This window comes from Corapipo altera, unplaced genomic scaffold (genome assembly GCF_003945725.1).
Source record: "Corapipo altera isolate COAL_440 unplaced genomic scaffold, ASM394572v1 23b, whole genome shotgun sequence".
NCBI classification, from domain to species: Eukaryota; Metazoa; Chordata; class Aves; order Passeriformes; family Pipridae; genus Corapipo; species Corapipo altera.
In genome coordinates, this window is record NW_020884885.1 from 5,521,554 (window position 1) to 6,006,084 (window position 484,531).

General features: G+C 41.1%; 2 protein-coding genes across 15 annotated transcripts in view; one reads left to right on the forward strand and one right to left on the reverse strand.

Moving 5' to 3' along the window:
- Positions 1 to 22,667: 22,667 nt before the first annotated feature.
- On the forward strand, positions 22,668 to 287,671 carry RGS6 (regulator of G protein signaling 6). 6 transcript variants are annotated; one of them, XM_027642017.1, is made up of 18 exons: positions 22,668 to 22,884; positions 38,517 to 38,621; positions 181,573 to 181,672; positions 214,017 to 214,067; positions 215,475 to 215,581; positions 217,879 to 217,930; positions 220,369 to 220,433; positions 223,345 to 223,421; positions 226,558 to 226,639; positions 227,143 to 227,217; positions 228,249 to 228,347; positions 229,370 to 229,431; positions 234,197 to 234,307; positions 237,522 to 237,647; positions 246,218 to 246,404; positions 262,220 to 262,309; positions 269,992 to 270,045; positions 287,131 to 287,671. In XM_027642017.1, the coding sequence occupies exons 2-18, from the start codon at positions 38,538 to 38,540 to the stop codon at positions 287,179 to 287,181; spliced, it is 1,473 nt and encodes a 490-aa protein (XP_027497818.1). In that variant the 5' UTR covers positions 22,668 to 22,884; positions 38,517 to 38,537; the 3' UTR covers positions 287,182 to 287,671. The 6 variants fall into 6 exon arrangements, with proteins under 6 accessions (XP_027497818.1, XP_027497822.1, XP_027497823.1 ...); XM_027642018.1 differs by lacking the exon at positions 22,668 to 22,884 and adding an exon at positions 23,228 to 23,612; XM_027642021.1 differs by lacking the exon at positions 269,992 to 270,045.
- A 29,290-nt stretch (positions 287,672 to 316,961) lies between these two features.
- DPF3 (double PHD fingers 3) overlaps positions 316,962 to 484,531 on the reverse strand; it is a 168,341-nt gene continuing 771 nt past the window's right edge. The window contains exons 2-14 of one of the 9 annotated variants that reach the window (XM_027641933.1): positions 426,036 to 426,201; positions 415,451 to 415,611; positions 410,285 to 410,392; positions 387,243 to 387,370; positions 383,140 to 383,235; positions 382,082 to 382,120; positions 378,408 to 378,486; positions 378,048 to 378,089; positions 368,557 to 368,694; positions 356,947 to 357,075; positions 331,795 to 331,907; positions 330,419 to 330,500; positions 316,962 to 329,388 (exon numbers count right to left, since the gene is read on the reverse strand). In XM_027641933.1, the coding sequence (XP_027497734.1) occupies positions 329,318 to 329,388; positions 330,419 to 330,500; positions 331,795 to 331,907; positions 356,947 to 357,075; positions 368,557 to 368,694; positions 378,048 to 378,089; positions 378,408 to 378,486; positions 382,082 to 382,120; positions 383,140 to 383,235; positions 387,243 to 387,370; positions 410,285 to 410,392; positions 415,451 to 415,475 (1,050 nt within the window). In that variant the 5' untranslated portion in view covers positions 415,476 to 415,611; positions 426,036 to 426,201 and the 3' untranslated portion in view covers positions 316,962 to 329,317. Of the gene's footprint in view, positions 329,389 to 330,418; positions 330,501 to 331,794; positions 331,908 to 346,381; positions 348,391 to 352,742; positions 354,142 to 356,946; positions 357,076 to 368,556; positions 368,695 to 378,047; positions 378,090 to 378,407; positions 378,487 to 382,081; positions 382,121 to 383,139; positions 383,236 to 387,242; positions 387,371 to 410,284; positions 410,393 to 415,450; positions 415,612 to 426,035; positions 426,202 to 484,531 lie in introns of those variants that run through there. The other 8 variants (XM_027641928.1, XM_027641929.1, XM_027641930.1 and 5 more) reach the window with 8 other exon arrangements.

Sequence of the window (484,531 nt, forward strand, 5' to 3'; positions counted from 1 at the left end):
AAAAAAACACCAGCCACAGAAACCCACGACATGATTTATTGGGCAAAGGTGCAAAGATGGACAGAGCAGGATGAGCAGCCAGAGAGGTTAAGCGAAGATTGCTTGGCCTTGGTGTCCCTCTGCCTGGGAATCAGTCCTACCACTGGAGTGGCACCCTCTGGCTTGGGGATCTGCCCCTCATGGACATATATTGCCCTGGGCAAATACCCGACTTGACCTTTATCTAAGGTCAGTCTTTGAGACTTCCTATCGCTTATTGCCTGGCTGAGCTGTTTCACATACCAGATTTTTGGAGAAGCACTGCTTCTGTTAATCGGGTCCTGCCTAGGCACTGATGTTTGGAACCTAAAAGCACAAGGGCCCACCTTCAAATTTAAGACAAAATATTTCTTTATCACATTTCCCATCAGGGATAAGGAAGCCAGCAATGGTGGGAACTGAGCCAGCATGTTTCACTGCCCACACTGACAGCAGTGCCTCAATAGACTGACACTAACAGGGGTGAGCAACCCTCTTCTATACAAACGAGCGCAGTTTCCATTTCAGTCCTTAAATGTGAGGATTTTCACCTTGTCGTTCCTGTGCTTGGCACACTATACACGTTTGCATCAAAGATCTGCAGTTCTTCTGTGTTGCTTTTCTTGTAGTTATGAAGGGTCAGAGGTTGCTGTGCCAAAGTGGCTCTTTCAGTTGGAAACTAGGAAAACTAGGACAATAACCCTCTGGCATACTGCGAGTAATGATAATAATGTTTCTTTTTTAATGGATTGTACATAATTCTCATAACAGCCTTTTCATTCTGGCATTTATCATCCTCATCTGAAAGCAGCTGGTGTTGCTGAAGCACAGAGATAGTAGTCCATGCATCCAAGATGAGGTTGCTGCTGGAAGGACATTGCAGGTGATGCTCAATGCTGTACTCCTTTACTATCAAACACCAAAAGAGGGGCCCTGTCATTACCAGAAATGGGAAGTAATGGCTAAAGATTATTTGAGCAGGTGGAAGAAACATAAATAGATCAGGAAAAGCATGGAGGCTGAAGAAAGACTGAAAACCAAATATCCTGAAAGCTTTTGATTGAAATCTTTTGCCTGAAGGATTTCTGGAGTCTAACACTCTTCCATGAAGTAAGCCAAAACTAATGTCCAGAAGCAGCACACAACCAAACCCAAACTTTTTGGGTTTATTATATCTTGGGATTATTATATCTTTCCATTTACATCGATTAGTAGTTAGATTTTTTTTCAGAAACAGTGTTATTACTCTGCATATTCAAGACATTTTATTAAAAACCTGAAGCATAGAGAAATGGAAAATACAGTATCTATCTACTACACTGCTATCTACTTGGCTTTAGCAGGTACAGTATCTGCTTTAATTGATAATGATGTCTTGATCTCCGCAGATCAAGAATAAAAGTACCATCCCCACTATCAATCTTTACATAAAATTTTTGAACAATCCATTCAATATTAACTAAATATAGCTACAGTAAAATAAAGAAACGTTTGTTTATATTCCCTCAGCTATGCATTATTCTGTGTGTTACATCAAAGATTTCCTTTCAAATTCACCTGATTCAAAAGGCAGAGTTTCTCCTGACTCTGCAAGTTAGCAGAGAAAGTGGCTATATTTTATCAAATTCAGTTGAACCTTTCTTGCTGAAGCATGTTCAAAAGCCAACAGATCTATTTTTGTAATTTATTGCAGTCCATTCTACTGCTGGTCAGTTGGAGGAAGCTATTTTTGAAATTTTGCTATTTTGTAGCAAATTAACAAATTTAGTTAGTAGTGAAAAAGTTCCAGACATCTCTCTGATAAGGGTTGATAAATGAATACAAAAGAAAACTGTTCTTCTACAAAAGGAAGTAAGCTGGCCTGGGAGATGCTTGCACAGAGTTCTGAAATAGCATCACAAAAAAAAAAAAGCTCTGCTTTGAAGTAAGAGAAGGACAAAGACTGTCTTTTGCATATGTTGAGGCTTTGGCATGTACATTTTTTGGTATTGTATTAACTGACCTATTGTATTTATTATGAGAGAGGTCTTGAAATGGGTCTCAAAATATTAGTCTGAGGGTTTTAGCCAGTTCAAAGAAAAAAATCAGGGCATGACTGAAATATGTCTGAGAATATCCCTTCTGGCTCCTTGAGGGACATGAAACTTCATTTTTTAAAAAAAGAGGAAATCCGCTTCTCATCAAATTCAACTATGGTGACTATTAGAGAAAAACCTAACCAGCATCCTCATGGCTAGTCTGTGACTTGATCTCCCTTGTGAGCTGAACAGCAGTGTTCCCCTTCCAGGAAGAAGGGCACCAGTTATGTCATGGTTCCCAAGACTAAGAGCAAGCAACTAGTTGTTATTATATTTAGCAAATAAGAAACTTTCCTCCTACAGTTATTAAAAGACTGGAGAACAGGGGAGAAAATATGTGGATGGGTTCACCTTTTAAGATGATATGATCTACAATGCTCCAGATGTCCCAGTGACTGAGGATAGCTGTGCCCTCCAATCCTCTGCACACCAAGTAGGCTAGAGTTCTGCCAGGACTTCCACAGGTAAGGGAATACAGCTTGGAAGATTACCCTAAGGATGCTGACAACTGGGCCCTGCTGGGATTGTGGCCTTGCTCTGGGATGGGCTAGATCAGGGTACAGAGGTGGGGCTGCAGCCTGGGGCACACCAGCAGCACTGGATGGCAGTGTTACACAAGTTCAACCAGCATCTTTCAGGTTTTGGAATAAAGGCAAAGCATGCCATGCCTGTGACTGGAAATGTGTGGGTTTTGAAGATTGCATCTGTAAGTCCTATTGTGATATACTTGACCAGATTCCCTTAATTTCCTTCTCCCATCCTGTCTCTTTTCTTTGGGGACTGCTTTCCCATGCTTTCTTTCCTCCCAGCTCCCTTTCTCTTCTTCAGAGTGTGTTTTGGAGTGTTTCCCATGTCTCTTCTGAACTGACTAAGCACTGGAAAGGTCACAGAGATAAACAGCAAAGCTTTGCCACTACAAAAGCAATATATAAACCCCAACAATCATAAACCTAATAAGAACAATCTCTTTTTCTCCTTCCAGTTCTTTAGCTTCAGGCAGCAAGGACCAGGAAGGGCAGAGTGCCTTGGCACTAGCCCAGTAAATAAGCATTTAATATTAAGCCTGCCAGAACCAAATATACTGCAGGGAAAATACAGAATTTGTGCAGCTGATAGTTTACTTGTGTTATGGAGTTTGCCTGTCACTGGTAATAGCACAGGGTAGCAATTCCAGGGATGGTACTAAGCCAGAGCAGCATGCTTGTAATTCCAGTACTGATATACACACCAGCACTGTCCAGAGATGTGTGGAGCATCCCTCTGGCAGGGAGATGGTAAGGCAGTAACTGCTTAATAGGTAACTGCTGAATAGGTATCATTGTGGCTTTGTTCCACCTGCCTGGATCCTAAGCCAGGATTTTTCTTCTGCTTTTCATCTCCTTTATCAGTGTAATACTTCGGTCACCCTTTCATACAGCAAATATAATTACAGTGCAGTTACACTGTGTGACTCTGTTTCATGATATCTATAATTACCATTCATTCATGTAGCTAGGAGGTTAGTTAATTCAGTGAATGAATTACTTATCAATCTGCTTTCTGAGTTCCTATTTCTCATTTTAATTGCAATCGTACCTTTTACACATATCGTACTTTTTACCCATATATCTGAGGGTTCATTGTATGACACTCATTTGTATGAGGTTAAACTTCTGATTGAGTTCAGCCTGTTTGGAAGTATATGGTATTTTTTGTAGAGCAGTAGCATGTCAGGTCAATAAAAAAAATTAAATCAATATCCAGACTGGTAATGTACACTTATCAGTTCTACTTGAAGTCCATGCCCTGCTGAAATATGAGTGTTTGAGAGCAGTGGGGTTGACTCTTATTTTCACAAGCCTCCCTGTTTTATGTGCACTGCTCTGGAGGTGATCCAGAGCTGCCTGGATTTCAAATGATTGGCAAAAGTCGCAACACATGGCAAATCCTTGGGATCAGAAGAAAAGTCACGAAGAGCATTGCTGTTCTCCTTCCTGCCAGTTCTGTACAGCTGAAGGTATTCTGCTGGATTCAACAGGGCTTGGCTTCTACTCAGGGATTATGGCTTTGCATTTGCAGTGGTACGATTAGTTTGATGTGACCTTTTTAATTTTAAATAAAAAGGTTTTGCCCACTTCAGTAGCTTCCGAGGATCAATTACATTTCAAAGGGTTCCCAGGCTGAAGTCTTGCAGCCATTTGATGCTAGACAGTGGCAGGCAGCAGCTCCCTGCATCCTTCCTTCCCCTCTTCTCCTGCCTTTGTTCTTTATCCTCAGATGAAGTTGCTGGAAGAATCAACAGCACCAGCTCAGACAGCTGAGAAGGTCTGCCATACATTGCTGAAGAGCTTCCTCAGCCAGCCTGGAGCCACTGCAGCACGGCCATGCAAACAAGCCTCTTCCTCTATGCTTTTCATCCGCTTGAATACCTTCCCTCAGGCCAGAACTTCCTTCAAAAGCACTATGCACCTCACACTCCCCTTCTTTTGCTATTCCATCTTCTCTACCCTTACCCCCACCCCCTCTTTGCTTCTCTCAGCTTCCTGAGCTGGGCATCCAGCCCAGATCAGAAGGAAGGAGTGGCTGTGTACAGCTCCTGCACAGCTGGCATGGGATCACAGAGCCATCAGAAGTTGGTTGCATCTATTCTCCTCATACCCCTCATTCCTTTTCTCTTGGATGCCTATACATTTTTCAGACAAAGTATTTTTCTCCTGGGTAATGAGATTTGAAACCGGGAGACAAACTGACTGCATATTGGAGGAAATTGTCAGTTGGTTCCTGTACCTTTTTGAGTCTGTGACTGTAGGATTTTCAGAGGATCTTGAAGTACAGAGGCAATCACACCTTTTTAAAAAGCATTGGGAACTCATCCCCTATATCTCTCAGGACTCCAGAACCCTGTCTGAAACTTTGGTATGGCAGGTGCTGTGAAAGGACCAGGGGAACTCAAACCACTTCAGTTTGTCATGTCGAGAGGCTTGGTCTTAGGTTTTGCCTTTCAACTTGGTGACTATCAGCCGCTTTCCAGAAGGTTGCCCTAGGGTGGAGAGAAGAGGAAGGGGCCAGTGATGGGAGTGTGCCTTAGCCAGTTTGTAAATTGTCTTTGTACATGTATGAAAATTAAGATAATTATATCCCTTATAATAAGAGCCCATTTGTGTACTTTTGCTGTTTGTATGTATCTAGAAGGAAATTGCAGGCAACCGCCTGCCAAGTATATCCCTAGAAATATTTTTGAAACTGTCATCCACAGGCGTTGGATACCAGAGGCTGTTTAATCTTTCTCTCACTCTTTCTCTCCAAGCCCCCATCTCCCACTCTCTGGCCTGGTTTTTGAGTGAAAAAGGTTTAGTTTTTTATTGCAGTGTAAAGACCTAGTATATCATACTACTAGTCCCATTACATGCCACCACTAGTTCAGCTGACCTATGGATGTCCAGTACTGTAAGACAGATGGATTTTTGTAATGGATATGCTCATTCTATAGCCATCGTTTCACCTTATTCATGATTTTCACTCAAGTGACATGGGGAAAAAAACAGAGAAAGAAACCCAGAAAGGAATGTGTAAGGAAAAGGGTCAGTACCAATCCCTGTGCATCCAAGTTCTGCAGCTTGTGGAGCCTCTGTTCATTGTTACCAAGAACAGAAAACTTGAAATCACCCAGACATCCTGATGTTCACCACAGTGAAAACAAGTGGAAACTGCAGTACTGAAATGTCAAACTCTACTATGGGGGAAAGCAAGGTGACACCTTGGAAAGCAAACACAACCCTCTTCAATAAGCACTGACCAGTCAATTATATACCTTAAAAACACAGAGTGTATTATTTATATTTGAAAGTAGTGAAAACATGTAGTGTGATTCTAAATTAGAAGCAGGCATAGATCAATTCATTGCAAAGCCAGAATATGGAAGTAGGACACATGGTCTGCAATGCTGGTGTTATTGAATGTTACTAGGAAATCTTAACAGAGAAACAAATATTAGCAGAAGTAGAGTATTTTCTGTGCACATTGCACATAGTGACTTCAGTTTAAGAAAAAAAGAAAAGGCAGCTCTATGCACACTCTTCCTTGCACATTTCCATCTTTTATTCAGAACAGATACTCCAACATCTATTGATTTTTTTCTACATGTTTTCTGTGATTTGGTGCTTCTGTTGTGACTATTAGTAACTTGGATTCCTGGAGACAACAGGATCCCCAAACACAGAGCAAGAAATTCCAGTCTTTATGCGGTCTAATAAGGATAAAGTGTGCATTGTACAGTGAAAAGCACAATATATCTGTACTTTGGAGTCATGGGGATTTTTCTATGGAATAAAATGGATATATCAAGTCAGACTGCTGAATGAGATGAAAACTACTTAAAAAAGAAATAGACATTCCTGCTTCTAGTTGTGCTATTTTTAATACTTCAGCAAAGGTCATTTCTTATTACATCTGATTTAATTTGTCCATCTTTTGTTTTTTTTTATTAAATTGCAATTCACGTATTGGCAACTTCTGAATTTCTAGGTGAATCTAATAGCTGTGAATCTTGGATTCATAATTTGTTACAATGCACAAAGGCAAAAAAAATCAACTTAATGGTCTTTCTGAGGAACTGATTTATTTGCTCTTGTAAGTGGATATATAAACATTATGTTCTGAAGGGCTTTAGCTATTAAAACCAAGTTAGAAGCAAATACAGGACTGTCTGAATTATCAGTTCTGCTTTTAACAGGTATGGCCAAAACCACTGGTGACCCCAGTGCTCCACACAGTGCTGTTTGGCAGCAAGCTCCCCTTGCATAATTTTGACATTTAAACAGTTGCCCACCACATCGCATAAACAGTTCTATCACCAGGCTAAGGGTATTTTGGTCAGTAACATTTATTTACCTTTTTCTTCACAGTTCCAGTTTTGGAAAGATGTTATCTCCAATATTGTTGTCCAATTTCGTACCTGTTAGAGCAGTTTTTATTACTAAGTATTTGAAGTTTGACAAGGGGAAGTGGCTGATTCTGCACCTGGGATGGGGCAACCCTGGATGTTTGTACAGACTGGGGAATGAGACGTTGGAAAGCAGTGCCACGGAAAGGGACCTGGGGGCTCTGATCGATGGCAAGTTAAATATGAGTCAGCAGTGCCCTGGCAGCCAGGAGGGCCAACTGTGTCCTGGGGAGCATCAGGCAAAGCATCACCAGCTGAGCAAGGAAGGGGATTGTCCCGCTCTGCTCTGCACTGGGGCAGCCTCACCTTGAATATTGTGTGCAGTTTTGGCACCACAATATAAGAAAGATACTAAGCTCTTAGAGAGTGTCCAAAGGAGGGCAACGAAGATGCTGAAGGGTCTTGAGGGGAAGCCGTATGAGGAGAGGCTGAGGTCACTTGGTTTGCTCAGTCTAGAGAAGAGGAGACTGAGTGGAGACCTCATTGCAGTCTACAGCTCCTTGTGAGAGGAAGAGGAGGGGCAGGCACTGATCTCTTCTCTGTGGTGACCAGTGACAGGAGCCAAGGGAATGGCCTGAAGTTGTGTCAAGGGAGGTTTAGGTTATTAGAAAAAGGTTCTTCACTCAGAGGGTGGTTGGGCACTGGAACAGGCTCCCCATGGAAGTGGTCACAGCACCAAGCTTGACAGAGTTCAAGAAATGTTTGGATGATCCTCTCAGGCACATGGTGTGACTCTTGGGGATGGTTCTGTGCAGGACTAAGGGTTGGACTTGATGATCCTTGTGGGTTCCTTCCAACTCAGCATATTCTCTGATTCTGTGCATTACTCTGAGTGCTTGCATCATGACTGATGTAGTCCCTGAATAGGACAACACAGTAGACAGGATGTGTACCTCCATGTATCTGCATCGCATGTTGCAGGGACTGGGTTTAGAGAGGTGTTGCACTGGGTGTACCCACTGTGCCTGGGAAGCACCCAGTTTCATGGGGCCAAGGTACTATGAACAGGATGAGTCTCTGCAGCTCTGACCACTAGCAACAGCTGAGGGCAAAGAAGTTTCCCCAGAGCACAGAGTTTTACATCTTTGCACAAATCAAAATTGGTAGTTACCAGCTGTAACAACTGCCTGTACTTGTGTCTTCCTTGATAGCTGAGTGAAAATCAAACAAACCTAGTCCTCGAGCCACTCCTGTGGTGCATACATTTTGCACAAATTAAAAAGCTTCATTTATTTCCTGTTGGGGTTAATGAGCCTTTCATTTGGGCAAGGTGATGCATATCAGGGCAGTCATCAGCTTGTATTTCCTTGCCTAGCTGTCATGTTCTGCTTCAGCTGAATGCTACAGTTGATTCTCACCTGCTGCTGCATTTCTTCTGGCCACAAGGCTGTTTGTTCTCTGCTTTGACTGGAGTTGTGTTAAGATGCTCCTTTTTTAATCAGGTCATCTTATAGCATTCCTGTTGCCTACATTTTTTACTCTTGCTCTGTTTTAAAGTGCATTCTTACATTTCAAGAAGATGGAAATACATTCAGGATGAATGATGTTGGTGAGATAAGAATACAGCCATTTCTCATCCTTAGTTTACTATGACAATATACATCTTCAGCAAGCAAAAAAGCAATTTTAGTTTCCTTCAGCTCAAAGTTTTGCAAAATGTCAAAGCAGCATCAAGTCAGAGCAACAGTAAGACTGATGGCAGGTTCTCAGCCTGTCTTCCAGCTGGGCGTACAGTGATACAGCTTTTGCAAGCTCCCGTAAGAAATCCGATCCTTAAGAAATTATTCTCCAACCTTTTAGGTCTTACTGTTCTCCCCAAGAATCTATTTTATGATATGTTTTCCAAGAAGGACCAGAACAGAATATATATGTATTCCAGTTTTTAGCTCCTCTAGAAGAGTGATGAGAAAGATGCTCAGCAACATAATGTCTAATGCATGTTTTACTTAATTAATCCCCAAATAAATCCAAGGAAAAGACAACTGGTCTGTCCCTATAAGCAATAAAGCATGTTAGAAAATGGATCATTATTTCTGAAAGTTTTATATTTACCCTTTCTGGAGGGGAGTGGGGGGCCCTGAGAGCAAGAAAGGGATAGGGATTTCTTCTCCCCAACTACTTGAAGTATTAAATAAATATTCCCCCCCATTATGAAAGAAAAGCATGAAAAGTTCTTTTGAAAAATTATTTCTCCACAAATCTAGCACAGTATGGGACACTAAAGTTTTATTCTAAGACATGTCTTTCCGTGGCATTACAAAACAGAATGGTCATCTAATCATATCAAGATGAGAAAACTTATTTTCCTGATGATATATAAAGCAGGGAAATAGTTTCAGAAATAGTTAATTGCAACTTTTCTGGGAGTGGTTGCATTCTTCCACCCCCAGATTGGTTAACGGGGAGATTGCCAGTGTGTTTCTGCAATTAACAATCATTTAACCCCCTTCCCTTTAGGCACAAAGAGCCTCATGCTGGTTTGCAGTATTCAGGCTACAGAGATTCAGTTTCTTTAGTGGATGCAGGCTCAAACCACCAGCCACAAACATTTGCATTGTATTTTGGCAGGCAGAGCTACTGATGTTCCCCATTAGGTCAGGAAATGTGTGGGGTTTGCCAGTCTCTGCAAGGTAAGTGCTATTTTGGCCAGTGTCCTAGGGCTTGGCATCTTTGGAGGAGTGGCAGCACAGCAAGGAGGTGACATGGCACTGCCACTCTGGGCTCTGAAATCTCTTTTCCTTGTGGCCCCCTCTTAGCTGCTCCCAGGCTGCTCCCCATCTGATAGAGAAAATTCCTTCTAGGGCTGGGAAGCCAGGATTTGAGAAACAGAAAGAAAATCATTTTCTGAAAAAGTTTTGGAATATTAACTGGCAGAAAACACAGCCAGTGCCCCCGGGAGAGCGAAGAATACAGCTGCCTATGGAAAAATACCTTGTCTTCTCCCAGGATGCACCCTCAGTTCTGGCTACCCATCAAAAATATCCATGAAACACAGAATGCCTTCAAAACAAGTAATAAAAACAATTTGGAATATGGCAAGATTTCTGTATGACAGCAGATGGAGAAGACGAAGCCTGCATATTTTTTACTGAGAAGATGAGTTACAGTGTTTATGGTTTGGACAATGATACAGAGGAAGTACCTGTGGGTCCCATGCAAACTTCTGAAGTGCAGTAACTGGGAATGCTGAAAGAACTGTGAGGACAACAAATGAAAAAGTAAGACAGAAGCGGGTCCATATCATAAGTAATCTGTCTTCGGGAGGTTTGTGGAAGTCAAGACCAGCAATTACTAACACAGTTCGAGTTGCTTTCCTTGGGGCACTTAAGTAACTGCATGACCACAAATGATGTTGTGACCAGCAAGGTTGCATCAGGACCCATCGTCTTTGAAAGCCTTGAAAATTATTATTAGAGTGCGTTGGGTGATATGAAGACTGCTTAAAAAATTTCCCTTCCCTTGTTATTCACAGAAAGCTGAGAGTTTGGGAGGCTTCAGGTCCCCATTCCAACTTATTGGAGGTTTGGGGGTTTTTAAATTATTAATTTCTTACTTTTATGGTGTGCTTTAGTGAGCAACTCTCTGCTTACAGAGACAGGAGAGGAGGGTCAGCTCAGCAGATGCTGCCTGTGGCTGTACTCACCTTTCTACAGAGGGTAAGGCTGAGGCTCTCCAGGAAAGGACCATCTCTAGCATTTTATCAACTTGAGATGTCCCACTGACTGTCCCTTTGGAGTCCAAAGCCCATACAGCATTCAAAAATCAGTTCATCCCAGGAGTCCTCTTTTTTTTGGTAACTGATGAGAGCTGAGGCTATATGCTGAGGCCCTTTGTTCCTGCCAGTAAAGGGATTGAACAAGAAACATCTCTGAACTGAAGCAAAACTGAATGCTCAGGCTCCATGTCAGTATTCTACAGAATCTCAGGTACTTTTTACTGAATTGTACCCTATGCTGTAAAGCTCCCTGGTTCATAGAAAGCCCTCCTGCATCATGGTGCTTGGAGTCCTCTCCCTCCCCATTTCTCAACTTTATCCAGTAGGTGGAAGGGTAAAAGATGAACAAGAGTCATGTGAGGATTTTCCTTCTGGTCTTTTTCAGTTCTTAGCACAGGAAAGTAGACTTTGATATTTGCTTTGGTTGAATTCCTTCATAATCCTAATTTGTAACAATGCTATCTCAGATTAAAATCCAGATATTTTTCTCTCAAAAGCAAGGAGAGAGGAAGGGTTGGTGGTAGGAGAGAATATATTGACTTGCTTATATCCTGAAAAAGGGTATATGCTGTAAGGGTTCAAACACAAAATTAGTTGTGGTCTTTATTTCTGGAGATTGTTGATTGCAGTGAATAGCAGCCTACATGCAATGTCCCAAGTCTGTGAAAGCACAAGTTTAAGTAGGGAAGTTAATTTCTTACAAAAGAGACATTGCAATTTTCTTCTTAATAATGAGGTTGGGCAAAATGCAAGGTGCTGATAGCCTACATACATACATATTTCCAGAATCTGTAGTACTTGTTAAAATTAAGGCAGAAGCACTGAAAGAAGAAGAGACTGAGTAAAACCTGTGATGCACTGGGGAGTTTTTCTAAAGGAGTGGTATTTACATGCATTGTAACAACCACATGGTATAACACTTCTAAAAAGAGTATTTTACTCTTCATTCTTTTTCACTGGCTCTGGATATTTTTCAGCAGTTGCTGTAAAAGTGTTCTCTGTGTAAGTAAAGTTGTGGGATAGACAATGGGCAGTTGAAGACTACAGGACGCTCCCATGGCCTCTATACCCCTCCTTTCCCCCCCACCCCCCTCCCCGCCGTTGGTATTTTTCCCTGCCCAAGACTATTTAAAACCTTAATCTGGCTTGGACCAAAAATTCTTTCAATGTGGACATGGGTCTAGATGCTACATTAAAACCAGATAATTTCCAGCTATTTGAAACTCACTGATAAAGCAGTGTTAAAATATTGCCAAAATTTTCTTCTTAAACTGCAGTAGCTAAAACTTGAATACCTACATAGGAATATTATTAAATGTTGGTGCATATCCTGGGTTGTGACACTATAGTGGGGAAAAAACCCCAGCTCTAAGACAATCAGGTGACAGGTAGGAAGATATAGTGGATTATATCATGACCATGATAGGATGGCCTGAGGCAGCAAGTGAATGGGTTGGGAAGATGAAACTGGGGTTTTATTAGTTTCTCTAACTTCTGCTTTCATCTTTCACATTTTCTGTGCTGTTATTGGTTTTCCTCTTTGAAAGTTCTTCCTGACAGTCCAGGGGTTGTAGCTAGCAATGGAGTGTACAGGCACTGAAAACTATCCTCTACAGGGTCAGTTGCAAAGAAAAATTGTTTGATATTACTGACAGAATAAGCCTGGAGCCAATGCTGTGCGCAAAAAAATATTTTCGAATTTTTCCTAATGTAGTGTTGCTGTGTATGTTATGCATTGAACTGATGGTCTCATGATCTCATTTCAGTGGTGGCTGCAAAGCTAGAAACCTTGAATTCCTTGAGATCTCCTACATGACATCCATAAGGATGCTGCAATATTGGGATATTTTCTTTTGTAATATTTAACAATTTCATTTAAAATTACGTAACAGCATAGGTCATTAAATGTCAAAAAAGAGGTTTTAAGCCCCCAAGAATTAGGTGTGCATGATTCAGCTTAGTCTTTTGATGCTTGGTTTCTTCTCAGGTTTAGGAAACAATCCTGAATGGTAATGGCTTGTGCAAAACTTCCATGAGACTTCAGAGTGCTTTGCAGAAACAAGTCCCTGAGTTTCTTACTCCATTATTTGATTGTCTTCTCCCCCAGCTCCCACACCTTAGTGGCTGGTCTGAGCTGGTTGCCCAGGCTCTCACCAAAAGAAGAAATGGTGTCAACCCTAGAGGGCAACATATCCCCTCAACAAATTTGTATCTAAAATAGGTGAAGTACTTGTCCCCTGGTGACTACAGAGGAATTCTGGGAAATTGACCCCGGCAGAGGTCATGAGGTGAATCAGTCACTTTGTGTAGGTGTAGGAGAGCAGTTCTACTAGCTGCGTCACCATTCTCTTAAGATTACATTGTCCTTCGAGGCTGAGCTGGAGAATGAGCAGAGTATTTTTACCTCTGGTTGAAATTCATTTTTGATAATCTAAATTGCTGTGAAATTGACTGGAAAATTAACATATACACCAGTCTAGCAAAGACCAAGCAAGTGCCTCTGTCTTTAAAAAGACACACTGCCAGGGAAGACAGGGTAGAGTCAAGACTGGGTTTTGTCATGGAGCATAGGATTTTAAACTGTAGATTAAAAATGAAAACTGCTGAGAAGAATTTTAAAAAAAAAGATGGCTTAAAAGATGTGGCCATGGGTTTATGCATGGAGGCTGGGGGTTGGAAGGAGATAAATATATAGAGAGAAGGCAGAAGTAACAGTTTGAGTTGCATCTAAATGAGCTGAAACCTAGTAGCGTTTTTCAAAGGCAGTCTTGCCCCCCTGTTCCAGCTGCAGAGTCATCTTCATTTGTTATCTTTGTTTTCCATCAGATCTGCCAGCCAAATTGACCTGACCTGTCCTGTAGCTGCTTGGCCACTAGATTGATCAGATGGAAGCGCAGGGAATGTGTGGCCAGGACTTGGGTGAGGAGGGAGTATTTTGGCAGCAGGTGCCTGTGTTAGATAAGGTGTACACTGAGCTTGTGCTCTTTGCTCTGATGGACTGGTGAGTTGGACTGACCGTTGAGAGCTACATCCACAGAGGCAGTACTGAGTGAATATATACAGCTCCTTGCAGATGTGGACAGGACAGTAGAAGTTTCATCTTCATTGAGAGCTTTCAGGGCTACAAAGCAAAACAAAAGCATGACATCTAATAAAGGACAGAAGCATGGCTGTAATTTCAAGGTGACATACTAACTCACAGCTAGGCTAACTCTCCAAAGGTAGTTGCAACACCTTTGATTCTTGGTACTGGACTTAGAACAATTCAGTTTGGTAAGTCAGTGTATCAGACATGGAGAAGCAAGGGAGACAGCCTGTAGAGGTAGAGACACTGGGATACTTTTTGTTTTTTCTTGATCATTCCAAAAACTGAATAGTTGAGCATCTAGAAAGAGAGAAATGTTTCTTTGTATTCTGAAAGGATGAGGAGCTGATTATAACAGAGTGAAGAGAACTCTGTTTTTTTTAGCTTGTATGAGTAAATTATAGCTCACAACCACATGAACTATCTGTGAGCCTTTTCTAAATATGCTCTGTTGTTTCTATGTTCTCTATGTCGTGGAGAATATTATTCCTTTGCAGAACATGCAGTTCAAAGGAGCAAAACTGTAGCATAAGATCTCTAAGTCACTGCAAATACAAAGATTATACTCAGAGTGAGGTGGTCCAGTGAATACTAAAGACTTTCTTTCTCCATCTTTCAATACTTACGTTTTCCTGTATGTTATTGCCATTAGCTGCTGAGCTAAATCTGAGAAAACTTTTTGGGAGGGAGGACAATGAGAGATAGGTAGTATCTAACAAAGTGACTATCTTCTGTGAATACTAATAGAAGTGCACCTCAAGATATTTCCCACAATTATGTATTTAAATGAAACATGAAATTTGCTTTGCCCGTGCTCAATCTCCTTTGAAGTCTGTTAATCTTTTAATAAAATAATTTCCTGGCAAAAAGGAAGGGAAAAGTACCAAGAAAGAATGAGTTTTAAACAAAAGTTTTGCAGAAGGTAAATTATGAACTTGTAACTATTTGTTCTGAAAATATAGTGCTGAGTTGCATTAGCAGACCATGCTCAAACAGCAGTTACAGATATCACATTGTCAAAAGGTAAGGATGAGTTTCATGAAGTTCCACAAAGGATTGCTCTAAGTCTGGTAGCACTCATTAATGAGTTGGATGATGACACAAAAAGAATCATTATTAAATTTGCAGATAATTTCAAGCAGCATGAGACTGCAAGGATGTTAAAAGAGATGATTAATATTCAGTGATCTTGATAAACTGCAGGTATGATCTGAAAAATGTGCATAGCATTCAATATGAATAAGAGCTACATTTAGACAGGAATAAGAAACTGCAGAAACACAAGACAGCAAGGAACTATTTTCACATCAATTCTGTGGGAAAATATTTAGCAGACTTCCCAGATCAAAAATTAAACAGGAGAAAATAATGCAAAAAAGGGGAACACCACCCTGGGCTGTCTGTGCAGGTGCAGAGTGCTCTGCTCAGCACTGGTGAGGCATCAGCAAGAGTGTTGTGTACAATTGTGGACACAACAAAAATATGAAACAACTGGAGATGGCCCAGAGGAAGATAATCAGAATGGTGAGGCACTGAAAAAAAACAAGCTGTAAGGCAGGAAAATTGAATCTAATCTGACACAGAAAAATGGGACTAATCTGACACAGAAAAATGGGTAAAAGTCTTAAAAACCGTGAAATTCTGTTCCAAAGAGAACAGGGGTACTGTTCTGCTTTCTACGTCCATGATGGACAACAAGAAATAATGAGCTCCAATTTGATTAAGAGATTTATCTTCAATATTAGGATAAAACCTTTTACAGCTAATGTTTAACTAAACAGAATAAATTTCCTGGAGTGTCTATGGTATCTAAAGCACTGAACGTCTTCAAGAACTTGTTAACTTAGGCATAGCTGAGCCTACCTTGAGCAGTAGCATAGACTCAGTGATTTTCAGTCCATTTCTGGGCTAAAAATTGATAATGATAATAATAAGACTCCCATCTTCAACTGAATAATTTACAAATTTAGTTAAAATTAAATATACCATTCTGAATCTACATCATTGCAATCAGCTTCTGGGGAATTTAGCATTCAATCTCCTAAGAATGCAAGCAGGAACAAGTTGAAAATTTCAGAATTTGTAACTTGTCAAAATTTGGGCAGATTTTCACAGAATCGCATATCCTTGTCACCAAGGCCCATCTCTGTGATACAATTTTACCAATAGACTCAAAACATTGGCATATTCAGTTATAAGAATATATTTAAGATGGGGAGAAGACTTTTTTCATCAAATCTTCTTGGAGCCAGTTAAACTGATTTTGCTGAAACATTAAAAAAAAAGGAAAAAAGAATATTAGGATCCAGCCTTGTGCTGATCCATAGAGTGAAACATTTCAGCCCAAGCAGTTGAAGATGGCAGATTTTTAACCATGCCTGCCATAGTTATTTACCTGCAAGTAGATTTGAGAACTCACTGTTTCATTAGCATTTATATACTAGCATACATATATATATATACACATATATACACACACACACATATATGATCTTTGAGATCCTGACATGATATGTATTACACATTTTAAAGCTTTGTGGAGTTGTTGATGGTGATGCAGATTTAAAGCATTTTCTTAGACAATTAGGGGAAAAAATAATTAAACTTGTGGGGTTTTTTTAAATAGGCCCTATACATGATTTTGAATTATGCATTGTCCAAGTATTTTGTTCTCACATTCTAGTTTAAGAGAGCAGAACAGTTTGAAATGTGTTTTAATTGAATTGGGCTGTATCAGTCTCTCTTGTCACAGGCTGGCAGGCTGAATACTGAAGTAAGGAGTGCGTTTCAAGATGAGAGCTACCAATGGCATTGTTCTGGCTGGAGAGGAGGAAGATAAGACCAGAACTGAGCCCTGGGATCCATCTCATATTTCACACTGCTGAGATTTGCAAAACTGGCATCTGGATTCCTGGCTTTTTAGGGAAGGGGGATTAATAAACCTAGGAAAGGATGACTGCACTCCTGAGAGGCGAACCCTCTTATGGGCTTCCTGTGCTCAGCAGAGAGAAAGTAAGATTCTTTCTGTCACAGCTCTGAGCATCTGAGGTTATGCTCCAGCTTTGAATCTCCAAGTGTCTTTTCCCACCGTCCCTAGTGAGAGCTTAGAAGAATCAGGTTTCCTAGGCTAGTATCTGTTTTTTGAGTCCTTCTGCCTCCCACCTCCCACTCATTTTAGTGAGTGCTGCACAACTGACCCCCACTCAGCCAGATCTCCTCCCTATGCAGTACTTTCTCAGCAACAGACAAGCTGGAACAATAACTGAAAAGTAATACATTAACTGTCATGTGAATTTGTAAGTGAATTTTAAGGACTTTTCTTACTCAAATTGTAGAAATGTTTGACTGCTCAGGCTTAACTGCTGTTAATAGGGACGGGAAAAAAAGAAACAAAATTAAGTAACTGAGTATTCACCAAAAGCAAATGCCAAATGTTAATCTTCCCTGCCAAAACCAGAACATGCACTGTGATGTTTAGCCAAAGAGGGAGAAGTGGTACCATGTGATTTAGATAAATCATCAACACCCTGCACATTTTTTAGAGAAAAGATTTTATATATAAAAATGTATATACACACGATATGAATATATATATAGAATAGATACCCAAACACACAGACATGCATTTCAATACTTGAACTGTGTTGGTGGGTACTATAAATCATCCAAGTGCAGAAAAGAAACATGGTTTATGGTGATGTTTGCAGTTTCTTCCATATGGTAAATGCTTTTTCGAAAGCAGAAGATGATATAGTTTCTGCTGCGAAAAATGCATATTTTAATAAGACACAGATAAATAGTGGTGAGAGAGAGATATAGCATACAAACAGTATGATCAGGGCTATGAAAGGCACATACTGTATTTTGCTGGATTTAAGGGTTTTTTTAAATACATTTCATGCCATCCTCCACACTTCAGGCTCCCCATTCCCACTGCGCAGCAGTTCCCATCACAGCTTATGTAATTAATCATCATAAAACCTACTTTAAGTAGAAAAAATGTCCAAAGGAAACTTTTGCAATATCACAGAAGAAAGAAGTCAAGGATGTTACAATTTAGTCAAAATAAGTACTACATATACATTTGGCTTGATGCTGTTTAAGTCATGGCTCAGATACTGTCTGTGTCCATTACCTGCATTTTTCAGTATGATGTGTTCAATTTCTGCAACACACATTAATGTAGATCAGTGGAAACCTCTGTGGGCTGAGATCCCCAGAGGAGAATTGTCCCTATAGGGAAAGCACTCACACTCATATAAACCTGGTGTATGTGGCATCATCACCTATGCTGTTTCCTTCCTTAAAGAGTACACATGAAGGACTCAGCACAGCAAGACTCCTTATAGTTGATTCCTGAAGGACAAAACTTCCCAAGAATCTCTGAGATGGAGGTGGAAGGAAGAGCCCTTTTTCTGCAGACCTGATGTGTTTTGGTGTTGCATGGTTGAAATCATTTGTCTAATTGCTCCCTTTTTCTGCTGAATCCATATGGAACACAGCACACACAATAGAGTACAAGGAGTTTTTAAAGCATACCTCCATAAAGACAAGCAAGGAATCACAGAAGGGTACCATCAAACAGTATCTGAGAGCACCATATGTAACCCATGGCAAAAGAGACAGCAAACATCACTTTACCTGCCATTTATTGGTCACGATGACAAGATGCAGAATAACTTTTTTCTTCTGGTAGGTGATGTAAGGTAAGTAAAATTAACAGCACCCAACAACCTACTCCTGCTGAAAGCTGGCATGAGTCTGTACTGCCTGTACACTTCCAAATTGGCTAGTAAAGCTAGCCATCAGTTCCAAACAGTTATTGAATGTTTACAAAACAAAGGATCTTTCTGTAAAAAGGCTGACGAATTCAAGACTGCTGCTACAGGTTGATACTCAGAAACGTACCATGAAATAAGGAAAGGGCTTTGAGCTGACATTAAAAGAAAAACCAAACCTATAATAGGTGCAATAAAAGATGTGCTAAAACCTCTTTAAAACTGCAAAGAAACTGTAACATAATGACTGCCTGAAACAAAATAGGAGAAAGAATTAATCCCCCAGCTAAGGTCTTATTTAATTTGCTTTAACAAAGTCTGTAATGCCTATTGCTCTGCTGTTCTAATGATGTAGGCTAAGACACAGGAGATAAGAAAAGCCAAGACACTGAAAGCTGTTGTAAAACTAGGTCACTGTTAAATTAAACATTTTATGAAAAATATAACCTACCTTGAACAACTCTGAAAACCTCTTTGCTTTTTTTTCATGCCCTCAGCCTGAGACACGCTGCTGTACTGCCTTCATGGGAAAAAGCACCAGTTTCCTGACGACTGGACACCCACCCCCCAAGCCAGCAGCTCCGTTTTTTCTTGTAATTAACAATTGCTGAATATTTATGAAGTGTCACGGGGTAACACTTACTCGTTGGATCAACAACGCTGTTGGTGTGCAAACTAAAAAGAAAACACTGGCCCTACCTCGGAGCACGGCAACCACTGAGTGCAGCTGCACCAGCTTTTGCTTTTCCAAGCTTTTCAAGCACCAGGAGAGGAGGATGCTATTGGCAGAAAGTTAGCGATATCTACTCCTCTTTTTTTTCAGATGATCACAGGGGAACATGCTGTGATGTGACTCTTTTCCCCATGTGAAGAAGCTGTTGAAATACCCTGGAGACTCCCACTGCTGAGCTGTGAGTAAGAATTAGCTCAAATCCTGTGAGCATGTGTAACTCTAGAGTCACAGTCATGATATGCAGGGGTTGAAAGTTGTACATTTCAAAGCTGATAAAATGACCTCTTTACAGCAATGAGGATAATACAACTTTAAGAGAGTATTACTAGGCATGGGGGGAGATTTTACTACTGCAGTCTTCAGTAGACGACAGGATAACTTTACAAAAGGTGTGTTTCTGTACTTGCAATTTATGATAAAGAAAAACTGATCAAATATTTTCAATAGGAAATGTTAGTAAAAATGAAAATTTTAGCTCAGGTTCTTCAGTTTCAGTATCAATAGGGATAGGTGATGTTCTATACCTGATGTGGGCTGTGATGGTCTCTTCTGGGTTTTAGATCTCATGAAGTACAGCAGAGAGGGAACAATAAAAGTCTGCCCTCCTGGCCAGAAAAATGTGTGCCGGTCTCTCCCCATGCATTCTTCTCCAGTGCTTACTGAGCGTAACAGTGTTTCAGATGGAAGGTCCTCTTCTGCAAGCTTTGTTGCATGTGCATAGTTCTATATCAGCTCGAGATGTCCCACTGATCTAAACGGAACTGTTCCTGCATCTCTAATCATACTTGTCAAACCGCTGGACACTCCCACTGGGAAAGAGGTTAAACAGAGAAACGATCTCTGTGATAAACAGAGTCTGACAACGTTGTTTTCAGCATAAAGATCAATGCAAATACAAACCTAGCTTGGTTTTATCTGGGTTTAATTATTAATTTATTTTAATTTATTTTAGTAGTTAATGCATGAAATTAAAAAATGTTGCTAAGCCATTTTTCTTCACACCTTTTATTACTTCCATGGACCAAAGAATAGTTGCTACTTGTGAGAAGCCACTAGGCAAAGATTTATTTAATTATAGTATAAAATGTGGAAATAAGACATGAAATATTATCCAAACCTGAAATGCCATTTAAACTGTTTTTATTTATCATTTTCCTTTCCTTTTGTTTGTAATTGTTGGTTACAATTTCTTCTGTTGAGCATGATTAAAATAAGCACAGTGGTCACTTCTGCTTTAATGTTTCTGATCAGCTTCCTTTTCCAGCATCATGTGCTGCTGTAATACAGTAATACTTGGCCTGGAATTACTGTCAGAAAACATATTGGTAGTTTCTTTGAATTGCAATGTTAATACATATGTGAAATATTTTCTATCAATCTTGTATTTTGAAAATGGCATTTCTATAGAAAATGCATTTTAATGTGAGTTAACCTGATATATTTAAGCACTGTGTAATGCATGTACACTCCCTTGAGGGAGCTGTGAGAAAAAGACTGTGTAGAGCAGTCATGAAACAGTTTTTCCTGAACAAACCTGATATAAGACACTGAAATATTTAATCCTTGGTATTACAAGTAGTCATACCCCAGCATAATTCAATATAACTATTGATTTAAAATGCTTTGCTGAGAAAATTTCTGTAAAAAAAGAAATCTTTATTTCATAGGTAGCCATTCTCTCTTTCCTCCTTTGCCAGACAACCTTGCATGGCAAATAATGTATAACATGTTCAGGTTAATCTTAAAGGAATGACAAGTAGTTTAAATTCAAACTTGATATAAATGGAACTACTTTTTAGATTAATTTTATTAAAAAAAATAAAGTATCCCAAAAATATCCTGTGCTGTTTGAAAGGTGCAATCCCTTTGAACAAAAAAATCAGGGAAGGTTCACCAAGATCAGAATGTTTTAACCTGCCACAGAAGTTTTTAAATGCCTGCAGCTGATATCTGAACCAAATCAATTGAATCAACACCTTGTGAAGTCTGGTAAGGGTCAATGAGCTTGTGTGAGGCACAGCAGAATTTTGCCACTAAGATGCAATTTTGAGTGTGACAGGTAAATAAATGTATAGTCTGTGATGATGAAGGACATTTTAGAAGAAGCATGTACAAACTGTACTGGCTGGAACCTGGCTTTTGCAAGACTAAGGAAAGAGTAGCCAGTAATGGTAGAGATGGTGATATTGATCCAGTAGAAATGGAAGTGATGTGGAGTTGCAGCAGAAATAAATTTTTCTTCTTAATTTAACATTTGAATTATTGCAGCAGTTTAGTGTACCAGACATCACCAGAAAGTGTCCTGGGCAGACTACAGCCATAAAATAACAGGATATCCCTGCACATGACAGCTTTTGGTGTCAATCATCAGGCTTGTGAAATTTAAGCCTAATTTTGATAAGATGTTAGGAAAGGGTGGAACAGAGTCCACCCTTTAAGGAAGGGCCTTTAAGACAAGCTACGCAGGTTAGTAAAGTAGCCTTTCCTCTGTGCAGCTGACAGCCTTCACAACTCTGTACAGAGTTTCAACTGTGATAGTGAGTCCGATGTGTGGAAACCAAACCTTGGAAATGCACAAACTTTAGCACAGAGTTATGCAGGGATGCCTCCTGTCAGTGGTTTGCCCTACTGCCTTCCAGCATACGGCTTTCAGACCTGACAGTCAATTTTGGGCACAGTGGGCTTAATTTGCCTTCTGGAGGAAAAGAAAGGGAGTAAAAATCTCATCCAACAGAGAAACTGGTGGATAATATCCATAGGAAGTATGCAAACTACTTCGCACACCTAACTAATGTGCGGACACAGCAGCAATGACTTTTGCCCATGGGACAGGTCTGTGTAAAAGAGCTGGGTCTCCAAACCATTTTGTCGAGATGTGGTGCTTGTTAGGACTGATGGTGGTGTGTGGAGCCCTAAATATCGTGTAAGCACAGGCATTAGCTAGGAAATCCTGCCTGTTGGAGGACCGTCACCCAGAGATGAGGCTTTCCCGGTTTCAGGAGAAAGAATTTTGCTGAAAGCTTTAATTGCAGTGTGCAACACATAAACGAGAGTGCAACACAGATACAAGGCCCTGCCTCCGGGGCTGCGCCGAGTGCCCCAGAAGCAGCCGGGGTGGCGGGACGCGGGGGCTGAAGCTTCCTCCCTGTCACCAGCAAAGGGCGGCTGGCTCGCAACCGGGGGGAGGCGGCGGCAGTACCGGGCGGGGGAGGCGCGGCGGGGCCGCCCGCAGCGGGCGCTGCTGCGGTGGGGCCGGGGCCGCTCCGTCACCGCCCCCGCCCGCCCGGCCGAGGGTCGGGCGGCGGCAGCGCGGGGCTGGGTGGGGCGGGCGCCGTGTGCCCGCGGTGCTCCGGTGGCAGCGGCGTCGCCCCGGCCGCCGTCCCCGCCGCAGCCTGAGAGGCGCTGAGGAGAACCGGAGGTTTTTGGAAGAGGCGCGGAAAGGAGCCCGGGCTGACCGCCGGCCCCGCCCGCAGGCTCACGCCATGCTGAAGGCGCTTCCCCGTCCCTGAGGAGAGGCGAAGGGGCGGCCGGGGACGGCGGCGGCGCGGTTGCTAAGGTAATGGGAGTGGGCTGCTCTCCTTGCCGCTGTTTTCCTGCTTATCCGCATTTGTGTGGCGAGCGGGTGCCTGTCGGCTTTGCCCTGGCAGCGGGATACCGGTGCTGGTCCCGCCGCGGAGAACGGAGCCCCGAGCCCCGGCGGGAGCGGCTGCGCGGGCGGCGCCGGGGTGGGAGGTCGCTCCCAGTCGGGAGTAGCGGACAGGTGCAAGGCGGGGTGTGTGTGTGTGTGTGTTTTCGGGGGGAGGCTTCGGGGAAGGACGAGAAGGAGCAAGCACTGGGATACAGCTTGAAGGGGGAGCTGGTGCCCTGTGGGAAAACTTGGAAACTGTTTCGCTTCGGTAGCGTATGGCAATAATACACTTCCATCCGCCGACAAAGTGCGTTTGCATGAAGACAGATCGGTGTGTGAGAGTAAAGCTGCCAGGCACTCTGCTTCCAGAGCCTTCATCTCCTGTGACACTAAAAGCATCTTCTTAGTCACTAGCTGTGATGGCATAAATAGAGGAGTAGGTTGCGGTGCCAGTAAGAAGCTTCAAGTGTTTTTCTCTGAAGAAGATGCAGATTTTTGTATAGATACCGGTACGCTGCCCTTATACGCTGCAGACATAATAGCAGACAGGGCTGCCGCTCCAAGGAGCTGACTGCGCCTGTGACTCGGAGCTTGGCGTCCCGTTTGCATCGGCGCTGCCCTCGCTGCCGATCGGAGCCCTCGCTGGGACGGCCTAGGTAAGTCGGGGCTTCCTTCAGCTGACCTGCAAGGGACTTGCCAGAACGGCATCCCAGTTATAGTCTGCGTGCTGCAGAGCAGCATGACGCTTTCGAATGCTTCCCTGAAATTAAAGATAGGCATAATTGCTTTTGATTGTTTTTTTTATTTGCTGACTCCCAGCGTGTAAAGATTGGAAAGCAGGAAAATCTATCTTTGCTAAATAAAGTCATACTGTAAAACTAACCTTTGTGTCAGTGTGTTACAACAGATACTGGTGGTTTCCCACCCCAAAGAAAGCTACGTTTCGTTTGTGTGTTTGTGTGTTTGTAAGCTGTGAGTGTGAAAAGCACTTGTAAAGGTATAGTGATTTTTGTAATTGCTTGCTGAAGAACATAATGAAAGAGGTTAACTGTAGTTCAAAGCTTTGGGGATTTAAGACATTTAATATCATTCTAATATTCTCAAAGTCCAATGAGGTTTGTTTTGAAGTGGAAGGTTGTGTATATTTGATATAATAATTTTTTTTTTAATGCCAAATTTATTCTAATTTTGCAAATTGCAAGAACTAGCAATTATTTACTATGTTATGATCCATAATACTTTCTCACCACCTGATTTGGAACACTTGCACTATATTTCCTTGTAAATCTGCTTTAAAAAGAGGTTGGATGTTCGAGAACAGTTATTGGGGGCATGTGGTTACAAGCACGGAATAATAGTGTTCATTGCTTGAATATGCGTGCGAAATGCTGAAGAAACTGTTTAGACTCAGCCAATATTGACTTTATTTTTAGATGAGCTGTTCCTTTTTCTAATGACTTGGCTGATAGAACAATTGATGACCAACATTCCAGTTTCCTTTCTAACTGGCTACAAGTGTAGTGGAGTTTAGACAGCCCTTCCTTTTCCCATTCTGAGCTCTATTAGAAGGAGAAGTAGTTGTTTGCTACACGTCTTATACTGAGGTTTATAGTAATAGATGTTTGAAGATTACTGTTCACCTACCTGACTGATTTTTCTGGTTTTTTTTATTACTACCCGTCCCTTCTAAGTAAAGGTGCAATAAGAAGCTGCTTATAGTCATTGTCAACGCTGCTTGCCTTAGTTTCTCTCTGACAGTTCCCATGATGCAGATATCTATTTTAATCGATGATACTTGAGGATAAGAGGAAAAGGTATGTCCTCTTGAAGCAGCAGTTACCTCCTTGCTAACCACTTCCAAGGTGGTTTCAGCGTCTAGCATGGAATTCTGGTGGAGCACACTGGTATGGCAGAGGTGAGCAGAGCACTTTTAATTTATGGGAGTAACTCTCCTTTTGTTAATGTTTCTGAGGCAGCTGGAGGAAGGCTGAGTTTATGAACTGGAAATGCTAGGCTCTGTTGTCGTCCCTTCGAGCAGCCAAAAAGGGGAGAAAAGGAGAGGGCACTCCTGTCCCAGCAGACTGCAGCAAACAGATGGCGGGGAAAGAGAAGAAGCTGATGTATGTGGAGTAGCGGGAAGAGAAAATAGCTGCAGTGTGTCATTTTAACATGTACGTTAGGATGCTGTTAGTTACTCTGTGGTGAAACTTGTGGTACCATGGCTCCGCAGGATTCTAACAGGAATACAACGTTGTTAAGGGGCGGTTACTTTTTTTCTCTCCTTTGTAATGAGTCCTCAGCTTTTCAAGAATGAGGATAGCTAACCTGGAGGCTTTGCCCAGGTATACTTGTGATATCTAAATCAAACATTGCAGTTGTAAAGTGGCAGCAGAACAAGAGCAAGCTGCTCTTCCCTTGCCCAGTGTTAGTTTTGCCCTTATGATGGGTTGTGGTATTGTTTATGCTTATCACCTGAAGCTTCAGTTGCATTTCTGCAAGCACATGTGGACGCTCTAGAGGGGAGATTGTAGAAACAAACGAGTCCACTTCACTAAGCAGCACTGGACTGTCCAGGGGACAAATATTGCACCTAGTTGTTGGAACTGAAATGCTCCTGGTTCCTTATGGGACTCGTCTCAGCTTCTTCATGACTGCATTATTGTCTGTGTCAATTCATACCACAGTATTAAAATTAAAAAGATAACCTGGGTACAATAAGAAAATTACATTGATGATTTGGGTGTTTCTTGATGTCATACTTTGAGCTGCTGTCACCAATGTGGTGTAAGACAGCACTCTGCCACGTGAAACGAAATGTAAGCAAGAGATCTTGGGCCAGTGTTATTACTGAAGGTGTAGTAGTACTTTTAACCCTAAACACTTGCATCTCTGTCAGCATATCAGAGACAAGCTGACCAGAGCTGTGCCGGCCAAGCACATTCAGAAACACCTGAGTGCCTGTAGGTGGTGTTGGGTATCACCTTGGAGTGTTTTTAAAAGATAGTAATAGACATATCTTGGAGAGTTCTAAACTGTTTGATCGCAATTTTCCTTTAATGATATAGTGGCTTTTAAATTTATAAAGGATGATATTAATGTTAGTGAATCCACAATGTTTCTTAATCTATATGAATTTTACCATGAAAAGACGTTTCTTTGATTTCAGATGGAATAATAGCATATTGTGGTGACTGAGGAATGAACTAATTTCTGTTGTTGTGCTCTATCTATGAAGAGGAGCAAGAAAGAGGAGCTAATTTGTGTTTTACTTGTTGGTTGTCAAGCTCTAGAAAGATTGTGGAGTCGAGAGACTGCTGCTATCCACTTGTGTTGCATCATATCTCATCCTATTTTTTAACATCTCTCTAGCTAGTGGCAAAGAATGTGGAGAGAAGAAAGAAAAGCAGATTAAAATTTAAGTAAGCAATAAGGTTCTGACACTTTGACATTCTGGGAGCTCTGCATTGTCATGCTGGAAACAGCTATCTCTTCCTAGACTTAGGAGCAGCAGAGTAAGGCACAGGTACTGTCCTTTGCCTACATGGGTGTACTGGGGACCATGAGGCAGTGAAGAGAAATTAGTTCCCTATTTTTGTAGGAATCTTCAGTTCCACACTAAAAACATATCCCAGTGGAAAAGGACAATATTTAATCTTTTTTTACTATGCTTATAGGACCTGGTATCAGTGGTGAAAGGTTCACAGGGTAGTTTAAAGCTCCTCAGACTGTTTACTACAGACCTACTGGGCTATTGGGGTGTGTGTTGAGCAAGTGGTAACTAATGGTTTGAAAGCTGGGGTTGATATGTCCAATTTGTTATGTCTCATTTGTTATATGAATGTGGGAAGTCACTTAATTTCATTGTGATTTAGTTTATAATTTCGTAAAAGAAAATATCTCTGTCACAGATAGGAAAATAGTTTCAGATTATGGGTTCACTAGTATAATAGCAAACTGGCATGGACATACATTAGCTCAATTAAAGGAACTGTCTTTATCGGAGTATTATAGTATAACAGCAGCAGTAGTAAAGTATATTAGTATTTATAATGTATGTAGCATATATTGGTATTTATAGTAGTCCAGTTCTGGCATTTTGAAGTTCAAGTTTAGATGAACCTCAGCAGTGGAATTTGTAGACTCTGCTGAACTGTATGGGAGTGTGGACTTGAGCTAGCTAATTTAGGAGTGACTTAAATGCTTTTTACATTGCAATTACTGAAGTGATTTGGGTATAATTTGCATCTGAAAAGGATGTGTGCTGTTGTGATAAACAGGAGGGCACTGAAGTCGTAGTATATTGCATCATGTCCTTGAAGTAGGTGAGATGCAACCAGTTGTGTTCACTTTCACTAGGGGTATTGCATGGTGCCACATCTTCAAGGACACATATGCTTTTGGGTAGTAAATTTCACATTTAGTTTGATTGCAGCATACTTGCAATTTTTCCTCCTCTTGAGATGTACAACCAGCAAGAATTCTCAGCACTTTGGGGTGCTTTAAATGAGATTGTGCAGTCGCCGATCAATGCAGGGGTTGATTACTTCTATCAACTTGCATAAGATTGCTTGAAGGGAGCTTCATTTTAGTGATCTCTGTTTGAAACGGAGTTTAAGTGGAGTAAATTTGAATTTGGAATGTAACAGACACTGAGGCCTGTGGTTTTTTGTTTGTTTGTTTGTTTGTTTTATTTTAGTACTTTCTTGCCAGTCTGTATTAAAACATCCATTATTTTTGCTTCTCATTCAGTTGTATCTTTGAATCAATTTTCTTCAGTTGTTTTCAGCTTACTAGGTACAGTGTAAAATACAACATGCAGCCCATCCCCCAGAAGTAGCTTACTGTGGTTGCAATTAGTGTTTTCTATGGTACATAAAGTGCAAGGCACTTGCAGAGATGGTGTCTTTGATGGACCAACTTCATAGAACAGGATGCTCTTAGTACACCTTAACTGACCTAATGCAAAATGATTTTTCAAAGACAGCTTTATACTGGAGAATGGATTAGAAGTCTACCCTCAAGCTCTGTATTATCAGTGCAGTTACTCATTTTCCACAGGGAATGATTCTGACCAATAAGTTGGCATTGTTGCAAAAAGCCAAAATACAGCTTCAGCTCTCTGCTTTGTAACTGCTCTTTGCAGGCTGATAGTGCGTTGTAAATACTCTGTAGCTTGAGATCACCAATTCACATGAAGTTCAGAGTTGTGCTATATCTATCTCTTTGCATTTCTAAATTTCAATAGCACTGACACTTGCTTCAGTTCAATATTCAGCATATATTTGCTGTTACAGTCTTTGCAGCTATCCTTGGTAACAGGGTTTTGGCTCAGAGCCTTTCTAAGAGCCCTTGCACTCACACCAGTATTATTTTATTGGAAGGGAGATTGATTACAGGTAAATACTGCATTTCTTTTCTGAATTCTTTGGAAGAGGGGTGGATGTATTGGAGGCAGTTTCTTCCTGGGTACAACATCATTCTGGTCCATTAAAAGTAAATTTAGTATGCAAGTGCCCATTTTAATGATTGATTTCATAAAGGGAAAAAATTGCCTAGTTAATCAGCCATTCTTTGTCAATATTTGCTGCCATCCACCCCCATACCGTTTTTCCTTCTGGTTATTTTGCTCTCCTTATTTATCTGTCAGATACTGTATTGAGAACTCTGAAAGTGGAAAAGTTCTTCCTGTTAAGTCAGCAATGCTTCCAGCACACCTTGCGGTGGACAGACCAGAAAACAGGTAGGGTATATTTCTTTATTTAAAACAAAAAAGAGAGAATGCCTCTAATTTGGCATCAGGGAAGTCGGGACTTACTTAGTGTCAGATGCCAAGAAAGTTACTTTATATTGGCTTCCACTCCTAGATTTCCTGGGTGTAGCATCCAGTTGCAGACAGTATTTTCAGCATTCTAAAACAGCTACAAATATCTGCAGATTTAGAAATACATAAAATGGAAATGGAGTGTAGCATCATGAGGAAAGGAGAGGAAAGTAATCTACTCAATGGTATACCAAGAAGCAATCTGATCATCTGCCACGTGACTGAGGCAGATCACCAGTGGCTAACACAAACGAAACAACTGGAATTGTCCATCCTTAGTGTCGTCTGTTAGTTGTGTGACAGGATGAGCACTGTCACAGGTGTCTTGGAGAGAAAATTGCTCAAGACCATGGAGAGCATCCTTTTTGGAAGTGGTATGAGACCTTGGTGACCCCGGTAAGCAATATTCTGCTTAGACTACCACATTGTGAATATTTGTTCTTTTTATTAATGGACATACATAATTGGGAACAGCAAGTGATTGGAGAGAAGTACCCACTGAAGCCTACAGAATGCTCACATTGGATTACACAGGGGGCTGAGTTTAAATTTGCGGACTGTATATGTCTGCAGGAAACCAAGTAGCTTGGATTGACACGTCTGAGAGCTAGTTTGATCTAAATGATGGCCTTGTCCACACTGCACATGCTTGGCCAGAGGGGTCTCAGACTTCTGGCCCCCAGATGGTATTCTCTGTGGCCTGAAGATACAATGATCATTGCGTATAGTTTTTTTCCAAGCACAGTGTTTAATAAAAACTGTGAGACTGTCCTGCAGCTGACCAGAAGGATGAGGTTATGCATTGCAGGACTTGAGACATGCTGGGAAGCTGTATGGTGTTCCAGAACCTATTGAGAGACTGATGCAGGAATGGCTAAGTAGGAAGCCAAATCCTACATAAGATCATCCATGCTGATGCTCTGGAGCAAGTACTGATGGTGGAGATCTGTGTTCCCAGACATATGTCCCCTTAGGTTTGGAGCTCTCCCAAAGAGAACCTGGGATCAAACTAGCGATTGAGCACTGTGGGTGATCAGGAGCCCAGAGCTTGCTCCCTGCCCTGTGTGGAAACATAGATATATCTGTAGGATGCTTTGAGGCAAATATTCCACAGGAGAAGCACTTAGTTAAGGTGCAAGGGGACTGCACCTTTAGAAAATGTCTGTAAGAGTAGTAGAAACTGGAAATCACAGCCTTCATCAGGATCCCAGTTTCCCTAAAGAGAAGAAGAAGGGAGTGTCTGGAATTAGGTCCTTTCTTCTTGCTCTGTCAGAGTGAGGCAGAAGAGTTTCTGCTTGTTCACTAGCCTAGATGGATACTTGCCTTTCGTCCTGACAGTTGCAGAATGAGAGTGTTGAGCTCTACTGCTTCAGCACAGGGCTCCCTGTGCACTGGTACCTCAGAAAGAGGAGGAATAGGGTCCTTTAGCGTCCTTGAATTCTCCCAGTGTGTACAAAAATGCTTTCCCACAAACAAAGAGGAATTTGTTTGGCAAAAATTTGAACATTAAGTGCAGTTGCTAGAAGTGTTTATACTTCCTTCCTTAAAAAAGGCAATGCACTGAGTATTGTTGATAGTACTGCAGTGCTCAGCACTTGCAAGGAGGGGCAAAAGGTCTGGGTTGGTCTTCTACTAGGAAACTATTTTCAGAGTAACTTCTGTTACAATTTGATGTCCGAAACAGTCATTGGAAGGATTTTCAGATGCTTTGGGAGCTGTACATCACTGATAAAAAGTGGACTTCCTTTGCTGCCCCTTTATGCAGGGGAGCAATGCTGTGCTATCCAGAGTGGCACCAGACTCTTCAGTCTGTCACTGCTGACTGTGGTGTGGCTCCCTCCGTGGGGACGCCCTGCCCCTGTTTCACTAGCCCTTATGTCCTCCTCATCTGGTTCAGGGGAGGAACATGCAGAATCTTGACCTGCTGGGCACAGTGGTCAGCGGTGCCATTTAACACCAGTATTTCCCCCTCCTCACCAGTAAGTGAACTGGTGGAGATGGTGGAGTTTTGATCTCAGCTCCAGTCTTCCTGGCTTTTGCTCCATTCAGGTAGGTGTTGTATCATTTCGTCTTTGGAAAGTTACTTTGCTAATCATGCAGGTTTAATTGTGAAGGACGAGTAGAGGTGAATTGTGCAGTGCTTGGACTGAGCTACACCAGTCGAAAGCAGAGTCTATCCCAGCCAGGGCCTGGGGATCCTCTGGTTGATGTATTCACCTTGATCAACAAGATCACTTCTATGATACACTGTATGTTGTCCTCTAGTATACATACCTTGCTTGGCATGCCCAAGTCCTGGTTTAATGAATAATAATTAACCAGAAAAAGAACATGATGGTAAGTTTCTTCACAGTGCAGTTTTAAAGAGATTTATGTAATGGATGAGAAATATCAACCTAATACTAATGGGTTCTAATTGAATTCAGAGTAAGTAATTTTTCCTTCCCTATCCCTTCCCTCCTGTAACCTTAATAACATGACCTATTTGATCTAAATATTCTAGCAGAGTAGGTAGGGATTTTTCCTATTAGGTAATTATCAGTTCAGCAAATCATGTGGTTATATGATTTCTCAGGTGTGTGAAAAATCATGTAGTCTAGTTGTATTTCACTAATTAGAAAGAAATTAATTAGGTATTAATGATATGAAGCTATATTTTACTCTGTGACTGTGTGCTAAAGCTCTGAATCTCTCATAATTTGACATTAATACTACATGTCTGTTATAAGCTGCCCTTGAAATAAATTAATTACATAGCATAAAGGTAATTTCCATTTATTGTCACTCAGAAGTGTATTTCAGCTGAGCAGTGCTGATAGATATTTACATTGGAATTCATTTAGTATATTATGTCTTCTGAGATGTAGTTTTTCCATACTATAACAAACTTTATTTTTATCTCAGATGTGCAAGAAATCTTTTGCACTGCAAATTTTGCTTATTAAGTTGACAACTTATATAGTAAAATAAAGAATGAAAGTTGATATATGAACTTGTGTTATTAAATTCAGGTGATATTTTCAAGAAATAGTTTGTTTCACAGAATTTCTTCTAACTTTGTATTTCTTTTTCTTTCTCTGTTATGTATAAAACCCAGATCTATAAGGACTCCTAGATGGACTAATTTATATGAAACACATGGGATAGTGTGTCTGTAAGAGATTTCTTAGAGCAATCTTGTTTACAATAGGATTTTCTTACAGCAGTCAAGGTGTTTGAGGACACTAATGGGAATCTCCTAAGTTAGTGTTAAGCTGTTTGTGTTGAATTTACATATACAGAGAGATTAAATGCTGACAGTATTTATGGATTAAAATGTAAAAGTTGTTGTCTTTAAAATTTTATCATTACACTTCTGTATCAGAAACTCTAAAGAGGTGAACTGTGAAAAAATTATTTTCTTGCTTTCGGAGCATATATTTAATTGGTTATTCCAGTTTAAAGTTCACCGATCCTTTTCTGACATATGGGAGCCATATTTTTTTGCAGCTTCTGGGTTTTGGGAGGGTGTGAGGACTCTGATCAGATAAGAGAGAGAACTCTTGCTGTGACTCATTGCATTTTGTCAGTGGCTGCCTGTCTAGTCCAGTGTGCTTATGTTTCTTGGGGTAAAAGCAGATGTGCTCTATAATAAAGAATAAAATATAAAAAGGAAAAAATGAGTGAGAAGCAAATGTACCCTCTTTTTTTAGCATATTTTTGGGAGTACTTTTTAAATGCTTAATAGGCCATCTTTTCCATAAACAAGAAGTTGAAGGCTGCTGATTTCCTCCTTGTGCATGGCAGTGAGAGAATGGTTAGCACAAATGGTTTTCAGTTTTTTTTTTTCCCATTTTCAATCACTTTAGCTGCTGAGGAGTCCAGAATACTGCAAGTATGGCTATTGTCAGAAAAACAGCTGTGGGAAAGCGTCTTTGAACATGAAAGTTGGAATTTAGAAGCCATTTATATTTTTAAGAGATGCATTTGTATCTGGATTGCTGGTGTGTGGATGCAGGCTGATATGAGTTAGCCCCTGATAGTACAGCAAACTGCCTGTACTGGAGGGAGGAACTGAAGTACTCTTCAGGTAGTAATTGGTGAAGCTCTTAGTTGGAGGCTGTGTGTGACTACTTCTAATTTTTTTGAAAGCCTAAATAAATTGTTTGTTTTCCTTCTTCTCGGCTAAGTGTAGCTAAAATTTCTTTATAAGACCAAGCTGGATTCCCTTCTCTGGCTGATGCATCACAAACATGTGCTTAGAGGAAGGTTGAGAGGACAAACTGTTTTTCAGTCTCTGTAGTGTTGTAGGGTTGACTTTCTGCTTGCATTTGAGTGGATGGGACTGACATGAAAAAGTGTGTAGAAAGAATAGATTTCAGTGGTATCCCTTGAAAAATTAGTCTGATTCCTTCACACCAGGCTATGAGGTTTTGTTGGTTTATTTTCTGTCAGAGAACTCTCCAGGTCAGATATGGACTTTCACAGTCCATAATGAAAGAGTTGCAAATGCGGCATGTTAACATAGGGTTAGGGTAAAAAACCCTTTACTTTGAACATGAACAATTTCATTTGTGTTTGCAGCTAGTAGCCTGCATCACTGGAGCACTAACTCTGTGTTCTCTACCCTTCTCCCTGGCGTTCTTTTCCCTGGCAAAGACGGATAGGTGCTCTCTTGGGGCTATTCCAAAATTGCTCCTTGGTCAGAAGTGTTATTGCCTTGTAGCCAGTGGTTTGTTTGTGTTTGTTGGGTGTTAAGTCAGTGCCACAGTCCTCAGGCTAATGAGAATGCCCCATTTGAGAATTGGCTTGAGATCAGACTTTAGTATGGCAGGAGTACAGGAAAGCAATCCAGGAGGTTCTTGGAAAGCATTGACTGTAACTTTCTGATACAGGTGGTGGAAGAACCAATGAGGAAAGGTGTGCTGTTGGACTTATACTAACTAAGAAGGAAAGTCTGGTTGGAGATGTGAAGACTTTGGGCAACCTTGACTGTAGTGACCACAAAATTGTGGAGTTCAGTATCCTGCTAGGAGGAAGCAGAAAAATGAGTAAGATTGCAGCTCTGGACTTCAGGGGAGCTAATTTTGGCCTCTTCAGGGGCCTTCTTGGAAGAATCCTGTTGGAATGTGCTAATGGGAAGAGGGGTCCAAGAGAGATGGCCAGTATTCAAGGATCGCTTCCTCCACACTCAAGACTGGTGAATCACCAACCCTAGGGAGAAGGTGTGGAGGAAGGAGGACTTTCCCTTGATTGAGGAGGATTGGTTTAGAGACCATTTAGTCCAACTTGACATCCACAAGTCTGTGGGCCCTGATGGGATGCACACATGAGTGTTGAGGAAACTGGCAGATATCATTGCTAGGCCACTCTCAATCATGTTTGAAATGTTATGGCAGTCAAGAGAGGTGTCCAAGGACTGGGAGAAAGCAAATGTCACCCCAGTCTTCAAAAAGGGCAAGAAAGAGGACCCAGGGAACTACAGGCCAGTCAACTTCACCTCAGTCCCCAGAAAAGTGATAAAATGGCTTAACTTGGAGGCCATCTCTAAGCATGTGGAAGACGAGAAGGTGATCTGGAATAGTCAGCATGGATTCACCAAAGGGAAATCATGCTTAACTAACCTGATTGCCTTCTACAATGGGACAAGTGTTTGGATAAGTGAGGGGAGAGGAGTGGATGTTGTCTACCTGGACTTCAGCAAGGCTTTTGACGCTGTCTCCCATGACATTCTCACAGGCAAGCTCAGGAAGTGTGGACTGGACGTGTGGACAGTGAGGTGGTTTAAGAACTGGCTGAATGGCAGGTCTCAGGGAATTGTGATCACTGGCACAGTCTGATTGGAAGCCTGTCACTGGTGGTGTCCCCCAAGGATCAAGACTGGGCCCAGTATTGTTTAACTTGCTCATCAATGACTTGGATGAAGGGACAGAGTGCCTCCAGCAAGTTCGCTGATGATGCAAAACTGGGAGGAGTGGCTGATTCCCCAGAATGCTGTGCAGCTCTACAGAAAGATTTTGACTTGTTGGAGGAATGGGGAGAGAGGAACCTTTTGAAATTCAACGAAGTGTGAGGTCCTGCTCCTGGGGAAGAATAACCCGATGCACCAGTACAGGCTGGGGTCTGACCTGCTGGAGAGCAGTGCTGTGGAGAAGGACCTGAGGGTCCTGGTGGAAAACAAGCTATCTATGAGCCAGCACTGTGGCCAAGAAGGCCAATGGAATCCTGGGCTGCATTAGGAAGAGCGTTGCCAGCCCGTCGAGGGATGTGATCCTGCCACTGTATTCACCCCTGGTGAGGCCACATCTGGGGTCCTGTGTCCAGTTCTGGTCTCCTCAGTACAAGAGATGTGGAGCTTCTGGAGCAAGTCCAGTGAAGGGCTACAAAGATGATTATGGGACTGGACCATCAGTCTTAGAGGAAAGGCTGAAGGAACTGGGCCTGTTCAATCTCAAAAAGAGATGACTGAGGGGGGGAGATCTCATCAATGTCTAAGTATCTGAAGGGAGGGTGTCACGAGGACAGAGCCAGGCTCTTCCAAGTGGTGCCAAGCAGTAGGACAAGAGGCAATGGGTAGAAGCTGAACCACAGGAAATTCTACCTGAATATAAGGAAGAACTTCTTTATTATGTAGGTGACTATGTACTGGAACACTTGCCTAGAGCAGTTGTGGAGTCTCCTTTTCTGGAGATACTCAGCAACCATCTGTACACAATTGTGAGTAACGTGCTCTAGGGGACCCTGCTTGAGCCAGGACATTGGACTAGATGACCACCAATACTCTCTTCCAACACCAACCATTCTGTGGTTGTGTGAAGCAGTCCTGCATCGCTGGGTGCTGAGCTCCACTCAACTGCCGTATGTTAAAAAGCAGAGGTGTAATGGGATCCTTGGGACCCAGCATTGCTGTGCTTTCACCTTGAAGAGCCAAGAACATGCCCTTGTCATATCACTGTCTTATTTTATCTGTAGTCTTTTTTTCCTGTAGAATACCATCTGAGAAATGATTATGTGGGGGGTTTTTGGCGGTTTTTTGTGGGTTTTTTTTTGTTGTTGTTTGTTTTGTTTGTTTATTTGTTTTAAAAAGCAATCTATAAGAAAGAGAAAAAAACTTGGACAATGGTCAGAGCCGTCACAATTCCTCAGAGGCCCTAGCTTGGCCTGCTAAGGCCCATCTCAGCAGCAGCAATGCCTGGGCTATGTGGAGGGAATGTCCACACTTGTCTCTGTTCCTAGGTGCACCTCAGTCCTACCTTGTCTCCAGCCTTGTTCTCTGAGGTGTCCATCTTGCTGTCACTCCTGCAAAGCAGCTCCTGCTGCTCCTGACTGAAATCCAGTAGGAGATGCTGGGCACTAGTGGGGATCACTTTTGCAAATTTCTATCCTCCAACAACAGGTTGGTCCATTTGTATTAATTACCTTATGTAAACCTTCAAAGACAGTTGGTGGCTCCTTCAATGTCGCCATGAACAGCATGCAAGCTACTACTGCACTTGTAGAAGATGTTATTGTCTTGTTGCACTAGAGTAGATGAAAAGCTTCAAGAATTGCTATGGGGGAAAATCCTGAAGTATCAGAAAAGATCAAGTGAGCTGACAGTATAACAAGAGAACAGAATTTGTAAATGTGGACGTTCAAAGTGAATAATGCAATGAGTGAAGCGCAGCTAAGTAATGCTGCAGAGGGGTTTTCGATTAGAAATTGTAATTTTGTTCTTTAAAGATCATTGCTCAATTGAAAGTTAATTGTAATTGTTTTCTTTTAAAGTATGCTTATAAAATCTCACATATAATGTAAGCAGTGAATGTGGTCTTTATATATTGCAGGTGAAGCTGAAATTCGGGTGACTTGACATACGCTTTCAACTCTGCTTTGTAATTGCCTTCAAAAAGTTACATAAAATCTCTACCCTGTTCTTGATCCATTCAATTGAGTGATGATAACCTTGAACCTAATTCTTTAGTGTCTTGAAATCATGACTAAGCAGTGTTGTGAAAATGCACATTAGTGTAAATAATTCAAAGTGCTGTAATTTGAAAATGCTTTACCCTTCAACATTTGTGCTATTTGATTGTTTTTGCATCTAATAATCTTGCTTAGAGAATTTATTATGTTTCCTTTTTAGCTCATGACCTGGCACAACAGTATTGTGTTTGGGCTTCTAGGAAACCATGAGGTTTAATAGGGGTAAAAATAAATTTATTTCCTTTAAATATAAAGCAGCATCTAAATTGGTCTGAATATGCCTTGAAAAGGTGATTTGTATATATATAATTTAATTTGAGCTTGAACTGTATTACTGAATTTCAAAATTGGTATGTGCATGTATAAATGCATTTGTGCCCACTCGTGTGTGTGTGTGCGCGCGCACTCGTACTTTATATAGGAAATGAAGGAATCTGGATTGATGTAGACTATTAAACTTTTGTGTCTTTTATGTCTTACTTAAAGGGGTATCTCAGCTGCTCTGACTTCAGTGGAGGATGCCACATTACAACTGTAGCCTTTTCACTGCGGAGATAGAACAGAACTGGGATGCAGTCTGAGCTTTTCTGATTGTGGCTCTTGATTTGTCCTTGGGAGCTGATAACTGACAGCTAGAATGGCTCAGGGCTGTACTATACATATAATTGTATGCTATGTATGTATATTATATACTGGGGCACTTTGTCGCCTGTGGCAATGTGAAAGTGGGTAGAGGAAGGAGTAGGAAAGTATCTTCCATAAGTAAGAGAGACAGTTTAGTGGTGAACTGTGTTTTAGAAATGAATGTGTAGATTATGCTTGCGTGAACATAGGTGCTTTTTTTGTCTTAGTTTTTAATAAAATATGTTGAGATGGGATGTTTCAGTGCTTTCAATGTTAAAGAAATTGAACTTGTCAGGCAGTTTTAGTGCCAGTGTCTGTACGAGGCAATGTTACTTCTAAGGTTAGGAGAGGTCACCAAACAGCTCCACAGAAGCCTTTAATTTGAGATGGAACTTGTCAAATATTCTGGTGGAAATAAAATTTAAGATATAACATTTGACTTAGAATTTGAAGTGCCTTCCCTGCACCAGACCCCTTTTTTCCTTTATTCAAACTGATGCTGTTGCCTCAAGCCTGGCCTGACCTGGAGGAGATGAGGCAGCAGTTCTGTGCTTCTAGAAGATAAGGAATATTACGTGGGGTTGTCTGCCTGTCCTGCTGCCTGTTCCCAGCTGTGTCATGAGAAGAGGTATGGGACACTGCTTACTCTGAGCAAGCAGCTGTGCCTCCGTGGTTCCTGGCTGCTGCTCTGGGGTTGCAGAGAGCCGTAAATGACTTGAAGTATCTGCAGGCGACAGTCGGCAGTGTGACTGACAGTCTGCTGCACCCCCCAGCTGCAGTGGAGTTTACTCTGCATCACAACAAGCTCTATATCCTTCTTGGCTTTTTGTCTGCAGATACCTCAAAGATTCTAGAAAAGTCAAAGCTGCTTGTGCTATATAGCAAGGAAAGGAAGTGTGTGAAGTGTTAATTGGACTTTCACTGAATGATAAAAGATCAAAATGGGGGAAGAAATGTGTGTGTGATGACCCAAACCACAGCTGTGTGTGCTTGGTGGTCCTCATTCTTGGGGCATTATCCGGTAGACAAGACAGTTCTGACACAGTGTGATAAATTCCTGCATGGGTTGAAGTCTGGAGTGTGATTACCTCTGTCTGCCTGCCTTGGAGGTGTCCTTGCCATGCTCCAGTGCAGCCTGAAGCGATGCTGACTTTTGCTCCTGTCCTTGCAGTTTGAGCGACAGGAGGCAAACATGGCCCAAGTGCCCGCTGATCCGAGTAGTGCGGAAACTGCTGACCCAGAGGAGAGTTCTCCAAATATGATAGTCTACAGAAAGGTAAGGATTTGGAACTGTTTGCAAAAATCCCTTCTCTATGTGTAAAAGGATCCCATGCCTCTTTTGAAGTCAGAGGTATGTTTCAGAAGGCTTGGAGTTTTCAGAAAAGGAGGTATTTAAAACTACAGCATTTGAGAGCTTGAAAGTTGTATTCTGGTTGGTGAAAGCATTTAAACTTGTTAGTATAAAATATTTGACAAAAAACTAATAACTTAAATTTTGTAACTTTTTGTGAATAGCTGTGATATGGCTTTAGCTAGTCGTTCAAGATTACCAAAGCTAGCTAAAATAATTATACATACCTTTCAAGTTTTATCACACTAAGGATAAAGCAGCTGCCGTACAACAATCTTTTAGTAACATTTTTTTTCTATTTTCATATTTTGATTCTTCACAGTGTTGATTCTTTCACAGTTTGATTCTTTGCAGGTGGTTGTTCTTACTTCCTATTGCCTTGCTTAAATGAAAAAAAAGAGAATTTTCTCAAGTGCTAGGGAAAAATGAATTAGAAAAAGGTACACTAAAAGCAATATCAAAGAGCATTCTTTCACCATGATAAAATATGTTATTCTGAAGTATGTTGGAGGCAATATACAAGATGAAGGAAAGCAATCTATGCAATGCCATTTGCTATGGCATTGTTTTATTGTGGGGTCGGTGTATCCGTTAGCTTTGAAATTGAGTCTTTTTATAGTTTAATGAAATAATGTAAATATCTTTTATTTAGCCTGCAAAATATTTCTTATGTAGTATGGAAAAGTGCTGTATAGTTCTGACAAAAAGAAAATTTCTTATAGAGCTTAAGTAAGCTACCATTCTGTTAACTTAAGAGCTACAATGGTAGCTCAGATCAAGTTTCCTTTTGTAGAATGATCCTGGGTAAAATTACTGAAATGGGGTATGTGGTTCTGTTTTCTGCTTGCGTGACTGCAATCCTGATGACTTTCATATGCTGAGAAAATACTTTAGGTTTCATATAGAGCATAAGTTGTTTGAAGTGTTACTTTTTGATAACCATAGTTTTGATTTAGGTGTTCCATATTTGGTTTGGAATCTGGAATTGTTAACATGGGAAAATTTTCTGGGTAATGTGTAGGCTTGTTTGTTTTGAATGTGTTATGAACACACTTTGGCTGCTAATTTGGAAGTAGCAGTAGTCGGTTAGTCAGATTATCTTTTTAAAACCTGTTTGCTCAGAGGTCCAACACTCCAGCAGGTTGAAGTAGATATGGAGTATGAAAGAAGTGTTTGGTTGCGTGATCTAGAATTAGGGCATTAAATCTGTGACTCTGCAGAGTATCCACTTACTTGTTCTTGAAAACATGGTTTTATTTGTGTGCCTCACTTTCTATTAATCTTATGGCATTTTTGCTTAAGGATTTCTCTATTTCTTTGCCTTTTTCTGTTTCATTTTTATGACTGTAGGATAGGGCTTGAGAGTTATCAACAGGGAACATACTCATACCATTTGATTCATCTCTCCTTACTGGTGTTCCTCAGATGTCAGTATTATCAGCCTTTCGTAATGCAGTCATCTGTCAAAATACGTAGTTGTCTTTTAGAATAGCACGTCCCATGCATTGTGCAGTAATACTGTATTCTGTATTGTCAATGTTAAGCTAACGCATGTCTGTCAGGTTTTTGTTGCTTTATAAAAAGGGTTAATATCACCTATTCTTCAAAGTAATATTCCATTGGTAATTAACTTTCTAAAGTTAATTAATGTTATTTTATAATATAATTTATATGATAAAGTTATGTCTAAATTTATGTTATTTCTGGTGTTAGTATTAGATATTATTTGTTATTCTGATATTATTTTTGATATTAGTTTGATATTAGTTAGATGTATAAATAATGCATCAATGATATGTTCTCTAGCGCTGAAAAATCATATGCAAAATCTGAGACAAGACTTTTATTCTTTTGATTATCTCTCTCCAAATGAATGTTTAGCTCTTCATCTCTCATTTCCTTTCAAATTACTTGATTGCTAGTAATGAATGAGAAAAACACTTCACTGGACTCCTTGAAATATTGAACACAATCTGCTGGAATACTGTAGAGTTCAGAGTTGGTGTTGTGTCACAGTAGAAGAAAAAATTTGCTTCTCACAGCAGGGATCCTGAGATGCAATTGTTGATACCCCTTAGGAAGAATAAATAGGAGTGTGTTTCAATAATGGGACCACAGTAAATCCCGCTGTGTGAACTATTTTCTTGCTTATCATAACTGTCACATTTGTGGGTTTTGAGGGAGGAAAGCCCTGCAAGTAGAACCCCAAATTGTTCATACTTTCTTTACTGAGAGTCACTGGAGTCTATTTGAAGCTGATATACCAAGAGGGTGGTTGTAGCCTGGTTTTCTTTATAGTCACTAACAAGAGATAAACACATTTAAAGGACAAATAAGACCTTAGGTGGTACTCAGTGTCCCTTTGGAGCAACCTCTCTTTGTTTTGTTTATGGAGAAAAGCCTAGAACAGGCTGTGCTCTTTATTTAGGAAGGTAAAACTAAGTGGGATGGGTTTTGGCCATGCAGAACAAAATAAACTAATTTATTTTGACTCAAATTGGTTCATGATATTCTCTATGGACTCCTGCAAGCAAATGGATTCTAACTGCTTTGATTGCTACAGCAGATGGTCTCAATAAGAGAAGTCTTATTTTCTTCTACCTTCAGTGTTAACCTTTTGGAGGTTGATATTTATCCGTTTGTGAGGTATGTTACTTTTTAATCCAAAATATCCAGTGTTGCCTCACTGTTTTGGAAGACACCTGTGTGTGATTTAGTGTAGATGCACTTGTTAGTGCTGGTAGTGTTTCAGGTATAATTTGCCTCACCCTACCCTTGTTGAAATGAATTTTACCCTACACTACACGAGCTGTATTGACTAGGTCTCCGGTGACAATCATGGGTACCTAGTACCTAGCTGTCAGGTACTTATGTCATGTGATAGACATCTATAATTAAGCAAGCTACATTCCACTTTTTGGACTTGTGCTTCCTCTCGTCTGTCTGTGTGTCTCAGTGCTGAGCCCTAAGCTGGTTATACAGCTATGAGCAGTGCTGCAGTAAGGATGTGTAACTTATCTCATGTGGTATAGTGATACCTAATGAAAAGTGTAAGGATGCTGCAGATACTGGATTGCCATTTAAGTAGTGCTCTGTGAGTAAAATGTAGGAACCATGTTTTCTTTAATCAGTCTGGCCACATCTGGAGAAGATGCTAATACGTTTTTTTGATGAAATTGCTCCTGGAAGAGTGGTGCACAGTGCTTAGTCTGTTTGGAATGTATTACCCTCCTTTCCACAGGAGCAGGGAGTGGCATCCCAGTCTTCACTTAAGTCTCTGAGTGTTGTGTGGGTGCTGCAGCATGGAAGGAAAAAAATGCAACAAAAAGCCAGTGAGAGGAGAAAAAACACTCCTAGCAAACAGTAACAGAAAATATCATTTGATTTTAAATGCCTGTCACATTCCCTTGAAATCCAGCCACCCTTGATTGCCTTTCTGTCTTCCAAGTGCTGGTTACTGTGTCCCAGGGGCTCTTTGGCTCATTGTTCCAATAATCTACGTCTGAAAATTCATCTTTTGCAGACAATATTGAAAGACAAATGGTTCATGGACACTTTCTGGCACCGGATCTATTAGGTGACCTATTACCAAAATAACAAACTAATTTGGCAAATCAAATCTTCTTACAAAAAGGATGCTGGAAAATTGTCATGTCACTGAAAGAAAAATTGAAATATTTAGGGTTTGACTAAAGAAGAACTAACCGAAAATACCAATAAGGAGGAGTACCTGGGGAATATAACAAGAAGGATGAAAAGACGGAAATTAAAATCTAGATTGGATAGCAAGATGTACTTGTTCCTGAGAGAGATCTCTTGTAATGGGGAAGAGTTTGCAAACTGTACTGTTTAGAGATATTTAGAACCACTGTGAGCATACATACTCTGAGGGGTATCAGAGGGTGCTATCAAAGAAATGACCTGCATTATCTGATGGTTGATATCCATTTCTGCTTAATTTTTGCCAGACACATCTTCTACCTCTGCTTGCTAACACTGGCACTTAGCGAGTTAAATTTTGAATTTTTATAGTTACTCATCACGAATCTTTTGAACAAGCAGGAAAATCTAGTTTCCAAAGGCAATTGCTGTTCTAAGTAAATGTAACACGAACTTGCAGCTGCCACAAGATGCTTTCAGAAAAATCTGAGTTGTTTGCTACCTTCAGTATTTGGCAGCCTTACCATCTTTTTAAATGCTGATTTAAGATCTGAATTGGAATCATTAAAAAAAAAAAAAAGAAAAGAAAAAAGAAGAAGAAGCAGCCTTAGATTAGCAGGTTTTCTCCAGGCAGATTTCAGGGTTTCAGTTGTGGGAAGAGGCTGGAATCTTGCTGTCAGACCTGGTCTAATGTACTGATAGGGCAGGAAATGAGAGAACAAGCAGTTGTGAAGACAGGTGTATGCATGCAAAAAATGTATGGACCATGAGGCAGAAAGATGGGGGAAGAGACTGTTGTTAAAATTAGCTGTTCATATTAATAAAAAAAAATAAATGCTGTTCTTATGAGCTAGTCAGAAGACCAAGACTGCTATTTGATTGCTTCTAAGTTATGCTATGAAAAACCATCTCAATAGGACACTCTCCAAGCAACCAAAAGCATACAAACCCCAAAAGGGTATGGTCCAAATGATGACTTGTAAAGAAAGAAAAAACTGCACTGTTTTAAAGTAAGGTGGATTTCATGAATACAACTTTTATTTTTTATTAAATGAAAGCAGTCCACACCTTTTTTGAGGTTTCCCAAACCCTCCGGGTTTTCACGCTGCTTTAATGAAAGGCAGCAGAATCTAAAATGTATTTAAAATATTGAAAACTTTTGGCATTATTTTATTTGTGTCTTCAGTTATATTTTAGGATTCTGCTGCATGCAAAGGCCTCGAACCATATTTTTGTACATGAAATCTGAGGTTTTTACACACTTGCTTCTGTAACTGGTTCTTTAATGTAAAACTGTAAATTGATGATGATAACGCATGAGTTGATAATACTGTAGACTTATAGACTTAAGATTTCACCCAAGCGTTTTTCTGTACTGTTATTAGAGATCCCTTTATGGTATTTTAAGCTGTCTTACTCTTGACATTTCCTGATTTAATTTTTTTTTTTTACTGTTTCCAGACTGAAAGTGGTAAGCCAAGATGAAACTAGGACTGAATTTGAGAGCCCTTATCGGTAATTTGGGAATTGAAATATGCATAATTTTTGATAAGTAGACCCCAAACTGGCATTGTTAATGTTGGAAAATAAATTTAAACCCAGTCTTGTTACCAAGATGTGTTGACATACAGGTTAGGCAGCAGGGCAACTTTAACTCTGAACTTCTGTATTGCACATTGAAAAGAAGGTTTCAGTTAATTTATCCCTGCAAATACTCATGTGCCTTGGCTGAAAACAGAAGCTGGCCATTTCTTGAAACCTTGCTAATGTCTTTATTCAGCTGATTTCCTTGTCAAAAACTTTGACTGCATAGGGTGTTGCATAGAGAGGGGGAAAATGCCAGCGTGCAAGATGAACTATTCATTAAATTGTGGGTGCAATAATGGCAGAGCTGGCTGCTTTTTATTGAGGAGATTCCCTCTTGGCATTTCCTTCAATAACAAGAGTAGTATTCAATAATTCTCCTTTCCTTACTCATATAGTAAAATCCTGGGGATAGTAATCACAGTAGTGGCATTAAATTTAGTTCTACAGAGAGAGAGAGAGGCTGTACAGTGGGGGTCAAAAATGGGAATGGCCATGTGCAACAGGCCTGTCAGGTAGGAGCAGCAGCCAAGAGAGACCTGAGTATGCTAGTAAGTCATAGGGAAGTTATGGTCCATTATTGAGCAGTTGCAATGAAAATCAGAAATAAAATCCCAGAGTGTCTTGAAGAAATATTTCCGGAGGAGTGATAGGTGTCAGTAGTATTATGCAAAGGGCCAGTGATATGGTCTCTTCTTGGTCATGGTGTAGTCTTCTCTGTTGTCATCTCCTGTCTTCAAGGTTGCACAGACTGGACTAGAAACAAGTGACTTATTTAGCTGAGCAAAAGCTAGTACTTGCATGTAGACAAATTTTTATAAATTTCTGATGGATATAAGTGATTTTGGAATTAGGAGGTGGTTCCTAATTCTCACAAAAGTGGAGTTCTGGAGCAGCCACTGCAAGGAGTATTGAGACCCAGGAAGCCATCTGGTTTTAAGATACGTGTAGGCATGTTTTTGAAGAGGTCTGTATGACGTGGTGTCTTGCAAAAGGAGAGAAGTAGAAACAGTGAGCCAAGAAGTCTCTCTAGCCTTATGTCTCTACCTACTTCAGATTACCTTGAATAAGGACTGACTAAAATACCTTCAAACACCCTTTTATTCATGCAATAGCAAACAGTTTGTACTGCTGAAGTTTGACACGTGTCGGTGTCCTTGAACAACACTAATGCCACTGACCTTGACTGTAGCTGTCAGGGAAACGTCGTGATAAAGCTGGGGGCTGTGGGTTTGATTCCACGTCTGTTAGGCGGTATGAATTATTAATGACTTAAGGCATTAGTGTAAAATTGCAGGAAGTTTGTGCCCAGAGGACTTCAGAAGCTGACTTGCATCATTGTTTAGATGCAAATAAGGCTGTCATACGAGTGGCAGAAACATGTTTTTAGAGTCAGGTGGAGGTGATCCACCTGGAGGAAGGGCTTTTGGATACTTCGTGGGTTTTTCGTTTTTTCCATTATTTGTCTTGCCATAATAGTTAAGACTTAGTTGATGTTGAAGACTCAACTCAGATTGATAGGCAGTGTGCAAAGTTACAAATTGGGAAATACTTGTAATGTGGTAGATAGGTAGGAAGACCCTCAAATAACTATTTTCTTGTTTGTCTTTTTAGGTGTATAAATGCATACATGTATATATATATACACACACGTGTATTTACATGCCTTTGAAGTAATGAGGAAGAATAAATAACCTTTATGTTTTATCCTGGCTATATTGCATAGCCTAATATGAGATACATTCTCAGAACATATATAAGATATATTAAAATGTTATATGTAGATGTATATATGATGTATTTCCTTATATATCTTATATGCCTTAAATCTTTCTATTCAAATAATGCATGCACAGACTAATTCATTTGCATTTCACACATATGAATCTGTCTTTCTTGGCTAGGAAAAGGTGGCCTTAGCCCTAGTGTAAAAATGTCCTTAGTTCTTGTTGTATCCCTCTTTGTAGTTAGAGATTTTGGTGATAAACCTGTAGCTTTTTGTTTGGGTTTTGGTAGTTGTTGTTGTTGTTGTTTTCAATCTCTCCATATTCAGAAGCAGTTGCCTTATTTAAACTTAGTTTTCTTTTTCCTCTCTGGCTCATGTTTCTCTGTTCCTGTTTGTGACTGAAACAAACTGTCTCTTGCACCCATAAAAGTCTAATTACAGTGATCTATTACTTTAACTGTTCTCAGAGGCAGAAAAAAGATGAACCAGGACCAATAGCTATGACAACTTCAAAGTATATTTTTAGCAAAGCAACTAGTGCAAATTTAGCATAGAGATAAAGAGAGAAGGTTCAGCTAGAGGGTAAGATTATGCTATTCTAGCTGTAGCACTTAGTGCCTTGCATTTTTGAAAACAGTTCTCTTTTATTCCCCTAGCATCTTTCTCACATGATTTGCTGTGTATTTGTTGTCACCATTTTAAGTGATGGCCTTGAAGTATTTTCATGGTGTTTACTTTTGCTTACTTTACTTTACTTTTACTTTCTTTTTTACTTATACTTGTGGTTTACTCTTGCATGTTGTTTTGGGCAGGATGCTGAATATGAGTGTTTTCTTTCTGCCTAATACTTTATTTTAGCCACGTGCTTGTTTCATTTATTAAAAAGAAAAAATAAACAAACAAAAAGAAATAGTGAAGCAGTATAGAGCTACTACCCTGATCATTCCAGGAGGCAGTTTCTGGCTATTTCAGATGCAGTCTTGAACCCTAGTATTAAGAGAAAAGAATTTGTGTGGAATTGGATGAAATGTGCACGAAACCCTGTCTTTTCGTTTTGTAATAGAACTTCAACTACATCCTTTTTAATAAAATATTGCTTCAGAGGATTACAAACTTCTTTCGAAAGGCTCTGCAATAAATTTGAGGTGGAGGATTCAGTTCAATAAATAGCATTACGTGTGGGACCATGAAAATATACAAATAAAGTTCCATTAAAAAACTCATGCTTTGCATCCTAAGACATTTTGAAGCATACTTGCTCTTTTTCATGAGAAGCAGTTCGTGTTCAAGGGGAAGCAATTACTTTTATTCTTTTTGCTTTATCGGTGCTACTGTTGTCCTATATCTTCTTTTTCGTTGTCTCTTCAAAGTTAACTGAACTGCAAAAAATGCGAAGTAGTAACCAGTTAACCAGACACTGAAGTGCATAGGTCTGCTTACCAAAAAGTTGTATTTTCATTCTTGAGTATATTCAGTATTTTAGTTCAAAAGCTACTTGTTTTTTGGGGTGGGGGACAAAGGTGTTAATTTAAATTAGATGTCTCCTCTCCATACCTTGTTTTCCTTAAATATTAATGGAGCTAGTTACTATTACTTTCCATTAAAGTGTTCGGAAATTATACTTTGGACCAATAATTAAGGGCCTCCGAAGCTAAAGTTATACATATTTGTGGCATACACAAGAAGAAATTACAAAATATGTATTTTTAAGGGTTTAATTGGGAGTAGACTAAGTGGACTAGATAAGAAGATAATTTAGCCAAGGAACACATTAATGAACTAGTCAGTTCTATTTCTTGTTTGAGAGCAAAAGTGCATCAATACCAATTTCATTCATACTTTAGTTTTGTGAAAGCATGGTTCTGTGAGATACAAGTCAAATGTTTTGTGGTTACATATTTAAGCTCTAGATGGAAATAGTTTTGTGTACTAGAGTCTTCTCAGAGTATAGGGCTAGAGGTGTCACTTTTGTTTTCCTCATCTACCATTTCTTCATTTGATGAAAATAGTTTTGGTGGCAATTGATTAAGAATTTTCCTTGTTGGTTCTCTTACCATTTCACATGTTTATTCCTTATGTCTTGCATTTGTTGAAGGTTTTAGCAAGGAGACCTGGAACTGGAGGGCTGTGGAAACTATCTAACAGCCTCTATTTGCAAGCATAATTGTCCTTTGCTTGTTGGAATGACTGTGGCTGCAGGAGCTGGCTTGGTGTGATGCCTCAAATAAAAGGAATATTTCACTGACTGATGCTGTAATTAGATGCCTTTCCCCATCAGTAAATCCACACAATTTTTTTAGGTGTTGCTTGTAGCTACATAGGAATTAGCTCATTCAATGACTTGCACAAAATGTCACAAAACATTGGCAGCACTGGGTTCTTTTCACTTGCACTGTCCCTCCCAGGCGCTTAATAGTAAAATTAACAGGAGCTGTGTTAATTATATTTTTTCTATGTGTGGAAAAACAGAGCTACAATAATGGCAGTACTGTTGTCTATTTGTGTATTGAAGATAGTCCAACCATTGGTTTGTATCTGGAAAGTTATGTGTGGAGAAACAGTGATTAAACCACATTTTTTAATAATGGGAAAACATCTGTTTGAAAAAAAGGGAGCCTAAGTGCTTTCTCCCTTGGTCCTCTTACTAGGAAAGGTGACCTACTTTGGTACTGATTTTTTTTAAGTATTTTTGACTGGAAAGCACTTGAAACATATTGAGTTATACCAACTTTTTCTTTCTGCATGTGAGAAATAAACATTTTCCTTTTTCAACAATGAAGGTGGTGTTTAAGTCATTCATAGTCTATTTAGCCTCAGTGGTACTCTTTTCCCACTTAACAGATGTCTGAGGGTTTCAGGAAGCGTAGCCTTAACCCAAACTTGCATAAAATTGTGACAGACTAGAAGTTTTGTGGGACAGCCTATACACTGTTTTTGTCTTTGCTAAACTGTTATTTTTCTGTGTTACTCACATTAGTGAGTAATACTACTTGAAGAAAAAATAGAGGATTGAAGGAGGGTGCACCAAAAGTAGGCAGAAAGGATAAGTGAACTGGAAGGGTGATCCATTTTGGAGTTAAGAATTAATATTGTTTTTTAAAAATTTACTGACTTAGAATTGCAAGAGATATTTACAGAATCTTCGAAATTGGAAGAGACTTTCAACACACCGTGTCCAATTGTCAACCTAACACCCCCATAATCACCTCTAAACCATATCCCCAAGTGCCACATCCAGACCTCTCTTGAACATTTTCGGAGAGAGTGACTCAACCACCACCCTGGGTAACTTATTCCAATGCCTAGCCACTCTTTCAGAGAATTTTTTTTTTCTAATATCTAATCTGAACCTCCCCTGGTGCAACTTAAGATCCTTTCTTCTCATCCTTGCACTTGAGACATAGCAGAAGAGACCGACTGCCACCTCAGTGCCGCCTCCTTTCAGGTATTTCTACCTTTCAGGTAGTTGTTGGAGGTCCCTGCCAACCTCCTCTTCTCCAGACTAAACAACCCCAGTTCTTAAAGCAGTTTTTCAGCAGTCTTAAAAGTATTTGAGTTCACTGTGGGCTGCACTAACTGTAGCCAGTGGCTGACATAATTGTCTTTAATTGCATAAATTTGATTTATTCGAGAAACATTTGGCCATAGAATGAGGCCCTGAGTCACCACTGAGGTGCAGGTGAAGGCTTACAGAAGCTACATGCTCCTACTCCGTTTTGCACTGTTGCACTTATTTTTTTCTCTCTTAATTGTTTCATTTGATGGTCTGGCTGTTCTCACACTGTAGCTATTTTAAATTGGTGAAAATCAACTGAAACCTGAGTACCCTTTAGGCCACTGTTGTTCAGTAGCACTGAGTTCACCTACCAGGCTGAGGGGGAGCAATGAAAGAGAGACATGGCCATGTGCTGGGGCACTGTGGTGGACACTGCTTTACACTCCTGATTTTGATGCACTCAGCTGAAGTGCAAAGAAAAAGAGTCAATGACCAGAGAAACCGTTGAAATATGTCAAGTTGTAGAGAGCTTCCGGGGGCATTCAAGGACAAGCAGCTCAGATGCTTCTTTCTGAATGAATTACAAAAACATGCAGAAATGAGTACACTGACTTTATTACTTTAATTATTTTCTCCATAGTGTCTTAATTTTTTTCATACTGATTATGGCAGTTGACCAGCTTTCTCTGTGGCAGCTGTACCACTTCACGTGTATTTTGAATAGTGCAAACAGAACCCTTGGGATGGGAAACTGGTTAATGGAGGGAGATTGTAATGAGAGAGAAGGTGGCTGTTTTAGCTTCTAGGCTTCCACCTCACAGCAAGATGTGATTCAAAAAAACAAGAAAACAATGACATTTTGCCATCTTTTGCTGGGTCTATTGGAAATCACTTTATTCTGGTTGATTTTGTAGCAGACAGACACCACTTGCAAAAAAAATTACCCTGGAGACACTGGGTAGTATGAATTGAGATGTCCAGACAATACCAGTCTGTCCATCTTGGCTCTGATAGTTTTGGGTTCTGTATTCACAGGACCTGAAAGTTTGATTCTATGGGAAATCAGCAGCTTAGAAGGAAAGGCAGCAGCTTCAGCACAAAGGAATCCCTCTAGCTCTTCAGGCACCCTATCACCTCATAAGGGTTGACTTCTGAAGGCGCCTCTTAGATGTTCTGGTCATCCCCCTGGTGCTCAGCAGTTCGGATAAAAATCATACCTATATCTTGAGTTATCTTTCAATTTCACTTCAGCAAAATTTAAGGAAAGCTCTTTAAAAGGTCAAAACCCAACTCTAGACTGAAGCAGGAGGGTGCTTGTGAGGTGCACATGGAACCAAACCAAAACAAAAAGACACCAAAAAACCAAAACAACAAAACCCAGAGAAAAACACCACCATCAACTGAATAGAATGTGTGAGTACGGTGAATATGGTGGTAAATGCTTAATGAAGTATTTAGGGATTCCTGGAAAAGGAATTTTCCTCTGCTGGTTTGTAACTGTTAAGAGCAAAAAGGTGACAGGCGATGTGGCTGCCGCTGCCTCTACCTGGAGCACTGAAAGTATCATGTGTTTTATGATATTCTGTCTTTGGTAATCCAGTGACCTCACTGTCGATGTCCATATGTATTTACTAAGTTTGAGTTCTGTTGCTTTGGTTTTTTTTTCTTCAAACATTGCTGCCTTAGACTGTAAGCATTCATTGCCGGTACTGAAATCATATCCAAGAAATGTCTTTTTACCTCTCTGGAATGCCTAGTGTACAAAACTTGAATTACTGCTGACAAAATGTTTACCTAATGGAAATCAGTATTATCTTCCTGGATTCCTAAGGATGAGACCTTTGTAGGGAAGCATCTGAAATGTTTAATAAGAATTGTTAGCTTAGAATTGTAAGTTTGCAAGCAGCTGAAACATAGTTGAATCATAAAATGGCTCTATAATTCACAGAGGAACTAAATGCTGTTGAGGTACATTTGTCTGGGGATATGAGGATGAGAATTTTTTAATGTAAATAAGCTGTTTATGAAAACTTGTGAACAAGATATCAGTAAGGATTTTTATTGGGTTCCTGGTGGTGTGTTTAGCAAATGCAGAAATGGAGACTGAGACTAGCTTAGGTATTGCAACGCACCTACCCTACACATTGCCTTGATTCAGATTCGTTTGCCTCCTTACTGACGACAGGTATTTGAAACCAGTGCTGTGACATGAGGTGCACAGCTCTTGAAAGGTTTTCTAGAATCATCACAAGAAACAGATTTTCTTCTCTGTTACTTCCTGACTGAAAGTGGAAGTGTGTAGCAAACCATTTAGGTGCACATCTGAAGCTGTCCTCCAGATCTTGCCAGACATAGCAAGTCAGGGAGCTAATAGAGGGTATCACTAATTGTTTACTTAGGACTTCAGGGAAGAGCTTGGAACAGGGCAAGTGTTCCCTCATGTTGGAAGAGCAATATATCCAAAAGAGATGGGTTAAAATTGTGTAGGAAGAGTCTCAGGCAAAATCAGTGCTGAGGAAGGAGAGGAGGGATGGAGGAACATTCTTTTTTCCATCAGATTATGTGTTGAATCTGGCTCACCATAACTTTTAATGTAATGCTCCCATAAAAATTGGACATTCCCATTTGTTGTGATTAATGCTTTCATGCTTTGTCTAACCTACCCTAGACTTCAGAATGACAAAAGTATGTCTGTGCTGAAGCAGGTAAAGCTTTCAGGATCTCCACCCGCCCCCCTCAACCTTCTTGTCCTAATTAAAGCCAAAGTGTTCTTTTTCTCTTAGATTCACACAGAAAAAACCCAAAATTTTCCACAGAGTTCTGTAATGGAAATACAGCTCTCACATACTGCTGTGGAAATTAGGTTAAGTAAAAACAGGAACTCTTAGCCTCTTTTATGCAGGTTTCTAATTGTTACTCTTCAGTTTCTTCTATTACTTTGGGTCAGAGCATGAGTAGCAAGGCAGAGGGAATGGAATTAGAAATTTATTTTTTACACATTGCTGAAATAAAAGCTTCTCCTTGCTGAAAAATTAATACTGAGTGTTCCAGCACCTTATAAGATATTTATGTGTTCTCCTGAGTCCTGTCTCCTCCTGTATCAAAGTACTGTCTTGAGAGCAGTTCAGGCGAGAGGGCTGCTCAGCTGCACTTCATAGTCTTCCTCTCTGCCAAGGAGTCTCAAGACAGCACTCAAAAACAAAGAGACATAATCTAGGGAAAGTATGAATATTAGATCACTCTGGTTTTATCACTTGGGATATGGTGGCCTCAATTTGTGCATCTGACATTTTGGAGGTTTTGTTGTTGTGGTTTCTAAAATAGATCTCAAAATGGTTAAATCAAGAGTTCTTAATGGATAATGCTTTTGTGGTACTGTTGTCCAAGTTTGTGTCCAATGTATAAAGAATTTGATTACAAAATCAGTTGTCTCTTATTTTAATGGCTTTTTGTAATGTTTTCACTGTGGCTTCCCTCCCTCCCCCATCTTATCTTTGAAACAGAGAGAAAAGAATGATTTGCTGGATTTGTATAATTTGAGAATGCACACGATAGATAGTGGCCTGATTAAATAGCATCCTGAAGTTGCTTGTTCTTAAAAGGGAAATACTTGCTAGCATCAAATCTGTTACTTAAACATAATGGCTACTCCATTGCTGCAGCACGTGCTTTCCCAGGGCAGGCAGCTGAGGAAATGTGTATGAACTACAGCTAGAGTCTGTGCTGGTGTTCCCAGCTCCACCTTCAAAGTTACTGTCTTGAAACCTTATGTACGAGTGGAGGGAAACTGAGGTCAGTGTCTTGACTCACTTTGAGATGGTGCAGGGAATGTCACCTTAGGACGTGCACATTTTGTTTCTGCCTCGTCCAGCTCATCTGTGCAAGAGGATCTTTATAAGTAATATATCATAAGAACAGGAGGATCAAGGAGGCTACTTAGTCTGCATGTTTGTTGCTGACCTCAATGTTTATCTGTGCCTGACTTGGTTCCTGGGGAAGATGGGGGCCCATTTTAAAGCTTGCAGGTCTCTTACCTTTTACAGAAGTTTGCCCTGTGCCTGTATCACGGTGAAAATGTTTTAGGTCCTCTGGAAGAAGAAGCTGATACTACTTATTTGTATGCAAAGCAGCTGTAGCATCAGTAATACTTAACAACATCAGTAGTCCTGATAATTTGTCGGACTCTATAACAGAACCTTTGAGAGCAAAGCTTCAAAGAACTAACTGCAAAAAGCTTGTGTTCCAGTCTCTGAGTAGTGAACAAGCTGAAGGTCACTTGAGCTGTTCGACATCGTGGTGATGCTGGGGACAAAGGGTGGCTTTTTCATACTGGGAATGGAGAGGGAGGTTTGATATTTTGATCTGTACAGGGTAAATACACTGTCTTCTGCCTTCCATATCACTTGTGCTTTTTCTTCCTATAGGTCACACTGCTGTCTCTGTTGTCACCTGCATTTTAAGTTACTGTGGTTTTATTTACGATTTGGGTTGTCTGTGCAAAAGCCACATTTGGGTACCTTGTTGTGGCTGATTGAACTAACATTTTTTACATCAAACATGCAATATGAAGTTACAGATGAAATTAAGCATGTGGCATGCAGCTTATTCTTTGTTTGCTCTCCTTTTTTTTTTTTTATTTTAATGATTTTGGGAGTGCTGAACTAATTAAAGTGGCCAGTCTTTCAGTATGTAGTTTAGTCTCAGATAAAATTAATATCATGCTTCCATCCACTGTAATTTCAGGAAAGTAATTAAGTGGTAATAATGTTAAAAAATCAAAGCTAAATTTGCTGTATTGGATGTGCCTCTATAGAATGGAGTTTCTTCCTAACTTATGGGTTCAAATTAAAATGAAATAAATACCCATAGCGTTTCCAGAGATTTTGCTATACATAATAATTTCATAAAACTACTGAAATGCAGCCACTCTTTGAGTAAGTATAGAGTTCAGAGCTGGAAGCTGCTTAATATTAAAAGCTGAAACAGTGTTCTGTATGTGAAGATACTGTAGAAAGATGTGGCTTGATCAGAGTGTAATAACTCAAAATTGAAATTTGTCCCAGATGCTGGGATTGATACCTTTACTATCATTAAAAAAAAAGTATTCAGTCAGTAGCTGACATTAAAGTCTGAGAACTGCCTTAAAACCGTACTGAGCAGGGGATTTGATCTTACCCAGTGAATTACCAGCACAGCTTCTGAGGCACACCACATCTGCTTTGGAGTTCTCCCACTTACTAGTTGGACTTGTCCTTACAAAAATGCTAATTCAGATTTAGCTGTTTTTAGGATTCTTAATGGCTCAACCCCAAAGCAATGAAAGTCATTGAATATACTCCCCTTGCCTTCAGACTTGTGCAGTTATAACTGAAAAGGGTTGCTGGATTTTGCCTGAAATAATTTTTTTAAATGTAGAAAAGTGTATGTGTATGTATGTATATTTTGATGTGTGCTGAGCTATATTTATTCTTGAGTGTCAGCTGTAATTTAAAAGAGTAAGTGAAAAAGTCAAAGTCTGTTTTTACTGAGAGGCCAACTCCGTTATGGTAGAAATTGGGATATTCTTGGGTGGTTTTTAAAGTTAGGGCATATGATTTTTAAAACTTGAGATCTGCCACCACAAGGAGGGTAAAGCTTGCTCAGTGGAGAGCTTCATGTCCAAAAGCACAGGATACCAAGATGATCAGGAGCCTGAAGTACATGTCTCATGAAGGCACGCTGTGGCAGCTGGGCTTGTTGAGCCTGGCAAAGAGGAAATCCAATAAGCAGCCTGCAGACAATTGAAGAGTAATCACAAAGCTGAAGGAAACAAGCACTTCTAGGTAAATCCAGATGATATAACAAAGGGCATGGACTGAGAATTACAGCTTGGGAAGCTCAGATTGAATGCTAGGGAGAGAAAATTTCGCTAGAAGGGCAATGCTTCACTGACTGTGTTACCAAAGAGGCTTACTGTGATGTCTGAGGAGGTTTTCTGACCATGGCAGCCTATCTGGAGGGAACTGCAGATGAAAGGCCCTCCTGTGCTCCCTCCTGGCCAACCTGGTTCTCTAGGTACACTTCTGAAAATGGGCAGATTTGATCTGTGAAAATAAAGGCTGTAGCACCTTCTACTACTTATTGCCTGTTCTGTCTCAGCTTGTGGGAGGGGGCTGGCAGCTGCTGGTATCACTCATTACTGGTATCACAGATCATTCTAATTTGCTTTATACAATAAAATTATTTTATCTTTGATTATTGAATCCTTCTAGATGTGTCCGACAGTAGTATAAATTCTTTCTATAATTTTGCAACAGAAGATTGGGCTAAATTTTTTTAGTGATAGAAGTCTAAATCCTCTATATGCAATTTCTGAATATTAATATGGTAGGAAGTTAAGCAGGAAAAGGAAATTTAAGAATAGTAACCATTGGGCTGTTAGATGTAAGCCATACAGAAAACGTCCTCTATTAGTAAATGCAACATACCTATGTGCAATATTCATATTTTGCATCTATAATATAAAGGTGCATGCATGTATATGTGTATAACGTATCTGTATATGCATAGGGTTTTGCATAAGTACAGTATATGAATATTTGTGTCAGATTTATCATATTTGAAAAGAGAGTGAGAAATATCCTGTGATGTAGGTAGCAGAGAGAAATTTCACTGAGTCTATTTTTCTTTCTTACTTCAATTCACTTGACTTCACTCTGCCTCAGTCCATTCAATGAAAACTATTCAAAACACTGCTTTTCCTGAATCGTTCCCGTCCTCTATCAGTGACAACTTCTTCCTCTATCAATGACAACTTCTTGCTAGTACAGTTTGCCAGAAGATAACTAATGTTTTGGTTTTGAGAAGGCTTTTGCATGTCTTTCTGTTCTGATGCCAAGGAAAACCAACACACATAAAAATATCAAAAATGAAATGAAGATGCTCCTCTAGAGTCACTATCCCAGAATTAAAATGAAATCATAATCATATTGCATGAAAGCATTTCTGCACATGGTATCTTATAAACTTAAGGTAATAATAAAGTAAGTTTTGAAGAATTGTATAACTGACTAGGTGAATATCCCATCCTAACTAAAGCTTGCCCTAAGTGCCAGGCCTGGTTTCCACTGGTCCTGCAAGCAGGCACCTCAGGAGGAGCCCAGGGTCAGCACTGCTGGAGGAGCTCTGTCCCTCAGCACAGCCCCCTCATTGTTTTTAATCACCAGTATAAATCTATATTAATAAGTTGAAGACATCGCTTACTATATTTATATCTTCCTGTATCTAAGTAGACTATGTCTAACCTTTAACCTGTTGGTTTGCTCTGTCATTAGCTAAACTAGTCACTTCCTGCTGTGCATATTTTTTCTGCTTCCACAGCTTCTCATCTACTTCCCATCATTCTTTTCATTTGATATTTCTTTTGCCCTCTGTTACTTAGGCTAAAAGCCTTAACTTCTAAAGCTTTAAGAAAACCCACAAAACAAACAAAAAGCAAAACAGAAACAACTCTGCAGAAGTCTGTTAGCATTACTACATCCCTTCTAGCATATTTTCAGCCTATTCTATAAAAGAGGAACATCCTTTCTGCCTGTGCCTGTGCAGCACTTAGCCTAATGGCCCGTGACTTGAACTCAGTCCTGGTTCTGAGTTACGGAGAAGGTGCCCCATCCCAAGGGGAGATGCTTATAATACTTTAATTAAAGCTGTCTTGTAAAACGAGAGTAGCATTTGCCTCCTGATGGATCGTAATGTTTTTTATTACTTAAGATACACATATGGTTTATGATGTAGATATGATTTTTAAAGTAAAACAAAGCGTTGTTGTATTCCTTTAGAACTAGAAATCGAATCAAAGAGTAACTGAAGTCCAGATTAACAAAACAGCTTATATTCTTTCTGCTCCACTGGCTTTAAACTGCAGTTCCGCAAACCGTACTTATTCAAAACACAAAGATAATTAAATATTCAGATTTCTGTTACCACTAGGCAGGAGACAGACAGTCAAATTATCTATGTTTTAAATTCGTAGAGCAGATTAATTGACTGTATTTCTGAACCAGCCTTTTGGCTTGTGGAGCTGCCCTCTACCACTTATCTCCTCTTCATCATACTCCCTAGTGCTTAGCAGCCAGCAGGTGTATGTAGTCCACCAGGTCTTAGATATTCTTAAATGTTCTACTGAGTCCTTGATCTTCAGTGGCAAATAGTATGAAATTATATACTTTATATATATATATATGAAATGATATATTTTATAATGCTAAATGAGAGCTTGTGCTCTAGAAGAAACTAATAAAGGTTTCTCCTGCAGTTTGGACTGGGCCTGAACTGTCTTAAGGTGTTCAAACAGAAAGAAGAGACAATGCTGAGTTCCAGAAGCTGTTTTCTGGTTTTTATCTTTCTTTCCTCCTCAAAGTATTAAAATATTGGTGGAAGTTTCTCATGTGGCAGTGTATGAGTTCAAAGTTCTCTAATCAAACATCTGTGAGTTCTCCTTCTGCTGAGGTTTCCCTTCATGCTTATATGGACTTTACGATAGATGGTTGAAGTTTCAATTTCTTCCCAGTCCGTCACTCTCCTCTGAGACTGCCAGAGACAGCAATTCACTCAGTAACTAAGGTGTTGTGCTGTTGCTGTTACAGTAGCTCTCAGTTACACAGTAACAATCCAACCAAATCAGGCAATTCTGATTAGCACTTGCTTAATGAAACAACTACATTTTTAATCTTGTTTACCCTCTAAGTGCTAGACTCCAAGCAGTTATATGGAGGTTGAAGGCTGTATATATAAATGTGTTAAATTGTTTATTTTTACCATTATGTCCATCTCTTTCTGTCCAGACTAGCTGTCTTCATTTCTTCTCCATTTGAGGAGAAAATAACAGTGTCAAATAACTAAATCGGAGGAGGAAACCCAAAACCTGATAAAGTGCTATTTTCAGGCTTCTGGAGTGGTGTTTTTAGTTCTGTGTAAGGTGGAGCCATTTGAAAGATAAGATCTTCAGTTTTCATGATTTAGGTAACTATCAATGCTTCTGTTTTTTTGGAATACAGAGTTAAGATGTGTTTAAGTAGCTAAAACTGGCCCCCTCCCACAATGTTTTATCCAATTAATGGAACGACATTAACCTTACTTTGGTATGGACTTACAAGCCAGTGAACTCAGGCACTTTCCTGTGTTTTGGTCATTAGTCTTTAAGAAAATGTTTCCATTATCAAGGACAACAGTATTTGGTTTTAATATTTATAGAAACACATCAAGAAATCACTGAAGAATAGAAAACGGAAGGACTTTTAAAAGTAATTTATAGATCCCTTTTCCAACTTTAACAAAGTTTACTAAAGATTCCTGCTTCATAGTCCACATTATGTAGATGAGATCGTTGTTTCTGAAATAATTACATCTTTGCCTTTATTGCCCTAATTTATCTGAAATTTTTTTATAGGATATCTGTAGGAGATTTATTAACAATATCTTAAAGTAAACAATGAACTGCAGACAACATTTTTTTAGAAATGCTTATATCTAATGAGTCACGATTTACCTCAGAAGAATTGGTGCAGACAAATTAGCTTCCCAGCAACAGTTTCCCTCTCATCTTGCTTCAGTAATCCTTAGTAGAGACAGCTTGACATCTGAACTGCAGAGCTTACTCTCAATACTTCGAGTGTCACCTTAAACCAACAGTAGAGCAAAAGAGATGAAGGTTTATCCTGTAGCCAGAATTTTAAAACAGCACTCTGAAATCAAACTCAGTCCCTAAGTTTTTATTTATGTATCCATTTGTTTAGAGTCAGAGAGAGAGAGATGTCCAGGTGCAAGATCAAGTGGCAGGTACTGTAGGCTTTGGTTAAGGTGTGTGACATCTAATAACATCTACAGTTATATTGATTATTTTGTTGCTTCTGCCTTATAGCAGCAGTATTCTTGTCTGGTTTCTAGCTGAGCAAGCAGTCTCAGTCTGAAATGTACTTTCCCCCTTTTTATTTCACCCCTTTGCTTTTGTTATTTATTCTTTACCCTTATCTCCTGTGTGCACTCCACAAAATAAATGCCATAAGGACCTCAAACCTGTTAAACAGGGAGAGGAAAGCCTGAAATATTACCAAGTTTTGAGATCTTTAAAATTTAAGAGGAAGAATTTTATTTTTAGCACGTTCCAAGATTTGCATCATCAGATCAAATGCAGTCTAGTTCATTCTCCTCTGCTTGTGTCTGAACACTGCCTAATGTCAGACCCACCAAGGCCATGAGAGCACTGCCAGTTATTGCCGTAGTCAGTTATTGCTCACAGCAGTGTGGGAACTGTGTCATTGCAATTTTTTGGTTTGTGTTTTCTGCCAGAGCTGCATAGATGGGTATTGAAAAGACCTAGAAATGGCACTACACTAGTTTAAAAGTCTTGACTTTGACCTAGTTGTTCCCATTCAGAGGCCTGCATGTAATTTGGGAAGTTGCTGGGGTACTTTGCCAGGGTCTGGGTGAGGAAAGGAGGATTCATTTATCTTTTACTCTCTAAAGTTCCTTATACTCCCAACCTGGTCTTTCTTTCATGGTTAGTAAAATGGTTTTTTCATCTGCCCTTGGCAGTTTCTAAAAATAGAAAGGCCTATTCTGTAAGCAAAATTTCTTAAATTTTGGTTCTTTCGTTGACTCTCCTTTTAGAATTTTGAGATGGAAAATAGACAAAGCAAAAGGGGCTTCATAATTAAAAAAAAAAGTTCATGTTGATCCACATCTGGTTTTATCTTAGATGGAAGCAACTTGAGAGGAATGAATCATCACATCAAAAATCCCTTCCACTAGAAGGGTAGTAAGCTGTAGCTGAAAACACATCTGCATATATTTGACCCTGGTTTCTTACAACAACAAGTCTTTTATAGAATTCTCATTGTGGAGCTGAGCATCATAATCCTTCCTACATCAAACAGTGAAAAAAATCTCTGTTCAAATCCTGTCTGTCACCTTGAAAATACTGCCTCCAAGTAGTTTACGCTGTGCTAGATGTGCCATAAAGCGGAGGGTGGAGGGAGAAGATTAGCTTTACTGTCTAGAAAAGAACAAAGTCCTACACTGCATGTTAAGGGAAAGAATTGAGATTGTGTAAAATAGGTCAGAGATGTATTTCATTTTAAAAGGCTTGGGTTGAGAAAAGAGAGAGTATAAAATTTTCCATAATGGCAATCAGGTAACCCTGAAGCGTAGTGGTTATGAAATAATTACACCCCAGAAGGATTAGAGGCATCCACCATTGCCTGCTGCCTTATAATGCCTCAGGGATGTGATTAACTTATGATAATTAAAGCTCTTATAGTGGAAATATGGTATGAACACAGAAAGTATGAAGAAGTTTCAGGGTGTGGCTTGGTACAACATCTGGTGTTCATGTGAATCTATGCTGTAAACATCCTTACTCTTTAAGCATGTTTCCTTGTTGTTTGACCCTTAGTGATGGCACCATAAATGAGTATGTTTCCTGGAACCTGAATGATTTGTTTAGTGCCTTGGACTGCAATAGCATAGTGCTACTGCTGGAGTGATTATCTGAAATGCAGATACCCTCAATGAGAAGTCTAATAGCTTCCCTACTTGCCAGTTTTAAACAGCATGGAGGTGCGGATCATACTCACTGTGGTCTTCAGGACTGTAAAGCTGTGTAAAGTATGTACACTGCTTAGAGAGGACAACTTCTGGATGGCTCTACCTTTTGTAAAATTTAGTTGGTACTGAATCAGAAATGTCATTCTCATTTACTTTCTTCTGATGTGGGTGCATGTATAAGTGGAGGTCTGTCACTCCCCATATGTAGACCTATGAAGTCTACTCTCTTAACCAAAAGTGCTCCCATCAGTTTTCTCTCATCTCTGAGAAAATGATTCCAAAGAAAATATTTTAATTTCTCACGGTATTAAGAAAGCTAAAGACAGGGGACCTTGTCTTCACAATAAAGATGCGGATATTAAGAAATATTTTAGGAATAGTCCCAACCTAGATGTGCTCCCTTGTAATTTTGTATAATCTATTTGAAAATTGGATAAACTCATCTTAGAAAAAGAAGTTAGCATGGAACAGGAGTGTCAATATGAAAAAGATCGGCATTTAAAATTCAGTTTTCTCTATTTTTTTCCCCTAGGTAATTCTTAGACTCTTCTTGAAAGCTTCTTTCTACTCTATACAAAATATATGTCTGAAACATGAAAAGAGAAGTGCAATCATCTCAAAGTATGAATTTTCCATACATTAAATTCTGTGAAACATTCTTTCTCTTTTTACATTTGCATTGCATCATGGAACCTAATCCCAAACATCAGCACAATGGAAGTGCGATGTGCATTGGCAGGGGCTTTATTTATATGGTGTTGTCAGTAAACTCTTCTGAAGAGGCATCTTAGTTACTTTCACCAAGAGAAAAGTGATGTATTACAGACTATGTAGTGGTGCAAGACATGACTTACCTATGTGATTTTACTTCCTCAACTGTGTACTGGTGGTTTAGGTTTCTTGTGACTTAACAACCATGGATATTGTTTGTAGTACTGGGGGGTAATAACAGGTTTACCAGAAGCATGTATTGCTCAAGAGGACAGTGTGGGGATGGGTTGCTCCCCCAAAGGCAGTGAGCAGAATGACCATAGAAATTTGGTGTTCTTTATCAGATGTAGCTGTTGGCTTCATTAGCACTGTCAAGTGCTGGGCTCTGCCTACTGACTGCTGATCAAGCCTTCTGGGTGACTTCTTTGGTGACAGCTGTCTGTTGTGAAGCTGTCATCTGCTCAGAGAGAAACAACTGATGATTTTTTTGTAAGGCCGAAGATGCACTGTTGGTTTCTGCTGACCTTTGCATAACCTGCTGAGGATGGGGTAGTCATGCTTAGTAAGTTACAAGATTTACTAATTACTTATGCTTCAAATGTAGGCTAATTTCCCTGTGAAATCTGTGTAAGCAAGATTCAAGTTTAGATGATTTTGACTACTGCAAAGTTAACACGAAGTTTATTCAGAAATGTTTTGGTGTTCAAGTTGTTAGTGGATTTATCAAGAATGTGTTTTTAGAGAGATGCAATCTAGCCAGTGGTAAAACCTGACTATCTTATATTTCCTTTTTCCTTGATCTAGTTAAGTACTCTGACATATGTATATCCCTAAGTACAACCAGACTTATGCATGGATATGCAAAATAACATGTTCCTATGCTTATTTGTGTTTACTGACTACAATATGGGATATCCATGGTTTTTTGAAAAGACTTTTTTATCCGTTGTTGGTCTTTGGCATGGTGATACGTCCTTATTTGTGGATTGGTTGGGTAGATAATAAAGCTTTCACTCTTTGGATTGTCAAGAAAAAGGGTAGGAGAGGCATTACTTCATACACAAGTGAAGTACACTAGTCACCAAGACTTAATATAATCTCTTTTTCTTTCTGTTGGTTACTTGTTGCTTACTCTTAGTATTGAAGATACTATATAAGATCACTATGATCACTATGGAGGGTTTTTTCTACTTTAAAAAGTATGAAGATATTGTTCCTACTTTTCTTCTTTGCCCTAATAGTGGAGACCACCAAAATATCTGAAACTTAATACCTGTGGAATGTCATGTTTATACCTTTTCATACCTCTTCTTACCCCGGAGCTGAATTAGATGAGATGGGCTGTAGCATTTGTATAAAGCTGATCAGTACGAACAGCTTTTTATGATGGCTCTCACAAGAATGACTCTTCCATGCAATAAGCTTCCAGAATAAAAGATACTGCATTGTAATTTAAGAGCTTGTCTTCTGTATGCTATGGTGCTATTCGTTCTTAGTGCTTTGGGCTCTTCTGCCCTGGTAAGGTAATGCCCAGTGTGGTGGAGTGAGCTCTGAGCTTAGAGAGCCTCAGATGCGTTTCCAGGGGCAGTGGAGAAAGAGCCGTTGCAAACATGCTTATTTACTTCACTTTGAAAATATCTATGAATATCCTTGGGAATTGGGGAAGAAGAGTCAGTGAACTGTAAAGTTGTTCCTCAGCTTGCCATTCACTACCTTACTGTGTCTTCAGGTCTCACCACATGTGCATGGACTGTTTGGGAAGGGTGCAGCATCGGAGGCCCTGGAATGTCTTACAAGTCAAACCACCAGGCCTTATTGAATGTCTTGATTGGTTTATTATGTAGGACAACTTGGTGCTTGAAGGCACGTCTTTATTTTTCTCTTTCTCTCCCTCCCCTTTCTCTCCGCCACTCCACCCCTTTCCCCTCTTTCTTCTGCTTAATAATTTTTAAACATGTTTTGTTTCTGTTGAGCAGAGTGTAGCTCTCTTAAGCAGTATTGAGTGCGGGGCTTTCCCACAGGATAAAGGTTAGCCAGCAGTTTCATCCAGCTTATCTGTAGTTCTTCCTATTCTCCTAGGTGTGGAGATCTGAGAACTCTCAGACTAGTGTTATATACAGTGACCTTCTGACACACTGGTACTAGCCCAGTGTTTACCTGAGTTGCTGAAGTATTTGGATTAATTGGCTTGTTGGTTGTTTTTTGTTTGTTTGGGTTTTTTGGTGCTTGTTGTTTTTTGTTTGGTTGGCTTTGGGTTTTTTTGCGGAAGGGGGGGTGGGGGTGGTGTGTGGGGGGTATGTGCTTTGGTGGTTTTGGTTTTTTTGCTGTTGTTTGGTTGGTTTTGCTTTTTTTTAATTTTATTTTTGTCCCATTATTTGGATGAGACTGAAGCCAAGAAATCTCATTTCAGAATTGTCTGCAAAAATGTGCAATGTTTTTTGAGAGTGGATGAGTTGTACTATTCAAATGTTGTTAATGAAGTTGTTGATGTTCACTAGGTGCTCAAATATTTTAGCAATCCAGTTTGCCACCAAGAGCAGCTTCTTAAGCCTGGGGTCTTTCTTTGAAAAAAAATTCAGTGACTGCAAATTGACTCAATCATCTTCCAGCCTTTTGGCCAAGATCACTCTTTGTTCTTAGCCTTCATGCCATGTTTAACTGATTCTGGATTAAAAAAATGCACACTGACCTCCAGGTAGCCAGGAATACTTTTTCAGAAACAGTTACTGAACGTTCCTCTTACCAGTTACTTGCATGAGGCTTGCAAAAATATTGGTTGTTTTAAATGGTAGAAATCTTAAAACTTATAGGCTTGGAGTACTTAATCAGGTATTTATGGTTATCTTTATTTCCTGAACATTGTATTAAAAAGATGAAGGACAGCTGTGTTTTCTGCTTTTCTGGATGGTACATGTATCTCTCTTTTTCCCTGTGGAGAGACTTGAAGGTGGCCAGCCTTCCAATGAAGGCTGGAGAACTGATAATTCTATTTCACATAAAAAAGGAGAGGTTTGGAAATTTGTCTCCTTTCACATTGTTTCCCCAGAAAATTTAGTTTGAACATGGCATATTATATACTTTTAACAACACTAGCATACTTAATTTCAAATTTTACTGCTTGCTATTTTTGTATATTATGATCATGAATTGTTATTTTACTTTTTTTTAAAACTGCAGTGGCAATTGATACTATAGTTGTTACAACAGAAATGTAGAAAAATATAAATAAAAATAAATTTATAAAATTAAGTTTTGTTTGGAAATGAACAATAGAAGGAGCTGTGGTGCATTTTAATTTTGTAATGGATCTATGCTGAAAGGTTCAAATGGGTATTTGTAGGATTATGCTATCTAAAATAGTGGTTGTATTTTTTTCTGCAGCAAACAAAGCCCTTTTTATTATGTATCATATTGGAGCTGGAGGCAGTAGTGCTCAGGTGCAGCAAATCAGAAATTCTGTTGTCAGCGTATTGGAAATCTGAAATGAAAGGAGTAACAAAATTATTAGCCAGGAGAAATGCACCTGTGCTGCTAAGTGCAAAACTCTCTTAAATATACTCTTTGCATGCTCATGTTTCTTATTCCTCTGCAATTTATTGTATTTACAATTTATGTCTGCCTCAAAGGAAAAATGGATTTTTCTGGAGGATCAGTCACGACTGTTCTGGAACAGTCAAGAGACTGTTGTTTCTGTCCTGGGAAATACATCTAGGAAGCACTTGGTCTGAGAGGATGTCCAGGTGTCAGTACTGCCCAATGTGCCTTGCTGCAGTGGTGAAGAGCTGTAGGCTTCAGCGCTTTGTCAGCATGGATTGCATCACTCACAGTTATCCCAGGCTTGGCTTGGGATTGCTGCTAAACCAGACACTGCTACAGTATTTCAGGCAGAGTTTGTGTTTTCTAAGTCATAGCTATGAATGCAGAATAAAATGTTTCAAAATTCAGTTTTATATATGATAGCCAAATCTTGTTACAGAAGCAGCAGTATGAGCAGTGCTGATTATATGCCCTTGTCCCTTCCCGTCAATGTCTACCTAGGATTTGACCATATATATATATATAAAAGTAGATTGTTATTTTAGTGTTATAACAAGACTATGCATTTTCCTCTTTTTCTGGGGCAGTGCTAGGGTTCATAAATGCAGCTCCAAGCATAAAAGGATCTTCATTCAAGTCGTGGTAAAGCTACATGGAAGGGCTCTGAGAAATATAAACCAGGGTTGAATGGGCAGTTCAGAGGCCTAAAATTTTATCACAACATAAAGTTCAAATTCAATCTGTTGTTATTACTTTTCAAACTTGGATGCATAACCAAAAGCTATGTAAAAGGAAATAGAATGGTACCAATGGCAAAGTGCTTCCTCTCAATGTTGGTGAAAATTCCACATGAAGATGGTTGTATTTGTGCTGCTGCATAAGAGAGGCTGAAAGGACTGATGAGTGGTTCCTGATGAAGATCTGAACAGCTAATATGTGTTTTAGTCCTATTGATACAGATGGAAGAATTGAAAGGATAGGCATGACTGAACTTTGTCAATTTACCTGCCTACCATATATTATAACTGAATGAACAAAGCAGCTTTTGCATACCACAATTGACTGAAAAAATGCACGCAAACATTTTGTCATATTAACCATTGTTAATATTTGAGTTCCAAACTTATATAAAATTTCCTGATTTTCTTGTTCTTGTCCAGGAAATGCTTTTGCAATGACAGCAACACATTACCCTAAACTGCAAAATGTTAATGTCTTAGGAGTACTCACGTTTCCTTAGCTCACCGAGTAAGTGTAAATTGTTGTGAGTTACCCACTCTTGAGAACTGTTTTTATGTAATACTAATTGTACCATTTGCTCTTTTTCTGAATCACCACAGCATCCTTCATTGTGAGAATCAGGCCCTTAGAAGGGAATATTCAGGCATGCTGTGGTTTGAGTAGGAATAAGCATGAACAGCAACTTATCGCCACCTTACAGAGCTGACTTATTGAATTCAAAAACAGATCTGAGCACGAAAATATGAAGCAAGCATAGAAATGGATTTATTTTGGAAGTAACATAGCTATGTTCTTAGGAAACAATACAAACCTGCATTTTTGACAGCTGAGCTAGATACTTCTATATCAGATATAAACTAAACTTTCTGGCACTTAATGCTATGCTCAGAAGTGTGCTGTACTCTGAATAAATGGCACTGTTATTCTTTGGACTGCAGCAGTTAGCATTTCTAAATCTCAAGTATGATATACCCCTAATGACAGAGCACGCAATGCTGGCTAAGCTTGTCAGGTTTTCTGCTTGATGGAAAACTGGGTTACCCAGAGCTCACTAAATATTTGCTAGCTAGGTATCAGCGAGCAGCACACAGTGATAATGTGTTCACTGATGGGAATGTACTCTATCATACCGGCTCACCCTGTGCAGGCCTATGTGACACTGAGCGCTCAGCTATGAGGGGCTGGTGCAGTCCAGTAACATTGTTTCCAGTCAATCATGAGCCACAGATGAAGCCCAGCTGTAATTTTGATAACTTTTGACACATATAACTCTGATTTTTTCTTCCTGTGGATATAGATGCCAGCAACCTACATTTGCTGGGATGTTCAAAAGAAGAAAACTGCAGTTCTTAGAATCATAAAATATCCTGCACTGGAAGGGACCCACAAAGATCATCAAAGTTGAACTCCTAAAAACATACCATGTGCCTGAGAGTGCTGTCCAAACGCTTCTTGAACTCAGACAGGCTGGTGCCATGACCACTTCTCTGAAGAGCCTGTTCCAGTACCCAGCCATCCTCTGGGCAAAGACACTTTTTCTAATATCCAATCTAAACCTTCCTTGACACAACTTCATGCCATTCCTTCAGAGGTCCTGTCACAGATCACCAGAGAGTACAGATCAGTGTCTGCCCCTCCACTTTCCTTCACAAGAAAGTTGTAGACTGCAATGAGGTCTCCCTTCAGTCTCCTCCAGGCTGACTAAGCCAAGTGACCTCAGCCACTCCTTGTCTGGTTTCCCCTCAAGGCCCTTCACTATCCTCACAGCCCTGCTTTGGACTTAACTTAATATCTTTCTTATATTGTGATGCTCAAAACTGCACACAGGACTTGAAGTGAGGCTGCCCTAGTGCAGAGCAGAGCAGGACAATCCCCTCCCTTGACTGGCTGGTGATGCTTTGCCTGATGTCCCCCAGGACACAGTTGACCCTCCTGGCTGCCAGGGCACTGCTGACTCTTATTCAACTTGCCATCGACCAGGACCCCCAGGTCCCTTTTCATGGCACTGCTCTCCAGCATTTTGTTCCCCAGTCTGTACATACATCCGGGGTTGTCCCATCCCAGCTGCAGAATCTGGCACTTGTCTTTGTTAAAACGTCATACAGTTGGTGATTTTCCAGCCCTCCGATTTGTTGAGGTCTCTCTGCAGGGCCTCCCTGCCTTTGAGAGATCCAACAGATCCTCCCAGTTTAGTGTCATCAGCAAACTTGCTTAGTATACCTTTGAGTCCTGCGTCCAAGTTGTCTATGAAGATATTGACAAGAATTGGCTCTAAAAAGGAGCCCTATGGGACCCCACTAATGACTAGTCACCAGACTGATGTAACCCCATAAGCCTCTGTGCTCAACCCATGAGTCAGTTGCTCACTTATCAAATTACATCTTTATCAAACTATGTGCTGGACATTTTGTCCAGAAGGACACTGTGAGAGACCGTATGAAAAAAAGCTTTACTGAAATCCCAAAAGATTACATCCACTGGCTTGCCTTGATCTCATTTCAGCATTTCAAGTTGAAATTAATTTGTTTAGGGAACTGAGGTGCTTGGTCAGCTCCATATTACTGTTAAATGCTTAAAATGGGGTTCCAAAAGAACAGACCAGAGCATAGACTGCAGTGTGGTATGGAGAGGAGTTTTGCTGCTTTGCTAGTAGTTTACTTTTTAGAATTTGTTTAATGCCTATTAAAAAGTTGCACTAAATGAGCATACATGCTCAATTACCATAACTTTTACACTGGCTCTGTGCAGTGTTTTATATTTTTGTTGTTTTAATTTTTAATACAAGCCCCAGAGAGAACGGGGCTTGGAAAATGCAACTCTTTGTGCAGAGCTAAAGGAGTCTAGGGAAGGTTGCTCCAAGTGCACAGCACACGTTACCCTCCACTTACTGCTTGTGTTCTACTTGTAAGAGTTTCACCTTAAATTACAGAAAATAAAAAAAAACTGCGCTAGAAAGTTCTGAGACCTTGCTGGAGAGCTTCATATTAATATACCCTGGGCTTCTGGGAATCTGCTGCTTGTCAGCCCTAGAGTTCCTGCTTTTTATGTAGGTGCTTGGGTTTAACAAGGGGGGGCAGGAGGAGCTCCCTGGAGGCATCTGTTTGTGAGAAAAAAAGATATGAAAGAGACTTGAAGAGTTCTGTTGCTTGAGAAATCTATCTTTTCCAAGGGGCTTGTAAAATAAAATTGTAGATGTGTCCTCTCTCTCTGAAATTTAATGCGATGGGTAGAAAGAGTGGAAAAAAAGGAGATTGTTATCGAGAGTTCCTTGGATTTTCTGCTGAGAGGTGGTAAAAGGGACATGAGAAGGATGACTTTCCTTTATGCACCTATTTTTCTTTTGTTACTGTCTTTATTCCCTGTTATCTAATTACACATCCATACAAATTATTTTTGCTTTCCACTAATTTATAGAAAATTTCAGGGTTTTTAGCCACATTTCTTCTCGAACAGGAAAGCAGTCCAGAAATAATTTTAGTATCTTCTGCAGAGAACTGCACATTCATATGCATGTTTGTTTCATATTGGTGCAAATGTGTTGCTACAATACTTGTAAAAGAAAATCCTACAGTAGTCAGATAAAGAAAGAGCAGCACAAGGGAGAAAAGCTGTGTCATGTTATTGCTGGTTTCCAAGTGCCATCCAGGGCTTGCAGCATCAGCCAGAACGTGTTGGCTGCATACATTTGGGTCTTGGGTAACTCTCTTCTGCTCTTTAGAGGCCCTATGAGGTGAGGGAGCAGTTTCCTTCTGAAGACTGCCTCTGCACCTGCCACTGCCATGCATCCCCATGCCATGGCATATTTATGTATTTGTTAGGAGGAGTGAGCTGCTTTGGGCATTCTTCCGGAGATGGGGTTGTGTGTTGTCTTTTTATTTTTAACTTTGTTTTTAGTTAAAGGTGATGAGTTTGGGGTTTATGGTTGTGTGGAGGTTTTTCCCCCTAACTTCCATAAATATTAATTATCAAACTGCTCAGAAACTTTTAATGTTAAAACAGTCCTGATCAGGCTGGACAAGGTAGACAGGATTCATGTGGTTTTGTCAAAGGAATATGGTAAATGCAGATTATACTGTGGAACTAAAAATAGGTAACATAAAGATGTCCTCTATCACTTGTAGGTTATGTTGAGAGTGTTTCAAAAGTATTCTTAATAATTGTGTGTGTTGCGGGCAAACTGCTGATGAAATAAATGATGAAGGGTGCCATGAAGCATCATAAATGTTTGATTCTAAGAGCTTTCGTTCCCTGTGAAAATCAGTTTTAAGTTAAAGGACCTTATTATTTCCGTGCAGGTGGAAAAGATCACTTGATGGACGTGCTGCATACTCTGTTTGGTACTTCAAAGACACTTTTTAAGCACTTCATGAGATGTTCAGGTTTAGAAAATCAAGCTTCATATGAAAGCTGTTTTCCAAACCTTACTTCGGTGTATAACTGAGACCCTTCAGAATTATTTATTTGTTTGTTTATTTATTCAGTTATTTTATTGGGGGACAAAATTTTTACCCTGATTCTTATGATATTCACATGAATGTGGGAGACATTGGTCTGTAGCCTTCCAATGTTCTGGTTAAATGTTCTTGCATAAATCTGAGAGAGTCGGTTTTAATCTTTCCTGCTGGAGCTGCTGCACTTGATATACATAATTAAACAGTCTTTAAGCAAGAGAAAAGCTTAGGCCCTGGTGCGTGAACAGGTTAACCCTTGGCAAGTTGAGCTGTCCTGATTTTAGAAATCTGTCTGCAGTGGTTATTTGATTAGTAGTGTAACAAAACTGTCAGATATAAATGAATGTTTTACTTTATCTTTCAGATAGCCATTTAATTTTATGCCACTGGGTTGATAGAGAAGCCATGTCACATGAAGCTGTAATAGTCTGCTGTTCTTGATTGCTCTGTTACAATAATGAGGGAAAATAAACCAACTGCTGTAAGGTTTGTAAGCTGCTAAATGGGCATTTAATTTTATGCGAGACTGTCTGGAGAGATGTTGTACTACAGCAATATGGCTTATGAATTGAGAAGTGGTGCTGTTTAAAGGTGTCTGCAGAAATGAAAAAAAATTAAGATGTTTATAGTAGATGTCTGTGGCTGACAGCTTGAATGTTGGTGGTAGGAATTGCTATTAACTGACAAAGAGTAGAGTTGTAGCCTTGTAAGTGGAGGCTTCCCTCAGCTATAAATAAGTTATGTCAGAAAAACGGAACATATACAAGAACTTCAGAAACCATTTTAATGAATTGAAAATATCTTATTAAGGCTGCAACTATTCTTTAAAATAATAATAAAATCACAAAGTGAATAAATGGTATATTTCAGTTTTCCTGTGTCTTTGTTGGTTAATGTAGTTTCATCTGAGTGATCAGCAGCAGTGATTTTTGGAGCACTGTGGGTCAGATTCAGACACATAAGTAGAGGTTATGGTTTTTGCTGTCCTCTGTAAAACCTCTTTGCTTACATCAGGAATGGATTTGGCCTTCTGCCTCTCTTCCCCTTTCAGCCTGTACTTCTGTCCTGTACTATCAATGAGTAATTACATCAAGAGCACTGCTCTATTGATTTTAAATCCATCATGAAAGAAGCTTTTTTGAAAGGTTTTGTTGCAAGACTCATTTAAAAGCCTTTTTTTGTTGTTATTTTTTTGTTTGTGTTGAGCCTGCTGTTACTGCTGGTCCCAGACAGGCAAATCTCTCTGCTGAGCTGCACTGAGAGCAGAGGCTTCAGAGCTTTCTCTCACCTGATGAAGCCACAAGTAGACTGAGAAGACAAATACAGGGCAGGGGGTAAGAAAGATCCCAAAACTCAGTTTTGTATGTGCTGGGCCAAACTCAATGTGGCACAGGCTTTGGCTTTGGCCAACTCTAAAGTTTTAGACATGGCCTCTGTCTCTGACAGGTATTTATGGCTGCTGTCACACTGCCATGGGTGCTCTTCTGGAGGTAGATCAGGATTTCTGGTTTTCTCTTCTCCACCATGTTTCACACAGAAGAATGGATGTCACCATTTAGCATTTAGAGAGTGGGGAACAGCTGTGCAACCTTTCTGGATACAGACGATTGATGTCCATTGGGACTGCAGGAGGCCAAGTCTATGTGAGTGTTGCTGGTTCACAGAGTCATTGCACTGTAACCCATTGTAAAGCTCAACTGGTGCAAGGACATGCTCTCCCCATCTTCGTTTGCAATGCATTCTTGCACCTGAGATGCAACAGGCAGGTTTTTACTACTGAACCACAACTTTGTTTATGAGTGTCTTCCGTCAGTCAGTGTCAAGTTGTCAGTTCTTCTGTACACATCTTCACTGTTCATTCCGTGAAAGTGAGGCACATGTAAAGCTATGCAAGCAGTGAGACTACTAGGAGAAAATTCCTTGTCAGTTGATTGGAGTCCTTCTGTTCTGCTCTTAAATGATTCTTTTACTCTGGAAAGATCATGAATGACCTCGCTGTTCAGCTTGAATCCCATCCCTTGTGGGTCCTTTGCTGTTTCTTTATTGGAGTTCCCCTTACATGCAGAAAACAGTGATGAAGGAATGCACAGGAACTAATGGTTCCAATGTTTGTAGAAGCCTGAACCTCTATGACTTCATTTTAAACTAATTTGAAATGTAAAAGCTAAATAATAGCTACTGCGTGGTTTCTATTTAGCCATAGAGTAGAGGAGATGTGTGGTAAGTGTGGACTAATAAATGTAAGTGTTTATTCTTCTCAGCAATGTCTGCTAAGTGCAACACAGCTCGTTTCTGTTTCATTACCTTGAGTTTTCTCACCTTTCAGAAGGTATTTTTTTCAGCTTTCCTGATGTGGATTGAAATACCTACTTACCAGAAACTCGTTAACTATGTAATTTTATGGCTATTTTTCTGCTACAAAATAAGTATTGATTTGTAAGAATATGCATACTGATAATAATTCTGTGTAACTGTTGTTTAATTTTTATATCTATAATGCTGTATTTAGAATTTATAGTGGCTTTTTCTGTTGCTATCCTGAAGTACAATTGGATGAAGGCTTCAATGTACTGTAGATTGCTATGCTAAATGCAGCAAGGGTGGGAGGAAACATGAGGTAGTAGTGAGTTTGTTCCTTTTTTAAAATTTTATTTTTCAGTAAACCAATCATGTTGCCTTTTTTTTCAAGGTGGAAAAAATTTCACAATTACAAGAGCTTGATGTTGTGAATGAAGCCATTCTGTTGAATATTTAGCTAGTATCTAGAACAGTCCCATCTCCTGTGTCACCATTAGCTGTAAATTAGTATGCTGAGAATAGGCTGTCAGTAACTCAGATGTGGATTTAGGGAAAGAAGTAATTCCATTCCCAGAAAAACATAAAACATAATGAAATGCAATTTTAAGCTCATATTTAAATGCCTTTTTGTTGTTGTTGTTGTATCCCCTCAAATAAACAAATAAAATGGTTAAAAGAAAAAGTAAAAGTTGAAGGAAAAAGAAAAAAATAAATACTTCAGCAGTTTTGTAAGTTTTTTTCCAGATGTTTATACTTGCTTTTGGACATGATACAGGATAGTCTACTTCTGGAAGTAGTGCAGTTTAAAATCAATTTATACTGGAAGATGTTTTGCCAGGATATATCAGCTCTGTGATGATTTTTAGCAAGAAAAACATAATTCTTGCCCTTACACTGCTTTTTGGGGAATGGGGGCCTTGTATGACTAAATGAAGCAGTATAAGCCATTAATTTTTTAAAATTCTGAAATGGAAAATGTGACTTCGGTATGTTTTCACTCCTTATCATGCAGTGAAGCATTTGGAGCCAGATTCTTTGGTGCTTTGAGTAGACAGAGCAGTTCCAGAGTGGGTCGGTGGTTGCACTGAGGAGTTCATAGATAATTTGGATTAATTTGCAGTTGGTTCATAGTATGGCAAAGAGATGAGTAGGCATTTATCCTAAGAGTAGATGACTGTAAATTGGTAATGTAATTTCTGTGGAACATAGAGTGGGTTGAAACCCCCCACCTTTCCTCTGAAGTTAAAAAGTTAGTATTTTACAGAAGACCCATTCAGTGGATTTTCAGAAGATTGGCAGTCCTTATCTTAAAGCAGTTAAACAATGAAATTACAGTAGAGTTATAGAAAATCATAACAAATCACTGTGAAATATATCAACATATCACCCCTGTGTAGATTCTCTTGCTGTTTCAAAACCTACCCTTTCTGATTTTTATAATACATAGACAATTAGACCATTCTCTGTTAGGTCTTCTGAGAGGCACAAATTCCAAGATCTGTGCTAGTCTGGTAATAGTCTCATGTTTATGTTATATTTGAAACTTTTCCAGCTTATTTCAAATAAAACAGCAGAGCTCTGTACTACTCCTGTAGTAGCCTGCTGAAATGTCAGTGTTAGCAAACCTTTCAACTCAGCTGTCTTCCAGCTCATCTCCTTAACTTGAGCAAAGAGTATCTTTCCCTTTATTGGTACGATTCTAACAAGCCTGTGATTTCCATTAGGAAGAAGGATAAATGGATTGCAATTCTTGAGACGCATTGAAGTCTGGTGCTGTTATTAGAAGCTCTAGAGCTCTAGAGTAAGGATGGGAAACCTGTGACAGAAACCTGTCTGCTCTGGCCACCTGAACACCTGTGTTCCATTTTCAGTACTGTCTGTTTGCTGCATGGTATTAACCTTGGATACTGCACAGTTGCCCACTCAACACATGGGTACCCTAATATTTATGAGCTGCACCAGACTCTCTGTGAAAAGGGATACTGAGACAACCATGCTGTCCTGTCCTTGTCCCTCAGGGGACAGCAAGTGAGGGATGTTGTCCCTCTTCCCACAGGAGAAGAGAGGGCTTTGCAAGCCCAACCAAAGAAGACTGGGAAAGAGGAAGGGAGGTGTAGGTCTTGATTTCACCGCCATAAACTTGAGATTGATTCACCAATAGGAAGTGAAAATACGAGACCTTCTGACTTATCCCCTGCAACTGGATTATAGAAGGGGAATGTGCTGGGAAGCGTAAAGTTTTGGGAAGAGCAAGAGTGAGCTGTGTCTTAGTGTGTGCTGACCTGAATGCATGCTGCTTGTGAGCCACTGCTGAGCCAACTTGGATCAGGAAGCTGTAGATCAGCATCTCTGTAGGCACATGCTAATTGAACACCCACTGAAGATGTTTGAAAATCCAGTTTGGGCTTTGTGAAGGCCATGCCTCACCTAGGGAAATGAGGTTCCTCAAGATATCTGAGATTAGGAAAGAGGTTGCAGTTATGAATGGGCTTCATCGGGCATGTGTCTTCTAGTTGAAGGTGGTGGGATTTTAAACACCAACTGTACTGTAGATTGCCAGCATGACTGTGTTATTGAATTGTTATGAACGGCTTTTGGAATGGAAGCTAGATGGAAAGAAAAAACCCCTGATATTATTTATAAAGCCTATTTACAAATTTAAATTCTCTGTCTTCTTTTTTGCCAGCGATATAAGTGTTGATGAATTCTTACTTAGAATCTTGTTATATCAAGGGGTAAATATGCAGTATGATATATGGGGATTAGCTGCGCGAGTCATCATCTTTGACGTGCTGTCTTTACCGCTGTTAGTCCTTCTCAGCAAAGTATCTTTTCTATATTTAAATAATTTTAGCTGAAGAAAAATGAGATGATTACCATGCCCTCAGATCTCTTCTAATGATTTTTGCTAAAGTTAGAATAGACCTGGTCTTATGAATGAGGTATTTCCTAATTTTGAGCATATATTGTTTCTAAAACAGCAACTGTGATGGTAATAGTTCATCTCATTTCTCTGGAGTGGTGACAAAGCTAATAAAAGACTAAATCAGATAATGATCTTTATACAGCAAACATCTGCTGCTAAACAGCCCACTGACAAAATGACATGGTCTTTTAAAACCTTTTAGCACATGTAAAGCCTCTGGGATTTAACTGATTTGTACGAAACTAAATCTTTCCCAGAAGTTTCCCCTATACAACCACACTTCATTTCCAGGAGGTAATTAAACCCTTGGAGACGAGCTGAGTAGCAGGAGCTTTGTGCTGTGAAAAATGCTGGAGGTGGGACTACCTGTTGGATGATGATAGTACTCCCCTTAATGAGCTGCTTACTGCCAGTGGTGGTGTGCCCTTGATAAAGTGTATTTGTAGTGTTCCTTGCATCCAGTGATGCTCTGAAGGGGACTTGGTAACAAGAAGGTATTGAGTTCTACCACTGAAATGACAGACCAGGGTGATTTTCCTCTTCCTTCTGGAGTTCAGCTTTGCTGACTGAAGTTAAATCACTCTGTCAAGGATGAATCATTGGTGGCTCATAAAAATAATTTCTCCAGAGAAAATTTTTTGCCTCTGGAATAGGCAAGCTGTGGCAGGATTTCCCTGAGGGAAGGCAGTCCTTCCCAGGCACAAGGCTTTACCTTATTTCCAGTTATCCAAGCTTGAATACTTTGCCTGTATATCTAACAAGTTTCAGAGTAAAAATGTTCCTAGTAAAATGCCAAAAAATCACAGGTATTTTTCATCACTCTGTCACTGTCTGTTAAGGTCTAGCCTAACCCACAAAGAAGGGGGCTTCCTGGACTTTAATTTTTCCCCTCTGCAAACACTGTTATGTCCTGGTCCTCTGGCAGGAAAATACATTTTGGTTGGGGTGTAATGTTCTTGAGGAGCCCTGTTTTGTTGTTTGGGCTGCATTTTTTTTTCTACCACCAAGAGCAAATATTTTCTTAAATGTCTAAATACTTTCACAATATTTGACCCTTGCATTTTGGTTGTTTGTTTTTCCTTTTAAAGTTACTTCCAGCAACACTCCATGAAATTCAGATCTGATTCCTAAAATACCAGTGCAGTGTGATACAAAAGCAGGATGAGTGCTTGGTCTAGTGTCCATTCACCTTTTTATAAAAATTAGTGAAGTGCAACGCTTGTTATTTTCAAGGTGTTTGGATTTGGTTATATGAAATATATGAAATCTTGCTGAGAAAGGCACCAAGATGAAATTGTGAGGAAAAGCAAAGGTGTGTATAAGATAGATGAAAGACAGTGATGTACCTGAGGATGCTCAGGGAATCATTTTTAGACTGCAATTAAACTTCAGAAGCCTGTGACTTCCAGTCCTACACTAAAAAAATTTGCTCTCCTGAGTTAGATTTGCAAAGATGCTACTGTTGTCAGCAGCAGTGGCTCCTGGCTCTGCTCCTAGCTGTGCCTGTGCTCAGGAAGAGATGTTAGGCTCTTGGGGTAGTGTTCGGGTAGCACTTTGAGGTAAATTGTGCTACAACTGCATCACAGTTACAGAACCTCCTGTAGCTGTACTGCATCTGTCACACCTTTGGCATTTGATCAAAGAGGGGAGGGAAAGGTTGTGTTTCTGAGACCCATTAAATGTACCAGTCTGGAGAAAAAGTAATTATTTTCTTTCTTTAATTTTGATGACTTTCTGTTGAAATGGAAATAAAACAAGTATAGTACTGGCACAGTGGTAGTGCAAATGTGCACAAGTCTGAAACCTTGCTGAGAATTTCTGTTGAAGCTTTATTTCTTTGTTAAAAGCACCTAAACTTAAGAGTGCTTCTCAAGGAGAAGGAAGATAATGACTTCCCAAGATTTGACAGTTTGAGTTAGCCACAAACTGAAATTTTCACTGTACTGGAAATCACAATATTTCATGCTTTTCCATTCAGAATTGGAAAGAAAAGCAGCCTCTTACCTGTTCGTGTGCTAACACACAAACTTGTTTGGATTGTCATAATATGAAATGACATAATAATTGCCTAAGAAGGATGACAGTGTGGAAACTGTTTGACTGTCAAAATATTTAGTTTCATGATATTATTTCATGTTAAATTTTGATGCCAATTCATTAAATATTTGCTGAAATCTGTGTGCATTCATTAAACTTTTACATGGCATTCCATTTTTACTCATATGGCAGATCAATCACATGGAGACTTCTAACACAACAACTGTAGCTACTAAAATACTTATTTTCCTAATAATTGGAATCACACATTCTTCACTGTGTCCCAGCTGGGAATTCATGATGATGAGTGAACAAGCCTTTGGTGTCGATGTCTGTGGGACATTTTGACAAATAAAGGACCAACACTTGGCCCTCTGTTGTTTTTGCAGGTCTGATCATCGAGTCTAGAAATGAGACCAGGGCAGCCAAAACTATCACTGTCTCATGCAGCAGAAACTAGAGAATTCACTACTGCTTAACCTTTAATTTTTACCATGGTATTAGAAGACATGGTAGCAGCAATGCCTTATACGTATCACAAGTGGTAGCACAGTTTATCACAGGTGGAAACAAACTTATTTCATGTTCAGTAGACAATTAAATGAATCCCAGCTCTTCTCCCTGTGTTGCACTGTGACACACTGCTCTTGTTAGAAGACCATCCATGGTATGGCTCTTCAGCCACTTGCACCTCTTGCTTGGCACACGTTCCTGAACAGCTCTCTGGGAGTCAGAGGAAGTGGGTCAGCTCCTGCAGAAAGGACCAGTGAGATTTATGGTTTTGGGGCTTGGGTAAAGGACTGAGGACAGTTTTGTTTATTGAAAGCAATTGATATGCTTTTCTGTTCAGAAATTTGAGTGTAATAATACAGCTGTAAGGTGCAAATGGTCTCCAGTGAGCTTTTTTAGTGACAACATTTGCTTCTGTAGCATCTCACAACCAAGTATCATTCCAGTGTGCTGGATGGGGAAACTACAGCTCCTGGACTGACTATATCCTAGGACTTGTGTGGCCTGAATGATATATGAATGATATCTGAAGGCCTCGTGCAAGACTCTTACTGCTCTCTACCTTTTTTGGGCTGCTGTCCCCACCTTTATTAGATGTGGTAGTCCAAAGTTTAATATTTTAGCTAGGGCAGTTTTAAATTCAGACGGAGGCTCTTCCCATAATTTTCCTTGCATTGCTGCTGGCACTGCTAACCCTTGCACACCACCTGTGAAGATCCCTATCGTAACTGGAAACTCTCTTTTAGGGGTTTGTTAGGCTGCTTAGTAGTAGGACTTAGGACTGATTTAGTTTTGTTACACGGCAATCTCAGCTCCCCTGGGTCTGAGCAAAACAGTGAAGGGTGGTATACGTTAACCCCAGATTGTTTAAGCAGTGTTCAGTACACAAGCACTGACTGTGAAGAGTGGTGGTACTTTGCCAGAAACATTCATGGACTCTGTTTTCTTTTATTTTATTTCTTCCTTTAACTCAAGTAGTCATCTAATCCTGTTTGTAATAATAACAGTGAAATAACATTCTGACTGCAGCACCTACTGCTACATGCTTGGTCTTGGATACAGGGGGATGACAAATATTGCTGAATTTCGTACAACCATCCAGTTAATGAAGTTGTATTATCCAAACCGTGCCATTTTCCATGAAAAAGAAAGTAGAATGCAAGTCATTCTATGGTTTTGGGCTGACAAAGTGATACAGAGTTCATCCTGTGTTGCAGAACTGTGCTCTGAATTTCCAGATTCTTTTTTTCTATATGCTTCCCCACAAAACTTGAAAATGTGTACAGTCTGTAAAATACCTTGGAGCATCCAATCTGCAAGAAGTCTGAAGCAAAGTGTGCAAGTGTAGATTTTCCTGGTGGTGTAGTAGTGTGCTGCACTGATGTTGAACATTTCTCCAGCTATTGAGGAACTCATGGATTTTTGCCAGGGCCTGGACAGACCCTTGGGTGGTTTAGATGGCAGTGCAGGCTGCCCTCCTGGTTCCTCAGGAGCTGGACAGAAGGTACAAGTCAGGAACTGGCCTTCAGGTGGTGACCAGGGTCCTTGAACAGCCTGGACTGTGCGGTGAGCTGAGTGTGCCTAGAGGAGGCAGGAGCCCTGAGGATGCCCATCTGCCTCTTTCTTGACCCAGTGAGGAGAGAATGTGAACTGCTTAAAGTCAGCAAAGTAAGACTATAAGGGCTTTTGACTTCAGTTTTTGCATCTCATATAACGCCTTTCTTAAAGTAATCAATCTCAAGTTTAGGCCTATTTAGAAATCCCCTTCACATTTCCAGGCTGAGCTTCTTAATGGGTAAGTTTACACCCATTTACTCCATTATTGTTATTGTCCTTTGACTTAATCACGCTTCCTTCCTCCCAAGTGGTTATGCTGGAAGAGCAATCCTGGCTTTTCCTGGCTTTCAGTTCACAGGACTAAAGAAGTCAAGTTTATAATCTCTGGTAAAAATGGGCTTCGCTTTTCTGATTATTCTCAGATCCTTTCTCTGCATCTTTTTCAGTTCAGATACTTCTTTTTTAAACAGGAGTGACCTGACTAAAAAGTGTTTCACGTGGGGCCTCACCAAAGTTTTACTACCAAAGGTAGCATCTCTTTGGTGTACCAGAAGATCATGTCAGGCTGGCAGACAGCGTGGGTTCTTTTTTCATGTTGAGGTGTGTTATTCTCTCTGCACGACGACTCGAGTGAAAGATGCAGAAATGACAGCTCAGTCTTTAAAACAGGAGTTGTGGCATTGGCCGTTAATTCCTCTGTGCCAAAAATATGGAGTCATGAATGTGTCTGGCTATCCTGAGCTTAACTGTAGGTCATCTTTATGACCAGCCAGTCGCCTGGTGGTTCCCTCTGTAATTTTGGTGTTCCAATCAAATATTGGTGTTATTAAGTACACTGAGCTCTAGATTGATGCAGTCTAAGTCACTCTACTGTTTCAGCTAATGAAACCTCAGATCAAAAATGTACATTCATATTAAATGCTGAGAGCTGCTGGATATCTTTATAACTTTATACGATTGCCTTCCTTTATGAAGGTCACTCATTTCAGTAAATACATAGATATGTAATCCTGTAAGGTTTTGAGCTATTTTTGTAAGTGGGCTTTTATGTCTTCATTTTCCTTATGCACTATCATTCCTGATATAGCATAGGATCATTAACAGAAGCACTTCATAAAAGAAAGATAGAGGGATTAATAAGTAATGGCATACTCAGAATTCAAAATGAACAAAGATTGAGCACTTGCATTTCTGTATTGTTAACCCAAGCAATTACAAGGAGAAGATATTGCAGTGGTTAAGCTTGGAAAGGCCCAAAACTGTGTCTGCAGCAGACACGTTATAGATGATTTCTTTCTTCTTTTTTTTGTTTTAATCTGTAATCCATCTTGCACTATGAATACTGTAGGTTTGCCAGTTGGCATTTTACACTTTGAATACTTTTTCTCTAGATACCTCGCTTGATTGTGCTGCCATCTTTGAATGTGTGGGATGAAATGTTTTGGATTTTCTTTCAGCCATTTTTGTTTTTTTAAGACTGCACTGCATGAAATGATATTTATGTTCTTATGACATTGTTTACTTTCATCTTGCTTAATTATGGGATAATGTTCACAGTGGAGGAGGATGTAAGGCAGTGTAAGTGAATCGTGTTTGCAGGTGATTAATTGTACTGTGAAGCTAAGACACTTGATAATTACAAAACCTGTTGCTTTTAATTGTATTCCACCTCTGTGAAGATTATTCAGTTTATATGGAAAGGGGCAAGAAGGTAAACTACAATGATTTTTATGCCTTTTTTGAGCGCTTATATAGCTTTTTCTTTGCATTTGTCTTGGGTACCACTGTAAGGGCAGGTGAGTTCATTAATAAAATACACATTTTAAAAGTTCAGGAACTTTCCTTACAGGTTATACCTTTTAAAGTTTATTCCTTGCCTCAATATGAAACTGATTCTTCCTAACCTAGGGGAAAATGTGTAATATTAATTTTTAATAAGTTATAGTACATAGAATTATATTTGCACTTTTACTGGAAAAATGCTCAATTTCTCATTTTTAAAAAATTTGCTATCCTTTTTACACAGTTCCATATTCACCATACTAAAGTCTGCAATGCTTGTCAAGGATAGCTGGCAAAATGGAGCTGATGTGTGGTGGTATTTTAGATACAGCATGTGACCACATGGTTAGGCAGAGTATCATCCTCAGAAGGATGATAGGAAACTTTATGAGTGGTGCAGAGCTTCAGTTTAAGACGTTTGGTAATGGGATTGGTGGAGTAGCAAAGATTTTTCACTTAGAGAAACAGCAATACATTATTGGAATTACACCCTCTGCTTTTACAATTAAAGCTGCATTTCAACAGATGTGGGGGGAGATGACCTTTTTTGGTGATACCCATCCCTTTCTGCCATCCAGTTACATACATCCCCATTTAGCATCCGCCTGTTTTGATAAATGACCCAGTAGCTATTGGGAATACAGGAGAATCATTCAAGGAGGACTGGTGCATGAGGTCAGATGAGAACTCCTCACTCTCTAGAGCCATATCAGTTTAAGAATATGATCCTGCAACACCTCTTTCTGTGAAGTAAGACATTTAACTTCCTCTTAGTTGGTACCCAAGTACCTGTGGGTACCTGATGGGACTTGTCTCATGAATGTGCAAAAGTCCAGTACAAATTGAGAGAAGGAGGGCTACTCTTTTTAAGAACAATCAGCCTATTTTTGCATCTCCCACAGATAATTTTTGAATTTGAATGTCCTTGGAATGCTTTCATCCTGCATCAACTAGTTATGAACAGTTTATCATAGCTGATGCAATTACAGGTGTGATTCATTAACGTCAGTGGAGAGTGTCCTTAATACTTTGTACTTTGCTTACTGAAGTGAAACAGAAAATGTGGGAATTGCACAGTGATGCTCACTGTCTGGCTAACCCAATTTGGCATGTTTTTTTTTTTTGGTTTTAGTTTTGTTTGTTTGGGCTTTTTGTTTTTGTTTTTTAGTTTTGAGTTTCCTTTTTTTTCCCCTTAGCAACAGTGATGACACAGAACATTAAAGTAATCCTCATTTTGGAGATTATTTTTAACAGAGGCATTAATGCCAGTAGCACAATGAGCCTTTGATCTTCAGGAACTGATAATTTTTTACTTCCTCAAATACTGTGCAAAGCTCTGCTGTAGGAATGTATTCTATCATAGGCAGAAATCCATCATAGAGTAGGGAGTATTAAGGGACAGAACTGATCACTAATTGAATCTAATTTGCCTCAGGTGTATGAAAGCAAACTATTTTCATTGTTAAAGTAAGTGGAGAGTATCTCTAAAATGGACTAGTTATCAAAGCTTCTCTTTTTAGTTTTTTTTCCCATCCTGAAAGGGAAAAAGTCAGAGGAAAAACTGGGTCAGGTTGGTGGTGTTTGTTTTGTTTTGACCAAATTCTCAAATTTCGAATTTTGAGTTTCATCTACTGGGAACTTTTGCACATTGCTTTCAGTCATTCCATTCCCTGTGAATTTCATTCTCCTTTCTAGATCTTTTACCAGTGTTAGTGGTTTCATGCACTGGTGCCTACATTGGGAGCTTTTAGTAGAACACACTTGCAGCTCCTTCTTGGGCACCACGCAGCCACTCTGAAGCTTGTAGTTCTTGTTAAGTAATGTCAAGTACTTCTTTGCATTTGCACTCAGTCATAACGCCAGAGAGGAGACATTTGGTCAGTTGCAGAGTTTTCTTTCCCTTCTGGCATTCTATCCCTCCTCAAATCCTGTGCACTCCACGGTTTCTTAGTTACTTTTTTTTTAATGTGACTTACTGAAATGAGACTCAACTAGATCTTGTAGAAGGCTTTTGTCTCCTTAGAGTAACAATTTATCATCCCTTTCTACACCACCAACCCGGTTAGAATGTAGTGTATCAGACATAAGCAAGTAATTTGTAGAATAGAGCTGCCTGAAAAGTGAGAAGATATTTTTCTGTGCAGGAAAAGAGTGTATCCTTACCTTCTGGCCCTAACCAGTTGAGAATGACTGCCCTTTTCAAATTAAGCTTATTCCTAAAACTATAGTGATGTTATTTGAACTAGTACATTCTACAGCATACTACACATTTTATTTCTGATACTGCAAAGCCAAGCAAAGAATTCCTCAAAAGAGTAATTGTAGTAAGCAGAGGATAACTTTGCCTTGATACCTTCTGTGTTTTTACCACCTACAGTCATTCTAAATACAGTGGCAATCTAAGTTATTTACTGACTTGTTCAAAAGTTTGGAATATTTTTGTAGTAATTTCAGTAGATAGATAATTTCTTAAACTTTAAAACTAGAAAGGGCTGTGAGATGAGCTGGTTTGACCACCCAAGTATGATAGGCAAGTGTATTTTACAAAATTAATTTCTTACATTAATCCCTAAATTAGACTAAATCATTCCATCCTCAGGAGATTAAACACAGGAAGAGGACAGGAGAAGTGGGGCTGCATAAAGCTTTTTAATAAATGGGCCTTTTCAAATGCTGTTTTGGAGAATAACATTTCTCAGGTAATCATTTCTTCCCACTGGTTCATTAGGCTATTTATGAGATCTTGAAAGAGTTTTTAATGAAGTTAAAATTGTCACTGTGAATTTGTTATCTCTCTGTTGATTATATAATCCTTTCATGGAACAACAGCAAAGCCACCCTGAAAGGGAGTGTTTTGGAGGAGTTTGGCATGCCGATGCTGCCATTGATGGATATAGTCAGAGCGGTCTCAGCAGCACCTTCTGAGTGCTCTAAAAGCGTCTAGGGATTTAGCTTACCCACCAGATCTGCTGCACTTCCTACCCGTGCCATTTCGCTGAATCTGGAAGTGACAGCTCATTGTCAGGGTTCAAAGAAAAGTTCCTGGGAAAGTTCTCACGGGTGAGTTCTTCACCCTCACCTTGGTCATCGTTGAACCACTGCCAGTAACAGGAGCATGTTTCCAGTAGTGACTATCCATGTTACAGCAATCAGCAGCATCCCCTCCATCGTCTGTGGGATTACTTAGAAATGACAGTATTTTTTGCATTACCTGCATGACTGACTAGATAACAGGGAAGAACTATTCCTAATGTAAGATGGAGGAGTACCAGTGCCTTCTGTCCAGGACCTTCAGTGCTCACCAAAAAAAAAAAAAAAAAATCCTCAGATATAGAAGTGGCAACAGCAGACATATGAGTACAAATTTTGAGTCTGGAATGGTGCAGGCTTATTTGAGACCAGTGCAATACTATGTGGATGCTTCACAGGGCAGTATGAACATTGATAAACCTTAAGTAGTTCTGACCTTGCAATATAGCAGTGCCTAAAATATATGAAAGATTGTATATTGGGTTTGAGTTTTAGAATTACTTAGGAACCTTCAAGGGACATACTTCTAAAACATATATGACAGTTGAACATCTATTTTTTAGTGTTTGTCTTCTCTAGCAATTTTAAAAACTCCATGTGAGATGTCTCCCTATATTTTTAAAAATATGACTATTCAATTTTAACAAGTTTGTTGTTAAGAGTAGATAGAAGAGTAAGATAGAGTAGATAGAAACATCCTCTATTGGTTATGCCACAGTGATGAAGACGATGTGATCTGTACTGTGGATTCCTGAAGGTCTCTGCCTGCCCGCCTACCTGGTGCCTGCAGTCAGTCCGAGCACACTTTCCTAGCTGTACCATGAAATTAATGTGGGCTTGTGCCTTTTGGGCAGGAAATCATCTGCTGTGGAATGGCACATCTGCTTGGGAACACTTCATTTTTCAGTTCAGAATTAATTTCCTTCCACTGTGGGCATGAGCTAACTGTTATGGGAAGGTAATGAGCTCCTGGCAGCTACTGCCGTTGTCATGCAGCAGAGGATGTCAGGCGTGGGTTAGTAGCTTGTGTGCAACTATTCATCATGATCACATCGGTCCCTGTGAGCTCTGGTACCGACAGGTCCATTAGTTCCTAACTTTCCCTTTCTGCTTTTACTGAGACCTGAAGAGGTGCATTGCTTTCTAGGGGTGACCTTTTTTACTGCTTTCTAATTCTGAAGTGGTTTTGTATTTTTAGGCTGGTTTGGTGGCAGATCGAGCTCTACTGTGTCCTGTGAATTATGGATTTTGTTGTGACTTTTATTCTAACCTTTTTGCTAAGTTGGAGAAATATATTCTTATATTGTTTAGTAACAGTTATTTTTTATTCTTCTGCTATAATCAGTGCTTGTTTTTTGAAGCTGTGGAACGGTTTGTAGAGATATACAAACACTACAGTCACAGGCTGTGTTTCCCTTGCACTTTGACAGAGGTGAGAGCAGTGCATGTGTTTATGAAAAGGCCACAAGGTAGAGGTGTAGGGAAAGCATCACTTTCTGTGGTAGAGTTCTAGTGAGAAACTAGACTGGGAAAGAAAGAAGCCCTGCATCTCCCCTTCTGTACTCCAGTGTATATTCAAATCATGTCCTGCTTGTACTGTGTGAAGGATGTATAAGAGGAGAATGACTAAGAATAAGTAAGACTGAATAAAGAAAAAGGCAATTTTTTTGTTTGGTTTGAAAAGACAAACTGTTTGACTACGCAGAATTTGTCAACTGTTGCTGAGTTAATTGCAGCTGAGCACAGAAGCAAGGAATTGCCTTTGAGGGTTTCAAGGTTTGGGGAAACATTTTGGGCAAATTTTTCATTTATTTCATTTATTATCCATGTTCCTTAGTTGTCTTGAGTTGATTTAAAAGTTATGTTTTGAGTTTTTTAGTCACTGTAACCACAAGATTCTCTGATTTTAAGCTCTAAATTCTGCCCTGCCATGTGAAGTTTGCTAGAGAAGTCTTAAGCATTTCTACCTTAAAAGTCTGTCCAGGTCAGGGTTCCGCTGTGGGAGGCAATAAGTTCATGTGGCAACAGGATAATGAAATTGAGCTTCCAAGGAGGCTTTCATGTACAGGCTTTGGTGGCTGAATCCTTGGGGTGCAATTGCAAGCATCTCATGACTTGATTGCTACAGAGTTCATTTAGCTCTATGTGTAATCATTCTCTAGAAACAAGGTACTTAAAAAATGAGAGACAATGCATTTTATTGCAGTTTTTTTGTTTCTTACTTTTTAATCAGTGAAACAAATAACTGCTTGTCATGTCTAGTTCTTTAGTGCTGGTTTGGCCTCTGACAAAGTTTTGTCTCTGTATTAGTTAACATATTGTGCCATTTGTGTGCAAGGCTAAACTTGATAAGATGGAATATGCCTCACTCAAACAGTATGTATGCAGTCATTTAAAATAGTACTAGTTATTTAAAATAATATTTTAGGCAAGAGATATTGTCTGTAGTATTACATGCAAGTAATAAAGCTATGCCATGGATTCACAGTTCATGGATGACACCATAATTCCTGTCTCTCTTTATGTGTGCGTATCACGTTGTAAGTAGTAGGTAGTTTACTCCACTTTGGGTCTTGCATTTGTAGTAGGGTAAGAGTAGACTGAATGTTACCAGTTCTCCAGCAGCACACCCAGGGCATCCTCTAAAAGCTATAAACTTTTTCCCCTTTTGCCAAACTGCATCACTGCCCAGCTGCAGCAGAAGCATTAAAACCCCCACTCAAACAAACAAACAAACCCTTATAACATCTTTATGAAAATAAATAACGTAGAAAAGGATGTTTCCAGCAGTACAGATACACTGGTTAGTTTATTGCATGTACAGCTTGACCAGTCTCTGGCTTGAAACCTTTGTTGTAGACAGGTATTCCAGGTCTGACAAATCTGTAATAAATTTGTTTGCCAAAACTACATTGTTTTAGCAGAAGCTCCCTTGATGTCTGCAACAGATTAACTGTTATTATTGCACACTCACAACTCCTCATTTCCATTCCTGGTTTCAGTTTTCTTCTGTTGCTTGATTAAACAAGACTTTAAATTAATTTTTAAAACTTAATTTAATAATAATTAATAATAATAAAATTATTTAAACCAATATTAAACAGTAAATAGTTTGGTCTGTTTTGCTACTTCAGTTTGGTTGTCATGGTGTAAACATCTTAGATTTGAAGGAAGTAAAAGAGGAAGAGATACATTTTGACATAAATTGCACACTTTTTGGATTTAATTGGGTGACCTCTCAGAGCAGACTGAATTCTGATACACGCTACAGAGGGAGATGTGGAGATTACAATAGGAAGTTTCAAAATAGAATTCCCAGAAGACCGTACCAAGTGTACTTCCAGAAATTGCAGAGAAACTAGATGACCTGACTAGATATTGGTCCTAAATCATTGAGGTTCCTGTTTGAAGGCAGATACAGCAATAATATTGATCAGTGGAAACTAATCTATACTTTCAGATAATTTTTTTTTTAAATGGAAAGATTAAATCTGTTTGTTCTAGCGAGCCTTTCTGCCCTTCTTATCCAGTGTTCTGGTTTTCTGCATGTGTACTCCAGAAAAAAAATCCCCAGACATTACAGTTCCAGTGTTTCTGCTCTGCTCTGCTGTGGCTGCAGACCTGCACTCTTTTTCCTTTGGGTATACTACTTCCCAAGCACAAGAATATTTGCAAGTAAATAAACATGGAAAAAATTACTAACTAAAAGACTATAGATAGTTTCTAAAGAACAATTTTTTTTTGTTTTCCTTGGTTACTTGAGTACAATATGCTCAGACCATGCAATTCTAACAGCTGTAGTCAATATGGGAAAGCACTGAAGGATGCTCTGACAAGAACTGGATGACCTTGAGGATTAAAGCAGTATAAAAGCCCCAATAAATCTATAGAACTGACTGGTCTAAAGTGCAAGCTGGTGCATGTTGAGTCAAAACCATTACTTTTTCTTTCATCTGTAGTAAGTACATATCTTGAAGAGGATCACAGTGTAGTAATCATAAAAGGAGTCATAAAGGACCAATGTGACATAGCAAACCAGATGAAAGTGCGATCACACAACATTCTAGTTAAGGACTGAAAATTAACACAAGATTACTGTACCCAAGGCCTCATCTTTAAAAGCTTATAATTTCAAGAAAAGTAATTAAAGTTGGAAGTGTTGCAGCAGAGGCCTTGCAGGAAAGGCAAGGGTCAGAGAACTGGGAAGTCCATATGCTGAGAGCTGGTAAATGCACAGAGAGAAGAATCTTCGCGTTTTGTACGAAGTGTGGCTATCTGGAAATTGATATCTGTAAGAAACTTTGGGCTAGGCTTTTGCTCCTCAAGAGCTTTCAAGCAGGAGGACCATGGAGTTTGTAACTTCCCTTAAAAAAGATAGTCTGTAAAAGCACAAAACTGAATGAATAGATAATGAGGTTTCTTCTGGTTTTCTGTCCTTAAAAATACACAGCACTTGTTGAGCAATCATTGTATTTGGTTGAGAACCCATGTTTAGTTTCAATTAAGAACTGCTGGAAAAATGTGTGCAACTCATTTTGTATTCAGTTAATTACATCCTCTCTGTTTTTCACTTTTCCCACAGCAGTTTGTGTTTTACAAGGTTGGCATCCTTCAATGAAAAAGCTGAAGTAATATAATTCCTTCCCTGTTGTTGTGTAGAGAAACCCAGTGAAAACCAGATGAAGGAGTCCAGGGCTATAAAGCTACAACTTCTGGCCTGAGTATTTATAATTTTAGAATTTTTGAACCTGAAATAGAGAGAGAAATCAGCTGAAATCACCTATATACACTTGAACAAGACAAGAGAAATTGGCCATGAAGGCTTCTGTGTATTATCAGGGGAACAGCCAATCTTGACTTCAACACTCCTATGTAATGTCCAATCAGTAATTAAAACCAAATTGCATTTAGCAATTAGTAGACAAGAAAAACATTGTCATGTTTGCAAGCTTATAGTTAATTGTAAAAAATGATCATTTAACTGCTTGTATATGCCCACATTTTCCTACCATGTACATAAAATATGTAGAAGTGGACCAGCCCTACAGCATATCATTGAGAGGAAAATATTGAACCTTCTGAAGGTTCACTTCCAAGGGCAATCTTTGTTTAATTTTATAATTTGATGTTGACAAGGAATGCTAATATAATAAATTACTGTTTCTCCCTCTGTAATAGTTACTTTCATTGTTTTCCAAGATCCTATTCCAGTGTAGTCAGAAAATGTTGAACCAGACTAAGAAGATGATTTGGTGACAAATTTTGAATCTGCCTTATATGGTAAAAGGCCCAAGATATGTGAGAAATCGTGCATGTTTCTACAAGGGTTTATCTTAGAGATAGAGAAGAGAGTTTTGTTAAAAATGCTGGTTCAGTGAAAATGAGACTTTTCACGAGGATGTGTTGCTTTTGACTGTTTTTGCGTAAAATTTTAAGGCCTGAAATGAAATATCTTCCTGGACACTGAATTGAGACAAACCTGTGACCTTTTGTAAAAATACTCTAACTGCTAGTTAGGAGTCTGCAGGATGTAAAAGACTCCCATCCAAAAGCATTTTCTTCTGATGCAGTCTACAGCCCTTGGCCTTGCTCTTTTGAACACCAAGTTCTCCACTATTTTGTCCTGAACCAAATTTGCAGCTCTGTTTCCTGCTAGGGTGAGAGGGGCAAGCAGGACCATAGTGAACTTTGGGATTAGCATAGATGATTATGTGAGGCTCTTGCTTCTGAAAGTCCTTGTAGCCCTCTGGTTTATGGCATGTTCAAGTTTTCACGAGATGTGTGTGCGCCTTCATTCTAAAGAACTCTAGAGCTGCCTAGATATTAGCCCCGAGGTATCTAATTCTTCTTGACATTTGGGAACCTTTCAAGTTTTGCACACTAAAAGGTATGGTTTGGAGCTGACTCAGAGCTCTATGGAAGATGGCAGTACATATTTGTGTCCCCTGAAAAATGTCTGTAGTTGGTGCTCTGTCCACTGCTGCTCTTGTACCACCTGTGAGAGTCATTACCTAGGCACACCAAAAAGAGTAGTGTGGCAGTATGTTAGAAGTGTTACTTGTAACTCAGCCCCTGCTTCTGACTTGCATAGCTCAGAGACTAGAAACTGGGCTCCCCTCTCACTTCAGAATCAGTTGTTCTCACAGCCCTGTCTGTGGGATGTAACAACAGCAGCAGTTCCTTGGGAATGTGTGGACAACGAGGCACTAAAGTCTGGGTCATCCTTAGAGGTACTGCAGAAAATTAGTCCCATGCCAGGGGCAATTTGATTTTCAGAGTTGCCAAGAATAAATTGATGTTCACTGAACACGATCATTTTGTAAAGATGCTAATTTTTCATATTTCATGGCTTAAATATCACCATTCCCCAAAGTAGGGATGCTGGTTCCAGTGTTCTCTCTCTCTGTGAGTTATTTTTAGGCATTGTGCAAGGAGTCTGCCCAATGTGGTTTGTTTTCTCATGTTTCTACCCGGTGGGGAGATTCTTAGCAACTCTATGACTCTTTGCATTCATTTTAGATGTAAATGTTCTAAAGCTCTGGTTATACTGTATTGCTTGAAGCTGTATTTCTTGTTTTAGTGACATTTCTAATTAGGGACACTCTCAGGTTTTATTAAGGAGGACCTGCCTTTCATAAACTCGTGCTTGCTGGGCCTGAGCCCCTGTACGTTGTCCTGCACATTGAATCACAGAATCACAGAATATTCTGAGTTGGAAGGGACCCACAAGGATCAGTGTGGTGGCATGCAAAATGATCTGCTCTGTGACCTTCCTTGGCACCAAAGTCAGGCTGATAAGCCTGTAGTTTCCCAGATCCTCTTTCTGGCCCTTCATGTAGATGGGCATTTAATTGGCTAACTTCCAGTCAACTGGGACTTCCCCGGATAGCCAGGACTGCTGGTAAATGATCAAAAGTGGCTCCATGAGTGCTTCTAACAGAAGTTCTTGCTTAATTTCAATAAGATGTATTGTTGGATCTTTCTTTTGAAGTAAAAAAAACCAAACCAAATGCGACTAGCACTTATGTCTCCTGCCCCAAACAAACCTAAATGTTAGAAGTTAAAATATCAAGAGCAAAGCAGTAGTTTGAGACATTTTCCTTTTTTTTAGTTAGTAAAATCCATAAGATTTTTTCTCCCCACATTTCATATTTTTCTACGTGACAGTTGTCTTTAAAGCCAGGAGTTTTAATTTGAAATACACTGAAATTAATCCCATGGGGCGGGAGGAATATCTTAGGCATGAAGGGTAATAGTATTTCTTCACTGTAGAGAGAAAATGATTTTGTTCACTTTCTAAGAAGACTTTACTACAGTGGCTCATAAGTGCTTTATGAAAGAAGTTGCAATACTTGTCTATCATAGATGAGAAATCCTATGTTTCCTGGGATTATTGTCTTTCTCTAATCCAGTTTATTATCAACTCTTGTGAGAAGAAAAGAGCAGCAGGAGTTTTTGGTCTTTCTGCAGCTGAAGAAATGCCAGTCTTTAAGGGAATCTTTCTGCCAAAGTAGAACACGCAGTTACAGTAATGATCTGGTCCTGGTTTGAGGATGGGTGGGAGCCCTTGCCATCTGCTGCAAAGAACAACTGTTTCCCATGACCCACTAATTAAGCCTTCACCAACATCACTACTGGCCCTGTTTGTACAGGACAGTGTATCTGTGGGCATGTGGGGAGTGAGTGTCTGCTTGCATCAGAGGAAATTGTTCCTTTACCTTTGCAGTGATTGGTTTTTTGTGGAAATGCTGATCTTTATGACTGCTAGTGTTTTAACTGGTTATGTGCAAATGTTGACTGGACTTGTGCATGGCATACGGGTGGTCACCCCTGAAGAAATGTCAGCAGATCTTTGAACTCCCACACTAGTGATTAACTTTTCTGCATACTGGGGGAACAGGAAGGGTCACAGATGTAAATAAAATTTGTAGGGTCCTAAATCCTTCTTTAACATATCAGAATACCAAGTGTAGATGAATTGGTCTCCTTTTATTGTTTGGATTTGAGAAGTGGGGCGCCACAGCATGGACTTTTTGGATATGCCATCAGCTCTGTGCTCAGGGACCTCATCTCATACTTTTGACGTCTTACTAGAATCATGCCTTGCAGAATATACCACCTAAGGAGTCTTTCTGCTGTGCCTTTTGCAACTGGACGTGCCTGTCTCGTATTGGCCTTTTTAACCACCAGCGCGCTTGTGACAAATGTGGGTAGAGCCCTCCTCAAATCTTCGTTCGCGAAGCCCAGACATGATTAGGAAGATTTTGCTTTGTCTGTTTGGTCTTAGCTTAGACTGAATTCTAATGCATGGATATGGGAAGATTCTTTTAAATCTTTTAAGGGAGGGTCAGCAAGTTAGAGATGGATGCGCAGTCCTTAAGTTAATAATCATTACTGCTGGAGGAGTTAGCAGAGGAGCTATCTCTTCCCAGACTGCACAAAGATTAAAAAAAATGAAAATGTCGGAATATCCTAGTTGGCATCCAAAGTGAATGAGTCACTCCAAATGATACTAAAAAGCTAATTCTGCCTTGACTTCAAAGGAAAACATCAAAGATGGTTTTACTGTTTATCCAGGTGCTAAAGGAAGAGCTTTTCCATGCCGCTGCTATGCTGAGAGTCTGGAGTAGTGTTGTGCTTGCTCTCTATTGATATTGAAATCATTCCATTTAAATGAAGCTTATTGAATGCATTGCTGACATGAGCAAGGGAACTACACCAGTAGTTTGACAACAGCTCTGTAATTTTTACAGAAGAAAAACCACAGAAGAGAAATTAGATAAGACAGCAGGAAGTTAGGAGGTTTTCCCTGATTCTACTAAAGAGCATGGATCTGCTCCATAACTTGCTGTTATTGCATGTTTCTCCTTCTTTACACCCCAAAAGCCTCACAGTCTTCTGCATCACTTGGTCTTTATGCATACACTGTCTTGTCTGTGTGAGGCAGGGACCATCAGGCAGAGTAGTAGCCCTCTTGGCATAGTTTCTCCAGACCCATTGTGGCTGCACCACGTGGTCACATGTTCCTTAGCAAATGTGAGGCTTGTGATTCACTTTTGAAGGGAAGTTTAATTACAGACACAGAGCCAAGTAAAAAGTGGCATTTGGAAGATTCTTCCAAACTACTTATAGATTTCTTTGAGAATAAATAGTTTTCTATGGAGAAAAGTATAGCAGTGCTTATCTTTGCTGACTTCATTAAAGCATTTGAAATGGAGATTCATAGGAGAGGATGGAGATTAATGTGAGAATCAGGTGGGTAAGAAATTTGAAGGAAGTGCTTGCCAGGAGAAAGTTTCTAACAAAACTTGTCAAGAACCAGTTTGGAGAGCAAATGTAGTTAGTATTTTCATTTATAGCCTTTGAACAAAATCAGCAAATGTGTTTAGTGAAAATTAAATTAGCAACAGTGTTATGGTTATTTAAGTTAAAACTGTATGGTATACAAGTGTTCTAGATAGGCTTGGGTAGTTTCCTGAAAGGTAATACTTGAAAGGCCCATGTCAATTAGAAGGAGAAGATGATGATGAGAGATAAATAAAGGAAAACAGCAGTTTTCTGATTTCATCTAGGGTTTCACTCAAACATTAGGGCTAGTAATGTATATGTTTTCTGGAAGAGATGCAAATTATGAGGATATAGGAAAAAAATCCTTTACATCACTCTCCTAGTAAAAATAATGCATTACATGAAATAGTGACTATTCAGTAAGCCTGAAAAGAAATTAGTAGAAAAAAAAATTTGTTTTCTTTTATAGTTTATAAACACTTTGATTAGAGAGGTGTTGGGAAAAAAATTTTACTTTTGCTGCCTAACCTTTTAAAATGTATTTTAAAAATTTTATTTGTTGAGTTTTCATTATTTGTTGAGTTTTTCTCACTTCTGTGTTTTGAGAACTTGTGTGTAAACATAGAAATCTTGAAGTGAGAAATTTATTTGTTGCCTGGTGCATGCAGGCTATCTGTGAACACAACCTATGCTCTCATCCTCTAGATTATCTTCTAAATGAACTGTAACAAAAGCTGTTGTTTTAGTCCACTAAGAGATGACCCATAGTGCCAAATCGATTTTCCTCATCATCTCATCTAAATCTTGACATTTAGACCAAGCTCACCATACCATTGTTCACGTTTCCCTTTAGTTGTGACCTAGAGCTGATTTTGAACCTGATCCACATTGTGAATTGCATCAGTCCTCTGTGCTTTCCCTTCTCTTCAGCCATCCATATTCCAAATCCCTTAGACTGTTTCAGCTTTTTGCAAGAATTACTGTTTGTGTTTTGTGTCATTAGCAATAGAGGTGTAAAATATGTTCACAGACTGAATGAAAAAAGTAAATGTCGTGTTAGATAAAAGCATTTTCAGATAGTGATTTAAATCAAGTATGGGGGAGTTCTGAAAAATATTAATAAAATCAAAGCTGTCTTCATCCTTGAAAGTAATATAATACGTGCTGCAAGTGGGTTAGATTTTGGCAATACAGCTGGGGAAACCTGAGGTCTTACCAGTGCACATAATAACTTTGGAAAAGTTATGTTTCTGATCTGTGCTTCAGCTTGCTTATCTTCAGATTAAGGGATAATATTTCTCACATACCTGCTGAAAAGTAACAGCTTTTTGGAGAATCTTTGAAGAAGCTCAGCCAGAGGTGGTCTGAAAAACTTCAAATTCAGTGTCACCTCTCACTGTTGTAAAATGAGCTTCTACAGCTCTAAATTCAGGGCATGGGAAGAAAGATTGCCTGCTAAAGTCAGGAGGAATTGAGTATACCTAGACTCAAAGGTGTTTATAGATATGCCTCATTGGAGAGGTTCTGAATAAAATTGGTGGAGGGAAGAGCAGAGCCAGCCAGTCTTGCTATTTGGTTTTGTTTTTTTTGGGTCTAAGCGTCAGTCATGGCTTTCTGGAGCTTACTGAACTCAGGAAATGTTTGAAGGGCAGATAATGCCTTCTCTTTTTTTTTTTTTTTTTATTAACTGCATTTCTGTATATAGTGGTTTTTAATATTTTGTTTAAAATTTAGAAAAGAAAAAATCCCCAAAGGTGCTATTCTGTGTTTGTCTGTACACATGCCCACACATGCATAGGCACTATATATACACTATTCTAATAGAATTTGCCTGCCTGCATTAGTATCAACTATAACTGCATCATTTCATTCCTGATGCACTTTTGTTTAACCTCCTTATCTTCACAGTCGCATATGCCCTGAATAACAAACACCACTCTTGTAATGTGTTTTATATTAGCAAGAGTGTTCTAATGTCTGCTTTGCGTCTGGTGACCTGCTCAGAGCTTGTTCACTCTGCCCAGTCTGAAGGTGGGTGGAGGAAGGGGATGACAGGAGAGACAAAGTGCTGTTGGCTGTATGGGAGCACACCTAAAGGGAGGGGAGGAGTGAAGGAGAATGTGTCCATGGCATGTGGAGTGAGCAGGAATGAGAGAAGAGCACATGGAAAGAAAGGACATACAGTGATGGAGCATCCCCAGTGATGCACAGTATAAGTGCAATGAATGAAGGCTTTGATATTTTGCATGCTTCCCATACCCACTTCTGAAATATTTTGAATTACTCTTTTTAATTATTTGGTAAGTTGCTGAAGTGGAACTGCTTAACTCTGGTTGCCCAAAGAGAATATTCCTGCTTGTAGAATATTGTTTGTGTTGGGAGTTAATTATACAGACTGAATAATTAAAGATCACTTTTGGTAAATCAAATAAAATAACAAAACAGATTTCTTTTGTCTCTGGTACAGTTTATATAAAAGAAAAATACTTTTCATGTACAAACAGAGAGGCAAGAACAGCACAAAAGTTAGGATATCATGATGTTTAAAATCATAAAAAGCATGCTGTTTTGTTTTTTTTTTAAATCCAGAGTCATCTCAATATTGTTTTCACCCCAGTAAATGTGTATAGTAATATTCTCTATAGCTGTAGAGGAGAATTAAGTGAAAAATGCAAGAGGATGTTTACAATCAAAAATGCTTTTTCATACATACAAGCTACTAATAAAATCCACCAAGTGTAAGAAAAAAGGCTATGATGAAAGAAACTGCATTTTCCCTCTCTTGCATTGTCTTTTATTACAGTATCTCAGTAATACCTGAAGTGGTATTTGGCAAGATTGTCACCTAGAGATGAGGTGTCTCACTGTGCATATTTTTGTCACTTCATGTCTCCTAATGTTAAGAAATGCAGACAAGATCACTGTTTATGTCTCATCAAAAATAATCCTGGGGATTATTTTTACTCTTTTGAGAGATTTCTATAGAGGAATGCTAATGCCGGAGAAATGAGTAACAGCTTTTATTGTTCCTTTCTTTTTGTAGGTTTTTGGTTATGGTTTTTTTTTTTCATAATTGATCTATATTTTGGAATTCACAGAATGTTTGCAGGAAAAAATTAAAAAATCCATAACATGACTGATCACATTTTCAAGCTTAAAAGCAATGTTGTTGCTAAGTATGTATTTTTTCAGGAGTAATTCTTAAAGGATACTTAGTATAATATGGCTTACAAATATTCCTCTCCCAGCACTTCAGCCTTGCCAGGTTTGGTTTTTTTGTCTGTTTTGAAAGTAGTAGTTTTGCAACAGTTTCTACTTCTGAACTGTATGCTCTCTGAGTTCTGTCATTATTTTCCTATGTACTTTATTACATTCCTCAGGCATTTGTAATTTTATGTTGATTCCAGATGTATCAGTCACCTCAGTGTTTCTGCCTTGATCCAGATGGAGGTACATAAAAGCTTTTAAGCACGTACCTTGTGGGAGTGGCTTGTATTGAAAGGTGAGCATCTCTCTGCCTGTTTAGTTCCAGTTCAAGTCATTGTGTCTGCTGTGGGTGAGCTCTCAGAACTATCCTGAGCAGACCAGAACAATCCACTGCCTTAATGTATATGGCAATAAATGCCTTTTGTAATCAGTTTTGGGGTCTATGAAAACAACGTCATCATGTTTCTGAGCCAGTTGACTCTCCTGTCTTTAAATGGGTGGCTGCAAAAGGCTGTGATAGACATAAAGGAAGTGAAAGGGTGAAGTTTGCTGGCAGGTGGGTTGTGCTCATTCTACAATCTTAGCAGTACATTTTAAATAGAAAATCTGTGTCTCTGTTAGAAAGGTGTTTAAGTGTTTAGGAACAGGTAGGAAAAATGTGTATAATCCTAAAGTATTATTGAATCAAGGTCAGTATAAGAATGTTAATAGAGGTATTTCGTTCCACTAGACTAGTCTTCCCACTCCTTGTTTTCTTCTTTTTTGAGCCTCCAAGCAAATACTGCAAACAGATGCATTTTAGTGGATGCAGTGGTGTCCACTGATTGCACCAGTGAGATGGCAAATTCACAGCTGAGAATGGGGGACAGCACCTTCGCCCTTGCAAGGCTCTGCAGCATCCATCAGCATGGAAACTCTCTGAGGCTGAGCAGCTCTGGGACACCTGGGGGGTTGGTTCTGCTGCACATGCTGCATCACCAGCAGCCTGGCTAGTAGGATGTATCTTGCACCTCTCTAAAGCATTGGTGCAGTTGATATTACTACAACACAGGAGTAAGCTCTCTAGTTAGAGTGCTAGTTTCTTTTTATTTGATTTTTTAAAATACATGTTTTCAAAGAATAATGTTTAGTATCTGTTCTGGTAACTGTTTATTCTTGTATCTCCTGTTTGGTTGAAAAAGAGTGTTATAAATGAAAGTATTTAAGCAATTAAAATTGAGCAGTACTATTTTCATGCATAGATAAAATATTTCACCTCCAGCTCTAAAAAATCTCTATTAGGAAATCTAAGGCAGCTTCTTTTCTACCTAGGCAGAGTGTGCTGCGGTTTAGCAGGTAAACATGACATAATAATCTGTACAGAGATATATATGACATAATAATGTGCAGAGATGCAGTTTTAGGCCTGTGCAATGAGTCCAAAAATAGTTTGATGTCAAAGGGACCTTTAAGGTCATGTAGTCCAACCCCTATTTTGTTTTCTCTTTTTCTCTCTCCCAGTGGTTTCCTTGCTTTCCCTGCTCAGCTGCAGAAGACATGGCACTGGGCAATGCTTTGTTTTTATCTATAGTAGATAAAGGTTTTAGCTGTAGACTAAAGCATGGTCCCTTTGAGGTACTTGATATGAATCACATTGTTTCAGGAATGCTTTATACGCTGTCCCAGGACAGTGCTTTCAGTGAATTACTCTCATCATAACACCTGTCAGCATTTGCAGGCGCTTGCTTATTTTTGATAGGGGGAAGGTAAGGAAATTCTCCTCACCAAGTAGATTTTCATGTTGTACACTGTGTAAGCAAATGCTACTGAGTCTTTCCTCAACAATCCAGTATCAGCTGCATAGTTTTTATTGCTCAATCCGGGCTCTTTAATCCAAGTAGGTGGAAATTTTTGTTCCCTCTCCTCTTTCTACCACCTAGCAATATGTTATAATAACATTACATTAGTGAAAATTCAGTTAATGTTCAGACACAACTTTAACTGACACTGAGTCAACTGTGTTATTTGGGGTGGAAGAGGGATATTCTTTGCATGTAGTATCTCTTAGTGTTACTATGTCTTAATACTCCCACTCTCTTCTGTACATAGATACTGCATTAAACCAAGAAGCACATGTGCTTTTCTCTCATTTGAGGGCTTTACATTAGGTATTTTGTGAACTGTTTGAGACAGGGATACTACTGGCAAAGTATCATGGTATGCTATTCCAGGCTTTTTCACTCTTCCTCAGATGTTTGTTCCTGTCTGCTGTCAGAGGGACAAGTATTGGGCTGGACAAATTTCTGCTTTCAACATCAGTAACCACTCCTGTGTTTCAGTGTTTTGTTGCAACTTTTCCTCTCACCCTCTGGAAAGACACTGACTCTGTGAGAGGTTGCCTGAGATGTAGTTTTGGTTCTGTATATTTGACATTTCTGAATTTTACACAAATTGCTATGACTGACTTGAAAATGGATAAGGGAGGAGAATGGCATTTAACTCTTCAAATGACAGAGATGTCATTGTGCTGAGCAGATTTCAGATATATTAATGAATGTTTCCTTTCCTGATGACCCTTTGAAGTTTTTCTTACTGTAAAGCTGCTCTAAACTGTAATCAAACATTTAGTGTGTTAAATTGACAATTTTTTTTTCACTTCAAGCTTTTAAAAAAGGAAGGAATTTCAACTAACTAGCAAGAAAGCGTGTGGTTTTCTTTCATAAAAAAAAAAAAAGTGCAAATCTCATTGATTTTGGTGAATAACTGAATTGCAAAATATTAAAAATCAGATTTGACCAGTACCTGAGGAACTCCTGAGACTTGTTTTACAAATGGAAGAGGGAGTGGGGGCAGAAAAAAAAAAGAGGAGGGAAACAGTTATAATGAAATGTCTTTTCCATTTTTAAATTTAACCTTTTTTTTCTCTAATTACTAGAGCTAACCAGGACAACTCTTAAGTGTTAAGGATTAAAGAAAGAATACTTATATTATTTCTAGTTTGCTTACATCAGTGGTTCATCAGTATCTCGGTTCAGGTTTGTTTCTTCTAGAGCTTGTATCAGGCTTCCATAAAGAAACAAGAGAGGTGTGTTTTGATTTCATTCTGTACCTGCCTAATAGTGTTGAAAGTGGAAAGGTTTGGCACTGAAGGATATGAGCTCAGAAGGAAAACAGGTCTGGAAGGCACTCCTGGACATGCAGAACTTCTGCATTCAGGAAGAGAACTGCTGTGCCAAAATTCACTTTCCAGTTCACTGTGCCAGTCTGTCCTTCCCTGCTGCTTTCTCTGTGTGAGTTCCTCAGTCATTCAAGGCTAGAAAAGGTAACAGTCCAAGCTCTTTTTGTTGTTGTTGTTAGAGATTTGTGTATGTGTATGTGTTTGGATTTTTGTTTTAATATTTGTTCTGTACCTTTTCTGTATACTTGAAAATACACACAAGGCTGCAAATCAAAATGGGAGGTGAACCATCCAGAAATGGCCTCCCTCCCCAGTCTTCCTCCATACATGGGTACAAGAGACTTTTCTTTGGTCAAAGCTGCCATGAGTAGATTGCTAAGCTACAGCATAAACTGATTTGTGAAATGTAGTTGTGTGGATGTGGTGCTAGTTAGTTCCCTCACTTTCATAATAAACTCAGCAGTTTCACAGCACTCAGCACTGTGAAGAATTCAGAAGGTCACTGTCTGTCTGCACAAGATCTCATGTGAGCAGATGTTTCTGGCAGTGGGACAGCTCAATAGCTGACCAGAATCTTAAGAAGCAGTTAAACTGTTGATGTGGATTGACTGCTCTGCATTACTGCAGTACTGGAGCACAGTAATGCAGGATGGTAAAGCCAGGTGATGGTGCCAGGCTGCATCCCATGTTTTGTGAAGGGGGTCCTTTCCCCATGGCTGCATGCCCTGTTTTCAGTAAATTCATTGTCAGTACAGTTTAAAGTTTCATTGATTTAAAAGCAGATTTTTTTTAAATGAGGTCTACTACAGTGTGAATGCAAATATTAATTGTGTTCTTGTGAAGATTCAAACCACTTATATCCTTATAATTTTTTGCCTGAATGGTTTCCTCTGGCAGCAAATTACCCTGGTTAACCCTCTGCCCTTGATTATTGATGTTTCATCTGTGTTCAAAGTTGCTGCCTTTCTTTCAGTTGTGTCAGTGCCCCCCCTTTCAGATTTCTCTGTGAAGTTGGTGTTTGATTTACCCCTTGATGAGAAATATCCTTACCTAAGGAAACAGACTTGAATTTGGTAGCAAGTAGAGTGGATGAGTATAAAGTCTGCACAGTTACACAGGGCTGTCCCTTGGGCTTCTACTACTGTGTGCGATAGGCAGAATACTTCCTAATGAATTAAATCCCTTGGCTCAGGTGACAACAGGAACATTTTGTTTTCCTGCTGAACAGCAGTGATAAAAGTCTGTATTTACATTTAATGTTTTGAATTTTCTATTCCTGTTCACCTCATCCACTGAAGACACTAATTAAGTATTTTTGAGCTTGGCAAATGAAAGGTCTTGAATGAAAGTACAACAGTTTTTCATATATCCATAAAAATAAAGCAAAATGCCTACATCTGACCTGGTCCTAAAATTATTCAGGCAGCTAGGGAACAGTTGGTTGTCTGGAGAACTGCTCGTTGGAAGTGGTGCAGAAGCCTGTCCAGAACTGCACCAGTGTTAGTTGAGATGCCGCATGTTTTTCCGCTGGCTTTAATGTAACACCCACTATGCAGCGTGTGGCAGAAAAAGTTCATACCCTGAACAAGCTGTTCTATGGTGCAACAGCTTGTCCGAGAGCTTCAAAAGACTTGTCAGATTTTCCCAATAAACATAAAAGTGCTCTGTTAGAGCAGGAAGGATCCCTGACACAGAAGATAATTAGTTTCGTCTGACTTTAGGCATCTATGTGACAGGTGTTTGAGTATTCACACTTTTATTTAATATAATTTTATTGTGTTTCTCTTGCATTCCTGTATACTCCATGGAGAGAGGTCTTCTCCATCTGACCTTGTTTTGATTCCTGCAAGAGGAGCAGAGATGAGCATCTGAGGTGTGAGCCTCTGTCCATGCTTGCAGGAACAGCCCCCTCACAGCTGTGCCTGCCAGAGGGCTGTTTTGGGCAGCAAGAAACATCTAAAGATGTAACAAGAAATGGAGCAATGGTAGTGATCCTGACATAGACCGGTGGCTTCGTGGTAGTGCTCCCTTCCTCCTTCACTTCTTCTCTTCCACGTGATGCTGTTATGTTTGTTCACTTATTTTTGTAGATGGAGGATACATCTGGGGAATTTTTAAGTAGTGGGGATCAGAATAGAGGATCTTTTACTAGATACAGATGATGCAACCCCAAAATGCTCTCTTATGTCCATCAGCACTTTTGTTTGTTTTTTTGCTGTTTGGATCCATGTGTAGCTATAAACAATCATCTTGTTTCTTCTTGCACTGTTGTCTTGTCAGAGGCCTGCATAGAAGGCATTCCTGTCTTTGATTTACATTAATTTTTCTTTTAATGTATCTTTGATCTCTCTCCACACAAATATAAGTGTATATGTGTGCTCACATGCACACTCACAATGTAGTGGTGCCTGACCATCTGCTTTGAATTACTGGAAAGGAATTTTTATGTAAAGGCCATCCAGGGACTATTAAAGAGAGGCAGAAGGAAAGAGTACTCTCTAATCAGCAGTTCATTAAATAGCAACAACTTGTGGCAGAATTCTGCTTATGAGACTGCTGAGCACTTAGGCATCTTTCATTGTTTAAAGTGGGAATTTGAAAACTTAAAGATCTTGGATAACTGCTGCTGAGTTATCCAAGAAAGGCAAGGTGAAAAACCTTATCAATTTATAAAGAAGTGACATGTAGTAAACAAGGTGAATCCATGTCAAAGAGAAACATAAATATTTAGGCAATTGTTTAAATATAGACAGAAAGGGCAAAAATCACATAGCAGAAACCAAACAAAAGATGGCCCTGATGCTGTCTGTCTATGGATGGATTTATGAGTTTGTAAAATAAACCTCTTTGGAGAGTCACAAAGGTGCAGTGGGGTGTGAACATATTTGAAGTCCAGAAAGTAAAAATCATAATCAGTGAGCCAGACTTTCCTGAAAGTAACTCTAGTCAAAGATGCAAAGTCAGCAGTATTTTTAAAATTCAAGTACACACTCAAGATTATAGTATTTGCTGTATATTTTAGGAAGAGGAAAATAAGGCTACTGTAAAAATATTGCTTTCAAGTTTAGAAGAAAAATGTAGGTCAGGAGATTTTCATCCTTTCTTTACTTTTACCCTAAAGTGATTAATCTCATTTCAGATCTAGCAATGCATACAGACCTATAATCTACAGAATATTTTATGTAGGAAACTGTGGCTTTTTTACCAGCAGCATTTAATCTTAGTCTCTATGGTTAGAGAAATATATGCAGCATATGAGTGCTGAGTCATTAACTCAGCGTTAATAATGTATTAATAGTCACCTTATGGATCTCAAATTTGCAGATTCTCCTCCAATGCCAGAAAGTCTGAAAGTTTAAACAAAACAGACAAGGAATACTGTACCCCCAAACTACCTTAAACAGAAATTGTGAAAATGAGATTTGAGTAAAAAACTGAGTGTTTTTTCAGTACATAAAACATGAACAGGATGAAACTTTGGTGTGACAACCCTAACTCCATCATGTTTTTATGATGTTGGTCATAAAGATCATATTTCATAAAAGCTAAGACCAGATTTTCAAATGCCAGTGCCTAAAGTCAGGCAATTGAATGAATAGCCTGGCTTCCTTAAAGGTCTTGGTTGGAAGCTTTCTGCTTGAATTGCCTTTGAACTGTGGACAGTCAGGTGCCTCTTGTTTTTCCCCTAGAACAGGACTACTTGCATATGTTTCCAGAAGCAGGTTTAATTGCAGGAAGCTACAAACTCCAGACTCTGAAATGGGAGGGCACATGGAGTCTTCTCTGGGTGGGAGTAGGTTATGTTGCCTCATGTTTCCTCCTTTTACACTACTGAGGTGTAACACAGCACCAAGTGTCATGATGGTGGCCAGTATGCAGGGTGTTAAGGTGTGTTTGTGGAGACAGCGTCCACATTTGTCAGCAGAAGCAGTATCAGCTGAGCAATTTAGAGGAGAAGCAACAGGGAAACTACTGGGAAGCAGGCAAGCAACTAGGGAAATCAAGAGTTTTGGTATTTCCTGTCCAGAAGCTTTATTCCAAGTTCAGAACTAAAAATACAGTGGTAGGATTTCTGGTCTTCTCTCAGGTGTTTTGTGTAGGTCTAGCAAAAAAGGGTGTAGGGATTCTTCAGAAAGGGGCAGAAAGGGTTTGAGGGGAAAAACAGTTTGCTTCCATCCTTCTTATAACTTACAAATTTCCCCTCATCTTTCTGTCCAAAACTACTTCACAGTCTCTCTTTTGAAATATTCAACGGCTAGGAAATTTTGCTCTATGTGAGAGCATTGCTCTGGCTACCTGGCTTCTTGGCTTGAGAAACTGGATAGGGACATTGCTGGGGATCTTAAAGCCGTGATTCCATAAGCAGGATCTACTGCTCTTCTGTGAGTTACGTTGCATGATGAATACATGCTCAAGCAACTGTACAGTGCCAGCAGCCTGATCCTCTGGGATGCTTGTGGGTTAAGAAAGATAAGCAGAATCAGACTGACAGGTGAGCACTTTCAGTTAGCAAAGGATTGTTTCAGTGCAGGTATTGATAACCAGAGTGATAGTATGCCCTGGATTTATTTGTGAGAGCTCATACCTTGCTGCTTAACTTAGTGGTATTTGATATAGTCTTTTCAATATAAAGGGGGTCAGAGATGGTCAAAGGACTATAGATTTCCTACAGGAGATTTCCTATGGTAGCACTTCCTCCCCAGAGAGGAGGACATGGGTTTTATGTCAGAAATGATCTGAAGTGATGTCACTTCTTACTGTAAAAATCTGCAAAATCTACATGCCTGAGCTCACTGCTTACCATTTTGCTGATGTGAAAGTGTTTTCATTGCAAGAAGTGAAATCAAACCAGCTGAGGTGCAAATAGATTGCCCTGATGATTTAACTTGTTTTCATTTTGACAGCGGTGAACAGCACAGGATATACATACAATAACCATACAATATAGTGTTTTCTGACAAGAATAATAAACCAAGATACCTGTCATCTACTGTAGCAAATATTGAAAGTTAAATGGCCATCATAAAATGGAAGAGTTGTTATTGATCGTTTCTGTCTCGCTTGAAGGTTCAAGGAGGCATGTAACTGTGGTGTAGGTAATCATGTTGGCTTTGGGTTTTTTCCCTTAAGTCACAAAATTCCACATTTGAGTTGGCACTAACTGACTGGTACTGTACCTTTGTCAGACAAGTGAAGGTTGCTCCAAGCCCAGCAGTCCCTCCTTGTTTGAGGAAAGGCTAAAGAGTTTCACTGTCTAGCAGGTGGCTGCAATTTTTAAAATAGCTTCTTAATAAAATTTTCTTCTCCCTGTTTTTTTGTCTGACGTGCTAATTAAGCTCACCAGGGAAGTGAGCAGCATGGATTCCTTCTTCACTCTCAGGCTCCTGCAAACAGGCAACAAATGTAGATGTATTTATGCAGTTGGGGCGAGGGGTAAGGTGTTTAAATTCTTGACCTGTGAAAGTACAGAAGTGTTTAATCTGAGAGAAGGAAAACAGGGGCATGCTGTTTCTGAGCCACTGTGGGCAGGGCAGGGGTGCTAATGAATTGGAAGATGAAAGAAAGCTAGATGCCTCAGAAGAGAGTGATGCCCCAGAAGTGTGTGACAAACAGATTGTGTGAGTAATTACTTTTGCATACCTTCCTGACCATTATCAGCAGGACTGGATTTTTGATGGAAAAACTTAATTAAAAAATTTAATTTTTTTCCTCTTAAGAAAACTGTTTACAGGGGCACACTGGTGGATGGAATTTAGGACACTGATTAATTGCTTTCAAGAGATCAGGTGTGTGTATCCTGCTAAGATGCAAGAAACAATAGAAGTTGGCAACCTGCTGAGCTAATGGTACAGACACTTGAGCACCATTTCTAAAGTAAGGCTTTTCTGAGGACTTCCCATCACTGCTGTTTCAGGTAGGCAGTTTCTGGAAGAAGAGGCAGAGAGGACTCTGGTGTGCAGCAACTACACCATTACAGTCTTACATTTCCTGATTATTTCTTTATCCTTAGGAGCCTTCCCTGGTGATGACCCCTGTATAAGGTGCTGTGCAAATGCAGACTAGGCATCTTTCTTGGATGGTAATGCATTGCCCTCTGAGCCTGGTTGTGTGATTGACTGTGGCATGGGGCCTTGGACCCGCAGCCAGGTTTTAATTGCATGAGGTCCAGGCTGTGCTGCAGACGGATGTCAGGGGTGCCAACTCTGTCATGTGTCAAATGTGTGGGATTTGACAGATCTGCAAATACCAGGCAGAGATACTCACTTCAAGACCATGCTGCATTACAGAGGCTTTTACAGGCAGTGGGAGAACCATAAACATTTGCTAGACTTCATACAAAGAAATTGGGAGCTGTGATCCTATTTGATGCTGGTCTCTTGCACTGCCTTTCAGCTTTCCAAACTGGAAGACAGCTGCCCATAGAGGGGAGGGAACGTAAATTGTCTCCAATGCCTTCTGCAGCTTTTTCCTCCCCAGTTTTGTTTCTTCATTTCTCATTCAACATACAGCAATAAACTAAGAGAACCTGGAGCAGTGGGATGAGGCAGGAGGCAGCAAGTCTGTCTTTCCACTGGTGCAGTATGCTGGCACGCTGCTCTGCTTTCTACATGTCATTGCCTGACAGCTCCATCCCTTCCATCCACCCTACCTCAGCCACTTCTTGCTAGCTGGGATGCATAATAGGTGCTTCATACTAGCTCCAAGTAGCTCTATAGGAAGACCTTATTCTATGTTATCCTCTCTCCCACAGCTGCATTTCTGAAGTTTGCCATCTGACACTGTTTAATTCTGGATGATTTACTAATCTGTGTTGCAGATTTATGATGAAATGCTGTTGTTCCAGAGCAAGGGACACTTGACTAAATTCCCCCTTTTGATCAGTCTTCCTAAGCAACCTCTCTGCTGAGTGACAGCAAAGACAGGGCAACTTCAACCTGGAGGCCAAGGCCTTCTACACTCAGATGTCACTAAGTAGCCAGTGGCTGGCTGGGTTAATCTGGCAGTATCACCAAAGGCACTACCACTGGTCCCTGTTTTTTGCAGGGGAGTAAGTCTACAAAATTCAAGAATCAAAATTTTTACTGAGAAGCAATATCTAGGGGTGAGAGATGGGGACGAAGGGCAAGGAAGAGAAATAGAAGGCTTGTGCATTCATGTCAATAATAAGTGATACCTAGAAATGCATGTTGCTTGGAGTGCCTGAAGGGAGAAGCTGTGACTGTGTGCTGGGTTGCTTTTTCCAGCAGAGAGGCTGTGGTGCAAATTCATAGCTCTTTGTATTCCATTTATCAGTCACTCCTCCTTTAACACATCAGAGACTTGCCTTTTGCTCCCTTACACATACTTTGGGTGCCCTTGAAGTTTTCAGGGAGAGGTAATGGGGTAATGCTGAAAGGTATTACTTTTAGTTGGGGATTATTGTTTCTGTAGTACTTTCTGTGCCACTGGGATGAGGCTGAGAAATGTGGAGTTTATAAGTAATGATGGAGGAGTACAACAGTTTGTGTTTCACTTGTGTGAATAGAGAAACATTGGAGTACAAATGCTTTGTGTAAATCCTGCATGCTGCACATACTGCACTCTGGATGCTTGTGGGGAAGTCAAACACCTTCCAAACCCCAATTCATAATGAGAACAGTACATATTACATGATGACTATGAAGAAGAAGAATCAGAAAGGATTCCTGTCCCATAGCTTGTTTCAACAGTGCTTGAAAGTATTAATCACGTAAAGAATCTTTTCTTCTGATGCTAAAGAGAAATTCATTTTGATAAAGCCCAGAGCTCTGTTCCTTGGGCAAGAATCTTTCTGCTTGCTAGTGGAGAGATTAGAGCTGGATTTTTCCGTATTTTGTTCATGAGTGGCTTCTCTGCTGTTTAGTTTTTAAATACAGGTGATTTTAAGATTTTCATTTTTCCTCTCATACCCTGGAAAACCTTGCCAGACTTCTGAAAGCTGCTGTTTAGTATGTCATTGTCCTATACTGTTTTTACTGTATTTGTCCATCTTTTTTTCAAAGCATCCTTCACCGTTCTCTTGCATATTTTTCTTTACCTAGCAGTGACTGTTCTCTCCTTCTTCATGAGTTACATTTAATGCATAGTAGCAGTCAGAGCTCAGCATTTTTGCATTAATGGTGCCATGTCCTGGTACTCATCATGCTTGTCAGTCACTCATTTCAGATTTACTTTCTTCATTTGAACTTGTCCTCCTGAAAGCATCCTGCCTTTGGCATGTGCAGCCCTTCTTTTGAGATGTACTTCCTCACTGTGACATTCCTCTTTTCATTAATCATCTCAAAATTTTTTCTGATGGGGTATTCTCTTCTCTCTCTATCTTGCTTGCATTGCTGTAATTAAATATTTTTCTGTTTGGAAAGAGTTAATAGCACTGGAGAAAAATATGGTTCATGGTATTCGAATATTAGAGTTTATTATATTCCAACATTTAACTCTTGCCAGTGTGTGGAAACATTAGGAGGAGAGAATTGCAGTAAAGAGGCATAATTTAAGATCCTGGTAATAAAGTGAGTGAGGCAAGCAGGAGTCCTGATGCAAAATGCATCCGTTCAGAGTACACCCTCACTGTTCTCCTCCTCTGTGCCTAAGTTCCCCTCATCAATATATATAATGTAATGAAATACATATCTTACAAATGATGAACATTATTGTTGGTTGGAAAAGCATTGCTTCCTTTGTTCTGTTATCTTACTGATTTACAGCAAATATATTTTATCCTTAAAGCTAAAAGTCAGAAGATTTTAATGTTCTGCAAATAAATTTAAGAGTCCAGCTTGTACTGCAGATAAACTCTAGGTCTGGAAATACACTGTGGAGCACAGAAAGGGTTTTTTATATGAGGAAGGTATGTTAACTTATCCTCCACTTCTTTTTCATTCCTTTTCCTTCCATCCATTTCCTCATTATCTGCTTGTTTATAGCAAGCCCAAGGAGAGAATAATGATTCCCAGTGCTTTGGGGGCTTCATCTGAAATTCTAGCTGCATAGGTGCTTGTATTAATGAAAGCAGCTAAGTTTAAATTCTCTTCAGTATGTCAGATGAAAAGCACATTTCAGTCAAGCTTAAGGATGCAGTTACATATAAATAAGTGCACTTTGCCTCCAAGTACATAGGGAATCAAATGGCAAATTGGCAAACCTCATTGCAGATTCACTGGATTTAGGGAACCAGTACCGAAATAGTAAATGTTGTCTGTCCTGGATTGTTTTCTCTTTTGAATAAATTGACTGAGATGCTAAACATTTCTGTTTTTCTCAAACAGTAATTCATAGCACAGAGTAATCATAAAAGCTTGATAAGTTACTTTGGCCTATAGTTGCTGGCTAGCAGGGTGGTACTTAAGAACTCAAAGTTTCCTGTCTAGAACTGCCAATAGTGAAAAGACATGTTTTTGAAAATTGATACCATTAATGAGCTCAAGCATGTCAATGTTTTATTGGGTGACTTCCCATGCTCAGATTTTGGAGTCATTACATGTAATACCTGGGTTTGTGCTGATGTCACTTGATCTTACGAAAAAAGCTGGCTTCGTCTCTATCTGAAAAGAGCTGTGTATTGAAAACTCCCCTTGTGAAGTTGGAAGGGACCTCCAGAAGTTATCTAGTACAGGTTCTTCCTCGGAGTAGAGCTGATGTCTTAGATCAGATTTATTAGAAGACACCAAGAAACGATATTGTATAAACACATTAAGGACTGGAAAACCTTGATATACTACCTGTGTTTCCTGACTATTGAGACCTTGTTTTCAGGTGCTTATAATTTTTGTCACAATTTACAGAATTAAAGAATATCTTCTCTCCCTCATTTAAATATTTTCATGAACTTTCCTTTTAACAACTCTAGCAACCCTCTGCTTTGGAGCGAGAATATGATTTTCAGCTAAGGTTTTGGTCTTTCTGTTGCCTAGGTGGAAATCCATACACTATGCTTTAAATTCTTTTAATTTAATAACTAAGTTTTCACAAGACTGATCATCACTGTCCCTTCTGCTGCCCTGGGCTCCAACATGGGATCTCTAGGTGAGTCTGAAATCAACACTGAGGATGAAGCCTCCTTCATTCCTAAATGACCTGGGTTCCCATGCACTGCCTAGGAAAAGGCTAATTCAATTGCAAGTAGGGTAAGATTTAAAAGAGATTACGTACTGATTTTATGCCACATGACAGAAACCTTGGGCTTTTAAAAAAATTACTCTATTAAAAAACCCACAGAACTTCCCAGATTGTTATGCAGGTAACAAGGTAGTTCCAAAGAATATTGTTAAGGTTATAAAGGCCAGTGCTCAAAAGACTGAAATGCTAGAAGGAAGGGTATCTCCATGACCCTGCATTCCCCCCTGTTGTTTCTGAATTGTCTTTCTAACTGGATGATTGCACTCTGAGTTCTCTGCAATACTTGAGTCTCGTTTATAGTATGGAAGAGAGGCTGTTGCACTTTGTTTGCTTCAGCAGCTGAGAAGTGCATAGCAACTGAAACAAGACTGCAGGAAGAAATCATATGGTTAGAGGCAGCTGAGGTACTCTGGAGAGATGCATCCTGTTTCTGCCTGTTACATTATTTTCCTGAAGTGGCTTAAACCAAACTTCTCTCTTATTTGTAATTATAAGGTCCTCTTTTACCGAATGAGACTTAGGTCCTGGTTTGCAGAAAGGTTAAGCCCCACAACCACAAATGAAGTCATACCTAGACAAGATCCTGTCCTATGCTTTTCAGCTGGGGTTCCTGACAGTCAGCGGAAATATTTTTGAGCTTGATCTCTCTGTAAATCAGTTACAAATATATCAAATATGGATGATACAGTGCAAAAAATAACTGATATTTGTGAAGCAGTTGGATTCAGTTGTGATGATAACACAAACTTGCTCAGCAGGAAATTAATTCTTCAGGCTTCTGAGCAGAATGTGAATAGTGCACAGTATGCAAGACCCGCAGCTAAATGTAGAAGTAGGATGAGAAAGCAGTCATGCTTAATAGTTGTCTCGTAGCTATAGAAAGTATAACTTCTATGCACTGATTGAGGGAAGGACCCTGTGGAAAAAAACCTTAATGAGCATTTGAAGTTTATATTCCAAAGTAAGCTTGATAGCTGGATTAAGGCTGCTGAAGCAACTGTAATTCAGACATCTGTTTAAAGCTTTAAAGTGCAAGCTTTTAACTTGCATGGTCATTCTTTTAATACTGGTTCCATGTGTAAGATATATTTGTGAACTTTATAAAGCAGTCCTCATAAAGACTGACTCTGTCCACTCTAGCTGTCTTCTTCCCATTCTAACTTTCTACTTAATATATATGCAGATTTTTAATGTCAGTAGTTGGTTTGGGTTGGTTTGTTGGTTTTTTTTGATATATGTATGCATGTGCATTGTCCAACAGATTGACTATACTATTTCTTCCACAGCACAAGAGCCTTGTGCTGTTTGAGACTATTTACAGCAGTGCAGCTGACTGTGTCGTGTAGGTAAAATGCTGCTACATCAAAGAAGTGGTTCCATAGGCCATCAATATGCTTCATGCTGATGTAAATGACTGCAGAAGATACAAGGCCACAGGGAATCAAGTCCCATATTCTAGAACAAAACATGTAATTTTGCTGAAAGTGATTTACTGGCAGAGTTTGTTTATGCTTCCCCTGCCATAGTAAATAAACATGCTCTTCTAGATGCTCCATCAAACAGTCTTGGAGGTTTGTAAAATATTGGGCTTGCTATAACAGGCTCCTTCCTTTTTCATTTTAGAACAGTTAGTAAGCTAGCTTCTCTCACAGATCCATTTCACTGCCTGTCTGTATAAATTTGTTTAAGTACTTTGGGGATGCGGGGGGGCAAATTTGAGTTTGTACATGGAGTATCCTCAGAAGTTTGTTGTCTAGAGAGAGAGGAATAGCCCTTGTTGATAATCATTATACATGATTATCTTCTGCTAAGGGATGGGGAGAGGCTTGAAGAGTATGGGACTATCTCCATGCCCTAACTTTTTTGAATAAATCACTGCTCTGTTTCTGTTTGCCACTTATAAAGTTAGAGTTATATTACTTAGCTCACTCTAATTAAAAAAGTTTTTGTTTGCATAAAATTTGGTGATGGAAAGCAGTTCATATTGTTAATCACTTTTAGTTCCTTGAGTCTGTTAGACTAGCAACATTTAAAAAAACTACAGCCCTAAAAGAAGCTTGAAAAATAGAAACCAGTCAAAAGAGATTATAAAATTAACCATAGCCCACCCAAATTCTTTATTTTCTTTCTTTACTTATTTTAACCTATTTTTTCTTTTTTTTTTTAAAGACATTTAGATTATTAAGGAGCTTAACTTAAATGTCTTAATCCATTTTCTTCTGTTCTCTGGCCTCTTTCACCATTTGTGGGAACTCGTTCAGCACAGGCAGTTGCCTGTGTGGCCTGACCAGTTTGGCATACCCAGAATCACCAGCTTGTGCTGGTATGGCGTGCCAAGTTCCTTTCCTTCTCATGGAGGAAATTTCAGTCTTGAGAGAGCATTCTCAGCCTGTAGCTGCTTATGGCATGGGGGCTGTGAAGGAAAGAGTTTAGAGGAAGACTTGGGGCCAGCCATAGTCTCTAGTCAGACTTGATTGTTAATGCAGAGTTGCTCCCTGGGAACTGAGGACTGATATGAGGTAGGAATTTCTGAAAGAAAAATGTATCTGTTTAATTATTTCATTATTTGTGCTTGCAGAGACTTAAAATATTTCAGTTTCTGGCATTTTTTTCTTCATAGGAAAGATGACCTCTATGCCGTAGTCACTAGCCTTTGTTCTTGCACATATGCATCAGGTGGAGCAGGAGTGAGGTAAAGATACAAAGTGGAGTACAAAACCCAATATATAACTTAGATAATTAATTCCTGTAAAAGTTACAGGTTACTTCCTGGTGAAGTTGTGTTGGAATCTGAAATAGAAAAGTTCACTGATACTCAGTAATTGTTCAGGTGAGTAGTAAAGCTGTTGGGTCAAAGGAAGTACAAAGTAAGTACTGATGTACTAGCAGGGAAACTTTCTGAAGTTTCTGCAGAGGAGAAAAAACTGTGCTTGGTTTAAAATTAGGGCCAGTCTACTGACCTAACCACACCCATGGCTGAAAAATCTGTCTTACAACATTAGCATGAAACTGTATCTTAAAATATAATCAGAAAATAAGAGCATGCTAACTGAAAATGTGCCACTTGCAGTGTAAGGTCTATTTTTTTTTCCTGTAGAAATACACATGAATGTGGAACAAGCTGTGCGACTGGCCCATGGCTGGCTTGTGGAGCAGACTCAGTGTGATGGCACTGGTAAAAGCAAGGGGAATTTAGGGTGTGTTTCTTCTGTTCTCACCCAGATGGGACAAGAAGTGCTTTGCTGTATGAGATGGACATAGTTTCTTCAGGGCACTTCTGACTGTAGCATCATCACTGATGCAGAAGAAGCCTGTGGAGATCTGACTATACTGTGCAGTTGGATCCTCATCTGCCTGGTCTACCTGCACTTGAAAGCATGTTTCTGCAGGTTTGGTTCTGAGATTTCATTTATGCAACACATGACACTGGAAGTGAATTGGACTAAAAGAATTACTATTAGGAAGCAGTGCTTGGGGTGGTTTTTTGTCTGTTCCTGAGAATTCACCCAGATCTCCTGCAAAAGAGACACTCATTCACTGTTAGGAAGATTTCTTTTCCCTGAGACTTCAAGTTGTTGTCAAACCCACTTCTCTGGAGGAGAACACTGCTGGGTTGCGAGTGCTGGATTACTCTGGGAAGACAATCATGATCAACAGCAAAAAGGAAGCTGATCTGAAACTTTTCTTTTACAGTCAGTCTCAATCCGAAGTGTTTGCCTAACAGCTAGCAGAGCTGGTTACAGCTAATAAAGAGTCCTGCCAAGAGCAGCAGGAGAAATTTGATAGAATTACATTTCCTTACTTTATAACCATTCTACACCCAAACCTCTAGTGCTGTTTTACCCAAGAAAAATTATGCATACATAAGGAATGAAGTAGCATTTCACTGTCCAAATGCAGAGGTAGGGAAGTCACATCTCACAAGATGGAGAAGTGTGGGGCACTAGAGAATTAGGATGGTTAAAACACTGCAGCTCTTCAAGAGTTTTATTTCAAGCTGTTCTAATTGTGGCAGTTTTTCACAGCATGAAGGATGAGAAATACTTGGTGATGCTGTTTTTTTTTAATTCTCAGCTGGCATGACTCCCGAACAGTGCCTGTCATGTACAGGGTATTTTCCATTTTCCCCATGAGAGAGTAACTTATTGACATTTTAGTCCAAACAAGAGTACAGATTTATTTATCCAAAAGGGCCAAAATGGTTGGGCACTGTAGTGCTTCTCTCATCAAAGTTTTCAGCTGTTGAAGAGATAACTCTACCGTTTTATTACCCCTGTTATAATGTATTACTTCACACTGCAAGATCTGGTGACTGGATAGACTATGATTCTGGTTAAAAATCTGTTTCTGTTTCTGACACTACCTTCAGATGAGTTTCCTGGAGTACTGGTTTGTGTGTACAGACTGGCTGTTGAGTACAAAGTGATATGGACACTGGTGTCCATAAGCACTTCCTTGAGTGGAAGTGCTCAGAAGAAGAAGGTCTTTTGGAAAAGAGGCACTCACAGGGTTGCAGGGACTGGAAGAGATGACAAGCTTTGGAAGTGAAGTGCACTTGGACATCCCAGTTTGGCACATAACTTGTAAAGTGTCCACTGACAGAGCTTCAGCAACAGAAAGGAAGAAACTGCCTCTGTGAAATTCTCAGTCTTCCTCCACTCTCATAGAGAAAGAGAAGTGTGTTTGCATTTATTGCCTTGCCTTCAGTAGATCCAGCTATTTACCTCCAGATACTCTTGCCACTGAAGTCTCTATAGAGGCTCCAGGTTTCTGGGAGTATTGCTCATGGAAGAGGGTTTCTGTATAGCTACTATATGCTTTGTCCTGTAAACTCAACCAGCTGCTTTTTAGAGCTCTTGAAACTACATCACACCTACTTTACAGTAATACAAGAGGCTTTAATTACTGAGACAGAAGGTTTGCTGGTCAGGGAACTGTCAATTTTCATTGCATATCTATTACAAAGCTTGCATAATTAAAAAAAAAAAAACCTAACTGCCTTCCATCTTGCAAATGATGAAGTTGTATTATATTTTAAATACCTTTTGTGTTGTGTGACTCAGAAGAACATGAACAGTACTCTGCCACTGTGCAGTTTTCTGTTCCAGCTTCATCTGACTCAATTGCATTTGGCATGATTTCACCAATTTTACTTTTTAGGTTTGATGAGCACCTAGCTAGCTACCTATCTCCATACATCATGTTAAAACCTTGGCCTAGATACAGAATGAAATATACCTGTCTGATCAACTATATTCAAATAAATCAAGATGTGTAGTGGAGGAATCTGTTTTAAAGCTTGTTTAGTATGATGTATGCCACTTTCTAGATGCTATCTCTCTCTTCTAATAATGACTTAATTCTTTGCTGATTGCCATTAAGAAAAGAATTCAGCAGAACTAAAGAGAAAGAAAGAAAAAAGACAAACATTATAAAAGATACTGAAACTAAGGAGACTTACTGTCAAAATAAGGCATTTGTGTAAGCTGCCTGGTTGCTCTCTAATCCTCAGGCTACAGAACAGGGGGAGACTCTTTCACTGGCAAAAGTGCCCTACAGAAATAAAAGGGTCTGTCATGATAAAGGAGAGCGGGTGGCTGTGATCATTCCTTCCCTGTGCCATCTACTTTTTTGCTTAGGGGTAGAATAAAATATAAGCTGCCTCTAGGACATACATCAACTATCTTAGATGCATTAGTCATATTCCAGCTTCTGGTCTTGCAAGTGTATTTCCTCCAATTATATCTGCAGCTGTGCACCTTCTTCATTCCTGGCCAGGCTCTCCAGGCTGCAGTGGCATCAGTCAATGGAGACATCTTCCCAGATGAGGCTGCCTGTTCTGTTTTTCTGCTCTCTAAGTTGTACCATGGTGGGTTTTTCATAGCAGCAGCCTGGCTCTGTCTATTTGGACCACCCCTAAAAAAAAAAACAGAGAAAGTCAAGATGGGACACAGCTGGGGGAGGCCAGGGATAGAGAAAGCTGAGAGAGGACTGGAGGCATGAGGTTGTCTGGGGCAAAAGCTCAGCTATCTGTATTAGGAAGTATTTTGGGGGTGAAAGGACTTTAAGTGGTGGTGGTGTTGGGTTGAGAAGCCCAGGTATTCCCAGGGGGATTTGCAGCCTGTGATGAAAAATTTGAGGGCCACAGAGGTGAGATGATGAGACTTTGGGGAGGAGTTACTGGTTCCTAAGTGAGCACTGTTAGGTAGGATGCTGTTTTGGGGCAGGGTCACATGCACAAAGCTGCTGCCAGGTGGTGAGTAGCTAACTTCTTGCTATCAACTAGTAAACTACTTGCTCTGGCTCTGCTTCAGAAATGGGTAATGAGACTTCTTCATCCATTCCAGAATGAAATGTCTTTCTTTATACAGTGCTAGTAAGAATTTTATTGTTTCTGAGCAAAATAACAGACCAAGAAGATGTTACCGATGAAGAATAAACTGGGATCCTAACTGCAGGGCCTATTTTCCCTTCTGGGAAGTGATGGTAGGTGTGATGGAGTTTTCAGCAGCAATGACTTAACATCTCACCATTACTTGGAAAATTAGTCATGCTTGAGTGTGAGATGGATTGAACTTGCTTACTCATCACAGAGTAACCAAATTCAGTGGTATGTTCTCACAGCTGAGCCATTATCATTTCAGTTCTCCTGTGTATTGATGTTGTGCTGCTGTACAGCTGCTTTTATCAGTATGTCAGATAAGCATGACTTAGTAAATCTGTATACCTCGTAATGTCCATGTGAATCTATCTAGAACCTAGAAGGGCATTTACAGGTTTCCCCCTAAAATTACAAGCCAAACTTTTCTGAAGTATTCGCTAACCTTCCTTGGATATTTGCTCAGAAAAACAGATTTCCAAGAAGACAGAATTAATTCTTGCACACTAGGCTCCACACTTCAGCAAGTAAATTAAGATGGAATGTGTACAGAACAATTAATTCATTGTGAAAGTGATCATGCTATCAAAATCTAAAAAAAGTAGAGGGGAGAAAAAGCTCCAGGCTTTCAAAGCTGGAAATTTTCAGGCAAGGCACTATGTGGATGATCTGCATTTTGCAGGCTAATTATATTCTTTATCTGTAGAATATATTGATACTAAATGACGTATACTGTGCTTGTTCTCTCTTTGACTAATAAGACCCTATTCAGACATTCAGACACATATTGAACGGAATAATTCTGAGAAAAAAGTTGTCTTCTCTCTCATAAGGTTCTTGTTGTGACCTGGATATTTACAACCTGTATATAAATTCAAAAGGAAGGTGTGGAAGATTTGTACATTCCCCTGATTCCACAGAGGTTAATTGTTTTCCTTCTTCAAGGAGCTCTTATCATACAGAGCAATCCTACTGAACACCTAAGTATTTGAGTCTAGTCTAAACACAAGCAGAATGCAAAAATATTTTGGATTAAGAAAGATAACTGTAAGCTTGAACTCTTACCAGGCTACGGACAGGCTTGCTTGGTGAAGTAGATTGCTGATGTTATTGATCTAACAACACAAAGATAAATTAGGCATAATATTCCTGCAGCTGACATGAGCAGTGAGGACAGCACCTCTGAGGGATTTAGGGAGCCGAGTCACATACTCTGTGAGATGATGGAAATGTTTGCCTTGTGCCATTTTCAAGCTCAAATAAGTAGATTTAAAAGCTGGGCCATTAATGTTGTCTGTTACAGCTTGTACATGTCACAGGCCATAAAACTTCCTGTAGAGGGACCAAGTAGAGGGTTTGAGGTTTCATTTGATTTCAGATTGATTAGTTGGTCCACCTCTGCACATTTGTAAACTCTTTCAAGGCCACCCACAGTTGAGTTTTTCTGGTTTTAGAGATAGAATAAGATGTTCTTAAATACTCAGAACTGGTAATTTCAGAATTGCTGTTTTTAGAGAACACATGGGGGTTTTGGTGGGTTTTTACCAGGAAAACATTTTTGTACTTTGGAGCCAAATGAAATTCAGTGATTAAATACATTCAAACACAGATCCCAGTCTCTGGGTGGTATAATCTCCTGCAACCCTCTGTGGAGTTGAGAATGTAATTCTGATCCTTAAAACTGCTTTTTATGTAAGGAAGGCTGACATTGCCATAGCTCAACAAAGATCTTTCATTAAAACTTGGTGTCCCCTTCCCACACTCCCCACCCTTGGCTTCGCTGTTGATATCATTACAAAGCTGGTATCTGAATCACCTTCTGTACTGTATGAGCTTCTGCAGATTTTTGACTAATGGCCAAAATTATATGCTCTGTGGTTCCAGTAATTTTTCCATTTGTAATTTTATTTTTGTTTGAACCTGAATGCAAAATGACCCATGGACCATATAAGTCCTGTGCTTGTGTGGATTGGAGTCTGTGAGCTCTTCATGCTGTGGCCAGTGTGAGAGAGAACCTTTTGAACTTCATTTTGCAGGAGAGTCATTTTTAAGTCCTGTTTAACCAATGTTAGCAATATTGAGTACTTTAATGGAGTCAGCCTGCCAGTTGCTGACAGTGTTTTCAGCATCCTGCCATCTCGCTTAGCCAGAATCATTTAAAATTGACATGGTGCTGAAAATGAGGAGGCTAAGGAGTCTGGATTTGATGACATATCTGTATGTGGGCATGTTTTAAATACATCAGGATAATCTTGCTTGGAGGTTCTGTACATCAGTGATGCATGTTTAGTGCATTAGAAAATGGGATACTTCTATTGGGACAGTTGTTTCTAGAGACATCAAAACATCTACAAGTACTTTTCTAAGCTATTACAAAGCATATAAGCTACCCTCTGCTGGATGTGGCACACCATATTGCTTAGCTCTGGTGATAAGCACCTCTAGGTTTTACATAAAAAAATAACAAATGCTGTAGTCTTTCTGCAAAGAATATGTACCTTGAGGTTTGGGTGACAGATATGACTTTGCCTGTCAACAAGGATGCATAGGATTCCTAGAAAGGGCAATTCAGAGAAAGAGATTAACTTTTGTTCTGAATTTCTCCTTGGAGCAGCCTTTCTAGTGTCAGGAGAAGGAGCTGGCAAATTAACTGAAGTTGTTGCAAATTCATCCCTCTGTCTTTTGAGCATGAGAAATGGCCAGGTATTCCTTCAGCACGACAGTAAGGATGCTCATTTTGGTATCTTGACCATGTTTCACTTGTGATAATAGTATCATTGATTCACCTCCTGTTTTAATTGGGTGAATTAACTTCTTTTCCAGGAGGGGTACTGAACTGAGTAACTGCCTAGCACAGAAAGATTTACAGGATCTGTCATGATAAATGGGAACTGCAGCTTATTTTACTGCTGTGTACTGACAGCTATACACATCTATTGGGGAAGGGCTGGTCTTGTATTTGCCTGGTAATAGCAGACATATTTTGGAGAGGAGGCTTGGAGAAGTGGGAGAAGAAAAAGGGGGGAGGTGGGTTGTAGCTCAGTAATTAAGAAAAGATGTACGTGACTCAACCCTCTTCCAACAGAGCTGGAGAGGCAGAAGGAAACCAGCCCTTTAATTCTTCTCATTGCTTCTGTGGCCGCCCTCGTTCTCAGAGGTTTAAATTAAAGGATCATATGTGCAATCTGGCAGTTTTTCCAGATACACTTTTGAGGCACTGTTTGACTGTTACAAAACTGGTTGCTCTAAGCAAAGTGCAAACTCTTTATGCTTGCACTAGAGAACTGACACTTCTAGCTGCACTTCCTTATCCCCAGTCATGGATTTTAGCTGTTTTCCACTGGAGGACCCATGTGATTCTGAATTGCACCCGAAGTGTCCTCCCCAGCTTTCTGCTGTTCACCTTGGTGCTTGTGTGCTGTCCTGTGTGGGGAGCTGGGAGTAGATAAATACTTAAAAATCTCCTGAGCAATATAAATGCTAGACAGTTTGTTATTCATTTTTGCTGACTTTCCAAAGCAGCCAGTATTGAGATGTATCAACATGCCTGGCTTCTCTTTCCTCATCTCTCAAGATAGGGCAGGCTGCCTAGGCCAAAGACCTTTTATTGCAAAAGGCAGAATCTCCTGCCTGAAACATAAAGCTGAGGTCTTGGATACCAGCTCTCTTGGATACCATTAAAGAAGCTTTACAAGTAAGGAAGTTTTAAATCTACAGGTGGGACAGACTTCAGTTGCATATTAATTTCATAACATTTTGTGGCATTCTTAAGTGAGTTAGGATGTTCTGCAAATCTGATGTTAAGCAGCTGCATAACAGCCCTCAATGTAGTACTGCCCTGGAAATAATTTATTTTAATTGATAAGTTATGTGGTACCTACACAGTCCCCCCGCCTCCTCAATCTATCTCAAATATGCATTGGTATAATGTTTTTAGAACATCTGTGTTTGTGGATATAACTTACCTAGATGTAAAAAATATAGTTTTTCTTTGGGGATTTCTGGTGATTTGCTCATAGAGATGGAGCGCTCGGTGCAGCACGGTGCTTTTTGTTTACTGGCCTCTGCAGCTCTGTCACTGTGCTTGCAGGGCCTACTAGTAATGTGCAGTTCTTGTAGCATCACTCCAGGCAGTGCTAGACATAGAATGGCACTCAAATGAATACAAACTTGAATTGTTTCTTTGATCTCCATAGATGTCCCACAGGCTGCTGTTGCAGGTTTTTTCAAGGTCATCAAGTGTTGGTCATAAAAAAAATGCTGGCTTTTGTGCCTGTAGTTGTCTGGCTCAGTCATTGAGATAATGGAAAAAAATCACTTTGTTTAGATCAGACACCCTTTAAGCATGGGGAAAAGTTTGAGGACAAATTGTATCTTCTAAGTATTAGAATCGGCAGTAGCAACCAACCTACTGTCCAAATAGTTCTGGAGTCTTAATCACTTTGCTGAAATGAACTGATTTCACTAAATCATGATGCAAATGCCCCTTCAGCTTTAAAGCTTAGGTGACCTTAACAGAATAAACATGTTTGGCAACACAGTCCAACTATCCTACTCAGATTTATAGCCATACAGCTTCAGTTGAATTTTACCACTGAAAGACAGGATGAAATCCAGAGTATTCGTTCGTTCACAGATGTTACTTTGAGATAACTCTTATTCCCAGCTGTTATCAATTCTACTGAAATAGCCTTTTCATTCAACCTAGCCAACAGCCTTTAAGCCAGAGATGAGATTTCAGCTGTTTTATTAATTCGTAAAGCACAGGGATTGTGTCTAACTGCTAGTTTGAAGAAAGATAAAGTAGGTCTGTTAAACCAGCAAGTGATGATGCCACTGAAGTACCTCACATCCAAGTGAAATGTCATTTGCCAATTATACTGGCAAGCCTGGGATTTCTAAACAGGAATTCTATTACAGAGAATGTGTAGATATTCATAAAGTGCTTTGTGATTCCTGGAGGAAGGATGCATTATAAATACATGTATAATTACTAGCAAAGTTTGTGCTCTGAAGACATTGTTTGTCAGAACTGGATTGCTGCAAGGCTCAGTTCACTGTTCTGCCCAGAGTCACCATGAGTCTGGGCACTATCATGTTGCACTTAGCCCAGGTGAATTGGTGCTGCTTGGGGTCCTGCTGGCCAACTCCATTTAATCACCAAGTGTACAATCACTGCTGAACTTGCCAAGAGCATGCTTGTGCAGTGGAAGTGCCCTGCATAAGGTGTGTTGGTTTCCCAAAGTTATTTGAGTGCCTAAATATTTCCACCTCTTTGTATAGAGAAGCCTAGAATAACAAAGCTTAAAGGAGAAATCTGTGGTTTTCTTCAGGCTCTGGTAGGAGTGGGTGCAAGCTTTAGATCCACAATTTCTAGGGAATGCAGTATTCTTCCCTTTTTTTTCTTGTCTCCTTTCGCTCATACAAGGTTTTCAAAATTGAACGTGGAGCCATTGTCAGGCAGCTTCTAATACTGCACTGCAGGTAGAAGACTGGCAAAAATTGTGGTGTTTCTTCTAAATATATTTTTAAAAAAAAGAATTACTTCAAACACTATCTTTGGCTGCAGTAAAAGAAATTGCACTCCTCAGATGTGTTCCTAACAAACAGGCTGCAGTGTTTTTTCTGTGAGATTATTGAAATAAACTTTCACAAACAGCACATGAACAGAACCCCAACTTAAACTGTATTGTTCTGATAGCTGGGAAGAAGCATAAGCAAGATATCAGAAAGACCAGCCAAAATATTTTAAAATATGCATTTTAAAGGAATTCCTGGGTAACCAAATAGGATCTTTTTCATCAATAAGTACATGAAATTGACTAATTTAATCTGTCTTTAATGGATTTCAGTGTGATTTCTTCTTAGATGCTTACGTAATTTTAAGCTTGTGGGGGAAGAGATTCCTTTATTTTCTTCTTATCATCATCAGAAATCATTTTTCTGGCTGCAGAAATTCTCTCTCAGTGCATCCTGACCAGCTTTTTGGCAGTCGAGAATACCCAGTCAGCCATTTTTCGTAATGCGTTGTCTCTTTATTTGTGTTCAGCCAGCCTGCAATTTGCTGCCTTGAGAGCAGCAAATACTTATCATGTTAATTCATTTCTCTTGTCTGCACAGCTCGAGTGACATCAGTTCATTCCTTTTGCCTTTTCACATCTGATTAAGGACTACTTCCAACGTAGACATGGAGTTGAGGAGCTAGGATTTCCTTCCTTTTGAAGAACTGTGTAATGGGTCAGGATAGTACTTAAACAAGGGAAAGCATAGTTTCTGAGTCTCAGATAGTGACAATATTTTTTCTGTAAACAACAATGTTAAAGTTGCTTTATTTGTGAAAACGACCTGGAATGTATTTTTCAAGTTAATTTCTAAAGCAAATACAAGCGTGCCAAACATAGAGCTGTAATTGCCAAATCCTTAGGGGAAGAGATCTTCTTGTGATGTCAGAGAAACCTAGAATCAAAGCAAAATACACATAATACTGTTTGCAGGTACCTTCTATGAGGATTTGTAGAGAAGGCTTAATATTTGCATTTTGTGGCATATTCGAGGCTGAGATTTCCGAAGCAACTGTACTAACTTATGTGCCTACACAAAAAGTATCCACTGCAGTATAGATGTTCACATATCCTGTGAGCAGTGGTCTAGGTCAGGTGATAATAAAACTTAGTGTACTGTCCCATACACGTACAAGAATCCTGGACTGGGACTCTTCAATTATTTTGCTGCCCTTCTATGTACTGTTCTCTTTCTCTCAGATCTCGGGCTATGATTAGCTTTAAATTGATGCTGGGGTTTTTTCCGTGATGAAGATTTTTCCATCTTAAAACCTATATTGCTTTCAGATCCTTTATCTAACTGTAAGTTTTAATTATGAATTTTGTGTGCCCAAATGGTAAAAGCTTTATAACTTTGGCTGGCATTCTTCTAAAGTCTTGCATCTATAGCAGAAAAGACACTCTTGAGTTTTATTTTCCTACATCTAGTTCTTGCACTTGAGATTGGGGATAGTTGTATTCTACTAAGCAATTGATACATTCCTTGATTTACAGAGATAAGATGAAATGTAAGAAAATAAGAAAGACTAAATTATAAAATACATCTCTTAATATAGTGTCCTAGCCATTGTTGTGGTACCATATTTGCAAGGGAAATCAAATTAACATTTTAACTTCTTAAAATGAATGCATCTTTTAAAAGCACAGAAAAGAAAAACAAGTTTAGCCTGCTCTGAAGACTCCTAAAAGGAGCTGGAAGGCTTCTGCAGTCCTACATCAGATCTCAGCCAGGGCCTCACACACAGGCACAAGGTGCTCACCCTTGATGAGGTCACTGAGCAGGGCCAGCCACGATGGAGCAGCTGTCTAGAAAAGATCTAACTGCTGACCGTGATGTGCACTTTAGCACCTGGGGCAGGATTGCTGCCTAAGAGAAAAAGATCTCTTTTCTCTTAGTATGTTTATTTCTTTTTGCCTCACTGAAGCACTGGATTATTTTAATGTCATGTTTACAGAATAATGATATTAAAGTGGGAGCTGTTCAGTTAAAATTCAGTTAAAATTCTATCTGATAGCATATTGAATCTTCAAAGATATAGCTAGTAATGCACAGAGAATAAAAATATATGTACATTGGTGTCTGTTTTTTATTCTAAAACATGAGAGTAATATATCAGCAGCAGGCAGTATATCAGCAGCAGTTATCAGCTGTCGCCATTTGAAAAATTACTAATTACTCTATTTCAAGCAAATTTTTTCGAAGTAGATGACACAAATAGCTGACTTTCACTGTTTATTTGGAGGCTACTTCTTTCATCTTAAGTAATTCCGAGAACACCCAATATTGAATGGTTAAGAGAGTAAGACAGCTTTATTTTATGTGAAAGCTTTCATGCAGACTGTATCCCCAGATGCCTCATGGTTTTGTCATATGGTCTATTTAAAAAAAACCACAAAATCAACAAAAAGAGGTGAACCCAATCCGAAAGACCTGGGTTTTGCTTTATGTGTCTATAGTTTTCAAGAGAGTGGTTCATGACAGCAGTTTAGGAGTACATTTGGTTAAGAGGGACAAACCAGAACTACATGTGGTGGCATCACTTTCTCAGTGATAAAGAAAGGAATTTAGTTTCAAGCAAGGGGAGATGATATGCTTCCAGATTTTTAAAAGCGAGTGATTTGCTGAAACATAAGTAGAGAACTGTTCCAGATGGCAGGATTTGCAGAGAGAAATGCTACTGTATTTAACAACAACAAGATTAACTGTATGGGCCAACAAGAACCAAATGTTAAATCAAAATGGAGAGCAGAGAGTCTGGAGATGCCAAACATACAAATGGCCATGAGCTACAACTTGAAATCACTGTGTGACTTGGTAGTTTTTTGAGAGTTGTACAACATGGTCATGCTTTTGTGCAAAAGGAAGAATGAAAGAAATGGCTATTTATGCTTGCAACAAGCTGAAATCTGAAAGGGGAGATGTAATCAAGAGAGAAAAGGAGGGTGATGGTAAAGGTGAAGTCCAAGACATTAGGGGGTGCTGATACATATAGAGTTAAAATATAAAAGTGAAGGAAAAAATAGTGGCCTGTTGTGTTGTAAAGACCTCTAGGAGTTTTTCAGTTTACCTTTCAATTAATTTATATCTCTTTGTCTTCAAAAGTCATAAGAGAGGCCAAAAGTGATCACACACATAATTTGAAAGCTTATGATATCTTCCGGTGGAGCTGCCCTGCTAACCAGTGAGGCCACTGAATGGAGCAGTGGTCCCAGCCCTTTCCCTCCTTGTTGACATGGCTGTTTGCTCATCTTAGTTGGAATATCTGGGGTTTGAAAGAAACAGGTATGTGTGAAGTAACCAAATGCCATACCAATGTAATGGAAGTTGTCATCTAACATCAAAATATTTGCATAGCAGTGTAAGGGCCAAGGCAAAGCCTGCATTTCCTGCTGAAAGGGAAAGTTACCGTGTTAATACCATCATATATAAAATGTGCAGACAAAAATGTTGTGACATGGCAGTATTTGCACTATGTCTGATTTTTCTTTCTGTTCATTTATTTTGGTGTCTGGATCCATCTGAATTGCTTCTGCCCTCAGAACTGTGTCATATGTCTAAACTGTGCATTCATGTCTAGCCTAGATCAAAGCATGGAGTCGTTATTATCTGTGAACTTTCTGATGTTTGGCTTATTAGTGGGCCAGTGATCTGGCCTATAACTGGCAGCGCTAGTCTGTAAATTACCATTACGCTACCAACAGGAATAATTGCAGGCAGCAAGACTGGTAATAAACTGCATTTTTATGTTATTCAATAAAGCAGTGTTTTATCACTCATTTCTTGAAGAGAAATTATGAAGTACAATTCCTGCCAAAGGCACAATATGCAGTTCACCACTGACATGTAAGCAGTACATCAGTTTATAATACTGTAGGGAAAAAGGTGGCTTAAAGGATATGAATAATCTAATGAAAGATTTTAAAAATAAAACCAGATCATTACAACAATAAACAATCTGAAGTGTATGGCCTTTGCACTGATGTGGAGAGCACACTTCTTCCTTCTTCAGCCCCACTCTGCTAGATGTAAGCTCTGTGTGTTTCAGTTCTTTGCCTTTGCAAAGTTTGTAATGATTTCTAAAAGACACAACAAAGAAAACGAAAAGCCTGAGGATTTCATAGAGATGGCAGGAATTTTCACTGCTGGCACTATGAAGAATCCTGATTGATTTCAAACTCGCTGGCCTCCCAGGAGTGCTCACCGTGTTACAGAGTAATAATGGCTGACAAGAACCAATTATAAGCGTTAAACAAAGGCTTTTATACATGCTTTTATGATATGCAGAACAAAGGAACTCATGATATTCATGCATTTTGCAAAAATATGGTCAAATCTAAAAAGAAAATATTTTAACTTGTTACCAAGTTAATGACCTGTCTACAAAAATTGGGCTGGGAAGCTGTTGTTTGTGGCCAACTTCTGTACCTCTGAAACTGTAGGCTTTATTATGAGTTTGCTAAACACGTAACTGCAGTGTCAATAGTGAGAAACAAGATAACGAGTGCATTTTACCTAAGAGGTTAATAATGAATTATTACTCTGTGCCTTGTTTGTTGTTTTTTGGGGGTTTTTTTTAGCTGTGCTGTAAGAAGTCAGTTCTTGCCCTCCCAGCCCCTTCTTTAGCTATTACTGGGACAAATACCTGATGCTACTGGTGTAGCAAGCAACTGCAACACCACATTTATGCCTTTTGTTTTCTAATGGAAAAGCCTGGTGTTACCCCACCATGACCTGCTGAAGTCATAAATGCAGTAGATGCCAACATGTGCTCTCTTGGGGGAAGAAAATGTTGTTGGCTTGAACTAGAACTTCAGAAGTGCTGTCAGAGGGAATAATCTGTGGGCTCATTTGTTTCCATGTGTCCATCCATTGAAATAAACCCTTGCTCCTGACATTACCCAGAAAGAGAGGAAACAGATGCCATTCAGGACACATTTTACTCCCGAACAGTATGTGCAGGAAGACCAGAAACCAGATTAACTAATGCCTTGTGTCTTGTCTTTGAGTGATACTGATGCCTAACATGGAGATACTATTTCAGCAGACCACAACTGGTGCCAGTTTGATGTTTGAGAGCATATGCTGGTGCTCAGTTTTGGGCAATGATAATATTCACTGCTGTAAAAGGCCTTTCTCTGAACTGTTGGATCATTTAAATGCTGATATATTCAGTAATACACCCAAGCTTGGTTGGGTGTTAAGTTCCAAGTAGGTTCTAGACATCTTTCTATGAAATTATGTTATAAGAGCAATGCCTGGTAAAGTTGTTCTGGATTACTTTTGCCTGAACTGTGGAGTATGAAATCAGCAACTGTAACTGATCAAGTGTTTGGGGTAAAGTTTTACTTTATGGGCTGTCTGAAATGTGGAACAAGATGGGAATGTTAGCCTACTGTAATGGGAAATGGTTGAAGTCCTTGTCCCCAGCCCAAGTGTTAATTCCTACTGCATGATGGACTCACTCATCTTGGCACAGCATCTGTGGTCTAGTATTTGGTGGAGAAAAAAAAACACCTCATCAAGGAACTACAGTCATTAAAACATGGCAATTTAAAACTACCATGTAGGGTTAAGCATGTGTTTGGTGACTGAACATACAGGTAACTCCTGATCCACCATCTCTAAGTAACCTGATCCACCATCTCTAAGTAACCTGATCTCACCTCACAGCCAAGTCTGGCTTGAGGAGAAGATCATGCTCAAGACTTCCTAACGTCTCTTCCAAACGGATCTTTCCTGTAATCCTACAAAGTTCTTCAAAGTAAATTGAAAGATTGTCTACTTAGGTAAAGACGTGTGTAATGTTCATGAACTGAAAAATTTCTTTATAACTGATATTACAACTCAAAACTTCAATTTCAGTAAAACTGTGTATCAGTTGCATTCTGCATCAGCTTTGTAAATCAGAACCTGAGGACTGACTTTTAACACTGGCAGTAGTTGACACATCACAACTTCTCTGATTTGTACTGTTTGGTTGGCAGGTCATTTAGGCTGTAATGACTTCAAAAAGTCAGGTAAGGGAAGTTGCTATGAAACGGATTTTAACAGTAGCTGGAGTTAACCTTTTAGTAAGAATTTTTAGGAGAGCATTTGGAGTGGAGGTGGGCTTCTGACCTTTCTATTTAAAGCAGAGAAAGGGGAAAAAACCCATAGAATTATAAAATATCCTGAGTTGGAAGGAGCATCGAATCTCAGTTCTGGTTCTGCACGTGACAACCTCAAGAATCACACCATGTACCTGAGAGCATTGTCCAAATGCTTCTTGAACTCTGGCAGGCTGGTGCTGTGACAATTTCCCTGGGGAGCCTGTTCGAGTGCTCAACCAGCCTGTGGGTGAAGGACCTTTTCCTAATACACAGCATAAACTTCCCCTGACACAGCTTGGTGATTTCCCAGCCCTCCAATTTGTCGAGATCTCTCTGCAGGGTTTCTCTGCCTTTGAGGGAGTCAGCTTGATGTAACTCCATTTACTGTAACTCTTTATTCCTGGCCCATGAGCCATGTCCCTGTCACCTGAAAACCCCATTTATCAAGCAGCTGGTTGGAATGTATTTTGGAGCTAACAGACTCTGCTATTAGAAATATTTCCTAAATTTTTCTGATACTTCCCTTGCTTCAGTTCTATTTTGGTATTTTCAATTCCACATTTATGAACCATTTTCATCCTAAGAGTTGGTCCATTATGTGACCCTTATTACTGGGGACATGTTAGGTCAAACTCCTCATGTTAATTTTTAATCTGTCCTTGCCAGGTGGTCCCTCTCGTACCTTTAAATCATTTGTCTTCCTCCAGAAATCGCCTCAAAGCTGAAAGCTTGTACTCAAAGCAGTTCCCTTAATATAAGCAAATTGTAATTGCAAACATGGCAGCTTAGAAATCCACAACATCTACAGGTTGTTGCTGATTGAAACAGGTGGACATTTCTCCTTATGCAAAATCGAAGTTGCATAGTTGTGTAAACTGCTTGTGTTTCATATTTGGTGAATAAAATTAGTGAAATGGTAACTTCAGTGAGATGATCACGATGAAAGTAGTGCATGATTGTGTTCTTTATCATTAGCAGTTTTGTTCGGGAGCAAACTGGCCTTTTGAAAAACAATTAGTAAACCTAAATGTCCTTTGACAGACAGGAGAAGAGCCACCGTGGCATGCTTTGAGATAGCAGCAAAATTTCACTGCAAGTCTGCTAACAGTTTGTATCATGGTGAAGATACATAAGAAGATATTTTTTCATAACACAGATCTGAAAATGAGGTCAGCATTATATACACTGTCCTGCACATGCTGCTGGATGCTTTGCATTAATAAGATGTTAATGAATTTGTTGCCATCCATTTTGCCCTGACAGTGAAGTGAAGCCTTACTGCTTTCTGTAGTGTCTCACAAAGTATTTATCTTCCTTTCTGCAGGCAGATCAGCACATATTTCTGTTTCCCAGTAAGGATCCTTTTGAGAAGCCATATGAATCCTTAAGGGACTCTCATTTCAGACACATTTCATTTAAGCTTGTATCAGCAAAATGTTTCTCAGAAGTGCTAAAAAGTTTGCAGTCTGACGAAGAGAGTCCTGGTACCATTGCAGGTCTCTGCTTTCAGCTCTGTCTTCTAACAGGATAAAGTACAGGACATGACATAAGTGAAATTGCACAAATAACTGAAAAAACACACTTGCCTCTCAACAGAATTGGATGATTAACAACTAGAGCTCTTTCTATCATAAATATTTTAGAACAGTATTCCAACATCACTGAGATAAAAATATTTGTGTGTGTCTGTATTTATATATTTATACCCATATGTGAATACACATGTAAGTGCATACAAAAATGCATACATATATATGCTCATTTAAAGATTCATAAAGTAAGAGTGGAAGTTTACGCTGCCAGAATTTTTTTTATGGTAGTCTCAGAGGTAGGCTGTACAGTAGGAGAAGCAGGTCTCCTTTTCATTTCCTACAGCAGGCTATTAACTAAGCATGCAGTGAACTCTCCATCCCTGTTTGTTTTGAGCTGCTTCTCTGTAGAACTCCATTTTGGGGCATTTCAGCTCCTTGCTTCAAAGACTGTGGTGATGAACCAAGTCAGAAAACTTCTGTGGACCACAGAGTGCCAGTGTGACTCAATATATGATTGTTATATGCTTAGCCTTGGGATCAGAGTTGTGTTTGTGCAGCAGATGGTGGCTGGCAGGAATTCTGGTGCATAGGATGTTTTTGCGCCTTGCTCGGTGTTGGACATAAGATGGAAACACATTTCACACTTCTCCCCACCATTTGGGAAGATATCCAGGGTTCCTTGTGCAACCCATCGGGACCTTCCTGGCCCATATGCAGTGCACCAAGTTGTTTATGCCACTTGAGGAGCACTGATAATTTGAGGAGCTTCACTGGGAACATGGGTGTTTCTAGCTCTAGGAGAATGAAGGTTAACAAAAGACGGGAATGGGAGAGACATTTAGGACAGAAGGAAAAGAAGCAGCAAAGTTTACTTGTATTGTAATTGACATTACAGGTTTCTGTTGCTAGAATATTTTCCTGATTTTTTTCAAGGTGTTGGCTTTCAGAGGTCTTCCGTTGTACAGGTTTGATCTAATTTTATTATTGAGTAGATTTATATAATTACTGTGTCTTTGGTGAGATGGAGCTGTCAAGGCTCAGAAAAAGGTGAATACTATGTGAGTAGTAGAAAATCACCACCTTACTGTGGTAGGGAAAAAGGAAAAGGAGCATCAGTTATCATTACTTGGGTTGAATACCTGCAATATATGGTTGTGGTTTGATTTTGCTGTTGTATTGGAAATGTTGATCCTTCTTAAAGAGGATGACTGAGAAATAATTATGTGAGGCAAACCCCACAAAATGGTAATTGCCCAATGATGCTGAGTTTTGCATTCCCTTCCTTGCCTTTCCCTCAGGGTGTCACTACTGTGTTTTCCAAACTCTTGCACCTGGCCACTTGTATTTTCCAAACACATCTGTAATTTCTGGACTCTTACGAATCTGCTTAACTGGATTGAAACTGGCCAACTGATTGAAGAGTAAGAGGTCTGGGACATAGACAGACAGACAGGCAGATATAGGGTGATGCATAGGCCATACTACCACATGAGCATTGCTTCTTCAGGAACAATTAACTCTGAAAATAACCCTCTCAGGGACAGAGTCATTTGCATAACTATGTAGATTGCATACCTCCATGATAACTGTAGCACATTTGATAAGATCTGAAAAAAGCCAGTATCCTGTCCTGACTCACTAGTAGCACAGCCAGTGGGGGAATATCCTTTTGGAACTGAAGACTTCTAATGATGAGACTGAGAAAAAGACTGAAATTGGAATAAAACTTGGTGTTAGGAGATAAAAAAATCAGTTTTGAGTAGTGCGAGGTCTGAGGAGTTTCATGGGGAAATTAATTCACAGTTTTGCTGACAATACCACCAGACTGATACCAGCTTTCTCCAAGTCCTTTGTTACTTGACTGTGAATCACTTCAAGAGGTGGCAGAGGAGATGTCAGCATGTTTAGACCACTCCATATTTCACCACTCTGCAGAGGCTGGCAGTCAGTGTACCAAACATGGAGATAGATTCAGAATCATATCACTGTTCATGAACTTTAAAGTGCTACTAAAAATAGTTTGTATCCACAAAAGAAGTCTGATGTCTTGCATCTGGCATTTGTGACCAACCCCTCTGAGAAAACAGGCTGGCAGCTGAAACCAGATGCCTAGCACTGAGTTTGATTGAGCTTCTCTCAATCACACAGGTAGTAAATGCACCTTTTTTTCCCCCTAGAGGTTTCTTATCTTTGAATTTTATACATCTATCTATTCTTTTCTGTTCTAAAAGATTATCAGGAAGGCCCACCAGCAAGGCCTGTCAGCATTTTACTGTAGAGATTGAAGATGGAAAAGAAAGTGGACTGTTAACATTGGAAAGCTTCATTGGGCCACGCAAGGCAGGATATTAGATTTGGGCAGTTTTGTAGTGTGCGATCCCATTCTGAAATCAAACTTGTTTATTTAAAGTCACATCCATGTAGGTATGACTGTAAAGACATCCGAGAGCACGAGCTTATTTTACGCAAGGTACTGAATCAGCTTTTGCTGCTTTGTAGTGGACATACATTCTATGTCCATCACAGCAAACCACCACCATAATAAAGTACTTATGCACATATATGCACACCCTTGAGATACACTGGCATGTAGGAAGTAATGCCTCCCATACATTTCTACAGTGTGGACCTTTAAACCATTTTTGTAATAGCATTTTAACAATCCATTAAGAGCCTCCAATCCTTTTAGCAGTAAAATCCATCACTTGCTCAGCACGTGTCCTTTAATGCAGTGGTCTTGCTTAAAATCGCTACTTATCCAATTTTTTTTCACATGGTTTAGAGCTAGTGTCAAAATGTCCCCTTTCCTCCATCTGCCCCTGTTTGCTTTTGCTGAGTCTAGGGAATTATCATTGCATTTGGGCTTTTTATTTTCCTGGTAAATAGCAATGTTTCAGTTTGCATTCAAGTTTAAATACAGATGTAAATTCATGCATTTACTAGTGTTACGCAGTGAAGTCTGTCGTAGTGTCAGTGTTTATTTAGCATATCCAGCTACCTAGTAGTTAGCAAGCAGAAAAAGTTCTCTTCTTAATGATACCAACAGTTGCTGGAAGAGCTGATCACCCATTTATGAAGAATCAAATGGCTGTATTTCAACTTATATCTGATGCTCACTGGTTGAACCATTAACAATGGGACATGTGTTGCTCCATTTACTAGTTCTTAATTCTGAGATGTAAATAAAAGTGGAGGTGGTGCATTTTTGCATTTATCTGGGTAGTCCTTCTCCTGCATGAAGGCAGAAAGAATGAACTGCCTTCCAGCAATGTGGGGCTCAAGGTGAGCAGTTGTTGCTGATCCATGCATGTAGTTGTTTTACAAGCAGTTGGAAGATGGCATGGCTCAGATTAAAGTTCTGTTTATAACAGGTAAATCCCATGCTTATTTCAATATTTAGACAAAACATCAGTTAAATGATGGGGATTAAACAAGGTGGGACTTCAAAAGTAAGATTATGGATTCCTCCTCATTTCATTAAATACTTATCTGTATAATTGGGTACATTTATATGCATTTACTTGCCATTTTCTAGCGAGTGCTGTTCATGTTAGAAATGCCTGAGCTATTGGCCATAAGAATAAGTGAATGTGATCCTGCCCCTCTTACTCAGCTCTAATGAGGCCTCACCTTAGTGCTGTGTCCAGTTCTGGACTCCCCAGTACAACAGAGAAAAGGAAGGACTGGAGAGGATCCATTGGAGGGCTATGAAGATGATTAGGGGACTGGAGCATCTCTCTTACAAGGAAAGGCTGAGGGAGCTGGGCCTATTCAACCTTGAGAAGACTGAGAGTGGATCTTACCAATACATACAAATATCTTTTGGGCAGGTGTCAAGCGCATGGGGCCAGGCTCTTTTGAGTGATGTCCAGCAAGGGGGGCAATGGGCACAAACTGAAACACAGGAACGTTCCATCTGAACATGGGAAAAAACTTCTCTTCTTTGAAGCTGACATTGGACTTGAACATACTGCCCAGAGAGACTGTGGAGTCTTCCTCTCTGGAGGTACTCAAAACCCACCTTGGACATGATCCTGTGTGACCTGCTGTAGGTGAAGAAGCTGTGGGGAGATTGGACTAGATGATCTCTAGAGGTCTCTTGCAATCCCAGCCATTCTGTGATTCTGTGATTACTGTCACTGGACTCTGCTACCTTCTCTTCTGTGGAGTAGTAACAAGAAAGTATAAACAGGGAGATGTTCCTGCAGACCCCTTTTTTTTTTTTTTTCTACTCCTACAGTCCTCACCCCTGTCACCTACCCCACAACAGAGTTGTACTGCTTCCTTACCATATTTCTTTGCTTGGGTGTTTTACACACATCTCCCTAACTTTCAGATGCTTTCCCTTTTGAATCAACCAAGTCTCTAACTCAGGGTTTTGTGCAAAGTTCTCAGTAAAGTCAAGCCACATTGTTAATTAGGATATTTAAAGGCTCTCATAACTTTTATTCCAGTTATTACTAATAATAATTAAATGTACTGGATTCTTTTCTTACTTGTCCCACTGACAAGTCACTTACATGCACACTACTGCCAATTACAAAATAAGGAAAATAATTCTGCCTTATCATTATAAAACACTTCTCTTCCAACAAATCCTCAGAAGGGGAAAACAGCTGTTTTACAACTCAGTGGTAATTACTTCCATGAAAGAATAAAGGAACATGAAGACAGAAGAAAATTGTTCTCCCTTGGTTTCAACTCCTTTGACATTACAATAAGCTTTCCAGTGTCTGGTTTTAAGCATGTGCCTGCAGAAAATGTGCATGTTTGAACACTGCAGTCATACCTGTTCAAAGAGCTACTTTAGCAGAGGTTCTTCAGAATCCCCTGTTCTTTACACATATTGATGGAAAGGATGAAATTAAGATTCTGATTCATTTGAGTGATAATGGCAAGTGCAACAGAATACTAATTCTATAAAGAAAATTTAAAGATGCCAATTACAGTATTCTGAAACATATAAAGCACACTGAATATATAATACCCCTATTTTGAACCAATTCCTCCCTAGCATATTTTAAACAAGGAAGTCTAATCTGGTGGATCAGCACGTTCCAGCACCTGGAAATCAGCGGGCAGTGCTCACCTCGAAGGAGCAGCCCAGTAGCTAAGAAGACTGCACAGTTCTCCAAAGGTATCATCCAAAGTGCTCTAATGGCAAGATGCCCTGGGCTCTGCTGCTGCCTCCCAAGGGGAGCAGCAGAAGTCCATCATGTGATTCTTTCAGGATGAGACAGAAAGCAGAGGCAAACAAGACTGCAGGGAACAAACAGATGGGCTTGAGGAGACTTAGTAAGATGGCTTAGTGGATTTGTCTAATTTTTAGCCTCTACAATTCTGAACTATTGCGTGACTGTATACAGAAGCTTTGCTTTTCATGTCCTGCAGCACTGTGTACAGTACAAAAAGTCACAGCGTATCTGATTAGAGTGGCTTAGGGCATACATTAAAAAAGGCTTCCACAGCAGACCAGTACTTCTTTTCGCATCAACCTATCACCATAAAAGTGGTCTGGGAAAGACCTGGGATGGTCTGACGTACTGCTGAGTAGTTTTTATTCTAGCCAAATGGAGGATGTGAGAACAAAAGCAATATAATTTTTTAAAAGAGAATGAAAAAGAGCCCAGAATGCACCGATAAACAGCCACACTCTTGGCAGATGATAGTAGTGAAGCACTAGAGTTTGTAATTTCAGTGAGCAAAGGGAATGCCATCCAAGTGGCTCTCTACTCCCAGCCCCATTTCCAGTGGCCTCAGCTATAAACTGTTTCACTGAAGAACCCAACAGTCTTACACAAATAAGGTATCTAAATGTTTAGTCAGGGGATGGCTTCACAGTGTTCAAAGCAAAAGTCTACCTTCCTCATCACAGTTGGTTCTGCAGCCCAAGAGCTTATACACCAGTGGTGATCACAGTGTCCTCTCCACTGACGGAACTCACGCCTGTTGGTTATCTTTGACATTTCCATCTCTTCAGGTGTTGATTAATTTAAAAACTACTGAAGCATCTGTATCTGCTTCACCCCCCTCCAAGCTTGGAGCTACATCAAGAAAAATATTCTTTCACTGTATAGAAAAGAAACTGAAAAAGATTCAAAAATATTAATGGGGCTAAGATGTTTTCAAATCACATCTGGATAAAACTAGAGGTGGGCTAATCTAAGAACAAAACCAAAAAGTTAACTAAATAAGAAAGTTCCTCCATTCATTTCATACTCATTTCACTCTGTTTTTGACATTCACACTTTAAAAAACCCCAAAACAGAAACCCCAAGCAGTACAAAAAGTGGTAGCACATCTTCCAGTGGACTGATTCCTTCTGCCTGCTGCATACTTGTCAATCAAAATGCCCAGATTATCGCCAAGAGCTGATGTGAAAGAGTTCTTCAAACTCATTCACTTTCCTTCTCTGACTCCCAAATTTTCCTCCCAAATAAGAAAACTCCTATTCCTTTTTGTTTTTGTTGCTGCTACCAACCAAGGAAATGTTTTGACAAAAGAATGAAAAATAAAGGCATAGAGCCTAATGCGTGTTTCCCCTGCATCAGTTTTCAGCACTGTAATTGCACTGACTTTGAACAGATATCCCATCTTTTGAACACAGTCATTAAAACAGGCCCACAAATTCTCTTGCTATCTTATTGTTTCACTATGTTGTTTGCCTTAAGCAAGGAACTGGTATGAGTGTTGTTCTTTCTGCTCGTGTCCTCCTTCTCATGAGCCAATAGGTCATCTTTATTATGCCAGTTTGTGACTTACTCTAAATGCTGCTCATATGCAATATAGGTGGGGTATTGGAGATGCCTGAGCTCATTACCACACTTGACCAGGGGATTACTTCCAGGGGATTCTTATTTCACTAATACACTGTATTCCCTTGCATAAAATGAAGAAACAAAGACCCCTTTTGCTCAGACCCCTTTTGCTTAATTTTGCTCAGAAAAGCAAAATTAAGGTATCCTCACAGAAGTTGTAACTGAGAGCTACAGTTTTTTGAATTTTAGACTGGAAGTGAGCCAAAAACCACAAGAGCATTTGATTAGAAATATGCTAATTTTTCCCCAGGCTCATACAGAGGCAGGAATTTTGTAACCTACATCTCTGTGAAGTGATTTGATTTCTGCAGCAGTAAAGTACTCTGGAAGTGGAAATTGCTACTGTATTGTTAATACCACTACAATTAGGCAATTCAATATCCTTGATTTACTTAAAACCAGAATAGCTCATGCAACTTCCCCACCTGTAGCAGAGATTCTGCACCTTCATTTTAATGAGGAAGCCTGTGGTGTGAGGGAAGTGAAAAACTGGAAATTGATGAATTAGGGATTTCCTCTTCTGTGTGGCAAATTACAGAACAAGCTCATCTGCCTTACTAAAACAAATGCTTCCTACTCAAAGAAATAATGTAGACATCTGTAATCCTGTGAACTATTTCAGTCCAACTGCTCATACCACCAGAGGTCCAAGTACAGTGATACCCATTCCCTGACGTCCTCTGCCAGCGCGAGGCCCTGAGGACATATGATCTGCAACTACAGAAGTACTTATATCATCTCTCCTGGCTTTCAGAATTACTATCAAGATGAAACCTAAATGTCTGTGTCTCATATAGCTAGTCTACTTTGGTGGACAAACTATGATTATTAAGGGTTATAAAAGAGTCCTGCTCAAAATAGCTCATGGTTTGAATTCAGTCCATTGAACCCAGATGAACTGGTGACAGGACTTCATTTCACTGCATGTTTTCCCTCAGGAGTTTAGGATGCAGTTTGCAGCTGCAGCACACAGTCTTGTGGATTTCAAATGCCATAGAAAGGTAAATATGTTCTCATTATTATCTAACAACTATACTGATATATAAATTTGTTTAAAAGGCTGGTAAAAAGATAACAATTCCAAAAGTCTGATTGATGAGAATCACAGAATCCATAGAATCATAGTATGGTTTGGGTTAGAAGGAAGGGACCTTAAAGATCATCTACTTCCAACTCTCCTGCTGTGGGCAGGAACACCTTCCACTAGACCAGGTTGCTCAAAGGCCATCTGTAAAGAACTGAAAAAAGTCATTATGGGCTTGAAACAACTCTGTGTGTGGCAGAAGAGGACAGATCAGGTTCTGCGAAGGTGGAATGGTGCTCTGCTCCCATACCCCGCCTCCTTGAGAGCCACTGGTGCAGCTATTAGTTGCTGGCACACCAGGAACACTGCCCCACTCCACAAGTCCTGGAGCCCCTACCCAGCCTCATATGGCTGGCACACCAGAAGCCCCACCTGGGGGAGTGTGGCCACAGGAGTCCAGAACAAATAAAACCAACAGCAGGCGGCCACTGTGTGATTCATGGCCTTGCCATTTCTTGGATCTCTACTAACTGGATCTATGCTGGATTTAAGGTAGTAGCTATAATTCTCTCTTTCTCTCTCTCTTTACTTCTTCCTCTTCTCCTCATTTCCTTTTCTCAATATTTGGGTAACTTGAACCTGGATGAGTTGGAATTTGCTGAGTCAATGTTTTGTGAAATGCTTTATGTTGATTGAATGCTTGTTTTAAACTTTTGCCAAGTTCCCTTATTTTCCTAAGTTTGCCAGTAAAAGTGTGTAATTTTGACCCCCTGAGAAGTGTTGTGGCATTTCTCCTGTGTGCGGCCTCAAGGTATAAAAGAACTGAAGGCCATTTTAATAAATCCATTATTCAGATTTTTGGACCCTGGTATATTTTTCATGTAAAACCCCTTCAATGACCTTGTGAGAAGATCTTGAGGTGTTACACTATGCAACCTAGCCTTGAACACTTCCAGGAAAGGGGCATCCACAGCTTCTCTGGCAACCTGTTTCAGTGTCTCACCGCCCTCACAGTAAAGAGTTTCTCCCCGATATATAATCTAAGCCTACACTATTGCAGTTTAAAAACGGTACCCGTTATCCTCTTGCTATACTCCCTGACAAAGAGTCCTTCCTTATCTTTCCTATAGGCCCCCTTTAGGTGCTGAAAGGCTCTTATAAGGTCTCTCAGAGCCTTCTCTTGTCCAGCTCTCTCAGCCTGTCTTCATAGGAGAGGTTCTCCAGTCCCCTCATCATCTTCATGGCCCTCCTTTGGACTCACTCCAGCAGGTCTGTGTCCTTATGTTGGGGCCCCAGAGCTGAACACGGTACTGCAGGTGGTGTCTCCCCTTTCTCAACCTGCTGGCCATGCTGCTTCTCGTGCAGGATACAGCTGGCTTTCTGGGCTGAAAGCACACATTGCTGGGTCATGTCCAGCTTTGTATCAAACAGTATCCCCAAGTCTTTCTCCTCAGTGCTGCTCTCAATCCATTCTCCAAACAATCTGTATTAGTGCTTGGGATTGCCCTGACCCAGCTGCAGGACCTTGATCTTGGCCTTGTTGAACTCATGAAGTTCTCACAGACATACCTTTCAAGCCTGTCAAAGTCCATCTGGATGGCATCCCTTCCCTCCAGCATGTTGACTGCACCACACAGTTTGGTGTCATCGTCCTGACAACTTGCTGAGAGTGCACTCAATCCCACTGTCCGTGTCGCTGACAAAGATGTTAGTGCCAGTCCCAATTCCAATCCCTGAGGAATGCCACTCATCACTGGTCTCTACCTGGGCGTTGGATCATTGACCACAGCTCTTTGAGTGCGACCAGCCAGCCAATTCTTTATCCACCAAGTGGTCCATCTGTTGAATCCGTGTTTAGAGACAAGCATGTCAAATGCTTTGCCCAAATCCAGGTAGATGATGTCAATCCCTCTTCCCTCATCCACCAATGCTGTAACCCTGTCATAGGTCATCAAATTTGTCAGGTATGGTTTGCCCTTAGTTAAGTGTTGTCTGTCACCAATCACCCCCTTATTTTCCCTGGTTTCATTTTTTTTGGTAACTAAAATGATGCTATTTGTTAGTATTAGCATTTTTTTAAAAGTAATCCCATAAAAAGCAGAAGGTTTTAAATGAAATTATTAAATCAGTCTTCTGCAACATACAAAATAAACTACTCTCCACCACCTTCTGCAAATATTTATTCTACAGCAGACTGATTTGTTTATAGAATTACCATGTTATAAACTGTATATACTCTGCTGTCTGAAGTACAACCAGCTTGCACAATCCACAGGATAAGAAATATTTGAATTATCTTAAGGCATGGGGTGCTGAGTGCCTGTAAGTCTTGCCTAGTCAATGATGAGGATTTTATCTGCTCATCAGTGGACATCATTGGTACATTATTTTTTGAGACATTTAGCAGTGGGACTGTGTTTAACAAGAAAAGTCTATATTAATGTTTTGCCTTTTTGTGAACAGATAAAGGGTTCCAGAGCTGCCAATCTGTCTCTTGTTATTATTACTAAATGTTTTACAGGCATGTGAAAATTGGCTGGTTTACAGTTGAAATTTTTGGAATATGTGGTCTTCATTTTGACAACGAAGAGCGCAGTCTAGGCTGAGAAGGTGGGGCATGGCATTCTGTTGGCAGAGGAGTTAGTTGCTTAATTGGGGAGGTAGATCCTACATTTTCCTCACACACTTTCCTTTAAAAAAAAAAAAAAAAGAAGATAAATTGTCAGTTCCTAATCCTTACCTGGCTTGCTTGCTCTGAGCAGGTTGTGATGGACCACTACTACAGTTCTGGTTCTTGAATGCCTTTTAGCCCATGTCTGTGTCTTTTATGAAGCCCTTCATAAACTTAACCAAATTGACCCATAGGAATATACTTGTTGGAGGATGATGACTCTATTTAATTTGCAGCTGCTGCTCTTGCAGGGTATCTGCTGTACAGCACACAGTATCATTTAGGCTTAACTTACATTTAGCTAAGAATACAGGAGGCAGAATGATTCTGCAAGTATGGAGGCATAGTGGGATCAAAAGAGAAAAAATGCTTTTTAGGGAAAGATGTGCTGAGATGAAATTAAGGGGAATTAAAAAAAAACCCAAACGCTTCTGTTCATATTGTCCTGTTACAGTGGGGAAAGTGTAAGGAGAGCTTAGGCTTTGCCAGACTTCAGCTAGGCAAAGTCTTACAATTTGCCAGTCAAGATTAACTTCCTATTTCTCATTTCTACAGCCACTGAAGTACTTTGGTGGGAAGCTCTTTACCCATGTGCCGAGACTCCCCAGGGGAGAGAACTACATCCCTGCTGCTGAGGTTTGGCTAAGCACATAAGCTGGGCTTCGAGGAAAGGCTTTTTTTTTGTTGTTTCCACACTGTTCACTGTAGTTGTTGTTACTCTCTTTCATATTAGTTGTGCTTAGAGGCTTGAGCAGTGTGAAAACTCTGCTCTTTTTAAAAGATAAAGAATCTTCTAAAACAGACAGACACTGGCTTGCAGAATGGTGTGGTACAATACCCATTCCTCAGCATACCTCCCACTACATGCTCTGGAAACATGGCAGTTATTCCTTCTGCCCTGCGCTAGCTCCTCACCTGGTGCTGGCAATGAAAACAGGATCTCCATGTGCACCATGCAGCGCCACACAGTGGTGGAGGCAGTCATACCTGATCAAGAAAAGTGACAACTGCTTTTGCATTTATAAGAAAAATCTGGAAGAAAATGTATCTGTTCATGATGTTTGCCATCATTTGGTTGCAGTCAGTAAGCGTGTGTTTACTTAGCTTGGGTGTACTGCTTTGAGTAAGACTGATTGTCTCATTAAGGGAAATGAGACAACGAGAATATTTTTTAACCGTTTGTTATTTAAGTGGTATCACTGTTATTGGGGTAGCTGATAGTGGTGAAATAAAAGGACTTTTGAATATGAAAGCACAGTGGAGATGCAAGGAAAAACGAAATTCTCAGTGATTACATGTACAGCCAGTGTTCCTGGTTATTTACTCTTACCTGTGACACTGAACCCCTCTGTGAAGACTGGTAAAGCACTTAACTCCTCTGTGCCACACTACAGTATTAAAAGGCAGGTACTACCATGGCAAGGATGCTGAGCGCTGCATCGCTAAGTACAGCATTTGCCATTGTTGTGGCTGAATTGCTTCACAAGTATTTAAAAAGCAGCTATTAGTCATTATGTTCCTTTTTCTAAAGACCAAGAAAAGGGTTGAGCAGTGACTACCTACTTGAGGGCTGCAACATTGCTACTGCCAGTTGTAACAGTACCTCCCGGCTTCCCTCCTTGCTTTTTTCTGTGTTCGAGAAAAAAGTAATCATCAGTGGTGTGTGCTTGTATGAATGGGGGGGGGGATGTGGGTGGGTGTGTGTTAAACTGTGATCTCAGATACAGGTAATTCACAGTAAAGGTATTTTCCTGAAAATGGGAAAGCCTTGACAATGTTTAATATTTAAATAGATTTTATACCTTATAAGGGTCACCAGAGTGATTTTTCATCACTTGTAAGCAACATTGTACAGGAATTCATGGCTCCACAGAAATCTGACATCTGTCTGAGAAAGAGGCATGGGATAGAGGTGGGGGAGGGAGAAGTCCACCTGCATGGATTCTGTATCATGGTATAGCAAATCTAGTAAGAGCAAGGAAGTATTTTTTAAGGAAAATAGGTTCAGTAAGCCATCAAGGCTTTCCTGGAAGGCTTTTAGAGCATGCATTCTTCTTCTAGTTATTAAACTCTGAATATTCAGTTTCTTTTTAGACAGAAAATTCATTCTCCCTCCAGTTATTAAACTCTGAATATTCAATTTCTTTTTAGATAGAAAATGCATTTTAATCATGTTAATTAAAAAAACCACTTGATTTTGTCAGAACTGCATCTCTTGGCCTATAGTGGGAACATAAATTGCTCTATTCACTTAAAATTAATAGTGGCAGGAAACTAATAAAGCATTTTGATTTCTTCAGCTGTATTACCCGTTGCTGGCTTCAGCATTCTTTTGTCCCTCTCCTGGCTCAGGACTCAAGGTTGGTGATACCGAGGCTAGGTTCTCAGAAGGACTCATTCCATTGTCCTATTAGTAGAAATCAACAGCATTTCTATTGATACTACTTACAAACCTTGGCAGAAAACATCTGTAAAGAAGATCAAGTTCAATGTTGTTTGCAAAACAGCAGACAAGAGTTTTCACATTGCTTCCCATAAAGAAACAGTAATTAAAGCTTTCCAATTTCATAAATATTTTATTCTTTCATTATCGTTTTATTGCACTTTGTAAAAGAAGGCGATTGGAAAGCAAAATAATAATAATGACAAAAGAAATGTCTCTCTTCCCCTTTGCACGGCTCCTTGTCCACCCCTTCCCCAAAAGAAAAGGTTACTTAATATATAACAGGTCACTCAGTAACAGAGAGAATCTCCTGTCATCTTTTTATGCACCTCTTCTCAAATAAAAGCACTTGCACAGAATATGGAGGTTTGTAGAAACAAAAAATTAAAGCTATAGAAAAGCTTTTATTAATAGAATATGAAGTTAAAGCATCTGGGATAGGTAACCCTAGAGCCATGGCTTAAGGATGCCTGGCAGATGGTGTCTACGAAATGATCTAGATTTTTGAAGGATATAAAATGCCAAAGCCATGCTGTTCCTTTCAAATACAAATCTTGTCTTGCCTCAGTGTTGGTTTTGGCCAAGACAACATGTGGCCCTGCTTAGCCAGAAGACAATGAAGTATAATTCTGTTTCATTAAGAAACAGAATGACTTTGTTTTGAAGAGCATGGCATGAACCATACATGGCAGTTCTGTTATGTAAAGGGATTGAAGGGATGTCAAACTGTAAAAGTTACAACTTGAAGTTGTAAATTCATTGTGAGGGAGAGGCTGGGCTGTCTGACTGCATCTGCAGCGTCCAAAAGATTTTCTGTCCTCTTCAAGTACCAACAGTAGTCAGAGAGCAAAGGAATCCTGCAGTGATGCTTTAAACCTCCTGCCTCAGTTCTTTTGTTTCAGGCTTAATGAAACACTTTAAATGAGTCACTAAAAAACAAAGAAACAGATACCACCATGAGGCTTACAGATGCACAAATCAGATTGCATGTAACCCTGATGATAAGGAAACAATAATTAACATCTGTTATAAATAAGAATGGTTTGATTGCAAGAAATTACAAGTTTGAAGACAGCTCTGAGTGTAAAATTTGGTGGTTTTGGTGGGTGAGTGATTTCTGTCCCTTCTTCTCATGACATGAGAAAGATTGAAGGGAAGGTCCACTGGGGAAGGGAAAGTCTGACACCTAGCAATGCTCAGAGTCACACATTAATGATGGCTTTTAGATGGACATGAATATAAATACCATTGTCATATAACGCCAGTTCACAGATGTCTTCTGTCCCTGTTTTCCCAGTTAGCTCATAAATTCAGCCTGTTTATGCCAGGAGCATGAAGCTGGCTCCCGCAGTCAGAGCAGGAATTGCCGCAGTGTGCACATGTGTATGGCTGGCTGCATGGCGACAGGAGTATGCATGCATGTAAATAAATTAGAGGGCATAAAGGAAAGAAATGGTTCTAGCAGTGGTCTCGGAGTCTTTTCAGGTGATGGCAAGATCTACTGGCTTCCCCGGAAAAACACAGCAAGGATCAGGTGCCTCCCAGACAGAGAGGCAGGAGGGAGGATGAGGCCATGTATGCTGCTTTGGGCTTCAGAAGCTTTTAGCTTCAGTGTGGGATTGCTCTACCTCTGGTGGTGAAGACTGAGGCTCTCATTGCAGCTTTTTGCACAATTACAGTTTGTCTCATAACTGTGTCTGTAACAACAAATCTTTTCTGCTTCCGTGCCCTTGCCATTCACTAAATATAAATCTCTTCTCCTTTAAACAAAAGATTGGCCTCTGTAAGCCTAATACAATAATTTGTGTAATGCATTTGTTTAAATTCCTCCCATGTTTTATCAAGTTGCTTCTTTATCTTTACACTGTAATTCAGGCTTTATAATTTAATATATCAAGTGAGAAAGTGAATGGGAGAAAATAATTCATCTAGCTTGTTACCTGCAAAGCTTTTTGGAGAGCAGATGCCACATTTAAAGAAGAACGTTTTAAATAATGCATTTTTGATAAACTTGTGTTATAAGGATTAGCTCAGAGAAGTCTTGTCTGAATTGTTATTCCTACATAATCACTAATTCTAGAGCTATAGAAAAGCAAGAGTCCTAAATAAGAAGCATGAACAGAAGCAAAATCTCTTGTGCCTCCCATTTTGACAAGTTCACAGAAGTAATGTGTCTTCATTGGTCCCCTCAGCTCTAGTTATCTTCCAGGCAGAGTTCTGGGCTTTTGTTTGAGATTGTAACTACAAGCAAGAAATAACCTTTAGAGACTATTATTTTGGTTTATAGTTAAAATTATTGCTATAAGTAGCAGGTAATATGTATGAAAGGGAAATTCCACTGAGCATGTTCTGTGATTTAATTTCATGTCCATGGATATTGTGTAACATAAATTTTCCTTTCTCCTTGAGTCTTCCAAACCCAGAAGCCACACCTGACCACTAAACAGGTGTAACACAAGAGGATGAGAGCAGTTTAGTAAGTTATTTTCTGAACATTTCCTTGTACATTTTTTAATTAATATGTATTTTTCCCCAGCTTTGAAGGGGAAATGGGTATAGTAAGGTATGTTTTTTGTGAGGTGCCAGCCCCAGAAATTATTGAGGTATGACTCAGAAGATTTGCTTTTTTCTAGAAAATGTTCTGTTAATTACTGTGTTGGGCCTGTGCAATCAGCGTAGATAGAGCTTAATTTTTTCAGGATGGCACAGGAGTGTTCATTGCTTTTTCTATTTTCTGTGGTGGATAGACTGGATATGGGGGATGGGTACAGTTGGAGTACAGACCTGTGACAACAAGAGGCTTGGACACTGAAGATTTTTGAGAAATTCTATTTAGATGTCCTTACATTGTGCAGCAACCCATAATGCTCTTACTTACTTGAAGAGACTCCTACTTGAACAGGATACCCAGCTTGCTGAGAGAAAAGAAGGGAAAGTACAGTGAGGGCAGCAAATACTTAAAACAAGAAATATTTGCAAAACTTGGTTTCATTTAAAACTAAGATTAGTTTCCTGAAATCAAATTATGCCAGCTGCATAATTTTGCCAGCTGCCACCAGAGTGGTGGCATTCCTGCTGTTTTATAACAAATTTGTAGAGTAAATTTGCCTGGGTTAAATCACTTGAGAATACTCACCCAGTGTGTGCACTTTGGAACTGGTATCTGACTGACTCTTTTGGTGATGTCAGACCTCAGTTTGGGAAAGAAGATAATCCAAGTTACTGCAAGTCATCTTTTGTTCCTCTGGAGACATTGCTGACTTTGTAAGCTGGGGCAGGGCTCTTTAACCTGAATTCTGTTTATCAGACTCTGCCCCACTAGAGTCTGGCTAATGCCAGAGCAGCTCAGGCTCAGGGGCTGCTGGAGGGTACTGAGCCTCATGGCTCTTCCCAGCTGCTTGCAAGCGCCTCAGGCACTATAGGCTGCTGTCTCCAGGACTCCTCTAGTCTGTGAACTGCAGCTGATCACCAGCAGTACCTGGTAGCACTGGTATTACAGAAAGACAAAGGTGGCTGTGCCAGATGCACACTGCTTAGGCTTTCAGTGGTAGCTGGCTAGTGCCTGACTCACAGCTCCTTCCCCATTTCTTACCGTCTAAGCAACCAGTGTCATGGGAGGAAGCACTTTATTTGAGAGTATTTCTTCTTGCCTTCTCTTGAGAGGTTGCCATAACAGAAATAATAAGCTTGAAGCCTGCAGTGGCCAGCTTGTGTTCAGCAGCTTGTCACGTTCACAATAATTTTCTGAGGACAGTAGTGACTACACATTTCAGATCCCAAACACTGTCCTTTTATGCTGTTTCTTCTTGCTCAGAAGAATCCTATGAAATACAGAGTCTAAGAATTGCAGGGGTAGGCTGACAAAAAATACAGCTCTTGTAGCAGGCTGTGCCACCTGCATACAATCTGCGCTTGTGATGAGTGCCGAGCACAACTGTGATTCATGTCCCCATGGCTGGGGGAGTGAGAGAAGGGGTGCTGACTTCTGTCAGGACCCTGTCACAGGCAGTTGACAGTGTTAACATCAGTGCTCTCACAAGACATTTGAACTATTCCCAGTATTTCTGCCTGTGCACAGTCAGGTTTTTATCTACTTACATATACATGTGGATAAATTATATACAAACACACTGGCTAGGTGCAAATAGCTGTTGTGCCTGGTGGGCCGTTTACTGACCACCTGCAAGCATAATGTGGAGGGCTGCTATTGCGCAGGTGCAGAGCTGTCTCTGATCTAAATGCCACTTATTTTATGCAGAGTGGGTCAGGAAGGGGGTTCAGCTAAATCAGGTGGTTTGAAAGGCAAGCTTATTCAGCATGAAACAGATTTTCTGCTTGCTGAAAGAAGGTAAATTCATTCATATTGCTCCACTCAAACTTCCAAGTGCTGAGGTCTGAATTTTGACATATTGAATCCTGGTTTGTATATAAGGAAGGAAGCTGAGAAACAGTTGAGTGGGGTGTATAGAGTTAGGCATTTGAACTGAAACCTGAAAGCAACTGAATATTATACAGGGAGTTGTGGATTGGAAAACTGCCTTCATGACCACTCATTAACAAGTTTTCAAGCTGTGGATGTCATGATCTTCTTAACTCACACCTTCTCTACCCAAAGTGGTCATTTGTAGAGGGAGCATCTTTAAAAGTATCAAGGCTTGTGTTTTCCATCAAACTCAGAGCATCAGTCCAAACAGATGATGGCACCCTGAAAAAGCTGACACGACTAAGTCTGTCATGCTGTTGTATCCGATTTTGAATTTCTTTAATCCCAGAATTCAAAGAAAATGCAGATAAAAGGAGATAGGGAATCACAAAGCAAAGCTGAGGAGAGTGTTAGGAGATGTTTCCATGGATTCTGTCAAGGCAAACTCACTGAGTATGGTAGAATTCTGCATAAGAGGGCAATTAAGTTGTTCTCCAGCTAACTTTATCTTCTGTTTGGGAAACACTACCTTAACAAATGGCTAGGAACAAGAATTCTTTTTTTTTTCTTTTTTTATTTCTTTATGGCTTCACACTAGAACAATTTTTTGCAATTTTGATCTGAATATTAACTTGCTAGATTCAAAGTATGGTTTTTACTTATGTTTGGAGTCAAAAGAAAGAATTATTTAACAGTCTAACGTTTTCTGGTTTTTGAATTTAACTGTATTTTTTTTCTTTCATTCTAACTCTGTAGAAATTCTATGCTAGAAATGAGAAAAAGTTTAAAATGTTGCTTTAACAAACTATTTATTATGTAGTTTTCTTCTTTGTCTGCTTCATAAGATTATTTTTAATTATATAAATTTAGAATATTATTCTTTCTCAAACATTATATCACAGAAACTGTATCTGATAATTTTACTCTTCTTCACTATTGCATCCTTAAAAGAGGCAGTATTTTCTCTCTGTTCTATATACCTATACTAATATATATGTATATACTAGTTTTGCTTTAGTCATTTTTGGTTTTGAGGTTTCTTTGCCCTTGTAGGATTTTTGCCTGAAGTGCCTCAGTGTACATAGTTAAAAAGAGATATAAACATAAGTCTAACAACTTACATGTCCCTTCGATGAAGTGCTTATGTTTGGTGAACCAAATGCACTGAAAAATATTATTGTGTCAGAAAGTATAATAATATTTTCGCAAGTGAGCAGTGTAAGAAATTAAACTGTTATTCTTCAGGCAGACATCCCTTCTTGGTATCAAAATATCAGAATTTTTCTAATTCTGCAAGTAAAATTGACAAATCCTTGCTCAGTATTGATAGTGTCTCACTTAGCTCTGTCTCACAGGTGATTATGGGTTTTTGTATTATGGTGTTTTTTGTAACATGTCAGTCACTGGAGTAACTGAGAGTTTTATAAGGATTAGCAGCATACCCAGTTCTCAGAAAGGGAATCTGGAAAAGAAACCTCCTATCTGAGCCTGTTTCTTACAGACATAGAGTAACCACCTCTGTGTGAAGGAGGTAAACAGCTATCTTTTTGTCAGGAATTGGTGACATGACAATTTGAAATATCACGGGGAAACAAACCCCTCAAAATGGATTGCTTTCTTCAGCGTGGCAAGACAACATTGTTAGTACAAACCTCTGGATTGCTAAGTAGCTGGAAGGCACATATCAGGCACCTGATTTAAATAAACAAATAAATAAACCACTCCAAAGAAATAATTCCAAGGTTTAAACTTTAATTTTATAATTACCAGCTTCCTTTTAATTAAACAGTTGAGGATTCACAAATTAGAAATTCAGATGATAAGTATGACAGAGGAACCTGAGCAAAAATTTCCTGCCTCACAAGACAGAAGGCAACAGGGCTTTTGTTTCCGGAAGAGAGGTCTCCAGGGGAGACACTGGGAGTAACCTGGTACCCAGGCCTTGGTCTGCAGGATCACACCATGAATATGGTATAAAATCCAAATACTATAAATGTATTGATAGTCCTTAACAGAAGGAACACTGGTGATGGGGAGGAGCAGCAGCTTGAGCAAGGACCTGGGATAAAGGCTGTCCCTGGCATTTGTGCAGCACATGTCCCTGGCCAGTGGAGTGCTGGGCAGGGGACATCACAGCTCAAACCCCAGCTGCCAAGCCCCAGGCAGTGCAGCCACGGAAATTTGCACTTGTATATCCCAGTTTTACTTCTGGAGGTCTGTAAGGAGGCAGAGGCAGAACTCAGGAAAGGTGCAGCCGCTCTCCATGATGTGGGGAAGTGAGACTGAGGTTGTGGAGGAGCTCCTGGTGATGGGTTGTGGATCCAGCTAGGGGGTGGCTTCTTCCTCAGTGGATGCTTGGGTTGTGTTTTGTGTTCATTTCCCTCAGTCTTGTCTTTCCAGACTCACACCTAGAAATCCAACCTGAATTAGTCTCTTCAGTTTTCTGCTGTGAAGCCCATTGGGTCCTGGAGGGGCCGGTGGGGGCAGGAGAAAGCAGAGAAGGACATGTGCATTTCCACATCTGCAGAGCCACTGCCCAGACAATGGAGCGTGGTGGCCCGTGTGCTGCAGGCATCAGAGGGACCCCGAGGAACCTGGGAGTTCCTGCCACTCTGCACTGCCTTTGGAGAGGTTCTCTGCAGTTAGAGCTGAGCTTCCCATTCCAATTTGTGGTGTCAAAGCCAAGGCTGCTCCTCAAACCATGCCATCCATGGAGCATGGCAATTAACTACACTGTTTTAAAGTCTAATTTATCCAGAACCCCTACATTTAAAAAATAACGACATTGGCGATTCTGTGCCATGGCAAGCACTATGTAAAATGAGACTGCAGCAGAAAACATGCTGCTGAATTCTTAGTTCTTGGCTGCAGCGATACATTACTCCCAGAGTATTGCAAGTTGCCTGGGAGCAATAATATCATCAAAAAAGTTTAAAAAAAAGAGATATAATCTAGACAAGTCATTGCTATTATTGCATGCAAAGCCTCAGGCAGTATTAAAAAAGGGAAATCTAAAACATTAAGTGGAAGTTCTAGCTAGTGCTGAAAGATGGCCCCCCTAACTGCTCCAGTAGCTATACTGGTTGTGGATTTGGAAGCTCCCATTCTCTACTTAAGGGATCCTTTGTACTCCTGACCTCTCTCTGGGAAAATGCATCCTCACTACATTTATTAAAGAGAGAAGTCCTTTCATCACTCTCACTTGTACTTCTTCTGCACTAATTTTCTGGGTATTTTAAATGACATAAAGGCAGTTTTAGTAGCCTTAACAATTTCTACCATGTGTGGTACCTTTGCTCTTACAGTTCCCATTGCTTCTTTTTTAGGATCAGTTTGTTTGGGGGGGTTAAAGCATCTTTCAGTTTACTGCTATACTTTCTATACTTTTATGAAGTGTTTTCTGTGTGTCTTCCCAGCACCTAATCAAACTTCAGCTTGACTTCATCTTTTTTATGGTGACTACATAAAAATTAGTAATAATATAGATTACATTATTGGTATTTATATGATCTGCAAAAAAAGCCAGTGTGGTCCATTACCCTGTCACTTAGCATTATCACAGGGATTATTACAGGGATATTTTATTATGGTAGTCTTGTGGTTGCCTGACTGTCTTGTATTCCACTTGTTTATGACACTTGAGTCCATTAAAATGACACATTTTTATTGCTGGTAATTAAATTTATAGCATAATCATTAGCAGTTGTTTCTGCTGGTTTTTTCCTTATTAATTCTGTTGATAAAAAGTTTCAGTGGTAACAATTTCCACCAAGAATTACTAGGTTTACACATCAGTAGAGGAAAAAAATACTTGAACATAAAAGTGTTTTACTACCAATTTGCAGATTTTAATGCTTGGGTGGGGGTTTGGGAGTCAGTCATTTCAATCAGTTTATGAGTTTGGTTTACACAGTAATTTTCATCACTTAAGGAAAGTAATCATGCCAAATGCCTCAAAATGAATTTATATTTATGTCCATTTGCAATACATCTATTTGTAGCTGGTAAACAATTAAAATGTTTTTAGGCAGATGCTTTAAGATAGAATGGTAAATGCTCTGCTTCCCACTCTCCTTGCAAAGATATTTTTAAGGGGCATGCTTTCATCCTTATAAGAGGCATATATATCCCTTCATGGGAGGGTTGCATGTGTGTAGATCATGCTTTATGATGAACTTACCACTGGCTGCCGCAAGAGAGGAGCCCCGAAGAAAAGATACAAGGACTCCCTGAAACAACATCTCAGCCTTGGCCATATTGATCATCATAACTGGTCTACTCTGGCCTCAGATCGGGAGGTCTGGAGACACACCATCTATAACGCTGTTGCTTCCTTTGAGAAAGCACACAGGATCACTCTTGAGGAGAAAAGACAGCGCAGAAAGAATCGTGCCTTGCAGAATATACCACCTAAGGAGTCTTTCTGCTGTGCCTTTTGCAATCGGACATGTTTATCTCGTATTGGCCTTATTAGCCACCAGCGTGCTTGTAACAAATGTGGATAGAGCCTTCCTAAATCTTCGTTCGCAAAGCCTGGCCATGAATGAAAATATCCCTTCATGGGAGGGTTGCATGTGTGTAGATGTTTACATGTCTGTCTGTATGCTCGCTTGTCACCTGTGCTCAGCTAGGAAGTTTCAGGGGATCCCCTGCAAGTAGAACCAATTCCTTCAGGTCCTTTAAGTCCCTATTTTTACATGGCTTAGCACAACTCCAGAGTGTGTTCCAAACTTAAAAAAGTATGGGAGAACTCCATTTTCCTCTCTCTTCTAGCATGGCAATCACAAAATTAGCAGTATTATGCAGAAATGTTGTACTGGACTGAAGTTACCTTTTTTCACTTCACAGCTACTTTAGGAGACAGATTACCGGCATAGCTGATGAGCCAGTAAATCCAGGTCACATCATGGTAGATATTATTTATGTTATTTGTTGAGTGAAAATAATAAGCAGTGGTTCAGCAGCCTTGTTAAAGTGAAGTGTAATTTCTGTGAACAGTAGCACTCTTGAAAAATATTTTTACAACTATGAAACAGGTTGCACCTTTTTTGTGAGGGTATCTGCCAGTGTCTGCACAGGATTCTAATAAGGCTGTTGTCCAAAAAGCCTCTTTATTTGGGGCCTGACCTGACCTTAGCCTGGGAACTCGCCACTTCAAGACACTCTTTGGTTCAGTAATTCTCATCTTTGTGGGAACATCTTCCTCCAATGCTCAACCACCCCAGGGTGGAAAAATACAGTAACTGATTAGAACTGTGGTCGTGAAGACACTATACCAAGAGCCGTTACAGGTTATTAACTTAGCAGTTCCCATCTTGTCCTGGAAGGATAATTAAATTTGTAACCACAGCAATGTCATTTGAAAAGTGAATAGTGGATCAAGTACTGTCTCCTGGTTGGAAAGATACACAAGTTCCCAAGTGCTGCGTGATGTTTGAGGCTACCATGGGGGATTTAACTGAGTTTAAATTTGGAACAAATTAGTAGTCAGGAATATGTGCTTCCTTATACTACCAGTAAGTCCGGGAGCATAAGTAATTGAGAGCAGGAAAGTGCTAGTGCTGGTGCCTGTAAATGCTGTCACCTTCTATGGCAGAGGAATTAGGTTAAATTTAACCTGCCTTCCAGTCACAGAAAACCAAAATGTTGTTAATTAGTGCTTTGTATTTCAAGAGGTGATAACAAAAGGTGTCCTCTGGTAATGTAAAATTGTATTGTACCTTTCAGGATTGCACTTTAGACATTTTAGAGGTAGATGTGGCTGTCTGCACAGTTTAAAATTATCTGTACTTCATACTTCCTGGTCGCCTACTTAAAAACATAATCTCTAGGAAAGTTCCTAGAAAGTTCACTGCTCAGTTGAAGCCAATGAAGGTAAGGGCTGCTGCCCTGTTTCTGGGTATGGTTAAGACTGGGTAGTTACTCTTCTCTGCTTCTTCCCCTTAATTAGGCATAGTCTGATACACTCTCATACAGTGAGAAAATGGTACAAATGTGCTAACAAACAGATATATACATATATATATATCTAAGATGGCAAAGTTGTGGATTGAGTCCTTACATGTCTTTGTTCCTTTCTGGTGTTCTTCATTATTGTGCGTACTGTGAACATTAGATTATGTGGTATAATAGAAGACAGGTATAATGTTAATGAAGTAGTAAAGTTGAAAAATACAAATTGGCCAGCATAGGCTGTACAAACACAATACATTTAATATATTTGTCCTTTAAAAATTATTTTAAGAAACTCAATGTATGTAGTCTGAAATGTCCATGACAGACCACAAGACAGTGAAGAGCAGTGTGTCTGTCTAGTTAGTTCTAGCAGGAGGTGTGCTGCAGCCGCATGGACGATGCTGCAGCTTAAAAACTGGGAGCTCTCAACCCTGTGTGTTCCTATGAGTAATACTGCTTCTGCTGGGTGGCAGCCGGAGTGTGCTGCATTTGGGTTCCCTCTACTGGTTCAACTTAAGGCCCTGTCCATTAGCTTGTATGGTGAGATAGCGTTCATGAAAGACTCTTAATTAATTTTCTTTGTGGTTACATTTTATGATCGTATGTAGTTATCACATTTGCAAACCACTCTGCTTTGAAAGGGTATGCCTAATTCCCCAAGTAAGTGATTCAGAACTTAAGCAGGTGGTTGAAGTTTAATGTGTACTTAAATGCTCTGCCTAATATGAATGATGGAGGTATATGCTTCCATGCTTTTCTGAATGAAGATCTTAATGATGACTCTGTCACTGGGCAGAGTAAAACAGGTAGTACTCAACACATCCCAAACCATTACCTTGATTTTTGTCACTGTCTGTAATGTCATTGTCTATATAGTCATGAAAGTGGCATAGTCCAACATAATGTGAAGACAATAACATCTTTAGTTACTTTAGCTTTTTTTGAAGGTTTCATGAGTGAACTTTAAAAGTAAGGAAAGACACTGATTTTAAAAGCAAGAATCAAAAATTTGAAGCTATGGACTTGCTTTTAACTTTCTTGCTAGCTTTTCTCATAGCTGTGGGCAGGTGATTCTCTCTCCCTTGAGCTTTATGAACTGATTTGAATGCTGGAAGGCATAGTTTAAATATGAAGTAGCATGAAATTATCAGCTGTAACATTACTGTGTTACAAGTGGCAGTTGGAGCAAGGATAATACTTGCTCTGTCATGTCCATACCTGTAAACATGTTCTGCAGTCAGTGAAAGGGGTCCTTTAAAATACACTAATTAAAATCCCTCAAGTCTGAGTACCAAATAAAACATCCAGCAGCCACAATTAGTGCACAGGAATAGATTTAGAATTAGCATCTTCACAACCACCTAGTCCTTGCACTTTTGTCTAGACGTGTATCGATCAGTGTTTTAGGGTGCAGTTGAGTGTTTCTCCCTCAGGCTCTGCTGTGGTGATGCCTGGGCCTCACCTTGGTGGTAGTGGAGCAGTGTGTGTGGGCTGGCACTGTGCCCTGAGGGTGTTTGTTATCCATCAGCTGGGAATTGGAAGATCACACTCGTGTAACAGCCACATTCCATTTGGTCCTGATACCCCTAAACCTAAAGCAGGACTAATGGGAAGAAAATGGTGCAAGTCGACCAGGTGCCAGATGGAAAATTACTTGCCATGATGCTGCGGTTTCACAGAAGGAAGAAATGGCCAGTTACTTTTAGATTGCCTGTTTCTTGATATGAAAAACATATTTGTAGTGTGCCTCCTCAATACACTGATGTGATGAGAATAAAAAGCAATTTCTGAACTCTATTCTTATGCCAAACTCTACTTGACATTTTGAAATTGCTCACTTGTTTTGAAGGGCTAGAAAATGGTTTAGAATTCTTTGAGGGAATTATGCAGGAGACAAACCAGTATGTGTTCCTAATCTACCCAGCAAAAAAATTAAGTCTTTTAGCTGTAAAGAATTTAAAATCTTCTAAACCCCACCCCTCTCCTGTCTTTGGAAAACAGGGATGCTAGAGCTTGGCTTTTTGCAGAACTAGAGTTTGGAAGTGCTTTGATTCATTGCTGCTTCAGGCTTGTCCAAATCTGAACTAATTCTAGTAAAACCAAAAGGATTTGATCAATAAGAAATAAGAATCATATGCTGCTGAATCAGATCCTGTGATATTTAATCAGCACAGGGACAGTGGACATGGGGGATTGTCTACAGTACATAATGGAGCAAGAGTCAGGTATCCACCCACAAGCAGGAAGCTGAGGCAGCAGGAAATGGTACAGTGCTGCACGACCCAGTACCTGTTCAACAGGACACAGTGACACAGGTTCATACACAGCTGACTTCAGATAAAAATCCTAGAAATCTCGATGCATGATAAGCCCAGGTGTCCCTGTACCACTTGGTGCATGTTCCCTGAGTTTTAGCTAACCTGTGCTGGTGCAAGTTTGAAGGACTTTGGTGAAGTTGGTAAAATACTAGTGATGTGACATGAATATGGTCAGAATAATTCCTACTGTTTCAGCAGCTTTCTAAAATGTGGTACTAGCTACATCTAATGAAAATGGTGCAGATTGTGTGAGGAGCCTACTCTGCCAGTTACTTTTTGAGCTCCAGGGGGAAACGCATTGATTCAAAGCACAGTAACTGAGATTAAAATCGTTTTGGATTATTATTTTTTTTTAATATAGAAGTTATGTTTGGAAAAGTTTTCAGTAGTTGTGCAAGTTTCCCTTCAAAATCCAAACTGGCAAAACACTGATGGAAAGTTCCCTCTGAATTGCATTTGTGAGAAGATAATGCTTTGATAAAAGAAACTTCCTTCTGTTAAAGGGTGACAATAGTAAAAAGAATGACCTAATTTCAGAAACTCAGAAGAAAGAGCCTTAATGTCACCTGTCCCCAAGAGATGTGATCTGGGAGCTCTGACAGGTAACGAAGGAATTCTTAGAAGTGCACTCTCTCCAGAAAGTAAAAAACCTGAACATCTCTCTTACAGGTTTTAGTGTTGGCAGACTTCAAAAAATGTTCTCTGCTGTCTTGGACTCTGCTTAGCTGACAGTTCTGCACTTCTGTTTTCAGAACAAGTGCCTGGCTTTAAATGGAAAAGTTTCCTACATAACTGCAGAGGAAGGAACTCTGAACTTTAGCTTTCCAGAAATATGTACTAGAGTTGCAATTGAAAAAAATTCAATGGGATTTTATGCTATGTTTAGAAAAATGAGGAGGATGATGGAAGTGACTTGCATTGATCATTTCACTTGACTTTTCCTGAATTTGAAAGGCCATCAGGGATTTTACCTCAGAGTTTCAAACTAAAATCTACTTTAAATGCATTTCTAAGGGGGTGGGAAAAGATCAATGTATTGGAAAAGGCATATTCTCTTCCTTCTAAGCAAGAAATAGTATGTTAAGAATAAAAATTTTTCCAAGATTTCCTTCTCTTTATGGAAGGAACCATAAAGCAACTTAATTCATCTAAACAGTTAAAAATTCCCATTTTTAGCTGTTCTGCAAAAATAGGTAGAAGCTAAAATGGTCAAATGAGTGTTTGAAACAAGATGTAAGCTTGGGATCAGCTCAGTTTATGATAATTTTTGAAGTTGTGTTTGGGTTTGTTTGATTTGGTTTTTTCTTTGATTTTTTTCCAAGCAAGCCATGGTAGTTCCCAGAATTGAGCCTTTGGAGTTTAATCATGATTCCTGAGCATGTACCAACTGTAACTGTGTACTTTCTTCCGCAGCCATTGGACAGGGTTCCATTATCTACAAAGGTCCCATATACCTTTTGTTCCAGGGTGAGGCTTTGAAGTGGCTGGGAATTGCTTTTTTACATGTTCTCCCATCCTCTTTGTAATTGTGATGTTACTCTGCAATTTATCATTTGCTACATAGGAACCTTGCAGAATTTGGTCCCAAATTAGACAGGAAAAAAAATCTTATGCTAAATGTTGTTGTATTAACCCTTTTTACCCAACACAGGAATTTTTTTTCAGTTTTAGTCAGGAAACAAGTAAAAGTCAGGTATTCATAAGAACTATGTTTCCCATACCCTCTTGTTTCAGTCACTCAGATTAGTGAGTGGAAAGGGACTGGAGAACAGCATTACCTTACCATTCACCATGAAAATCCTCTAAGCTAATTTGACAAGTTAATCCTTGTTTTTTTGTTAATCCTGTCTTTTTCTAGGAATTTTGTCACCGGTCATAACTTTGATTTATCCGTGCAAACCTTATGACAGTTTGTATGATATGGTGCTAATAAACAGTCTGGAACAAGTTTATCCAGTGTGTATTTTCCACTGTGTGTTATTGGTGGGGTTTTTTTCTGCAAAACTAAAATTATCACGTTACAGGTTGTCTGGAAAATTAGGCAATAACTGGATAGTTAAACAATATTAGCATTAAAGTCTTTCTCTTAAAGCTTTATATTACTGTGCAAATGATGGAATATTGTCACTGTGGTTAATAAGAGCTCCTTGTCATCTTCGTAGCAATATTGCCATAAAGAAAAAACAGGTATATTTTTCTGCCCCACTTCCATGTCATATATTATTCATATTATGTTTGAAATGTAAAACTCATTCTTCAGGGGATGTTTCCCATATGGAATTTATCTGTTAACAGTTGTGGAAATCTGTTAAATCTTTAGGGTTCTTGCAAACTTAGATTCTTCCACTCTTTCTTCTGCAGAAAGATTTATAGAAAATAGATATTTAGAATTTGTACCCGAGGATATTATTGTGGGAGCAGTTTCCAATCTTAAATTTTCTACAGCAACCCTGAAATCATTCAGCTGGGTCAGCTTGTTGAGTTATGTTTTGCCATGCACAAAGACTGCAAGAGGATATTCACAATGTTAAAGCATGAAGCTGTTATGTATTGGGCAATACAAAAGGTAGATGGGTGGAACTTGGCAGGTATTGAGCGAAGCAATCCTAGTAAGGCACACAGTGAGCTGGGCAGTCATCAGCAGGCGAGGACAGGATGGGCTTTGTAGCCCCTGGGAAGGGCTTGTCCTCTGTGTTTCTCAGTTCTGGTCTTTTAGCTTCATGGTTTTCCTGACAAGCCTAATGTCTTTTCATCTTGATGTTTTTCCTCCTCAGCACTTGGATATTGCATGTCTCCATCTCCACAACATTGCCTCTGTCTGCAGTTGCACCATTTTTACTGCATATGTTCCTGTCCCGTAGAATTTCTCTTACAACCTGAAAGTTCACCCATAAGGCCCTGCCTGATCCATTGGAGAAGGCAGCACATGTGTAAAGGGTGAAGTTACCAGGCAGAAGGAGAAGGCAAGGCAATGGTGGCCCGTGGAGCTGCTTTCTGCCACAAAGTTCCCACGTGAGAGTGAGCAAGTTACTTGAAACATAGTAATTAGTGTGTTCTCCTTGTTTTCCGGAATCTCTTAATTTCTGAGAGGCTGACTTTGCAGCCTCAAAGCCGGAATGGAACTTTAACATTTTCTTCCACCCCCTGTACAGGGCGTGCTTACAAAGCAAGGCACTCAGGCCTATCACACACACACACAAAAATTTAAATCAAAAAGAAAAAGATCCAGCCTAGCCAGCGGGGGATGGAGGAGGGGAAGGTGTTGAGGGCAGATGGGCATCTTGAATGAAAGTTAGCCAATACTGCCTTGGTTCAAGAAAACATCTCCTTAAAATAGCTTGATTTTAATGGTATTCATTTTATGCTTGTTAATTTAGCAGAGGAGGATATTTTTAGTTGTGCCATAGACAAACAGTCTTTTAATGGGAGGTGAGACAAAACCTGCATGTAAATAGTTTTAATCAATAGACTGTGAATGAACTCAGGTTAAGTTTATGTTAAAAATAGAGAAGGTGCAGACTAGAACATTTCTTACCAAGGTTCTGTTAATATTCCACAGAACTTCAGCCTTTTCCAACTATTGCTTTTTATTAAGAAAGAAGGAAGTAGAAGTGATAAAAAGGTTCCGATACTTCTTTTGTGCAAATTAGTGCCCTACGTATAATTTGCTATAATTTGATTTGGCCATATTTGTTACATCTGTTTATCTTCCTGCTTTGGAGAAATATAAGAACAACTACTTGTAAAATACAATGAGCAGGACATGCTTTCCTCATCCTCTAGGCAGTCATATTATGCCTTGAAGCATGAGATTTGATTATCCTGTCCCATTGTGTAAGATTGCATAGCTGCAAATTTTATTGAGTAGTGGTAGTTGCTTTCTGTATTGTCTGAATGCAGCTTAATATCTCCTGCTGCTGACTTGGAGAACTTCTAAGTCCTGGTGTTGTGACCCTGGAGAGACACAACCATTATGTTTTGAAAATGTATAGCAGCTCTTGGGTCATCACAAAGGACAACACTACAACACTTTGGCTGTATGACAACCACTGCTCTCTCTTTCAACAGGCTACTGAGTGCAGATCGTATCTGGTGTCTGCACTTCCATTATTGACTACTGAAGAATCTTTTCCCTTTCCCTCTTCCCTCTTATTTCTTGTAGGATTTCTTTTTTCCTCCAAAAAGAGGAGTAAGAAGCATTTTTGTAGCTCTCATCTACAAAGGTGTTTCCTGCACAGTCTTTAGTTTTACCATGGAGTGCTCTTTGAATCGATCCTTTGTGTATTATGTCTACAGTTTAAACAGGATCATCTACTAAGTGCAAGAGGCTATTGTTAAGCAACACTGTTACATGGAATTACTATATCTCCAGATGTAGCAACCTACTACAGTGAATTCACAAGCTTCAAGAAACTGATTGTTTTGTAGAATATGCAAGTTATATGCAAATAAAATGTACTTGACCCCAAAAGCTTTTTCTTTTAAATTGAGCTGTAACACTGCATGTATTTAAAAGGAAAATAAGACAGAAGGATGAAAGGGAGTTGTGGAGAATCACAGTGATAATTTACTTAAAGAACTTTATCTCTTGATTCTAAGTTTTGAACATTCATTTCCCCAAGCACTTTTTCTGAAGTGGAAGAGAAAGAAGGATGTGATGAGTCTTTTTTACCCTCTGTCAAGTTTGAAAAAATTAAGTTCATCCTAGTAGTACTCCTTTTCAGGTCAAATAATCTGTTTTGTTGTTCTGATGCTATATAACTATATACACTATATATTGTGATGTACCACTGTATAACTAGTGGTACATCACAGATCTGTACCCAGATGGGAGATCAAAATACACTCCATGAGCTACACACTCTCAGTTGTCCTAGGGTGGAATTTGTACCTCCTCATGTCTATGACAAGCTTGGTTGGAGGCTCTGTCTGCTGCCTAGAAAGTGAGTGAATGCTTCTGGCTTCAGAGTTAATAGCTGTTAACAAAATGTTGTGTCAGAATCAAGCATTTGCCTACTTGTGACTGGTAGGTCTTTTAGGTTTTTTTTTAACTGATTCTAATGGGACTGTATAGTTAGCACTTTCCTTATTAGTTACTCAGTAGAGAAGACTTTTCTACTGGAGTTTGGGGTGAATATAAAAGCTAGTGCAAGACTGGCACAAGCTTTCTGTCTTTTGGTGAGTTTTCATTTGCAATATTTGTTCCTTACTTGACAGCGTTTCATCGCTGTGCATCCATATCCTAAAAAAAGCATTGGTTAATAAATGGCAGAGAATAACGCTTCAGTCTAAGCTTTGCTTTCTAGTGTCACACATGCTGTGGGGATTGACACTGCTGATTTGTTCTTTTCACCCCCTGCTGGTGTCTAGCCCTCTTCCCTTTCCTCCATCTCTCTCAAGTTAGGAAGAGCAAACTTTGTTGAAGTGTTACATGTCCAGATCTGATGAACAAATATGGATTCCTGGGAGGCTCTACCACCTTCTGTTCTGCATGTCCTGATTTCAAAGAATACCTTCCCCTGGTGTTGGGATTGACACCTCTGTCAATTGCCTGCTGAACTGAGTCTGTAACACACATGAGATGTGTCAGCCTGGCTGGACGTGCTCCCTGTGTTTAAAGCAGGTGTCTTATGTGCACAGGACAGCATAGCTTTCTCAGCTGTGCCCCAGCTTTGGAAATCCTACTGCTGGATGTGATGGCAAATTGTTTTCTAAGCTCCAGTAGGTTCATATGGGCATGGAAGTACTTTTCCTTGAAGAGAGACAAAGAGTGGATGATGTCCTTCCTACATGTAAACAGATGATAAGAAGAGAAGATCCCCAAGTGCAACTTTAGTGCAGTTTCCTTTTCCACTCAAAACCTGTTTTTTCTGTAGGGAATGGTGGGCAATAAAGAAATAGTTGTTTCCTGGTCTGATACTATGAATGATAAATTATCAGCATCATCCAGCAAATTGTCAGTGTATTAACTATTTCCAGTGCAGATCTGAGTTGAAAAAAAGGGAAGAATACTGGGAAATTACAGGAAAATTCAAACAAACAGCAAACTTATATTACTTTATAGAATTAGGCTATACCTGAAGGTTGCATCTAATCTTAGAGGTTCCTAGGGAGTGTACTGTGTGATCTGTCTTATTCTAATGTGTGTTACAATTGTCATGTTGTAGATAAGGCTTGTTACAATCTTAGTGTAAAGCTGTCAGAGAAAGAGCAACCAAATTAGGCCAAACTGACTAATGGCTATGCTGTAATCACCACTGAAGTAAAGCTGGGTTGCAGTGTCAGGAGTAACACACCACAAATTGCTATAATGCCCAAGTTCTTTTCTAAGCCTGTATAGCACTGCAAAATGCTAGCTAAAGCATTAGCTCGGATTTCATTACTAATATCTAAATATTTATTCTTAGGTGAATTGTACTGGGAAGACATGGAATTCATGCTTCTAAATGTGTATCTTACTGGAACGTGCCTAGCAGGCAGGAACATGAGAGAAGAGTTAACAGATGCTGTGGGTGCTGGAGAAATACATTTATTGTGAAGTCCTTCTTTACTGTAATTACAGCTAGGAAGGCAATCTCCAGCAAGGCATTAAATTGGGTCAACAGCTAAAAAGGCTGGAGAAGAGACACTGATGACAGCAAGCGGTATATATACAGGAAATGAACAGCAGTGTGGTGCTGGGTGTGACAGGCTTTTAAATGTTGTAAGAGTATCATTAACATGTAAGTAATAATACATTAGAGAAAATACAGTTATCATGAGACGATGAATAATTCTCAGATGCCTTAGCAGGCATTAGGCTAAGCAGACTGCTTCTAATCCTATGGGATTTATTACTCTGTAGTAGCTCTATCCCCTGGAATCATCTTGTATAGTAGCTGTTATAAAATATCTTAGTTATTCTTACTTAAAGAAGCTTTGAGATGAGTGTTGTCATCGTTAAAAGACTGCTGGTATAAGCTTTTCAGACACTTGCTTGTCCTCCCATCACCCCCTGCTAAGGTCTTGCAGAGCCAGGCTGAATCTTGCTCTGTGGTTAAAAATTAAACAAAAATCCTGTGTCAGGTATTCACATTCATGTGTGGGGCAGATCAAGGCTGTCATTTCAAATTCATAGTGCACAGTAACTGCAGGACTGGAGTTACTAAAATAGATTGAGTTTTTTGATTGGAGTTAAAATAAATTGACAACTAATCTATTTTAAAGGTGAGTAAGAGTCACCTGCCTTGGGGCTACCTTTCAGAGAAAGAAGATAAGATTTTTGTCAGAGGTAGAAGTTTGGAGGAGCCAAGGCAGATAGAGTTGGACCTGATAAGTCACTGGGACTGTTTGCCTGAAGAGTCTGATCTCCAATCAAAAAATTTAAGTGCTATACACTTACAGGCAGCTTGCCTCCAAAGTGACATGTGGGAACAAAGGATGTCTCAGCGGCTCTGTTAATGAGTTTGAGTGATTATCTGGACTGATGGTTCTTTATCTATGCCCACGACATATCTCTAGCACCTACTGACCTTTATCCTATTGAGAGCCTAGCCTCCCAGCTCCCTGGCTGTCTGCAGCCTTGCCTGAAGCCCTGATGGCAGGCTCCCAGGGCAACCCTTTCCTTCTTTGCCATTGCCAGTGCCTGCCTCACCCTCACCCATTTCATTTGGTTACTTCCCAGTGAGGTCTTTTCTTCTGTTTGCTGCTAATATGTGTTTGGGACTCATTCATAAATGTGAATTTTCCAGATCAGTAGAAAAGGTGCTGTTAGTGATCTTGGAGAGGGGGAGTGTGCTGTGAAGAACAGCTTGGGCCTCTGGTGCCCTGTTCCCTGCACTTCCCCCTATGGTTTATTTTTATTTAGGTGCAACAGTTAAAGGACCATAGTAATGCATAATATTGCAGTATCTGAAACTGCAGATTTTGCAAATGCTACATTCATCCTAAGTCTCTTGGAGAGGGGAGAGTTGCTTACACTCTTTGAATGAGCCCAGTCACACAGGTACTGTTCCATGTACAGTTGCATTTGAATGTTTGATGAATGTTATGCATACAAATGTGATTACGAAGTCCAAGTCAGACACAGTGTAGGCAGCTTATATGCAAGGTTTGCTTCACAGCCCTGGTAATGCATCTTAATCCTGGTTTTTAGCAATTTCTCATGCAATTTCAGCCTCAGACCTGCTCGCCTTCATGGTCATTACCAGGCACATAAACAGATGCATACATGTACATGGTTCTGACAGTGTGCCTCCCTTGTGACACATTTTTATTCCAGCCCAGGCTTCCAAACTGATCTTTCAACCTAACTTGGATCTGATCTGCAGCACAGTTTATCACTGGTCATAAATCACTCTGGCAGTGTTCAGGTCCATGGTACTATAGCAGAGGACACAATGTTGATTAACATGGAGAGGAAAAGGGGATATAACTTGATTTTATTAGTCCAAATTAGCTTAAATGTACACATATCTCTGAAAGTTGTTACAGATTTTAATCAGGAATGACAGGGCAGTGTATCTGTGGTAAGAGGTGCCCAGGAAAAATGCAATGCTGAAATTTATGTTGATAACAAAATGAAGAAACATAGCCTTCCTTAAACCGTATACTCAAATGTTTGTTCTGTTATTTATGATCAGTGACTGTAGCACTGAAAATAGAGAAGGGTAATATATTGATCATTTACAGGGAAAACAGTGTCAAGGAAAGAGAAGGTGCTGTTAAACAGTCCAGAGTAAATTTGGTGTGATTTCTGTCTTGTGCTCTGAAACTTTGAGAAGTCACTGTTATTTACTCATTGTTCAGTTGCTGTAATCAAAGTACTGGAGATGCAGCTGGCCTTCACCTGCATGGTGAAAAGAAGCATGGGGTGGCTTTAGGCTTTCTAAGTCTCGCTGAGAAATAGTGAGTGAAATTCCAGCAGAGAACAAGACCTTGATTTTGGTTTGCTTTTCTCTGGTGTGCTGAATATTGCCAGCAGTAATAGGTCCAGCAAATATGCTTTCTCAGGTCACTGATGCCACAGAAGGTTGAGTGTTTTTTAAATTGTCAGTACTTTCATGGGAATGTGTATTGCACTTAAAAGGTATTTCTTTAACTCTACAATTTTCTGCTAAGTTTTTAAGTAGTTAAAATGTCACCATGGCTGGGCTTCACAAATGAAGATTTGGGAAGGGCTTTACCCACGTTTGTTACAAGTGCACTGGTGGCTAGAAAGGCCAATACGAGAGACGCACGTCTGATTGCAAAAGGCACAGCAGAAAGTTAAAATATATGCTATTGTCATATGGACCAGAGTTTGATAGTAACCTTTGTTTTAATGTACTTTTCAATAGTTTGAGGTCTCTTTTAAAATAAGTTCGCAATTTTCAGATGCCACTTTGAATGAGGAAATTCCTGTTATTGAGGTGTTGCATAAAACAAGAGTGTTCAGGGTAATGTAATGCATATATAACTACTTCCTTTGCTCTCACAGTTAGAACAAACACTTAAAGTGAAAAAAGCAAACCAAAAGAAAAAACTGGTTTGAGTGGGAAGAAGCTGACAGGTATGGAGTAGTGACAATGAAAATAAATACAAGGGGAAAGTAAAGTGTAACAAACAAAATACACCACTTGTTTCATCATCTGGGCTGTCAGGGAAAAGATGTGACCAGTAGTCTTGCTGTAATCAGATAATAAGTCACTTCTCAGAATCCTGTCATAGACTCTGCAACACTGCCAAATCTTTGCCAAAGGTGGAACATACATGCACCACAAAATACACAGCTAAAGAAAATGAGCAAAGCCTCTGAAATGGGGGCTCAAAGTCAAACACTTGATTTTTGCTAATGCAGGCTTTTTTTGATAAACTGGATATACTCCTCAATTTAAGACTTGTACTCAAAAGAAAATTGCTGAAGTTGAGTAGCTCAAAGGAAGTTTAGGTAGCTGGAGCTCTAAAGGAGACTGAGACACTAAGAGCAGAGAGGCATTTGTTTTTTCCAATCACTATGCAGAAGAGATGTGCCCTGTGCGAGACAAGAAGATTCTAGACATATGTCATGGTTTGGGTTTTTTGTGACTCTGCTTTCACCTGGTGGGCTTTCTCCTGAGGGAGAAGAGAGGTTAAGAGTCTCACAGTGCAGTCACATTTGCATTACTTTGATCTAGCCAGCCTTCTGGGCTTTAAGGTTACTAAATTTGGGGGTTATACCACTTGGGAACAAAAGTTGACTGACTACTGTGACTCATTTCTTGAAGGCTGGTGTTTCCAAAGTCACCTGCACAGTAGGGGACATACTAACAGCCATACCTGCCACAGGCTGATTGTAAGCAGTTAACAGCTGGGAAAGAGGAGAGCTAAGGGTTTAGCTGGTAAACTGTTATCCTGCTCTAAAACACTTATCAGTACATTGCTAGAGGTCGGATATAGAAGAGGAGTAGAAGATAAACAAAGAAAAAATGTTATGTCTGCAAGTGTCCACTGCAGGCTATGGCAAGGTGAGGGTGCAAGAGGTGAATTTGAAGGGAACCTTGATAGAGTGGCTTCAGGTATTATTATTCTGTGTATTACCCTCTGTACAAGAGACTGAAAAGAGTGTGGGGTCTAAACCTTAGCTGCTCCCCTTCACAGCCCAGTGTAATACATTAAAGCTATTCTGAAATGGTGTTTTCACTAAGATATCAGAGTATGAACTGCAGTCTAATTTGCTTCTGCAGACTTTTTTTTTGGGGGGGGGGGGGCATTTGCAAATCCTGTCACACAGACAGCTGCGGGCACTAGTATCTTAAATGGCTGCAGCAATCCCACACTATCTGTGAGTATTCCTCTCTGCTCAGGGATGATCATAAGCTTGGAAATACTGAGCAACTGCTCAGCATGGTGGGATGGAGACAGGGCAAGGCAATACAACAGCTTTTCTTTGACACACAGTGTTATATTTAGGGCAACCTGGCTCTTTCAGCTGAGACATTACTTACAAGAGAAATGCCATTTCTTCGTTTCTTGGAAGAGCCTGTCAAAGTAGCTGTGGAGAGCAAAGTCCTCCAGAGAGCAGAGCTGCACAGGGGGCTTGGCCAAGCACCCTGCAAGAAGCTGCTGCAGTGGTAGTATTGGCCTTTGGAGAGCTCCAGGTTTCTGTCTCCAGATTGCTCTTGTGAAAGGTTGATTATGTGTGCAGCTGCACCTCATACTCTCTTAAGTAACAGCATGTGCAGAAGGTATTTGGTTTTATTAGCTTAGATAGTTGCAACTAATTAAAGATTGTATAAAGCCTTCAAGTTAGGTGCAAATTGAATTTTCCTTTTAAAGACTCTAATGAAGGTGTGTTTCTAATTAAAGATACTTGGCTTGGCTATGTAAGAGTCATCTTTTTACTCTGCCTGTGCAGGAAGCTGCCTCCATTTCTACTAGCTGTCCCACATGCATGGATGGGTGAGTCAAACTCGATTCATTCACATTAATACGTGCAGCAGGTTTGGACAGCACTGAGGCGGTCTGTCCCCAGGTACCCAGTATGCCTGTGGCAGGAATTGGTGTCCACCTTGTCCTTATCCAGAAACAAGTGCTTTTCTTTTTGTTAAGAGGCTGGAAATGCTCACTGGTAAAAAGCCACCAGTCTTGGGGAGCTTCTGGGGTTGTGGTGGCCCCCCTAAGGCTGGCTGGGGTGAGGAAAGAGCAGGGATGGTGATAGACCAGGGCTTGCTCCATTTTTCACTTGTTTGAGTGATATTTGGACATTCAGTTTTAATTGTGTTAGGGAAGCACCTTTAAAATCCAAGAGAGGATGAGCAAGTAATGCTCCTCTTCATCTTTGATTGCTGTCTGTGACTTGGAGCAAACACCAGATTAAATTCCCTGACCTGACTCTGAGGATTCTCTATCTTCTTGGGGTTTGCTTTTCTCTAACTCCTCACCCATCTGAGAAGGTCACTGAGTATTCCTTACCTGGCTGGCAATAGATTTGTGAGGCAACTCTCCTCTCCCAAAATACAGTTTTATGCTCATTTCACACTCAGTTAATTAGAGCAAAAATCAAAGGTTCACGTCACTTACAATTAAAAATGTCCCTGGACTAAGTTTTGGACTCCCAAAGCTAATAGTAATATCAGTTGGTTTTGTATTTATAGCTTGCTTATGCTTTAGTGATAACAGACCCAATTCATGAATGTGATTTAGTGTAATATAAGCAGTAGAAATTTGTAAGAAACAGCATCCTCTAACTTGTCATAAGTTATTTTAAAAATTGTGCAGACAGATAAAGCAGAAAAGACAGAACATAGACTCTTCCTAAATTTCTATGCTTTAAAAGAGAAGAGCATCCAAGGCACATGTTTTTACAATTACTTGAGATCTTTATTGAAAAAAATAAAAACTTGTAGAAGGGCTGCTACTGGTTTAAGATGCCAGATTTTGACCTGAGACAGTGCATGAAAATGGAGCATAAGATTGATCCTTCAACAGCGTACTTTAAGAGACAACATCTCAAGTCCAGCTGCTGATTGCACAGCCCCATTTGACCTGCTTTGGAGGGCAAAGCAGGCCATGGGAGAGTTCTGTTAGAGGAGCTGTGGCTCTATCCCCACTTGACCTCAGACACTGAGGCTGGTTGGCTGAATAAACTGCGGGAGAGGGAGGGATTTCTCCGCAGGAGGAAATGCTGATAAAGAATCAGTGGATAAAGAACAGCAACAAGGCTAGAAATACAGATAGAGGAGACTAAGTGCAAGCTTTAAAATATATTTGCCCAGATTTCCGTGAAGCAAGGTCTCTTCCAGTGTCCCATCTCTGCCTACATCTGTATCTGCTACCCAGGTGTCTTACTGGGACCTTAAAGAAGGGGAGAGAAGGATATTTTATGCTAGTTTAGTTTTAGGTTCCTAGGGCACTCAATCTAAAAAGATAGGCCTTTTTGGTATTTCTGCTTAGAACACACCTATACATCAGCAAACCCCTGTTCCTGTACTTGTACTTTCAGAGGAACAGATGTGTTGTGGGGAGCAGGATGACAAAGGAGATGAGGAGAGTGAGGCACTTGGAGATAAAGATGCAGAAAGGTGGGAAGTAACCTTCCCTGAAGTCTAAGGAACCAATAAAGAGGAGCCGCATGTTGTGAAGTAGGAGGATCCAAATTACTCTCTTATTACATCTGGAAAGCAAAGGCAAAATGCTTGTGGCAGTCAGTTGTTGCTAACAACAGAGTAGTGGGAAGGACAGAAACCTAGGCAAGAGAGGAAACAGCAAATACCAGGAAAACAAGCATTAAACCCTCAGGGTGACCAGGAATTCAGAGGCTGACAATACAGTGACAGTGACAGCGTGCCACAGAACTTTCTCAGGTGTATTAAAGTTGATATTAAATTGAAAAGGCTGTTGCTGACTCTATGGATTCAGGATAGCAAGAGAAGGGACTAGACAAATGGTGTATGGAAGTTGGTGGTAAATCTTTTGTATGAATAAGGACTACAAGCAGCAGAGAATAGACACCTATTGCTTTTGGAAGCTTTTGCAGCATTATCTGCCTGATCTGAAAACCTGTTAGTAGCCTATATATCTGGAACCTAATTCTGATAACAGTGTCAAATGTGAGAAAGCAGTCAGACCTCTCTGCATATGAACTTGACTCCTGAATGTGAAAGGAGAAGAACTGATGCTGAATTTCTGGTAGAGACTGTCCCGTCTCTGCAAGCATGTTGGAGAGCTGCTTGGGTCTGGGATGCAGTCTAGAGTGAGTCCCTTCCAGCATCTCTTTTTTGTGCTGGAAAACACCAGAAAATACCTGGTGGTTATGCTCTCTTAATGGCCTAGAATGCTCTCAAGAATGCCAGCTTTGAAATCACCATGCAGTGTGCAATCCCTTCTGCTTCCCTCTGGCTGTTCAGACATGTATTATTGATGGCCTTCCACCATCCTCTCCCGCCCTGCTCCTGCAGAGCTCTTGTGCACCGCTGAGCTGGAGCAGGTGCAGAGGCCAGCATGGAACCTGAGCTGCTGATCTCCAGACTGTCAGGTCTTGTTTCTTTTCATGAATACTTCCTAACAGTAGTAGGGACCACTTGATACTGGTACAAAACTGAAGTGGACTTGTAGAGAATCTTTTTTATTTTTTTCCTTCTTTATCCAGTTATTCAGTGATTACTGACTTTCTTTTTAATGTCTTACTGGTCAGTAAGAAATGCAGAGCCATGTCTTGCTGTGTTGACTGCAGGTATAAGGGTACTGTCCCCCCACCACCCTGTTTAAGTAACAGATTTATGCAGTCTTATGTTTCCTGCCTTTGCGCTTCAAACAGCTAGTGTTGTAAGACATGTTAGATGGAGGTAAAGTGTCTGATTCATGTTGATTTTTCACTAGTGTTGGGGGGTTTCTCTTTTTTTTTTTTTTTTTTAAAGTTGTCAGCATTAAGTGCCAAATCCTGTTCACTCACTTGTTTGGCTTACAGTAAAATAAGTAGCAAAAAAAAAATCTGTCAGCACTACTTATTTCAGCGGATTTCTTTACTTTCTTATTTAGTCACATTTACGTAGAACATAAACCATCACTTTTAAAGGAATGCTCTGTATTTAAAATTGTAAAGAGCAGTAGTGTACTGTTTGCCCTTTGCATTTAATCATGGTTGTAAAAATGTGAATAGACACAGCATTCAAATATGGTTGATTTAAAAGAAATTTCAGTTCACTCATGTTCGTTCATATTTTTACACTGTATGTGTGCATACATGTATATATTTTCATTAGCCAAGCGTGCTCATACTGGTGAGAATTTTGTGAATCTGTCCTTAGAGAAGTGTTTTACTTCAAATAAGTATTCTTAGCTCTATGCAAATTGCAGTGGTCATATATTAATAGAAGGATCCACATTTGGTCTCTGCATCTTAACAAAAAAGTGACATTGTTTGTGTCAGAGCAAGAAACTGCTCAGTTTGTAGAAAGCAAATGGCAAGAGAGGAGAGTTACTGAATTGCTCTGAAGAATTACTGAAGCTTACTCAAAAGCTTATTACTCAAACTACCTGAAAAATGTAATAAATTTTTAGGTTCAGGAGCTGGTCACAATGAAAAACGTGAGTTTAAAAAAAAAAAAAAAGTTAAAGAAACCCAATCCCCTGCTGCAAGACTGCATAGTTTTATTTTAGGGTAGAATTTATGGTTAAAAATGTATTATTCTTTGTAAGATAAGGAAGCACTAAAGAAATTTCTTTGTGCAAGTTTTGTTCTTATCCACAAGAATCATTATTGTACTTTTGCTTATATCTTTTCTTAGACAGACCTATAGCTATATTGCTACAAAAAGTTAGCCCACTGAAACATGAATTGCTGGTGTGTTAGATACCTTTTAATTCTGTTTTAGAGCTAGTTTTGTTGCTTTCTAGTTGGACAGAGGAAAAACTTGGGAGATAATTTCTTAGAAAAAGAAAATTTTGGAATGGGGAGACTTTGAGTCTGCCTCAGTAGTGAATCTTTCAATACTTTGGTGACCTTAGTAATTACCTTAGCTGGTAAGATGATGATTAGATATCAAAGTGAAAACCCTGTACACTCTTCTGTTAATAATTTAGCATAAAATACTAGTGTCAGACTTGTCACTAATGAGATTTAATAGCATAGGGGTACAAGTCAGGCATGCTAACATGTAACTCTTTGTATCTAAAAGTCAAAGTCATATTTTTGAGGATCGTGTGTTTATAGAAGCTTGATGGAAAAACAACTAAAAATAACCATAAAATAGTGATCTCAGTGTAGTTAGAAAACCATAAAATGTATTTTCGATCTGTGTGTAGAGTTACTTGCAGTGTATGAAGGAATGAGGAAGGCAAATCATTGTAATGTGATCTGTAACTTAGATGCTTAAAACTCATGTTGTTTATGTGTGCTGCTTAGTATGTTACTCTGTTTCAATACATTAAATCCATATGAACTACAACCAAATTCCCCATCTGTCTCTCAGCTGACATTCAGCAATTGAAAAACACTGACTCTTGTACATATTTGTGGTCATAAAATGATCCTTTTTTCATAAATGTGTTTAAAAGGCATTAAAAAGCAATATGAAGAAAAAGCATGGTTTTAGAGGTATGAAAAAAATTTAAATCTGCATTCCTTCGGTCTCCAGCAAACAAATCTTCACAAAGCCTCTATTTTTCCTCTGTTCTGAAATTCAAAAGGAAATAACATTTCCTTTTGTAGTGTTACCTTTTCATCCTGAGTGGGAAATTTGGTGGCTTTTTCTGTCTTTGTCCAACCCCCCCCCCCCTTTTTTTAAGTAATTTTTTAGTTTTATATGTTAAAAAAAAAAAATTGCAAGGTGAGAGGGAGGGAAACAAAATACAACCTTTCGGTAGTGGTGAATAGGGTTTCCTCTTTTTCCTATAATTTATAGACTTCTCTGCTTTGCATCGTCAGCAGCATTTGGGGGCGGGGGGGATGTGTCTAATCTTTATTGTAGTAGGGCACTTTGCAGTGCAAAGAATTAAATGATGCACGAAATGACCTGTCACACTCTATTATGTGTCACAGTATTATATACACAGAGGAATGCTTAAAAAAAAAAAAAAAGCAGAAAAAAAATTTTTGAAGCCCTGCTTTGTTGCTGTTTTTAACCGAAACATTTGGTTTCTGAGTATGTAGATATATTTCTGCGTAATTTATTTTAGCTGAGCCACAGAAGTCCATCAACTACCAAAATAGGAAGAAGAGATATGCTGGATAGTTTCCCTCATCAATTCATTAGGAAAGGTAATGGTGGAAATTTGGTGCCAGGGCTACAACTTTCCTGCAGGGAACAACAAAACCCAGCTTTTGTCTCTCATGCTGGAAATAGCTTATGAACTACCTTCTGAATGGCTCCAAGTATCTTCATTACTGTGGAGAAGTTAGGAACATCCTTATGAAGCTTTGCAAAATTAATATAAAATGATTGTACACTTTTTAAATCATAATATTTTCAAGGTTGTGCTGCATAGTTTCATCTGATTTTGCCTGCAATTGAAAGTGCTTTAATGAAGCTCAGATTGAATCAAGAAGCCCACAGCGTAGAAGCCTTGTCTTAGGATTCATATGTCCTCCTTTTCACTACAAATACCCTTCTGCCCTTTCACAAGGGTATGGACACAAATCTTCCCTCAGGTGTGGAGCCTAATTCCAAGTGCAAAGTTAGGCCTTTCCATTTTAAACAGAAAATAGTCACTTTAAATTGGACTGGGTTTCTTTGTTTTCTTCCCTTGTATGCAGAATGGGGCCAGGAATGCAGCAGATAATTATTTCCCCCCCTCAGCTGGAGAGTTTTCTCCTTGTTAAAGATTTGATAGTGGGGCAGAAAACCTATTTTACTTTAAAAAAGTGAAAACCAGAGAACAACACAGTCTTCCCTGAGTGTTTGAAGTGATAAAATTACATTCCCTGCTTATCATTATTCAGATTTATAAAGATGGCAGTACCAATGCCAGAACCCTGATTGAGCATCCACCTACTGCATCCCAACTTCTTACCTGCTTAATATTTATGTCTCTATAGTTCATTTCAATAAATAATATATTTAATTAAATACTTCAGATCAGTTAGACAGTAGTTACTACATTTTGTAGCAAAGGGGAAAAACACTCAGGAGGAACAACTTGTGTTTTTATATCTGCTCAGCATTGTTTAAAGTAGTTTATTTTTTGTCAGACCCAGGAATGGCCTTTTCCACCCTGTTGCATTGAAAGACTCACTGTTACATGCCTATGATGCTGGGAAGAAGGTGGCTGAATAGTTGTGTCCTCCACAGCCTTGCATTGAAGACAGGCAGGGTGGGAGGTGGCAACTCTGTGATTCCAGCTCTGGAGAATGATGATGGGCCTTGAGAACATTGTCCAATTCCCAGCTTTGGGAAAGTGCAAATGTGAGTCCACCTATGGTTGTGGATTTGGTTTGAAGTGATTTGGGTGCAGTTCTAACCAGCTCTGCACTTTTATCAAGACTTGGGGAACAGATTGGTGACCCACCGATGTCTGGCATTTTTCTGTTTGGAAGTGCCTTATATTTGATGCTCCAGAGGAAAGTGAACTTCCTCTTCAAGTACTATGTTTGTCAAACTTCAGTTCAGCATCATGGGGGAGAGAGGTGCTGCTTTCTCATGCCATGTCACGCAGAGACCACATGTAATACTAAAATTCTTATATGGTACTTCTAAATGGGCTTGAAAAACTGTCCTTGAATAATGTTACACATTGGAGACTCAGCCCAATGTTGCTGGAAGATTCAAAATTTCTGGAGCTTTCTCAGTTCCAATATAAAAAACCCCTGCTTTCAGGATGTTTTTGTCTTGCATGAGAATGATTAGTTGATGGCCAGGACTCAGCGAAATTCTGGGTGTGGAAGCTGACCCCCAAAAGAAGCAGTAGCAAAATCAAAGTTGTTGAACTAAACTCACTTCTGGCACTGGCCAATTCAAGTGTTTTGTGCCGTGTTATTTTAGATGGCAGCTGGATCACAGATTTGCTTCTGGGCATTCCTGAGGCTGGGTTAATGGGCTTCACCTTTGTGCCCTGCCTGTGGTGGGATCAACAAGGGGCCCAAGTGCGTCTGCCTGCATGGGAGCAGGCACGCAAAGGAGCTCTGCCATGTCACGTATGGCGTTTAGTCCTTCTGCAACAGTCCCCATGCGGGCTGTGGGAGGCATGTCTGCTCTTCTGCTCATTCATCACCATATGAGCAGTCTGGATACCTGCGTAGTTTTACATTCGGTGCAGTGATGCAACAGAAGAGAAAATCTCTACCGTTTCCATGGCAACTTGTGCGTCGGACCCTGGCTGGAGCTAGGCAGCAGGATGCTGTCAGTCCCTGCAGTCGGGGACTTCAGTAGAACCTCATCAAAGGAAAGCACCTACTCCTGTGCTCCCCCAAGCCCCTTTTGTTATCAGCATATGGGGACCGTGGTGAATACATTACCATAAGTGCAGATCTAGATTTCCTGTTATAACGTTATTCCATCATATTTCAACCCATGCTGCTGCTTTGTTTTGATTTGGCCTTCTATGTGCAGATAGTCGTTGCAGAACACGTCAGAATTATCCACACAAATCTTGCTGAGGATGTCATGGTCAGATGCAAGTTATTACTAGGTGACTGCTGAAATGGTCTGGAAAGCTCAATTCTGTCACTAGCTGGCACACACCAACAGCCTGGATGCTGTCAGCACCCATGCCTCCTTTAGCGGGACTGTTAAGGGACAGGGGGATGGATCCTTCTTCCTTCTTTTCCCCAGAGTGGCGGTTCCTTCAATTCAGATCACATACTGAGAAACACTTTATAGATTATTCCATCCTACAAGTTTCCTGGCTGGAATAATCTTTGAATTTATGCATTTATCTCTACATAGGTTTGCATATGTATTTGCATAGTTCATAAGTCACACAAAAGCCACCCCTATTCAATAAATACTGGATGGCAGAGATGGTATATCTTTTTTTACCAAAATGTGACTTATCATATCTCAGTCATAATTCTATGACTACTTGGTTTCCATTGGAGTGTTTTATTTAAAATTCGTATTGTCTTCACTGGATATTTATGATACCTTCCTACAGTCATAAGAAACTTAACACTTCTGCTTATAGAACAAAGTAAATATTAGTCTAATTTGTAGCTAGCCTGAGAAGGTTTTTAATTAGAGCAGTTGTACTTTAGATGGTGTAAGATCTCTCAAGCTGATTATGTGCATATATGTGACATCTTTACCATAACTGTAAAAAGGATGGGGAAAAAAATGCACCGCTGTTCACAAGAAACTCCTGTTGTGCTGTATAATGCAACAGTCCCAAGCATCTGCTACTGTAATTTCATGGCACAATCCATAAGCAAGACTTTACTTTTCCTATTTTACTCAGCTTTCTAATATGCCAAAATGGCTTCCTCTTTTTAGCAATTATAGCTCATGTAGAATTTGAGCTCATTGGGAGTTGTCTGTCAAAATGTTTTTAATGAAAAATTGAGTTTGCATAACACTGACACATTGATGTCTTTTGCTTCTAACTGTTGACACTGATGGGCTAAAATGCTTGATTTTTTGGGGAGGGAGAAAATTGCATTAGTTCAGCTCATTTAGAGAATTTCTCTCTGTTTGCTGAATTAATTTGCTAAGCTTTGTTTTTCTGCTGAATATTAAGCTCTGGTTTTGAACTGTGCATATACTGCCTGAGGGAAACAGCTCTAGCTCTTGTTTTCCGTGGCTGCATGTTCTCTTGATGCAGCCCAGGCCTGAACTAGGGATGCCATGCAGAGCTGGCACTGTAGGCTGTGTTAGGGGAGACATGGTCCAGTCAAAATGATGCTTCCCAGACTCTGGTGTTGTACCTCAGCAGCTAAATAAGTCACAGTTTTTACCTAAGAATTGTTTTGGTTAATTCAATTGGTGTGGTGAAACCTGTCCCTCCATGTAATGACTTGTGAGTAGATGCTCACTTTTGTGAAGCTCTAGCTAAATTAGCAATAGTATACAATTAATCATGACAAATGCCTTGGTGGTTGTTCCTTCACTGATACCCTCTTGTTCACGGTAGAGATATATGAATGCTAAAGCATGTTACCAGTTTCAAGGTGACATTTTTAGCTGTTTCACCATCCCAATAAACATCTGAAGATCGCAGTTGTTATTTTCTTTGTTCCCTGACACATGTTCAAATTTGAGGGAGATATGTAGTATACTCTGTCTTTATCTGAAATAAGCTCTGAAATTTAAAATAAGCAGAGAGAACTCCATCAGAAAGAGCACAAGTTGCATCAGCACCCCTGCCCTCAGCTGTCATTGGAAGATGGCCATGTGGAAAGTGGACAAACGGCCCTGCTGGCTGGCACGTCGGTGCTCTGCTGCCATTTGATTTTGTTGGAATTGTGAAAGGTTGTCAGAGATGGAGAGCATATCTTTCCTAGTCATGTGGTGTCTGCTGTGCAAGGCACTCCAAGTCCTTCTTGGACATCTTTGAATTAAGTTTCACCACCACTGTGTATTTCTGTATTGTCTCTGTTATGCAAGAGCGGAGACTTGGACAGATGCAGATGAAGCTGGTAGTGCTGCCTTGCTGCTTTCCAGCGTCGTCTCAGAGGCAAGGTTGTCCTTTTTCCCTCAAGGGTGCTGAAGGGTATAGCCCTTTATTTTTTGCCTCCTCGTCCTGTTTTTGAGCAGAGTGAAATTGTCTGGACCAGTGAAGCAAGTTGGCTTCAGGCATCTTGTCAAATTAACTTTCCTTGTCTGTGTATGTGGGGGCTGTGTGGCAGGAGTCAGCAGGTGCAAAAGGTACAGGCATACTGGCAGTGTCGAGGGCTAGTCAGAGGCACTTACAGGACCCATAAGAGTTGGCACTGTGAGAAACAGTCTATTTTAAACTTACATTTCAGTCAAGAGTAAAAGATCAAATGTGTTTATAATTATTGCCATCATGCTAGCTGACAATAGATTGACCTTTTCCTCCATGCACCATCCAACTCCACCAGTATGCATGAGAGCTGCCATCAGCCAGGTCAAAAAGGATATTTGCAGTTGCACAGAGCTGTCTGTCTAACCCTATACATTTAATATTAGCACTGATGAGTGATGCTTGGAGACTCTCCAGCCACGGGTTAGCTGGTGACAGGAATCCCCCCAAGAGTAGGGTATCTGCTATGAGTTAATTGGTCAGGAATCTGGTGCATACCAAAATATTCAGAAATAAGCAGCAGGAGCTTTCCTGCAGGGTCCAAGGGAGTTTGTGTAGCTAATTCAGAGACTAGAATATGAAAAGTGCATTGTTTTCCTCACTAGCTCACAAAAATAAAATGGGACTGTGGTGGCCTCTGACATCATTATGTGGTCGTCACTCAGTCGCAATTGAACATGTTCAGCCAGGTAGCTCCAGTAGCTGCTGTTGGTGTCCAGGCATGGGGTTGTCGGAGGTGGGAACTGTTAGCTTTTCTTTTTCATGTGTTACTTGCCCTTCCCCTCAGCGTGTCACCTTCAAGGTTGACCTTGACCAGGGCTGAGCAAGGCTGTGCATGCTAGTGTGCAGCAAAAGGGGTGTCTGCTTTGGTGCTGGGAGAAAGAAAAGCTACTGCAAAGCTGAGAGTCGTTTTCCCTCTTATAATGGTAGCAGCAGGAATGTTGTGTGATACTGACCCAAAGTTCCCAGGCTGTGGTTGTTACATTTGTTGTTGTATTATGACTTAGTTATTCTAACACATCAACAAATGTAATCTTTTGTTTGCCCCTTCCTCAGAAAAAGGACTTCTCATCTTCCAGTGATAGACATCTTGGCTCTGACAGAAATTCAAGGTCTTCTACTTTGTGCCTTCAGCCTCCTTAGGCCAGCAAAAGTGCTGATAGTGGAAAAGAAGGTCTTATGAGTACTAGCAAATCCTACATATACATTAAATCCCCAACACATTCTGTGTCACAGAATATGTTGGTAGCCTCTCATAAACTTCTTGCAGTAGTTTATGTCTCCACTAATGTGTTCCTGAAGCCAGAAGCCCTTTTCAATGCAATGCAAATGGAATAATGTGAAATAAAAACATTCTGGATAAATGTAGGGAGCAGAGTTGTCAGCAACCAGTCAGGAGGAAAGGCAGATCTGGTTTGTTAGGCATACATTACAGTGTGTAGCTAACAGTGACAGCAGATACATGAATTGCTCTGGCTTTCTTGGGGAGATACTGACCCAGAATCCACTTGGAGGGAAAAATAACCATTCCCTTTAATGATGCAAAATCAGACTAGGTTGAAAGAGCAGTGACCCCTGTCATATTAAAAAAAAACCAAACTATTGCCTTTTCTTACTATGACTTTTGTTGGGCAGAAGTTAGTTCACTGAAGCTTGCTCATTTAGGAGTGATAAATATGAGAATGCTTTGTTGTGCTGGTTCTTGCCTCCTACCCTGATGAAATGAACTGTCCAGGGGCTCTGGCAAACAGGGAAACCTAAGGGATACTTAACCACGTGCAGAAGCTGAAGGGAGACTCATTAGTGCTCAAGTGTCTAAGTAACTCTCTTAAGAGCTAAGATGAAAAGCTTTGATGAAAGTGACCTTCATGCTTGATGTTCCCTCTTTGCTTTTCTCCACACTTGAAGCTCTAATAATCACTTTTTTTCTGCTTTGTCACTGTATCACTTAATTCATGAAATATTTCCATAGCTCAGCAGGAATTTGGATCCAGGCTAGTAATATCTGCAAGCATTGGATGCACGCAAAACAAAGGCTGATACAAAGGGTCAGATCTCTTTGTAGTGAACTGAACAAAAACTGGACATAGGTTGCTAGATACAGGTTTTTAATATTTTAATTAATACTTGATTATAGGTTTAAGAAGGGATAAAATTATCATCAAATGTTTCTTTGAGTATGCCATGCTGTCCCCTCTGAGCAGTGCAAAAATTTGCTGGAGAGCACAAGGAAAGCATGTTGGAAATGGAAAGAGTATGTACAACGAGGGCCTTGTAACCCTGAGGGACTCTTGGGCAGCAGATTGAAAATGCAGGGCGTGCTGAAGGAGGATGAATATGTAGTCATGTCTAGACCAAATGAGAGGACAGGGAAGAAAGGAGATATGGCATTTGAGTAGAAAGGAAAGGAAAGAAGAAATATCCAATACTTAGAAATAAGGAGAGCATTAAGTGCCAGTAGTCAGACTGGAAGACAAGAGTAAGAAGGAGCCATTTGGGAAGGAGTTCCCTGGAGTAGTTTTCTTTATTTTTGATTTAAAATTGCAGCAGGCTTTTGTAATTGTGACTGAAACTGAAATTAATGGCCCCATTTGAGATACCAGTGCCTACCTGATTGCTTGAAACAGGGAATAGTTTAGGAAAAACAATGTATCTTTCTTTTAAGATAATTAAAGTTTTATTTTGCTTGAAATGGAACTTTTCAGAGGGTGTTAATGGCATAAATCATGCTGATGTTTCTTTAGCTTACAGTGAGCAAAAGAATAAAAAGTTTATTTTCCTGTATTGAAATAATTCTTTTAGCTTATTTTTCATTCTGAATTTTTCATTGAAGAGAAAAAAGAGAAAATAACAGTTTTACCAAAAATTATGCTTGTGACTTTTGAAGCTCTTAAGTGTTCCTGGAGACGTGGAGGACTCATAACACATTCTAGAGTAGTTCCCTCCTAATATGCATGGAGAAAATCTTCCTCTGATGTCAGCTACAAGTGCATACAAATGAAGGTACATAACAGAGAGGCTTTTTCATTGCCTTGCAGAAGTGGTTCTTAGTCTAACTGACCTCCTTGGATGAAGTTTAAAACTCAGAATGGAGTCAGGCTCTTCTCTGTGGTGCCAAGCAATAGGACAAGAGGCAACAAGCAGAAACTGATGCACAGGAATTTCCACCTGCATATGAGGAAGAACTTCTTTACTGTGTGACTGTTGCCCAGAGAGGTTGTGGAGTGCCCCTCGCTGGAGATATTCAAGAACTCTCTGGATGCAGTGTGCTCTAGGATGACCCTGTTTGAGCAGGGAGGTTCAACCAGATGACCCACTGTGGTCCCTTCCAACCTGGTCCACTCTGTGATTTTGTGTTCACCCTTCGCAGGCAACTGAGATGCCATTGTCCCTCTGGTAGGTCTGGCATTGGAGCACCATAGTCTTAGGTAGGTCTGAGTTGATGACAAGTGATGCTGTCAGGCTCCCCTCAACACAGTGAAATGCTTCTTGTCCACTCTGAAGAAGAGCAGTTACCCCTCCAGGTATCAGAGATGAGCAGTTCCTTCTCCAGATATCCTCAGATTGGAAAAAAGCCCTACATTTTTAATCAGCAAATAACTTTGAATAAAGCTCAGCTAAAGGGGAAAAGGTGGTATTAATTTTCATAGAGATTGGGTTGTGGAAAAAGTAGCATTATTCTATCGGAAATTAATTGTAGGTACCCAACTGTCATGTAACCTATTAAGTATCTCAGGATATTTTCATCTTTGTGACTTCATTCCCACTGAGAATTTGTTCAGGACATGTGTTAACTTACAAGTAATATATAAACAAGGTGTGAACAGTTCGGTTAAGTGGTAACCTAAAGTTAAAAACACAGTGATCAAATGCAGTGTCTGAAGTTGGCAGGGAGATTGTTTTACCACCTTGGGAAGACTTGAAATTAAACTTGTTTTGAAATGTAGGTGTTAAGTCTGTGAAAAAAAATCAGTTGTGCATCTAAATGAAGCGGCTTTCCGAGCTGAAGAGAGCACATTGAGCTCTTAGGCTGCCTTAGGAGAGAGAGGGCCTGTGCTCCCACCATGTAACCTTTCTGCTGGGGTTGCATTTTGTAGCATCTGTGAGGAGAAAATCTTTAGGTAAAATCAGAGCCGTATTCCCTGTCTGGCTGCCCTTGGCCCCTGTCACCAACAGCAGGTAGGGCTGTTCTGTCAGCTGCTTGAGCTAACAAAGGCAACAGCTTTGGGTTTATTTTTGTTGGGCTTCTGAGACCTTATTAACTTGAAGAGAGTTTTTGGAAATACTGAATTTCTGCACTGTGCTTCTGTTTAGCTTTTTGTTCTCCCTGATGTTGCTTTCAAGTAAATGTATGGTGAGTAGCCTTAAAAGGAGCAAAAATTCCTTCCCGTTTTAGAGTAAACAGGAGGAGAATTAAGCTCCTTCCTGCAGTAATTGGATCTTCTGATTGCCATGGCTTTTGAAGATGATTGTGTATTTTCCTGTATGTAATGGATTACGCATGTGCCTGTGAGCTAAAAGGTAGCCTAGCTGTGAAATTCCAACGAGTTTTTCTCTACAATCATTTTACTCTGGTTATTTACCTTGTAGGCTGACCACGGAGGTATACCATCCTAGCCTACAGCATGAGGCAGGGGAAGTCCAGTTGCTGTGTCTTGCATTCTTCTCAAGCCATAGGCAGTTGGTGACTGTCTGGGACCCTTTGGAAAATAAAAGCCCTTGCAAGGTTACAGTATTGAGGATTCAAATGAATGTGGGAACAGAGGTGAAAGTGGAATGGATGGAAAGCTCCTTAAGCTGGTTGAAGTGTAACCCAGTTCAACTGTGGAGTAAACAGCAGCTTTCTGTCACCTCTGGTCAGCAAAAAAAAGCACATTTGCAGTTGGCTTGTCAGTATCCAACCACTGTCTTCAAAGTTTGTCTGTTGTCTCAAGATTTCTAATCTCAGGGTTTAAATTTGGACGATAGCTGTGTCTCTAGGTCTGTGTTTGTGCAGTAATGCACATGCTATATTTGAAGACCATCCTACTAGCAGGCCTCCAAAGCACTCATGATATGTAAATGTTACAATCACTGTTTTGCATAAACCACAAAGCCTTTCCTTTCTTTTGACAGATTGAAGACATCATTACAAGAATGCAGGATGACAAAACAGGTGGAGTTCCCATCCGCACTGTCAAGAGCTTTCTGTCCAAAATCCCCAGTGTCGTCACTGGTAAGAACCCTGGTTAAAAGAGAAGAGAACATAAACTGGTACTTGCTGACTATAAGCAAACATGCTAAAGCCACAAAAAAGAAGGAACATAAGGAAAAAATGCCTCCATCTGCTTAATTTTTCTGCACGTTGTTCTGTTACAGGCTGAAGCATTGAACAAATATTTCTTAATTACGTTTTAATAAGCAAGCATTTATATTTCTTTGGGATGAGGTATTAAAACATGTTATATAGCTTTTGTGGCTATCAGAGTATCACCAGTCAGAGTCATTTCCTGTGACAAGGGTAGGGCAATCTTAGGGAAGAGGTCAGGAAAGAGAGTTGAATGTATTTTCTCATTCCTATGCAGATACTCCTACTGGACTTGAATTACAGGTAAAGTAATGTGAAATACCTTTCATGCATGTGTGCTGCTTTATTAAAGCTCTATGTACAAAAGCGTGGGTGGTGCAGAAACTGGGAGTGAGAGTACAAAACCGTTCTTCCTTGTATTTCCAGACAGAGTATCTTCCAGTGCAATGGAGACCTTTGCCATTGATAGATGACGAGTGATTCAGGGTGATGTGAATTGTATGGAGGATTTGTATTTGGGTTTCTGGTACCCATTTTCAAAAGTAGTATTGACTACAGTGGCAAAAAACTATTTTCCCTCTCTCCACCAATAGACCATTGTCCAGTGTGAGATACCCAACTACTCCTGACACTTTGAATTTATAATGTTGTGTATCTTTGTAAAGCAAATACAGTTTTCTCTATCTTGCTGAGTCTCTTTCCAAATCAGACCAGATACTCACACTGATGAGTCTGTTTAGGGAAGTTCCCCCCCCTCTTCTGAGAAGTGAGGGGCATCATTCTCTGTGACTGTGATTTCACTGCAGTAAAATTCAAATGGTCATTAAAAATGTAAAAGTTGCATTATTGCATTTAGACACCACCAATAACTGAGAGAAGACTGGCACTTCAAAGGGACCTTTCTCGCTCTTGGGATTTTTATCCTATTGTAAAGTAATGGAAAAATTCCTCTTGTCAACAGGGATGCTGGCAGTGCAGCTGGTGTCAAGGCATTGCAAAGAGGATTCCCTGCAGAGGAACATATGTGATACTTAAAGCACTTAAAAAATGTTTTTACTGTAAAAATTGTTGGACTGAGCAGAGTTTAAAGTTGTTTTGATTGATTCAGGAGAGTGATTTGATTTCCTTGCATCAGAAAAAATGTCCAACTTAAGCTACAGGAATGGAATACAAATCTAGAGGGTTCCTGGGGGTAAGTCAGGTAATATAAAAATTGGAATGACATTTTTACTTAAAGGCATCTCTGTCCAGTTATTTTCTTTTTATTGAGCAACAGGCGTTTCTGTTTGAAATTGATTTCAGAATGGTGACTCAGTGTAACTGGCAGTTTCGGGGTTAGGGTTTTACAGGGGAAAAGAAACATGAATCCAGAATGAGATGTGAAAATTATGTTACTAAATTGCAGGTTATGGCTGGATCAGGTATGAGCTAACTATTCATGAACGTTCCTGGGGAAAACAACTGGTTTTCTGATTTGAAAACTTATTGCATAAGCTCAAGTCTGCAATACACAGACTGGATGTCTTAGGATTGACTCAGCTAAAACAGGTTTCTGATATTCCTGTTCATATTCATAGCATTAAAAAAGTAATTGATCTAATCATCAAGGTACCTCATGTTACTCAAAAGAAAAAGGAAACGGGAGACCTTACAGCATCTTTAAACCATGGTTAGGAGCTCCCTGGCATGATTGAAACTGCTCCTTTGCACTCGGTTCTGGAACAGGAGGTGCAATTGCATTGTCTTGAAATGGTTGGTTTTCACAACACAGGGATTAGTGAGAGGGTGAAGATAAAATAAGAACAAAACCTCTCTCCAAAGCTCACAAAAAATTCTCAGATTTGGAGGGGAACAAGCTCAGTACCATTCCCTTCAGGTGAATGGAAGACACCTCCCTTTTGATGCATGGACAGTGCATGAAGCTTCTGAGTTTGAAAAGTATGGGAAAATAATAGCCCAGCTGAAAGCCCAAAGTGTTCTCCATTTCTCATTTCTCCTTTCAGATGCATAGACCTGCCTATTTGTAGACCAAAACCAAAATAAATGTATCTATAATATCAGTACTTGTGATGGGTGAAGAGGCAACAGCATCTACATTTGAATGGAAGCTGAGGACACTGCATTTGTTCAGTCTGGGGAAGGAAAAACTGAAGGGAAAGAGAGGCTATAAAGAAGACAGGATCAGGTCCTTTCCCTGGAGTGCATGGTGAAAGCACCAAAGACAATGTACACATGTTGCAGGGTAAGAAATCCCAACTAGATTTAGATTTAGGGAAAAAGTTATTTATGGTCAGAGCAACTGAGCTGGGCCCAGTGGCCTGGAGAAGCTGTGGAACCAGTGGTTTGCAGCTGTTCAGGGACCCCTGAGCCCAGCTGAACTGAGCAGTCTGACCCAAATGTGCACTTGGCCTTGCTTTGGATGAAGTTTGCACTAGACAACCTCCAGAGAATCTTTCCAACCTGAACTATTCTTATGATCATTGGATACTCAGTTTTAGTGCTTGTCTAATTCTGCACAAGGTCATGAACACAAGAGGAAGAGCTTGTATTTTCAAAAATGTGGTACCCCCTCTTGGGAAGAGCTTAATTCTAGAGCCTGGCATGCCCACACACTTTTTATTTCTACCTGAAAAATAAAACAGCAATACTGAGATGTGATTTACTTGGCAGGCTCACAGTGACTGTGATTAACAAGGATTTATTTTTGCTTGACACTTCTATTATAATTGCTTCTCACAGGAGAAATGTCAAATCTTAGAGAAAAAGAAATATTACAGGAGTGCTTTGGTGCTCTAAACAGGCAGCTCTGTTTATAGTACAGCAAAGTGGGTGTTTGATTTAAAGTTTGAATACCAGGGAAAGAACTGCTCATCTGTGTGTTGCTTTCATCTGTCCTGATGCCTTAGGTGTGAATGAGGCATTGGGTAATATGACGAGAAGGAGCCTCAGGGAGTTATCATTAATGGTCCTCTCTTGACAACAGGAATCTGGGAAAAATGATGGGAAAAACTTTTTTGAATGTATGATTAGTCTGTGTGGGGATACTGTGCCAAAGACACATTTTAATCTGCATTAGAAGTAGCTTTGTGTACCCACTTCTCCAGCTTTTGGCTCAAAGTAGGTCAGTCAAAGGAGGACATATCACACCATTATCTTCTTGGTTAAATCTTCACTTTTACATGCAAGCCATATAGAATGAAAGTAAGGTGGAACCAGTCTGTGTGGCATCTGTGTGCATGTGTCAGACATTGTCCAACGTTAAGTTTCGAGTATGGAGTGAAAAAATGCCTGAGGGCAGGTATTGAGTAGTGTTGTGATCCATACCCAGAATGGACTGTGAGCCAGTGCACATGATGGCAGTTGCTGCAATAAATGGAGTTGTACATTTGTCTTTTAGTGAGAAAAAATTTCCTTGGTAATGATTTTGTTTCTGTAAATGAATTGGCAATTCTCTATTTTCCCAGTCATCAGACTCTTGTAAGAACATCTCATTATACTAACTAGCAACAAAACTGTTTTTCTCATTTTTTTTTTTCAATTTTCTTGTAATTGCATCTTAAAACTAACCTCCTTTTTATTAGGAGTACCAAAACCACACTTTCTTCTCCCACTGATTCAGACTTGGTCCTATACAATGTTGCCAGAACAAGTCAAAGAGAAGTCAGTGCTGCAACAGCTAAGCTTTCCAGTGCAAAAAGCTGCCTTCATGCTTCCCAGTCTGCTCCACATTCCCAAACTCATTCCAGATTCTCCTGGGTTTTTTTTGTACTGATTCTGTGTACCAGTATCTTTGCTACCATAACCCAAGGGAGACATGCAGCCTAAAATCCTTGCACTGTTCTGCCCTCCTCCCAAGAGATTTTGAAACAGCTGCATTCTGACCCATACCCCCGACTTCAAGTGGGCCTGTCCCCATGGCTCCATTTTGAGTGACGCCTCCTCCTCCCAGCAGCAGTCCCCTAGCTGGTCCCTTGCTCGCTCACTGCTCCTCACCCTTACACCAACACTCAGTTCTCTTCTTGCACTGCTCCCAGAGCTGCCCGAGTGGCTGTGAGCGGACTGATGGGTTATGTCCTGGCTGCACTGTCTTGGATTAATTGCTGCCATGCAAGCTTCATGCACACAGCCCTGCCAGTACATTTCACTCCTGTCCTGTCATGTCTGTCTTATGTAAGTCCTGGACCTCTCTGAGCAGAAAGTGCCAGTATTCCTGAAATGTGCCAGATGGCCTGTCGCTACTCGAGACTCAAGAGCTAAACCAAATTTAAACTGCTGTGTGTCTCTTGTCTGAAGAAGCCAGCATGTATCTTGGCAAATGCCTGTGGAGTTGTCCCAGAACACATCAGAATGTCACTCACTCAAAGCAAATGCATTTGGCTGGAGTACAGAAATCCCACAGTGTTGTGAAAGAGAGACTTTATTATTGATAGTGTTCCCTGGTGATGTAGTTCAGGACAGACAAGTTCTGCTGGAGGATTTCACACACCCATTGTGAAATGAGATCCCTTGGAGCCAATCTTGAGGGTGTTGCCTTTTCCCTTCAGAGGAGCTCAAACACAGCTCTCATCCAGATATGGCAGCCAGAGGCACAAGAGAGAAATGAGTTCCTTGTGTCCAGGGTTTGAAAGGCCCCTGTTCAGATGAACTGTACAAAAAAAAGATGTTGTGGTGTGGGGAGCAGGACCAGGACTGGCAATGCTGGCCAGAGCCAGTACCCATCACCTAGCAGGTCCTGGAGAGCAGGCTGCAAGGCTGAGTGCTTGGTCAGAATGTTTGCTTTCTTAATGCCGTTTTTTCAGGGGTAAAACTTGCCTTGGTGCCTTTCAGAAACTACTTTCATTGGGACCAAAACCTCCATGAGCTGACTACAAATGGATTTGTCTTCCCCAGGCTGTCTGTCCAGCTGCTTGCATTGCCTACCTACAGGGCTTTAACTGCAGGACTGAGTCTGGTAAAGATTTCCCTCAACATCTGGGTAGTTTTGTTCTAGATCTTATTTTGTCTTTCCTCTGTAATTTTACTTTGAAAAAATGGGACACTTGAAATGTGGTACTGTCTCTTTTTCAGGCAAAGTTAGAAGATGTAGATAGTCCCAAATCTAAACCAAGTTCAATTTTTTACTAAACATGAATGAGCCTATTTAGTTAAAACAAGCAAACAAAACCTAGAAACAGACAAACAAAAAAAAAAAAAAAAAACCACAAAAAAAAGAATTGCCAAAACTTAAATCAATATCCAAACTAATTTTGAGGTGTTTATTGATTTGTAAATAGTATAAAGAACATGTTCATGGGTTAAAATTGACATATGTTTATACATGCATATATAGTAGCGTATAATTTTTGATAGTTTTTCACATTGATATACAGCAGATGCTGCACAGTAAATTCAATAGTTTAGCAGTTGCTTGGTGGAAACTGGCTTGCCAAATACTGGTCGAGCATACAAATCCATTTATTTCTCATAAAAAATCAATTGTTCTGAGCAAGTTGCATTTAAACTAATTCAAGTCAAGACTGGGTTTCGTTATAACAACTTATATTTCCTTCTTTTATGCATCTCTTCTTCAAATTGCACCCAGTGGAAATGTAATCCATCCATCCCTCAATAAGAAGTCTAGTATTTCAAAGCTGCTGTGAAACACACAGCATTCGACGTGTCAGCAATTACATGAGTAGCGCATGCCTTGCAATTATCTTTTATCCTGTAGCTTTCTCTTAAGCTCTCTATTCACATGCCAGGAGACAAATTAACCCAGTTAAGGAGCCAAAGACTTACGCTGTCTTCATCCACAGCACCCTCCTCCATCCCTTTTTCTCCTTAACTGCATCCAGTTTCTTACCTTTCAAAGTGTGAGAGAGATGACGGAGGAAAAGATGAAAATCAGCTCCCTGAAGTATAGCAATTCTTTGCCTGTTTTTAATATGCAAATCAACACCTCGTAAAGCAAAAGTTTAAAGGATTTGATTTGCAGAGGGCAAGGGGAATAGTAGATTAATCAAATAGAATATGGTTTTCAGAGAAGACAAAGCAACCAAAATTAACATTTTAAACAGTGAATATTCAATATATCTGCACATGTGTACACCTAAATACATGTAAATAGTGCGCAATTTTTCTTAAGAACAAGCCTAAGAGTGGTAACTGTTGCACTCAAATAACCAAAGACAGGTTTCTGCATTTGTAGGTGCAGAGTGAGGACTGCTAGCGTTGGTGTCTCACTGCCCTCTGCTGCAGCCAAGTTCACTTTGTACAGCTTTTCACAAGCTGTACTGTGTCTGTATTGTGCGTTCCAAGCTCAGGTGTAGCTTGTGTGGTGCGTTTTGTACGCCACAGTAGTGGTCCTCCCTAGCTGTGTGGCATAAACCCAGCCCAAATACTAGGGTATGTGTGACTTGACAGCTACGCTGAGCTTTGAGAGGAAGGATGGCTTTCATAGCTGGCCATTGATGCCACTTCTGCGTGTCTGCTTCATAGTTCTCCATCCTCTTCAGGATTGTTCATCTCCGAAAGCATGCTTGTACATCGTATGAAGCTTACACATCCCTTAAAAATGTGTGCATGCATTATGAGATAAATCCTAAATGATTAAATGAAATCAACCATCACTTAAAATTACCAAAATTGGGCATTTTACATACCCATGTTCTTTCATATGACAGCACTTGAAAGTAGTCATACCTGAGGTGGAAAACACTGGAGGAAATGCACATCACACCAGTGGGTGTATTAAAATCTGGCTTAGGCCACTGAAACACTTAGGAAACGCATCCTGAGGCTTTAGTATTCAGTCAGTAAAATGGTCTCTCAAGTGCCTAAATCCCTGAATATTATGAGAAGTTTAACTTCCTTATGTTATAATTATGAAGCTCCTTCCTGGTCCTACTTGTCCTTGCTGTATTTCAACCTCTGCATCTGCCAAGTGAAGCTATGACAAATCAGAAACGTAAATAATTATGCTGCATGGATATTCCTGTGGCCAGTGAAACTACAATGAAAAATCACCAAAATCACCAAATGGTCCAGCTTTATCTTTCTGCATTGACTTGTCTGTTTTTTCTAAACACCAGGGATACTGGCAAAAGGCAAAGTAAAACCAAGAAGACCTTCCAACCACGTGAGCAGAAATTAGAACACAAAATTATAATTTTTCTTATTGGTGAACACGATCATAAAAATTTCTGGGCTGGAAAGCATCAAATGAAAGCTTATGAGCCTGGAACAAAGCAGATCTATTAAAAATGGTTTAATTTTTTTTTACCCCTCAAGATTTGCTTTTAGGTCTTTTCAGGCTTTCAGTTGAGACTAAAAGCTGGAAGAGAGACAGATTCGTGATAAATTGCCTGCTGAGCTCCAGTGTTTAGATGAATTGGTAATTCCACCACAATAACAAAAAATATTACATATTAAGAACATTTTATTGCTGACTGCAGTTTTATTCTGAAACAGCATTTAGCTGATGGAATATTGTGGCTAATGAATAAAGCATTAAAAGGAAAAGTCAACAAATTTCAATGCCTGTAGAAGTACATACGGGTGAATGATAAATGCTTTTCTGCATTCATCTTGCAATCTTCAAAAGCGCAGCATTATTACAGAAAGTTCTTTCCAGATCTGAATGACACAGCAAAAGAGCAGAGATTAATTGAAAGAACTGTGTGGCTTTGTTTTTTGGATGTGAGTGTTGAGCAGACTGCACTCAAGCTGCAATACGTCACCTCTTCTGTCTTCACTTCATAGCAACCTGGGAGTTGTGTGGTGAAGGATCTACCAACAGTTTTGTTTTTTTCACACCTCTTGCTTTGTTTCTGCCCTGCCTCCAGCATTCCTGTGGGCTGCTAAGCATTAGATTCTCAGCAGAGCAGCTTTGCTCCTGCTGTGCCCAAGAAGCCACATACCCACCAAGTAGTATGTGGAGATTTGACCCTTAGACAAACCAGTTTTACTTTGAGGTACTGCAAAGTGCCCAATGGTAATCAATAGCAATGTGAAGGCACAAATCTTGAGTGTGGTTTAACAACTATTACTTTGAATCTATTGCTTTAATTCAATGCCATTCCAACCATTAGAAAAATAAACCCCTCACATTCATTATTGGGTGAATATGTCTGTCTCATTCTGTACATATAGTCTGTTCATTGTTATCTAGCATTCTTTGGCTTTTTTTAGTGAAAGTCACTTTCAGGGTATTATTTATTGAGCAGATTCTTACTTGCATTTTAATTAACGAGTTTATATTGCAAAAAACCCAAGAGTTTGTTCTGGGGTTCAATTTTCATGACTTTAATCAGTGTGTTATTGTAAAGAAATGCGGAAGTTAACTTCAATAACTGTAAATGCAGTCTCATAAATAATTTTTACACATCAGGTTTGATAGGTGAATGAGTCTTGTATTTTTTATATATTTCAGTTACAACATTGAAGTTACCAGTAATATAACTGTTGGTGCAAAGGAAGGGTTCAGTTTGGTTTTCTGCTTTAAATAGTACAAAGAATTACACAGAGCACCAGCTTATTTTTACTAGCCATAAATAGCACACCACTCAGAAATCACTGTTGCTGAAAGCTGAGTTGAGCAGTGAGAATATATCTCCAGAAGATGCTGTAGCTGAAGAGGATTGGTATAGTGCTAGAATAGGCAAACTGTATGGCCTGGTTTGTGTGGATACCCTGAATGATTGATGAATAACTTGTTTTATTCTCCCTGTTCCAGTAGAAATACGCAGCTCTGTGGTGTGTTATGTATTTGCTCTGCATAGTGCCTGAAAGTGCCATAGATTTGGCTTTAGAACCTCCTATAAGAAAAAGACAAACAGGAAAACAAAAAAGCTTTCAGGCTTCCCATGCATATCCATTATTATAAATAATATACTTTTGCATGTTTTCTTTAACTTTTTTTTTTTTTCCTGCATGGATAAATCTCTCAAAATTGCATGCTGGTTTCCCATGGATTTGTTTTGAGTGTGGTGTGGATTGATGAGCTTGGATATTTTGATGTATGATTCACTACCACATGCAGAGAAGAAAATTATATTTTGGTCCTGCAGAGAAATAAAACTAAGCAATTAGGTCTTCGTTCAGTTAATTCCTATTTGATGGCCGCATGCTTTGCTAGAAGAGAGTCTCAGGATTCTGTTCCATTACAAGGTCACTTGCACTATAACAATTTTCTCCATGCAGATACCTCCTCACTATGGCCAGATTAACTCTTACCTAGAAATGAGTAATAAAACTTGCAGGAAACTTTGAGAAGTTGGTTAATGTAAAATGCTAATTATACTCATGGGCAAAAAAATAACATAGACTGATAAGAAAAGTGTGTCTCTAGCAATGGAAGGGTTTACATCCAATTATTATGGTTTTGTGTTGTATTGGATAGGAAATCTGTTATTTTTGTACCTATTTTATTGTGGGTAGGATTGTCTCTCTTGTTTTTTTTCCCCTCAGATTTTTTTTTTTGGAAACACGATTGTTTGCTGATTGATGCTGAAACGATTGTCAAATAAATCTGAGTGAATAATTTCTAATAGGTTTTTCTTTTGTGGTATTTTACTTTTGAGCTAGGTATTCACTAATTTTCATTCTTATTTTCTGAATAGGTTAGACTGCCAGTGTTATTTTGTTGAATGCTATGTTTTTTTCCTACCAGAGAGATAGTGACAGGTGAGCTTTCTAAGGAAACAGTAGTAGCCATAGAAAAGAAATAAAAGTTACTATGTTCTGATAAAATTTTGATCACAAGACTATTCAAGGCTGTCATTGCTGAAGCCACTGATTTGGACAGTGCCATATTCATCAAAGCTTATTTCTTTTGTCAAGCAGAAAAAACAGAATCTGAAGACTAAATCTTTTGAAATATGATTTATAGTTCTGCACTGTAGTATCTCATGTTCATAATTTATGTCATTGCTACATGGGTAGTTCATTATAGTTTGTTTTCTTTGGGGTTTTTAAGTAGGAAGAGTTGATGTTAGAGTCCGTAAGAATGTTGCATCCTTGACACAGTGGCTTGCTTTTGTGGAGAGCTATAAGGGTACTTGGAGGTGACATGTGCCAAGAAGTTGAAAACAGACAACTTAAAAAGGGGAGAGGGGAGGAAAACCCCCACAAACAATTAAAACACCCCCCCCCCCCCCCCCAAACTCGACAAAAAAACCCTCTCAAAATGAGCTTGTTGGTATGCATGTGCTTACTGATTTCAGAATTTTGCTTTGCCCAAGTTTGGTGTGTCTGGGCACCATGTTGTGCCCAGCAGGAGCTGACAGGAATCAGCTCAGGCACTGCAGCCATGTGCCTAGCAATAAATAACATGGATGTAAAGGCTTACAAGTCTTAATTTGTGTCCTTGAACTGTTGCAAGTGCAGTGCATGTTCTGGGAGGAGAGGGCTGACTGTGGGTAGGCAGAGGAGGGATGGAGACCCTTGCTCATTGTGCTGACATGTGCAGCAAGAGGTTGCGGTGGTCCTTTCATTAGATCTGCATACATACATCTTTCCTGTCTCAAATCTTCTTTACAATTGTAGATCTTATAGGAAAGTATTAATCTTTAAAAATTCTTGGCATAAAAAAAGTCAGCTGTTACCTTAAAAAAGTTACTGTCACCCTTCAAAAAGTAGTAATATGCTCAAAAGTTGGTTTTTGTTTCTGGTCTGACTTTGTCCAGAGAACATTCTGGTATTATGGTTGACAATGAAGGTGTTTTTTTCTCCCCAAAAAGATACTTAGTTACTGCAGTGAAATAGCCACTTTCTGTTTATGTTTTTAATAAATTGTGCCCCTGAAAGCATGTCTGACTTCAGAGCACTTTTCCCAGGCCTTTAATTCCTCTTGTGCTTCTCCCCTTGACCCTTACCCAAGTTTTTAACAACCTTTTTGAACAGTGAGTTGTCATTAACTGCTGCACTAGTGCCAAGTCCAAGGGTAATGTAACCTCCCTGATCCTGCTCCACAACCACCTTACACCTCTGAGGTGGAGCACCACACTGACTACTCATGGTACCCATTTGCCTAATGGGGGTAAATTTCTAACATGAAGATGCCTATCAAGAAAGGGTATGGTAAGCACTCGGTTACTTTTGTTCTTATCCATGATACATAAGCAAATTAATGAGTTTCTGCTTTTTAAGTAGTATCATAGAATCATAGAATATAGTGTCAAAAGCTTTACTGAAATCAACTGGCTGCCATTGATCAACTAGGTGGGTTACCTTGTCATAAAAGTGGATCATTGCTGTTCACAAGCAAAGATCAAGGAGTGCATCTTTCCTAGTCAGCTCCCTTAGTACCATGAAGTTATCATCCAGGTGTTTCAAGAGTCTTCTGGACCTGCTTGTACCAGCTGTGGGGTATTCCTATAGTATGTTAGCATATCTGAGCACTATCTCTGTCAATGACTTACTGCTCATTTGTTCCCTGTTCAGCCAATTAGGCTGAGGTGCTTGAGGCAGAAGGGTTGCTGTAGCCAGCATTGTAGAGGGAGAGCATCCCCCTCACAGCTCCTCAATCCCCATGGCTGGGTGCTGGTTTAGAGCAGGTCAGTTTGGATCAGATATGAAGCCTTGAGCTCACACCTCTCTGCACAGGGGGAAGCCCTCTGGCAACCTTGACAACCTCCTCAAAGCTCACAGATGAGACTCTGCTTCATCATTCTATAATGCTGCTCTCCCCTCCCCATTCCTGGCAAATTTGTCAGGGTTGTGACAATAAAGTTGGGGAATAATGGGAAAATCAGAACAGTATCTAATGCAATGAGAGGAATAAAGCTCAAGAGCGTACCTCTTGCAGCCTCTCTACTGTATTCAATCAGTGTGTTTCTGGAGCCCTGTGCAAGTTAGATTTGAGCATAACTTCTAATTAGGTATCTGGGTCATGTTTGACACGCTCTTGGTTCAGCATTGACGTTTCTGCGCTCCTACTTAGCTCTAAATTTGCCAGCTGTTTTCCTTAAATAATTCCACTTTCCACTAAAGGATTGTGCATCTTATGTAATCACACCCACAGTAGAGTGAAGGCAGTCATAGGGACACAGAGGTAGAAATAGCTCAGTGTTTTACACCAGCCTTGGCATTCCTTAATTGAATCATTAAAATTTGGATTCCCACCTCTGCTCTGACAAGCTGCTTTAGCTCTGCTGAGCTCTCATTCATAACATCTAGACTGTGTCAATTTAGGTACAGCTCTGGAAACAGCTGTCCTCTGTGCCACTGAGTCCTCTAGTCCTTGTCTGTCAACTGTTTAATCCAGAAATGTCAAGATTAAATTCCCTTTCATTACTTCTCTTCAGTAGTCAAAGGATTTCTTACCAGTTTGGATAGATTCAGGAATGAGCTGCATGAGTTTTCTTCAAAATAGTCTCAGGCTATGAAGCATTTTCTGAAACCAGGGATCACATTATGCGAGCTGAAATAGTAGCAGCACTATAGGAGCAGATTGTGAGAGCAGTGGAAAGGTCTCTCTGGGGTGTAGGAAAAAAACTTTGCATGTGCAGTATCATGCTGGAGGTTTGTCAGTCTGAGACTACTGTTGTTAAAGTAGGGTTCATTCCATTAGAGTCCATGCTGTTGAAATAGAGATCTTAAAAAAAGATGTCTTGTTTTGTCACCACCCACTCCTCTTTCCTGGGATTCCTGGGCTAGTCTGTTCATAGAAAAGGCAATGCCCATTTTAGAGACAGTTTATTTGAGATTTGCATCTGTATATTGCAGTACATTTTTACATTTTTACTAGCACATTTTTTAAAATGCTTATATTTTAAAATGAAGAAATCCCGATGCTCCTCCTCCTAACTCCCCCTTTAGTCCCTCTCACTGTTGGCAGATTCTACACAGCCTCACCCACTGTGGTTTGCTTCAGGCCCACAATCTTTTCGTTCCTCACTTAGTACCAGTAACCATCAGCACCTTCTGATGTTCTCCTTCTCGTCCCAGCTTCGCACTTTCCTCTCTCCACTTATGCTTGGAGCAGCCTCTCACAGCCTGCATACCAGGTACATTGATGATTATTAAAGGGGTGCTTTCAGAAAGCTTTTGCATATTTCAAGTGCCTTTCATTTTTCCAGAATGAAAGCCCATATTAACCACCCTTACACAGCAATGAAGAAGTTAAGACAGGTTAAACACAAGCAGCTGAGCTCTTTGCCTGTGGTTTCCTGTGGGCTTTGTATCTTCAATTGCTAAACTGTGCAGTCTGACAGCACCTTTCTGAGGTTTTAATATAACCATTCCCACAACTGATGTTAGACATGAAGGAGGTAGCTTAGGTGACCATGGAGACCTAGATACAAGACCATCCCTTTCCTAGCTGTCATGAATGGAGTCATAGCAAACAGGATGCTGACAGAAGCCACAGTACCAATACAGCCCGGATGATGAACAGATCAAGAGCAATCCTGCTGAGAAGGATGTGGGGATGCTGGTGGATGAGAGGCTGGACATGAACTGTCAATGTGCACTGGCAGCCCAGAAGGCCAGACATGTCTTGGGCTGCATCAAAAGCAGCATGGCAAGAGCTGAGGGCCCCTTTACTCCACTCTGGTGAGGCCCCACCTGGAGTTCTGCATCCAGCTCTGGGGTCCCCAGCAGAGGAAGGACATCAACCTGTTGGAGTGAGTCCAGAGAAGGGCCACAGTGTTGATTAGAGAGATGGAGCACCTCTCCTATGAGGAAAGGCTGAGAGAATTGGGATTGTTCAGCCTGGAAAAGAGAAAGCTTTGAGGTAACCTGATTGTGGCCTTTCAGAACCTGAAGGGAGCCTATAACAAAGATGGAGATAGACTATTTACAAGAGCATGGGGTAACAGGACAAGAGGGAATGGCTTCAAACTGACAGTAGGTTTAGATTAGATATTAGGGAAAAATTCTTTACTGTGAGCATGGTGAGGCACTGGAACAGGTTGCCCAGAGAAGCTGTGGATGCCCAGTCCCTGGAGGTGTTTAAGGCCAGGCTGGATGGAGCTCTGAGCAACCTGGTGTAGTGAAGGGTGTCTCTGCCTGTGGTAGGGACAGTAGAACTAGATGATCTTCAAGGTCCCTTCCAACCCAAGCCATTCTATGATTCAATGAAAACAGTCCACATTTCTCAGGGATTATAGCAGATGTGCTCTAATGCATGGCAAGACAGCACATAGGAATGGGGGCTTGGAGGTATGTGAGGAGAGGCTGAAAAGCTGTCATGATTGTGATGGTCATCTACAAGTGCATATTTTCACCTTTGGCTAACAGTGACTGTTAATATGGACCTGGAGGTTTGCCCTGAAAAACGGGAGGGGTATCCTTTGCAGATAATACCTAGAGAGGTTGATTAATATGCTGCCACAGCGAGAGGTAAAACCTGCAGATGCTTTGCGTCATGTCTGCATAGGTCCGTTGAGCCACCTTCCTGGCTTTGCTAAATTAAAGTAGCATTTGCTCTTCAGCTGTGTCACTTGACAGTACCTGATCAGCTTGACTGGGTCTCTGAACTTGTTTCTGCCTCTCTTTGCTGAGGGAAGGAGGCAGTCACAGTTCATCCTGTGTTGTCCTATTGCATAGCAAACTTGATTTCTGGAGAGGCATTGCAGAATTCCACTTCTAATGAAAACCTACATAGAATCACACATTAACATGAATGGAAGCTTCCTTTTGTTTTGTTACATAAGCTTATCTTTTTTTTTTGTTTGTTTCTTCTTGGTCTTTTTAGGTCAAGCTTTCGGTGCTAAAAATTGTAATTTCATGGTATGTTTTGATGGCATGGGATCCTATGCAACCTATTCTCTATAAATAATCAGAGGTGCCAGAGAGGGCTGTAGAAGTGATGATAATTTGCAATACCATTATTTTGAGTGAGAACTTGCTGAAGGGCCTCTGGAGTCTAGAGGGGCTGCGCTGTATGTGTTAAGGGAACTTGCTGCAGGTGCTCTATTCTGAGGTGGATTTCTACAGAACAGTTGTGAGAGAGACTCTGCATGATCTCTGCTGGTGTTGGGATACAAGTTTCCTGAAACAGTAATTTCCTATGAAGCCAGGCTACTGTGGGTATCCATGCATGCAGCTGCCCTTGGATCACCCTGTGATGCAGACGATACCTTTGCAAGCTCCCTGTTGGTGCTAGGAGGGACAGAAGATAGGGCATGTGCTTTTCAGGTGTGTTCTTTCCCTCCTTCTTCTGCCTTTTTCCTCATAACCTGCAGCTGCTGAAGGCACCGATCTCACCTACTGAAACATGAGTATACAGAAGATTTCTCTGAAGTAACACTTAGCTAACATGGAGCAAGTTATAGGTGTGAACTGCAAAAGGCAGGCTCTAAGGGGTGTAGTGAGAATGCCCACTTTGTGTCAAACCAATGGCCACCAGCAACCCTGTAGCAGATACTGAGGATCATATATAAGAACTAAACCAATGTTTAGCAATACTGCGGAGGTATATTCCTCAATCTCCAGCTGTCTGCCAAGACAGACAGGGTGGGGGACACAGTCAGATGTTTTGCTATTCCATTTTGATTTGATTTGTATTTGCATTCTTCAGAAATGTGGAACAAATGTTTTTACCTCTCAGTAAAGATAAAAAAGCCTTCTAGGAAATAGTTTGGAATATGGTTATAATATATCCATCATTTTACACTGGCATACATAAAATCCTGCAAATGTACACATAATGTACTTTTTAGGTTGTGGGTGACAGACACAAAGGTGTACTGTCATAGACATGGATTTTGGTGTTTGACTGGCGGAACATTCAGGTTAACATGTAGATGTTTCAAGCAGTCCTTTGCTCCTGACTAATGCAGCAAGTGACAGTGGGACTAGATGAACAGTGTAAGTCACTTTCAAATAAAATATTCCATTGTATTCTAGTCAAGTAACCATCCCAGCTAGTTAGTTGAAAAGGCTGGCTAAGAACATGCTTTTGTACTTCTAGTGCCAGGGAGAACCAACTGCTTTGTCCAGGAAGATCCTGCACTGTTTACCCTTAGCACCCAGGACATTTCACCCTTACTGTTGAGGCATGCTTGGTTTTCATCTTTCTCTGCAGTTCAAGGAAGTGATTCACCCTTCCTTATCCCATCAAATCCCACCTGAACATTCTCAGCTTGTTACTATCCTTGTTTGCCTTTGACATCACTCCTGTTTTCTCTTATTTTCTCTGGGCTGTGCTTAAATCATGTAAATGGCTTTAGCCTTTTATGCTTGTTTAGGATCATGCTGAATGGTGGCGTTTTGATGCAAAACTTGTGTGTTTGGTTTTTAGATTTTGGATTTATAGATATAGCTGGAATGTAAAAAAAAATCAAAAATCCACCAAGTGTATGGTTTACAGTTAATCAAATCCTACAGAGCAATTTGTCCGTTTAACGTTGCATTATTTAGTACTTTCATGAAAGAAATGATCCAGTTACCCTTAAAGGACAGTTTTAATATATGTCATCAGTCATTTTAGAAGAAATCTTTGCAGTACTGGAATTAACTGATCTGAATTACATAGATCTTTATTTTACTGTGTATGAATTAAAATGTTTGCACGTTGTAGATGTGTTTTTTTAAAATACATAATTGTACATATGAAACCATAACTAAAGAAAAACATATGTCCAGATTTTCCCAGAAATCTTAATCTGATTTATAAAATTCTGACTGCTGAATTGTAAAGCAAAAGGAAATAACCTGATGAGTTATAGAATTTATTTTAGGCCTGTATGCCAGCTCAAGAAAGAGATGAATGTTTGAAACCAAGTGCAGGGTCCTCCAATATCTGTGTGGCTAGGTGAAACACTTGAAGCACCTTTGAAAAAGTAAGCCTGGCATTAAAAAATGGCTCAAACTATCATGTCGATACATCTTGTTGAAAGCAGGCTGGAATGTAGGCTCCTGAGGGCCTTTTAGTTTTGAAAACAGAACAAAGGACTCTAAGTAAAGTTTTGAAATTTGTGGCCAGCTTTTCTTTTTTTTTAATACAGAAAGGTTGTCTGTAGGACAGCTTTTTGTCGTGTTGGTATTTTGTCTGGGGTTGACATCCTTTGCAGTCAAAAGATGTAACAAATCTGTTTAGGGGTAATTCTCAAGAGCATACATGGTTATTAGCCTGCCATGGCCAAGTTACAATCAGAGGGAAATGTCCATGTCTTTGTGTATTCAGGGAGGCAAAGGGTTGCAAACAACTAGAGAGAGGAAATGGAGAAGCAGGAAACGAGGTGTATTTGTCTTGCTCTCAGAATTACTATGTTAGAATACGAAATTACAGACAACATACAAATACCCAATAATTTAGTTTCATAAAAGGGAGTGTTCTAAACCAGCATAAACATATAATTACTTCAAAATAGGTCTAAGACAAAAATGTGCATGTAATAACCAGATGATAAAACTGCAGAGATCTTAATGGGGGAAAAAAAAAAAAGATCTGAGTGTGTTTCTCATAAATGCAGGGTCCTGGGGTGAAAGTGCAAAATAAGCAGAAGATAAATAAGGCATTTCCCTGCTCAGCCTTTGCACACCTGTTCTCAGATGTAACCTGATGGTGTGACCTGTTGTATTTTACCATTATTTTATAATTCTGTGTCTTGATTGCCTGGTGCCTTTTCTTCTTGCTTCTTTTGGTAACCTGTGAGTGACTTCAGTGGAGATGGCATCCCTCTGTTTCCGGGGCCGCAGAGAGGACACTGCTCCTTTCCTCCTGGGGTCTGTGTTCGCTGCTCTTATCTGCAAAATCAGTTACATCTTAAGAAGATGAGCGGCACTTAAACAAAAGTTGCGCGCCCCATCTGGTTTTCCAGGGGCCTCACCTCCCACTGCAGTCCCCGGTGCGCCGGCGGCAGGCGGGTTTCGGAGCAGGTACTTGAGCGCGGGGCACTCGCCCGTCCGCGGCCCCGACCCTGGCGCTGCCTCCCATTCCGTGGGCAACACTACCACCTCCCGGCCGCCTGCCCGCCCTCCCCTGCCGCTGCCCGGCCCCGCGGGCTGCATCAGAGAGCGATGCGGGGAGAGCTCAGCCTCCCGGAAGCTTGGGGCAAGGAGGAGGAAGGATGGACAAAAGGTGAAACGAGGGAAGGAGCGATATGCATTTTAAATGAGAATGTGATCTGAAAGTATTGGAAGAATGTTTGTAATACCAGGAAAGATTTGTTTTCATTGTAATAAGCGTTGATTTTGCCATAAAATCCAGGTGGTGTGGTCCGGGTTCTGTAGTCGGTGCCGGGAACTTTCTAAATTAGGTTTCTAGCAGATGTGCTCACACCTGTACACCAGCCTTTGCTTTCCGTCGCTGTTCCTCGAGGCGGAGCTGTCGCTGTGTCACCCGTGTCAGCCAGCTCACTGCACCACCGGTGCCATCAGTGCTCGCCCAGCGCCTGCTGGTGGGGCCCCCAGAACATTGCAACATAAACCTGAACGGCTGTTCAAGGCAAACACACGACTCTTGTGAGCACCAGTGACATGTATTTAGTTTTATTTTATTTTATTTTTCATTTTAATATTTAAGGGAAGGGTTTTTTTAGAGTATTTACATTGTTCTAGTTTCTGCAGTCACTTGTGAAACTATTCTCTGAAGATATTTTAAGACCCCTCTCCCAGAACTTCTGAAGAATTAAAATGCTTACCAAGACTGTACAGAACACAGTATTGCTGGCTTGAAAAAAACTTTTTGCTTTACATAGAGGAGATTTTGAATTTTACCTATTTGGAAACTAAAGGCAGCAGAATGTGTTTTAATGCATTACAGGGCTGTTTTTTTGCAAATCTGCTCAAGCAAACTGTTTCTGCTGAGAAATGCTGTAAGGTTCGAGGTTGTTCCTGCCACACTCACCAGGACACGGCTGAATTCAGAGCGCACAAAATATCTGATGTATATAACTGATGTGCCCAGTGGTATATTTCTAGAGAGCAAAACCAGACTGGGTTTGTCAAGAGTTAGCAGAGACAGTCAACAACTTGCTCTTGTGACTTGTGAGATTTCCAGAAAGAAGTGAGTGAAACTGCTGAGTCTCAGACCGAGGTTGTTGGATGGAACTAGGCAAGCAGCAGCACTGTTCGGTTTCTCTCATTGCTGTCAGGTGTTGCATCACGAAGCTCTCTGAAACAAAAGAGCTGCTTTGGAGCAACCCATCAACTTTTCCAAGTCCAAACCTGTACTTACATTGAAGGAAGTTAAATAATATGTTACTTTTCTAATTCTTGGAGGAAAAAAACAGAGAAAGAAAGGAAGGAAAATATTTTATTACATTCACTCTATCTTATTTTGAAAACAATCCTTTCTAAAATTCATAGATACTTTGCAGTTCTAAGCTACTTGTTTTGACATTAGATTCAATTATTTAAACTGAATTGTACTACTTCAGTGCAGCTTTCAGCTTTGCAAAATGCTTCTTGCTTTCATAGGTTATTTGGTAAAGTAAACTTGAAGGATTTACCAGACAGGAATTGCAATTTTAAAATATAGGTATTTAAGAGATGATGATTGTTATTTTTACAACTTCTATTATAGTGCGCATCTCTGTGAAACCAATCAAATGTAAGGAAGAACAAATAATTTACCTATTTTGAACTTGTTAATTATGACTAACAGATTTGTGCTTGTTGATTGTTTCAGTGTTGTCATTAAATTCTTCTACACATTTAAAATTCCCACTGTTACATATCTCTGCCCAAATTTGAAATGCAGGAACAAGCTGTTGCCAGCAAAATCAGTTGCTCCTTGCCAGTATAAGTACCTTCAACATATGGCTTAAGGAGCCCTGTTTAAAACACGGCCTCTAGTGTTAGTGCCAGTAGTGTCTCTATGTTTTGCATGGCACTAAGTAAATTGTCAACAATTGCTATACGGTCGAAATTCATCTGGCATTACCCTTCACTAAAAGAAATTATATGTGCAACCTTAATCCTACTGGAGAATTGTCCCTGATTGACTGCTGCACCAGTATAGAGCTCCAGTGAAGCCAACTGCACTCCAGGGCAAGCCAGCATTATAAATGATTGAAAGACCTAGCAGGGGAAGGGGTGTGAAAGCTGTACAATATTGAGTATTTCATTTTAAGGACAATGAACTCCTGGAGGGAAAAAAGCTACAGATGTTGGGTCATTTAATTTTCCAGGTAATGTGACTATTACTGAATCACTGCAAACACTGTGTGTGGTTCTCAACCTTTCCTGAAGAGTTAGGGAAAAAAAGTGTCAGGGTATGTCAGGGTGAAGTCGGTTTCTTAGAGAATTTGGTGATGCTAACTATCCTTGTCTGTATTAGAGATCACAGATGATAATGTTACTGCAATTAACATGGAAGTGTGTGATCTTGGGAGAGATCTATTATGGCCAGAGCTCTTTAGGAGGTTTAAAAATTGACTTCTGCTAACAGAATTACTGTGGAAAATGGTAGGAATCCAGCATAGGTAAGGACTACAATGCCAGATCTCCTAGTAAGTAAATATCGTGCCAAAATCATTAAAATGCTGCAGCTTTCAGATCACTTTGCTGTCTTGCACAACTCAGTGACATTTACACCTTTGCAGGGAAACTGTTGTAACACTGATGAGGAAAAGGAGGATCTTGATGTGACAGCCTTTGAAGCTCAGTTTGTGAATGAGGACGTAGTGCGAAGTGACCTGATAGTCGCATGCTGAAGTACACCAGTCACCTTCTATATTTTATCAATTTTCTTGTTTCCTGGAGAAGAAAATTTGCTATTAAAAGTATTAATATGTGATTAAAATTACAGAAATAGTGCCTTTGATTTAAAGGCTGTGCACATGAATTGAATAGCGGTAAAAATGTTTCAGCACTAACAAGATCTGACACAGGAATCTTCAAAAGCCCCAATTCCAGCAGTGCTCAGAGTTGCTTCCTTTGCTGTTTTGTTGCCAAATCATTTTGACAATGTGAGGAACAGCGCCTAAACACTACTATATGGCAGGGAGCCAAACTGCTGAGCTATGTCAGCCACTTCAGTAGTCTGAGTAATGCAAAGGCAGAGCACCCTGAAAAGCAACTGTAAATTTATGATCGATAGTTGGTGTAAAGGTGCATCTCAAGACATCCTGAGTTCTTAGTGATTTGTAAAAGGTGGTAATTTGTGATGCTACTACAAAATGCTGTTACTACTGCTGCTGGGTACTGCAAGGTACCATTTTCCTGCCTCTTGTATACCTCTATAACATCTTGCAAGGCAACATGCTTATCTTCTGTGGGTGTTATAGGAGGGAAAGGTATGGGTTTGAATGACACAAAGTGTGAAACTGCCAATTTTTTTTGGTTTTTTTTTTTTCAGTTTCCTCCCATACTTCTAGTAACAGCAGTTTGATCTGAGTTGTATTTGAGAAGAGAATAAGATTTGGGCACAGGTCACACAGTATGTCTAATTTAGAGCATGCCAAATTCTAGCCAAGTGAAGTACCAGCAGGGGGGGTTGCACTAGGGGATATAGTATATTCTGGGTTCTGGAGGGCATGCACGTTTGGGTTTATCAGCACGTTTTTTGATGTCAGGTCTGTCTCTAGATAGCACACACATGATGGCAGCTCATGGTTTTCCAAGGCAGGTTAGGAATATTTAGCACCAGTAAATCAGTGTGGCTGCCCCGTGACCAAGCTGCTGCTTGGTATCTCTCAGTGTGAGCAAAGGCCAGTGTGTAAGCAGTCAAAGGCACTAAGTGTCGGGTGTGAGGGCTGGAACGATGTGACACAGCTCTGTTGAAGTGTAGTGAGAACAACGCTGAGGCTGGCATAGCACCAAATGCTTTATAGCAGTGCAGGTCAACTGGAAAAAGACCTTTTGCTGGTATCGCTTTTTTTCCAGTTGAGGACCTGGTTTAAGCTGTCCTGGCAGACCTCTTTTGCTGGGATTAACTGTGCATCCATTAAGAGGTTTGCTAACTCAGCCTTACTAATACCACTGTGTAGAGCAATCGGTTTAGATCCAGGGCTTTCAGATAGTGGCATCCTTCTGGTCCTCCACACTGGCTACCTGCTTTTAGGTATTGGTGATGGGAGGGTATTGCAAGCCAGAAACCTGTCTTTGGGCATGTCTGCTGTTACTTTCTTTCTTGCCTTGTAAAGCTACCTGAACTATTTTCAGATGGGCAGCATTGTAAGGAAATGAATCTGGCTGTGATATCTCTGAGATCTTAAGATCCAATTTATCTTTGTTACCTGGGTGAATTAGCCCACGCAGAACTCTGCACTCTCTTGTCATTCATTGATTCCTGCCTAGTGAAAATCTCCTTCTACAGGTCTGCATTGTAGAGGGTACATGAGCTTTGGTAGCCTGGCCAATATGATGAAAAGGCAAAAGTCCCTCTGAATAGCAGTTCAGAAGAAGGAGGTATTAATAGGGTGAAAGTACACAGGAATTTGGATTTTGCAATTCTAAATCTCCATCTTTCAAATTTCTTATCTGTTTATATTTAAAATACAGACAGGAGAGATTGTATGTGTGTGTGTTACATGTAAAATGCATATTGGAGACAATGATCAAATTTACACTGCAGTGCTGGTGGTTAAATTACAAATTTGCAGGCCATTACTTTGTAGGTGATTTCAAAGTGTATTAGCTCTTGGTTGCTAAAAATTCTGATTCAGTTCCTAAAGTACTCAAGCAGCTCTGTGACTGTGGTTTGTTGCCCTTTGCCTGGGCCCGTTCCCTGAGCTGACTCCCTCAGCTGCTCATCTTCTCTCCCCACCATGACTACAGATGCCTTTGGCATTTTCTGTCTCCTTGGAAGATCATCTTCTGTCAGTCTCCCAACAGCTCAAATGTCTATCAACACCTTGCAAGGCAGCCACGAGTGTGGGTGATGACTTCCTGTTGTGAGAGAATTTATTAGTAGACTTGGTGTTAATTTTGCTTCAGGAACTAGAACATGCACAAGCCAAACATTGGAGTTGTTAATTTTAATAGACTTCAGATAAATCTGTGATCAAATTATCATATGGGTTTGTTTACACGGATGTGGACACTCATATTTATAAATACCTTGCATTGTTGTCTGGGAAAGGCAGAGGATCAGAGATTTTGAAACTATTAAATTTACATATATTCCATCCATGTTGTTTTTTTATCATCTTGGAATGTCCACAGGCAACTTAGCTCCATATGCTCTTTTCCACATTCCCACCAAGCCACCAAGCACCATTCTTACTTCATACAAAGTAATAAGTTTTCAATTTTTTTTTTTAAGAAAAATAAATTGTAAATTCAGGCTCTCAAAAGTTACAATGAACAAAAGACTCCTCAGAAAGTTTGGCTTCTTTGATCAAAAAGGGGTAACACTCCTGCTGTTAATGGTTGTTAATAATTCACAAACAAGATTTAAAGTGAGAATAACATAAAGGAAAACTGCTATTGCTAGGAGCTCTGAGCTGTTGTAGCTTTGATGATGCTCCTTAAGCTGTTGTAGCTTTGATGATGCTCCTTGCTGACACTGAGTGGTGCAATTACCACATGCTGGAGGAGAGCTGCAATTACCACATTTTCTGAATCAACTGCTGAGATATTTTTTTAGTTGGCATTCGTATTTATTTATGTACTCATTGTACGTAAATTTTAAAAAGTGCTTCCCCAATACTTGTAACAGAATACCAGAGAGAGACATAGATATTTCTTTTTTTTCCCTACCATAAAAATAATCCCTACTGTGAGCAGTAGTCTGTACTTCCAACCTAGCTGAAATCACTGTGGGAGGCAGTGGGGAGCTCTGTGTAAGAAAAATTGTAGCATGGAGTGCTGGGGGCCTTGAGAAATTTTGTATGAAATTGTTTTGCCCTTTATCATGAGTGGTGTTCATTTGTTTATTTTCGCAAGCACAGTGGTAAAATTGGGGATAATTAACCTTTTTGCTGTGGATTTACCAAGGACTCAGAGCTGTTTGGGGAAGGACTCAAATACATTTTTTTCATTAAATAGTGTGATTGCTGTGATTGGCAGCACAAAAAGCAGCTTAAGTGTCTGTTCATACACCTATGAATGTATTCTTAGGTCATTTCAGCTGCTTGTGATTTTTTTTCTCCTGTCTTGCTTTTCTGATAGAAATATTTAAAGATTGCTCTGAGTTCGGGAGCAAATTGTTTGGAAAATTTGGTGCTAAAATGAGTTCATCTATTTTCAAGAATGAAGTGACAGGACATATTTTCACCCCTTCATCAAAAGACTGTCTGGACCCTGAGTTTGGAGATGATTGACAACAGAGACCAGGCACGTAACTTGTTTGCCCATGGAATGTGTCATAGCATGTATAGTAAAAGTCTAAAAGGGAGCTGAACAGTTCAAATTTTCAGATTTTGTTTTGGGAAAAAAAACAAACAAGAAAACAAAAAAACCCCGACCCCAGTCAGACCACAAAAAAACCCTCACCTGCCATGAAAAAGTATTTACTACTTTCTTTAAAATCATTAAAATATGTTCAGAAAATATTAGAGTTACAGTAACACTGGAAAAAGGAAATAATCAAGCAATCTTATGTCTCCTTCTGTAGACATGTATATATGACAAATTCTTTTATGTTATGATTCGATGATATTCTTAAATTTTTTAAGACCTTGCTTTCTTCAGTGTTAGTATTTGTCCCTGCAATGTAAGGCTGTGAGCAATCTGAGATCCAAAGTATTCCACCTCATCAGCTGTAGTTACTGCATGGCATCCAGCGATCTGGCCTTAGCTTACCCAATACCGTGAGAAAGGACAAACTTTAGTCCTTGGTCTCCAGTGCCACAGCTGGCCACACGAGATGTCCCATGTCAAATCCCTGTGGAGCTCCACGTGTCAGTACTTGTCAGCTCTGTCAGGACACAGAAAAAAAAAAAGGTGGTTGTCTTATCAGGCCTAAAAAGAAATGTAAAAATGCACACATTTGCTGAAGTTTCAGAAATATTCTTCTATTTTTTGTTTGTATACATATGCGTGTGTACAGGTGTAGGCCTTGGCAGGGACATGCTTAGTCCATTGGAGGACAAGCAGATCCAATGTTTCTGGCTCCTTTGCTCAGAGACAGAGGTACAGTCTCCCCTCCGGGCAGCATATCTTTAGAAATTGCTGAAGGAGGGTATGTTGTTCTGTCTGCCTTTGCCGTTTCACACAGCATGTGGAAGATGCATTTTCTGGAAGAGGTAGAACAACATGGGTTGAATAGACAAGATACTAAATACAGTGGTGGTGACTCACCTGATCAGCTGCATCTTGCCAATGGCCTCACACCTTGTGAACTTTATTTAATTTATCTTTCAGTGGCTGACCACTCATTTGTCGTGTCAACAGGCAATGGCCACCTTAGAACAGTAGCTACTGTTATGGAGTCACTGAGACTGAAGATAAAATGGAGAAAACAGCAAGAAATATAAAACTACTAGTCTGTCTCTAAACACATGGCTGGATAAATGGTCATTGTGAATCTGTTTGTGCATGAAAATACAGCTATTCTGTTGGTATGAAGCAACTTGATCTACTTCAGCTTCAAAGAAGAGCCTAAGGCAAAAAGATATGTTTCGTTATATGTGAGAAGGAAGTAGATATTCATAGGCTATTGACTATCCTTGAACTGAGCATTCTGACTCAGAGGAAATGTAGATGTATAGAGAGGAGCACAGAGAAGATGGAAGCCATTCCTCTAACTGGATCCAGCAATACTTCCTATTATGAAAACACACTCAACTATTTGTTATCAAAAAATTTCAAATGCCCTGTTACTGTATAATGGAAACATGTCAGAGTCAAGGGTTTCCCTTGGGTGTCCTCTGAAAGAGTTTGAGAAATGTGAAATCTGAGAAACAGAACATTTTTGGGGAGGGGGAATGTGAGGACTGTCCACTGGGCTTTTAATCTACAGGAGAGGTTAAAATTATGTTTTCTGAAAAACTTGCATATCAAGGTATTTGTATCTTGGTCTGACAGAGGAGTCTTGTAAAGGAATCACTCAAGTCTTCACCATGTCTTATAAGGATAAATCTGAATTTTCTCCTTTGTTGAAGAGCATAAGTAGTATTTCTAAGTGGGCAAAAGTAGGTTTCAGTAGTAGAAACTTCCACAAGCAGAGGCAGAGCCAATGTGTAAGGGTAACCCTAAAAATTGGAGGTGTTATGGGAGATGACAGTAAAGAGTTTTCATTATGATTGAATATTAATTAGTGACATGGCTATTAATGATGACAGTAATTAACAGAGGAAGGAAAGACTTGTCATTGTCCCAAGGGTGAGTAATGAGTCTTGGCAGGTGATAAATAATGGTTCAGCAAACTCAGCAGAAAGATAATCTGTCTGCCTCAGGACAACTGGAGAACAGCTATAACATCTTCCAGGCTCTTGGCAATATTCAGGAATGACTTCATGTTTTTAACAGAGACAAATTAAAATTCCTGATCTTAAGTGCTGCTTATATTCTGGAGTGGCTGATCACAGGAGTTGTGTTTGAGTCATACCTTCAGCTTACTTGCCCCTTTTAAACCCTTCTTAATGGGCAAGAAAGACTGGGGAACCGGCTTTCAGTGTTACTTGAATTTTATATTGTAGTTTGATGGAAATTGAATAGGTTCCTGAAAAGCGGCCTAGAGCTGGGGACATGATCATTCTCTGTAAAAATGGTGGGACTTAATCCTGCATTAAGTATTCCTATACATCTGGAAAGGGATCATGGAAAATGTACTTCACCTCCCTTGAACAAATCAGTGTAACATTCCAAATGTTTTTCAGGTATCAGCTGTCACATCACTTGGCAATACAATGCCTAAGAGATCACTACAAATCTGTAACCTGAGACCAAAATCAGGAGAAACAGTGGCCTTTTTATTTTGGGGGATGAACTGAAAATCCAGGAAAGATTCCGATTTCACTTGAATCAAGACAGTATTTTGTGAGGTTTTGTTTTGTTTCTAACAATACAGAAGCACTTCAGTTTGAGTCTTCTTGAATTAGTTTTCTAACCAGAACTGCTGTGTTCTGTCTTTAAAATAGTTTTGTTTTGTAAAAGGTGAAAGGGAACATTCCTGTTTATTAAATAGAATACTGTATTAACAAACTTGTCAAAACAGCATTTGCTGGCTCTAAACATATCCCCCATATGTTATTCAGCTACCAGTGTTCACTAGATATGTTCTCAGTTAGCAGATAGTTTTGGACCCCTCATACGTATTTTTCTGAATAAATTTATTGTTCACAAAAAAATGACGTGACCTCAGGATGCGTCTGGCAAGGTGGTTTCAGTAGAGACAAGGAAGTGCTGGCACCATTGCCAGAGGCATTGGTTGGATGTTCTGCAGTTCTGGTAACCCCAGTGCGAAGAAACGGATTTAAATTTGAAAAGTTGATGAATAGTAAAGTAGAGGGGGAGACCATCTTGGGAGACATTACAAGAGTTCGGTTGGTTTAGTGAAATGGAGATAGGGAGACAAAAGTGTTAGCCCACTGTAGAAACATTCAGGAGAAACTGTCAAGGAAGAAGAATAATTCTTTTCCTTCAGTGATAATGCAGGTATGATATAAAATGCATATAAATTGCACATTAACAAACTTAGGCTCTGAAGTTACAAGAAGAGTTCAATCTATAAAGAAAAAAATTTAAAAAAAAAAAATCTTCTGGAATAACTTTCCAGATTGTATAGTGGCAACTGAAATTGCTCTTAGGTGGAGTTAGCAGGTGTGGAGAATGACCATATTACTAAGAATACAAGCTTGTGAGGTTGGTCCTTTAGTGTCAGGTGCATCGATACCTTAAAGACAGATTGAGACAATGCCCAGCTGCTGCTTCTTGCTCACATCTGTTTGCCCACTACTTAAATGAAATCAGATGCTTCCCTTATCATCAGGAGCTCTGCTGGTTGTCTGCAGGGAACAGATAGGTTATTTCACTGCCTTGCGTGGGGGTTGGGAGAGGTCAGATCCATATCCTGCTTGCTGCTGAAGCCTGACTGAAGAGGGTTTACTGGTGCTCCTTGTAGTGTTGTCGGTCTACTTATATTGTCAGGGGAGTGGGAGCTGCTATCCCCTTCTGTTTGTGGTAGAGCCTATACTTTTTTTGGGGAATTTCATCAGTAAAGGAGAGTTAGTCAGACCTGCAAATAATTGCAGGGACTTGGGGCACTAGCAGTGCCTGTTGTCTCTCTCGTGGCACATTGTAATTGTGACTCCTTTATTGTATTTAAGGTTTGCTGAGGGCATAGGATAGTCTTGTCCACATCTGAGCTCAGAAGTGCTCCATGCAAATAAGTCCCTCTGGGATTTTAGTAAGCCTGAACTATAGCAAGTTTGCAGGCAACACAAAACTGTGAGGAGCTGTTGACTCCCTCAAAGGCAGGGAGGCTCTGCAGAGAGACCTCGACAAATTAGAGGACTGGGCAAATACCAACCATGTGAAGTTCAGCAAGGGAAAGTGCCAGATTCTGCATCTGGGATGGGGCAACCCTGGATGTACATACAGAGGGGGGAATGAGGTCGATGGTCGATGGCAAGTTGAATATGAGTCAGCAGTGCCCTGGCAGCCAGGAGGGCCAACTGTGTCTGGGGGGGCCTCAGGCAAAGCTTCGCCAGCCGGTCGAGGGAGGGGATTGTCCCACTCTGCTCTGCACTAGGGCAGCCTCACCTTGAATATTGTGTGCAGTTTTGGGCATTACAATGTAAGAAGGATACAAAGCTCTTAGAAAGCATCCACAGGAGGGCAGCAAAGATGGTGAAGGGCTTTGAGGGGAAGCCATATGAGGAGCAGCTGAGGTCACTTGGTGTGTTCATCCTAGAGAAGAGGAGACTGAGGGGAGACCTCATTGTAGTTACGACTTTCTCCTGAGGAGAATCAGAGGGGCAGGCACTGATCTCTTCTCTGTGGTGACCAGTAACAGGACCTGAGGGAAGGGCCTGAAGTTGTGTCAGGGAAAGTTTAGGTTGGATATTAGAAAAAGGTTCTTCACCCAGAGGGTGTTTGGGCACTGGAACAGGTTCCCCAGGGAAGTGTCATGGTGCCAAGCCTGCCACAGTTCAAGAACTGTTTGGACAATGTTCTCAGGCACATGATGTGACTCTTGGGGATGATCCTGTGCAGGACTAAGGATTGGACCCGAAGATCCTTGTGGGTCCCTTCCAGCATATTCTGTGATTCTGTGATTCATATGGTTGGTCAGTTCCTTTTTGTATGCTATCTTCAACTGATACATCACAAAACATAGCACAGCTAATTAAGGAGGGTAAGACTGGAAGCTGCTTGGGCTGTACTGTCCATACCCTGGTTAGTTTGTGATGTCAAGCAACAATGGCAAAGAGCAACATCAGGACCTTAAATTTCAGAAGAACAAAATTCCAGCTGTTTAAAATATTAGTGGATGAGATCCCATGGGAAGCTGTCCTTAGGGACAGAGGAGCTGACCAGAGCTGGCAGCTCTTTATAGACACTTTACTTAGAGTACAAGAGTTCTCCATTTCAGTGTATAGGAAATCAAGCCAGGCAGGCATGGCTGAGCACAGATCTGCCTCTCAAACTGAGGAGCAAGAAAGAAATTCAGAGTCTAGGGAGGGACATGTGGCCTGGAAAAGAGTACACGGATACAGTTCAGATGTGTCCCTACACATGGGATCAGGAAAGCTAAGGCACAGATGGAATGGGATTTGGCAAGAGATGTGAAAAATAACGAAAAGGGATTCTGTAAGTACATAGGTCAAAAAAGAAAGGCCAAGGGCAGTCTTCCCCACCTGATAAAAGAGAAAGGAGAACTGGTAACAATAGATGTGGAGAAGGCCAAGGTACTCAGTGAGTCCCTTCTACTGTACATGAAGAGCAGGTTCAAGGCCACCTGGTGAAACTGAATAGGCACAAGTCTATAGGGCCTGATGAGATGCATCCAGGGTCCTGAGGGAACTGGCTGATGTGGTTACCAAGTCACTCCATCACATTTGAAAATTCATGATGGTCAGGACAAGTCCCTGGTACCTGGAAAAAGGGAAACATCACTCCCATTTTTAAGAAGGGGAGAAGGGAAGACCCAGGGAAGTACACACCAGTGAGCCTCCCCTCTGTGCCTGGGAAGATCATGGAGCAGATCCTCATGGAAGCAATGTTAAGATGCATACAAGACAAGGAGGTGATCCAAGACAGGCCAGGATGACTTCACTAAGGACAAATAGTGCCCAATCTGGTGCCCTTCTACGATGGAGTGACTGCAGCAGTTGACATGGAAGACCAACTGATGTCATCTACCTAGACTTCTTTAAGACCTTTACCATGGTCCCATATGACATCCTAACCTCTAAATTGAAGAGAGATGGATTTAAACAGTGGACTGTTCAGTGGATTGGGATGTATTAGCTGGATGGATGCAGCCATAGGGTTGTGGTCAATGGCACTACATCCAGGTGGAGGCTGGAGACAAGTGGTGTCCCTCATGGCTCTGTCTTGGGACTGGTGCTCTTTAATATCTTTATCAATGGCATAGACAGCGAGATTGAGTGTGCCTTCAGCAAGTTTGCAGGTGACACAAAGCTGAGCAGTGCAATTGACACAACAGAAAGATGGGATGCCATCCAGAAGGGCCTGGATAAGCTTGAGAAGTGGACCCATGGGAAGGTCATCAAGTTCACCAGGCCGAAGTGTAAGGTCCTGCACTTGGGTTGGGGCAATCCCAGACCTGAGTACAGACTGGGAGATGAGTTCATCATGAGCAGAAAAGGACTGCAGGGTTCTTGTGGATGAAAAGCTGGACAGGATCCAGCAACATGCGCTTGCAGCCCAGAAAACCAGCCACATCCTGGGCTGCATCAAAAGCAGCATGGCCGGCAGGTTGAGGGACAGGATTCTGCCCCGCTACTTTATTCTTGGGAGACCCCACTTGAAACAGAGCATCAGCACAAGAAGGACTTGGACCTGCTGGAGTGAGTCCAGAGGAGGGACACAAAGATGATCAGAGGGCTGGAGCACTTCTCCTGTGACAACAAGCTGAGAGAGGTGGAACTGTTCAGCCTGGAGAAGAGAAGGTTCCAAGGAGACCTTATTGCAGCATTCCAGTGCTTAAAGTGGGGCTTATAAAAGAGAGGGAATGCAACTTTTTACATGGTCAGATAGTGATAGGACAAGGGGTAATGGTAATTAGGTAATTAGGACTAGGTGTAAAGAATTTTTTTACAATGAAGGTGATGAGGCAGTGGAACAGGTTGCCCAGAGAAGTTGTGGGTTCCCCATCTATGGAAGTGTTCGGGCCAGGTTAGACAGGGCTTTGAGCAACCTGGTCTAGTGGGTGGTATCCCTGTCCATGGCAGGGGAATGTGAAATGGTTATTTTTAGAGTGCTTTCAGTCCAGGCAAGTCTATGATTCTATAGAATATTACTGAAGCTATTAGTCCACTGTATGCGAATGCAAATATTTCTCAGTAAATTGACTGTATGCTGAGAAGGGCTTGGTGTTATGTCTGCACCCAGACATGGCATCATTAGGTTGTGCTGCACACAGTTGTAACTTGGTATGGACTTGCTAAATTGCCTCCAAGTGTCTTTGCTGATTGTCTTTGATTTTGGACAACTCAAGTCAGCTGGCTTGTACATACCATTATGTTTCTTTTTAAGCTTAACTTTCTGAGTATGTGATTTAACTAAATTTTGCTGCCCTGTCACATTGTATTTTGATAACAGGCCTTAGCTTCTACTAAACAGAGATAAGTTTTCCACTTGTATCATTTTCATGCAAGCAACAGAGAGGCTGCATACATGTAGAGGATTAATCCTAGAGAACTTGATGCTCTTTATAAGGTAGCAACAAGTTTCATAATACTTGTTGGGTTCTGAAAACCTAATGAATTGCCTGATGGACCTTAAAGACTCACTTCTCTGCTCCTGGCCACCAATCAGCTTGTGTGATCACTAGCAGGTGACAGTCCCTTGGTTACAGGCACTCTGAATACCACTTCCTTCTCCAAGACATTGCTTGTCTCTGGCATGAGCAAGACCCTCCTCTGTCTTTTTTTGACTGATGTTTCAGTTTTGTATATTACATGTGTGAGGTACCAGTAAAAGCTCTTTCATCTCCTTTCAACTAGTGCTTGCGTAAATGTAACTGTATGCTGAGGTGAGAGAGAAGCAAATGGGAGACAAGTTACATGGAACCACTAGAGTAATATCTGACTTGAAGTATGTTAAGTTTTCTATCACACAGAAAACTTCTTGGGACTTATTACATAACCATGTAATTGCAGTGTAGCACAAGAAGGAAAAACATTCTGCAGCCTCAGTGGAGATAAAAAAGAAAATGGAGTGAAGTTCACGTCAGTTCTATTGTATCTATCTCAGTGTTATCTTTCTCTAGGCCTCTCAAACCCTGTGGTCTATGTGTTTAATGCTTTCTTCTTTGTTTGTTAAGGTTCTGATATTGTGCAGTGGCTTATGAGGAACCTCAGCATTGAGGATACAGGTAAGGTGACCACAGTTGAGGAGGAGCAGGTACTCCATCTATATTGTGTATGCTATTAGACAATAATTACTATTTTGTTGCAGTATACAATACCAGTAAAACAACACAATTGATTTAAGCATTGGAGGGAAGGAAGAGGGAAAGAGTTAGGACTCAGTATCTTAATGAAGTCTACATTGCAGCACAGAGAAATATCATTGTAGGAGTTTTAGCTTGTCTGTGAAACTGTTGCTACCTAGGGAAGACTGACTGATTTTAAATTTGTTCGCAGACTTAGAAAGGAAGGTGGTATATGTGTGTGGTTAAGCAGGCAAATGCAGTAGCAGGTTTTCATGGTGAGAAGAAAGGGAGCCATGACTGGTGGGACATGCTGGCCAAGGATGACACAGGCACCGTCATGGGATCAGGTGACAGCCTCCAATTTATCACAGCAGATAGGTAAATCAACAGATAGATAAATGGATAATCAGCCATAAAGAGTGATCGGTGCATGGGCACAGTCCAAATAGTTCACTCTTCAGAGAAAACAAAATAATTTTGACACAGTTATGATCTATTGAGAAAAGAGGAAAAAAAGATCTGCAGATCCAGAAGTTTCTTTTTCTTTTCATGAAAGGGAAAAAATCCAGAATGTCAGCTACCAGTTCTTTTGCTGCCTTACTGTCACCATGTGAAAGCAGAGATAGAGTGTTGTATCATCCAGCAGGACATCCCTATAAACACATCCCTTCTCATGAGTCCTGTCAGGTCCCAAATATGAATTTCAGCTGCAAACAATAGCTTTATTATCTACCTGGGGGTGCATGAGCAGCTGATGTGTATTTTTCAGTTCTGAGAAAGTTGATGCAGCTTTTGACAGCTGGCATTGGTTGAAAATCTGTGCAGCTGTGTCTGTGTGCTGGTGAAGGTTGCCCTGGCAGCACTAGGAAATGTATTCTCCTTTGCCTCTGCACCAGTTTTTCTCTAACAAGTGGCAATGCTACAGTGTCAGGATGTGTCGTTATGAATAAATATCCTGCTAATGACCTGATGTTGCAGGTGTTTGTTGGATTTGTTAGAGGCAAGTGAGGTTCACTGATGGAACAGGCTTCTTGTCAGCTGTCACCTGTGGTGGATAATGTGCTTTGAAATTAATTTCATGTTCTAGAGCTGAACTAGTGTGTGACATTTTGTGAACGCAAAACCAGCAGGTTAAACTTTTGAGTGGTGCTTCATCTGTGTTGTAAAGCTGAATTCTGCACTCCTGCTTTGCATGGTTTGGTTGGAAGTAGTAAGGATGGGGTGTGGGTGCAGAGAGGCATGTGGGCACCAGACTTCACAAGTCATCACCAGAGCTGCTGTTGAAAGCAGAGAAATGTGCAGTGCACGTCTTCCTGATACTTCCCTGTGTTTTTTTCTCTTTCACAGGGGAAGCAATACACTTGGGAAGTCTCATTGCTGCACAAGGTTATGTCTTTCCGATCTCAGACCATGTCCTTACCCTGAAAGATGATGGGACGTTCTATCGTTTTCAGGTTGGTGAGCCCTCTGACTCCCTTGTGGCCCCTTCCACTGTCCCGGCGGTAATACAGCTGACACTGCCCACCCTTTATTCCTGAGCAACCACTAGGTCTATGAAGCCAGGGATTGAGGCTATCTTGGTAGAGACCTTAGGAAGTTATGAAGTCTTTTCAAAAAGATCTGCTTTAAAATCGCAAATTACACTCTACTACTTTCTTACCTACAGTTTTTACATAAATTAATGGGTACGTCCTGTGATTATTTTTGATACGTTATTTCAAGGCTGTTCTACTCAGATTTGAACCAAGCCAGGAGAAAGAAAATGGCTTTCAGGCTCTAACTCTGGCTCTAACTCTGGCACAGAATTGAGTAGCTATTCTTCTGTGCAAAATGGAGGGCAAACTTAGGAGTTGGACATTCAAGCTTTGGCACAGCAGAAAATTCCAAGTTTTACCCTCTCTTGCTTGCAGATTGGTATGGGAGGGGGCAAGCTTCAGACTTTGGCTCTTTACAAAGGATGTATAACCTTGGCAGTCACCTAAACTGGGACATCTATATCCCTCAGTGTCCCTGTGCCTCCAGATGTGCTGAATTTTTAAAGCATCCTGTGCTTGAGTTCTATGCCCTGTCCAAAGTCTGCCACTGTCAGCTTCTTAGATAACTGAGTGCTTGTGCTGCAACAACTCCTTTTGGACAGATTGTATAACTTTAGAAGAAATGGTAAGTCCAAACCTGGAGTCCTACTGCCTAATCCTGCTGTCTGAATTTGTGTTTTTCTGTTACATGATCTCAGCCAGATCCCTTATCTTTCCTGTGACCTCTTTTCTGTTCACCCTGCTGTTCCTCCTTTATATTTTCTTCCTCTTTTTTAGCTTTTATTTGAAAAGCTGGTTCTGCCCTTTGCATCTGATGTTTCTGCTGCTTGTTCTCACTGTCCTGCTAATGTGGTATTTTATTATCATGTGTGACCAATATCATGGTGAACAAAGAAGCCCAGGAGATCACAGACCTCCTCTTATCTCACCCCACCTTCTGGTTACCACACATCATTCAGACACAAATTTTTCATTACAATTCCTTTTCTTTTCTGAAAGTTCTGCTTTCCTGTCATGTAAGATGTGACAGAAGCAGGAGCAATACTGATTGCCCATTTAGCTGTATTTTTCTCTTTTTAAAAGGATGAGACTGTAAGAAGTTGTCCTGTGCAGCTCTTAGGAGCTACGTTTCAATATAATATAATTTCCTTTTCTTGTTTTAAGTCTGTGTAAACCACATCATCAAACTGACTGCTTGTTGACTTTTTTCCTTATCTTTTCTTACAACTTTTGCATATTCCTTCCTTGTTGTCATTTCTTGCAACAGACCTCCTCAGATGTTTTCTGCAAAAATAACCTGATAGAATCACATTTCCTTTCCACTACTCTCATCTTGCTACTTTTTACCTCAACATCAGTCCCTCCTTTAACAGTAGCTCTTCATATTCTGAAGTTCGTAAGATATATATAATTGAGGAGTATTAAACCCTGTATTATTTGAATACTCCATGTTTTCTCACTGTACTTTGGTGCAAGGAATAGTCTATGTGTTAATGTCCTATGCCCATCTGTGGTCTTACATCAGTAGTGCAAAGCAGTGTTCTGTAATTTGTGTGATCACTGGGACATTATTTTTCGTTTATGTTAAATCTGAAATACAGCCACATACAGTAATGTCTTGTAATTAATTGTAGCAACAGCAATATGCAGACCTGGATAGAAAACAAAAGCAGTAAGCTTAGCGGGACTTCTGCTTTTGGAATGACTCTAAACAGCTAAGTTTTGACCTCTGCCATCTGCTATAATTAAAAAGTAAATTGTTTTGTAGTCTGCCAACAACACTGGTAACTGCTCCAAAAAAGCAAGTGCTATATAGCATATAGATAAGGCCATGAGGTTTGTCATGCTTTAAAAAAAAATAAAAATTCAGGATGTGAATTTCTGGGGAAAGAGAAGGTTCTTAAGAATAGAGGATAAGAGGTCCACATTCAAATGAGCTGGCAACAAGGTCTAAAATTTTGTCAGGACACTGGACATTCTCCTCAAGAGATGCTTGTATTACAGCATCTCTATTTACCTGTACTGAGGAATGTTAAAAGTCATACCTTTCTGGAAAAGCATTCTCACTAATATGGAGATCTGTAGCAGTGTTTTCCCCTGAGGGCAGAGACTGGGTGGTTGACTTTGTGATTCTTCTTTTTGTACTTGTAATGTTTTTCTGCATTTGAATTGCTTTTCATCTCTTAAATTGCAAAAATGTCTATGCTTTTTCTTAGGCACCATACTTTTGGCCCTCAAATTGCTGGGAACCAGAAAACACAGATTATGGTGAGTATAATTATTTCATTGTAGAAAGTTAGTACAGAAAGTCTGTGATGGGAAAAAGTGTCCTTAAAATAATTACTGCTTGCTATCTAAACCCTTCATCCACGTAGTTGTCAGATGGCAGCATTAGAGGCAGATATGTGCCCATCTCAAATACATGAATTGAAATCCTGGAGTGTCTCAAGCCCATGGAGCTGTAGCCATTGAACTCAGTGGGGCCAGAATTTTACCTGTCGTTACCTACCTTCATTCTCCCATAGCTCTGTCATTTCAGCAGGATTTTTGACAAGCAGAATACTGGTTCTTGGGAATCTTAAATAATACCAATACTGCTTTTGTGGGAGAACATACTGTAGCTGAATCTGATGTGTTGATCAATCAAATTTATTTCATCTGGGCACTTGTCTCACTGCTCAATAAACCAGTATATAATTATTGGCAACCTATAGTTAAAATAGTTAAAAGTTCTCTGATATATGACATTGGACGTATTTTTCCAAATTTTTTAAGATTAGCAGATGATAGGGTAAAAGAGAAGACTGAGCATGGTTTATGAGCTAATAAACTGCAACATGGTGTGTTAAGCATGTGAGTGCCTACAGACAGTGATAATACATAAAGAAAATATGTCAGTGTTGTTATCTTTAGCTGTCTGCATGCAATATTGCTGTCTCTTCCAGAACTGCACTTCTTTCACAGTTAAATGATAAAATTAATTATTGTATCCTGGCATGGCTTTGGAAGAGGAAGTGTATCCATGTGTGCACTCATAAAACAGAAGCTTCTGGAAGTCCTTCTTTTATCTCATTACCTAAGATTGGTTTAGAACGCCTCCCTGAATAATCAGTTTGGTTTTTTTCTTTCCTGGGTTATAATTAATCATCATTATGGATTCTGGAAATCGTTTGCTAGGGTGAAGAAGTAGTCTGCTATGGTGTGTGTCATAGGATAGTTCATTTGCAGTCCTCATCTGCAGGGAAGCTAGCAGAGACTTACGTGTTGATCCCAGTGAGGGAACTGCTTTGGAGAAAAACATGATGCTGTTCAGTATATGCAAAGTAATTTCCAGATTTTACAGTCATCACACATATATTGCTGTGTGAACTGTGCCAAATACGTATTCTGTAAATACCAGAATAACAATGTGAAAAGGGAAGTTTCTTTTTTTTGCCTGCAATATCAGATAAATAATTGGTTTTGCAGTCAGATTATTGTGCTGCAATGGTATTGACTGGAGCAGTACACCCCAAAATAAAGCCCTATATGAGCTGACCCACAGCCGGACAAGCTTCAGCTGCATTAGCTCTGAGCCCAGTAGTAACAGATTTGCATCTGTCCCAGAAACCTCTAACATATGTTTATAATCAGACTTTGCATATCAGAGGTCTGTACAGATGGAGTCTTCACAGGAATTAATCCCAAACTAGCAGTGGACCCAAATAAAACTGAAATCCCAGCAGCACTTCATACTTTTTTTTATTTGCATATGTCCACTTACAGAACAGGAACTAGCCTGCTAATGGCAGGTCACTGCCTCGCATGAAACAATACTGTGAGACAACTGACTCTCACTTTATTTGGTGTCATAAAGGGATTACAGCGAAAACTGCCCTTGAGATGTATAAATATAAATGAACTGGTTGGCTCTGGTTACCATGCATGATATTGGCTCATTGTATGAATGTTAAAATTATAGAAATAGCATAGAATAGAACTACATGAGTAGCACTAGGCCTCTGTTGTATAGTTCAGACCTAATTATATACCCAGGATGTGCTGTGGACCTTGTGTTTGAGCTTGTGATGGAAATGGAGTGAGTTTAGCAGATCCAGGTGAGGCTTTCCCAGAAGGCAACCTGGGACTGGTTTGGTCTTGTGCACTGGGCTCATCTTGACCCTCAAAATCCCAAACCACATGATTTTCAGCAGCATCTCATCTGCCTATGGTGAAATGTGACAAGGCTTCTCTTAACTGTTTGAAATGTATAGAATAAGTGGATGGAGCATATTAAAAAATGCCAGGATATCCCTTTAGGGTCTGGCCCATATTTCTGTTTTCATTTCAATGTCCTTTATTCTTATTTTTATTTTTTTCTTACAAAAGCGGAAAAGAAGTGCAGGCATATTCCCAAAGTCCTGAGAGGAACAGGTTGCTAATTCTGTATCTTTTACCAGCCCCAGAAGCAACTGTGCCTCTTTTGGACATCTTGTTAGGTCCTGGCATCTGCTCTTAGCACTTTTAAATGAGATGTCCAAGATGTTTAGGGCCTCTGAGATTACTAGTGGGTGATGTCAGCTGAATGTTCAGCCCTCTCATTCCTTGACTCATGTTGCTTTCTGATGAAAATGAACAATCTATGGACCGTTTTTTTCTTCTTTTTTTATAATATCTAGTACTAATAATCTGTTTGTAATTGTTTTCCATTCTGTTTCTCCCTTTAGCCATCTATCTTTGCAAACGGACCATGCAGAACAAAGCTAGGCTGGAGCTGGCGGATTATGAAGCCGTAGGTACACTGCTGCTAGAGTTTACAGCTGGGAGTTGCAGGGATGGCTTTGCTTGCCAATTGAATGCTGCCATTTTGTGCCTTGGGGTCAGCCTTTACTGTGTCTTTTTCTTAATTGACAGAATTGTGTGAAGGTTGATACGGAGACAACATCAGGAACATGATTGATGTACGTCCCTGGCTTTGCGGTGTATCAAATTAAAGCATCTGCTGTATAGCCAGCTCTCCAGGATTGGGGCAAATTACACAGAAGTTTAGCTTGGTGTCCTGTTTCTGGTTAAGAAATCATGCTTTATATAGCAGATTTTAACACATGGAAATGGTGGATTTTCAGTTGCACCATTGACCAGTTAAATTGTTCATGATCCATCTAGTTACAAAAGTTTTCAGATACTAGACTTGGAATGTTTTCAATATGCCACGTAAAAAGTATTACTCAAGCTTATTCAGAACATGTTCTCTGATATGAAATTATTATCGATAAAAATATCCCAAACCTAGGTGTCAGACTGTCCAGGGGTTGGGCGGAGAGGAGTGGGAAGATGGAGACAGGAGGGGCGGGGGTGTGTATTTCTTTGAATACCAGCAGTGTAACACACTGAGCAGCTGAACTTTTATTTCTACCATATTGACTTTTTTCTGTTTACTAGCTCAACAATGTAACAGCTGAAATTCATATTTGGAGTTTTTCAGTGAAAGGTTTGTTTACAAAGCTGGTTCTAGTGGACTTCTATGGTCATATTTCTTACAGTGAAAACATATAACATATATTTTAAGGGTGGACTTTTTCCGAAGAATGGAGTTTGCCTTCTACATTTTGGGACTTTTGTGGATGTGGAGAGATATACACATGCCACTTGGTTCTTTCAGTGCAGAGCATGCAAAAATTGCCACTTATCTAGTCCACCGTGGAAGTGCATCCAGAGTTCCCAAGAGTTCTAATCTTGAACAGGCATAAAGGAAGGAACATAATAATCTGCATGCACTTACATGTCCTTTTGCTGAGTTTTCTCTTCTGCATATTACTGATTTCATTATTAAAATCATTAAAATTGCTCACATCCAACCAATTAACTGTAAGAGCTCTAAAGATCTATCAAAAGGCAACAAAAGGCTGTTCAGCAGCGCACATACTCCCACACACATGCAGCGAGGCTATGGCTAAGTACTTTTGCACATTGTTGCCTACTGAGAGTAGCAGTGCTCCAGTGATGGTAAATAATTAGATCTTGGCAGTCTCTCATTTTTCTTGTGAATATTGCATTGCACAATTAGAGATTACTTCTGCGTTCAAACTTTGTTCTCTTAATTAGAGACATTCAGATAAGAATGGCACTGACTCTTCCTATTCATTCTGGGAACTGAAGCACATCCAGCAATGGAAATGTAAGCTAAGCACAAGTGAGAGAAACAAGCTTGCAGGAGTGAGAAGGAGCCCTGTACATTTAGTACACATTTTTGGAGATGCAGCATGAAGATGCATCTCCATAGGTATCAGCAATGACCTGGAGCTTTGAAAGAGAATCTCTACAAAGCATCTCAGAGGACGTCTCATTTTTAGGTTCTGTTTGCAACATTTACAGGCAACACCCAACCCCTATTTATACTAGGTAGAACAGGGGTCTCGATGATACGATTAAGCTTGTATAATTGCATTCAGTTTTGTTTATAATTGGTCAAACATAAGCATGATTCAAATATTACTTCAATTGGTGATCTTTCATTGGCTTCAGCATATTTACCGAGGGAGCTCATGTGAAAAAAATTTAAAATTAAAAAAACCACCCACAAAAATTGATGTTACAGATAATTACAAGTAGTTCTTCCTTGTAGCCACAGTTAAGGAAATCATAGTTCAGCAATCTCTAAATCATTTACTTAACTGTTTTCCTCCATGTGTACAGACTGGAGCTGTTACATGGCCTTTGAGGTAACAGGGCCAAGCTTTATGCCTTGTGTTATACAAGAGTTTAAATAATAGGAAGAATTCTTTTCATATTGAAATGCATGTGCCTAAGCAGTTCCTTGAAATAAAGGTGATAAGTATAAAAAGAACAGCAGTAGAACTACAAGTGTTCGATTTCAGTGTAAACTTGCAATAGTTAAACCAGCTGTAATGGAGAAGAGTGTCAAGTTAATGGTTTCCCGGGCCTCCTTGTTGGGGTGGGTGTGGATATGTGAACTTGGGGTGCCATTTAAGCCTGAAATTCTGGCCATGCCCTGAGTTTAACCTTGAACTGTGATGAAGTCACATCCACATCCAAATGTTCAGATCACTACACTTTCTGTAATGGGTCTGGACGAGAACTCTTACCTCAGATGTAAAGCAAGACTGCATGTGGATCCAGTCTTTGCAGTAACTGGACAAACAAGCTGTTTCCTTTTGTGAATCATGCTGGCAGTCTTCAGCCTTCAGTGCTGTGCAGCTATGTAATGCTCTCAGTGGTGACCAGGACTGAGCAAAGCAAGGGATGCTCTGGCTTTGCACCTTAGCAAAAGCCTGAAGAGAAGAGAGCAGTGGGGTGAGGAAGGGAAAGTGAGGATGAGAGGGAAATGTGCAGGTGGCAGCCATCTGGTGTTAGAAATGAAAAGTTGTCAGCTTCACAAAGCTGCTCAGTGTTATCTTTTGGGAACAAGTCCATTTTTTTCATAGTAGAGCTCAAACTGTCTTCATCACACTCCATTACTTATCCCTGACAGGGTCCTTTGGGCTGCAGCCTGAAAAGATGTGTTACAGCCTTGCTTTGCCTGCAAGATAGCTGACCTGAAACCAACACTGGCTTCCATGTCTTGAGTGTTACAGCTTAAAAAAAAAAAGAATAAAATAAATACTCAGCATGCTAACTGTGCTCTCAAGTAATTGTTGTAATTACAGAGATTTGTTGTTCTTACTATTTTCATCTTTTGTCAGGAAAACTTAGCAAGACTTCAGAGAGCGTTTGCAAGAAAGTGGGAATTCATCTTCATGCAAGCAGAGGCCCAAGTGAAGTGAGTAATCCCAGAGCACTGAACTGCACCAGTATTTAGAGCTGTGAAGGGAAGGGGATTCTGTACAAATAAAACTTCTTTGTCAAAATCTTTACTGTGACTAAGCTCAGAAGTTGGTGAATTTTAATCACTGGCAGACTAGAAAGAGTAGAGAGCCAATTCTGAAGGTCTGTGCCAGAATCTGAAATGTGATTTAATTATCTGTACATGGAAATTTTGGTCAGGAGCTCCAGAGCCTGGATTCATCATGGAAGCTTGGGCTATTCACGTGCCCATTCTGCTTCTACATTTGTGTAGTATTTTCGTTTTGTATAAATGGAAAGAACAGAATTTTGTCATCTGTCTGTGTTACTCTATGCTTGCAGAGTATTTCTGAGTCAAAAATTACTGTCACTTCAGCGTGATTATAAGGGTGATATTTACAGCAGACTGAATTTGATTTCCTCATTTATAGTAATCCCTAGTTGACTCTGTTGTATCTTTGTAGTTCAACTCATGCTACTAAATTAGCATAGAGAATTGGGTACCACTTACATGAAATCTACTCATATTTAGTATTTGGGTTTTTCCTATTCTCTGCTCTTAATTGAAATCTACTTTTCTTCTCATCTTCCCTTATGGAAGCAGTTTGAAACCTCTTAATATTTTGAGCATATATTCATTATTGCTGGAAAATGGGTATGGTCCAGGGTTTGTCTACTAGTGTCAACAAACTAGTATCTAAAACTCCTAAGTGTCCATTTTGTGTGGGTAGTTGTCACCTATAAAGTAGAAGGGCTGGTGTAGATGGCACATGAGAACACCAGTACTGATACTCTGTACCACTAGAAAGAACTTGCACTTTCAGCATTAGATGCTAAAAAGTTAAGGAATATAATTTCTTGAGGGTGTGGCTTGAGGTATACATCTCTGTCTTTGATTAAACCTTTGGAATTTTGATTAATTCTTTGCTTAGTAACATTATAATTGTGTTACGTTTAAATACATGATAGTTATCGTTTAAATTACAAGGTAGTTAAGGGATTTTTTCCAACCAGAATACCAGTGTTCTGTTTGGAAGAGAAAATTAGAAGTTATGATACCAGTTGTACTTTCAGTTACTTAAAGGCTATTGCCAAGATGAAAAAAAAAGTCTTAAGTCAAGACAAAATTCTGCATTCTGTCTAAAACGTATAATTATTACCTAAGAAAGAAATGTAAATATCAGATTCTTTATGATCATCGTTGCTTATTCATCTTTTCTCCATCCTGTTTTCTTTGAAACTTAAGCATGAACTGGCAACTATCAACTTTTTTTGCTGGCTAGTTTCAGCTTCTGGTTTCCGGTTCATGTGATGGTTCAGTCTTCAGGTTTCCAAAAAGGAAGGGATGAAGTTCACAGTGAATTCACAGCTCTAAGTTAACTTAAAAAAAGAAAAAGGAAAAAAAAAAACAAGACAAAACAAAAACCAAACAAACAAAAAAAAAGGGGGAAAACAAAACAAAACAAAACCCTAAAAAAACCCTGAAAACATTCCTCCGATTTACCAACTTTTGCATTGCCTTCAATGTCTTTGCACACAGTATTCCCATTGCTATACATAGATTGCTCAAAAACCACAGCCACAGAGCATCTAGCTGTTTTGGGTCTTCATAGTTTAAAATGTGAAACCCTGAGTTATCAGTAAGTTTGGAGATAAGAGTTGACAATCTGGGTTGAGCACAAAGTATCAGTGAAGAGAATTCATGAAACCTCCAAAGAGTCCCTCCTGTTTGTATGTGCTGTGTGATATAAGGTTGGCAGAAGACTTCACCTTCTCCTTTGGCCAGGTGTGAAGGACTCACTCAGAAGAAGTAGTTTTGGGCTGGGTATCCTCAGTACAGTACAACAACTGCTGTCTGGTGGCTGCTCTGTCTTTGTGCAGGGACAGAGCTTGTGCAAGAACTTTTTTCTCACCTCAGCCTTGCAAAGGGGAAGTTCAATGAGTGATGCCAAACAGTGGAGGACTTGGGCTTTTTGTGGGGAGTAGTATTCAGAAACTTCAGTTTTAGTCCCCTGCTTCCTATCCTCTTGGTACATTTCTAGCACAGACTTAGCTAAGGGTCACTGCCCCTCCAAAAGAAAAACAGGTGGGAGAGAACCTAGCATGGGTTTTTTCCTTGCTGCTTTAATTTTCCTGGGTGGCAGCAATCTGGCAACCCAGCACAGGGATGCTGTGAACTTTTTACAGTCCTGCTCTAGAAGTGGAGGCTGTTCCTCCTTCCATGTGCCTCCTCCAAGTCTCTATGCAGGTAGATCTTGCAAGCTGGTAGTGACCTTGCTGTGCTTATGTGTAGAGCTGCACGCAGGAGTGAGGTGCCAGATGTGACTTGCTCACTGCTGCCAAGAGATAGGGGAACAGTTGCTTTGAACAACCTCTGGTGGCCTTTGAGTGAGTTGATTCACTGACTGCATCAGGACTAAAACTACTGAGTTACTGTTGTGCCAGCCCAGGCACGTCTCTCTTGGGTGGGTGCTGGCTTTCACAGGGCCGTGCAGCAAGCTCAGCTCTGGTCACCTCTGCTTGTCACCCCTTGCTCTGCCAGCACTGGGGCACATTGGCAGAGCCAGTCTTGGTGTTGAAAGCTCTAAGGAGGAGTGACCACAAGTGCTGCCCATGTTGTTGCTGCTGGGCATTCCGCTACTGCAGGATCCTTTGCAGTTTGTAGTCATGCCAGTGGTGCTGCTGGGCCACTGGGGTGCAATGAGATCTCCTGATGAGGACCTCAGTCCAGCACCAGTCAAGAGCCTCACCTGGAACAAACAGGTTCTGGTGGGTCTCCTGACACAGACAAAGCCACAGACTTCCCTAGCCTGTCAAATCAAGGTCTAGGGACAGAGTATCAGGAAAGGTTGTTTCCTCAACAGATGAAAAAAGAGGTGTCAAATTTTTCACATTAATAGGAAAATCTCTTTTGATCCATATTGGAGTAAACATCAGCGTTATTTTGTTCATGGCATGTGGCCTTGAAAGTGCGAGTGTGACATTGCTGTACAAAAAAAAAAAGCTGATTCCTGAATTTTTTTGTTGTGGGGTTAAAAATCCCATCTAGGAACTGTATCAAAGAAGAAAGCATGACTACTACATTGACTCATACATTTACACTTTTTTTTCAGAATCGACAGGAAAAAGGATAAAACAGAAAGAAAGATTTTGGACAGCCAGGAAAGAGCATTCTGGGATGTGCACAGGCCTGTGGTAAAGCTCTTTTAAACGATGAGACTTTCCAGGTTTTGACGGGAAAGTTTTAATACTAGTAAACACTGTGCTATGCATGAAGACATCACCTTTAAAGTCACCGCATGGATTTTCCTTGCAGTTCAAAACACACCAAACATCTACAAGATTATTGTAGACATTCTGAGCTTGTGCATGTATGGAACTATTGATTTGGAAATATGTGAAGTTTGGAAAATTATTTACTGTGCTTATGAAAGAAAAGCAGCTTACCGAGTTTGGCTCAGACTTCCTAGAAAAAGCTTCCCTCTTAGCTATTTCCTTTTGATGCCAAGGTTAGGAGTAAATGGATTGGATGCTGAGATGGCATTGGATATATGCAGTCTCTTGTTTAGCAAGAATAGTTTATGGGGACACAAACCTCAGAAAAGAGTTTTGGACAAGATCTAATTGTATATTTTAGAAAGATAAGGTGGCATGAAGGTTGTAAATAGAGGAGTAACACAATTACCATCTCTTTTCAGCCAGGTTGTGTGAACACCACAGAAATGGACATTAGAAAGTGTCGCCGTATGAAAAATCCACAAAAAGTGAAAAAGGTCAGTTTGAGTTCTTGGTTTTGGTTTTTGCTTGCTTGGAGTTTTTTTGATTCATTGGTTTTGGTTATTTTTTAATGTAAGTCATGCTCGACACCTTCAGTATATCAGATTTACCCAACAGGAACCCAAAAAAAAGAGTTTTGATAATATCAGTTCTGTTTGTTCTGCTTGATGAATATATTATTTCAGTTTTACCAGCAGAGTGGTACAGACTGGGTGATGGGTAGAACTGAAAAGGTCATTAAGGAACTCTGTGTCCCCAAAGTCTGATGACTCTGCACTCCCATAAAATTAAAAGCAATTGGCAAAAGTACCTAAGTCCCATTTTCCAAAATTATCTGGGCACAGATAATACTGTTTACCTGCCTTCATCATTTCAAAGGCTGGATCATTAGCAACTTGGGTGTCTTTGACTTCCAGCAAGTTTAAGTTCTTCTGTGTATATAAAGTCAGAGAATCATTTAGATTGAAGAAGACCTTTAAGATCAGTGACTCAAAACCTTAACCCAGCCAAGTCCACGACTAAACCATGTCCCTGAGCACCACATCTACATCTTTGAAATACCTCCAGGGATATTGACTCAATAGGGCAGCATGTTCCAGTGCTTGATAACTATTTCAATGAAGAAATTTTTTCAGATATCCAATTTAAACCTCCTCTGGTACAACTTGAGCCTGTTTACTATTATTTTCTTTTGTCACTTGGTTCATCACAATGAACACATTCCCAGTGTTCATCCTGCAAGTGTTGACACACACAGCCTTCAGAGCTCCTAAAAATTAGCAGCATTTTAACATTTAAAACAAACTCTTTTCTCAACATGCCTACAGACCTTCCAACTGCAGGCATCTGCAAGTGTGGTCTGATCTGTAAATTTTGCTCCAGGCTGAATGATTATTGACCTGTGTGGGTATAAACAGTAGGAAATTGCTGGCTTATTACCTTACTGCTTTGCATACCGCACTGTTCCTCATTGCATAACAGAGAAAAATGCTGTAATCCCTTCTGTATGTTTTTTGGTTCCTCACAGTCAGTATATGGGGTTACAGAGGAGTCTCAGCCCCAAAGCCCTGTACACGTGCCATCCCAGCCGGTACGCAAAACTACAAAGGAGGACTTCCGGAAGCAAGTAAGTGGGTGGCTGTATGGCAACTCTTCTGAGAACTGTTACCTGAAAAAAAGACATGTGAAGTTATGGAGATATCAGCAAAACCGACTGTATGCTTTACCTGTCCTTGATTTTCACTTACTTATGTAAAGTAGTAAGTATCCATTGAGCAGTGCAGTTATATGATTATATGTATTATGAGTAATACTGACCTTTGAATCTACTGTTGCTCTGTCTGTGGACCAGTAGACAGATTAGTTTCCAGTTCACTGAGGATGTCTGAAAAGCGAGCAGTGACAAAGGCTAGGGAAGAAGCCAGCATGCTTAGACACAGGCTGGGAACTGGTGGTGAGGAAAGGCATCGTTCACTACGTAACTGTTAGATTGTACAGTCAGAGCTTTTAGGGAACTGGGAAAAAGTTATTTGCACAATCATGGCAAAGAATGGCCAGCCAGCTCACACATCCTTGCCCTGGCGCAGAGACCTCTCCCTCAGAATTACTTTCCTGCAATAAGCAATCTTCACTGAAGGATAAACAGGAATTGCTGGGTCAACATTTTAGTAAAGGCAGCTTTAAACATGTTTATTAGGCAGACAGTTTTCGGGTGGTCTTCTGAACTAACCCAGAACACTAAATTTATTTCTATCATAGACTGAAGAACTAGTTCATAGCAGAGTGCAAGTATGCTGTAAAACTGATTGGTTGTGTGGTGCTCGTCAGTTAGAGAAATGGGAGAGAGGAGTGTGATTGTAACAAGGGGATCATATTGCATCCTGAGTCTAGGAACCTCAGCCCCAAATATGTGCGTTTCCTACTTTTAATTATGTCTTCTGAAGCTTCCCCTGGAGCTTTGCCTTTGGAAATAACTGCTCCTATAGGAAGCAGTTAATAAGCTTCTTCTGATACCTAGGGAAGGGACCCATTTCCTTCTGAGTTACTTTCAAGCTGTTTGGAAAGAGAAATCAATAGCATGTTGGTATATTGTCAGTGCATGCTGTACAACTCATGGAATGTTAATGTCCTTGTCATCTCTCTCCTCAGATAACTTTTCTGAACATGCAGATAGAGAGACACTGTTTAAAGATGTCCAAAGTAGCAGAAAGGTGAGTGTCCCTATTTGCACGATTTGCCTTTCTTTCCTTATCTCCAGTGTGGCATTTCTAGAGACAGAGAGCGGGCAGGAAAGTACAAAGGCTGATCCCCTTTCTGTGCATCTATCCTCTCCCCTCCTTGACCCGCTGTGCTGTTTGCTGACCACTGAAACTTCTGCACATGCTCCTCTGCTACTGAGGAAAACTAGGTGGAAAATGAGGATGCTGTCATATTGCAAGAAACAAAAGAAACATTCAAAAAAGAAAGAACCCTTGCAGGACTTTTGTTTCCCACCCCTTTGCAACTCTAGAGTTTATTTATAGAAAAGTAATTCCCGTTTCAATATGAAAATACCCTTTATTTTGTGGGGGAACTCTCAGTGCTTATCTCTTCTTAGTCTGGCACAACTCTGAAGAAGGAGCTGTGTTTGCATCTGTTGCACATGGTTGTTCATGTCTGTATTCATTCTGGAGTTGTAGGGCCAGTTCCTCCTCCCACTTTCACATATATGAAACCCTATGAGAAGTACTGGGGATTGTACCTGGACTACTTAAGACAGTGTTTTAAGAGGTGGATTTCTCTTAGAGGCAAATCAAGGCACAGTTTGACTTGCAGAATATTTAATTCTGGTAGAAGAGTATAAAGAGGTGAAGAACAAGCTCAAATTTCATTGACAAAGGCAGCTTCTTTACTTAGGTACTTGTAAGTTATGCACATTTTCAGGGGAATCACTGAGATGAAGGTAGGGGTAGGCATGCTCTTCAGTGACATCGCTTTTAAAGCAAAACTGTGTTGAACATGAGGGATGTGATAAGGGCTGGTTCCTTCTAGAGGAATAATAGAGGAATTTTTATTTAAGCAAATTAAAAAGAGATTAATTTATGAAATGTGCTTTGCAGTGCCTGCACCTGTAGTTAACATGTGTGTACTAAACTAAGTAAATTAAACAGTGGAAGCCCAACATAAGCTCCTAATGGCTCATAAAGTATAGCAATTGTAATGAAAATTTATCCAATTAAATAGAAAATATTCAGAGGCTCCCCAAAATCTTTCATATGCTATATTGTATGATTCAAATGAGCACACCTGTATTTATGTTTTGGGGTTTTGGATCTTTTCAATTAAGAAGATACATTTGTGCTTTAACAAAAAACTGTTTCAGATATTCATAGAATATTCTGAGTTCAAAGGGACCCACAAAGATTATCAAGTCCAGCTCTTGAGCGAATGGCCCATATGGGGATTGAATCCACAACCTTGGCATTATTAGCACCATGCTCTAACCAGCTGAACCAACCCACTCCCCAAGTACTGAATTTACTTACAATAGCCTTAATATACTGAGACAGTAATACTTTCCAGGTTGGTAATTTACAAGCAAGCAGATCTGTTTTGCTTGATTTTTTTCTATTGAGTAAGATGGACTCCATAAAACTCAGTCACTTGTGAAAATTGAATCCTGTCTGCATAAGACATCTTTTCTTCACATTTATAAGGAGCTACTGATATTATAAATTTAATGTTGTCAATTCAAAAAAAAAAAAAGAATCCTATTAGTTTTCAGTAAAACTGGACAGAAAATTTTCCTGATTTGAAAGGGCTTTTTTTCCCTTCTTTTAATTGCTCCCAAATGGCACGAGAAAATGTTGCTATCAAAACCTGTGCAAACTGATAACCAGGAGAAAAGTAAATAAAATGAGAACAATCAAATTATAGAATCCTAGAACATCCTGAGTTGGAAGGGACCCACAAGGATCATCAAGTCCAACTCCTGGCCCTGGACAGGACAGCCCCAAGAGTCACACCATGTGTCTGAGGGCATTGTCCAAACACTTCTTGAATTCTGGCAGGATTGGTGCCATGACTACTTCCCCTGGGAGTCTGTTCCAGTGCCCAACAACCCTGTGGGTGAAGAATGTTTTCCTAATATCCAGCCTAAATGAATATTTATATTTTTAAAGAATTATTAATAATTATAAAGAATTAAAATCATGGTTGTGATATTTATATCTTGTGAGGAGGTGTTCGGTTACATGATGACTGAGTGGCAGCGTGGATGGAGGGTCCCAGGACTTGGTGCAGAGAGTGGTGGGAAGTGCAGTCTGGACATGGAGCATCACAGAGCAGGTGGGAGGGAAGTAGAGGGGCTAATGCTAATGAGTCCAGAGGCTTGGCAGGGTGGGGGGGAACCAGTGAGGAAGAATGAATGTGGATGACCTGAGCTGAACAATTGCCTGAAAAAAACCTGTGCAACCTGAAAGCCCCATTAAAACACTGAATACAAGCACTGGGAACAAATTTACTGTGTACGGAGCTGCTGTTATTATCAAGTCAGTTTTCAGGCTGGACCCTGCTCTTGGGACAGTTTAAGTGACAGTGTGGCAGATCAGAGAGCAGGAGGTGACGCTTCCTTCTACAGCCAAGACTGACAGTGTCACCACCTGCCATTTTTTCAGTATAGCTCCCCTTCAGGAAGGATAAGGGAAGAAACGAGGAGCAACTAAGGCAGGAAGTGCTAGAGGAAACAAGTTATAGCAATAAAATATGAATTGTTTCAATAGTAACAGACCAAATGTATTCATTTTCCATTAATGCACACTATTCTTGAGATAGCTCTTGTCCATCAGAAGAGAAACAGAAAGGCTCTCCAAAGGATATCCCCAGCTTTCATGAAATAAATGCCCACTACTAAAGATTTTCTTCCCCTTCCACTCTGTTCCTCTTCCAGGAGTAGATCTGCACCAGCTGTGGGAACAGGCATCCCTCAGCTGCTCCACACACCTTGCAAACAGTCTTTCTTCCACATCCTTTCCTCCCACTTGGGACCTGCACACTGTCAGGTTTAGACATTGAGATTTGAGTACTGATGAGCAAAACTATCAATATATTCTACCTGCTGTTTTCCCTGACTGCACTGTGCAGTGTTAGTACAATCTCATCAGACATGGCATCGCAGATATAGCTGGGGAAAAAATGAGCATCTTCCTACCTGAAGCAATCTCAGCTCCCTAGATAAAAAATCTGTGCTATCCTTTCAGCTTCTCAAAGTTACTGTGAAGGCTCAGCAGGCCCCCTTGATTGAGAGACAGTTGGGTTCTCAGGGCAAGCTCTGCACCCTTCATTCAACTCTTCCCACCACCTCTTCTACCAGATACACAGTTTATCACCCAAAAGGCCAGAAGTTCAGGTTTTTATTTTGGCAGAAATGCTTTCCCTTAGGAGTTCCCCTGCCTGTAGCCTCTTTAGACAATGAGGCAATGATTCCACTGCTGTCGTTATACTGAATCAGCAAAATGTGCTTAGCAATTCCCCCTTGTTTCATTTTAGCTTTTCCCCCTTTTATTTTTGCTAGTACTTGTACTAGCACCTCTAATGCCTTATTATTTTATTAGGAGCAATTCAGGTTTCACAGCAGATATCTCATGATTGATCCTTTTTGACTTTCTTTTCTCTTTTAACCAACCCTCTCTCTCATTGATGTCTAAGGGATTGCTGCTACTCTGTGAAATTGGACGCTGCTCCCTCCTCCAACCCTTGACCCACAGCAGTCATGAAATGTAATTAATGAAATGAGATGAGACAGCCCTGAGTGCCCTAAGGGGCAATGGGAACCTGCTGTGGTTACAAAAGTGTATGATTTTAATGCCTCATGATAAGAGCTAGGACAAACAAAAAGAAATAATTACTATAGAGCAGGTCAGGGAAACTTTCTGCCTTCTATGGCCCTTTGTTTCACAGGGTCTTTTCATTCTCCTGCCTTTTCGAGATGGGGAAGACCAGAGGTAAAGTTTAGCGTGGACAATCACAGTACAAGCAGATTAGTTGTTCAGTATGATGAGACACAATTAACTTAGTTAATTACTTGGCAGACGTAGGCAAAAAAAAGAAAAAATGCCTTAGAGTATTTCCAGTATGGACTAGGACAAATTTCCTTTGATTTATTTCATATATGCTGTCTTTCTTTTGTAAAAATGTGCCCCTAGCCCCAGTCCCAGTGGAATTCCTGAATCACTTATGTGAGCAGACACAGTCCTTTTCCCAGAAAGCTCTTTGAAACTCATCCTAGTGAGGATTAGAGGCTATATGCCTTAACTGAGTCATCATGAAGCAAGCCAGTGTAAAGGCCAGGTGATTTTCCTACATGCATATAATTTACCGTAGTCTAAGTTAATTATAAAGTACTGTTAAAGTATTTTACAATAGTGCCATTAGACTAAGTAATATACCAATGCAACCAAAAAATGATCTATAGCAAAGCTTTGATGCTCAGGACTGTGATCCTCCAAAGATTTAAGTGTATTCTTAGCTACAGCCCATGACCCTATTTAGGTGAGTTTCCCATAATGCATAAAGTTACATGGGTGCAAAAGTCTGCAAAAACGAAAAGGGTGAGAGGCAATAGTAACATGCAACAAATGAACAGTATGACACACACTTCCTATTCATCTCATGGTTCTCTGGGGAAAGTCCTACCATAGCAATCTGGTCTCATTGGGCTTTTTGTGGGCATCTTAATAGAGAAAGCTTGAGGGAAATACTGCAGTGAACTGGTGGCAGAGAAATCCTTGCATGCATCATCCCTGGGAAAAGGGTCTCCCATTGTTGTTGAGAAGCTGACTAATTCCTACAAAATAAAAATAAGCACACCAAAAAAAAAAAAAAGGATAACAATAAAAGCTGTACCTCTCTGACATGTGACTGAGCATTCAAACCCTGATTCTCTTTCTTTCTTTCTTTCTTTCTTTTTCTTTTTTTTCTTTTTATTTTACCTGTCAGTTTAATAGCCTACACAGAGCAGTATGTGGAATATGACCCTTTTATAACTCCTGCTGAGCCTTCCAATCCCTGGATAAGTGATGATGTAGCATTGTGGGACATTGAAATGAGGTAAAAAGTAATCAGTAGTCTTAACTAATGTTAGAGTTTTCTTGCCATTTCGTTTGTATGCTCTTCACACTGCCCTGTTTGGAAAGGTAGTTGTATGTCTGTATCTTTAAAAGATTCAAGTACATAGCTGAAGTTTATCACTTGTGTTTGTGAATTGTTCAGCCCTTCCACTTCCATATGGCTTGAGGTATGGCACTCTGTAAGTCAGGTAACGGATGTTCTCATACCTCTCAAGAACACACACACTTTCAGGTCTAGGAGCCTACAGCTATAGGATACTGCTAAGATATACTTGTTCCAGCACATCTCCTTTGATGCTTGAGAGCCTGCTCTCTGCTCCTCACCAGCTGCAATGCTCCAGCCCTGCTTGTGTCTTGGAATCCTATGAAAGGTGCTACTGGCAGAATAGGATGGATTAGAGAGCAATGGCCATTCCTGCTGTGCTGAAGTGGATTTGGCACAGGAGCTAGAGGAATGTAGCTCACATGTAATGTGTGAGACTTGGCAGGTCAGAATTCTAGTAGATTGATAAAGTGACTCTGTTGTTCTCATGTTGGTGAACAAGCTGGTTTGTCTCTGGTATGGTGTCTAATAGGTGCAAAGGAGGAGGAATGATTGTAGGACTTTCAATGCCCTACACCTCAGAGAGTTTCTCCAAAAAAAACCCCAAGCACAGCACTGCAATGGAGATCATATTTTACCCAATTGATGCTGGTGCAAGGGAAGTCTGGCCTGTGTCTACATCTCTTGCCATCATACGCTATCCACAGCCCTCACAGAGGGGCAAAAATCTTCCTGCCTGCCACTGCAAGTCGCACAGCAGGTTTGAATGGAATCACCATGCCCCATATCACCTTCAGTACTCAATCACATCCTGTGGCCAATTACTGCATTGGCTCAGCAGCTTCTCCTAGTGTTTAGCTGCTGCCATTTGGCACCGAATCTGAACAGGGAGTTCACTTTAGCTAATATTTGATAAGAAAATGCTAAATCTAATCCTATCTGTTCTTCAATAATAATTTAAAGTTAGAGATACTATTGGTCCAAGAAAGCCAATTCATAGGAAGGAAAGGAGAAGTTTTTTCCCTGTTTAAAAACCACATGGTCTGGGACGTGAAAGATGCTTTCACTTGCTTCTCTGGTAGTCACAGAAATCCATTAGTTCCCTAACCTCTGCCCCTCTTCACGTAATTTTAATATTTCGGATTTCTCTTTTAGTTAGTTTCTCTCATCTTCTCCATCCTCCCTAGTAGGGCTAGTACCAGATAGAGCCCTTGCAAAATACTGCTCTGCAGAAACCCTCACCCACAAAGTAATCCAGGCATCCATTATTTCTGCATCTGTTGAGGTAGCTGTAAATCCCAGAAAAGATGTCTGTGTCCCTGAAGAATACAATTAACCTGATGTCACAGCCTTTATAGGAATTTAAAATAAATGCTTGCCTTCTGCTGTGATTTCAGAGTTAAGGAAGGTGATTCTCCTGCCGATGAAAAAGAGAAAGTTGTATTTTTTGGAGATGGAAGAACAAACAGCTCTGTATTTCCATTTTATTCTCTATTGTAAGAGAACTCCCTGCATCTGCATCTAGTTGCAACTTGCATGAATAATTAAATGATCCCCGAGATCCCCTTGTGTTGCCTGCAAAGCTGTTTCCTCAGTTAGGAGAGCAGAGCCCTTGCACAGGAAAACAAAGAGCCTCTCACTTCTGATGGTAAGGCTGGCTGCTAAGTATGGGCAGCCCTGTGCCACTACAGTTCATCCTTCATGGCAATCGGGACTTGGGAAATGACACAGAAAGCATTCAATTTTAGACAGCACTTTGCCTTTTTTTTTTTTTTTTGTGCTAGAACATTGTGCAGCAGCAAGAAGAACAGCTACAGATCTCTGGATTCAGCAAGAAATTCCCTGAGCTTAGCTTATGCATGGCTCTGCACAAACATAGCTTTTGTGTCCTAATGCTCAGGCTGGCTCACTTAACAGGTAGGCTTAGGCATCTGCACCCTTGTCTGCAGCGCTGCTGGCTCCTGGGTGAGTGCAGGAGGAGCCATCCGGAGTGTGCTGCACTTTGACTGAGGAAATGCCTATCAATTTTGCTTAGCCTTTACACCAAGAGGAAATCAAAGCAGGCATTTTATTTACCCCTTTGGCTTATTTGTCTTCAGCACAGATCGCCACTGTCCCCTAAGGCTCCAGGATTAGGAATCGCTGTGGACATGACGAGACATGCAGTTTAATAGATATGTACTGTTAACAATGGCTCTACTGTCACAAACGTGAGCAGCTGAGCTGTATTTTAATGGTTGTCTCATAGTATGACGCCATCACACCAGAAGCTTTCAAACACTTTGTGAGCCCAGATTACGCTCTGATGCGGACTGTCTTTTAGGATCCTCGTTGTGGTTCCCATGCACCACCTCTCCCCATAGGCGTCTCTGCAACATGTCTGGCAATTCAAACAACAGCTTATGTAAGTTGGTGTTAGTGAACCTAGTGAAACCTTAGGGAAAGGTTGTTAGTGATTTTGGGTGCCTCTGCATCTCAGTGTCCCAGCTGAGACACTGATTATTGTGGAGAGCAGGAGGAAGATGCTTTTTAGGCTTCCAAGACTTAGGCATGCAAAAATCAGAGGCACTGAAAAATAAAAGACCACAAACCAGTAATCATTTTTAGAAATCTTGTCTGCACTGCTTCTTAGTGAAAGTGCTTTTTTAATGCAAATGGGGATCTGAAAAGCTGAAGCCAGTTCCAAGTGACCAGCCAGCACTGTGTGGGACACAAGGAGATGATTTGGAGCTCACCAGTGTCCCAGGGAATATTGCTGGAAAATTTCTGCCTTGGCATATAAGAAATCCTAAGGTACATTTGAGGACATATGCAAGCAGTGCATAATGAATAATCATTTGAGTATGGTATGCTGTTCTTTGCATGAAACCTACCAGAAGTTACTCTGAAAATCAAGTAATTCACTGTCTCTCTTATGTATGTAGCTATGTATGTAGCACCCAGATAGTACAGTTGCTTTAATGATGATCCTGGTCTTTAAAACTTTGTTATGTTATTTGCTAACTTGTATTTCTGCAAAATCTTGAGAAAAAAACATCATCTCATCTGATAATCTTCCTCCCTTTGCTGCTTAGCAGAAACAACAGCAGCTGCTCAGACAGCAGGCAGAGATGCACATTCCATCTGCTTTTTCCCTTCTCTCTCCAAACAGCAAAGAACCTAGTCAGCAGCGTGTGAAAAGATGGGGTTTCTCCATGGATGAGGTGCTGAAGGATCCAGTAGGACGAGACCAGTTCCTTCGTTTCCTGGAATCAGAATTCAGCTCAGAAAACCTGAGGTGAAACCTTTTTTGACTTGAACTAAATGAATGCGACTGATACTACTCCCTTGCATAGGTGAAGTGCAATGTTTGGTCTATCTTGAACTGCTAAAAACACCCATTTGAATAAAGTTGAAAATGGTAGGATTTGGCCCATAGCACTGCTACAGATGCCTATACTAGACCTATGTAAGTAATCTCAGAAGCAGTTTTTAGCAGAGCCAGTGTTGTCAGGTATCATATGCAAAGGTTTGCAAAGTTGAAATAATGTGATGAGACAGCATATAGCTACTAAGCCTCCTAACAATATATAGGATTTACATGTGTATTTGTGGCAACAGTTGTGTGAGGGAAACAGTATAGCGATCATGTGGCTAAGCACTGTTGCAGTACTGGCACTGACTAACAGGTTTGCAACAACTACTTTTAATTCCGGCACCTCCTAACTATTCGAGAGCTTGACTCACCTTAATAGCATTTGGTCTATGTGGGGATTCTGAGTATCTGACTTCTCAAGTTATGAAAAAGACAACATTTTTATTATGAAACATTATGTAGACACCCTTGTGATACTACATCAGACTGAGAGTCTATAACTCTTGTGCACAATTCTGCTGCTTTAACTACAGCAGGAATAAACAGCAGTAGTAAGTTGCCACTAACCAACACTAGATGAAGATAAAACCTTTCCTGTAAAATCCAGGCCCTCTGACCTTGTCCATAACTCCAAGATAAAGTCCCATTGCAGAACTGATGAAAAGACATTGAAAGTTGACAACAGCATGCTTCATTCTGAGGTAGCAATCCTTCAGAAAATGCTTGTCTCTTCAGCCCTTCCAGCTGCAAAACTAAGTGCTAAACACAGCTCCTTAGGATTCATTAGTCACCCTACATACCCCAGAACTAATATATTAAACCATTTCCCTTTATTGATACCAAGTATCTTCTCACACTGACAGAAAAAGAGAGGTCTAGCTAGATATCCCACATAGACCCTAAACTAAACTCATAGCCATGCTTACATAGCAAGGATCAGTCCCCTTCCTGTCCTAGCATTAATCAGTTTACAGTCACAGGTTTAATCATCCTTGTCTTGAATCTTAACTCTAATTCAAGCCTAACCCTGAAGTTAATTTTAGGGAAAGCAGCTCTTCTGCTGTGGAGAGGTAACGTACTGTTGTATCCTGCAGATACAACCAAGCTGCACCAAGTCCCATAACAGCAGAAGCACATGTACAGTGAGCTCTGAGAAACTGAGGTTCCCAGGATTATGTTGAAACGGGACTGGGGCAAACAGTGGGATTCATGTTCAGGATTGGAGGTATTTAAATACTACCTTCAATGCTGGGTGCTGCAAAGTCCAAAGAAAATGAGAAATGGCTCATGCCAGAGAGGCAGCCTGAAAAGGTAGAGGTTGATGATACTCAGTGGCTGAGGTTACGGATCAGACTCTTGCCTGCATGTGACAAACAGCCCAATTTACTGTAAGGGTGATCTATTTGGGCAGTAGCAGGAAGCTGACGAGCAGCAACAGCAGAGCAAGCAAGGGAAAGCTTGAGTTGGTGTCAGCATGCCAGTCTGTGCTTTTGTAGTCATGTGTGGGATCCTTAACCTGCTCCTTAAAACTGAGGTAACAGAGGTCAGAGGCACTTCATGCATTATCTGCAGTAGTTCTCATCTACTCATTCCCCTGGTTAGTCCTAGAGACACAGAAGGATCCAGCAGTAATGGAATTTGACTGCCCTAGATATGGTGGTATCCAGTAAAACCCACTTTTTTTACGGAGTCTGAATTATGGTGCAGAGGCTTTGTTGTGGTGCTGTGGTTCTGTCTCAGTATATGGTATAGGGACCTGTTCTTGTGCTTCCTTTGAGGTAATCCTGTTCCAGAATGCTGAGTGAGCATTGGCAAGGATGGCCAGAGAGCTTTGCAGGTTCACTGGCAGAACTGTGCCTGCTCTTGGGATTTGGAAATCTGCTGTCAACTGAGCATGAAGTCAGTCAACTGACCACTGTATTTATCAGATTTGCCTGTCCAAGGGGAAATACAAAAAGCATGCAAGCAGCAAAACAGTGAAAACTCAATGCACTTTTATATTTATTGTTTTTAAAAACCTGAAAGTTAACTGTTAAATAAACAAGGGAGTGTTACTAATTACATAAATGAGCTTGAAAGTTTATTGCTGAAAAGGTACTGAACTTGCATATGCTGACTGCACTTATGTACAATGGTGCTCATTTGCAATTAAATTGTAGTGAAGTGCAAAATTAATATACTGTATTAAAGTACTCCTAAGATGGGTGTTCTGAAATATATCTGGGGTTGTGCCAATGAAATCCAGCAGGTTTTATGACTAGAGGGTGTCCTCCACATTCATCCTACTGAAACAAATGGAGAAAGTTTCATTATGAGAAGGCAAACATGTACCTCCCTTTGTCAGTCAGAGCTGTTCCTCCTGCTGATGTTCATTCTCTTTGGTTTTGAGATGGCTTGTAGTGAAGGGAGGTGGCAAGTCAGCAGGCTAGCATAGAGAAGTTAAATCCTGCATCCTTGTGGAAGACATGGGTATCATTCTTAGTTAATATGGGAACTTTGCTATCATTCTTAGGGTATCATTATCATGGTATCATGGTATATTGTTATTATCTAATACTGGATAAGCATTAGCAAGCCTGCTTAAACCTTTAAATAACAGAATGCAAAGGCAGAAATATTAATGAAGAAAACTGGAATAAGGTGGATTGGTAACAGTGGTGCTTGAGAGAAGGTGGCTCTGTAGTGTTCAGGTGAAGCAGAAAAAGCTCTTCAATTCTCATTTGGAGTGTGTGGCATAAAGGAAAGCAACTGCTGGATGCTTAAACATGCAAGGAAAATCTAAGTTATGCTCAGCAGCAAGGTTGGTATCTGTCTCACCTAAGTTTACAGCTTGGAAGGATACACTTTCTTCTGTATTATCCAGGCTAATACAGAGAGAGACAAGAGAAGCCAAAGAAGAATCAGGGAATCACCTGGGAAGGATTTGTTTCAGTTTTAAGTGGAAGCAAAACTAAAAGGACCTAAATTACACTGTAAAGTGCTTGTCTCTTTTTACCATAAGCCTGAGGAGACTGATTCAATGACAGTGTCTGATAGTAGACATCTACAGTGAAATGAGATAGTCCCACCAAACTCTGGGAAGCTGTAAGGAGCTTTTTGAGGGCACAGCATCTAGAACCTTGCTAGAAAAATGACATTTGTAGTTAATCTTTTAAGGAGTCTTGCCCCAGTAACTATCCAGAGATCTGGGAACTTTTGCAGCCAGGTTGTATTATCTCTTGGGAGTGTCAGTGAGATCTTCATTAGCACTGGCCAGAGCCCTGTAGGCCAGAGCCTGTGTTGAACTTAAGGCACATGAGAAAACCTGGAAATTCCTGGTAGCACTAGAAAAGACTTCATGAAGTGTGTGCTTGAGAATGCCTTGAAATAAATGTAATTCAGTAGTATAGCAAGAGGACCAAATTCTGCTCTTATGCCCAGTGGTGCAAGTCCCAAATCACAGGGCTGATTGTGGTGGGGTATTTCCATATTTTCCTAGCTGAGAAAAATTGGTCCCGGTGGGGGTCTCGGGTGAGGCACTGCCAGATATAGCAGCAGACTAGACTCAATGACCTCCCAGATCTCCTTCCAGCTGTGTTTCTGTGTTCTAATAAACTTGCAGGATCATGTCCACCAGTCTCCTGGGCTCAGCTGAGCCCTGCAACTTACTTATTTACTGGCTGCCCATTATTTATGGGAGAGCAGGAAAGCCAGTCAGTTGGATATTTTTCTCTCTGTTTTTATTTTAACTCTTTTCCTTTCTCTCTTTTATATCTCCTCTCAGTTGCTATCTTTCATCTACAATTTGTTTTGACTTTGCTGATTTTTGAAGTACCCAAAATATAGCAGACAAAATTCCAAGCTTCAATTAAAAGGAAGGAAAGGGAAGGGAAAGGGAAAGGAAAGGCATCAGAGAGTTATTATACATTTTTTATGACCTGGGAATCTCCTGGGACATCTTGAGATTTCTGAGATGTTCATCTAACTGATGGATTGATTTCCCCTCCCTCCCCCCAACTTCAAAGAGTGTCAGCTGGAAAGAGACACAGCAAAGTGGGAATATCAGCCATGGGAGTTTCACCCAAAGGAAAAGGAGGCTGCACACCTGTTTATAGACCTAAATGGGGAACACATGATGCTTTGTGGGAATGTGCTGTGGAGCTGGTGGTGCATGGATGCAGGCGGTCTGGGCCTTATTGATTGTGAGCATATGTTGAAAAGGGAGTTTAGCCAGAATGGAATTTTACCTGCAAGAAAGTGTTTATATCTTACATGACTCATAATGGCTACAACGTGTTGCCAATAACTTTTTTTCCAGGTTTCGTCAGGAAGAGAGAGGTTCAGGCAGCGAGGAGAGCTGGTGTATTAAGTAAACACACACACGCACACCCCAAGCCCTTAGTTTACTGAACAAAAAGCGTTTCCCGAGCAGTTTCCAGGCGCTGCCCAAGCTCCCGGAGCGGCTCTGCGGTGCCGGGGCAGTGCCGTGGCCGGGCGGGTCCCCCTGTCCAGCAGGCGGCGCCGCAGCTCCGCCGCAGGGCCGCGCCGAGGGCCGCGGGGCTGGAGCGCGGGGCGGCCTCGCGCCGGGCCCGGGGCTCAGGGGGAGCGGGTTCGCTCGCCGGCGGGCGGAGGGCGCTGCCCAGATACAGAGAATAAAGGGCTTTCCAGCCACAGAGAACGGACAGGCAGCAGGGCGAGGGACTTGCACTGCGGGTGCTGGGTGCATGGCTTGAGAGAGGAGAGCAGAGCACAGCACAGCAGAGCAGGGGAGGAAGGACGGTGAGGGGGAGGCCTGCGGGACGCCTTCCCCCGTCCCCACCGACACTGCGGCCTCCTCGGGGAGTCTCCTGTGCCCCAGCACACAACCTCGCAGCAGCCCTGCGCCCCCAGCTTGCCACCGAGGACAGATTTCTGCTGGTCTTGGCCACCCCAGGCTCACCATACCAAGGATCTGGCTGTTAAACAACAAAAAGATGTGATTATTGCCCCTGCCTGAGCTGCATGTAGATTTATACCTATTATTTTCATTTATTTCCCATCCCGACTGAGATGTTCAAAGGATACTTCTCTTGGTGAATGAAGTGAGAACAAGGTTTGTGAATGGCTAGAGGTGCAATACAGGAGGTGCACCAGATACTGACATGGAGCTGCTGAGGCAATGAGAGGTGTGAGCTCAGATTCCAGCCTCCTATTGGAGACTTGGTGATTTCACTGTCAAGCCAGAGGGACCATGTCCTCCCCCAAGAAGGGGATACAATACTGCCCTTATCTTGTCAGTTGTTCCTCAGTCTCTGGAGTCATCCATATTTTGCCTCTTGATCAGGTTTTAAAATTAATTGTTTTAAAACATACCTTCCCTGTCTTGCCCCAGCAGTCTTTTCACTGAGGAACATCTGTGAACAGCGGTGACCAAGCACTCTACAGTGCCCTGCTGGGAGGCAGAGCAGGTGTACTGAGGTTCAGGAGCTCTCTGTGCCTTAAGGGAGCTGTGGAGGATAAAGTGCCACTATGGGATATCTTCTGCAAGTGACAGCAGTTTAATTACAGGCTGGATGCGGCTGGAATGGCTTATGCCACTGACAGCACTAGGACATCATATTATCAGCCTTTGCCAGACCTTACATGCTGTTTTATAAAGGACGAAGAACATGTGATCAATGCTGCTGTTCCCTCTGTGCAGACAGTCCCTGTGCCAGTCCTTCTCTGCTTATAGAGCACCTGTGGAGAGGACACACAAGGACATCTCAATCCTCCCCTGCCCTGTGCAAGAGGTGTCTACTGGAAATCTGCCTCCTACAGAAGGGGAGGAGGCAATACAGGATCTTCTGACTCCTTGGGGTGAACTTGGGGTTGGGCTTGCACTTCAGAAATTGCAGAAGTGATTCAGGGAATGCATTTGCACTTTATTGAGCAGAAATTCCAGCGCAGTCATTGTGTGTCTGCTCATTTGCTGGACAGAAATACCTGATTCTCTCTTAAATGCTGTAAATCCCATAGGGAGCCCTGCTTATGCATTGGCTTCAGCATGTATCCTTATGGCAGAGAATTTGCCTCGGAGTTGAAGCTGTGGGACTGGGTACTCCTCTTTGATGTTCCTTGATTTTCAGATGCCAGCTGTAGTGAATAGCTTTGAAATTTTTACCAAGACAAAACTCCCCTTTGCCTTGAAGAGGACGTCCAGCCTTGGGCATGAACTCAATTGCTTGCAGTAAAAAGAGCTTGTTCTTGTTACTGTCAGGTTGGTCTGGTTGGTTGGTTTTCAGATTGAGCCAAATGGTTATTAAAATGGATGGTACTCCTGTTCTGGCAAGCTGTCACTTCACAGCGTTCCCAGTTCTCTCACGAGTGTGCTTTCCCAACCCGCCTTCCTAGGGGCAGAAGATAAGCCAGCAGAAAACATTCTCTATAGCCAAATGTTTGTCTGAAGTGTCCCAGCTACTCTGCAATGATTAGCATCTTTTCTCCTATGCCTTTTCTACATTCACATGTTCCCATTGCATCTGAAATTGAATGATAAAATATTTCAAGTAACAGAAGCCACATATGCCATCAGATTATTGCAGTGTGAGTGCTACTCTTCACTCTCTGCATGCATGTGATAAGTGGCGTGTCACAGTTCAAATAACAAGGCAGGACACCAGGTGCACTTAACATCTCATAGATGGAAAAGGACCAACCACGCACACCCCTGCGCCAACCCCAAATACTCTGTTTCAGTTTATAAAACCAAATATCACTATGTGAGCACCACAAGTACGTGACTCCACAGTACTGATACTGCATCTGAGTGTACCCCAGTCCGTTTTACTGACAGCCTGCCAGGGAGGTGGAAAAACCGTATGAAGGAATTGGCTTGGGTGGGTCAAGGCTGTGACATTAGGCCTTCTTATGGTAGGGGAGAAGCAGCGGACAGGCAAGGAGGATCTAGCCTGGCCTTGCATGCAGCGTGGATGTCTTTTTTTCCCCAATTGACTGTTTCCCTCTATTGCATGTAGGTGACCAGACTACATCGGTTCATGGCCTCATTTGATTGTGATAACCCCACTGTTTCCAGGGTGGTTAGGTACTGCCTCCAGTCAGTAGGGAAGTGAGTGAGTTTCTGAGTGTCAGAAACAGCACAGGAGTCACAAGGCTGCTGGCTTCTCCACCTATCCTCACTGCCATCAGGGTTTTTGTTTGGGACAGTCTATATCTTCCTCCTTCCACCATGGAGGAACATTTGCCTTAGTGGCAGCACGCTGGCACCACTGAATCATTCGGGGTGAGAAATCAGGATTTCAGTGAAAGTTCAACTGGTTTATAAGGGAGACATGGGATTTTCTAAGTTGTGCAGCTCTTGCAGGTGCCCTGAACAAGCAGTGACCCAGACAAACCCTGTCCCTGCCACACAGTCTGCTAAGCAGAGGTGAGTACATAAGAGCAGTGCAGGGCAGTAGCAGCCAAGGTGAACCCTGCCCTTGTCATCCCTGGACAATGGGCTTCTTTGCCAGGGGCTAGGAAAGAGCTGGTTATTGGAGGTGGCTGCAAAGGTCCCTTCTGTACCTATTTGCCCTGTAGCCCTCAGCACTCCCTCCAGAGCACTATTGTACCTGTTCAGCCCTGTTGTAGGACCTGGGTACCCACGGCAGATAATCCCCAGGGATACCTTCTTGCTGGAAGATAGAGTTAACCAAAACAAAATGCTGCTGGGTACCATGCATCTTCTGAATTAATCATCTGAAAGAGCATATTTCTGTCAACAATAAATAAAATTAGCATTGCCAACAAAATGCCTTTTCTTTTTCCTAGGGTAAAAGACATGCATGTCATTCTTGCAAAAATATTCTCTGGCCTTTGGTTTCACAGATCAAGATGTGGATTATGCCCTTAGCCATGAAAGAGATTATCTTCTCAATGTTTATGAATTCATTTTAGTCCGTAAGCATGGCCTAGTCAAGAAAATTGGAGTATGGCCATAACAAGATTCATCTATGGGTCCTTTCCAACTCAGCATATTCTGTGATTCTCTGATCTCTTCCCACGGCATCCATCTGAATGCTGGTCAGTTTATGAGTAATATATTAAAAAAAAAGGTTTCTCTAAGTGCCATTGCTACAACTTCACATTGGAAATGATACAAATATTAAGTTTGTTTTGCATTTTGCATCCCCTCGGGATGACTGATCCTGCAGGCAGGAATGACCAGCACATTGGCACATTGCCGTGGGGCTGTGGGAGGCAGAGCCTGCTCCCCTACTCCACCTGCATGGCTCTGGAGGTTTCCTGTTTGCATAACTAATCTGACACTTCTGCAGGAGCACTTTGAATAAGAACATATCACATCTTAAAGTGTAAAGTACACTACACTTTCCCCCTGAAATCATGCTAAATGGAGAGTCTTCTGTGAATTCTGATAGATGCGAGATTAGGTTCTGTGTCTGTATTTTGGGACTCTGCCCAGGCTTATTCACAATGTCTTACCTAGCTTTCTATCTTTTTCTCTTTTCTGCCCTTTTAATTTTTACCTAGTACAGGTTTTGGTTGGCTGTCCAAGATCTCAAGAAACAACCTCTACAGGATGTAACCACCAGAGTGGAAGAAATCTGGCAAGAGTTTCTAGCTCCTGGGGCCCAAAGTGCTATCAACCTGGATTCCCACAGCTATGAGAAAACAAGCCAAAATGTCAAAGACCCAGGAAGATATACATATGAAGACGCACAGGTCTGATTTTGGTTTTATAGAACTACTCTCATTTTTACTGTGATATTCCACTATCACATTGTCACTGCTCACTTGTAAGTAAAGGAGATGCACGGTTTGAAGTGACTTTGAGGATATCTATTCAAACTGGGTAAATGATATTTTCGTTGAATCTATCTGTTACAACAGGCTAATGCTCCTCTGGGAACAAATGTTCCAAAATCTACAAGTCTGCAAGGCACTACAAGCTGGAGTTATGTCTCAGAAAAAGCATAGATGAAAGAGTGCTATAAAGTTCAGTTTGTCTCTCTGTACTCCCTGTCACCGAATTCAGACATATTTACAGAATGCCTGATATCATATCAAAATCCTGGCTAATACTCTTTTTCTGTCATTTATTTACTTATAGATAATTATATTCCCCCATCAAATCTCAAATGCAGCAGCTCCCTCCAACACAGCAAGAAATTTGTCCACCAGACAATGCCTTAGAGTAATAATAGGACAGTAGGCAACATAGTGAGCTTAATCCTTCCCTCCTAAGGGCCCCAGATTTTTCAGGGAAATTTTACTGATAAACTGTACAGGGAAAATGCCTTTAGGAAAATAGATAATTTGAAAAAAACTGTTACAAGCAAGGATAAAGCTGCATAACCTTCTGAGAAAGTGAAAATACAATTTTGTAATTGTTATAAAAGAAAAAGGAAGAAGGGATCATTTGACAAATATTACCAGGGACACACATAAAAGATATCTTCCTCATATTCATTTTTTTTCAAAGCATGTAGTAAAACTAACAACAAACGAAAAGAATTTCTGTTCTGTTTTTGGGGGATTTTTTAATTGGCATTCAAAGGCAGTTCTTCAAAATACTTCACTAACAAAATATTTCCATCTCAGGGGAGATGTTGTGGACCACTTATACAAGGTTAGGCAATGAATTTTTCAAACCAGCATCATTTACTGTATTTTCCTGAATGCAGTCTTGTTCCTTCCTTGGGGCCAGAATAGAAGGAATGTACGCAAAGTTTCAAGGAGATCCCCTGTGAATATCAAGCAACTTAAATGTCCTGTTTAAGCTGAGAAATACAGGAGTATGAAAACATTCTGGCTAAGATGTATTCTTTGCTTGGCAGTATAATGAGCAAGAACTCCTTACAACACCTGAAAAAAATAATGATGGCAAAATGCAGGGTTGAGCATATAGGTGAATAATGGGGGAATTGATTAAATTGGTAAGTCGAAGTACTAAGAGTAAGAAGGATATTTAGACAATGAGTGTTTAGTTAAAAGAAGACACAGAGCATTTAGGCTTGAACTGATCAGTTCACAATGTAATTGCCATTCAAAGGGAAGTTGATAAAATCAAGCTGGAGCCCTTGCAGTTAAACTGCAATTTTAGATCCTTGGGTAAATTTTATTTCAGGGGATTTTTATGCTGACAGATGTCCTCAATTCATTTGTTGTGGTTCACGGACACAGAAGTATGAGGCACCTTTAGACCCAGCTATGGTCATCTGGGAGACTAAGTCTATGCCAAGAGAGGGTAGCACAATGGAAGGTGAGCCCAGTTACCTTCATGTGCAGTGGACTTCTGGTAAATCTCCAAGGGCCAAGGAAGCTGTTTGTGACTGCTTGATCTGATAGCCGAGAAAATCTGTCTAACAAAAGCAGGAAGAAGCAGGACACTGCTGAAGGATGTAGTGCCCTGACAGAGCTGGAGCAATATGGACTTTTACTGGCTCATCCAGGAGAGGGGACAATTTTTTTTTGCACATCCACTTCGTGGGACCCAATGTAGGTCCCCCCAGCACACTCTAAATCTCCCAGGTACTGTCCTGGTGTCTCCCCCAGCTCACCCCTGACACCTTGGAGGCTCTTGTCTAGAAATCTGCAGCAGCTGCCTTATCTTGGCAACCTGGCACCAGGAGCCCATGGGAGCTCCCACACATCCCACGTTCTTAGGGACTCAATCAGACACAACCAGTCAAAACACTCCCAGTTGGAGAGAAAATGAGTGTTGTCCTGTCCTGTGTAGCTTTAGCACGAAGAGGAAAACAACTGAAATGTCATTGTAAATAAAGAACAAGAAAAAGTTTAGTTTACTCAACAGAACATTCTTTGAATGCCTGCAACTCTGAGACACTAAGAGGAAAGAAAAATGTTAGCTGAACTAAAAAAAATAAATTGTTACTCCTGCAGTGAAAAAATAGGAGAAGGTAATGTAGCACTCTAGTCCTGATTTGAGAGACCCCCAAAATGCCAGTTCTGTATAAAAAGCTCTGGAAATGAACACATTGCTGTCCTTGGGAAGGAGAAGGTGTAGCAGAGCACACTGAGGTGAGCAAATGCATTATCACAGTAAGTTGAAAACAAAGAATTGTCTGTTATCAGGTGCTTTATCATTGTGTCTTTTGATGAAAGATTTACATTGTGTTTCCAGCTACGTCTACATGGATGTGCTTCTTTGCACAACCTTGGCTGCAAGCCCCAAAAAGCTCTCCCAGATGCTGTTCAACCATCTGGTAAGACAAGTAGCGAGAAGAAAACAGGGAGAAAAGGGGGCTCCAGGCAAACATGCCTCTCACTTCAAACCTCTTTGTCCCCAGGCCACTAATGGTCTGAAAGCAAATGGTTCCTCTGTTTAAGAAAATCTCATCTCCAAATCTCAGTCCTCAAAGGGCTCCTAATCCAAACCTGAATTTGATATGCATTTATTATCTCAGACAGACCTCTAAGATGGATTCCTGTACCACAGAAGCAAGTGTTTGTTTTGCCATTTCCCCATCTCAGCTTAAGATACTTGCCCTGCTGTGTGTCCCTCACTGCTGCTGCACTCTGCAGTCCTGCACCAGGTCTGTGCTTGCACAGAACTGTCTCTCTTGCTGTGTCTCCCACATGTGGCATTGCCCATCCCGTGCCCCGCTCAAGCCGTGCCAACACGCCTGGGCTCTGAGCAGAGCATGCTGTACTGACTCAACCTGCGCTCACCTCCCCCCAGCTCTCCAGTTTGTTGGCGTTCCCGATCCTCAAGCAGCACAGCACAGCTCCTAGCTCTGTCCTGATCATCAGCTCTGCCAGCTCTCTTGATCTGCAGCACCTTTTGTCATTTTAGTGCTGGGCCCCTCCAGAGGGGAGCCTACCAATTTAGCTGATTATTTTCTGCTCTTAAACAACTGTCCTCTGAGTAAAATATTATGATTATCAAACCATTTTCACTGGGGAGTAAAGCAGCTTTTAATACAAGGGGCACCATCAGGAAAGGTCAGTTCAATTAAACAGTGAAGTACTTAGCAAGATGTAAGCTCCCACAGGAGTTATCAACATCACTGAAAACCAATGTGGGGCCCCGCAATATGAAGCAGGCACCGCCAGCTCTGGAAAGTAAATAGGTTTGGGTCCATCTGAATGGCCTCTTTTGGCTAATGAAGCTGCTGACAGCCAAAGTAATTCATCTTTAACATGGAAACATAGAGCTGTGAGTGTGACAATTATGGCTTATCTGTACAACACATTATTAATTTTTTAGCCATTCTCCCTGTACCCCCGTCAAGCATCTCCGTGCCTCCCCTGAAATGTCTTTCTGCCTTCAGAAAGTCTTTAATCCTTTCCTCGGTCCCTTGGTGTTGAGAGCTAGTATCACAAGAATGCATTATGTCTTCTCATAGTAATGTTTTTTGGGACATTTAGTCTGCGTTTATTGGTAGGCTTCAGACCCAGGTACTCTCAAGTAAGGTAAGTTGTCTTTGGAATTGCTTTCCTGTTTTCTTTGTTTATTTTTACTCTTTAATAAATAAAATAGTTTTAGATTGACACTCCTTTACATGAACTAATGAGCTAATGTTTCTGTGAAGATGATGCAGAGAAATTCAGTTCTAATCAAGGCTCAATTAGGGATTTTAACTGTACTTTGCAGATCCTTGGCAATTCCAGAACAAATTTAGACTACAATGCCAAACTGCAGACAGCTTAAACCAGAAATGTACCTGTCCCAGATATTAATCATGGAATAATTTGGGTTGGAATGCACCTTTAAAATTCATGTAGTTCAACTCCCTGCAATGAGCAGAGACATCTTTAACTATATCAAGTTGCTTAGAGTCCATCCTGACCTTGAATGTTTCCAGGGATGGGGCATCCACCACCTCTCTGGACAACTTGTTCCAGTGTTTCACTACCTTCATTGGAAAAAATTTCTTCCTTAAACATAGTCTGAGATTTGAGATTTGGGCCCAGTTCATGCTCTCAGCTGTCCCTGGTGTTGGTTCAGTTTTTTCTGGACTGTGATAGAGATACGAGTCCTTGCAGGATTCATCAGTGAGCAGTCATCATCTCGCATTCTGGTTTGGTCAGGAAGCTGGGAGTGTTGACAGAACTTGACATGATCCTGTTGAATTCAAAACCAAACTCCAGGTTTAAGCAAAGATCTCTTGGAAGTGGAATGTCATTTTCTACCAAGAAGGGAAAATGAGGGGTGACTTTTCTTCTTCTGACTTTGTCTTTTCAAGCATGCACAGGATGTGAAAGCAAGCATGTAGAGTAGTGTGTCTGGTGCCTATTCAGTAGGCATACAGAACTCTTTGTAAGTCTTGAGCAAAATAACAGCATGGAAGGAAAATATGGAAATAATCGTTCATTGTGTGTCTGTATCATCTTTCATGTAAGAACTTGATGAAATATTATTCCTATTTTCTTAAAGTTTCACCCAGTCACCCCAGTTACATGCACGCCTGTAAAGGATGGTGACTAAGCATGGAGAATCAGGATAACAGCAAAGCAGCTCCGGTTGGCAGTGCAGGCAGCCAGCAAGGGGGTATGGGACAGACCCAGGTGCTCTTCCTGGAAAGGGGGCTCAAGTTCACCTGAGCCAGTGCTGCTCAGTGCTGCTGGCACCTGAGCTACAGGGAATTGAAAGCATTGCTGCACTGCATCAGTATTTATACGTGGATGGTGTGCCCAGGGTTCCTGGAAGCTTCTGACATCCTGGACCTTCCTGTGGAGGTTAGGGAGTGCACAAGGACTTGACCTTTATTCTCTTCTCCTTTGCTCTGATTCTGTGGGACTGGAGGAGAAAATCTGTTCTTACACTGCACTCCAGTTGTCTTTGGTTTATGATGACTCTAGAAAACACGCAAAGTCTCACAGTTGTGAATTTGTTACACTTAGAAGCAAAAATGCAAGCTCCTTCCTTTGTGGATTTCACAAAACAACCTACAACCAAACAGAATCTAAAATCAAGAGCCCCACAAATAAAGCCAGAAGAACAGGCGTCTGGAGGAAAACCAGGAAGGTGATGGTGGAGGTTTATGTGGTGTGTCTGATTCTGCACAAAGCAGGAAACAAAAGACTTGAAGCAGAGATTTACATAGGAGCAGACACTGTGTTGTTACTTTCCTGTTTTGGTTTGGTTTTTTTTGGTTTTTTTCGAAATGTACCTATGCACCACACATCAGAACGTACTTCTTTTATCTTTGCCTTCCATTTTAATTTGTGGTTTAGTAGTCATGTTACATGAAAAACAACTAACATCCTTTCTGTCTCTGAAGGCATCAGGGATCAAACTACTGTCTATGCTATGCCTTTCTGTCACACACAAGCAGAAAAAGGGTCAGGAAAAAGTCAGAGGTGAGCTCTTTCCTTGCACACACAGTGACAGAAGGCAGCAGATCTCTCCAAATGAAAGATCATGGGAATGGGTTGACAAGAACAGTCAGCATATTCCCACAGGACAATAGTCTGCCTGTTATTCAGGGTGCTGATCCTGCCAAGCTATCTAGAACTACATGCATGAGCATTAACAGTGCCTCAGTGTGCCTCCATAAAATAACTTTAAATGGATTACATGGGAGAGTCCCTAGCTTGCTTAAAAAATTGAATTCAGCACTCAGACTCTGGGACTTCTGTGCCAGTAGTGTGCATTGTGCTTCTTGAAAGCAAGAAACAATTGCATGTCAGATCTAGAGCAAGAACATTTCCTCTTCAGGTCAGGAAGCTGCTGATGCTATTCTGTTTCTCCCAGATAGGAAGTGAAAGTGCTTGCAAGTGCATCCTTTTCTAATCAAGAAACCAGGACTCCAGGAGTCCAATTCTAATGGAGAATGGGAGGTATGGTCCCTTCCTACCAAACCTATGTGCTGCAGGAACATTGTAGTCTTTAATTTTATTAAGGGGTTTTTAGCTCTTTAAGTGTTCACACTTCTAATTAAAAATTAAAACAAAAATCCCTGGGAAGATTTATCAGCAATGCATTTCACATCTTCCCTTCTCAGCCCACAGCAGGTATGAATGTGGGCTGTCAGGATGGAGTTCGTTGGCAGTTATAAGATTTCGATACACATTTGGACTCCAAGAGCTTAAGCTCAACCATTTAAAGGCAGTCCAAAATGATACAGCAGCAGATATCTTACAGCCCAGATGTTGATGAGGCATGGAAAACTGTTTATATATTCAACTCGTGTTCTCTAGGTAGGCATCCAAGCAGGGCTGGTGTTCCCTATCTCAGCATAGCCACCTTTACTCAGAAGCTGTATCCTGCTTGTTTCTGTAGGGTTGTATCCTGCTCTGTCACCATCTCGTATGGGACACAGACTGCCCAACTGCAATAGAATTTCCTTCTGCTGCATGAGGGACTCTGCATGTTCCTCTCCATGGCACAGTTAATCTTTTTGGCAGGATTTTCTACAGAGAAAACAAAGAGGAAGCTGCAGACAACCTGCAAGTGTCAGGATGTTGACCAAAAGGTTAAGTAGTTACATCTCATAGCTGTACCACAGCATGCATAGGAGTGAAAAACTCCATCATTGTTGCTGCAACTCCTACATATTGTATTGTTTGGAAAAGAAATGCCGGTCTCCCAAATGCTACAGGAGGTTGTCTCCTCCCCCCAGCCAAAACCTTTTCACTTGGGCTTTTTGCCAGTAGCCAGGATTTGGCCCATATTGAGAGAATCAGCCTCTTAGCCACGATCATTGTTCTCAAAACCTAAAGCTGCTCATATGGTGTTAGACTCCCGGCAGCCCACTCTTGTCTCCCAGGATAGCCCTTGCTATATTTAGGACTAAATCCTCCTGCAGTACCAGGCTGACCCCTTAACTGCATGGCACTCAACAACCCTTTGCTTCTAGTCCTCTGCACTGCATCTGCCATGGACCCCCAGCAGCTCTGCCCTCCCATTTGTGTGTTTGAAGATGTGAAGCAAACCAGTTGTCTCATCAATTTACAGAGGAGCCACAGCTAAATTTATGTGTTATTTTATCAATGCACTTTTCCATGAAAGATTTACACTGTGTTTCCAACTATGTATCTACAGGGCTAAACAAAGGATTTCTGTGTATTACTCAAAATGAGCTCTCATTGCTTACAGTTATCCCGCTTGCTCAGGTTCTTTTTACTATGTTACTGTGCCTTCAGCCCAGTGTAATTTCATTTGTGACCTGAAAAGAGGTTTTATGCTTTTTAGTTTAGCAGGGAGGTTAGTCTATATTACAGTATAATTATTCATCTTTTTTTTTCTTTAGTAGCAGAAGTAACTTGGTTGAGTATGAAGAAAAGGCACCAGCTAAAACTGTGGATGTAAATTATCGTGTCCCTTAAATACTTGAGAGTGGAAAAAAAGATATTGCTCAGATTTTCCAGAGCGATTCATGCTTAGGCCAAGACCCTTATGTGCCTTTTACCAACCTGAAGCATTTCTTTTCCAGACTGTAAATTAAGGAAAGCCTTGCACTGTCGCAGCAGTCGGAGCGCCCAGTCACCTCTGGCCCTGCTAGATGGCAGCACTGCCGGGTACCAGAGAGGCTCCAGGACAGGAGGTCGTCCTGGTTAATGCAGGCAGGCAGCTCAAAACAGGCAGTACGGTATTTTTGAGAAGAGTGAAATCCTAAATGCAGGAACCAGAATAAGCAGATCCAGAAGCATTCTTAGTGGGGATTTGGAGACATTAAGGGGAATTGGAATAAAACAAATGTGTTTCCCTGCCTCCTCCCCCCACCCCTGCTGTTTTCCTATCAAGTTCAGTCAGGGCAAATATGAAGGTCTCTTCTGCACTTATTCACTGCTTACCTCATCTCAACTGTGCCTACTATCAACTACTTTGGTTTCCAGAGCTGGTGCAGCAATTTTTCCTGCTATCTCTAAAGTACATTTTAGCACCATCAGTTAGACTAAATGCAGTTTATCATAATTGCTCCTAAAAAGTGTTGCATTCAGTTGTGGCACAAGTAACTGCTAGAGAGTCTCCTTTCCTTTCTTTGGCTTTTTGGAAGATCCTGGTTGTGGTGTGGTCAGGGGTCCTGGTGGTCAGACAGGATTCCTGAGGATGAGCTAGGAACAGTACAACACGGTGAACAGGACATGTCTCCAACAACCCTTGGATTGCAGGTGTTGCTGACTGCAGTGTGCACGTGTGCTGGCATGGGTTAACCTCAGCTCATCTGCCACAGATGTCTGTGCAGAGTGGAGGTGCCGACAGACAGGCACTAGACTAGGCTGCTGCCAGATCTAATTGGAAGGTGCAGCAGTCGCACACCGTGTAGCAGTCGCACACCATGTGCTCAGAAAAGCATCTTCCTGTTTTCTCCTTACTCATGTCCTCTTTGTGCTATAGCGACAACTCTTCCAAAAGTCAGTCCCAGGCAGGTTCTCAGCTGGCATCTGTTGCCATCCTTTCCAGCAAAGAACACAAGGCCTTCACTCAGGCACCAGTCTCTCATGTGTGAATCTGCAGTAAATTCCTCCCCAGTGCCCAGCATACAGGTAGAACAAACATTAACATTCATTGCAGTATGCTATTATTTATTTAGTTGTTTAATCTACTGCTTTACATTGCTTGTGGGCTTTTCTTCTAATGGATTTGTCTGACATGCTGCAAATCTCCCTTGCAGTTGGCCAGAGGGGCAGCTCCTGGTGCCTGCATGTTTGCAATACAAAGGAGTCTCCAAATCAGCTCTTACTAGTTAATACCAGTTGTTGATGACAGGGTGAAGGAGTGCTCCAAAACAATCCAAAAGATGTTAGTGGGATAGCTACAGCAAGATGGCTTATGACGAGTTTACAAAGGGCAAAGTGAACCCTTGGAGCTCAAGTGAATCTCAACAGCTATGTAACCATAGTGTATACCCTCCAGAATGAGCTAAATATCATAGAATAGAACCATAGACTCATTAAAGTTGGAAAATACCTTCAAGGTCATCGAGTCCAACCTTTGACTGATAACCACCATGACAACTAAATCGTAGCACTAAGTGCCATGTCCATTCATTTCTTGAACACATCCTGGGATACTGACTCCACCATCTCCCTGAGTAGCCCGTTCCAATGCTTTAACCACCCTTTCAGTGAAAAAATTCTTCCTGATGTCCATTCTGAACATCCCTTGGTGCAGCTTGAGGCTGTTTCCTCTTGTCCTGTCATTGGTTGCCTGGGAGAAGAGGCCAATCCACATCTTGCTACAACCTCCTTTCAGGTAGTTGTAGAGAGTGATAGGGTCTTCCCTGAACCTCCATTTCTCCAGGTTAAACAACCCCAGCTCACTCAGCCGCTTCTCATATGACTTACTCTCTCTACCCTTCACCAGTTTCATTGCCCGTCTCTGGATGCACTCCAGTACCTCAATGTCTTTGTTGTAGTGAGGGGCTCAAAACAGACACAGGACTCGAGATGCAACTTCACCAGTGCCAAGTACAAAGGGACAATCACTTCCCTGGTCCTGCTGACCACACTATTGCTGATACAGACCAGGATGCCATTGGCCTTCTTGGCCACCCGGGCACACTACTGGCTTGTGTTCAGCTGACTGCTGACCAGCACCCACAGGTCTTTTTCCAACCACTCTTCCCCAGGCCTGTAGCACTGCATGGGGCTGTTGTGACTGAAGTGCAGGACTTGGCCCTTCGTCTTACTGCGCCTCATACAATTGGCCTTGACCCATCTATCCAGCCTGTCCAGATCCCTGTGCAGAGCCTTCGTACTCCCACCCAGTCTGGTGTCATCTGTGAACAGACTGAGGTTGCACTCAATCCCCTTATCTAGATCATCAGTAAAGACATTTAACAGGGCTGGCCCCAGTACTGAGCCCTGGCTGACACCACTCATGACCGGCCACCAATTGGATGTAACTCCATTCACCACCACTCTGGGCCCAGCCATCTAGCCAGTGTTTAGCCCAGAAAGAATGCACCTTTCCAAGGCATGGGCTGCCAGCTTCTCTAAGAGAATGCTGTGGGAGACAGTATTGAAGGCTTTACTGAAGTCCAGGTAGACTACATCCATAGCTTTTCCTTCATCCACTAGGAAGGTCACCTGGTCATAAAAGCAAATCAGCTTGGTGAGGCAGGACCTGCTTTTTCTGTACCTGTGGTGGCTAGCCCTGATCGTTTGCTTGTCCTGTACATGCTGTGTGATGGCACTCCAGATGATCTGTTTCATAAATGTGGTAAATGGGAAACCTGTGCTTGAAGTGAGCAAAGAAATTGCCATTTCCTCTTATTCCCCCTCATCATCTAAAGCTTGCAGCTGTCTTTAAGCACAAACAGGGAAAAATTTATATCAGCAAGTTCAAATTTAAGGGCTTTCTGGAATCTAGCTGCTATTCAGAGTTCAAGAGAAAATTGTGCTTGGCTTTCACACCTTCCAAACGTCCCAAGCCTGTCACAAAATGTCATGGTGGGTAAGATACAGGTGGGATTAGGAATGGGTATTTAACCAACAATTCTCTTCTTGTCTCATATACATGACTCAGAGGGAAGAACCAAGATTTTCTGCTAAAAAGAAACATTCTTAAGAGAGAACATGATTCCTGGGATCTACCAGGCACTTTGGGCAAGTCAGATGTTTGGGGTTTTTTTATTATCAGGTTTTTTCCCACATTTTTCTTGAGTGTTCCCAAGGTCTTGCTTATCTGGCAGCAGTGCCCTCCCCAAGGTTACTGTGCTTTGACTGCAAGGGGGAAGAGAGACCTGAGATCACACAGCAGCATATTGATTTGAAAGAGGTGCAGCTTTGAGACAGTTTCTGCTATCTCAGCCACCTCCCACATTCCCGTCTGGATTGCAAACTTTCTTTATTTTTTCCTCCCCCTTTCCCCTCTCATGCAGAAAAATTTACAAAGCTTGTCCTTCATCTCTTTCCAAAGGTAAAGCTTGTGGAAAGAAAATAGTCAAGAGATGCTGAACCTCATCGGGGTTTACTTCTCTGCACTTAAAGCTGTCAGCTGTCAGGGGTGGGATTTCTTCTTGGTTTCTCATAAGTGTAGAAACTAATTTTTTTGTGATTTACCTGGTTGGTTCCTTTGTTTTCTAGAAGGGACATCATTTTCCCCTTTAAAATGTAGTGTTTGTTCTTCTTTATATCATGAAATGGTGATGGCATATGAAATGGTTATGTGGTCTGAAGTGTAACTCTCATGATAGAAGACTAGGTATAGAGAATATGCTTGACAGAGCTGGACAGTCCTCAGCACTACTGCATATTTCTTCCCACCATGCAGGAGATGTGATTAAGGTGCATAAAACACAAAAAGGATCTGCCTTTTTCTTAAGAAGAGATGCAAGTAGATCCCATTGCCTCTGTTGACTTGGTTCAAGAACTGGGAAACAACGGTCATGGGGGTGCTTGACAACAAACCTGCACTGCTTGCAGGAGTCTTGTAAGGGAAGTGTTTGCTTTGTGGAGATGAAATACACTGTACTTACAAAAGCAAGTTCTTATGTCACCCTCCATGTTAGATTGACATTTCCAAACATACATCTATTGTCGCAGGGGAACATCAGTCCAGCCAGTACTCATCAACAGCACATTGGGTGAGGGACTGAGTGACCGGTCAGCTCAGAAAGCCAACTCACCAGGGCTTGCTCTCACATGTCAAGTCAGTCCCTGTCTCCATGTGCAGCTGCCACTGCAGTGGCCTGAGATGGCAGCTTGCTGCTCAGAAATAGCTGGCAAGGCTGCAGGGGAGACCAGTGGGACACGTGATGCCTGTCAACTCCTGGCTAAATCTTGACAGAATCATTTTTTCTGCTTTTTATCTGACTTTATAAGCTACCCTTGGTAGCTTGATGGTTTAATAGATCACTTGGGCAATTCTGTTAGATGATTGTCTTAAATTCTTGGTTTTGCAACATGACTCCCTAAAGGATTGCTGTCTTAAGGCTAGAGCACGGACCTTCAAGTCCGAGCCCTATTTGGGAAGTGGTATCCAGCAATGGCTGGGAGAGGCAACACTGCCTAGATGAAGTGTTTCTCCTGCTCTTGTGCAGATGGGGCACAGGAATTTCCCATGGCACTTGTAAAGAAGTGATGCAGTGGTAATTCTGGCCAGACTGCTTGCAGTGCAAGTAATGTCCAGAGCTGCAGCTGCACTTTTAAAAATTATACAAGTAGTGCATTTACTTTGTGTATTCAGGGAACTAGCAATAGTGAGTTCATTACCATGTAAAAAATATTACAAAATGGAAAGTTATTTCAGCATAAGGATGGAAGGGCTCAGATTTCTTGCCAGCAGTGTCAGGTATGTCAGGGAGATCATGCATGTGTATTAAGTGCATCGCTAGAGTTGCTGGCTGCACTGGGAAATCTCAGTCTTTAATGAGAGTGTCCTTACTTTCCATCATGTGATGAAGAGGTGGAACAAAAGCAGCTCCTCAGTAAAATAAAAAGTGAGAGACCAGTGGGTTGCAATGATCCAAAGTGAGCTAAAAATCCATAAGAGAGGAGGACAAGCCAATTTGTACAAGTTGCACAGAGCAACTATATCCAAACCTGCACCTTTGTTGATAAGCCCATTGCTTGGACTTCCACTGAATATGGCCAGTTGCTAGACCTCTAGTAGCTTTCAATGTATTTATGAAATGAGGAGCTGCTAAACCCTAGCTGTAGGTTCTCCCTAGAAAGTTGCAGATTCTAGAAAGTATAGCAGTAAATAGCTTGGTGACAAAGAACAGGGTAGGCTAAATATTAAATGTCACAGCCACTGGCATTTCCCATCCTGCACCTAGATTTGTTGTGTAAGTGGGCTCAACACACACTGCAGCCACGATTTTAGCAGGAATCTTTATGGTTCAGTCTCAGTGGGAATTCTGGCTGCAGCAGTGTAAGCTGTCTTGTACTGTTGCAAATTGGAAGGCAGTCTTTGCTGACCTGAGCAACTGGCTCAGACTTCCAGTAGGTGCTTCAGAAATGCAGTGTCGTGTATCATTCATGCCTCCAGTCCAGAGCTTCTTCAAAGCAAGCCCTTTGAATTCTTACAATTAAGCACTAAAGTTTGCTTCTGAAGCTATGCCTATCCCTCCTGTTCCTATGCCCAGCCTTCTTCCTTCATTAGCATTCAAAGCCTGTTTGATTTTATCTTTGGTGAACAGCTGAAAGGTACCAGTATTGCTGCTCAGTGGTTCCAAGATGTGAAAAGCAGAGAAAATGCTTCAAACCAATTAGCCAACTGCAGTGGTAGTGGGGCTGTGGTGGTGCAACAGTCCTATTTCAGGGAAGGGCTTCAGTTATGAAGTCACCTTGTGGTTTATTTCATCTCGGGATTGAATCAATTTTTTCCCATTCTCACCACCAGATACTGAGTTTATACTGTTTTAAGGTCAAATACATGAAGTTGTCTTGACATGAGCAAGAATGATAGTTGTCACTGGCACGCAGGCAGTGTATGGCCAGCCTGGTGTGTTCTCCTTTGCCTCTGTCTGTGTGGCAATGAAAGCTGTATGTTATTTTCCAAATATGTTGTCATTGTGTTTCGGAGCAGACCCAGTTGTCTGACCACGGGGAAAGAAACCATTTCAAGTCCAAAGACAGTAAAAAAATTAATCATGTCTAGCAAAAGGTTAATAAAAATACCCCTGTCACCCACCAGCCCCACAGCACCTTCCTGCCCACCTCAGCACACCCTCCCACCAGCACCCTCCATGTGCTGGTTGCTGCAATGAGGACGACTAAGAGGAAGAAGGCTCTGGAGACCCCTCAGGCCCTTTACTGTTGATAGGCTACCCCACTTACTCATCAGTCTCCTTGTGGTCCTGGAAAATCACATAGTTAGGCAGGGGTTTTTCACCAGTAATTATAAAGAACTCATTAGGAGGACATGGAGTCTCCTTGGAAACCTTAAGAAATAACAGTACAGGTAAACTGGTTGGGTTTAAATCAACTGAGTCCTGAGTTTCTGCTAGTTGAAGTATTTAGGAGAGAACTGATGTTGAGAATCCTTATTCACACCAGAGAAATATAAACCTTTTGACAACCATATCCACGATGTGTATTATTTTCCCTTCTCTTGTCTTAGGGCATACTTGGCTCATGGTATCCTGCATAAATAGAACAAATGTCCCACAGCTGGATGTGAAATCTTATGGCAATGCTGTACGTGAGGAGTGTGAAATTGTGCCCTCCCATGTGTTTTTTTCAGAAGCAAGAAGGGTGACATTTGCTAAATGGCTTTATATGAGTGTTTCTATTGCAAAATCTTGCGCTGTCCTTCAGTTAGATAGTGCTGCACAAATGAGGATCTGTCAAGACTAAAAGCAAGTATGGAAATTAACCAGTAAAAATTGTTCCACACCAGGTTGTAGTTCAAAGAATACATTTATGCTGTGTCGTAGGAAAACCAGTGGCAGTTATGCCCCTCTTAGGACTACACCGAATAGTGTAAGAAAGCTGAATTAAGCAGTTCTTCTGTGTATAGACAGGTCATTGCTAATTACCCATGTTGGTGAAGATAAGGGAATTCTGCTTGGCTTGTTAACACACTGAAATAAGCTGTGCGACTTCTGTCTGGTTTGGTTCTTCTAAAGTTTCATGTACAATGGCTTTAGGATAGGAGAGAATATTTCATGTTGTATAAATCAGTATAGATAAAACTGCTCATTAACTCTGTAAAAGTGCTTCCTTGGGCAAAGTCTAAGAGAAATGCCCAGGATGCCTGTTTTTCTCTTGAGTTCCTTTTGCGTGTTCTCAGTCATTATTTGGTCAAAGCATTTTGATTTTATTTTCTTTGTGTTTGGGATAATATCTATTACAAAACTAGGGATAACTAGGAGAAGAGCTGACTGTGTTAAGGGATTCTCAGCAGGAAAGTAAAACTAAGGAAGGAAATGAGAAAAGGGTATGTGTTAAGTTCTGCTGCAATGAAACACTACTTTGTAAGTTTGAATATATACACATATTAGGTTCTCTTAGAGCAAACTGGTAACAGGAGTTAGACTTGCTAGGAGAAGAAAGAACCCAAAAGAGAAACTCAGCCAATGTAAGATGTAGCCATCCACATCTGAGCTAGTCATGTAACCTCCTGCATAGTCGCCAGAGGTATGGGCTTTTTCAGGATATTAGCAGGTTTGCTTGCTTAAATGCATGTCTTAATTGGAGATGAAATGTGTCTAAAGTATCGGTTCCCTTCTGTAAACAGGAGCGGAATGCTGGGTGATAGTCCAGGTATCTAGGAGTGGTAAAATGAAACCTAATCTATAGGACAGTTTCTAGTGTTTATTTCTTCCTTCTAGAGGCATCCCAGTAGCTTCAGACAGGCTAGGCACCTGCTTATAATCTGGAGACTTAAGAGAGTTGCAGTCTTTGCAGAATAACACTGATTATCGAATAATGTGTGCCAGCCTTTGGGGTGAGGGCCATCTCTTTGTTTGGTGTTTATACAGCCCTAGGCACAGCAGGATCCTGCCCCAGGATGGACCTCCTGTACACTACCAGAGCACAGATAATCAATAACAGCAGCCTTACTTAGAACTTTGATCAGTCTCTCTTCCTTCTAATTTGCTGTGTTTTAAATCCCTGTGATGTCTAAATGAGGTTTGATAACAATTCTCTGTCTCTCATTTCCTCCTGTCCCACAGGAGCACATTTACAAGCTGATGAAGAGTGACAGCTATGCGCGCTTCCTCCGTTCCAGTGCTTACCAGGACTTACTGCTGGCGAAGAAGAAGGTATCTGTTGGAAAGGACACGCTTGCATCTCTTAGCACCTCTTGATTCTCACCTGCTGCTTGCTGCTAGTGTGAAAATGAAAATACTGTTTCCTTTTTTTTTTCCTTAAAGAAGGGAATGAGCACTTTTGTCTTCTTCACTGGGGGCACAGGGTATGGCATCCATGTGCACAGCCTCAGCATGAGTTTTGGGGAAAATATGGTGACCTAAGGTAAAAATAATATTGAAAGGTGTTTGTCTTGCACAGTTGTCTCCAAAACTCAATGTAGGCAATTAAAATTGTATTGCCTCTTTCTCATGGAAAAGATGGTGTGTGGTATGAGAAGCAGAACCCATCAATCTATTCATTACTGGTGCAAAATTCACCCATTAAGGTTTTCATCTGCCTAGCCTCACCATGTGATATTTCCTTTGGATGCCTTACCTATAAATTCCTCTTCAGTGATTTCCATACTCCTGTTCTCCCTTTCCCTTGCTTTTGCCTGCCTAGAGATGTTTCATTTTCCTCAGAGACAGGAAATAATTACAACACATGTAGTAATCAAGAATTCCAACCACATTGTCTCACAGGAGATCTGGATTTGAGGTCTTCTTAACCTTTTAGTATCTGCATGAGTTCTGCCAGCACCGTGATTCTGTCAGGAGCCCCCAGATTAGGGCAGCAAAGGAGTGATTACACAGAGTTACAAAAACTCCTGTCCCTGTGCCCCTTCTTTCTAAGAGGTCTGGGAGATAAGCTACTCATCTCTGCATTTGTGGCTGTGCTCAAATGCTTCCTGCACCTCCTGACTAATTCCCATAGGTCTGTGTGTCTGTCTGTGTGCATGTGCATGCCATGTACATGTGTATGTGTCCCACTTACGTTTGGCTTCCAGGACCCTATGTAAACTGAGTCCTGACTCCTGCAGCCTGAGTGTGTGGTTTCCCGTCACCATCTTCCCTGCTGTTTTTCTGCTGCATTCTCTGTGTGCTGCCAAATTACATTGCATCGACACAATACAATGAAATCCCAGTGGTATTTTTGTCCTGGTTGTCATTGTGTGCCCTAAAAGCATGCATATGGTGACAAAAGAAGACAAGTCTCTCTGTCTGCTGTGCCAGAACTACTGGAAGGTGGTTAGGGGAAGGTAGTGGAGGGCAGCAGTCAGCCTTCTGTTTCAAAATGTCTGGTCTATGACAGCATAAGCCAGTGCAGGTTAGACCTGACTTAGAGTTCAGAAGCTGTGGGGAAAGAAGGAAGTATAAGGCAAAGTCTTCTGACGGTATAAACCATAAAATAACCTCTGCTGTCTTCCTACCCCTAGCAGTTTGTGGTTCCCCTCACCATTGAACACATGAGGGTTTGAGTGCTTGAAAGCCGGGAGAGTTTTCTCCTCCCAGCCAAGCCCATTTAAACTGGAGGTTTATTTCTTCGCAGTCCTTGTTTGCTGTCAGATCAAGCCCTGGATGTGTCAGTGTGACATCCTCATTCCCCTGCAAACTGCTGGAGGAGCAGGTTTTGGTGTCATGTTAACACAGCCATGAAAGTAAGAATCACGTTTCTTTTAGAAAGAGCTGTGGATGCACGAGTAAATATATCAAAGCACAAAAAAAGACAGGAGTAGATCTGTGCAGATGTGCTGTTCACGAGCTTCACATGATGTGGGAGGGGAGTTGCTGTTACTTTGGAGTCTGTAAAGCTCTGTGCAACCACATTGCATTATGTTGGACAAGTGAATGTTTTGGAAAGAGTGTAGGTACAGAAGTGCTGACAGAAAGAACAAGAAATCTCTGTGCACTGAGCCACACAGTCCTATCTTGAGGACCTTTGGTGCAAATTTGTGAGCCATTCTTTTAAAATTCCTCTAAATAGCTGGAAAGCAGAGGGAAGGAAAAGAGAAACCCAGTGGCATATCAGAGCCTGTGTGGCAAAAGGATTTGGTTTAGAACCTGCAAACAAAGTCCTGGATTCACTGATGTGAATAGAAATTCACTGCAGTTCTTTAAGTCTTGATGAGTATATCTCACCGAGGCATGTCTGTCCTCAAGACATTATCTTCACATTGCCTGTATACCACACGGTATGACATAGCCTTACTTTTATTACTGAAAATAAGTTCTGTCAGAAGCACAGCATGATGGACATGGGATAAAAGAGTTGCTTGCACTAAGCAAATAAACTATGGCTTCAGATTCACACGTGAATATATTGTGGATAAGTTTATGTTATTTGATCTTTTGCCCTTTGGCACTGGGTTGTGGCTAACTGAGCGGGCAGGAAAAGGGGAAACATTGACTGTGTGGCTAGAGCACAGGACTGGGAGCCATAAAAATTCATGTGCTTCCCCTGGTTCCCCCACCTAATTTCTTGTGTGAGCTTGGTGAAAAGAAGGTTCAACTTTGCCTGCCTCATACCCTCCTCTTTGTCAAATGGCAATAATAATAGTGACCTGCTCAGCTTGAAGTCAAAACTTGATTAGTGATTCCAAACATGCTTGACATTTTTAATATTTGTAAGATACTATAAATTTGAAGAGTTATTTTCTTCCACACCATACAATAACCACAGATGTGGAGCTTCCCTTCCCTGCTCTGGGAGTAAAGCAATGGAGAGGAAGAAGGGAGAAGAAGTTATGGGTCAGGATTGAGATACGATGACAGAATTATGAGGGGAACATACTGTTCACACCACTAACGGGTACAAGACAGCAGACATAGGTTGTATGCAGACCAGGCATACATACTTTGTTAATCCATTTAAGATTTTTTTTTCTTCATTCTTCCCAGTGTCATTATTGCAAATAACCACAGTATTATTGGCCTCAATCCTGCAGATTCATGGTGCTCAGCAGGGAATATGAGGTTGGCCTCCAGCAAGGGTGTGATTGGAAGCAGCGAGCTGCAGAGAGGGAAAGCTGGGTGTAGCTTTCTGCCTCCAACAGAAGTCCTCTTCCCTGCCAGGCTGGAGACGAGGGTGGAGCCCTGTCCTCAGGAGGAATGGCCATATGCCCAGTCCAATTTGAGTTCTGTGCATTCATGCCCATCCCCCTCTCTGCAGCAGGTAGAAATCGTGGGGCTGCTGAAAGCATCTGGTTTAGCAGTGAAGGGCTGGATGGTGCTGAGATCCCCGACCAACTTACTGCATTTTATTCGTGTATCTACAAAACACACCCCACTTGTGCTGTGCAAAGTCAAGTGTCGACCTGCTGCTATTTGTGCTGATATGCAAGTTACTGCAGGGTACCGTACAGCAGGTAATCACCACTGCACTGCCCTCCAGCCCTTCTCCACAGCAGCCAAGATGGTGGCTGGATGTCCTTAGACAGCAGCAAGCCACCCATCAGGACAAGTGGTGTGACAAATCCCCTCACTCAAGGCAAGGAGGCATTTAGGCAGGGTGACTTGGATGCAGAGCAGAGTTTTATTCCATGGGGAAAGAGCAGTGTAGATCAGTTATGCACAGGAACTTTTGTTAATGGTGAAGGAGCAGCCAGACACAAGCCCTGCTAGTTATTTTTGTGGAGAAGGGAGAGAAAGAAACAGAAAAGACCTTGAGGCACTTTCTATTACTCACTGTAAAGGTGAAACAATGACATTGGTGGGTAACTCTGCATTAGCTGAAGCGGCAGCTGAACTGTCACAGTCCTGGTGTTCATGTCAGCCTGGCATGGGGTGGCTTCCTGCCATCCTGCCCTGCCTGCAGGCAGGGAAGCATCCTGGAAAGGCACCCACGGCTGCAGTGCAGCCAGGCTGCAAAGTCATGGGAGTAAGCCCTGCCACACTGAGGGAAGAGCAGGTTGGTATTTGCTTGGTTTAGAGCATTGTTTTCCTCTCCAGCTGGTTCAGAGAAGTGTGAATTCACCGCGGTCCTGTTCAAATGGACACAAAATATATGCAAAATACTGTTCTGGTCACTTGGTAGTGCCTTTGTTTTCTCACTTTGGACAGCTAGACATGACTGCCTGAGAAGCCCAGGACCCTGGGCATTGGTCAGGGAAGTAATTATCCTTTATTTTCATCTGATGCCATTCCCTCTGGAACACATCTTTTTCACCAAGTTAAAGTTCAAAATAAACCCCACTCTACACCCCAAAGTCTCATACCAAAAGAAGAATTTGATAGCTGACAAAATAAACCCAGGGAGGCAGGGAGTGAAGGAGGGAGGGAGAGATTTTTGCAGACCTGAAGTTCAGAAGACCAAGTTTTTATATGTATTTCTCTACCCCTTTTCAGATCCCTGGCAAAAAGTGTCAGCAAGGGAATGGTTAGGACCTTCATGCCAGGAGGGACAGGCTCCATTTTCTGCACACACCTTTCGAAGCATTGCTTTTATCCAGACCACTGTGCTGACTGCTCTATATTGTCCAGGAAGGTTCCTAATGCAGATTATGTCCCCATCTCAGTCCCATTAGGGCACACATGGACAGTTTGATTCAGTGGCAGGACTTGCTTTGCATGTTGTAAAGATGCTGAGCTCTTTTCTCCTAATTACTTTTAATAATCAGTGTCAGCTGGTTTTCTTAATTTTTTTCTGCTTAAACTCTGTGCCAGCAGAATCTACACAAAGGAACTTTGAATGGCTGTATAAATAATTAATCATTAGAAAAGGAAAATTTGGAGAAGAAACTCAATAATCAGTGAATGGTTTCTAAGTGACAAAATCTGTTTTTCTGTATCTACCTGGGCTGAGAGGTTTTCAGTAGCAGCAGGGATAGTTGTTTCATATTTTATCCAAATGCACATGTCCTTTGCCATTAGCTGGTAGAGTCTCTTGGTGTGTTTACTGGAAAGTTTGCTTTTTTTGTACCTAGGAAGACTACATGACTGGCATGCACATTCTCTGCCTTTGCCCCTTTGCACACACAGTGCATGTTTGTGCAAATGCTGCTGTGGTGCTGCAGCAGGCACGGCTCCAGGGTCCACACGCCAGGTCTGTTCCCAGGACTGAGACAGATCTGACTCAGTCTCTCTATTTTATTTATTTTATTTTTTTTACTTTGTTATTTTTAAATTTCTTTCATTTGCTGTGCAAGGCAGCCTCCCCACCTCTGCACCGTGGTGTAGAGATGTGGGCAGGCAGTTCCATCCACAGCAGGCTGCCAGCCACAGGGGCAAGCAGACAAAAAGAGCCAGTGAGCCATACAGCCAGCACCCACACCCACAGACATTAAAACTGCTCCAACCAGCTCATCACTCTGCAGCCAGCCAGCCTCAGCTGCTTTTTATTTTACTAGAAAATGTCATGCTTTGACTCAGAACTGGATGCTATAGGGATGAGCTTTCCATGTATCCAGCTGGTCCCAGCCTGCCACCACCATGCCAAATGTGTAGAGTGACTGCAGACTGTGCAGCTTTGCAAGGTGCTTCTGTAAGACACTGTCAGTGCTCCCCATGGCTGCTTCCCCACACGTCTTCAGTTGTGGTAGGCAGCAAACAGCCTTGTGGGGGGCTCCCTGTGCCAGACAAGCTCTCAGCCCCCAACAACATGCTCACCATCTTTGAAGACCACTATCCTGCCTTTCTTCTGGGTGGGAAGCTGCCTCACCTTGCAGGTAGAAAAAGCAGAGGCACTAAATTTTGATGGCAAGTGCAGGGGCACAGCACAGTTTGCATTCAACAGCTCACTCTCTTTTGCCCCCAGTGCACACCAAACATTCACTTCAAAATGCAGTTGGGCGAGACACTGATTTTTCCAGCCCGCAGCAATGCAATGCTGCAAACTCCAAGTGCCTTGCTCCCCTAGGGATCCTTGCAAAACACTCAGTCTTTCACCCAGGTATTTCTTCTCCTGCATGAAATTGTGTCTTTAATTTGGCTGCCCAGCTGGGCACTCCTGTCGTCAGTCCTGCTCACAGAGACACGTTCAGCCAAGGTGGCAGGACTGCAGGCTCTCCCTGTCACCTCTGCTGTTTCGGGGTGTGAGGACACCTCTGAGGCTCTTTGAAAGAGGGCATCTGTGATGCCCTGAGCACTTGCACTGCTGTAATACTCAACAGAAGAGTGATGTTTCTTTCCCCTTTCTCCTCCTCTCACGTGCAAGGAGAGGCAACTAACCCTTGGGTTAGTGCATGTTAAATACTCCTTTAGGGACTATTGGACTGGGTACAACACTGCCTTCCTGCCAGCCAGGAAGTCGATTTTGTTGCTTGGTGCTTGCTTTGGGGCCTTGGCTCTGTCCTCCATGTAGGCTAAAATGGTATGCCTCTAGCTTTCACTCTTGATACCACTTCTGGGACATCAGAGCTGATGGTGTGGCTTCCTCAAACAGTTATAAGTGAGGAGGTTGCTTGACTCTTTCATCTGGACAAAGAATATTGCTTGTCTTAAAAGGGCCTTATGTTTTGGTCTCATCTCTGGTGATGTGGCAGGGACAATCTGCCTCATCTTTGCCTGGGATGCTTCAGACTAACCTTGTAGACATCAGAGAGCTGTGAAAGCTGTGATGAACATGCAGAAGGATCAAAAGGCTTTGCCTAGACTCACCTACACAAGTTCTCATCTTATTTATCTGAGCTTTTGGCTTCCTTACATCTTCTCCATCTGATATTTGCACTGATGCTTTGTTCTGGGGGTTGTTACTGCAGCTGAATCTGTGGCAGATGGTATGTCAGCTATTGTCTCTCCAGTGCAATGCTTATTTCCACTGCACTCTCATGCACCATCATTGCTGTGGTTTTCCCTTGTACATAGCTCCTTATCTCCTTTGCAGCAGTTTTACTTCCATCTTACCACATCCATTTTGATGGTTCACCAGTAAACTTAAAATAAGTTTCTCTCCTGGAAATGAGCAGTGCTGACAGCTTTCTGACTGCAGTGACTTTCATATTGTTGAGTTTCTTCTCTTTTCCATAACAATTTTTTTCTCTTAGATATTCCAGCAAACATACCAATACATTATTGAGTTCTTCCTTGTTAGTGACAATTAGATCTCCCTAGTGCCAAATGAATGAAGCGCTGCAGTGAGCAGCTTTCTCAGGGTTACATTAATAAAACTGTGATGCACACACTTGTCTTCTGACAGTGCAGTTGAAGGTCTTCCTGCATTTGAATAGTCCTGTACTCCAGGTACAAAAATATCGGTGTCCCAAATCTGCGTTCTATCTTTTTGTGGCCTTTCAAAGACATGCGTATGCTGTCTTCTGTTTTGATGTAGCCAGACTTAATGGAAATATGCTTCTACCCTCTGGGTAAGTAGGAGAGCGTAGGTTCCCTGGCAATGAGTCCAGTGGTGGTATTCTTCCAGTGCTGTATTCACTCACACATTGTTTTTAATAGTGTAAAAGTTACTGTGGTTTTTTCATCACTCTAAGCAAGTAGATGGGAGCCTCCGATCAGCTGTTTGGCAGATGTTAACCAGAATCAGAGGTCCCAGCTCAAACAGCCAGAAGGACAACTCAACGAACAAGAAATCAATACCAATAGCTGTAAGACACAGCAATGCACAGACCTGTTTGAGCCATTCAAAAATCTCACAGGAGAAAAGGTAACATTCTCTGAGAGTAAAAGTAGCAATGTCTCTCATTCTTTAAGGCATTTTGATTTCTTATGTTTGCTATTGCAAACATTGATTTCTGCTTTTTACATTTTTTACAACTTTTTCCACTTGCTGCTTTTCTATATTTTGCTGCTGTTTTGAAAGACTGCATTTAAGCTGAAGGGGTGTTTTTCTGTATTTTTCTCTCCCCACTTTTTTCCTTGTTAAGACAGAGAATGAGCAAGGTCGTAGAACTTCTCTAGAAAAGTTCACTCGCAGTGTGGTAAGTTCCTTTTCTTTTCCCTCCTCCGTTTCCTCAGAACTTCATTTTTAGTTGGGAGGAATGTGGATGCTTGACTTTTATTTCATCCTTTATTTTTGCAGCTAGCATCTTTGCAGCTTCTCTCTTAATACTGTAGCTCATCTAAATAGTAGCTCTAGAGAAGGGGTTGGGGGTGGTGGGCAGAAATGCGAGAATGCTCATTCCAGCCTATCATCATTGAAAAAGCAAGGTGATTTTTGTCTAGAATTATACGCAAAGTTGTCTTTTTGCTGTGTATTTGTTGGAGTTTTTCCTTGCTCAATGAAGTAGAAGAGCATGATTCTCATAGCACCATTGCAGCAGTATCCACATGGTTCCACAGTGCATGGTTAACCATACCATCACATACATATCCACCCACCACACTGCAGCCGCTTCCTCCGTTGCCCCCACCTGCCAGTGCTCATGTAAATAGTGATGTGCAATACCCTTTGACTCAGTCATGGTACCAGCACCAGAAAAGGAGCACAGTAATAGCAAGAGATATGAAACACTGTTAAATCTTTTAGACAAGGGAATGGGGGGGTCTCAAGGGCAGATGTCCTCCCTCTCTTGTCCTTTGCTAGTCTCCAACCTCTAGCCAGTCCAGGAGGGGGAAGCTGGTCCAGTTGGGAAGGAATGCTGCAGCACAGGGCAGCACTGAACATTGACCAGGGCTGCTTCTCTCCAGCCCCCAGGGTAGGACTCCAGAGCTTGGGCAAGACTAGCTTGTTCCACTTGCTTTCAGGGATCTGTCTGTGCAGCAATTTTTCTCGAGAACAGAAAAAGCAGGGAGAGGGTGCAGGACCAGAGGCAGTGGAGGAGCAGAGATACTGGACAGCACGGGATGGGACAGGCTTTGTGCATGGAGTGGTACAGAGCAAGCACAGCACCAGAGCTGAAGACGCAGCAACTGGGTCAGTGGGGAATTACTCTTGTGTTGATTATTATCAAGTACAATTTAACTTGATATGCCATATGGATTTGACATACTGCTATGGTCTTCGTGTATCACCCAGAGCAATATTTCACCAAAACTTCATAGACTTTGTTATGACTTTATAACAGCTTTATAATGAAGGTATTAGACTATATGTATATACAGTGCATATTGTGTGGTTGACACACATGAAGGACAGGATGCCATCCAGAGGGACCTGGACAAGCTGGAGAAATGGGCGCATGGGAATCTCATGAAGTTTAATAGGACCAAGTTCGAGGTGCTGCACCTGGGTCAGAGCAACTCCTGGTATCAATACAGACTGGGGGATGAATGAAAAGATCAAAAGCAGCCCTGCTGAGAAGGACTTGGAGGTGCTGGCGGATTAGAGGCTCGACATGATCCAGCAATGTGCACTGGCAGCCCAGAAAGCCAATCATGTCCTGTGCTGCATCAAAAGCAGCATGGCCAGAGTCGAGGGAGGGGATTCTGCCCCTCTGCTCTGGTGAGACCCCACCTGGAACACTGCAACCAGCTCTGGGGTACCCTGTAGGAAGGACATTGACCTGTTGGAGCGAGTCCAGAGGAGGGACACAGAGTTGATTAGAGGGATGGAGCACCTCTCCTATGAGGAAAGGCTGAGAGAATTGGGATTGTTTAGCCTGGAAAAGAGAAAGCTTTGGGGTGACCTAATTGTGGCCTGCTACTACCTGAAGGGAGCCTATAAGAAAGATGGAGAACACTTAGTGACAGGACAAGGGGGAATGGATTAAAACTAAAAGATAATAGGTTTAGATTAGATATTAGGAAAAAATTCCTTACTGTGAGCATTGTGAGGCACTGGAATAGATTGGCTAGAGAAGTTGTGGATGCACCATCCCTGGAGGTGTTCAAGGCCAGGCTGGATGGAGCTCTGAGCAACCTGGTCTAGTGAAAGTTATACCTGCCCATGGCAGGGGTTCAGAACTAGAGGATCTTTAAGGTTCCTTCCAATTCAAACCATTCTATGATTCTATGATATTCCTGCTCATTTGTGTATGTATGTATATTTATATAAATCTAAAACATTTTTACATGCAGATGGAAACAGGAAACTGCACAGGTAACTGTGAGCTGTCGTAGAGCAAACACAACTAGAGCAGTTCTTCCTGATGCTGCTGTGCTACTGCGCAAGCAAACCCAAATGTAACACACAAGGCTTTGTAGTATATCCACTGGCAGACTTCCTGGGGAATGTATTTATATAGCTAATGCATATGCACACATTTAAAATATGTTGATACAAAATATATCACTATGCCCATCTGCATATTTACTACTTTCTAAGAGTCTGCCAGGAAGAGGAGTAGGCAAGATTATTTTTTTTTAAAGAAACTATGCAGAAATATTTATACCAAGTGGTAAATTTTGCTCCCAGATTTGCCAAATACATGAAAGAGTAACTCTCACTTTACTAGACTGGCTGGGTTTATAGTTGCAAAGCCAAGGATGGATTTTTCTCTTGCATTTGATTTGAAGGGTAACTTGACAAACTCAGTTTGGGATGGTAAGATTAAAATGTAAGTAGCTGCAAAGAAAATTGTTGTAGATTGGTCGGCACTTTTGTTCATTTTTTTCTTACTGACTAGCATACTGTAAACATTTTCTTTCATTTTCTTAATACAGATATCAAATGTCATCTTCTGATGGCACAGTAGCTATCACAACTAGGAAGGGTCTAAATTTTTTATACTTTGTATTGTGGCAGTTTGTCACTTCCATTAGATGAGAAAACAGTCACTTTGTTGGCATGTTATAATGTCCTTGGAAGACAGCGTTACCAAAGTGGGAACTTTATGGTGTACTCAGGGGACTAAATTAAGATCAAGTTAATTCTGCATGCTCTAGTTCTCCAAAATGCACTGCAGGTCTCCAACTGTGTAGGAGTGGAGCAATACAGCAGCCCTTGTTCCCAGAGCTCCACTGTGCTTTAGTGATTGCTCATTACAGGATCACATATTCAAGCTGTCCCTGCACGAGCATGATGAAGTTAAGTGTATGGTTAAGGTTTGGCTGGAACAGACCCCCAGTGTTTGGCTCTCTTCAGTGGGGGAGCACTGAGCCTATTTTGCAAGCAGAATAATATGACGTCACATTTCTCATAGTCAACTTGTCATCCACCAAGACTCCCAAGTTCTTCTCTGGAGAACTGCTCTCTAGTAGGTCAGCCCCCAAACTGTACTCGTACTTAGGGTTATTCCTCCTCAGGTACAGGACCCTACACTTGCCTTTGTTGAACCTCATGAGGTTTCTCTCCGCCCAACTCTCCAGCCTACCAAGGTCCTGCTGAATGGCAGCACAGCCTTCAGGTATATCAGCCACTTCCTCCAGTTTTGTATCATCAGCAAACTGGCTGAGAGTGCATTCTATCCCTTTGTCCAGGTTATTGATAAACAAGTTGAGTAAGACTGGACCCAGTATTGATCCTTGGGGAACACCATTGACCACAGGCCTCCAACTGAATTCTACCCCACTGATGATGATGCTCTGAGCTCTGCCATTCAGGCAGCTCTTTATCCACCTCACTGTCCATTCATCTAACCCACATTTCCTGAGCCTACCTATGAGGACATTATGGGAGACAGTGTCAAAAGCCTTCCTGAAGTCAAGTAGACAACATCCGCTGCTCTCCTCTTATTGACCCATTCTGCCATGCCATCGTAGAAGGCTATCAGATTGGCCAAGCATGATTTCCCCTTGGTGAATCCATGCTGACTACTCCTGATGACCTTCTTTTCTTTTACACACTTGGTAATGACCTCTGGAATTATCTGTTCTGTCACCTTTCCTGGGGTGGAGATAAGGCTGACCAGCCTGTAGTTTCCCACATCCTCCTTCTTGCCCTTTTTGAAGATGTAAGTAACATTAGCTTTCCTTCAGTCATCAGGCACATCTCCTATTCTCCATCATTTTTCAAAGATGATGGAGAGTGGCTTAGCAACAACATCTGCCATCTCCCTCATCACCAGTGGGTACATCCTATCAGGGCCCATGAATTTATGGGTGATAAGTCTACCTAGCTGATCTCTAACCCAATCTTCTATGATGAAGGGGAGGCCTCTCTCCAGGTTTCTTCTCTTACCTCTCAGGTCTGGGATTCCTGATGGCTGGCTTCAGAAGTAAAGACTTGCCAGACTCATTTCCAGCATACTCTAACGATGTTCCTATAGACCTCTGGTGTATCCTTTTCCTTTTTGCACATCCCAGCTCATCCATGCAGGTCTCTTTCCCTCTTTGGCTAATTTCTTGCTCATGGGAATACACTGGTCTTGAGCTTGGAAGAAGTGATGCTTGAATATTGACCAGCTCTCTTGGACCCCCTTCAGTTCTAGAACCCTATCCCATGGGATTCTTCTAAATAGGTCTTTGAGGAGGTCAGAGTTAGGTCTCTGAAAGTTCAGGGCTCTGGTCCTGCTTGCTGATTTGCTTCCTCCATGCAGGATCCTGAGTTCCACCATCTCATGGTCACTGATTGAACTGAGGTCCTTGAAGGCTTGGCCTTGCAGCAGCAGTACATAGCGTGTGCCACACACCTTGTCATGCACAGATATGCTAACTCCTGGGGCAGTTCCCAGAGGTCTAAGCCGGCCCGGTGGAGGGCTGCCCAGGCAGATGTGCCCCACAACCTTCGTAGTCACTGGGAAACCCTGCCAAAGGTATAGGAATTGGAAACATAATGCAAACCTTGGGGTAGAACTCCAAGAACTTGGTTTTGGATAAAACCATGAATTTTAATGTAAATTGCATTTGAATTTCAAGATTTAAATGTGGATTTCAAGAACACAACTTGGAGACGTGTAATTTTGCAAAAATGTCAGGAAAATTATTAGTTGAGGAATAACTCAAAGACACTTACAACAAGGAATAAAGTGGCCTGACTGTGTTTGTTCTTTCTGCATCATCATGATTATTAGTAAGGTCATAAGAATATTTAAAATGTGTATTAAAAATTTGCTCTCAGCATTAATCAGTTATTGTTTCCTGTAGTGCTCTGGAACTTCAGGCTAATTGAGAACCTCCCTCAAATAATTTTTGGCTCATTCTTTCTTCAAACAAAATTGATTAATTTTGCTATAACTTTTCAACTGTGATTAGCAACACAGGGAAAACATATATCTAATGTTGTTACAGTTTGCTTTTGCATCACTGTATGAAGTTGGGGAACTTTGTTCCACTAACACTGTAGGTGGCTTAGAGCCAGACCAGGAGCATGGAATTAGAGGTTCGTGATCCCTTCCTTGCTCATAATACTGTACTTACAGTGTTGCTTTCCATACCAGAGCTTGTATCCTTGTATCCTGCTTGTAGCCAGGATGCCAGACACGCCCAACTCCTTAGACAGTGAGTCTTCACTTGAGTGAAAAAAATCAGATCTCTAGGTTTGCCTGTTCTAGTTGCTTGGGTCTCACCATCTCTTGATTGACGAAGACAGGAAACACTTCAGAAAAAGAAACAGTAAAGCTTTGTTGACGGACTGCAAACAGTATCACAGGCTTTTTGTCTCTTACTTGGGTTAAATGCCTCCCTTGAAAAATCTTTCAGTACTCCCAAATTGGTCATCTGCTCCGGTGGAAAGCTGTACATCTAGGCTTCAGGAATGTGGATTTGGAGCAAGTAGAAGTTGTCTTACCCATAGGGCTCCTGCTCATCTCAGGATCATAACTCAGGAGACAGAGATGAACTCCAGACCATTTGACATACTTTAGCAAGACACTCTGGATTCCTGCTAACCAGCAAGAGGCTTGCCACCTTCACATGGATCAATGGGGAATAAGAAAGAACAGGGTTTTACATAATTTTTTATACCACTCTTCAATTCCTACAAGCCGCACTGTTTCATCTTCCTTGGCTTGATACTTTTGACCAAGAGAAGGCAGCTCATGACTAATAAATGCACCAAGTTTTTGCATCAAATCTCTCTGAAAGCCAGGTGCTATCTGATCTGCATTAAGGAAGACACTGACCGCAAGATTTTGACAGGGAAATTTTCACTGTGGTGATTGTTCACCTCTTAATTCCAGGTCCTTACAAAGTACCAGCTGATACCTTGGTGCGATGGCCAAAAGGGGGTTGTGCCCACCACTGGTCAGGTCCTTCTGTACCAAAGGGCATAGTTTGCAGTGCCTCCCTGTCTGCTTTCCTCTTGGAGCAAGGGAACATCTCTCTGATCCACACCCAACAGGCCAGGTATCCTCAGCCTCCTCAGCTTACCTGCCAGAAGCCTGCAGCTGTGATGTCAGTGTGCTTCATGGCAGGCCCCCACCACAGCCTGACCACCAGCTGTGTGCTCCAATGGACCCAGCATCGTGGTCATCAGTCATCTAGTGAGCATAAAAGGGCCACATCTGCATGGTGCAGCAGAACACTACAGGGCATGCACTGCCCAGCACTGCTGTAGCAGAGGGGTGGCAGATGTCTTTTCTCCTCTGTTCAGTTTTGAAGAGTCCTCAAAAAACACATAGGCAGCACAATGATAGGATAAGCGTCACAGTACCTGACCCCTTTGGCCCTGTGCCAGGCTTTTGTGCTGTGGAATCACAGATATAAAGCTAGGCTGACTCTTCCATGCTCTCTATGGTGCCCTGGGGAACAGTCGATCTCGTGGAGTTGCAGAGCTGACAGTCTATTGCTTCGGAACACTTACTAATCCACCTCATTTTAAAAAGGATGGCACTGTGCATGGTGGCAGGTTTATCTTATTACAATTTTCCTTTTGAATACAGCAAGGATTGACATTATGAAAGCAGAGTTAGCCTGTCTTCTCTCCCAAGTGAAGATAAATGGCATCATTAAAATCAGACATCATGTATCATATATGTTATAAATAATACCTAGTATTGAGGTAGTAACTTAATTTTAAAGACACACATACACACAAATCCATATATCTACATCTCTCTTTTCTGTCATATTTCATCATTGTACTAATTAAAAGGAGCCTGCTATGCTATTTTTAGCTCAGCAGTCTCAGCCTAGCTGTTTAAACTACTGTAGTTTTCCATCTGCTTTAGAAATTATTTAATAATCAGATAGACAGAAGCTTAGTTCTCATAAGCTGAGATGATCCTTCAGGGCCAAGAGAGAGGGAAAATATATTTTAATGTGTACATTTAGGGGAACCACTGCTGCTTTTGTCTCACAAAGGAAGCCACCAAGTCTCTGCCTAACTTGTGCTGTTAGCCATTTACATTTAATAAAGGAGGAAACAGGAGGGGGTTCCTTTGTTACATCTTGAGTATTATCTCTAAAAGCAGCAATGGTTACTCCAGCAATAACAGGGATTAAAACTATAGATACCAGCTTCAACAGGTAACTTAGGTAACAGGTAACTTAACTGGGCCATAATACTCAGACTTGAATTAAACTTTCCTAAAATGGTTATATTTCAAGGAAGGAATTTCCCTGTAAGAAAACAGGTGTTAAAATTTCTGACTCAGTATCAAGGTGGTGACTCAGTGCTGAGATCTCTGCATTTTATTCCCAGATGACATTTCTTTAAGAACAAAAGGCGCACACACACACATTAACACTTTTGAGACGATCAGAGTTCTCAGTCTTTGTGCTTTACAGGACAAGAGAGTGGACAGACCAGTGATCTATTGTTTAGGCAGAATTTTTACAAATTCTGGCTGAACTGACTGATGTGGGACACTGTTAAGCATTACGTTCCTAGACTGAAAATGGTCTTTACCTGAAGAAAGCAAAGAAGCTCTTGAGTGTCTCTTCCACTGTCTGATGACAGAGAGGAGACTTGCACAACCTGGGAGAAGGGAGAGGCATTTGCTCTCTGGAACGCCTTATGAAACTCAGCCCAAGTGATGGCAGGACCTGTCAGCTCTGGACTAAACCAAAAATGTCAGCCAGAGAGTGCTCCACAGGACTGTGGAGGGCAAAGATGCAAATGCCAGACTTCTGGTTGAATATTGGAGTCTGTGGGGAATGCCTTTCCCTGTGTTTTCCCTGCTTCCTTCCTCTAGCTATAGTGGTCCAGCACAGTGGAAGTGTGATGTGCACAGGCTTGCCATGGCTGCCTGCAGCTTGCATGTGATACACTACAGGCTGTACTTTATATTTCATCATTTACACAGTCTATAAAGAGTGTAATACTTAATGGGAAAAGCAGCCATCGTGATAAGTCCTAGAGGAAATGTGAGTATGTAGTGAGACTGAAAGACTTGGGATATTTTATTTTAAAGTGAGCATACTAGAAGACATCAGATACAGAGGAGAGATGTGGTGTGAAATGTATCAAGGAGTTAGGTATGAAGAAGAACAAAGCTTTTCCAAGTGGTAAATTCTATTCAGTGCTGAAAGAGAATGAAGTGAAAGATGAGATGCTCTGTGTTTGAGCTGTGTGGGAAGTAGACTGTAGATTAAGAATGTAAGAATGAAAGTTTTCTAATGACTTTTATTTAAATAATCTTGGACATTATGAATGAAACATTGTGTATGGGACAGCAAGTCAATGAAGACTGAAGATTGTCTCAGTTCCCAAGCACAGGTGAATAACGGAATCAACAGATTCCTCCAGCTTCATTAAACATAGGAGGCAGAGGTGCAGTAGTCAGGAGAAGCTGGTAAGCAGGAGCTGCTTTAGTCCTTGCTGTAGCCTGGTGGTTTTGTATTCTCATCCAGAAGCATTGCAGGCAAAGTCCCACATTACATACTTGATGGCTCTGGAGCCAGCACCCCACCTTGGTTTCTCTCACGCAAGGATGACTTTTCCAGAAACAAGAATAGGACTGGAGATCTTATATTCAACGTAGTTGTCATGCTCAGTGCCCAGGATGCTTTCTATCTGGAGCCTAAAATTCCCTCCTCCTTCTGGCAGTGAGGCAAACTTGCATTTCCATGGTAGCATTTCCTCTGCTTTAGTTTTCTGCTATCTTTTGGTAATTTTGTATTGAACAATTCTTGTCTCAGGACTGTAAGTGCATCTCAGTTCAGTGTTCAGAAATCCAAAGTCACATGTTTAGTTTCGGTTCCATATGTATCTGCTCATTTGCATTAGACAACTATGAAAGCCTTAGTGTCTACCCTGACTGCCTGGCTATCCCTTTCTTGATGGTCTCAGTAGTCTCCCATCTCCATGTTACCTTTGTTCTTCCCTGCTGCCACTTCTCCATCTTCCTGATCATGAGCTTGATCCCTTAGCCACTGCTACTGCCTCATGCTGTTTGTTATGTCCTCTTGGTTTGTCTGCTGTTGGATCAGAGTCCAAGTCACACTCAGTCTTATTCTTAATTCATGAGTATGGTGTCATGCACATGAAATGTGTTGATGGGATCTTATCTTTCTCAGGTGAACTGTGTGATATTTTGCACAGCTGTATGTCACTGTGATGTATTATAAATAGTAACCATGAATGCAGTGAAGAAGGTGTAAGGCTAGAGAAAGAATTGCTGCCTGATATCATCTTTTTAACTGGTTCCTTGATAATCTCATAAAACTGTCATATATTTACCAGCTTTTCCACTTTTTCACTTTCCCAGATCTACCAGCTTGCATAAATAGATAACAGCATTTGAGGGCAGGGAAAGTACTCACAGCCTGCAATACAATAAAGACAAAGGTTTGAGCCATTATTGGTAGAAAATAGTGGTTGAAAAACTGGAAACTATAAAAAGGTCATATACTGAGATGCTGGTGAAGTGGCTATCAGAACAGACAGCTAGCAGGGAAGGATACAGGAATGGATTCCAAAGTTTCTTAGATTTGGCATCAGGAAAAGACATCTGGCAAAAGGGTTATTTTTATCTTTGGAAGATACTTTACTTTAAAAGAAAATGTGCTTGCTACACTACTCTGGTCATTAACAAATACTGGTTTTTACTGAGAAAAGGAACTTGCATTACTTAGGTGAGAAAAAGCATCAGAATGTACCCAAAGCATAAAGGAGATTCAGCCAATGTTTGCAACCTGTTGTCTGATTGTTCTCTGATGTGTGATAACCAGTCAGTGTCCGCACCCAGCGCCGTGGAGGACCGGGAGCATGGCCTGCATAGGGCATGTATTCACTCATTACTGCATGCTTGAATACGTCCCATCTATTCTTGGTATCGTCATAGTACCTTTCCTAGTTTGGTAAGTGGTAGGCTGCATGTATTACATGTATGCTATGTAGTCTGTTCTATATACAGAGGCTCCTTTAAAAGATGAGTATTCATTCCTTTTAGTGGGTAAGTTATTCTTCCCTTCCTAAAAACACTGCTGTATAATGCTGCTGGCACAGGATGGCAGTTTCCTTTTGCCCACAGTGGGCAAAGTGGGTGAGTGATCTTTGTGCATACAGTTTGTGAAGTGCTTGAGGATCCTTCTGGATGAAAAGCACTGTACAGAGTTCAGAACATATGTACTATTAATTTACTGTATTTCAGTCAAGCCACACACAAACTCTCGAAGATAAAAGTTGGTACATTCCCACTACAGACATTCTAGCTGATAGCTGCAGATACTAAGCCACAACCTTAGCAAGTAGTTTGGTGGGTAGGATATGCTTAGCCCCTGCTGTGATTTCAGCCAAGTTTATTCTGATAGTCCAGAGCGGCTTGATATTTCAGTGGTGTTTGTTTTCCTCTGTGCAAGATATTTACATATTTGGCTCTCAGTCATGCTCAAGGCAGTTGAACAAATGGAGCCCTTTGCACAGAATTGCACCCTGCCTGAGAGCCGGACCAGCAACATACAGTTAGGGCATTTTCTGAGGTGGCTTGAAAAAAACAGTCTGCTACACCTTTGTATATTGGCTGCAGTAATCCATCTGCACCTCTGCCTTCCCATTTGTTTGGCAAAGGGAGGAACAGGTCCTGGATCTGCAGTCCATAGGCAGCTTCAACTAATGCCAAAATTGGCTCAGTCTCAGATACAAGGAGCCCAGACTGCTCCACAACTGAAGAGGACCTTCCTCATGGTGCTGGTGGGGTAGTAGAGGAGAACTCCAGCCAGTATGAAGTTGTACTAGGACTGGGTGAATACAGAGGTCTTGGTTTGTGCCATATGCAGTGGTGTACTGGTATTTCTCAGAGCAAAGTGCAGTGCCTCACTTAGGAAGTGTAGGAAATCCTCACAATATAAAATGCGAACAGATTATACTGGTTTTAATTGGACTGCAGTTCTAAACTGTTCCCATAAGTGATATAAGCTAGAAGAGGAAAAAGCAATATCAGTTGTGGGAACCTTACTCATGATGGTTGAGCTTCACTGTGATCAGCGGTAACGGTGAGAAGCTCATGTAACATGTCAGTCAAGCCTTAGGAGTGGGGCCCACTCTGCAGGAGTTTGGGAGTAACTCATGAGACTGTGCTGCCAAGAATGGGCGAGCATCCCACTTGCCGGGAGCATCCGCTCCCATGCTTACCTTCTACAACCACTTTGCAGCTCCTGTTTTTAGTCTGTGTCAGGGTGTTGTCCACCATATTTTGGGTGTTAATTTATGTTACTTATGTTTGTAGTTTATGTGTCTGTTTATTTTGTGTTAACTAAGTTATTTTCCTGTATTGTTTATGGTTTTAATTCTGTTTCTTATTTAACTTCATTAATATATGTTATGTTTATCTTATATTTGCAATGTATATTTTAATGGAAAAATCCAATAAAAGAATATTTTTAAAATGGCACAAAAATAAAGTTTCCCCAAGATCTGCAGTCTAATATAACACTGAAAACCAAACAGTGCTGGTAGGGCTAGGGCCATGGCAATCTCTTTCTTCAGAAGTAAAAGGTGGTTGCAGGACACTGTCTGCCCATTGCTAGATTTCTTGTAGTATATTAGCTAAAAGGTAGGAAAACTGAGCAGTTCTGTCACTATGGGAAAAAACTCAGATTGAAACTGATGGAATTAGGATTTGCTTATCTCCAGTGAAGATGCAGACTAGCCCCAGTTCTCTGCTGAGGGTCTTACAGAGGGATGGGGCAACAGTGCTCCCCAGGAGATGGCTTCCCCTTCAGGAAGGTGATGCTTCTGGCTGGAGCAGATTGGGCAGCAGACTGGAAAAAGGAGAGCCTTGAGTGCAAAAGAGGGGTATAAAGCAAGAAGTGGAGCCATCTGTAGCAGACAAAGTCCTGAGATGTTGGGTGGAAAGCGTGGAACTGAGCAGTCAGCATGAACGCACTTTGGTCAGTATTGACATGGCAAGCAGGAGCCTGTTCTGCTGTACCGTGCCTACTCTCCCCCATTGCTGCAGCCACAAAGCTCTTTATGAGATAAATCCTGCCTGGGAGTTCAGGTAAGTTTTTGATGACATGCTTGGGAGTGCTGGTTTATGCATGCCAGTGGGGGTGAATGTCTGCATGCTAGGTATAGGAACACGTTAACATTGTGCGAAGCCATAGGCACTGGAAAAAACTAAACCTTCCATTTAAAATTATTTTTAAAAGATAGTTTCCAGCCTTTGCCTTCTCTCCCAACTCTGCAAAGTGCTGGTTTTGGTAGATAAAAGTGAAGAGCACAATGGAAACTCTAGTGGCTCATACAGGATGTTTGAAAGGAGTGCAATCTCCTTTCTGTGTCAAATCCCGGACACTTTTTTTTCCTCTTACTTGGCTTCTTGCCTGTGTTAAATTGCTGAATTTTGCTTCATTAAAATAATTGCTGATTGCATTTTACACTTTAGTTTAGTAGCTGCTCAGCACAGGCTCAGCCATTAAAGATGCTAACCATCTCCTGTGACCTAGAGGTTAATCTTCATTTCACTGAGCCTCAGTGAGTCCTGATGGTCCACAAATGCTGAGGTGCAGTCCTCTGCCTGACATGTATCCAAGCAGTAGGATGGGCCACATACTTGGACTCAGATTCTGAGGGACAATTTCATTAGGTTTATTAAGAATTACTTGATGTTTTCTTTAGATTATTCCAATTCAGATTTTACACTGCCTTTAAAAACTGAGGCTTCTGTCATGCTGGTGTTTAGGGGCAAAAAAATATCACTGATTCAGCTGCATAGAGAAAACTGGAGATTACCTTGCCTGTAAGCTGTGTAACAGCTCAGCTGCTTGCAGGACATGAGAGAAAAGAAAGCCTTCCTGCATCCAAGACGACACACAACATATGCTGTACAATATATGCTCCCCTTCTTGTGCTATGTTTGAGCAACAACAGCCTGGGGTTTTAATTGTCATAACCCTAATTAGTAGTGGCAAATATTTTGGAACTGGAGGACTGGGGATTTCTTTATAAGCTTTAGACCCCATGTAAAAAGTTTACTCCTTATATCAACTCTAATCTTTCCTTAAGTTATTCAGCATATACATCTGACAGAGTAAAAGCACTGAAGTGTGCTGAGCTTGAGATCATTTGCTTTCCAAATCCCCTGCCAGCACAGCTTAGATGAAAATTCTCCTGGAAACAAGGTAGTTGTTGACATTTTTTTTCAGTGGGGAAAGAAGAGGTAGAAATATGGGGGCAGCGACTGGTTTCATGCTAAACTAAGACACATGGAAGGAAAAAGTAATTTATTTTAGTTGAACCTTTTTAAAGAAACCAGAGGTTCTTTGTGCCATACTTTCATATAGTAATAATCTGAAACATTCTTGCTCTGTCAGAGATGTCCCCAAGGGAATTCCATCCTGGATCTGAACTTTTTTTACCTGTATGTCACCTTACTATGAGCTATTTTAGACATCTCCAGCTTCTCAGAGTAGCCTTTCACCTGACTGACTCAGGCACTTACACCATGCCAGCCTCAGGAAAGGGTTGTGCGATCACAGACAATGCAGGGGTGTGTCTCACCTCTGCCGTTTTGAGGTGAACACCAGCCACCTTCTCCTGGTTACCTGGATGCCTCTTTTCTGGACACTAAGCAATGACACTAAGGCATGCTGTTGCCATCCTGGACTCTTTGGCTGTGGACACCCTCCTGGCAAGTGGGGGCAGGTAGGTTTGGAGATACTGGGGAGAGTGCTGGCTGCCTGGGGAGAGACCCACTGCCCCATCCCAAAGGAGCCACTGTGTGTGCTACACTTTGGCTTTCCTCAGATAGCACAAACCTTTTGTGTCTCTTGATGGGCTTTGTGCCTTAGAAGCCCTGGAAGGCTAAACCTGAAACAGAGATGCCATGGACTAGCCCCTCAACTGGTGTAAATCAGTTCTGTGAAAGCAACTGAGTCAGGCTGATTTATATCAGCAGGTCGATCACGGATCCTATCCAGTTTTTCCACCTGTAACAAAATGTTTTGCTCCTTTTTTGTTCATTTTAGTAACAGGAAACAGGTACTAGTTTTCCTAATGAAATGCTGGTTTTTTCTGATCCTCTTCATTTCTATTTTAATGAGGATGTCTAAGGTGAGAAAATCCCAAACCAGACACCTGCATCCCACCTGCCTCCAGCCCACAGATACTCATATTGCTCAGACCCATGCTGTGAGGCTGACACTTGGCCCTGCTTTTGGTTGAAAGAAAATCCTCTATATCAGTATGCCTATAGTTGTGTGCTGAACATTACACTTACAGTCCCAATGCTTTTGTAGTCAAAAATGTCACAGCATTAATCCATCTATGCAATTTCAGGGATCCTTTTGCCATCTGTCTTAGCACAGAGGTGAACACAACAGCCAAGCAGACAACATTGCTGCCTGCTTCTCGCTGTCTTAAAACAGAGCTTCTTGCACCCATCTGTTTGCATGTCCCTGCGCACAAGGCTGTTCCCTGAAACAGTTATCCTCCCAGACAGACGGGCTTTGCACTGGGGATTCATCCCAGCCTGCAGGCGGGAAGTTTGCTGCAGTTCCCAGGGTAACGCCTTTCCCATGAGATGGGATGCTGCAGATGGAGGCCACTGTCTTTCCCTGCAACGGGAAGCAGTTTCCACTGGGAAACCCATGAGCAAGATTTTGCTCTGCGCAAACCACAGGCATTTGCTTTGTTTCCAACCCACCACCTTCTCCAGGACAGTCTTTCTGTCAGCTGTCCCCTATCCTCAGCGTGGCCCCCCACCGACATTTCCCCCTTCCTGCTTTGAACACATGCATGTTGAAATGGGGGCTGGATGTGGAACAGTGTTTGCTCCTCAGCCCCGCCGGACCCTGACGCAGGGAGCTGGCATAGCCCCAAGCCACCTGCCTGTGAGAAGATAACAAGAGAAGCTGCCTGTCACAGATTAGTTAAGAGTCTGACTGAATAGTCATTATATAAACCTGAGGCTTATTTGTTTATTTTTCCTAAGGAAGTATCCAAATATTGGTGGAAACTAACTTTTTTTTTCTAAACTCAGCCATGTTATTCTTCCAGGAATTAGCACACACATCTTTACCTTCTTCTTCCTACAAATGGGATTTAGGAACTGATAATTCACACTCTGTCTGGTATACCAGACATTCTCTGTCTGGTAATTCCTTAACAGCAGCAAAATGACAGCCACGGTTGTAGCCCCCCAGGCACTGCCACGTTGCCCTGCAGAAGACTTGGCCACCTCCTAGGATAGCAGTGGGCCGAGCTTCACAGAAGTGCATTTAAAAATAAGAATAATCAAGAATTTGATTTATAGTGAAAAAAAAAAGGCATGCATATCTTAAATGGCAGTGGTGCTGCAGTGTCTGAATAGCTCTGACCATTCCTATGCCAAGCCCTGTGTGTGAGGCACAGACTGTAGGTCTCTCATCCCAAGCAGGACAGTCGGAATGATAACAGTGTTTCCAGCAGCTGATTGCTGATGTACAGAAAGCAGACAGATTAGGCAATGTGTGTTCGTGCATCTGAGCAAATTATTTGGTGAAAGTCACATATCTGAGTAATGAAATGAGGCTTCTGTAGGGAACTGATACATTCTCCTGGAACAGCTCTAAAGGGAAAGAGATTAGAAATCAAAGGGAGGTGGGAAGTGTTTCTTTTTTCTTAGAGTGTTAACTTGTTAAAAAAGACTTATTTCAAATGACCTGCTAATTTTTGCATTTCAAATTTTGTCAACATTTTGCACATACTAATTTTCACTGTATAATCTGTTTCTCTTGCTCTTTTTGTGTCTCTTTCTTTGAAACAGCAATTAGTAAGACTTCCTATTGCAAAGGAAATCTTGGCTAAATATAGTAATGAAGAGGAGGTTGTTTAAGAGCTCCTAGGTATTCTACAGCTCTCTGGTATTCCCTGAATGTTTATTTCAAGCAAGACTTTTTTCCTTTAAGAAAAACATCATTTTTCAAGAGGAAAGCTCACCAAAGAAACACAGCAACTGGTGCAATATCTGAGACAATTTTTCACTGTTACATCAGTAATTGCAAAGCCATCAGTATCCCTATGGGGATATACCCTTCCTGCTGTCTGCAAATTGAGAAGACTGGCTATAGGTCCTCCTTTGCTCCTAAAAGCAGGCACTATATGGCTTAAGCCAGTGAAGGGGTTCAGATGCGCAGGTGACCTTCTCCCTGGTCCTTGGTCCCATCAGTCAGTGGGAAAGCTCAATAGGATGCCAGCAGGGCATGAGCAAGGCTGCCATGGCCATGGTCCTGCCTTGGCAGCTTGGAGGAGACCACAGGGAGGACAGGGAGGCCAGGCAGGAGTGAACAGGCACCAACCCAGGAGAAAAGAGACCAAGGAATGGGCAAAGATGAGTGGCAGCAGGGCAGGAACATGCTAAGCTGTTTCTGAAATTACTTTTTTCCTAGATCTGTTTCTGATGGACACTGTGCATGTGGTACTGATTCACAGGCTGTGGGAAAGTCATCCCAGCTTTCACCACAGCCTTGGTTGTGCATCACTCCCCAAGCTGAGGTAGTGCTCTGCACCAGCAGGACAGCACTGGGCAGGACAAGTAGCAGTAAGCGTAGCACAGGGTTTTGCTTTCACCAGTTCCCATGTAACTGGAGAAAAGAAATATCTTCACTAGACAGTGTCTCAGGGCACAGCCTTGTGAGCTTGATAGCAATAGCCACTGGACATCACTAGGCACAACCCCTCCTTGCCAAACCACCTGCCTGGGGCAAAACAACAGGCACATGAAATGCTGGGGGCAGGCTCACCCCAAAGTGATTGCCTCCCTGTCAGCAGGGCCTTGTGCCCTGCTCTGAGGGAAGGCCCCTGCTCCTCACTCTTGGACAAACCATCCTACAGCATCACTCACACCTCTGGATCTCTTCTGTCTTTTTGTCCCTCCCTCCAGGGAAAGTCTCTGGCGAGCAAGCGCCTCACGGGCCTGATGCAGTCCTCCTGACATCTTCTTCAGCCAACCGCCCTGTGGGAGAGACATCTGGGACCGCTGCTGGGGACGGGGCATTTCAGGGAGAGCAGTCCCCTGCAAGGGAGAGAGCCTGAGCGACTGGAAGTGGAGAGCCACACGCCAGGGGAGCACCTCTCTTCATAGTTTACACCTACACTTTCCTGCCTGCACAGCTCCGTAAGGACCCCGAGCTCTGTCCAGGTACTTTGTTTCCAACTGAGGTTTGGAGGAGCACACTTCACTATACACAGGAGGTCGACAAGGCAAGGGCTTGTTGTCTCATTATTTAAGGAAACAGACCCAACCACAACTAGGAGAAAGAAGAGTTGAGAGATACCAGTATTTTTATGCATCTCCTCTCTCCCTGGCACAAACATGACTGTAATAGATGGCTCCATAATCTCACTTGCTCCCTTTCTTGTGGCCGTCTGGATCCAGTAAAATATCTGCTGGAAGCTGCTTCTCCTGCTCACAAAATCTCAAATGCATTTCTCCTGCAGATCCATTGACTTTAACTTTGTTTTTCTTTCCTATGTTTCTCCTCCTTTAAAGCAATGAAAAAAAAAAAGGCATTATTTAAGTTCATCACTCATTTCTATCCAATAGCATGTAGCATGTCCAGAGATGATGGCCAGATCCTCAGCTGAAGTCAGGAGAGCAGGAGTGGTTTTCATCACCTAAGGATCTGGTCCATTAAGTCAGACTTTGATACTGGTACAAATCCTCTGATGTCAGCAGAATCACTCTGCATGTGCGCATAGTGCAAATGTGATCAGACTCTGCCTGATGCTCAAAAAGTCATGTTTTAGATGTGCAATGCACACACAAGTACACACAAACATACACACACGCGTGGTAAAAGTGAGTTGTTTTATATTTTATTTAATTTTCTATTTATTTAAGGTTATGCATATTTAATCAATGATAGATGTTCAAGCTTTACTCCAAGCAGATCAAACTGGACTCCAGCTCCAATCACAGAGGGCCAAAATCTGCTCACAAGTATACATGGAAAGGCAACTCTGATGTGGGCAGATGTCAAAATTCAGTCTACAATGAGGAGGGAATTGGTGGAGATTGGACCAGCAGAAGGAGGGTGCTAATGGGCAGGGCACTGGGTGCCAGGTGACCCTTCCTAAACAGCAGCACACCCAGCTGTGATATCATGCTCAGATAACTGACCCTTCTGAGAAGCATCATTCTGAGTATGAAAAGAGCTTCCACTAAAACTCATCTGACCTACAACCCATCAGTGCAACAGCAAGAGATGACCTAGTAGCTTTTTTCAAATTGGTGGGAGTATAGAGGTTAGGACGAGGACAGAACTGAAGTGACTTTAATAAAAAACCCACTTATACTAGTTACAGATAGGAAAATGGCCTGCATTCACATACTGTTTATTGTCTATATATGAAAATTTCAAGACTTAGTGCCACAAAATCTCCTGTATTTTGCAAGCAGTTCAGATGTAAAGCATATGTATAAAAAGACGTTTCTTGGTTTTCTTCTCTCATGCCAAGGCAAATTGGCTTTTTGTACAGGTGGCAGAAATTGCTACATGGCTACAAGTCTGCATTCCTACCTAGGCAAACCCATCTAGCTAAGTAGACAGCTGGCTATTGACAACATTCTTCTGAGGCAAGTATTATTCTAATATCTAAGGCCTATGTATGCACAAAAACATGCCAGCATAGCTTCTCTCAGAAGAAGGACCTTTCCTCTTTACCTATGGAAGTTCTCATTCTGATACCTCTTTTTTTTTCCCCAGAAAACTTCTATTATCAATTATACCTAAGATCCATACACCTGCATGAAGGTACAGTAGAATATTGAGTATGATGTTTGTTCTTTACACATGCCTATACCTTAAAAGCCTGTTATCTGAGGCCTTCAGTCCAAATTCATCTTACACATCCTACATACATGACGTGTGAGTTCCAGGACTTCAGAACCGCTGTGGATGTGCCTGGACATTCTTGTGGTGCTCTGCCTCTGAAGGAGACATTTGGTTCCCTCCAAATTGTCACTCAGCTCTCTTTGCAGGACCCATTTGTCCTCTGTTGTTCACCCAGCCAAAGGGTCCCCTCAGGAAATAGCAGGTCCTCATGTAAAAGGCTCACTTGTCCATTCATGCATATTCATACATGTCCCCTTAGTCATCCTTAGGAAAATGCAGAGGTTAGCTCTCCTCAGAGCCTTTCAGATGGTGTTTTCATCTCTGTCAAGCCCACCATTACCATGCATCACTGGGGCCCTGTAAACCAACAGCTGCTCCAACTCCACTTGCAGTGTTGCCCAGCCTCTGGGCATTTCCCATGGGAGGTCTGTCTTGTGAACCCTCAAAGTGGTCTGCAGAGCATTCCTGAGCAAGATATACATAGCAAGCATGAAACTCTGGTGTGTAGTAAGGGATAGTAAAGTGTTACCAGGGGATCTCTGCTATGCTGATAGAGTTCTTGATGCTGGAGAGGTCGTCTCCTGGGGGAAGGATGGGGTAGCTCTGTGGAGGTACTCCTCAGTTTCCTGCAGCTTGGGGACACATGTGGGCAGGACTGGAGGATGCTGGCAGGTGATGGGACAGATGGAAATTGAGTTATGGTACATGCGCAGGGAGCAGAAGTGCCAGAATTTAACTTGGAGATGTGCTGCTGCCCTGTGAGCAAAGTGCCCTGCTCTGTCTCTTGGCTTCATTCCTGCAGGATGGTCATGTTGGCTGCCACAGTATTTTACCTATGGGGAATATTCTGTATTTGAACAGTTGAGTGCAAGGAGGGAATTCTTAGAGACGCGGAGAGCATGCATATGGGCGTGCATCAGGGGGCCTGGATGCTGAACAGCTTGCCATCTAAATGCACACTCGTGCAAGCTAATCTGCTCAGTAATGGCTAGCTGAGCGGACAGAGCTGCATATTCCCTAGAGGGAAGAAAGCTCTGCTCCTCATTTCCTGACTAAATTTCTCCAAAATAAACATGCAAGTAGACAAGACCTTCTCCTGGGAACACATATGAACTGTTCTTTTACGTCACATATGGTGATACTAACATGTAACTACTTCCACAGGAACTGCATCCTTGAATTACTGCTTTTTAATGACATTGCTTATTCCAAGTGATCCTAGTCTTGTACATCCAACAGTATCCCACTAAGCATTGCAAGCAGTAATCTGCTGCTTAGTAAGTGTCCCATGTCTTCCAGCTACCTCATCGGGTTGAAGATGAGTTAGGAAATCAGCTTTCCACCTCTGTTTATGTTCTAAATGGCACTGTTTCAAGGAAAGACAGTCTGGAAAGCTTTTACAATGTCCATGCAGTGCAAGAGAGTTACAAAGCTTCCCATACTTACAAGACTATGGCTGTGAAATATGGCTGTACACTGTTATTTGGATAATAGAGTATCCAGAGTATTTGTGGCTATTGTGGCAAAACCCAGGACAAGCACTAGGGAGATTTGACAAGCCTGTGCAGACAGTGTTAGGCTAAAGCAAATGGATTAATGTACTCTCAGTATAACTCAGCACTAAGATCCCATAGAGTACTATAATAAAATGGTAGCAGGGCAGCCATAAAAAGTGACAGTAAGCTGACATAATAATACCAGAATAAATGTAGCAATAAGGTAACACAGGCCGCTGCAGTAAAGTAGCATTTTGATAATGCAGCAATAAGACACAACAGGATGCTGCAGTAAATTAGTTTGGGGAATAAGGCAGTAATAACTGTGTGTGGACAAACAGTGGTACATTTTACCAGGTACTGCAGCAATAAAGATAACACATGATGTCCTAGTAATAAATTACTACAGTAACAACAACATGATGGACTGTAAAGTTATATCAGGATGCTTCCATGCTGCAGTCAAATCCTGCAAGAGGTGGTAGAGAGACAATGAAGACAAAATATACCCCATTTTGGACTGCAAAACTTGAATCAGTTTTCTGTACAATTATCTCAGCAATACCAATCCTCTCATTCCCCACTTTCAAGGAAGCTGAGGCAAGAGTGTTCCCCCATCCAGACTATTATTTTGATCTGAAAATACAAAATTGACTCATTGTCTCTTCAGCCAAATTGTCACAGACTATGGTGAAGTTCTTTGTTTAGTCCTACTCACGTGAAACCCTGGTGGTTTTGGTAAGTCCTTTGCCTTGGAAAGGATTTGGCTCTCTCATCTTCTGGCATGGGTGATGCTTTTAGCCTAAAATTATTTCTGTTTTGGGTGGGGGAAGGGGAACCCAGGGACAGAACATCTGACTGTACTAGTCTGTTTCCTGAAATGCACAAATAAATTGAGCATCCTGGAAAAGTCTAAGCAATAAGGACCAAATCTGTTCTGTCTGTCCTGCACTCAAGCACACAAGAATAATCCTCCTGGAATCAGTGCAAGCTCCTGATACATCCATGGGCCTAACCCTGTTCTCAGTGCCTCCACCAGAATGACAGAAGCAGTGTGTCTTCTGAAGTTTTATTTTTATAATATTCTCTCCTTTCCTGCTTTTCCATTTTTTTTTTAATTTAACCTCACCCTGTGTATGAAATGGCCTTAGAAAAAATTAGTTTGCTCTAACACAATATGCAGCATGGTGGGCAAGGAATAGGTCTGTCTATTTTCTGTCTTTGTACCCTTCAGTACAAAGGGGGTAAACCATTCTGTAAAATAACAACTCAATAATCATCAGGCATAAGGGTTTAGCCAAAGCACCAACATCAACAGCAAGATTTGAATTTCATATATGTTCTAGATAACAAGATGATCTCCTGCACAAGGTTGTAAATAAGGCGCCACTGCAGACTCTTGACTAGCAGGAACAGCTCACAGCTGACTGTGGCTCCTGCAGACAATCCCAACAGATACGACTTTTCTCCCACATCTCTCTGACCCTTTGCACAACAACTCTGCTATCCCTTTATGGGGCTTCCTCTCTCTAGCTGACTGCTCAGTTCAACTTTGGGGCAGTGCTCTGATACACCTTCGCTTGGCTCTTGCCTTAAACTCCTTGGCTTGCTTTTATTGTGGTTTAATGATTAAGCAGGATTATTTCAGTAGAGCTCACAGTAGGGTAAGATGGGCTAGGTTATCATGATTTTGACTTTTAAGCTGTGAGCAATTTTGCAGCTTCTCAGCACTGTTTATAACCTGAGCCAGAGAACAAGCGAGGTGGCTGCTCAGCAGAACAGTGAGCTGCTGAACAATACACTATCTTCATGCCCGCACATACTTTAAAGTTACTGGTGAGGAGAAATGCTTTGTAGTGAGAAAAGTAATCTCACGGTAGGGGAGAGTCAGACCTGATCAACTTTTTCACATGATACAGATTTTGCTTTGCCAGCCCCTAGCATCTGCAAAGCTCGTAGCTAAGAGCCAGCAACCTTCTAATCCTGCTGCTAAGCTTTGGAAACAAGCTTTTCAAATGCTGCCTTTACACAGCAATGCTATTACTTGAAGCCTTTTAATGTGAATTTATGGCTAGTGCCACAAGTGTCAGTGTAGTTGCCCTCTATGTTTGCAATAAGAAACTCTGGATTCACCCCACACAGAGGATGGATGTTAGTGGGAAGAATTTAGGGATTTACTAATGCATTCCTGTCTGGAGACCCAGAAGACACACTGAAACATCTCGAGTGGCAGAGGACAGCTCTGTTGGGGGCAATGGCATTGTTCCTTGGATATTGCTGTCAGCAGAGATAATAAACTGAGTTTCTCTTCCTCATCTTTGGGGACTTAAACCATGCCATCCTTACATAAATAGTAGGTGACAGCTCGCCCTGACCAGCACCTTCTATGGGTAGACTAGAAGTCCTCATGTGGACCAAGATTTCAGTAGTTGTTTCCTTTTGGATCCTCAACAGTATTTCTCACATCCATCCACGTGCAGGTTATTCCTGCATGATACATAGCTTCACAGCCCAGAACCATGGGTGTCTGGTTCTTGCCATGGTTCAGCCGAGCCTCATGCCACTTGGATTAAGGCCCACCAGATAAAAATTTCAAATTATGCTTTATACAACACATAATTTCCCATAAAAGCATCTGGGATTCTAAAATCTGCTCTTTGGGAGTCATTTGGGGCCCAACGAGGAACTGTGGCATTTTCCTCTGCAAGGGAAAGCTTCAGAAGGCCTCCTGCCCCGGTGGTGTGATTGAAAGCAGCCAGCACAGGGCAGCGAGCCCTGTCCTTGGGGACTTGCCCATGGTAAGCAGACACTCGCTGCTCCTACACAAGACCATGCCCCGTTGCCGGCAGAGGTCAAGACCCGGGGAGGGTGGAGGGGAGCCCCGCGGGGGGAGGGGAGCAGTGATGGCTGTAGCGCCGGGAGCCGGGCGGTGGGTGGAAGAGAGCTCCAAGGGGTAGATGGGGTCCGTGAACTCCTGCAGCATGAAGGGGCACGGAGCCCCACCCGCAGTGCCGCCCCGCAGCGCGCTGGTGGGGCAGCCGGGGCGGGCCGTGGAACGCGCGCACCCCGCGCGAACCCGCTGCGACCGCCCTCCCGGCGCGGTGCGAACGTGGCAGTGCCGCCGGGTGGTTCTGGCCTCACACAGGCACGGAGCTGCTCAGGATTCCGACTTGGGACGCTGGCGGGCAGGGCCGGGAGCCAGCTGGCCGGGCTGGGCCGCAGCTGCGCCCGCCGCGGGGAGGGACCGCGCCGGGGCCGGGGCCGGCGCTGCGGGGCCGCGGGAGCGGGGCCCGGATACCCCCGCCTGCGCCCGCCCCGCCCGCGGGGTTAACTCTTCCCGAGGAACCCTCCAGCCGCAGCAAATACCGCCAACACAGGCTGCGCACCGAGCTTGGTGCTTTGTCACATGCCGGGAGGTGCAGAAGGCACCGGGTTCCCTGCAGCCCACATCCACGCTGCTGGCAGCCACGCACTCGTCGGTGAGGCTCATCCCTTCCTCTGGCACCAGCACCCTAGGAACGGCTCTGCTCCTCCCAAACAAACCGGAAAGCCGCCCATCAGCGAGGTGTGTGTGCAGCTTCAGAGACAAAGACCTGTGGGTCTCAGGTTTGGAGGGTCCCAGAGCCGAGCGTTATTTGCAACCCAAGCTCTCCTCGGCATCCAGGTCAGCCCATGCACGCCTGCAGAGCCACGAGGTGTGACTGCCAGCGACCCTGCTCGAGGACTGTGCCGATTCCCAGACCTGCCTGTGACCCCCGCGCTGTGCCCAGCTGCGGGAGCTCGAGGTCGCTGGGCTTATATCCTTCAGAGCATCTGTTTTCTGTGTGCCATTTGTTTCTGCAGGACTTGTAATGTTCGCTGGTTTTGCAGGAATAGACCAGTACGGGCCAGGGAAATCAATACCTTCCTCAACTAGACCTCCTGCTTAGTGCAGGTGGGAGTCCGTCTTGGGAATCAGACCGAGTGAGTTGCAATGGGCAGTCCCTTGTCCTGCAGGACAGGCTTATTTGCTATGCTTATTTACCTTCGAGCCATCCTGCAGCTCTGCTCATCTGAGCATCAGTGCTCCTGCACGCCCTATGCTCCCAGGACACCACTTTGCCATTACACTGGATCTTCCCCACATCCCCTCGCTTCAGCATCTGTGGTCCTCAGCTGCCTTTCCATAACTTATTTTCCCTGAGCCCCTCTTGGAGAGGCTGGTCTGTGCAACTTCTAAAGGGATTGCCAAACTAACATTTCCCTATGTAAGCTGGCTGTCTCCTCACTAAAAGAAATACTTGAGGGCTGCCACGTACAAAGCTACTGAGCTCTATATCTGCTCTGAAATTACAAAAGCTGGGTGTAGGAGACGCGTATGTGGTTTGGGCTCACCTCTCTTTGAATCTCAACCCCACAAGTGCAATTTGGCCTGTGAGCAGAACTGGCACATCCTGAGCTCAGGCAGTGGCAGCACCTTGGCAAAAGCAAGTTTGTAGCATTTACCTGAACACAGTGTTCAGGACTGTTTGGCCGTGCTGTCACCTCCAGGCAATTGGAATCTCTGACATGATTTTCTTCGTGTGTGTCTGTCAGTGCAGCTGCATATTTGTTTATACAGACGGCAGCAGGAAAAGCCTCAAATCCTTCCCTCAGTTGATGGCTGATACCATATGTTAGATCCTCCATTCTGGGGCACAGACAGATTTGGGGTGTGGTCTGGCCAATTCAAGCTAATTACAGCTTTCTATAATCTAAAGAAAGTTTATCTTGTAAGGACCCTCAGCCAGCCCTGTTGGGACACACACACGTCCAACACACAGGAAAAAGAACATCCTTCTGTGCTGAGGGTGATGGATCATCTGCTGTGGGCCACCTGCAAACTGCAAGCCCTGTCTTGTAACCAAATTCCTGAGCTTCTGCATGTCATGCATTTTGGGTAGGTAGGTACCTTACCCAAAAATGTCTGTCCTCCTCTGACAACTTGCCTCTGGACATGGAGACACTCTGCCATAGTGCTGAATTCTTCTGATGCACCCTGCCTTCCCCTCTGCAAAACAGCCTTCACAGCCAGAGCTGGGCACAGCTTAGTTACCTTCTGCCATCCTTTAATTAGACATTTGTCAGAGCTTTATGAAAAGCAGCACAGCAAACTGCAGGCTTCTAAATGTGAAAGGAATGGCAAGAGCAGTGCTAGAGCTACCTGCATCAAATAGGAAATTAAATTGGTTGTGTGAGTTTTTCTCACCTGGTGTGTTATTCACTTAATGAATATGGTGGCAATTCTGCATCACTCTAACAGTGATTTTGGTGTGACCTTTCTTCTCATCTGACAGGACTTTGAGGTCTCTAATGGGTCACAGGATTTATGTGCCCTGGCTGCAGGTGGAGGGACCTACATCAGCATCTTTCCCTTGGCTCCCTGTCTGACTTTCAGGGCATCGCTGCAACCCACTCTTATGGGACTTGGCCTTCCCTCCCTGACTTTCTCTTTTGACCAAGCAAGCAGTTCCCAGAAAACAGTCAAGTGACTGTATTAAGGTGATCCTACCCTCAGTGTCTCTTTGTTTCTGGGGAGTCTTAAGCAAATCAAGTTGCAGAGTACACACAGAACACCACAGTCTCTATGTCAGATGAAAGGACAGTCCAAATGGAGAGAGAGGGCAAGAGAGAAAGCTCTGTGTTTGCATTCATCTCTGACATGATGGATTCTCCCTTCCTGGAAGCAGCCGTGGCATAAATAAAGCCAGTAAAGGCTTTTATGCCAGAACTCCCTTCACTACCAATAGTCATGGAGTCATAGATAATAAAAGACCTGGCAGCTCATCTTGCATTGCTCCCTGTAATCAGCAGGATTTTCCCTCCTGAATATTCACTGAGGTTACTTTATCTAGCACGCCTCTGAAGCCTCCATGGATGAGACCTTAGCAGATGCCCTCAGGAACACATTCTTCCATACTTGAAATATTCTTACTGCAAGGAAAAAAATGTGTCTGATATACAACATAAAAAGTCATATCTGAGTAGGTTTAAAAACACTGAGAGCCATCTGTAGGCCACAAAAAGCAAAGGTGTTCAGCACAGTAGATTTTTTTCTCCCCTGAGTATTTCCCTTAATGTATTTTTTTTGCATTGTCTTGAGTTTATTGCACTTTATATCAACATCCATTCCCCATCATGAAAAGTGTAGATATTTGTGGACTATGATGTCTCTTCAGCCTTATCCCCACCTCAGACTATAACAGCTGAGGCTTTTCTCATATGCCAGTTTCTCAAAGACTGCTATTGATTTTGCTGCCTTTCTCTTTCTTTAAAAGATCACTCAGGAAAAACATAATAATGTGAAGACAGAAGGGCTGTACTTGTCCATACGGCACAATTACCCAGTCATTTGCGTAAGTGAGGTGTCACCCTGGCATTGTGCTCTTCATGGAAAACTACATGCATGTGTCACACATGTTGTGGTGTAACATATTTGTTAAATCTATTTATTGCACATCTTTGACCACTTTACCTATCTTCATCCCACACTGCCATCTGTTCTGTGGCTACCACCCCCCATCCACTCTCCTGAGTACCCATGGAGGGCTGCCAGGAAAACAGTTCCTCCTTTTCTTGCCAAATTTGGAATTTCAGTTGCAAATTTACCCTAGCAAGAGTGCCAAGGGGAGACAGAGTCAATGCCAAACCCATTCTAGCTTTCCTGTTGGGCACATTTTCAGTTCTGTCACAGTAGCTGAAAAGGGGAGCTGACTCCCATCAGAAAGGGGTCATGCCCAACACTACAAGAGGAATCAGCAGTTGTTCCCAGTCCAAAAAGAGCTCCAAAGGCTCTAAAACTGTAAAATCTGTAGAATCTGAAAATAATTCTGTTACTGACATGAATGACCATCTCAAAACCCTGCACATTTGTCTTCATGGAAAAATAATGCACCTGGCTGCACTGAGTGAAGGTCTTTTTAAAAACAGTTCCAATAAAACACCTGTTAAAACCACCTACATCACTCCTGGAATAATTTTTCAGCAGAAAGGGCTTGTGTAATATGCACACAGATTTTTTGTTTGCATGTAATACTACCATCCTGCAGTCATGTTAAGAAAAAGCTTTATACAACATTGTTGTATAAAGTATTGACTATCATGCTTGGTCAATACATAGACACGCACAAAACCAGAGATTTCCAAAATCAGGTAGGGCTTTCCATGCATAGGGTTCCCATAAAATAAGACAAATGTGTTTTTTCCTATAGTGTGCCCTGCAGGAGCTCTCATATGCACATACTGTGTGCTCTCATCAGTGCTGTACTAGCACTGCAGCCAGGCATGAGACATATTACCAGCCTGCTTCTGGTGACTCATTCCAGCAGAGCAGTTGTGTGGGAGTGCACTTGAAATGATCCAATTTACTCATTCTCCTGAAGGACTACGGGAGCACCCACTGCAGTGGGATCTGTGCTGGCAATATGTACAGCAAAGGGGGCAGAGTTTGACTTGGTACAAACGAGCTTCATCTCAGCAGGGCAGAAGGCACTCCAGCTGATGGAAGATCCCTATGGGAGAGGAGGTTGAGAAAGAGGTCCTAGCAAGAGCCCATCCTGCTTCCTGTGTCCCCATCCTTAGAAGCAAGGACCCAGCTGATGAGCTGGTGACTCAGAAAGTCCTTCGATCTTCCTGGCCTGTTGCCCTTTCACCACCTCATCACCCTTGAGGCTGCTGAGCTCCTGTGCATATAAATCTTGGCCATCACCTCCTGCCTCTCCAGCATGCTTGGATAAGAGTGTGGAATACAGGATCATTTCCTTAAGATACCACTTCCATCAGGGATGCAATTTATTATTGTCACAGAGGGGGATACCTCATCCATACTAGGCTCATTACTGCTACACAACAGTGATGCCTGCAAATGCAGGCGGAGCACAAGAGCACAAGGTGTTAACCTCAAATGTGCTAAAGGCAACCTGTCCCTGCCCTAGTCATATCCTGAGAGTTCTCATACCAGCTGACCTCCCGGGCTACATGGGACCATGGACCAATTCCACAGTTTTCAGGGAACTTTAAAGCACAGTGCAGAGTCTGTTTGGGCCCAACAGAGGGGTGAATCTGCTCTCAACAAGAAGCATTTTTCTACACCCTTGGCTAAACTATAAATTTAAAATCAAGCACAAATTGCAACTGGCTGTTTTCAATGTCACATGCCAAGGAACTGTCAAGATCTGTGATACCAGGCAGAAGTAGTGCCCAATATTAGAGATGGAAAATTAATTTCTATTAGCCTATGAGCCTGTCATTCCTGGGCAAAGATGTTTTCAACAAATTCCATTTCTTCTGGTGTTAACAAATTGCCTGGAAGTAGATTGCAGTATCTCCAAGATTTATTCACTATTTGAAATATACTTACCAAATATTTACTTGCCAGAGAGTTGTTCCTGGGGAAATTGCGGATCTGTGGCTCATTCTCAGAGTTTGCTACTGAGGTTGGATAGTTGAAGTGCAAGGAACTTTGTTTAGTTTTTCTTGGACATGCAGGTCACCTGGTATTGTCTCTGCCACCCAAAAATATGGATAAAACTGTTACAGTGGGGTTTGCTCAACCTTTCTCTGACCCTTTTTTTAATTCTACCTTCCGTAAACATTTTTCTAAGTCAAGTTCTAACTCAAAATATTTCTGGAAAGAAAAGGGGGGTGAACACAGTCAAACCTAAATCATTGTTTATGTATTTGCTGAGAAACTGTAGTCAGTGTCATTCACTGTGCGCTCGATACAGGTGATATAGGGGGTTGTATTCAGCTGTAGGGTAGGTTTCTACAGTATTTATGCAGCTAAAACTTCGATGAAAGTTGTTAGAATCTCCTTGTTTGGGCAAAATCAGCAAGCCAGTACTTCAGGCTTGCCACCCAGCTGTTTTTTCATTTGGACAGCTAATTGTATCTTAGGGCTACTAGAAATAGCCAATCCATAATTAAAAGGCTGCTGGATTTAATATATAGGCCTACCATTCACTTTAAAAGTATAGAATAAATCAAACTGCATTTTCTTGCCAGTGGCTAGCACTTTATTTCTCTGAGAGTTGGCATCACTCCAACGCTCAGTTTTTAGGAGGAAAAGAGCAATTGTTGGCACCCTCAACTTCATGGAAGAGGTATTTCATTTCTTACAAAGAAAAGAAAAACAAAAAACAAAACAAAACAAAAAAACCCAAACCAAAAAACCCCCCACAAACAAACAAGCAAAAACAAAAAAACCCAAACCAAGTCAAACAAGCAAACAAAAGAAAACCAAAAAGCATTCCGTCTGTTAAAAACAAGCAATGTGTCAGGAATTTCAATAATTTTCTTGTCTTATTGCATCCATCCATCGATCCCTCCATCCATTCTCTACTCAAACGTAGGACAGGCACTTAAGAAGGAAAAGGACCTCTTCTCTCAGCATCTTGAACAAAAGCATGTTTTTCCTTAAGTTCCTTTGGAGTTAACTCCAGGTATGCACACTAATCCATCTGTGTGTCAGGCTAAGAGCTGTTTTGTAGTTACATGTACGTACTGCTCATGTTTTGCTGGAGCAGCCAAAACTAACTGATTTTTGGTATGTGATCAGTGCCTACTCCCATTTGTTACACGATTCATTACAGGGACGTAAGACACAGTTTTAATTAGGGTTGTGCTGAACCAGCAGCTGAGCTCTTATTGCAATCAAGTTAACTTTCAAATAAAAGGCTGAGACCCATGGCCCTTCCCTGGCAGAGCTTCTTCTGGCTGACCTAGACCTGCTTGGTTCCCAGAAAGACATGGCAAATCCTTTTGTTAGTACAGACCTACAGCTCTACCCCACTTACCTGTAGTCGGCTGTGAACCTGAGCTCCTCCTGTGGAGGAGCATACACCCTTCTCCTCCCTGTAATTAGGAACAGATATGTTTTTGTCTTTGTCTCTAAAATAGATATGGTTGTTGTAAACTAGGAGAGCTTTTACAAAGACTCCACCAGAAGGCCACCAGACTGCCACCATACTACATGTCTATTGCATGGTGGAGCTGGTTTATTTGTAAATGTGGAGGGTGCAGACAATAGAGCTAATGATGCAGCCTCGCTGACTGGAAAAATGAAAGGAGCAGTATACCCAGAGTGACCAGTTCCCCCAAACTGAAAAGTATATAAGCAAACCCCTATGAGTTAATGGTGGACAAAGAATGGTGTAGAATTTCCTTAGCAGTGGAGGCAACGTCTTCCCGAAGCTTCCCTTACCCTGGGCATATTGGAGGACTTGTTGCAATTGCATGTTGCAGTGAGAATATGAAATGGAAGTATCTCTACAGAGTATGCACATAGCCTCTATAGGCTCTTTCCTGAGTCCCACCCAGCAAGGCACCCACTTTCTTCTTCTTAGAATGGGAGCCAACACTGGCCACTTCTACTTGTTAATGTATTGACTCTTAGGTAGAACCAAAATGGTAAATCCTCCTCCTCATACCAGTAAAAGTGTTACCCAGTGTCCACGTGACTATTCTCCACCTGGAGATAGTGCCACTCTCCATCGTTCCCGGTTCTCCTTGAACTTCATTGGTAGGGCAATATCTAGACCTCCTTGTTCTTGAGGATCAGGGCTTACAGGTATCTAAAACAACTGTGCCTTTGCAGGACTTCCACAGTGATGCCAACTGCACAGCCTTTGGTACCACAAAGGCAGAGAGGCGGGACTGTTGGGTTATTTTGCTAGTGATGGCACATGTATTGACAAGGCTGTGTGTCTGCATACGCTAAAACATTTAAAACCCTTATTTGGTTGACATACACTGTCAGGAAGCATGATTTCAAAGAGGTTTTAACTAGAAATTTTATAATTTATTGCTTGCAATGCAAGCAGCTAATTTCCTCAAGGCCTCTGTTGAAGGCTGCAGGCACTGAACTCTCGTTTCCAAGTTTCCCTCTAAGAAGTAATATATTTAATGCTATTAACCCATCGGTGTTCTAAAAGTTCCAGTATTAAATGTTTTTTACTGGTACATGCAAATAATTTCACTCCTTGTGGACCAATGTACTTGTTACAGTTCACCCCAGAAATAGATCATAATTGGATCCTGTAGAGCTGGACAGTGTGTTTAGGTACCATCTGAGTATAGCTTCTATGAATGAAGTTACATGGAATTATGTCTTTGCATAACTTTCCTGTGCCATCCATATAGCAACTGGCTGGTAGAGGAGGCAGCACTGGTACAAGAATGTACTCTGCAGTAAGAGGCCAACAGCCTGGATTTGTCAGATTTATGAAATCGTAATTTGGTTTAGGAGTCTGTGTCCTGGAATAAATCAAAATCCTAAAATGAAGATTGTGATTATGGGCACTTTTATAATCAGACTTCAGCTGCACTCTAGGTGATGGAGCAATATGAATTTCACCTGAGCATCCTGGAGCAGGTTGTGAGAGCTGATCTGTAGGATGCTGGTTGGGTGCCTTTGCTAGCTGAGCCACCAGCCATCCAAGTCCCATCTTGGTATGGTCTCTCTTCCCTGTGGAAGCATTTCAAACAAGAAGATGCTTATTATTTCTGAGATTGTCCTTAGACTGATTAATGTGCTTATTCTTTTAGAAGAATAAACTTACCTCAGTTGGAGGTTGAGACAGATTTAGAGAGCTCCTCTGAATAAATGGCACAGGTTTCTAAGGAGGTGCAGAGATCAGCTAAATCCTAAATAAAAGTTCTGTCGGCAGCACTGCTTATGCAAAAAATCCTGTGCCAGATCTCACCACCTTTCACATACATCCCCCCTCAAAATCACAAACACAAGCTGGCAAATCATGTGAGAAGCTGTGCAGGAAAAAATGACATTCAGGTGGTGGTCCAGATGGTGCCAGTTTTGTGGAAGGAAGACATGTTAGTGCATAATTGAGCCCTGCACGCTCTGAGGCATGAAGGGCAGTCCACTGCCGCCAGCACGGAGGATCAGCAGGAGCCATGCAAGAGACATCAGAGGAGGTCCAGACAAGAGGTTCAGCAGGACACTTCACTGCAAAACCATCTGATTTATATTTCCTTACCCTTCTAGTTTTTCACTGATTTTTTCTTGCCTAAGGAGGCACTTTTACTTGTTTGCATCTTTGTCCCACTGCAGCTGTAAGTCAGCCCACAGTTGGGGGTCAGCATTAATGTTCCTGCTGCCTCACAGCAGCCAGGCAGGGCATCAGCTTGAAATCTGCAGGCACCCTAAATCCTTCATCCATCCTTTCCCTCGTCTCTCTCAAACATACTCCTGCATTCTCAACCAAAATGGAGCATAGGACTCCTGAGTGGGTCGGTGAGAAGCAATGCAGAAAAAGCATTCAAACAGAAACCCAGTTAAGTCAACATCATACCAAACTACAAACCATCATTTCTGCAAAACCTTTGTACGTTATGTAGGGATGAAGATCCAGGAAGGAAGTCAAAAAGCACCCAAGGAGACTGAAGGACTCTCCTCAGTGTGAGTCCTCACCTCACTGAGCCTTTGCCCAGCCAGCTGCTCTTGCAAATAGGCAACATGCATGTCTGAGTGACAAAATAAGGATACTGACATTTTTGTAAGAGAAAAGGTGAGAATTTGCTCATTGATATTTTTTGTAGATTTATACATGTATCTGTTTTGTTCCTTTTTTGAGCAAAATATTAGTAAAAATAGGAAAAATCTCAGCAAATGCAGTAGAGGAAGCCAGTGCTCCAGGACTCAGCCTCCTATCTTTCCTCCATAGGCAGAGGTTCATTTCTGGTCTGAAGCTTCATTGTGGTGCCTTACATGCCCTCTCATGTCTCAGCAACTAACAGCAAGGTCTAGGGCTAAGAGGCATTCAAGAATATTTTTGGGGTTTTAAGTGCTGTATCTCCTTCACCCATCTGCCTTTGTTGGAATAAGAGACATCTTCCAGTAGGATGGACAAAGCACTCCCCTCCAAATAAGGAGGAGAAGGAAGTTTAGTCAGGGTAGAAATGGTTCATAATCACTAGGATATAAAGAAATCTTGAAATTTCACTTCTCAGATTACTTGAAAAGCATACTTTAAAAAAATAGTATAGGAGGTTATCAATTAACTGAGGTGTTGATGATTGCCAGCAAGTTCCTGACAAGAAAAATCTCTTGCTCCTCTTCTGGTTGCCACCATGGCTCAGTCAATCCCTCATCTTTGCTGAGTCTGGTTAACTCATTTCATAGTCACTCATGACTGAGCAATGATATGGAAAAATGCAGTATGTAATGGAAACCGTGACCTGTCACCTCATGTGGGCTGGTGCCAAGGAGGTTGCTAATTATAGCCTGACATGTAAATACTCCTGGAAGATGATTGTACTTATTTGGACTGGTGCAATATTAATTAAATACTTTGATTATTTTTGAGATAGACTTTGGGAAGGAGGGGGAGAGGTTGTCAAGGGAATTAACCTTTTCATTCCTGGGAATAAAGTTGTCTTCCCCAGAAACTGCAGCAGAAGGCTATGTCTGAGTTTTCCTCCCTCTTTTCTCTGTCTTCCTGTCTTTGGCCTACTCCCATGAGACCTCCCATCATTATCTGCTTGCTCTTGGTCTCCCCTGACTCTGTGCCCATACCTGTTCCTCAAAATCATGACTCACCTGCCTCCTCAAGCAGGAAGAAATCTAAATAAGGAAGAGCTTCTTGCAGGGAACCAGAGTGGCTCTTGTCTGAGGCCTGGCTACCCAGCTTTCTGCACTCACAAAATTTCCAGCCCAGAAACAGACAGCTTCTACTTCCTAGACTGGGTTTCTCATGCAAGTATCAACACAAAATCATCCCTCATGGCTCAGTCTGCCCTGAGTTAGGAGAGGGAAGGGGAAGCTGGTGTACGGAACTGCAAACCAGAGGAGTTGGGATCATGTCTGCAAGAAAGTACTGAAAACTTTGGTGGTTCAGAAACATCAGGACACAACACTGCCTGTCTGACTCGTCCTTAGGAGTAAACAAACAGCAGTGACATTGCATACAAGAGACAAAGATACGAACAGGAGACATGGTGAAGCCAAGGAGAATACACTTGGCTTTTTACTTTGTGCAAGACACAAAGCCAAGCTCAGGCTCAACTGCAGGCTGTCTGGGGCTGATGAATGTTTCATAGGGGTCCTAGGTTTGCAGGGAGCCCGTGGCTGCCCTACAAGCAAGTCTGCTCAGGTGGAGGCAGGCTGCAGTCAGCACTGTGCCAGAGTGTTGGGCAAAGCAGACTGCTCAGCCTGGAGTTTGGCTTCCCAGCAGACCACAGACCACATTTCAAATGAGCTTCTTGTTACCTTCTGAACAGCTCAACAGGAAATGTTGAGCTGTTGAGTCCAGCAGTACCTTTCAGTGACCTTGGGGACAGTGTTTTACATCAACTCCTGCATTTCATGTGAGCCAAAGCTTTGTGTTGAATGACTGCTCTGTTACATTGCATGGCTTTGGGACAGTCACATGTTTGTGCATTCAAGACAAACTGAACCTGCTGTTCCTTCAGTGTACTTGAGATATACCATAGTGTCCTCAGTTTCTCTATCCACTGAGTGCCCGGGCAGTATTCTCTGCATTGAACGTGTGCAGCACCAGAAAAGTAGGCAGCACGGAGGAGCCAAAGTCTTATAACTCCCAGGGATTTTGTGCCCTGAGGAGTCCTGCTCTTTTACACATGGCCCAAAGGCAACTGGCACTGTTCTGACAGTACCAAAATCAACTTTTCTAGTTGTCTTCAACATACTTGAGTGGGAGTACTAAGGGCAAGCTGAACCAGCACCTCTGCAGAGAGCAAGACAGCTCTGCTTTACCCAGGTAATGACCCTTGTCTCCCGTTCATCTTTTCATTACAGTCTGTAGGACTGGAGCAGTCTGGAGCAGACAAGCAAGAGATGGTTGTGGGTCAGAGCTGCCACTAATGCACTCTCAAGGACTTTCCACAGCTGCACAGCATTGTTTTGAAGATGCAGGGGAAGGATGAGTGTTATTTCTGCCCCAGGAAGGCAGAAGACATTAAATGAACATAATGAGAGCTGATGAGAAACAATAGAGGCATCAGGACAGCACAGAGAAAGGGAGAGTTGTGAGACCTGGATGCTGTGGGCCCAAGAGGCACAGGGACATGCATGCTAATTTCTCCTTTCTCCTGCAGTCCTATGGATCACTGAGTGCTGCTGGGCCATTGACTCTGTGAAAGCAGTGCTGCTGGAAAAGGATGGTGCTGTGCTACCATCAACTGTACCCCTGTGAGGGATGGGGTGCCAGGGCCACCTGCTGTGGCAGGATTTCCAGCTAGGGGTCATACTGGGTAATGGGCTGGCTGAGGGATGGCTGCAGACTTCTCTCACCCCACTGGAAACATGAGTCTTGGAGGCAAATGCCAGGGTGGGCAACACATTTCGATGCAGGCAGCAGAAGCTCTCCCTCTGGACTGCGGCTTTGCAAATACCCCAGGCAAAGTGCACAAAACTGCTGCCTCATGCTGTTTTGAAGAGCTCAGATCTTGCTCTTTGGGGCGTATTCCCTGGACAGCAGTGCATTCATCAACCTCCCCTGAAAACACTGAAGATGTGCAGGTTCTTCATGGTCTGTATGTGAAATGAGAACCGGACAAAGCACAGGAAAACAGTACAAACCAAAGACAAAAGCTCATGCTCAGAAGGAGGTGAAGAAACACCAGGCATAAGCTTGGAGATGCTGTGCTAATCCTAACAGCCTGAAATGGGGAGGTGGAGGGGAAGAAAGATTTTTTCCACATGGTCCTTTTTCAGGGAAGAGCAGCTTGAGTTTAATGGCTGGACTTGAAGTTTACAGTGTTGCATGGAGGCAAATGAAAACACAGATTGATCAAAGCTACCATTTTTTACCAATAACTTGTTTGTTCAGAGGCACTAGCCACTCTTCATGCTGATAGTCTCACTGCATAATCACCATTGGCAGCTTCCCTCACCCTCTCCTAAAGATCCTCTGCTGGATTTTTTCTTTCCAGTATCATTTCCAGGGACAATACGAAAGTTGCAGCATAAATTAAACAAGATGCCTGGAGACTCTGAATCAAAAATAATGTAGAGGAATTTTTGAGTGAGAGGGGAAGAAAGAGGGAAGTTAAATGCAGTGCCTGCCTGCTGGCTTCTCCCTTGCTACGCCTACACCAATTAAGTGTAGCAGCACAGACAGGGTGGCCAGGGGAGCACCTTTGTGCACACATGCTAATTTGTTCACAGGCTGCAGAGCACAATTAATAAAAGTGCTTCTCCACACACTCCCAAAACCAAAGAAGGAAATTTGGAGGCACAGTGACTGGAAAGGATACACGCATGGCTGGATCAAAGGCAAGCTGGATTTAGGGAGGATTTGTACTGTTCACCTGGCACTTCCCATAAGGATCAGCAGGCACTACAAATATAAGACCTCTTCAGTCAGTCAAACTTTATGCTGCCATTACAAAATAAACAGAGGGAAGAATAAACTTTTAAAGGCAGGTGAAAGAAGTACAGGGGCACTGAATTTAAATTCAGGAGAAATGGGGCTCATGAGTCTCACACAGAGTTCTAGTGTCAACACAGGGTAGAAAGAGGGCAAGGAGATATTCGTCTTCACAGTAAAATACTGGCTTTAGCTGTGAGGGATGGATGGACGGACAGATGGATGGATGGATGGGTGGATGGAGAGTCAGACTGTTGTTTCTCTACTCCCTGCCTGCTCTTTCTCCTTTATTAGCTTAAATGTTGGGGTTTTTTTAAAGGAGAGGAGCAAGCAGAAATTAAATGCTCACTCTCAAAATGAAGCTGACATGAGCCTCTGGCTTTGAGGATGGATTAGTTTTGAAGGCATACTAGGCACAAAATGAGGCCGATGAGGGCTGGTGGTGGAATTCCCAGTAGGTACAGGTTCCTTTAAAACACAGATTAAACAGGGAGGAAATGCACAGTGTATGAATACGAATTGATGCTGGGCCTTGCCTGGTCTCACTTCATTTGATAAAGCACATTTCCTTATTGCATGTCAATTATTTACATTATTTAAATATGTATCATCAGATGAACATGTCGGCCCTGAAACAGATACACAGATGCCCATGGAAACACACACGTGCACCAGAGCATGAGGAAAGGAGTCACACATCAGTCCATCGGGCACATAATGAGCAGAAACTCCTGTGCTTGGTGAGCTGGCAGGCACAAGCACCCTTTTGCCCAGCCCCTGATGCATTTCTTGTGCTGCCCCTGCAGAAGAGTTGGCTCTCCCCAGAATAATTTGAATGCAGGCTCTGCTCCGTGCTGCGGGAATGTCAGCACCCGGCAGGAGCCCCACTCCTCACCGATGCCTCTGCTAATCTCCAGTACGTGGAACTGCTTGTCTGTGAGATAGTTATTCTTTGTTTCATCTGCAAGTTCACAACAAAGGAATGCAAGAGAGCTACATTTAAATGAGATAAAATCCCTGTGCCCAGCAATTCTCCAAAGTTAGTGTTACAGTAAAGATATTAGTAGTCAATATTCCAGTGTTTTGGCCTATATAAATGTATAAAAACCTGCACTGAATTCTCCTGAAACAAAATTGTTTTTCTTACGTGATTCCCATTCTTATGAGGAATTTCTGTCCGTGGTTTCTGCTCCAGGTATACAAAGGTCTAGGTATGGCATAGGCTTTGCAGCAAGTGCTGTTGCCTCTCGGTTCTGCTATTTGCCTCCAACTCATGAGACAAAGTAAAATTACACTCTGAGTACCCTGACCAGACATCAGAAAAAATGTGAGCCCAAATTTTGCAGTTTGACTTGGCTGCATGCCCTAGCTACAGGAGTCAAATTTTTCCATTTGTGCAGAACAAGGGCAGAGAGTGCTGTGTGCAGCTCTCGAAACACTGAAGGGTTGGGCAAAGTTGGACTATGGATATATGGGCAGGCCCAAGACAAAAACTGGATCCTCCTGAGCTTTCCACTGAGTGATTCCTCTGTTCCAGTCTCCTCCTAGCACTGAGAAGGTCCAGAAAAACAGGGATGTTGACTGGATTTAGCTAGTTCTGGTGAAATGTTCCTAAAAGAGCAAGTAGGGCCTGGTATAACAGGTAATTTTGCTGATGTATTACACTTCTACTAGTGAAAGAAGAACTAAACACTTTCCTCAACACAAAATTTGATGGGTCACATTTCTGGCAGGTGTGAGACAGCATAGCAGACTCAGTGGAGTTACTCCAGTATGAACCAGCTGATGTGTTTATCAGAAGAGCTGACCAAGGCAATTCCATTTACCCTCCTGTGCCCTTGGCTTTGTGCTGCCCACCATGATAGTGGCTGCAGAAGCATGGGGAGCAGCCAGCCTTTCTCTACCAAAACAGCAAACCCAAAGAAACATTGTACAGCACATACAGGTGATTTGCATAATTGATGCAAAGCAGCATGCCGCTGTAAAAATCCTCTCCCTGCAGTCAGGTAATCTTCCATATCCATCCTCATCCTGCAGTCTCTTCTCTCCCACTTTCCATCCTGTTAGGCTTCCTCTTGCTTACCTGTTGCCATCCCTCTTTCTTGCCCATGTCCTCAGCTTCTCTTCACACCAGGAACCTGATACCTCCATTGCATCTCTCCACCTCTCTGCTCTTCCAGCCACATACCTACAATTCCCACTGGCAGAAGTAAGATCCATGAGAAATTAGGACATCTAACTAGCCAAAATGGAAAGGAAGCAGGAGATTTTCAGACATGGTCATTACCAATATGAGCAGCGTGCCAAGCCCCACAAGGGAAATAGCAACAAAATCTCTTGCTGGAGAAACTTACCTAGAGGCTGCAGCCATTGGTTTCAGATGGTGGGAAGATGACAGTCATGTGTGGCATCTCAAAACTCAAGGCTTTGTCTGGGACTGAGCACTCAGCCTAGCCACATGGGTGGCCATTCTCCCCAGGCACAAGCGCAGCTGTCTGTGCTCCCCTGAGGTCAGCCCAGTAAGTGACACCGAAACATTAAAAAAAAATTTAAAAAACTCCAAACCCAAACCAATAAAATAAAATAAAATAAAATAAACCTGAAAAAATAACAATAGCACCACCATTTATGCTTTATATTCTGTGCAGCTATGGCAGACCAGGTCTGGATCCAGCATGTGTCTCTCTACGTCTCTCTCTGTTAATGGGCATCTCTGCCTGTCTGTGCTCAGCACCTGCAAACAGCTGGTACATGCTCATGTGTTGCACTGACATCTGTCCACAGCCACCTCCTTCAGCTGGAGAAGCTCCATTCCTGTTCATAAATAATTGTCCAAGCAGCTGCTGGCAGCCCTGGGGAAAAGGACTCGGGACTCAGGAAGGTCACAGAGCAAAACGCAGAGCACAGATGTGTTGTGCCCAGTGGCTGAGGCATATGGACTCCTCCAGACCTCTTACTGAGGCATAATTCACTTACTGCCCAGGGTGATAATATGCTCAAGTCTCCCACTCCTTGCATAAAATACAGAGACATGCTAGGATGACCATCACTGCTCCTGGTGGTGCCATGGAAAGGTGACCTTGGGCCATACTATCCCTTCGCTGAGGAGCAGAGGCTGGTGCTGCCCCAGGAAGATGCCAAAGGATAGCATGGCCCTTGCTATGAGGGTCGTGTGGTGACCTATGTCAAGGGAGGCTAGTCTGTGGTGGTAAGAACTGCCACCTGTCTCCCCATCAGAGCCTCCCAGATAGCAGGAACAGATCTCCCCCGGAGAATGAAATGCAGCCTTTCTCTTCTCATCACCTGAATTGCTCTTGGTCAGATCAGCTTCAAGCTCCTCTGTGGCCTTTTGTCTTTCTTCTTTCTTTTAAAAGTGCTCACCAGCCTCCTGCTTCTCAGCGAAGCTGCTGGGGCTGGCCAACCAGAGGGCAGGATCTGACATGGTCTTCTGGTGAGGTGAGACAGTAGGCATAGGGGAGACCAGTCTGCAGACTCCTGCCTGCTGCCTGTGTTTTGGGCTCACGAGCCTGAGCCTTTCTTAGGCAGAAGAGATGAAGATCCTTGCTGCTGAGTTTCTCTCTCTGGCCAAGTATCCTCCTGGAGATGAGGCTGCCAGGGGCTGGCTGGCTGAGCCTTGTGATGCTGCTCAGCAGCTCAGTCCAGCTCTCTGGCTGTCAGAAGCACTGGGGATTAAATACACCATCATGTATAAATCCTGTGTTTAAACAAATAATTCTCTCAGAATAACAGGCAGGCTTTTCCATATGAAGCAAAGCTGACACCTGACTCTTCACCTGACTTCTCCCAGGAGAATATTTTAATGAGGCCCACAGCTGTAATATCACACAGAGAACATTAACAATGCTAATTACCTAAAGTTTAGCCCATGAATACTCAAACAACCATACCTTGGAGACAAATTGTTGTTTTGGCCCAAGCAAAGCACTGATGGCTTGCACCAATGGTTTGCAAAATGAATCAAGGCTTGTGAGAGCATCAGAAACAAGGCGTTAGGCACACAGCAGGGCTGGTAAATAAAACCTTCTGCTTGGATAGAAGGCAAATCTGAGATTGGAGAGATAAATTGCCTTGAGGTGGGCAAATCCCTCCTGAGAAAGCACAAAAGGTGTTGATGGGTCTCTCAGCATCATCTTATACATCAGCACAGACAAAGGGGGTCAATACTGAAGGAATTCTGTGCCAGGCAGCTGTAGCTGGCACCAACTAAGCCTTACACTGTGCTAGGAGAAGCCAGAAGTCCACAAAGATACGCAGCGTGTAAGTGAGGTCCTGCCTGGAAGACATCCAGGGCCTTTGTTTCACACCATATGCCCAGTCATTCTGCAGCTCAGGGTCATCATGGAGGTGCCTGGGTGTGCTAGGTTGACTGTTCTTGAACCAACCAGCTCCATGTGCTCTGCTCCCAGCGCCAGAGCTCAGTCTGTGGTGCAGTAAGTAGAGCGATGTGTACTCTGCTGCATGAAGCTCAGCCACCGCCTCTACCTTTAGCTCCTTATCACAAACGCTGCAGGGCAATGCACAAGGGCCATTGTGCAGCAGAAGAGGAGACTTGGTCCACCCAGGTGTCTCTCAGAGGGAGATGGGAATTTTTAGCAGTCTGTGTTGCTCTAATTGAGCACAAAAGCATCACATGGCAGGCAATAGCCCATTAGCAACACTGTGTGCTGAGAGGCCTTTTAATTATTTTTGTGTTCCCAGAGGACTACAGAATGCTCTTCGTAAGCATGGCATGGGAATGCCAATTAGGTGGCCTCCAGCCCTGCTAGACAAGGTCCGGTCACATCACCTTGCGTCACAGGCTGAACCCTGCCCTCCATTTTCTCCCCAAGTCTGCTGTTCTCTGCTGTGAAATATTTATTAAAGGGAGCTGCTGGCTGTTGTGAATGTTGAGTCTCCTGTCTCCTTGCCAAGGTCAGGCTGCCGGGGAGGTACCTTTGCTCTCCATAGCTTCTCTTTGACACTGACGGGTCTTTCTTCCGATCGGCACAGGCAGACAGCCTTGGACAGAAGGCTCTTTCAATTTCTATGGATTCTTATTTCCAAGGAATAAGGTGGGTATGTAAACAAATCACTAAAGCATACGCTGTGCAACAGTGAGCTATTGTGGTATCAGAACACATAGTTGCACTAGGGCATTTCAGGAGCATATAATAAAAAGCCACTAAATCAATTTCTGCTGGGACAAAAAGCCACTTTCACTCTTTGCAATCACCGTTGTATCTTAGGAAGCTCCTACACTTAGAGATGAAATCCCGGTCACACAGAAGTGAATGGGAGGTTCAGCCTCTACTGATGTGGTGATAGGTTTGCACACTCTGAGTTTAGCTATGGTGTGCTGAGTTTGGATTTGCTGTTTCATATGGGGTTTGTATCAGGAAAAGGTGAAGGCTTGAACCACAAGCTGTTTGATAACCTTTTATCAACTGTACTGAACAGGCACAGCTGAACTTGCTCAAGAAGGACTACAGTTAAAGTGTCAAATAGATTTTATCCCACTGTGGACATGTATTAAAGGAGTAGGAAAACATATCAGGGATAAACTCTAGTAAAGCAATATGTGAGAATGAGGTTGGCTGGAAATAACCTTCCCTAACAATGACCTCTAAAGGAAGTTTGGGGGCCAAAATATGAGTACCAAGTGCATATAAAGCATGCACCTCACAGCTGGGCTGTGCCTGCTCAGCTGCAAGGACCCAGATGCTTAGGGATGTCTGGGGCTGGAAGTGCAGCTTGTTCTCTGCAGCAGCTGGCTCCTAGCAAACCTGCAAACCTGTCTCTCATTTGCCATCTCCCTTGACAGCCAGTAAGTCCCAGAACATTTGTTCTCTCCTCACTTGGAAGCTGCCCCATAGGGCCAATGCTTTCTGGCTGTTCCCTATGCCTCTTCTGGCCCCTATGCCTCCTCTGGCTTTTTTGATGCTTGCTGGGCTGTGGGGATGGGAGGGTGGGAGCATGGAGAAGCTGGAAACACTACTCAGCACAGGACCACACCACAGATTTATGCAGTGACATAATGATGTTTTCTGGTTTCTCCTTTTTTTCCTCCCCTTGCAGTTATTCCTAACATTTTACTTGTGTTTTTGACACCTGTTCAGCCTTGACCTGTCATTTTCTCAGAATTAGTGACAATGCTGAGATCATTTTCCCGTGAAGTGATGGCTGATTTAGAGCCCCTCATTATGCATGTATAATTAGGGTGGTTTTTTTCCCCAGAAGCATTACTGTGCATTTATCAACAGTAGATTTCAGCTGTCATTTTATAACCCAATCTCTTATTATCATGAAAAACTTCTGCAGCTCTTCACAGTCAACTCTTGTTTTCACTGCCCAGAATAGTTTTTAATTCTCAGTAAACTTCTCACCTCACTTTTCATCTTCTTTTCCAAATCACTTGTAAATAGATTAAAAAATACACGTCTCATCTTAGATCTCTGGGTAATTTTCCTCCCCTGTAAAAACATATTGTTTATTTACACCTTTATGCTCTACTGCTACAAATACTCTGTGTCTTTTATTGGAACCACCAAACTGGCAATCACACTATTATTCAATAGCATTGCACTGGAAAAAGCGTGGACAGACATTACAGAAATAAAACAAGCAGCAGTCCCATTTTTAGGACTTAGCAGACAAGCTATATTTGTTTTGATCTGTGATTCTAATTATCTTGTAAATTCCTACCACTAAATTTCATCTCTCACTATATGTAGCATGTAATATATCTTTCTTTTTGTTTTCTAAATGTATCACCACTTCAAAGTTCATTAAGCCTTTCCCAGAGACTACAGCTGATAAAATCCTCATCTGGATTCAAAGTATTAGCAGAAAGACTAACTCCTCAAGTCTCTGGCACTAAGGCAAAATATTGCCATAAATCCATAGGAAACCAGATTTCATTAGTTCTGTTGGTCATGGAATTAATTGTTTGCTCCAGTGCTGGGCACCTGCAGGCAGTGGGCAGCAGGAGAGCCAGAGGCTTTTTAATGTTGTTCCTCTGCTGTGTTTTACTTGATTTTTGTGTCAGGATTATGAGATGCCAGGGATGTAAAACAGCTTCTGGGAAGACAACAGCTGCCAGAAACACAGCCTTCTGTTTTGTACTTTGAGCTATGCATACCATCTAGAGTTAAAAAAATAGTGCTTAGAATAATTTAAAGCAGAAATCTGTTACGTTCCTTCAAAATTACCCGTGCTTGGTTTAATAGATGCTGGATTAATTGCGTGCTGTCTGAGAGCTTTTGTTCCTCTCTGGAATGGCTGTGGTCTGTGCCACAGAGGTGAATGCTACTCTACTGTATGGCAAATTTGACATTGAAGGGCTCTTTGTAGAAATAAGACTGCCATTCTCTCCCATTGTTCCTTTGATTAAACAGTGCCAGCAAAAGAGACAGTTTTGATGGTTGTTTTCATATTATGGGCATCTGGCTACTAAGAGCTGGGCTGAGATCACCAAATCACAAGCCGCTTTAGAGATGTCTGTTTATGCATGCCGATTCCACAGTGATGTGATCCAGAAAAGTATTTGGATATGCACATTGAGGGGGGCAGGGAGGGAGGGAGGAGAGAGAAACAGTTTCTGGGATGTGTCGTGAAGACCATTTGTTGCCCATGTGCTGCTGTTTTCCTCTGGTACCCAAACCTGCAACTTACCAGTACCCCTGAAATAACCCTGGACTGTGGATGTTTTTCCTCCACTTTTAAATCAACAGACTGCCACTGACCTCTGAGGTACTTTGTGATAAAAATAAAAGAAATCTAACATATTACACAGTGGAGTCATTCATTAACTGCTCCGCAGTTAGAACCTCTTTGTAGATACTCACCAATGTTGATTCACATTGGTGTGAATCAACACTTAATGATGGCTTGGCAATCCCTCAGACACTTCGGCTTCAGTCGAAGGGACTCTGCAAGATTCTAATGGCTTTTGGATAGGTTGCTGGCATCTTCTGTTTGCTGAATAAACTCTAACACCCAGAGTTCTTCCCAAAATTTTTATCATCTCTTTTTGTTAGTACCAAAGCAAACAGGGAAGATCTTGGGAAGAGGGCACTCCCAACTCTTTCCACACATCTGTTATCCAAACAGATACAAAGGCACAATGAAGGCTACAGGAACATTTTTCCTTGTACTTTTAATTGAAGTGGCTTTAATATAAAAAAAAAAAAAAGTACATACAAGTTCTAAACTTCTGGTTTTTGCAATGTTTTACACTTTTTCTAAGTTGCAACAGAATATTAGCTACGCAGGTAGTCAACACAGCTAACAAACTACATTACAAATTACTAATAACAGTACAAGATGCTTGGAATACATTCTTGCAAATGTGTATGAATACCAAAGAATTCCTTTGAATTGAGAGGTTTCCAACACACATTGCCCTCTTGTCTCAAGCCCCTGTAGGATTTCACTCACAGGTTTCCTAACCGCCAAAACATGGAAGGGCTAATCCTTGGCTGGTACAAGCTATGGTGGCTCCATTAGCATCTACAGAGCAATGTGAGTTGTCATGATTCACTTTGTGCTCAATAGACACCTTCAGATGGGGGTGAAACATCATGCAAGTTTTCATGCATGACAAACTGATGGGCCTTCTTGGTCGGTGCTGGTTAGTGCATTAAGCAATATATTTTTTCTGAGGGTTTCAATCTCTTTCTCCAGGAAGCAATCAGATCAGGATGACTGAAGAACAGTTGTGAGCACCCTGGATTCTTATAATGCTCTATGTAAAGCTGGGCAAATTTCCCTCAAAAAAAGCGAAGTTTTGAAGCCACCTTGTCACCTCTCCTCCCCCACAAAAGGCTGGCAAAGCTATCAAGCACTTATTAAAACTGAATGTGAGATAAGAAGAGCAAAGGTCCTCCACACAAGCCATGTCAAAACAAATCTCTACATACACACATTGTAACAATACAGTCACTTCAGAGTTCAAAAGAAAGGTTCACACTTTACAAAGGAGGGAAAGGGAAAAAAAAAATAACACAAGAAGCTGTCCTTACAATTATGTACCGGTTCCCAAACCTCTAACCTTAGTCTGTGGCCACCAAAAGTAAACGATTTCCAAGAAACATAGTGTAAACTCCAATAAGGCCTCACAGGGTGTAGCAACAGGCAACCTGGAGGTAGTGTACATGGCTGAAAAGGGATTTGAAAGAAAGACAGGCATTTTTCTCCTATTCTGGTACATTTACAAAACCAAAGACACAGTGACAAACACACTACAGAAATGTGTCTCTCAAGCCTTGTGAGCCTAATTATGTGCCACCCAGGATTCAGAAGGTTTTTCCTCTGAAGTGAGTGGTATCTAGGGTTTTCTTCAGACAGGAGCCCTTATTCTTTCCCCCTCACTTGGTTGTTTTGGCTTGCCTCTGTACTTACCATTTGACCAATAGACATTAGGGTTCATCTGAGATTGCTGGGCTTTTCTCACAAGCATCAATACAAAACATCCTTAGCACTATTGCCCTGCAGATCAACATCTCAATGGCACACTCCTCCAGACTATTCACTGACAATTGTAGTTTTAGTTAAATGGGAAGTATTTTTAGTGAATTTTTTCATACCGCTCCCATCTGAGCTGGATCAGGGAAGACTGCCCCTAGCCTCTTGGGACCTGCCAGAAAGGTGGATTCCTGAAGTGAAGCATCCCAGGAACTTGGGAGACAGGAGATAAAGGCAGGTACAGACCAGAATTCTTTCCCTTTCTACTTGTTTTTTTTTTTGCTCGCTGAAGTGAGCAGACTCTTGGAGCCTTTTCCCAGGGACTGCCCTGCCTCAGCTGCGGCATTTGCCACCTCAGCCGTAGCCGTGTTTCGCATCAGACCAAGCCAGCCCAGCCCCAGCACTGCGCCGGGTCAGCCTAGCCCCGCTATTGTCACTCCACATGGTTTGCTATGTCAGAACCCATGTCATTGTCTCAGCAACATAGGATTTTCCTTTGGATGAAATATCCTTCCAGGTTTTGTTTTAACCTAGGGGGGAAGGGGCTCCTCATAATTTTTGCCATTCAGGCTCCTCATAATTTTTACCTTGTCTATAGTGGGAGTTGGGGCAGGGAAATAAACAACAGAGGAGAGTTCATCTCATTGGAGGTCTCACCTCCTGAATATATTGTCATTAAACCAAGACACTGACTGGCATTGGATTATTTTGGTGGGAAGGTACAGAAGTTTGCAAACCCATGATAAGGTTAGCTCTTTGATTCATCAGCACATTATGAAAAGACTGAACACCGATGGCTCCAGCTCAGAGTACTGACACAAAAGTCAGGTTCACTTCTGCTGCAAAGAGTATAAAAGGCTATTTAGGGGATGCAGAAGTTGGCATGTTGTAGAAAACATGGTGGTGGCTCACAGTAAGAATTCTTCAGCTGTATTGCCTTTTCAGTGACTTTCATTTTTCTATTCATGTTAATTTGTAAGTACTTATGTTTTTTTCCAACCACATTATCTTGACACCACAGTTAATACATTACAAAAGCAACTACGATGCAGTCACTCAACATACATTATATCATGTGTAGGTAGGGGTATGTACAGCCAGGAAGTGGGGCAGCTTCCAACCCATATTTTGTTGTTTCCATAAGGCAGGCATATCCCAGCTAGTTGAGACAGACATAACCTGGAGCATCCTCAAATGTTGAAAAGAAGGCTATGAGTAAATGAGCAGATAGAAACCCCACAAACTAAGCAACAAGAATTAATGCTAGTAGAATGTCCCCTCCTTTTAGGTCTAAAATGACTAAAATGACTCTCACCTCAAATAATTTTATGATGCAGAATGTGCAGTACGTGCAAAGAAAAAGCTACTCTTTCCCCCGTGAATGCAGGGAGTGGATGTGCTTTCTCAGTATTGTCTAGAAGTTACCCAGTCCAGCTGCTCTTCCCTAGTCCACTGTCTTTATAACAATGATTCTTTTGTTTCAATGCCTAACTGGTAAGACTAGACTATTTAATTACGAATAAACTTCAAGGTTAGTGTATTAGAAGACTGGAAATAGATACCCTGATACTTTTAAAACAAATAATGCATTGTACACTTAGTGCTTCTCTGAATCCTCTTTTCACAGAGCAAAGCATCACAATGGTAAGATTTCCATCAGTTCTGAGCTGGGACAGCCAGTTCCAAGAATTAAAAATGTAGATCAGGCCTTCCCAGTCTTTGCTTCCCTGCCAAAAATACTCCCTGCCCCCTAGAGAAACCAGCTCATTCTGGATATTTCTGTGATGTAGACACTTCTGTACTGCGATCCACAGCAGGTGATCAATTGCTCTTATGCTGGCCAGTCATCAGGAACATTTTTTGATCACTTTCTGTATTTCTTAAATAAAAATATAAGTAAAAACAGTAAATTTGGGAGACTCTTTATCCCATACCCAAATTTATCTATTAGACTAGAAATAGACCACAGGAATGTACTCAGTTCCTCAGAAAGTTCTCAGAAATCAAGTCAGGAGCTTCTCGTGTTATGGGATGTTTTTTCGTCTTTATGCTGAGCCAAGCTTTAGCACGCAACTATTGTGCATTTCACTAAAAGGGTTTTACACAAGAAACAAGCTTTAACGATTTCATCACCGTGACACTGAGCATCATCCCAGGTAAGAGACTCTCTGAAGACTAAAAGAGCCTCTCAGGTACACTTGTCTAACAGCCTTGTCTTAAGACCACTCTGGACCTTCCATGACCCTTATAAAAGTCCTTCAATTATTTGCAAAGGCCTTCCAGGACACAATCTGTCAACAGGAGGCAAGCCACAGAAATGGATGATACTGTGGCTGGACACAGACTATGGTTCTACTGTCTCTGATGACAAGATGGGAAGAGCCCTGTTGGACCCCAGGGCTCAAAGCTAGACATTGTTTAAAATGCCTTTTCATTTCCAAACTGAAGAGATGTGATAGCAAAACCAATAAGTTACTTCAAATAAAAGCCCTCAAGTTACTTTTTGAGGCCATTTTTAGTGGTAAACCAGTGCCAGCTAAAGGAGGAAGCTTCTGAAGTCAGAACACAGTTCTTGGATGTTTTGATCCCAAATTGAATTATTCTTAAAAGGGGGGATAACCTAAAAGTCTTTACAGTCTATTTTTAAATGAGAGGATGTTTTTCATATAAGTTTCAGTAACAGAATAATTTGAAAATAACTGAGGAAATCATGCAGTCACAGATGGTGTGTATTCAGTGTGCTCATGTGAAGCTGCTGTGACTCCACTGCATTAAAAAAAGACATACATTATTTTGTAGCAATTGTCCATGACACTGAGGCTTACAACATAAATATTGCAATACCTCATCCAGTTTCTGTATGACACACCATGTTTTATTGCAGTAGTGTCTCATAATAGATGAAGGTGCTGCAGGGTCCTGTTTGGCCGATTGCTATAGGACCCTGGAGTGCACTTTCATAAGCAGGGAATATCTCCCACGGGAAGGGAGTTAAGATGAAGACTGGATGCCAGGAGAACCAGCTAAAAGCTTCGCATACGATCTTAGACAAATATTTTCTGTGCCTCACACCCCCATTTTCTCCCAGCACCTCCATTAAATGGGAGGTTCATTTCCTCACTTGCAGATTGTGCTGGATGCAAGATAATGGAGCACGGCCCTGCCATGCACAGCAGAATGCCTCTAAATCAAGAAGCCAGTGTTTTTTGCCAATGTGACAGATTGAAAAATGCTTCTGGTACTTCCATGAGTGGGTTACTAAGCAACACTTTGGCTTCCAGAGAGTAGCCCTGCTGGATGTGATCTCATGTGCCGGCAGCCTGACCACATCCCCAGCTGGAGCACTGGGGAAAGGAGGGAGAGTGTGTGCCGGCAGCAAGGCTGCATGGCTTCACTTGGCTGTAACACTGGTTCCTTTGAGATGAGCTGTAACCACAAAGGAATAATATCCCAGAGGTGATGATGGGCTCACTCACAAGATAGCTAAAAAGCAAAGACATACAGTCAGGACATATCATCGGGAGAGAGTTAAAACTTAGAGGATTTAAACACAACTCGGTAAACCTATGGCGTATCCTGGGTGCAAGTCTCAAAGCAAATGATGCTGAGGAGGACTGACTCCAGGGAGAGATGCTAAAAATGAGAGAGACTGGAACGGATTTCCACATGAAGAGACAGAGAGATCAAAAAGACTAGAACTGATTAGAAAGGGGTAAGAGAGGGGAGGTTGGAGCTGACCGAGGTGAGGTCTGATACAGAAGAGGAAAATGTGCTGCTGTCCACTGCTTCCTGATATAGCAGTAAGGGGCTGTTTACAGAAAATCAGAAGGTAATACACTGAAAACTGCTGAGTCAAGCTCAAACTCCATGAAGTCAGAGAGAAATTTTCCCTGGTTGCTGAGTGCTCCATCATTATCTTTTGCTGAGAATTCTCACTTTCTTTTGGAAACTGTGACATGGCATCACCAGAACCAGACTGAGCCAGAACAGAGCACAAATAGACCAAACTCATCTGGGAAAGAAATAACTATTTTATTACATGTGTTGGTTGTGCTCAACTATTAAGCACTTTAATAAATACTAAAGTCTAAGACTTTTAATAAAGACTAAAGTCTAAGACTACTTAGCCTGGGCCTCTTTAGGATACCAGGCCAACCTCTTGACTTAAAGTCAATGGAGGAATGTAGACTGAGAGCAGCTGAGAATCAGTCTCACCATTTAAAGTATTGGTACTCTTTCATGTGCTGATAAGTCATGCTTCAAATAGGATTGAGATTAAGTTATAAGGGATAATGTTTTGCCTTATTATGTTAGAATGCTAACACACCTTTTCAAAACAATTAGGATTTTCTCCTTCCTCCTTCTTCTCCTTCAAGGTGAGTAACACTTATTATAGGATTCTAGAGCTATTCTAGATTAAAGTTTATGGTAAATAACAATATGATACACAAATATATATATTTGTATATATAACTTAAGTCTTCTAATTAAAAATCTATACTATAGCATCACAAGGTAAGGCTCTGCCAATGTATTAATGGGAATGCCACTATTTTGAGATCATTATTCAGCATTTTAAAATGCACTTAAAAGTTGATGACAACAGAGCTTTTATCTGAGAGAACTGCTATGGTGTCACAGATTTATCTTCCTTCAATTTTCCTTTTGAATAATGAGGACAATGTTGTCCCAAAGTCAAATAAAAGATCAACAGCAAAGGTGATAACTCAGTCTTCCTCACCCCAGTTTTAAGTGTTTATGTTTTCTTTGCCACCACTTCTAGTGAAAAAAAAAAAGGGTACACTGGTGGCACATTCAGTCTGAAATGGCAAATGAAGAAAAGGTGAACTGATACATTAACATGTACACAAGCTCCTGGTTCTTAGGCAATTGGACTGTCTAGCACAGATGATAATATACTTAAATGCTCTTGAGCTTCTCTTTTCATCTGAAATTCAATGAAATAAATTATCTCCAGGTCTATCCCCATCACTTCTGATCCAGGCTGCAGTGATGGAAGAATGTCTAAGTAAACAGGACTGCTGATCTCTGCTGCAGCACAAAAAATGGAAAGCCATCACGGAAAAGAGGAAACGTTTCTCCCTGGTTTGTTTTTCTTTTTAAAGAACATTTTAAAATTAAAAGGTCTATATGAACTATTGTATGACCTTAATGTGGAGCTGGGATTAAATAAACACATGAGCTTGATTCCCTGCAATGATCAAAGGTTTGTTGTACACATCCAAGGGAGAGATAAAACCTGATGGTTTGATTTGGACTTGTCTCTATTTCTGAATTCCTCTAGATCTTTCAAATCAGTTTTAGTACATACTGTCTCTGAAATATCGTAAGAAAAGAAAAAATGAAATAAACAAGGAAAGATGTTCTGTAATAAAGCTCAAAGGAGATGACACTTGGAAATTCCTCACGCAGTTGCTATAGCCTTCCCAAAAGGATGCAGGGGCACATCTCCAGTGTTTTACTCCTAGGAGAGCTATGAAGGAAGAGTATGTTAGGCATAATATTTGTGTTTTGTCCTTTGATTTTCAGCAGATACTTCTCTTTTAGTGTTGCTGGCAAATTTTGCACTGGTAGTGCATAGTGAACATCAAAATGCAGTCCTTTGTCCAGTAGCAGCGGATGTCAAGGCTGGAAACAGATCTGTGTTCTACCAGAGTTCATATGTGGCAGAGGGTTTGGCCTTCCAGGCAGAAAATCTGGAGAAATAAAAGGGAAATCCTTATCTTGATTTTCAGAACTGTAGGTACAAGGTTCCTTGATGAGACTTAGAAGTTTCAAAGTTTTATATGACAATAGCAGGAAGAGTCCTATTCAAGTGGACAAAATGTTGGACTGTGCTTTCTCATACACAGGTGAGACAATGCTAGCAAAGACCCTTCAGACTGCTACAGACAGGAATGCTTTCCCAGCCAAGCAATTCAATCATTCAAGACATGGAAAGGAGATGAACATGAAATGAATGTATCATCCTTTATCAGTCTTGCAGAACACAAAGAATAAAACCTGCCCTTCTCTTTCCCTAGCTCCTGAAAAGTAGGAAGAAATAAAATATTTCCTGAGTCACTGTGGAGGTGAAACCTATAGTTTGTTACAATGAACTGAATCAGATGGATGACTAGACTGACAACAGTCTGAAAGAAAATATCAATACCTGAAAAATCAGCAGTTTTCAGGTATGAAGTGTTCTATTGTTAACTTCATGCACACAAAGGGCAGTAGGCTGATCTGAAAATATTAGTTTCCTCATTTCAAAACAACCGTACGACATATATTCTAAATGCACTAATACTTTACATTTTCATCCAGTGTGGCAGAAATGCACAGGAAATATTAATAAGCTATTGGCTTGATTCCCCAGCTGCAAATTGCCTGGCATTCTCACTTGCATACAATAAGAGGGTAAACCCTAAAAAGCCTTCTGTCCCCCAGAAGTACTTGCTGTTCTTTACCTTCCTTCCTCAGTTAAGTGCCTCAATGCACAGTGATGATGGGGCTAGCCAAATACCCCAGTGGTGCAACTGGAGAAACAGGACAGTGACACACCTCTCTGCTACCCTGCTAAGGCCTGGCCATCAGGACAGCAAAATTGTGCTTGCACATCCTGTAGCCTGGTTTCTTCAAGACAACCACTAACCCCAAGGGCTGGGAATACTGCCTGAGAATGTCAGTCACTCTCACCCTTGTCTGCAGTGCAGTGAGACCTTGTGCCCCAGCCAGCATCACCAGCGACAGAGCTGGGACACTGCCAGCACTCTCTCTGCAAAACTACTCCCAGGACCAGAGACTTGATGCTTTGGCCTCAAATGATGGCACCAGGACTGATAGAATGGAGATGCTACTCTGCCATGGGGACATGACAGGGAGTGGGCTGGGCAGCTGCACTTGTAAATTAGTCCTCTTCAAACCTGGCACACCCCACCTCCTTTCCTTTCCCCTTCAGCAAACCTGAGTTTATCTTATATAAACCAGACTAGCTTTGATGCCTGCCCCAAAAAGCCATTTAATTACCACTGGGGCTGGAGGTCATTGCTGGCAATTATATCATCACTGAAGATGGATTTGGCTGCCTGCCAGTCCCAGATCCTGCCCTCTTTTACCAGAGGAGAAGCCCAGCCACAATAACTAAACTTTTTTGGTTTCTTCTTCAGGATCTTCGACCTTCGGCATTAAACTCCTGGCTTGTCACCTGTTCCGATCTCCCAGGCAGTAATAATAAATGGTGTAAGGAGCAGTCTAGGAGAGCTGGTTCTTCTTACTCTGCCAGTGCAGCGTGGGTCTGCAGCGCTGTGGTAAACAGCAGCACTCAGGACTCACACACTGTTGGTAGGCTCCAAGTGCTTTGCAAAAACAGCTAAGAATTGCCATCCTGCCTTTTCTCCAGAAGCGAGCCATAGATTTGAGCACCTGCCCACAGCAGTGCTGCGATCCCTGTTGTAAGCAGAAATAAACCTCGTGCTTTATGACTCCGCTTAGGTGGAGTGCGATGTCCTGCTCCCAGTCAGAGCAGCTCTGACTGTCCATGTCAGCAGGCAGCGGCACAACCCACAGCATTGCTGTACAGGTTGTCTCCCATTCAGGTCAGCTGTTGTTAGCTGAGGTCTGAGTTGGAAAATGAGTATGTGAGCACCTCTGCCTGTTTGGCCACAGGCTGTTTTTACAGACACCTCTTGTCGTGGGGGCTAGGCCAGAACCCGCCTGCAGCAGTGGTCACCCTGCTCAGCTGCATACTATTACCCTGTCCTGTCATGCAGTATATCATGCAAAAGTATGAGAGGCTAGGATCATAATGAACCTAGACTGGTTAAAGAGGGTTTTCCTGTCCTGTCTGCCTGTTCCTCTCCGCAGAACTTATTTTCACAGAAACGGAGAACTGGTCAACTGTTAAAATGTCAGGGGACCTCCTCATGAGCAGCCCACAGCCTCCCGTAACAAAATTGACTAGACAATCCATCTTTTAATCATGTCCTCCATAAGATTTGCATTTTCTTCCCTTTCAGACTGGTGCAAGATTTTTCCCAATATAAATTAGATTAACTTTAAAATTCAAATATGGAAATGATTAATTCTAAAAAGATTGAAACAATCATTTTCAACTCTTCCAATATTTCCCCCGTATTTTTTGTAGAACTAATTTACCAGATTGGACTTGGATATGTGAATAATTTACGGTTCTCTCAAAAGCACATTTTTTAAAAATAAATTTACTCCACACAGAAAAATCATACCAAGCCCTACCTGGAATTTTCTTGCCCACAATGCACGCGATCCCTCTGGCAGTGACAAGCTTAATTAATATTCCTTTCTACCTCCATCCACTCTCACCTCCCAAATGACCCCTGTCAAAACACATGCTGTAGGTGTAAAGAACATGGAACAGCCCCATAACACTGCATGGTGCGGGAGAGTCTTCCTTTGGGGCAGAATTTACTATGCTCCTTTTAAAGGGAGATGAGAAATAATGATTTCAAAGTTATTTAGAGTAGCATTTGCTTCAAAAGAACACACTTAACGGTGACTTTCCTAGCTTGAGAACTGGCCTGAGGTACATTTACAGAAATGCCATAAACTCAGTGCAATGACACAGCTATGGAAATGTGGTTTGGAGGCAGATTAGGACCCATCTCATGTTTCTTAAAGGTATTGCCTTGTCCAGACTACAGGGGAGGCTCTGTGATGGCAACATCGGTTCACCTCCTCAGTGGCACCACTTGGATGCTCCCCCTTTTGAGACCATTTCTCCACCCCTCTGGTTTCTGAGTCTGCCACTGCAAGTGATCCCCTCCCCAGATGGTCTTCCCACCATGGACAGAAAACTGGGCAACACAGCACTCAAATGTGATAGAGGGAGAGCAAGAAGCAAGCCATGGCTTCACACAATATAGTCTGAATTGTTCAGTCTCTGGAACAGCCTCAGGTAGCTAACACCAAAGTAGTTGCCATTGTGGGCATGAAGGAGGTAATGTGCAATTTACTGCATCAGTAAAGACGATTTTCTGTCAGTGACCTTTTTTAGGTTATTCAAAATGAGTTAAAAATTAGAAGAATCAGGTTAATATGCTTAACTAACATACTTCAAGGCCATTATGCAGACACTGCTTTTATTTAAATATGTCCTCTCACACAGTAAACATCTGTTTTCATAATAAGACCAGGAAGAACAATTACATCATCCAGCCTGACTTCCTCTATAACACAAGCCTTTTTCAGTTAGACATTCCTGTGATTAACTAAGATTGCATTTAATTGAAATACATCTAGGAATCTGTCTGTTCTTGATTTGAAAACTTCAAGGCATGCAGGATCTACCATCTTTCATGGTAGTTTGCCCTGATTTGTGCTAAAATATTACTTGCCTTGCCCACACAGAAGAGTTTTGAAAAATGCCAGAGTTTGTTCACCCTAGGGGCTGCCAACAACCTTGCAGGCCTTGCCATAGCAAGAGAGAGAGAACAGCACAATGAGCCAGAGCCCTCACATTGTTTACTGGCCAGACCAGATCACTGCTATAACATTTGCCTGACAGCGGATGGTGTTGCCCGGGTCATTCCTCCCAGCAGTCATGCAGGAAGACTATCCTCAACAGGATAGCAGATGACAGGGAATCAGTTACCAGAGCTTCTAAACTCCTCCTCTTCCAAATCCCCATGGCTGTGCCACGGCCTCTCCCCATCTCAGTAAAGCTGGTACAGCATTGTTCACTTGGGGGATCAGTTAGTATTTCTAAAGTGCACCAAGACATATGGCTCTGAATGCACTCTAAAGATGACACTGAGTGGCCTTTCCGGCCCCTTGTCTTAGACCCAGCTAGTGAAGTAGGGAGGCTGTAGCTGGAGGAAGTTCTCAGCAGGGGAGAGCTTGCATCTAATCTGCTGCCAAATTCACCTGGAGCTGCCTGGCTACAGAGCATAAAGCTGGAAAGTTGAGCTGGTCCACTTGTGGGTAAGTACTCTGTCACACTGATCTCAGATGGCAAACAATGTTTTGCCATTGAAGATCTAGCAATCTCTCCTTCCATCATACCTCATTAGTGATGAAACTTCAGCAAGGCCACTGAAGAGTATTTCTGAACATGAAAGATAGTCTTTGCTGCAGAATGGTTGTGGGAGGAGAAAACAGTCAGAACTATGGATCAAAACCACAAAATAAGAAAGCAGGTGTGTGCAGAGAGCACAGCTCCTTTAGCAATGTCTCCATCACAAGGATGGAGACCACTGAAATTTTGCACCAGCCACTCCCACCAACTAGGCTACCTGAGACTTGCATGATGAGCCACCACTGTCTGCTTAATACACAGGCTAAAACAACATGCATTTTCCTCTTCATTTGAGAATGCAAACATTGTCCTACTCCTCCCCCAAAGTCAATGCAAATACCGGGAAACTGGAAGGTGATGGCCATTTTTATGATGGAACTAAGCCCAGCAGGACTTAGGCTGAGGACCAGCCCAAACACTAATCCACATCTGCTGCTCCCACTGCCAGCACCACCATAAAACTTTCCTCCAGTACGCACACTTAGCTCCAGTCACTCTTGCCAAAACATCCATTTTCTGTGAGAGAGCTCAGTGATGTCTCTGGTGAATACATATTTGCACTCCTGGCCACAGCAGTAACAAGACTTTGTGTAAGACTGAGCCATGTGATGGTCCCAAAGTACCAGGTCAGCAGGTTCAACCACACCAACAGATGGGTCTAAATGCTCATGCAGATGAGCTGTGTTCTCCAAGTGCTCACCAGGGCCAGGGCAGTTCCAGGCTGGAAGGAAGACGTTTTATTTTACATTTGTTCTGGAGCTTTGTCCCAACAGGCACCAGACACCTAATGCAGGTGCATGAGCTTCCACTTTGCTCTCCCTATACCTGATGCTCACATTTCTTTGTGCTCTCAGCTCATCTGAGGAGCTGTCACATGGAAAGCCTAAGATATTGAATGAATTTTGCAGGTAGCAAGTGCAGTTGCTCCAAGAGAGATGTGGTCCAATACAATTAGGATAAATAATTCCTAAATCTTTTTTTAACAGGTTAAAATACTAATGCTGCAGCCTGAGAAGAGGCTGCAACAGTAGGCAGGAGAATCCAGCAGCTGACAACAGCCACTTTTGAACAAAAAACAAAAGGGGAAGAAACTATCTAAATAATGAGGGAAAGTGCATTAGGTCAGTATAGCTCATTCTAACTAAATGTAATTAGCAGGAGAAGGAAATAAAAAATAGCTTACCAGTATTCTTTCACAATGTTTTTCAAGTGTTCGGGGACATTTAATTTTGCAGAAAAGTTTCAACCAAAATAAACATGCCAGATATAATCTTCAGTGTCCTTACCTACTTGTACAAGCAACATGAGTCACATGCTGCTTGGGACTCTCATAAATTTATATTATAAACCCACTTAAATCTATGCATAGAAAGTAATATACATCATACCCAAGAAAATGGTTATTCTGGGCTACTTGGCAGTTGAAGAAGTGGCAGGTTTTTAACTTTAAAGATGCATCTTGTAGAAGTTATTGATGTACTCATCATCCTAGTGATGTTTTAAATTATTCAAAGAGACTTAACTGCAATAAACTTTTTTCGAATGATGCTCTTACTTACTTAATGTTTCTTCATTTCACATGCAGGGGTTTGTTTAAATAAAGTAGAACTATTTCTATTTAAATTTTAAAATCATTATGAAAATCCTTCTTTTCATATTAGATTCAATAAATTAGTCTTTCCTTTAGAGCTGGGGAAGGTTTTTTTGACAAATTATCTCATTTGCCAAAAAATGCAGTTGTAGAGAATTTGGGGGCAAAATTATTTGGAAATTCAGCTAGACCTTGTTAATGACTTTGACAAAAAACTGTAACACTTTGGAAATGCTGGAAATCCTGATTAGGCAATTCCCAGAAGAAGATGAAATTTTAAGTTGCAGAACATTTTAGCTTAGAAATTTCAAAAAATTAATCAAAAGCACCTCATTTGACCCTAAAGCAAAGTTGTTCCTTTTTGCGGCTTACTTTAGATTGCTCAGAAAATTGACAATTTTACTTTCTATGATCAACTTAAGATGACATTTTCTCTTTTGTTCAATTTTCTGAGCTAAACGGAAAGTCAGTTACATACATAACCATTTGGAATTTTCTGAATTAAAAAAAATTATGAGGCTGGACTGCATGCTGGCATTGCAGTGGGACAGTGTGCCTGAATATCCTGAAATACCAAAGACGGTAGGCTTTTCTAAGCATCTATGTGCATACATACCAGTGCTGCTCTTCCTTCAGATACACTAAAGACAAGTTTCTAAAGATCTGCCAAATCAGGGCATTTGATCCAATGGAGAAAGTGTCACCCCAAAAAAGTTTTGATCGGTGAACATGTGCTGTTCATGAACTGGGAAGTATTGAACTAATTGCAAGTCTCAGAGCACCCCTCATAAACACCCATTCATATACAGAGTGGTTGCCATAAAGAGATTTCCAGTCAAGCCTGTGAAAAGAAGCATCTGGTGCTGCTCCTAGCTAAAGTACTCACCAATAATTCCTTGGGAGATATCTAACTACTTTTGCTTTTACAAAAAGACTAAAGAGAAAGCACAAGGCCACACAAAATTGACTTATCCCTGTTGATATAACAACCCTCCCCCTTCTGTAATGTATGTGAGCCTGTTAATGGCAAGCAGCAACCATGCATAGCAGTGAAGAAATTTCATCCAGAGCATCGGAAGAATACACAATCCTTCTAGTAGAGCCCAGGAGGTATGGCCTTAGTGACAGTGAATACCACAGGTACCTCTTCCTGTATTTGAGTGTCCGTTCATTTTGGTGTGGGTTGTGTCTTTGTGTTCTGGATGGGAATCGTGTGCTGGTATGGCAACACCAGGAGCAAAGTGTTTCTTTGACTGCTGGAGCTCCTCAGGCCTGGTAGCCAAAAGCTGATGCTCTCTCTCGGAGCAGCTCCTGGCACAAATGACAACTCCAGCTACCTGCAAATGAAGAAATCCTTCTTATAGGAATGACGGCAAATCCAGGCACTCAGAGTTTATGTCAAGATTGGCTTGAATAGGATATCAGGTATTCCTAATACTGGAATTGCCTGTATTTTTGTGAAGTGGTCTCTGCTTCCCTTGGTGTTGTGTCCATAAGCTTTCTGCATAAACTACAATGCTGCTGGGGTGCGCATTCAATACACCACTTCCCAGTGGAATAGAAACCTTTAGCTTATTATTAGCTTCATTTCAAAATTTCCTCTCCTGATTTAGCTTCCTTTTTACCAAAGTTACAAATATTAGCTCCTGAATCCATGATCAATTTGTAATTATTCTTGTCTTGCCCTTCATGTAAACTGCAGTCATTCACACTCACTTATCTCCTTCTCCAATTCTACTGCTCTCTGCAGATTTTAGCCAGAGGATCTATAATGTTAGGAGACTAATTCCTCTGCTCCACAGCCAAGTGACAAACTACAACCAGTTGTACTATAGTCAGATTGAACTCCCTGCAGAGGTCATAACTACATACCAAACGTAATACGTAAAATTCTCACTCTGCCAAGGCAGAAACGGATCATAGTGCAAGAAAAGTAATTCCTCTTAACCCAGTCTCCTGACAACAGACTCTCAGGTGCTTCAGAGAGGACCTCCCTGTCTGGGGCTTTCTCTCTGGGACTTCGTCTTCTTAGGAAGTCCAAAGTCACAATTGAGTCCTGAGTCACAGGACCTCAATTCAGTTGACTAAATTGAGGTGACCAATGACATGTGGGACATCCCAAGGTACCCATGACCCACAAAAGAGTCATATCCTGGAAGAGGAGGTAGAGACCAGGCAAGACTGAATAGGATATCACAGACCACACTAGATCTTCACATCTTAATTTTCTTTCTTTCCAGTGCTACTTGTCTCTGCTTTGCTACTGCTTCCTTAACCCTGCATGGCCTAGATCACCTTTCTGAAATTTTTCCCTTCTCCACAAGGACTTAATTGTGATTTTCAAAGCAGACTTTCAAGATATGTTACCTTCTGGGGGCTCAAAGACTGGTGGATTCAAGCAATACATGTGATAGCCACGGTCACAGTCATCACAGAAGAGCAGCTGGTCCTGAGGCAGGTTTGTTGAAGAGACAGTAGGGAAACAGGAAGAGAAAGAGAGGAGAAGAGATAAAATTATGTAAATTAGTCTGTTGTCAAGATGAAAACATAAGAATGGTAACCAGCAGTGCTCAGCTAGGAATGCAGACCTGCAACACAGACTAAGAGACTGTTGGGAATGTAAAAGGCTACAAGCATCACATTTGTGATTCCATGGTCAACCACCATATTTCTGAGAAGCTGCAGAAAGCCCTTCTTATCACAAAGGCAGCTCAGTTTCTAACTAGAAAATCACTATGAGAAGTGGAGGACTTGCTTCCACGGTGGCCTCATGATGCGGGAGCAAAAGAGCTGTTAGGCCAGGTATAAGCTGTCCTAAGAGGACAGGCTTTGCTGGGCTCCAGGGTGACCATGTGCTGGATCTCATCCCTTCAGAAAAAAACTTTTACTTAGACAGTTCTCCAAAACTCAGCTGAGTAAATTTTTTGTGAAACAGATGGGAATAACATGACCACACCATGTGGTCTGCAGCTCTTTCATATATTTTGGGTGAAAAAATCTGCTCTGAAGTATGCCATTATTCTTAAGGCAGAACAGCTCCCTGGCTTCAGATTTCCTTATTTATTGCAAAAGCAAAAAAAATATCTCAGGCTTCAAATGTATTCTGCTGTAAGGAATGTGGTGTTAGCTAATGTCCTCCAAAGTTCTCCAGGCACTGTTAGTTCTCCCAGTTTCTCACAGGCCATGAAGGACCCTTAGCATCAGATTTTAACTGAAAACCCCACAGAGAGACATTGCTCAGCTGCAGGCTCTGGATCATAGTTTAGAAATCACTGGAATAGGTAATTAGGTGAGGCCTAACCATCCCAGTTCAAATGCTTTCATGTTTACTTAATGTAAAAAAATCATGCCAAGAAAGTAAGGAAAATCAGGGACAGAAGAAACATACTTGGGTTATCACATATTCACATCTACTTCTGACTACCATATTGAAAATAATACTCTCTTGAAATGCCCTGCAACAAGAGTTTATGACACCCAGTTAACTTCTATTGAATAAGCATACAAACTACAAGTATCGCCACCTTAAGTGACCCTATATGATACCTGTGGTAAATTCAGACCAATGGCTGAATGGGGACACTTGGGAGAAGCCCATCTCTGCTCTTAGGGGTGGCTCTTCCTTGGAGATGTATGGAAGTAGCAGTAAAACAATGACCCACACCATTGCCACGTGCTCCTCAAGGATGGGCATGAGAGCAGATTGCAGATGCTTATTTGCATGAAAAGATAAATGAACTCACATCGTTCTCAGAGGTCCCACAAAGGCTGCAGGATTTGCACTCAATGCATTGCCACTGATAGGTTTTAACAGCCTCAGTCATGTTTGTGGTGAACTGCAGGCAGGTCGGGTGTCCTGAGGAAGATCGGAAACAACTGTCATTGTTAAGGCTCACTTATTGCTTGTTAATTAACCAGTATTAAATTTGGGAACAAAACACACATGGACATGGACTGATCACAACATGGGCTGCAACTAACAGATACCAAAGAGGAAAGCAGGCATTAACCCTTTCGCTGCCGGGCACAAGAGAAAATCAGAGTCATCTCCACCCATTCCCCATTGGCAAAGCATTTTTATTCAGAGCTCTTAAAAATGGTTTGGCTTTGAGTTGTTTTTTGTGCGTTTGCTTTTTGTTTTGGGGGTTTTTTTTGAAAGAAAACAAGAGAAAGGATGAAATCAGAAACAAACCTGATTTCAGAGAGAGACCATCTGTCTTAATAGAAATTGGACTACAGTTTCAATTAGCGTTGTTTCGACTGGAACGAAGGACCTGGTGGAAATGAGGTTATTCCTTTCCTGGTGTCCAAATGGGTGGAGCAATTCTGTAAACTTTGCTTAAATGGAAGCAGTGGCGTAGAGAGAAGGTGCAAGACAGGATGGAGGGACATAGCTTTTAATTTTTTTAAGAGCTCTGCCACTAAAGTTGGTTGGCACAGAAGAAACCAAATTGCACAGCTAACCTTCCAGGATCAAAACAAGAAACCAAAAGGAAAAAAAAACCCAAGCCAACTCCCACAATGAACTAAATGAAAGGAATAAAGAAGGGAAAGCTAGCAGAACAGTCACATCTAATTGGGAAGGACAAATTGCCAGAGTTACAACCCCCGCCCCTACATGCGTGTCAACTCCAGCTTTGCAAAACAGCGGTATCACAGTAGCAGGGTCAGCAATGGGCTTTCTGGAGGGGAAAATACAAACAAACAAACAAACCAAAGGTAGGATCAGTGTTCCTTCTGCAAAACAAAACAAGAAAAATACACCGCTGAAATAAAGTACTGTACTCCCAAACCACCCCTATCAGGCTGAGACATTGCCTAAATCACCTGCAATAAGCTACTGGTGGAAAACCACATATTTGGCATCCCTCTCTGATACAAGAAAGCATTAACGCTGTGCATAGTCATGACAGGGATAGTCAACTGCTCATCTGGAGAAAAACTAGAAATACAGGTATACACATCCAGCACTGCTGCCTCTTACTTCTAGAAACTCACACAGTCAGGCGCACAGGGTTTTTTCACCTCCAGCCAATCTGCTGTTCTTAGACTACAGGGTATGAAAAAATCTTTTCACCTTCCACCAGCCTAAGTGCCTTTTTAAGAATGGAGAAAGAAAGGCTGTTTCTCCAATAAGAAAAAAAGGCATGTCTGTGGTAGATGTGGGCACAGATGTGCCATCTTCATTACTAGACCTATCAGCAATATTTTGCTGTGTCATCACACCACCCATCACCACCCTACAAGAAGTTTCTGTATTTTCCAGCTAGTGAAGCAAACAGTTGCTGAGAATTGCTGGATAAGGCAATAATGCTGTGGGCAATATATTTCTTTTATGTGTTCATGGTACTACCAAATGCTGTAATAAGGATTTTTGTTCTCCAGTTATATTTGCACAGTTTCGGTATGAAAACTAAGCCTGTCCAGCAAAGAAATGTGTATACGTAAGTTATTAAGGAAATGGAATAGAAAACAAAGGAGATGTTTAAGGAGGGAAGGATCAATGACATTGCTTGTATCACTCTTAAGCCTTTGAATAAAGAAATGTCTTGACAATGCTGATGAGCTCAGATGGGCTAAGAAGATCATCGGGTTTTGGAGCCCTTGAAATATCAACACAAAACAAGTATCAGATTTTACTGAGAGTTATAGTGAACCAAATCCAAACTAAAGTTCTGGGGAGCTTGAAACAGCAACTATGCAAAAGGAGATTTGACAAGATACCTTTTCTTCCTGAGAGGACCTCATATAATTCCTGATACTACTAAGCTAGCAGAACCTGACATGACACTGAAATGCTCCTCCAGATCTGATTTACAGTGAATGCAAACCTTATTCCAACACCAGTAAATAGAACAAATGGGCCACACTACATATTGGGGGGGAATTCATCCCAGCATCAGAGTTGCTTCCAGAAATGTTGTACATTGCTGTAATATATCACAGAAAGCAACTCATACAGGGAGGTGAGTTAATCAGAGTTAAATAGCTTCAGTCACATTTGAAAAGAAACAGAAAGAATGGAACCAAACTTAAGGAAATAAATCACAGCTAAATGTGTACACATCTTCACATGCTCATTTGCTTGTGTACACACATTTCTCATTGCAGAGATTCCAGCTAAAGACCCCCTTTTCTCACACAAGACAAAGGTCAGGTTCTGTTCGCTACTTTATCCATGTCCCTTTGCAGCCATTCCTGCTCTCTTCCAGTTATCTGTCTTGACTGCCTTGTTACTCATTTGCCTCAAAAACACCTCTGCAGGTATTCTGTGCTGCATGTCTATTGATAGTGCCTCATCCTTGGAGTGATCCATCCTATTTTGCAGAGCACTTCTTAAGAACCTCACCTACCAGAAGCCTAAAAGAAAGGGTCTCTTGCGTACTGAGGATTCCTTAGAAAATATTAATAGTAGAGCAAGGGCCACAGTGGTTTCTTTTTACTAGAAATGAAGAAATATTTTGCAAAAATATAGCAATTTATTCACTCCATTAGGCTCTGTCTCCCACTGCTGCAACTACAAGAGTAGTGTCTGCATAGCTGCAGATTGGTCTTTGTTAATCCAGGGCTTATGCCATGTGTAAGGTAAAAAGAATATCTAGTGGACATGTCTTTCTTGGGCCTCTAAGTCAGATCCTTTTTTACATTAAGCAGCATCCCTTGTGGTCCCATGACCCTAACGTAATGTCATTGGAAACACTATTTTTTACTTATGCCAGCAGCATGATGAGGCACTGTAACGTATGGTAAGCATGCCAGTAGATACATTAAAATTCTTTTTCCTTCCCTCCCTGCTCTCCTTTTTCACAATCTCTCTATATTCCTGCTCCTTTTGCCAAAACCCAGTGTTTTACATCCTATGAGAAAATTCACACATCTAAGACTTCCTGAGGCAATGTTAGTGAACATCATCCCTGCTCCATATCACAGAACTTCTTAGCATTCCCTCTGTGTCAGAATACCTAAACACAAAGCCCCCTGTAGCTGCATGTGGCAAGCTAGAATAGGTAAATTCAAATTCCTTTTCTTAGTTTTTTGTATTGTTTTGTTTTGTTTTGTTTTGTTTTTTTAAAGGCCAGTTCAGCCCACAAACAATTTTCTTTTACACGAAGAGCAGTCCAAAATATGGTTCAAGTTACAAACACTATGGTAGTGCACAAGCCGGAGAGCTGAGAATCTTCTTGCTTAAGTTCATCACTTATGTGGTTAAGATGAAGAAACAGTCTTATTTCACCTAAACTTGTGATAAACAGCATTTGCTATGGCAAAGGTGTGCAGCAAAGAATCTGCAGCTAGAACTCAGTTAATAATTCAGGTGGTGGCTCAGCCCTGGGAAACCCTGGATCACTCTTGCAAGTAGGTATCAGCTCCACAGATCTAATAAGAGGAAGAAGTAACACATATTTATGGTGTCACCAAAGTCAATAGACAGACCTCTAAAACACACTCTGGGAGCAGTTCTGTTGAAGGAGAAGGCAATATATTAACATTGACAGTTTCTAATCTACCATAACTATTCTCTACCTAAACTTTTGCTATGCTGCAATAGCTATAAACAACATAGACAATAAAACTTGCAGTGAGGTTTCCAACAGCTCATCCCTTTGTCTTAAAACAATATTTTAAAGTGTAGATCATGTTTGAAAGCTCCCTCATCTTTGTCGAAACTCTCCTCTGGATCTGAACTCTGCAACTGAGACCATATTTTATAGTGACATCCGTGTTTCACATGCCACTGCTTTTCATTGTACACTATGCTTACCAGACATCTGCTCAGAGGAGTGGGGAGGTGAGCACATTCAGAGACCAATTCTTGTCTCCTGCACCTGGTGCAATTGCAGGCTGATGGGAAAGATAATTTTAAAAGAAATACCCTAAAAAAATATAAAAATCTCTTCTGCTTACACTGGCTGTATAACATTAAAGACCAAAACTGACATTAAAGGGCAGGAGGAATCTGCTGCTCCCAGGCATTCTTGTGTCCAGTGAAGGCCTTAGAATGGCTCATTAGTGCTTTTTCAATAATGGATTCTGCATCACAAGATTAATTGCAGTCATGTGCTCTGTCACACCCGCCACAGACTATTTAAGTTAACAATCCAATCAATAACCTTTTTGAAACAAAGGCAGAGATTATCTTGAAGAAAAAAATAAGCAAAGATTTTTTTTTTATAACAAATGTGAAATATTTATACAGAGTAAAAGGAATTTTGACCTAGTTTCCAATTCTTTCCCTTATCCTCACTATGTAATAGTGGGCTTTTTAATCAATAGCATGATGAAAATTCACAGGGCTCCTGGCTATATTGCATCAGAATTTATTCCACAAACTATTCAGGTCTTTAAACAACTATAAATACGTATTACAGATATAATGACCTATGTCACAGGAATCCCATCCAAATAATGGAAGTTTTACATGCAAAGAAATGGCATGATTTCCTCCTGCTAAGAATAAGGATTGCTGTGACCACTGCCATCATTAGACAGAATTATTACCATTATGTGTACAAAAGAAGGGAAACTTGAAATTCTAATATGGTTTTATGGTTATGATATAAAAATTTAACCCTCATTTGTCTGTCTAGGAAGGCATGCTTACAGACTTGTAGTGTCAACAAGAGATGGATTAGAAAAGGCCCTTAAAAACTCAAACCACCCAAGCACACCAAAAGACTTGGCTCTGCCAGAATCCCAGGTTCGAGGAGCTCAATGCTCAGAAAAAGACTAGACATTCCTAAGGGATGAGGATGGGAAGCTCTTGTCATTTTCCTGGCCCTTTCTATCTTGCAGTGTGAAGGTGTTAAGGTGTAGACATATGCTTGCCTGCTAAAATGGAGGTATTCATGAACAGAAGCCCATGTTTGTGGGGTGAGGATCCAAGGCACCACCTGCCACACGACCTCTGTGATATGGAGAAGCAGGAGTATTTTATTACAGAAAAATATAATGGCTTTTCTAGTGGCCAGGGCAGGGGTAGATGTCGGAGTCTGCAGGTGAAGGACTCTTGTCTCAACCACTTCAGCACAGGGCCCCGCTGAATACAGCTTCTTAAGAAAAACACAAACAAACCAAAAAGGAAGTCTCACTCATAGGTACCATTGGGTTGTATTACTATTAGACAGAAGAGGAAATATTACCCCTGTGAATTTCTAGGTCCTGATGGAAGTGAGAAAACCTGGCAGTTTCTCCCAGTGTGTTCCAGCACTGCCAACTCTGCTAAAGAAGTGAGTTTGAAAGGACTCAGTGGCTTCAATGAATAGTCTGGTTGCTCTGATTTGGTTAGAGACTAACTCTCCTCTATTCTAATACGCTACAATATGCCAGTAATTGTGGAAGAATTAATGCCTCTAATAATTGATTGATCTCTGAAACCATTCAGCTATAGAAGAGCTTATAGTTCCTATTATTTCATTTTCTGGCCTATAGTTGCTTTGGCCAGCATGGACAGAGCTTAAACTGAGCCTGTAGAAAGTGAAAGGGCACTCTGCTGCATTAGCACTGTGACTGGCAGCCAGCTGCACTCTGGTGGAGGTGGTTTGCTTCTCAGTACTGCCAGTTCCAGTAGAAGTGACATAAATTACAAGCACTTGCTCAAATATTCGGCACCAGTAGAAGAGAGTCTGCTTTAATTGTTCACCCATGGGACAAATAAAACCCCTGCGCAAAAGAAAGTGGTTCAGTCCCAGTTGCAGTTTGGCAGGTGTAATTGGAGTCAATGGGAACTGAAAGCAGGACAGACCTGCGTTTGAAGGCAATTAGAGCCAGAGATTTTGAGGAAGTTAGAAAATGGTGGTATGTGGCAGGTGACTCTTGCAGCTCACTCTCCTGCACTGGTCTGCTGTTCCTTTAGCCATATAAACACCAAAGGGCATGGGGAGCAGAGTTAGCAAGCTCCTACTGTAATACCCCTTATCTCCAAGCACTCCCCAGAAAATTTAATTGCCTGAGGAAACTCCACCCACCAGCTCAACTCATGCCCAGATTTGACTCTAAATGCCACATAATTTTCTCTGAAACATTCTTAAGCACCAAGAGCATCAGCTAGGACAAGGAACCTTGGTTACAGAGGGTACCTGGAGAGCAAAACTTGGCTCAGGCTGCTCATGTGCATAAACAAAATGAAGGATCTGTGCATACACAGACCCAGAAGCACCCAGGGAGATTAGCCACGGACAAGGCAGCAGAACTCCATCTGGCACATGGCAGCGGGAAGAGCTGGGTGAGATTCAGGGGTGACCTCTAAAGCATGCAAGGAGAGAGAAGCCAGGAGTGAGTTATTCTGGGTTTCCTAATGCTTTGTCAGTCAAATCATTCTCCACACGCCATCCCTGTGGTAGTAGATGCCACACGTCTTACACAAAAGCTACTTGAGAAATCTTTTAAAACAATTTTACTGCAATAGATTTGTGATTTTGCCCTGTGTACCCGCTACCCCTTCCTCAGCATGCACAATCCAGCCATACATATCTTAGCAGGGAAAAATGAAAAAACAGGAGTTACAGATTTTAAAAGCCTCTAAAAACTGCTGATAATTAACTTCGGTGCAGACCAATCACCACAGGGAGAACACCCCGATTTGGGCTGATGCTGCTGCATTTCTGTGCTCAGGTTTGCAAGGGGGAGGACAAGCCCTGCCAGGGTGTCTGCTGCTGTGTGGGTGTCCCCCTCTGTCCAGGCACACTTGTCCCTCCAAAACTGCCTGGGACAAGCTGAAATCTGCACCTCTATTTCCATATCTCCCAGAGATTTGGGCTGGGACAGATCTGGGCCACAGTCCCATTCCTCTGTCTTCCTCTCTAAGGCCAAACTGTGGGGATTCAGACACACCTGACATACACTGCTCAGTTCACTGCAAAGATGCTGTGAGCCCTGTGCATTTGCAACCTGGGGGATCAGAAACAGCCCCCAACTGTAAAGCTGAAGGAGATGTCACATGCCCCCATGTCTCATCTCAAAACCAGCCAACACTCAGCTCCCTCTTCTTCCAGACTGGCCCCCATTAACCACTGTTGGCCGCTAGACAAAATGGCTATTTCTTGCCTAAGAAAAATAATGTAGAAGCACTCAAATAACCTTGTACTGAAGCATCAGCTTGTTAATGCACTGGTAAGTCATGCCAGCGCTGTACAATTCCTGGGGGTGAATTAGGTCAGAGTGACCTCCAGAAAAACCACCAGGCTGCATCGCTGAGTGCTGCATTATGGGTAACGATCTGCTAATTGCCAGGAGGCACTTGGGCTGCTTACCAACACCAACAGGAAGGAAACCTGCCTGCAGGCACCACGCGGACTCCATATGCCAGGGACATAGCTCCTAATAACGAGAATAAACCCATTTATAGAACATGAACTGGCCAGAAGGACAGGCATGGAATGCTAATGCTGCCAAGCCGTACAGCTCAGGGGGGTCGGCTGTGGAAGACACCCAGCAAGGCTGCCCACGCACTGAAGGGCAGGTTTTGCATTTGGTTGCACAGTGAAGTAGGGGTGAGATACACAGAGATGAAAATGCACGAGTGAGAGAAAGACTGCTTATCCAGACAAGATGAATCACCACAACCTGGAAAGCCAACATCCCCTTTGCCCCAGGGACATTTTCGTTACCCTTCAACAAACTGCAGTGGAAAAAAACCTCCGGCACAGCTCCGACCTCGTCGCTATGCACTGCAGGCTCCCCAGCCAGGCCAGCTCACACACCACAGAGCTTTCAATCAACTGGCAGGCTCACTAAACCCTTTCAAAATGAGCAACCAAGCAAAAATACTTGGTCATAAACACTAAAAATAGGAATGGAGGTTTGGGTTTTGTTTTGCTTTTTAACTTGGTGAAGCCAGCTCTTCCTAGTGCATTAAATCCACCTCCCTGGCAGCCCATTTAGAACATCTCCTCCCCCCTGGGAGAGCCAAAATCTCCAGTTATAATGAGAGGAGTGGGGTGGTATTTAAAATGCTAGGGAAATGGCAGCCTGAATAGCCTTCCGAGTGGCATTGCCTTTGTTACCAACCCCCCCCAAAACAAGATATCAGCTCTGCCCCTCCCACCCTCCCTTTAATATAACAGGGACTCTGCTACCTGCTTGAACACACATTTGCTGTCCAAATACCTGGTCCTTCCCCAGTGTTTCTGGTATTAAATTGCCCCACTAACACAGCCAGATAGATGGCAGCCTGCCTGCAGGGATGCCCAGTGCTGCCTAGTGCTCCCATGATATCAAAGGAGCATTCAAAAAGACTCCAGTGTTTTCACACAAAGTGTGTCTAAACTGGACTGGTGGCAGCAGTGGATGGGACACATCATTTCCCCAGAGCGCTCTAACAGGGGTTTCTCAGCTGGGATTATGAGGGAAAGTGCAACTCAGGCAATTTGTCATGACATGGACACCTCTTCATTTAAAGCAGGCCATGTTCACCCAGTCAGTTCAGAGAGCATCAAGACAATCTCCACTGCACCACTGTGGTCCTCCTCAAGCATCAAGGACTGTGGGAAGAACTTCAGAGGTGATCTAACCCATGAGCCATGAAACAGCCATCCCATAAAATCAACTGTCAGTTGGAAACAGGATAGGCTGGGTTTACAGTGATGAATTAGAGAAAGGGATAAAGGAGAGAGTATTACTAATCTCTGGACTAAGTTTCTTTCTAGAAAGATTAAGGAATGACTCTAGACTAATTCTCTGCCAGCACAGTTCTAGAAATTTCAAATCAAATGGCAAACTCCAGAGAAATTATTTAAATGTCATAATTTTAATATCAAAGAAACTTAACTATGCAGAAGACACCATGCCATTGTATACACAGTGACCTCATTGCTGTTACGTGAGGTAACATATCATCTAGGTAAAGAAATTCAGCACAGGATGGGTAAATGGTTGATAATTGATGTGAACAATGATGTTGAAAATGCAAGAGATCTGTCTTTCTCACACAAGCATAATTTACACTATTGCTAATGTAACTGTATGTTCAGACATAAGTGTAACTGCCTCACTCAACAGAAACAAAACCAATTTGGAGCAAGTTACTTCAGTCTCTTGTTAAGTTAAAGAATTAAGTTAAAGAAATCCTCTCAGCTGCCAAATAGGCAATGATCTCCATGTACACTCTCCACTGTTTGTAATGCAGTGTCAGAAGCTGGGAAAATCCCATCGTCTACTGATTTTATTCCTGTTTGGTTGGGAATTTTTAAGTGCCAATAAAGATTTCATCAACAAGGCAGTCAGTTTTCACTTTTCTGTCAAAGTCCCAGCAACACCAATGTCCAGAGGGAAGTAAGAGATAACTGCGTTCTGCAAAGCATCAATATTAGTGCCGTAGGAGGGAGTGAAATGTCTTTGTTTACTCTCTAAAAAATGCAATTTCAGGGTGATCTAAACATCTGAGTGAAGGAGTGAATTTGAACAAAGTAGTTTCAGTCAAAAGCAAGTGGGAGGGGAGGAAGGGTTAAGAGGTGGCAGAGGGAAAAAACTGATTTTTCACAAAGGGTGAGTCATTTTGCGCCAGTGTCTCATGAACAAAAAGTTAGACTTTCATTTTGGAGCAGTACCTTGCTTCAAAAGTGAGCTTGATGGAATTGTTTTTAAGAAAGTAAAAAATTGAAATGTTTCATTCAGGCCTGCACACTTTGCAGTGGAAAAGGGTCATTTCATTGAGAAAAAGAGAACATGTTTCATTTTGAAGGAGGAGGAGAACCTCACCATGGTCCTTTTCAGTTCAGTTATTTCAATGGCCTTTTTGAGTAAATATCCAATAAAATGCTGCCAGAGATGAAAAAAACAGTAGGCTTTTAAAATTTGTTTTTCAGTGGAAAACCACCAGAATAAAATCTGTGATCTCTTTCCTCAGGGCTCACCAGACCTTCCACTCCAGATTAGCAAAGCCAAAGTGCAGGCTATTCCTTAACCTGTAACAAGTGAATTGTGCTGGTCTAACCTACACAACTAATACTTCATAAGAGCTAAGTATCACATCAGATTAAACAAGAAATGAGCTAGTTCCATGATAGCTGCACTGAGCCTAATGGGGACTAGTTCTTCTTCACACAATGCTAGACTCAAAAATATGTAAAGAGTCGTAGATGAATATAAAGGGTATGGATGTCCTCAGGAAATTCATCTCGACTTTTTTCTTTCACCTCACTATATACTTTCAAAATCTCACCCTTAATGGAAGTGAGGAAGGGGTCTTGGAGAGCTAGTTAATGAAGAGGCTGACCTTGCCTTGCAAGGGAAATAAAGCTCTCTAACTCAGGAAAGGTCCTCTTCTCACATGAAGGACTATCTGGATGTTTGAAGAGTCTGACAGCAATCTAAATTCAACCTAGAGAGAGTTTGTGGACAGTTAAGAACTCTTCTAAGCCTCCAGGCTGATGGACACATTCAGAGATACAGTCAATATGGAAAGACCTGAGAAGAGCTGGGACCTGTTCTTTAAGAAGTTTAAGTACAGATATCCCAGCAACAGATAAGACTTCTGAGCCAGAATCCGCTGCAGAATGTACCACACTGTAAAACAAGTTGTTAAGCCTGGGGAATGGGCTGGAAAAACTTTAGTATTGTTTTACATATTTAAGCCACTCCCAGCAGAGCACTGATGTGAAGCAACTATGATTTGTACCAACAGGAAAATTTATTTCTCAAAGATAGGCTGAAAACCACTCCCTGTAAACTTCACTGCACAAAGTACTACATGAATTTGAAAGCTATGTCACACTGGCCTACACTAAAATAAAAGTACCCCTTTAGTGACAGTACATCTTTCCACTATTTCCCATCCAGTGACTTCCTCTCACCTGGAAGAGCTGGCCTCAATACTGATTCCTGAAATCATCATATGAAGAAGTTAATGGCTGTTGGCTAATGACAAAAATGCAATTTATCAAGCTAAGTCTTCAGCAATGCTTGATTAAAGTATCTCCAGCATTATTTAAAATCTCTAATCTCTTTCAAAAAGGAGGCTGTATCGGAAAGATTTGGTCATGTTCACTCACTTCCTGCAGTCCACAATGAAGTCACCAACACCAGAATGCTGAAGGAACTTAATAAGGGGCTTCAATCCAAGTAAAAAATTACTCTTAACATTTGTACAAACCTAGATATAAACTAGGTCTTACTGAGAATTATGGAAGGTGAATAGCACTGAGAAATGAAACCTCACTCAAAAAAACCCCAAACCCCTCAGCACTAAGACTTTGCCTCTCTGAGGCAGGCCGCAGTAGTTCCAAGAGCTTCAGTCCACTGCCCAGCTTCAATGTTCAAAGTGTATTGCCTTTTCCATAGCAGTGCCATTGTTGGTTTGTAGATCATTTAAAGTTACCATAGCTGTCTTAGGCAACATTAAGCAAAACTGTTTCTAATTACTGACAGCAATATTAGCCATAACACCATGCTCCGGAAATATATGGTTTTTTAAAGGTAAATGCCATCCTACTCCCACCATGGTCCACCCACCATGGAATCATGAGGAATTACAGGCTACGAAGACATGAAATAACAGATGAGAGATAGTGTAAGTTTCTAACACACATAGCAAAAGCCTTTGTTGAAACAGCAGAAAATACAGTCAAGTCTTAAAAAATATACTGGTGAAATTAAGGTGCCACAGATGGATGGTTCTCATCTTACGTCATTAAAATCAAAGATAGGACTTAACTGTGGCAAATGTCCAGCTTTAGTGCAGCAAACAAAATACAATCTTTATACAATAATTTCCAAGGGATAGTGGAGATCTTAGAAACATCAAGCTACAGTTTGGACAAACCCAGACAAAGCTAAGGGGAGTAGTCATTGCTTTATGTAGTTGAGGTCTTATCCATCTTCAACACCATGAATGGGACGGGATACTGAGAAGTCTATGTCATTGCTAATGAGCATTACAAGCTTGGTTTCAGAGACAAAGTGTTATAGGGGCTTTTTATCATTGGTAGGCTGATGGACCTAAATACAAGCAGGGCTCACAGATCCAGGATGCAAATTTTTATCTGATTGCAGGCAAAAGTTTGGAATAAATCTTAAACTAGTGCAATATTCTAGTTCAGGTTAAAGCAAATTAGCTGATGCTGTTTTTATTCCACCCAGAGAGCTCAGGATCCCAGCCCTCAGCTTTGCCAGCCTTCATCTCGGTCTCAGCCCAGAGAAACCTTGGTTTTGGGGGTACCCATTTACTTCCACAATGCTAGCAGACATTTTTACTCACTCCTGCTGCCATGTCTCACTCTCACTGGCAAGAGCCATTCTCTAAATGGGAAAATAACATTTATTTATGCCAGCATAAATCTGCTCAGGGACTTAGGGAACAGCGGTATTTTTTTCTGTTCAGATAATTTCTGCAAAATTAAAATTTTGTTTAGAACATTTCTATTTCCAGGCCTGTGGCTTAAAAGAAGAAAAAAATAAAGTGCATCTTTCACACTGGAGACAATGAAAATGACAACTGAGAATGGGAGATGACCTACTGAACAAGAAAAGTGTAGTGATGCCTTTTTCCTTCCTTCCTTCCTTCCTTCCTTTCTTCCTTCCTTCCATGCATTCATCCATCATATATCCTCCCTCCCTTTCTCTGATTTTGGGTAGGAAAAAAAAATTACTTGCCCCCCATGAATCCTTACAGAAAAGTAGTTCTGTAGGCCTGCAGCTCAGATTGTTGCAAGAGTATCTGAGATCAAATCACAGAAAGGAAACTGGAACTTGTTAGGAGGGGCTTTAAACCCATCAATCCCATCACTTAATGTAAACTCTAAGGAGACTACCACAGCTACCTTCTCAGCATGGCTCAGAAATACAGATAGCACCCTACCCTGTCTTTTCAGCTGCCTCTGGGCCCCAGTGCCCAGCCACAGAACAGCTGAGGACAATACAGTAAGGAGTCCATGAACTGTTCTATTAGAACTCAAACAGGTTCCCAAGAGCCACAGTAAATGAGGACAGCAAAGGCAGCTGAAACTGCCTTTTTGTTTCCTCCTTCCTCCAATGAAAAAACAAAAATTGGTATGAACCCTTTTAGATTACTTTCTTGACAAGAGTCTGCTAAGGTCAGAAGGGAGAAAGAACTTCTTGTAATTCTAGAGTGTACCTTGAGAAAAGTTAATTACTGCAGTATGCATGATGCCTCTCTCCAATCAAGTAAATAAACGTACGCGTAGACTGAGTATAAGTGCTAACTGGTGAAACAAGAGATTGCATATATTCATGCTTTGACATTATTAAATTGGAGAGAGTATTAGGATGGGGGTTCAAAATCAGTTACTACAGGTCAAATAATACAAATTATTTCTGTGAATTGGCCAAAGGCCTTGCTCAGGTAAAGATAAGGTCTGAAGACAAGCAGTGAAGTTTTCAAGTCATAGTCACCTGAAGGAAGAGTGAAGAAACAAAACACTAATGGAAATTGAAATACCATGTGAAAAATAAAACTTTATAGGGAAAGGCTATAAAAGATGATCAAGGAGAGTTAATTCTCTGCTGCAAAGAAACACACTCTATCACATGCAGATTTTAAAAATCAGGCAGGTACAACAGAGCTTCATAAAAAATAACAGCAAAGCATATCAGGGAAGAGGTCACACACAGAGTTTCCTAAAAAGATGGCATCTAATCTGAAACAGTATTTCCTCTTTCTCTTTCCATTCTATACAACCATACCATTAATCTAATATATGCAAAGGGAAAGGGAAGATTCATGTCAGCACTGTAAAATGCAGCAAAGGGAACCACAGTTTCCAGTTACTCCAATGACTGGATTAGAAACAGCATAGGTAGGTGCAGGAATCTTTAAGCAGTGTCACTAAAATCTATACAAACAGGTATCATATAATATAGACTCCACTTTTGATTCGAAATTACCTTAATGCATCTCTGTTAATCTCATGAAGAAGACTATTAAAATACAAACACTTTTAGGAAGATCTTCTATTATCACCAAATGATAGAAAAACCTCTTAAAATGAGTCCTACACAAAAGCACTTTTTGATTTCCTGCCTACCTTCACTATAGCAAGCAACAGGACCAGTTTCTGCAGTCCAATGAATGGAGAAGAGAAAGTAAAGACAAAAATGAAGATAATTCTTAGTTAATGTAATGGTTCATTAAGAAATACCAAAACAAAAATCTGGGGACAAAAGTAATAATTTACAAAATGGAAAAGGGAAACAAAATTAATAGAGGAGGAAGTTTTATTTTAAGCTTCAAAGAGAGTATTATAAACAATGGAGAGTTTAGAAAAGTATATGTACAAGTACTCAACAATGTCTTTTTAAAAGAAGATTATTTGTACTAAAAAAGACCTTGTGGAATTGGTTCGATAAAGTAGTATTTACAGAGGAATATACAGTAGGGACATTGGAAGCAGAACTTTTATTTCGAAGGAATATTACACAAACTGAACAGAGACCCTACAGTTTAAAAATCTTCATTACAGTTGTGCGTCTTATATTTTGATGAAATGAATTTATTTTTTTTTCTCTAGAGGCCGTTTACCACCGCAAGTTTAGAAACCAACAAAATGAACAAAACAAGCCCATCCTGCTAAAGAGCTCAATGAGGACACAAATTTTGTCATTTAATTTAGCTGGAGCAGGATTCAGGTCTACTGGACATCTTACATGACTATTTTTGGCCCTATGAGTTAATTTGGGAAGAAACAGGAGAAGGAGAAGGGAGAAGGGTACAAAATCTTCTGCTACTGACACATGGAAACTTCTTACTGATGTGAGTTTGAGCTCTAGGTGTGCAAGAAACACGATGCAGGGGCAGCTTCACCTAGCCACGATGAATTTTTGTAGACATAGCTTTATTCCCTCTGAAAGCCAACTTAAGCCACATAAACAAAGCTAATTTTTTTCTGTCTATACCCTGGGTGTCTATACTAATACTTTTTGGTATGGTTTGCCCTCAGTTTGCCTCTCCTCTGTAATAGGGGTGTCAGACATCTGGCACCCCTGTTACAGAGGAGAAGCTAATCTGAGAGCCAAGTCCAATACTCTTCTAGGACACAACACTATCCTGCATCTCTACTACACTGCATCACACATGACACTAACAGTGCTGTGCTATCCTTTGTGAGCAGATTTGGCAGCCAACAAAACCCTCCAGTGCTTGTATGAAGCAGAACGTCTTTTTTTTTTTCACTGAGAAAATGCCTCACAACTTAGAATTTGGGGTGTGAACATCCCTCACTGTTGCCTCACAGGACAATTTAGAATTGCAGCTGTGGGAACTCACATTCTTCTCCAGCTGAGTAACCCCTGTTGCTTGCTGCTGACATATGGGTGCACCGGTACACTTTTCAAAGTCCACTACCACTTAAGGAAGGGCTAAAGTAAACAAGTTTTCTACACTGGCATAATCCTTGACAGAAAGATCCATGCCAAGAGCACTTAACATTGAGATACTTCCTTTACAGACAAATCACAATGAGCTGTGGAATTACCAAAGCAAAAAATAATACCAAAATTAACAGAGTTGCTTTCATTTTTGAAACCCCTCTTTCAGCAGAAGTATTTCTCAGAGTTGCTCAAGAGCAAACCTCTTTTAACATGCAGAAGAGACACATCAATCCTGTTGGGAGAAGACAGTCCTTTGAAACAGACATAAAATCTGGTAACAAAAAAATTCAGTGACTGAGCCTGGTCTTTGCTACTCCAACAGTTTTTGTTTAGATTTGTGCCTAACACAGTACAGCAAAGTAAGTTTTAAGCATCTAACAGGATAATATTATTAAGGAGAAAGTAAACCAGAACAATCTTCACTTACCACATCCAATTTTCAAAAAACAAAGATACACAGCACATGTATGAATGGCTTCTTTAAAGCAAGAGAGCAGAGTTGACCTTTATTTTCATTATTTAAAAAAAGTTTTTTCCTCAAAGTAAATATTCAGTCTTTATTTTACAGTAAGTGCTTTTTAAAATTTCATGTCTTCACAAAATTGCATTTAAAATTTGAAGTAAAATGTATTTCAAACAAAAATACTGTGCAACTTTAGCACTTCTTTTCTTTCTTAAATATCGAAATAAATAAAATAGTTGTCTTTTTCAGTTTGTTTGTTTTTCAGTCAGTTCTACTGTAGATCAATTCCAGTTTGACCTGGGTTTATACACACACTTAAAAGAAAGTGAAATCAAGACTTCAAAAAAACTTCTTTGTATTGCACCAGCTTAGGGCATCCCCAGGACTTCTCTCAACAGTTGGCAGCCAACTTCCCACAGTCCAGGCTCCTGTGCCAGATGGAACACAGGTACAGAAGAGTCAGGGCAAGGAAAGAAGTATCAAAGCATCCTGGCTTCTCTTGGTCTTCTGAAATGTCTTGCTTGAAGGATGCTGGAGTCCATGAGGGCAGGGCTGACTGCAGAGGGAAAGGCAATACAAAGTAAAACTAAACAAACTCAAACAGACAACAAAAGCAAGTTTTCAGAGAAAAAACAGAAGCAGCACAAACCAAAATTCCAACACTGATTACCTTCTAGTTCTTTGAAAATGTAACTCAACAGACTCAGTTTCAACTGATCATGGAAGCCATAAATTAATACAAACAAACAAATCAGATATGAAAGAGCATATCCAAGAGAAAGGCACTGAACCAGTCAATCTTTCTTATTGTGAACAACATTAAATGACCTTCATCATTCAGCTTAGATAACTGTCTTTTCATTGAGGGTAAGACCTTTGCTTATGAAATCCTGCTCTGATTACCTTGCTATATTATGAATTATTTGTAGGGAGCCACAAGTGTATGCAACATGGCACAAAAGACATTTTCAGAAGTCTGAACAATACTCATGGGGTGGCAGCAATGTGATAACTCCTGGAAAGAGTGAAAGATTGCATTTTGCATTGCATTTATTCCATGAATTGACTAAGTTACATGCTGCTAAGCTACTGAACAGGATTAGATAGCAAATAAAATAATCTCTTTATTTCCACAAAATGCAAGTGCCTCCCCCCATGTCTTCCCCACATCTTTCATATCAGTTCTGGACTATACAAAGGTCCAAAATCTTAGAAGCTGCCAGTGACCAAAAGAATAAGTCAAAGATATGAACTGGCAGCATCCGCTTAAGAGGGCTATGTTGAAATCCCAACAGCTGGGGGTTTTTTTCTAGATATTATTACAACTTGTCTTCTCTGAAATTGGAAACTTAGCACTCATGGAAATACAAACAGGGACATGAAAATAGTTCTGACCCAATTTCAGTATTCTATGGTATTTACATAGGTTGGGGGTTTTTTCAACACTTGTAGATATCTGGCAAGGAGAACAAAGATTGGTGGGTTTATTGTAATGGCTCAGTCAGCAAAAATTCAGGCTGGATACATTCCTGCACTGTGAAGATTTGTCAAAACAACCCCATGCCAGCATGAACACATGTATGTGCCTCATACTTTACATATACTCATAGCTACAAATTTCATGTAAATAAGAAAAAAACCCCAAAAAACAGAGAATATGAAATGGGTGTTTATTGGAAACATCTACATATGTTGCAGCACAAAAGACACTGGGCAGATTTTGGAGCTTTTATAGTAAGATGACTCCCAGTGGGGTCAATTCAATGTTTGCTTGAGGAATTGATTCAGTAAAACTGAATGCCATGAATGCCTCTGCCATGGGGGAGAGGAAAATTGCACAAGGAGCCAGGCTTTGAAAGGTCCATAGTTTTATGGTATTTGAACTATAATTTCAGGGCCCATCTCAAAATATCATTGTAAGAATTAACCAAAAGAAGGCAAAGTGGGCAGGAGAGAACGTCACAGCCCAGATTCAGTGACTCTTTGGGTGCATTTCTCATTTGCTCCATGCATCAGTAGGCAGCAAACTGAGTCTCTGTCTTCAATCAAGAGCCTAAGCTGAGGTCTGTAAAATGGCAAACTAGAACTCAAAATGAATAACTAGTGTAAAATCTCAAAGGCAAAACAATGTGGGGAAGGGATTCTAGTAACACATTCTGCTGAAACAAATGGCCATCTTGGAGCTTGTCTACACCATACTAGCAAGAGTATTAACAGAAAGGTTTCATTCAATAAAAGCAATAGCTAAGAAAGCCCAGTGGTAATGCTTCTGAAGTCAATGGCAAAGTTCTCTCTGACCCTTGTTTCAGCAGCCTATGCTCATTATTTATGACCTTACCACATACATATGTTATTATTCCCGGCACCATTACATATTAAAGAAATAAATACCCAGCCCACAAAACTGTGGGGTGCCTGGGCAAAGGGAAGAGACGCAAACTGAAGCAAATCAGATTTCAGTTCCATTGCTGTTCTGCCACATTCCTCACTTTTACTTTTTAACTTCAATGCCAGAAACCTGTATCTTCTTAAAAATTTCCTAATACATATTATTATACTTAAAATTTTATACTATTTTTGTGAAAGAGCTGAGGTCTGTCCCTGCCAAAATTTCAACTAATAAAGTGCTACAAAAGGGAGTAGGCTGAGGATCAGTGCACAATCTACATAGCCTTTCTTCTCCCCTTTCAGCTGCTCAAGCAGCACATCACTTCCTTTTTTCTCCTGTTCCCATCTGTGAATCAGAGTTAGCAGAGGACAACTCAGAAAACTATGTGTGTTTTCTGAGATCCTTTAGTATAGAGCAGTAGAAAGGTACTTGAGGAGATGGCTTATATGATTAAACACAGAAAAGTCTGAATTTAGGGCCTGAAATAAAACACCCTTTATTCACCTTTCCAATTGAAGCTGTCTTATTTTGGTATATGTTTTGCGTGGGAGCAGGTGTTTCAGGACATTCTTTAGAAAGTCTTGTGCTAACCTTCCTGTAATAAGAAGGACATCTTTGGAGGAGAACTGAAATAGCCAGGGTTGTGGTTAATTGAAGGGCTGCAACTTTGAAGATTTTATGAAGAACAGCTGGTCTCATTGAACTGCTGAAATCACTGGGGAATACACAGCATCACATTCCTTTCTGATTTCAAAGATCTTTTAGGTACAATCCAGAATTCACATTGAAAATTCTTTTTATGCCTTGCTAGATTGTTTTGACACCTATGTGTCCTTTAAGATACAATTGACACTGTGCAGTTCCCTAATCAGTGAACTGGCTATGGTAGTGTCAGGGTCCTCTTTCACAGGTTTTTTTGTTTGTTTTTTAATTTTTTTTAAATTGCACTTACAAAATGTCCTTCTGTATATCTTCTGCCTCATTAACATTGTCATCTTTGCCTCGTCCATCTCAGAGGGTCTTGTGTAGTAGCCCCTTTGCTTTGCTTTCATCTTCAGCTTAGGAGCTACCAACCTCCTTTCCCTGTTCCCAGACTTCACTCCAGCACTACATGTCCTGAGAATATTTCAATTCCATACCAACACCTCATTCAATATTCACTGTTAACACTACTTTACAACCCAGCTTAAACAAGTACTCTTTTAGCTTCCAACTCTACATCTTCATTTCCTCTCTATGATCAATGCCTTCCTATGGTCAGTACCACGCTGCTCAGCCTGCTGGACTAAACTCCTGTTGGCTATCTCAGTCTAATAAGACATCTTGAGGAATCCAAGAACTACTTTCTCTCAATAACAATTAATTAATTTTATCTTCCTTCCTCTCTCAGGACTATATTGAACCAGTGACCATCCATATCCACATTAATGACATAAATAATGGCGATGGATATTTTTTTATGCTATCTGCAATAAATGTCAGATGGAAATTTTTATGCACTCTGTGAGCTGTTGTGGCTTCTTTCTGAGGGTACTGTGCTACTCAGTTGTCATGAAGATGTGTGGTTTGGTTCCAAAAGGATTAAGACTGTGTGCATTGTTACAGTAACTGCATTTATGAAAATAAATCAAGACTTAATGAATTATGGGCATCTGATTATTGTTTGTATTCCAAAAGAGCCTAGAATGTGTTAGGCATAGTTCACAAAAGACAATGGTAAGGATTCCATTTGGAAAATATTCTGTTTAGGGTATGCCTATTTTGCAGTGGATACAGTGATTGGAGTTCTTCAGAAAGATGTACTTGGGTAGGTTTCAGCTACCTAGTTCAGGTGCTGCAAGGACTATAGTCAGCATATCAGCGTAGAGCTCAGCATGGGCTGCCACAGCATGGAAGAAGCTGGGTAAATATAGGGCTTAGTAAGTGCTGAGCTGTGTAGTGCCATCCTGCACCACAGGCCAGGTGCAGCTGGCTGGTTCCAGGTGTGTCAGGCCTACACCCCTCAGGCAGTGAAAGGCAGACCAATGAAAACTGAGTTCTTTTTCAAGTCAAGATAATAATTCAAGTCTTCATTACTTCTGTAAGCTTTTCCCTGTCAAAGCTTACTCTGACTGTATTTTGAGGAACACTGGGTAACATTTAAACTTTTCTTAACCTTCTAATTTGTATGACACGACTTCTGCATGGATAGAAGAAGTAGATGCAAGACAGATGCAAGAAATCCTGTTGTTTGTTTACTGTGGATTTAGAGCATTTCTAGGTGCTTGCTCCTTTTCTATTTTCCCTGCTGTTCACATGAGCATGTCAAAAAGTAGCAAGCAAAAGAAAAAAAAATTTAAAGGGAGAGAATATGATACTAATGCCACAAATGTAAGTGCAGGGATTGAAGGGCAGGAGTATCAGAAAAAATAAATTTGAACTTCAGTTTTTAAAATCTGTAACATTTCAGATTTTTCTGTTGAAAATCCAGGGCACAGAGATTTCACAACTGAGTGAAAGACATTTCAGTTCAGACATACCTTTCAAATCCTGCTGCATGTTTCCTCCTCTCTGGGAAAGTCGCTGGAAAGGGAGTCACTCTCTTCTCCATTGCCCTTGGAACTTTATTTAGTATTGCTTTGGTTTTTTTCAAAAGAAGCTATTAAAAAGCAAATAAAGTCTCTCACGAGACACTACAGAGAGAAAAAACAGGGCGACACAGGAAAAAATGCTGTCAATTGAAATTTAAAAATGGGAAGAAAAGTATAGGTGAGGTATTTTTCCATATGATTTCTTCCATGATTCTGCTCCTCCATCTGTTTTGTCTGTGACGCCTATGACTTGCCACTTGTATTCCATCCCTATGCTTGGAAATTGCTGTCCATGAAGTGAAAAGTGAAGAAAAAAAAAAAAAAAGAAGTAGAACGGCGTGAGGAAGACATGAAGGGGTGCAGGGAGGAAGAGATCTATTGAGTGTAAAGGTGTCCAAAGGAGATGGAAATGTGTTCCCCAAGGCCATAGTCTTCAATGGTGCTGTTGTATTTTCTGGCTGTTAGCATAGCAGGTGTACAAGAAGAGCCAAACTCCATGTGCTACAGTAAGTGCAAAATCTCAAAACGCAGAAGCCATCATATCAAGGGTTTCCTTGTCCCCTGATAGAGTCCGCCCACAGTGGTTCTCTAGAAACAGTTCTATTATCAAGTAGACATCCATTGCTTTTTTGTTTCTTTTTCTATTTTTTTTTAAAAAGTAGTTTTCTAATAATATATAGAATATATAAATAATAATAATAATTAAAAAAACCTATTTGGGTTTGCTTTCTGTTATCCAACCCATCTGTATTTTTTGTGGTTTGCCGATATATATATTAAAAGACAAGAAAATCAACTCTGCTCACTATTAAAAAAAATATTAAATCCACTTTTTATGTTTCCAAAGAGAAAGAGAAGGAGGGGAGGTGGGATAAAATCAAATTAAAATGAAAAAAAAATAAAAACAAAACCCTCAAGAAAACAGGAAAATCAAAACCTTCTGTCTCTTCAAAGTAGTTGTCAAGAGCTTTAAAAGCTTGTGCTTTCAGTGTACACCCCACAGGAAAAACAACAAAAATAACAAAAATAACAACAACAACAATAACAAAAAAACCCAAGGACCTAAAATTAAAAAAAGAAAAAGGTAATAATAATCTTAGTAGTAAAAAGGACAGCAAATAGTTCAGAGTTTCTGTGTCTTTTTAGTTATTTTAGCAGCCACCCTTTTTGTCTGCAGAGGGAGAGCTGCCACCACAGCCACCTCCTCGGCTCGAGAGAGGCTCTTCTGCATCGTCCTCGTCAAAGCCATGAAAGGTCGAGGTGTCGCTTTCTGACGTGGAACCGAACAAGTCCTCCGTAGTGCGTGCTGGCGCTGCTTCATCCCTCCTGCCTTCTCTTCCCAAATGAGCTGACATGTATGATGAATATATCAGCACATGGGTTAAGCAACAGGCATTATCATCATAATTTTTTTAATTATCATTTAATTATCATTAAAAAAATCAGACTATCGAGCTCATAGGTGTGTGCTTGTATGTGCCCGCACACCTCAACAACATAGCTTAGGAAGAACTGCAGTAAGAGAAATAACAAAGGATCAGTTTCTTCTTCAAAGAAAAGACATCTACAAACACTACAGGTGCCCATAGCTACAGCAGCGAAAGGGTTAATCATGTTTTCCTCTCTTCAAAAGACAGTAAAATATTTCCTCATGATTACTGAGATCAATTTTTAAATATTTTTAGACCATATAAGTAATTAAACACTGTTAGCTCTAAGCACGATGACTTCAGACTGGCATCAACTGTCACAAATTTACTGCTATAGAAACGTAAACCTCATCAGTCTCAGGACTACTTTTTGTCCCCATGCTTCACCTGAGCCTAAAGAACCTCTTCGGTAGACAAAATGAAATACATTTTGAAGACTAAGTGAAATTAGCTTTAACCAATACTGTTATGCAAATTCCATGGCATGTCCTTCAAAAATAAAAAAACCTCCAAAACTAATATATACAGTTCAACAACTAAAACAACTGAGATGAGGAATGACCCATCTTGGGGAACACTGAAAAGTTCAAATGTGTGTGAGTCAATCCAACTTTCAGTATGGAGCAGGAAATTCTCCACACCGGACATCAATAATTGCAACAACAACAACAACAAGACTCTTAAAAAGAGAAGTCAAATACTGAAATCTGCAAAACTGAGATTTATATTCGCTCTCAATCAAACTTGTGATGTGATTAATAATACAGCCTTCAAATTCCCTCTTCAAGAAAGACTGGCCCAGCAAAATTCAAGTGTGAGATTTTAGGGAACAGCTATTTTCTTATTCAGAAACAGTGAATGGTATTAAGCAACCATTTGGTCCCTGTTCCAGCTACAAGGAATCAGCCATATAAGAAGTACACTGCATTGTTTGAGACACAAAGAATTAAATACTGTTCACAAAAAAAAAAGACAATGGATATAGCAAAATAACTGGTAGGTGAATCACCTTGTAGATATGTGATTTCACTGACTTTGTGAACAGAAAAAACAATATAATTTCCATAAGCTCTCTTTCAGAAATTTTCTCCATTATCAAGAAAGATGGGAGCCACCAAAAAGGTTTCATTGTTTTAGTTTAGAGATTAGTGTGTGGTTGTACCTTAATCACTTTCATCACACATCAGTCACAGCATTGCAGACCCCTATGAATGACTCAAGTGGATCAGAATTTGTACAAGGATAATGTTTAAGGGAACTGACTTTGCACAATTTAGGTTATGTGCTGATCTACCTGTTCTATCACACTAAGAAATCAAGGCAATTAATGTATTTGTGTTACATTCTGATATAATCACTATAGCAATGTTTAAATAGCAATAAAATATAGATCTATCTCACTGTGCCATATCAGGACAATGCTGAAATTAGTTATATTGTAATATAACAATCAAGGAGAAGAGCAATGATCTTCCAAGATGGCACCACAGCCCTTGTGAACTTCCTCTTTCTATTATTACAAAGCAATCACATACACACTAAAAGGTCCATGTCCCTGACAGCACAGCATTTGTAAGGATGCCCCTGGAGAAAACCAAAGGGGTTGCCATTGATCCTCTGGTGACCAGTCAGTATCATTTCAGAATATCCTCAGAGGTCACAACAACTGCAGAAGGCAATTTGTCATTGAGAGTCTAGTCCTTCTCCCATTGAATGTAGTAATAGACTTTCTATGAATTTCAGCAGGAGCATAAAAAGGCCATTTCCTTGGCATGAAAAAATTGCACATCGCATTTCAGCCACAAAGCAACAGACATCTTTCAATGACTACAGTACAGAAGGAGCAGCAGCCATACTGAATTTCAAGGCCTCTTTGGTTTTCAGATTTCCATATGATTGTCTTATCACCACTAGTATCACCACTGTACAAAAATACCACAACTGAAAACTTGGATCAAAGCTGGAATATGCAGTTGTTAAAAGTCTTGTATTCCCTCTACCATTGCCACCACCTCCTACATGAGCTATAAATAACTGTTCAACTGGTAGAAAATTTCCCAAAAAAGACAAAGAGAAAAAAAAGAAAGAAAAAAAGGAAGAAAACAACAACCCAGAAATAAAGACAACTGAGAATGGGAAAGACACAATTGCCTACATTTAAAAAGAGAGAAGGGAAGAAAAGGGAGAAATAAAAATCTCTTTAAACAAAACTAATGATAGTCATCTTGTAAGAGGATAATTCTTGACAGCTACCCCCACCCCTACCCTATAATTTCCTCCCTCTTTCTTTTTTGGATGAAGAAATGCATGAAATGTGTAATCAATGGAAATGCTTGTCATGCAACTTTCATAAACCTTGTAAGTAATTCATAGTTGTAATTGTAGCATTTGAAGACAGAAACCATTCTTTAACATTGTCATAGGATTTTCTCCTTCCGTGTGAAGAACAACTAATACATGTACCAATGTTCCCAAAAGCCAATAAATACATTGAAACTTTATTATTTCATAAGACCCCATTAGCTTAAAAATGTGAATCCAACAATAGGTTTTATGACAGAAAATTTCCCAGTCATCCTTTCCCACAAACACAGAGAAGAGGTAAGATTTCATTTTCTATCCCTTCCCAAATGTGCTGCCTTTCTTCAAAATCTTCAGAAGGTGCAAAAAACAAATCACACAAATGCCTTTGTACAAGAAAGATACAAGAAGGAGTCACTTACCAGAGCGCCCACAGTCTGAGCACGATACAAGTTCCTCAGGCCGACCACTTTTTTTGTTCATATTGGAGCCTCCAAGGCAGAAGTCACAGTAGTTATTGGGAATGATGACCCCATCTGGTCCTTTCTGGGCTGCAGTCAGGTTAGAAATCAGATTTACTCAAAGAGCACTCATTTGGACATTTCCCCCTTCTACCTGATATGATGTTAACTCAGTGAGTTTGCAGGCCACTGTCTTCCCAAAACATTGTCAATCAGAACAAAAAATGAACTGCATAAGCCACCTCCATTTTAAGTACACCCGCTATTGTATCTCTTTTTGCCTGAAATGCCCTTCACCACTTCCTTTATAATCCCAGTCAGGCTGCTCTCTCACAAGGACGTGCTTCCAGATATGTCTTTAAAGTTCAGGGACCCTGTAACACGTACAGGCATAGAGACAACCTCTAATGCAGAATCAGACCTATGCTGTCAGTAAGCCAAGCCTGGTTTTCAGGCAGCACTCATCATTGTAAACCCACAAAATACAAATTCAGAACGGAAAAATACAACCTCCAAAACTCAAAAACCAACAGCAGGGAGATTGCGGGGACAGGAACCCTTACTGGTTCTATTTCAAGCAGGTTTTTAGAGAACTACATCTCTATGTGGCAAGGTGTCCTTAGTCAAAAAGTTGGTCGAAATGCTCATGAATATTCACAGGCAAAGCCATTTGGGGTGTTTTGCCAAAGGCTTAAGCCACCTGCAGCAGTCATGTCCCCTGGGATTAGCAGGGAGGGCAGCAGATCCAGCCCCCAACACAGGTGCAGAATCAGCCTGGGGCAGACGTCACAGCCAACAGAGTTAAAAAATCTTTCAGTCAAGAAAAAAAGGAGGGAGGTTATATATTCTTATTTTTCAGCTAGGAATAGTTGGAAAGGAGCAAACACACATTGGTCTTAAGTAGAGGAGGGGACAGATCCCCTAGGAGAGAAGGGCAGAGGTCTTTTGCATTCCTCTGAGTTGACCAGAACAGAAATGTGCTTTTTTTCTTGCTCACAACTGCCATTTTTCTCCTCTGCTCTCCAGAGAGGGAAAACTTCTTGTTCCTGTACAGTCTAACTAGGAACTGGGGAAGGGACAAGGGAGTGGAGGGAATGATTGGTCTTTGCCTTTGTTTCTTCTCTTTGAACTTAAAAAATCCAGTAGAATACCTAGCCTAAGCCTACCCCATGAAGATTTCTACAAACTAAAAAATTAAGAACTTTAAACTGTATCATCTATATTTAATTATCTGTTTAATGCATATTTTATAACTTGAAGATTTTTAACAGATGTTTTGACAGCCTTTATTAATGGTCTTTTTGTCCACATTCAAATTTCCCCCAAAGAACAATGACATTCTAAAGGGCTTCTGGTAACAGTCCAAGACATACACTTAAAATTAAAATTTCCTCCAAGTTCAATCTGTTTTTCTGTTTTGGTGCATCTATTTATTAATTTATTTCCAGCTGTTGATTAGCTGAACTTTTTGGAGTTCGGTAACTGAATGATTGCAGGAAAGGTGGAAGTAAGAAGAAAATTAAAACTCATAAGGCTGCAAATACAGCAATATCTTCCTGCATGGTCACTGAGTCCCTGAAAGTATTTACTAAACAATGGATTTTGCTCTGAAATGGTCCTAGTTAACAGATCCATAGCTCTCTAAAAACCAGAGACAAGCTTGCAGTGTTGGATTAGTATTTTGCCTGTTCACAGAGAGGCATTTAGTATGTGCATGCAAGATAAGCAAAAAAAGAACAGGAACCAGGTGGAAGCCCAGTCACCAGCTCATTTTAAGAGCTGCAACAAAATGATCATAAAGTTGCTGCTTGTACGTATTTTGTATATAAAAAGCAGATCTCCCTAGCATTTCTTTTTCCCACTGCAGCCACATTTCGAAAAAGTTAAGTAATTACATCTTTATATTATTCTGCATCTACAGACAGGCCATGTGCAATGCAAACTCAGCAAGCTCAGCATTCACTGACTTTTTTGGGTTATTGTTCCTTATTACATTACTTCACCTTTCATCCAAGTGTCTTAAAGTCCCTTACAGATACCAAGATCTTGTTATTAACCTTCGGTGAGGTCAAAAGCCTCTTTTGCCATTGACTCTAACCAAAGTGTTCTGGACTCTAATTAAGTCTTGTGGTGAGGTCACATTGCATTTTAAAGATGAAAGACTTGGAGGTAGAGTGGTGAACTGGCTTACTCACAAACACACAACAATTCTGTGGTGAGGCCACAAATAAAAACAAGCATTCGGGGTAACAGCCAGCAGACTTAGGAAAGAGTCTCCACTTCTGCCGCTGCTCATAATGGTATAATTGACTTAACACTCTGCATATACTGACTTAATTTTTTTCAGTGTGGATTATGACCCTAAGATCCACTGACTATCAAACTGGAAATGGAAAGGGGGACTTTGTGAAAATACAAACACTCATTAATTTGTCTGAGGTGTGTGGGAGAGGTGAAGGGTATTTTCTGACTATGGTGAAGCTGAAGGGATTCTCCGAGGCTGTTGGCAAGGGAATAAGCATGGCTTTTGATTGCCTCTCTTTTCTCTTTTCTTTTCTTTTCTTTTCTTTTCTCTTCTCTTCTTTTCTTTTCTTTTCTTTTCTTTTCTCTCTTTTCCATGCTTTTTTTTTTCCATTCTTTTCTTCCAATTTAATTAAATTTTAATGTGAGTGCCTATGTGGTTACTTATTGCTCATCACTTACAAATATGGACCTGACCTACACAGATAGAGTGTGATAGAGATACCAGGCATGAAAAGTAATACACAGATGAGAAATCCCTGAAGTTACATCAATGATATCTTAAATTATGTATCTCTGGAGCCAAATAAGCCAAGCAATGCTATTTTCTTCAATTTTTTTTGTTCTAACAGATGTAAAAACTAGAATCAAATGTGACATAAGTTTATTTTGTTGATCAGTACCATACAGTGAACTAAGCCATAGGCTAAATCACAGAAGGTTTGAGAATAAAGAGATTTTCAGATGATAGTAAGCAGAGTTCCTACTTTCAAAGGATTTTTTTTTTTTTATGTCCTTGGAGTTTCTAGTTCTATTTTACTCTTGTTCACAAATGATGAAGGAAACAAAGCAAAGATGGCAGGATTTAACATGCAATAGTCATGAAAAGGGTATGATGCACAGAAAGCCAACCCTAATCCCACCGGTTAATCAATAAAATTACTTACAAAACTAACTATGGGAATGAATTCACAAGTGAAAGCAATTGAATTTCTAGAGATGTTGCTGCTTTTCATCTGAGACATAATAATTATCTAAGCATCCACTTTTTGCACAAGTTAATCACCAAGTAGAAGGTGTTAGCATAAGCCAGACAAATAGCTCAGCTAGCAAGAAGTAAGTCTTTAGCAGTGAGCTGAATCATTTTGATCAGATGACTGCCACTAGGGATTCTGTCAAAAAATGTTCACCCAGAATCAGAAACTGTTTTAAAGCAAAGGCTTGAAAACCAACCATGGTCTTGTCCTAACTTACTCAAAACTCCTCTTTTGCATTGCAAACTGCAACAACAGATCAAAAGCTGTGAGGAACTTTGAGGCATACTGCCTGAGCTAAGGTGTGCTCATAGGGTATGTATTTAAATCAGTGCCTCTTGCTATTTCAACTCAGTGTCGCTTCTGTTTCATCAAAGGCCTTGTCTTCATCTACATCTGTCCCAAAATAAATACAGTATACAATTTTTTTTAAAATACTTTAAAACTTTTAAAAATTAATTAAGGAGAGACATGGAAAGATCTGCACAGTTCAAATAATAGTTTCTTTAAACCTGAAAGGTGATTCATGGGAAGACAGGATGCAGACTGAGAGTAAAGTCAATATTTCCAAATAAATTTGGTATGTACTTATTCTGAAATATTTTTTTTCTTCCTAGCCTAATCAAGTTCATTTTAAACTATAACAAGCAGCATAAGGAACTACTTAAAATATGGTACCATCACAGGAGTCTTTTTGCAAAGTAAGTTCTGTAAATTAAGTAAGGTCTGTAGTATATCACACAGTAACTTTGTTCTGTAGACAAAACTTGAAAAACTAAACAAATCAACTGAGTTTAAATATATAAAATAACTTCTATGCCTTCTTGATTTTGAAAGCAGGGGCTTTACACAGAGTTCTAGCTTCCCTTTATCCCTCCCAAGTAATCAAAAAACCTGTAAGTTATGTTCCTCATGGTTTCAATTTAATAATCAAACCAAATCACACTCACATATATTTCTTCAGCCTGTAGGTAATAGAACATAATGCTTAACCATAATTTAAGCAGTGCATCTAGGTTTGGCAGCATATTATCCCTATTTTTTATCATATCCACATTACTGGGAAGGCAGCAGAGAGCGTGTGGAGTGCACGCCTTGCTGTTAGGGTGGGGAGCTGTGCATCATTTATTTAAATGACTACAGTGAATTAGCTACAGTCAGACATGTATGCACTTCCAAAGGGATTTTTTCTAGCATGTTTTGTCCAGCTCTTACCTGCTGCTTCTGAGTTTCATCCAAAACCAATAAAGTCCACTGTAGGTTTCAATTCAATTCAAAAGGCTTCAAATCAGGCCATTTACTCTGTTAGCAAAAAGGATCTTCAGACAACAATTGAGACCATGGGACCCAGCGTGTAGACCTGAATCAAGTCAATGCACTTCACCGTGGAGGAAAAAGGGTGGATTTGCTTTTTTTGTTGGTGTTTTTATTTTGTTTAATTTACAAGACTCTTTGTCTGAGATAGTGCCAGTTTTCCTTTCCAACTCTTCCCTTTTTCTTCCTGTAAAAGGGCATGTCCAATGTTGGCTGCCTGAGCAGCAGAATGCTAGCCAAGAGCCTGCGCCCCTGCGCCTGCAGTCATCAAGCCCCTTGGAGGCCTTGGTGACATATAATCCCAACCTATGGCTCCATGTGCCTCTCCTTGCCACCCCCCATCGCTGCCAGCGCTCCTCCCTGGCAGGCCTGGCCTGTCTCCATGGTGACCAGTGGGCTCGGCTGGCTGTCACTGGCCTTGCCACCTGCTATTGCCTTGTCTCTCAAGTGTAAGGAATAGCAGCGCAGCCCCTCCATTTGCTGCTCAGAATGCTTCAGTGGAGAGGCAGGCTCACACGAGAAATTACACAGTGATAATTATATTAAAAAATGGCTTTATGAGAAGGCAAAAGAAAAGCAGCGCTTGGACTGTGGCTCTCCTTGATGGAAGACAAGGGAGGTGGCTGGTGGGGCGTGCATCCCCTTCTGCCCCCCTCACTACTGGGGTGCAGTGAGCAATGGTGGGGGCAGAGAGGTGGACTGGGAGCTGCTTCTGTGCTTAGGGTTAGACCCTGCCCTGGGAAGGAACAATAAAAGAAGAATGCATCTATAATTGATGGTGTGGTGAGGAAAAGGCCATATACAGCTGAAGTGCACTCCAGGCTCTTGCTCTCTTACACATATGCAGCCAGGCAGGGATATGCACGGCCATTTCTGCGGACTCCTTGCTGGTGAATTAAGTGTATGGTTTTTTCATTGCAGTTTTCCAGGAAAAAGTGTAAATCAAAATGAATGACAGGAAATGGTCAGTCAGTCTGGGCATGTTTACTCTGTCGTTAACACCAAGATAAGCATGTTGGCTGACCCTAAACTGGGAAGTGTTGGGGCATTTGATACAGGACCCTGCAGCAGGCTGCTGTGGCACATCTGTGGATGTGGTACTGTTTGCAACTGAACAAGCTCTGAACTTGGGTGTAACACTGGGAAACGGCTGCTGTTCTGTTCCCAGAGTCATGCTGTTCAGCCTGCACAGCCTGATGGGCCTCCACTAGCTCCCCATGCTGCACTCCCCTGCACAGCATGGGTATACCCTTTGCTGGCAGCCAGAGAAGCAGGCTATGCTACTGAGAAGTGCTGCAAACCACCCACCCAGAGTATTGCCAATTCTCCCTAGTAACTGGATTTTCTCTTTTTTTGAGTTAGCCAGTAGTGTGGAGATAGAAGCTGTTGCCTTTGCACAGCTTTTAGCAACTCTGACAGGTTTGCCTTTCCTACAGCCCCTGCTCACAGAGAAGAACAGCCAAGGAACACTACAAGAAGTGCTAGGAGAAGGAGGTACATCTGTAATAGTCATAGGAAGCCTCTGAACATGAGGAAAAAAAGATCATTTGATTGTGTGTTTTACAGGAATCGATGTGGCCCTTAAGTTGAACAGCTAATGAAAGAACTGGGAGGTGAGCTATCTAGCTGGAAGGCACAGCTAGGAAAATACACCATCAACTGATTGGATTCAGTACAACTGGGGAATTAGTGTTCCTCTACCATAAGGCAGCACTTCATAGGAATGTCTGTGCACTGATCTTATAGAGTCTTCTGTAAGAACACATAAAGCAGGAGCCAAAACCCCACTGCTCACGGTAAATCATTGCAACTGCCTAGTGCCTCATGATGATAAACAGTAGGAGATGCAGAATAGGAAGACAGACAAAAGAGTCTGACATGTTAACATACAGATTTCCGGACTTTGAGGTGTACCTCTCCTGAGACTTGGCGTCTGGCCACAGAAACGCATCATTCTCATTAGCTAAGGGAATATATCCCTCCTCAAGGAGGGATTATAATGCCATTATACAGCCTGGTCCGGCAGCATCACTCAGTATTCAAGTGAGAGTAGCCAGCGTCCTGAATTGGGTCCCTGCACCATCTTGTAGGCTTTCGATCTGGAAGTTACTCACTGGAGGAGTGTGAGAAGGCATAGAGCATCTATTCAGTTCAAATTCAGCCCAAAGAATTTGTTTTCCAGTTGCTTAAAATTTGACATGGAGGAGAAAAAAAAAAAGCAGAAAAAGCAAGGAGATAGTGGAAAAGGGAAAAAAAAATATAAATACATAAATTATACCATTCCGTCTCAAGAGCTGATGTGCTGTTGAAGCAACACATGGTTTTCAAAAACTAATTAGTCAGATTGAAAATATTTACCAGGAACTACTGAGAAGAACTCAGTGCTTCTCTTCAATGACAGTTGTGTATCAAAAGCAACATTTTAATTTTAGTCCCTGTCCAGGCACTACATAAAAGAAACATCAAGATAACAAAAAACCTACACCGAGACTCCAAACAAAACAACAAAAAGTCCTATAGGTCCCTGTACATGGGAGACAAGTTTGGGATTTTCCACTATTTCATAACACTAAACAAACTGATCTATTTTTTTCCTTGGCATCCCAAAATACTTGCACAAAAGTCTGAGTAATTTACAGCTGCAAACACAGTTCCAAACTCTCCAGTCACTAACATTTCTTTTAGTATTTTGAGTCTTTTTCCTTATGAAAACAAGCTCTGAAAAGAGAGAAAACTCAAACAGATTAAATTAATAAGTCAACTCAAGGTAATGTACATATTTTCACTGAAAAGCACCTGCCGCAGGGTATCTTGTTGCAAGGTGGGCATTGATGCATCCTTGCATTCAGAAGTAGCTCCTACCATGGCCCCAGCAAGGATCAGCACTGATGCAGGGAAAAAGTAGGCCTGATGTAGCTTTTCAAATTGATGCTGCTTGTGGAGAGGAACAAACAGCTCACCTCCAACTGAGGGGCTGACTCTCGTCATTTATTCATGGCCAGCCCCCTGCCTGGATGGAAATAAAAATGTTTCAAAGATGACTGTGTGGGGGAGCTGGAGGACAGCTTGGAGGCACACTGAGGTTAGCACATTAATTTTTTATCTCTGGGGACTGGGTATCCAATTATGCTTAGAGTACACAAACAACTTTGGCTGGTCCCTCCAGCAGAGATTTATCCACATAATAAAATCTGTGATGGAACTGGGCACAACAGGCTGATGCCACAAAATAACGTACACAGATGGTTTTGCAGGTCAGATGCTCAAGCTAACAGAGGGGCAGGAGGGCACAGGACTGCGTTCTCATTAACTACATGTATTCCAGGACAGACCAAACTGCACTCGGCAGCAAGGCCAGCAACAGCCTGCACAATGTACTTTATTTAGGACTGTCTTACGCTTGTGGGCATAAGATCCTGTTCAGTTGTTGTTTACTGCACAGCTGCCTGCAACCAACGTTTCACATAGCAAAATGCCACTGAAAACTCTTCCCCTTTAAAGGAAAGAAGTTTTTCTCCATGTAGACACAGTATTCTCTTCTCCCAGGAATTAAGGAAGAGCATTTATACTAGTACGCTCATTCACGGACACATTTGAGTAGATAGAAGTCTAATGCAATTTCTTTATCAGAATTGTCTCAAAATTTGTGAGCACCAGCTGCTCCCAGAGCTGGCCTGTACCCATGGAGTGAGATGGAATAAAAGAGCAGATGTTTTGTGGCAGGCTTGGATGCACCCTGAGCTCACAAATCTCATGCTCTCAGTGCCAACATGTAGAGGAAAAGTCAGCAGAGAAAAAGTCTGAGAATGGTATGGGATCATTTAATTTTATCAGTGGAGTTGAGGAAGGAGGAAGTTGACTTTTTAAAGAGTTTTATATAATTCCCTTTTTACAGTTCCATACTCAAGTAAAAACATCAGAGAGTAGGTCAAAAATAAATGCACTTGTAGGCAGAGGCAAGACTAGACAATAAGGAAGGGCTGTGTCAAAGGGCTAGATAAAGCATACAAACAAAGCAATTAAAGCTCAAACAAAGATCAGACTAAGGTGTTTTAGGAAAGACAAAGACCACAGAAAAGGGCCGAACTGTCTTCGGGTTGCAGTGGGTAATCTAGTGGTGAGGAAGAAGGACGGAAAGAGAGAGATGTAAAGAGAGATAAATAAACAAACCTTCTACAACAGTCAAGGACAGTGAGATGTGCCAAGGAGGTGACTTGGGTGTTCTTAGATACACACCTATTCAGTGATTTTAAGTAGGTTCCTCCTATCTACATCTCTTTTCCAATCTCTAGATAATTTTCTGACCTACTCAAATTGGTCTGTGCATGAGAAGAGGAGAAAGAGGACTGAGTGTCCAGAAAGACAAGAGGCTTTCAGCTCTTGAGCTGGTACCATGAAGGGCATCAATAGCTGAATTGTGCAGAAGCTCTGCTCCCTCCTGCATCACGACAGCTGCTGTTACCACAGGATCTGCAAGGAGTGGAAGCTGAAGAGGAGTCACTGGTACAAAGGAAGGAAGTTTATGCTGCAGCTGCCCGCCTGAACTTTACTGACCCAGTGCTCACCTCCTACTGCATGGCAAATTTCAAATGGCTGGTTTGAATTTCCCTTGCCTTTTCTAAATCAGGCTGTTCATATCTCTGACACACTGCTAAGCAAATAACCAGGTCCTACTCTATACCATTATCTCTGGTCCTCCTGTACATTGGGTTGTGGATTAGCTGTTTGGATTAACATCTCCTCACCTTCCCTCCCTCTTGGCCCCCCCTCAAGCCCCAAGCCCATGCAGAGAGGACTCTTGAAGCTTGAAACCTACAATGCTGCAGACCTGTCAAATCTAATTCATAACACATGCCTAGCAGTTCTTAGGGGAGAGGAAAGATCTGATGCCCTGGCTCCCCACCATCCCCCTGTATGAAGGGACCATTAAATGACGCAAATTAGCGATGTGGACAATTAGCATTCACATGGAAGATAAACAGAAACATAAATTAAATATCGCTCAGTGAAAGAGCAAAGATGCAAGATCTGAGCTTAAGGCTGTAAACAAACAGGCAAAAAGGAACAGTCCCTGTGACAGTTAAGCCATGTGGGAGTGTTACCTTCCAGCATCTGAGAATTTCCCCAGGGCTGATCTGCACGTTTGCATGGCTGTTGCCCATACCTCACTGGCTCCCAGCTCGTTGTTAAGCAGACTCTTTCCACTCAGGAATCTGGGCTTCAGAGTAGTTTACCCCAATGGCTCTAAACTTCTTCCCATTTGTGGATCTGTGCATCAGCAGCTTCCCTCTGCCACATGTACCACACAAGAGCTCTGGGGGAACACAAACCTGAGCAGCTCTTGCTCTACCCTTTCCCACAGTGTAGATGCATTTTTTTTTCCATGGGCCAAAGCCAACTGCTCCTAACCTTACCATATATTTTCTAGCTCTTCTTGCTAACTTCTATAATTTCCTAAGCACCAGAGACACAAGGACCAAGATTGTCCTTGGCATCTATGACAAGCTGAGGGGCAGGGGTCATTACCGTTCTTTGTTTGGGCATCCATGCAAGGCCATTATCAATATTAATTCAATACAGATTTGCAATATGCCTCTCAGATATGCAAATATTACTGACTATTGCAGGCACAGGAAAAAACAAACAAACAATCAAAAAACCCCAGACCTGATGTAAATGCTAAGTAAACAAATGCTACTGGCTGAACACTGACATTCCCCAGCCTGCCTAAGCAGTCACTCTTAGTGCATTGACAGTTCGAGTTTATCAACAGCTGGAAGAGTCAAAATTACTTTTGCTGTGAATCTACAAAACATGTGAATAACTAAAAGGTAGAGCATAAAAGTGACAGAAACATAGGGATTGCCAAGTGGCATCATACTAAATAGTCCTTCAAGCTCAAACAGTGGCTAGTAGCAGATGCTTTGGAGAAAGGAAACCCCCTCCCACACCTCCCTGGGGACAATTATCAATTATCCTGCTTAGAAAGAAAATGTTTTCCTACTTCCATATTTCTTGTAGTTCTTCTTAACATATTAGAAACTGTTTCTCCGAATAATTTTCCCTATAAGCATTTCATTGCTTTACTACTTTGAACGAAAATGATACAGATCACATGCTTTTGAAAGTGAACAAAGCTACCTACACAACTCCCAAGGTAACAGCAAACATCACAAAGCATTGCACACTGGCAAATTGAGAAACAGAGGATTAGAGACTTGGAAAAATCAGTAATAGAACACAGTCTCCTTGACTTCCTGTTCCTTGCCTAAGAAGCACAGGAAGGACAGTCAAATAGGGTGATGGACTTTATGCTCACATTGAGCATATGATTCATCATATATAAATTTGGTCCACTAAGATTCCTTTCAGCCTTGTACCACTATGGGGAATTGAGGCGCATAACTCTTCCCTCCTCTCATGTTCCAGCTCTCCTCCTTGCTGATCAATACTGATGTGGTTTCATAGATTTTCCCAAACTGTAACTAAGAAGCAGCTTCTGGTGAAGTTGAGGGTAAGCTGTTTGGGGAGCAGATGAAGGAATAAGGGACAAAGGTGCTGTTAGTTTCATACCTAAAATCTGAGACATTGGCAAATGTCTCTTATTCAAAGGCAAAACAAAGGCAACCCTCTCAAACTATTGGATGTGTATTTCCTTGACAACCCTGCTAAGAGCCACTGGGAGGCTGCTTGATGATGGGCAGGTTGGGCATCTCTTCTTCCCCCCCCCCCCCTTGCCACTTCCTTCCCACAGGAGCAGTAATGGGAAAGTGACTTGCTGCAGAGATAATGCTGGGTTTGAAATGAATTTCTGACTGCTGAGCCAGCACCCATGTGAGCTGTGGCTGATTAGCTCCAAGCATCCAGGTCCCAATCACTCACAACTGAGCCAGGCAATAATGCCAGCCTCTGCAAGGCAAAGACAGGGTAGAGGCAACATACCTGAAAAGGATCTCAAAGGTAAAGGGAAAATCCTACTCACGTTTGTGGTTTTCATTTCTGTGGACAGGGGAAGAGCGAGTCTCCTGCTCACGGGCTTCATCACCCTCTTCGCTGGCAAGGTGGGTGTGAGCATAGTGGTAGCTCAGCCCAGGCCTGTTCTTGTAGCGCTTGCCACAGACTGGGAGGAAAGGAGAGATGAGGGAGGGGAAGACAAAATGGAAACATCAGTATGATCCACAACCATAGCAGCATCCTCTCAAATAATGCTCCCTTTTCCTCTGAGAACAGCACCACACACTCCATGTGCCTGCCCAAAACTCTTCCCACCAGCACTGGTGGAAGATGACAGAGGGCAGCTCTGCAGCCATAGATCCCTGAACAAGAGCTTTCTTCCCACCTTGTTGCCAGCAGTTCATTCCTACAGGCCTAGGCAAATGCACATTCAATCCTTGCAACTCATACAGCCCTAATCCTCTCTGCTAAGATTACTAACAAGACTGCACATAAAACTTAATGAAATGCCAGTTCCAATGTTGGTGCTGCACAATGCACAGCAATGGGAACAAGACTGAGAAGAAAGGACATTCTTCATTACTGATCTCTGAAAAAAAAGGAAACGGAGTTTTTTAAAAACTTTCTCTAAAAGGTTAATAAATAGCTTTATTCAGATTCCTAGTCAAGATAAGGAGATGGAAATAATTCACAGTTTCTTGCTAAAGGAACATGTGGCAGTGATACTTCTTTGCCCAGGTAAACTTCATATTCAGCATCTCAATAAATAATACAATATGTGACAGAGAATCCTACTTCTGAACTTTTGTTTATTTTAGGACTAAGTCAACAAATATTAAGAACAGGATCAAACAACTCAGGGTGATGAAAGGTCTACATTTTCACAGGGAATTCACCTCAAGGGCAAGCTACATCTTAAGATTCATTACATACAAACTGAGTTTCTATGAAGTATTTCATTCATGTTATTTTCTCTAAGAGTTATCACTTTTCATCTCCAAAGCATTCTCTGAATGTCCATTTTCTTTTATACAGTTGTTTTGTCTACCAAATACGATTATTGCCATTTTAAATGATTGGAAAACGAAGCTTAGTGCCCTTTCTGCAAGTTTTCAGTCATGTTACTACCTTCATTAACCTCAAGGATTTTGCACAGGAGTGAATGTCCTGTCCAGTAGTCTGTCCTGCATAACTTGCTTAGAAGGTCAAAGGAAGTAGTGCCAGAAGAGAGAATAGAACCATTTTGGTTTTAGGTCCTTTGAAAAGAATCTCCAAGGGGGAAGGCACCATCCATTCCTAAAAATTTCATTCAGCCCCAGTATCAAAACCTGGGTCTGGGAAGGTCTGGAAAGGAACGTCAAAAGGCTCCACAAATAAATAAATTTTAAAAAATACCCACATCAATTATTCACTGACATATGAGTTAAAATTTGATTTTTATACCTTTCTGCTACTACTCACGAAAAGCCAACTGATGTTCCACATTCTGGAACAGACTATAGAAAATTGTAAATCAAAGCTTAGTACAATAACATATTTCATTCTCAGTATCTTCTAGCTGATTTGCAAATTCCCTCAGGGAAAACAGTTTGCTGTATTAGAAACATGTAAAATAACCTCATGATATGTATGAATATCTGGAATATTAGATACTTTTATCCCAGTTTTCTTCATTCTGCAAGGTGATGATCACACAGTGGTCATAACAGGACAAAAGTTTTTTTCAAATGTAATATGTCCTTAGCCACAGATTTTTTGTCTTTGAATGCCTTTGATTTTAGAAACGAGAACTCCTGCAGAAGGGAGGAGGGAATGTTGAGGAGAAGTAAAATACCCATATACATAAGCACATCCATTCTTTGAAGCCTCTGCCCTTGTTTCATATGTAAACCTAACTCTACTACCCAGCATTTTGAACAACTAGACTGCTGTTAGATGCATGCTCTCCCCAAAACATTAGTTCGGTCTCCCTTCTCCTAACCACCATCCATGTTTTCTCCTAATGTATTCTGGAGAGTGAAACTACTCCTCTTTCTCTGTGGTCCTACAAGCAGTGGAACAGATGCTGACCAAGAGTCAAAACAAGATAGCCACAGTTCTGTATGACTTCGTCTCCATTTTTTGAATAGTGGAAAAACCTTAACACTACAGTAATCATCAAACGGGAGAGAGCTACAAAATGCTAACTGTTTAAATTATTTCAGACCAGCAACCTCCTCTAATTACATAAATGTTGCAGCATTTCTTAAAATGGAGAGAGATATTTACATTTTTAGCAGATTGAGGATCATATTAAGTATCCTACTCTATTCCCCTTACTTTTGTGTGTTTGAAGAAGAGTTAAAAAATTATTCTATTGCTATGAATTACCAATACTGTTCAAACACTTCTGTCAGATTATTTCCAGAACACTATCAGGTGATCAGTGCTATACTGACAAAGGAAGAAGCACTTGCAATTAAATATCTGCATGATACATACTATCCAACTCTATCTTGCTCTCATATAGCTTGATCCTCCGTTAATGCTAATGTAAGTGCAAAATCAGATAACTCTAACACCCAGTCCCATTCACCTATTAGAGAGAGTTTCAAACCAAAGATATTTCTAAAAGCCCTGCCAGACTTCATTTCATTCAACTCTACTTGAAAATATATGACCTGATGTGAATGCCATCTTAGGAACAAGATGGGTAAGTAAGCAATAATACAGCAGTGTGGATCAAATGCCACAAATGGGGAAGAGGGAGAGATTTTATTAGGCCACCAGACACTCCTATGATGAACGTTACTTTCCTTCCAACTTGAAGACTGAGATGAAGATATTACACAACTGTGTTATAGACAAAAAACATAATTTGCAGACAGTATAATCACAAGCATTGAGTGTTCCATAAAAGACAGTTCTCTTCTAAGTTCTGGCCTGTAACAGCCTGCAATTCTTTGGATAAGCAAATTCCCACTCTGTTTCTCAGCTTCTCAGTAAATACGTTTCTCAGTAAATAAAATTAATATCAAATATACTTCCCCTGTTAAAAAGGGGATTTGAAACCTATGACTTAAAAGACTTTCTCATCAAATATCTAATGGCTATGTTGCTGTCATTTTGAAATTGTTACACATTTGGTCTTTGGCAGCCTGTGAGCTATGTTCCAGCCAGCTCTCCACATACATTTTGCACAATCTGTCACCAGTATGAGACAGAAGGAAACAATCCATGTTTTCAGTGGAAACAGGAAACTGGGGGAGTACATGCTGCCTTTTTTTTCTTTTTGGTCACTGAATACTGTCCCCCTCATTGTCTTTCTTTGGTTTTCTCCTTTGCCTCCCGTTCTTTTTTCTCAGCTGGGCTTTATCAAATACTAAATCTTGAGTTAACTGCTGGCAGGCAGTCATTCCTCAAAGTTATCTTCCTATCCTACCATTCACTCTACTCCAAAAAAGAAAAAAATATTTAAAACATTTCTTGTTTTGTCCTGGTTTGGTAATATGTTCTCCCCTGTTACAGCTGTGTCCACGCTCTGGCACATCTAGAGACCTCAAACACTAACAGTACATTTTGACCTCTACTGATGGAAAGATGTTACGTTTGTCCCTCTCTGGTCAGTACTATGCTATACATCCCTAGTATTAGAGCAGCTATTTAGTAATCCATTTTATAGAGAATTTTCTGTAGGTAGTAAACAGTCCTTGTTTCAGTGCCCCCAGAGGACAAGTCCCAGAATCTATCTGCAGAATTAAGATCAAAGTAATGTTGAACCCCAGTGCAAAACATGCACAGGTCAACAATACATCTGTGCACATTTCAATAAATGGATTGCTATCAGGAGCAAAGGAGAAAACAAGTATCCTATATGAGAAGAAAATGTTCAGCTATCAGAGTCAACTCTGTTCCCCTCTTACCATGTGCTCTACTAAAGATCTGTGTTATTCAATATTTTTTAAAGAAAATTTAGAAAGTGTTATTGTCTCTCTAACTTTGTCTTTTCTACCAATAATGAAGTCGATGGAAGCCAAGAATAGCAACTATGGTGGGAGAGTTATTTGTTGGGTTCTTCTGAACAATAATCTTATTCTAGATCTTATTGCTTAACTACTTAGGGATTCACTAGAGAGGATAATACCAGGAGATGATTTAGGGCTTAAACTGCTAATACTTTAAAGGGAAGTTGAAGTCATGATGGAGATTATGAGAAGCATGTAAAAATACAATGCTATAATAAAGGCATTTTCAAATCAGCTTGAAATTGTGAAATTTAACCAAAGGTCTGTCCTAAGCAGCAGCACTTAGTAGTGTTGGAATCATTCACAATATCTGTAAGAATTAAGACATCGGATTAAGTGTCAGACAACTAGCAAAAATCAAGCTAAATCGGGATTTATCTTGTATTCCAGAAAACCTTCCAGATAATCAATGACATGTTTGACAGGATCAGGACCATTTCAAGGAGATGACAAAGAAGACAGGTGAAGTTAGCAAGGAATATACTAGAGCTGTCATTTTTTGAACAAATACAATAAAATAGTTCCTAAAGATTAGGCCTCAAGGAATTGCATTTGGCAAGTCATGCAAGAACAATGTAACAATTCAACTGGGATTTTCTAAGGAAACTAAAAGAGAGGGATGCTCTGTACCAACTGAAACTCAGTGGAATCTGTTAATGTTAAATCACTTAAGCTACCTGAATCACTTAAGCCTTTTGCTGGGAGAACCTAAAATATGTTTGGTAGAGAAAAGGGATGGGGAAGAAAAAGACTAATCTCAAAATAATGACATTTTCAGGCCCCATTGAATGATGAACTTACAGAAAAAGCAGGAAGGTGTTTCAAGCTATAGTGATTTGGATGTAGAGTCAAGCAGTTTTAAAAACAAATCCATGTTCTGAATAATTATTAGTAATTCAATGACAAGTTCAAAGTGTTCATTTAGGGACCAAGCCATAGATGATCTATAGGCACAACACAAGCAGATAGGCACTTAGTGGGTTATTTAGGGAAAACAGTTTAGTTTTACCTCCAGCTGAAATCAGTGAGAATTAGGAGCTCAATTTTTTGAAACCTTCAAAGGCACCTTTCTACATCTTCAAGCACCTGAAAGAGTCCTGTTTGGACCCAATGCTTGCCTATGGTTTTATCATTAATATGAAGGGTGGAATAGAGAGTGAAAGAATCAAACATGCACAGAATGGATTGTTGGTCAAAATACTGGAATAATAATAAAAATATATTATATGAGATTCATTGATCAAATAATTCTTTCAAACAGTAATTTAATTAATATTGACATCTAGTATCAATAAATAAAACACAGTATAAACAGGAGAAAGCAGCATAATGAGGAGACTTAACATGATAATCTGCCTGAGTAGAAACAGGTTGAACAGGGAAAGAACAAGAAGCTATAGCAAATGGTATATTAAATATGAATACACATGGTGGATAAGGATGAAAACTCCTTTGCCATTGAAACATGACACAGCACTGGAGAGGAGCATCTTGCACTGAAGAAGGTTTCACTAAACAACCTGTTAGGTTAGCCATCTCTACCTCTCATAGACACATAACAGAGCAAGTTGCATAAATCCAATTTCTTTAAGTAATTGTAAGTACATGTAAATGTATCAACCACTCCTGAAGTGCTTGTATCCTCAGAACAGTGCATTCAACTTAGTTTTGGCCACCACTACTTAAAAAACACCCTTTGTGTTTTTGCAGATAAAAGAAACAAGCTTAGTAAAAGAGCTGATGAAAACACAGCTGGAAGAAGTCCCAGTAACTGTTTACAGAAGTAGAAGACATTGTTACCCATAGAGAACCATGCAAGGACTGCTAGTCTTGGACTGTGGCAGAGAAAATGTGTGTTAAATAACTAGAGAAACCTGGAAATTAAGTTCTTGACAAAAGAATCAGCTTCTATAAAACACTACAGGATCAGTGTCTCTGGGTACATACAGTGTTGCATTAGTCACTGATCCATCAGAGATCATAGGAAGGTTTCAGTAAATTCTTATTTTGCACAGGGAATGGATATGAATGCATAGCTCAGACTCAGACGGACTGTGAAAAAAAGATACAATACAAATATAAGTTGCTATGCTAAAATAGAAGTTTATATGGGAATAAAACTAAAAGGAGACAAGGACATATTGGTAAAAGGAGAAGAAAGAAACAATTCCTTTTAGAGATGGGCAAGGGAAATCTTCCATAGATAGAGGGACAGAAAACAAAGGTGGATATAGTCCCATGTCTCCATGGGAACTTGAGAAGAATGAAAGCAGATAAATGAGGAGGGATAGCAGGAAAGTTAATAACTTGCAGAGATTCAGCACAAACTAACTGCTCTGGCTAAAGGAAGTAGACATTTGAAGTCATGAAGCTCAGGAGATACAACTGATTGCAACTTTTAAACCAGAGCACAAGTTTTTAGAAAAAAACTTCAGAGAAGGTTGTTCTTTTTGAAAAGTAGTAAATAATATATAATATACACTATGAAAATAGTAGAAATAATGGTTCCCCAGATGAATATTTGACATAGCATCAATTCTTATTAGACATGTAGTTATTCATTCATTCATTGATTCATTTACTCTGTCCCTCCTTCAAAAATCACATGCCCAGTTTATCATGAACAGTGGGGGTGGTGTATCTTCCACTTCTCTTGCTTGACATTGGAGGCTTCACTTTGCTCCTCAAGTCCTACTTTTCACTGTCTTTTGAGTCACCTGCTGTATGTCCCAGTCAGGTGTTCAAGCTATGTTTGGGACTGGTCTCATATAGCTGAGTCATTTGGTTATGGTACCATTTCCAGCCCATACCCATTTCACATTAGGCTGTCCTGCCACTTTCATGATTGAAGCATTTATCCCAAGGCAGCTCAAGGTACAACACTATCCACTGCACCTGGTTGAAAATCTGACCAACAAGTTTTCGACTTGGTGATTTGATGAAACGATGATTTTCGTGATTGTTCTAGCAATCTTATTGATGCTTTGGTCAAACATTTTATTCTGAACTTCTCATACAGTATATGCTCAATAAAATCAACTGACGTATTTCAGAATATTTCAGTCCACAAAATAAGAAACCAACCACTTTTTAAAAAAAACACAGGATGACAAAACATTTTGAGCTTTGAAAATCTTCTTCCATATAGAAATTCTGTACTTTTATTCAGTTTTATACTGGTGTATAGCTGAATCCCTCTTTTAAAAAAAGGCATTTTTTTTCACAAATAGCATTGCTATCTTCAAACACAAGGGGCAGTGTCAGCTGGGTATTGCATCATCTCACTGACACACAGACTATTTTTTTCCTGTAACTTTTTTATTACCAATAAAACCTGGTGATACATTCTTGTTTCACATAAATATGAATGTGTAAGTCAACAGAAGTTCTTCACCACCAATCATTTTTTGTGCCCATCTAGTTTAATATGAAAATTAATTTGGTTTACTATGTTTATGCTTTCTTCGTTGTGGTCATTTTCAAAACTCAAATATCAGAATACTTGCAGAAAAAGCAACTTGGAGGCAAATTAAATAATATACAGAAAAAGTAAACTGCTGACCCATTAAGGTAATTATTTATACCAATAATATGATTGAAGGAATCAAGTTTTCCAAACAGGGAATACATTCACTGTTTTTCACCTGCATGTTTCCAGGTAAAACAAACCTATCTGCCCAAAAGATCTGTACATGGAGTTCTGCAAACCAATTTCTAACCTACCACAATTAGACTGAGTTTTATCTATAAAAATATTTAGCAAATAATTTCAAAGAAAAAATTTATTTAAGAAATCCACCCAAGTAGAAAAGAGGTTTCAATAATAAGCCAATTGGCTTATTATTCATCATTAACTGTGTGTAATATTTCTATAGAAAGTTAGCAAGGACAGGATATTACTTTGGGATGATGACATAACAATTGGGACAGTTCTTTCCTTCCGCTCCACAGTCAGGTAAAAGAGTTCTGCTATCACATAACCCTTTTTTCAGCTATCTACAATGGAAAAGGAGGAGTCACTGTGCAAAGTCTGCATTCCAGAGCTCCCTATGACTCTAAGTTTCCTAAAAATGAAATGTATCAGCCAAATGAAATAGGAAAGTTTATATTTCCAAAACCAAAGGGTAAATTTATGCTCCAAAATGTAAGCCAAGGCAAAATTCCATCAATACAACAATGTATGAGAGTCTTGACTTCAGGCTAGATTTCTGCTGCCTGCTTTGATACCTTCAATGTTTAATTTACTCTATGCAAATCACTACTATGCATGTTGTAAGTTCTTGGTAAAATCCAAAAGCAATGCAAGATCAGACAATAAAGAGTCATTATGTTCAAAATTATTACCACTGACAAGTGTCCTTGGATTTAGAAGGATGTTCCAGAAAAGAGATAAAGAAAGTTATGCATATACCAGCAAAGGAAACCTGTGGGTTTCAGCAAGATACATCCTGGGCTCTCAGAGAAGTTTTAGAAGACACATTTTAGTGCTTCCAACACACCAGCCAGGACAGCTATTTAACCCCAGCATAAATCTTCTGACTCTTCATATTTTAAAGGGTTTAGACAGTCCTATTCATGTGCAAGTCTTTCCATTTCTGCTCACTGCCCTTGAAATATTCACCTTGCTGAAGCAAAATACCTAACATATCCATCACCGTATGGTGCAGTCACCTGGTCTCACCATACAAGAATATGATTGCATCACATGTAATATAGTTCCTATTTACCACGCATGCTCCTTATTTCTTCATGTTTTTGAAAATAAGCAGAAAATATCCCCATAGATCGACATAGTAAAGGTTATTCATTTAAGGTCAGTAACACAAGATAGGCAAATAGTAGAAAAAGGGGGATGCTAGTTGTCCTTAAAACCATCAGTTTTGGATGACAGAAGTTAAGATCTCCTACTATTCTCCTACTGCTATTAAGTTTTGTTAGGATATTTTCTTATAGGCCAGAAGGCACCTGGTAGCACAAAGTACAATTGCATGTACACTCTACAGTAAGCCTTAAAATGGGATGCTTAAAAAAAACCCCACATGTGGGTAAGATAAGTGCCCCTCAAAGAAATAACATAGTGAAGCAAAAAAAGAGTATCAAAAGAAGGAAAGCACCAAGGACTAGACTATTTAAAAACCTCAAACCATTGTGTAACAAATATCAGATTCTTCCCTCTTGCTAGGACTCTGGTATCCTCCTTCAGTGTCAGCATTGGGCTCTAGTATAATTTTTCAGTTGGGACAATGCCTTACTTAGCCTGCAGTCCAACTGCAAGATGTCAAACAGCATGGCCAGTATGGCCAACATACATATTCAAGGGGAATATGTATCAAAACAAGGCATTCCAGATGTTATTTGTTTCTTAGAAGGGTTCAACTTTTAATGATGCCACAAGAGTACTTTCTGAGTGAGGGATAAGAATAAGACCTTCAGAATTTAGCCCAGCGAGATTTTAAAAGGACTGAAGGAAAGAGAATCACCAAATATATCAAGAGATACAATGAGGGTGAAGTACCTTTGTCGGAGATTTTTGAGTTATGCTTTTGTTTGTAACTATCTGAAACAGAGAAAGAAATAGAGGGTGAAACTTACATGGGGGGAAAGAAGACAAAAGGCAGAGAAGCCAGAAAAAGAGAAGGAGAAAGAAAATGTAAGAGATGATTTATTAAAGGGCAAAGGGAAGTGGAGTCTTGCTGAGGACTTAATTTTATTTCCTTCATGCAAAAACACCAAGAGCAGCAGCAGCAGCAGGTGGCAAACATGCAAGTCAGAGAGCAGCAGAATATTTTGCTGGAAGGGAAAAGATGAAGCCCTGAGTGCACTGAGTTGGTAGGACCAGGCTGGAAGCAGAATCAGCTGTCTGGGTGCTACTTACTGTCACAAACATAGGGTTTGTCGTGATCATCCTGGGAGGCAGCATCATTCCGTCTCCTGCCACCTCCAGATCCCCGAGCCTGCAAGGACAAGAGGAATGTTAGCAATATTCAATCACCCCTCGGGTCTCCTTGTGCCCCTCACCCTCCTATGAAAAATGTGCAATATAAACTAAACAAATCCTCAGCTTCCATACGGGTTTCTCAAAGGTGATCTTGACCCTTCACCTCCTAAGATACACACTATGTTAATGGACCTTGCAATGCAATGGAGATCCTCTCCACAGATAGCCCAAACTGTTCATCCATGGCAGTAGGTCACTGCCAGCACATATTCAGTCGAGTATCGTCACACATTCATTTTTGAAGATGTTCAAATACCTTGCTTAACTGAATATGAATGAATGAATAGATGAACAGGTGTTGGAGGATAAATACAAACATTAAATCAGCCAGAAAACAGGCCCCAGATAAAAGAGGTCAAATTATTTCCTTTAATATTTTCAAAAGGGAGTTGATTGTGTTGTTGAGTTTTGTTTTCTAGCTGAAAAGCAATGTTTTGAAATGACCTGCTGGGACAAAGATACCATGGCTAATTATAATATTGAGCTTTGGTACATTAGTGGAAAAAATCAGGTAACATGGCTACCTGGCTACCTGCAATAACAGGAATTACCCAGAAAGGTCCTTCTGCAGCTCTGTGTTTCTACAGTGGACCAGACTGGCAGCTCTGGAAATAGAAAATCTCTGTTTCTCCACAACACAGACTTCTCTGTCTTGACCTCCAGGGGTGAGAGTGGAATTCAGCATCAAAGCTACTTGGTCCTGACCCTTCTCAGCTGAGATGCCAACAAGGGGACAGCTCATATCTGTCCAGTGGTGGAGAGATCTGTGATGTGAAACTGGGAACTGGCCAAGGCCTTCAATTCTTTCATGTTCACTAATGTACAGTCTATAAATGACAATCATTTTAGACTTGGTCTTTGAGGAAGTGATCACAGGTGGATGGCTAACTAGCCCTTTATTAATTCTTGTAGCTACTCTATTCCTGGATAAAAGCACAGAATTGCTTCTGCTGCTTCTGTTATTAAACTGTTGATACTCCTCACTCTAGACAAGCCTACTTGACTGAAATCCTACAAGCTTTTGCATGTGAAAATAAGAAAGGGACAGAGCTTTGTTAGGTAAAGCTTAAGAAGGTGTAGAAACTCTGAGAGCATTAGTACCCAGACATAAAGGGGGTGTAAAAACTCTGTCCCTCTTCTACGCATTTGGAACAGAACTAGCACTGTTAGAGCTGCGTTCCATTGGACATTAAAGACAAGGAACAAGGAAATATTTTACGCTGGCCTGACAAAGTCTGTCAAAACAGGGATTTATAAAACCTTCACACATTATTTCCCTGGGATTGCTTAGGGCTAACTCTTAACAAAGTCCTGAAGGAAAGACATGGATTTGCAGCTGTCTGGATGGGGTAAATACTATTAGGTATGACAAGTATAACTCTGCCTTCTGCAAAGACCTCTGTGCAGACCAGCACACATGTGCAGAGCAAGATTTGTAAGGGTGAACTGAAAAGCAGTTTCACCCTGGAAAAGGCCCCAGCAACAATTGTTTGGTGGAAGCTACTTTACTGACCATATCACATAAAATCATCTTACTAGTCTGCAGTATTTTCTCTCTGACTGCCAGCTCTGTAAACCCCCTCTGGGCAATGAAATCAATCCCAGGCTAGTTCCTTTCTTCCCTGACTGCTGCAAAAATGTGTTGCAAGCTAAATTTCAGTCCATGGTAGCTCCTATACAAGCCTCAATTCATCAGAGAGTCTTCACAGAGACAAGTTTTTGGCCCTTAATAAATATTTCTGCTGGTACCTGGATTAGGATCTGATTTCCCTATCCTACCAGCTGCATTGGCTTTTCAGGGCTGTGAAAAAGATGTAAAGTCATATATTTGTCACTAGTCAGTAGCTCTGACTCCATTTACACACTGGGAACGTATCTGTTGAGTAAGAAGGTACTATTTTCACATAGGTACCTTTCAGAATAGGACAGCAATTTAAGGTTTGTTGCTCAGAGTTTTATTAGTCTTACAGCCAGCTGTTTCCCTTCAAACTGTTCTCTACACAAATGCAGGAGTACACCATTCATGTCATGACCACATGTCAGATACACTTTTTCATGCAGTGAACACAGGGGGAGATTTTTCAAGTCAGTGACTTTCAATGGGACTTATGTTCCTAAATGTCTTTAGTGCCTTTGAAACTGTCCCATGGGATATCCAGCTGACGAGCAGACAATCTGTACAGGTGCAGCTGCATCCATCTCATATCTCCTAGCAAACTACCCTTTCCAGCTCCTACCACAATGTCCCAGTCCAGCAAAGATACTAAAAATCTGCCTTCGTAAATCCACCTCTTTGGCCCTCAGTGTCCTTCCTAATGCCCCGACGATTTCAGAGCTAGCCTTGAGGGGAAAGGAAACCAAGCAGCTGCCCCAGAGGCACTAAAATGAGTGCCCCATGCTTGCTGTCAGTGCCCCAGGCTGTTGAATTCAGTTATCCATGACTGTCTTCATTCTCCTGATGGGATGCAGCAAAGACTACAAGACTTGACATGCGAGGCCTGGAAGCCAGGGCACAGCAGCCTTGAAGCAGCCCTGAAGCAGCCAGAGAGAGTAGCCAAAGGGACAGATGGAGAGTCCAGGATTAAAAATAAAATCATGCTGCAGGGAAAAGAAGGGGCATGTGCAATTTGGAAAGTCCAAAGCAGTAATTCCACCGCATTAATCCTGCATTGATGCTGTCACTCCTTCTCAGAATCCCCAAAGGTCACACTTGAGAGGATCTAGTTTCCTATGCATGTCCTTCCCCTCTTCTGCCCTCTAAAAATACTTTAACCACTCCTTCCCAGAAACAAAAGAGCTGCCCAGGTTTCATGTCCCCTAATTTCAAATCCCTAACCTCAATTCCCTATACTGGATCAGGCTCACATTAAAAAAGGGCTGCTTTCAGAAAGGTGGTGAAACCCTTGTGGCCAGACAATTCAGGCTTGCCAGTTTTCAACATCTAGGTAACTTGGCCCTAATTTTGAAATCCTAATTTTTATCCCATTTTGCTATGGTTATTGATGCCATCAAATAAAAAACAAAAATTGCTCAAAGTATTTAGCACTCTTCAGACTTCTCTTTTTTGCACTGAAAGAAGCCAGGGCACTAGCAAAGCAGGAGTTAGTTGCAAGAAAAAGGCAAAAGATCCTGCTGCTCCTGTACTTAATAGGGGTCCGGTTCTGGGGCAGAAAATAACACATAAATTTTTGCTTCAACATGAATGGGACATCTAGCACCCTCTGACTCTCTCCACTACAGTAATATTCTGTAACTATAGTTATTCTGTAACATTTGCCTGAATGGAGAAGCAACAGTAACTTCAGGACTTTGTGTAGGTCTAGGACATATGAATACACCAAATTCCCTTCTCCTGAGCAGTATATCTCTTTTAGCTATTCACTTCCTTTCACTCACCCTAACCAGCATGCGCAATTTATGTAAGAGTAACTTATTAGAAAAGAATTGTTAGCCTGGAATATTAGTTGATCACTACAATCAAGCTTGTGTGCATGTATTGATTCTATCTCCTGGTTTTGGTTACTGGTTCATACAAATTTTCTGAAACTTACATTTTTCTGGAAAATTTTTTTCCAGGTGGGGGTCTTTGGCTAAGAAAGAAAGAAAGAAAGAAACTGGTTCAGGTGATTTTGAGAATAAGGAAGGTGAAATATATACTTATCCAATTATTAAAGTGCTTTGATCTTATATTTAAGGACTTAAGCTCCAAAATAAAGAGGAGCAGAAAACTGAAACAACACAACAACAGAAGAAACCAAAAGAGAGGGTCTGATGCATAAGTATATTTCTAGTATTCATTGTGGTTTCATGTCTCTCATTCAAAAGCCATTATTTTCTGCTCATTTGGCCTAAAATGTGGCCCTTCTTGCTTGATTTCTATAAACACATCGAAAGGTATATCTAGAGCTCCTGTGCCCCTGTAGCATCCACTGGAGCCAAAGAGAGATGAAAATGCTCAAAACTTCTGAGAATTGTGTTCATTTAGATGCCTGGCTCATAGGGCCAAAATTGAAAATGTTGATTCCAAGTTTTAAAATGTTGGCCTCATTACTTGACTGGTATCCTGATGAATTGTGAAGACAACTTAGGTAAAAGAAGGGACACACAGTCCCCTAAGGATAAAATATTGCCCATTTTAAGCAAATAGAAGATTTGCCGTGGGCTCAAGAGGGTCAGCGTCAGCCACAAAATGCTACCCTAGAGAAAGCTGCAAAACTTATTAACATAATTCAAGTTACTTTTACTAATACATTTTTGGCTGTCATGACTGAATTTGTTGCTTTTCTGTAATTAGTAAATGTTGTTTTAAGGAGCATTGTAATAGCAGGATGTTATCGTAATTATTACAGTTTACAATTGTAAACACAGCACTAAAATAAACTTCCCTCACTTTTTACTCTCAAGGTAGTCTTTTTTGCCTTGGATATTCACAAAAATAAACTGAAAAAATATTAAAAATCTATCACCATACAACTGAAAATTACTATAGTATTATCAATATTATATATTTATTGATACACATTTTGCATATATAATACACATAACAAATATACACTAGAAAGCAGAGGTTTGCTTCCTTCCTTTCCATTCCAATAAACTCTCCACCTACCCGTCCTCTAGGCCTGTTCTTTCGTTTTGGAATATCTTCTTCCAAATCTTCTTCCTCATTCACTTCATCTGCATTTTCATCATTTTCTAAAACCCTCTGTGGTTGAACAATAAACAGGAATGGTTAGAAGAGGAGAGGAGGACACATACAACCAACTTCTGCTCTTCATCCCAGAGACTGTGGGTTATTACAGTTGATATAATGCCAAATCAGATCCCAGTACCACTACTTCTCTCCACTAAAGCAAAATTCGCTTTTCTTTTCCACCCTCAGATCTCCAGGGAGTTCTTACTAAAAATACTACTGATATCAGTCAACTATGAAAAAAAGGTTCCTAGGAAAAAAGAGTGGCATCACTGAGCACCAATATCCCAAGACAAGTATTAGTATGTGTAACTGCAGGCCCTGCCTGGGAACCTATTTGCATGGGCTTTTTATTTTCATTTCTTGCACCTTAAATTGTCTTGTTTTCCTTAACTTTGAGAATGCACTTTAAGAATACAAAAATTCTGCGTTTTTCTCCTCAGTATCCCACAATCTTCTTTCTTTAGAAAAAATAGAGAAAATTTCTCCATATATTCCAGAATGGATCTAGAAAGCAATGTCTTTCAAGGCTTGCACTACAGGTACAATTCTAATCTAGAAGGAGGAGGGTTGCTGCATGAGAATGCTGGGAAATTACAGGTCTCACTGAAGTTAACAAGACCAATAGCAATATTTTGTTCTACTAATTATTTAACAGGAACAACACTTCATCAGCTAATATAACTGTGAGATTCCTGGGCCATGGTATTTCAATCCTTTTAATTTGATATTTTGAAATGTAATCTCTATAGAACCAAACACAGGCTGGCCATCCTGCATGAAAACATGCACAAGTCAGACATTGCACAGACAAAGGCAAGACAAATCATCACAACACTAATGTTGGAAGAGGTCCCATTGAAATCCCCTCAACCCTCGGCATGTCTGCTAGGAATACAGAAACGGGCAGCAGCCACTCCTGCCATTCATGGTGTTGTGCCATTTTCCAAGGTGCTAATCTGGAATCACTAACTTACCTTTGCCATGCCAACATTCATTTAACTTGCAACCTGCAGCCATGACGCAGATTCAAATCAGTGACATTAAACTGATGGGCAGGTTTTTCAGTCTTACTGTATTTGTCCCTTCTCTCTAATTTCTACTTCAGAGATATTTGAGAGCCAGAAGAAGGAGAAAAGGAGTACATCACAGTTTCTTTCTCTCCTTTCTACATACCTCAAGCACCAAATTCTGAATTTGTGGGAAAGAATACAACAGAAATTTCACTTTTCAAAAATTCTGTATTCGGAAGACCAACTATAAAAGTTTGTTCTTATCTGATCAGCTGAATTTCTAATACTAATATTGGTCAGTGCATTTTTTTTAAAGTACTAACAACTTTTAGAACATGGTAAAGGATCAAGTCTTCATCTGATTTTTGCTTCTTTTATTTTTAAATCTCAGGAGGCTATTAATGAGGTCAAACCGTACAATTTCACATAATACTACAGTACATAATACTAGGGGGTGTAAAAGTTAAGCAGGTTCCAGTTCTGAACACATAAAATGTTCCTTCAAAATTCATATAATTGCATACATTAATCGACTTCCTCTTAGGAAACTGAAGCACTTGAAAAACGTTGTACATGAGGAGACTGTAAGAAATTTAAGAATGTATGTAAGAAAATAGGCAAATATGTATGTAAGAAAATAAGCAAACTTACTGATATGAGTTTGTATTTTTACATTGCTTCCTACCTTAAAGTATCTCAGAAAAAAAAACCAGGGGCAACCACATCATATGTGGGAGGGAAAGAAGCTAGTTTACAGCAATAATACTACACAAGAGTTAAGAAAAATATTACAAACCACTTTCTTCCTTTAAAATCGAAGGACCAATTTAGGAAAGAGATGATAAGTAATGAAGTGTGAATGTGGTGAGACTGCCAGACTGCCATGACTCTAATACTTGATTGAAGAGGCATAACTTTTCTGATGCATGGTGAAAAGGCTATTCTAACCCTTCTCCAGCAAACAATGGAGACACACATTCAATACCAATTTACTGTAGGGCAAAATCCTCAACCTCATTAAATACCAACTGTACAGGAGGTCCCAATGACTGCACCTATTTAGTGGGAAGGGGGGGGGCGGGGGGGGAGGAACACTTATCCTTTTTAGCAAAGTAACTTTTCCAATTCTGTCTAAAACTGTGTACTTTAGTGCAGCTAAGCACCAAGTTGTCTTCTCCTGACAGATACTACGAATGTGAGAGTGGCTGGGTTTGATGTGGGAATTACAATTATGTCTATCCCACCTGCTCACTCTCACCACCACTGAGGCTGGGCCCTTTAAAGTTGCAGCACAGACAAATATGCAAAGGAACAAAAGAGAGATTTGTGTTCTCTTATTTGTCATACCGATAAAAGCACTGATTGTGATTTTGATCTGGTACAGTCTAGTTGCCAGGTGCCAAAATACACACTGAAAGCTGGCTACTAGTAAAGGCTTTGGCAATCGTTGTTCTATAGAACTGAATCCAGATAAGTTGTGTTTGCATTAAAAAAAGCAGCAAGACATGCTTTTTGCATCTGTTCTGATGAAACTAGAACCCAGGTGGACAGGTCACAGCTGTTAGTTTAGCTGATTTTTTTTTTTAATTTTATTTTTTTTGTACCCCCTCCCTGCTCTGCAATGCCTGGATTTATGTCAGTTCCACCATCTCTGAAGTCTCTTTCCTTGGACTGCTGCTGGGGATAATTTGGAAGCTCAGATCACACAGCAACATTCAAAGGGGCTTGTACAATCTCATAAGGATGCTGCACCATGACTTTTTGTGGCCTAGGAAGCAGGTATAAACAGATCTTTGGTTAGAGCTCTCAGCTTGATAGATGCAGATACACTACTGAAGAAGCAAACACAGAGAAGGCCTCATGCCAAGCTTTTCCCCACTCCATGAGCATGGGGTGCTTCCTCTTTGGTGGATCTCCTTTACTGGTGTAACTGGGAAGGGGAGAGCTAATTTTGCTGCCCCTACATGTGTAAAATTTCTAGCAAATCAAGCAGTAGGACTGAGCTCCAAGTAATACAGATTTGTTGCCCATGCTCTTGTTTCATTTGGCACGGGACTGCCCCCACAAATTTTCAGTAGTTTTAGGTGTAGATGCAACACGTTGTACTTCAGCCAAAATTACCAAGGTTGGCACATTGCTAATAACTCTCACAAAAATCCCTATAAAAGACTCATAGCACAATGGTAGTTTAGCATCACCAAAGACATGCTGCTGCGGGAGAGACCCTTAAATCATTTTCCTAGTGATTTAAGATATCTTTAAAAGTGATGTGGACTTATATAAGAACCCTTTATATTAGCTGAATTCCTTCTATGACAGACCTACAATTGTATTTCTACTTCTAATTGTTGAAGGATGGAATGGAATGTTGACAAATAACTTTCAAACCATAATGTGTGTGAAGAGGCAATATTTCTCATACCTGCATCACTAATAACTAAGATAATTAAGGTTAAGAGATTTTTAATTATTTATTTTTCTTGTATACCTCCAGAAGACTACTTAGTATTGAAAAAACAAACAAAAAAACAAAACAAAAACAAACAAACAAACAAAAACTCCCCAAAAAACTGACTCCAAAAAAACCAACAAAAAACCCACAAAACAGGGAAGGCAATGACATGTTTTTGTTTACAGTCAGCAGCTGTGAATCCAAATTCAAATCCATGTTCAAATTCACTTCAAATGTGAGGCACTAAAATTCAGTTTATATTTGGGACCCATTTCTGCTTGTCAGTTTATTATGTAATTATCTCATAGTGCTCCAAAACAAATTCCAACAAAAATGCCGTGCAGACAGAGTCAAGCAACAGAGATTCTTGTGACAGGAGAAGTATATGAGATCCTGAGTTCATTTTGAGCATCACAGAGTAGCACAAAGATTTGGCAGTAGAATAACACAACTATCAACATATGCACTGTTCTGCCACAGGACAAAAGACTGCTAGACTTAGAGACAAAAAGTAAAATCGAGCCCTGATGTCAGAGCAGGGCGCTCTCCTTTACCTGGATTTCTTGTATAGTGTCTTCCTCTTTAGTGTCTGTTTTTTTCTCTATTCCCTCTCCACGCAGCAAGGCTTCCAGAGTTGTACTTTCTGAGGTGAACCCATCTTTTTTCAAAGGCAGATCAACTTCTGAAAAACAAAACACACTCACTGTATGTGTCTCCCCCAAAGAGCTAACAGGCAGAAGGACAGAGATGTCAAGCAGACAACTAACAGACTTTCAAGCTTTTTTCTGTCTTGAAGGAGAGTTCTTCAAGTTTGTTTAACCACTAAGGATCTCCATATAGTATTCACTTCTATCTTACTGAAAACCTGATATCTTTTCAATTGCTATGCTTGCTTACAGGAAAAAAAAAGGTTGGACATACTGTATCAGGAGGAAATAAATGGGGGGTGGGGGAATCCTTCTCCTTTGTGTAAACTCCCTATGCTTCAAAGAAAGAATAAAAAAAAAAAATAAACTATTTCAGTATCTTTCTAAGATACTGAAATAAAATAATATAAAGAATCTGATCTCATGAAGAAGAAAAGAGTTTAATGCAAGTTAGCATCTGGCACAATTTATACAGCATAGCTTCAACCCTCATTCTTCCATACCAGGGCATGTTCCACATGTGGGAAAGCAGAAAGCTTGTATGTGTGGCCAATGCTGAGAACTTATGTAGAAAAACAAAGGGATATGTCTTGAATCTTCATGTAATATTGACTAGATAAAATCTCCAGTTGGCTTAAAATGGGCCTACACCAGTGAAGAAATGCAGTCAGCAAAGTTGCCCATAAAATAGGACACCACCCAATCACTGCAGGAAGAGCTAAAGGCTGGCTCAGGACCAGGCTGAAGGCACTGGGCTCCAAAAACTCCAGGTTTACGAGAAAGTTTGATACAACTTGCTGTACAAGCAAAGTAACAGAGCCTTATTTCCCTTTCAAATGCTGCTAGTAGATTATGACACAGCAGACAGGCAAATACAGCACGTTAATTTTAGCAAAGAGTTAAAATACACCTAGTGAATAACTCAGTTTTCCTTGTAGATCCTGGCCTCTACTCCACTCATGCAGGGATTCATTCAGAACAACCCTACGGCAGGGAGACATCCTGCACATCTCTTTAGCTAGCAATGCCAGGTATGGACTTCTCAATTACTCCCTCTCTTCTACAATGAGTTCCTTCCTCTAGGCCAATATATTTACAAATAATAATGTACAGGACTGATGCTCACAAATCAGCATCTGGTGTCCTTATTTCACAGGTCTGTCCACTTCTCATCCTTTAGGACTGTGTTTTGTTCCCCAATATGCCTGAAGCTCCCTGTCTTTCTATCGCCATGAGTTGTAAATTCTGCAGGGCAGAAATTCATGTGATTTTAAAGTCCCAAATCACTCCCACAATCCAAATAATGAACGAACACTTCCACCTGAGACAGTAAAATATAATCTGTTTCTTGGGGGTAATTGCATCCCAGGAATATGTTTGTTCTATATACGAAAAACTCTTAGCCAGCAAATGATTCAGGGTCCCTGATCAGTGCTTCCACAACATGCTTGCTCCAGTCTTCTGAAGTGAGAGAGCACTGCTCAGCCAATAACCACAGAAAATCCAGCAAAAATTCCAGGAAAAGCTCTTCTATTCATGGAGGGAAAGGCTGACTACAAAGTATGCAGAAAACCCAAATCACTGGGATTTTAAAGGAAACTCCCAGGACAACCCACACAATGGGATGGGATCAACTGTGAATTGATTCTCCTTCTCATCACAAGGAGCTCTATTCATTTAGGCCTCTGTTTTCAGCATTAAGCTCTACACACCCACCCCATTATGGCCTCTTCCCCAACTTCTCCCTTACTTGAGCTATAAAAAAGACAGAGAAGTCAAAAGAGAATCATACAGATTGAATTTCCCTGTTGAACTACTAGTACCCCCCTCTGGATCCAGACATTTCAATAGAAAGAAGGCATTTTTGACTTGATTTATGTGCAAATCCCAACACTTGAATCTGAAGTCACTAAGGAATCTCCATAATCATCTCTGGCTGTGGGTTTGGCTTGGTTTCAAAGTCCTGTTCTGGGGTGCAAAGGGGCATTTGCTCGGTATTTCCTTGTGGGACTGCAAAACCCAAGGGGTCATCATACATTCAGCAAGTGAAGAAGCTTCAAGGAAGCTCAAGGGCATTGGAAACAAACATGTCTTCACTGTGACAAACTATATCTGTCTCTGGATACCAATACATACAGCAAATGAATTCATTAGAAAAGGAAATGAGCAAGGAAGGGCTGAGGGATAAGTAGAACGTATAAAAAGGTAACGTTACTCCCTGTTTGTTCCAGAGATATTGAACATTAAGTTTGATAAGAGGGAAAGGTAGGTTTTAAGGTCAAAAACGGGCAGCTGTCTTTAATAGGCATGTTTGTTCTGTGTGCTGCTGCTACTTCCCAACAGCAACACTCCAAGAGGACTTTTCATCCAAAACTCTCAGAGCTTTTTCTAATTACTAAATTTAACATCCCACTGACAAGGCGTTGTAAGGTAATATTTTTATTTGGTTTACTGATGGGGAGATTGAGTCACCAAGAAGTTAAGTTAGTGAGTAAGGAATACGGCAAAAATAAACTCAGTGTAGCTGCCTCCCATTTGCCCACTAAGCTGACTGCCATTCAACTCCTTCATTTTCTTCTGCACTGGTAGCATCTATGAATCCATTTTGCTCCTAAATAACTCTAGAAAAGTGGGAAATGGCAGAGGCTATCTCATCTGAATGTAAAGTTTATACTATAAAAACTTTCAGAGGTCCAAAGACAACCCCTTAGTAATGAATTCAATCTTTGTAATGAATTAAGTCTTTCCTGGAAGATGGCTAGTCTGTAAAGGATACAGTAATGAAGACAGGGAGTTCTGTTTCCAAACCAGTTTTTGAATCCCCAGAGATGAAAGTCTTAAAAAATTTAAAATATAGTTCAGTTAATCTACAGAAATAGTTAAACACTACAAGGGATCATTAAATTCATTTCACAAAATCTCTTATTTTCTCTTCTGTATTTAACTCTCCAGGATTTTCCCAAAAAAGTAAGAAAAGTATCTTTTTCTCTTATGCCTGTACCCTAAATAAAACTGAGAAGCCAACTCAACACCTGAAATGTAGTTTTCATGTGAAAGATCAAGGCTTCCCCCAGATCATGAGAACTGCTGTTTGGAAGTAAAGTGGGGTCTGTTCCACTCACTGTCCTGATTATGAAAGTAACAGCCAGTGCCAGAAGCTTCAAACAAGGCCAGAGGGATACTCTTCTAGGTTTTTTGATATTTCTTTTTATTCCTCTCCTTTCGAGGATAAACAGTCACAATTTTTCTATGACTCTGCTGTGGGAAGCTTTCCATATGGTCCTGACAAACCTCTCTGAACTTCCTCTTATTACACACTAGTCTTCCCAAGACAGACCAAGACTGCACCCAACATTTTCAGAAGAAACCACATATCCCATTTAAACAAATTAATTATAATATTCTTTAGATTACTCCTCAGGCTGTGTCTTTCAATGTCCAAGCTGCATACTAAGCAGAAGAATTAGGAACCTTGTAATGGAAACAAGAACTCCCATAAAGAATACATTCAAACACGCAGGTATTGTATTAAAATGCCCATCCCTCTGCTCACTCACCAAGCACATTCACATCTCCCCGAGGAGGCCAGTACAGACCTCCCCAGCCACAATCACTCTAAATAACTTTGTAGTATGTGCAAATCTTTGTAGTTTACAAGGTATTGCAACTCTCCAGCTTGTTCATTAATACATTACACAACACTGGACCAAGCACTAAACGTCAATGCACCAGATGTTAGCCTTTATCTATAATGAAATTTCTTTCTTTCATTATCTTTTATTCTGAAAGTTTTGACCCAAGATAGTGCTTTGTTTCTCTTTGTAGGCCTATTACATACCAAAGGTCTTCAGAAAGTCTAAGAAAATCATCAAACCCCCCTACCTATTAGTTATTTCATTATCATATATAGAATTTTAAGAAAGTAGTGAGACATGTTTTTCCTTGGTAGGAAAAAAAAAGTCGTTGGTTAGAACCTCCTATATCATCATTTCCCAGGTGCTTTCCTGATTATACCCAATTATTGTTTCAATCAATTTCTCAGATGGTCATGTAGAATTTATGGGTCTTTGAATCACATCCAAATCCTTTTAAAATATAGGTAATAACATTTGCTACCCACTAATTGTCCTAAATTCTTTCTATTGTAACTTCTAGTTTGTATCACAAGCTCTTCTTCAAACGTTGCAATATCAGAGAACATAATCTTTATTACAAGTAATAACTACTAGTAAAGGCACTATAAATAAAAGCTTACTCTTTTATATAAAATTTTTAAGAAGGCTGGTAGATAAATTTCCTTTTGATTAGTATTGCAAATGCAGTAGCACATGGTTAATGTAGGAGATGCAGGAACTAGTGAGAACTATACAAAACAGAAGTGTCAAATCAACAAAAATCACCAATGAAAAAATAATATGTTATTTAAGAATCCTTCCCGTTTTAGTAAACCATGGTATTACTAGTGTCACAGCTAAATATTGTGCATACATTATAATTCAAATATGTGTGTGTGCATATAATTAAAATTTATGGTTTTTAACTTGGCAGAGTCCCTTTCATAGTGATTAAATTAACATGGTTATTTCTGCTTACCAGCTCAGTGCAGCAACCTCTCTATTTATCAAGGTCCTTAGATTGTGATGGTAGAATCTGAACGAGCACCCATGCCAGCGTCGTTCCTGTATCTGCTTGCTATTGAACTGCTGCCTCCAAAAGAAGCACATTTTCACAAATCCTACAAAATGGTGGGCTTTTTCAAGTTTTGATTCACCAAAATAGCAAAATAGCTGCAAATTCTTGTCCTTAAATAAGCTACATTTGGTTTACAATGCATTGGGAGCTAAGCAACTTTTCAGTGTCTCTTTGAAACATAAATTAAAAACAATAATCCCTTTTTCTATACAGTGCAATGTATTTGTTTTATAATGGATCATTTCCATCTCCACAGTAGCAGCTGCCACCCAAACCATCATCTCTGTGCACTCGTAAGCAGCTCCACTTCCAGTTCTAATTGGGAACAGAGATACTTATTGGGTGAGTTCCAGCGTGATCTATCACGCCAGAGACAGCTACTATGCAAACCAAAGCAATCCGGCTTCCAAAACCCCTCTTAGACAAACACAGACTTTGCACATAGATTCTTGCATTTTTGTTTCTTGGCGCCATTTTTTTGGAACATAAAAAGTGCCAGAGGAAACTATATATTAAGAGTTCATGAAATGATGTTTAAGATGGATAAATCCAAGGATATTACCTTAATAACCACTACCTCTTTAAAATGACATAGGTGGTCTAAAAAAGCCACCTAATTCACAGCAAGCAGAACTACTGCTGAGTGAATGCAGGCACTAAGCTCATTAAGAGGATGTGGCAGGATGTGTCTGAAAGTGCAGTGCAGTGGCTCAGCAAGCAATTAAATCCCATGACAGTTTAAAATGAGAATCTATCAGTGTCACAAGAGTGTGAAGCCTCAGCATCTCTGCTGTTCCCACCCCCAGCGTTTTATTTATTATGGCGTATTGGGAACATAGGAAGTCAAAAAGATTATAATGAAGTATGCCATATAAAAACCAGATTAAGACTGCTCTTCTTTGGGGAAATATGCAGAGAGAGAAGCTGTCTGTTAGCTGTCGAGTTTGCAAAAGATACCATCTTTTGGGATGGTGCTCTCTGCCAGCAGACAGAATGCCCCAGGGGAAATGGTGGTGAAAAACCCAGACAAGCAGCATCCATCCATCCATCATACGCTCATCTCCACATCTCCAAGGCACAAATATAGCGTTAGAGTGCAAAGGGTGGGGGCATGGGGGATGGAATCCCTTAAGAAAGAATGGGGAGACAATGCCATACATGAATAGCTGGATTTTGTAGCTTTTCTGCGTATGCACGACCACACTCTCCTTAACTTGTTTGCTCTCTTGCTTGTTGTGTTCGTGGCCAGTACAGTGACTTGTTAGCATCTTTAGAATTGATACATTCACAGCAGTGACCAGAACCAGGTATACTAAAGGCAGGGCTCTGCAAGCTTCGTTTTGTAAGCATGCCTCTGCCAGCACAGCACAGGAGGGACCTTCATTCCTTCTGCAGATCCGGATCTTCAAAACCCTTCTTTCACTGCACTATATCCTGCTGTCCCAGGGGCTTCTATGTTATGCTTTAATCCTGACCTTCCACGGTCCCTGCTATCCCACCCTTTTCTCCCAACACTACTGCAAGTCAGCACTCATCTGTAGCAAACTTGTCACTGCCAGTTCTACCCATACAGAACCTTCTGTTAGCCCAGCCCTAGGCCTCCCCTGAGACAGATTACTGATAACACAGACTCTCACAATGAGTCCATAAAAGCCAAACAAATGTCCCTAGCGAGTAGTAAACATAAATTCACTGTATTTTTAATCCAAGTTGCAATATAGCCATGGCTATACTGGAGGTTGTAAGGCTACTCCAGAAATTCTTTGCCTCTCCCACAAATCCCACTCTAAACCTCATGTATATTATTGCTCTTTCAAGGTAAACTGGGCCATGGTGAGTACAAAGACATTATAGAAGGAAGACTACTTGAAAAAAATAGAGTATTTGTTTCCTCAGAAACAAACCATTTTGTGTGGAAAGAATAGTTTGGAGGACTCTGCCATTAAGCAAGAAGTCCTCCTCAGGCTGGAACCATGGGTTCCTGTAAAGTTCTGAAATTAATCTTAGTAAACAGTTGTTGCAAATTTTGAGCACTGCTGAGGTTTGCTCTAGGGAGCATTAGGAGATTGGAAAATCTCAATATCTCCCTAGTACCTCCTCCTACAAAGCCACTAGTCTCATGATGAGGTTGGAGGAGAGCAGAAGGCAAGGGGAGACAGTGAAGACAGAGGAAGCTCTGATATGATGGGATTGTACACTTTCACTCTTTAGCCTGGGCATAACTGCAGAAAAATCAGAGGACAACTTTAACACAGGGATCCAAGGGAAAGCTTCTATCAGCCCCTAGTTAAAAAATTTCCCAGGAGGTTACAAGACAACAGGAGTTAGAAATAAGGCTGCAGAAAACTGCAGAGAACATAAGGTTAAGTAAGCATTGTTTAGTTTAACCCACTATCAAATATGGACTTTACAAGCAGCTGCATCTCTTTGACAGACTAGAATGCCTCTGTAAAATCTCTCAATAAAAAACAACCAACCAAACAAGAAACCGCCCTCCTGTCAGTTGTCTCTTGGAAGTTCTCTACAGATTTGTTTCTCAGCACAGATATAAATCATTGTCACATATAATACGCTGTACTTGCTTCTCAAAGACTGTCAAATTACAATATCAGACTAAATGCTGGATCAAGTAACTACCCTCAGGGCTCAAATCATCTCCATTCAGGAACATCTCCACTCAATAGCATTTTTATAGCACTCGTTTGTGTTCTGGTCACTCTTGCATTTGTGTTCTAGATGGGCTTACAATGCACCAGGACTTCTGCAGCATCAGGCAACACTGTAGGCAACATTGAGGGACAGAAGCAGGGTAACTGATACAATTTGTAGAAAATTCCTAAGTAAAAAGCCTATTCCTTTGGGCTTTGCATCACCCTAACAGGGCTTCTGGTCTGTTTGGAGTAAGATAATAACTTGGGCTACCTATCTGCAAGTGGTCATATAGAATAATTCACACAGATAGATGATGGGCTTTTTGATCCGTCCAAAGAACTAGAATCTGATTATTACCAGACAGCTATCAGCAAACACCAGTTCCCCCACACCACACAGCTGGGACAGTCACCCCACGCTGCACATTCTGCAAAGGGTAACAGGAGTAGACCACCACTGAAAACAACTGTACTATATGTGACAGAACTGAATAAAAACACTTGTACCAAATGCAAACTCATACATAAATCATGTGTAAAGCCAGCCATGCCAACTTCGCTGCAAATTCTGTGAGATTCTGCATAGCTTCTCTTGCTTATCGAGGACAGTGGAGGGGATACCTCTAGTAACAGATAAATCTCTGTAATGCAGTTATCTCTCAGTTGCAGCGCACAAGCATCCCAATTAATTCAGTCCAGGCCTAGCAGAGCCGGCACTAAGCCAGAGCTGATAAACCTGCCAAAGCCAATCTGAGTCCTGCAGTGATTCTTGGGAACCTGCTCTGTGCTTTCTGGTGCTCTGAGGGGGTTTATGTGCTCAGCTCTGGCTGGCTCCATATGGTGTGGCAGCCCATTAACAAGGCCTTTCTAACACTGAAAGTCCTGGGGAGCAGGCAGAGACACCCAGTCACCTCTGAAGGCACCAGCAAAGGTGCAGCAGGGCTTCTTAGCACCGCTCAGCCAGATTACAGGTGTCCTGGTCCTGATCCTGCATGTGGGAAGTCAGTGGTCCGTATGCCGGGCAGGCCTGGGAAGCGGGACAGCCACACTCACACAGCGTGGTGTCTGAGGGTCAGCCATGCCAAGCAGAGCTATTTCAGCATCCCTGACTCGGTGAATACTGAACCTGCATAAACCAATGAAGAACAGAAAGGCCACAGCAAAGTAGCAATGTTTTTAGGATAGGGAGCAACCATCCCAGATGCTGCCCTTGGCGTCATGCTGTCCCACCAAGTGATCCTGGGCCAAATTCTAACAGAGATACCCTTGCTTTTCCATAATCTGTCAAATGGAGATAGTCTTCACCTATCCTCTGGGGTTTGGTAAAGCTTGTTTAATATTCATAATCATTCAGGCATTCAAATAAAGTGCACCAAAAATGCAAGGTGCTCCTACAGGGTCTCACAAAGACATATTTAAACAAATTTTCTTTCCAGACAAGAAAAACACTGAAAAAGTAAGACTATTTCCAGAGATACCAGATTTGAGTGGTCAATTCACAAATTCCAAAAAATGAAGATAATATTTACTCATATGTTAAGACGCATCTGACTGATGAAGCTATAGAAATGAAAAATGTTATTATAAGAAGAAAGGCTTGTAATAGAAAAATGGCATGAGATGCCAGTAGGTATCCTTTCAGAAATTGGAAAGAACAAAGCAAATTATCTCTGAGATGCTCAGATCTCTTGCCACAAAAAGGCAAGCAATTCCAAGAGGCCTATAAAGGGTTTAGACATAAAGGTGAACTCTAGAATTAATAACAGAATGGTAAACAGGAAGATTAATGGCACCAGAGAAAATGCAGATGGTGAAGCCGAGCCTGCAGGCTCAGCAAGACTCTGAATAGGGAGGGGGGAAAAGGCAAGGTGTAAACAAGGTGACCTTCAAAGCCAGGGGAATGCCTGCCAACAGGCCAGCCAGAGGGCATCCCGAGACACAGATGTGCCATCTGGGGTAGGCTGTCTCATGACAACCTGAACAAGATTTGTCTTTTTCAGATTTTGCAGGGAGGCAAAATGTGTAGTGGCAGAAAATATTACCATTCATTCAAAAGAAGCACAATTAAATGCATAGGTTATAAAAGAATGCTATCCATTTTGTAAAGAAAACACAAAAGAATTCCCCAAATATCCCCACTCAGAAAGATCTTGTGCCCACTTGTAAAGCCTGCTCATGTAAGATGAGGGGGAGGAGAAACTGGTTTTCACCAAACAAATGTTTTCCTTGAGGGTTTATTCTTTAGGTTTATGGCAAAAAGGAAAAAAAAAAAAAAAAAAACCACAAAACAACACCTCAGCAGCTACCGCAAAGCAGCTCTTTAAACCCATGATGGTATAAATCTCCCCCATCTTGGCGTAAGTCTGTTCACTCCAGATGGCACATTTGGGTTGAAAGCAGGTAAAGATTTCTCAGGGAGCTCTCTATGTCCAGTATTTGCTTTTACAGAGCTCCCTTTCTCTGTCTCAGAGCTTAGTTGGTCCCTGTGTGGCTGGGAAATCTCAGGTTTTTGCCTACAGTAAAAAGCGGGAGACAGAAACCTCCTACCACTCTTCTACAGGGGAGCCTGGCTCTTTCACACCTGATGCTTAGATCATTGTGATCAACCAGAAAAAATAAAAAGTAAATGCAATCACTCATTTTTTTAAAATAGATCAATCAAACAACACAGTGCTACGGGGAACAATGCTATCCTCAATAAGCCTTCTACAAATTAAGCCAAACATGATCTGCTATGATATCCAGAGGTAAGAATTCTAGGGGAAAACAGAATAAGCAAGAACAGTACAGCTCACTGTAGAAAAAAAGCTGACCCTAGCTACAGGAGTTCAGCAGGCAGTGTATTCACACACCTCTTTTCCTTTCAGCCTCACTCAAAGTACGTAAAATCTGAGTACTTCAGGCAAAAACTGTCCCATATGAGTTCAGTGCTGAAACTGGCTAATTCAGTACTAAGTGTACAAGCAGACATATCTGAATGTGTTTTATTCTGATGGGCTGCATACCAATGAAGATATTGTCATGACCTCTGGTTTCACAGTAGGAACCATAGGTGCTGGATGAGGTCAGGTAGCCTGTGCAAAGCCTGCGCAGCTCAGCGCTGTTGCATCAAGCAGGCTTGACTTAAGCAAGCTTGCAATTGCTGACAGCAGCTGCCATCATGGCTCTGGGCATCAGTACATACCTTTATCCAGGAAGTCCCATCATATGGCTCTGCTGATTGCCTTTTGATTAGAATAGGAATGGAGAGATGAAGTACACAGCTGAAAATGCTAATGTGGCAGTGAGGAAGGAATCAGGAAGAACAAGGGAGAAAAACAGCAAGATGGAGGAACACTACTATATTCTTTCTCATCTGCTGCAGCAAACTAGGGCACGCTTCTTGAGAAAACTGCCACAGAAAAGTCTGAAAAATGGAAGCTCTGGGCCTTGAATTATGTCTTTTCAATCTCTCTCCTTTCTCCTCTCTGCTAACAGAGAAACACTGTATACTCCTAGGTCCTGATAATATACATTTTCACACCTTACAAAACACAGTGACAATAGATGATAATGGGGAAGAGGAAGAGAGAGCAATGCAAGGGGAAAACAAAGTGAAATAGAGAATAGTTGCTCTTCTCGCCTTTCCTCCTCCTCAGCTTTCTTTTCCCTTTGTTCATCTAACATTGAGCCAAACTGAGCCAAAAGGAGCTGCCATGCTGGGCTACAAGATTGATGGCTGCAGGCAGACTACACAGTGAAGAGACGGATGACTGGTCATTTCCCGCGATGCACTGAAAAACATCCATCCTTGCAGCCATGCTGAGCCCATTTGTGCTTCTTTTGAAAAGAGAGATAAACACAGGCAGCCAGAGGCACCTGACTGTCCTTCTCCCTCAGAAGGACACAGCTACAGTCCTCTGGGTTCCTTGAGAAGGTCGCTCTGTCCATCCCTGAACATCTGGCTGTGGGATTTGCTAACTCTCTCTCTCCCCCAGCAATCATCCATCTATTAGAGCACAGTGCAGGTTGGAAGAAAACGGTGAAGAGAATGGTGTGACAACCTCATCAATCTACCGCTACACGCTTGGCTATTTAGTTTTCTTTACACTATTCCTAAATGTGAGGGGCGATGGGGGGAAGAGAATTGCTACTGGTGTGAAGGAGGGAATTGAGGAAATGGCAATATGGATTGGAGTGAGTCCTTATGACTATTAAAATGTTATGCATGTACTAAAGCAGTAGGGAACTAATTAAGATTCAGGATTGAAAGGCAAAACAAAAAAGTTGGATGCACTCTTGTTCCATCTGTAGCACTTGCTGAGAGTTCAGATATACTTGGGGCATCCTCTTTAGGAGAGAGAGGTTAATTTTTTTTTTATTTTGCCCACTCAGATATTAACAGAAAGCTCCCTGGAAGAATATACTGTAAGTATATTTATAATGCCAGCCCTGGTATAGCAGCTTCAGAGGCACAAAGCACTTAATCCTGAGTCCTTTCTAGTTAATAGTGTCTTTGTTGCTGATACTGTCCTGGTCTATAGCAGGGCTCACAGATACAGCCTCTGTGTTACCAGTTCTCCTGCTGCGCTGCTACCTCACTTAAGCAATGAGCATTACATGGCAGATGTATCCATAGCATCACTTACAAATTAGCATCACTCCAGAAATTCCTGTAACCATGAACCTCACTTTGTCAGAGTAGCACATATCTGTAACTGTGTCATTCACAGACATTGCACCCAGGAAATCATGAGAAGATAAAAGCATTCACCATCCCTCAAAACCACAAAGAAATTACTTGCTTCAAGTGTTTAAATGTAGTTTTAGCACTCTATCTGAGCCAGCTTCGAAAACTTGTCTTTTATTCCCATCATGCAATGCTCTTTATTTTAGTCCAGAAAAAAAAAAAACATTTTCACTATGGATCTATAGGACATGCACAGGATATTAATCATGACCATATGTTTTCCTGATATATCAACCCCATACTTGCTGAGTCATGAGCAATTCATGCATTCAGAAGGGCATAATTTCCATCAAGAGGAGTAAAGTTTTCATCCTTTCTCCTACATCAAGAACCATAGCTTTAGCTGGTGGAAATTGCTGCTCGCTGTAGTCTTTAATAGGACTGCCTATCTACAACAGCTAAGGTCCTACCACTAAATTACCTGGCTTGTTTAAGGGGAACCATGCTCCAAGTGCACCCTACGTGAGACCTCTGGTCTAGAAGACATTGCACGGAAAAGCAGTTTCTATTCCAATATACATTGCATTAACTCTCCTTCCCCCAAAGAGTTCATTATTGGGAATGGATGCCATGGCAAACATTAATGGTGTCATAATCCTGAAGCATAAACTACCTGTAATAAACTATTAGTCAATCAAATGCAAAATGCAGGGAATATTGAAATGAATCATAATCTAGCAAAAACACAGTTAATATCTTTCAGGTACAAGATGATTATGAGGCTTTAAAATGTTTACTCCAAAGAATGGGAATAACAGACTGAAGACTTCTACCAGGGAAGGTGGTGGGAGGTACAGGGATGTGGGAGGGGAAGCCATCATAGTCCCCATTCTACTCTCAGCAATTCTATAAAGCTTGGCACGTAGGATTTCAAACTGAATGTTATATTGCCATTTATTGCTCATTCTGTTATATTATGCACCAGAAAAATAACTCCTATAAATATTATAATATTTCATACTGCAAAACGATTTAATTAGCTATGTGCCAAGAGAAAAATAAAATATAGTAAATGTTTTTTAAAATAATATTTTAATGTAATTATATTTCTTTGCTTATTTTTTTAATACTTTCTTTTATAAAGCAGCGCTTAGATTCTACTACACCATTGACCTAGTAGACCAGTGACTGTATTGGGCTCTATTTTACAGGATGCCGAGTACCAAACCCTGCAAGTCTGGTCCAGCCCGGTACTTTATATGTGGATTTAATTTTAAGCATGTGACAAGTCACATTAATTACTAAATGATCACTCATGTTCTTAAAGCCCAAGTGCAGGTGCCTTCCTTTGCTGGGGTTAGACAGCTTGGCATCTTACGAGACTAAGCCCTGGGGACTTGATCCTATAAACCCTTTTTCATGTGATTACCAGGGAACTCCCAGAATTACTCACATGAACACAGAAAATAGATGCAGCGAATTAGATTAAAAATACCCATTTCCTAGAATCTTGTGTCCAGTACTTGCATGTAAACTGTACTTGCGCTTCACAAAAACCCTTTTGACGATGCAGGTTATCCTTTTTCAGGCACTGTTACTAGCTATACCTAAAAAAGTGGCAGTAGGTTTGCCAGCAAAGCTGTTCAAGTTCAGTTTTAGCTGCAAGACTCCTACAGGGCACATGGCCTCCTGTCCGCTCCTCCCCTGTGCTGGGGAGCTGACGAGTTGTGCCTTGGGGAAACAGATCCGCTGGGTTCCAGGATTTCCTCAGGCACCATCCCCTGGTGCTTCCCCAGCTGTTCTCATAGCCCTTTCTCCTACCCTAAGTACAGCTTACCTGTACTCCCTTCATTTTCGGTTAAATGTTTATTTCATAAATAAGTAATCCTGATGGTTACTCACAAACATCAATGTTAACTTCATAGTAAGGGGATAAATCCCACAGTATTTTACCTCTCCAGTAGAATAACGTGTCTCCTAGAGACACAGCATTCATAGTCAGGCCTTGTCATCTTAAGAGGCACATGCTTAAAGACCTCTTCCCAAAGATGCATCCTAGCAGCCAGATGTAGGTCAAACACACAGTAGCCAAGAAAAGCAAAAGAGCAAAATAATGGGCTGGATCACACAGAAAGGGTGGTGGTACCACAAGTAAGCTCTCTCTCAAGCAGCCCAGGTATTTCAAGCCAATGCCATCTCAGCTGCCTGAACCCTCTGAGCTTTCCTCATGTCTTGCAGATCGAGCCCCAGGAGATGACCTGCAGTCACACTGTAGAGGCCCCAAGGAGATCAACAGCATTCCTTCTATTTAATGGCCTACTGTAGTGACCGAAACGTTTTTCAGACCAGCCTGGCTCCAAAGTCATCATAACTCTATTTTCACAAATTTACTAAATACAGCTGAGATGATACACCAGTAGAAAAATTACCTTTAAGTGGCTGCATTGTTTCTGAAATCACAACAGCCTTGTGTCTGTGGGACACTACACATGCAGCCTACGTTGCTATTCTCAATGATGAGACCCAGAAAAATCAGAAAGATAGATTTAATTGTTTCCAAAATTGCCTTATCTTGTTCAATTGCTACTGCTGCCTTAGCCTGATGACTAGAGCCAGAGGGGTTTGGCTTCAGTGGGCTTTTGATCAAAACCCAGAGAGGTTCCAAAGCCCAGTAGCTTCTCCATGCATCTCTCTCCTAATTATGCAAACTGGCTCAGCCACACAAGAACCAGGAGTAATCCCAGGTGATTCATACAAGCCATTTTAGCTAAACAACACAGTTCTCCTGGTAAAACTGTGAATATAAAATACATGTAGTGGCCTGTTCCAGATGCCACAAATAAAAGAGAAACTATTTACACAAAGTTAATCCTGTAAATTCCACCAACATGACTGTAGAGTTAAGCAGCAGAAATAATTTTTTTGGTTTTTTGACTGGACTATTTATAGAACATTATTTGCTTTTCCAGAAATCTTTTATTTCCATAACTGCAAAATCATGAAATTCCATTGGGGGGAAAACACACATTTACTCACAGTCACTGAGCTGAATTAGTCTAAGAATTTGCAGCTTATCATGTGTAACAACACCCAGCAACAGTGGTATATGATTCAAAGGAGAAGTTACCACAGCACCAGCAGCCAAGACATATGGAAGTCCAGCTCACCAGTGGCCAAAACAAAGCAAGAAGAGTTACACTGTGCAAAACTTGAGATATCTTTCTAGCAATTACATAGCCCAGCCAGCATTGCAAAAGCTGGCTCAACAATTCACCTGTGGTGAGTCTCTTTATTTGTATATATGAGTGTGTAACAAATTACTTGTTTTTCATCACCATCTCAGTACACATAAGCCCAGGTTGTGCAGCAGAGTTGGCACACTTTCATACCAGTTTTGCAAGGCTTCATGCTGATGGCCAAAACATTTAATGCTGGCACTTAAAAGGCTTGGCAAATGACATGATTTATTCATTCATTCCTTTTTATTTTACTTTAAAGGTCTCACCTACCCTTCCCAAACTCTCTGAAAGTATGTATTAAATATCTGTTAGGCACCTCTCTGAGATAGACAAATAAGATCAGTGCTTTAGCACCTCCATTTTAGATGCTGAGAAACTGAGAGAAAAAGACATTCCAGGTACTGCGTAGTCCTTTGTGGGGCACAGGTGATGCAAGTATGTGATAGTGTGGTACGACTTGAAATGCAGACATGGGCACCTCTACCGCAGACTGGCAACAGGACAAAGATATTTCACTGCAGGACTTTGTCACGATTCTGTGTCAGTGAATACACGCAGAAAGGAACAGGTTCTCTGGTATTTTTAGTGCCATGCAAGAAAAGCAAAGCAAACCTTACCTGGCCAGAGATTTGGACCAGCAAAGGTCCCTGTTGTAGGAAGAATTTAAGGTGGTGGATGAGATGGAATAGATTTTCGTTAAATGTATGTGTAATAGAAAGAAGCTAATTCACAAGGAAGTCCCATACTGATGCATTTTCTCTTGGTGACAGAAAGTCACTTTTTCTAAGCCAAGTCATAGCTGGATGTATAAGTGCAGCTCTTGCCTGTGGTGGCATGGCCTGCTGTGAAGACAAGATTAGGGGAGAATTGCAGCCTACTGTTTCGATTCAGTAGTACTGATGGATTCATCTGTAAGCTGCAGGCTTAGCTGATGAATAAACACCTACTTAAATTTAGGCTGAAAGCCCAAAAGAAAAGGCCCAGCAGAAATTAGTATTTATTTTGGTATAAGAAAACAGCAAAGAAAAAAACCCAACACCTTCTGGCATCCCTGCTCCCTGATTTGGATTCACACTGTAAAGCTTAATTTTATTCCCAAGTGCTATGGAAATGTGACATACCTAGCTACATGATAGACCAGTCTCAGGACTCTGCATGGCCAGCGTGCAGATGTGCTCAGTAACACATTGAAGGGGAACTGAAAACCATTCACTCTCCCTGTCACAAAAAGTTAAGGGTTTTTTTGTTTTGTTCTGCATGAGGTGGCAAATATAAAGATGGATGAGGATGGGTGAGAATGAGATCTACTCTAGGCTCAACCAGAAACGACAGGATCCACGTGGAAACACTCAGTAAAATTCTTTGACATAGATCACGCAGCTTCTTCAGGTGGGGAGGTTGTCATCAGCTGCACTCTGCAATGCCGAGTTACTTGACCTTTGACCCAATGTTTGCCTGATGCTTGACCCAAACACACGGCTGGGCTGGCTCTCTGGCAGCACCCACCCAAACCAAACCCTGTTCCTAACAAACAATAACTCGGGAACAGGCTGCTCCTGCCGCGGAAGAAGATCTGGGAAGCCGTCCCATGGCGCATCTCGGCCGCTCGCCCCCGCAGCCCCGCGCCCTCCCGCGCAGGGGCTCCCCTGCCCGCCGCGCCCTCTGCTGGCCCCGCCGCGCCACTGCAGCCGAGCGGGAGCCGCGGCTCCGGCAGAGCCGCTTCCAGCCCCAGCACGGCCACACACCGGGCGCGTCCCACCGGGGCCGTGATAAGCGCGGTGGAGGGGGGGTCATAAGATCAGTGATACTGAAGAACGTATTATAAATAGACGAGGGAGGGTTTGGGGTTTTTTAACACAAAGTACTCCAGAATGTAAAGTACTTGAATAAAAGGCAGATTTTAAACGACATTTTAATTTCAAGGTTTTGGAGGGCCGAGAGCAAAACTCCTAGAAGTTGCAAACAGGCTGTTAAATTCCATCTTACGTCAGAAATCCAGACCAAGTCATCAAAGAATCCTGTTCCTGTCAGGTCAGCTCCACCCCAAACACAGGGTTCATGATTGCAAATGTTAATAAAAGCCATGAACAATTAAAAAAAATAAAATAAGCTCTACACAAAAAGGATCTGTGGGAAATTCACATCTGCAGAAAGCTGTCAGAAGTCTGAACAACTGATAGATTCATAAAGCCTCCTTCAGCAATATTGTATCCCATTCATCTGCATGTTACAGACATACGTTTATTTGGCACCAGAACTGTTCTACCAGTTATGATCCTAAGTTATGATCCTTAGTGGACCTCAGAGGAGCCACAGGCAGATTTGATAATATACCATGACTGCAACCTTTAATTACAAAGAAGTTTCAATATATATCAAAGAGCAGGAAAACTTTTTGTTAAGAAAAGATGTGCCTCTCCTTACAGTGTTCATAGCAAAACAACACTGCTGTCTTGTAGTACAGTACAAGAACTAATGTGTGATTGTGTAGAAAGTGCTGAAATCGAAACTACTCAATATTAATTGGCCTGAGAAAAAATTATAAAAGTAAATTCTCATGAAATTAAGTGTTTTGAATTAGTTTTAGGCTCTAATATCTTTGAATGATATTGAGCAACATGGGAAAGAAAAATAATATGAGACACAGGAGAACTGAGGTCTTTCTATATTCTTGAGTTCAATTTCCAGCTGTACCACAAACCTCCAGTATAACTGTCATAGAAGTAGTTTATTATCTTTATTGCTCATTTCTCCATTTCGGAATCAAAGTACTTCCTTCACTATATTTTGTATATCTGGATGGTAAGATCTGCTATATGACTATAGCAGAGAGCATAAGAAAACTTCACAACAATCCTTGGGATGATGATCTAACATGCTGCTTGAGTCTCTAGATGCTATCATATAAGTGATACTACTGCAAATTCTGTTCTTTGCTTTTTAATGTTCTCTTAACTTTCTCTGGGTGAAGTGCCCCATCTTAAAGAGCACAGACCTCCACAGACGTGCTGAGCACCTTCACAAGAGTTGGGGGCACTCTTCAGTTCCCAGGAGACACAGAGTACCTTGTACAATCAGTCACAGTCTCTACAAGGTAAATTGAGATGGTTTAAAGAGATAATAGCTTATCTGTAAGGATTCCGTTCATTCATCCACAAGCACACTCACCTAGGTCCACCCCATATGCCAGATTAAAAACAGATCAGGCATTGTTCAACTGCATCTAAAAATCTTTTATCAGTACTTGCCTCAAACAATTCTACCATGGTTCATAATAGCAAATGAAAAATACTTTTGTTTACTTTTACCCTTCAACAGCCAATAATAAAATACATTTCAGTAGCTCAGCTGACCACTAGACTGCCCAGACACAAGTAAAAAGATAGACACTAGTGCAGGACACCAGCTCATTCTCAGCACAGCAGTAGCACACACAAACTCTACTCGACACCCTTCAAGTGGGTGGGAAGGCTGCCCGCTATGAAACCTCACTGTTGGCTCTCAGCCCAAAACCAAAGGACAGCAGTAAACTGAGACAAGAGCTTTCCAGTCATATTCCTTACACTCACAGAGCATGTGAAATAAAAGCCCTGTGTGCACGTATGTACGTACCTATATTTAGCCACCTTGTAAAACTGAAGTAGGACACTACCAATTTAAATTCCACCAGAGTTTTTGGGCATACTCATCCTATCTATTCTCATCTGCATAGCTGCAAAGCTTGGGTAATACCTGACTGTCAGCAGGGCTTACTGTAGGTAATACCACTTCCACAATTTTGATAGCTGACCCAACACAGAATCATAATACCACCCAGCACCACAAAACCACTAAGTATATAGGACAAGGATCAATTAAGATTTCAAGGGGCCTTGGGTCTAATCAGAGATCAGTCTTCCATCTCTAACCCTCCTCTTTCCAACTGCTAAGATATTACTGAGGGCCAGAACCCTACTGCTTACCTTTGCAGTACCTGCAGTTCACAGTGGTGGTAGAGTTAAAAATTCTCCTCCTTCTTCCATTCTGCTGGAAGAACAGGCTATCCAGCCCAACCCTGTCTCTCCCCCATTCCCAGACTCACAGGCTTCCCACGCACAGGAGCCCAGCTCTGCTCTCGCTCTTTTACTGGGTAGGGGAACAGCCAGCTGAGTGAATGTGGAGGCATGAGCTGCTTACGGCATGAGCTGCTTCAGCTGCTCTGTGCTGAAGTGCTGTGCAAATACCACTGCTCAGTTCTGCAGAGAATCAGGTTTGCCCATACTCGGTTGAACAGAAGTCTGTTTGCATGAATATTATGAGAGTATCAACACCTAATGACTTTAGAACTCTGTACCTAGGGAATCACAGTATTAGCAACATGTCAATATATTGCCCATGACCTGGAATATGTTTCAAATATGTACCAGTGTTCATAGGAGTATTGACTGGTATGCTATAATGGCTCATGTAACAGCTCCTATCCATTACAATGATGAGCCCGTGGCTACACTTAAGCCATAATACTTGGGTCTGAGGATATGAATATAACACTGAAAGATGAAGACCAGGCCATGTGAAAGTAAGTGTCAGGCATACTTAGTGAAATTCATGAAGATCTGGTTGTAATTTTAACTGCATTGTCACTGAAGTTATTATCATAAGTAAGTTTTGTCAATACTTTATTTCTCCCGTATATCTGTTGCATATGCCACTGGATGGGACGGAGGGTGCTTAGAAATAGCACTAACATGGACATTGCTACACTCTTGATCAAACCACTTTACTAGGGCAATCCTTGCACGTAACTCTGAGTAGAGTGGCAGATGAAAATAGAAATCTAAAGGCTGCATCAGCAACATCTATTCCAGTGTTCACATCTTTACAACTTTGGCTGTAACTAGTCTTAAAACCAAACGCTTCCATTTGAAACCAAATATAAGCAACAGATAAGGACAACAAAAGCACCATGTTCTATTAAGAAGCAGGCATCAACTGATCCCAGGAAAAACATTATAGTGAACCTTGCATTTTACAAAAAAACAGCAGGATGTTGCAGCATAATTATTTTCTTCATTAGGTTTTGGTATTACCAAATGTGAAACTCTCACTCACTGACTGTTGTCATGCACTACCTAAACCTGCAAAAGTAGGTTATAACTATAAATGCTATAGTATTACTAAATGATTTAATGTACCCTTAAACTGCTACCAAGACAATAGTTTGATTCTACTTACTGATCAGCTCATGACTAGCTATGACTTACCAAAACAAAAATCCTGTGTATTTCCTGAATTATGTAGGTGTCTTGAACTTTTGGACAGAACTTATTGCTATAATAAGCCACTCCAAAAGCTCAGATGCAGTCCAAGCAAGTATTCACACCCCTGCTGCCAACCCCATTGACTGCTGTATTGGCCACTTTTGGAGTTAAGATCCCCTTCAATGTTTGTTACAGCAGCTGTCTTAAGAGAAGCATTTCTACACAGCCAACAAATGTAACACACAATATGACTAAGGTTTAGCCCAAATTTGACATTGTAGAATTGCACTGCCTGCATATGTTATATAACAATTATAAATATATATAAAATACATAAACAATTTCACAGCCTCCTATATAAAAATCAGCTATTTGCATATTAAATGAGCACAAGCACTCTCTAGCTGCTGAGAACAGCTCTAACTCACAACTAGGATGCCCAAGCCCTAGGGGAGTGAAACTATGCAACATTTAGATTAGATTTCTTTCAAATGTATTTTACATGTCCTACAGTTGTCTTCTCTGTGCTTTTTAAGGGATCTTAGATTTCCACATCTTTGCCCCACACAGTCATCTGATATTTAACCAAGGACTAAAGAGGTCAACATTAGGTAGCTTCCTAGGTTCAGCATTAGGTTTTAACACAGTGTTCCCCTCCAAAATGTACATTATTTCAGCTGTCCATGTTGAAAATAAATTACACTATCTTTCTCCCAAATTTTCAAAAGCTACCCTTAAATGGAGATCAAATGTTTTCCACCAGTTTTATACTTTCAAATCGGAGAAGGGGAAAATCCCACTTTTGGCTAGTGAGTCTATTCCGGATATGCACAGATGGAGTGAAATTATTTTGTGGTGTAACTGATAAGGAAAGTTACTCACTAGATAGAAATTGGTTGGAAAATAGATTTAAATGGCAGAGCAATATAACTCGCCTTATTTGGTTGCCACGGGCAAAGCAACAAAAGTAGCGCTCCTGAGATGCAGGAGATGTTTATAGCAGGGAAAACAACACAGAGACAGACATGCTGAGGTCTCTTTATCTGATAACTTTGTGGTAATTGCCTTTCATGCCCTGTGGCATGTAGGATGCACTAATTTGGCATTCAGTGAATACAGCAAAGAAATGTAATGCAAACAAAAAAGAGTCAAACTCTACCCTACTGCTTTACCTTATAAAATTATCAAGGTGCAGCAGTGCTGGCATCATCACAAAGTCTGAGGTAGGCACTTCTATGAGCCAACATCATCCTTTTCCTAGAGTCCAGTCTCATTTTCATCAATGTACATGACTGATTTCATCAGTTCTTTCCAAGCAGCTCTGCTGTGAGGTCTAGTTCTATTTGCTGACCGAGATTTTGCCCTTGGTTTGAACCCCAGCTGAGTGGTTATGGGGATTTCTTCCACTTGTCCAGCTGTCCACTGATGTCTCTTATATTGAAGGTAGGGAGTCTTCAAAAACTGTTTCTACCAGAATCAACAGGAATTTTGTCTCTGATTTTAATGGATTTAGAATTTGTCTCTGCTGCCCCTTCCTGTCCCTTCACCAACTACTGTGTAGAAGCAAAGTCATCAGTATTGCTGAGCATAGCTCAGTTCCCAGGCACCTTCTTTTGTCAAACAGGTTTTTTTAATATTCTTAATATACATTTGGGGGTTTTCTCCTGTACTTTTTATACTGGCAGTGTGTCACCTCTTAAAAACCACATACAGCTGTGAGTACATGTGTTCCCTCTTTCTCATAATGGCTGACCCCAGAGACAGCAAGCCTTTATTACTAACTGCTGGGAAGAATGCACAACACTATGCTCTACCTGACACAGCTGTAGCTTCTCAACATCTGCTTTACAGTCAATCATTCAGCATCCAGACTCATCACTTCCCATAGTTTAATTGTGGGAGAAGAATACCAAGGACAAGAAGAATGAAAGAATAATGGACAAAGGTACACATACAGACCTACACAAATACACAAATGTGGCATACGTTCACTAATTTCTATTATTTGCTGTTTATAATCTGGCCACATCCCTTATCCCCCGCCCCATTAAGAAAAATCTTATCAATGTACTCTTACACACACACAGTGGTCTTTTTCACGAAGATTAGGCGGCAGATGCCAGAGTGAGACTTTGTATTAATAATGTGCAGAGGAAATAATTAGTAATACATTGATCCTTTACATCCTTATGAATTGCTAATAGAAGCCAGGATTCACCCCTACAGAAGGTAAATTCAGCTCCCATTGCATTCAATACAAGCTGTGCACATTTCTGTAAGGGATGAGTTGCATGCAGAGGGTTTGGTTGTTATTGTGACAGCAAATCAAGTAAGATACAACAGATGCAAGGAGAAATGGTTGGAGAGGGGCAAAGATAAAGTCCAAGGTCTAAATGCCAGGTTTGCATGTATGCCAGCTGCTCTGCAGTGCAGGAGAGAAAGGCAAACAAATACTTACCAGGTTTAATTTCCAGCAGCTTCAGCCTTGAATCCTCAGGGGGATGCAAACGCCTCTTTTTGCGCCAGCAACGTGCTGGGTATGTGTACAGCTGACCTGGGGCCAGGCCTGAAGATTAAAGGCAAAAAATTAATCACATTTCAGTTTTTAAACCACAAGCACTGTCTCTAGCATCTTTGTTCTTGCCCTTCCAGCATCTCCTTGTTGGAGGGTTCAATCCTGCAAATCATGAGGCAGAACTACACACTCAAGGCATCCAGTGCTCCTGAGGCTCCTCAGCACCTCTTGGGATCAGGCCTACAGAGAATCTAAGTTTCACTTAGACACTTCACTCAGCTCACTGAAACCAAAGCTGCACATAAATAATTTGTCATTTCTTCAGGGTAAATAGAATTTCAGACTCTCTTGGGTCACAAGGGCGATGCCTCCTCCACGGGCAGAGAAGGCCCCTTGGGAGAGAAAAGATGAAGTTCTGACATGCAAATCTTGAGACCCTGATGTACAGAGCAACTCAGGAAATTTGTGTCTTCCAAATGGGAGCAAAACAAGATCCAAGAGGTCTGACTATATGGAGTCTGTATTTTTGCTTAAATTCTGGATATTTGTTTGAATACCAATTCTTCATCCTGACTATTAGCTCCTCATGCCAATATCCTGATTGAGCGAGGAGATACAGCAGCAATGTTTACATTGTTGCATGCTCCCTTAAATCACATTTGGCATTGCTGGCCTCTGAGCTGCCCTGGCTCTCCTGACAGCTACCCTTTAGCCAATGTTTGAGCTATACTTTGCTCTTTTGTATTCAGAACACAGCAGGGCTTCATGAATGCATCACTACTAGGGGCACAGAAGCACACTGACAAGTGCTCCAAAGTATCCTCAACTGCCCCAGATACTCACAACATACAGAAATGCCCAGAAAGACACAGAAATGTTATAAGAATTAAATTCTTTGCTCTGCTTCCCTTGCTCTTTCTGTCTACCAGTTCTGCTTTGGCTCCTCTGTCCTGTCATTGTCCTGAAGGGGCTACAGTGTGACTGCAATTCCAGACTCATTGTCCTCATAAAACAAATAAGACCACATAAGAGAGAGGACAGGAGTGATGTTACCATATGTGAAAATGTACCAATGAACAGCCGGACAGCATCTAGGGGATGCCAGTAAAGCAGAACAGCTCAAGGGCATTAGGATGGCCCAAGAGTTCTCTCATCCCTTCTGAAGCAGCCAGGAGAGTATATCATCTTGGGAACAAAAATGACTCACCAAGCCAAATAAGAATATTGAAAACAACCAATATCCTGTTACTTGGGGGTGGGGAGGAAGACAAAATAAAATAATTCACCTCAAGGGAACGTGCTAATCAAATTCTGCAAGTGAAACCTAAGCTCCTGGTTTTAAATATTTCAGCTGTTGGGAATGCCAGTTCAGACCCCAGCACTTTCCACCAACTTCCAAGGCCTTGGTGCATAAACATAGCATCTACAGCATAATTCCTGGTTGTGGCCAAGTGATGGAGTATTTGCAGAGATCCTGGCTGTTTCAGGGCACAGAGTGCTACTGGACTTGGGCTTTTCATGCCTTTCTTTCACCAATGCTCAGCAAGCTAGGCATTATGCCTACTCCAAGGACACATTTCAGAACAGGTTGCTTAGGACTGGTGGGAATAAAAATGTGAATAACTAGCACTTCTATAGTGTTTGGACACTCCTCTTCATAACACTTTGCAAACATTAACCACTGCAAACAATTGCCTTAATGATGAGGTGGATTGTGCCTGGCTCTGATTGAGTAATTAAAGAGGTGGAGGCAAGAAGCTTCACCCTTTCATAGCAGATCCTGTTTAAGAACTTGCACACAACATTGAAATGGTGGTTGTTAGACCAAAGCAATAGGACAGAGAATCCGCCCTCCATTGCACGAGTTGCCACAGAGGAGTCATTTGAAAGAAATAAGCACTACAGCTTGTGTCCCAGACAGAAAGGAGCAAAGATGTACTGAAGTTTTGGGGGAGTATCTGTTAATGTAGGTTCAACTGTTGAGCACTCTTATGTGAAAGAGCAGTTCTGGATTGAGCCAGGACACTGAAAGCCAACTGCACATGCTGAAAGTCCAACTAGAAATAAAGCAGGTATCCTTGAAAGGAGAGAGGTCAGAAAGCCTCTTTCCTAGAGGACCTCCAGGTGGCAGGTAGATCAATAAGAGATGGATGGTCCAACAGCCACCTCTGCATCCCTTGAGGTAAGCTCTCTGTTCCTACTCACAATACCCCTGTTCATTAATACACTGCCATCCAATTAACTTAATACAGGTACCAGACCTTACCTTGATCCAAACCCATCAATGCTACCTTTACTTCTCTACCCTGTTCCCCCTCTGTCACTGTGCTGCCTCACATAAAGTGTAGATCTTACACAAAGGAGAGGCAACAAGGAAAGGGTCAGTCCTGAATACTTTGAATCTAGCCTCTTCACAGTCAATCTTACAGTGGATATGGAAATAATGCATATACAGGTCTTACTGTCTTTAGTCCTCAGTGGGTTGTCTCTCCCTCTGGTACCTTATAGGGCAACCAGAGAAGGTTCCAACCATTTGCTTATAGAGGAAATAGCAGAACCTGCAATGAGTTATGTTGTTTATCTTATTAGTGTAGGAGAGTCATAACTCAAAGTTCGTGTGAAAGGCCAGGGGAGGAGGGGAAAAGGAGGGAGTTATGTGTGATATTGTTTGAAATTAACCCTGAACTGTTTATCATGAGATGCAGTTTTCTAACTCCTTTAACAAAGAGGACAGCAAGAATCCAGGTTAATATGCTGAGGTCCTGACTCTCCTCTGTTTTTCAAGCCTGTATAAGTGAAAAGAGAACCTGGAGCTTTGCCATTTGTCTTTATACAGTTTTTCAGGTTAGGGGTAGTAAATGGTAGTAAGCACAGCACACAGGACAGATACCAGGATGGCTGGCAGAGCCAAAAAACAGGCATGCTAAAACTGTAGAGGGATGCTTTGACTCACCATAGTATTACAAGAAATAGATTATGTAAAAATACTCAAGAGAGCACTAAATGGGCTAATAAAAATCAAGAAAGAGGAAAGCAAATATGGGGAAGGAGGGCTGCTTCATTTCACACTGATTATTCTAATTCAAAATAACAAAAGCATCAGGTTCGGTGGCCAATCCAGACACAGGAGGCTTCTTTCACTTGATACTCTCTGTGAAGAATGTTCCACCATCAGTCTCCACTGCAGACCTGGAGGAGAAATGTCACTGGTCCTTTTTTGTAGGGCAAGCTGCCAAACAGTTCACTATCAGAAGTGAGGAAAGAAAGACTTGCAGAGTGAATTTGCTCAAGGTAGTCCACAGAGCTTGTGTCTGAGATAGGCAAAGCATTAAGACTTCTTGGTTCCTGGTGTGATGCTGTAACACTTTTATAATGGTTTCTTCTGCAAGTGCACAGACACCAATGAGACACACACAAGACTTTCTAACTATCTTTGTAGAAGTTGCTGTTGACAAAACATTACTTGTGAATGTAGCAGATGTATACCTGTTTTTATATATACCTCCTGACTGTGTTCAGAAGAATAAAACTAGCAGCACCTTACTCATAACAAGATGCTACAAGAACAGAAATTCTTTGGGTAAATGGATTAGTCAAAAAAAAAAAAAAAAAAGCTACTTTTGCCAAAGCATAATCTCTTAGGAATGGGGAATTTTCAGCTGAAGCAAAAACTCAACTATGGTTATGAAGCAGCCCCACAAAAGAAGGGTGAGTCCAGAAGGTCAGACAACTCCCAGCTTGTAAACCACATTCAGTGGTCCCAGATTACCCCAGCAGTTTTGGTAGCTGAAATATTCTTAGGGTATTTTTAATGCTGTAAAACACCTGTGTCTTCTTCATTTTACTATAGAAAGAGTTTTCTGATAGTAGTGCAAGATAACAATAAATCTACTTTGGATATTTTAGGCATACGAGGAACGCAAGGATCCTTCCCTCAGTATATCGTAGGAAAGGGAGAAGGGAAGTTTCAGCTAAGGCTCAGCTAAGCACTCTTCAGAAGCAGCAATTGCTTTCTTAGCTACAGGAGAGTGGGGGAAACATCCCGTGCATTCCTTGCACTTCATCTCCTGTAAACAGGCCAGTGGAAGAGACTAGAGCAGGCTGCACCTTCCCATAATTTCAGATCTAGAATTTGAGGAGAGGAGGGGGAGTTCAGTATGGTTTACAGGAACTGGCAGCTATTTATGCACATGTACATGTCATGCTTCCAGTGACCATGTACCCTAGCCCCCTTCCTGCCTGGATTCTCTGGTCTTTATTAAAGAAAAAAAAAAAAAAGTAGTAACCCAGTTTGGTGCTGTCAAAAAATCTGTTCCTTGAGCATATTGTTGCTCAGATACTGAGACATACCCTAGCCAAATTCCCCTGTGGTTTAGAAGGACTTCTGTCAGAGTAACATCTCCAGGTTTTGAGCTGGTGACTGTCCTTTGCCTCTCAAACAAGGATTTCAGATGGATTTACTCTAACAAAGGAAAGACTGACCAAAGTCCACAAAAAAAACCAGTGCTCTTTTCCCTTGAGCTTCACTGAGCTTTAGAACAGGCATTAGCCAAAGCTCCTTAAGGAAATACACGAACTTCTTTCTGCACCCAAGGGAACTGCAGCTCCAAAACTGATATCCAAGTCCAAAACAGAATCAGGACTTATATGTGTATATATATATGTGTATTTCTAACCGTTGGAACAACGCACATTCCATTAACTGGACTCTTCTATATTTTACCTCGGTTTTATATCCCTCCCAATGCAGTTCCTTATTTTCAGCATTCATCTGAGAAACTTCCACCTCCACCTTGAAGATAATTCCAGTCCTACTTAGAGCAGAGCATTGTGTCTTCTGCTACAAACTGGGATCGATACCATTAAAAGACCTACATTGATGAGGCCTTAGAAACTACCATGTCACACACTTCTACAGGTAGAGAGAGAATAATTAGCATGAGCTTTCTGCAGTTACTAAAGGAAATCCCCTGCAGGCACAGAGGTTTAGGCAGCTTCTCTTCTGTGTGGCCTGTAGCAGATTTTTGCTCCTATTAATTAAACCCCATGAGGGCTCAGCGGCCAGCCCTCGATACATGCGCACGCATACACAGACACAACGCTACCAACCTGGTCCCCTGTGCCTCTTCTCCATCCAGATGTAGCAGTTGTTCTGAGCTACCCCAGTCTGTGAATCCAGGAAGGGAAGACGGACACTTCGCTCGGCACACAGCCGAGAGTTGTAGCTGCGACAATGTTCAATTGCTTCTTTGTAGAACTGGTCCCCAAGTCTGCCAAAAGAGACAGAGCAGTCAATGAGAATGATTGTGCTGCCCCCTCCAACAAGACTAGGAAAAGGGGAGACATGAGGCTGATTTAAAAATGGACAAACAGAAAAACTTTGCCTGAATAGATGCAAAGGTTGCAGACACGAGACACTGCTGAAGCAGATCATGCAGAAAGTGTCACCAAAAGATCAGACTCTCAGGAACCAGACACAGATCTTTTCAATAGCAGCATGGCTACTGAATGAGCAAATGATGCAACCACACTGGCCCATGACCTTGGGTCAGGCACATGTACACCATGATGAACTCACTCTATTGTTTTTCTTCCCCCCATAGTTTGTCCAGCCAATTCAGCAAACCAGTCATTTCAATCCCATGTTACGGCAACTCCTGCAGTATATTTTGAGCAACCAGAAAGCCAGCCAAGTTTAGAAGAACTTCGCTCTAGCATTTTTGGCATCAGAGAGCCCATAAGATCAAAGAATGTAGTCCTCTTATTGTGCACTTCTGAGGCATGAAAACACATCCCTTAACAACTAGAGCTATGTCTGCAATGGTCAGACTAGACATTTTGTCAGAAGCCTTCCAGAGTTTTCCACAGTGAAGCCTGAGGTGCCAAGAGCATCAGGCTACAACAGTGACCAGTAAGATCTAGTGTGGCAAATGCTACTTTCCTCTGGAACCTAGTGGGAAGAACATTTCTAAAGACAGTGTCACTTATTTCATAAAAAACTATTTGTTCAAAAATTCTGTGGAATCTTCATCTTCCCTTGAGAAAAGTTTAAAAACTCTGCCTGCTGGAGGTTACCAAAATCTTCCCTCCAAATTTTTCTAAGCAGTGAAAAGCATCAAAGTAAAGCTACCCTGAGGACACAAAGCAGCTGTCGTGCTGAAGCATTGCAAAGTAGGTGGGCCACACTGCTGAACCTCATTCTTGATCTATTGTCAAGGTGAAATTTAGTCATGACACAAACAGCTAGGAAAGCTACCCATTAGGGGTAAGTTCATTAGAAAACAGGAGTAGAGTGATATATAGCATAACTTGCTCTGACTCTGATATTCATTAGTGTGCAAAAAGAGTATAGCACACACAGCATGGGAGCCAAAGGGATGCATGCATGCACGGAGATAGAAAGGGCTCCCTTTCCTGTTCTATTAGTTGTTTTCCCCACTACCCTCTTTTGTAGGCACAACTGGCGTTTTAAAACTTTGCACACCTGTGAACGTTAAATCAGTTCAAACTGCTCAGTTTTACCATTTGTACCTTTTTTGTGACTCACATCTTTTAAGGCACCCCTTAGTTGCACCTTACTACTTCCATGGGAATCAAACGCTTTTCTTCTGGGCCATACTGGCCCCATATCCTCTTGCTGGCAGGGGCCAAACACAGAGGCTCAGGAAGAGCACAAATACAGCAAATACCAAGGGAGGCACCTCTTTAGCTCCCTCTTCTCACTTCTGATGATCAAAACTTAATTTCCGCAAGTCTCAGGCCACCCAGTGATGGGAAGATTATGTTTAATAGACCTTGATGAATCTTCCTTCCATTAACTTATCCAACAAACTCTTCAACCCACTGATCTTTTTCATACCTAAAACATTGTGGGGCAAAGAGTTCCACAGGTGAAATACAATTCATGTTAAAAAAAAAGCATTTCCTTATGCTTGTTTTAAACCATATCTCAATGTCATTGTAATTGTATTTACAATTACAAGTCTAAGTTTCTCACAAAGCTTTCACCAGGTCATTTTGCTAATGACCAGAGGGTAGCCAGAACACTAAGTCTGTGGATGTGGAATGAGTACCTTAGGTAGATGCTGGAGCCCACCAGCTTCCTGATGCCCTTTGCCACTCTGACTTCAGCCACCACATTTCACAGTGTCCCCAAGGGAGAAAAAGGGAAAGCTCCTCACAAGCAGAAAATTCACACAGGACTCAGTACATCCTTTGGCTACAGAGACTTTCTAAGGGTTTTTCAGGGTTTTGTACAGCAGTGGATGTCTGTGTGAATGTGATGCCTCTCAGCCCTGTACTCCCCTACTGACCACCAACTCCCAGGCAGATGCTGGTGCGGGGATCTTTGCAGAGCAGCTGAAGGAGAGAGCTCTCTGGACTGTGCAAGCAAGTGGAGCTGTGGGCAGAGCGTGTATGGCAGGATCCCTCTGGACATCGAATCCCCTGCAATGACCTCAAACGCCCTTTTCCATAAAAAGGCAGGGGGGAAGGGAAGGGGAGCAAGGGAGAAAGGAAGAGATAAGCTGCACTACTATACAAAGAATGTGGCTAGGAAGAAATGAAAGCTTATTAAAAGCTGTAATTAAAGTTGTACACTTGTGTAATCAAAGTCAGTAACAAGGAGACTCCAGTTGATCAAAGATTAACAGCTCTTTCTACAAACAGTTGAGCTAGTGTAGAGCTATGTCAAATTCCTCCTATATAAAGCCAGGGATGCTCACTAACTCCACGGAGTTTACTGGAAGGAAGAGCACAGCTGTGTGACAACAAGCTGCCATAACTGCATAGGTTTTCCTTATGCCAAAAATCACCTCAGTCATCAGAATACGCACACCGCAAAGCACTCATATTAACAGTACATCTCAGCAACCCAGATATAGGATCTGACGGGAGATTATTTCAATTTCTGCCTTCTTTTAAGACTGAAAATAACTATAAATCTTAGAATGTTAAATATTTGGCTTTAAATCACACTATCAAGTACAGTGTAAGATTAAATTTCAGATTTTTTTAAGAGGGAGAAAAGACATTTTGAGATCCTCATGACAAAGAAGCAACTAAGCTATTAGGTCAAAATCATTCTTGGCAAAATCTTGTAATCTAGTTGTTTCATTACATTTATTTTAAAGATTTTAAATATGTATTTTATGCCTTATAGAAAAAAAATCATTTAGGAGAAGCATTTAGTCACCTCCACACTTTAAAAAAGCTTGCCTTGGCTCCATTACAGCAAGCATGATCAAAAAAATGCAGTCCCCTAAGTATTCACTGGAAAGTTATTCAGACACTGAGACCTTAAGGAATTGCTCTGACTTCAATTATAATTTTTTTTTTTTAAAGTGACAAATAATCAAATATAGGAAAGTAAAGAAACAGTATTTCCTTATGACACTCATATCTCAGTGGTAAACAGCTTCCCTGCAATTACTTTTGGGTGGCTGGTTGTTTTGTTTTACCATTAGTATTTACTGGAGGGATTCTGACTTGTTCCAAATTTCAGTTAGTTTTTTTTAAGGAACTTTCTTTGTTTTCAGTGCTACATATCTAAACAGAGCATATTTTATCTTATGCAGGCAATACAGAAAATACTATTAGAATCAGGGCAAAAAAAGTACGGTCCTATTGTGTTCATCACTGTGGAATCAGAGAGGTGGGACAAATCCCAGTCCCCTCCTAGTAGGTTTACAATGGAGCTGGAGAACAGACAAGGGTGGGAATAAGACTGAGAGGACACAAGCTCAAATGAAACTCAAACAGATCAGTTGAGTTTGAGCAAGTGAGGTACAAGAAGAGAAAAAAAAGAATGGACAGCATTAATAGTAAAAAGTGTATCGTATGTCAGAAAAAGATTAACTATCTGATGCTACATGCTTCATAGTTTTCTCAAACTGTGTTGCTACGGCAGGCTTACACTTCATCTCCTGAAAAATTATGGGTAAAAACTATGGGGAATTTCTGCATTATTTTTATGAAAAGTATGTATGAGTCAGTGCTGTGCTGTGACTGACTGCAGGGGTCAATTCTTCCCTTTGGACATGGGAGTGAAAGGTCACAAAGACTTGTCTAGATTGATATTAATGACACAAAATCATCAGCATATGTGCAGATTTCAAAGATGCTGGGGGAAAAAACCCAAGAAGGAGACATGAACAACTGCTGGTAAAGGAAGGCAAATCATACTGAAGGCAGCACAACTGGAAATACAGACTACAGTTGTCAGCACACTGCAAAAAGCAAAAAGCACTTCAATGCAGAGCCACAGGTGAAATCCCAGATGTTTGGAACAGGCGTGCCAGTGACACTGCTGGCATACACGCAAGCTTTGGACTTACATTCCAGCCCACAGACACTAAAATAACCCCATTCTGGCTGACTAATAAAAGCTCCCTGACTTGGAAAAGACAACTTATGGTTTTGCAAACCTCTGCGAAGCTGCATAGGAGGAGTAAATATTTAGTAAGAGTTAGGGGCTCTTTACTGGTGAAAAAAAGGTAGGACTGAAATTGAATAGCAGGCTCAGAGCAGTGGAAGCTCAGTGTGAATGGGGAGATGAGCACTCTGAAAGCACCACCAGCCCTGTAGGTGCTGGGACAGTGATGTGAGGCTGGTGCAAATCTTTGCAGCTTTGCAGGTAGTCATTGGCATGATAGTAAGCACCAGCATGGAAGATTGGACCTGTGACTTTCTGAGGTCACTGTCCTTTTAAGTGTGAAGAAACTGAAGTTTTCTGTCGTGGAATCAGGTCAGGTAATAGTGAGGTCAGTGAAGAACAACTCTTTCCTTCTCTCAACCTTTGCCTGCCATCTCTAACCAGACAATAAGATTTCTGAGCAGACTCCAACTTACTACTTTTCTATACAGTACCTAATGCCATGACTCCTCTGTCTAAGCATGCAAAAAATGAAGAAAAAAAAAAAGAACCTGCCTAGTTTATGATGTTCATTTCTGTGCTGACAAGGGATCCTGACGGGCCCCTGAAAGAAGTGGAGCAGCTCTCCACCACTACTTCCCAGCCCATCCTGCAAACTCACAGATATTTGAGTGCACTACACCTTTTACAAAAGCTACAAAATGGGCAGAATCTAGCACAAGCCCTCCTGCAATGTCTAACACATTTCAAGTTAGGATCCAGAGAAGGTGAGCACTCACTGAAGACATATAACCAGCCAAGCTCAGCCATGATTACAGGTCCACATCACTCTGGGAAAACTTATATAACAAAGAACCAGTTCTCCTTAAATGCAGCTCTTAAATTTCCACCAGATCCTCTGAGTTTGAATCCATATTTTCTCCAGTTCCTGAGACCAGGCCTCTTTCTAGTCATTTCCCTCTAAAACCTTCTCACTACATGTCTAGGCAAGTAAAAAGCTGATAGCACAGAAAGAAATGACTAATCATATAACAGAAAGTAACAGACTTTTCCTTTTGTTTGCAATGGTCCCCAGCATTCATCAAAAATGTGAAACTTGTTTTCCTTAAGACCCATGGAGTTTTTGTTTACTGCATGTTTAGACTCTAATCTTATATTTTAGATAATTTGACACTAGGAGGAACACTGAGGAGAACTGAAAAAGACATCTTAAATCAGAATTTGTTCTTCAGCAGCACTGCCATCCAGTTTCAAACTGGACAAGATCTGAGAAGTGGTGTGAAAGAAATGACACATTGTAGCTTCAGAAAATACTTTTCAAACTCCTTTTGGAGAATTCATGAACGAGTCTGAAAATGAAGCATCAGTGGGCTCTCAGGCCTTCTCACAAAGTTGAACAGAAACTAAGAAACCATGCAGGTGCTACCTGAGGTATCAGCTGCCTGCAACACTGCGGACCAGCTTGGCCAACCCTATGTCTTGGCAAGTGTTGAGAGAACTGCACTGAGCTGGCTAAACTCACTCCTTTCCGGCAGGTCCCAGGAGGTCCCTGACAGGCGTCTCCTCCTTCTCTCCATGAGCCATGACATGAAGAATGCCACGGACTCAATTCTTCAACCATTTCTATTTAATATCTATGCAAAACTTCCAGGGAATATGATAAAGTATACGGGCAGCAATGCCAGCCACTACATTGATGAGACAAAGCTTTATGTGTCCTTTTCCCACTCATGCCCACAGTACTCTCCCAAATCTCTCAGTGTTGAAAGCAAGGGCAGCATGCCTGGCAAAGGCTAAAGTAAGAAGAGATCAGAGTGAGGCTGGCTGGAAGTGGGAAACATTACATGCACTAATGTTGTTAAAGATCCAAAGACAGACATTAATGTGGGAAATCTAATAGACACAATCGGCAAAAGGCCCTTCCTCTCCAGTCAACATAATTCTCTTCTCAAGCTGTGGCCTGGCCATGCTCATGTGTGTTTCTCCCATCTGGGCTGGCCTGCTCTCACTCTCTACCTTAGCCTAGATAAGCAACGAAGACAGAGCAAGTTGCAAAACTGTTGTACTCACTCTATCACAACACAAGCCAAAGAAGTCCATAGCCCCCCACCTTTCCTCATGCCTTTTCCTCATAGACTCTGAAACACCATTGATTTTCATGAAGGGCACAGTGAACTAAGTTCAAGCTTTCACGCTGCTTGAACATATGCTTCTCCTTTCTAGACCCAGATGGAACTGGAAACCTGTGCTTAACAGAGCCCAGTATCACCAGAATCTTGCAGCATCTTTGGACAGCAAACCCCCAGCTCCAGAGTATTGTCCCAGAAGAGATAAAGCATTCTGCTCTGCTCCTCCTCACATTACATTGCAAGATGCTAACACAACATTCATCAAAAGATCCAAGCAAAAGAAAATATGACACATTCAAGAGTGTCAGATCACTATTAAGCATTAAACAGCAAAGGCCTGGCTGGGCGCCTCCTTTGGCTGTACTCTCCGGAATTTCTAGTCTTTAAGCAGTTCCTAAATGCTACAAGCATGCACCCTTTGCAACTGCAGAAAGGTAGGACATAGAGACTCAAGAAAAATACAGAATGGCTTTCCTGATGTTAAGTGAAGCGTAACAAATTGTTCAAAATCCTACCACAAGCTCCAATGGCAAGCCAGAAAGTGCAGGAATGTGCAGATTCAGTTTTCTCATAGTGGTCAGTTGCATCTGTCCCTGCACAACATTTTCTAATGATGTAAGGGGTGTGAGCATAAGCAAAGGCAAAACAGGATTTCCAGATGTGCTGCAGAATGACTCAAACTTTCTGGGCTTTCAGTTTTTTAACATAAACTTGGCAGCTTTCTAAAGGCTCACAAACACATGCCTATCCTAGACTCTCTAAGAGCCAGCTTGAGGCAGCTATTTCATTTCTATACATATTGAATAATTTCAACTGATGGACAACAAGCCTGGGAGTCAGAATAAAAAATGGCTAGCAGGACTGTTTCAGTAGTAGGTAGACTACACAAATCTGAACGCAAAGTAGTACACAGATGCAAGCAGAGACAGTGTTACTGGAGCAGCAGTGATCAGAAGGTAAATGGAAGAAAAGGCTTGCCAGGAGACCTAATGCCTTTCATTGGAAGAACTCATACAGGCAAGTCAAAATAGACAAACTTCAAGCATTTGTTCAAAGTACTGTGGTAGGTGCATAAACTGCATGTGATGCAAGAGATTAGAAGCCATCAGAGAGCTGATGACAAGTTCCTGAATCAGCACTGGCACAGCTCAGACATTACAGCAGTCAAGAAGGTGACCTGAGCCATGAGTCTAGGTTGCATCCCAGATCAGTATAAAAGCAATGTGACGTTTTTCAGCACCCTCCTCCAACCACCCAGCATTAGCCCATCTCTTATACAGAAGGGCAAAGGAATCCCCTTTGGCCAGATATTTATCAGCAGATTTCACCTGATGGGTCGGAAATCCCTGATGAGTATTTGTGTCCAGAATTGACATTGCTTGAATCATGGTGTGATGCTGATTCATAGCAGAGAACACAGCCTCGCAGAGTGAGCTACATTCACTACTCTGAAAACAGACTTAGGCTGTAATTTAATCCAGTGTGAAACTACAGGTGTCATCTCATGCAAAAAGTCTGTCTTTCAAGAAAAATTATAAAAGGTAGGCTTAACTTAAACTCTGAAGAAAATCAATCTGATTAGCCCATCCTCACAGGTATTGTAGAAGTATAAAAGCTCTGCTGGCCTTTCCATTTAAAGAAAAGAAACAGCAGCACAAGTTAATACTGCCAAGAAGAGTGTGGTACATGATGGCATTTTGTCAACAAAAATCTAGCTTTCAGGATCAAGATCTGCTGCCGTTTTGTGCAGGAAGAAGGACCGGAGCTGGAGGTGCTCCTCTTCCTGCAGCTGTGCATGGCCCCAGTCAAGGTCTACAGCAACATTCCCAGCTCTTAAAGCCAAAAGAGTAGGATCACAGTGCCCATCTCATTCAGCTGTTAACATGCAGAGTTGCTGGCTAGATACAACAGGTACAAGATGATGTGTGCTTATGAAATTGGGTATTTCAGAAGATTAAGTTAGTGGCCGCATTCAAATATACTGGACTTTGAACAATCATAATATGGCGCACGTGGCAATTTGTCCACATCTCCTCTTACTTCTCTTTCATTCCCACTGTGAGGTATCAGCAGCAGTTTCCGTGCCATACACCAGGCTACCTAAGGTGTTTCCAGGGATGGGCATTGCATATAATCTCTATTAGACTCAGCGCAGTGACCAATTAGGTTAATCTCAGAGGCAGATTCCTTGGGGATATCTCAGAGCATCTATCCTTTCCCAGGCCAGGGTTTCTGTTTTAAAGAGATGCAGCTGCATCCAATTAAATGAACAACAGGTGTGAAAGGTAATAACCAGGAGGTTTTTTGTATCTGAAGACAGTAGTCAAAATTCAGCTTGGTCCTAACCTCCCCCAAAAGGTCAGAAATTCTCTCCAATTACTAAAGGAATGAACTAATGAAAACTTCAGCAACAGTATTAGATTGGACGTGACAACATCCAAGGGATTTTTTATATATATTTTTAAAGAAGCAACTCAAGCTGCTAGGGCTTGGGGTCACCAGAATTCTGTTTGGCTTAGTGCAACCATAGTCTTAGGGGCCAGATGTAGTCAAAGACAAAGTCTATCCATTCAGCTCCCACGGTTCTGATTTCCCATAGTGGACCTGTCTTTTGCATTCCTAGTAAAAACCATAATCTATCACCCAAGCACCAGGAAGACAGCAAACCAGAGTTCTACAAATTATTCTGCCGTGACTTCCTTTGTAGCTTTAACAGTTCCCCTGCAGAACACAGGAAGACCCTACATTTACTCACTAATAAATCGTGTGCATTACTTCAAGCACTGTCTGTACTAAAAAGATGCTCAGATAATGAACAGAAATCCTCTCCTGGCTCTAGCTGTGCTAGCTAAAAATATCACCCATTCCCCTCCTACCCTGCTGCTTTTCACTGCTTGTCTCCTACAGCTTACTGCTCCCGCACCTCCTGCCAGTAGCAATACTTGCGTGAGTGCTCCCTGATTCAGTTCAGGCAAGGCCATTTGATCTGTTTGAGCAACCCCAGAAGACATTGCCCGGAGGAGATGACAGCGAGCTCACAAAACCCCTTCTGCCACCAGAGGTAGTGTCCAGCACTACAACCAGCTTGGGTTAGTCTTCAAATAGCACATTTGTTTGTTTGCAATTGGGCAAAGTCTGTTCACACCATCAGTGGTGACAGCTAGGTCACTCAGTCAGCACAGCCTTCTTGGGAGACACAGTGTATGCAAATGGAAGTTTTTCCCTACCACCACTTTTACATCATTCACCCAAATCACATCAGCTAAGTTGACGAGAGCATTCCTTTTCATGTGTCTCTAAGCATCTCATCTTTCATGAAGCCATGTATCTCCATCAGAGCTCAACAGGCAGCAAGATGCCAGGAAAGACCACGGAGGTTTTGAATTCTTTAAGCCGTGTCAGAGTCACAACAGTCCAAGCTCTACAGCACAGTCCTGGTCTGAATGACCTTTGTTAGCCAGCCCTCTTGGAAGTTCTCTGGCTGGGATTTCCCCTGCACCTTGTGCAGTTACATAGTAGAAAAATATATAGTGTCATTCAATCCAGATGGCACAACTTAAAGGAGATTAAAATAAACATGCAAGTAGAAAAGTAGTACAAATATTCTTAAATGGCAGGCAAGCTTCCCCACCAAACCAAACTGTAATTGCATTAAAATTTTAGGTACTTCCTGTCCTTTGGCTAGAAAGAGTTAGTGAGCTCACATTTTTCTGCTGACTTTTCTCTTTTGTAGGAACCTGGTTTCTCCTGCTGCAAAGGAAATCCCACTACAGGAAGCAATCCATTTTGCTCAGGTGAAAATGATCACACAAGTAGCAAAGTAGAGATTTATATAGATCTAACATAAAACCACATAATTATTAGAGTTTACTTTGCCTCTGAGGTCAGCTTTGGAAAAAAAATCAGCTAGAGCCAATACTTTAAAGATAAAGTTACTAATCTTGAATGGGTAGTACTTTCAGTTCCTCAGTCACAATACATATAACAAACAGAATACACATGTAAGAAAACGCAAAAATCTGCTCTACCCAGTCAGTAATTATCAACCCCAGAAAACACAACAGGATAACATATTTTCTGTTCTTTACAAAGTCATCTCAAGCCTAGATAAATAAGATTGTGTTTCTTTGAGTTATTACTTCTCTTGAATACATAGGAACAATCATTCTGTTACTTGTATAAATCTACTGACCTCAGCAGATGTACAGCAGGGACATACTTGACTCACACCACATAGGGGAATTCCCAAGAGGACTGTGAGTTAGATTTCCTTTTCTCACCTCCTTCCTCCAGCTCTACCCACAAATGGAAGTAGGGCAGATTATGGGCATTCCTCTGCTGAGGCAATGTTATCAATCCTCAAAAAAGGAACAATAAGAGTCAGAAGAGGTGAAACATGCATCCAACACATCATCTCACAGCTTCCTCAGCATAAAGAGTGCCCTGTATTGAGATCAAACTGGAATTAACTTGAAGGTCTAGGCACAGGATCTTCTGCAACTGGAACACATCCCATGGGAACAGAGCAAACTCTCATTGCAAATATTCACATTTAACTCTGAGGAGTGATGTTTCAAACACCTGTGCCCTTGTTTCTGTAGTTACTTAGGAAGCACATAAGAGGAACTCCTTAATAAAGTCAAGAAAAAATGCTTGCCAAAACTTGCTTTCAAAAACTCAAATATCTGATGGTTGTTCCCCTACATATTGACATTCCTTGCACCTGTTTTTCTTCTGGCTTGCTTCCTGTTCACAGCACCACCTTAATTCAAGTATCAGATTGAGGTGGCTATTACTGTAGAACAGTTAAAGGAAACAGAAAAACCTTGTAATTCACTTAACAATTAGCAAAGTTTACAAAAGTGTGTTGCTGCAATTTTCACTGCAAAATAAAGATCCTTTCTTCTGCTCAAGCAGCTTACTCTTTTGACAAGTTTCACTATTCTGAAAGACTCCAGTTGTTTAATGCATACCCCCATCATGCTAGGGCAGACTTTGGATGTATCTTTAGCCCTATGTGTTCACTGAGGTCTTCAAACACTCATGATGAAACCCTGCCTGTGACCAAGCATCAGGTCCCAGTTCAGCACAGCACATTATTGAGTGGGCAGGTCTCCTTCAATTCAAAATTAGGCAGATATTTGAATGTCTTGCTGAACAGAGATGGCAGCTGAACAGACAGACCATGCTTCAGTGCACTTTTGGAATGAGGTCTCAGAAGCAGGTACACGTGGGCAAGGCTGTTCAGGTCAGTTTATCATGTTTTCCCAGCTGGAACTAGCCAGAGCTAACACATTGCTTCCATTTTCTTTCTGGGATGTAATACACTGCAGTAGTTAAAGCTGCAGGTCACAAAAGTGTAATCTAGGGATCAGGAGACAGTCATTAATCAATCAACTGCTTAAAATAGGAGCTGGGTAGATATCATTATCTCTGTATTACAGATGAGACACAGAGAGTTTGCATAACGAAGCCATAGAGGAAGAGAAGTCACTTTTCTTATTTCCCAGTTTTGCTCCATCTTTTCTTCTGAAATCTGTTTTCTCACTCTGCAAGACTTCCTTCCCCAACTGCCATCTAGCAATTTTCTTGATTCAGAGACAATGCTGACTCCATGTCATTCTGAAAGCTCGTTGAACTTCTTCTATAGAAAAATCAGTTAAAGAAATACAAGAGTAACCTTTTTTCTTTACATATATCCTGTAAAAGCTACCTGAACACTGCAGTGGCAATGCCAATGACAATGACAAGCACAGACAACGACTAAACGAGAATTTGGACATGGAACTAAAGTGCATACTGAATCTCCACTTGTCTGCACTCTAATTAGTACAGAATGGAGACAACTATCACAGTGGTCTATAAACAGGATGAGAAAAAGATTGACAAGTAACTGAAGGAAAAGAACTGAGGGAGTCAACTGTCAGAGCAAGGAGAGGTTGCAGAAAAAGAGAGAGAGAGAGGTTAGCCCATTGCCCTGGAGTAATGGCTAGCCTTTAACACATGGCCTCTGCTCCTGTCACTATTTCTTCTTGGACAGGTTATCTCAGGAATTTATGCTTTCCAATAATTACCTTTCAGAGGGCTCTCACTTATCTTGCAAGAGGAATCCAACAGTAACCTGACCTGCATTGCTCATGCAATCACCATCCACCCCCTCTAACCTTTCATCCCATCTCTCAAAGCAAAAGCAAGCAGTTCTTCCCAGACTTCCATTGCTGCATCAGCAGCAGTTGATAAAACTGGTTGGTGAATTTGATAAAAGTAAGAGTTTTAATGCTTAATGTTACACAAGCATGGATGAGCTTGCAGGCAAAAGCAGTAAAATATTACTAGCAGGTTAAAATATCTCCTGTAGGAACGTTATATTATCCAGAACTGAAGATGAACAGTGGTCTTGCACCACCATAAGAAGCATTTCCACCTGAGAGCAAGTTTTATTATTTTACTGCAGCAGATCTCAGAGCCAGTCAGCATTGGCTTTAATAAATGTTGGGAGTTGCAGGACCCTCTAATTAAACTCTCGTCCTGTTACTGTCCCAATCTACCTTTCTACCACTATGTGAATTGCTTTTCTCCTCGAAACATCAGTGCCAAATGGAAGCTTTTGCTTTTGGCATTCTCTCCAAAGCCATTTCAGATGAATTTGTCCATCTTTGCTAAAGTATATGTCATTACACTCAGTGTAATTATACTCCCATTCATGCTCTGATCAAGGTCCTCTCAGGTTGGCTTTTTGTGTAAGAGACTCCATTACATCCAATACAAGCTGATGGGCACCAATTTATTCCCATTACCACAGCTGGGACAAGGAGAAGGATTCTTATTTTCTATTCTGGATGTAATGAGACATCTCTTCAGTCAGTCAGTAGTGATAAGGAAATACTTTATTATCAAGTCCTGAGAAAATATCGGTTCTTGACACAAGGAATAAAAAGTCATATAACATTTGATATGGGACCCTGTCATCAGTCCGAAACATATGGTCAGGGCACATGAACCATCAAATCTCTGTTCCAGCATGGATTTCCCTCAAACAGGCTTAGAGCCACTTTGCATAGATACCCTGAGGAGTCTGTGTTTCTTTTTCCTATACTGGCTACACAACTAACTTCAGCCTGGGAGAATGTCCATGCATCACTCTGACTGCATTATTTTAAAGGAGTCACATATTGCATTCAGACCCGTGAGAACTTTGGACAAACGCACACACTCTCACAGGCATTCCCATGCTCCCATCTGAACAGGATGGCACCACAAGAAAGAGTTTGATGTGGGGAGAGCATGAGAGAGGAGGGCAAGAGAAAGCTGCTCTTCCTTCATTAAACTTCAATAGGTGTCTAGGCCCAGCAATGCTGCACTACAGTTTGGATTTATGTTCCCCAATTAAGACAATTCACAGCATAAAGTTTTCTCTTTCTGTTTTGAAGGGGGAGGAAGAGGAGAAAAACCACATTCCAAGTATTTGGCACAACAAACTTCCCCAGCTATCCTCTGGGAACAAAAAGGGAGGGGGAAAAAAGGCTTGTCACCACACAATTTAAAATAACTCGTCTTTGCTGGCTCCACTCTGTCTCAGGGGTAGATCCAAGTCTTAGCCCCCACCCATTAGGGCTGCAGGCCCAAAACACTTGACATGCATTGGGAGAAGCAAAACAGCTACAAAGGCAATAGAAGGGAAAAGGGAAGAGTACCTCCATGGGCAGGAGTTGAGAAGGGAAGAAAATTAAAGGATCTGCAAAAAGGTCACATTTTAAGGAGGGTACAGAAGTCTTCTGCTTCCAAGTACCATCATACACAGATGAATCATCTTGGTGTAGTTGCTAATGAGCATAGAGCAGGCAGGTAAATCCCTCCTCTGTCCTCTGGAGGGGACAGGTCTCCATTGTGATTAGCTTAGGAACTGTGATTATTTGACAGTAGCACTGTTGGCTCTATCACATGCACAACAGAACGATGATCTCCTTCCTCTCCAAACTGTCCCCTCTGCTCCCCAAAGAGAACCACAAGCCACATGCATCAAATGCTAAAAAATCTCATCTTTGGTGAAAGCTACAAAAGAAAAGCCCTTCAGATATTCTTTGGAGTTTTTGTGGAATATACACTAGACAGTTACACACTAAATCTTTCTCAGCATAAAAACTAGGACACAGTACCATGTCACTCAGTGAAACACAGGCCATTTTTTTTCAGAAGACAGAAAAAAATCTAATGCATAACATAGCTCCACAATGCTCAACTTGAGTTCCTTGAAACATCACATGTGAGTTCTGGAGGAATCTGTAAGTTTAATCAGAGCCTTTTTGCTCAGCAAACAGAAAGGCTTAGCCAATACTTAAAAGAACTAGAGATTGGTCTTTAATCTTTGATGTAGTCAAAGAGAGAAGCAAAAAGATGGAGAGATGGAAAGCAACTCCTCTCACCAGCAGTCAGGAAGAAAACACAATTGCGGAGTTCTACAAACTAATCATGGTGTGATGATCTCACACTTCACTAAAGCATCTTCTCACAGTTTACCATCAATATGCAACAATGATGACAATGCATCAAAAACAGCATATCACAGCACAGAATCTGGTTACCACATCATGGTGATTATGTCCCTCCCTCTCAGTCCATTCAAGAACCAAACTTCTCAGGTTTGACTATCACTGATCTATAGTGTTGGCTATACATAGATTGCATGTATTTACAAATGAATCACTGCCACATGGATTCTTGGTATTAAGGCTTCCATGAATGACTTTGAATACTTTACTTTGGAGGATCTATAGGAACTCACATGTGGTTTTTGAATACAAAGAATACCTGGTGTTTATTTGGCATTTTAGATGTTTAGATACGGCCCCTTCCAGGTCGTTCTTTTTGTGGGGGTAGTAGAGAGCTGTGGGATCTCTTATCTTGATTTTCATGTGACTTCTTGCCAGAAAGAAGTTCAATTATAAGAAAATGATACATTTATATATTCATGGCTCTCTTATACCCCTTCTTCTGGTCTAGCAAGTCAGAAGACTGAAGGAAGATGGGGAAGTACAAGTACAGAGCATGTTAAAGGAAAATGAACCGTCAGTATAAAGCCAGCTGATAAACAGCTGGCATCTGTGTCTTCAGCCAGCATCGTCTTAGATGAAATTATGTCTGTTCCTACTAAGTAGCTCCTACTCCATTTTATCCTTCATAAGTTTATCCATCAGCTGATGAGGTTTCCAGTTTTGTGTGGTACATCCAAAAGTGGGGAAACAGCTGGAAACTGCTGCAGCATCTGGCAAGCATCTGTGGCAAAAATTCCTAGAGGATTTTGATGTGATAGCCAGTATGGCTGTAATTTACTATAGGCTGACATGGTTTTGAGATTGTTTTTAATATCCCAAATCTGACACTTTTCAGAATCTTTATGCTGCATGCTTCTGCTTAGGTTTGTTTACTTCTCTGTTTTTTGTTAATTCTACCTATATAAAAGAGAAAATCTTGATAAAATACTAGAGAAGAATCCCAGAACACATGATTCTGCAGAAAGAAGAGGGCCAAGTCCTAACAATATCTGCTTTTTAGAGAGTTGTTACTGTTCAAAAAATGGTGGTGAAAATACAGTTTGTTTCTGCAATTATCTGCTTCCTTTAGGGTTGCATGTTCCATAGTCACTTGAGGAACATGTTTATATTATGTCCTGAAGGATCAAACTGGCTACTGCAATATCTTTCCATGTGATTCCAACTATCAGTACATTTGAGTAGAAGAACAGTACAAAAATTAAAAAAAAAAGGTGAAAGCAGAAAAAATACTACTCGCTTTTGTAAAACATTTAATATCATAGCATCAAGTAAATTATGACAAATCACAATTTAACTTCAGTCTGGATTTATGGCCTGAATCTGAACTTTAGAAACATCATTTCTCCGTGCCATCATACACTTGGTGGTCATTAAAGCTTGCACAGACTGAGCACTCTGTTTCTATTTCTCCTAGATTTACACACACTTTGCTAAGGTAAAAAGACACACAAGATGGAAGAAGAATGAGGCCACAGCTTCGGTGTTGGTATTTGCCTATGTAATGAGGGATTTGTTGAAAGACCACTTGGTTGAAAAGACAGGTATCAATCCAAATCAGTCCAGTGGGGAAACTTTTAATCATGGCTCCCACTGAACAAAACAGCAATACCATTGGGAATGACAAATTTGAATAAGTAAGGAAAGATGGCAAGAAAAGACTGAAAACAGAGCAGTAAATGGAACAGCACACAGCAGGGACTGTGTGTCTTTGAACAACAAAGGACTGGAAATTACAAACTGAAAAATAGAGCCCAGTCTCCAGCAACCCCAGAAAATTATGTACAAAGCATTTAGCATATAGAGGTCCACAAAAACAGGGTAAAAATGCTCAGTATTTCTAAAAAAAAAAAAAAAAAAGACCAGGTGTCTCAAGTACTACAATCTGTCCCAGAAAGCGAAAATTGGCATCACCAGTGTTCCAGGGCATGCACATTTCCAAGGGATTTGTGGGATGAATGTGCTTAGATCATCTCAGGAGGTGATCTATGTCCCATGCTACAGAGAAAAGCAAAGAAGGAGACCAAGAAGACAGTAGATGACAAAGCATCTCTAGGACATCTAGGACTGTGGACTCCTCCTATCCATCCTTCTTTTCATATTACAATGCATAAAAGGGATGATCAGGCTTTAAAAATGTATATAAAGGCCCATTCCAAATGCTAGACCTGAAACATCATGGTAGAGGGAAGCAGGAAAAGTCAGGCACAACTCCACATCTCCCCAGATTTAGGAGCTTTACTATGCAGTATTTGATTGAATCTTTAGCAATAGGTTCCATCTTGAACTTGAGATTCAGGTGCATCTCCGGTTTTAACTAGAAAAGCAGGCAGGAAGTGGATTAAGTCCAAATTCAAGAAGCTTAATCCCTGACTTATGGGAAAGAAGACTTTTTTTATCCTGATATTCCCATATTTTTTTCCTGTATTCCAGCTACCACCCACACCTGGTATTTCACAGAATCACATAATGATTTGGGTCAGAAAGGATCTTAAAGATCATCTAGTTCCAACCCCCTGCCATGGGTAGGAACACTTTCCACTAAACCAGGTTACCTTCATGTTTTCCTCTTTCAAAGCAGTGAAGTATTTACAACATTTCCAAAATCAAACCGCTCAAAAAATCATGAGTTGGGTCCTGTTTCCGAACTGGTAGATTACTTTAGGTGTAAATATTTCTACAGCCAACAGAGACAGAAATTTCAGCAGTAAAACTGGAATTTTCATGCAGTCCCCAGCTTGTAGGAGCTGGAGTTGCTAAGTAAGTAACATATTTTGAAAGCATTTATAAAATCACTGTCAAACGCCTAGAGAATAAAACCAGATTAATACTACTGTGTTAGACCCTAGCACACATCTTAGCAAAAACTGGCAATTTGAGTTGAGGGAAACCTTGTTCTCCACCAGCAAGATTTCTCTCAATTAAACCAATTCTAACTGCAGTCTGGTTTTCTGTTGTGAAGAAAATGCTCTTCTAGAAGAGGACTGAATCAATTCCTGTGTACTTCAGAGTACTTTTCACTCACATTAGTGCAAAAGGAGAATCAGGACACTTTGTACTATTCTTCCTATAGCTCTGTAACAGCAGAGGACATTTTAGAGGGAATGACTAGACTTTCAAAATGGTGTATTGAAGGAGACAGTTTAGGCTACTAAAATTCATTAATCATTCCAAAGGTAATTCTCATAATTTAACTTGTTTGTTAATTGTTTTACCTTCACAGACTATGAAACCTAAAGTTTGCAATCTGTTGCAGTCCCTGGAGTTTGATTCTGTGTTGAATAAATCAGAAAAATAAACCATGGGCAGAGATTGAAGCAGCACCAGGAACCCTTCCTGTATTTTATTCACCCCACTTTTATTCAGCCACAATCCCCCAAAACTGGCTGATGAAGCAGAAGTGTCATGACTCAGCAGAAGTCCCATCTCACTACACCCTCCAATGACTTCCCCATAGCTACAGAGTCAAGATGGGATATTAAAATGGTTGCTCTTTTTTGAACAAAAATGGCTTCTCAATTTAGATCACAAACATATCTTTCATTTGCCTTCTTCCTTTCTTGAAATCTCCCTGGTAAAGGGTCTGAAAACATGAGTCATTACTAATAGTACATCTAATTTTTCCCAATTCTACCCCACAGAAAATTCATTGAATACTACAGGGCTAAGCAAGGGTGGACTTTGTCCTACCTTTCTGCTACAGATCGCATTTTACTGTCACTGAGGGAATAAAATAATCATAAGAGCATAATGATACCATGTGTTTTGCTAGCTGCTGTTCTTCACGTGGGGCAATCACTGGCAATTCTCAGATTTAATCTCTCCCCTTCCCCAACCATGCAGTTGATTACCGCTCTCATTCCCAGTTAAAAATCCTTGATCAGCATAAAGCATATAAAAGAGTCTCTGACCCCAGCTAAGGGAACCACAAGAGATGACATTTGGTTCTTTGAGAGAGGAGTAGATAAAAAGGAAAAATGACAGCTGGAGTCAGGACGAGCTAGTTAGTGGATTGCAGGCCCAGGAGGGTGCAGGGTGGGGGCCCACGAAAGAGAAACAATAAGAGACTGCAGCCAGACTGTTTCCTCTCCTTCCCTAGCTCTCCTTTGAGTCTGTAAGAATGACTGTAGCAGATGTCAGGACCCATGGGGATCACTCCTTTCGCTTTCTTGTTTCTTAAAAAAAAAGGTAACTAAAAAATGTAAGAAATACTGGAGAAAAAAAATGAACCAATATCTCTGCTTTGACATGTGGGAATAAATACAAAGGTGAGCACCACCTTGTAATGACCTGTGATATGTAAATATGCTTAAGCCAGCAGGGGGAATTTTTCTGGGTCTGGTCCAAGAGGGGCAAACATTTACAGGATCTGACTGGGATTAACCTGTGGTTTCCACTTCAGGATACAAAGGGAAAATACAATAAGCAAGGACAAGGCAAGCAGCAGTTGTGAGGAACATCCCTGTGCTTCTCCAACACACACACCACAGCCAGAGCTGGCTTGCAAACACCCTTGGCGATCGCATTGGTTCTGGGAACACCCCCAGAAAGCACTTGATATGTGTGCACAGATGCGTGTGTGCTCACACAGGAGTGTGTTTCTCATCATGGTACACCAAACACATGAGATTTCATCCATTTCTGAAAAATTAAATCTCATTCAGCATTACTCAAGACACCAGGTAGAAACCAACAAATATTAGTCAAATGCGTTTTAGGCCAGATTCACTGCCACTGGTGTAATTCCCTTGAAGTCCATGGAATTACACCAGAGAGAAAGAGTCTGGCTGTTTAATATTTGTGGCTTGCCAAATTGTGCATCTGTGTTGGTTCTTTTGTTTTGGAGACACAGTTCTACAAATTATCATTATGAGAGAGATTAATTTTTATTTTAAAAAGATCACATTGTCACAGCACAGGAAGAAGTCCACTTCCATCCACTAGGTCCATTTTACTCCATTCCACACACCCACAGATGACATCATGCTTTTTCAGATTTGCAAATATGTGAAGGTGTACAGACACCGATGATTTTAAAGGCTTCATAGTAGAAGTCACTTCCTATCACAGAAGTACTTAGTAATGACAAGCCTTCAGATCTTTCCAAGGTTCATGTCAGGCATTTTAAAAGAGACATTCAAGTGAAAACTGTGTGTTTTGGCTTTGTGCATCAGGAACAAGAGGAAGCCTGGGAACTGCAGAAGAGGAGACCAAGTTCTGACCTCTGAACACACTTGTCCACTTATAGAAGGGAAGCTACATGCATTCGAGGTACACTCATTGCTAGCAAAGGGGCTTTAATCCAGATTTTTCCAAAATCTGTAATTCCTTCCTTTATAACAATAGGTTTCAAAAACACAGTCATTTGGAGGTTTCCCATTTCATCATTCTGGTAAACCCACTCAAAGAGAAGGAAGTTGTGTGAAGTCCTGAAAAAATAAAAAACCACCCCACTAGTGTTTTACTTTGATGGGCTAGTCAGGAACCATGACTCCAGACCACTTGTTTGACTCAAAGGCAAAAAGTAGTTTACAGCAAAATACACAGCAGCTAATCATGATGAACCTACTGGCTAAAATACATCACATCCCTAAATATTATTTATTTTGGAGGTGGCAACAATAGAAAGCAAGCAATTGATCATACAGCTTCTCTACCAATTAGGAACCAACATTCATCTCCTGTGTACAACAACCAAGATTAACTGGGCTCTTCAACCTCTCCTTAATCTTTCTCAAGCACCCAGTAATATACTCGGCACCATGTCTAGCAAACACAACAGAAGACCCAGCACCAAAACCACTTAACAGCACTCAGCAGCAGTCTCCCACACCTGCACCTGGAGGGCAAAGATGAATCCTGTTACAGAAAAACGTGTGAGCGCTCAGAGTCAGGGACCATGTTAGTACATGTTTATGCGGTGCCTTGTGCAGCAAGGCCCAAATGCAGAGTGGAGCCCCTGGGCACAGGGTAGGTTTCTTCTTCTTTCTGAATTTAGGAAAAATCGTACAAGATAACAAAAGTGTCTCAACTAATAAGGTTTAGGAAAGAATAATTTATCTGCTTTCTTTGTAAATACCAGTAACTTGTTACTTTGATTTCATGTTATTTTCATCTGAAAGGCAAACCTGTTATGATGGGAATGAGCTCAGCCAAAACCAAAAAAACAGGGCACTAGTGTAACTGGAAAAAGAGACCAACAGTTTGAGGAGGGGAAGTGCTCAGCATGCACCATGGAATGGAAAAAAAAATTAAAATAAAAAAGAAAAGGCAAGGAAGAACACTAATTAAAGACACAATGTGGATGCAGGAGAACACACAGAGATCTCCCCCACCTCACCCCTGCCATCCGTATGACAGTGCTGCTTTGTGGAACAGAACAATAGGTACATTATACTAACCTATAATTATCCCAAGAAGAATGATAGCAAAGTCAAGGCATTACATGAACATTGGAATATTGGATACAATCCCATAAGAAGCAAGGGGGTGGAGGAGGAGCTTTAAAAAGAGATTGAAACCTTCCCGGCACAGAACATCAAAGAGGAAATTTCATGTTCTCTTCACATTTATTTGGGTTTTTCTTAAATTTGTGATGTGATGTGATGATTTAAACACAGTTCCCTTTTTCATGTATTTCTTGTCTTCTTTATGCTGCAATTGGTTCCAGCACTGCAACATCCTCCTTCAACAGCATGGTGGATTTGGCACGAGCAGGAGCTCAGCCTAGTGCTTGACTGCACCAGGTATATAAGCAGTAGGAGGCAAGAAGGGTGGATGGAGATGAATGCCAGCTCTGGATAAGGAAAAGCGAGGGCCTGGCGATTCAGTGAATGCATAATCCAGTGTTACTAAGGCACAAGGCACACCTGTGCTATCATTCCAATCAGATAGCAGGGTCTGAAATACAGGAAGCAGTGAGACACAACTCTACACCTGTTTAAAACATGACACTTGCATTCATAGTGTTATGCAATTTTGGGGAAATACTGGAGTTGTGGGGGTTTTTGCTTCTTCTGTTTGTTTTTAAGAGATGAAATATTGCATTAGACATGGTCTTGACCCAAAGTAACAGAAAAGAGTGGAGTAACCTATCAATTCTGAAAAATCTGAATGTTCCTTCTTGATTATGTTTTTTTAATACAGTAGTAAGTATGACAACCTGGTGTAAACAACTTTATCGCTTGGTCCACCGAGTGGACCGTGAAGGAGTATGCAAAAAAAGTAGACTAACATAAGCACCTCTTCCTTTGGTCATTCTAGGTGAACTCTGCTTGTAGGTATGACTGATTGAGCCCTGTTTCCTCCAGAGAGACTGTCCAACCACTTCAGCACACTGTGTCTCCAAATAATGATCAAAGATTTAAAAAAACTCCTAAAAAACCTGAAGATCAGCCCTTGTGGGATGTTGCCACATTGCTTGTGCTCAGCTGCAGTCACATCTGTGTGTTCCTGGTGAAACCCCACTGCCTGCAGCATGGTCAGACAAACTTCTGATGAGCTACAGGGTGGTTCTGTGCTGTAGCAAGAAAAGGCCAATGCAAACAGTTATTAAATATTAAAATTATTTACAGCCCTGTAGTGACAGGCTACGTTGCAGGGCAGCATTCAGAGTGCTGTTCCCTAATGGGATTCAGACCTCATTTAGTGTGCAGCGTTGGAAAGGGAATACAGGAGCACCTACTTGACACGAAGCAGGATACCTCTGACCAGCCAGCTGGTAGTGTTTAACCTCTGTTAAACACTGGGCCTAGCTTGGAGCTGTTGCTGAGTCCATATAGGCCCAGAAACCATGGTTAGAGGCTGGGGCAAGGGCCAAACTTAGCACAAACCGCGTGGCACTGCCAGAGTGCAGCAAACAATCAGCTGTGTCTCACCTTTGTGAGAGAAGAAATCCAGGCTCCTGCTTAGCTAAAAAGGCAAAGGGAACTGGAAAGGACTGTTTTGCATTGAGACAAAAGTTCAATTTGCCCTGTTCAAGGGAGGAGCTCCCAGGCTGGAAAGAACTTGGGACTGGGCCACTGGCTCTACAGAAGTGAGCTCTACATCTCCCGTGTGACCATCAGCCCTCTGCCTTTGCAATCAGGGGACAGCTCCTGAGCCACCCTGATGTGAGGGAACATGAGAGTGTGGCTGTGCCTGAACCCAGCAGGCAGCCTAAAAGCAGCTTTTACACACCAAAAGCCTGCAGTATCATAATTTTGGGAAAAGAAAGTAGGTGTATGCATTCTCTCTGCTTATATCCCCACCTGCAGCCCTGCCTGCAGCCACAACTCAAAAGTCAGATCCCATGCTCAAGAAAATAGGAGCTTATTAAACATTCCCTCAGTCACTTTGCTAATGGATTCCTAATCCCCTCTCATTTTTTGCTGTCCCAAATAAGCAGGAAGGCGAATGGAAAGGATATGATATGTTTCTGTGCTCTATCACCAAGCAGGTGTAAGGACTCCTTACATCAAGCAAACAAAAAGACAGGAACATCTGCAAGAAAGATAAACCACTGTCTGTCTCCATTCAGCAGCGTGGGGGCCTCTCTGTTCTTGATAACAGGTGTTAATACAGGCAGTGTTTAAGAAGTGCTCTCAGTTGCATCAGGTTAGGAAGAAAAAAGTAGCCATGACTCCACTGACTCAGGAAGAATGGTTCCTGATGTCATGCTTCTGAAGCTGTGAGCAGAATCTGGCATACAGGCAATTGCAGAAGTAAGTTAGAGGAGACAGAGATCATCCAAGACAGCCAAAACAACAGGGCATAAACGCAGCTTATTTGAAGACAATGCTGGACAGGGCAGTGCTGACCCTTTTTTTCACTCTAGAACAGATAATGTCAATATTAACAACCATTTTTATTTGGACGCTAAGTAATGGAAAACTTGCCCTTGCCATTCACACTTCTCTCACTGCAGACACCCAGCTGATCTCATAGCCCTCCTCCCTCTGCCACATCCACGACTAGCCCCTCTGAGCAGTGCAGCAACTCATATTTCATCTGTACCATGGGCTTCATGCATTTGTAACTCTGCCCACTGAGTCTTGTCAAAAAGCTGGAAAGAACACTGGAATGAAATCTATGCAGCTCTGGGGCCTTCTCAGTGATCACAACTATGACACTTAAACCCGCTAATGTGCTAAGCATTTTTTGGCAAAGCTGGTGCGTTACTATGGTATGTTGAGAGGGGGCAGGAGGTTGAAAAGATGTCTTTCTTGGGGAGGAACAGAAGAGAGGAGACAAAAAATGTAACAAAGTGGATTTATCAGCAGTCTAATACTCAGCAAACTCCTCAAACTGGCCATAACAAGGGTTCCATTTCAAGGATCCAGAAACAGCTTCCCAGGACAAAAACAAACTTTTGTTCCTGCCAGAAGGATATGCAGGACTGCCTTCTGATGAATGTCTTTTGATTTTCTAGAAGCAGTATTTTCCCTTCCTCTTGCCCTGTTCTGACTTTGGTCAAAGCAATGTCTGGTAGGTTTATTCTCATGCTTTCTATTTTTTCAGCAAAAATCACTCTATCCCCACATCCTTTTTTGACTTAAATCAGATGAGAACCCAGGAGGAAGCCAACCCAGCAGCATGACAGGCTTTGTTATGTGGAAAACCTCCTGGTCTGAAAGTGCTGACCAGCTGCTCATCATTCCTACTAAACCAGGGACCTTTGCAGCTTTTTCTGAGAAGCATAGTAAGGCACAGGGAGTCTGTCAGAGCCCCCGACAGGCATGCATCAGGATGCGCAACACTTCTCATCACAACTCCTCTTGTAACTTTTGTATGTTTGCTTCTCACCCACTGTGCCTGCACACATTCAAAACTTGCTCAGGGAAAACCACTAGAGTAACTGCTGTCAGGCTATCGACCTGTGGGGAAAAATACTAAAATGCTTTTTTCTGCAGTAAGGCTATCTCAGGAACTATTTCAAAACAGTGGTAACAAGGTGTTCTAAGACAGAACTATGACTTGAGTGGATGTTCTTATAAGAATCAGAACATTAAAGTGCTAAACTTATAAAGAACAGCCAGAAACAGAAACATACCAAATACAATGATATTTGACATCCACTCCACTCACACATGTGTAATGCTGGAAGATGGGAACATCTCTGGAACAAAACAGGTGCAGGCAGAAAGCCAGGGCTCACTCAAGTTACACTTGTGAGGAGGATATTTTTGCAAAGTAATACAGTTTCATAGTTACAATTTTGTTATGGACCATCTATTTGATCAAGAGAAGGTAAAAGTGCATTTTTTACATGACTGGTACATAAAAGGAGACAAAAGGTGTCTTCCTTGAGAAAGCTATCGTGTGGGTCTCTTTACCCATTAACAAGGGGTAGAACAAGGGAAAATGGCCTCAAGTTGCACCAGGAGGGCTTTAGGTTGGATATTTGGAAAAAATTCCTCACTAAGAGGGTTACTAAGCACTGAAACAGGCTGCCCAGAAAAGTGGTTAAGTCACGATCCCTGGAAGTATTTAAGCCCTGGCAGCCAGGAGGGCCAACCGTGTCCTGGGGGGCATCAGGCAAAGCATCGCCAGCCAGTCAAGGGAGGGGATTGTCCCACTCTGCTCTGCACTGGTGTGGCCTCACCTTGAATATTGTGTGCAGTTTTGGCACCACAATATAGGAAAGATATTAAGCCATTAGAGAGTGTCCAAATGAGGGCAACAAAGATGGTGAAGGACCTTGAGGGGGAGCTGAATGAGGAACAGCTGAGGTCACTTCGATTGTTCAGCCTGGAGAAAAGGAGACTGAGCAAAGACCTCATTGCAGTCTACAACTCCTTGTGAGAGGAAGAGGAGGAGTAGACACTCTTCACTCTTGCAACCAGTGACAGAACCTGAATGGCCTGAAGTTGTGTCAGAGGAGGTTTACATTAGATATCAGAAAAAAGTTCTTCACCCAGAGGGTGGTTGGGCACTGCAACAGACTCCCCAGGGAACTGGGGACCAAGCCTGACAGAGTTCAAAAAGCATTTGGATGACACTCTCAGGCACCTGGTGTGACTCTTGGGGATAGTGCTGTGCAGGGCTAAGGGTTAGACTCAATGATCCTTGTGGGTCCCTTCCAACTGAGCATATTCTGTAAAAAGACGTGTACATGTGGAACTTGGGTGCTGGGTTAACAGTTGGACATGATCTTAATGTTTTTTTTCAACCTAAATGGTTCTGTGATAGTCAACATTATGTTCAAGAGGTAGTTTTTGACCTAAGAATATGTTAAAATAGTAAAACAACACATAACTGATTCGTAGAATTGAAAATACACAGAAGCAAACTGAAGAGTCAATCTTCTTGTAAAACCAAGACCTTCTTTGCTTTAAGCACATTCTAGAGAACATAATGGTCTCTCTTTGCCCTCTTTAACAGAGACAGATTTAAACAAAAATATTGCACATATGAACTTTTAGTGGGGAAAACCAAGAGTAAGCATAAAGATGTCTTCTTAGCAGAGCTCCAAGGAAGCAAGAGAGGAGCAGGTAGGCCCCTTCTCCAGACTTACATTAATGTTACTATAGTCCTCATTTGAAATAAAATTAACCACCACCTCTTCGTGCCCCTCACCATCATCAGTAAATTTTTCCTGTTGTCACTGTGACTTGTTCTTCCCCTTCTGGAGAGTCTGGAGACTAGGGTAGATACCAAAAGGAAGCAAACAGTAGTAAATTTCACTACTGAGTTGCTTCAGGCAGCATCCTGCTCTTGTTCACCCAGCTGAGAGGCTGCTAAATCAATTGCTTTGTACCATCTCCCTATCATGCAGGTGCAGGTGCTACCTGATATAATCTACTCAAGGGTAGAGTCTCAGTGAAAGACAACACTGCCACTTACACAGGGACTAATATGCAACACTGGAGGCTGCTGAGCCCTGTTTTTCATCACTGAAGGCTGCAGGCAAGAATGTGCAGCACAAACCCAGTATTACGAAGCTGCAGTCCCGATTTCTGAAGAAAGGTCTGCAGCAGGCCAGAGAAACTTGCACACTCCCAGCCAAGTGTAAATGGTGCAAACTTTCTTGGTCAGCACAGGCATCTGGTTACAGTCTACAAACACTGCCTATCTTTATGAACCTCCCCTCCTGAGGGCCTTACTGAATTAAACCCCACAGGAGCCTCTTGAGGGACTTATCTGCACTTCTGCTGATAGAGGAGCTAAAGGCATGGGGAGGACATGAACCGTCTCCAAGCACAGGACCTGCTACATTAGCTTCAACACCTGCACTATTTTAATCAACCAGACATGCTTTATCTCCTTCCCTGCCTACTACGTGGCCATTCTGTGCCACAGTCCCACAATCAGTTAAGCCAGCAGTAGCTAACACTGACCTTAAGATGTCTTCTACCCTTCTCTTGCCACTGTTCCCACCATGTGACTGCTTTCGTCCTTATGCCAGCACAAGCTCTCACACAATTACTAAATGTAAAAGAATGATGTAAAAATGAAATAAAATATTTTAATTGCAATTGGTTCTCTGGCCTGAACCACTTCATGTCGGGTACAAGAAAATGTTGGAACATATAGTCAGGAACCACTGGAGGACAAGACTGCAATACTGGCCTAAACCAATTAAGGGCCTCCACCATTGGTCAGTAAATCCTACACATCCTGCACTGATCCAATCATTTTTTTTCATATTTTGAAAGAGATGGAAGCAAGGAGATTTTGTGAGTTGTCTCTGAAGGATTTTCACCCTCACTCTCAGAAGTCATTAAGTTGCTAATTCAGTCTTGTTTTATTCTGTTAGCACCTTCAAAGTTTCTGCCATCCATGCTGCAGAATAAGTGTGATCATACAGACACTCAGAAGAGGACAAGACAGTTTTCCCAGGAACAGACTAGTCCATGTTAGCGTGCCCACCACCCTTCCATGAGGCCACAAAGTTCAACTTTTTTTCTTATAGCGCTGTTACTCTACCCCTCTTCTCTCATTCTTCATTACCAACCACACATCCATCCTTCTATCAACTCTGTCCATTTTCTCTGTTTGGTATGCAAGCAAGTTATTAACATAATTTCAAGAGCAAATACAACAAAACACATGGCAAGATCTCTCATTAAGAGATCACACTTGACAGAAGTCCAAATGTGGTTCCCGATTCACCTAGATAATATTGTGAAGGTGCACCAATAAAAAAGCCTCCAAAGAAGAAAGAGGAAGTGTTTAGTGAGAGCATCACCTGAGAGACAGCACAGAAATTCTATCCAAACAGATAGTCTGCATGCTACTATAAGCCACCCTGTCAAACAGGAAGCTCAATTACTTTTGTGCATTTGTCAACATATCAGCAAAAAAGCATTTCTCTTTCAAAAAGAACCATTCATAAGAAACAGGCATAACCCTTTTGATATTACTCACACTGGATGCACCATAGCAGAGTATGGTGGAGCTTGAACTCTGCATGTGCTTTGACTTTTTGCCCCCTCTGTCCTCCTTTGCATACTACAGAAACCCATTATACTAAATCACAGTGGTGATTCAGAAAGAAATATTTATAAACAGTGTATTCCATTTCAATTAATGCTACTGCCAGTGGAGACTGTGTAGGCAAAACAAGACTTATACAAAAAACAATGAACTTTGTCACATGTCCTCTAAGTGCCACCATGGTACATGGAGAGTCTTATCACTTCCCACTTCATCCCCAAGGTCTCAGACAGAAGCTACCACCATTGCCACTAGCCAAGGGCCTTGTGCAAGCATTTCCTAACCTTTATCAGCTGAGACAAACTCAAGTAAAGAGACCTACTGCTTAAATTATGTTTATGCTAATCCAAATTACTTTTTAAAGAGATATCTAAAAGGAGGAGCTTAGTGGCACACCAAGGGGACATTAACTTTCAGCAGAGAGGCAAAGACAAGCTGAAAGGACAACTGCTTCAGCTACACATCTGCAGCTCAGAGTACACGCATATATTGCCTTGGTCTACAGCCATCCAGAGTGATGCAGATAACTACGGAGTCACATGTTCGGGTCAAGTGCAATGAGTTCGGCTTTTCATCAAGCTATGATATGTAAACAGTGTGTCTATAAATAAATAAATATGCCTCTCCAATGCTCTTGGTAGCCTCAACAGTCTTCTGTGATACGTTAAAACAAACAAACAGAAAATGTGCTGCTTCTGGACCAGCTCTCACTGCATCCAGTACAACCACCATGTACACCAAATAGTTGGTGATATCTCAACTATGTAACCAGTGGGAGCATCTCAGAACAACCCCTAACTACCAAAGCCCCATTGACTCAAGAAATAAATCTGAATCTCCTGGGATGCTCTGCAATTTATAAAAAATCCCAGGCAGTATGGAGTGCATAGCTGGTACTTCGTGAAGCGGTGCTCTGCCCTCAGTGAGTCATTGTTGAATCAAAGCCCAAATTTGATGTTAATGGAACACTGTGTGGATGCAAAATGGCTCTGAGGTGAGGGTCCTGACAGACCATGATTGCTTGAGATCCTATAGAAATTGTCATATGAGTAAAATGCACACCAGGGGCAGACCACACTCCACTAAAACTCAGCAGTCAATTTGACCTCATGAAAACAAAAGGCAAACTTATTCCTATAGGGAGAAGGAAGAGGAGCTGCGTGATGATTTTGTAATGCTCATGCTACGCTGTGAACTCTCCTGGGAAAAGCACTTGCCTTCTGTTCCATCCACAAGAAAAACCTCTCTACAGTGGGGTGGGAAGGCTGGAAGTCTCTTGTAACAAAGCTTCCAGTAAAAGGAACACAACCAACTTCAAAGTTCACATTCTTATCAAAAGGTTTTTAACCTCCTATTAACATAAGTCATACTGAAGGTCATAGTACAGAAGACACTAGGAAACAAAAAGCTAATGCTCCTCTGTTTGCCTGCACTGCAGTTTTGAGAATTTCTTGCTTATATTTGATATCACCATTTTTCACACCTTTCATACAGAACAGGTGAGAAAAAAAGGATATGAAAAAGAAAAGAAAGAAAAAACAATTAAAAACAAATATAAGACAAATCTAATGCCTGAGTCTTCCAACTTTGAATTTCATGCTATTAGTCCCTTTAATGCCTCCAATTCAGAGTACTTTTCCATCTTCTTCCTCCAAAACTTGTACAGCCAGAAACAGACAACATATTTCCATGTTGTAACCATCCTTATAAATATTTCATAACGTACATATACTCATACTTGAATAACCCTAGGAAATCCTTAACTAAATTTTTAGCCTATAGATAGCTCTGTGAACTAAAATAAACAGCCTCCTCTCAAACACCTGCAATTGGGGCAGGCACACAAAGCTGGCTAATCATTCCAGGACTAATTCACTTCTTTGGGAGCTTTTATTACAGCTCTCTAGCCAGCCACCTTGGAATCTCACTAGCAACTCTTTTCAGTTGTGATTTGGACACAAACTGCCTAGTCTGGCACAACTGAGCTAAGATTCCACTTGAGCACAGCCCTGCTCTGGGAGAGCAGAAACGTCTGCCTTTCCAGCAGGCTCACTATCCCGCAAGAGCACTTTCGTCTACTTTGGCTATTCTGCTCCTTTTTGCAAGCTGGAATGTGAAAGAAATAGAGGAGGAAATTTTTACTTTTCAGAAATTTTTCATCCAAGATGGTTCAATTCTAGTAAGGACTCAAGTTGCTTTTTATTAAAGCTGAACTTATTTTGGTATTCTTTCTAAAGATTCTTACATCAGGTTCTCCTGATGTATGGTACACAAACGAGAATTTGTACAACTGCCTCTGAATGTAACTGTTCTTACTGTTTATACTGGTGGGACAAGTGAAGAGTGAACACACAGTTGTACTTTATCAGTTAGATGATAAAGTACCATCAACTGGTGCAGGTCAACATACACCTTTACCATCATATTTTTCTCTACCTGGTTCATAGATAACTATGAAGATCCATTAACAAAAATATTACTGGCAAGTAATACCATCCTTGTGAAGTATGAAAAGTCACATTTCTGAGACATTTAAATCCATAATGAAGAATAACAAATTTCATGTTTCTTAGCCATGTTCTGAAATAAAGGGCAAGGGGGAAAACCAGATAGAAATACTTCAAGAGAATTTAATAAAACTTGCATCCTCACATACTGTCTTGTGAGTCTAAATCCAGTCAATAGTGGTCAGATAATGATACCATGAGCACCTGTACAACAGTAAGCCTACTTCTTGAGGACCACATGTGCCAAAAACATTTCTGAAGAGTAAGTTACCTAAGGAGATTTTACCAATTTCTTCTGTGCTTAGAAGTCCTCATTTAGCATCAGCTGCAATGGTGATGGCACCACCATATCAGAGGTTATTGACCCAGTTTTGTTGAAGAAGGTTTCCAATTTTCATCAAACAAAAGAAAGTGGGTTAGCTTAACAAGTTTAAATTGTTGGTCATAGCTAAACCAACTGATGTCACCTAAAATGAAAGCACACAAACTGCTCTGCTAGGATGCTGTGGCAGCAGTAATTTTTGGAAGCAAGGAAGTCGCAAAGAGCTTAGAATTGCAACATCACTCATCAAAAGGTGTCTATTTCTGGACTGACTACATTGGTTAAAATGTACATGTTTAACACTATGTCTTCCTATATGGATTTATTTTGCTTTAGATAAGTAATATATTGATTTACCTGAAATCAACTTCTTACCAATTTACTCTCTAGCTGACAGAATAAAAAGAATCCCATTATCTCACATATTTAAGGCCTAGTAATGGTGCAGATTGGCAGGACAGCCTGTGGGAAGGCTTCCATTCCTGATGACAATATTGGACAAGCTCATCAGGAAGGAGATTTAAGTCAGCAGATCTGTAAATCTAGCAATAAGAACTAACTTCAGTTAAATCTATTTAAATAGGGAGAGAAAAAACCTACATGGCTACTACAAGCCTGTAGTAAAGTGTGTTATCTCATTTGTCCTAATGAAGACCTTACCTCTGATGTGGAAAGCATTTACAGGGCCACAGAGTAGTCTAATGACAAATCTAATGATAAATGTTTGAGTCATTACTTTCGAATTTGTTTCTGATGTAATTCCTGTGAAATAAGAGTTATACTAAAGATGAACTCTCTAGTTAAATATTGTTTGGAAAAAATACCATTTTACAGGAACAAAACAAAAAGAAATTTCACAGAGTATAATTGTCAAGTATCTTTTCTAGGAGAAAAACAGGATTCTAGAGAAATTAAAGTAGCAGGTAACCTTAGGAAAAAAATCAAGGTACATGTTAAGACTTTAGCACTTGCTTTGCAGAATATCAGAGTTTTACTTGTTGTATTAGCTAAAAATACTAGGTGGGAGCACTCTAACTGAGCTACATACTTGGGAACATTAGTTTTCGCCCCTTGCAAAAAAAGCAACACCTGTTCCTAAGAGTTACATGAATGGATCAGTGACTGTTCAGAAGTGACTGAAACAATAACCAAGCCTGTGTTTTGCATTTGCTTTAATTCCCACAATGGCCATTCTTATCCTTGGCTCAGACATGCTCTGGAGCTTGTGACTGGCTCTTGCTAAAACTCTGGTCTCCCCACAGCAGGACATCCCAGCCTGGTTTAGAATTTTTACTTACTCCTGTGATACCTTTCGTTTCAGTGCAGATCCTAAGGGCAGCGAGTGAAGCTGTTTCTCAGGTACATGAGCCCATCACATGGAGACACAAATTCCCAATCAGTCATCAAATGCTTCAACCATTATCCTTACAGGACAGCATATGGCAGAGGGTCTTCCAGCTGTAGATCCCCAACTTCCATTTCCCACTATTCACATGAGTATCTTTACGCTTACAAGGGATGTTCTGAGATTCCAGCCTGAAGCTTCTTCCCACCATTATTTCTTAGATTACACAAGACACTCACTCAAGGGTTAACGTGTAACTGTGAAGTAATTTGTTTAAATACATATTTCTTTGGCCAGCTTTGTGCTGTGCCCTGTCATTCAGGAAAGCCACATTAGATTCCCATCCCAGGCTTTTTTGTTCAGTTTTTCTTTCCTCCCTGGAGTGACAGGCTAGTTAAGGAGTGACAGAGACTGTCTCAAAAGAGTCCCGTTCAAATATCAAAGCAACAGATGCAGCAAGACAGACAGACCTTCATTGCAAGCTGATGCAGCTCTCTCCCAGTGCACCATGCCACCACTGGCTCATCACATGACATGAAAGAGACTCTGGTTTTCTTTTATCACTTCTCTAAATCAAGAGAACTGTGCAAGTTGTAGGAATTAAACCAGTGAAATACAGGAGCAAGAGGAGAATCAGGTCTTTGGTGTTTTAAAATGAACCTTTAACAGAGAAAGAAAAAGGAGGGGGGGAAGTAATCTCACATGTGTCGGAGAGGAATGTTGGCTTTGTTTAGGCAGTGACTTCAGCAAGAATGAAATTAGCTTGTGATAGCTGCAAAATACATTCTAATCCATCGTGCCATTTCTATCAGCGGTATCAGAGTTTGATGTAACTGGAATACATTACTCTGTATCTCAGGAAGGGCACAGGCCACTTATTAGTGAACAAGGGGATGAGTGGCAGAGTCATGCAGCTCCCCAGAAACAGCCTGCTTTGCTCCCCACCTCCAATCTGAGCTTCAGCTGTAGAAAGCACTTCTTGCCTCTTTCATTTCAGCCATAACGACCACTCAGTACATCATTAGGACTGACTGGACCAAACCCAAGGCTCTCTACAAAATCACAGCAACTCTAAAACATTATGTCAGTGGGATGGCTCAGGCCTTTAAGGATTCACCTGAGATGGGATACAGGAGACTGTACATAGTACTGTCAGAAAAAGCACAGGATCACTGTTTGTCCTCTCTCATAACATAGAATGAGGGTGAATATTTGCTGAAGACCATGCTGAGGTTAGTTCTGTGTGTACAGTTTCAAAAGAAAATTACATCTGCCCATACAAAGAATTTTAAGGGTGTGTATCCCTCAGCCTGGCATGGATACAAAGGTGATGAACAAAATGTTGCTCCACAGGCTTCTGCTCTGTACCTTACTGTGGTCATTGCACATTACAGAGTAAAGCTAGACTTTCCACTGAGATCCTGACCACTGCCCAGAGGTTTCCTGTTTGGTACCATGAGAAGGTGATTTATTTATTTATTATTATTGTTTTTAATTTGCTTAAACTGGGTAAAATTTTCAGAAGACTACATCTTCTCCTTGAATTACTACATTTGCAAAAGGCCAGGGGTGGGCATGTCACATTAAGGAGAAATGAAACAGAAAGAGTCTGGCGTGAAGAATTTACAATCTAAATTAAGCATAGCATAGCAAGGGTGACAAAAACCAGCAGCACGGAAGGACACATGCCACAACAGCGAGAGCCCACAGGATCTGTTCAGCAGGCATAATAAACTTAATGATTCTTTTTCTTGTGTTACTTCATTCCCCACTTCCCCCCCATTCATAATATTTAAATCTGTAGACAGTGAACTCAGTTTTCATCTCAGCATTGCAAATGGCAGCATTTCAAATGACTTCAGTAGCATCAGGATTTGGCTTCATATCTGGCATAAAAGACCAGGGTGGAGAACAGCAAAGGAAGGCCTGTCTAAACGGAGTGGATTTTGTGAGTGATTTGGAGGAAAGTTGAGCAGCACAATGCAAAGGGTCCGAGAGGCATTGTTATATGATATCCAAAAACGCATGGAGACATTTGTGGCAGGAGAGTGCTGGAGCAACTCAGCAAGCTGAATTAGAAGAAAAGCTGGCATGAGAAATAAAGCATTCGGATGCAGGAGGTGAAATTCCAGTCCTGATTTCACCTATATAAAACCACTGACTTAATTGCAAAGAGGAAAGAATATGATTGAAAAGAATCAGGTTGGGAGAGAGCAAAGCAGTGCATTGAAGACAGGGATGTGGTGTTACAGTCAGAGAACTAGTCCAAAAACCATCACAGGGAGTCTGCGAGGAGGGAGCATGAGACACTGACAGCCCTGGGGAGAGGAAGATGTGTTTCAGCAATCATCCTGTTGTACTTGTATAATACAAGAGAGGAGGAGGTCCAAAAGATGAGAAGAGGGGCACTAAAGAATTGACTATTTAAAATGGCAATTAGCAGTGCTTCAGCCTCTAAATTGAAACAGAAAGCAATAGAATGACCTTTGTTTTATGTAAAGAGTCAGCATTTCTGCTTCAAAAAATTGTAAGTACAATCAAAATCGGAGAGTGTTTACAAAGATAAATGTGTGATGGGTAGATATCTGTAGGAATGCAAAATAATATACCTTATAACTGTAATGAAAAGTAATATTCCCCAAGCTGCAGGGAGTTTCAAACCAAAGATCTTTGAGACAGGTTGGAAGGGGAGGTGGAAGAGCACAGCAAAAAGAAATATAATCCTAATAGGATCTTAAAAGTCATAAACAAAAGACAATAATCAACTGTGTGTTCTCTTCTCCAAATATACCACATGGAGTTTCCATGATACAGTGGAAGCATCAGAGAAGAGACCTCAGCTGTATCAAGAGCCACTATGGGAATTAGCACCATCTGCTCCCCAAAGCAGAGAAGGAGGGGAAAGGGGAAGGGATGGGCAATGCTTGCTGAAAGTTGGTAACAAACCACATCTCTACCCTGCAGAAATGTCAGAATGTCAGCAGCAGCACTGTGGAAAAAAATAGGCAAACAAATATTTTGTAGAATCATGGAACGGTTTGGGTTGGAAGGGACCTTAAAGACTATCTAGTTCCAACTCCCCTGCCATGGGCAGGGGGCATCAGTCACATATAAATGCTAAAAGTAAAATAAAATATACATGGCGGTGATAGGGAATAAAGAAGGAGAATGATCCCATTTGTTTCCTTGTGTACCCTGGCACACTTCCAGCAAAGTCCATAAGGTGACCAAGATTTACAACAGTTGTGAGGATCTGGTCCAATGAGTACATTTTTTTGCATTGCTGCATTATGAATGTGGTAGAGTAAGTTCCAAGGAAGGATCCTGTCACCATTACTTTATTTGGACTCAGCAGCACTAGTACAGAGGTTCCCCACTTGGTGTAGACATCATGTTTACACCAGAAAAGGAGAACCTGTAGAGGTCACGTTTTGTTTAATGGAAAGAACACAACTCTCTGCACACACAGCCAAATGTTATTAGTCTCACTTAGCTGAGGAGTTCCAGGATTACTGATGAGAGCAAGGTGCCCCAAAATACTAGTCTTGCTTACCTGAGCAGTCTCACTGACTTCATCCTTACTCTAAATGCTATCCACAGATAGCAAATAACTGGCAGTAATGGTTGATGTGTCCAGTGCTGGGCTCCCAACTGCCACATGGGAGCTGTGGCATTCTGCATTATTGGGCATTGGACATCCAAGTATTTTTGTGTACAATTTAAATGGCTGTAGTGTATTAGGATGGTTAGCACCTCCTGATAGACCAAGGAAAAGAAACACGAGGAAGTTATTAACATGTAAAAGGACCTGCTTATCACTTTAGTCCTCTGGAAATCTAGTTAAGTAGTACCTAGTTAAAATATACATCCTTTCCATTTGTCTCGGGAGGCACAAAAGCCTGCATAGATCAAAGGCTGATTAGCTTAACGTAGATTATGTGAAAGCCCCAGAAAGCATCAAATGTCAGAAAGGACTTTGTTTTCAAAAAGCCTGAGGGACCTGCACAAAATCCCAGCCTGGTCATTCTTCACATTTGAGAGTAACAAAATAATAATTTTAACTAGATCTCAGCTTCAAGAGAAGGCCTACATCCACTAAGGCTGGATCCAACAGCACACGCAAGCGTCTGACTGTGGAAACCAACTGCACAGTGCATGAAACCCAGCCTGGGATTTTCCAGCAGGGGAGCACTGTTAAACCTCCAATTTCCAACTGTAATCTCTGCCAGTTATTCAACTGGATTTGTAGTCTTCTTCCTCGTTTCATAGAATCATAAAATGGCTTGGGTTGGAAGTGACCATAAAGATCATCTTGTTCCAATCCCTCTGCCATTTGCAGGGACACCTTCCACTAGACCAAGTTGCCCCAAGCCCTATCCAGCCTGGCCTTGAACACTTCCAGGGATGGGGTATCTAAAACTTCTCTAGGCAACCTGTTTCTGTGCCTCACCACCCTCACGGTAAAAAATTTTTTCCTCATATCTAATCTAAACCTGTGCTCTGTCAGTTTAAAGCCATTCCCTCTTGTGCTATCACTACATGCCCTGGTAAAAAGTCACTCTCCAGCCTTCTTGTAAACCCCGTTTAGGTACTGGAAAGTGCTATAAGGTCTCCCTGGAGCCTTCCCTTCTTTACAGTGAATAAGCCCTACTCTCTCAGTCTGTCTTCATAGGAGAGATGTTATGTTTTCTTCATTCAGAAAACTATTCCAAGTCAAAGCTCTGTACCAAGCATTTACACTATTAACACATGTTATCAGATCAAGGTAAACTCTAAGTTTCAGCCAAGGGATCTACATAACAGTTTATGTGCCAAAAAAGCCTTAATCCTAGAAATAGAGTTAACAAGGGAAGGCCCTCGGGCAGAGTCAGGAAATTGAAGCATACTAGCTGCTTTTCTCCATCTACTTCGCATCTCACACAAAACAAAGGATCACAAGCTAAGAAACAAAGAGATAGATGACACTGGTTATTTGAGTAACCAGAGAATGAAACTCTGCAGCTCCTCATGTTCAGGTTACTCTGAAACACTTCAAAAGCAGTTATGAAATCGTGCTAAACCTAAAGAAACACCAGAAAGGAAGCTTAAGTCTCGCCCCAGTTTTCGAGGCTGGCCCCAAGGGGAGGGAGCCCAGGCACTTCTAACGGAGAAGGGTACTAGTGCTACGATTCAAGACTATCTTTAGCTCCAGCAAACTGAGAACTATTTGCTGGTTATCAAAATAGTGCATGCATAAATGAGAGAAACAGGATGTGGCAAAACGACCAGAATCATTTAAATTTTATTCTGAATCAAGACTCTGCCAGCCTACATGCCGTATATGGAACATTTCCCCTGCAGGTGCAAGAAGTTTCTGTAGGATTTGCTCTTGCATGTAGTATCCCACAGACTAATATTTTAATAGATACAACTGTTGATTAGCTGAATATTTTTTTCTAGTGTGGGGGGCAGGGAGGAGAGAAGGAAGAGGAGGTAGAGAAAGAGACATGTAAGCTGCAGGTTTGGGAGGGTTCTTTCCCTTTCAGAGGCCCATCTGTATAAACCACATGTAGCAATATAACAAACTACCTGGTCAAACCATAAACAAGTTAAAGAAGGAGTTTGAGGGAGAAAGACATGAGGCATTTCACAAGGGAATAGTCTCTTCTCAGACAGCAATGGGAGAATTGATTTTCATGTCAGGAGATAAAGCACAGCAGATAAAACAGGATACTGTTTGATCTGCCCCACAGAAAACACTAGCTGAAATGGTGGCCTACCTGAAGGAGCAGGGATGAGGCTGGGAGAGCAGAAGCCAGGCAAGTGCCATTCCTACAGCATGCTGCAAAAGCACCAAGGGAGGAGATCCAAATTGCCCTTCCAAAGGGCACAGGGGTACTATTCACTCTACACCAACAGCAGTTTCCCATCTCAGCCTCCACAGTGAGCCTAATCTTTAACAGCCACTCTGAAAACTAAGTTGCACACAAGGAAGTATATATGTGTTTAAGAGAACCTTGTCACCAGGAAAAGTACATTAATCATTTGTGTTTAGGTACAACTGTAAAAAAGGGAAAGGGCTGTCTTCAGAGTGTCCACAGGTCCCCCCTCTGTTCTGCCAAGCATATCTAGAAGGCTTTACTTCCATAACTACTGAGAAGCTTCAATGAGCCCAGACCCTGTGATAAAGACATAGCTGATTTGTTGATTCATGAAAGATTTAGCAGAAGACAGTTGTTCTCTGCCTGGTTGTGGTCTCCCTATGACCAACTCTCTGTCCCTCATACAGTCTTCAGTCTAGTTTTTCTTCATTCACTCATTCGGGTTTGGAAGTCAGCCTGCCACAATGTCAAGAAACATCCCATTAATTGGTGCCCCCATTCTGGTACCTTTTGTACAAAATATTGAATCTAAGCAAGAAATCCCTGACTATGGAGGAGACTGATTTGTGTGTGAGGAATGAGGAAAGAGAGGAAAAAGAGGATAAATACTGCTGGTCCTCATTTGCCTGACCATGAGCCAGACTGGTCTACAATGTAAAACTCACCTAAGATAGTTCAGTGTGTGACCATCTATCAGACACTCATCTTCCTTGCATTTTTGTTTACCAATCATAAAATGAGACAAAAGTAGGCACCTTCCCTGAAAAAAACAAACAAGCTTGCTCCCAAATCAGGTGAATAAATTACAAAAAGTTAAATATATTCTGGCAAACATGAAAGAGCCTCACTTTGTTCCAATTTGAGATAGGTTATTATCACCAAAAAAACAGGCCAGCCAATAAAATCTGCATGAAACACATTCTCTTTGCAACTTCAGGGAACTTTATAAGGAAGAATTAATTTTTACATGCCTACTGTGTAGTCAGTCAGTCCATTGACAGGAATGATCAAGTGTCTACGTTGGTTCTCAGAAGCTTTCGATAGTTCTCAACTCACTTCCAATATCACAAGAAGTGTAAAGCTGCTCTTACCAGTTCCCACGGATTGATTTCATATTTTCTGAAATGTGGTGTTCTTCCTCAAAGTTCCATTCCAGAGTCACATGATTTACACAACTGTAGCATTCATAGGTATAAAAGTGTTTCTAAATCTGGGGTTTGCTGGGACTTGGCACCTAAAGGCTCAAAACCCAAAAAGTAAAGACAGCCATTCAAAAAGGCACCCTTAAAAAAAAAAAAATCTTTTTTTTTAATCTTCCTGAAGGGAAGGATCTGTCTGTGTCACAATTTTCAGATAGGCAGTACTGCAATCCTACACAATGCATCTGAACACAAGCCAGCAGTGTGCCCAGGTGGTCAAGAAGGCCAATGGCATCCTGGCTTGTATCAAAAATAGCGTGGCCAGCAGGACCAGGGCAGTGATTGTCCCCCTGTACTCAGCACTGGTGAGGCCACACCTCGAGTCCTGTGTTGAGTTTTGAGCCCCTCACTACAACATTGAGGTGCTCGAGCATGTCCAGAAAAGGGCAACAGAGCTGGTGAAGGATTTAGAGAGTAAGTCATATGAGGAACGGCTGAGAGAGCTGGGGTTGTTTAGCCTGGAGAAAAGGACGCTCAAGGAAGACCTCGTTGCTCTCTACAACTACCTGAAAGGAGGTTGTAGCCAGACAGGGGTCAACCTCTTCTCCCAGGCAACTAGCAACAGGACAAGAAGACATAGCCTCAAGGTGAGGTTCAGGTTGGACATGAAGAAGAATTTCTTCATGGAAAGGATTGTTAAGCATGGCAACAGACTTCCTAGGGAGGTGGAGGAGTCACCATCCCTGGAGGTGTTCGAGAAACAACTGGACGTGGCACTTAGTGCCATGGTCTAGTTAGACAAGGAGGTGATTGGTGTGATCAGTCAAAGGTTGGACTCAATCACCTTAGAGGTCTTTTACAACCTAAGTGGTTCTGTGATTCTGTAAGCAGCAGTAGTCCTGATTATGATACAGGCTTCTGATTTGTTCAGCATGGCACAGACATTCAAAGAACTATGATTAGAATTTCTTGGATTCACATCTCTCATTTATTAAATCTGCGAAATTATTTTCTCACCTCTCGTGATGTGGAGATTTGTTGTCCTCTGCCACAAAAGCACAAGAATTTAAAATCTTAGCAAAGTGCATAAACTTGCAATACATTAAAAAAAGTCTTCAAGTCAATTACAGTACTTCACTTTGATTTTAACCTTTGGAGCCTTGTGAATTATTAAGCAATTTCCACTTAAAAATAAATAAATCAGAAAATATCAAAATAGAATGATCGTATGTGTTCTAAAATTTCTCTGAAAAACAACTTCAACTCTTTGATTTAGGAAAAAATCAACTGTATTCTGTAAACTGGATTGGTTTTGAAGAATCAACATACTCCACCCCAAAACACTCAGTGAAAACACTTCCCAGTCTCCATAGTTTTCAAATAATTGCCCCAGAAACTCCCTGTTCCCTCTACCCACCTCATGAGCACACAGCATTCTGCTTCTGAGCAAAACTTAAAGAGAGTTCAGGTAACTCTTTCTCCAATAAGAAGGTCCAGTCCTGCATTTAGATATGTCTTAGATATTCTCTGATTATAGACATGTGAACATCCAAAATTTTAAGTTAAAGAATAAAGCACTATTTCCTTGAGGGCTTCCATTTCTCTTCAAGGTGTCAGAAGCAAGAAAGCTAAAAATACATGTGAAATCCAGAGAAGGAGGAAGCTGCCCTACTGAAAGACTCCATCTTCGACCACACCTTTCATTTCTTTGTATTTCTTTTCTGACCACCCAAGATCAGTAATACCACTGAACCGAAACAAAATCCACACTTCTCTATTAAACATCTGCTGCAGAGCTAGAGTTACCAAAATTCGTCTCTGCCTTTTCCACACAGCTCTCCATGACAGTGGCCTACTCTTACATGTACTGTACGCATAGCATAGCATTTGTAAACTAGAGGGTGAGGTGTTTTGATTTAGTTTCCTGTGGACAAGTAGGCACATCACTAGAAACACCATCAGAACTGCCTCCCTTGGAGAGAAGCCATAGGCTTAAAAGGGTTGTGGAGCATAAAGTATCTTCCCATTCCTTTGAATGAAGGAGCCCTTGATCTTTTTAAGGCAAGGTGAGGGAGTCTTGTAAGATCTTGCCTGTAAGCATGCTGTAGATAAAGGAAAGAACCTGTAACCACCAAAATATAAGGAGGAGTACTTCTTTTCCTTCTTCATCACCCCCTACTTTTCCTAAAGTTAATACCTCAGTAAATGTCAACTCCCACTGAAGCAAGTAATTTAACTTTAGCAGAAGACCCTCCACCTTCCAAATCTCAGAACTCTTTTTTGAATCCACTACTGGTCAGGAGCCCTCAGCAGACTGTGTACTCAAACCAGTTGTGTGCATACATGTACACATAAACACATAGAAGCAATCTCAGGTAATCATGATGCATACAATAATTACAGGTTGTCTCTCAATAGGCCCTTTTAAGGCTTTTTACAAGTATGCATCAACTAACCCTTAAACATTCCTTTAGTGCATGTGAGGTTTATTGTTCTCCTTATATAGGAAACAAAACTGAGTTGCTGAGTAGTTAAATAACCTGTCCAAGGATACTAAGGATGCAAGAAATGCAAGTTGGTTGTTCTGACTCATGATACCTGAAATCTAACTGCTAGGCATGCTTCTCATTCTAGTTTCTCCAGGCAGCTTGCAGAGTTCATTAACATTTTCGAGAAACACATAGTCTGAATTGTCAAGAGGATTTTCCTGCCCAACTTGACTACACAGAGAAGAGGAAGGAGGCTCTTCTTTTATATACTTATATCTCAGCCTCAATTTTTCTTTTCTAGTGGTATTCTCTGAGTTCAAGGAAGAAGAGAGGCAGGTTGCTAAGCTTTTTGGAGCTTCACTGCAGCAAAGGAGAGGTGTCCTCTTACACCTTCAGGTGTTCAGTGATAAGTGGAGAGTTTCATGCTATATAACTTTAGCAGGTATCAGGTGAGAGGGTCAAAGGTTCTGTTTCTGTTTAAAAGACTGGCTTTCACAGAAAATGGGAACAGCTAGGCAATGTGTTCAAAAACTGACACCAAGTGGGGTAGAGAAGGGTAAAGGAAAGCATGGTAAGGATTTCATAAAGTTAGGAGTTTATAAAGTTTTAAATTAGAAGCTCCAGGCAGAAACCATTATCGTTGCTTTGCTACCTCCAGTATATCCAGCTTGACTGTTATTACTCTGTAGCTGTACCCTTTATTTCTGGTATTATGTTTTTCTTAGATTATGACTTTTTTATTTCTCTGTACTCTGTACAGTACAGTTTTTCCAAGGATAACTGTTTCATATTCATCTTGCACTTCAGAGTACATAATCAGAACTGGCAAATACAGCATCCTATCCCACACAAAACCTACTCCTTCTAGCACTAACTCAGAGTATCTCTATTGATACAGTACTGTGCCAAGAAATCAGCAAAAGTGGAGTCTACAGTCCTGAGAAAAAAAAATCTGACAAAATTAAATATTCAACTTGTGTTCTTTTGTCTAAGCAAAGGGTATGAAGTAACTAATATTAGTCTGTTCGCAACATGTAAGATTTGCAAAAATTCTGTTATTTTTTCCCATTAAATCTCTCTCCAGAGCATATTAAAAACTCTCCAGACCAAACACTTGTGGCCTAGACAGTCTTCATTTACCCTAGTCTAAAATACAGTTTACAGTTTACATTTCTTGAAAATGTATATGTCATGTACCACAAATAATGGTCACCGGAGGTAACATGGGTTGCAAGTAAACACTGTTGTGCTCCATACAGAGAAGGGAGTTGTGAGGACTTTCCTCCACTGCTTCTCACGTTCATGAACAGTAAAACAGAGTCACCCCAAGGCAGTGCTACTGGCGGGAAGGAGAGAGGAGAGGAGAGGAGAATGAGCTACATCCCTTTAATGTTATCAGGAATTGTGTGTATCATCTTTAAAGCTGTGGAAATCTGAAAAGAGCTTTTCACACTGCTAGTGCCAGGGCACAAGACTGTCACCAAGCCTTTCCATTAAGTTTTTATGTGTCTCCACTACAATTGATGAGACCAAGAAACTTTTCAGAAATGGGCAATATTTTACCCTACTATCCCTGAAGACGTTTGCTCGATTCAGCTTCCTTTCCATAACATACATAGCCTTCTGGATATTCAATATGAACACTGATTTGCAGCACATGAGGCAAAAAATTGCATAATAATTCAAGTCTGAAGAGACTTCTAAAGGTCTGCAGTACAACCTCCTGCTCAAACCAGGGTCAGCTGTGAGGTCAGACCAGGTTTCTCAGAGCTTTGTACAGTTCGGCCTCGAAAACCTCAAAGCATAGAGGTTGCATAGTCTCTCTGGGCAGCATCTCTCACTTCTTGACTGTCCTCAGGGTGAAAAAGCTTTTCCTTACAGCCATTCTGAATCTCTTGTTTCAACTTATACTCTTTGTCTCTCATCCTCCTGCTGTGCAGTGCTGCAAAGAGCCTGGCTTCATCTGCCTGATGACCTCTCTGTAAGTATTGGAAGGCTTCCCACAAGGCTGTCTCTTCTACAGCCTGAACTTGCGCAGTTCCCTCAGTCACTCCTCACAGGAGGAGGGCTTCATCTCTCCAATCTAGTGACATCAGATTGTGATTTCTCAGAACATTAAGAAAAAATTATTTTAATTGACTCTTTAAAATTGTTTAACCTTAATTGTTTATTCTACATTGTTACATAAAAGAAACTGAAGGAATGTCAATAATGTCAGCTTTCAGACTCCTGTACTTCCTACTTTGCACATGAGAGGGTAGCAGCCACCTGTGACAAGGGTCACAGGGAGGGTCTTATGAAGTTATGCAGTCAGGTGAATCTGTATGAGGAACACCTCAGTATGGCTCTTAAAAAGCTGTCTCCAAGATGATTGACAGTCATGAAGAATTGGAATATACATATGCATATAAGATTACATAAATAATATCCAGACAGAGGCCTATTTCTTCATGCTTAACACAAGCATAGAGGCCAGCAACTCCTAAATGCTACTTAAATCTTTCTAAAGTCCCAGGCCTCTGAATTCACTTCTCTCTTCCTCCTCTCTGTATTTCAATTCCCTAATTTTAAAAATGGGAATATCATTACATGGTTTCATCACAGGAATTTCCATATAACAACTGGTGTGGTGCTTTGAAGATGTGAAGTGCTACTCTGAGCACCTTAATTCAAGGCATGAAGAGTGGACAATGAGATGCATCATAACTACACACATTTTTTACTATTTCTGCACTGCACACACAGTCACACAGCAGTGATTAAACATGAAAAACCCTGTCCAGCACACGCTGGATTCAGCCTAAAGCCTGGTAATTCTCTTCACTGGCTGCACAAAATTAGTCAGCACAGTTCTTGAAAATAGAGCTGTTCTCATGAAGCTACTCTCCCACCCATAGTTCCAGCGGAGGTAGTGAGACTCCCAGTAATATTTAAGCAGCAACTGTGAGAAGGTGTGCTTCCTTACCACCAAGTCTGTAATGAACAAAAGCAGATATAGGGCAGATTGTGGCTCCTTTCTTAAGGAGGCATGTTAGGATAGTGGTAGCAGAGGAAGGAGTCTCTGAGGCACATCATGCAGGATACAGAGGTCTCCTACTGTAGCCTTCAGCACAATGTCCAATGCCAGTTTTGAAGCCCTGTCCTGGACAGAGGACAGAACAAAGCAGGGCAGTAAAGTCATCTACCAAATTTCTACAAGAAATTATGTAACAATTTTTTATTTTTTTATACATAATAGATGAGTATCATTCCAAACCCTAACTGGAAGATGGTGTCCTTGGGACCACTGCAGCACTGCAAATGCCAGTCTCCTAGAAAACCTTTCCTTACACTGCACAGTTTTTATTCTTTCCCCTTGAAGATGAACAGCATGATGCCTACAGTCCACTTTTATGCACTTGTGACTCATGGGCTGGGCTTTTCTATCCCATTGTCTTGTATCTATGATGTGAAAGACAAGAATATGTTTTCCTTGTGTGTGCTACTCATTGCTGCAAAAAAAGAGAGTGCGAGGGTGAAACAGTCATTTAGGACAACATGAAAGAGTTGATTCTTAAGTTCATATTTTATATACCAACAGAGCCTGAGGCCCATCTCACCCCTCTTGGCACACCTTGTGCTGTTGTTAACACCTGGTCAAAATATGACAGGTTTCAAACTGGAGTATTTTACATGCTCTCTTGGTGAATGAACCACCATATCAGGAAAACAACAGAAGCTGAAGATCACTTACCAAATTCCAATTTATACTGATCAGTTCAGAAAACAAAAATGCACAAAATAGGGAACTATGTAAACTACTCTAGCACCGATAGATGCATTTCAAAACTGAGAGACTCTCTTTGTTGTATTCGATGATGAAGTATGTTGAGAGCTGTTGTTGGGCTGGAAGCATTTAGGACTAAATGCTTCCAGGTCACACAAAGCCTGCAGGATCTTTAGGAGAAAGTCTGTCTGACAGGAACAGGGAGGGAAAAGTGAACAGGTCAGTTTAGCTGCTCACATGCAGGCAGGCCCCAAGGGAGTTACTCCCACAGGCTTCCCCTTGAGATCTCCCTGCCAAACTCAGTGGGCACAGAATGTGTCCTGTACCCATGAGCAAAATAAATGGGATTACATTTCTCAGTCCCTTCCAGTTCCCGAGAGAAGGAAGTGGGAGTGGGAATGGCACTAGAGAGAGAATCTGTTAAAGCAAACAGCACCTCTAAAGACATACACTGTCTCTTTAGCCTAAACAATTGGGCTCTCATGATAAAGCTTCCACTGAAGACCCCTAGAAGACACTAAAAATCCAGCTTCTAATAATGTTGCCAGAATAAGATTCTGGATGAGGCAGATAACAGGTCTGATCTGGCTTGGCAAATCCTGCTTAGCAGATGAAGGGTTAAGTCTAGGAGCCAGAGAAAAAGGCTTTTTGCTTCTGCTTCCTCCCAGAGCTGTAACCCACAAAGCTTCTATGTGACAGTTGTGCAGTTTGTGTCCACATTGCAATGCACTGGTGCAGAGGTATCCCTGGCACTGCCCCTTGCCCTTTCCTGCGAGGCTGCCACTGTATTTCCTGTCTCCGTTCTTCAGTGGGAGGAGTAAAAAGAAAATGGATTTCCTTCCTTTACCAGTGGGAGGAAAAGCGATCAGATGCCCTGACCTGTGGTGCCCATTTAGTCTATAAAAACCCAAATGCACAAAAGGGTCTCTGCCTCACACCTCCCTCAGGAACAGGAGTACAATTATCATCAGCTTTGGCACCTGCTGTTGAAGCTGTATTTTATTCTCTTTTGTCATGAGAGCCCTCTCACTGTTCCCACTGCACCACTTTCCAAAGTCTCTCTTCCCACTTTTTCACATAGGGTCTGGAAAAGAAGTCTTGCTGTTGTTCTTCCAGATCTGAGCCCTCTCATCCAAAATCCCAGCATTATGCCCAAGGACATCACACCAGGCCCCACAGGCTATCCTCTCCAAGGAACACTGTGGATAGCTAATTGCTCTCATGTTCCTCATTTGCTAAGGTATGCCCATCCCAGTAGTTCACGGGGACCAGGACTGGTGGTAGTTGCCAGCTGGAAGTTCTTGGGTCAAAAACTGTTTAGTTAGTGCAATGAAATCACAGCCTAGTGGGAGCTACTTACAATACTGATTTCTAGTTAATAGTACTTTTTAAGGAATTAATTAATGGAAATGTCTTTAATTTGTATTACAATCTGTCTTTTTGTGTCTTCATTTCTCTTCTGGCCAACAGAACCTCTTTTCATACCTTACCATGTCTCTACCGTGCTTCCTATTCATTCTCCAATGTCCTTTTGCCAGTCGCTTCCCCGAGCAGCCCTTCTCCAATAAAACACTTCTGCCTTAGAATCCAGGTAGTTGTCTAGTGTCTTCTTGTGTCACCACTGCCTGTAGCCAGACTTTAGATTTGTTTTCACACCCTCCACAGGACTTGAAAGTATGCCCCCACCAAAACTATTTTATTCTTCATTAGTATATGGGAAGAGCACTGACACATGAACTTATGTTTTGGAAGAGTCCCTATAACAATTTCAGGGATACCAAAAGATTAGTGAGGAAAAAAAGCCTGCATACATCCCCCTATCCCACAGGAATACCAAGTTTTTTCAAATCAAAAAGCTGCAAACCTTTTAAGGGATTTGATGCCTTCATATCTGTGGTCATTTTCTTTGAATTATTCTCAAAGCAAAGTAGCACACACACGTATGCACACACATTTTCTTTCCAATCCTTCCCTCAGTCTTGACCTCTTGCCCTGCTTCAACAGTGGTAACTCATTACTTCACTTTGTTAGGGGTTTGCTTGTCTTCATCCATCTCATTTTGGTCCTTCCAGGGATTAAGGAAATAGAATATCCTAACAGCTAGAAATATTTCTATTTTCTTCCACTAAAAATAGCATTAGGTGAGCAAAAACTGGGACTGAGCTGGAAGTCTGACAAGAAGACTGTTCTTGAGCCTCTTAAACAAAAGGGTTAAACTGCAGGAGGGGATTCAAAATTAACACTTTCAAGGTGTTATCAACTGCCTTAATACAGATTATAGTTTTTAGAAATCCAAAAGGTAGAGAAAATCTTCAACTAGAACTGAGATTGAACAGAGAAAGGCAGAAAGTGAAACTAAGGTACAATACTCACATAAACTGAAATATTAATACTGAATTAGAGTTCATTTTTCTATTTTTATTTAATGTATTTTGTTCCATGAAAAATTTCACTTCAAGTGTTTGTTACATCCTTCAGTACTTGGCTCAAAAAGTGGCATATCTTCAACTCGAATGGGTGCTTTCTTGATGGGGGGGGAGGTTTTGCTGGTTTTTGATTGGGTTTTTTTGTGAGGGTGTTCTTTTATCTGTTATTCTACTTAATAAATGGAGGCCCTTGGTCACTGGGCAGAGAGTGAAGCAGTGCAATGTACACAGACAATCAGAAGGAAAGTTAACAAGGGAAGACTGGGACAAGACCACCATCTGAGCATACTCCTTGGGAGCATAGCAGCATAGGCTGGGGTGAATGCTCTTTGCACTGAGTTACTGTTTGCATAGCATAGAATAACTTTGCTAAGCCATGTTTAGGTATCTCTCTACACTTCTGGTGGCCTTCATGCAGAATCTACACGTAGAGAAAACTACATAAAATTGAGAGCAAGATGTCATTCAAATAACCACTTTTTTCCAAGTCAAAAAGTAGCTGTAACTGGCACAAAAGCAGTTTGGACTGTAAGAGGAAACAAATTCCAGGGTGTCACAGTTTAACCCCTGTTGGTAGCTAAGTACCACACAGCCACTCACTCACTCCACACACACACCTTGCAGTGAGGAAGAGAATCAGAAAAAAAAAGTAAAACTTGTGCATTCAAGTAAGAACAGTTAAATAACTGAGACAAAATCAAATATAATAATACCAATACTAATTATTTTACTGCCAGCCTTTCTTCACAATCCACACTTCTTCCTAGTAGCCACTTGCAGTGGCCCTGTGAACCCATCAGCACGGAAACATACAATAGTGTCAAGAAGCAATTGCATGTCTTTTGCCTTCACATTTGCAATGTAGACTTCCATTCACATTATGACTACTCTGGTGCCCAATAGGGGAAGCACCAAGCAGATACATTTATAGGAGCTGCTGCTTTCTTTTGCTGCAGTAAGGTTCTCCATAGGAACGTCGCAGTCCCAGCTATTTCATTTCAAACATACTTAGAAGTTTATTAGTGAAACTTAGAGGAGGTTTGCACAACCTCCTGGGTCCTCTCCCACACTTCCTGATCCGTAGCAGCTTTGAGGCAGAGGACCGATGCAATCCCAGCAGTTGAATCCCAGTAGTGAAGGCAATCATGTAGGTCTTCTTGGTCATGCTGCCAAAGTTTGTGTTTAATCTCTAAAGATTTCTCAGAAACATGGTATCTAAGAACTCAAATGCTGATACATAAAAGGAGCACATCAGAGCTTCCTCCTGACTGTAGAAAGCTGTGTGAATACCTAGCTAGTGCACTGAAAAAGATGGGTTTCGTTGTCTCTTTTACCCAATGTCTGCAATGTCCTGGAAACATTGTAAACTATCCTGATCAAGTGCCTAATATGGAACCAATAATCATTCCAGTGAATACCTTTAGTTTGGAACAAGAGCACGTCTGGCTTCTCATCAGGATTCAGGTACTGCCCAGCATGAGAAGAGGACAACCACCTTACAGACAAGTGCCACCAGTTGCCTTTCATTATAAATATTAACTTATAAGACATGTCTGCAAATGGCCACAGGAGCAGAAAGACAGACACATGAAGAGCAAAGGTCACATATGATTGTGAATCTGAGACACAGCTAAAAAATTCATTCCATTAACAGTGATGTAGTGAGAGTAAAAAAGCAAAAAGAAACTGTGCAACAGGACAGAAAAGATAAAACAAAAATGCTTCCTCTAGTCAGATCAGATCACTGCAGATTTCCCCAGGGTTCACCCTGCCAATACTGACACACACACCCCAAACCAATGAATAACTAATAAGTGTAGAAACAACTAATTAAGATTTTTTTTCCCTCTAGGATGAATCTGAATATAGGTTTTACTTCCTACCCAGTCTGAATGAGAGGCCTATGAACAGATATTAAAGGCAACAAATCTCTTAAATGTAATGCCCATTAAACAAATCAGCATCAAACACTTTGTATTCACCCACAAGTTTTAGCCCTTTATTTAGCACTTTATAACCATGTATCTCAAACTTGTCTTTAATAAGAGAAATAAAGTATTTTATGTATTCTTTTCATAGAGGAACAGAGGGACAATAAGGTACAGGACTTGTCTGAATATATACAGAAAGTCAATGGTGTAGGCAGAAACTAAATACAAGTCTCTGCATTACCAGTCTGGATCATGCCATTTCCTCTGTACAGCAGCCAAAGCGTATGTTTAATAAACAGATTGTCTCAGTTGTTGCAAGACCCGGGTGAACTGGCACACCGACTTCCCCCTAGGGTTGACATGCAGGAGCAAACATTGCAAAGAACAAAATACAGCTCTAGTTATTCAGCCAGTAATCAGAATTCCATCTTGCATTTTTGGGTCTCTTATTTTGAAACTTCTCAAGGCCTTTCTTGCAAGACTGCTAAGTACTGTGTGACTGCCAGAGACTTTGGCACATAAAAACAGCCATACCAGGTCAGACCAAAGGTCCATCTAACCAGGATGCTGTCTCAAACTCAGGGCAGTAAGGAAGGCACACAAAATATGGATATAGTGCTATTCTGCAGGAAATATACTTGTATATCCTCTCAACCTCTGGGGAACTGTGATTCAGATATCAGGGTATTCAAAAGTCATTGAAGGATTTTCCTTCTGTAAAGCTGAAATTTTGAACTCAGGTAAACTTTAATATCCCATACATCCCATTGTAAAGAGTTTCACAGATGTATTTAATATTTAGGAGAAAAGTATCTCCTTTTGTTCCTTTTGAACCAACGTCTTGATAATCTCATTTGATGTCCTAACTTTTGACTTCAAGACAGAGAACGAACATCCATCCATCTGCTATTTGCCCCTTTCATGATACTCCTGATCTCATGAACTTCTCTCATAGAGAGAGTCAGAAATCTTTTTACAGACTGGAAAACCCAAATCAATTTAGTAATTCTTCATACAGAAGTCATTCCTTTTGATCCACCTTGTTTCTTTCTCAGTACATCTTTATGCTCATTGTATCCTTTTCAAGACAGGGAGACCAAACTGCTCACAGTATTCCAACGTGCTCCAAACCTTGGATTCACATACAATCATGGAATCACAGAATCATTTAGGTTGGAAAATAACCTTTAAGATCAGTAATGTGTCAAATATATTCTTATACTAATGATGTTTGTTTTCTTTCCTTTGATACTAACTCATAACATTCAGCCTCCGTCTCTTCCTTCCTGTCCCTCTTTTTTTCTTTATTACCTTATTTTTATCTTTCCCTACTATTGAGCACAAAGATCATATTTTGGTAGATCTATTATAACTCCAGAACTTTTCAGTGTCAATAATCAGTTCTGTCCACATTCCTGTATACCTTAATTTGGGATATTTTTCCCCGCATGCCTTAATTTACATTTATCTAAACGGAACATAACCAGTCATTTTAATGACCAAAAAAATTCAGTTTCATGGGGTCCTTCTTTAACACTTTGCAGCAACCTCATGTTTTTCCCACATGGAGTATACTTAGTATTATCAGCTAAGTTTTCCACCTCCTCTCCACATTCTTTCCTAGATCATTTGCAAATATCAGGTAGCACAGGCCCAGTTATTGATCCCACTGGGCCTCCATAGGTGACCTGACCAGTTGCTCCTAGCCAGTGTTTCAAGGGTTTTAATGAAGTGTGCCTCTGGAGGACTTCTCAAGGCAGCTTAGATTCTTTAAAAGTTTCCACAAAAAAACATTATCAAAGCCATTTAGAAATCATGCTGAGCATCATGGTGGCTCCCAAATGGGAGTATCTGCTACAGGAGAAAAGCTCCCACCTGCAGGTCCCATTCCCATTTTCCATACCCTCCTGGCTGGAAAAGGAGTAGCAGGCTTCATCCTCCCCTTGTTCTCCATTCCAGTTCTTCCTACTTCTTCCTTCCCTATAACTGGAATAGCACTGGCCTTGACCCCTTATCCTTAGAGAGGCAAAACGCAGCTTTGCCTATGCTGCCAGGAAGCCCCAGATCCCCTTAGAGCACAGGTATCTGCCAGTCCAGGGGAGCACTGGTGCCACTAGAGTAGGTGGTGCTCCACATAGCATGCTGATGAGTCATTTTGTAATAATTATTGCTACAGAGGTGTGTGGCCAACATAAAGCAGAAAAAGAATGTCTCACACAAGCACTGTCCCCTACTGTGTAGCTGCAGTTTTATTATAGGGTAATTTTCATCACCTTTCAAACAATCTCTAACTAAGCAAAGGTCTACCAACTCCAGGCCTCTTTAGTGGTATCTTGGAAAAAATAAGGACTGAGTCCAATATCAGTCATTACTATTAAGGTCACCATCACGTTTTATATGTTTGTAAGTATGTAAAATGAAACATTGAGTGAAAATCTGAGCAGGCCTGTCAGGAAACAAAACCACTCCATTTGACTCTTAGGTAAGGGGTACTTCTTAGGGACCAACAGCATTTTTGGCTCCTCTCAGATCTTTCTAACTGATCCTCTCTGATGTCTTTCCCAGTGTAAAAGTCCAATGATTCCCCACTCTGGGATCAGGTTCTGGTTTGTACACGCACTCTTGCATATTGATTCTTTCCTGCCCATTTTAAGTTTCCCACGTGAGAAACTGTTAAGAAGTGAACACAGAAAACAACAACAATCTTCCTAATATAAAGTGCAGTTTAAATGTAACAGTAGGAACAAGGAAGAATTGAAAATATTTCAAAATAAAATCTACTTGTGTCTTCTCTATCTGAATTATAACCTCCCAGAAGGATGCAGCAGCAGGTCTAGCTGCATGTCAGCCTGCTCCTGGCTAGTAACTACCCAAGGGAGCACCATTTCACCTGCAGAAAGTTCTTCCCCCTCCCTATCTACTAAGTTGATTTTTTTTTACTTCCTTAATGCAAAACGAGTGTGTGACCCAGTGGAGACTTCCAACGCCAGCTGTTCAGCTGTTACTATGTACCACTACTTGCAATGCTCATTTATGGATGCTCTTGGTTTTGTTTTCACCCTCTTGATCTTTTTTTTAAATCCTTCACAGACAGAAAACAATCAGAGGATATATGGCATCCAAAACTTCACAGAGTAGTTCCAAATCTCACACTAGAAAGATGAAAATTTCTGAATAGCACCATCCTGAAATGGCTTAGTGAAACCAAGTGCCTAGAACAAACTACTGTGCAGGAATGTTCTGGGAAATTGAAAGGTAGTGGCTGCTCTTTATCATCTCGATGGAGGGAACCACTCAGGATGAGCTCAGTTTACCTGACAGAAGCGGTTTTGCAGGTAGTTCAAACTGGGAAGTAACTACCATGCAGGGTTGTAAGGCACACGAGAATCATTTGAAAGTATAGAGAATTAATCGTACAGTTGGTATTAGCATATGCATGAACCATTGCTTTAAAAGTTCATACAGCAACTGTCAGCTGAACAAAGTTGGCACAAGAGTAACAAAATGAGTTTTGCAATTGTGCTATTTTTACTATGTAATATCAATACCGTATAAAAGAACAAATGTTGTGTATAAGTTCAATGCCAAACCTAAACCATTGTAAACAGTGTTGTTACGATGTGATTAAAATGTCACCATCATTATTTGCTGAAAAGAACTTTATCCCCCTCTCAAGCAAGTGTTTGCATTACTGGAGTTTTACTGGGCATGTTTGTGAGAAAGAAAGGTGAAGGAATAACGTAATTAAAATATTTAAAAATATTTAACTGTTCTGGCTCATCGACAACTGTATGCTCTCCCTGTGATTTTTTAAGAGCTGCTGATCCCTCATGGAAAAAATTTTGAAAAACATAGTATTGAAAAACAATTTTGCCAGTGTGTCATATTTTCTGTCTTATCTCTTCCCTTGCTTCGCACTAGTAGAAGAATCTACATGAAAACAGAACCTCGATTCTTTAGGTAGACAGAATTTGGATCTGAGCTCTGCCAAAGCATGTGGGTGTTTGGATCCTGTTCATTAAAGACATTTAACTTCAAATGCAGGTTCAATCTTCAAAGCTCACAAGAAGTGCTGACAGCCAGGATTTTGTTTTGACCCATCCCTGTTACTAAGAAGTTATCTACTGTCTGTCCTGTCTGTTAAGCTATAGGCTTCTGCTAAGGATCCCATTAAGGGTTACTGGTGCCAATATTTCCTGCTAAATTATAAGCACTGGGTGCCACTGAATATCTGAGAAGGACGGAGATTCTGAGAAATTAAGGGGGGGGAGTGGGAGGAATAAAAAGAATTTTCTCTTGTAGTACAGTTGTCTTGAAATAACATAGACTCTCACACTGGCATAACTTTTTGGACTTCAGTGAAATCACACTGACTGAGTACAAACAAAAACCACAGTCTGTATGAAGCTAAAGCTTTTTATTCGCATTCAGTGTGTTGAAACAACACATTCCAGCCCAGCCATAGAAGTTCCTGCTGCCTTGTAAGCACAGAAAACAGAGGTTCACCCCAAACCTTCCACTCTGCAATTTACTGTGAGTGGAGAAGAAGAGCAAGCCAAACTTTCTCAGCTCAAAAAGATGCCAAACTGGACTTAATTTCAAAAAAAGAATTAAATTTCAGCACAGTTTTGGCTCTCTTCCTGATTTAGCTATGCCAGGCAGAGCAATGGAAATGCTGGGTAAATACCTTCCTTGGGAATGTGCAGGAGGGCATGCTTTTTACGTGACCTTGCCCCTCTTTGTATCAAAACACTTCTTACTTTTACTGACATTTACCCCAAGGACATTGAAGCAGAACAGGAGAGGAAGACTAGCACGCAGACTGCCCACCCGCTCTAAGACAAGTTTTTCATCAGTGGATTTACCAGCGGCTTGGATATCTGAGGAAGACTGACAGAACTGTAAGTGCCCGGGGTTTGTGTTTCATTGTTGCCAAGTCATGAGACAAAACCCAGTATAGCAGAGGACCAAAAAACTAGAATTTCATGAGAGGCAAGCTGACACCTACCATATGCATTGGGAGAAAGAAGAAAACAGCAACAGTACATAAAGCAGTCTCCAGATTCCTGAAGTGCCACCCACCTGATCCTCTTGCATTGTGTAGTATCACAGTACTAGACAACCTGTCATACAGGCTTCAAAGGGGATACTTAGCTTAACTAGAGAGAGATGAATGTGCCCACAGAACTGCACTATCCCTTTCTCTGAAAAACCAATGAGAAGCAGCACTTGCTAGATGAAATGGAAAAAAATTACCAATAACAACTCCACTTCCAGTTCTCCACTGTCTTGCACTTCACTTCATTTACATCTGGGCAAGGTGAATGTGTAACCCTTCCAAACCATTGAAGCAGTAATTTACACTCACTTCCACTGCATTAGCCATGAGACTGAAGAATCAGGCCCTCTCTTACAAGCAAAATGTCCCCAACAATGAATGATGAGTAAAATATAGGCTGTGTAATTCCACTTGTTTTGGAAAACAGTCAATTTAGAAAGGTTACCACCATAAGACAGCAGTAAAAATCTGCCCCTGAACTCCCAGCATCTCAAGCCATAGCCTTGTCAATAGTACACAGGGTGCAAAAGATTATGGCCAGCTCAGGCCATTAGTTTCCTTTCTGGGCAGGAATCCCAGCATAACAGATACTTATGCATATTCTGTCCTCATTTTATCTAATTACAAATATCTCTCTAGGGATGGGGAGGGGAGAAGAGGTTTGATCACACGATTTTAGGTCACTTATGCAAGGGCTTGCTGGGATATGCATTGGCCCAAAGACTGCTATAATATTTTGAAAATTCCCAGAGCCCTATAGTAAGAAAAAAATATGTGTATACATATCACTTTTTCCTATTTATATGAGTTTGTGAAACTGACCAGTAGAAAAGACTTGAATCATGTACTGCTATAAATCAGTAAGGAACATATGGAAATGTTTAAAATGCAAGGACATCGATTAACAAACAATGCCATAATGTATGTATATTTGTGTGCACGTATACACAGTTTTCTCTGAATAAGACCAACATCAGAGAAAAACAGAGTAAGTTCATTTAAAAAAAAAAATCTTTATGTTGCTCATTTGAATTTCCACTTAATGGTTGCAATGCTGGTGAAAGATGCAACATTGTTTTATACTGATGAAATCTTAAGAGCCACATTTAGGCATGATTTAATTAAGTAAAACAACTTAATGTTAAGCAGAATTGCCCCTGCTTTCCCTAGATCACCATGACCTAAGTCTTCTGCAGTCCAAGAATAGGTACAAAATTTTACAATACCCATCACTATCACAAAGTACTTCAAACCTGTTCTTTAAGCATGGGTGGAGTGGAATACAGCAGAACTTCAGGAGTTTCTTTTAGAGGAAAATGCAAGAATTGTTTGAAACTCATATGGAAAGACTGGAGAAGTTATTGACTGAATAATTACCTTGGAAAAGGACAGACACCCTTCAGGAGCAGAAAACAGTAGTAAGAGAAGACAAAAATGGATCTTAAAGGTTAGGAAGTATAGGGAGAATCTCTAAAGTCAAGAGTTACAACTTGCAAAAGCTATTTAAAAACAGCAATATTCTTCAGACATCAAAATAAAAGCAATCAAAGGAAGTTCAGTTGCTGTGCAGTTTGAATGGTACATAGATTAAATATAATATAGGTAGAAGCCAAAAAGTAAAGGAATGATGCGCTTCACTGGAATGACTGAGATTCAAGCCACAAAGACATTTGTGCAGTCAAGGCATAAATTCTGAATAATCTTTGTCCAAGAAATGCGACATGAAATCATACATTTACTAGCAGGTTCTTTAAACAGATACTGAAAATCATGGTTGCTACTATATTACCAAAGTATAAAATGCAAAGTAAGATACTCTTTGTTAACTCTTTTAGAACAAAAGCCTTGCAAATTATAGCAGTAAAGCTAACTGAGCTAGAGTTTACTCACATCCAGTTTTTTAAGTGCAATACAATCAAGAACAGTCTTGAACAAGGAAGCTATAAAGATGAGAGATTGATACGTTGTGATAGAGTAACTTGACATCTTGCTTTCATAAGATACTTCTGAGCTATTTGGACTTTTAGAAAATGTTTCATGCACTAGTATATAAGAAATTACTGAAAGTTGAGAAGATGAGGATTGGCAAAAGAATGGTGATATGACTGAAAAACTACTGAAGAGGGTTGGACACAGAAACAGTAGCTGGGTGACAGGAGGTTACTTCTGGAGTTCTAGAAAGGGTTGGTCTGCGGACTGAAATCAATATTTCCATTAATGACCCGGGCACAAAAAGTGTGTGTGCTGAGAAAAGTTAGCCACTGACACAAGCTGAAGGAACATCAAGGAAATTAGGAGCATCAGACAGGAAGAATTAGACGGAGTGAATTCAGCATAAATGTCACTTAATACCTTACAGATCATCATTTCAACAACAGCTGAAAGGACAGGAGGGGAAACAATAATATCAGTCTACCACAGGATGACTGTGAACCACCAGCACTATACAACCACAAACAAATGCAAAAGCAAGGTTTTCCCAGAAGAAAGAAGTAAAAGACCAAGTTATTATAGAGGGCTAAACCTCACTTGGAACAGAGTACAATTGTGTCTACTCGCACTCGAGAGAGTTGAATGTGAGTAATCCAAGCTGGAGTAGAGAAGGCAAGGACAATCAATACATCAGTCATCGAAGGAAAGGAAAAGATAGCACAGATAGCTTAGTATATCAAAATAAAGACCAAGAAGGCTTATAATATGTGACACATAGTGTCATATAAATGTACAAGTCATAGTGGAGAGGAAGACATGGAGGGAGCAATAGTACTTAAACTAACAACTCCATGTTGGCACCAGAACAAATGGGTATAAACTGGTCACAAGTAGGGCTAGCCCAGGGATTAAAATGCTATTTCCAGCCATCAGAGCAGTGGGTTCTGGAAACATCCCAAGAGGAGTAATGGGAACAAACAGTCCAAGTGGAGATTTAAGACAAGGACTTTTCAGTTTATGAAAGAGATTATCTGACATAGTACCAGAGAACTGGACATAAGACCCAGGACTTTTAAACTTACACTTCCATTAACTGAGCCACTGTGGCCAATTTGGTCTTTGTCTTCTTGTCTGAAAGCACCCAGAGAGGAACCAATTAGTGCCAACTAGGATGGCAGCCTTTATGATATCAGTACCTACAGAAACAGGACCAGGCTCACCCAAAAACGCAAGACAAGATAAAAAGCATAGACTCTTTAATCGGCACTCTAGCCCAATCATGTTCAAGCCACTGTCATGGCCCCTTAGGTGCTTTGCAAAGGGAACACTAGTGCCAGCTTACAAACCGTTCTTCCAGAGGTGGATGCGGAATTCCCTTCAAAGGTAGTCTATGTCAAATCCCATGGCTGAGCATCTCCCGGATGCTTCAGCCTCTAAGAACTCACTACTCTTTCATGAAGTCCTGTTAGCCAGGTACTCAGAGGAGACCTCTACACTGCAGGTGCTGCCTGGAACAACCACACAAGAACTATTAGCCAGCTAAATGAGGCCTTTTGGACAAGCAAAATTAAAACCCAAGGGAGGCAAAATGACAGAAAGCAAAAGAAATATCCAGGATTAGCAGAATCTCTTCACAGTAAGACTGAAATTTTCATTCAGCTTTGGGCCCTGTTGTAAAAAGTAATCCTTATAAAGACAAAAGCAATAGGTCAAAGTCCTACAACCCTGAAAACAGATGCATTGGAGGGAAAAAAACTGACAGGTCCTGATTGATAACCATGCTTGAGGGAAGCTGCTAGAGGAAAACTGCTGCAGCAAATGCTGCAGGGAATTATTGCTCCAAAACCCTGCTGTGGCAGAAAAGGCACATGTGGCTGCTAGAGCAGGAGATGGACACAGTTAATTGACTGGGAAAGTTTAGCAGAGAAGAAATTAATGCAAAGAGCTCACAGCCCAGGCATGCAATTTTATCACCAAGTGGAACCATTTTGCTGAAATTGCAATCCATTTTCAGGTCAGAGCCTTTCCCAAAGGCAGAGTGCTCACCCCTCATCTGTTCCTCTTCCTCCCTTCTGAGTGGTACATGGAGGAGAAGGTAGCTGGAAAGAGCAGTCTGGGAAACACACTGGCCATTGAGGCCCAGCCAGGTTTTGACTTCGCATGTGTTTAGCAGTGAGGAATTCGGAAGACATGTCAGAAGGCAGCCTCTCCTAACCCTAGGACTTTGTGGATAAGTCAGTTATGGAAACAAAACTAGAAAGTTAATAACAGGGGGAAAGGGAATTTACTTTCAGATCTACTCAGCAGAATGAGTCCCTGAACCAGATATGTTTGCAGTCTGGTCAGATGAGAATGCCAGAAGTTAGTTACTGTGGAATTACAGCAACAACACAGAAAAATTAAGTCCAAACAATTATTTTTTTTACAGTAAAGTGGAATGCAGAGGAAGACAGGACAGACACAAACACATACCACAGACCAGATAACACAGAAGATCTTATGCAGTGATGTGCCGCCAATACTGTGAGAAGTAGCACTCACAACTGTGTTCCTTTTAGCTTGTGTCTCGGAGTCATTTTCCTCAGCAAGGGTGGACTACATCTGGGAACTTCTTCATTTCTTCTGCATTTTAACAAAGGAGCTTTAAATACACTTACACATACTTAAAAGTAGCCATGTAAAGTAAATTGAGTCAAACCGTTCTCACACCAATGACTTTGGATTCAATACATAAATCATAGTGTACAGACTGGTGCACAGCATATATATTTTGAAATGCAAAAGTACTTGCCACTTAGTTCATTTCTGTGGAAAAATCTTTACATCCCAAAAATGCCTTTATCAGCTCTGGGCACAAACCCCTTCCATTAAGGATGGTTTAGCAATAATTATTGGTGAACTTCTTCCATCAGAACCAGACAGTCTTAACTCACTTTTCCACTCCTCAGCTTGGCCATGAAAGTGTTGCCAAGGAAGGATTCCCATTCACCTTCAACACATTACTCTCATATTAACACTCAACACCAAAAGCAAAGCAATGGTGAGACAATGGCTGATGATGTGACTAGTATGACCATCACCAAGTCAGACAGTGCACGCCATTCTTCCCTTCAGAAGAATGGAGGAAATAATCCCACAAAAGGGACTATGATGCTTACTTTAAGCATGATTATAAAGTATTTTTCTGCCCTGGCATGAAAGTGACACATACTTTATATTACAAATAACACATATTTTTTTTTCTAATTCTTTCATCCTGGAACCTCCGAAAATCTCATTGGAGGATGTGTAAAGAGAAAATTCCATGTGCGAGAAATTTTATATAGCTACTTTCTGCTCAGTTTGAAGAAATCTCACTTGGTAGAGCTACTCACAGTAGACCAAGGTAGTCTTTTGCACATGAAGAGAGACTCTGCTTTAGACCTGTATTCATAGATAGGAATTTAACTACATTTTAGGAACATTCACACTAGTCAGGCTGAGTAAAGGAGGCACTAGAGTTATACACGACTGTGAAAATAAGCTTATGACTTATCTATGTCATATAACAAGTCAGGAGGCAGACTTAATTCAGTAAGCTCTTATCTGCCATGCTGCAACCATGAAACAAAGCTGCCTCTCCCTCTGCATGGAGGCAGAACACTGAGGCAAGTCTTGCTCCAAACAGCCCCAAAATGCATCACTTCATAGTCCCCATCCATGTATCACCTCACAATCCCCATCCTCCTCCAAAACACCTCCGTAGATCATAGACAGTCCATCCTTCCAGTCCAGAAGCCATTAAAGACTCTCATCCTGTATGAGGGAACTGAAACAAACATTTCATTTTGGGAAATGGCTCAGGAAGAACATGTGAGGAAGCACAGCAACAAACAACACATAAGGTAGATATAAATCCAGATAAAATATTATAATCATTAAAGGGTTGCTGCTCCCTGAAGGTTGGCAAAACGAAGAGAGTTAATTAAAAGCAATCTCCACACAGTGCTGAGCTAGCCTGCCCTGATAAATCAGCAGCCGGGATTGCTCTCATAGAGGTCAATGGGGGAAAGAGGTTGGGAGGCAGGGGAAAGCGAGGAGAAGATAAAACATTTAGCTGAGACTACTGACAAAAACAAATCAGATCTTGTGACAGAAAATTGAGAAGACTTTTCCACGTATTTACCCCATCAACACTATTTTGCTAGATTTAAACCTTGGGAATGCCTGTTTACTATCAACATAAAACCAGCTAACCTGACGGAGGTCCCATTCATTTGTATCAGCATGGGAGAAAAGAGAAGCAAGAAGCTTTTGGAGCCTTATCCCACTGGGGAAGTATTAACATTGCTTTCATCCACATGCCATTTTATCACTGAAGGCTAACATCACCAACATTTGCAGAAGGGCACATCCTTTTTTGAGAAGCAGATCCTAAAAATGAAAGGGTCAGTCAGATATGACGAAGCAGAAGACGTATCTCAGTGTGGCAACTGAGATGGTTTCTCCGTACCAGTGGAGAAAGAGTTCACTGTGAAGTCTTCCCATCACCAATACTCACCCATCACATATCACATGCCTCTTAACCTAACCCAGTTATAAAAGGTACTAACCTATGAATTAAAATTATGATCCTGATTTAATCCATACTTCACATCAATAGATATATGCTAATGAACTGGAAACTTTGAGGATAAAGAATCCATAGAAAACACAAGAACTTACAGTCTTCAATACATCCTTTAGTAGTTTAAAAAGAAAAAAAAGGCAAAAGCCACGAAGGTAAGCTTGTAGATAAAAATGGGTTCATGGTATAATTTCTGATATTGGATACTGGCTAGTGATTTTTTTAACCATATTTTCTAAACAACAGCTTGAAACATGATGCATACCAAAGCAGTTTAGCAGTAAAACAGCTTTCTGAACCACTGTTTCCATTATTTCTTATTCAGATTGCACAGGTTTTAAAGTAATCATAAACATAAAATATTTTTGTCCCCATCATTAGCTAAACACAGTCTCTCAGGAAACAATATTGAGACCAAAATACTTGAACAGTTACAAATCCATGATTACTTTTTTCAAAACTGTTCTTAAAAATGGAAACTGAATGGAAATATGGGCATTATTTTCCCTTGAAGAAATAGTACTAACTTTTTATCTCCATGATAAGTTTCCCTATGGCACTGTTCACTGGATAGTGAACTATCTGGGCTATAATTCCAGCCATTTTGATTTTTCTTCCAACTCTGTGACTAGCCATGTTAGGCTGTGGATCCATAGGAACACCAGAAACTGCAAAGTTCCTAGAACCAGACAAAAAATTTCATAGCCACATGACACAAAGCACTGAATTGGTGTTCACTTACTCTTCCAAAACATGAAAAGCACCCAAAACATTTTCAAGAGGAAGTTTTGTTCCAACAGCCATAATCTATCTTCCCGTGGCTATCATGAAGCCAACTCAAAGCATAAAAGCAGCATAAGCACTGTACTCTGTGTTTTGGCAGAAGTAGCATGCCCGCATCTGATCAGATCACATCAGCCCTGCCAGATGATGCGGTAGGGCAGGCTGGAATTAACCAACTCAGGGCATGGCCTTATTCCACTGCTCTGCACCTGATTTTCTTTGCACCGTCCAACCTATTTAGATATTTGAGAATTAAAAGGCAGGAAGCATTAAGCCATGTGTTTGTAGAGAATTTAGCACAATGTCTTAACCAAGGCTTTGTATCTCACATCACAAATGGGAATCTGACAAAAAAGAAAGGGTAGAAACCATAAGTTACATAGAGTTCCTTTCTTTTGCATACTAAGATTTCATATGTGTTAGAGCTGGCATTTTATATCGATTTATAAAAATTATCAGAAAGCAAGTACAGAGTTTTCAGACTGATAGAACCCTCTGCATTGTACGAATTGAGAGATGATCCTCAGGTTGGATCAGTTCTGTCACAACAGACTGTGACATTAAATATCACTTTGAGCCTTTCTTACCAGAAAAACATTGATGTAGTCAGTGTCCCCATCAACACTTGAGCAGGGGACTCTGTCCTGGCTACAGCTCAGCAGAACACGAAATTAATGAATCAGGATTTGGCAAGCACACGCTGCTGATCACAGCCACCTAGTGCACACTCATCAGTACCCGTCCCTGCTCTGCTCTTGCTGCTCCACTGGCTCCCTGTGAAGCCTCCCCTCAGACAGTGCTGGAGTGCCAGTAAAATTGTCCATGCGGTTGGAATTGTAACTCTCTGACCGCACCCGTTGCAGGCAGGTAACCTGAAAACTGAGACACATGCTGACATAGTTCTGCTATTTCCATGCTGGAGGGGATGGAGGTGTGAGAAGGATATTTGCCAGCAGCCATTGAGACACTGCATTATTCTTCTCTGAGACATCTGTTGGGAATCTGTGGTTAAAATATGCTCTACTGGGAAATAAACCATATCTAACAATTAAAAAAAAGTATCATGCTTCTAATAATTTAGACTATTAAAGATAAATAAGGATTTTAAATATTCGGTATTCAAGTACTCACTTATGATATTTGTGTTACATGTCACTCAGTTTAGACAGTAAAAATAAACTATGCAGTTCTTTCTTATGAAATAAGAAAGGAAAACCACTTTCTGCTTCTTATGCAGTAGTCCAGCATATTTGAGTTTGTTCCACAAATTGTAGAGAAGTTTTTAAAGAAATGAAAGAAGCACTTCCACCTGAAAATTTTTGTTTTAAAAAAAAGGTATTCTAAAAGTATGATTCCTTTTAGATTGTGTTGATGAGTTAACTTTCCTTATAAGAAACAAACCACTGCTAAAACCGAGACCTGCACTAAGGAAGCAATTAACACACCTCAGTCTCTGCATCCCAGGTAAAACTGTCAGGCAAAGCCAGAAGTACAGTCCTAATGAAGCCCTCAGAACAGGCCTTAAGCAATGTTGCCTTGGTGCTGCTCGTCTGCACATGGGAGTATGTCACCCCAGACAGGGAAACCTCAGATCAGAGGTTGGTCTCTCCAAGGGAAAAAAACATCAACTCCCGGAACAGATTCATTCCACTCCTACAAGTCCTCGGGGATAAACAATACAGGGATGGTTCTTGCTCAAGGCAACATCACATACAGACAACAGAGTGATGAGCCCAGAATAAATACCAAGATTGTAAAATTGATCTACTGAGCAAAGAAATTCAGCTCTGACATGAAAGACAAACCAGAGTGAGAAAACTCCAGGCTCAGCAAATTACAATCCTAAAAGAAGGTTTATTCACAGCCACTTGGGGCATTAGAATGCCTCATTTCAGGACAGCAGAGGTACAGCCAACTGTTGTAAGCTGCAGAAGACAGATATACAAGATGGACAAAGTCTGCTCTTGAGAGCAACCTCCAAATACCATGCTTCCAGTTTTAGGAAAGCAGAGGAAGAAATCAATTTTCATTAGGCTCCACAAAGGATAAGCCACATTACCTTCACCATGACTCAGACAGAAGACAGATCTCCTTTTCACTCTGTGTACCTGACTTCTGCATGGTCTGTGTAAACAATTCCCACTTGGACACTGTGAATGCTATCTAACAGGTATCATGCATCTAGCCCATTGGACATGTGTTTACCTTGAAATTATTACACCCTCCAAAAAATCATACCTTTGGGCCTCTGTAGCACAACCCAGATAGCTCAATATTGCTTTCACACACCACAAATAATATGTTTTTAAAACTTTTTATTCAGTGGCAGTTTTGAGATACAACCTCCACCATCAGACTGAAAGGCTGGAAGACCAACAAAACAAAATTACAAAAGCACTGCAACAACTAATCACGCATAAGCAACTGGTGGAACCAGATATAAGAGTGAAACTAGTAACATAACATTTATCAGAGCCTCTCATATTTAAACCAGTGTATGCTCTGGTCTTCTTAACTTGGCTTTTTGGTCCTCCAATGACTTTGGTTTTATTCTTATGTTCCTCTGTGTAAATACAGTAACATTCATGCCCTGTTTTTGCTAAAAGCTGATGCTGAGATGTAGAAAATACAGTTTTCATGTGGACAACAATTTTGATTTGAAATGTGTCACACAAGCTCATTTATGCTTTTAAGTAACATCAGAGCCACACTGGAAGTGCGGTAGAGGTTTTGTATGTGATTTAATGTGACCAACAAACTCTGTTCTGTCAAGCAGAAGAAAAGTCCCTTCTGCAAATCCATGTTAAAAACACCTCCACATCACTTGTAAACACTGAACTAGCAACCTACTTGTCTATTTTATTGCTTCCACCTTACACATTACACTTTCACTTAATATCAAAAAATCAGCAACCAGGTGCTTATGCAACATCCAAAAAAAAAAAAAAACAAAAAAAAAAATCAGTCTTCACCACCACCTAATCAGGACATAGGGCTGTTTCAGGCACATGTAATGGGATACGGAACCTTCCAGTTGAGTTCCTAGCCTGAGTTCAAGCCAGAGTAATCACTAATAAATACTCTTGCCATACAAGAACCCAAGGCCCACACTGGTCTCTTGCCAATGTGAAACAGGGATCTGAACGTAGACTATTTCTTCACAGCTGTCTCATGCCACAGAATTCATCATCACAAGGAAGGCCATGTTGGCAGCCCAGGGGTCGAAGTTGGCTGTCAAGACAATTTTATCTGAGAATACTGGAACTGGAAAACTGACTGCTGCTGTGTATTTGCAGTGGGAATGCAGAGACAGAACAGGCCTGCTAGGGTTTATGATGTCAGCTCTAGCACTGTGCACACAAATCTGTGATGATCTGGTCCACAAACACCTGGCAGAAAATAAGTGTCCCCAGGCACATCAAAGTTATCCAACAACGCAGTCAGCATGCAAGTGAGCTGGCCTAACAGTTGAGCTTAAGTTAGCCCCTTTTGTCCCAGAGGCTGTCCTGAGCAAAAGGAAAAGCACTGGTAGCGCTAAACTGCTGAACTACTGAAAGGCAGCAGCCCCTCTGGTGAGCGTCCAGGCACAGCACTATACAGCATGAGGGATCTCACATGCTGAAATGGCAACAGCCTAACATATGTTCCATTTAGCATGTTTAATTGACAACCTGAAATAAAAGTCAGCTGTGGGAGTAAAGACAGATAAGGGTGAGGGGAAAACAGCTCCTAGACAAGACTTTGTGAATTACAAAGTCTTAATTATATTAAATGCATTATGGTACCATATGCACATCCCTAATATGGCAGAGAAGGAGGAAATGGGACTAGATGCTAAAACTGGAAGTTGAAGGGCTACTTTCTAGACTTGATCTCTTAGAAAGTTGCTGAACCACTTTGTCCTAGATTAGCCATCCATAAAACAAAGGCAATAATCCTTTCTTCACAGGGGTGTTGAGAGGTTTAATTAATTAATGTTTGCAAAGTCCATTGAGATTTCTGACTGACATTTGAAGTAATTCAGAGTACTTTTTAAATGTATTTTTTTCTTCTACTACACCACTCAAATCTTGTCATATTAAGATATCCAAAGGAGGAGAAGGTGGAAAGAAAAAGCATGGAGATAGGTACACAAACTAGTAGGAAAAAAAACCAACCCAGCAAACTCGGCACTTCAAATCCACTGCTGTCCCATCAAAGCTGTCAGAATACTGCCACTTCTACAGATGAAGACTGTGTTTGTCCAAACACCTGCCACCTTCACCTTGCAGATGTGTTAAACTTAGATATTTTTACCTGTAGCACCATGTTGGTAAACAACACGGTAATAAATGGCAGAAATAACAGGCAGTCATGTCAGGTTGATTGGATCACCAGAGGAAGTGAAGGGGAGAAGAGCATAGGAATGAAAGCACCAAAAGAGAACCAGAAAGTGAGAAGAGAGCTCTGGACAGAGAAAGTGGCAAGTTGAGTGTAAGAAGAAGCCAATCATTAATAAGGGACTCCAGGCACAGAGCTATTCTATGAAATGCATTCCCACAGATGTGCAGGTACACTGGAATACATTATCCAGGGAGACTAGTCTAGCGTGAACAAGGCCACATATGTGTCCCAGTGCCAGAGACAAACTGAATATTGGACACTCTTAAACGCACAAGCACACACAAGGAGCTGCTTGATACCTGAGCTGGGATTTCTCAGTCTCTACATTGTCCCCCATCTCGGAGCAAAACCTTTGTGTGGCCAGTTTCTGTAGGGGGCGTTTGTGGGTTCTGAGATACAATCAAAACGCAGACAGAGGAAATGCAAATGTCATTCAGCTCCCGTTCATTGTCAGGAAGGACACATGAGGATAAAACACTGTGCATTGCATCCCTCCCTTATTATGTGTCCTACTGCTTTTGTCCTAATTTATCCCATGCATAATTTATCCACATGTGTATTGTTTCCCGATCAGCAACTTTAAAGAATAAGTGAAAATTATAAAATGTTTTATTAAACAAGTTGTCAACAAAATCGCAGATGGTGTCAGACAGCCAGTACCAATTCTGCTTCCTCCACATAGCCTTAGTACTTTAAAAGGCACACCGAGGAAAGCGAACCCAGCACTTGATGTCTATTGTTTCCTCCTCTCACACCCCCCAGGGGCGAGGAGAGGAGAAGGGAGCTAATTATAAATGGCCTCATCCTGTCCTCCCCGAGTTTAGCAGCAGCAGCGGGATCGGGCCCCAATTCATTTCGGCACAAGCAGCCCTTCGGCAGGATCCGCCGCGACTGCTGGGAGCCCCACGGTGCCGCGAAGTGCGAGGCGACGAGGCGAGGTCCCATCCGCCGGCGGGGCGGGGGCCGGGGTCGCCCGGCATGTTCCCGGGGCCGCGGCCGCTCCCGAGAGCTCGTCGCCTCCCACCCGCCGTCGCCAGAGGCCACTGAGCCCGAGCTTCCCCGCCACCGGCAACACACGTCCGCGGCTGCTCCCGGCCCAGGTGCGGAGCCGGGCGGTGCGGCCCCCGGCGTGCGGTGCCCGTGCCAGGGCAGCGCCCGGCTGCCGGGAGGGGCGCGGGAAGAAATCGCCCTCGCCTGCACAAGCGTCAAACCTGCCGTCGAACGGGGGGGCAACGCCGCCTCTTCCGCGCCGTTTTCAGAGTATGTTCCGTCCCTCGCCGCCCACCCATGAGGATACTCGGACTTCTTTGATTAACCCCCTGGCAACTGCGCTCCTCTCTCCCCGCGGATTCTCGTACCCGAGAGAGCGGGTAAATGAAAGCAAAGGTTTTCTGCCAGGACGGAGCAGGAGACAAACATGTCAGCACCCCTTCCCAGCTCGAGGCTTTCCTTTCCCTCCGGATCGCAGAGAGACAGCCGCAGGAACCCCTGGAAAAACCTTCAAGTGTTTTTCCAACTCCAGCCGGAGAGACTTGAGTTGGGGGGGAAAAAAAAAAAAGAAAAGAAAAATCTCGCAACCCTAATTTCATCTCGGAAAACTCGAAGGTATAAAAACACCCACTCAGCGCAGCCAGAAAGTGCAAACGAAGCGTCACCGCCAGGTACTGTGCTTCCCTGCTTTACTAGCAAGAGCGCTGCCCCCGTTAGCAGGGAAGTCGTTTGAAAAAGGTTAAGACAGCTCCTCTCCCCACATACGCTGCCAAATCCCACTCTCCCTAATGCCTTCGGGGATTAGCGGCGTGCGCTGCAGACCACAAGGAAAATAAAGGACGCGATCCAGAAGACGACAACCGGCTCCCGTGGTCTCCCTCAGAAATCAGCTTTATTTGCAGACCGGGAACCCCGGAATACCTCCGCAGCAGAAGTACCTGCCCCCTTCCTCCCTCCCTCTCTCGAGCAGGGGTCAGACCCCGTTCGCGCAGCCCTCGGCGGCTTCTGCCTGCTCTCAAGATGGAAACACAATCAACTCTCTACCCCACTTTGAAAAGCGAAAGCCTGTCATATGCAAAACAGATCTCCAGACTTCCTGCCCCAAATCAGCGACCGGCAGTCCCGAGCCATTCATTTCACCCAAGTCTGCTTCCCTCCCTCTCCTCTTCCCTCTCTCTCCCATA

What these genes read in the sequence shown, in the direction of transcription:
- RGS6 (XM_027642017.1), top strand. Translation starts at nt 38,538, where the DNA reads ATGGCCCAAGTGCCCGCTGATCCGAGTAGTGCGGAAACTGCTGACCCA. An exon ending in GGGATGTGCACAGGCCTGTG is followed by an intron (nt 226,640 to 227,142) that starts GTAAAGCTCTTT and finishes ATCTCTTTTCAG; the next exon opens with CCAGGTTGTGTGAACACCAC. An exon ending in ATCCACAAAAAGTGAAAAAG is followed by an intron (nt 227,218 to 228,248) that starts GTCAGTTTGAGT and finishes GGTTCCTCACAG; the next exon opens with TCAGTATATGGGGTTACAGA.